The 556,416-nt window shown below is 42.5% G+C and overlaps 6 protein-coding genes across 7 annotated transcripts; 4 read left to right on the top strand and 2 right to left on the bottom strand.

The window, feature by feature from the left end:
* Nucleotides 1–32,046: 32,046 nt before the first annotated feature.
* On the bottom strand, nucleotides 32,047–94,874 carry LOC309670037 (uncharacterized protein). The gene is made up of 5 exons (XM_082480842.1): nucleotides 94,659–94,874; nucleotides 76,267–76,342; nucleotides 74,506–74,996; nucleotides 45,175–45,228; nucleotides 32,047–32,248 (listed from the first exon to the last, which is right to left on the bottom strand). The coding sequence occupies exons 1-5, from the start codon at nucleotides 94,761–94,763 to the stop codon at nucleotides 32,120–32,122; spliced, it is 855 nt and encodes a 284-aa protein (XP_082336968.1). The 5' UTR covers nucleotides 94,764–94,874; the 3' UTR covers nucleotides 32,047–32,119.
* Nucleotides 94,875–152,182: 57,308 nt separating this feature from the next.
* Nucleotides 152,183–158,958, top strand: MRPL33 (mitochondrial ribosomal protein L33). The gene is made up of 4 exons (XM_082480809.1): nucleotides 152,183–152,297; nucleotides 153,615–153,633; nucleotides 156,328–156,434; nucleotides 158,643–158,958. The coding sequence occupies exons 1-4, from the start codon at nucleotides 152,276–152,278 to the stop codon at nucleotides 158,690–158,692; spliced, it is 198 nt and encodes a 65-aa protein (XP_082336935.1). The 5' UTR covers nucleotides 152,183–152,275; the 3' UTR covers nucleotides 158,693–158,958.
* Nucleotides 158,865–229,463, bottom strand: RBKS (ribokinase). Of its 2 annotated transcripts, XM_082480807.1 has the most exons (9): nucleotides 229,299–229,463; nucleotides 210,478–210,610; nucleotides 205,155–205,218; nucleotides 202,472–202,534; nucleotides 195,620–195,784; nucleotides 190,522–190,613; nucleotides 180,634–180,822; nucleotides 160,017–160,150; nucleotides 158,865–159,640 (listed from the first exon to the last, which is right to left on the bottom strand). In XM_082480807.1, exons 1-9 carry the CDS (start codon nucleotides 229,346–229,348, stop codon nucleotides 159,409–159,411), a joined length of 1,122 nt encoding a protein of 373 aa, XP_082336933.1. In that variant the 5' UTR covers nucleotides 229,349–229,463; the 3' UTR covers nucleotides 158,865–159,408. The 2 variants fall into 2 exon arrangements, with proteins under 2 accessions (XP_082336933.1, XP_082336934.1); XM_082480808.1 differs by having other exon boundaries at nucleotides 159,498–160,150.
* A 262-nt stretch (nucleotides 229,464–229,725) lies between these two features.
* Nucleotides 229,726–408,451, top strand: BABAM2 (BRISC and BRCA1 A complex member 2). The gene is made up of 12 exons (XM_082481405.1): nucleotides 229,726–229,845; nucleotides 233,146–233,310; nucleotides 252,062–252,138; nucleotides 264,768–264,862; nucleotides 285,402–285,596; nucleotides 290,857–290,931; nucleotides 328,014–328,123; nucleotides 366,346–366,445; nucleotides 368,450–368,520; nucleotides 370,051–370,133; nucleotides 386,885–387,038; nucleotides 405,893–408,451. The coding sequence occupies exons 2-12, from the start codon at nucleotides 233,183–233,185 to the stop codon at nucleotides 405,954–405,956; spliced, it is 1,152 nt and encodes a 383-aa protein (XP_082337531.1). The 5' UTR covers nucleotides 229,726–229,845; nucleotides 233,146–233,182; the 3' UTR covers nucleotides 405,957–408,451.
* A 27,772-nt stretch (nucleotides 408,452–436,223) lies between these two features.
* Nucleotides 436,224–454,096, top strand: FOSL2 (FOS like 2, AP-1 transcription factor subunit). The gene is made up of 4 exons (XM_082480906.1): nucleotides 436,224–436,762; nucleotides 442,822–443,076; nucleotides 446,720–446,827; nucleotides 448,323–454,096. The coding sequence occupies exons 1-4, from the start codon at nucleotides 436,664–436,666 to the stop codon at nucleotides 448,830–448,832; spliced, it is 972 nt and encodes a 323-aa protein (XP_082337032.1). The 5' UTR covers nucleotides 436,224–436,663; the 3' UTR covers nucleotides 448,833–454,096.
* Nucleotides 454,097–471,653: 17,557 nt separating this feature from the next.
* On the top strand, nucleotides 471,654–555,618 carry PLB1 (phospholipase B1; the record flags this gene model as incomplete). Its single annotated transcript, XM_082481908.1, has 58 exons — nucleotides 471,654–471,699; nucleotides 475,647–475,684; nucleotides 476,853–476,916; nucleotides 477,393–477,451; nucleotides 478,946–478,986; nucleotides 479,847–479,890; nucleotides 480,874–480,958; nucleotides 481,489–481,540; nucleotides 482,757–482,843; nucleotides 483,330–483,392; nucleotides 484,688–484,770; nucleotides 487,584–487,662; nucleotides 488,277–488,381; nucleotides 491,528–491,620; nucleotides 497,808–497,876; nucleotides 498,704–498,784; nucleotides 500,072–500,138; nucleotides 500,865–500,923; nucleotides 501,909–501,982; nucleotides 503,325–503,368; nucleotides 504,203–504,311; nucleotides 505,261–505,312; nucleotides 507,184–507,264; nucleotides 508,758–508,823; nucleotides 509,516–509,616; nucleotides 512,334–512,415; nucleotides 513,071–513,175; nucleotides 513,804–513,899; nucleotides 514,369–514,440; nucleotides 515,076–515,135; nucleotides 515,541–515,601; nucleotides 516,331–516,389; nucleotides 518,152–518,219; nucleotides 519,234–519,277; nucleotides 520,520–520,628; nucleotides 524,379–524,430; nucleotides 524,572–524,652; nucleotides 525,759–525,824; nucleotides 526,200–526,300; nucleotides 527,190–527,271; nucleotides 527,883–527,987; nucleotides 529,770–529,865; nucleotides 530,974–531,045; nucleotides 532,971–533,048; nucleotides 535,039–535,099; nucleotides 535,783–535,841; nucleotides 538,272–538,330; nucleotides 539,504–539,547; nucleotides 540,796–540,895; nucleotides 543,250–543,301; nucleotides 545,188–545,268; nucleotides 546,374–546,439; nucleotides 546,989–547,083; nucleotides 548,256–548,337; nucleotides 549,678–549,782; nucleotides 550,848–550,943; nucleotides 554,482–554,556; nucleotides 555,042–555,618. 58 exons carry the CDS (start codon nucleotides 471,654–471,656, stop codon nucleotides 555,261–555,263), a joined length of 4,428 nt encoding a protein of 1,475 aa, XP_082338034.1. The 3' UTR covers nucleotides 555,264–555,618.
* Between the last annotated feature and the right edge of the window lie 798 nt (nucleotides 555,619–556,416).

The raw sequence follows: 556,416 nt of genomic DNA, 5'->3' as shown, positions 1-556,416 counted from the left end.
CTCTCTCCAAGTTAGCAGATTTGCCTGAGAACTGTCATCTGCTCTTGCGAAGCAGTCAGACAAGGAGACACGCCGTGAAGCACTCATGCTCTGCAGATTCTCTTCTGCCGCTGAAAACGCATAGACAAGTATTAAACAGTTCAGGCTCAGGCCCAAGCACAATCAACTACTGAGATTGCATCCTGACTCACCCCGACCTCTGACTTTCCTATGGCATTTACCTCTTGCTGCCCAATGTGCCCAGCAGTAAAATGTGGCTAATTTCACAGAAATGCAGCTGTACTCAATAAGTGAAACCTTCATCTCTCTGAAAGACACTTTGTGAAGAGCTTTGTTAGCCAGGATTGAAAGGTACAATCAAGTGTATCCTCCCCCTGAAGATGGGGGTGGTGTTTGGGGTGGGAGGGAGAGAGGGGAGGATGACAGGATCTGTCTTGTATAGGAAAAGGCAGAATTCAAGCTATGCTTGAAATGACTACAGAGAAGCTTTCTAGATACTTGGATGGGCTACTGAGAGGTAGCAAATGGGCAGGAGATACAATTTTATTACGCCAAGAAAATTACCCGGGTTAGTTGTTGTGGCATCTGGGTAATTAAAATCCTGTCTCACATGAGGCTCAGGTTGTTCCCCAAAGACAGCTGTGAAGATGTGCTCTTTTTAGAATACAGAGTAATGGTTAGAGGTTACAGCTCTGACTGTATGATTGTTTTCATCTTATAAGATGAGAAAAGGGTGAATGAAAAAAACCTCTAACATTCATTAGGGAGAGAATTGGTTGTGTGGTCCACAGGTACAGATAGTTTAATTTCTTCTATACTCTATCAGAAATAGATTCCGTGCCTGTGAACACTGGCCATATATTTCTCTCTAATCGTCCTTTCACAGGCCAGATTACATCAGCTGTGGTCTGTTCAGGGATAGAATGACTATGAAATCTGGAGTGGCTTCCCCAGCAAGAGGATTGCTTCACAATCAAGCAGCTTTCTCATTTTTGCCTCTATGCTGGGAGATAATTGGTCTTCATTCTTCTTATGGGTGTAAGCCCAAGAGATATGCAGCTGTGTCCAAGAAAGTCCTGTATCCAGCAGCATTTTACGATAGCTCTTCTCCAGTCCCGTAGAGCTGATCTGTGGTGGCTATATACAGAGAGAGATGCAAACTATCTACAAGCAATATTGTTATCTTGTTTAAAAAACGTTATAAAATCGACAGCAAATCAGATTTCATTGTTGCATCCTGCTTCCCCTCTATTTGGAATTTGCTGAAATGTGTCATGACAGTAGGGTTAACCCAAACCAGTTAAACTCTTTTAATAATGACTTGTCTTTGTCTCTATTAGCGGCAAAGATTTGCTTAACGTTCTGTTGTGTTTTTTAACAAGCATCCAGTGTCAATGGGACTTCATTAGAAGAGGGTGGTTTTAACTACAGTTCTTGCTCCAATTTGTATTTTGTAATAATCATGTTTAAAGAGGAAAGAAATGTCATGTCCCAAGCCATGAGGGGGGCATGTGTCTAAATAATACAAAGGAACTGGAGCTGTGCAACAGCAGGAGAAAGAAGAAAATGCCAGATTCTCTCCGCATCCTCTCAGAGTTTACTAGAAATAGGAATAGCTGCACTGGGCCAGACCACAGCCCCACTTTGCTTGTTATCTCTTGGATGCACAGAGGAAGAAGCGTAAGAAACCGTGTGTGTGTGTGTCTGTGTGTGCTTATATGCATATATATGTGCGAATGTGTATATACACACATACACGGATATGTCAGGCTGTCCTCAGAGGTGCACAGTGGCAGGACAGAGGAAACGGTCACAAGCTGCAGGAAGGAAAATTCTGATCAGATACTAGGAAAAATTCTTCACACTCGGAGTGGCTCAGCCCTCAACTGGACAAGGGCCTGAGCAGTCTGACCTAGGTTGGGCTGCCTTCCTGGGGATTCAACATAATCACCTCCAGAGGTGTTTTCCAGCCTGAATGTTTCTAATTTATATATATATGTATATGCATAGACATGCACATACACATATACATTTTTAAAATATAGGAAGATACATCTAAGTATGTATGTGGTACCCTCCCTTTTCATATTCTGTATGGAAAAGAGTGACTTGACTTAACCTGTTTCACTGTTGGTTATTCTTTTAAGTGAAAAGAGAGAAGACCTTTCGGACATGATCCTCCAGACACACTCATTCAGCGTTGTTGCTCGTGCAAATTTCCATGAAGAGATCGTTCCACCTGAATTGGGTAGGGTCCCTGGCATGGGCCATTCTCATGAAAGAATTTGCAAAGTCTGACTTAGAACTATAATTTAAAGTCAAACTAGAGAAAGCATGCTGCAAACCAGTTTTCCATGACCAGCTAAGCCGCTGGATCTTTCTTTTGTGAGCCTGAGGAAGTTTTTGGTCAATGGATGAGGATGGTTGTTGTGGAACTGGAAGGCCAGCTATTGGGGAAAATTATGATCTTTCTTCTGTAAGGAATGGCAGTGTGAAATGAGTGCTGTGCATGAGGGAGTGAACGGGCTGTTGTCTCTTAAACTCTGGTTTTAGTTTTTGCTTTGGATCCTATTACCTTTTGCACAGAAACTTAGTTTATTTCTACATTCCCTTCAGCCTAAAGCAATTTATAGCTCTTGTTCTTCCCCTTGTGAGTGGGTGGGAAGCTCTTATTTCAGAATCCTTTAAATAACCAGACTCAATTTCACCCTCATAAATTTGATCTCCAACACACATCCCCTTACTAAATAAGCAAATATTTTTCCTAAAACCAGTTTGGCTTATTCCTAGGTTGACCTTTTGTCAACAAAACATGAAGATATTATCGTGATTGGAAACACTTCTCTCAGGCCCATAAACCAGGCAAACAAAAAGGGGAGAGGGGAGGGGGGAAAGGCTGGGACTTAAAAACCTCATTTTGGAAATGTCAACTGGGCAACCAAACAGCATGAATCATAAAAAAGCAGTGAAAGAGGCAGAGAAACAATGTGTGAACAGCTATTGCAGTGAAAGAGCTGGTAATTCATTGTATACATAACAAATCTGTCCGTTAAGCTGGGAAACAATATTTCACTTAGTCACATGGCACAGCCAGGGGTTTTCCGTGCAGCAAGCTGGGTTCAGATGGCACGGTCTCCTCGGGCGAGTTAGGGAGGGGAGAAGCTGCCAGGGTGCCTTGCAGAGGTCCTCAGCTCGTGCACCGCCACAAACGGCTCGCACCGGCTTTGCCAGGAGGGACACGAGGGATGCACAGGGTCCCTTCTCCAATCCAGCTGTGGTTGCCAGCCTGGTAGGCAATTTTCATGTACCTCAGGTGAGGGAGCAGCTTCGCCAAGGTGCCTGTCACCTTCCTTTGCCAGTGAAATGAAAGGTAACAGGTGTTTGCTCTTCATTCCCCCAGTGGGAATTATGCTGGCCAGGGATGCCAGTCCTGCTGCCTCCTCCAGAGGTCTTCCAGACCTATCCTTCCTCCACTGGTCCCCGGAGTTTGACACAGGTTTGACCCATGGCAGGGTTGGCAGGATGCCCCAAAGCAGCCAAGTATAGTTGGTGAGCACAAGCTGGTTTCTCTTTCTCCTCTCCCCGTCCAAGCCCAGGCAGGTGTCAAGTCAACTGAGTGGTTAGGCATAGCCTGTTCAAACAAGCTGCTTCATAAAACAAAATAAAGATCTTTCCAAAAGCTAAGAAATGCCATTCCCACAACTTTTGTGGTTTTAGTGTCATTGCGAGGAAAGGCCTGGGGGTAAGTCCAGGAGAAATGGTTCAGTAAACTCCAGAGTGGCATAATTCCTACTAGGGAAAGCTTGCTACTTATCATACAGATTTTCAGTAGGAGCAGGGCAGGATGACCTATCTCAGTGACCTCGCTTGGACATGCCCCTTCCTGGCAGCGCTGCTAAGCCAAGAGGCAGTATGGATTGCCAAGTATGTGGTGTTGGATAACTGGGAAGGACACTACCCACCACCAAAAGAAGTCCCTTTTCAGGGGACTGGGAGGTAGTTCGATGCTGATATAGCTTTTCCTCACTAACTTCTGACACACCAGCCTTCTGGATCAACTAGCAGCTACTGACCCCTCCTTTTCCCTGTGATACTGAATGGGTTGAGTAAACCAAACAAGGTTTGGTGAACAAGAGAATCCAGTCTGAGCTGTGACCTCCTGGAGCAGTCTGGGTGTCATGTCTGTTCAGGTAGTCATCCTCTCCTGACCTTTGCGTGTGACTTTTCCCTTCCCTTCTGGTGGAACATGCTTGCTTTGAAATATGCACAGCGGGGCATCATCAACGAGAGCACAGCAAGTGAAGAAGGAACATGCTAAGTCCATTATGGAGTCAGGTTAGGTCTCCTTCACCAGCAGAAGTTGCTCACTTGTAGCAGAGCATCTCAAGGAAGAGGCTGGCTGGGCAGCCACAGGGGCAGGCAGACTGGTGACTGTTTGAGCTGACTGCTCACGTAGCTACTCCGTCCTGCTCGCATCTTTTCTTCCTTGCCTTAGACAAGCTGTATCCTGGGCTAGCCCCTGTGCATCACCACCAGTGCCATCACCAACTCCAAAATGATATAGGAGAGTTGGTGGAACAACCAAATGGTGAGTGTACGATGCTGTACTAGAGGGTCAACATATCACAAAAAATATACCCAGGATCAGGCCCAGGGCAAATAATGCCCATTATCTGCCATGGTCAGTAGAGTGACAGGGGCCTGTCTCCGGTTTTGTGTGCACATTACAGCTTGCTATGCTTTTACTAGATGTTTCCCTGCCATCACAGAGGGTAGAGAGGAGGGGGAGATGAGAACACAGCTCTTAACAGATTTAGGGAAAGGCTGAAGCTGTAAATCAACATCTTCAATGCATTTCATCTCCTTCCCTTTCAGTATTTAGCAAGAAAACAAATGCATACACAGGAAATAAGGAACAGATGCGCAAGCGCATCTCGGGGCAAATAAATTAACATGCAAGTAAGCAGGCAGGCGAGAGTAGCAATAAAGGGTAATTAGACCACACAGGCACCATCAACATGGGGCTGTATCTCCAAATATTGCCAACACCTGAGAAGGCTACAGCAAAATTAATTTTTGGCTGTGGCGATCCCAGGCCAGACTTTGGCTATCAGTACCTGATGTTTTGATGACTGGATGAGTAATGATGCCTCCCAAGAATAAACAGTCTTTGAGGGATATGGGAGAGAACCAGAGAGAACCCCCAGTTCACCCCTTTTGGAGCAAATTCCCTTTTTCCACAGCAACTAAGCAAACCGGGCAGAACTTCGGGCAGGGACTGGAAAGCCATCATATCCCATAGCTGCTCTTGGGTTTGAGTGTGGCCAGCACCTTTCACCTCCCACCCTGTATACAGAAAGGTGGGGTTTTTTTCTACTGGATCTATTGAGGTTGAGACATTCTTCCTTTGTTGCCAGTGCTCCATAAATCCTCACCCACCAGTATCCCAGGGCACCAGCACGCAATGCTGTGCAGAACACGATCCTGCAGCACCCACAGAAATGCAGTAGAGCCTTGATGAACTCCTCAAAGGCCAACAGCAGCCATTAGGCACTGTACAGTCTTAGATGGCCGGGCAGGGTTTGGCTCTGAGCGCCTGCATCACCTCAGGACCATATGCTTACCATGCTCCCATCTTGCTCTCCTAGTTTCTGCCTTGTGTGCCTTAGACCACCATCTCCATATGTGTTTTACTCAAAGGTCTGCCCAACCTTTTCGGAACAAACTGAAGGGATCACGTGGCACAATCACCACAGTGACTTGTACTTAGGCCTAAGTGAAAATTAAGCTCAGCTTTGAGTGTGTCTTTATTTCTTTGCATTCCCCCAAGTTTTGACTGCACACATGGGACTGCACCTGCGGGAAGGTTACAGTTTGAACTGTATTTTGCACCATTAGCTGAGGACTTCCGGATGCCTTGAGAACTGGATGGACTGCAGGCTGGCAAACACTGTGCTGCATGAGAAGACAGATGACTGCCCTGCTGTAAGGACACCTGAGGTGCTACAGCTGCCAGAAAAAGGGAAAAACAGTGACACAAACACAACAGTACCTGTGTGGCACTTCTGTGCCCAGCTGTTGGAAGGACAGCTCTGCTTATCAAGTGCTGTGGGAGAGTTGACCCTTTTGGGGTCAGCAGAGTCCACCACAGCTCCCAAAATGTCCTCACTGCTCCACCCTCAGGCCATGCCCATCCCTCCATGCTCAGCCCTCCAGGCAGCTCCTTTCCAGCCATGCTCGAGGACTGAGATGGCATTTCTTTATCCAGGTCTATTTGCAAAGGTTTCCCCAAGGTGGTGTTTGACTGAGGCTTTCACCCAAGACCTGGGGGGTCTCGACTCCTGCTCCCCACCACCCTCTGCGGTGCCTGTGGGGATCCAGGGAGGCCAGATAGTGAGGTGCCCTGAGCCCAGTGAATTATAGAACTGGCAAAAAATACTAATGTTGTCCCTGTGACCAGCCCACCTCCCACTGCAGAAGGGAAGAGGAGTTCTGCTTCTCCTGCCTCACTTGCTCCAGATAACAGCACTTTGCTTTCCAGCCAGACCAAAGCATTCGGTTAATATCTGAGTTAATTCCTATGTTTCCCAGATCAGGCAAAGGTCAGGCACTCGGAATAAAATATCTGCACGAGGCCTCCCTCCCAAGTTACAAATGACACAAGCACACTTTCTTTCTTTTACCCCTTCCCTCCAAACACAACAGACATTGTTCCTCATCTGCCTCCTTTATCTGTCATCTACCTCCCCTTGCTTTTCAAGTCCTAGCAGCATTATCTTTTCTCCTGATCCTCCCTACTCTCCTCTCTCTCCGTACATTGCACAGATCACTCAAACGTGCACTTGGCAGGAGCTGGGCTTCATTAGGTCTCTTTAGTCATCATGCTCTTTCATTAGCTGCCCAGAGACATGCTGGAAGCACACTGCAGGCTGTCCTTCAGTGGTCAAGCGCTTCGGTGGGGTATTGGCATGAAGGTCTTTGCAAGTCAACAGGAGTGGTCTGAAAAATAAGTAGCACCAGATGCTGGCCATCTTAAGCACAGCGCAGTGTGCAGGCAGGAGGGAGGTGGTACTTTCTGTTGTCAGAAGGGCATTTTCCTCCATGTCCTCCAGCCTTTTGCTGGTGAAAATATTTATTTTTAACTCTATGTCTCCACATCAAAAGGACTATTGCCCCTTACTGCCAAAGAGACCATCTTAATGCATATGCATGTGGCCTCACAAGTCATTTCCCCACAACAACAGCCATTGAAGATTTTTGCTGCTGTGTGGAGGATTCGCTGAGCAGCCTGCTCTGGTGAGTCTCGCTCTTTAATCACAGGACAGTGTGAATGGAAGGGACCTGCTGGGCTGTATCTAGTCCTTTGCTATCACAGCAAGGTCATAAAATCCTCTGCAGAGATGTATCCTTGGGTCTGTGGAGCTATTCCAGGGAATGTTTGGTTAGTTAGGGTAATATTTATGTTAAGCATGAACCAGAATCCAACCTCAAGTGCAGGTTTCAGTTCTGGTTTGGCATTTTCTGAGCCCAATCCCAAAAACATTTGAAATCTCTAAACCTGCAGGTTTGCATTTCACACTCTGCCTTACATGAGTGTGTGCCTCCAACCGGGCTATTTTGGTATTCTGGAGTGTAGAAATAACAAGCTTGCATTTAGCTGAAAGACCCTATCCAAGGCTCCCATGCATCACCTACTGAGTGGGTCCCAAAGCGCATGACAGGCTACGGAAAGGTTTCTAGAAACCACTTAGGCTCCTGCTGAGAAGCAGCCACCTCTGAACACATTGCAGCACTCACTGAATGGCTTCCAACAATGTGAGAGCTTCATTTGTGAGACTCCTAAGGAAATTGCATCCAGTTGTCATTGCAAAAGAGGGAATTTAAGGCATGCACAATGTAATTATTCCCACTGGCAACTGCCAAAAACAACAAGGGTGGCACACCAGTGCTGTGAAGAAAAAAAAAAAAGCTGTAGAATATCTACTGCTGTGTGTGGCCAGGACTTTGATGTCCCATCTCCTCTGAGCACAGCCCTTTTACTGCAGCTCCCCCTCCACCAGCTTCCCAGGCCCTCCAAGTGCCACAGGAGAGCATCCGAGCAGGCTGGAGGCAGAGGGGAGCCCTGCCAAGCAGCCACAAGCTGTTTGGCTGCCTCATGTGGGAGCACGGACCTGTGCTCTGGTAGAAAAAAGATGCCTCTGGGCTAGGCCACCAGCTAAAGGTTTGGAAGGTCAAAGTTTCATTTATAACACGTTATCAGCAAATCGCTTAAATCCAGGTAGGCATTTAGGTGCTGGGTTCTCCTGGATTTAACTGGGAGTTTGAATGTCTAAATACTTTTGAGGATCTGTCTGCAAAATGAGGATAACAGCACCTCAAATTTCCACAGAGGTTTTGTGAGGAGACAGAAACTCCACCTGGTGAGGTGGGCAGCGCTGGCAGACACAGGAAGGTATGCCTTAGGGGCATTGCCCTTCTTCACCCAGAGCTCCAGAGCCAGGACCAAAGCAGGAGGCTCAGTGCTACCACGCTGCTGCTGCCCTGCCATCCAGAGGACTTCCTGTTGATGTCCACAAGCCGCAAGCCTTCCTACTCAGGTAGCTCGCTGCTTTTGCAGAAGTCCTGCCACAATTAGCCAAAGACAGCCATCACTGGGCTGTCAGGCTGGAAAGACCAGGGAAATCACTCCTCTATAAGCTGTCCCAGACTTCCCCACCACTCTCTGGGCTCTGCAAAATGTCTTCTGGTGTCACCAGAGTTTGAAAAGACCTGGGAAGGAACACCTGGATCAGATCTAGGCTTCATTAATCTGTAAAATGTCCTCTTCTTTTTTTCTCTAACCATGCTTTTCTCCTCCCAGAATACAAAGCAAAACATAGCAAAGAGCTCTGGGGGAGGCTGGGCCTGGAAGAGGCTCAAAAGAACCTAATCTCATTCTTCTGTGTATGTTTTTGCTTCATATAGCCTTTTGTATGTGCTTTTGCTCCAGATGTCAGCAGCAGAACTGAGCAGCTGCGGGCGACAGCAGACGGAGAGGCAGTTGGGCTGTCACGAAGATGCTGACCAGGCGAGTGGGCATCCCGTGCAAGGGTGGCATCAGTCTCGTTCTCCCCCATGGCAGCACCCAGGCTTTGCTGGCGTTTGCAAGGCTATTCCCAGCTCTGACTCTGTCGGAACGAAAAACAGCCCGGACCCCCCCGTTGTTGAGGGGAGCTATGTCTCGTCTGGTCTCCCATGAGGAGGACAGCTCAAGTGAAACCACTGGATGGGTCTGACCAATGGCTGGAGCTGGACGTCATGGGCATGGCACAGTCCTGCCAGCTGCCAAAATGTAGGAAGCGTCCCACTGATCATCAGGTGTACAGTGAAATGGCCAAAGCCCACATTGATTAATCATCTCCAGCATCAGCTCTAGATTTTAGTAGTTGTTTTGGTCTGTGTGTTAAATAATACCAGTGCTTTATTGAAAGTACATTTGCAGAGATTTAACAGCAATTAATCTCATATGTATCTCTCACATGGGAGCTCAGCCTCAGTGAATATGGTTTCAATAATCAAGTGGTATTTTGTTTACATGCCGTAATTATGATATTAAAATCTATTCACAAACCTCACTGGAGACAATGATCTTTTAATGTATGGCAGTCTTTGCAACTGACAGCAGGATGCAGAGGTAAAAGGTGACAAGATGGACGTGGTGTGAGCACCAATAAGATTAACCAACACCACAAACACAGCTGAGTGGGGTCCCTGGCGTCTGGCAAGAGGGGAACAGCTTCCAGCTCTTCAGCTGAAAGCTGCTAGATGGCCAGCTGAAATCCCTGAAAGATGAGCACTAGCGGGAGACCAGTTAGGGAAGCTCTGTCACCCAACAGGGTGACAGCACGAAGTTTTAATCCTCGTAGCTGTGGCTGTAAGGTTCACACAGCTAGGGCTCACATTTAGCATAAAGGTGACACTCTCCTCAAGCGACAGCATGTAGGATCCCAAATCTTAGCCCTTTAGAATTGCCTGAGGCTGCTGGAAAGGGCTCAGAGTTGCGCAGGGGAATTTATCTTGTGGAGAAGAGCTTTTTGGAGAACCAGAGAGAATTTCAGAGGACTGACAAAGACAGTATGGTTCAGCATCACCTGCCATAAATCAAGCACAAGTGCTTCAGTACCATTTCTGGTTCAAAAGCCTTCAGCACCTCGCTTTCCCTCTCTGGATTTGTATCTCTCACCTCATGGCTGTCTTCTCCATCTGCAGTGTGAGCTTTTGGACTAAGAAGTTGATACTGAGTATATGACCCAGAGATTTTGCCTAGCAAGTCATAGCCAGCGCCCCAGTGAGGACACAGCCATCACATTTAGCCTAGGAGACAATCAGAGAGAGGTGGTGAGAAGTATCTTGAAATCTTATGTTTTCCCTCAGTTGTGAATGTGGCCAACCCTGTCCTGTTCCAAGGCAAAGTCAGATCACAATGGCGTGAACAAACCTCTGTCTTTTCACTGGAACAGAGGGGAAAGAGCTCGATGCAGGCAAGTAAAGGTGAAAAGAAGTCGTATTTTCATGCTTTTCATCTCTCCACATCACAGCCCATGCTTTTCCCTGCCACTCCCATCATCACTCCAGCCACCCTGCAGAAAGGAGTGACTGAAGGCTGCCCGGTTGGGGTGTCCTCGTCCAACCTCAGCCCAGGGGTTTGGTGGGGAAAGTCAGTGTACAAGGTCTAAGTGAGAGCCGAAGCTTTGGGCAAACCGCCTGCATGGACCCATGCAGCGGGATCTCCTCGGCAGTGTGGGTACATGCTGTGCCTGCCCGTGGGCACCGTCACAGCCGGTGCTGGGTACATCCTGCTGGGGACACGTCAGCCTCACTGTGCCGGTCAGCTGGACACCACTGCTCAGGCTCTCTGGGCTGTGCTGCACAACCAGCTGAGCAGGATCTAAATGACAGCTCCTCTCTTTAAAATCTGTGGCCACAAAGGAAAGTTAATTTCTTTGTCATGTGTTGAGTTGATGACTTTCCTCCAAGCAGAGGAGTTGTGGAGAGAGAAACAGTCAGGGGCTGAGATAAAACGGTACCTCCAGTAATAAAAGCGAAGCAGATTTGCCTGTAGTGAGTTTTCCTTTCTGAGAGCCATGCCTGGATAATCTCAGTTTCTACCTAAGAGATAGCAGAGCTGTCAGGACATACTCCATGTGGCCACACAAGAAAACACAGACATGACCCCTTGGCTCTTAGTAACGAATGTAAGGGGGAGGGGGGAAAAGCACTACCAGAGGAAAGAAAACAACAAAACCCAAATTCATACAGCAAACAAATGTAAGAGCACTTAATTTTACTCAGTAATTGACACGCCTGACCCCCTTCCTATTTCTTCCATTTTTAATCTACAACAAGTATCTCTGAATTGTGCTGAGGCAATAAATCTGGGCCCCTTTGAAGACCTTGGGCAGTAGTGCAACAATAATACACTTTATAAACTAAACATTTTAGAGATTCATTTTCCCTTTGATCTGCAGCATGGTACCCCCACTGCATACATATGCACACACCGACACGCACACACATCCTGCTGAACCCACCATGCTGCGGTCCATTGTTCCCTTGCCACTGGCGATGGACATCAGAGAGGTCATAGCTGGACGTAATATGCAATATACACCCTCACAGAGACGCACATGTGAGCAAAGCCTTTTTGGTAGAAGAGCAACATAAAAGACGTGACCACTCCAAAACCGGTAAACAGTAGAATTTAAGGTCACAGTGGAAGAATTAATTGTTCAACGGTAGGGGCAGGAAGTGGTTGTAAGCGATTTTAGAGTTTGTTTGTTTTTAAAGCACAGTGAGAGAAAAGGAAAGAAAGCTTGTTGCATGACATCTTTCTCGTACCCCCAGGGACCATCAGCGGGGTCACGTCCATGAGATCTACTATGCAGACTTCAGCCCCTGAACTAGCAGGGTAAGCAAGGGCAATAGCTATTTGTCATCCTTTGTGTAAGCCTGCTATGGACACTTTGCCTGTGGGTTTCTCAAACAATTGGTGACAGTGAAAAAATAACGAGGCACCCATCACTTCACCACTCTAGTAGCTGTACATCTGAGTCTACGCACCTCCCACAGCCATCGAGCTGAAGGGATGCAAAGCATTTATGAACTGGACTTTACTCACCAGTGCATCACCCACCTACTTCCCAAATACAGCTCCCCTGGGCCAGCAATATGGCTGTAGATTAGCACACAAGCATGATCTCTAAGCACAGCAATTTGGGGCAAGAAACAAAAAAATCCACAGCTCAAAGAGAGTGAAATCTGGTGTGAGAGGAGAGGAATGCGTGGCCCACGCTCATATTTCCCGCTCACAGTGATGTGAACACCCTGTTTCATCAGATCAGTCTCCAGGAGTCAATATTCACAGAGCCCTATAGTAGTAGGCTGGGTTGATCAGTTCTACTGAGCCAGAAAAGACGTTGTCACGTCTGGTGACATCCTGGCCCCTCCTCTGAGGACTGTCAACCAAGAGCTGACCTGGATCAAACATCTTTGACTTACACGAACTGACGGGATCACAGTAGGAGCGAGGAGGTCCATGAGCATATCACCTAAGCTGCAAATAGATCAGCTGCAGCACTTGCTGTGTTGTGTGTACGTTGGAGATGGAAGCATGGTGTTAAATCCTGGGGAACAGACAGAAGGTCGCTGCCTCTCATTCTTACTCGTTTTCTTGATAATTCAGCTTCTTGGTATCCTGCCATTCTGCAAGCAACAATTCAGACTCCAGAATATCAACTTCTACCGCAGGTGAAGAGTTCAGCTTTTGTGCCTGTAGGAAAGTGTGAGATGAGGTTAATTAAAGCGATGTTGTCTTCCTGAGTCTGCAGAGAGCCTGAAACAACAGCTCTGAGAGGTGGAAAAGCCTTTATTCTACATTAAGTTCCTAATTCTCGGACAACAGTTAAGTATCACTGTTTGACTTCCTAATGTTTTAGCAGAAATATCCAGCTTAGACATCCATGCCAGGTCTTAAATAATCTGCTACGCTTTCCCTGCTGCCATATTGCCTTTTGTTCAATTGCCTGCTCAATTGCCTTTTGCTTGGCAACAAGATCATCAGTCTCTTCCCTGTGATTTTTAATGGAGAGACAGTTTGCCAGTGCATCAATCTGGTAGCGTGTCAAAACATGGACCCAGCCAAAGGAGTGAAGCGGGCTAGGGGGGAGAGATAGGGAAGGGTACCCAAGCCTCGTTCCAGAACCAAGATGTTTTTTGGGCTCATTCCTGCCACTTTATGTCCAAAACAGTTGGGTTGTCACCAGGAGCCTTCCCCTCACTTACTTGCTTGTTTGTCCCTTACATACTTACTTTTCCCCTCACTTACTATCCCCTCACTTACTACATGGAGAAGAGCTGCACCAGGCGCATACAGCCGTGGGGGCGGTGGAGCAGGGCAGTAGCTGCAGCTTATTGTATCGACAGCATCCTCCAACCCCTGCCCTCCAAAAAGCAAAGGAAGGACAAAAACTAATCGTCTGACACAAATTATTTTCCCGGAAAGACTGCAGAGTGAGTTAAAAGCACACGCGAGTGCACACACGCAGAGCCCAAACCCTGAAATCTGACCCAGCGCAAGCTGCGGTGAGCAAGCCTGACATGGGGGGATCCGGAAAGCTCTCCATCCCTGCAGGAGATGGAGGCAAACCGTGCTGCCGCCTCGTTGGTTCGAGTCGGAAAGTGGAGGGAAACTCTGGTGTTTGGACAGATGCAGGTCTGTGTCACAGGCTGAGCAAAACGCTGCGCCCCCCCGCTGCCCATTACGGGTCCCCCCGTAATAACTTTCCAGGCTCCTTTTAGCCATCTCAAGCTGCTTCTCGGGTCCCCCTCACACTAACCCTGTCCTGGTGTGGCACAGCAGATGTCAGCGAGGACACCCCTGGTTTGCCAGGGCATTAGCAAAAAAAAAGTAGCTCCTTTGAAGAGGAGCTACAGACAGCAGAGTCTTAAAGAAATACATTTCAGGTTTTTCCATCTTGCTTTCAGGGTCCAGAGAAGTGACAGGCTTCAGCGCCCAAACACTGAGTTTTGCAGCCCAGGCGTACCCCAGTACTGAAACTACCCCTCAGAAACTGCAGAGGAAGTCCAGACTCTGATCTAGGTTGTTTAACCGTCAGGACTGTCGAAGCCAAGATTCAGGCAACTCTCCCAACCAAAATCAGAAGAACCTTCTTAAAATGTGAGATGTTTTTTAAAGGGTTGATTTCTTTGTTTTGCTGTCTTGCTTTGAAGGCTGCATGCAAGCTTTCCTTTCCCCTCAGGAGCCCTGTTGTCACTGCTTCTAGGACGTGAGAGATGAGAGCCACGTGTAATCACAGCATTCCAAAAGCTGGAGCTTCAAGAGTATTCAAAGAGCAAACCCCAAGGGCTAGGAAAGAGGGGCAAGTTTGTCTCTGGTGTCTCAGGTCACATACAGTGCCTGGGAGTGGTTGGGGGTGGCCAGTATTTTCCCCGAAACAATTAATTCTATTTTCAGAAAGTTCACATGGAGAATAAGTATGGGACTAAACACTGGATGCATCCTCTGTGTGGCATAGAATTTAGGGGGATGTCACTTTTGATCCTCCTTGCTTGCAGATGGCCCACCAGATGCCACCGCAGCGCATCAAGCCATTGTACAGCTGTGACTGGACATCACACAGCAAGGGTACGATGCCCATGAACACAAAGCAGACATCGAAGTATGGTGGGCTGCTGCCACTTGGGAACACCTAAGGCCAATTCCAGGCTGTCATCCTCTGTGTTCAGAATCAGAGGAGCTCAGAAATTAGGGGTGGAAAAGACCTCAGGAGGTTGTTCAGTCCAAAACCAGTCCTGAGAGTACCAGCTATCCCTACACTGTTCCTGACATGTTTGTCCAATCTCTGCTTTAAGACAAATCCACGAATGGATTTCCACCACTCCTTTATGTGATCCATTAGTAGGGATGACCTAGGACATGCTTAACAGCTTGGGCAGGGAACAGAGAAAGTAAACACTGGAGTGACTTTACTTTCCAGGCCAAGAGAAGAGAAGAAACTCAAACAGAAGTAAGGAGAAGGATAGGAAAGCTGAGAGGAGCAGCAAAAAATCTGCAAAGATTTTGACTCATGACTCCTTCAAGCCTCCAGGAGCTACACTAAGCCCAATCTTCATCTCATCACATCTGGAAGCCCAAGAGGCTTCCAGATGGTCTACAAATGAAGAGTCAGAGCCATGTCAGCACTCCACGAGGTCACATCACCACTGGGAAGTGGTGCGTGATACTGTGACTGTAAAACCCCGGTCTTTGTCACAACCCAGCGCTGACCCCAGGAGTAAGATCGTGTTGGGGAAGACAGTCACTGGCATGTGGCACTGCTCCCTCCCATTAAAACAGCCTTTTCAGGTTGTCAGATGTTGATGGTGCCAATGCCAGGGCCCCAACGCCACAGCAGCTGTCTCGCAGTTGGTTCGTTTCAGTCGGGGGTTTCCAAGCAGTTACAGCCCTGTAATAGCAGCGCAGCTCCGCTCGGTACACTTCGACATTACCACTACTGTTGATCTTGGCGTATTATTTATCCATCTTCCCAGCCATAAATTTCCTTCCTGGACTCCATGACTTGCTTTATAACCGCACTCTTTGCGCTGAGACTGCAAAGCCCTGGGGGCGAGACCTTTGCCTCCACGCTTTCTATTTAGGGCTATGCAGCTTTACGATACTAACAGAAAGAGTAATTTCCCAGATGACTTTGCAGCCAGCGCAGAAGTTTTTTGAAATGCTACTTTTTGGCTACTTAGAAAGCCTCTGATAAGAGCAGGGATAAATCTCAAGCCCGAGCTGCTACCATAAGGGGAGGCAGAGATCCTGGTAGGTTGCTGGCAAATATGACCTACAACAAGCCGTAAAGCCTTTCCCCTGTTCTCCCAAACGGATCAGCATGAAAGTCCACCCCAGAGTGTCATTACTTGGCCTCTGTTTCCCAAGTTTAAAGCCTTGAAGGAGCTGAGTAGCCCCGCCATATTATCACCAGAGACTCAGCTGCCTGCACAGATCTTTGCAGCAAGCTTTGGGAGCTCCAGCAAGACCAGGGTTTGCACTGCACGCGTTAACGCCTGTCTCTCAGAGAGGCCCAGAGCTCTCCAGGCTCCTTCCTCACACCAATGACCTCAGAAGAGCCAGCGATGACAGCGGGGGCCAGCAGCAGTTGGCTCACGCTTCGCTCCCCCTCCTGAAGTCAATCCTTCCTACCGGCCGCCTTACTGTGGACCTCTGCGAGCAGTCTGCTGTGGGTCTCTTTTCACTGGGGCGAGTAAATTTGAACAATGCTTTCCATCCCTGCCTGCCTCAGCTCGGAGGCGTCCCTTGAGTGTGCCATGAAAGGAGAGGCACATCTGGGCTGGATTACAGGGTGGTGCAGTGGCTTTTATAGCTACAGATTCCTGCATATGTTTCTGAGCAGGACATATATACCCATACATCAAAATGTGGAGAGCCCCCAGGGTTGAGGGCCCGCATTTATATGAGTCGCTCTTGGTTGCCCTCGCTTTGGAGGGCTCAGCTACAGACACCTCGGCGGGCTGGGGTCGGTGGGACAAGATGCTCTGGGCTGCTGACAACCAGCTCTCCCACCGGGCATGGAGAATTGCTTTGAGAACAGAGGCCAAATGGAGGGAGTCATTTACACCATTGAGAAGTGGGTGTAACACTGTGATTTACTGACATATTACAGTCACATAGGCACTGACTTCTCATGGATAAGGATGACTGTGAAGAAAACAAGGGAGGAGGCAATGAGACTCAGAGTAAATCCACAGAGATCAATAACGTTGCATCAGATTTACGCCAGTTAATAAACCAAAGGTTGCAGTCTGCTCTCCACAGCATTGGTTTATCATAGGTCCAGATTTTACACCACCGTCACTGAAACCCGGATCTATCCCACGAGGTTTTATAAATAACCTCTTTCTCTCAAAAAATCTCTTCTTTAGCTATCCATGGGTTGAGAAAATGAGACAATGATGTGTGGATGGAAAAGCAACAAAAAAGAACTAAATTAAAATTAAAACGCAGCAAGGCTCCAAAGAATTTACAGATGTCTCTCCTCTCCTTCCCCCCCTGCTTCTCCGTGGTCAGCTGTAAATATTTATCTGGCAGGCTGCAGTGAAAGGCATGGCCCAAAACACTTAATCACAATTTCAGTGTGGCTGCCCTCCAGAGCGCCCTGAACCCGGGGAACGGTGGGTATTTTCCTGCAGCTTTGTTAGAGGAAGGTACCTCCGCCCTTATGCAGGCAAATGAGTGCTTTCAAAAGTAATTCATAGCATCTCCAACATGGGCTGCTGGATGCTTTGTTTTCCTTCTTTTTAGAATTTTTTTTTCTTTCTAAAGGGTCTGATTTTCTTTTTTAACCCGGAGTGAGGGAGGTTATCAAGCCCTGTCACCCCACCACCAGCAGCCTGGTGCTGATTGCCAGGCAGAAGTGGTGAAGGGGGAAATGTGAAGTCAGAGTGGCTCAGTCAGGAGCTCTGGAAAATCTTTCCCAGAAGCAAAGGAATCATTGTACTTCTATATTTCACCCTGGAGTGTTTCACAAGTGTTGATGAGACACTACCCCACCTCCCCTGGCAAGGGTGGCTGTCTCTAAGGTAGAGCTTGTTAGTGTCTATGGGGTGCTCAGCTCCGCTCGGCAGAAATTTGGGACAAGTGGAAGCACTGCCAGGGGCTGGCAATTGTAGGGGCTTCAGTTTTGAGGATACCCAGCAAGAAACACCATTGGCCCAGGGGCTCCTGCACAGCAATAAGCTGCCTGCAAAACCAGGAGCAAATCCCGTGGGACCAGAGATTTGTGAACCTCACTCCCTGGTTTTCACTCCTGCAGCAAGTCTGGTCTTCTGACTCTGATCTCCCTGGAAGGACACTGGGAAGATTTCCCCGTCTTCCATTGCACCGTCCCTCCCTGCATATGGCAAGCCATTCTTTAGGGCTCTAAACCCTGTATATTTATATTTCTCTGTACTGCTGCTTACATTTGTTCCTGCCATGGCAATGGACTGCTGCAGAAATTTCCTTTCTGGTTGTTCCCTAGATGGATCTGTGTCCCCCCAACCCCTCACATCCCCACCGCACCACACTGCCAGCGGCCAAAGTCGAGGATTACCACACTTAGGGTCATGTTTGGAAACAAAGTCAAAACACTTCCAGCAAGTGCACTTAGCGTGGCAAGAGCAGCTGCCTCCTTCTATGGTTGTGGTTCAGGGAACACATTTTGTGTTTAAAGGGGAAAAAAGTGAACAGCTTCCTCTGAACCTCTCAGCAAACACTTGCACGCCTGGGCAGTGGGATGAAACCCCGGAGAAGACAGGGACCAGCATGGCTGGAGTCCCCTGGCTGAAAGACCAGCTGGACCTCCCTGGCTGGTAGTGTTTAGATGTTCTGGCACAGGGTATGGATCATTGCCTTCAGCTAGCACCAATGTGAGATACAGGCTGCTCCTATTTTGTCCCATCCAAACTATTCCTCCTTTTTTTTCTTTTAACTTCTTCCTGCCTCTTCCTCTCCATTCAAATCCAGAGTTATCTAGGGCCCATAAATACCCAGCAAAATGTGGCTGTTGACTTGCCTCAAAGGAGACATTGTGCTGAGCCTCTCCCAATGGCTCACTCTCCACTTTGATATGGAGGAGCTGGGAGAGGAGAAAGGGAGGACAGGACCATAACACACAAAGCTGCGGCCCCTGTGGAACCACCCTCAGCATCTTCCTCTAGGTTTGCTCCAGCCCACAGCAGCTCAGAGGTTGGAGCACATAAAGAATCGGAACATGTTCACTTTGTGGCCCGGCTTCCAGCCTCCCTGACCAACGTGTGGCAAAGTCTTCCTTGGGAGAGGAACTGAGAAGTCCAACCAAAACCTCTGTTTCTGCTTCACCATAATGATTATTGCCTCAGTCTCCAGCCGAAGCACGAATGTATTTTGTTTTTACAGTTCTTTGCGATTTTCTGCAGGGAGCGGCACACTTTGGCAAAGCAGAGCCATGCATGACATCATATTTTCTTATTGGCCTTCATTGCACTGTGATTGCCTCATCACTTATTGCCAAGTAGTTGGTTTACCACCCGATTATTTATCAGTCTGCCTTTGTGCCTTCCTGGGCAATGAGATTCACTTCAATTTTTCCCTCCTTGCCAACGCTTCCAGTGGAAATGATGCTTTGTCTGCACATCTGCAAAGGTGCAGAGTTCCTTGAAAAGGCAAGTCCACTTCTTGCAATGAGCTCATTTAGAGCAGGTGATCAGTAACCACGCACACAAATTGGTCTATTATCGGATCAGTAGCCCTTGCAATTTTTAACAGACTCTCAGAGCCTAGAGAACTGTTAAAGCCCCCTCCCCGTAAATGTAAATATACGACAATGTTAGCTTCCTTCAAAAAATAAACAACCCTGTAACTCCCTTCTCTGCAGTAATTATTGTGACCTTGCCATTGTGATGCGAAGGGAAGCTGAAAATGCGGCCCAGCTGTATCCTAAAGTTTTAAATACCCAAACGGAGGATAAGTAATCAGACTCCAAACTGCACAGGTTTTAATCTATTTTTTAAGCCAGTGCTGTGAGACTTGAGGCCTTATTCGGGATTTTTAAATCTCTGTGCCCGGTAATACTGTAGCAGTTAACTGTGTGCACTGACACTAATTACAGCATTATTACCTGGGGGGCGTAGGATGCTCTGGGAGCAGCATCTTCTCTTAGGGCAGGCTTTTCCAAAAGGCTCTGTTTGCTTTGACCAAAATAGGCTGCTGGCTTTTTATTGCACGTAGGACACTGTACCATGAGTGATTTTCAGTCTCCCTAGTCCTGCCACCCCCCGAGCCCACCCCAGTGACTGCCCAGCATCGCACCCCAAAATCCCTGAAAGAGCCAGGCCCATCTTCTGCCCTTGTAATGTAATAAATGGCAACACACAGGGGCACGAGGGGAAAGGCTGCTTTTTTGGGAGGGTGCCCAGTGCCTGGGAAGAGCCAGGGTGAAGGTGAGGGAAGGCTTTGCATTATCACCCCACCAGTGCAACCAGGACAGACCACCAGGACACCACCTTCGGGGAGGACAGAGCAGAGCTGGCACTTTGTGTGCTTCTGCAGCCAGGACCCCACTCGCACCCCATGGGCTTAACGCAGTATTGAGTTTCCCCAGCTGTAATTCCCATCATCTGCTCCATAGTCGGTCCCCATGCCCAGTCGGCAGGCGCTTGGGGTGGCTGGCTCATCCATCAGCCCCCAGTCTGTCGGGGCGGCCAGTTACTGCTGCCTTCATACCACTGAGGCAGACCATGGCAGGGATGGGGAGGGCATGGGAGGAGAAATATTTTTTATAGTGCGACTGCCACCGAGCTGACAGCAGCCAGCCGCAGACGGGTTTTCCCACGGTCCCTTCACCTTCCCATCAGCGCCGGGGGTGAGGTGCCAGTTTGGCCCCTGGCTGCTGGCCACCTCTCAAAGGGTGGGGAGGCGGAAGGGGCTGCCCAGGCCCAGCTGGAGCTTCTCTCACCCAGACATCAAGCATGATGCCATTTTGGCGATGCACTTTGTCCTCCTGCTTTGCAAGCCAAGAGTTTATAAATCCACGGGGAGAAGTGCCTCCTCTTCCTCCCGGCACCGCCAGCCCTGCTTTCGCCTCTGAGCTGCAGACGGGTCTTTGCTGCTCGCTCTTCCCTCGTGTCTTATTAAAGAAAAAAAAAAAAAAAAAAAGAAAGAGAATTCAAGCGGTTCTTTGCTGTTTGCTTTTCCTCTGCAGGAACTGATTACACAGTGGGAACAGCAGTTTGTTGCCCTGGCCAGTGCCACCCTCCTGCCCTCCCCATTTTTGCCCCAGACTCAGCAAAGCGGCTGCTCCAGGCAAGTCCCTAAGGAGCAGGAGGATCACATCACCTGCAAGCACCACTGGGACCTGCCCAGGGGCAGCTCCACATGCTCTGTACACTGTCTTCAAGGGACATCTCGTGTTTGAGGCCACGTCAGCTCAGGTACGTCCCCATCTACCTGGCCCTGGTCTCAGGGCCTTTCTGCCCTTTGCAGACCCAGAGGCAAGTCGCACTGGCAGCTGTGGTGGGACTCCTGGACACAGACCCATCCCTCTGTCCCGACCGTGGTCACTACCACATGCCCCCAAGACCCTGGCCCAGCCAAGCTCATGACATGAAAGGATGACTTGAGCTACACCCTGCGTATTTCCATCCCTGCTTTCCCTAGCCCAAGCCCAGGAAGCCCAGATTATTTACCTGATATAGAGGGAGGCAACGGAGTGATTCAGAGATGAAGAGACTTATCCTTTTTCAGAGGGAAGAAATACTATCCTACTCTTTTGCAGTACTAAACCGTCCAGCTGTGCCAGCACCAAAAGAAAATGTGTTGTTCTCTCAGGTTATGGAGGAGCGTCAAGGCCAGGCCTCCAACGGGCTCCACATAGGAGGCACAGCCATGAGCCGGAGGCAATGCCAGCATCTCCAAAGCGTGATGGGGGCTTCCAACATGCACAAGTCTTAAAAGATGTATTTCTGCATGGTTACTGTAAGGAAAGGGTTTGCCCTGCTTTGCCAGGCAGCTGCAAGATGCCAACGGAAGGCAGGATGAGGAGTTGCCCAGTCTGTGGGCACACACACACACAGGCCCTTGCAATTGCAAGCAACCACGTAGCAGGTGGTCCCAGCTGAGAAGACTGAAGTCTATGGCATGCGGCCAGAGCAGTTCCCGGCATCCTGCAATAAGCCCAAGAGCCTTGGTCAGCCTCACCTCCACAGAGCAGCAGCCATCACTCATAGAGCAAAGGCCTGGTTGTGCAAGAAGCCCTTGGCAGCATCCCCAGCTCAGTACCAGGAGGTGCCCTTAGTGGGCTACCCTGAAGTCCTGGGTCCCCTTGATTAGCCCAGATGGGGAGAGCTGGATGGAGCAGCTCTTGCTCCCTCCTGTCCTGTGTTCCCAGATTTGCTCTGTCATGAGAGGGGCTGGAGAGGTACAGAGGCACTCTCAGGTCTCTTCCTGCACACCCTGGATGGGGCTGCAGTCCAAGCTCCTATAGCTCAACCCCGAGCTGGGCAAAGCCCTTCAACTGCCTCAGCTCCCCACTCTGCTGAAGAACATCTATAACACACTTTGGCACACAGACAAAGCTCCTTGAGGGAGCAGTGCAAAGTGTGAAGCCTGCCTAAATGCCTTGTTCATGGTCAAGCCCTCAGACAGCATTGCCTGTGGGCAGAGGCACAAAGAGATTGGGTTCCCGTGACCCACAAATTACAGGACATGTTCTTCTTTTAACTGGTGCTTCAGATGATCCCAGTTACCTGGGATCAATTTGTGTGGTTAATCACTCTGCATTATCTACCTCAAGCACCACGGGTAGTGCAGGCACTCTTGCCACCCCCTTCCCTTTCCATTTCAGCCACAGCTGTAAAGCCCAAGTCAGCCCTGGGTGGAAACTCAGTTTGAAGATGTCAGCCTGGAATCTCCCGGGCTTGGTCCCCTGTGCCCCACATGCAGCCAGCACGGCAGCTCCTCAGAAAAAATTCCTTTCAGGCATCAGGAGAAACGTGATTTCTTTTCCAGCATCGTTGCTGCAAGCAGCTGCAGGGAGCACAGGGCAGCATCCATCTCTGAAGGAAAGTGATGCTCCTGGGGGGGGCAAGTGATGCGAGTCCTACCAAGCGCCCGCTGCTGGTGCTCTGCAGGGACCTCATGTCAAGGTGCTCTGCAGAGCAGGGAGGAGTGGTCCCTCAGCATTGCCCTGGCAGTGCAGCAGCTTGGTGACAAGCAGGAGATGTCAAGGAAATGTGAGAGGGAGCTGAGGCTCTGAGCAAAACCCATGCACAGTGTTAGACAGAAGTCAGCTGACACATTGCTGCCCCTCAGCTGCTGGCTGAGCTGCCCCACAGCCAAGCCTGGATGGTCAGAGCTCTCCAATCCCCAGCACCGAGGGAATCTGAGAGTTGGGAAATTTGGCAGCAAATACCTCATTTGTGGACAAACAACCTTGGGAGTTAGGGAAGTGTACCCTGCACCTCGGAGAGAAGATGTTCCTTGCAGTAAGACCATGAAGACAGACCCTGGAGGTGCAGGGCAAAGTCTTCATGCAACCAACAGTTTCTCTAAAGACCTAAATGATTTGCTTACTTTGCTCTGCGTTTCAGCTCCAAAGTGAGGATCTTTCCTCTGTGCAGTACCACTGCAGTTCAAAAATAGCAGGAAAATTCAGTATTTTGGTGTGCACAAGAAGTAAAGTCCTATTTACTTCAAATATTGCACTGTCTCCCAGAGGCAATCACAAGGCTACAGTTTGTAGAGCACCACAGTAATGAAAGCCCCAGAAATACCACCGGAGATAGAAAGGTTAGGTGATTTAATATGAACCATACGTGCTGTTCAGAGTTTTCTGGGTAATCCAGCTTCTGCATGTCCTCGCTGCATTACAGAAATGATGCATCGTCTCCCCTTTTCTTGGCTTCATTACGGGGAATGAATCTCCCCTGAGACTGTAATTGCTTCAAATGCTCTCTGCTCTATTTATATTTGATTTTACCCAGTGGTTTCAAGCAATTCTGATCCTGAACGATTGTTGATCTAGGGCTGTGCCCTGGCTAACATCTGCTTTGAAGGAGTTGTGTGCAGGACTGTTTGAATAACATTACACAGGACAGAGAGGACTTGGCTCTTCAATTAAAGGCTTTATAATGATCCAGTCAATACAGTGTTTTTCTTCATAGACACAGCCATGTGACCATGACGGTTTTCATATCTGTGGACCCACTTTCAGGCTAATGTGTATCTTTCTGTTATCTTTGTGTCGGGTCCTTGCCTTAGCCGCCCTCTGTCTCAGTTTTCCCCTCGCAAACTGGCCATAGCTCCCCCAGCTTGGGGGAGCCAAAACCTCAACAACCCACCATGCTCTACCTAAAATGGGGGTTTTCCTTCCCTGCCTGGTGGAAATATCTGCAGCAGGCTCCGCTGCTGGCAGCCCTGGCATCCAGAGCTCAGCAGAGACCGATGGCATCACTTGCTGCTTCTGGGCAGAGCAGGCAGGGGGGAACATTTGTACCCTTCTCCGAGTGCACAGAGACCCACTTCACAGCCAGGGCGAAGAGATGTCTTCTCTCTTACTGTCGCAAGGACAGAGACACGGCTCGGTCTGCGTGGTGGCGGAGGGTGGGGGGCAGGAGAAGCACGTAAAGCAGACAGATGGCTACACAGCCAGCCTGGTTATTACCGGAATAAATTGGGTAAATCACAGGCTAAGCAGTTGCTCTCCCTGCGGTAGAAGAGGAGCTGACACCGTGATTGAAAATTAGCAGCATCTCCGAGGCAATCATGGCTGGGAAGCTTGCTGTGCTGGGAAGCTCCGCTCAACCGGGTGTTGCACTTGGACTATGTCATTACTGCACTTTAAACCACAAGAACAAAATGTTTGGGACATGCTAATGACACCAGGAGAAACAGAAGCATTTTGATTTGGTAGTAATTGTTGTAATTATTTGCTACCAGAGCAGACAGAAATATAATATAATAGGTCTGATTATTTATCAGCATTCAACACAAGAAAGAAAACGATGCCGGTAAATAGCAGAGGGTTTATTTTGGGGAACTGTTTAAAGCCAGGAAAGGGCCAAACATCTCTCTTCAAAACAGGGCCTGCGGAGGCTCTCTGCTGAAGATCTGACAAAGGCTTTCAGGATTCAAGAGAGCTGTGTATGACCAAGATTTTGCGCTGATGTATTTGGCTTGGTGGCACAGCCAAGGCCAGGTTTGCTGAGCAGACTTCTGTTGGGCAAGACCCTCACCAGCGTCTTGCCAAATGTCACCTGTTGGCAATGAAACCACCCAGAGTGGAACACCCTGGCTACCTTTTTTGGAAAAATTTGGCAAAGACGCTTCAACCATCTCCAGGCATGGCACATAGCTTTGTCTACATTAAAACTTTCTTGCTGCTGAGACTAAAAGCTGAACAAGATCACCAAGGAAGGAAATGAGGGTGAGAAGATTTGTGAGGGAAAAGAAATCGCACCAAGACCCCAGCACCAAAGCCTCTGGGCTGGCTGACTGCAGGGTCTTACAGGAACAGAGAGGGTGAAGAAACAGGGGAGGCCTGGAAAAAGCCACGATCAGGAGGAGGAGAGGTATTCATGGAGGCCAGGGGGGAAAGAGGAGTAGGCCCAGGTGGACAAACGGGAGAGCTGTGGGCACACAAGGACAGGACTCACACCAGCAATACAGGGCACCGAAGTCTCACCGCCCCTCAGTGGGGAGCAAACGCCTGTGCGACTCACTGGTGTAGTGTGGCCAGTGCGCTCCAAGGCCACGCTACACTGAGGACAGGTGCTGGCTAGCCCACCTCAGGGTGTCTGTAGGATGTGCCAGAGTGAGGAGAGCAGAGCTCCCAGGGGACCATTTGGTAGAAAGCAACTTTCCTCCCCTTGTAGATGGTGACCGCTTTCCTCATCAAAGGGGCTTTGTTGTCTCTGTTCGTCTCCCCACTTGGCACCCCGCTCTCATGGCACTTTCGGTTCCTCCACTGGTCTGACCTCGGAGCTACTATGCTGTGAGCGTGTCAGACGGGAACATGCAATCAACGCTGGTCAACTCACTAACAGACTGAGCTATTATTACAGCAGGCACTGATGTGAGCAGCCACAAAAAGGAAAACAGATTTTTGGGCTCCTCATGTGTCTAGACCTATCTGCACATCCTGTCCCGGGTTAACTGAAAACATGTGGTCAAGCCCTGCCAGGCTGGCGTGCAGCTACAGCCAGAGCTAGCTCTCAAAGAGTCTACATCTTCTATTTCCTCACCCTCTTTCTTGAATAAGCCCACTGAAATCTAGCTCAGGAAATGGTGAGATACCAACGTGCTTAAATGTCCTCCTCATCACTGATGTTACTTCTGAAGCCTTGCTGTTTCAGCTGCGTCCTCTTCAGCTTGCTCTCTCCCATGTGAGGGTTACCAATCACTGAATGACACTTGCCTTTGCATTCCTAATGTGTTCCTACACCCCAGAAGTATATTACATGTATAACATACATGTCGTAAGCCTGAGGTAGTGCTCAAACCCAACTCACTTTGTTCCAATGACACATGGACACCGGCCTGCCACCCGGCACAGACCTGACCTGCTTCAGAAACCTGAGCCCAAGCTATGTCCTTGTGACCAGCCTCTGCACAGAGCGACCATGGGTGGTTCAGGCTCAGCCTGGCTGTGGTGAGGGACATGGTGGATGCCAGGCAGCCTCGATGACCTGGGGTCCTCCTAGCAGGGCCCCAGCAGCCGCACGCTGAGGGCAGAGGGGATGTGTAGGATGCCGGTTTGCAGCCATGCAGATAGATCAGCAAGTGCCCCAGGTTTCAAGCTACTGCTTGACGCTGGAAGCTCAGTAGATGCAGAAGGTCATCCCTAACCCCACCATCAAGGACACGAGGGCCAAGGCACCACTGGGACCTCATATCACCTCCTGGGAAGGCAATGGGGGTTTTGCCCCAAGGTTCCATGGAAATGGGATTAGGCTTTATCCAGACCATTTGTTATCAACCCATTATCTCTGAGAAAACGAAATACGGTTAAACTACTTTGGTTAATAACAAGAAGAGTGCACTTTGTAACGAATCAGACAGACAGTGTCTGTTTGGAGCCACTGGCTCTCCTTGAACCCTGGCAGGAACAGATTCTGCCCCAGACAAGGGGAAGACGGGGCTGGCGTACAGTGCCCAGAAAACCCTCCCACCTCACCACCTTCCTCAACCAGAGGTGGCGTTTGTGCATGCAGTGTTTCCTGGGGAGTATTTTTCTTAATTTTTCTTTCTTTTCAAGTTTGGAGCCATGTAAATATTGAGCACCCGCAGCGTCCTGTGGCACAGGGTTCCCCAGTGCAAGCCCGTACTCCGTGCAGATCTGCCTCCAGTTGTTTGCTTTGAACCTGCCACCTGCTACTTTTATTTGATGTCCCTGAAGTTGTTGTCTGAGAAGGAACAATGTACAATTACGCTGTTTTGTAATGAGGTCACTTTGGTTTGAGTCCCTGTTGTCCAGGTGCCTGCTTCTTTTTAATTCAATGGTGAGAGCTCCCAAGTGCCTCAAGGACACCGATCAAGCAGTTGTAATTTTTTTCTTCACTTTTCCTAAACATTACTGGCATTGACGCATTGCAAAAGTCTGCCAGTTGTTACCACAAGTGGCTGAGACTGCAGAAAAGGCAAAGAAATACTTCTCACCACCCTTGCCTTGGCATACGTAACCTATTTGTTCGTCCTCCATGCGTCACTACCTGCAGACACCTGCAAACACATGTCCTCATTCGTGCCCCTCTCCAGCACAAGCTCTTCTGCCTGTGCCCCAGATGCACATCCACCAGCATCCACCCCGCCAGGCCCACGCTCGCCTGCATGCATGCCTGTTGCCTTTACTCCTCCAAGACTTCTTTCTGCTTAAAATATAAATACCATGCTATAAACATAAATGCCACAACCAGCACATGCCCCATCCTACCCCAACCTGATACACACCCTTGAAGGCATTCTTCCACCCCGCGCCTTGCCACAAGATGCTAGGCAGCTTCAGAAAGAGCAAGGGAAAGCCCTCGGTTGTTTGAAGGAGACGGTCTGTCCGGCTGAAAATCCTGCTTCTTAGTTGTTTCTGTGCCAAGCCGTGTTTCAGTGGTCCCCATCTAAGCCCAGAGCGAGAACCCCGGCCCCAGCAGCGCTGCTGATTTTGCCCATTTTCCTTTTCAATCTATCTGGTAGGTAGGTGGGCAGGTCAACACTCAGCACGCAGTTGGAAACGGGGTGGTAGGTGTGTTTTCCAAGCACCATCCATGCTTTGTAGCATGCAGATGGGTGCGTGTGCCGTAGGTGGGCTTCGCATCAAGCCCTGTCAAACAAAGACGCAGGTGGGCAGAGGGCACCCTGCTTGTGGGTAAGAGTACAGAGATTTCTACACAAATGAAACATACAGAGACATAAATATATATATCATGTGCATGCATGTGTGTATATACATACATATGTATAAGAAAATGTTTGGACAGCACAAGAAGAGCCGATCTTGTGCACTGGCTGCAAAGGGACTCACCAAGTCTCAGGGTACACATACAACAACTCACTTTGCCAATGCAGTGGACTTGGTTCCCCTCTGTTATTTCTATAAGGCCACAGTATTAACCTAATTAATTTACTTTAATTGGAGAACAGTGTTAGCCTAAATGGTCCCACTTAAATCGCAGAGAAGCCGTGGCCAAGTTCTTCAAACAGCTGCCTGTCCCCATTCAGCCTCCTGCAGCTGGTGAACACAGCTGAGTTCAGCGCGCCCAGGCTGCACCTTGGCACGGCAGCCCTCCTCTCTCTGCAGGGTTTGTTTGCTGCTCTGAAGGGAAACACCTGCACGTCTCCAAGTGAGATCGGCTCAGAGCAGAGCAAAATATCTCAGCTGAGAAGTTATGGGCTCCCCCACCGAGCCATGACCCAAACCTGGTGGGAGGACTCCCTCCAGAGCTGGGAGCTCCAGCAAATCAGAGGTCCTGAGGGACCTACGCCAAGCTGACCAGGCTCACAAAGAGCTTCGCTCACGCCCCAGCTGGCACCCCTGCCCGCTCCAGCAGTGGAGGGAGTGTTTTGGAAGCCACAGAGGTGAGCAGCCCTGCCACTGGTGAATGCCAGAGGCAGCAACGGGGCGCAGTGGCTGCAGCAAGGAGCAGCCTTCAGAAGAGCACAGCTCAGCTCATTTCCCTGGTTTCTGCTGGTGGTCTTCCACAGTGGTCTTTGGCAAACCCTTCCCCCATGCCAGGGTCTGGCATCCAAATAAGGCCAACATCCTTAGCCTCCTTTGTCAGCCACACTGGTAACTACAGCTGAAAAGTACCCCGTAAGACCTTCATGAACACCACAAGCCCATTTTCGCTTCAGAGTTGCCTCCATAGCCGGGCTTATCATCATGTTTTACCACAAAAACTTCCCTGTTTCATCATTAACTCAGAGGCCCAGCTTGCAGGGAGAGATGAGGGTGGGCATGATTGAACTTAACCCAAACACATGCCAGAGGTCCAGACTACATCCCCCAGGGGCAGCAGACGCAGCTCTATGCCCCAGCTCAACCTAGCTGATCAGCGGGCTGCACAGCTTCATGCCAGCTTTCTGCCCGCTGTACCCTGGCTTCGGCGCGATGTGTCTGTAACTATAGCCTGGCTCACACAAGGTCAATGCATCCCTCTCTATGCATTTATATACTTAGAAACAAGCTTCATCTGGCAGCAGCCTACAGTTGATTGGGTTTGTGGAGCCATAGCAGCCACCATGTTTTTGAAAGGCATCTAGGGCCCCAAAGGTGGGTGTGCTGAGCAATCAGGCTGTTTTGGAAGAAACTTCACAGAGAAAGGCAATTCTGTAGGGGAGGTACGAAATCAAAGATGTTGGGGGAGCCAGCAAGTCCACCCTTGGAAAATGGGCCAAGGCCAATTAACAATGAGCTGCAGCTGACAGAGAGGGGAGGATTTCAAGATAAGAGACATGGCAGGAAGCCTGGAGGAGATCAGAGCTCGGAAGGAAGAGCAGAAAAGGCCTCCTGGGAATGAGTCTAAGTAGGACTGCTAAGGGCATTTAAGCTAGTTTCTCTCAGGGGGCCTTAGAAAAGGGGACAGAGGTAATAGCCTTGTGAGATGCAGGTTAAGATACAGAGCTACGAGTGCGGGGGAGTACTGTGTTATAGCTCACTCTACTCCATCCCCTCCTATACCCCTACCCACAAACACGAGACCCACCAGAGATGCGAATATAGCAGCTGTTACACTTTATTTCATTGATTTTTGTTTTGTCTTTTTTTTTTTTTATTTAATTTTTCCTTCAGATTGAAAAAGACAAGACAGAGAAAAGTTACAAAAGTACTAAAAGGCAACGATAGTGGCAGGACGCCCCTGTTCCTCGCTCCCACCTGGGGGGAAGGCAGCCTGCCGCACCCACGGGCTGGCAGAAACACATCTCTGGGGCCAAGCATCTCCACAGCTCTCGCTGAGCAAAGCCTGGGGGTGTGGGGCCACGTGAGGGCTGCCACCTCAGCCATCTGCATGGGGAACGTGCCTCTTCGAATGGGTACCACACTACGGCTGTCCCTTCTCCTGAGCACAGGGGTTTGGTCCAAAGGGGCGACGCTTCCTGTCCTGCACTGGTCAGCACGGTCTGGCAGCAGTTAAAAGGCTGAGGTGTGCCATCAAAACAAGATAAGCAGAGTCTCTACAGGGGCAGGAGGAATCAGCAGAGGAATCGGCTTCTGTTGGAAGAAGGGACTTCTTGCAGGGAACCACGATGCTCTGCCAGAGGCACCTCACCAGCAAGCCTGTGAACCCTTGGAGGTGGCACCGGTGCAGGGGGTAGCCCAGCTGTGATGGCTTGGAGCCAAAAAGCAGGCAGAGCTGGGGCAGCATCAGGACAGATGTCCCCTCACCGCCTTGCCCAGCTGCTCTACCTGCCTGAATGAGAGGAGGTTGGGGAGGGAGGAAGGCAGTGGTGGGGGTTCAGGTCCCCAGGCCTAGATGGCCTTTGGGCTTTCCCCAAGTGTCTCAGTGAAGGGCCCAGAAAGCACCAGTGAATGCTAGTTCTACTGCCTTCTACTGGCAGCTGGACTGACCAGTGGTCTCATCCAAAGAGCAGCATCAAAGATCTCCACACTGGAGCAGTTTTAAAACAAAAAATTGTTTTATATTACTCACAGTTGCTCCCCTTGATCCAGACTTGCTCCCCCTTGCACCCAGCCAGATACAGGCTTGAGGTGGGGAACACTAAGACAAAGAGGTTGTTCTCTCCAACAGGTGCAATAAGGGGAAATGCCTTGTTCCTCTGCCTCACCGAGAGAGGCAAGAGCTTGTCCCATTAGCTGTTGCCTTGTAGCACAAAACACATACATGCCTCAAGGCCAGATCCCAGTCAAACTCCAGTGGTAGCTAGGCCTAGCATAGTCCTAACTGTCTTAGGACTGTCTGTGGAAAAATGTCCCACAGCTTTACCCAAACTCCCCTCCTGTTTCTTCTGCCAACACATGGCCACAAAAGAGAGACCCCTTTCTCTCACTCCATGCTACATCTGGGAATACTTGTTCGACTGGTACAAGGGGAGGTCTACAAGAATTTAATAGCCAGGGAGTGGAAAGCTGCTAGAGATGTTAGATTTGGTTGAGTTTGGTTGTGCCAGTTACCTTCACCATCATGTTAGGGCAGCAGGTTATTGGGACAATGCTATGGAGAAGCGCCGCATATCCCAGAACACAGCCAGCCTCAGCAGAGAGAAGACCCAAGAGCACTCAGTCACCCCCAAAATTCTTCTCTCTGAGATGATGATGCTGAGAGGACTGAGGGTGGGCACTGCATTTTCTTGGATGGCTGAACACAGACCTTCCATCTTAGAATTTTATTCTAACCCCCTATCTACAAGTGGGAGGCTCATGCCTCCCATTTCAATCCCATTTTAGATGGCATCACTGAGTTGCCAGCAGACCAGGTGAAACACAAAGCAAGATGTGCCAGTTACCCCCTCCCACCTCTCTCTCAGGGTCTTCCACTCAAGAGAGCTTGAAGTGAATGCAATTATAACAATCGCAGAGAGGGATCTTCTTGCTTTGCAGGCAGCCCTGTATAGCCTCCATCTCCAATCCTGAGCTCCTTTCTGAGCAGGAGAAGGGTCAGGTCTATAGCAAAGCACTGGAGACCCAGGTATTCTTGGGGAACTGACTGGACTTGGTTTCACACCCTGCTCACTCAGCCCTGCTACCATACAGGCCATACTAGTCACTGAACTCCTCAGGGATATCTTCAACTACCACCATCCCCGTGTTTGACACTGCCTTGGTGGCTGCCCTTGCAGTTTAAGGACCTGACTGGTTTGTTTTGCCCTGAAAGACAAAAATCTCTCCCTTTGCCATTAGTCAGATATGGTGATGGTATGAAAACAGGCACTGCTGCAAAGCCATATCCTTCCTGCTGCCAGAGAGGCTGTATTGCAAAGATGTGTCATTGTCCCCTTCTTCTCCCACCCATCCCCTTGGGTATCACCACCTTCCCTTCTCCCTGCCAGGCAGGTGGTTGGTTGATAGTTCCTGAGGTTTTTGGAGAAACTCCTTCAGTAGGCACATGACGGTTCTTCCACTGGAGCTATTGGGCTCAGCGGCTTCAAGGTGCTGAGGGAACGGAAAGCAAAGGTGGATGGATCATACACAAAGTGGGGCGGCGGGCGGCCTCCATTGATGCTCTGCAGGGGAATAAAAAGAGGGACAAAGTTAGCACTCATATAAGCTGCAAACATCTCCTGCCACAAGTGCGTTGTCATATCCCTCTCTTGGTACAACTACACCTCCTTCAGTGGGTGGTCATGCTTGTACTTGCAGCAAATGGCACTAACATGAGCAGTGAAGCACTTTGCTCCTGCCCTTGCTCCTACCCCTCAAGAAAAAAAGCATGCGTGCCCCCCCTCCAGGACTGAGATCCCTGGGATCCATATGACCAGGACTCATGGCACCTCTAGCCACTAAGTGAAACAGGATATCCATGACGCATTTAGAGTCCCAGAGTCAGAAGAGCATCACTGCCAGAAGGTATCACACGGAAAAGCTAAATTCAGATTCACTTAGCCTTGAAAGAGGATCTACTACACTTTTAGAGCAGGGAGATAAACCAAGTCATCTTCGAAGACTCATTCTTCAGTCCTATTTTTCAACAGCTCTCCAGTAAGGATTTACAAATCACCCTTTCTTAATCCATAAACTGGATTAAGAACACTTAAGAAACTGGATTGTTCACACACTGAAACTCTCCAGAGTTTTGGCTCCAGACTCCACAGTTCAAGGAGGAATGTCTGAGGATGCTCGGAGGAAAAGATCCCACCTGAAGACCTTACAGCCTGGTTTGTACCACAGCCACCAAAGACCATGCCCTCCCCTTTTGCTCTCAGTGTTCAGAGCAAATCCAGAGTAAGGAGGACAGAAATACCCTGCACTGCGTGACAGGACAGAAATGCTGTTCCTCACTAGGCTGTGCTGGGACCTGTGGATCTCCAAAGGAATTACGGTGCCAAAGAAGTGATTCCACTCTGTTAAATAGGAAGTGTTTTCCTTTTACTTACTGGGAATTTTGTTTGTTTTTTTTCTTGCCTTATGCAAGCAGAAGCACCATTGGGGCAGCTGCTTCACAGACACTCTTTGGCCAGGAGAGGAGGTCTCACTGCTCTATGGGCCAGCAGAGTATTTAATCATGATCCTGCAGAGTTCATTCACCAGGGGTATGTGTGAGCTACTGAGTGCCACATGCTGGGAAGTTCAGCAGCTCAGACACTCGTGGAAATGTCTCCTACCCTCTTCTCACTCCCACCACTGCTGGGAAGGGCTTTACCACTGTTTTCATGGAGATTAGAAAAAACCTAGTGAGAGAAGATATGGCCTGGGCTCTGGTGTTATGTGCCTCCCTGCTGCCTCTTCTAGGCTTTTCCTAGCAAGACCTCTAAGACAGAGGTACATTTTGGCACTTCAAAGTCAGGTCTATCAGACAGCTGCAACCACATAATGGCATGGCAAGGTGATGTTTTGATGCCACCTGCCTCTATCCTGGCTGGGTTCTAACTTGTCATCACAGGACAAGCACATGCAATTTTTCCCAGAAAGCTGCTCAGATGATTGGGCTCACCCAAACAGTCACACCAAATTAGAGAGATCTACAGAAGTGTCCAAGCCAGGCCCCGGGTGCTGCAGTCACTGCAGCAGGATCTGGAAGCCTCTGCCTCCAGGATCTGTCACAGCTCAGCCCCATGGGGCAGCCTTCATGTCATAAAAGGCCTTTTTAAAAGCCAGCATGGGTAGCATGTTCCTGCCTACTTGGTACCTCCTCTGCAGATTAAGATGGGCACTTGAGAATGGAAAATGCCAATATGGTGCTTGGCATCAGCTGTAACTGGAGTTTCAGCCAGCAAATCATGCCCTGCTACATCCCCCTGACACCTTGGCCAGCAGCATAAGAAACAAGTGAGGCAGATTTAAGGGCCTTTACTCAATAGCCACCTGCTGTGGGGTTATATATGGTGTGTGCTCTGGCAAGCCTCAGAGCTGGAGGGTAACATAGCAACCCCTATTCAAAGCTAAGGGGCAGAATAAATCAGCACATTTGTCCTTCTCCAGAGCAGAGAAGGTCCCCTACCAGTGCCAAGAGGGAACAGGAACAAAGAAGCTGGCAGTCCCCTCCATTTTGAAATGCCAGACAGGATTAGGGAAGGCAGCTGAATCAGTTCATTTCTGGCGAACGGCAGATGGAGAAGAGGCCAGGGAAAGACGGGTCCAGAGGACAGACAAAAGTCATCCACAAAACTCACCAGGCTTTGGATGGGAAGGTGCCCTGGGATTTCTCTCTGGGCCTTCTTCTGGGGCCAATGTGTGGAGCAGAGAGCCTTCCCAGGGCATCACAAGGGAGATGGACACAGAACAAGAGCTGAGGTGAAGGACACAGAAGTGAGAAAACACAGGATGATGTGGAGATTCACGGTCAGGCAGCTTCAAGTAAGGCTCAAACAGCATCGAATCCTGCCTCTTCATCATGGCACCTCTCAAGCGGCCACAAGATGACGGCTGGCTTTCAACAGGGCAGCAACCACAACAGCAGGCAAGGGCAGGGTGAGAAGGGCCCTGTGTCCAACTGTAGGCAGTAACAGGAGAGGCAGTAATGCAACTGCCCTCATTCATGGCAACACCCTGACCGATCTGCAGTCATTTATAACCCTGAGCAGTATGGGTCTGTCTTGCACCCACAGGGCAGCACCTCCAGTAGGGATCTTGCTGGAAGGAAGAAAGAGCACCACACTGAATCACTCCACTCTCTTCTTGCAGAAAAGCATGTTTTCTTTGGAGCTTGTATCCTGCCCTAGGGATGACCAGGCCTGATATGGCTTAGTCCAAGACACCATTTGGGATCACAGCATGTGGTGGTCTGGCTCTTGATGAGTAGCACTGTAGGTGTACCCCCAGAAAGAAGACGGATAGGGCTGGCTGCCAGAGAGGGCAACACATGCCTCCCCACCCTGTCGCTTGGGCCAGCTGCCTCCCTGTAGTCTGGGCAAGTGTCCTAGCCAGCCTGCCCTCCCCCTTGGGCACCCAGCACCAGTTTGTGATGCCTGGGACACAGCTTTGACTATGGAAGCCTGTTAGAGTTGCTGCTGCTGCAGCAGGCCCCCAGGGAGCTTGCCATAAACCTGCCTGACAGCCCCTGCTGAGCAACCCCAGGCCAGCTCCTGCAGAGGCTCCTCTGAGCACAAACACTCCACGCTTGACATTAAAGGCTGGTGCGTTCACTCTAATGGCATTCGGGCAGCTGGGTAACTCGCACAAAATGGAGCCTAATATGGGCCCTGCGCTAATAGCAATCATTAACCAGAGCCCTCAGTTCGTTAAGCAATATATTTACACAGCTGGAGGACAGCCTGAGATACAAGCACTTGGCTGCCAGCAGGAGGGCGCACACACTCAGATGCACACTGTCACATACACCCATGCTCACTTGCACATGCTCACCTGCTCTCACACGCCACAGGTTCTCTTCAGCACACATGCACCTCCCTGGTCGCTTGTCCACACCCCTCTGTGCACACACAGACCTCCTCCTGACTGGGAAATCACAGAGAGAGCTGTCCCCACTTACACAAATCTTGTCCACTCACATCATAACTCAACCCAAGCAGGGCCCAAACTCCACCAGCATCCAGGGGACAGTCCAAGGGAGCACAGCTCATCACTGGCTTGTACAACTGTCCGGAGCAGAAGGTAGTTTGAGTACCTGCAGACACCCATGCTGCCTCACTGCATGCCTCATTTGAGTTAGATGAGCTCCTAAGGGAGCTAGCTTGCGTTACACACGTTTCAAGCAACTATGCGCAGACTGCCTTGGTCACGCACACTTGTCAGCATGCACCCAGGCACACACTTCTTCCCTCATATACGCACACCTACATATACACTCTTACAAACCTGTACAGTAGGCACCAATTCCATTATCACCATTAAATACAGGTGGTAAATAAGCAACCAGGCTTGAACATATCTGAAGCACATTATCAAAGAAGCACACCTAAAGATGGTACTGATAGCAACTGGATGCAGGTGCCTCAAAGACCAGTGAGATTAACAGCACAGAGGAAATGCAGAATTTCAATCATACTAGCGGCCCTCAGAAATCAAAGAAATGGGCAACTGCTTTATAAATCCATCTGTAACATAACTGTATGTTTCAGCAAGGAAAAAGTACATAGGAAGAATATAAACAGGCAAAGAATAAATCTACTAATACAAACCCACATTCCTCCTAGAAACCCGTCCCTTACCCCTATGAAGTCTGTGAAAATATCACAAATGCAGATTGTGAAATAACTTAATCTTGGACTCATGATCCCACAGAAGCGTGGTTCTCTTCTTTGGACATAGCAAAAGCAAGCACAGCTCCAAGCATGCTTTCAGCTGTGGGAATGACAATCCCCACAGGAGGGGGGAAATGAAGTTACCTAATGCAACAACATCTTAGAAGGGAGTGGTGTGCTAGGGGTGATACGAAACTAAGCTCTGCTTAATACTCTTTGGTTCTCTTTCATAAGAGCTCTAGTATCCTGGTGGGATTCAAAATCGGATCAGCTTATGTACTCTGCCAACCCGTCCCCTACTTAAGGCCAATCCAGCACAGGAGTCCCTTCTTTCCTACCCTAGGGCCCCAGCAGTTGGGAACCGCTGCTGAGCTCCGTTTAAAGGATGTTGCCTTCCAGCGGTGGATGCCCCTCAGTGGTGAGCGAATGATCTCTTTGCAGTCTGCAGACTCACTTGTTAAAAGTCCTTTGGGATGAAAGGCACCATGTAATTGCAAGTTGTAAAGGCGCATCCGATTCCCACCACCACCCTGTGTGGAAAGGAATAAATCCCCAGAAGAGCCTTGGCAAAGACGGATGCCTGCCTGTGATGCTGCCTGTTTGTGAGACAGCCGCCTTGTCCAGGAGCGGACAGAGCCAGAAGTAGTACTGATATTCAGGCAAGCCACAGAGGGAGTAAAGGCTGTCAGACTCCACAGTGGAACATTTACAGCTACACTAGTTTTAATTCCACTTTGTCCTCCTTCCTCTCATCCCTGCCAGGTGGTTAGAAAAGAAACTGATGATACATCAACTTTGATGTGTGAAACCATCAGCTGTAAGCAAGGGAAGAGGATATTAATTCCAGACACGGTCCTGACCAAGCCACTTCCCATCATCTGTGCCTTGGTTTCTCCTGTGCATAATACATACACCACAGTCAGGCAGCCAGGATGAACTAATTGACATCTAGGTGTTGTGACCTTCTGATGAGTGGTGATTTTCTTTCAGTTACAGTCTCGCTTCAGGCAGTTTTCAAGAAATAGTCACTGACAAGCAGGACCAGCTCCTCCAGTGGAGCAGCAATTCACATTTAACTGCTTTTTCATTAACTCCAACAGGGCCTCTGACAATTTATTCCAGTCACAGACCTGGAGCAGCTCAAAGAGTAACTTTTCAATGACAAACCCCTTTCCTCCTGAAAGTCTCTTCTTCACCCTCAGGTTCATACGCAGTTTAATTTCAGGATAGCTAAAAGATAGAACATGACAGAACTTCATTTTGTGACTACTCTTCTCCTTTCTCTTCCAAGAAAAGGAAAGGTCAATTCCAAATGCTGTTCTAACAAGAAAAAACAAAACTTTGTAGTTAGCACTGTTTTCCTGTGTTCTCCATTACCCTTCCCTAAAAGGCTGAAAGGCTTGTCTTCCTCCACCAACGTAAGGCTGCCGAACACGTACCTCCTTCTATGCAACCACACTGCAAAGAGTAGTTCAATAGTTTACAAACACATCACTGTCCCTCTTACAAAGGGGAAAAAAAAAAATAATCCATCAAACATTTGCAAATGTGCACGCAGAGCTGTCAGATGGCAACTACCAGACTTAGAAAGGTGCCACCAGACAGACAACACTGAGCTTTTTCGGAAGATACTTCAAAGGGCCTAGCAGACGCTTGCTGGTCACTCGCCCAAATGCAGAAATAGGCCAGTTTCAGCTATGGGTCCTTGCTGGCACCAGCATGATAAGCCTTTCTTCTCCTCTCTCTCACACGTCTTTGAGATGTGTCTTTGAAAAAGCTTACTGCAAGCTTTGATTTTGCCTGCCTGACAATCTGAAGAAAGGAGGCTGCATGATGAAAAGGGTAATTCAGAGGGGCAGGTTGTCAGTGCTCCCTGGCCAACTTGGGGAGATCACCGCTCCAGGGTCCCAGTGAAGATAATGCTCTGAAGGCAACACAAATCTCTTAGGAACAAGTGAATGAGCCCACATCCCCCCGCTAGTGAGCTGTGTCTTGTCCCCACTTTCTCTCCTGATACAAATGGCCTGTGCTTCCCTGCACACACCTGCAGCAGTTCCTGCACACACCACAGGATCTACGTGTGCCTGAGTGGGAGGAAGAGCGAGCACGAGAGGAGCTCCAAGCAAGCACAGACACAGGCAAGACATAATCTGACCCTAAATCTCTCAACTACATCTGCATAGAGTCCTTAGCAGTTTTGGTCTGTACACAAGTGACACTACCATGTCCTCGGCTTCCTCCTCACCTTCCCCTTTCCAGTCCTCCCTGTGTAGCAGGAACACCCTCCCTCCAGAGGGATCACAGCCAGCTGCCCTCACAGTCCTCCTCCCTTCGGGCCAGGAACCCCAGGTACAATGCTTCTCATGGAGCCGGCACATGGTGTGTACTTGGGCATGTGCAGCTTCCAGTTTGCATGAGGCCAGGGCAATCTGATTCCCTCCGGCCAGGCAGCCTGGCACAGAGCAACACACTGCTTTCAACTTAAAGGGAACACAAATTAAAACTGCAAAGTGAGTATTAATTACCCTGGCATGAGCAGGCTGCAAACGCATGCTGACACAGTGCACTTGCCTCTGGACAAACCGCCCCAGCCGTGGAAGCCAAGCGCAGGAAGTGGGTGTATTATGGGAGAGGTGTGTGGGAAAAGAGGATTACAGCTCTGGAGACTGGGAGAGGGAACGGGTGCCAGGTTCCCACAGCCACGCAAATAAAGGAGAACAGAGAGCAACTGCAGTGGGCCTGGATGCAGTGGTGAAAGACATGCCTGATCTGCCATCTTGGACATGAAGCTCTGCCAGAAAACAGTGGCAGAGCTGCTGTGACCCTCTGCCATCTCCAACCCTTTTCTCTCTCTGCTGCATCACTCCAGTGTGACCCAAAAGTCATCAAATCTGTCCCCCCTCTCTGGGAAACATGCCTCGCCACTTCCCCGCCCTTTGAACCACGTGCCACCAGCCACAGCCACCACCAACACACAGGGCAGCCGGTCACTGGGCTGCACCTCAGTCCTCACCTCCTTTCTACACCTTCCCACCCTCCCCATTCTTAAACCTGACCCTCAACCCACATCAGAACACAAAGCAAGGACAGCGCTGAAAATAGGATGTCAGCCTCCTGACTCACCAGCCACTCACTACTTTCATGGTGCTGTTTGGATTACAGACTCATGGTTATTCCACAATGTCTATACTGCAAGCATTTACAATATTTAACGGGTGCAAAGGCATACATGGCAGGAATTTGTGAAAAGCAGGGAGCAATAAGATTTCTTTTCTTTAAGGAAGCAGAAGAGAGAGACATGACAGTCTGCCTTCTGGCTGCTATGGACAGGTTGAAGGCTGGCTAGCCTTTGCCGTGAAATCCAATAAAAGCAATGCTAAATAAAACAATGTCTAGAGCCAGATGTTTGGGATAGTTTTTAACAGACAGAGGCATTCCCACATTGGCCACACTGGATCCTTCTCCACAAGGAGGAAACTCTGGACAAAGTCTTTTGTCAGAAATTATTCAGACCAAGGGCTGGGGTTCTCCAGAGCCAGCTATCACTGAACAGAGACCTTCAGCAGGCGGCTCAGTGGCTAGGTTGGGAGGAGCACAGGGGGAGCTGGTTTCCCCAGTAAGCAAATGGATATTCATATTCTCACTTACCAGAGGACCTTCTCCATTTCGCTCAGCAGACAGACATGTGCCCATCAACAGGAGGCAAGAGCCCACCTAGGGAACTGGAGTGCTAAAATCTCCATAAGGGGCCTCTGTCCAGCAAGTAACCCAAGGGTGCAACTGGCCAGGGAGATGAATCTTTCTTGTTGCTTTAAAGGGCAGGTTCAGGTTTAGGCACTCAGTCACATACTAAAGACAACCAGGAGGGTTTGCCAAACTGTTAGCAACCTGCAGTTTGGGATCTCTGCTGCCTGAGATGTCAGAGCTGTTTAGACTACATGATATGGTACGAATAAGGACACAGCTCAAGGAATGTGGTTTGAAGATCAAAGCCCAGACTTAAGTTCTGCTCACACTGTCTCTCTTGAGGCAAGTCACATTCTCTGCTGGTTTCTCAGTTTAACTCACTCTGAAATTGCAATCATGATATTTATCTGCCTCTGGGACGCTATATTTAGCAATACTTGCAAAGCACCTTGGCAGGCTGTGATGGAAGGGGCAACATGTATGTGTGTGTATATATGTAGGTATAGACATAAAAAGAGTCTTCCGATTTTTTAGAAATCTTTACTTCATGCTGTGCAGCCAGAACCAGAGGCTTGCACCAATGCTGCTTTGTCACCTACTATGCCGTGCATCTGTGAATAGCTCAGGCGTTTGCCAAGAAGGCTCATGCCAGCATATCTCCTGCTCAGCTCCAAGCTGAAAAGGTCCCTTGTTGTAGGAGAAGAAAACCCAGCATGTTTCTGCGGTGGCCTTTAAGGATGCAGACGCAAGAGATAAGAGACAGGGAAGTCATTCCAGGGATCTGGCCCCTGTCCAAGCAGAAGGCGTTCTCAACGTTGATAAGATCAAGGCAAGAGCACAAGAGGTTTATGTTCCGATTTAAAATTCTTATTTTTACATAGCAGAAAACATCTCTCTGATCAGCTAGGTTATCAGATTGGCCTTGAAATCCTTACTCCCTTCTCTGCCTGCCCCAACAAGAGCTCTCGAGATACCCAAGGGCTTGCCAGTTGTGTCTTTTACCCACCTACTGCTGCTGAGATAAGCCCAGCTCCATTGATTCCATTCAGAGACTGCATGTAGGAGTTTGTGAAGGAAGAACAAGAACAGGACTAGATGACAGACTTGCAACCATTATCCCAAGAGGGCCTGGAGAACTGAAGACTTGTGGTATTATAGAAAGACTCTGGAAGATAGGCCTCTGTCTTCAGAGCTGGCTACGGGTGACCAAGCTTGACCTAGGGCAGAGGCAGTTACACCCTGCAAAGCACATGCACATACAGCCATCCTCCATCCAGTGCTAAGGAATGGTCTCCGTGTACCACCCAACTGCACCATGCAAACATGCTCTGGATGCTAAAATACCCATGCACATGCATGTACCTCTCATCCACACTTACTGCCTTGCTTCCAGTTACAGACATTATAGTGGCTGACACAGCGGGGCACCAGTGACCAGGTCTGCACAGACATTGCCCACCTCATTGTGCAACACCCATGTAGGAGCATGCCTCACCTTGCACTGACACGTGCTACGCTACATGGACCTTATGTACAAATCCGTACTTCATACACACACTGTCACCTCTAATTTCTATCTGCTCGCCCACCCGCAGGGCCTGATTCTCGTGTTCCATTACCCTTTACTGGGGGGAAACAGAAGTGAGATTTTTTTAATATCATTTTCACTGTGGGCCCTGACGTCTCACAGCTGCTATTCCTGAAAACATTTCAAACATGACTGAGCTGCTGCACATTTGGGAAGTTTCTTAATCTCTCTGTCCTAATCTGTCTAGGTTCTTAGACTTGTCACATCACTGTCCCATCATCCCACTTAAGAACTGCTGAGTGAGTGGAAAAGCTGTAGCCTAACACCGCCTGAGCTGGCCCATGGGAAGCTGAAGCACAGCAAACAATGACAAGGTGACACCTTAGTGATAAAACAGCAGGTGGAGAAGGAAAGCCCAACCTAGGTCATCTGCTTGAGAAAAACTCCCAAGGACCATGAACATTCCAAGGGCTGAAACTGTGTTTCAGTGCCAGAGAGTAAAGATACTGCCCCTCCATCTAGCCTTCCCACGGGAGACTCTTCCAGCAGAAGAGGGAGGAAGAGCATAGCTGGGATGATGCACAAGAGAGCAACATCTTGCATCCTGACATGCCAGTAGAGCCCTGAGATGTCAAGACAACCAAAATATCAGCCAGCAGGAGGGTATTTTTAAAAGCACGCAAAAATCTCACAACCACATGAGATACTGCCCTCAGTGAGAACGGGATGAAAATGCTTCATCCATGTTACTAACAAGTCACTGTCATCATTGTTATCGCACAGGAAGGAATAAGCATAATCTTTTCTTCATCAAGATATTCAGCAGCAGGAGAACTGGGGGGAGACAGCAGAGATCGTTGCTTCAAACCCCTAGCATAAATCATTAGGTAGCCTGCCTGCTCCTCAGATCTGGTCACTCACTGCATCTCCATCCAGTTGTATGCTGTCTGGATGTCACTGCCCACCTCAGTTCAAAAAGAGACTGCAGGTTCTTTACCTATGCTGAAACAGGAGCACTTGTGCATCAGGGCTTCTCAAGGCTACAGCGACACAAGCAAACTGGTTCACGTGGTGATGTTTCCTGTTCAGACACGCAGTTGCCTGGTTCCTCCTGTAACAGCTCATCAACCCATTTGCTATGGGAGATCTGACTTCATTTCTTCCACCCTCACCACAATTGCAAAGTCCCAACACCAAACCTGTGTCACCAGACCCTCAGCAACAGAGAACAAAGCCTCCCACCTTGCCTCCTGCTATCATCCTTTGCAAAAGACCACAATCAGTAGGGCCTTAGAATAGCCCTCCCAAGTGAACTAAGGTCCCTAGTGTGCTCTGACTCCGTTACTGAATGCTGGGCAAGAGCCAGAAAATCACAGAATGGTTGAAGTTGGCAGGCACCTCTAGAGATAGATGAGTTCAACTCCCCTCCTCAGAGCAGGGTCAGCAAGTGCACGTTGCCCGAGACCGTGTCCTGGCATGCTTTGAGTATATACATGGACAAAGATTCCACAATTTCTCTGGGCAACACGAATTTCCTGTGTTTCAACTTGTGCCTGTTACCTCTTGTCCTGCTCCCAGGCAACACTGAGAAGGAACCCCATGCCAAATGTCTTACTGGCTGGATTGAGATTTCCCTTTATACGATGAGAGCGCAGCATCATCCTGCAGAGGTATCAACCTCTCTCAGCTGCTTTCAGAGCTGAAGCACCTCCCTGCCAGGAACCTGCTGCCTCCTTTCTAAGCTGGGTACACAAAAGTGGGCATTCACAATCACTTGGAAAACGGAAGCAAAAATGTTCCTTTACATAACAGCTCTGCCACCGCGACTGACCAGCAAGAGACTGTGAGGTATCACATGCTGTTGTCATGGAAACCACATGAGTGCCTCAGGTAGAGATGCACTGTCCCAGCTTGGCAAGGTGGGCCAGAGAAGCGTGGATTCTGTGCCATTTGTCAGAATGGTGTGCTCTCAGTTTCTGCTGTTTATTTTAATGTGAGCTGACATGGGGTCAGTAGGGAGCAAAGGGATAATTCTGCTTCTCAGATTCTCCAGGGGCACAAGAGTAAGCTGCAATAATGAGCTCAAGGTGTCAGAGGAAACCACCCACCCAGGCATTGCTGAAACCCCAGGGACTGGGGGACTGCCACCAAGCAGCACTAGAAATAGCTACAGTCCAGGGACACCCAGAAAAAAAAAAAAAAAAAAAAACACCAGCAAAAGCACATGGAGCAGGGATAAAGGAAGGTGATAAATAGGCTGCACTAAAACGTTGTGGCAGGATTAGACTGTTGGTAGGTCTGAAGGACACACGCAGTCTGGGGACAGCTCACGGGGCACAGGAGGAGACAGCTCCACTGAAAACAATCCAGGCAGGAGCACAAGAGAATACATAACATATCAGGATTAATTGTGCAATCCAACATATCGGGTCATTGTGGGGCTGCTGGAAGGCAGGACTAAAATGCTCTGGCAGAAGGCATATGAGGAGTTGGAGAAATACCATCCAGCTCTGCACAAGGCTCTAGCCAGCTCCTGCTCCTCCTCCTCCTCTCAAGTACCAAATTCACCCACAAAGCAGTGATGAATAGGGGCACCCAACAGCATGCCCATAAACAGTATCACTTCTAGGTACACAAAGGCACCTGTCCCATTTCCTTCTGGGCAAGGTGTAAACCCTGAAGGATCCTGGTCTGCCATTCATCCCTCTTGCAAAGCTATAATTACTGTAATGAAAGTAGTAGTTTTATCACAAAGGATATCCATTTCCTCCACCCTGACTGGGTTTTGCCTGTGTATTCCAAATCCGTGGAGGATCATATGGGGGTCAGTGGACTGAGGCACTTGGTTTGGCTGCCCAGTGCAAGGTCACAAACACATGTCCTACAGCACCATACAGCACTGACCAAAAGAGAGCCAAGGTACCCACAAAGGAGATAGGGGCTAGATGAAGAGTCAGGGGATGGAGTACTAGAGACAAAGACTAAAAAACTACAAGCCTGAGAGTTAAGCAAACCTAGCCCTGCTAAGTGTGTGTGCACTCAAGAACAGGAGATGCTCAGATGCTGCAGTGTCACCCCAGCTGCAAAACCACCCAAGCAATCTAGCTCATCTGCCATCATCCAGTCTCACATCCCATATAGCTCTGCAGACATCAGCACACCACACAGCCCCTTTTCCGCAGCTATCTACCAGTACCTCTCACCCATGCCGAACACCACTTGGTACCTCAGATCAGCACTTCCCTTGGTCAAGAAGGATCCAAATGACACCCTTAGAGGACACCTATGCATAACTGTATGAGCTTATAGCTGGGGATGCAGACTTCCACTGCAAGGAAGCTTTGAACCCATAGCCTCCAAAATGGAAAAGCCAATGTATTATTAGCTTTGTCAGCACCCAACCTAAATTGCAACTACAGTCTATATTCCAGACTAGCAACTTTTGTTACGCAGCTGATCAAGCCACAGAAAACCTCCAGAAATAATCTTCTGGGTGTAGATGTTCAAAGGAGAATCACCACATTTAGATATATATGGAAAGATAAAGGAACCACACCAGAAAAGGACAACTTACATGAATTTTAATAACTCTAGTCTTCGCTCCGCAATTCTTCTTGAGCAGCATCTTCTGAAAGAGAAGTAGAATCCAGGGATTAGTAGCAGTAGCCCAAGGGAACATAGAAAGGGAGGTTGTAGGGAGTCTCTTTTCATCAATATTTAATTAGCAAACAAGACGGATGGATAGTTAAGTGAGATATGAAAGACCGGGAATTACCAGAGTTGGCCATCAAGTAATCAACCTAATCTGAGACTGTCTCACCCAACCTGCACAGAGTCCTTTGGCAGTGGCTGATACCCTGGGTTTCAAAAGAAAGTACAATAAATTCCACAGAAAAAGAGATGGAACTCTCTTGCCTAAAAGGAATTTTCTTCCTAATTTCTGTCAATTAGTGGTTAGACTCTACCCTGAAGAAGGTGAATTTATCTTCCTTTTATGAAGAAAAAAAGTCAGTTTAATGTAAATGTAGATGCTCCCATTATTTAACAGTTATTTTCATTATGTTTATGTATTTAGAATTAAAAAACAAGGCAAAAAGCACCTGCCAACAGTCCTAAATCCCTTTGCCGTATACTGTAAGACCCATTAAAGTTGTCGTAACATATGAACCACGCAACTTGGCAAAGAGGATATATTTAAAACACCAATTACTATGTAACTACAGAATAAAAAGGTGAGTTGCAGCTCTATCCCAGTTCTGAGGCAGTGCTTTGAAAGTTGGCAAGTGAATAAAACCATTCTTTCCCCTCAAAAAAATTTCCAAAAAACACTCAAAGTGGAAAAACAAGGCTTCAAGAGAGAATAGTTTTTCCGTAAAAAATACTTCAACTACATTTTTCATAGTGAAAAACTTAGTGGTGGAGATGTGTCAGAAAAAATTCTCAGGTGGGATAAAACAGTTTTTGAAAGAAATAATAGATTTTCCTAGTTCCTGACTGTTTTCTACCCTTTTCCAGTTGGAAAGCTATGTGAAGCGTGGGAAAACACTCCATACACACACACACACACACACACACACGCTTTAACAAAGCAACTGAAGTGTTTCTCAGATTAAGTTCTTAACCCAGAAGACCTGTGGAAAGGTCCCACCATCTTACCAATATGGTCGGCAAGTAGTGAGACCTTTCTACTTCCTCTCCATTTGTTTGTAGTCTTCCTGCTTTTTGCAGCAGAAGGCAAGATAAAAGCAACACAGTAAAGGGAGCCTTGGAAAGTCAAAAAGCTTAAAAAAAAAAAATACAGAAACAACTCCCAAAAAACTCAGGGGGAAAAAAAAAAAAAAAAAAACACCAAACCAAAATTGAAGACAGCGCTCAGGTGAAAGTATATATTATTTTTCCAGTGGAAAGTACTGCTGGGATACTGTACTGGGAAGAAGTCCCACTCCTCCGCTACCACCTGTCATTCTAAACCCCATGAGCATGTCTTTGCTGTGCCAATCCACACAGCTGCCCAAAACTTGGGAGAGGGGGTTGGAGACCCACCCACCATTTTTATGTGCTCCAACCTCTTGGATCTAAAATCCAGCCCTCAGCACACTCACAGCCCACTTACGTGTCTGGAAAAGAGGCGGGCACTGCTGCAAGTCTTTAAATTTGTACATGGGTAGTTTGGGGCCTAAGGAAAGTACATTTCACTGTCCAAGCACACATGGGAGAGGAGGGAGGTGCTGCAAGGATTTTGAGCATTTTCTCTTAATCCTTTTGCAGGTGAACCCTAATGCTTCGTTATTCATCAAAGGACTCAACAGTAGTGGTACCTGATGCCTTTGCCTCCAGGTCTGACCTGGCAGCACAGGCTGCCATGTCAGCACAGCACCAAAGTTTCTAACCCAAAAGGGCCCAACAGGTCTTTGCATATACTACGTAGAAGAACACAAAGGGAACTGCTGAACTGAACCAACCCAACCCAAGCTTGTACTGTCCGACTAAGCAAGTAATTCTCCAGGAATTCTTATAAAACAACACAGGGCTCCGTTCCCAGCCAGACTGCAAGGCAGTTATTGTAAGGCTGGTATTTACTGTGAGGTTACTGCCTTTCTTAAGACCCCCTGCAACCACACAGTGAAAAAGACCGAGGAGGAGAGAGAACTTGGTGGGGCTGACAAACCCCAGGGGTGCAGGGATAGGCAAAGTGAGGAGTTGTGAGGTCTGGCAAAGTTTTGGTCTCTCCAGAAGCTTTTCGTCTAGACTGCTGTGAAATGCTGGCTAGTGGGGATGAGGAAGGGTAGCTCAAGGATAGCTCAAACCACAAGCCCACAGGTGGGATAAAACATGTGAGACAAGTATGGTCAAGCAATGAAAGTGAGACTCAGGACTCTGAATTTCAAGCATCATCCTTTACGGGAAGAGTGCTGTTACTGTGGGACATACCCTGCTGCATCCAATTTGACTACAAGCTCTATGACTTTGGGCAAGACTCTCAGCTTCTCCGTGCTGCTGTAAAGCTGAGATTTACAGGGCACTTGGCTGAGCCCCCAAGGATGGCACGAGGCCGACACACCAAAGTCCACAGTGCCTCAGTAGCACTATAGCATCCTCTACTGAAAGGGGAAAGCTATCTTTAAACACAACTCTGTCAGCCAGGGAGCAAGTACAACACCCTCCAGTGCAGTCCAGCGGGTTCCAACGCCTAGCAAGGTCCCACCCACAGATCCCCCCATGACTCCATCAGGGTGCCACAAAAGGCATTATTTCCCAACTACAAATTAAGAGACGAAGCAAGACCTTAAATTCACCCATCCTAGCCTTCTATTATAACACATAGGGAGGAACAACAGAGACAACAATTACAAGGTGGTGACAAAGGCTGACTGAAAAGTTTGAACTAGCCTGTGGGTGGATGGACAACCAGCCCAACTCTACCAAGAGGAATTCAAGTGCTCAGCTTTATCTCAAGTCCTACACTTCTGGCAGATAACAGGGGTTCTCTTAGTGATGCTGTTGTGATGAGCTTTAATCATTTGAGGATCTTACCGCTATTCACACTATTGCTATGGTTCAAAGAGGTTGGTTGCAATGTGCAGCAAGAGCAGGAGGCCCTGCATAACAATTTAGTCAACAGTGATCTCTGGTGTGCCTCTTGATGGACTTAGTAGTAAAATCAAAACATGACACCCCCTCATCTGCAGGCTGTAAAACTGGAGCATAAACCTCAGCAGAGGAAGCTCTCCAGAACTGCTGGGTTTTCCTAGTTCCACTTAGACTGGAAGTGGAGCAAGATCACTTGTGCTGCCCTCTTCCAGCTTCACTGCAAGGACCCAAGATCGTCATAAGAGACAGAACAGAGGCAGGGACATAGAGCAAGCCAGCCACATGACCCTGCAGCTGAGAATGAATAAATAGAAGGCCAGTTATTGAATGTTATTCTATTTAATCAAATTGCTTTCACCTCTCTTGCAGCCACGTGCTGCCCAGCACAGTAAAGACATGTTTTACAAAAAGTAAGTCAAGCATCTTTGTATGGTTTTCCATCCCTCGGTTTTTCCTTTCCTTGCCAAACCTGAGAGCAGGCTTTCAGACAAGGAAGCTAAAATGCAGTGCTGCCTAGCAACAGCCAGGGACTTTCCACAGCAGCCTCTCCTCATCCTCCCTCTGGAGACCTCCACGTCACAAGCCAGCCATGAGATGCGGCAACTCATTAACTCCTATTTACATAGACAGAAGGCAGAGCTGAAATAACATTTATTTGGCTACATGACTTGCAGTAGCCTAAAGCCAGGGGGGAATGGCTTACAATAAAAGTGACATGTTCAGTTTAGTAACCCCAACATTATTCCTAACTACTAGGCCAATTTGGAAGTGCAGTTTTATTTCCTTGAGTTATTTTTTGGGAGCTATGACAAGGAGAAGAGCAGAGATTTGCCAAAGGTCATGGAGAATGGTAGTAGCAGAGCTGAGAATAAACTGTAGGGCTTGGTTTCTGAGACTCTTTCTTTCACCTGCAGAAAAGGAAATGGAAGAAAGAGACAGCATCTGTGCTCAGCCTCCCTATTTCAATTAAAAAGTCCCTCCTGTTGGTCTCTGATGGAACTGCTGGCAGCAGAGCTGAAACCTACAGCTTGGGAGCACTATTATTTGTGCGAAGGAAAGTTTAAGTAGAAGCCACAGCAGATCATAAAATAAAAGAAGGAAATGGCATGAGTAAGGAAATGTGGAAAGTCTTTTTGAGGGCACAAGAGTTATGCCTCGCTCTAAAAATAATGCCGAATTGGAACATTTTAGGGTTAAACTCCCAGAAAACAGCGGCATCGGTTCGGCCTAAGAACCCTCCCACCAGTCTCCCCTCCCGTTACACAAATATTCTCTGCTCACAACCCTGTAACTCTCTCTGTCCTGGATCTGTATTCAAAACAAAGTTGCAGGGGCTGGAAATGATCACTTAGAGGGTTACATATTTACTGAATGACATGCGGTAATGAACCCCTGAACTGGCACACGTGGCTTTGCTGCACATCACTACCACATCAAAATAGCACGTGAACTGCAGAGACGAACCACCACCCCTGCTTCTCTCCGAGCACAGCCCTCTAGTCCAGCCTTGCTTCAGAAGACATCTCCAATTAAACAGTAGTGTTCCAAGTCCTCTAACACTGACTTGCGCAGTTCTAAACTAACCTAGATGGTAAGTGGTGCACGCATGTATTTGCTTATGCACATGAGCTTCTATATCTAGAACTACTGTATATAAACTCATCATTCAGATGATTGTAATATACATTAACAAAATATAGATATTCTTGATACAAGGTCATTCTAGGAATAGTGAAATCCTCAAGAAGGATGAACTTATGTCACACTACTGCAGTTAAAATATATTTGAAACTGGCAATGAACAGTTTAAAGGCAGGCATCAGCTTAATTTTCAAATATTTAAGAGTTTGAACAACCTCTTACATCAATGCACAATGCAAAATATCAGCTTGTATATTAATAAACACCTTTCATCTTACATCTGCTTTTTATATGTACATTTCTATTTTTAGGACGGTTTCACTTTCACTACCTCCATAGGACAAAGCAACAGCTCTTTTGTCTACTGGTGTTTTGGTTTTTTAATTATTAAATTTTATTATCTGTTTATAGACAGGCTCTTAGGTTTAAAACTAGAGTTGCATGAAGTTTAACTACTACCATTTTTTTCAAAACCAGTTCCGTCTATTTCATGCAAGAGAGCACAGGAACTCTCAGTTCAACTTAACTCATCATTTAATTTACAATAAATCATCACACTTCATCAAACACTACATACTGATATACAATCAGCTTGTTACAACTTAAGAAGTTTGCAGGGATTTTCACTTGTTTAATGAAGAAAGATTTCAAAATTTTAAAAAGTCTATATTCAGTAACTGTGCCATAAATTGACTCAAAGACCAGACTTTTAAAAGAACATCAAGCAGGCCAGAAGTCTGCCTGTCATTAGTTTTGCTGAGGACCCTCCACAGAAGGGACGGTGCACTTTGACTGAAGGTATGGACAGTCACTTGTTGATATCTTAAAGTTCTTGATAGGATACAAAGTTTTAAGCAGACCGAGTTTTAAGAAAAAGTCTCCTCAGCTCCATAGCTCTTGTTTTATTTCCATGCTGTTAACCCTACCAGCCAGTTTCCCAGTTGTCCAGTTTTCCAGGAACAAGGCAGACCAAGCTTGAATGTCTATCACAGAAAATACAGAAACAGACTGATGATGTTGCTTTGTTTATTTCGAAAATGAACCAAAAGAGGAAACATTATAGTGTGAGAAGAAGCTGCGCTCTAAGACATAGCAGAAGGCTGATCTGAAGGGAGAAACCATGCCCACTGATGTGATGTCCATAAAGAGAAAAAAATGACAGCAAAACAGTGAAGCAGCTCCATGGCCCAATAAGCAGAGGGCTGAAGGGGCCTCAACACAATGCTTCTTGTGCCAAGGAGGTGAAGCGGATGCCAGTGCAGTGGCAATGCTGATGTGTGAGCTCCAGCCCAACACCCCTCCCAGTACACACACCAAGCTGGCTAGGGGAGCTCGGCCCCATGGCCCTTCTCTCCTGTGAAGGCGTGTGAGAGCAAGGAGCCTGCCCGTCCTCCTTCCCTACCAGCCCCCAGCGCCAGGTTTGGGCCAGGAGGAGCAGCCTTCCCCACCAGCTGGCTGCCAACAAAGTCTGTCCCCCACCCCACCACTGGTCATGCAGGGAGAGCGTGTGGAGGGTTAAGGCGCAGGGCAGAGGCGCAGCTGCAGCACAGTGGGCAGATAAGGTCAGGCCACTGCACAGAGTGGCTATTGTGCGGCACACCGCGCCTGCAAGCTTCTGCTTGACCAAGTCCCACCTCTGTCCCACTGCGTGGCACAGGGCAGCCAGCCTGGGGGCTGCAGGGGCAGGAAGCCCTCTCTGGTGCCTAGCACCTGTGCAGGGAGACACACGCAAGCAAACCAGCAGCAGCCTCATGCTACCAACAAAGGAGGGGAGGTCAGCAGGGCCCTTTTTACAGCACAGGCTGAATTAAAGGAAAGGGATCGACTACCCCTAAAGGCAGCTTGTTGATATCAACTCCCACAAGCCAGGCATGCTTGGGAGCCCCAGCTAGAGCTCAGCAGCGAGGCTGAAGCTTTTGGTACCTCCCTGACTCAGCAGCTCCAGGCCTCTCTGCAATAAATTACCACAGCCCAGTGCCTTCTCCTGTTGCAGATGTCTCCCACCCAGGCAAGCAGTGCTGCATGCCCCCGTGGCAGGGCGTGAGGGAGCTGGGCTGTGGCTCCTGTCCTTTCACCAGCGTGGTCATGGGTACTCTGCAGGGACAAAGCTGGCTCTGCCCTCCTGATCCATTTAGAAGGATAACAAGTAAAAATCTTTTAAAGCTATTTTGTAGGCTGATTTTGAACTGGATTTTTAAATTCCTTGGCACTGAGCAGTTCTGCTAGGGCATGGGCATCACCTCACAGGTCTGCAATACAAAAGCTGTAAGGAAAAAAAAGACTAGGTCACAGGCTCCTCCTTACGGCTGTAAAGCTGAAACAGCTCCAACTGACCTTACCCCCCAGCCAGGCTCAGGCTCTCAGGCACGCATGACTTTAATCAACAGGGAAACAAGGGGGCCAGGCCTTCCCAGCAATCACCGGAGGGTACTCTGCATTTGCATCACCCCTGCACAGCCCTCAGCCAGGGATGCCCCCTTTCAGGAGAGCACCTACCATATGGGCCCAGGAATGTGAGCTGCTACCCAGCACGTCCAGCCAGACATGGACACAAGCTCCCTGCCCAGCCCTTGAAGCAGCACAGAACCAGGAGGGTTGTACTTCAGCCACAGCCTTAAATCACAATTATCATCTGTCACAGTCTGCAGACTGCTCCAGCAGAAGTTAAACAGCCTCACACCACTTTAAAACACAGGCCAATTCAAGTGGTTTTCCTACAAAAACAAACTCCAGCATCCAAAGACTGTAAGCTGTGGTGATACTGTGGAATATCCTGAAAAGCCTCTGAACTCTTAGGAAGTTATTTCTATTTTGTATTCAGTTGAATTGGTCATTAATGCTTTTTTTTTTTTGCCACCTTTATCCTCAATCTGTCTGAAACCCCTTCAAAACATCAACACATTTGGTCTCTCAACACCATCATAAAGGGCCCCCATCTCTATCAGACAGGGGAACCCCAGTTTTCCAGGCAGCATCTCTGCCAAGTGCCACAAATCCACAGCCTCCATATATTTCAAACACCGACCCCTTAGCACCTCTGGTCTGGGCAGCAGAGGAAATGCTGATTCGTAAGTGATCATTGAGAAGAAATTCAAATTAAAAGATTAAAAATAACACAACAATGCCTTACTAAAAAAAAAAAAAAAAAAAAAACCACAACACAAACCAAAACCAAAAACACAACAACAAGACCAAACCACCACTGTACTGCAGAGACTTCAGAGACTTGCCCAGGATCACACACTCAGCAAATGGTGGACCATGAAAACCTCAACAAAGTAACTTCTGTGGTCACCAAAATCCCCTCGGACATGGTGTCACTAGTCACCTCATTTTGTGCACTACTAGGAGGGGCTCAGCTGTAACCACTGAAGAGAAATGGGTGAGAGCCTATAGCAAATACAAAATGGCCCTGAATCACAGGTGAGTCTTCACTGGCAGAACAGCAAGTCAATCCCACAAGTGATTGCTCTCTAAATAAGCAAAAGCCAGCTGCAGCTCAATGCAGAAAGGTGCACAGGTGATCGCTGCAGAGTGGCACCAAGCTGCTGCACTTGGTTGATGCCTGCTACAGAAGAGTGTGAGCCAAACCCTGGCCAGCAAGGTCTGCCACCTGGCAGAGCATCCAAATTCCCACCACTCCCAAGGCCCAGTGAGTAGGTAAAGTGATTCAAATTACAGGCTGCTTTTTGAAGTTCTCCCTGACTATCACACTAGAGCCACAGCTAATGAAAACACAGCTACCTACTTACACAGCTATGCTCTAAGCAAACAGACTCTCAGCCTGTCTGCAAGTGATCGGTTTTCCACTGCTCCTCTGCCACCTTTGTGGTATATGGTCTCCAGACATGCTCTGTATCCGTACAGAAGCTCTGTCCCCCTAGGCACAGATGAAATGGACCAGATTTGCCCTGGCACTTTTACCACCAGCCCTTTGATTTGAATTTGGGGATAGAGGAAGTGAACACTCTGTATGGAGCATCTCTGGCTCAGCAGCCGCTTCCCCTGCTGGTCTGGCAGAGTCTCAGCCTGCTGATCTGCAGGGTACATCAGATGGTTCATCTATTCACTCCTCGCCAACCCTAAATCCCTCGCTGAGTTTTCTTTGAGGCCTGGAAAAAATGCAAAGCTCCATTTGTGCAGGAAACAGACCTGCTGAAGACTCCAGCACCTGTGGAGTAACATAAATATAAAGAAGGGGCAGGATTCATTAATTCCCTATCACTCATCTGCACATGCCAAAGTTACTGCAGTTCAAATGCTGGGCTTACCCCTCCTGCTCACTAAAGCCTGGGAAGGGAGGAGGGGTGTGAAGGGACAGGGAGGTCTAGTTTCACAGCTGGCAGGCTTGGTAGCAGCTCCTGAGGAAAAGCTTATAAGGCTTTTAATTCAGGGTTGCCAACGTGACTGTTTCCTCCCTTCGTTCCTGGCCTTGGTTCCAAAGCTGCCCACAGGGAACATCCAGTCTAGTCTAATGTATCATCTGATGTCTCTATAGTTTGTCTCACTTCTGCAGACCCGGCTTGCGACTGTTAATTGAAGCCTTGGCTTGGATGTGACTCCAAAGCCCTCCCTCCCCATGGACTTTTGCCATAGGCAGAGCTAGGGCAGAAGGTATGCTGCCTCCTGTGACTTTATCCTGTTCCCCTCAGCTCTGCTGCTGCAGCACATGGGAGATGGCAGTGCTGGGGGCTTGAAACAAGCAGCCCCAGACGCTTCCACCACTTGCTGTTTGAATGCTGTCCCAAGCACACCAAGAAGGGGTTAAGACATTAGCACAAGTCAGTCAATGAAGTAAACAGTTTCCTCTAATCAGGGAGACACAGAGAGGGGCTCTGAAAATCACACAGCTGTATTCTCTGGAAAAGAAAAAAATATTAAAATCAGTGAAAGGTACAGACTCTTGTCAGCTGTGACATTACAGGAACACAAAGAGGAAGAGAATCCACAGATGGCTGCTCCAAACCCAAAGGACACGGGCATTACCAGAGTGTATGCCAGATTACCTTTACACCATCCTCAGGTAAGTGAAAAAACTACAAGACGCTCTGAAGGCTCTGTCCAAGCCACAGGGCCTCATGCAAGGGGGGAATGGCTTAAAACTGGAAGAAGGTAGATTTAGATTAGATATTAGGAAGAAATTTTTCACTTTGAGGGTGGTAAGGCACTGGAACAGGTTGCCCAGAGAAGTTCTGGAAGCTCCATCCCTGGAGGTGTTCAAGGCCAGGCTGGATGGGTCTTTGAGCAATCTGGTCTAGTGGAAGGTGTCCCTGCCCATGGCAGGGGGGTTGGAACTCGATGATCTTCAAGGTCCCTTCCAACCTAAACCATTCTATGCATAACAGCCAAAAAGTGAACAGCCTAGGCATCCAGGACACCACATTTCCAGAAGAGACTGCATGTTCACACAGGTTTGCCCCAGCAGAAGAAAGGATAGCTGTACGTATGGAAGGCAAAAGAAAAAAAAGTCTAGATTTTTAAGCCAATTTAGTCATGGTTTTGAACCGACCTGAATGTTTTAGATATTCATATCAAATATTTATGTTTAAAAGTATAAATTATTGGCCCCGAATGCCTGTTTGTCAGCCCAAAAGCTTGCTCTAAAGGGTATGGTTAGCTCAAGGGACTTTTCAGGAGGTAATAAAACCCACACAGAAAACATACAATGGAGATCAATGGGTTTGTCTCGAGAGAATCTGGAATATCCACGTTTTCAGCAGATTCTTAGCCAGAGGGTTGCTCTTTGTGGAGCTTCTCAAAAATAGTGCAACATGGGGTATACTTATTGCACTAAGTGAGGAAAGGATTTTTTAGTGGTATGGAAGACAGGCATGGCCTGTTCTTCACAGTAGAAAGTGAATCTGAATCACCTTCCACCCTCTCTCCAGCTGAGCGCAAAGGACATTACTCCATGGGAACACTTGCCTTGGGTTTAGCTAGTGCTACTGGTAGCACTTACAAAGGTAACTTTAAGCAGAAAACACATAAGGGCACATCTTCAGATGGGAACTTGAATTTATGGACAGGGGAGAAACTTTGAAAGAGCCAAATGCAGGCTGACTGCATGAACAGCTCTAGGAAGCCAAAACAAGCCTGTCTCAAAGAAACAAGTAAACATCCCAAGCCATGGGGCTTGCTCAGGCTCCACAGAGTCTGAACACAGGGCATAGACTCCCACTCTTTCTCCTCCCAAGATACACACACACACACACGTGTATGTGTCTTGTCTGCACAGCCCCACGGCATATTTCAGCATCTTCTCCTTTCACATGACTACGCCTATTTGCGAGATCCCATTTCTTTGCATGAGCACATGAAAATAATTTTACATAAACAAGTACTATACTAGAAATTACAGGCCAGAAGATGATTAACAGACCAGAGAGATCATTTTTTGTCTTCAAACAGGCATCCGTGAAGTAGGAATAGTAGAACATTAATAACCACAGAGAGAAATGATGATGTAATCCAACTGTTCTAACATTCCCCACCCTACCACCTACTTGTCCCCCTGCACCCTCACCCCACTGAACCTCACATACACCTTAGCGACAAGGGAATGTGCTGAAGTGGCTAGCTAGCTAATATGACAAGCGCCTCTTACTCCTGGAAGCTAATCCATTTAGGCAGCACATAACTAATCATTGTGCTCAGAGAACATTCTCCCATGCCCACATGTAGCAGTGCCTGCCCACACCTGCCTCACAGCACAATGCTACACAGCACATAGGGCCTGGGGTGGTGTTTGCAGGTTGAAGCTCAGAGCTTGTGATGGGGTTTGACCTACCAACTTTGAAAAGGCCAGCCTCGGCTTGCACCCATATTAACAGCTTGCAAGGATTTCAGAGGAGCCGGACAACAGAACCCACCTGGTGCTTTGTCCTTCCTCTTAAGTATATGGTCCCCTTCAGCGCTGGTGATCAGCACTCATGGATTCTGATACCCTGTTGCACCACTTTTGTTCACATCCTCATGGCTCAAGATGGCACAGAAGCTGGTCCAGTGAAGCTTCCCTGATGCAAGAAGCAATATTTGGCAAACAGTGCTTTTCCCTGGACACTTCAGTGTGCTGAGCTTCAGCATCTCCACTTGTCCATGGGTGCCAGCATAGGATACGTATCACTCGTGCCAACTTTTTTGAACATCCCCTATGCAAGAGCAGTGATGTGCCAGCTCAGAGCCATAACCAGGCTACTACCCTTCTAAACGGGTGTTAGCAGAGCACGGCAACCCTTAGAGAACTACTGATCACACGTATGCCACCCCGTTGTTTGCATCAAGATCCACTTCCCAAATAGCTGGATATAGACCTTCAACTCAATAGCCTGTAAGATCCATATCAGAGCCTGTATAACACATGCCAGTGCTCATAACGCACACATCAATTTTAACACACAAATCATTTCAGTGTTTCCTTTTTTCAGTTCAGGATTTTGGCCCTTTTTGCTTATGAAACGGTCATGTCCTAGGACCAGGAGGGCTCATTCACTCACCACACTGAAGAGTAAAAGTTCAGATCATTTCATTAAAAGAAGAGCAAGCAGAGTACAAAAGCAGACCTGAATGTCTGAAGGCCAAGTTGATTAAGATCCTCTGTGCAGAGAAAAGTTGATAACAAAAGGAAAAATTTATACCACATTTATATGAATAGTTTTGAGGGTGTTTAAGTGATTTAGATGCTTGCATCTGGAAAGCAAATGAACCAGTGCCTCAACTCAGTAGTTTTATACAGTGGACCAAGCAGCATAGGCAGATCTCAGTTGCAGCAGTAGTTACTGCTGCTTTCTACTTCTAACCCTACCAGCAGCCACATCATGAGATAGCAATCTGTTTTTTTTCAGGTTCTTGTGGTTTACCGTTTCATTCATCTCCAGGGTCTTTCTGCAGGCTGTTTAGCATAACTGCCCATAGTAAAAGAGTCTGCAAAATGCAGGTGGGAAGAATTAGCACATCAAAAATGCCTTTCACGCTTCTTGTAGCAGTCAGACTTGAACATTAGGTGTATGATGAAAGAAAACATAAGAATACTACAAAAATGTCGTATCAGAAGCCTCTCTGACTTCTGACATTTTCCAAGAGTACCACTTCCACTGCCCGTAACTACATTCATTCCTCTTAATGACACTTAGAAACTAAACAGAGCTGGCTGTGTCATTCAGAGGATAACAGGAAATTATATTAAGTTGAAAACAAGAGCTTGACTTGATAGCACACCAAATTCAGAACTACAATGAAAATACACGTATCATGAACTTACTGTGCTATTTCAATCAGAGCTCTGAACAAAGCATCACAGCTTAAGTTTCAAGACTTACACTAAGGTATGCTTAAATATAGTCTTATCTAGCCAGGTACACTACGATCTTGTGTGAGGCTCGTCTTTCCTGCACATACAGAATACAATATCAGTAACAGACTTTCCTGAACAAACCCAGGGCATCCCCCTGACCTATGGCAGTTTCCCCAGCTGCAAACATCACCACCTGTAATGTAACAAGTTTATACAGCAGTAAGAAAACCAGATGTCTGACTGGCTCCATTTTAAGGATATTTCTACCTATACTAAGAACTGCACAGATCCACTAGCTTTGCAATTTGAAGAATGATTTGTTAAACCGTTCCCTGTTTCTTAATTGCATTATGCCCACATACTGTCACACCAGAGCCTATAGGACTGTCTCATGAGCCTCTGAAGTGATGTGCAAGATAGGGAGTTCCTAAAGTCTCCACAGGTAGGCAAAAGACTTATCCATGCTGTCAAAAATGAGCATGCTTACAATGAAGATCGCAAAGTAACTTGCAAAGTGATTCAGGGTTTCATCTTTTATACAACTGCTCAACCTATTTTTTCCATAATCAAACACATGAAGGTAAAATTATAGCTTGCAAGGATATGCCAGGATTTTAAAACACAAGTACATTTTTAGAATTAAAAATATAATTTGCCCTAGCATAGACGTGACCACAGGCTTCTCATTTACATTAAGTTCCTAACACTCTAGAGGATCCTCAGTTTTGCAAATACTATGGAAATTGCTTTGCATGAGCAAGCAGAGTCCAACAGGAGATTGAAAAGATTATTTTCAATAAGGAAAACCAGCAAACTTAATAGAGTTTCTCTTAAGTATCTTCACTTGTGCTTTTTTTAATTTACCCCTGGCCCCTGGGACACCTATGCTTTTGAAACCTTGAATTTAGGAAAAAAAACCATAATGTAATTCTGTGTTTTTGGCTTGGTGAGGGAGGAATCATCTCTGACTTACTGGTTATCTTTTCATCAAAACCAATTGCAGCTCAACAAGAAGTTGTATCCAGGATCACAGTTCTGGAGAAGGGCAGCGAGTTTTAGAAGTGAATCTGCTCTGTTAACTCAGTCTCCATCTACATGAGAAGTAGATGCCTCTATTGAGTGCCTCCTCCTGTGAGATGAGCTGTGGACCAATGCCCAAAACTCCTATTGGCATCAACAGGCTGAACGAAAGCATGAGCAGAGAGCCCAGCAATGCGGTTCTCATGTAAGCCAACAACGGACAGGCTATTCAGAGCTAAGGCAGAAAATCAGAGCTAAACCCCAGCCCACGCCAAGGACAGCTGTCTTGTTGACAGCCAGGCTGACTATTCTACCAATGCCAAAGCTTGTCTCAAAAACAGTATTTCCTAGTGTTTACTCTAGTCACGGGCTTGGTCTTAAAAGCTCAGCCAGCTTCTGCCCATTGAACAGTAATGGCTGCTGCATTTTCAAGTCTCAGACATGTTCTGGGACAAACTGCTTGTTTTCAGTCTGCAGTGGCAAAACTGGAGCACAAAGGCCCAAAATTAATAGTTAACATGACCGCCCTGTTTCTGCTGTTTCCAAACCCATACTACCACTTCCCTCCCTTCTCACTCACAGGCACTGCCTCACCAGGAGACTGCAGGGTGCAAAGCACATCTGTGTCATCTCTCAAACACTAGTGCCAGTGCCAAGCTATGCTGGACGAGGAAGGTGTCCTACTTCAGAGATACAGGGCTATGTAGTGCCAGCAGGAAATACAGGGGAAAAACAAGCTCTTGCTTTCCATTCCTTGCTACCATCACTTCTGTGTAGTGCTTTGGACCAGCGTCCTGGTTTGAGGTAAAACAGAACCAATTTTGTTCAGTAACTTCGCTTCTTAGCTGGGCCTCTTCTAACTACTGAAATTAACTGCATATTGTGCAGACAGTGTTCACTCTCTCAGAGTGATAAGGCCAATAGTTTATAGCTGATGCCCAGGCATGGTATGCAGAGAGGCTCCTGCTTACACTTATTGCTATAACCCCCAAGGCCAACCAACTTTGTTATTTGCCACATTGGAGGGTCGGAAGCGGAAAAGCATAGTGGGGTCCCACCTGCAGGGAGGAGCGGACAGGACAGGTGACCCAAAACTGACCAACAGGGTATTCCATCCCATCTGCCTCATGCTCAGTATAAAAGCTGAGGGATCAAAGGGTCACTCGCTCTTCCTTCAATGGCTGACGTCTGAGGAGGACTCTGTTAGTCTGCCTGTGATCCCAATTCTGAATCCAGATCCGGAATCCGGTTCCATCCGTCACTGAGTCCAGCCTGGGACTGCTCCAGTGCCAGCCGGTGACGTGATTGTCATCTCGGGAGCTTGATACGGTTTTGTATATTTTTTCATTATTTCTTTTTATTTTATTATTAATATTTCATTAGTTTAGTTCCTTCTAAACTCACAGAATCACTGAATCACAGAATTATCAGAGTTGGAAGGGACCTCTAGACATCATCTAGTCCAACTCCCCTGCTAGAGCAGGATTGCCTAGAGCACATTACTCAGGACTGCATCCAGGCGGGTCTTGAAAATCTCCAGGGAAGGGGACTCCACAACCTCCCTGGGCAGCCTGTGCCAGTGCTCTGTCACCCTCACCGTAAAGAAGTGTTTCCGTGTATTTGAACGGAACTTCCTGTGTTCTAACTTGTGCCCATTGCCCCTCGTCCTGTTACTTGGAACCATTGAAAAGAGCCTGGCTCCATCCTCCTTCAACCCACCCTTTAGATACTTGTACGCCATAATAAGGTCTCCCCTCAGGCTTCTCTTCTCCAGGCTAAAGAGTCCCAGCTCTCTCAGCCTTTCCTCATAAGGGAGATGCTCCAAGCCCTTAATCATCTTAGTTGCCCTTCGCTGGACTCGCTCCAGCAGTTCCCTGTCCCTCTTGAACTGGGGAGCCCAAAACTGGACACAGTATTCCAGTTGTGGCCTCACCAGTGCAGAGTAGAGGGGGAGAATGACCTCCCTCAACCTACTGGCCACACTCTTCCCTATGCAGCCCAGGATTCCATTGGCCTTTTTGGCAACAAGGGCACATTGCTGGGCCATGGATAATTTACTGTCTACCACGACCCCCAGATCCTTCTCCTCCAAGCTACTTCCCAGCAGGTCCGCCCCTAACCTATACTGGTGCCTAGCATTCTTCCTCCCCAGGTGCAGGACCTTGCACTTGGTTTTGTTGAACCTCATTAGGTTCTTCTCTGCCCAGCTCTCCAGCCTGTCCAGGTCACGCTGGATGGCAGCACGACCCTCTGGGTTTCAGCCACTCCACCCAGTTTGGTATCATCAGCAAACTTGCTGAGGATACACTCTGTCCCTTCATCCAGGTCATTAATGAATATATTAAACAAAATTGGACCAAGTATTGACCCCTGGGGGACACCACTGGTTACAGGCCTCCAACTAGACTCTGTGCCGCTGATCACAACCCTCTGAGTTCTGTCCCGCAGCCAACTCTCAATCCACCTCACTGTCACCTCATCTAGCCCATACTTCCTCAGCTTCCTAATGAGGATGTCATGGGAGACAGTGTCAAAAGCCTTGCTAAAGTCAAGGTAGATGACATCTACGGCTCTCCCCTCATCCAGCCAACCAGTTATAACATCATAGAAAGCTATCAGATTGGTCAAGCATGATTTACCCTTGGTAAATCCATGTTGACCACTTCCAATAACTTCCTGTTCCTCAACGTGTTTGGAGATGACATCCAGAATGAGTCGCTCCATTACCTTCCCAGGGACAGAGGTTAGACTAACTGGTCTGTAGTTCCCTGGGTCCTCCTTCTTGCCTTTTTTGAAGATCGGAGTGATGTCAGCCTTCCTCCAGTCCTCAGGCACCTCTCCTGTTCTCCATGACCGTTCAAAGACGATGGAGAGTGGTCTAGCAAAACATCCGCCAGCTCTCTCAGCACTCGCGGGTGCATGCCATCAGGGCCCATGGACTTGTGAATGTCCAGCTTGGCCAAGTGGTCTCTGACACGGTCCTCCTCAACTGAGGGAAAATCTTCCTCTCTCCAGACCTTCCCCTTTGCCTTCAGAGTGTGGGATTCATGAGGGACAGCTTTAGCAGTGAAGACCAAAGAAAAGAAGGCATTCAGTAACTCTGCCTTCTCTGCGTCCTCCACCACTAGGGCACCTGTCTCATTCACCAGTGGGCCTACATTTTCCCTAGTCTTCCTTTTTCTATTGATATATTCAAAGAACCTTTTCTTATTGTCTTTAACTGCAGTGGCCAAGCTGAGTTCTGATTGAGCTTTGGCCCTTCTCATTTTCCCCCTACATAGCTTTGTTATATCTTGATAATCCTCATAAGTTGCCAACCCCCTTTTCCAGAGAATGTAAACTTTCCTTTTTTTCCTGAGGTCCAGCCAAAGTTCTCTATTTAGCCAGGCTGGTCATCTTCCCCGTCTGCTCGTTTTTCGAGACAAGGGGATGGCCTTCTCCTGCGCTTTTAAGAGCAACTGCTTGAAGTATGCCCAGCCTTCCTGGGCACCTTTGCTCTTCAAAACTGCCTCCCAAGGGACACTCTCGACCATGCTCCTAAACAGGCTAAAGTCTGCCCTTCGGAAATCCAAGGTGGCAGTTCTGCTGGCTCCCCGCCTTACGTGATCAAGAATTGAAAATTCTATCATTTCGTGATCACTCTGCCCAAGGCGACCTCCAACCTTTACATCTCCCACAAGACCTTCTCTGTTAACAAACAGTAGGTCCAGTAGTGCACTTCCCCTAGTTGGTTCCTTCACCAGCTGTGTTAGGAAGTTGTCTTCCACACACTCCAGGAACCTCCATGACTGTTCCCTCTCTGCTGCGTAGTATTTCCAGCAGACGTCTGGGAAGTTGAAGTCCCCCACAAGAATAAGGGCAGATGATCGTGAGACCTCTGCCAGCTGCTTATAGAATACTTCATCGGCTTCTACATCCTGATTAGGAGGTCTATAACAAACTCCCATCACGATGTCTGCCTTATTGGCCTTCCCCTTAATTCTTATCCATACACACTCAGTGTTGTCATCCACACCGTTAAGTTCCAGACATTCAAAACTGCCCCTAACATAGAGGGCCACCCCACCACCTCTCCTTCCTTGCCTATCCTTTTTGAAGAGTTGGTAGCCATCAATTACAGCACTCCACCTGTGTATGTCCTCCCACCACGTTTCTGTGACGGCAACTATATCATAGTTTCCTTGCTGTACAATGGCCTCCAGCTCCTCCTGTTTATTTCCCATGCTGCGTGCATTAGTATAGATGCACTTCAGCTGGGCTAATTGCCCTGCCACTTTCTTGGGGGGGACAAGCCAACTTGTAAGTCTCTTTTTCCTCCTCTGCCTCTCTCTTTGAAGAGGGGTAGAGGGGAGCATCTGTCGGTCCCATCTGGGGTCCCTCAGGTCCCCAGTAGTGGATTTTGGCCTAAACCACAACAACCAGTCTCTTACCATCTGATTTTTAAGCAGTAGCAGCCTCTGTTATCTTGTGGATGCTGATTCATAAGAGACTGGTCACTTGTATTAAGTGCTTAAGCTGGGAATTCAACATTTAGTGGTGGTGGTAGGGTAGGAACAAAAGACGACAGCCTATCTCTTCCGCTCATTTCAGTTTCTTAATCTATATAATAAAGTCAGAAAAGCAAGCAGAAAACTGCCACCACCATCATATGCTCTCCGGACTACGAGAAGAATAACCAGCTTGGTTCCAAATAGCCATTTACCCTTTGCAGCCTCTTCAAGCTCACCTCACTGCTCCTCCAAAAAAGTAAACTGTAAGGCTTTCTCCTTTTCAGGGGTTGCTACCATAAGCAAAAGATGTAACTTATGCTTGAAGAGAGATCCATTCACCCACAGACCAAATACAACATGGGCAGTAACAGCATATGGTGAAGCCGCCTGCAAACTCCTTTTCTCCCCAGGCAACGATGAGATATTTGTATCACATGCTGAGGGAGGAGTGGGAAGGGAGAGGTATCTGGCCAACTCAACAGCCACATTGGGACCCAACCCAGGCAGTCCTTCTAATCCAGACACACCAAGGCTGGGGGCAGTGAGGACAATCTAGCCCTATTCCAGAGCAAAGCACTGTAGAGAAGGTCCTGACCTTCACTTCCAAGCAACATCTACTAACTGGTCTTGCTGGAAAGTAAAAACAGGTTGCAGCAAAACTTCTTAATCTGCCAGGCCCTTGAGGCTACTTGGGCTGAATTCAGAGAATGGGAAAGAGAATGTGCCAGCATTATCCTTCTGCACTGTACTGTGTCAAAACAAGAAACAAAAAATCCTTTGGAAAACCTTTTTCAAAAAGGACCCACAACAGCCAACACACAATAGACAGAACAGGGATATGCTGCAGGATGGTCACCCTTAGGTATCCAACCCAGTGCCCACTCTGTGACTGCCATTCACCCCACTTCACATTTTAACCAGCTTTGTTGTTGCTGCAGTTCGGATCTCTAAGTTTTGCTGAGTGACCATTTCTGTGGCCTGCTGGCAGCCCACCATAAGCCACTTCTAGTAGATATGGGAGACTGAGCTTTTCCTTCTACTACTTCAGTAGGAATTATTCTCTGTGGTGCTTTGAGAGAAAAATGCTAAAGAGGTCAAGACCTCAACCTTGTTTATTCACATGCAGAAATTCTGGCAGCCACTTCCAGGTGGGAGCACCCTTTTTTCTTTCAAAATTTGCTCATCCAGGCCTACCTGCCCCTCAGAGTCACACAGAGGGTTCAAGCCTCAAACAGTACCTCCAGCATCACTCAGGAGTTCTCCCTAAGTCACATCCCAAGGACACATGCCAGTGGTGCCTATATGCCTATTTGATCTCCTCTCTCTGGTCTGCAGCCAAAGAATCAGCTTTAGTCTAATACCTTCTAACCAGGCTTTAGAGCTTAGAAGAAAAAAAAGACAGACAGCAGGGTTGGGCAGGTAGCCAGCAAGCCTGCCAATCTAAATGATAAGCCATTGGCTTTAACCTCAGGCTCATAATTTACTGCCACTGATGCCAGGTGCTACTACTGACCCTTTGGGAATCTTAATACAACTAAAGGACTCTCTAGCTCTTTCTCCACCTGTTCTTACCCTTCCTATCCCACAGATCTCTCCTGCCTTCAACACATTCTCCCAAACTTCAGCCACATCTAGTTTTCTTCCCTCATCTTTCTTTTCCTCAAGCAAGCTCTCTGGTGCACTCCAAAACACCCTGACCAACCTAATCCCCAGTCTTTTTCATGATTCAAAGCAGCATCTCAAGGAACCAGGTTTCAGATGTTTCAGCAGATGTTCTGGCTACTGGCTCATGCTTGGAGACAGCCCAGATGGTACTTAGGTCCCATGGTAGTCCAAATAGCTATATTCACCAACGTGCAAGCTCCCAGGAAAAGAAGGCAGACTTATGTGGCCAGGTACCCAGGGAAAAAAGATACACATAAATATTTCCAGACAGAAGCACTCATAGTGGCTCACTTGTCCATCTTCCCCTTGAATTGTTGCCCCTTTGCATGTATTACAAAACAGATCAAAAATGCACTCAGGCAAAACAAGGAAGGAAGGGATTAAGGGAGAAGAGTAGAAGTGTTTAGCCCTAGGGATGGACAAGCCAACACTCTCTGTGCCAGGGCTGATACAATGGTGGAAGAGGTCCAAGGAGAGATGAAAGTCTGCTAGTAGCACACCTGAGTGGCAAACATAGTATCAACAGATGTCATGCAGCAGGGCAGAATTGGAGTGGACTTGCACAGGAATTAATTCTGTATTTCCACAATGTACAGAAAACATAGATCCTCATAGAGAAGCTGCTGAGGTACAGGCTGGATGACCAAACAGTGGGGTGAACTGAAAACTGGGTAAACGGCCAAGCTCAGAGGGTTGTGATAAACAGCACAAAGTCTAGTTGGAGGCCAGCAATTAGTGATGTACCCCAGGGGTCAATATTGAATCCAGTCCTGTTCAACACCTTCATTAATTATCTGGATGATGGGGCAGAGTGTACCCTCAGCAAGTTTGCTGATTACACATATCTGGAAGGAGCAGCTGATACACCAGAAGGTTGTGCTGCTATCCAGAGAGACCTCGACAGGCTTGAGAAACGAGCTGACAGGAACCACATGAAGTTCAACAAACAGGAAGTGCAAAGTCCTGCAGCTGGAAAGGAACAACCCCAACCACAAGCACATGCTAGGGGCCACTGAGCTGGAAAGCAGCTTTGCAGAAAAAAAGATCTGGGAGTCCTGGTGGACACTACATTGAACAGCAGCATGCCTAGGACCAGGGGCAATGGGCACAAACAAACACAGGAGGATGTTCCCTCTGCACATCAGGAAGCACTTTTACTGTGAGGGTGAATGAACACTGGCACAAGTTGCCCAGGCAGGTTGTGGAGTCTCCATCCTTGGAGGCATTCAAAAGTTGTCTGGACACGGTCCTAGGCAACCAATTCCAGGTGACTCTGCTTGAGCAGAGGGGTTGGACAAGATGACTTCCAGAAGTCATTTCCAACTTCAGCTGTTCTGTGAGTATGCTGTCACCTCTGTCATGCTGATTGATGCTGAAAGTTTAGGAATAGGACAAGACTATAGTAGGACTAGGCTCTTCAGGAAGGACAAGCAGGAAGAAGAGGAGCGGGTGTCACCCTCTATGTCAATGACCAGCTGGAATGCATGAAGCTTTGCCTGGGGGTAGATGAGGAGCTGACCAAGAGCTTATGTGTCAGGATTAAAGGGAGGGCAGGGACAGGTGATGTTACAGTGGGGGCCTGCTACAGGCCACCTGACCAGGAAGACCAAGTGGATGAGGCCCTCTATAGACAGATAGGAGAAGCCTCACATTCACAAGCGCTAGTCCTCATAGGGCACCACCCCGATATCTGTTGGAGGGACAACATAGCAAGGCATAAGCAATCCAGGAGGTTCCTGCAATGCATTGATGATAACTTCTTTCTCCAAATGACAGAGGAGACAACAAGGAGAGGTGCTATGCTGGACCTTGTTCTCACCAACAAGGAGGGGCTGGTGAGGACTGTGAAGCTCAAGGGCAGTCTTGGCTGCAGTGACCATGAGATGGTGGAGTTCAAGATCCTTAGGGCAGCAAGGAGGACACACAGCAAGCTTACTACCCTGGACTTCAGGAAAGCAGACTTTGGCCTCTTCAGGGATCTGCTTGGTAGAGTACTGTGGGATACAGCCCTGGAGGGAAGAGGAGCCCAAGAAAGCTGGTTAATATTCAAGGATCACCTCCAAGCTCAGTAGCGATGCATCCCAACAAAGAGGAAGTTGGGCAAAAACATCAGGAGGCCTGCATGGATGAACAAGGAGCTCCTGGACAAACTCAAACAGAAAAAGGAAGCCTACAGAGGGTGGAAGCAAGGACAGGTAGCCTGGGAGGAACACAGAGAAATTGTCCAAGCAGTCAGGGATCAGGTTAGGAAAGCTAAAGTCCAGATAGAATTAAATCTCACCAGGGACATCAAGCGCAACAAGAAAAGCTTCTATAGGTCCCACATGACATCCTTGTCTCTAAACTGGAGAAACATGGATTTGATGGATGGACCACATGGTAGTTAAGGAACTGGCTGGATGGTCGCACTCAAAGAGTTGCAGTCAACGGCTTGATGTCCAAGTGGTGACCAGTGACAAGTAGCATTTCTCAGGGGTCAGTACTGGGACTGGTGCTGTTTAACATCTTTGTCAGCAATAGGGACAGTGGGATCGAGCGCACCCTCAGCAAGTTTGCTGACAACACCAAGCTGTGTGGTGCAGTCGACTTGCTGGAGGGAAGGGATGCCATCCAGAGGGACCTGGACAGACTTGAGAGGTGAGCCTGTGCAAACCCCAGGAAGTTCAACCAGGCCAAGTACAAGGTCCTGCACATGGGTCAGGGCAATCAGAAACACTAACACAGGCTGGGCGGAGAATGGATTGAGAGCAGCCCTAAGGAGAAGGACTTGGGAGTGTTGGTTGGTGAGAAGTTTGAGATGAGCCAGCAATGTGCGATCACAGCCCAGAAAGCCAGCTGCATCCTGGGCTGCATCAAAAGAAGCATGGCCAGCAGGTCAAGGGAGGTCATTCTGCCCCTTTACTCCACTCCCATGAGTCCCCACCTGGAGTACTGCATCCAGCTCTGGGGCTCCAAACTTATAGAGGACATAGACCTGTTGGAGCAAGTCCAGAGGAGAGCCACAAAGATAATCAGAGGGCTGGAGCACCTCTCGTATAAAGACAGGCTGAGATAGCTGGCATTGTTCAGCGCGGAGAAAAGAAGGCTCCAGGCAGACCTTATAGCAGCCTCCTGGTACTTTAAGGTGGCATACAGGAAAGATGGGGAGGGATTCTTTATCAGGGAGTGTAGCGATAAGACAAGGGGTAACAGTTTTAAGCTGGAAGAGTGTAGATTTGGATTAGATATTAGGAACAAATTCTTTACTCTGAAGGTGGTGAGACACTGGAACAGGTTGCCTAGGGAAGTTGTGGATGCCCCATCCCTGGAGGTGTTCAAGGCCAGGCTGGATGGGGCTTTGAGCAACCTGGTGTAGTGGGAGGTGTCTCTGGCCATGGCAAGGGGATTGGAACTAGATGATCTCTAAGGTCCCTTGCAACTCTGACCATTCTATGATTATCTTATTTGCTTTGTCCTTGGCATTTACAAGCTAACAGCAGGTAAGCCTTACTGTCAGCGAAGTGAAGACATAGTCAACTCATTTGCCTCCTTCAGGAAAGGAGAGGAAATCATTACCCTTTCTAGGAAGCAGTTAGGCCAAGTTCTACAAGGGTTACTGCTCTCTCATGCTCTGATTCACCCAGCTCTGGCAGCACACAGGCACTTCGATTACAGCATGTTTTTTCATGGATTAGATAACCATCCAGGGAACACTTAGGGGACACAGAGAAAGACGGAGAGATCTGCTGCCTGGCAGAGTCGTAATTGCCTTCTCGGGGCAGGGTGGGGTTCCTCATGCCTTCCCTCACTACTGAGTCTCTCTCTATCTCTACTACCTCCCAGACAGCACCCTTCCTTCCCACATTCCCTCTCTGCCACCGTCAGACTACAAATGCCTTAATCAGCAAGCCAGACATCAGCTGGGTGGCACTGAGCCAAAGAGTCTTTCTAACAGACATCACACCAGAAGAGAACATCTCAGTTCCTCCAAAGGCACAAAGAATGAGACACCTCTACCCCCATCTCCCATTCATGTGCTATATGTCTAGAGTCCCAGAGTCTCCTGCCACAGAACTACATCCTCGCAGGCAAGTAGATCAGACAATCTAATCAATGACTTTCAGCCCCAAACTTTCTCATGCTAGGATTGCCTCACAGAAGCCAGGCATGGCATTTGTTTTGCTGGCTACTTCAGTGCCAAATGCTGGCAGGGGCGAGATAGACAAGGGCGAGATAGACAGGGGCTTCTGTGCTGGATGAACAGCTGCTGTAAAATATTTCTGGGGGTGAAAAATAAAAGCAAAATTGCAGGAGGTTACCAGAAGCAGGATTTCTCATTCTGTAATGATGCAATCACTTTCTGCAACAGTTTACTTATTATATTGCTTCAATAAGCACTCTGCTGCACCTAGGGACAAAGAACTGCTATGGCCCAACTTTTCATACCTGGGACAGACAAGTTCTGGCATCGGGCCCCTTAGAAAATGGTGTAAGCCGTTACCCTCAGCACAGGCCCCTGAACTCTGCTCAGTCACTCTGGAGAGTGAGGCTCAGGGCAGAGATAATGATGAAACTCCCACCCGCACCAGCGGTGGGTTTTCCGGCACCCCCTCGGCACAGAGGCAAGCTCATGATGGGCAAACATATGATAACAATTTTCAGAAACTGACAAGGTCTGGATTCAAATGGGAGGCCAAGAGGCAAAAAGGACTCACGAGCTCACACATTCTCTATCTGGAAACTATTTGTCAAGTCCTGGAGAGACAGGCAAGGGCAAAGCCCAGCTGTGCTAAGGATATAGAAATCTCACCCTGAAGCCATTAGCAGCCCAAAGCTCAGACTCCAGTGTACCAGGGGTCACATACTGGTCCTTGATCATGTGTGGCAAGTGCTGTCCTGCACCCTCTCTGCAACCAGTATCAGCCCAAAGAAAGCTTTCAGTGCCAACTGCCCTACCAAATTGTCCAACCAAAATGCCAGTATTCAAATATTCAGCAGGAAGATTGTTGGGCTTGATATTACACAGTTAAGCCCAGATCAAGGTTCACACTGTAGCCAGGCCATTTTCAGTGTCAAGCCAAGCCAAAGTTCCACTTGCCTGTTGTGCACTGAAACTGCTCACCCACCAAAGGGGTGCAGTGTCTGTAGTGAGAAACCAAATGTTAGCACAGGATGTGTTTTTCTCTTCTGTGCTGGCCTTTTTCATCCTAGCATCTCAAAGGATTTTAAATAATGCATTAAGGCTCCATAAGACAACGGTATTGATATTATCTACTCATACACGCAGGCAAACTACAGCAGAAAGGTTTCACAACTTGCCCAGAACTACCTAGTGACTCTGTAGCGTAACTGGAAATATACCCACATACCCAAACTCTCTGCCTTTAAAACAATGCTTTCCTTACCAGCCACCTACCCACACATAAATGAGGACAATTTGGATTCCTCATCATGCCAACCCAAAGCTGCTCTCCTCCAAGAGAGTTCTCTCTCCGTGCAAATGCTACACTGACTTCTCAAGCTGCCAAAAGTAGGTTTCAAAGGAGATCCAGCCAGTCCCACTAAACAGCACAGGAGCATGGACCCTTTACTTCCTCTCTGTCTGTTTACACAACCTGCCAACACCAATTAGTCTCATCCCCTGGGAACAAGCTTAGCAGTTCCAAGGAGTCTTTGTGATACCCTGGACTTTGTTACACCTCAGCCAGCCTTGCATCCCCTGGTGCCTTCACCTCAAGCCATCAAAGGATGTCCCTGCTGCTCTCCTTGACCTTGTGCTCTCAGCATTACCAAAAAGCCAGATCTGCTGAGGTTAACAAGGTGGCAGCAGCCACAGTCTTTCTAGGACATGCACAGCCTTCATTAAATAGCAAGTGTCCGGTGGCAGGGTCTGCCTGTAATGAGGCTGCTGTCCAAGGACCACAGTCAAGTAGTGGCTGGGAGAGGGCATTCACTGCAGCAACGCGGGTATTTGCACGAGCCAGGGTGTTTCTGCCCAAAGAAAGGAAAGAAAGGAAGAAGTCTGAGCTAATTTTCTAGTCCTTTGGATGAGTGAAAAGCTAGCATTGAATTGCCCTCTCTCAGCCTCAACAGGCAAGAGGCTGGGTGGCTAGCTCGCCAGCCAGCCAGGGTGGGAAATACACCCACCAACTGTCCAAATTCATGGCTGGGGCACAAAAGGGCAGAATCACACTGCCCCATGAAGCCGGAAAGGCATGGCCCAACACCTAAACAGAACAGCACTTTTTAAACCTGCTCTTGTGCAGCCCTTCCTGCTGAGAGAGACTGAACTCAAAAGGCCTAGATGATGGAGATTTCCATTTATCCACAGGCCATGGCACAGCAATTTCCAAATCCCTTAAAAGTACTCAGATTGCCTTCAACCTGGTTGAGGCTTACCACTTGTCTGTCCCAAATTTGCTCCCCTTCCTTACCAAAAGGCACCAAATCACTGAAACACAGGAAGACATTTGTACACCACATGCCACTGATCCACAGCCTTCCTGCAAAAAACTGCCTTGTCTGTTCAACCCTAAGAATAGCTTAAGCATCCCAACACAGAGCTGCTCCACACCACAACTCTCTGGACCAATTTTCCATCACCATCCAATGTAAACAAGATTTGATGCAAAGGCAAAGCACTCAGCATCTCTTCATCCACCCCTGACTAACCCATACCGCATTGTGCACCCAGAAGTGTCTTCTTGTATCAGAACACATTTGCTTCTGGCACAAATTAATCTTGCCTGAGACTCTGTCATCTGTCAGCTCCACAGAGCTGTAGGAACGGGAAGTAAGGCTCAGGGACAAGGGTGAAAACCACATCTGCTGCTCAAAAGAGTTTCCATCTGATCAAGCTTTTCAGCTGTATTCTCAGGCAAGCACATGATAGTAACAATAAGAATCACAAAGCAAGAATAGCTTGATATTCAGAGCCCAGACGAAGCCTTAGAGTAGCCAGTTTAATATTATCATTCCTCACTTGCATTGTTTACCTGACTAAAAAACACATGATGCCAAGTGCTGCCCAGGTGGTTATTAAGAGGCATTTTTGTTGGAGAATGAAAACAGACCAAGAAACACACACCCTTGTCCCTTTTTACAGGTGGGGAATGGAGTTACTGAACAAGACTTGCCCAGCTTCATACAAGGATTTTGTGGCAGAACTCAAAATGAAACCCAGATTTCAGATCACTATCATAAGAAATGAGATCCCTGATTTTAGCTAAGCTGACGGGAATCCAAAAGTCAGCAGACTGAGTCTACAAAACTATCATTATTTCTATCATGATTTTTTTTTTGTAGCAGAAACAAGTACAAGTAGCAAGCAAAGCCATGCAGTGAACAAGACTTCCTAAATCAAGCAAGAAGTCATCATAAAGCTTCAACATTTTACTGGTTGAAAATTAACCAATTAAAACTGTAAAAATATTGTATTTGGTCATTTATAAGGCTGCATCTTACTTTGCATATTTCTCTGCCCTCCCTCCCCCACCAAAAAAAAAAAAAAAATACAATTTCAAATCAAACCACTAGCTGAATATCCTTTCTTTAGAACGGGGATTCCACAAGCTAGAAGTGTTAATGACATCTACAGTAAAAGTGTTATTTAAAAAAGGACACCCTAACCTCGACCCCAGATTTCAAATTTTGCAATAGTCTTTGCCTCAATCTAGAGGTGTAGAGAGCAGATGGACTAGGAAGCAAATAGTTTTCACAGCGTTTCCCAGAAAGATCACAATAGTTTGGAAAGCTTATTTAAATTAGCCCTTAATTTTCACCAACTCACTCCCAAACACAATGCTGAAGGGAATTTAAGGCAGAGCAGGTAGATACTACGCCTGGGATCCAAATCAGAGAAAGCACCTAGGCCAAAAGGAACATTTCTCCATTTACTCATGTGCAATCTAAAAAAAAAAAAAAAAAAAAAACAAAAAAAAAAAGAAGGCTGGGCACAGGCTTACCAGCTTTTTTTCTCCTCTCATTAAGATGTGAGACTAATTAAAGACTGTCAGTATCAGAAGATTTGAGTGATGTGAAATGCAAGACTGGGCCTTTTGAATGTTCTATGAGCAGAAACTTGGCAAGAAGAGCAAAGAGGGGGTGAGGAAAACTGTAGTGAAACCACAAGTCTGCATTATGTATTCATGGGATGTATGCTACCAGCAGGCTTGAGAACAGCCAGCGATGTAATGGGCAAGTGAAGGGGTCTCACTTTTACAGATCTTGGAAGATAAAATACATAGTCCTTTCTTTTAGTGGGTGCATTAGTGATGTTACAACTAGTACATCCAACCAACCAAAGGCAGTGAAATTCTTCCTTAATGAGAGGAAATTCAGAACTGAAAATAACTGTCTTTAACTTACTGCAATTTACCAGAGTCAGCAGATGTCTGCAGATACTTTTTCAAACTGACACTACACTAGTGCAAGAAGAAAAACAAATAATGAAGAGGACCCTGAAATACTAACTCTACAGCAATGCCTTCTGAGAGGCACCAGATGGGCAGTGCACAGGGTGGCCCACCCTACCAGTACCAAGCATGCCCTGTTTCCCACCCTCTGCAGAGATGAGGCAAACTCCTAGCATTTATGCATCTCAATCCCAGGCCCCTACAAAAGTCCTCCAAAATCAAGAATAACTGCATCTAAAGCAAACTGTGAACAGTTTGTATTTGTAAAGCACTAAGATGGTAAAAAGCACTGTTTTACATTGCTGTAAAACTCCTAGGAGGCATAAAGAGACCTGGGCCCAAGGAGGTCAACAAGTACGGAAATACCTATCATCATCCAGTCTACAACCACTTTTATCACAAAGGTATTCTTTATATGCCTCTAAACAATTAATCTATTTTTGAGTAAATGTTATGGGTCAGCTCATGGCAGCAGAGGTAATGACAAAAATGAAGTCTAGTGATCTTATTCCTGTGTCATCAATGAACTGGACAGTATGGGTGCTGCCTTCCTAATGGGGTAGCAAGAGAACAGCCCAACTGTAGCAAGAGCCACTCAAGTAGCAGCAGCTCTACCTCTCAAGGTGGGTATCTACACTTAGGCCTAGTTTATCCTGGACAGACAGCAGAAGTACCAATTATGCCTCTGAAGATGTGATTGCAAGAAGCAACACTACAGATTTACTGAACCCTGCCTCAGTAACCCTTTTCCATCTTTGCTTACAACATCTTCTCTCACATGATGCTGCTTTCCTCCATATGAAGTTCTGCCTTACCTGCTGCATTTTTTCCAGGTCAAGGCTGGGCCTGCTGACCTTATCCCCGTATCCTTGCCGATGTCTCTTACAAGGCATGACTTGCTCAAGGCCTGCCCCAACACTTGTGAAGATTAAAGGTCTGGAGGCTGGGCTCCGCACCAGGGGTTGGAGTCTCTTGGGAGGGGAGGCACTGAATAGCACAGGACTTGGGCTGGCATGCACGCCATCGGCCTGCTCTGCCACAGGCTGGAATGACATCGCACACAAGTTCTTCACTTCTTCATCACTGGAGGAGGTGTTGTTGCTGTCGCTGCAGCAGGCAAGCCTGCTGACCTGGGACCACTTTCGCTTCTCAGCAGCGAACTCTCGGTTGATGCGCTCCAGCTCCTCTTCCGAGCTGTGGCGGTCAAGGCTGGCATGGAAGAGGGCCCGAACCTTGCAGCATTGATTCTCTTGGTTCTGGAGCTGGTTGGTGGCCAGAGGGGTCAAGGTACAATTTCTTCTTCTCTCTGGTGGGAGGAGAAGATAAAGGAGTGGCAGAGCAGATCCGTGTCCCCCACCCTAATAAACTGGGTCAGCTTTCTCCTGACCTGTTTGTTTTTTTTTCTACCTCCTCCCAAGTAAACCTCCGAGCTGTTTTCTGCCATTTTTTCCCCCAGAAGAAACACACACGCCCAGCTGAATGCTTCCCTTTGGAAGTTTCCAGAACTTTGTTTAAACCAGACTGCTAGACATCCCTTGCAAACTGTCACTTGGAAGTCTAGTTGCAGAGTGAGAACACAGACCTGACACCTACCTCATGCCCTGAAGGTGGAGAAGACATGATCTTGCAAATGTGTTGTTAGGCACTTACCTCTAGCTAGAAACATTAAATTCTAGTGACTAGTTCTCAGGGCAGAGGCAGTAAGTTAGTTACATTATTCTAAGCGGCACATCCGTGGCTCAAATAATAGAGGTAAAAGTCCTCTTTCTATTACAGGCCTTGCCATATAAGAGAGCCTGCCTTCAGCCATAAGATGGGCACACTCTACCAGTTCTGCTGAGCTCTTTCCATGTTAAGCATGTGGAGCAGGGATTTGAATTTTGACGGGACATCCTTTGGGCCAGGAATTTAACTTCTTCTGCATTTGCATAAGAATCCACTCAAATTTGGCCAAATTACGATAAAACACAGGGCATGCACAAATGACAGAGACCTACCATAGCTCAAGAGATGCATTTACTACAGATTTCACCTACAGCTCTAAGCTGCTTCATACCAGGTCCAAAAACAATAGGAGAGCATGTCTCCTCTACAAAAGATCCTCAGCTAGATTCAAGAACAGGGCTGCCCAATACCCACAGTATAGGAGGAAGGGAGCGAGCTAATCAGACAAGTGAGTCCAGGGGAATGAGGAAAAGGAACATCAAAACTGGAAATGACAAGGAAGAAGAAACCTAGAACAAAGATGATGCAGGTGCATAAGGATGGAATAGATGATAAATTCTTAGTCCCAGCTCTGCTGCTGGCCCAATTGCAGACCTTCTCTGCCCTGTGTGTGCAGCACTGGGGCCTTAACATGGTTAACAACATCTGTCTCTGGTAAGAAAAGTGCAACTGCACCATCTGATAACACCAGCTTCTCCCTGTGAGGTCCCAAAGACTTCAAGGTGACTGACTTAATGCATCTGGTTGTGGTACACCAGGGACAGAGTAGGAGGCACTTCTAAGAGCACAGGTGAAAAGCAAAACAGACATCAGCTGTAGCATCCCAGGACCCTCCTATCTTGTCCCTTTACCTCTGTCGATCTGAGCAAGTTCCTGGTTCTCTCCCTCAGAGTCATCGCTGTCCTCATCACTTGGGGGGTAGGAGATCTAGGGGGCAAGGAGAAAGAAAAGGCTTCATCGTGAACACTGATCATTGCCCTGCTGCTGCCCGAGCCACTTCCCCCACCCTCTCCCTCTCATATCCTGCAGTCATCCACCCCACCTAACCACACGCCCGTCCTTAGCACCTCCCTGTATACACATCCTCATCTCCCAACCTCAAACTCCCATCTTATCCTCTTACTTGCAGCAACACAAGACACACCGCCTACCGCTATTTCCACCTTACTGCACCACCAACTCTTTCCCAAACACAACGAACATACACTGCCCATAGCTCCCCAGACACACCGCTTATAACCATCATGGCCTACCACATCCACATCACGTGGACAACTGAATCTCCAAAACCGGTCACTGAAATAAAGACACATCCTGTCAACAGCACTATCATCTTGCAAGGAAACCACAAATGGAAGTGGCATGTTAACTTTAGCTGTCCTATGTATGTACCCGCACTTCCCCTTGAAGGCGCACGCACACAAGCCACCAAAGAACAGACTCATCTTGCTGTCCTACAGGACACCTCTGAAGAATGTAATAGAAATAAAAGAAACAGGATTTCAAAGAAATGCTAACAATAACATTATGCTGTCCCCACCAGCACACAATCTTAGAGTACCACTGAACACCTTTAAATGCTCCAAGAGTAACGACAATTCGCATATTTTGTCTATCAGGAACTTTCAGGAGCATTTGCTCTCGGTCAGCCAATGGACTTCAAACCATTTGCTGTATACCCAAATACTCACTTACTCAAAACATGTTCTAACACTGAACAAACTTGGTAGTCGCCACTTGAGAAGGGTTGAGAGATGTGAAACCAAGCTTTTGTAGGTCAGATAAATCCCACTGCTGCTGAGTTTCCTATGTAGAGGAAACCCTACCTACCTTGTTCCTAAAGCGACTTTTGTTCTGTTGCATAGAGCATACCTGGCAGTTATTAGATCAGACCTCTGAGCTATGCAGCTTAGTATGTGTCTCTGGCAATGGCCAAAACCAAATGAGTCAAAGGAAAATGCAATACTTCAAAAGAAACCTTTATAAAAGACAGTTCTGGAATAACATGATCACTGCAAGATGAGCTTTATTATTCCTTGCACCTTTTTATTCAGAATAACAAACATTCCCATCATTCTTAGCTGAGTCTCACAAGCTACTTGCCCACAACAGAATCTAGTGGCATAGGTTTCAGAAGGTTACATGCTGTGTTTCTATTTTAAAAGTGTCTGATGTGCTGTGCTTGACTTTTACAGAAGATGAGGCAGCATGCAACCATTACACTGATATGGACCCATTTCATCTCCACCACTGTTCCTAGGGAAACATCCTTGGAGTGTTTCAGCCTCCCAGAGACCCAAAAGAGCAGCTACACTTAACTAGGTGTTAACTAGACACATACAGCTGACACAGAGAAACAGGAATAGTGGACTATTAAGTCAACATTCCTATTTTGTGACCATCCTCCAGGATTGTGTTTGGGGGTTTCATCCCCTCAAAAGCCTGTTGCCACCTTTTTTCACCTCCTTTTTTAAAGCTACCTTTTGCCCTTCTATATTTATGTCATCGTTTATGAAATCAGAAAATATTTTCCTTCCTTGCTAGTCTTTAAACTACTTCCCAACTGTCAAATGATGAATGGGGGAAGTGGCACAGATTTATCCCCATTGCTGACATTCCTAAAATAAACACAGGGTTTTTTTTTTCCCACCACAACTACAATTTTCTTGTACGTATTCATACACATGCATCATTTAATAAAGGCAGCTGGCACTGAGGAACACTGCCAAATTACCAGACTTCTAGTTGTCCCCAGAACAGGTATAATACCTTGTTTGTGCCATGGTAGTTCATAGAGGGGACAGCTGACACTGAGGTGCCATTGTGCTAGCTGCTGTACAGACAGACAGTGGTCCTGTCTTCGTTACAAAAGCTAAGGCTTCAATTCTAACTTGAGAGGTACTGACCTCAGTCTGTGGCTCATTCCCACATAAAAACCTTTCATTTGGACATGGCAGGGTTTTCAGTGAGGTTTAACAGCTCTGCATGGGAAACCTATCAGCTCCAGTTTTTGTACTATGTAAATGTCAATACATAGCATGGCGCTGCTTCCAAAAAAGAGGCAATGACATCTAGCACACGCAGGTCAAAGAGCTACTGCACAATGTCACTGCCTTGAGATGCTTAAGATAGGAGTTGGATTTGAGTCAATGATTGACATTTTGAAAGTCTTTGTGTCTACCGGTCCTGGGCTTCCAGAATACTCACTCCTCCCTGTATAAGTGCAATTTTGCTAGCCCCTAGACTCACATGGATAACTCTCCTCTGCTATGTCCTCCCCAGCCCCACAGGCAGCCCGAGACTAATCCCCTGTGAGTTGCCTTGAACACTTCTCTAGAGGCTTTGTTCAGAGCACCTGTGAGAGAAGACAAACCTCTTTCAAACAAGAGGATACCGAGTGTGGACTTGGTCCCATAGTATATCCCAAAGAAATTAAAGTGGCAGGACAATACAAAAGGCTTCATGGAAAAAAGGGGCTCCCAGTCTTGGTGATCATCCTCCTGATGCTAGCCATAGAAAAGTAAGCACCTGCTCTTCTAGAATCAACTATGATTTTTATAAGCAACATATCAAGTGCTTTTCAGAATCAAGGCAATTAGAGACACCTATTGAGCCACTCTTTGTGACACCCACCTTTTCATTTGGAAGAACATACCAGTAGCACATTTCTCCCAACATTCAGACTTGGTGTCTCCCATTACTCCCACTGGTTTATTATACCCTTGTTCTAGACAATACCTTCAGAAATTAGAATATTTTCATAATATACATCACAGTTGACCATAAAAAAAGCCTTAAAATCCAGCAATTGTGCATTTTTTGCATAAATGAAGTAAACAGATAAGACTCATAAGTCACACTGCCTCTGATGTCCCATGACCAGCTCTGTCTTTCAAAAAGTCCTCTCATCTCTGATTTTGTGTGGGTTACATACTTGCAAATATTGTCCTGCTTGGTCTTCACATCTTTCAGAGATGTCATCGTTCCCCCCCATTTGTCATTTAGCAAGGTCTGCTATTTTAGTATTGTTATATTCTCTTTTTATTAGTAAATCCTTCCACAAATTATATCCTGGTTGTGCGAACTGAAGTCTCCCAAGCTCCTATGTATGAGACCCTAGCTCCCATGCTCCAGCATGGAGAACCAGCATTCATAGCAGACTAACAATTAATCTTGCAGAGCTCAAATTTTACATATGAAACTCCCTGCCATAATATACCACTCAGGCAAAGTTTAATGGAAGATCGAAAAAAAACAGGCTGTCTGTATGGATAACAAAAATTTCCAGAAACTATAAAGATACAGGGAACCAAAGACTAATGCTCTGATGAGCTGGAGATAAATGCTCCCTCCCTTGACTCTTCCCAGGCTTTAGCAGTAACACTTTCCTCTCTTCAAAAGCATTCCACTAAAACCAGTGGGATTGTGTTCAGGCCTCCAGCCTCCCCTTAGACAGTCCCCATCTGATATTAGCCACAGATTTACTTTTGTCTGAGGCTGCACAGACTTGTTTGCCTCACAAACTCAGAACTGTGGCACTGAGACAACAGCTTGATCTCCATGTCAAAGATCCCACTAGATCACGGCTTCATTCACAGGATAGGAATCACAGAACTGTTTAGATTGGAAGAGACTTCTAGGTATTATCTAGCCCAAGCCCCTACTCAAGCTGAGTCAACTAGTACCGGTTTTCAGGACTGGGCCCAGTACACTCTGTACCTTAACACACAAAATTAAAAAGAAGAAAATCTCCAGTTCACATAGATGTGTGCATGTTTACAAGTCATGGCGCAAAACAAGCCAGAAAAAGGATAGGTACCCATCCACCCTACAGTCTTTCTTTAGAAAATGCATCAGATCTGAAGTTCAAAGACAGCTGTCTCCTGTTGATGAGGATCTCAGTCTTACACCTGGTCCTTCAGCTCCGGCACCAGACATGCCTTCTGTCAGGTTAAGGACTCCTACCATGCCAGATGGAAACATGGACAAATTTCCCCATGCAAATCTTTGCTTTTCTCATCACACTGTGGCTTGGCAACTGAGAAACGATCTTTCGATCTTTAATGTGCAGCCACAACTGCCCAGTCCTAAAAGGTCCAATCACCCTTAGAGTCTAAAGCCCCAAAATATACCAGACAATAAAAACTTCACCCTGTTAAAGCAAAGTTACTCTTGGTTTTGCTTACAGAAGATAAATTAACCTGCTATCATATGATCAAAAATTACATTAAGAATCATCTGGCATCTTACAAAAGAGAAGGGAATCTCACTTCTAAGCCAGAACAAATCTCTCCCAACAGACTTCACTTAATGGCTGTATTGTCCTAAAAAACTAAAACACCAACAGGGCTGTTTGGTGCAGCAGAGGGTGTGCGCATAGGGAGCGGACAAGACAAAGCTACAACTGACCACAGGCAACCCCTCATTCTCAGTTTGAATCAAGAACGCACACAGACTGGAGGGCACCATTCCCAATCCCGTTCTGGGAAGGAGTTTACCTCCAGGGAGGTGGCTTCCCCAGCAGAGGCCAATGCTGCCTGTGCTGCTGCATAGAAGGCTGTTTGTGACACAAGCTCATTCACTTGAGCCCTGGCACTCCAGTAAAGCTCCTTCCATGTGCCCTGGAAAGAGACTGCTGAGTTGGTTTCACTCACTGGTTCCTGGCACAAAAGCAGAAGAGGATGAGCAGCTCACCATGACTACTGACATGTCTGCTATGGGGAAACAACTTCCACTTGTTCAGACTGAAGAAATGAAACTAGTGCTACTTACCTTCTCCCTGCCGCACTGCTTACAGAGCAGCTGCTAAGAGACACGGGCATCCTACAGCACAGAACTCTGCTGTTGGCTCTTCTTCCCAACTCCTTGGCGTTAGTAAAAACATTTTACTAAGTTTCCCCACTGTTATTCTTCCAGGTCAACAATTGCTGTAGTTGCCATGGGACACTGCCTGATCTTGAATGAGGGAGGTTCCACCCTCCCAATTATAAAAAACTGAATTAGAGAGAGTGGGAAAACAAGGGAGATTGAGACACTGAAAGGCAGTTTTGAGCCATGGAACAACATGACAAAGGAAGAAGTGAGTCAAGCAGGCCCTCAACTTAGCATCTAACTCCTCTCCCAAGTTCTCCTTTAAATTTTATTTCAGACATATTCATTCATGCTAGTAAGAGGCTGTAATGCTTGCTCTCTCCTCAAGAAAAACAGCAGAGTTAGAGATTAGAGGAAAGGTTTGGTTCAGTCTTCAAACATCTACAAATGAGATATGACTGCCCAGACTAGATCTGGGCTTTACAGCAGGGGTCCTTCAACAGCTAAACTTCCAGCCAGAACAGCCCTAATTTGGAACAACTTTCTAAAAGTCTTTTTCCCCAATGTTATTATTACTATTTTCCTTTTCAATTTTCATAATAGCTCTGCCTCCAAACTCCTTTCCTCATTTCCTTGCAAATGGCTACAATTGAAACCCAGGTTTCATAACCCTTAAACATTGTCCTGCTTGACAGAGCAGCTGTCTGAGGCAGTGAAAGCAGTGATGGGCCAGTGGGATGGCACGCTCCTTGTTTTACAGGTGTGCCCCATGCCAAAGACAGCAAAATTCCTATTTTTTGTAGGAATGCTGCACATTTAGTCAGACATATCTTGTGCATGGGTCTTGAGTCCAGTTAACCATCAGTGGTTTCAGATTTGAAGGAGGCAGAGAGTAACTCTAGGTAGCCAGATCCACAATGTTTTAACAATACAGATGTTATTTTCGTTCAATGCTTACAGACACGGGCAAACATCGTGACTGGCAACTCTAAGGGTGAACGTAGCGGGACTCAACATAAGAACATGGAAACTGAGCTTCTGTTCTGAGGAACAACGACTGAACTTGGTTTCCAGAAGCGTGGGCTTAAGTTGGGTTACCTAGATCTTAAGAGAGGAAAACACTAGGCTTGCACAGAACAGCAAGGACATGAGTGGTGGGTGGGTGCGGTGAGATGCATCTGTAGTCCTCTTATTGTTTTAAATCCTCTCCTTCATCTTTCTGTAATTTAATGGATAAATTAATATGTGTGTTTTGAACGTACTGTTTGCACAGCAAGGTTGTGTTTATCTACTCTCTGCAGCTCCTAGAAAGAAGTTACAACTGTGGCCAAACCTGACCAGAACTACAGAGATGAGGGCACTGCCCTAGGCTTGGGGATTCTCATTTGTAAGTGGCATGAATCAGAGGACTATGCAGAGACAAGTGGAGTGGGGCTGGGTTCAGCACTGGGAAGAGGCACAGAGACTGGTCAAAATGTGGTTCATGCCAACCCCACAGAGCACAGCTGGACTCCACGCACTCTCATCTGTCCCATATCAGTTCTCTTGCAGCAGAGTCCGCATCAAACCTCCTTTTCTAAATCTTCCCCTGCTCTTCACAGGGCAAAGCTGAGATGAGTTTGCAGGGGAAGACTAAAGATAAAAACACCAGGGGCTTTCAGAAAATAAAAAAAAACAGCAAGTCCTGATGCATTGCCATTGCTCCAGATAGGTACAGTATACAGCACCAATAAGCCCATGGCATATGAACAAACGGACTCCATACTCACCAGAAAGAGCAAACACCTGATGTTCTCGGGTCACAGGCAACTGAATACAGCTGATGCCTACAATTGAGCTCCACTGTTTTACATCAGCTAGGAATCGGGTATCAGGTGAGCCACAGCAATAGCCTTTTCCATTGAATCCTATTCACCATGGGTCTGTTCTCAAAAGCTCTGGGCAGATATTGTTAGAAGAGCAAAACCGAGATCATCCTTTTAAATTCCACTCAAGATAAACCTCCAAAAGGCAGTACTTGCAAAGCGACTAGAACAGACTCAGTTCTACTCAGCAGAGACCAATGGTATAGGCACCCACATATAAACACACTCCTCCCACCAGACATCAAACTTGTGTGCCAGAGAACACAAAAAGAATGCTACCAACTAAAACATGAGACTTTAAGAAGCCTCCTAGGCAGAAAACACCCAGACTCTGGTCCTTGGCACCCAAAATACTCCAAATCTGAGAGAACTCCATTCAGTTTATTTATCCTCAAAGCCACTATGAGAACCAGAATCTCTTTTTACAAACATAGTTTCAGTTGCGTTTGGAGCCATGCTTTAACAGGTCATGATGTTAAAAATTACAGATAGAACAAAGTCACTACAACCCCCACTCAGCAAGTGGATAGAGCCTGGTAACAAAAGTGTTACCACTGAAGTAGAGCCTTTAATTCTCCAATTGCCTCCTTGCCTTCCCAGACCACTACTATTAAGAAGTAAGACTGATTTTGCAGCACAGGAGCTAGGGGAATGTTGGAGCTCCATGCTGTGATATGTATCATCCTTTCTGGTAGCAAGAATTTTTACAAAGTTCTCAAACTATCCCTATATTGTTAGCTTAAGAGGCTGGTTAAGGTTTATAGCTCCTTCTATGGTGACAGAAACCATACACTCCTCCAACTCCATTTCTACCTGCATGTGAAGCTTCCAGATGTCTTCCTAGTAAGTCTCCAGCAAGTCTCCTACTCTCCTCCCACCACTCAGTTTCTGCTCAGTACAAACACCCAGCACAGCCTGGCCTCAGCCAGCAGTCATCTGTATGTGACGAAGACACACAGTTAAGTTTCTTGCCAGCTCTGTTATTCTACTTGCAAGCTTTGCTGATGTGATAAAGAGATTTATGACTAATTCATATGCAGCTTTCAAGGATTCTCTTGGAAGACTAGCATCCACCTATTACCTTTCTCACCCTATGAATGGAGACAGCATTTTACATACATAGTTCAGAAAGGAATTAGCAAAGAAAACAATGATAAAGAGTCAATAAACGCCCATCAGAAAAAAGCACCAACCTACAAAACGTTTGTGCTGCAAAGAGATCCCTCTGCAAAGGAGGTCAACTCCTCTAACAGCTTACAGTATGGAGCCCTGGCATTCCCCTGGCTTATATCCCACAGAAGCAGTGTTATTCAGCAGTGTTGACACCACAAAGCAGTCCAGAAAGACAAGGAGCCTGAAGGCTTAAAGGCCTTCATTTCAGGGCCTCATCCACCCTGCATTAAGATACAGTGACTTAGCTCCATCTGTAATTTACAGCCCATTTACTGCTGAACCTCAGCTCCAAACACACTCAGATTAAAAGCAGCACTCTTTATCACAGGCTTACAACCCTCTCAGACATAAGAGGAAAGCAGTACAAGGGACACCTAGAACTGGAGGGGCACCTATCTAGCATAGCTAATCTTATCTGTCATGCACATACTAAGAGAGGGAAGGATGGGAGATGGCTTCTCACACTAGTGCCAACTATTTCTGCTTAGGCCAGAGGGATTTAAATACACCCCACCTGACTCATACCCCATCCCCACTGGCCTAGCTCAGTTATTACACTGCTGTGATAAGAGGTCCCTTTGCACAAGCCAGCTTCTCTGATGGTTTACAGCAACTCCCCAGCATTGCATGGGTCCCCTCTACCAGGGAAGTACAGCCAACAGCAGCTGGCATAAACAACATATCTGGTAACAGTTTTCCATTCACTCCTCAAAAGACCCAGAGAGAGCAACTGCCATTGCCCTGAGATACTTCATTAGCTGAGCAGAAGCTGCCTGTGTTGGGAGACCTCACTCAACACTCACCTCTGCTCAGCCATAAAGAACTACATTAGCCAGATTTGCAAACACAAGGAACAATGCCTTAGTCAGTCTGGAAAATGCATTTGGAGCACATGAGACATTTCAGGCTTCTCCTCTAAAAATCCTACATTAACCCTTCTGAGTGCGAGCAGACATGAGCCGTTTCATCTCTGTGGATTTACACCAAACTTCTTGAGTTTTATTATGGAGCAAACCAGTAATACAGAACAATCCTTCAAGACCAGATCTTTGATCCATCTGCTCGGGCATCTTTAAAGAGTTAGGACCCTGTAAAAACTTGCAATGCCTCTCACTGCACCAGATCCTTTCCTGGTAGACATTGCATGATTTCAAGTGGTTGGGAGAATCTCGTCAAAGGGTTGGTCTCTTCACACCACACATGAAGCGATGGGCTAGAGACGAGTGCAGAATTTGAATGTTTACTTTCTCATCCAATATATGAGCCAGAAAGCACAAAATTAAATTAGTAAGAGGCAGGTTCTAAACAAAAAACAGGTAATCCTTCAGCAACATGTAGTCAAGGTGTGAAACTTTTTGCCACAGGATGTTCTGGATGCCAAGACCCTACATAGATTTGGTGGGGGGAAGTGGACAAGTTAAGGTGAAAGAAGTCCACTGGGCTACTAATGCAGAGACAGCAGTTGGGTCTCAAGAAGTCCCTGAGAATAAAGTATGTGCTGTTCTTAGAGTCTCCTCTAGATGCCCATCTCTGGCACCTGCAGGAGATATGATACTGGGGGAAACAGGTCTAACATAGGATGGGTGCACACAGCGCATGCATTTACTTGCAATGTGACAACACAAGGGAACGCGCAGAACAAAACCCAACAGCATTCTGCAGATTCAACTCACCTCACTCACCACAAACAGTTAGTGACACAGTGTCCAAGCATCACATACTAAAGCAGCACCCCGACACATCATTTCAGAAACAAGACAGGGGAAAAGCTGCATTGCACTGTAGCCCTCTTCAAAATACCACTGAGGGGTTTCCCAAGAATGACTTGTTCTGTCCAAGAGAGAATAAAGGGGGTTCTATGAACAAAAATATATACATGGAAGCTGCTGATTTTTTAAGCCTCTAAATTATGTCACTTCATATGCTCCATATCAAATACCACTGTTCTCTCCTGTTAATTAGTCTTCAGCCAAAGAACTTCTATTTCTTCAGAATAACCAACTCCTAGGAATAAAGAAGAAAAAATGAAAAAAAAAAAAAAAAAAAAAAAAAGAAAAAAGAAACCCACACACAAAAACAGTCTGGCTGCAGACAACTGTCTGGAACAACCACTTGGTTTTGTGTGTAATAACTGGGTGACAGGATACGGAAGGATTATTTTATATTTTCCCAGCTTACATCCAGACACACTCTCAGCAAACCAAAGGATCTAGCTGCCTGTCTGGCACCTCTCCTCAAGATGGGAAATTCCCCATTCAACCAAAGGAAATTTTCTTCTCATCTTATGCCCATATAGAGCTTGGCAGATTGTGGCCTCTATGCCAAGAAGTAAGGACATCAGTTAAATAAAAAAATAGCCTGCATCATGGAAACAATGTGACCCCATTAGGAAGGAGTAAGATGAGACAGACTTCTGAACTAAATGAGTACAAGGGGATAGGATCTTTCTGCCATCAGCAACTTGAATTCTGTGATCTCCTTGAAACCAGGTTTGTAGCTCAGTCAAAACAATTATTCAGCTACCCAAGGCCAATCAATAGTTTGTTCCCTAGAAACGTCAGAAACCAAGGTCCGTCTACTCTCATTGTGGACATTAATGAATATTGAGGTATTTGTGAGTACTTTATCCAGGCATCTCCTTTCCTTTCATAAATCTAAATTCAGATAAGGACCATTTCCCTTGCAGCCAGGCAAAAAACCTCAGGTCAACCCATCCCTGAAATGGGAGACATGACTAAAAAAAAAACTCTTCAGGCTGCTTAGGCTCCCGCACTGGTTTCTTCTTTTCCTCAGAAGGTGTTTCCAGCCCTGAACTATTAGGTCTTCTCATATGGGCTGAGGTTGGAACAAGGGTTGGGAGGTGATCCCAGGCAAAGTTGCAAAGGGCTTTTCTCACGTGTGTTTGCTGGGTGCAACAACCAACCAACCCAGTCATGCCAGCCCCACACAATGGCAGCTCATTTGAGGAAGAGAATCCTTAGCTTCACAATCTATCAAGCCTGAGGGACACCTCCTCAGGTTTCACCACATCTCCTTGCTAACAACATTCATTTAGAAGGTGCATGCCAGTGAGACACAGGCATTGATCTCCATTCCCAACACCACAGCTCAAGCCCCTTCACCACAAGCTGAAGGGGCTCTGCAGCAGAACTGTATTTCTACAGTGAGCCTGGATGGTAGGCTGACTGGCTAAGAGTAGAAACAAAGACTGGTCCACATGAGCTGCTTGCAAACCTGATAGTCACTCACAGAACCTTCTTTGGACTTTTAACCCCTGCCAGCCCCAGATGACATCCTGCCATGCAAACAGAGAACAACTACAAAGGCTCAGGATTTGGATTATTGTGCATACCACTATGTGGCAGCTTTGGTGCGCATCTTCCAAGCAAGATACTTTCTTACATCCAGGTCCTCCGAGAAGTTTCCATAAGTGTCCACAGTACTTCACTCTCCATGAAGCTTCTAAGACTGGACTAGAGAGTCAATCATATGAGCTCTTCGCATGATGTACCCGCACCAGGGTACTGTTGTAGCATTCCCACACTGCTAGGGCTGTCTCAAAGACAGAACAGCAGAAGTTCACCCGGCTAAGCACTTGGTGTTCTGCAGTAATTACAGAGGAGGAAAAGAAACTACTCATCTTGTAAGATCTGCTCCCTCTGCCTCAACCAGCTCCCGAGATGCCCCAGCCTCAAAATGCCTGTCCTACAACAACTGAACAATTCAGTCTGATGTACACATGGAGGTACATTCAGTCTGAGGTACACATGGAGGTACATTCAGTCTGAGGTACACATGGAGGCCAGGTCAAAGGCCAAACAGACTAGTCCACAGCAGGGAGGAGGTTATACTGGGTCTGAAAAGCAAGAACATAGCACAAGAAGGGGGGAAATGCCCAGAGGCATCCTGATCTGTCCATCCCGAAAAAGTGACCAAGCTGGTCCAGAAGAAACCAGACTTTTTTTGAAGCGTTTCACCTGTGTGCCAGGTTCCCACAGCTTGGGCAGGCCTGTGCCCAGAATGGCATGGAGACAGCTCTGCATAGGTCACATTGGGCCATACATCCTTTATATCAGCTTTTAGGCCTGTGTGACAGGAGAGTTTGTACTGCACAGGGAATGCTTTCTGTGCAGATAAAGGTCACAACTAATTGGCTTTTCTCTAAATCCTTGCCTGGGTGTTCATGCTGAGCAGTTGTGGGTGGTGCTGGTGCCTATTCAAAAACAGCTTAGCTGGCTGACTCTGCTGGTCAACGGTGGCAAGAGGACAAACAGGCTCTGCCCACAGCCACATACAACTGTTACTGCTGCAGAAAACTGCCCTGAGCACACACATACCTGTGATGCTGGTTGCTAGGAAAAGTTGGGTCACTCAGCAACCTGAATCCCACTGAACAGGAGAACAGGGGCTACAGATAAATGCATGGAGATAGGCAGCACCAACCCCTCCTACACGGAGGGTGGGAGTGTATTTCCCACTGAAAAAGGAATACAGCCCTTGGTTCCCACACTGAGGCATCCCAACAACACTTCTGTGAACCCAGGCATGCTCCAGGAACAGCCGGAGAAGCTGGCCAGGCTAGCACGCTAAAGCAGAGTGGTGCCCTGCCCACCCACCACTCCAGAGAGATGTCCTAAGTGGATGCAAGCCTTGCTTTTTACTTTAAAAAAAGGTGAACACACTGTTTTTGCAAGAGTCATAATTAAAATAAATGATGACCTGAGTCTGCTTTCTATTGTCACTTCAAATATAAGCTATTTTCCTGCTTAGGAAAATTTTGAGCATCCCAAACACTGCAACATAAATTCAGGAGCTATAAGATAGTGCATGACAGCAGGAAATTAAGTAGAACTGCACTGTCCAGCAAAGCAAAACAGATTAATCTGGTTTTACTGAAATGCAACAGTAAAATACATAGTATTACATTTTGAGAATTCAATTTTTCATTCAAATAAAAATCAAGAATTGGGAAATACAAGGAAAAGTAATGACACTTCTTCATGATGCTGGGGGGTGGATTTTTTTTTTTTTTTTTTAAATCTAGCCCATATTTTCATAGCAGTCATAAGCAAGGCCAGCTGAGAGAGTGTCTCACTGAACTATCCTAATGTCAATGAGCTTCCCATTGTGTTGTATTTGCAATATCTGCAATTTGTCTGAAGTCCTGCTTTCTGGAATGAAGTCATTACACGAGATTGTTGGTGCTGGATGTCTGCACAGGAAAGATGACAACCCTTGAAGATCCAGACCTTAGAATACAAATAGAAAGAACTGTAAACATAATTTTACAATGCCTCAGGCAGAAGTCTCAAAAACTTAAGGTTTCTCAGTGGCTGGGATTGCCTGTTCTATTCTTTGCCTTGGCTAAGCATCTATCACAGCATTTTAACCCACTAACATAATTTTAGTCCAAATTATCACAAGCCTAACTTTAGGCATATTCATAGATACTCCAATAGCCAAAATGGCTATTCATGCCAACTTACATTCATGCAAGTGCTTGCCCCCTCCTGAGTGACATTAAGACAAACCAGAAGCATCTAATGTTACCAGGCGTTATTAGGAAGAAAAGCAAAGCTTCAATGTAAAATTTTTCCTAATATCCAATCTATACCTACCCTGGTGCAACTTGAAGCCATTTCCTCTCGTCCTATCTCCTGTTATTTGGGAGAAGAGGCTGACACCCACCTCACTACAATCTCCTTTCAGGTAGTTGTAGAGAGTGATAAGGTCTCCCCTGAGCCTCCTTCCTCCAGCCCTAGAGGAATGAACCTGTTTGGTGGGATGTGCTGAAAAATCCATGAAGCAGAGAAAACCTTCATATCTCACAGGAGACAGAAAAAGCTAAATTTTCACTGTGCCAAGCAGTCTTCAGCCAGCCTGAAGACCAGTGGCTAGCTGAGTACATGCCAAGCAGTCAACCCAAAGAAAGAAGGAAATTAGTCTGTCCTCGTTCGTACAAAGCATAAGCCCTTACACAGATCTCTGAAAGCGCACCCACTGTGCATCAATAATAACAATGCTACTTCACTCTTTTTTGGTCTGAGGAGAAAAATTTTAAATAACACGCTCCTGTGTCTGCAGAATAACCACCTACCACCAGGACAGTGACTCAGAAGCCACTGCCTTTAAGCCTGAGGTTCACTTTGCACAGCCAACTGAACCCCCTTCATATAGGAAGGATCAAGATGATTTCCAGTTGCTCATCCAGGCCAGCCAGTCAGACCATAGTCTCATAGCTGACTCCAGATGCAGATGCCAGCAGAAAATAACTGACACAACTTGCTGGTCCCTAATGCTGTGTACGCACACATACAAGCTGCAAGGGTACGTGAAGAGAGCTGACATGGTGACTTTGTTAGTGCCTAGTCCATAGTTCCCTTGTAAGCAAGCATAAGGTTAAATTATGTGGCAGCAAAATGCAGTTCTCTGTCACCAGAACAGACTCCCATATGACTTCATTTTGTTGATCAACATTAAGGAAATGACAAACATATCTTAAGTACCTCTGCCCAGGACAAAAAGGAATATGCTAAGTATTAGATGAGTAATTTAACAACTTCTGTGGATTAGAACAGCAATTCTATCACCTCCAAAGTTACTTGTGTCAACAGCAAAGCTGGAATGGAATTGCTACCCTTAAAGTGCTCAGGTTTCTTCAGCTACGTGTTCCAGCCAGTTAATTTTTTAACACACCACAATTCAACTGTTTCATTCTGATAATACCTAGGGCCACTAATTAAGGGCTTAGTCTGACTGGCAATGCACAGACTTGTTCCAACCAGATGCTCCCTGCCCCAAGGAGCTTGCTTGCAAGCAACACTTAGAAAATAGACACCTACACTTTAGACACTACACAAATATGCAAGGGCACAAGAGTTGAAGAGGGATTTGGAAGAAATGCGTTTGAGAAAACCCTACCTCAAGTTGAACAAGCTATTTCATTTGTAGAGAGCTCACTGAGTCAGTTGGAGAGTACTTTTAAGGGCTCAGTATCAGTACTCCATCACATAAACCCACACGCAACCCCAGGATATGCATTTTAAAAGCTCCTTGAATAATTTGACTTATAGTTCAGGAAGGGCTTCTCAAGGCTACCAGCCCAAAGCTATGAAAGAAAATAAAAAACTGGACTAGACTGTAACACTGGACAACCAATGAAAAAATTCAGGCCTTGAGTTACAGACCTCTCTCACTTTCCTCATTTGAAGCATTTTTCACTACAGTATGGGACAACCCCCTTTTCTCACTCTTGTCTCCTGTCCCACAAAGTCTCCTCTGGAACAGACCCAGCTGCCAGCCATTATCAAATATGAGCCCTAACCTGTAGTCAGATCTGCTTTTGGCTCTCAATTTCTAACAGCCAGCCAAAAACTGGGGGGTTCTGAATCTGGCCTGATCTCTACAAGTAACACCAGACCACTGAAACAAGAGGTGGAACAACAGGCTGAGGCACAAGGCTCCAATTCACAATACTTTCTTGGTTTTAGCCGCAGCAGCTGAAGGGCTCTAAGCCAATGGGCTGGACTATGAACCACAATCAGCTAAGGAGTGGACACGCTGTAACTGAGCTGCCACCGCTACAGGGGCACAAGCATCCAGTGGGGAGACAGCAAGGTCAGCAGGACCAGTCATCCAAGGCTAAAGCAAATTTGAACCCTAACTACCACGCTTCACAGCCCAGCCATCCTTACCAGAAATTGCTGGCAGTGCGTGCCAACCCACCAGCAGGTGAAATGTCAGTCAGTCAATCCCTCCCTTCCCTCCCTGGTGACTTCTGGTGAAAGGGCAATAAAGGGACAGTAACTTCCTCAGCAACACCAGTACAAACCAGCAGATCTCTTGAGCCAAAGCCCTCAGAGCAGCCTTAGTTGTCAACTGCCTAAGGGCCAACTTCAGCAGGGGATAAAAAAAGAAAAGGCCATTACATCAGCACCCAAAGCTTGCTTATTTCCTGGGTTCACTTACAGGAGGCAGCGGCAGCCTCTCCACTTCTCCAAGTGGAGGAAAGCTAGGAAGACTTATCACAGACACACTAAACCAATTCAGGACACATGATACCAAAGTGAGATCTTCACAGTGAGCAGAAATTTCATCCTGAAAAAGATTCCCAAAGTCTGGATGCCAATCCAAGGCTGGTCAAATCTCCCAAGCTTACAAAAATGAGCTGACAATTTACCCAAGGTCAATCTCCCAAGACTTTGCCTAATGGCAGTATTGTTGCAAGCTAGAAATACAGCAGCAGCTTGTTTTCCCTTGAATTTGGGAACTTCCAACAAAGGTCATAAAGTGCAAAAGCAAGTGGGTATGAAGAAGACCAGCTAAGCACATTGTTTTTAAAGCTTAGAAAGCTCTTGGTTTGGGTGATGGATACAGATCAGTTCTTACTCTACCCAAATTAGTTGTTCATTCTCCATTTACACTACTACAGATGTGATTCTATGCTCACACCTAACTTCTCACTAGGTTTCAATGGCACTGGGCTGGACCTTTTAAACAGTGCACAAACAATACACTCCAGCATATGTATAGACCTGCACGGGCACAGACCAATGTGAGGACTTTGAGAAGGCAAAAGCCCAGTCTATGCCTGGCAGCCCCACATCATCTGAGGGCAGTAAAGGGAGATGGTACAGGACACTTGATGTTGTCACAAGGTGCATGCACAGTGCAGACACAGGAAGCTCCCACACAGCTCACCACTTGTGACACCCATCCTGAGTCCACACCTGCAAGGAGATCTGGCCCAACACCCAAGACAGAGCACTGCACACTCTGTTTAGCAATTAGTATGCTGGCATGAAGCTCAATCAAGGCCAGGCAGCTGCACGTGGTCCCCAAAGGCCTACAAAACATATATAAACCCAGAGTTTGAAAGTCTGGCTTTCTGCCCATACACATGTATACCAGTCATTGTACCACTCCCCATGGCAGGCTGCAACACTGCCTCTGATGTTCTATGCATTAGCCTTGCAAGAAACAGTGCAAGCTTAAGTCTCTTCTCTATTGAGCCTGCAAAAACGCAGGCCACCTGTTTGCAGCATGAAACCTTGGCACTAATATGAACAAAATGGCTGCAGATACCAACTCCTGCAGGTTTTCCTGCATGTCTCCAAGCATCCTGAAGGCTGTATATACCCCTGAGAGCTCCTTCCAAAGATTCTTATGGTTTCACAACCTGAGGCACCAAGAGACAAACAATAAAGCTAAAGGAGGCAATCACAACCACAAGGCCCAGAAACACAGTGTCCAAAAGAACCCCCCACTGCCCCTGCAGAGATATTCTGCACTGAATCCGTCCACCATGACCTAAAACATTGCCCTTATTTATTTCCAAAAATAAAATCTATTCCCACCTCCCCCAAGAACCACAGAATGTGCAAACCCCACAGAAAGAAGTGCACGGACACAGCAAACTTTGAGGAAACATCAGCACTGTTTCTAACAAAGTTGCCATCAGCCTGCCTAGAATGACTGCGCAGAAGTGCAGCCACACGGCAATCCGCCTCTGTGTAACACATACAAAAGACTCCACTACAGTCTGGTATACTGATCCCCAGCCCCCAACTTGGGCAACAAGGGCTGCTACTTTTCCCAGATCCTTTCTTTGATTTGGGGCCAGGCACTACACTCCCCACAGTACTGATACCAATCCACAGTAACTCTGCTGATTTCAGGGGGTATCCCTTAGTTCACAACACTTTTGCCAAATCAGGATCTGGTAATTTTTTATAAGTAAGTCATCATGACTCCATTTTTATCCCACTGCATATGGCTGAAAAATTCCTCCTTGCATTTGGCAGGAAGGGCTTACATATCCCTTATCATGAATCTGTGATCCTCATTTTTCTTTTAAGCACTAAGAAAGGTTGTAAGCAGTGTTTGGAAAGCTATGGATCAATGCAGTAAGCATGACTGCAAACTTCAGCTCAGATTCCAACCCTCCGGACCAGAAGGGAGAGAAATGCAAATAATGAGCTGAAAGGCATTTTAGGCAAATCATGTTTGTACAGTACCTAGCACATGGGGGTTCTAGCCTAGAGAGGGCTGGGAGACTACAGATTGCACGCACACAAAGGTAACTAGACAAGCAAATGCCTATATAGCTAAATGTGAACCCCGTTCAAAGTAACTACTTCTAAAGAATAGATAGATACTTCTGCCTTTATCCACCTTTTCTGTATTACTTATTGAATTGTGCAGGTAACTCTGAGAGCAAAGGAACAGTAGTTTAGTAACAGGAATGCAGCCTAGGCCAGTGCCTACTGAGCACACTGGCTGAGAGGAAACTGGCCCAGCATAATAAAAGCTGCAAGTTACTAGCTTCTCGAGGCCCTGTTATTAGTTACCTGCTGGGTGCAAAAAGCAACTGAGACACAACCGACTGTTCTTACCTTTAGCTGGAAAGGTTGAATTTCATTCAAACTCTGGTTTCTGAGCTTTTTGGTGAGGATCTTCAGCATGGTACAAATCCGAGGAGCCAAGAAAGGGTTAAGCATATACACACGCACGCATCTACATCTGCCGAGCCCCTGCTGCTACGCTTGGAGGAGCTCTGCGAAGCTTGCATCCAGCACCCCCAGGTACACGGCGGCGGGGGTCGGGGGAAAGCAAGGCTCCGGACAGCCCGCTTCCAACCGTGTCCCTCTCTCCTCCACCACCGCACTCTGTCCTACAGCCCTCCGCGGGGGCAGGGAGAGGGAATCTCTTTCCAAAGCCTAAAGAAAAAAATAAATACCAAACTTCCTTTGCTTTCCAACCCCCTCCCCAGTTACGCTTCAGAAAGGAGGGAGGTACCAGCTGGCAGCGTGCTGCAAGGGACAAGAGACATTCGGCGCAGTGTTTATTGCGGGACGGCAGAGCTCCCTAGCCGAGGCCCCGGGCTCCGTTCACGGCAGCGCTCCCGCCTGCCCCCGTCAGCCCCGACGCCGGCGGCCGCAGGCAGGCATCGGGCATCGCGCCCCGCTGCCGCCGGGCTCCCGCGCCGCCCCGGGCTCCCGCACCGCCACGACCGCCCCGCGCCCTGCCCGCGACGGGAAACTTGTAACAAACGGCGCGGCAGCCACGGTGCCCATTGGCCGGACGGGGCGGGACGGGGTGGGGCCTCCGCTTAAAGGGGCCCCGCCGGCGTGACCGCTGGTTGCCTGCTCCTTCGGCCCGGAGCTGCCCGCGGGGCCGGGGCCGGGGCCGGGGCCGGGGCCGGGGCCGGGGCCGGGGCCGGGGCCGGGGCCGGGGCCGGGGCCGGGGCCGGGGCCGGGGCCGGGGCCGTCGCCGTCCTAGGCGGCGTTCCCTGCGTCCCTGACCCGGGCGGGCTCTGCTCAGGACGTAGCAGACTGGTAACTGCTTGTGCTGTACCGCATCCTGGCTCGCACCAGGAGGGTAAGGGGATGCCCTGACCTGCCTGTCCTGCCCCCAGAGGCAAGGCACAGATCCGCAGGGAGGATTCCTGTATCCCATCGCGAGTCCCTTGAGCCACCCGGGGAGCTTGCAAAGGGCCTGCAGCCGCAGGGAAACTCGCCACCGCCTTTCCTCGCAACAAATGCAAGCACCAGGTCCTGCTGCACCGGCTGCCCTCGGGCACCAGCAAGGTGCTCCATTTCCGTTGGCCCATCCTCCAGCACCTCCTTGGCAACACAGCCAGGACAGTTATTAGGGACAGACTGACTGACGGGCTCCCTGCCACTTCGAACTCACAGGAAGCCACCGACAGGTTTGCCAACAGTAACAACAAAGGGCTTTCACCTGCTGCCAACTCCATGCCAGCGATAAACTCCCTGTGTCTGGGTGAAAGGTCCCTTTTGGCCATTACCAGTCCCTTGGGGCCAGCAGTGCCTTTTGTCCCAAACTTCCTCCCAGCACAAGTTCAGAAGCGTTGAGGAGGTCTCCACTTGTGTACAAATTCCAGAGGAGCACAGGCTGCTTAATGTATTGGTTCCCTGTTCTCAGCCAGCACACCTGTAACAAGACAAGGAAAGAGCACTCAAAATGTTGATTGTGGAAATGAAAGAGAACATCTTCGCTGCGGGGGAAAGGGGCTCAGTGCAGCTCCAGTTGGTCAAAGTGATTTTCTTGAAGGAGTACAACAGGCACAGAGCATGAGCCAGGAAACAAAATTTCTGCTTTTCAGATACTGCCTTCTTAGAAGATGCCTGCAGTAGGAAACTATCTCATCTGTTAAACCATACTTGCTCTGTGAGTTCTGCGTTCACACTGTGGACTTATTTTCACCTATTTTCCCCCCAGTTCACACCAAATTGAAATAACCATCCAATCTTATGACTCTAAGCCACCACACATTGTTATAGGTACTTCTGGTTTCCTTATTGCACGAACACAGGAAAACAGGGAATAGCGCACATTAGCAGATGGCTAGTCTAGCATCCTGCTTCCAACAGGAGAGAGTAAAATGGCAGACACAAGCAGAAATCCTCCATATAGATATGCAATAATACATCTAATGTTAGGTAAGAATTACTCCTGATCCTTAGCTGATAATCAAGGTACATCCCAAAGCCCGACAACTGAGAATTTTTTATCATTTTCTTACCCTAGTGCATGTGGCTTAAGAAGATTCTTTTTTTTCATATAAAGCCAAATTCCCCAGGCCTTTATTCATTCCTTGTTCCAGCACTGGAGCCGCTGGCTTTCCTCGTCATGGTCTGTAAGAGATGACCCATAAACCACAGTCAGCTTAAACTACTGGGTATGATCGCTTTCCCATATTTGAGCTCTCCAGGTTCAATCATTCGGACAGGCACATGACAGGGCTCAGTTGTTTATCTCAGGACGGACGAAGCTGGAAAAGCTCCCTGAAACAGAGAAGATCAGAACCTCCCACCCCACCTGCAACACCTCAGCCTGAGTTTACACCACCCCACTAAGGTGCAAAACAGCAGCAGTGACCACAGCCTGGTGGGGGGGTTCATGCTCGGCTGCCTGACCTGGTCTGGGGCCAGTGCTGCTAATGACCAGCGGAAAAAGCAAGTGCTGATGAGGCTTTGTCATGGCACCTGGGATATGAGAGAAACTAATACTATAATGCCTTGTATGAACTCTGCTTCTGCAACCTTTGCCTATATAAGTTTCAGCAGACGCCATCAGAGCAGCTATTTCTTTCTTGCTTTGTGTTTCACATAACCAGAGTAGTCAGGAACATCAGGCACACCCAGGCATTTTGGAGGTCAAGTTCTACACACCTGCTCCTAGTGTTTTCTTATTTTATGTGTCCAGGAGCACCTCCGTGTTCCAGCAGGCCCAGGAGACACTCACACTTCGAAGTTCCTCTCCAGCTAACCTTGCGCTTCGCACTGGTAAAGTACCATAGCCCCTCTCTTGCTCCACAACTGCAATGCCAGGAGCAACTGACTGACGGATCACAAGCTCTCCATTGAGCCACAGCATCCAGCATCTCCTCTGAATGAGGCACGGTGACACACTCCTGCAACCAGCAATAAGCAGTTTCACAGAGCCACAGAGGAAAAGAAACCCTTGTAAAAAGCAGAATTGCAACCTGCTGCTGCAACTCTTCTGTGATCTTTACGTGATCCCTGACCCAAGGATGAGGCTTGACATGCTAGATGGATTCCCAGTAGATGACAAGTCTTCCTGCTGCATCATATAGTGGAAAAAAAGCTGCCTGAGAGCTCTGGATGTTTTGTTCCTCCACACACATACAGGTTGCAGAACATTACCAAGTAACTGCTATCCAAGGACAGCAAAATGTTTTCCAGGGCTAAGTAATAGTACTATTCCCAAAGGAAAAAACTAAGACAGGGGAAGGGTTACTTGACTTTCCGAAGGTCACTGAGGAAAGCTGCAGAAGATCCAAGAATAGAAGTGGTATCTCCTGGCCCCTAGCCGTATGCTCCCAGACTGCCCCAGACTGTAATCTAGCCTGTTACTAGATCACACTGCTGGAGCTATGCAAAATTCAGTGGTTTCACTTCCCAAGCATCTCATGTGATCGCTTTGCTTTGGTTTTGGCTCCTGTGGGTTTCTCACCCCTGGAGTTTTGATCTGCCTACTGGGTTCAAACCAAATCCAAATCTCAAACCTAGTCAAAGAGGCCACGTTTCTTCTGGTCACATGATAAAAACATGAAAAATGCATTGCATAACATTTATGGTAAGCCCACATGCCTGCTTCAGCATTGCTTGAAGATCTCTTTAAATTCCTCATGGCCAGACCAGGAGCAGAAGGGAGGCAAGTGGCAAGCTCCCCCTGCAAGAACACATGGTATTGTGGTGACAGGGAGAGGTCAGGGGGCTGTGAGCTGAGCCAGGATCCTGGCTCACTTCCACGATACCCACATGTTCCTGCCTGCTGCTGCCATTGGGAAGACATCCATGGAGAATTGCCTTAGCTCCTGGTGTGCCACATCTTATTCTCCCTCAGAGACATTCCTGTGTGGGAACCCTGGCCAAACAGTACAATAGGGGAGAGAGACAGGAGAGGTGAATACAATGCAGTGAGGATTAGTTTAATGCCCAGATTCCCTCTGAGCTGTGTTTCCCTTTATGCCCAGAGGACAATCTAAACCTTTTGCAGCTTATCCTGCCCAAGGTGTACCACTTACACTGCCAGATCTAAGAACAGGAATTTGTGTGGGTGCAGAAGGCCCCATTAGGCAGGCCTGGCCAAGCCTTCTCAAAAGAAAAGAGATTCTATTTTCACCCTTTGGAGTCACCGGGGGATTTGCTCGGCCCACCTTGCACACTGGACTACTCTTCAACCTCCTTTTCCTGCACACTGTGCCATAGCAGGATCATGCTGCATCTGTGGGGATGCTGGTCTGAACATCCCGATGTTAAAGGCACAAAAACCAGCCAGGAAAGAGGTTTCAAGTGCCATCTATTGGGGATCTCCCCTCATTACACCAAGGGATACAGAAGGATGAGCTGGAAAAACCCCATCCGTTCCCTTTCGCTTATGACCCTAAATGGGTGATGTCTGAGACAGACACTGGAGCTACAGCCAATGCCAGGCATAGAAGGAGCATCTGTCTGCCAAGGGTAATGCTAAAAGCAAGGCAGAAGCAGGATGAAAGCTGAGCCTAGAGCTTGCTTGGAAGGAGATGTGGGCCCAAAGCCAGGCACATCTTGAATGGTGCCACAGAGCAGGGCCATCCACCAGCTGTCTCAGCCACAGTCCAATGTATGTAGGTAAAAACCAGGGGAGAAGGACAGTCCACAAAAATAATGAGAATTGTTTCCAGAACAGTACAACTGACAAAAGAGGCGGCTACAGTGTTCAGCATTGCAAAGGGCACTGAGCTCTGTTCCTGAGCTAGCCACCAATCATTTATGGCAGTTACCTCAGGGTATTTCTCCTCTCAGTGTGTGTATTGCTAAGCCAGTGGGCTCCTCCAGAAAGGATTATCTCTGCCTGTGCCTCTGCCTCTGTGCGATGTTTGCCTTGACACAGGCCAACCTAAGCTGAGCTCCCACCATACAAACTGTAAACACCCCGCGACCCAGCTGCAGGGATGAAGTTGCAGTGTACACAAGTGGTCTCCGAGCTCTGGCCATGTGAGCTTTATACCAGGAGCTTGGGGCAGGCAGTTGGGAAACATCCCATGTGTGGTCACAAAGGAGCCCTTCACTAAGGCTACAGGCACCCAAATGTGGGACCAGGCCACCGTTATCTTAACAGCTACAAACTGTCCCAGAACGGAGCCAGCTGCTGTCATGCAAACACTTTGGACATTCAGGGAGTATCAGGAAGGCTGGTCAGAGATGGCTGAGACTGACAGCTATCTGTTCTCTTCTACATACATCTCTTTTAGGCACAACTGAGCAATGACCTACCTAGGATTCATGTTCTGCAGATACAGTTTTTGACTGGTATGAAAAGAAGAAAAGAAACAGAAGAGAAATTGAAAAGCATTCAGAAATTACTGATCCCTGCTATTTGACAGAGAAACAATGACCATGCCAGCATAGGCCGCATGACAGCAGTAAGGAAAAGAAATCCTCTTAACAGCACTGCTGGGCAGCCCCATCTCTGTTATAACTCCCTTGCTGCCCATTCTCTCCCTGCAAATTGCTAAGGCCAACTAGAAAGTCAGCATGTGGCTAATACACCGAGAACCAGGGAGAGCAGGATTACCACGGCTGTTTACACCATGCTTCTCTAGCTGGTACTGCAGACATTTGTTCCTCTGCAAATGGGCTTGGAAGGGGCCCCAAAATACCCACTTGGTAATGGGCTGCTTGGAAAGCACTCACAGGGCCAGCAGTTTAGCTTGGCCAGCCAGAAGCTCCAGGGTAGCAGGACAGCCTGGCTCCTCAGAAACACAAGCAAAGAGAAGTGATGATTTCTGCTTTAGGAAGCTTCTTACCTCTAACCCCTGGAGAAGAGGAATCATCTCATCTGACTAAAGGATCTCTGACCTTCTTTCCTTCAAATACAGTCACTGCAACTCACTCATGTCTTTTCCTTTTCAAATGCCTTCATGATAACCAGGACGCAGTCTTTATCTGGGATCACACAGTAGTTCTGAGCCCTGCCATGTAGCTAGCCAGGAGCAACAGTCAGTCCAAAGATGAAAGAAACGTCCAGTCTGTACATCCTACCCCCACAGCTCAACAGCTGCCTCAGATTTGAGGTCTTTAGGTCAAAGACAAGAAACTTCAAACTACAATGCTTAGAAAGGCAGCATCAGGGAGAAAGGGCCTAGGTTCCTGCGAAAGCAGGAAACTTCTTAAGCAAAAGTGCTAGGAAATGAGCACATACAGTCTCTGCAGAGGAAGGGAGAAAATATTATTGTGGTTGCTAGTTTGATGGGGGGGAATTCCTTTCTGGAACTTCCTGACTGTCCAGACAGTCTCTGGGCTTATCCCAAGTGTATAAATAAAATACAGCTTTCAACATCAAAGAGGTTTCCCCTTTCCTCTTGTTGGGCACCCCATCTAGATCTGTATTTGTGAGCAGTTTCAGTGCTTCTAAGGTTAGTATCACCAGGGAAAGAAATTCCAGGAAGAATTTCCAGGAGGTGCAAGTTTGAACTTGCTGCCTTGCAGCTTGTTGCTACTGTGGGCATGGTGCATGGATGAGGAGAGCAACAGCCAGGCTGCACCCATGCTGTACCCTGGTTGCGCCAGCCTGGGGGACTCCTGGCCACAGTGCCTCACTGCGAGCCTGGCCAGACCTCTCAAATTGCCATCAGATGATCAGAAAACATCAGCCAAGCACTGGGGATGTTTCACAGAACTGCTAGGACTCCCATCAGCCTACCTGCGCCCCATCTCCAGCTGCTGCCAGGCTCCAGTTCATCACTGGGGAGGGAAGACAGTGCATCAACCTGCACTACTGAGCTACTCTTTGCATGGCAGGGAAGGCTGGGGAGAGGAGCACAAGTACTGCCTGAGGCCTCTGCAGGAGTGACAACACAGCAGAATCCTCAGAGAAAGGCTTGGTGGTAAAATATACAGTCCTTAAAATAACTGTAGAATTGAAAAGTGCTCTAATGACTGAGGATTTGTGGCCACAAACCAGCTGGAAGCCAACTGAAGGGGTCCAAGCGTTCAGTAAAACTGTGTTTTGAGGAACAAAACAAGGCAACCTGTCTTCACAAGCTTCTGACTCAAAAGCTCAGAATTGCTAGACTGGCCAAGGAAGAAGCAACCTTAGAAGATTTTAAAATGAGAATAAATCATGTCATTTACTACGTGCTTTCTGAACTCTGTGAATGCACGTTGCATCTGTACATCCCCCCTGGCTCTTTTAGAGGCCAAGGCCAAATGCTGAAACCTTTATCAGTTTCTGACAACTGAGGACAGTTATTTGCAAGCTATCCACCAGAAATCCCAGTTGGAACAGCTCTCTCAGCATCATGGCTGTGTAAACAAGGATGAAAATGGCCTTGGGAGGGAGGAAATGAGTTTGGCATCAGAAACCGTAAGCTCTGCATGCAGGCACGCTAGCACTAAAAATGGTCACAAAAAGGTGCAAGAGAAGATGGGCTAAGACAAAGGACAGATAAAGGATGAGGGTGGGATATTTTCATGGAAATCTAATCATACATCACTCCCTTATGTCTCTTTGTTTCCACGGTAAAGCCTTTCAGCTAAGAGGTGCTGTCAGAACAGAATTAGGATCTGGCAGACCCACAGAGAAACGACAGCCATGGCCTGCTCGAGTCCTACAAACCTTCCCGAGAAGGGAGGCAGACTAAAAAAAAACCTTGTGAAAAGCCCTAGATTGCATTTGACACTTTCTGTTGTCTGTATTATACACCAGCCGTCCCCAGAGGGCACAAGAGACCACCACTTTGCTTCCGCACTGACTCACCCTTTCCAACCAAGCACTGCCAGGAGAAGGGAGAGCGGTCTGGAGGGCTTCTTGTTTTTTTCCCAGCTCTGTTCTTCCAAATGGGCTGAGGGCAGAACCGGGATTACCACATAGCAGCAATAAGCTGCTTTATGTTGACGAGCACACACGCAAGCAGGAAGTTGCGCTTTATTAGCCAAAGGTCTGGGTGTCTCACGCACAGCCAGCCAGGTTGCTGATCCCAGGCTCTGCACACTGCCTTGTCAGTGCTTAAGCCCAAGGCCAGTGCAAAAGGCCAGAGTGAAAGGGTCGGGCCTGCCTCTGAATCTCACTCAGATGACCTCTCCTTGTCTGAGTGCATGAGAGACAGACACTAGAGCCCAACAGCCCACCACCAGTCTCCTAGCCCTCAAAGGAAAACAAAAGTATGGCCCACACACCCTGACTGCATTCAGATGAGGCAATGCAGAAACAAATTCTCTTGGTCTTAGTTTCCACACCACAGCCAGCATTCCTAGAGGTATTAGAGAGTAATTTTCTGGAGCCTGTTTTTGAAAAATCTCTCCTTTTTCTCAGCCAAATCTGCTCAGCTGTATTCTGGCTCCCCTCTAGATGGGTAGTGGGCCCAGATACATAGCACCAAATCCCCCAAATTAACCTTCTCACACATCATGAAGAAGCACGTATAGCAGGTGTGTGGGATTCAGTCTCTGGAAGACCTGTGTAGCCGTGTAGCAAATTTAAAGAAAAATATGACAGACAGATTCAGTCTAAAGGATTAGATGTTTATCTTGTAAAGCCAAAGAGGGACTTCAGAAGATCCAGCCAAATTTGCCATATATACGGCAGACACTCATCATACCCGCAGATAAACCAGCTTTCAATATACTTCTACCCAGTTCCTTGCTGCTATCATCCTGTATCATCACCACAGTATCACACCTGTCCCAACACATATTTGCACATTGAGCAGGATGTGGTTGGGATGATTGGATACGCAAGTCACATATTGCATAGTGGAGTGGCAGTCCCACCAGATTGACCAGATGCATAGAAAAAAAGAGATGCTCATTATGTCAGTGGTCATCTCAGCCCTGGAAAATGTACTCTGATGCTAATGTGGTGGCTGCATTTACAGAAATGAAGCTCAAGTTATGGTAAGAGCCCGATTAAGAGGATAACAGCCAGAAAGAGTTAGGAGAAAGAGCTATGGTTAGACCAAACAGATGGATCAGGAAAAGTACGTGACTTGGAGCACTGTAGTTAGCATCCTGACCAAAGAAGTTTTGTTCCTTCATATCAATGCACATTTGCTGCTATCAGTCAGATAGCTTTCTGTGCCGTTCTTCTGCAGACATAGAAAAGCTAAAATCTCAAGTACATTCACATAGTGGAAACTTATTAGCAGCTTTGCCAAGAGATGTTGTACCACAAGGACCAGTATAACTGAATATACTTGCAGGGGTGCTCCCTTGCAAAATCTAGTCAGTCCTTCCAGAAAATCATATAGCAAAATTAGTGTAATCTTAAAATCTCCAGGTTGTCCTTGAAGGAAGAGGAAGCTATTTCCTACAAAGCCTGAAGAAAATTAGCCAGGCTTTTAAAAATTACTGTTTCATATGATTTTATTTTTTCCTATTATGTCTTGTGTGACTTTCTTCCTAAAAATATAAAAACCTGTTAATTAAACAGAATTCACTGTTGTTATATGCCACTGTCATGAAGGCAGCAATAACAAGACTGTATAATTACAACCACTTTACCTTCTGCAGGGTGTCTGCTATTTAGGGATAACACTAAAGGGTGATTAACACCAGAAGGCAAGGCTTTTTAGCTAAGGTGATAGAAGATTTAAAGGATCAAGGCCCATGTCCACAAAAAACACAAGATCCCATAAAATGGATCTTGGGAGAAATCAAGTATCTAAGTCCAGGCATGCAGCCCTTAAAACCCTGCCTAATCCCTTGGGCTTCTAGACTATGTCTATACCAGTAAATTAAACGTGCCCAGGACTGTTCTCTGGCACTGAGGTCCCTGGCACAGGATGGTTTGCACCCATAACATTAAACTCTTTTATCCTTCCAGCAAGGCATTCGGCTCCAAGCGGTTGTTGGGAACGGCCCTTGGCCCACACCAACTCCCTCAGCCATGCCTGGGAATTATTTGGAAGAGTGTTAACTGGCACAGGCCAAAACCATGGCAAGAATAAATTAATAGGAATCAGCTATTCATTTCATAGACGATAGAGTTGTAGTGCCCCAGAACATTTGCTGATACAGACATAACCCTAAAATCCCCTGATGTGCACGTATAGTATCTATACTTATATACTATCTCTCTATATATATTTATGTAGAATATTATGCACTTATGACATATACTTACAAGTATCAAGTTTGGTCTTCTTAGGAAGGATTTCTTGGCAAAAGTGTGGTGGATAGGTGTTTATGTTGCTGGTTGACTAGCCATCAGCAGTCCTTACTTTCAAATGTCTTCATTTCTCCCTTCCAGGTTAACCTTGAATTTCTACCTTCTCAGACACTGCAATTTTATTCTGAATAACTGAAAACATTTGGGGGTAATTTTCACACTCATGTTCACAACTGGAGTGTGTATTTGTGCGTGCTCAGAGGTGTTTGTCTGGGGATTGCCTTTGCTTTTGAGATTTACTGTGAATCTCCAACATTGTCTCATCTCTGTTCTGTATGTGATCTGACAGATCCCAGGAACATTGTGAAGCCCAGGACTCTCCTGTGACTGAGCACCTCGTGTCCACCTTGCCTGAAGGGAGACTGAACCACCAGCTCTACCTGCTCCTCATAGTAAACAACACCGCAACTCTTCAGAGCTGGAAGCCATTGCTCTGTCCTGTCTCCCTGATGTCAGTCACACGCTGTCTTTTTTGCAGAGGCAAACAGGACACACAGGGATGACAAGACTGGCATAGCAATTGTGGGCCCATTCCTGTAGCACATATAGGACCTTGAGTATGTCCCAAATTTTGAAGTACACTTTGATTTCCCCTGGTAGTAATAGCTGGTTTTCTGTAAATCGACTCCAGGCAAGTCATGCAGAGGCATAGGGTATTTATTTACAGGCTTAGCCTTCAGACCACTCCTGTTTATCCATGGATAGGATAGCATCTTCTGTCCACCCAGTAATCTTGCTTCAGTGGTAGAACATGAGCAGTAGCTGGTCTTGACTTTTACAGGAAAACACCCAAGCTACAAAGTCAAAATCCCATGCTGTAAGAAAAGAAACCTTTTGTTCATATAAACTTGTCCATATAAATTGTACTGTGTACTTGTTCATATAAAACAATATACCATGCACATCTTAGGTACAGGAGACAGCTTCTTAAACAGTCTGGCCAATATCTCAATTTAGGTTATGTTTCACTGTACCAGAGGCATCTGAGTCAGCATGAGCTAAAACTCACCGCCTTAAGACCCGACTCTGCATGGTGTGCAATGCTGGGACACTCACAGAAGCCCGTCGCACAGTGTAGTGGATCTTCCACGCTAGCAGGGCAGTCTGAGCTCAGAAAGCCTGCTCAGCAGCACCCTGAAGCTGGCTTGCCTGGCTCATGAGCCGTGCTGACACCTTTAAATCAGCAGGGGATATATAATGGCCACCGAGAAGGCTGGGGAACAGCACCCTGTCAGCTGCAGTTAGTGCCTGATGGGCGCGAAGGGGCCCACAGAACCAAAGCCCAAGGCTTGTCTCCAAGCTGCCCATAGCCCATGTGTGAGCAGGAGAGTACATCTTCACATCTGAAGACCTGAGCCAAAAGCCAGAGCAATATACTCTGACGCCGCTGAGTCAAAAGGAAATGACCCACTCCTAGATAGCACTGCAGAACTGCTGCAGGGATAGAGTCACACACATGCACCGCCAGGCAAGGCACTCTGTAACTGAAAGCATCTGCAAACCCGTTCCGCAGCAGGGTCTCGGCCAAGCCAAGCCCTGCCAGGGCGGCAAGAAGGGCTTAGAGAGCCAAGGGGTCAGGAAGGAGGGTGCAGCCCGCCCTGACAGAGGCTCCCTGCCGACAGCCGGCGAATGAAGCCCTGCTCATCCCTTAACCCCGCCAGAGAGACATTTTCCCCCTGTCAAAAAAAAAAAAAAAAAAAAGAAAACAAAAAAAAAAGAAAAGAAGGAAAAAAAAGCGGCCTCCCGGGGCCCCTGGCCCGCTCTCCCCGGTCCCTGCAGGCCGGGGGCCGCCATCCCGCCCGTCCAGCGGACCCTTCCCCTCAGCGGGGCTCCTCCGCCGGGCTCCCGCGGCGGCGCCGGTCCGCGCCCGGCAGGGGGCAGCAGCGGCGCGCGCACCAACGGCCGGCCGGGCCCGCGTAACGGCCCTAACGGCCGGCGGGGCGCGGCCTCCTGCCTCGGCCTATGCCCGCCCTGGGGCCCGCCGGCTCCCGCCGGGCACCCCGCACCCCCTCCGGGAGCGGCCGTCTCGCTTTGCGGCGGGGCGACGCGGCGTCGGCCTGGCGCGGCTCGGCGGGGCTGTGCCCTGAGGCGGCCCGGGGCTGAGGCTGCCGCCCAGCGTCTGCCGGGTGTCCGCAGGGGGCTCTGGAGCTCTGGAGCCCCCAGCCCTCACGCCCCTGCCCAGCACCGTCACCTCCAAACGGGCCCACCTGAAGAGAAATCCCGTGCTCGGCTACAACAGCACCGGTGCCCGTTTTACAGCATGCAGCGACTAAAACCATCTCAGTCCCCTTCTCCCTCGGTGGGGAAGGAGTATCTCTGGGTTTCCCTGTCACTACAGTAGGGTGGCGGCATTGAGCCTAAGGGGAGGGTGGCCTTGCTGCCTCCTTGCTCTACCCCAAGGCCTCAGCCAAATGCACCAATCGAGGGTTTGGGTTTATGGTTGCCTTCACACACCATTTTCTGAGCTTTCCTCACTTTGGTGCAATTCCTTCTTGTAACAGTTGGGATATTGAGGCCAGTTGCAAGACTGTGTGTGCAAACCCCTGCCAAGATTTTCCCATTGTCACGGCTCACTGAGTTCCTTCCCCTTCCTCCACCCACCAAATCCTGCTGGGTTACTGGAAACACTGCAGTCCTCATGTACCAGTGTCTTCAGGCCACCTATGGCAGAAAGGGATTTTTCCAGGAAAGGCATTTAAGGCAATCACAGTCGTTCCCGACTTCTTTGCTACTTGCAACTGCTTCTTCTCCCTTAATGAAGAGGGGTGATAATCTATTTCGACAGCATAAGCTACTACAGAGGGGAGAAAGGAAGAAAAAAAGAAAAAGTTAGGTGAATCAGTGTTCTCCAAGCTCCAGGACACAGCCAAGCTGGACATCCTGGTCCATATAAAACCCACTCCAGTCGCCAACTCTGTCACTTCTGTGGTGACCAGCCAGCAGGTGTGCAGATTGCCTCCTCACCCCAAACCTTAGGAAAGTGGGGAGGGGACAGGACACCACCAAAAAAAAAAACAAAAAAAAAAAAAACAAACAAAAAAAAACCCCTAGGGAAACAATGTTGTCTAAGCCTCAGAACAAGGCCCTAAGAATCAAAATTTCTGTAATACAGGGTAAGCTTTTATTTTCCAAATCTTTGGTCACATTTCTTAATCTCTCTGAGCCTCATAATTTTCAATAAAGCAGCATCCTACCCACTTGTGCAGAGGCTGGAGCGTTCTGGTGAAGGTCACTATGTAGGCAGGCACTTTAATTATATGTGTTTAAAGTGACAACTGGATCTTTTTATGATGGTGACCTGAAGGAAAATCAGACTGCTGATTAACTAGAGGTGGAGAACACTCCATTAGTGAAGGCAATGAAGACAGGACTATGAGGTTCTTGTTCTCTTTGTTACGGATGGATTATTCTGTAGTTCTGCAAAAGCCAATTTGCTTGTAAATGCCTTGGCTCCCCAAACTGTAAAATGGAGGAAAATGCCTATTGCACAGGAGCAATGTGAGATTTATTTATATAAATAACACTGGCAAGGTTCTTGGAAGTTGCCAGATAAAGCATGTCACATAAGACCAGAGAACAAAGTAAATATGGCTGATAGCTTTATCATGAACGAAGTAGCAAATATCTTTGTCTTTATGACGCTGAGAAATATAAGGAATGAACAGCCTCCTTTTACATTGTACCTTGCGTTTACTTGCTGAACATTCCCAGCTAAATATCAAATTTTCTACTGAGTAGAAGTCAGAAGGACTCATACGTTATTTTCTTAGCACATCAGACACAACCCTACAGAGAATGAAATGCAAGCAGAGAAACAACCAGAAGCTTTCTTGTACCATCAAAGATGTAGGAAAAGGAGCAAGGAAAGGTGGCAAACCACAAAGTTTGCCCAACAGAGAGGCCAAAACAGGGGGGAGAAGCATCAAAAGCAGCCACAGGCATCTGAGAGGAAAGCACAAGTGAGTGGGAGGAAGACAATGCAATAATACAAAAACAAAGCTCCTGGCCCATTTGGGCATGTTCAGATTAAAGGGCAGGGGCCAGCCAGGCTGACAACTGTCTTGGAGCTCTTCCCCAGGGAGCAGGCCATTAGGTGTTTTTTGTATGTAATAGAAAGGCTTTAGGCACTTCTGTTTATGCCAGCTCCTTTTATTATTTGTTCCTCAGCAAGGGAGTCTTCCCCCCATGATGGCTTTCCCCAGCAGCCTTACCTGAACCCTTAAGGCAAGTGCTGCTTTATTCTGCCTACAACAGCAGCGAAAGACAGCATCCACACCCCACCACCACCACCATTGACTGCCCCATCAGACCTACCTAGGTACAAAATCTGCTGGACCAACTTGCTAAAGACTTCCTTGTTTTGGCCATTCTGAGGACAAAAGTCACAGGGTTTTAGTCACATCTCAGGTGCTCTCTTTACCCAGCACACCCTTACTGACCTAATGCATGAGAACAATGAAGTGATGCTGTCCAGCTGCATTGTATCTTCACAACCATAAGAGCACACAGCAAGCCAACTCTGTATGGCACTGTAGTGGTGCAGACTGGAAAGGCAGCTAGGAAATCTCCCTTGTCTCCATAACTCCAGCAAAGATATACACATGGGAATACCTTGACATGCTTTTTATGGCTTTTAAAAACATCCAGTTCTTGCCCCACAATTCAGAGCCCTCTGCATCACAGCAGTGTAACACAGCCCAGCAAAACCTGGGTGTAATGTAGGTGGACTCAAAGCCCTTACCCTCATCTGAAACTTTTCTACAAGAAGTCATCCTCACAACCCCACTCACCCCCCCTAAGTAAATACTGCTTCAGTTTTGGCATCCTCCATGCACTGTTGGAACCTCAAGACTCTTCCTCGTCTGAGAAGATCCCACAGTATAAGAGCAGGCCCTGTAGTTGCCCTTTTCTCCACTGTATTTGTGAGCTATGGAGAACTGGACTAGGGAGAGCCCCTGGACACCACACTCTGATGGTTGGGAGAAGTACAGCAACCCAGGAAACATGAGAAAAGCTGATAGCACTTCAGGCTTTTTGTTGCCTCCAGGTAGTTAGGGTGTGAACCAGCCCCATCCCGCTTGAAGAATCTCCAGCCAAAGTGCCCACTGTTCTTTAATGAGGTGCACGAGGCAGAAAGGACACGGCATGGTTTCCCCCACAAGCTTGGATCATCAGGTTGATAGCAGAATTCTTTTGGTGTAGAATGATGGGAAGAGCCTGAATATCAGAGCTGCTGTTTCTCCTGGCTCGAAGATTCACTAGGGAAACCTGGTCCCTTTGCTTTCCTGGATCTGATGAGCTTGGCTTGACTCCAAGGAGATTAAAGGTCCTGAACTGGGAGGGAGGGGAGGATCCTGCCATTAAATAAAGGACTGGTTGCAAGTCTGGGGAAGGAGTCTATTTCATTCTTAAGATATCTCCATTCCCTCTGGGAAGCCTTTGACCTGGAGGAAGGGTCTGTGTTCATTGTCATTCTTCAGGCAGGTAATTAAGCATGAGGCTGGTGGAGGAAGCAATCTCTTCAATCTCTTCTTCCTGCTTCTGTCTCCATAGACTCCTTGCACCATGAAACAGAAACCCTTACCTGTGCACAACCCTTACCTATTGCCAAGTGTTGAGAAAGCTATGACTTCAGGAACTGTTATGAAAAGGTCACTGAACTGCTAAAATCTGACAGCGTCTCCATCACATCCAAACCATGGCAGCCAGTTTGCTCTCTGCTCCTCCTTCCACAGCTACAATAAAGGTGGACAGCCCAGCCATTAATGCTTGCAACTCAGAGTAACTGAAATTGCACAGGGCCCAATTCTAACCCTGTTATTGTGCAAGTCTGGGAAAGGCACCAGTTCTCCCTGTGCTCTCCCCCCTGCCCCCCAAGTGAAACAAAATACCCATCAAGCAGCAGGCTGGCTTGTCCGACGGAATTAATAGCTGTAAAAGAAGCTGAGTTCCACACAGGTCTGTCAAAGCCACTGTCAGGAGTCTGACACTGGCTATATTCTCCCCTACCTTCAGAAACAAAGGGCAAAAAGAGGCTACATCAGGCAACTGGAGAATGATCCAGCGTCAGAGAGAGATTTGACATCATGCAGATATCCAACAGTAACATTTATCCATCGGGACTGACATAGACTAGACTTGAACCAGGCAATCTGGAGTTTTGTAGCCACCCTCTTAGCTCCTAAGGCTTCAGAGCCTTAAAAGATTTAAGCATCTAAATAACATCAGCTGCCTGAAACCTAAATACCTTTGAAGAGCAGGGCCTCAGGATTAGCCTGCTAACCAGAAGAGCCTAACTTCATGCCACTGGGAACACCAGCCCTGATGTCTCACCTGATACTTGCGAAGAGGCAATTGAAGATTGAGAACCCACCTAGTTAATTAAAGCAGCGTAATATCTTGCTTCTTAATAGAGAGATATAATCAATGTTAATCTTTTGGGTGTGCTACTAAATATCCAAAGGGGATGTTTGTTTTGCAATTTCCCTCTTCCTTAATGGCAGCTTTTCCCTACCCTGCACAATCAGTCACTCTGCAATTCACAGCTATAAATATTTTGGCTTGCTTGATAGCTGTAGCGTTTCAGTGTCTTTCACCTCAAGCTTCATCTCATCCATTATCCACTGCTCCTTTGTGGCAGAGTTTCTGAGATGATCTCCTCCTGTGAAGCTACATGGGCTGTGAGCTCTGTGCAGACTTCCTTAAGCTCTGGATGCCAAACTGATCCATAGCAGGTACCTGAAGTAGTAGTATCAAAGGAGAGCAAGCTCCTGCCTTGGGAAACTCAGAGAAGATGCAAGCCATTTGCCTAAACTACCAGAGACAGCAGAGGTGTCCATCTCTGAAGAAGATGGATTAGACTTGGAGGCAGGGTAGACTGAAAAAGGGAATAGAGAAGGTAGGGGACAGGATGCGTAGTCAGGAGAAGGGCAGGGGGAAGCATATGGCAGGGGAAAGCTGAAGCAACAGAGGCAGTGGGAGAGAGGCAGGATGTCTAGTGAGAAACGGGGTTTGAAATAAAGGAGTGGGGTGGCAGAGTGGGCATGTCTTAGAGTCAGACATGAAGTTTAGCTGAAAGCCAACGTATGTGGAAGAGTAGAGATCATGTGCAAGAACGCAGTTGTGGGTATGGATGGAAAATCTAGTTATGGATATATGGGACTTTCTACAAGGGCATGTAGTGATAGGATGAAGGGTAATGGCTTCAAACTGGAAGAGGGGAGATTTAGAATAGATACTAGGAAAAAAAAAATATCACTCTGAGGGTGGTAAGGCACTGGAACAAATTGCCCCTGGAAGTTGTGGATGCCCCATCCCTGGAAGTGTTCAAGGCCAGGTTGGATGGGGCTTTGAGCAACCTGGTCTAGTGGGAGGTGTCCCTGCCCATGGCAGGGAGGTTGGAACTCGATCTTTGAGGTCCCTTCCAACCCAAACCATTCTGTGATTCTATGATACACTATGATTCCTACCTGCCAAGTCCTAGCTATGGAAGCAGTTTTGGAGTTGCTATACAGTGGCCTTAGCAAGGGCCAAAAAAAGTCCAATGGCTTTTTACAACGGGGCTTGAGAAATCTCTGACATGATGTCTGGAGAGGATATGTCTAACATGACACTGGAGAGGATGAAACTTTGTAACCTGGAAAGTCTTCCTGGGCATAAAGTTTGGGATAGTTGGTGAGTAAACTGCCGAAGAAGGTAGCATTAGTATTTCTGGAGGAAGAAGAGCAGAAAGGGTGTGCAGAGAATATGAATGGATTGAAGGAAAAGCAGTGCTGGTACGGTTGTTCCTAGCCTTTTGGGCAACCATGTGCAAGTACCCTAGATGAAGCTGGCTTTGCTGCAGGCTTTACAGCTAATGCCATTTTAATTTCTGACATGTCGCTAATGGAGAAAAATTTAACATATATTTATTCAATGTCACTAAAAATATTCCAGCAGTTGCAGGGGAAGGAGGATAGGACTGATCGATGGGGGAGGGTGGGGAGGACCTGCACTTTTGTAAGGACTGAAATGTGATGCTTACAAGCAGGATTTGGAAAGGCTATCTCCCAGTAACTGCCAAGTATCCCCTGCCATGAAAACCTGCTGTCAAGTATCACATCAAATCAGGGAGTCTGTGGGCAGAGGCTGAGAGAGACCCTTCTCCTAAGTGCAGCCTGATGGACAGAAAGCAATTGCAGTGCTATGACATTGCCTGAACCTGGCACTAGAAACAAATACTGTTTCCCTGGTAATGAAAGAAAGGCTTAATTTGATTTCACTCCAGGTGAGTATGTTCAGCGAGTCCCTTTGCCACTGTTAACACTCACTGTGTTAGCCGTGAGTGGTCATCTGGCAGGTTTTAATCTGTTTCACAAAGTCCGCAGAAAGTGTGGGGCAGTAGGTCAGCTGAAAGGACAGCTGGGTGCATCATTTCCTTCCCCCTTCTCCTGTGTGGTGCAAAGCCAGACCACTGGTTCCTATCTTGTGCTTCTCCCTTGTCTCTGGATGGGGAGGCTTGGATTCACAGCGGGGGGTGGCAGAGGGCCTTCTCTCTTCCTGCCCCAGAGCTGGATGCAGCCTTGATGCACAGGCTGTGCAGGCTGTACAGTTCTGCCCCTACTTCCACATTGTGTGACCTGGAAGGTAGACAACACAATGGCCAAGGTTGCATGGCTCCCTGCACTCCCTTGGTAAACTTGCCCTACCTTTCCTGGAATAACGGAAGGAGGATTTAATGCTTCCTGGGCCAGGAGTGACCGTGATGTCCTGACTCCTTCAACCCAACTGGGCTTTTGGTCAGTAAATCATAAAGCAATAGGAGGCTTCTCTGCTCACAGTATGCAGCTCTGTCCCTATGCTTGCTAATTAGAGACAGGCTCACAGAAAATGCCAAGATTCAAGCCTCCATGAGCACCAATGGAACTCAGATCCAGATTAGACAGTGCTTGGATGCTTTGGTGATTGGCACCTTAGAAATTACATAGATAGACAGAGCACAGTGGAAATAGATGGAACTTTGCAGCTTTGGCTCTTCTCTGCTAGTTATAATTATTTAAGATGATGTTTCACATCACATTCAAGCTCCTGTGCAGATAGCAGCAGCAGAGAACAAGAGATCTCAGCCACCTAGGAGAGGATTATGTGGATATGACAATGTTCAAACCCACTGGGCTCTGCCACGCTGCATTATTTAAGCCCAGTAACCAAATTTAGTAACCAGCCCCTGAGGCGCTAAGAGAAAAACACAGCTTCCAGAGCTCCTTCCCTGCAGTCCTGTCGGCTTCCTCCCTTAAAGGAGCCACCGACCGGCTTTTCTCTCCCTCTCCCGGCCCCACCAGTCAGGCCTGACCTCCCACATTGCGCCCACAGAGGCAATGAAGTCCTTTGCATGGGTGTAACACGTGAGCCAGGTACAAGCCATCACACGCAGTGTAAAGCCCTGTGCAGAGTTACCCACATGGGGAAAACAAGAGCCAACCCAGCTCCAGGTCTTCAAGATGCAGGGCACGGAGGTTGCGTCTGTGCAGTGAGGTGGGAGCTCAGGTGTAGACAGGCCAACCCTACAGCCAACACACAGCCTGTCTGGACTACTGGCTGCTTCCCAGCTGTAGCTCTGTACTAGATACCCATGTGTGCTCAGGCTGCTCTGCCCAGACCTGGCTCTCACCTTCCTGGGAGCTTTGTGGCTCCAGCTAAATCTACGCATGAATGTGCCTGCTGGTAAAGTGTGTTGACACAAGCAATTCTGGACATACGGACAGGCTCAAACTTGTGCTTGGGTGAAGATCTCTTCTTGCCTCTCTTGCCCACCAAGCGCCACAGCTGAGGGGAAGAGGTGGGCCCAGCTCTATCTCTCACCAGCTCTAGCAGTCCCTCAGTGACAGGGCTTTGTCACTGCTCCACAATGTCACAATGCAAAACGATGGCACTTGTTAATGAATTTTCAAAAGGATTAAGGCAAAGGGAGCCTGGGAAGCTTGGGCAGACCCTCCTCGCCAGCACCTCAGACTATTGGTCATCTGGCTTGTGGTCAGTGAGCAGGTGCTATCCCACAGCAGGCCCTTGTCTCCCCAGCAAGATGGGAGTGCCTCAGTTCGTGTGTATGGCCAAGCTCTCTGGAGTGATCTACGGGAAGGAGAGGTGGAACAGAGTGAATATTTAACCAGCACTGTGTCAAATGCAAACACATGTCCACTGTGGTGTTTGTCCTCACAGGGTACTGATCTTGTACATGCATTTGAGGCAACGCAGCTTAACTCCCCACTAATTCTGGCAGAGCTGGCTTTAGAGTCCCAGAATTTACCTTGGCATGTGAAGAGGTCATTTCAGTAAAACCCAAGCTCAGCCTCAGGGAACCGTGAAATAGTGCTGAGACCTGCTGGTACTACAGGTGACTCCCGCCACCATGGCTATTAACTGCAAGGCGTGTCCTCTCCATGGCGGCGATCGGACGCCACAACCTCTTAAAACTGTCTGCCGTCTCTTAGATCCTTCCCTGGCCTTCCGCCCAGAGCCCTGGAGGCAGCAAGTGGAGACTGGTGTTTACAAACACAGCTTTTAAACCCTGTGTGGAATGAGAAAAAGGAGCAAGCCCAGCTGAAGGGCCCTGGGAGGAGCAGATCTCATCGAAGCTCGCAGGGAATGTCTTCCTGAGCTGCCTCTCTTGACCTAGATGAGCTACGGCTGAGCTGCCAGGACAAGGAACAATGGCAGGCCAGCAGCAAGGGGGCTCTCCAGGCAGTCAGGGCTCCTGCCAGATCTGCCTTGCACAAGGTGGGCCCCTCTGGTTGCTACCATGCCAGGGAGCGTACAGCAAGACTGATCATAAAGGCCAGCTCTGCAAGGGAAGAAAGACTTTGGGGTTGCATGGATGGTATCAGCTAGTCCACAAGCCATGAAATCTCTGCCATCTTGTGCCATTCCCAGATGCTGAACTGTGGGTATTCAGGATTGCTGGGGCTTTTTAACTTCTTTGTTGTTGTTGTTTTTGCAATACTCAGCCTGACCAAACTTGAAGATGGGTTATTTATCACATACCTCAAATGCCATGACACATGTGGCCTATTGCACCAGTGGCCCTAAGCTACCCCTACCCCACAGCCATTTTATCTGTAAACCACAGGCTCCTTCCCAGTACTCCTATTGTTCCAGTGACCACCAGAGGCGATACCAGCATTGGCCTCCGGTGGATGGTCCCGGCAAGCAGGCAACACTCAGCATAAACTGAATTCTTCTCCCTCCCTGAGTCCCTGTGCCCAGTCAGCTTTTCCCTCCACTGCACAGACACCCCCCCTCCCCCCCCAAGGTGCTGCGAGTCTGTGCCAGTGAGGATGGCAGTAGCGGCTGTCATGTGGACATCAGTCCTTGGAGAGCTGTCCTCATCCAACGCACTTCCCCTAGGACACCAAACGCCCGTCAGCTGCTGGCTGTCTCCCACTGTGCAGCACTGGGTGTGACACTCAAGAGAGCGGGGTGATTTTCTGTGAAACCAATTTACTCGAGTCCTTTCTGAGGTCTTGTCTTGAGGGGGAAATTCTCCAGCGTTGCCGTTGTGGGAGAAGTTATTCTGCAATAACTTTTAAAAGAGCTGCCCACAGGGACACAGTATGCTGGAAAAACAGTCATTTCGTTTGGGTGTGATAACTCCCAGTTCGTGAGCCTGGCTCATTCCCCTCCCTCCTATCCACTAGAAATTAGCTTACTCGATTCAGCTGCAAGTTCTTTGCAGGCAAGGATTTGAGGGCCACAGTTTTGCCTGTGATAGGACATCCGCCCAGCTTGATGGGCTGGCGTGCTCTCCTCGCTGCTTCAAAACAAATGGCAAAGTATGCAAATGTGCAAAGCTAGCATGTAGCCTGCTCTTGGGAAGGGATGTGACTCCTTAGCCTTCTCTAGGGACCTGCATGGAAACCGAGCTGTGAAAATAAAAATAACGGTCCTGGTGAGAGCACAGCAAAGACTTCCAGCAGCTGTGACTAACATTAAACCACTTGGCAAAGGGCTTCTCGCTCGCGCTCTCTCTGCCTCTCCCACTCTCCGGGAACCTCAGAAAGGGCATAACTGGAATCCCAGTTTGGAGAAGGGGAGGATGAAGAACACGTAGACACCCAGCCTGGGATTTCCTACAGCTATTGCTCGTACCAGGCAGAGAAGAGCCACGTGTAGTAGCTCCAAAAGCAACTCACAGGAAGGGAAAGGTGTGAGATTGTTTGTGTGAAATATATACATCAGGGCTGGCTGAGGGCAGCCCAGACCTCTGTTTCCTTGGAAGTGGAAGCAAGGCCCGGGGTTTTGCCAGCAGCCTGCCGTCACCCAGCCTGCTCTCTTATGCTAGTGGGGATGCATCTGCAGCAGCAAACATCCAGGCAGAGGAGATTTTCAGGATGGATTGCTTGGAAGGGTGGGAAGGGGCGAGTGGGTGTGGAAGAGGATAAACCTGTAATGTTCCTCAATTGCGGTGCAGAAGGAGGCCTCAAATTTCCTCCTAGGGCTCAAACTTACCTTGGCAGAGCTCTTATCAGTGCTCAGCCACTCACTCACGCAGGGAAAAAGCCAGTGCTGCCTGGTGCATTGGGCCCTTTCTGGGACTGCAGGCTCCATTCTTCTTCTGCCCTAGACTTGATGCAGTTAGAGCCTTCCTCAGGGCTGACCTGGTTGCAGCTGAAAGCCACAGGAGACACGTGGATGCAGCAGAACCAGACAGACATAAGCTGCGCTCTGGCACAGGCACGATGAGGCAGTTGCCTGTGGGGGAAACTACTTGGGGGCTAGAAATCCACTGGTTGCCTTTACACAGAAGCAGGTTCAGGAGAGAAACCCCTTGTAGAGCAGTTGAGCTCTGTACTGTCTCCTTTACACCACAAAGCGCATGCCACTGGTGTTATATCCTTCTCATCAGATGAGTACACCAGCCATGGCCCATCATTAGCTGCTACGCAGCAGTCTTCCTTCCCGGCCAGACCATCCTCTTTACAACACTAACCTCTCTGAGGAGGAGGGGAGCAGGGGAATAGCACTTTTAAAGCAGTCCTGCCCCACAAACCATGGCCCCAGTATTGTTTGCGCTGAAGTCCAAAAGCAGGAATATCAGTCTTTTTGCTTTTTTTTTTTCCGAGCAGTCAATAACTAACCTCTGGGACCCAGCTGCTTACGAGACATGGAGAGAAAATTTCTAAAAGACAGCGATAAAGAGGACGTGGGTGCAGGGGGAGGAGGAAGGCGGGGAGGGGGAGAGGAGGGATACGTATGTCACAGCTTACCTCAGAGCCAGAATTAGAAGCTGGGTAAAAAAAATAAAATCACAGCAGGAAATAATGTGTAGCTTAAAATAGCAACATCAAATGGGAGCGAGAATGGGGAGTGGGTGGCATTTGAGGTTGCTGCTCTGTTCCTCCCTCAATGGCAGGGTGATTAATATGTCTACGCTACTTGTGTTTATGTAACAAAGGGCACTAAAGGCCAAAGCTGCATTTTCACTAAACACTGCAGGGGAGTCAGTGAATCTTTTCTTCCCCCCATAGCATTAAGTGGGAGGATCTGCACTTGCGCTTCCTGCCCCGGAAACAAAAAAAAACCAAAATTTAAAAAAATCCATGCTTCAGCATTGCACACGCAGTTACATTTCCACAGCTTGGCAGGGCAGCACAGAGACCTTTAAGGCTTTGAAGGCATTCTTCTGTCTTTCATGGCTCCCCACAGAAAAAGCCTGTTCCCAGCGCACACCTGTAAACATGGTCAGGTTGTCTCTGGCTGGAGGCTGCGCTATAATAGCAGGCAAGGTACCACTGCGTGTTACTACACATTTTCCTTCTCGTTCTCTGTATTTGCAGTGAATCATAGATCTGTGAGACGGGTCATGCAGTCCATTTCCTTGCCAGCGCAGGATTGTTCCCAGCCATTTACTCAACCCCTCACGTTTCTCTTGGGAGGTAGTGATTCAGACTGATCAGTCTTTTCTCTACACACCTTGTATCCTGAGAACTGCATTAAAGACTGGCAAGCACTCACGTGTTTTGGTAAGGAAGGGATATTTCTCTTGGGTGCATCAAGAAATATTCAGCTCACTGCATCACTGTTCACTGATGACGCTGAAGTTACCTAGCAAAGCGGCCGAGGGAGGCATGGCACTTGTTTTTCAGACTGCTATGATCTCCTCTGGACTAAAAAGCAGAACAGGCCTGCTCTGAACTTGCAGAGAAAGATGGGAAAGCATCCCAAACGAGCCACAAGGGGTGTGGGAAGCTTGCGTCTCAGTTGGTCACGCTCAGTACCTCCCACTCATCTGAAAGGCGCTGTGCTGCTGCAGCTCACCCCTCTCAATGTTTGGTCCCCCCAGAGAGCAAAGATGAGAGCACTGACTTTCATTCACCTGCACACCCAGTATAAGCCTGCACTCCTCACAGTCACTCCTCTTATCAAAATATCTTTGCTTTGTACATGCAAATAAGTTTGCAAATATCTGTACATGCAAATAGCATAAGACCAAGTTTGTCGTGTGATAAAAACCTGCTGCGTGGGCCTGATTCTGATATGCTCTGACATCAGCAAATATCTTTACCATAAGTCGGGCCATGCTGCTGTCAGAGGAAGGAGAATCTGGCCCAGACCTGATGCAAATCTTCCCACAGGCAGGCAGAGCAGCATGATTTGTTTAAACATGGCATGCTGGTGGCTGCAGACAGAGATCACTCCCAGCAACTCCATCAACATGTATAATATCCTGCTAGTTAAATCCAGCCGTGGTGAATACCTCCACCATGTTATCCCTCCAAGCAAATATAGTACCTGTATGGAAGAAATTCCTCAGAACGTTTCCTGTCTGGAGCTAAAGCTTGCCAGGGACTGAATTTCCTGTGAGGCTACAGTTGGGAATGCAAAGCAAAGAAGCTAACAAGAAAATGAGATGATATGTATTTGAACCTGCCCTACACAGTTCCTCCTCAGCAAGCACATTTTCCGCCTCTATTTAAATAAAAATGAAACACATAGATTTTCAAATATCGGCTGGGTTATTTTTCATTAGTAACTTTTACCCCACTACCTCCCTTTTTGCCTGTTTTTTTCCAGCTGCAATTCTCTGACTTACACATCCTGAAAATGAAAGAGGTTGTTTTTGCCAATAGCAAAGTGCTGTGCATCCTTTCAACCATCTGGAAATGGATTTTTTATTCTTCCTCTCTCCCAACCACACATGCACGTGCACACACACAACCAAGTCTTTGTCTCTTGGAATCATTTCCCGCACCAAAGCTGATGGCCATGAAAAGAATTCAATAAAAAAGTTCCACAGGCATTAAGAGGCTGAGACAGAATAAACAGGGCGACTTCCCGGGCACTTGTTCTCATCCAAACTGCCACCTCACGAGGAAGTGATGAACGCAACGGAGCATACAGTTCAGTGGTTAGAGATTAAGAGAGGTAGTTAAGGCTCCTCTGTTTTTGTCCTGGCTCTGCTACAGATCTCCTTTGTCACTAAAAGCAAGTTGCCTACCTGCTTAGTGCCTCAGCCCCCCAGCTATAAATAAGGATACAGATACTTTCTAACCCTGTGTGATGATCAATGCATTTGTGTTTGTAACGTGAGCTGATCTCCAGAGATGAAAGAAGAAATCTAAAGTGAAAATTGCCATGATAGCTGTATGCTGAAACTAATATAGTCAAGCAGGACAGTCTGGGAGCCAGAGACTAGACTTGATCATCTCTTGCCCAGAGGCAAATGTTAAGTGAGCTATGTCACCATGCTATCCAGATGACTGCAGGTCTGCAAGAGGAGACAAAGAAGAGCCAGAGCCACACTGACTGGTACAAACATGCTTACGGTGTCCAGCTGAGAATGAGTAACAGCTGCTTGCTCATCATCCTGATTTCTGTCACTACTAGTGTTTCTGAATGCTGAAGTGTCCCAATGCTGTGACTCAAGGCTGTGAGTCATGGGCTGTATGTCTCTACCGCATGGAATCACTCACTTGCTCTCTCCGATGAGATTGCAGAAATCACAGATCATCTTGGGTTTCCTACAGTGGTAGGTCTTAAAAATATAGACAGATATTTACAAACACATCGAGAACCAAGTCATTGTGTCTCCAATGACTGTCTATCAGGGATTCATATTAGAGATCAATTTCACATACACACCCCCACCCAATAAATATAGAAAAAATAGAAGTCTTTTTTTTTCTCTCTGTGGACATTTAATTCCTATATCCCCAAAGCTCTAGTAAATCTGGACTAAACAGGATGCAATGCAGGTAGTATTCAACCTTTTGCCTCCCTGCTCTTACTAGTCACATATTTAGACCTGAAATGCTGACAGCAGGGCAACATGCTGCTTTTTGGCATTGGATCTGCCTCATCTTTGTCCAGGCTCTCCAGCCTTCCTGGTAAGGAAGCTTTGATCTAGTAGCATTCCCCTAACCTCAGTGCTAGGCTGCAATTAGTTGCACGCAGGGCTGCAGCAGGAGCCATCTCTGAGCTGGCTGGCAAGACCTCTGAGAAGACACCAGATACTCCTGAGGTATCATCAAGACCTGTGTTGACCACATACAACGCGATGGACAATTTTTCCACCTACAGACTGCGACAGCAACCAGCTGCATGTTCAGGAGCTCACCTCCGGTTTATATAAATTCTCTGTTGATACAGGTGCAGCTGAATGGCCGCCGCTTCCTCTTGAGATGAGGGAGCAGGAGCTCATCTCAGCATTGAGGTGCAAAGCCCTGAGTGATCTCACCGGCTGGGAACCTCCTGCGCTGCCTGCCTGTACAGCACCTAATCAGTGAAGTGGAGGCCCCACGCTGACAAGAGTGGGATTGCCGATACTCCTCTAGTGGCAGCGCAGTTTGTGTTGGCAAAAGAATGTTTCTGTTGGCATATGCCTTTTCCCTGAATTGATTAAGTCATGCCTGGTGTTGGAAATATCTCTGCAGCAAGGTGTTTTGTTGGTGTAAAGCTGTCTTAAAGAATCACTCTCCCTGCTCGCAGCCAATCTGGATCCTTCCCCCAAATCGAGATAAAAGACTACGACAGCAACCTCTCTGAGCGAGCTTTCTGTGTGCCGAGACAGGGCGAGTGCAGTTGTACATCTGAACTAATGTAGACAACCTCCGCGATCCGTACTAGGAAAGCAAACACAATGCTCCGAGCACAGGGACTCCCGAGTGATAGGAAGTGACTACAGCACACCAATTCCTCTATTCCCGTAACTCTCTGTGGGTTTGCCAATAATCCTTATCGTCCTTGCTGAGAAAGGAGTGCCTTTGCTAACTGATTACATCCTCCTTTCCTTACTGTGGTCAGCCAGTTGCTGCATGCCAGAAACAGCTGGTATGATTGATAGATAAGCACACGTCTCAATGTATTTTCCGCTGTCTGCTGTAACCACATCCATCCCTGCAATCACTACAAAGGCAGTTTTAGAAAGGAGTGAAACAACACAGAGCAGTTTTGTTACCAGCACTAGTTTTCTCGAAACACTGATCCAGGGAATCTCAACTTTTCCCATATTTCCATACAAAATACTGCAGGTCTCCTGCCAGAAGGCAGGATGGTCCCAGCCCTCCCTACCACCCCCCAACAACAGCACGTCCCACAGCCCAACAGTCCCTGCAGATGAGGCAATTCTTCTGCCGGACCAAGAATATTCAGGGTTTGAGACCCCAAGATATCAGGACCCTGAGATACTACCCCTCAGCTAGCATCCGTGCCCTGCACTGAGGCAGGGGTGGGTCTAACAACACAACCTGAGACTAACCAAGAAATGTGTAAGATGAGACTCTTTGAGGACAAGCATGCATTTGGAATTTTACCCCATTTTGATCAAAGCTCTGTGCACCTTGAGTTCAGTATTCCTGGATAACCCAAAGGCATTCTTCGACTGCGGCAGCACAGTTAAGTAAAAATATGCTTCAGGATCACCTCTATTCCAAGCAGATCACCCTCTTTTAAGCAGCACATCCTGAGAAAAGGCATCTCGGGCCAAATTTCTCTTAGATTTGAGTCACAGGAGTGACATCAGAGATGAAGTTAGCCCAGCTTGTTAAGTGACTAGAAGATGGCCAATTTTATTTTGGTTTTTTTTTTTTTTTTTTTTTTCTGTACTAGTTCCTGGAATCTGGTTTGTAGACGCAGCCCTTCCCTTTCTGTTAGCTCATGCCATGAGGTGGGCAGGGACGTTCAAATAGCATCTTCTTTGACCTTTCTGGTACTGAGATGATTGTTGTTGCTTTTTTGGAGGCTTCTGAGAAGCTCCCACAAGCCTCTGTCCCCCCCATCTCCTGAACTGCATCTGCAGCATCCAACCACAGTCCCTCCGGAGGGCAGCGTGGCTCTCACAGTGACGACACCACACTCTTAATTTGTTCCAGCCTGTTTCACACTGACATTTTAGCACTGACGTCATCAGCTGCTGAAATTTCATTGCTGCTGCTAAGAATAACAGCCCTTCTCATCCCCCACTTTACACCAAATAATTATTTATTAATACAGTAGGGATCTAGGCTTATCTTTTCTGACACAAATCAGGTTCTGGTGGTTAAAGTAAGTAAGAACAAAGCACTGGAGATACTTTTATGTTCTGTCAGCCTGGGACCAAAAAAAATTATTAAGAGTGTATTGTTAAGTGGTAAGAGTGCTATAAAAAAAGAACAGAAAAAGTTCAGACTGATTTGGTTTAAGGCTTCCTTGTCAGTTAGTCTTAGGCACTGCAAATTGCTTAAATAGCCTAGGCTATAATCTGCCCCACAAGTCTCTTACAAAGCCCCTTCCAAATTCTCCATGGCTTTGTACCTTGAATATTTGCTTATACTGGTGCAGTGTGAGTGTAAAATACTGCCAAATCAGAATTCCCCATTGACTTTGGGGCCTGAACCAAATCCCATTGATTTCCGTGGGAGGATTTCTATTAACTTGAATGGGCATTGAATCAAACCTAAATTGGCAGTGCTCTGCACCCATTTGGCATAGTGTAGTTGTCTGCATAAGGTGGAGAATCAGGTCCAAAGACACTGAGAAATGCGTTAATTAAGAGTATTACTGAGGAGAGCGAGCTTTTCCATCGTTAAGCTGATAAACTGAATTTGTTCTATACTTTTAATGGCAAAGGGTCAGATTTTCAAAGACACTTGGTCTAAAGATGAAGCTGAGTGCTTAGAGGATTTCCAAGAAATGTTTGAAGGCCACTCAGGTGCTGAAGAGCCTTTCAAATCAACAGCTCTGCTCACTTATTCACAAGCTTTTGAAAATCCTTGGAGGTACCTGTTTGCATTTTCGGTAGCCTTATAAATCTAATCGTAAGTCATAAGATGACCATTACCTGCAACCGGCAGCCAGGTCTACCCACAGATTCCTGATCAGCGCCTGGGCCCTCATAAGCACATTGAGCAGCAGCTGAGAGAAACTGGCACCAGGAGCAGTCACTGCACAAAGTATTGCCTATAGGTACCTGCCCTCTATAGCCCCTCCTCACAGGAGATGAGCAGCATCTCTGTCAGAGACAGCAACTCATCCGCAGTCCCTCCTGGTCAGGGGTGACACAGGCCTTTAAAGACCAGACACACAGAGGTTCTGGAAATGTTATTTTGAACCACTGCTGGGGAAGTCGGTGGCTAGCACAGCTTCCGCTCCAGAAGCAGACCTGAACCGAGACGGTGCTAGCATCCGGTCAAGGAGAAAATTCTCAAAACTTCTTTGTTACTGCTTCCCCATCAACTCTGAGGTCCGGCATCATTTCCTATGTTGCTGCTGACTCTCTCAGGCACCTTCCTCCACGGCTTGATCTTTAAAAACTGCTGCATTCATTATCTCCACATGTCCCTTTACTGCAGAATAAGGGAAGTTTTAGGAGCTGGCGCTTCCAATGGATCCTTTGGTGACTTGGCTGGAGTATTTTGCCTGGCTGTTATTTTTCATTTGAACTTGAGTGCTTGGCATAGTGTTTTCCTGGAAAGCACAGGGAGATTGATCATGAGACATGAAAGACCAACATCTCTGCTTAAAAATCCTAGAGGCTGCAAAGAGAGAGAAGATGAGAGCAGCATTTTCACACTAAGATGCCTTCCCCTGAAGGGCCGCAGGGGAAGAGATCCAGAAAAGGTAGATGCTAGAGAGGAAAGCGAAGAGAAAGTGAAAGTACTGTTAGAGCCGAGCTTTGAAAATGAAATACAGGAGCTTGGAATGTCTCCTCCGACCCCTGGCAGCCATTCTTGTTCTGCCTGAATCAGTCAGCAAGGTCACATGCCGCTGGGCCGACAGGAGCATATCTTTGCTGACGTGCTTTTCCCAGCAGACGTCAGGACGGGCTCGGCTGGAAGCCTGAGGGATTGCTTCGGCCACCTGATTTCCTCAAACCCCCACACTAACCTCTTCCTCCCCATGACTAATTTCCCTGCACCTCCTCCCACGCACCACCCCAGTTCCTCACCCCGTGCATATTTATGCACAAAAGAAACTTGCTAGATTACGCCACCTGCTACTGGGATAAGTACCAGGTAAAGAGATCAGAACATACTGGGGAACATGACTCCCACAAACCAAGAAAGGGAAGAAAAATTCCTGCCTGGCATTGACAGGCACAGGAGCAGCTCCCCCAACCAGCTCCTTCTGACAAAAACCCTGCTTCTGGGCTGGAGTTCAAAATGAGCTCTAAAAAACACAGTTAAGTTGCTGAAAAAGCTGTTCACTACAAACAAGGAGGCTTCAGATAGACTCATGCCCGTGTCGGGGAGTCAGCGGCCCAGATGATACCACAGCTGGTTCAGCTCCAACAGGGTAAGTCATGACTTGGAGCCGCGTGCTGAAAGCAGAGCCGTGCCCAGCAGCAACCCTGGGTGTGAGCGAGAACGGCGCTTCTCCACCATATATTTTTCGCTTTCCTTTGCTGACATCTACAAAACTGCTCCCAGCTTTGGGCTACGGCCCCGGTTCTGATCCATACCAGTTTTACCCTGGTGCTGCTCCACTGAGGACCAGTTTTGAGCCTCAGCTTTCCCAGGGCAAGCAAGAGAGGGAACGAGCCTACAGTTTTATTTATTGCTTACACCAAAAAGAATCATCTAATTAAAAATCACTGGAAACCACATGCATTTGCAGAAATGGCTCCACTTCAGAGGAATCTCTCGAGGCAAATGAGTAATTTTTCAAGGATTTAGACATTTATGAAAATAGCCTCTATAGTTACACTCACTAGGATAAAATTACAAGTGTTTTCAATCCTCATACTTTGGGGCATAAGTTGATCCTCAGCTGGGGGCCAGGGAGGAATTTCCTCCCAGAGGATATTATTGTTCTGCAAGGTATCTCGTGGGAGATTCATGTCTTCCTCCAGAGTATTTGGCATTAGCCACTGCAAGGAAAAAAAAAAAAAAAAGATACTGCAAAAAAATGGTACTCCTCAAAATGAGCCACTGTCTCCTCTGGCGAGTCCTGTGTGTCGTATTTATATGTGTTTAACTAATTGGGCAGCCGTATTTACACCCGCTTAACAAACCGGGCAGCCCCACGGATGGGGAGAGAAAACGCGGACCGGCGCCCTAGCCGCTACTGCACGTGGGACGCGAGCCCGAGTGGGAGAAAGGCACACGGGTGGGCGTCGGGACGGCACTGCCTGATCCCGCACCGCCTGCTGCTCTGCCAGACCGCGGAACGGGGGCGATCGCATCACCCCGGGGGCCGGGGGCGGCCCCCGTTGCAGAAGCTACCCCCGCTCCGATGTCGTAAGGGACCCCGAAGATCCGGGAAGGGCAGCGGGAAGGGCGCGGGGCTCCTTCTGGGAAGCGCCGTGACTCACCCTCCCCCGCCCCGCCCCGCCCTCGGCGACAGCCAATCACCATGTTCTAATTTGCATACAGCGCCCGGGTGCTTCTGGGCCGGCAGCGGGGGCTGCACTCACCCGTTCCCCTCCCGGTGTGGGATGTTCCCCATCCGCTGCGGAGCCGCTTCTCCTCCGGCAACAGGCAGGGCGCAGATCTGTGGGCAAAGCATTCCTCGCCTTAACCTGAGCGCGGCAGAGTGGTGGGGGTTTATATAGGCGGACGATGGCACTGTAGCAGTTGCCCGGATGACCCTCAGTGGTCTGGGGTGCAGGCTTCAAACCTGTAGCTGTCTAGCGACAGAGTGGTTCAATTCCACCTTTCGGGCGACCAGTTAAGCGGCGGGTGACGTCTTTTTTGCCCGGGGGACGGTCCCCGAGGGCAAAAAGGCAACGCCCGCAGGAGCTTTATCACACCGTATCACTATGCAGCACAGCATCACACCGATGATCTTCCCAAGAGTGCCTGGGCAACAATTCAGATTTATAATTGGATTCCGTTAAAACGAATCTTTGTTAAAAACGGTGTTACATGTCCTACAAGAACAGAAAAGAAGTAAATAACAGAAGCCATTCTCTTGATCTGCTCCATATTGACGATAACCCATCGCCCGCCCACACTACAACAAAGATGCTTCGCTTCAGCAGTAAGCACGGGTGCTAATAATGTCACCCAGCCCCACGAAAAATAAAGGTTAACTTGAAGCTAAAAAACATATTCTTCAAGCAGAAGGCATTCGTTTCGTGATATCCTATTGCAATGACTCCGGCAGATGATTTGCAGAGCCCCTAGTTAGGACAGGACCCCAACCACCCCCACTGCAGGGGAGAGTGAGGATTCGGAGGGCATTTCCTCGTCATCTCCTGGTGCCACAGGGCAGGAAGGGCGATTCTGCCTGGTGAATTCCCCCTGGAGGGAGAGAAGTAATAGTAAGTGAATTATCAGATCTCCGGTGTTCCTGGGTGCTTTTTGGGGAGGGGTGCAGTGCCATCCGGCATTAAGTAGGTAAGGGCCCCTGAGGATCCAAGCCACAATGACTGTGCTTCCTTTACATGGAATGACTCACTCCAGCTGGAGGCCCGGGAGGAGAAGGGAAGGGCATCGATGGCCCTGATGGCCCTGACACCACTCCTGATGGCTGCTGTGGCTTCCAGCCTGCCCAGCATCCCAGTCAATCTGAGAGGCTCAGCCATGGTGCCAGCAAGACCTGCCGCTCCGGGAATACGCTGACTTGTTATGGGAAATCGGGGGCAGGGGGGGAAAGACCCTCCATGGCTCACATGCCACATGCCAACTTATTTATGACCTTGCAGGAGATGTGCGTGCGCTCTCCCCAGCACAGCTGGGAGTGCCCCAAGTCCCAGATGGCTATCTATCTGCTCCGTGCCGCTCCGTCTACCAGCCGGCCTTCTCTGCCCATAATGAACTTTCTATGTGGAATTTCGCTGCGGCTTCAGAAATTGGTATCTGCGCTGCAGTTTGGCTGGGGGCTTTTGTTTGTGTCGGGGCCGGGGGGGGGGGGACCGTTGGAAAGGCTTTTGCCCAGTAGTGGGCAGCTGAGAACGTTAACGTTCAATGTCAGTTACCAAGTAGAACATAATACGGCTCTTTCATGTGGTGTTTATAACTGAACATGCTGTTTTGTGTCGGCCTGTTTTGGGGGTTGTTTTTTTTTATTCCAAGAAGTAGTTTTGGATTAAATTATGACAATTACATTCTTATATTCACACACACACACACACACGCCAACTCCCACCCTTGCCCTGCATGCACACAAACACAAATGCGAATTATGTGCTCAGAGTGCGATTTGAACTATACAGCCTGGGATCTGTGCCTGGCATTGAGTTCACTTTTTTCCTCTAGAACAAAAAAGGCCACATCCACTCCGCACTCTTTCATCGTCGCCTCAGGATAAAGCAGGATGGTTAGATTGCCAGTGCAGGTGATTTCTCCCTCAGGGAGCTCATGGGGAAAACAGACTTTCAAGCATATGAGAGGAGCCCCAGCCGGGGAGGTGGTGGTAAGCAGTGCGGGGGACTAAGTTTGTGAAATCCTGTGTGAATCCCTATTCTGAGCTGCTTACATGCCCCCAGCTGGCTCCCATACTTAGGCAGTGCCTTACCTGGTCAGTAATGCAAGCACATGGCAGGAAGCGATCCCGTTTCTCGGGGCTGTGCCCTCCAGGGCTGCACCTCTGGCACACAGCCGAACTTAGGGAAACACGGGGTTTCATTAGGACAGGAGACACAGTGAGACTGCTCTTGTACCCTTTGGCTGACATGGTAGGTGGGACAGGGCCTTAGGAAACGAGGCACCCTATATAGCAGTTAAAAAACTGCTATTTTTTAAATACCAGTTGGAGGAGAACGCTAGTGTGGAGGGACGTGTAGATGATCTGGCTGTAGGAGGGACATTTTGCACAATGCTATCCATGTCTTGCCTGAGTTGGCTTTGTTTGGAGTCACTCATTAGTCAGGCAAAGCTTTCAGCATTTGAACCTGAATATCACTTTCTTCCCTGACGATAGGCCAAAATGAGAGGAGCCAAGGGCTTCACCACTGGTTGGAAGGCAATCCAGGGGTTACTCAGAGCCAAGATGCACGAGAGCCTGGCTCCTCAGCCCAACGTAATCTGCCTCCTGTTGTTTTCCCCATGGAGTCACAGCAGGGTGAGGAGGATGTGCTGGTGACAGATGGCTGACGCGACTTGCTAAGCATACGGGTGACTGGGCTGTGACTCAGCAAGTGTTTGGTTACAAGAGATTGGGAGCATGTGCTTTTGCACTGGTAACAGTGGCCCTAGCTGGCTCTCCTGGAGGACTAGGCATGGGCTGTCATCTGAAGCCTGTGACTGTCATCCTCCATGGAAGGAAAGCAGGCACACGTGGCCTATTACAGCAGAAAGACAAGCTCTTAATTACTGTTTACATTGATAATGGATAATGTCTGAGTGTGTATAAATATATGACCTGCTAGTGGTGCTTAGATGTCCTACTGGCCTTCAGATAGGAAACCATTCAACATCCTGGCCTAAAATAATGACCATCTTGCTTGGAGGGAGTAGGACTCAGAAAATTTCTTTTGCAGTCAAGTCACTAGAGGGGGACAAAGACCTAGTCTGGGTTTGCATTCATCTACCAGCTCCCCCATTGCAGCTGTGGGAGACACCTTGGAGAGGCAGAAGCAAAGATGGCCCTTGTCTTCCTTAGATTTAAGGGTACCCAAGTGCTGGGACAGCTTTCCAGAGGTTGAGCAGGCAGGTGGGGATCAGCAGCATGTTGAGGAAACGAAGCTACACCTTTTCCCCCAGAAGCTGGATGGCACATGCATGTGCACGTGTAGTTTAGCAGCCTTTATGTTGGCTCTTCCAGCCTTTCTCCCTACCTAGGGCCAGCCTGTCCATAGCTGGCCGGGTCTCTCAAAGGCTAAATTCCAGCCATTGCACAGCACAAGGTAGCGTCACCTGGGCGGAGGACCCAGACAATCATGTATGTTTACAGGCACATGCCATTTTTCTCCTTTCTCCTCTTCTACGAATGGGGGAGAGCTGAATTCTAAAGTCTGGGTAGGTGCCAGGTGTTATTGTTGTCTCTGTGAGTTAAAGGCGTCACGGAAATATTGGAAGACTTGAACTCAAACAGAGTGTACCTGTGTGCATCGTACACATGCACAGAGAGCTGAAGTGGCCATGGCAAGCAGCAAGGCAGTGTTTGCAACTAATATATTGACCTGAAGTGCTTAAAAGCCACTACACAGACTCCCCTGGCAAAACGTCGGCCAGAATGACTCATACGAATGGATTGTGATACGCAGCCCTCAGCCCAGCCAGACTGTGCGTGGAACCAAGACACTCCCATTTTCTCCCCTCCAGCATACTACCCTGACCAAATCCAGGACTGAGCCATTTGGCTCTGACTGGAGTTGGTCAGAACATGTTTTTTCTTTTCTTCTCTTTTCTCCTCCTTCACCCTTTGGAAATTGTTGACATTTCAGCAAACGGCTGAAAATCCAAACCCTGAATATTTTCCATTGGAAAACGCTGGGGGAAAGGGAGGGGAAAATCCCCAAACTGCCAACAATCAAATCTCTTTTGCTTTTAAGGCTTTTGGGTTTATGAGAGGGGGGCACATTTGGAGGACAGTGAACACTTTCTATGAAAATATCTGTTCTCTCAATACCCATTTTTTCATTAGAAAAGTGTTCCAACTGGCATCCTTTTTACTGGTGATGGTTTGGACATCATCTACATCTAATTTTGGACCTGAAGAAAACTTAATTCATTTTATTGGAATATAAGGCACAAATTACACTCCCACAGCACAACTGATACTCGCTTGGTATTCTCAGTATCATGAGAATATATCCTGATATTCTCTCTTTATCAACAGCGCTGTTTACACAAACATCTCAAGCAAATTTGGAACCTGGTCTCTGGAGACACCACGTTCCCAGAGCTCCAGCTGACTTGCCTCAGACCTCAGAGCACATTCCTGAAGAGAATCTACCTTTCACAAGATCACATCAAAGGCTGTAAAGGAAGCAATATGTACTGAAAGGCGTATTACCTGTAAATATCCCTTGAGTAACTGATAGCACAAAAACACTTACAAAGCGTTTTGTTCTGATGTCTTCAGCTGATTTAAATTTCTGTCTGAATTGTAACGTAGACCTGAAACATTTGTTTCATCTTGTCTTTGCATATTATTCTGTTTTCCTGTAAGTAAAATATAAAAAAAGAAATGGGACAATGTTAGCATAACAGAACACACATATTTGTAAGAGATGAATTATGCCCTAAAACTTTTACTAAATGTGGCTAATAGCAGGTTAGAGTTTAAAAAAGGAAAGATCTTAAAACGGGCATACACTGGTCATAAATAAATTCAGGCTGCAAACTAGCAGAAGCTTTCAAAACAACAGCAGAGTAAAGTTCAGAATAACCTCCAAAGAGGAACAATGGGAATAAAAAACTCAACTGTTTGAAGACAGATCTTTATCAGCTGTGGGATATCATGACAGCAGAGGAGTAGATTCAATGACCCAGAGGTCCCTTCTAATTTCTTGTTCCCTTTCCCTATTCTTTTTCCACACTTGAAGCTTCCCAGTTACTCTTTACATTCTGTCTGGTAGGATTTAGCAATTGCACTGCTGCACTTTGTTCTGATTGAGTTATACCTTGACACTTCTGGGTTTTTCTGAACTAGCCACCTGTGTTTCAATTAAGTCAGCGCCAAAGAAGGGGCATATCTGACTCCATCAAATACCTATTTTTTATTTTCTTTTCAGTTTAGGAACATCTCCCTGTCATTGTTAAAACTTATAAAGCAGTGGGTTTAAATAGATAGTGATGCAAAATCTCAATTTTAGACCTTGCCTTTGTCAGTTGGGAATAACTAAATTGCATGTTGATAAAAGGAAGAGGCAGTGAAAGTCTCTGATACCTTAGTGGCAAAAAATACAGAGCTCCTAAGGACCTGCATTGGTGCTCTGTGTCCTTTGTCATATTTTTTCAAGATAAGGAAGCAATTTTTCACTTCCAGAACTCTACTCTGGAGTTAATAAAGTCAAAAGATCAAGAGCTTTAGTCCCTCACCTTGGAAACACAACTGCATGCAAGAAGCCACAGCAGAAACCTGAGAAATAGCCATCTGGAGATGCAGAGCTGTAACTAGACATTGGAAACCCATACACACATAGCTGAGATATAGCTATATCATCTGTCAAAGGCTGAGCTGTCCTTGCTCCCATCTGTACTAAAGGGGCAAGTGCAGAAACAAGGAGATCCCAAGTAAGAAGATAAAGGGTCAAATGTATCACCCAGTCACTGTGTGAAATGTAATGACTGGGAGACCAAACAGATTAAGCCACGGCTTGTGACTGTTAACATTCACAGAAACATGTTCCACAAATCCAGCTTTCCGAGAAAAATCAGATTCTAGCTTCCTTCTGGTAATTGAAAGAGGCAACAATCTGTTCATATGACCTTCAGATCAGGCTGGCACAGGGATTGAATCCTAGAATAAAAACTGAAGAACAGCCCTTTTGGGCCACAGCAGTGGTCCTCCCCACCCAGCACTCTGCTCCCAACTGGAGCAAGGTGAGAGACTATTCAGTGAGAGCACACAGGCCTGGACATTTCTCTCTCCCTTGTGTTTACTCAGCATTCACCTTTGTTGGATTGGGAGGTTAGACTGTACATCCTGCCTCCTCCCTTTAGCGTCCATTTGTTGTCTGCAAATTTGTCTAATCCCATTTTGAGACTGCTGATGCTGTCTGCCTCTGCAGCCTGCTGGGCCAGCAACTCCAGATGTTGTCTATCTGATGTGATATAATTTCTTTAATCTGTTTTAAACTAGTCTCGTACTAGTTTCACTGTTGAGGGATTTGGCTACTAATGGCTCCGCATTCATCTCAGCCACCCTGATTTTGTGAACCCAGTCCTTAATCATCAGAAAAAATAGCTAAGAATTGCTATATTGGGTTGCTCAGCTCACTTCCCTCCCCATCGCTTGCTGACCTGCCCAGAGTGGTTTTATGCCTGGAGCACTCTGGCTGTTACCAAACTCAGAGGGGAGAAAAACGACAGCAAAGCAAATGGAGTGCAACTTCCTTCCAGTGCTATGGTCCCTGCGCAGCTGTTCACCGGTGACGCAACGGGCCCGTTTTGCGGTTACGAGCTGGCTGCTGATGGCCCTCTCCTTCCCCTGGGGATCTGCAGTTCCCTGCCCAGCAGGGGGCTGCAAAGCTGCGAGCAGGATTTCGGGGAGGGTAGGCTGGCAGCCCCGGCGGGGGTGTCAGGGGCATCTTCCAAAGTGGCTTTAATTAATGAGCACATGTGCAGCGAGGAGAGTTACAGCATCCCACTCAAATTGTTGACTTGGAGCTGCTTCTGGAGACAGCCGTATTCTGCTCATTAGGAAAGAGCTTTTTTGCAATGCCCTTGGATTGGACGGCTCTTGGATTGCACCACGAGAGCAAGTCCACGTACGGGCTGCCTGCCTTTCGGCTGCCAGCTCCAAGAGGGTTGTTTTTCTTGTCTTCTCATTCTCAAGGAGTGCTCAGCCAGATGGCCTGTTTTCGAATGCACTGTGCGTTGGTTGGATGTGTGTTTGGAGAGTCTGCCAGCTTCACGAGAAGGAAGAAAGAGCAAAAGAAAGGGAAAAAAGCGCCATTTGGTATCTATCTCTGGGACCCAGCCAGAGTTGAGGCTCTGTTTGAAGAAGGGGGGAGTCTTAAGAAAGAAACTAGACAAAATTGAAAGCTGGAAAAACTTTCAAGCTTGACAGACTGGGAGACTGAAGTTCTGTACAACATCCATCCACTACCTGGCTCCCTTGCAAACTTGTAGCAGAGTCCCTCAAGAACAACAGGAAGAGCAAGCACAAGCACCAAGTGTCTGTCTCACTGCCCTCACAGCGCACCTCACCTATGGGCTGAGATGCGGAGAGGTGACCCAGCCAGCCTGCCCAGTGAGGCTGGGTAATGCTGCCTGTGGATTCTGGGATTTTGCTCTCAGTTCACCAAAAACTGAAATTACAGCACGCGGCCTGGACACATCAGCCCAGGAAGCGGAGCCGCAATGGAGTAGTATGAAATAACCACTACCATGGCCCAACTCTCGAACAAGCTAGTCTTAATTTTATACAGGCCAATGTCGTTTTCTTGCATCCCTGATGTTCGCTTCCCAGAAATACCTTCTGTTGATTTTGGGCAGCAACTAAATACAGGTCAAACCAGAGCAACAGCTTTTTCCATCACTCATTGGCAAATAATTTGAACCTGACGAGAAAAATCTGTTGGTGAAGGAAAGGGGGAAGTTTTGAAGTTTGGGTGGATTGTGCTTGGCTTTCTTTTCTTAACTAGATGTCGTGTTGTGGTAACAACACATTGTTCCAAGCAGCAGGAGGAGGTCTTGTTAAGCAGAGCTGGAGAAAACCACGTTTGTAACCATCCCCGCTGGCTGACACGCCACTGTGTCTTACAAGCGGACTTGTCTGCTCACTTACTGAAACCATGGCACAAAGAAGATGGTTGCAGGAGTATGTATATTGGTGCGGGTGGGTGTGGTAACTGAAAACCCCACGTCTCTGCTTATTCCATCAAATTATTTTCACTGAAGTGATCAGAATTTGCGGGCCCAGGGCAGACAGCATGTCCATGGCAACACCGGTTGGGCTGTGGGTTGCAGGCACTCTGCAAACAGCAGCGGCAAAGGAGGGGCTTCTCACTCCTGCTGTAGGCCACACATCTTAGGCAAAACCTGCTGGTATCTACGACACGTTGTAAACACCTGTGGCTTCCCAGGACTTCCTGACTGTCATGACATCAGGTCCAAGAGGCACACAACGTTCACTTCACAGCAGTAACAAGGACAGCATTTGCCACTGCCAGCATGTAAAGAGCAGGACCCTTCCCCGAACGTAGGGAAACATCATCAGCTGTTGGCAAAACAGTGTTCTGACACTGAGACCTAGCAGTGCAGATGCCATAGAGGAAGGGAAGGAGGATTAGCCAGTTCAAGACAGTGACTACATCATGCAAATACATTCTTGTATGGGTAGGAAGGATGCATGAGGAGATAGCCTCCCTTCCTACTCAAACAGTACCTAATTTTGGTAAATAACCTTGGTGTTAAAAACAGGCTGCAGTACCTACATTCACAGCTAAGATTATTACAAGAGATTTCATTTTCTGTCTGCGAGAAAACAAGATGGGAAAATCCAACAGTAAGTTCAACCATTGTCTCCAGGGCTTTAGAGGGTTCATGAAACCATTCAGGCAATTGCCTGATTGTCACCTAGTGCTATGTCACAGAAGTGGCAAAGGAAGGATTTCTGTCTTTAATGGCACAGAAAATTCAGGGGTCCAGGAGTCACAAGACTGGGCTTTGCCGCAGCCTGATGAACTGCCTTAGGCTAGTTACTGCACCTCTTGGCAAATAGAAATAATAATTACCCTGACATTCACATGAGTGCTGTTGGGAGGAGATAGCTGCACATTTACAAAGGTCCTCAGTGCACTTTGTGTGAGAGATGAGCTAGAAACAACATCCAGCCATCCACTCACCCAAGCTACACTGGCTGTGTCAGACACCTATACCAACATCTGTATTTTTTGCTAATTTTCACGTGCTTTATTTCATTGCTGTTGTGCTGCCTGACTCCTGGAGAAGTGCATCTCCAGCACACTGCCCAACATGGGGCTTCAGGCATGAGTTGACAGGCCAGTCTGAAAAAAACAATTTCCTCTAAGTTATCTGGCTCGATTACATACCTAATATTGTCCAAGAAGGCGAAGCTAGAAGAATTGCCCAAACATGGGATTTTGGAAATCTGTGCACTGTAAGGAGGGGGGAGGCCTGCCTTCTAGCACTAGTCCTGGCTGCTCTGCCACCAGCCTTTCTGTATAACTGCTTTGAGCTAGGGTCAGTACCTGGAGAGATGTCTGACAGATAAGGGACCAGAGGTTCAAAAAGTCTCCTCTTGCCAGCTAGGCAGAGGTCAGTACATACCTCGGCATGGCATGGGTGGTATCGTCTTGTCCATTACAAACTACAGTATTGAGTATGGCTGCACCAGAGTTGAGTAGCACCCACTGAGGTACTATGGAGGATGGCTCCAGTTCTGCAGCAAAGCAACTCACTTTGGCACCATCAACCTTGAATGACTCAAGGCTTTGAGAGAGTGAGTTCCCCAACCCAATTAAAAAGTAGCCACACACACACCCCCCTTCCTGCATGTGTGGCCTCACTCTGCACCCAGAAGCTCTCAGAGCACATTCCTAACTTCATCAGAAAAATAAAGTGGCCATCAGGAAGAAGAGATGATGAGGAGCACACCGAGCTTCTATTTCCCAGTTGCAGGGGAAAAATTCTCTCTGCGCTACATCTCCACATCTCCAAACAACAGGAGATGGGATGACAGGCACAGGACAGAGCCAAACATCCGTAGCAAGCACGTAATGATTGAAGCTGGAGATCTGGTTTAAGTTTAAAGCCTAAATATACAGACAGTGGATGCTGCCTGAGATCCATACCGCTTATGTTGACAAGCCTACGCAGGCCAGGCATTGAGCCAATCCTGTTCTCCTGCAGTGTCTCACTCACATCCATTCTCTCGGTCTGTGAGTTGCCCATGATTTTGTTGGTGGTCTATATCTCCTGTAGACCATATGTTTGACATTTACCAGGGAAAGCAGAGGTTAAAAAGATTAGAACTCTTTTGAAGCCAGGGGAAGGAAAAACTTAAGAGACTGACATGGCTAGAAGTAGCTCCATCAGTCAAATGCAGAGACCCTTTTGACTCATGACTGGAGTTGGATGTGAGGACAAAGACGATTGCTTCAAAACATGACCATGCTTGAAGGTTTTCAGGACCCAACTGTCAAAATCCCTGAGCAACCTGTTCTCATCTTATAGCTGACCTCCTCCTTCTTTGAACAGATTAAACTACAGACCTCCTGAAGTCCCTTCCAACCTGAGAAATTCTGTGATTGTATGGTATTGAAAGATATTTGGGAGCCTGAGCATTAACCACTTAAGGAGCAGGCATGATACCATGTGAGTTGCTTGGTCACTCACTCTGCACAAGTAGAAACTACTCAAACAAAAGTCACGGTGAATCATTTGCAAAAAGATTTGTTTGCATAAAACAATTAATTGAAAATTTTAGACTAAAGAATAGTTGAGCAAAAGTCTGTCTGTCTATTCTTCACAGCCTGAGAAGAAATACAATTTCTGTAAATTTATTATCCAGTAAAACACCCGTTTTCCTTAATGCCCAGTCACCAGTTAGTAGGTTGAAAACTCTGTTCTCTCTCATTGAGGGCTGTCATCTATACATGACAAAGAATGAGAACGCCAAATATCAAAGGCAGCTAGAAATATTTCTCAGATTATTACTATGTCATCTTCCAACTGAAAACTCAGATTGCTTCACTGCTGTTAATTAATTAAGCCTAGCAACACTTATGCCAGGAAGTTCGATATCATCACCCCTTTTTACAGATGGGGGAAAACCAAGATATAACATTCACTCAGAGCCACTCAATGAATGAGGGGCAGAACCAGAAATAAAACCTGGGAATCCTGGCTCTGAGTCTCATTTTATAATCTCTAGACAAAGCTTCTTCCCTGTAAAATTCCATCTAAGCTCTTCATAGAATAATTAGAGCCCATTTATTTCCTCACTCGTTAACAATGTAATCTGACAGGCTTTGTACTCAGGATGCAGAAGCTCATTTAGGGGACCAAGGCCCTTCTCCATGAGGGGAGGCCTGGAATGTCAGTCTTTAGGTGGCTTAGTAGGGGCATGGTTCCAGCTGCCAGGTACTTGAACTCCTGCCCAAATCCTTGTGACAAAGGTTTAGGGAAAAATTGGAACGTAAATGACCAAAGTGATCTACCACAAAGGTTAGGGAAATATTTGGACAAATAGCAGTTGTTTTTGTAATCATAATGCTTTGCCCTCAGTGGCACTTAGGAAGTATGAAAGAACATTTACCCACCTCAGTAATAGATTGGTTTCTTTTTTCCTTAGATTTCATTTGCCTATGAGCTGCACAGGCAGTTTTTCAAGTGAGCGAGCTGACAAAGCTCTGAGACACAGGGAGATTCATGGCAGTACTTCAGATATGCCCCTCAATTCTGCCGCCTTCAGTTCCATCACATCTGGAGCACACAAAGTTCCTAAGGGCTTACAGCTCACTAGCGGTGACTTGCACTACCTTGAGATGTGTAGGGAGGTCATGAGTCACGGACTTCTCTACCTTCCCTACCCAGGGCAAATGGTTCACCATCCTCTCTGTCATCACTTCCGAGGTTTCCTCAGAGGCCAAGAAACTGAGACATGAAGAGCCCCAGAAGCGCTGACGATCCAATATTTTGAAACTAACAACTCTGGAGGTTGCTCAGCACCTCCTAACCACAAGCCATTATGTTTGAAGCTGGAGCATCCCAAACTGGGGGATGCATTTAAAAATGTGCCCTACTTGCTCAGCATCACATGTAGCACGCTCTGGCAGAGGGGGGGCAGCCTCAAGACTTCCACATTAAAAAGCCTGTACTTTGGCTGCTCTGATGTGTTTTCCTTCTGCAAAGCAATATAAGAAAGACTATTCCCACAGGGAATATCCCAGGGAAATTCTGCATGTCCTCTGCCTTGGTCTCTTCAGCTTTTGGCTATATGAATGCTTCCTGCAGAGCAGATTTGAGGACACTGATCATAAAGTCCAGAGACCAGAAGAGGTGAGGGAGGGACCATCTTTTACAATAAATCTTTGGGAAGTGTAAAAGCTCATCTTCCCTAGTTCTTCAGTGACGTCTGTCCCATTTCTACCAAATCTCCAAGCTCAGGTCCAGTAGGTGGCATGTTTGAATTGACTTTGAACATCTGGAAATAGTTTGCTATTTGCAGTCCCCTCCCTCAAAGCTCCATTTGTGGCTACACGTGGTTAACAAATCGCTGCTTCTTTGGCCCCAGATGTCTGCTATGGCCCTTCCCTTTCCCTCTTGGGCATTTTTAGCCACCAGGACAGAGTGTGCATCGCCTCCTGCAGTGAGGCAGACTGACAGAAAACAATGGCAGGAAAGCCCATTGTCTTAACATTTGGGGCCAAATCACCTAGGCTCTGCCTGCCCACTTCCCCTGGTCCAGCATTGTCTTGGTGACCTACGAAGCAGAAGTTCATACACACCTTCTCCCGCAGGGATGATAATGTTGCAGATGCCCAGCCAAGGTGTAGGGAGCGGTGGGGGTGAGAAGGGGGAACAGAGAGAAGAGGGAAAGCACAGAGAAGATCACTTGTGTCTGTCAAAGCAAAACTAAAAGGTCTGGGGAACAAAGGAGGTTGGCTTTGGCTTTGGCTCAAGATCAAAGCCTGGAGGTGGTTGTGGCTTTCTGAACTTCTAGCTGAAAGTAGCAGAAAGAGGCTCTTTTTTACCATACTGATGGCAGTGAGAGTTGCTTGCAAGGGTCCAAAACTGCAGAAAGAGAGTGAGATCCAAGGATGCAAGTTTTTTCATCACCTTGATTTTCACTTGGAGGGGGAAGAGTTTGGTGGCATTTGAGTGCCATGTAGCAGGGAAAAGAGTTTAGGCTGTACTACCTCAATGGCTTCAGACAGACCGAGTGCAAAGACAACCACAACTGCCTATCTGGTTGAAATAGGGTCAGGGGAGGCTGCAGGATAGGGAAGGGGCTATTTCTTCACCAAGCTGTGTGTTCAATGGAAACATATGCTGGCAAAAAAAGGAGAGTTCAGCTGAAGCCTAGAGCATGAAATTGAACAAGTGGCTTTCTAACGAAAAGCTAAAGGGGAAGTTTCACAGTCTGTTCCACTGCAGCAAATGATGACAAAACATTGCAGCCAAGGGGAAGGCAGTCAGGTTAATTTGATACTCTGCTGAGCTAAAATTTGTGTAATTGTACAGTTTTCTTGTGGGCATCTGGCTCTTTCAAATGTAGATGAGAATGACTGAGGGCATTTTCAAGAGAGGATAGCCTTCTATGGTGTTGTATCTTTGCCCAGGAGTCACACCAGTGTTCTGTTTGTTCACAAATACCCCAGTGTGTCTCTCATTCACTTACCACGGAGCCAGTTGCTGGAACTGATAGGTTAGGAAGCACTAGATACAGTAACTAGCATCAGCTGAAGCAGCCACTTAAGAAGCTTCTTGGGGTGATACACATGCCCTTCTTTCAGGAGTTCTCCCCTTCAGGAGTATGGTTGACGCTTAATAATATCTCTCACAATTTCTTGCATACTAAAGGATTCTGGCAATCTGCAGGAAACAAGGAAAAGGGCTGAACTAACCCAAGAGTGACTGTTTTTTATGTCCCTTTCCATCCTGAGACATGGGAACATTTTTACACATTAGCACGTTGGTGTCTCACTGTAGCTCAGCTGGGATCGGTGGCAGATGGCATAGTAGCTTGTCCAGAAGAAGGACTAAGAACAGATGAAAATGTATTCTATGGCCAGTGGGGCTTCAGGAGAAGAGACCTCTGCAGCTGTTCATGTTCACAACTCACAGACAATATAACCAACCAATAGCAAGGTTACTGTAAATTCATCAGGCAAATATTATTCAACCATCTGAAGAACGGCTTGACTAATGAAAAGGTTATTTGTGAATAATTCCAGAAGGATGATAACACATTGGAAAAAGTACAGAGAAGAGATACTGGGCTGATTAATGGACTATAAAGCATGCCTTACAGTGAAAGACTCCAGGAACTCAATCAGCTTGAACAAAGATCAGGTGAAGGGTTGACTTGATCACAATCTCTCCATGACAACATAAAAACAGAGGTTTGATAATGGAGAGCTGTTCAAACTGGCAGACAAATAAATAAAACAATGATAGAGAACTTAAATTGGACAAATCCTGACTAGAAAAAATAAATATTTTTTTAGAAGTGAGAGTAATTAACCAGTTTATGTAAAGCTTCTGGTGGATTTCTCCCTTTGCTAGCAATATGTTAAAAAAAAAAAAAAAAAAAGAATTTCCTGAAAGTTACTCTGTATTTCCAAGAAAAAGCAATTCCGTGTGATCCTGCAGCCTATGTTATGCCAGATCTCAGACTAATGATGCCACTGTCTCCTTCTCACTTTGTAATCTCTGAACAAATGAGCAAGTTACTCAAAACTGATAGCAGAAGGTAAGGTGCTGAACATACCGATACACCATTTGTGAATTTTATTTAGCAAGCTCTAATTATGATGTTTGTAGTGACTGAGGAGATCAATGGAAAGACTCCTAGTGACGACATCACCTTGAGTAAATCACTGTCTACAAGACACACCTTCACTCCCTTTGTTCTTCAAGGAGCAAAATCCTCTTTGCAGATGCCTTTTGCCCCTTGCTGTGCCTGTATCTGTTTGCCTTCCCCCAGTGAAATGCACTTAGAACTAACTCAGGAAAGATTTGTGAGTTTTAACTCACTAATGATTGCACAGTGCTGTGGGAGCCTCAACTGGGAGATTCAGTCTATGCTTGTGCAATCCCACTCACTTATTCCCTTAGACAAATGGGGGGAGGCACTTGCGTCCTTATATCTGGCAGCTACTGCAATAACAACTTTAAAAATAGATTCTGGCAGAGCACTTAAAAAATTAAAAGTGTCCCAACTTTAAAGGCTAGAACAGAGATTAGACAAAGCTGCTTGGTCTGGCAATTCACAGAGAAATGAAAGGTTCCTTCAGTCATGACTGTGTATCATTCCTTGAATAAAAAGAGTCACTGCCTGAATCCTTCCCAGTTCCATGTTGCTAAAAAAAAATATATATACCGCTCTTCTTGTGGCCAAATGCAAAGCCACTCTTTGGATCATGGGATGTCATAAGGGTTTGGTCTGATTCATTTTAAGAGAGGAGGTTTTCATATCAGTGAACAAGGCAGTTCAGAAAATCAGTTCAGCCTCCACCCCATCAGCAGATTTCACATCTAAAATCATAACAAAAGCTGCTAGAAGGGAAATAGGCCCGCTGCCCAGCTGCCTTTCTTTGCTTATCTACTAGAAACCAATCTTGCAGAAAGCTCTTAGCCTCTAGACTGAACATTAGTTGGATCTGAAATAAATATGAATGAACAATGGTTAGGACGCTCAAGAACTGACAGGCAGTTGGTAATGTGGTAATGTGGTTGTACTGGAAGAGAAGAGAGGGGCTGGTGAACACAGAAGTCCATGTGTGTGGATTCCTTTGACGGTGGGTTTGCTTTGCTGAAGTATAATAATTCCTTGTAGTTCTATGAAGTTTTCTTTTCAAAGGCCTCCAACTTTTTTATACACGGGGAGATAAAACTGTCCTTATCTTAGAACTGCCAGGAGGTAAAAACAGGCAAATATAACTGTCCTTATCTCAGAGCTGCCAAGAAGTACAGAGAAAATGAACTGCTCAAGACCACACAGGAGGACTGCCTAGTGTAAGGCACTTAACTAAAAGACCTAAACTGTAGTTCTCATGCCAACTTACAGCTAATGGAAAGAGACACAATTTCATCTGCTCTCTGTCGCGGCGCATTCCCTTAGTTGACTATAGCAGGTGATGAGGCTTTAAGTATCTAAGGGTATATGGGATGAGGTTAAGACCTCAACCCAATCTCTTTATGCTTTGTTTTAGCTGAAATTACTGAAATCAGTGGGAAACTTCTCGAGGATGCCAATGAGCTTAGAAGAAAGCCATGCAGCTGAAGATCCAGGCCTTGGTGTTTATCACTTTGTTTGGGGAATTTTAATCTAGATTTTCAGAACAGTTCAGCAGCTGGTACCAACCCAATGCCAGGTCTGTTTTGTTCAGCCTGATTGGGAATGGTTGTCATCTCCTGTGGGAGAGTCAGAGGCTGGGGAGATGCAGCATTACCACAGTGACAACTCTGAGCCATGTGTATGGGTCAATCACACATGCTTCCAACGTGGTTAGAGTATTGGATGAAAATGCAGTGGAACAGGGTCTCCCTGTGTGTGTTGTTCCACCGCCCAGGATTTTTGGATAGCTGTCATACTGGAAAAATCATAATTTTGCTCAAGAACCTCAGCCACTCCTACCTAATTTCTGTTGATTGGTCAGTGAGTTACAGGCTCCTTCTGGAACAGAGACAACCTCACAGGAAGCGATGACTGAACACAGCAGAACAGGCAGCTACTCCATCTCTCTGTTAACCTGAGATTGCAGCAGAGTTATGGAAGATTACACACCCCACCCATCCTGGACTGCATTGCCAATTGCAAGTTGTTCCCTTTCTCAAGAAAAAAATCAGAATCAATCAAACAGCCTTTGCTTATTGTTGTATTTCACACTATTTGACCTTTCTGCTCAGCAGTTCTAAGAATGAGAAAATGAAGTCAAGATTGGCAACTGGTAAATTTGCTTAAAAAGGTTAAATGATAAGTTGCACCCAACTGAATGAACCCAGGAGGCCACCAGAGATTCAGTCTCTCTAAACCTTGGGATTTTATTGAAAGGTGTATAGCTACATGTGATATGAACATTTGCAGTGGGAAGACACAAGTGACTGACCAACCTGCTGTCGCTCTCACTTCCAGTCATAGCTGAGCGTGTTTGACCAAGGGACCATACGGCTTCTTGTAAGCTGAACTCATCACTGCTGTATCTGAGTGACTCCATGCAGGACCAAATTCAGGACTTGCTGGCAGTAGGGCAGAATTTGGTCACAGCGGCTCTTCAGGAGTGTGCACCCTGGAGGATCATCTAGGGTCTTACACAGAGTCTGGTAGCTCATGATGTCAGTGATACCTAGCACCAGGAAATTTAATGGGAAGACAGAAACAAACTGCAGAGACACGTGAGCGGGCAGTGATTTTTTAACTCTCTCAAGGAAGGCGACGTTTCAGCTATTTGCTCTGAAAGTCTGTTCTCATATAACTCCTGGGAGGGACCGTGCAGAGCCCAGTCCTGGGGAAGAGCCACCCAAGAATTTATAGCAGCTGGAGACATAAGATACTATTGTGGCTAAAGAATGGGCTAGGATTCTTGTCAAGGTACCAGTTAGTCATTGGTCTCAGTGTGCTGTTCTCTGAAGACAATGCAGTGCTGGGTCCTGACTTCATATAAAAAGAAGGAAAAAGAAACCACCAAAAAAACCCCAACAGGGGATATTTTCCACAGGCAGAACTAAAAAAAAAAAAATATGGAAATTGTCCTTTTTTGGATGAAAATCTGAAATCCGTAGACTTTTCTATGTAAATGACTTGAATATTTTTTTGATTTAAAAAAAAGACAGTGAAAAATGTTTACTCTTTTCCTCACCTTCCCCTTCTCTCCTTTGCCATCACTGAAAAGGGGGCAAGAGGAAAAATGACAGCCTGGGTCCCTCAGGTTTCTGAAGAGAATAAAATGTTCTTTGTAGGAAAAGTTTTGAACAAAGGGCTATGAGCACCTCCACATCTTCACATTTGACATGTTGAGCTGCCCCCCTCCACAGTCTCTGTCTTCTTCAGGGAAATCCACTTGCCCCTGGGGTTAAGTGCTTCAATTATTAATCCAGGTAGATAATCAGGACTGAATACAGCCACCATGTGAAGCGTGACTGCTCTCTCATCATGACTGAGAATATTCACAAAAAATGTAGAGAAGGTATGACCTTTTCATGTTCCTACGTACCTCTCTCTTGATTAAATTCCCTAAAGGTGCATTGATCAGCATGAGACCTCCTGTGGGACAGGCAAGTTGGAAAGTAGAGAGCGTTTTTATTCTCCCTGCTTTCCAATTATTATTTAATGAAAAATACATCAGTTATAAAATGTCTGGAATGGATCCTGAGCTACATATGAAAGTGGATTTTTTGCCAGTGCCGGATGCTACCGTAACATGTACGTCACCATGCCTTTCTCAGTTGGTGACTAGTAGTTTGCAAAGTCTGGGTGAGCATGGAGTGATTTTACCAGACGTGAGTGAGATGCTATGTAAAAGCAGTCGTATGGTGTTTGAGGTTTGCCTTTGTAACTGGCTCCAGCATTCAAATACACCTCCTCTCAAGCTGTTGATTCCTACTCTGTACATAAATCTTCCATCCACTTAGCTTGAATTTTGGTTTTTGCTACGAAAGACCTTATAGATATGAGATGTGATTGCCTAGAGAGGGCAGGCAGATAATCTCAGTTGTAGAGTTATATTTTTCAGTGTTAGCTTTCTGGGTTTGCCCTTTAAAGATATGACAGTTGTATATAAGTGGAAGTAATTTAGCCCTGAAGGGGTGAAGTTCTTTTTTAAGCTCTTCATGTAATCTTAGTTTGTTATTGCAAAAAGATCTCTAACCAGGAGCAACTGGGTCCAATCTGATGCTGAATTATAAATAACTAGAAATCCTGGGGCAGTCCTCTGCAGTGCCAGAGCGGTTGCCAGATGCAGTTGGTGTCAGATGCACATCCAGCTCAAACGCATTTGCCTGTATTTCACCCACAGGTATCGCAGACAGGAGGGCAGCTGGGGAGGCATCCTGCTGACTGTCCTGCAAGTGGAGGCACCCAATACCATCATATTGGTGCATAGGATCAGATGGGGTGGCAACCTACAAAACTAGCATCTGTACAAACACAGAGTAGAAGACAGTCCGTGCCTAGAAGAGGTAAAAGGCTGCAACTGGCAACAGAGAAGTGCAATGATTGCCTCTGGTTGTTCAGCAACTCAGAAAACCATTGGAATTGATTTGGCTCTGCAGACACTTTAAAAACAAATTTAATCCCTTTCCAGTAAATGCTTCTGGTTTACTGCTAGCATGAAATGCCCTGACCACCATTTTACATACAAGCATGAGTTCACTACAGACAGTATTGGATTATGTCCACTCTTCAATGGGAGCATCATGATTTCAAAATGATGCAAGACTATTTTTGTACCGAGAAAGCGATGAGATATTCAGTTACCCAGAACTGGGTAATCAGAAGCTAGTGCAAGGCAGGGCTGGGAATATCAACCCACCAGTTTTCTCCCACTCCATCTGAAGTATGGACTGTGTTGTGTGAGCAGGCAGAATGTTTGGACAGGAATTTATCTAAAGTCAGGTGCTACGGATCAGCTCTTCATCATATTTACATTTATGATTCTTAGGCAGCTATGCCCCTTGGACACTTACTGAGGTTAGACAAGATAGCAAGGCACCCTTAAAGAACTGGACTAGAGTTATGGGATCATTTACCTTTAGGGAGCAACACCTAGTTTCTTATTCATCTTCATAGTTGGGAAGAGCAGTTCTCAAACCAGGACACTGTAGTGGTAAGATTAAAGCCCATGTTGTAAGAGTTGGGAAAAAAAATGGAAGGCGAATAGTTTTTCTGGTGCCTTTGGGTAGAATAACTTTTGGCAAAAACATGTGATTCTGTCTAGCTTTATTTTGTGGGCAGTTCAAGAATATCTTGGTCTATCTAATGATGTGGGGAAATAGCTTGTTCTTTGTCAGACAAGGAATATTTCCAGCCAGCTAGCTAGAGCTACCTTTAAATTATTTGATCTAGTAGTTTGACAGCACTGAAGAGTTTAACATGAGCTAAAAGGTGACTGGAGTATACGTATACCTTCACTGATCAACAAATCCCTTACAACAGGCTACCTGTGAATATTGCTATAGTCCTTATCTTGTTAACCTAATGAATTACCTCCCCTCTACAGAAGGGAGACTATTGCTTCATATCCGGGGATGTGACAGGGCGAGGCCAGATGGACAGTGCTTATGAAATATAAAGAGGAAAGACAATCTTTTTTGCAGAGACTATGTAAAGGTCACAGCATACACATTGTGCGTCATCAGGACTTTCAAATTGCTTGTATGTTTTTAAATAAAATGGGTCTAGGGAGACTACAGCAGATGAAAAAATGTTTAGGGAACTAGCCAGAGACAGTTGTGCAAGACCCTAAGACTTCAAACAGATTTCTACATATGCTTTTGCTGAACCTCATTTCTAGTACTTGTTTCTTTATGATGATTCCTATTTTTTTTAAGTATTCATCCCAGGTCTGGCTCGAACCTGAGCTAAGCAGACAGAAATGAATGGACCACTGCCCTGCTTAACTGTGTTTTTCTGCTATCCTGTCAGGTGTAAATGACTGACTGGCTTCAGAAGCACAAACACATAGAAAAAGGAACGATGATGCATTCAGTGTTTGCAGTGATGAAGCCCCGAGGCCTTCTCAGCCCAGGTTTCTCAGATCAAGCAGCCATCAAACTACATGACACTGCAAATTTATGTCCCTCTCCTCCCTCCTAGCTCAATATTCCTACTCCAAATTCCCCAGAGACATACTACTACCAGACATAGACAGACAGACAGCCATCAGTTAGAGAGGTACAGCTCATAAGTAGCTCACTAAAGAGCCTGCTGGGATAAGGGAGGGAACTGTTGTGGGTGTATTGTTCCAGTCCCATCATTTCCCAAAACACTGAATGAAATAATGACTTGTTTATAATGATGCATGACATCAAGGCAATACTACATAGAAGCACTTGAGAAACAGCTCTGAACCCTATGACCTTCCTCCAAGTAAGAGTCTTTAGGGAGCCCATGGGATGCAGAAAGCTGTACCCTTCTTCTGGTTCTCTAGAAGATTTTTTTTTCCAGAATTAAAAAATGGACAGGACCACATCCACTTGCCACACTTGAACCTGCCTGTTTTCTTTTCCCTTAGAGCTGATCGTGCTGGCTTAAAGCTAAAGATAACTCCCTTGCCAAGGAGTGATGGGAGTGATAAACCAATTAATTCCACAGTAGATTTTTGACAGAAAATGAACTGTGTCCAGGCACTTGAGCCATTCTCCTTCAATAAGCTATAGGAAGAAAACATTCCATTCCCTATGTTGTCACACCATGTTCACATTACATAATTATCCTCTCTTTTTGCCTTTACCTACCCTGCTTAAAAGTAACTGGCGTTACAGGTTCACAGCTTTGTTTTTGATTCACTCTTTCTTTGCCACAATACCACAGCTAAACCCCTTTGTGCTACATAGTCATCAATCCCACCTTCCTTTGATGGTGCACTAGGTACACTGCCTACTTGCATTCCATATTTCTAAGCAATAGAGAGCGTTTTCTGACCAGTTAACCTCTTGTATTTTCCTATTTTACAGTGTAGTAAAAATGAAAGCAATCCAGAGTTTAGAGAGGGGGAAAAAAGCCAAAACAAATGAGAACTGATCCTGTTCTCCCAAGAGAAGATCTGCTTTAGAGATGTAATCTAATGCACCTTCTATCCCATCCTCCCCATAGGCAGATGCTTCTTCCAAAGAAAGGAATAATGTCTTCAGCATCAGTGTGGATGACTTATGTCTGGGGGACTAAAAAGTCTCAGGACTGAGCCCTGCTGATGACTTAAGCTGCTCTGTGTACAAAACCCCATGCATGGAAGGCAAAAGCCTTGTTTTGTTGCCCCAAAAAGGGAAGAAGATTTAGAGGCTTGCTAAAAACAACCTTCGATCAGCTGTATGCATCTAGACAATGTTGTCTTTAGTGTCCCAGATGGTCCCAGCTGTTGGCATAAGCAATGACAATGACATTCACTTCTTTGCATGAGACTCACCACATACATCCCATGCAAGTCCAATTTTTCAGCTGCCTGCTGATGGGAAGTGAAATTCACCCAGAGAAAAGCTGTCCTTGAAGCCCACAGGATCCCAAATCCTGTGGAAAAAGTCTCAGTGGGGAGGATTAGTCGTATGATCACTTCCGGCTACTATCTAATTTTATCTGTGTATCACTGATACCGAACGTCATTCTTTTTATCATGAGAACCCCTCGACAAACAGGACTAAAAATAAAAAGCAAGAGCTTGGAGTTGGCACAAACTGTGCTACATGGACTCCAATTTGTATAGCAGGAACTATAATCACTCTGAGACGTGCCCAAGCCCTCAGGCATCCCACGGGATTTCAGTCACTTGTTTACAAGGTGTTTTGATTTGCAGCTGTTTGACTACTGTGGCATTTCAAGAGGGGGCGGTTTGAAAGGATGTTGTTACTTTGGACGTCGGGATTGGGAAATGGGTATTGAAAAATCACACAAGAAAATAGGCAATTGCTGTCTTTGTTCTTCCCCCCTTACATATGAATGACGTCAGTGCTGGGGAAAGGAGCTCCAGGAACAGATTGAGAGGCCAACGCTCTGGAAGGAATAAGCAGGGAACAGGTAAAGCCCTGAAAATGGAGCCGTGCCCTAACCTACCACACCAGAGTCCCCCATATCTGATCTGGGTGGATTAAGCTCCAGAAGTACGAAGGGAACCGTCCAAGCCCATGGCTTTTCTGGCTTTTCTAACAAGGTTGCCAGCAAATAAACTGATACTGTGCCACGGACACCACTAAGAACTGGGCTAAAGGCCATCACCAATTCACTTCAAACAGGCCAGCAGCTGAAATGGATTTGGTCACTGGCTCAAAGTGCAATTTAGATGGCTCTTTCCATCATTCCTGCTCTCCTGACCTGGACAGTTCCTTTTTCAGAGCTGCATTAAGCTAATGCCCACTTTCTTCTGGGCCCTCTTGGGATAATGGATTCAGATATGCAGAAAGAATGTAAAAATCCATCTGTTATCTGGGATGAGTGATTTGCACAATAGTACCCATGAGTGTTTGTTTAACACTGCGGACAGCAAGAACCCTGCTAAGTTGTAATGCGCTGAGAAAGGGAAAGCAAGAAGAGAGGAGAAAATAGCCTGGCTGTTTAAAAACTCTGTCCACCGAGCTGTGTGCATTTTTTGGCTTAGTTAGCTGTTTGCCTGTTTTTTTGTGGGAAACCAGGAAGGACACGTGGAGCTTTTCCCAGGCTTTAGAGTGTTATTCTCTTGTTTCCAGCATTGGGTTTTTGTATGTGTTAATTGACAGTAACTCGTGTAGAAAATACAGTGCCAAGAGGATATTTACCTTGCAAACATTTCATCTGCTGCCCCTCTCTCCTTTCCTGTGACTTTTTCAAGTGATGACTGACTTAAAGCGCCATGCGCACTTGAAGTAGCATCACCCCGGCCAACCTTGGACACAAGCCCCTTGCCTGCCTAGTGTGTGCCAGCAACCTGACCGCACCATCTTGGCAAGGAGCAGCCATCTCTTCACTTCCTGGAGGTACAAGAGGGCTTAGCCTAGAATATAAAGCATAAAAATGGACAAAATCAGTTAGATTATAACATGACAAATCATTGTTTTTCTAGTTGAAGAAAAGCCCACCCTGTGTTTGATTCTGAGTGATACTGATCGGTTTGGCACCAGCAGCTTCTCCGCTGGAGACATGAGTGACTTCTCTTTAAGCAAGCATCAGAATTATCTAGGCTGGCATTACAGTTCATCACACTCCTTGCTTTCTCTAGGCAAAGTTGAAGGGAAAATCTGCATTTGCATTGCACGTGCCATCAAAGATCTCAAAGTACACAACTTATTCTAGCCCACACAGCAAATCTGTATTGGAGTCAGGGTCAGAAATCCTGACTCTCTCCTTTCCTTCAGCCAGGATGCCTTTTCCCCGAGGTTAGCTATGCCTGCTGCCATCAGGGACATGCTATACTGTCACCACCTTGCCATACACACCAGTTTTAGACTCCCTGTTTTTCACCCATAGGTATGGAAAACTGTTTGCAGAAGAGGCTGCTAGAAAGGAAGTCAAAGAGTGCTGAAGTCTATTCTAATCCATGGTGTCTATATTTATGCAGCCCTTGTCACAGCAGAGCAGAGAAAATGTCACTGGAACAGTTTTATTTTTGCCAGCAGGCAAGAGGTTTAAAAAGAGGCAGTACAACCTCTATTTTATGATGTGCTTGTACAAATGTTTAACTTGCTATTTCATTTAAAAATCATCTTTAATGTTGATTTATATTCCTGGCAGTGAAGTCAGGAGATTGGCAATTCCATTCCATTTCAGTCTGTGCTCTGACTGATGCAGTAATGCAGATCAAAGAGAAGTCTTACAGTACTTACATTTTATCATCCTGAATGTTTTCAAGTTCTCACTGATATTCATGGGCAGATTATGTAACTACTAGATTTATACTTCTGAAGGCAAATATTAAAGATTGAAACGTTGTATCATTAAGAGGAAGTATTTGGAAATAATTGAATGGAAACAAGGAACACTCGTATCAAGTGAACACTTGACACCAGCAACGCTGCTTTCCTTGAGATGTCATCTTGCTCCAGCCTTTTATAGGGTCAGCCATTTGTTTTCAATGCCATAGAATGTATGACATGCAGTTAATTTGATATTCTAAGTCTTACTTTCCATCTAAATATGTCAAGCTGACATTTTTATTTCCTTCTTAATTGCTAAATATTCAAGGACTTCAATTCCTTCATTAACAATTACTGAATTGGTGGGAGAGGGAGAAGTAAGCCGCGGAACTTCTGTGAATTCTTCAGATGATGATAACTTACGTTCATTATCTAACTGGTCAGAAGAACATGAAAACCTGCCGTGGTGCCCCCCTCGAGCCTTCCTGCCTGTTGCTCTTGCACAGTATTTCACAAACACCGATAGGTTTAGCTGCCTCGGGGACTTGGGACGCCATAGCAGCACCCTCTTTTTTCACACAGAAGGACACAAAGCCAGGCGGAGGCCAGCAGACGCGCCGAAGGACGAGCCTGCTGCGGGGCAGGACCCGGCTCCGCTGCCGGCCGGGGGTGCAGGCTCACCCTCAGTCCTCACGCCCCGGGGCTGCCGGAGCCCGCGCGGCCCCTCCGCCCACAGGTACTGCTCCCGTCAGCCCCCTCCCCGCCCCAGCGCAGGGGCCGGCGCCGCGGGCCCCCCTCAGCCTGCGCGGGAAGCCCCGCCGCCGGGCCCCGGGTCTCCCCCGCCCGCCTCCCTGACACCCGAACGCACCAGCGCTCTACGCCCCACCCCCGGCGGCCGTTAACGGTCACCGCGCCCCGCCCACGTACTGGCCCCGCCCCCCGGTGGGGCGGAGCGCGCCCCGCCAGGCTGGAAGGCAGCGGCCACTCCCTCGCTCTGGCGCTCCGGAAGCACTTCTGCCGGGCGACCCGGAAGTGGCGGGGGAGGGGCTCGCCGGGGTGACTGTGCGGGGACCGGCGTTATGTTCCTAACGGTGGCAGCTTGTGAGTGGCGCAGGGAGGAGCGGGGCTGGGCGAGGGGGGCGGCAGGCGCGGGGGCGGCCCTGGAGGCGGGCGGGGGCCCAGGCAGCAGCGCCGGCGGCGGAGGCGGGTCCTGCCCTTCACCTCCGCCGGCCGCGGGGCCTGCGCCTCCCGGCGGGCAGCGCGCCGTACCCGAGACTGCACCCTCCCAGCGTGCTCCGCGCCGCCTCGTGGCTGGGCGGGGCAGCCGTTGGAGGGCGCGAGGCCGTCTGTCAGCCCTCCTCCGCCTTCCCCTGAGGAGATGGGGCCGTGTGGGAGGGACGGGACTGTGGCCCAGGGAGGGCGGCTTCTGTGGGGATGAGGGAGAAGCTGGCGGGGTGTTTGTGAGCGGAGCGCTGGGCCCGGTGACTGGGGGGTGAGGCGAGGCGAGGTGGGGAGACTGAGGGAAGTGGAAGTTGCGGATCCCTCAGAAGTGAGGTCAAGAAGCTTCAGCTCTGGAGTGGAAAAACGGGAAGTTGCTGGAGGGAGGCGGGTGGTGGCTGTGAGTGGGGGGTATGAGGTGAGAAACACACCCTTTGCCGTATCTGGGTAAGCTTGGGGTGTGGTGGAGGAATGGTGCAAGAGGAGGTTGGCCGGAAGCTCCCGATGTCCTGAACACAAATTTCATGGGCAGAATAAAGAGGAGCAATTTTTTAAATTCTGGTGTTTTGCATTTATGTTGTAGATTTATAATTACTTTAAATTCACTGAGCTGACAGAAAAAAAAAGAATTCTGCCCATTTCATCCTAAGTGTTTGGTTAGATCACAGGGGGCCTAAAACCAGCCTTGTGAGAAGGTTAGTCTTGTCTGAGAACAGCTCCCTGGTCTGGTTCACTGTACGGCCATGCAAACCTTTGTGTTGGCACTACGGCAGGAACTGGAGCCGGGGTGGGTGTAAGCAAGTAGGGGAGAGTGGGACTGCAGTTATCAACGGCAGCGTTAGTTCATACCTGCCTTAATTGTGCATTCATCTAGTGAATTCATATTCAGCGTTGAAGCTTTATATTGAAAACAGCTGGAGGCTGCAACAAGTGCAATCTGTTGCGCTAGGCGCTGCGTTTGCACAGATGCTTGTAAAGGCAGTATGATGGAAGAAAGAGCAGGCAACTGGGAGCACATAGATGGAAGGACGAGGGGCATTTCTTTGTGACAGTAAATATCTTTGCACAATCTATCTGGTGCTATTGCAAAGGCAGGCAGTGGAAAACTCTTAATCTTTATATTTTGCCTATAAAGGAAACAAGACAAAATGATAACTGTTTCTTCTTTTTTTTTCTTTTCTTCATACTGCAAAAAAACAGTGGCCAAGAGCAAATCTAAGTAAGTGATGTTTTCCTCACCAGTTTTTTATTTCTGCTACTACCCTGTATCTTTAAGTGACTTTACAAAGTATTAGGCTTCTCTAGAATTTTTTAATATACCTGAGAAAATTGTAATATTTTAGTCTAGCTATGTCCTCTCTGTCCTTCTGCATGTGTGTCTGTTCACAGGTAGGTACAGAATGGTATGAAAACCCTGCTAGGTTCTGAAAATATAGCAAAGGCAGGTTTTGTCCTATGGGCTGTCATATTGAGCTGAGCTGTAACATCCAAAATGCCCTGCGCAAGGGAAGCATGCCTCTGCTTTGTGGTTAAAGAGAAGCTTTAAGTTGCCCATGTAATATTCCTCTTTTTTTACTTTTCATACTTCTTTAGCTGAGGAGGGCAAGCCAAGGTACAGTGTGGGTCTTTGTTGTTTGTGGGCTGGGCTTTGGGCAGGTGCTGTGAACCTTTCTGGTAGGCAGGGTGCAGAACGCTTCCCACTTCTAGCATGTTCATATGTTGATATGTGAGGAGTGGACAGGGTGTGTGCGGTCAGTGCTCTGGGCATCTTGATTTGCTCTGTAGCGCAGCTCAGCAGAGATGTTAGTGGGCTCTGGAAGAAAATTAGTCACAGTCCTTTGACCTGTAAAGAAAGCTGATGTGTGTTGAGAGTTGGAAATGAAGAAACAACTACTTTCAGCACACTAGTAGTCTTAGAGTGTGGATGCAAGGAGACAAGATCATGCGGAGAGAATGACTTGCATCCAAAATGCTATTTGTAAGAAAATTAGCTAGACAAATCCAAGGGGCTAAACTGATACATTTATGTGAATACATTCCTGTCTTCTGATTCTCAGAGGTTGCATGCTGTGCGAATGTATTATATTTGGTACTGCACAACCTCAGGAACTATGGCCTTTGGTACATTTTCTGGTTTTTAAGAATCAGTCCCCGACAGAGCCAGTGCCAACCACTTGCTGGGTTTGAAGAGATTCTTCGATTACAGGATTTCTGCACAATTGTCAGGGTTTTAAATTAAGAAAGCACTTACCGAGTATGTGCCTGACAGGGAAGAGAGTAGTTTGACATCTCAGTGTTCTATTGTTACCTGTTCACAGAAACAAACACAGCAAAGCAGGGTGTTTCCATGAGGTGAAAAAGTAGGTTTTAAAAATGATGTTACTAATGTTAATGTAGTGATTTCTTTTTTTCTCCCCTCTCCTTTTCTTTCCTGATGTTCCTTTCTCTGTATAGTCCCATATGTACTTCAGGAATGTTATCTTCTTCTATTTTATCTTCTTATATTATTTATCCTTCTGTGTCACCCTTGGGTTTTCTCCCCGTGTGCTGATAGCTTTCCACTGTTCTTTTCTGCCTCTGCTCCTAGCTAAATTTCTCCAATGGGCAGCAAGTTTTCTGAACAAGGTGTATGGTTCAGAAAGGGCCTGGCCTCAAATATGCGGTGCGTGAGAATTTCAAGGGCTGGTCGTACTGATACCACTGATTCCCCAGAAAGGGGAAACTGCACAGACTTTGAGGAAGTGGGTGAGGTGTAGTGGAAGGAGTCTGTGTGGTTACTGGTGCTACGTGTCACACCTGCAGCAGTGTAGAGGAGGGGACAGTAATCGGGGATAATCCCTAGACTATGCTTGGTCAGGTGGTCTGCAGGAATCCAGTGGTTTTCTGTTTATTTGAGCTCAACAGTAAATTAGATTGCAAAGCTGAAAAGGGAGAGCTCAAGGAAGTACACTGGTCAGAGCTGCACAAGTGAGGAAGAATAGATGTCTCTTCAAGGTTAATTTTGACAGACCATTTTGTATTAGGAAAATCGAGGAAAATTAATTGAATGCCCACGTGCAGAGATGTATCCATCCCTTTATTGTAATTGAAGAGAAAGATGTAATTTACAGACTGGTTAAAGGGTTTGACCTTTCTTTTGAAACTTCAGAAGATGCCCTGTGTCTGAGGAGTTGCGCAGATCTCAGCACTCCAGGGTGGGGGGGCATGGTGGCAGCTTTCTCAGTGTCCTGGCTTGCCCTGCTCTCAGGGACATAGCAGCTGCTGCCAGTTTGCCCCACAGATCGAGAGCCCACCAGTGTGGAGGGGGTTCCCATGCCTGGATTAATGTCAAGACCTGTATCTCTAGTGGAGCAGATGGTGCCAAGGGGCCCTGCTTCTCCTTTTGCATGCCTCTTGTTCCATCCTATCTGCTTGGGTTCCTCTCTGCATGTGGAAGTGATAGTCTGCGATATAATGTTATCTACAGCCTGAACATCTTTAACTACCGTCATCCTTCCTCTCTTGCCATTATCTTTTAAGCCATAGTGACTCAATTGTATGCTGATTATTTTTTTTCTTGCCTTTCTCTCTCTGCCTCTCTCTCTGCTTGTCTTTCCTGTTTTTCTTCCTCCCCCCTCACTGTTTTGTGGAGGAGCCACTTCTCTCTGTGCTTGTATTCTGTTCAGGAGTTATTTACTTAAACTTGATGCTGAAGCTTATGGTTTATAGTGGGCTCTGTGTCTGCATTAGAATTTTAGCATATAGTTTTGAGGTTACCATCCAGAATAGCTGTGAAGTTGAAAGGAATTATCTTTTGTGATTGTGCCAAATTGTTTATGCTAAAAGCTTGTGCATTTGACCATGCCCTGGCAGACATGTGGTGGGCCGCTGCTGTGTGCCTGTGCACTGACAGAGATATTCCTTGTGACTTTAGATATATTCTGGTGAGGATGAAAAGTGCGGCTGAGACGGGCTTCTGTTTCAACATCAGGAGACTCCGACTGCAGGAAAAACTGGTCCTGCTGAGATACGATCCCATTGGTAAGAGAGCTTGGGGAAGAAGTCAGCCTGCTTTGTATAAGCTTCTCTGACTGTGGGGGGCAAAAGATTTGAATATAACAGGATTTTTCCCATCTAAGCAGAATATGTCATAGCACGTTTCATACTCAGATGACTGTACAGTTGCTGTTCTTCATGACATTCCAGTGGGAAGTAAACGTTACGCTCATTTTACCGATTGTGGTAGTGAAACAAAGTAATGACTTGCCTGACACATCAGAGTCTTTGATGACAGCCATGCCACATGTCAGTGGCAAAGCAAAGTGACACAGGAGTTCTTTCACTCTGTTTCTTTGTGTGGTTTGCTAGATTGTGCTACCTCCAACAAGCAGCCACAAAGTATGCATCAATAGAAATGTTCTGTTAAGCTGCCATGGGTGCTCTAGACAATAGAATTTAGCCATCACTTACAAAATGGACTTTTTCTTTTAAGGAAATAAACACAAGTTCTTCCTCCTCCACAAGTGATACTGCTCTCCAGATGACAGTTTGTGGGTTCTTTTATATTACTCTGGTCCTTGCAGATTTTCTCAGTTTAAGAATCTGATTTTTTGGGGGGTTACGGCACTTGCCAAACTGCCTTTTGCTCACCAAACTTTTTGAAAGGTGACTAACAGCTCAAGTTTCTGGGGGAGGAACTAGTCTGTAGTTAATACTAAAAAGCTTAATTTAACCTTAAAAAGCTGAATTTGGGGAAACTTAGAATTTAAACCAGACCACGCCAAACCATGCTAGAAATAGCATGGTGGAGTTAATGCAAAAAAGGCATCTTTAAATCTATAGAATAAAGAAATATATTAAGCAGCTCTAAGTAGATAACGTAATGCATGGGCAGTAGTTATGTGGTTCAAGCTTATATTTCCTTATAATTTTATGTTCTTGTTAGATGACTAACCTTTTCATACTCAGATCTAACAGTACAGGAGCTTTGTGGCAGGTGAGAGAAACCACCAGAGAAGCAGTATGCTCTCATCAAAGCACTCATGCTGACAGAGGTTGTGGCTCTCCTTCTCAATTCCATACAGAAGGGAAATCGGAGATCACTGGGATTATTTTCTTGAACAAGAAAAGTTAAAATTAATGCATCGAAACGTTGTGGAAAGTGATCATCCAGAAGCTTCGCAACTTGTAGGAAAAGTGAAGAGAATGGAGAGCTCAGGCTTCTGTTGCAGAACATGTAGTAGGTTGCTGAAGTACAAAATTGGAAGTAATTAAGAAAAAAAGCTCTGATCTTTGTAGCCTGTAGTAGAACACAAGTGAGAAACTGATGTGAGAAAGTGCTGCATGTGTGAAGGGAAGTAAATTTGAGTCTAGACACCAACTCACATCAGGAATATGTTAGGAAGCATTTTCACTTGGCATGCATTTTCACCTTATGTTTTGTACTTCTCAAAAACCTGGGACCTCTACAGAATGAAGCCTTTTAGCGAAGTAGTGGCAAGTAGTGCCCAAGTTTCACTACCTCCTAACTGCAGCAACAGAATGTGTTACTAAGTTGCAGTATTTCCTAATTCGAAACTTTTATGTGGAAGAAGAGATTTTGTTATTGTATGGATTGCTCTTGCATAGCTTTCAAAGGAATTTGTATAATGAAGTTCAGTTGGAACAGTGGTGCTTTTCAAGTGGCATTGAAAAGCTTTGCTTTGATTTATTTTTTAATTTTTTTTTTCAGTAATGCATTGGCTATGCTTAACCTGTAGCTGAACTGGCTTTGCTACATCTGCATCAGGTGTTGCAGGGTCACTTTGTGCCCGACTGAGAGACCACAGGACACTCAGCTAACTTTTCAGTCAGTCTGTGAGACCGACTAGATCCAGCTCATCATCTGTAGTTGTTTGGGCTCTGTAGTTGAAGAGTAGTAGAAAGCAGTAAGAACCTATTTTTGTCCCCGCATCGAGTAGCTGTGACTCAGAATAGTCACACAGAGCAGCTGTTGAATGTTTTCAGCCACTCAAATCCTGATACTTATTTTCACAGAGGTAAAACGGACCTCTTAGGAGCTAAAAATTACATGTGGTAAAGTGAAAGCACTACTAAACTCCTTCAAGAGTTGCTTAACAGCAGTGCTGTGCCAGTCAGTTGCTCCACAGTCATTTAAGCAGCAAAGGCAGCCAGGAGAAAGGGATATAGGCTCGTTGAATTGCTTCTTAACACTTCAGGCTTTTTAACAGATTCTTTTTTTCCCTATAGCAAAAAAACGTGTCCTCTTCACAGAGAAGAGAAAAATCCGCTCTATCTGAACAATGACTGGACTTGATTTATGCATGAGAAGAGGACGGTCTGGGGGGAGGACGGGGTGAATGCTGATTCAGAAATCGAGCAACATGGGCTGAAAAGAGAGGAAATGAACTGGGATCACCGTCTCCTGTGATTTGAAGGCCATTGTGAATAAAACAATGTAGAGAGAGAAAATTCTTAATGTCTGGACATAGATCATCACAGTAACATTTATTTATCTTTTGAGTTATTTTTACAGTACTCAATTAAAAAAAAATTAAATAGCAAATCCCATTGTCTGTGTTTTCCATTGTGAAAGAGGCTGTAATCTTCAAAGGAACTATTGTTTTATAAGGCAATAAAAATTAACATTTTTCCACAGCAGGAATTCAATGGCAGGATTGCAAGTTTTTCTAACCTACCAGCCCCAGATTCAACAGTAGTGGCTGCGAATTGGTGTCATTCCTTGGAGGGGTAGTATGGCACCAGCTCCTTCCTAGGAAAGGAAGAAGCAATGGGAATGTGGTGAAATAAGATGAGCTTCTGGATAAGCTACAACCACAGCTAAAAGGTCTATGTTATTTTCAGTCAGGTAAGTAGGGCGGATTATTCATTCCTGGATTTTTGTCAAGCGTGAAGAAAGTACATGGCCAAAGTAGTGCTCTCATGTTTTGGAAGTTTTTCTTCTTTAGTTAGCTCACCTATGTTTAGAGCAATATGCCTAGAAACATTTTTCAGTCTACCTCAGTAGCACTCTTGTCCTCTTTCCAGTTCGAGGGACCTTCCACAGCCTGGGGGAGTGCAGTGTTGCAGCCCGCATCTGTGGCACGCGGGAATAGGTGGGCCAGGGCTGGCTGCAGGGTGCTTTGTTATGAGCCAAACATTCGCCTTGGTGTCTGCAGCCGAGGACTGAAGTTGCACTCTCAAAGCTAACGCTCAGCTTCACATGCTGGCATGGCACATTGGAACTTCTGATTAAAATGAAGTAAGAATATTACTAGGAGCCCAACACCCTCCAGGTATTTTGCTGTAAACTTTGTGTAGTTCAGTATAGCGCATTGTGTGTGATGGCCACAAGCCTAGTGGTTGTGTGTGGGGCCAGAGAGACGTGCTATGCTCTGTTCGAAAGACCCCCCACCCCCACCCCACCTTACTGCTGTAGAACAGGAACTAATGGGATTCCTCAAATAAGAAGCAAAGAGACTTTCCTGGTCTTTCCAGTCAACAGAGGAGAACCTCAGTGCAGTCAGGAGAATAATGCTGTCTGGGATAAGATAAAATCAGTATGTTGAGCTAGACAATATCAATTAGAAAAGGTCCCGAGGCAAGTCCTTCCTGTAAGGATACGAAGATTGTGTCCCTGATGCCTGGACGCTCACTGATGCGACACAGTTAGACTTCCTGATCATTTCCTCCATGGGTAACTTGGGATAGTAAGCCAGGTAGAAGGCCAGTGCTCCCACAAAACTGTCTCCAGCTCCCTAGAATAACAACAAAGCAGTTAAGCTTAAAAGCATATTGGCACAGGGAAACAATTCACATGCATTTACTGGAAAGACAGAAGTTGCAGCACTGATTGCAGGAGTCAGGAAATTGTTCAGGGGTTGAGTTCAATTCACTTTTCTATTCCTAGGAAATTCTGCCATGTTAAACTAACACCACCATGCTATCTTTGTGCCCAGCTGTTGAATCAAGGTGCACACTATAATATGGCTTAAACTTAAAAAGCAAAGCAAGAGTGGTACAGTTCAGCAACACACTGTTACAAGCACTGCTTTTGAAACTTCCTGTTGTTGGAGTGTCCGATTTTGATTTCTCAACCTGAATGTTTCATTAAAGCTATTTTTCTCTCATTTAACTTCTGTTTTTCATAAAGGGCAGTGGTAGAAGGGACAGAGAAAAGGGGAAAAAAATAAGCCATGTGGCTTGTGGTGTCTGTAAATTCCTAGTTGCGGAACAATACATTTTGATACCTCCAGAATTTAGCTGTTGTTCATTAAAAAGCTCCCGCTAATGAAGGTCTCTGCTGTGTCTATGACATAAACCACTCTTACTCCTGGGACAAGCTTTGCCACCTGTGCTGAGTTTGACTACGGAGGTGGAGGACAGTGACATTCACCTGGAGCTCTGGCAGCTGTGGCTCTCTTGAGCTACCTGCCCACAGGTCGTGTCTCCCAGGAGAGCTGCTGGCCCCGAGCAAGCCCTTGGCAAACGGGGAACATGCCATCCCCGCGTGGTCACTGGCCATGCCCTGGTTTGCTCTGACCCTCTAGCCCAGATACCACTAGTTCTGCTCTGATCAGCAGGGAATGACAACTGTTCTCCTCCTGAGTGCATTTTAACAATAACTGTTGTTTTGCGATGTTCAGTGCTTTGTAGAGTCCTCAACAACTGGCAAAATGAATCATTTTTAACTTGATTTGCTCATTTCATTCCACAGCGTCCCTTCCCCCTCCTCCCCTAAAACTGGCTTGATTTCTCAGGCCAGACTGATAACAATTCTTGTTGGTACCGTAAAACTGGTTCTAAGGTCCCCTTTTTTTTAATCATACTTTTATACCAGTAAAAGCGTTACAGTGGACACACTGGTAATATCTTATTTAATTCAAGAACCAGCATATGGACTACCTCCCCTGAGGGGTTTTGCCTCTGTACTTGTAAGAAATAGGCCCCAAGAGTCATGGGACGAGAGCAAAGGGCCTGGAAAAAGTTGGTTAAGATAGCTGAGCAAAATTTCTAACTGGCAGTTAAGGCTAGGAAGTAATTTTCCAATTTTGAGTTCTAGTGGTTCTCAGTGTTAAACTCCTACTTACCCTAGAATCAGCTGCACATAATAGCATTCCGGAAAAAAAAAAAATACCCTTTCCACAGAAATCTGTAACATTACAAGCAGCTGACAGGGCAGGGCGGCGTGGGGCAAGGGAAGCCTCAAAGGGGTGAGCGCAGGATAGGGGTGCTCAGGCTGTGCTTTGTCTCCCTCTCCTTGCCCAGCCCTTCCACAGCAGCTGTTTGTACTGGTGCTCCCAGTCAGGAAACTCCCTGCTTAACTCTCGCTTAGCCTGAAGTTTGCACCCTGTCTTCCATCGCCTTCACAGCGGGGTACGATGGAAGGTGTTGCCTGGCAAAGTACATGTTAATAAAGAAAGTCATCCCCCAGCATGCAGCTGTAGCAGCACCTGTTTCAACAGTTCTGTATTCCTGAAGATAGGAGGGGCGGGTGAAGGTTTTTATCAATTTCTGTTGGGCCTTTGTCTCATTTCTGGTTTCCAGAGTGTTCCCACAATGGCAGGTGGAGCAGGAGCAGGTGACTGCTAGTTAAGCATTGCCAGTGGCTTTTGTCTGATGCATAATACAAAAATCTCCAGCCCATCTCAGAGCTTATAATCTAATCGGTGCATGATTAATTATTAAAGCTATTTTGGCGCTGCTGTTACAGACAGAAGTAGAATTTCAGCAAGCAGATCTGTTACCCTGTAGCTCTAGCAGGAAGAACTTGTCATTTTTACATCAAATATTTCTCATACAGTGATCGCTGGGTAGTGGAAGTGGCCAAATATTATTTTAATGAGGAATACTCAGAATATCTGGTGTCATATAGCATAAAATATTACTCAGCAGCAGCATGGGGCAGCATACTGTCATTTTGATAGTTTCTTTTAATGGAGGTAACTAAATGCTGCCCCAAATAATTGCTGCGTTATTTCCTATTGGAGCAAAAAAAGACTAATCGTGCATCACCCAGGTCTTAGTTTGGATGACGATGAGACGGAACATAAGTTCTCCCTGCAACGTTACTGTGCTGCTCCACTTGTGGGTGATGCCCTGAGGTTATGAGAGAGCTGTAGATCTCCCTTTTGGCGAGGCTGAACAATCTTAAATGCCTACAAAGGTGGAAAAGAAGGTGAAGACTTCCGTGCGGAACGGAAAAAGGTCCCCTAGTATTTTTTTGCAAAAGAAAAGATTATGGGATGATTGGAGAATATACAGAAGGATTTGATGCCAGTAAACTTTTGCCAAAATCCTTGTTCCCATACAGAGACTGAAGCAGTCAGTATCTCTAAAGCTTAGCTACTGCAGACCCCAAGGGTATCATAAATTCAGTTGTTGGTAAGTAAACGTTTTGTGTGGGGGGTGTTTTCAATATAGGAGCCACTACCCTGAAAACCGCACGCATCAGACTGATTATGTAGATACCCTGTTCAGCCTTGCTTCTGGTCTGCGCAAACATGACTGGTCAAACATGACTTAAAGAGCAATAGAAGAACTGATTCAGCTGCAAGGATAGCTGCAATAAGAACTATTTTCGGCTTACAGAAACAGATCTTCCCTCTTTGGTATTGCGGATTTAAACTACATTGGGTTTGGTAGATTCAGAAAAGGTCAGCGCAGAGCAGAAGAAGGAACAGACTCAGAGTAAAATCAAGGTTATCCAAACTCTGGGTTAGCAAATACTAGTTTTACATTTAGCTGTTTCAAAGCAATAAGAAAAAAAAAACACCTACTTTGCAAAAATAATGAATGTTGAAAATGACTAGCAAGGTACATTTATTCTGCCCACTGACAAAACATAAACACAGAATATGTAATATTTTACATTCTTCAGCATTTGTCTTCCAGGAATCCTAGTATGTTGCAGGCTTTGAGATAATCCTCAAATCCTTGAGTGCCTGGAGACAGTTCATTTCATAATTATAAAAATATAACTTGTTTAACCTTTCTCTAAAGCAGGAGATGCTAGTCTGTATGAAATAAAGAACTGGATCAAAAAAAATTTGTCTGATACGGCGTGGCTCATTCTAAAAGCAAATGTTACGGTTTGGACTAAGTTTTATGGTTTTGAAGCACTTTTGAAAACCTATTTATATTCCATGCCACTAGTCTGGAAGGTCCTTGTTTTCCTGCGTGTCTGGAAAAGGGCATTTTTGTTTGTTACAATCCAGCACTGATTGGGATTCTCTGCCTCTAGAGAAGAGAAAACCCACGAAAACACTGCTATTTATACCTTAGCTTTTGTTAGTCCTGATTTGTCAGAAGCTGGTTCACAACTTTAACTATTTTTATACAATGCTGCCCCAAGAAGCTTTTTAAGGAAAGTGCTTTGTAAGTGGAAACTATATTGTTCAACCGTCTTTCCAGCAAGCGAAGCATTTTTCAATCATGTGTAGAATAATAGAATGCATTTCACTTATACAATAAGATGACTTGCTCACCAAAATAAATTGGAGGCCAAGAGGCCAAAAGCTACAGTTCACAGTGTCACAGCAGTTGTGCTGCCGTGTTCCAGGGCAACCTCTTGCTCATCCTTGGCCCTCCGAGCCTGTCCTCTTGGGCAAGAGTAATGGCAACCACGTTAGAACAGGAGAGGGGCTCTGGCTTCTGGAGCCTGGCGTTGTTACTCAACCTCAGAAAACCTTCCTTGGGTGATGCTCCAAGAAGGCACAGTCCATGTACACTCTTCTTACATGGATTCATTCCATTAAATACATTGTAAGAGAATGTTACCAAGTCCTAAAAGGAATGATGTGTTGTATAGCAGTACAAGAGAAACATTAGGCATGCCTGTAATGGTAAATTCTTCATTTAGTGAATAAATCAAAACATCAATCCAAAAGCTGTCAAAAACTGCATTATAATGTAGAATCAACGATACTGCTTGCAGTGATGCTTATAGTCTCCGAGGAGCATTCACAGCAGTGCACAAACAAACGAAGCCTGAGGATTACACTGATTTAGTGCAGTCTAAATGCATGGCAATGCAGACATACCCAACTCTGTTGAAGGAATTGGGCCTTGGAGAATTCCTGTAGTATTTATAGCACTCCATAACTGTGTGATACTGGATTATGCTAAGGATGTTATCACTCTCTGTCACATCTGCTCAGCATTCCTTGCTGTACCCCTGCCTACGCTGTACCCGAACTACAAATTAGCCCTACGTAACACAAAAATATCTGCCAGCAAAGACGCTCACTAGCTGTTCCTTAGAAGTGGGGAAAGCCTATGTCTCCCTACAAGAATCCCAGGGCTGTGCTTTGATGAAAGGTTACTAGTGGAACCGGAGAAACATTTCCAGCCTTCGGGATATATTCAGACACTCTTGTGCCAAGAGGGTCTATGTCTCAGCTAAGAGATAATTTCAGCTGAAATGCTCAGGGAGTAAAATATCCCTTGGTAACAGTGGTTGAATCAGTTATACAGCTCTTTTTTTGGTCTTTATTTTTATGATTTCCTTCTCTCTGAAACAGCCCATGTTTATCCTCTATGTGATGGAGAATGGTTTATTTCTGGAAATGTTACTGGCTGTTTTTTTGACTTTTGCATTTATTTGCCTGTGAAATATTTTTTTTTATTATTATTTTGGGGGAGTTTAATATCCCCCCCACTTCATTTTTCCTTATGTTTCACCAGAGGAAACGGTTCCAACTGTTTGGCAGTTTCAATTAAGACAGTCTTTAAATTAAACTAACTCCACTACCTTGGAACTCTCCTGAAATTAATCTGACTATCTTCAAGCTATTTCCTAAGCTCAAGGCCTAACAAGGGTGACTACTCCCATGGTGTCCAGGGCTGCTGATCCTGTGTGGAAGGATTGCCGTCCTTGTAGAGCACCCCACAGATTCTGGTGGGGCTCTGTGTGGCTCTGTTTACAGGAGGAGACCTGTGGACACGAACCTCTAAAACTTGAAACATTTGAAAATTACAAAGAGATTTTCCACTGGCACAGTTATTCCTATATCTGTGCATGGAGTTTTGAGCCAGAACACAATGATAAAAAGTGGAATGTGGAACTACCAAATTTTGCAATAAAAAACAGATGAACTTGAAACAAACAGCAGGGCTCGCCTTTTTAGGTCTAAGTTAGGCTTTTGGTGCAGACCAGAGAGCACTGCAAAGCTACTTGGGTTGAAGATAAAGGGGAAGTACTAGGAGAAGCCCACTGTGCCCCAGACCTTTAGCGTCTGGATCCACAACTGCATTACTGAGCTTAATCTGTGCTCTGGTAACTAAGTGTTTCTGCAGTCTTGTCACGAAGACAAGCTAGAACATGTTACCCTAAGCCAAAGGAAAATATATAGAGAGAATCCATGGTTGTGGAGCTCATCTGTTGCTTTCTTCTTCCCCTCTGCCTTCCCCAAACACACACTGATGCTGTTTGATGTGGTCTGCACACTCCAGACTAAGTCACGGGTAACTTTTGTGCCACTGCCCCACCACACGCTCCTTCCTCCCAGCCACGTGCAGAATGGCTGTATTCACCCACTGTTTAACAACGGCGGGAGGTGTAAGCTAACACATTTTAATTTGCATTCCCTGTAGGTTGACAGTGCGCTCTTAATTCCAGTGATTCAGACTGCAGTTTCATAATAGGCTTAAGCCAATCCACGGTTATGTTATTGCTGAAAGGCTCAGTCCCCACTCATGTTTTTATCCTCGTCTCGTGTTCCCACGCCCTCCCCTACATCAGATCTAGCACTCGTGCGGCCAAGCAGTCAGGCAGATCAGTTCTCTGATCCGTCTGAAGACTGAGCCAGCCAACACTGACCAAGAAACATGAGTTTCCATCCAGATCAGCAAGCGGCTGTATTACCACGATAGCTAGTCCGTCCAATGCAAAGGAGAGAGAGGTCAGAAACACTCCTTTCAGCAGCAGCATGATCTTGGATCAGCTTAAGCCAACTGTGAAACCTCACCCTCGGTCAACACCAGGCAATTCATTAACTCGGTTGCATATCCAAGTCTTAATACTCTGGCTCCTTGTTCACACAGGGAAAGCCGCCCGTTCCACTCTTCCCCCTGTACCCTGTGGGCTCGGACCAGAGGAATGAGGGAACGATCACGCTTCCTTTCTGTATCTTTTCCAGACTCTGTTCTGGGAAGCCGTGGGAAGGAGTAATCCCTGACTTTCTTGCGTTTATGTTGCATCGTACTTGCATAGCCATGCACGGGGAAAATTTCTTGCTCACTTACTCAAGCTGAACAAGGGCAGCATGTCATCTGGTCCTTCACATGTCTTGAGAACTTAGAGGTAGCTAAACTACACCCACTGTAGACTATCAGTTGGGAAACATCAAAACCAAAGCACACCACACAATGCTTCGCATCAGCCATCAGGAATTTTTACCCACTTCCTGACAGATTTCCTGATGGTTCATTAACAGTGATTAATCAGCCTGACCGTTAACCCCCTGCATTCCTGAGAGATTAATCTCAATACAAGGCCTCCTGCATGCATTTTCTTTCCTTTCTGAAACATCCTACTAGATTGTTATTCACTGTTTCTAAAAAGATCAGCGACAAGCATTACAGATGCATGAATCCCCCTGAAAAGTTATCTGGTTTGTGGTGAAAGTTGTAAATAAAACATACAACATTCACAACTCTGTAATTTTTAATTTGTATGTCATCTAAAAAGCACAGCTGAAAGTATCTAGAGATCTGGCAATATCACACAGTCCTGCTTTACACTTCAAAGCCCCTACACAGCATCTGTTTTGAAGGCAGGTAATAGTGCTCTCATTTCACATGACGGGAAATGAACCCAACTTAAGATCAAGAATGTTAAGAACACCCACTTTGAGACATCTGTGGGCTGAATCCAGAGCTCCTGATCTTGCCCAGACTTCAACAGGAGTCACATGAGCTACTCATCCTTCGAAGACGAGGCACAGCTTGGGAACCCCAAAATTGAGGTATCCAAAATTAGTAAGTGGACCTCCACGAGTTGCTCACAGCTCTGCTCTCAGTCAGGATCAGAACAGAGGAGCTTCCGCCTCTCTGTTTACAAGAAAAATACTGCAAGATGTCTGTGAGGTGGTTGCTTTCTCTTAGTGCACACTAAGAGAAATCTGGGAGGCAGCATAGGAGATCTTCGTTCTGCCAGGTAATAATATTCCAGTATGCCACTCAGCACCAGGGAAGAAAGTTATTCTGTGCTACAGACTAGCCAACAGAAAGCCAACAAAGTATTCACCCACAGGGAGCACTCTGTTTTCTGAATCATCGAAACAATTCAGTGTGATGATGCTCATATAAACTCCTTTCAACTCCTGAGAGCATTAATGAGAGGTGATGAATTTATTTCTTTCTTACACAATGGAGTAAGAACACTGAACCAGGAACTGCACACGTCGTTCTGAAAACAGCAGATCCATGTTGCTGAACCTGTGAGATTCCCAGCAACCATACAATTCACCACTACTCTGATTCCTATGCTACCAGAGTCATAGATACTTTGGCAGGCAGTATTTCAATTTAGGATACACTTCTGCATAAATTTTCAGTTTAAGGTTCAGTTAGCTTGTGCCTTGGTTCCTGCTTCTTTCCTGGTTTCACACTTGAGCTATGATCTGTGACCTCCTTTCATTTGATCTGAAAGTTCATACCTCACAGAGAAACTCAAAACCAGCAGAGGAAACCCTCCACATTTGTTTTGTTTTGTTGGTTTTTTTTTTTTTTTTTTTTTGCTGGAGTGCATATAGAAAACTTACAAAACGCAGTACTGGAAAACTCTCATTACACTTCAGCTTCAATACAAAACTCTCCAGTGGCACTCTTGCAAAGAACACCATATATACTAAGATGTGTCAACAACAGGGAAGCATGCAGACATCGCCACTAACAGAAATAAGACAGGCTTTGAGTCGAACATGCTATAGGAGCTGTATCTACCTTTCCCAAAGTTCGAACTTGCATGGAATCAGTCGCGGTTGAAGCTCAGCACTAAATATAGCAGCTCCTCAGAAGGTTGATTTGTGCTCCTCAAACTGGTTTATCAAGACTCAACAACACGCAGCTACTCTCCTACTCTAATCAAAAGCTTCACTTATCTCACTTCCTTGAGAAGTACTTCGTTCCCTTCATTATTCATGTCACACTCATGCCAACTTGCAATTTCTTCCTAACAAAGCTCACGCTTATGTGTTAATTCACAAATTTCATTTAATGAACCAATGAAACTAGAGCCCAAGCCCTGCCCAGAATACATTGCATTATTCTGATAGTACACTACAAATACTGGCAGTGGGTTTCCCTTCCAAACAATGAGCTCCCCAACCAGGAGAGAACTGGCCAAATTGCCACCAACTGTGTTACCCAGTATCACGTCAGGGGCTGACATGGCTTCAGGACCCTATAATCTAACAGCCAAGTCAGAAGGGGGAAATCTCCTGGCTGGGCAATTTTACTAGCCACATGTGTTTTTTCCCTCTCAGACTGAAAATGCCAAAAGACTCTTAGTGATCCCATCTAATCTGATGAGATGCACTCAGAATGACACAACTGCCATCTCGCCTGGAATTGATCAAAAAAACATTCTTTTTTTGCACGAAAGCTCCATATGCTCGAGTGCCTCTTTCAAAACCACAGTATCTAGCCTTTGTTGGCTGGCCACTGCTCCCGCCTACCTCTGAACTACATATCCTGGAGGGAAAAAAAACCCACCATCAAACTTCAGGAGGTTTTTTTCTCTGAGCTCACTCTAGCATTGTCCTCTTGCCAGCTCCCTGCATTCTTTTTCCTACTGAGTTTGTCTAATCTTTTTGATGAGTACTCGAGTTGTAGCTCCTCTCTCTGAGTTCAGCAAGATGTGCCCCACAAGCCAGAACTGCTGCTCTGCTCTAGAATATTGTTCTCTGCTACTCACCCATTCTGTTGTCCCTAACTTGTGGGGTGGGTGTGGAGAAAACAAGGCTCCTGCACCTCGCTCATCGTCTTCAGCAGTAGGTGAGCACCAAGGCACTGCTGCTGACAGAAAGGCATTCTCTGCGGGATTCCCTGTAAAATGGATCTTTCCAGCAAACATACTACCTGCTTCGTGATTATAGTAACAAAATCACAGACACCAGTAATGAGGGACAAACTTCTAGAGACTTTCCTTACCTTTTCCCTGTATTTCTGTGTCTATTTGTGCTTTGAAATTAATAAAACCAATACTCCTTATAGCCATATGGGCAGTTGACAAACATTGCTGCCAGAATTTGAGAATCTGAGAAAAGAGACAAAATCATTATGCTCAACTGCGAACTGACCACTAAAGGCATTCCTACAGGTTACTGCCATCAATCACCAAAACTTACAATTTTAGCTTCCTTCCATTTGTCTAGTTGAAGCTGTAAAATATAGTCTGTCCATGGGACAGGCTACTAAAGATTAACTCCTTTATTCTTGATGATAAGAAATAAAACTTCTGGCATTTTCTGTGGTTAGAACTTGCAAAAGCAAGAAGCCTGATTTCCCCACTATTCTCATTTCTCTGTTCTTGTTCTTTTGAAAACCTAATTATGCAATATCACCGATCCAACGCAAACCTTTCTGGTTTCTGTAGTGACCAAAATTACTTGGCAATGAAAACTCTGTTGGGGGAAATCAGGTCTTAGTTCAATATCAACATTACTGCAACTGGAATTTCTGGGTAACTAAGGAGGCAAGGGGCTCGGAAGCCAGGTTTGGCTTCTCTCTCACCATCGCCAGAACTGATGTGAACAAACTTGAGAAGAGTAGGTTGCATTCCACGACAGCCAGGATGATACCTGGGTCTGCAGAGACTAGCTTTAAAGAAGAAAAGGAGGTATATGACATTTGTAAACTAACTATGAATGCATGAGGTAAAAAATTATGAGGGATTTGGCGAAGAATATGCTGCACTATTACACAGCGGATCACATTTTCAACTTCCTACGGCTCAGGCCAGAAAAAGATACTTGGGAAGGTGATGCTCTGGATGTGCCAGAAGACCCAGCTTCCAGTAGCTATTTTTAACTGCAGGAATTTAATTAGAAAGGATGGCTGCACACAGTTGGTCTTCCTTCCTCTCCATCCTTTGTGCAACTCAGATATCCTAGAGTGCTATGCACCATTACAACTGACACTCTTGTGTGCATGCATTGGCGGCCCAATATCTGCTCCGAACAAGGGTGAGCTACATACCGGGACTGGACATCCTCTTGGTGGAGACCCTGTGCTGGCTTCATCATAAAGACAAAGGGAGGAGAGCAAATCAAGAAAAGGGATGCATCATGTTCTGCTGTAATGATTTTGACTTGCCTTGCAAACCACAGCTCAAGAGAAGCAATAGAAGGGTCATTTCCTATTCTGCTCTCAACCTGTATAAATTATACCATTGGTTCATTTACTAAAGCATCCCAGAAGTGAGACGGCACAAAGACAGCTTCAAGATATTTCTGAACTCAGCTTTCCTAGACCTCATCAGAATGTAAGCTCACGCCCAGATGTTGGATGCTGCATCCTTCACGTGTTCTGGCTCCCAAACAAAACATTTGAGCTGATGCATAAATACTGCCAGCGTCCCTACTTTTTTTCTGTCCAGGCCAATCAAGTGGGTTAACTTCCAAACTGGAATATTTCTCAATATGACAGTAGTGGAGCCAAAGCACCTGTCCTCGTAGCACATTTCCACAAACCTCTTAACAGCCTCTTCAAGAAGCATCCAATGCAAAGCAACTCTGCACTGCTATGTACTTTCTCATTTACGTAGACATCTGCAATGATGTCCAGTTCTAAAAAATGAGACAGCTCATATCCTGACTAAATTTTTCACAGAATCACAGAATCACAGAATAGTCAGGGTTGGAAGGGACCTCTGGAGATCATCTAGTCCAACCCCCCTGCCAGAGCAGGGTCACCTACAGCAGGTTGCACAGGATAGTGTCCAGGCGGGCTTTGAACGTCTCCAGAGTGGGAGACTCCACAACCTCTCTGGGTAGCCTGTTCCAGTGCTCCACTACCCTCAAAGTGAAGAAGTTCCTCCTCATGTTAAGATGGAACTTCCTATGTTCAAGCTTGTGCCCATTACCCCTCGTCCTATCAATGGGCACCACTGAAAAAAGACTCCTCCCATCCCTCTGGCATTCTGCCTTTAAGTATTTGAAAGCATTAATAAGATCCCCCCTCATTCTTCTTTTCTCTAGACTAAAGAGACCCAAGTTCCTCAGCCTTTCCTCATATGAAAGATGTTCTAATCCCCTAATCATCTTCGTAGCCCTTTGCTGGACGCTCTCCAGCAGATCCCTGTCTTTCTTGAACTGGGGAGCCCAGAACTGGACGCAGTACTCCAGATGTGGCCTCACCAGGGCAGAGTAGAGGGGGAGGATGACCTCCCTCGACCTGCTGGCCACACTCTTTTTGATGCACCCCAGGATGCCATTAGCCCTCTTGGCCGCCAGGGCACATTGCTGGCTCATGGTCATCCTGTTGTCCACCAGGACTCCCAGGTCCCTTTCCACAGAGCTGCTCTCCAGGAGGTCAGCCCCCAACCTGTACTGATGCATGGGGTTATTCCTCCCCAGATGCAGTACCCTACATTCACCCTTGTTGAATTTCATTAGGTTCCTCCCTGCCCAACTCTCCAGCCTGTCCAGGTCACGCTGTAAAGTAGCACAGCCTTCTGGCGTGTCAGCCACTCCTCCCAGTTTAGTGTCATCAGCAAACTTGCTGATGGTACACTCTATCCCTTCATCCAGATCATCGATGAATATATTGAACAGGACTGGACCCAGTACTGACCCTTGAGGGACACCACTTGTTACTTGTTCCTCCAGTCCTAATTCTCTTTGAAGAGAAGCACAGAGAAGAAGTTATGGTTTTATCATGGGAAGCAGGTTCACTTGCCACTGACAAGCCAGTCCCTCTGTACTTTTGTTCCCCATCTACAAAACAGCAGTAAGCATAGTACTTTACTTCGTGTTGTGAGTACAGGAGTAGTAAATAATGTAAGGTGCATAGCAACTTTACGTATATGTATACATGTATATGGAACAAAGCTGTTGGACGCAATGGGACAAAATGTCATGACCTGATACTAATGGTGTGTAGCAAAACCAAAGAGTTCTTGGTATCACTGAAGTAACTGAGAGAAATTCACTTTTACTATTAGGTTTTTGTTGCCTGGCACTCTACCATCTTAGAAGGGATATAGAAAACTAAATATTGGTTTTAATCTTTTTTTATTCTACATCTTCATTAAGTACCCCCTTGTAATTTAATGCAATTTGTGGCAAATGTTGACACTGCTTTGGGCCACTTCTCCCTGTCAGCTCTATCTCTATCAAATTATGCATTTCCATCTGGAAAGGAACCGTACAGGACTTTAGGCTCCCTTCCACTTCGAGTCAGGAATGAAGAGGGATTTAATTAGATGGTCCATGGTTGAGAAAAGGACTAGAGCAAAGTCTGGGTGGTCTGTGGAATCTTCCACTGGAAAACAAGGCTGCAAATTGTTCTGTACAAGCCTGCTTCTGTTTGCTCATTTTGTTTACATTGTTTGTTCCTACAGATTAAAATAGACAGTTACTAGGCAGATAAACAGTGTTTCCTTCCATAACAATGTTGTCTAGAAGTAAGAGAGTAGCATCGGGCAACACACGCCTGTGCTTCATGTTTGGCTACATCACCCCAACTCCCTGTGTAACCTGGAGCAGAACATTTTTAGCTAGCGCTTCAGAGCACCTAATAGCTAACATTTTTGTTCCATTTTTCCTATCTGTAGAATGGGGATAATATAGCTTTCCGCTCTCAAAGGGGAAAGAGGGCGCATCCAGTTTGCTCCACCTTTTCTCAGTTAACTGCCAATGCAGAGGGATGCAACTCTTGGAATTCCTCTCGTCACTGGATACCTGTACACCCTTAGGCCACTGACCAAGCCTTCAAAAACTGAAGTGTCTTTAGAAGGTCTGAATCAGAAGCAGAAACTTGTGTTGAGCCAAGCAATTCCCATCTACACTTAACTGTGAGTCAACTCAAATGCAGTGATTTCAGTCATGTGCCCTTTCACAGTTCAGCTGAACTTCAGAACATAATAGATGCAGCTTTAAATAGATTTACAGTGCCGATTGCTGATTGGAGTGTCTGGCAGATTAACTTATTCCTCATGGTTTTTCTGTTCCAAAATTCAATGGATTCCATATTTGTAAAAGCGGGAATGCAGAAGGCTAAGTCAGAAAGTGGGCTATGACTGGAACTAAACTTATTTATTAACCTATTTTGGTTGCATGTTAAAGAAAGGAAGCTATTATGCTGTCGGTTTGCGGGATGTTAATGGGAGCTCTGGGCATAATTACTCTGTGTTGGTGTGTGAATAAACCCCAGTGATAGATAAGCTGTTTGCCTGATAGTAACTCTTTCTCTTTCCTTGACAAAGAAAGGGAAGATAAAAGAAGAAGAAAAAGAAGAAGAAAAAGAAGAAGAAAAAGAAGAAGAAAAAGAAGAAGAAAAAGAAGAAGAAAAAGAAGAAGAAAAAGAAGAAGAAAAAGAAGAAGAAAAAGAAGAAGAAAAAGAAGAAGAAAAAGAAGAAGAAAAAGAAGAAAGACCTTACCCTTTGTGGTCACTTTGTCTCGCTACATCCTTGGGTAGGAAAAGGTTAAACACTCAACAACATTTTTCTGTTCTTAGCAAGTTAGAGAACTGTACATCAGACACATTGTCTGCCAAATGCTTCATTTACTACCAGCTGCATTTTTACTTTGTTGAGAGATAGCTGAAATAAAATCACTGTTCTTTGTGCAAACAGCATGCTAAATAATGTACGGCTACAAGATTATTAAATAGCAAAGGCATTTGATAATATTAGAGTCAACCACAAGTCCCACTTCTGCTGATGCACAGAATTTTGAGTAATTAGTCATTGCGCAGAGTGTTGTATTTATATCCCCTTGAGCCTCAGACGTTAGGCCACAAAGTCAGGAGACAAAGAATTGCTGTTATTAGGAGGACTGTTTTGGATTTATTTATATTCTAAGGCTTTATTTCAGTGTCCACTTCACTCCTCTGGCTCAGGCTTCCTCCAAACCAGAAGATACAGCTAAGTCAGAGAATTTTAGTGTAAACCATATTTTTACAGACAAGACCTCTCAACTTCAAGCAGAAGAACTTCAATGAGTTTGTAAAGCCCCCAAAGAAGCACAACTGGCCTGAGGTTGTATGACAAGCCTGGGAAAAAGGCCTCCCAGGTTCTGTTCTGATCTCTAACAGACTTCTCATGGTTTATATGCAATACATTAATAGCAGCTCCAATTTAAGGACAGATAAATTGGGATACAAAGATGACAAGTAACTCTCCCAAGGATTTACAGCAAGTCTTTTGCAGAGCCCTGGAACTCTTACTCAGTCCTTTGTTCAAATCGCTAAACCACACTGGCTTCTTTAGACCGCAATTACTCCACAGGCCTGAATACTGTGACATATCTAAAATTATATAGCTATATACTTATTTGAGCCTTTATTAAAATAAAGATTGTGTAACATCTTCAGAGTTCAATACAAAGCTGCTCAGTGAGCACTCTACTGCTCAAAGACAGCCTTTTTAATTCTCTCCCATAGTAAAAGAGCCAGATCTAATATGTTGTAATAAGAAATCAGAGGGAAACTTAATAGGATTTGAACACAAAGCATCTGATGACAAATTCATACTGTAGCTATGAGCCTTCATTTTGCAGAACTGACATGAAAAAATAATGGTAACATTTATGATTATGACAAATAGTATGTATCATCTGTCTCTGAGAATGTCGTACGGAGAAGGACTATATAGAATAAATCATACACTCATGTCAAATTTCAGGCATAACTGAGTAGATTAAATTTTGAATTTTATCGTGCCTCATAAATGAGTTTCCTGTTTATAACCATGGCACCCAAACCTGTGATCTCCTTAGCTTCCCTCTGCAGGCTGTGCACTCTTTGTACCTGAAAAGCACAGCCAGACAGGGAAAATGCTAGTAATGTAAGAAATTATATGGGAAATTTAATGGTTGTGCTCAGAAATACTGTGAATTTAAATACTCTAGGTTCTCCATGAGATTGAAAAGGGAGACCACGGACTTGCTGTGATTACTAGGGGCACCGTTGTGAAAAGTGTTTCCAAGTTTTCATCTAAATATTGTGTACCCAAGTGTCTCCACTTGCCTTTACAGAGACCACATCCATACCTAAGCCAGATACGCAGATGCCCCATCTCCTGATTGTGAGTGTGCTAATGCAGGACTTTTGTGCACACAACACTGCCATGTATAAACCTAGAGGTCAAGTAGAAGCCGATGAGATCTTAAGCAGAGCAACCGTACTATGTATTTAAAAGACCAGATGGGAGGGAAATTTGAAAGTCACCCTAACTGATGCAGGTATGTATGGATGCTATTCAGCATCTTGATCCAAAATGGGCTCTGGAGCAAACTAGAGGTTACAAAAACTAACCCTAAGTACTTCCCCCCAAAAAGTGACCTCTATGCTGCAACTTGGAAATGGGGGAGTGGCAGTAGGGCAGCTTCCATTTTCCACTAATACTCCTGCATAAGAGAGAGCCTGGCTGTGCCAACCCTCCGATTCGAAGCACGGATCCTAGACAGGACACCACACCTTCAACTGCAAGGAGCAACCACAACAAAAGGCAAAGCCCCAGGCCCCAGGGTGCAGCCCCAGAGCCAGCAGACATGTTCCAGCCTGCCATAGCCACCAACCACTGGACTGTCCCATCTCCAGAGAAGGCCTGGCAGGGACAATCCTCTAAAGCCCAGACCCTGAGTAACCTGGAACTCCAGACAGCCCACCTGCTCCACAAGGCCCACCTGCACATTCCAAGCCCTAGGCAGGCCTCCGGCAGTACCTCAGGGCTTCAGCTTGGTCCCCAGCTGCCACTTGAAGCGCTCGGCTGTGTAAGATCCCATAGCGCTATTTTGCAAAATGGAAGAGAACTAATCTCACTGCTGGCCAAATTCCAGCTTTGAGTAATTACATTCTCCTGACAAATTTTCCTTGGCAGTTTCAATGGAATATAATTAGTAAATGTAAATAGATGTAAATAGTGCTGTAAATTACACTTTGCATGATTGTCAGAAACAGAGAGGGAGAGCGAGGGTGAAGGGGCAAAAAGAGCAGAGCTTCGTTCTCCAATATGGACGACATTGTGGCCTTCTCTGTCCTCAGACTGTGCATGTCTGCCGGGACGGCACATGCAGAGCTACTGCTGCAGCAGATGCCACGATCCAGGATCATTGTGTGGTTCATCACACAGATCATCCACTTCACCTCAAGTACAATTTTGACCTGTTGGTGTTCGGTCGTGTCCCACAGCTGTGTTTGCAAGCTGCTGCTGTGTTCCACCTCAGCTGTGCTTCTGCTTCAGCAGCAGGCAAACTGCTTCACACACACACACGCAACTGCAAAATGGGTGTATATATTATTGTTTTCTATGAAATGCCTATCAAATTTGTGAATGGTTTGTGAAACCTTCTGCTACCAACTGAAGAAGTGTCATATAAACGGAATTATATAATTATCCTTCACAGCTATTTTAGTGCAGCTTCATGTACTAGTTTCACCTAAAATGGAAATAGCTTCTTCCAAAAATAAAGTAAATGCACATATTTAACTTGATGTAGTCAAGTAGATTTAAAAGCAACTATTTAAAGTAATGAAAATAGATTATAATGTATTCCTTTCTTATATGATGTACATATTAGTACTTTTTTATGTGTCAAATGTCTCTTAGATACGTCATCTGCTTCAAATACAAATTCATAGAATCATTATGGCTGGAAAAGACCTTTAAGATCATCAAGTCCAACCATTACCACTTCTAAACCAAGTCCCTGGAATTTGATATGGCTAGTGGGCTCAATCAGATACTTCTTTCGTACAGAAAATTCGAGGATGCTTTTTCAATAATCCCTTCATTTTTTATTTTTATTAAAAATTTGCATATAGAAAATAGCTAGCAGAAACTAGTAAAATGAAGGGAAAGTTTATTTTCTTAACAAAAGCTCATTGCACTATTTAGCTATAACAGGAGAAACAGATGTTTCAGCTTTACAATACCATGTCTTGCAAAACTTCCTTCTAAACAACTATTCGTGCTCTACATGTTTTGGACTCTGCATGGAGAGCTCTGCTAACAGTCATGGGAAGCATTGCATACATTAGTAAAGCCCACATTAAGATAATTAGCGCTAAAAAAAAAAAATCAACAAGCCTTTTTTTCCCCTTTATAGTATTGATTTAGTGTGGGTGAGAGATGCCAGATTTTCAATCTTGAAGATTCATGTTCCACCACAGAGTAGGAGATGGAGCCAGCTTTTCCCGGTGTTCTGCCAATAAAATCTTAGATTAACCATCTCAAGGGCTAGGAGGAAGAGCCAGGCTCTACGATCTGTCAACCCTTAGTCTCTCTGATGAACCTATAAACATGGAGAACGGGGAGTAGACTACCTGGGACAAGGAATTCAAATTCTTGATCTTCATGGCTGTACCTACCCAACTATTTTCTCATCAAAAATTTTCAATATTGCTGTGGACAACAGAAATGACCAGGAGGCAGTACTGAAGCTACGCTGCTGCAGAGAGGACTCTGGGCTGTTGTGGCAGCTATGGGAAAATTTCTACAGTGGAAGAGGCCTTTGAAGCTCATCTTATATCTTCTAAATACTCTGGTTTAATACAGACTGTTTTCATAAGGGTTCTGCAACCTTTTGCAAATCCTATGATGGGTTACACACATCATTTAACTCTTTGTCTAGCAGTAACTTTACCTTCCGCAAAGCCAAATAATGTCAATATGGATAAAGGCACATAACCAGATGTGATTGGATTATGGTAGCTTAAAGAATTACTGCCTGGTCCCTCAAGAGGCTGAAGTCAGGGCAGTTTAAGGTAGCAGCTTTTGTTTAGTATCAAATGGCACGCTAAGAACATGCACATGAACAGCTCTGAATACTCTGTGGATAGGTGGCAACTTGCTAAGCCACCTTACAGTTTGAGTTTATTCCTCTCGGGAAGGATCCACTGCAGACATGCCTCTGAAGAGAATAACATGTCCTACTAGAAGGTTTAGTATTTATTTTGGTAATAGAGCTATCCAGGTTAGTTGAGGATGACATTATTTTGCTTAGTGTTTGGAAGGGTTGCTTTAAAACCACTTGCTTTCAGGCAAAGTGATGATCAGTCTAAGTACTGTAAGACTTTTATAATGGAAGGCCAACACATCTTTTTTCATTCAGTCTGCAAGAGTAAACCGAGCACAGCTGTTTTACTGAAAACAACCCACTGGTATTTAAGTAGATTAACAAAATTAACTGTGAAAATTCACTGCTATGTGAAAGCCAATAACCTGTTGGCCACAAGGAGGCAGGGCAAGGATTCAGTAAACTGAAAGAAATTGCTTTTATTTAAAAAAAAAAAAAAAGGAGCATTAAATTAGTTAAATTAGTTCAGTCATGAAACTCTGAACTGCTAGGCAAGATAAAAAGCACTTTTCAGCCACAGTGTGTGGTTTCAGTGTTGCTGTTTTATTCTAAGAGAAGCAAATATCTTATGGTATCAAACAATAGCTGATCTGGCAGCAATTTTCTGCTTCTTTTGAAGAAGCAGATCACACATGTTTCTTCTTCATCACTTCTGTGTGATGCACAGAAAACCTCTAACACTAAGCTTTGATAGCAATAGTGGATTTATCAACTCAGAGCAAGAAGCCATACTGCCAGGTTCACAAGGTGTTGCTCCCAAGCTAATAAATCCTGCTTCTGGGCAGCTTTGGGAGCTCTGCCTTTCACTCCCTTGGCACTTCTAATTCTGTGCTAAAAGCAGGCAGCAGCAGTTTCGTGTCTGTAGTCCCCTACCAAGAACCTTATGCACAGTACAGTACAGTGATGGCACTCTTAACCAGAACTTTAGGACATTTCAAAATCAGCACTAACTTGAGGTCAAACTTCTAAATAATAAAGGGGCAAAAGAAGAAAATAAAGCCAAGCTATCTCTGTTTCAGAGTTAAATTGAAACGGATTAAATTTAACAGTGAAACAAAGCCTTCCACAGTATCAGCAGATCACAGTCCTAATCTATGAGTGATGTTCTATCTTAGATGAAGTGACTTTACTCCTAGCTCTGCCACTGCATGCTACTGAGCTAGGTAATTTCAGTCCCCTATGCCCGTTTCCTCATCTTTTAAGTAGTTGCTTTCTTTCTTTGTGAAGCAGTATGAGGCCAATGGATTAAAAAACATGCTACAAGAACTAGTTATTATTAATGCAATTCAGATATGGAATGCACCAGATGGTAAAATCTCCAGGATTTTAATGAACTATTGTAACAGAACATATGTAATATGACGTTATTATAACAGGCATTTAAATGTATAGTTAGTACATACAACGTGACCTGCTCTGCTCTCAATAACTCCACTGGAATTATTTTGGATTTATGTCAGATAATACTAGGAACACAAAATAGCCCCATATGTGCAATGTGGTAAGGTTTTCATAGCAATGCTGTCTTAACTATTGCCTGTCCTGTTTTTATTTTTTGCTGGGATACTGTATTTAGTGGTCTGTTAGAGTATGCTTTCTGCATTTAATTCTGAGCAGGAAGTAAAAAAAAAGTACCCTCATGTCCAAGACTAAAATGCCTCTGACCAAGTACCCCCTTACCTATCATCATAAAATAGTCAGCATAAAACAGCAAGAACTTTGGGGTGTTTTTTCCACTGTATTCTGTAAAAATTATGTCTTTGATCACCTTAGGCTAGACTTGCTTGGTAAGCAATTCATGCTTGTGTCAGAGGAGCCAAACATTCAATTTCAGGCTGTGAGGGCAGTAGTATCTCCTTTCTCCCACAGCATTTGAGTTCTGGACAAGATGAATTATATGACTGAGCAAAGGTGAAAACTGCCACTCAAGCCACTGGCACCACACATTACAGTCAGAGACAGGTACTGACTTTGGTAAAGGAGGAACATGAAGATACTATCAGTGTGTATAATAATTCTAGCTCATCCACAATACAGACTATAAAACTCAAGTGAACTGACATTTAATATATGAGAGGCTGGAAGCAAGATATCAATTTCACATTGTAAATTAGCCTTTGTGCTAGTGCCCAAAGATTTGGATGATTACTCATTGCTTTCCCTTAGTGCTTAAGCAGTCTTTTCCAAAGCAAGACAGTTAAACCACAAAAACGTACCGTAGTGTCCACAGCCCTGACCTTCCCAGCAGGAACGTGCTTTGGAATGGGTTCTTCTACTGATATCATCATGCAGCCTTCTGCTCCAAGAGTAACAATTACGAGCTTACACCCTCTTTCTAACAGCATGCGTCCCACCTTTTCAGCATCTTCAAGGTTGCCAACTGGGATGCCCGTTAAAATTTCTGCCTGGAAAATAACCCACGCAAATGAAAATCATAATCTGACAGCATTCATTTTTGGAGAACAGTTGCATTTGAAAACACTATTTAATGTCTTTTTCAAATGTGTATTATAGGATGATCATGAAACCACTTCCTACGCTTATATTCAGCTATGTCTTGCTCCTCGTTTGAAATCAGCATGTACTTCAGGCACAGCAGACTAATGGAGAGCAGCCTAGGCAGAGACGCAGGAGGCATGGGTTCTGTTCCAGCTTCTATGACTTGCCTGGCATGCAACCCTTAGTAAAATCACATTTCTCCCACGTGCCTCAGTTTCTTCAGCTGTGAAATGGACACAATGACACAGCCATGGCAAAAGCATTTCGTGCTCTAATGTGAAAAATGCTACATGGCAACTCGGTCACTATTGTTGGGGGCTATTTATCACTGAGTGAGAAACTTTGTAAATTCCTTTTTAAATTCTTAGTGTTCAGCTAGAGAGAAATCACAAGGGAAAATCTCTTCAAGGGAAAAAAATAGTTGCTAAACTTTGACCACTCTGTTTACTTTAATACATATTTTTAGATAGGAATACCTACCTAAAAGCTATCTGAAACCCCCTTTGGGCACAGACCCATTACAAGATTATTATATATTTGTGTTATGGCCATGTCCATAGGCCTCTATCAAGACTAAGACTCTTCTGTGTTGGTTCTGTACAAACACAGATAAACTCTTCTTCTAACAGATGGTGACCTTAAGTCAACTTCTCCCAGTTGGCTCTTAAAATTAATCTCTTCTAGTTCCACCCAACTAAGAGCAAAATTTCCCAAAAATCTGCAGTGAAGACTCCAGAATCAAGCATGATTTTCACCACTTCATACATTTTTTTTGATGGCACAGCATTGTCTAATGTCATGTACTTTTTCTTTTGGCAGGGAAGAGAGCAAGAATGAAGCAGGAAGAAAGGAAAGAGAAAATGCAGTGCATTTTATCTGAAACAGTCTAGCAGGCAGTACTCCTGCATAATACAGTATGCCTTTAATTGCAAGTAAACAGGCATACTGTATTTTGCTGTCTTTACTAAATCTTGTCCTGCTTGCTTGAGAAGAGGGCAGTCCTACTTTATCTTGCACTACAAGGCTGCTGCTGGATCCCCAAAAATGCAGTCTGAAGTATTTTCAGATAACCGCCTCGTAACTGGGCATAGCTTCCACACTGCTTATTTTCAGCAGAAAACTTACTTTGGAACCTATTCACTCGCTCCACTTCCTGACTTCCACTGCACGGGCAGCTCAGCTTCTTGGGAAACAGCTGCTGAAATATTTCAAACTACCTTCCTCTGCATCACTGAAACTTGAGTCCAGTGCACATACTTCTTGATAGAACGGACTGTAAACTAGAGCGATTAAACAACTGCTCCACGAAGCACAGGCCATGCCTGTAGTAAAGAGAGGGAGGGCAGACAGCTGGGGACAGGAACCACTACAGCCATCCCAAAGCAAACCGCCCCCAGCTGTGAGTCAGCTCCTGCTGCTCGCCACTGTCATTTCCTGTGTTTCAGCCTGACCCAGGAGAGAGAAGCCACCCTTAGGCTCTGAAGGGCCACGTTATGCCAACGCGCTCCCTCGAGTTTCTAGTATCATGAGCAGAGTACTTAACTGGTTTTAATTTTCAAACTTACGGGACCAAGTTCTGCAGTCCCTACTTAGACAAACGCACAAATGATTTCAAGTGCTGTTGATCTGATCGCTGCGAGGCAGAATCTGGCGTGGTGGGCCTCGATGGGTAAACTTGTGCACTGCAGGGGCAAGGTGTGGTTAACACACACACGCAATTTCAAACTACTTTTTTTAACCACACTGATCCCAGACAAGAATATGGTAAGCTTTAAATTATGAAAAGGCAACTAAACGTACCCAATTTTCTCTTTGGCATGTCACCATGCTGCTCAAACTTCTCTTGCAGTACAAACTATTTAAGCAAATGAAAGCTCTTTCAGTTTTTAAAAGGTTATAAAAGTATTTTCAAATAAGACTTCTTTTTTTTCTTTTCCAAAAAGTATCTCACAAAACCTTTTGAATATATCTTCGTGCAAGGCTTGCAAGGAGTCAATACACCAATAATGGCTTTGGAGAAACTAAGGATACATAATAAATATTATTAAAATATATATATACTCCATTCTAATATTCAAGCATATAAAGAGTCTGTGTCTCAGCATGAATTTTAAGATATCTGGAGCAGTAACTATGCTTTCCTGTATTCAGAACACCTAGCACATCATGTTACAAGAATAAAAATGGATTAACACAAATCCTTGAATGAAACTGGCTAACTGAATTTCCAATGTACTTCACGATGGGCGATAATTCCAAACATTCCACCTATGTCACAAAGCTTCCAGGACGAAAGTGGATTTGGTTTTTGGTAGAGAAACGGTAAATCTAATTTGGGTTTATCTACCTGGTATTTGCACTTCTGTAAGCTCACGAGCAAAGTGAATGAAGTACTTAAATAGAATATTCTTCCTAATGAAGAGCATATGCTGTATGCTTAGCATTAACGTTGTACCCCTCTTTGTGATTGCTGTGTCCCAAGTCAACAGGATTTTTGCTTGGGTAGCGAAAGAATTGTTCTGGGACTGATATGCGAAAGGTTTTGCAGAAAACTTTCTTTTCATCTTTACACCGCTTATACCAATAAACAAAACTATTTTGGACAGAGTCTGTATAAAAGTAGATCTTCAGCTGCTTGAAACCACTATCATCTAACTCATCTACAGCAGGATGGTAAAACTAAAAAACACTGGAACAAGCTGGAAGAACCATAAAAGCAGCAGAAGCCAGACAGATTCTGTGCCAATAATTAGAGATTGCGGTAAATGTCAACTGATGTTAAATACTGTGGTGAGTTTTTAAGTTCCTCCCTTCAGTAGAATCTTATTTAAAAAACAAACTGTGGTACAATTGAAGGAAATAACTAATGGTTATGTAAAGAAAAAATTAAATAACAATACTCAAAGCCCAATGTGGACATTTGCCATAGTACTGTACAAAAGAGCAGCAAATTAAGAATTTTATTTTTCTGCAGCTAGTCTCATAAAACTCCTTAGTTAAATGGGCCTGTTAAAGCAAGAGGACATTGCACAAAACTGCTGTCAGAATCAACCTACGACAGATAATTATATAATTAATCTACACAGAATTTTCTTGATTTTGTTTACAAAAGTGGAAGAGAAATTTAACAGAAGCTTTTAATTTAACTGATACAAAGGTTTGTGGCCATAATCCTCACTAATCTTAGTTAACTCTCCATGTCTCTTTAGACTGTGGAGTCTAGTCACAGTAACTGGACACAAACCAGCACCACTACAGAAAAAAAAAAGTAGTCCTGTTTTTTCCTCCTTCCACTCCTGTCCACATGGCCCATTCTTTTGTGCCAGCACAGCCATTTATGTGGCCAGGAAACAAACTGGCCTTCAAAGCAGATCAGCGTTAAAATGAACACCACCCCCAACCCCACACCACCCCCAAAAGCTAACAATTAACTTCTTTCAACAGCAGTACTAGCTTACACTGGCTAAAAGTGAGAATGAAACTATGATACGAACCTTTGCCAAGTGTTCCTAGCTGTGGTGCGTTTGGGGCAGCCTGTGGCTTACGCAGCCACTTTCAAGATGTTCTGGACCCTCTGCTTGGCATTTGCAAGACCAAATCTGCAGCATGGTATCTAGTTTTGGGATCCCTGGCACAAGCTAAGACACTGACATACTACAACAAATCCAATGGGAGGCCACCAAGACAGTCAGGGGGCCAGAGACCAGGATATACAAGAAGAGGCTGGGAGAAGCAGGTTTGTTCAGCCTTCAGAACATGAGGCTAAGGGGAGATCCAGTTGCTGTCTACAACAATTTAATGGGTGGGCATACAGAAGGTGGAGCCAGACACTTCTTGAAGGTGCACAGGGATAGGGCTAGAGACAACAGGCACAAGCTGGAACATGGGAAATTCCAGTATTAGGACAAGCTTTTTCACGACAAGGGTTATGGAGCTTGGAACAGGTGCCCAGAGGTCGTGCAGACTGCATCCTTGGAGATTCAAAACTTGACTGGACAAAGCCGTGAGCAATCTGGCCTAAACCGGCTGTGCCTTGCCAGGGTGTTGGACTAGAGACCTCCAAAGGTCTGTTCCCAACTTCTATGATCGCCAGCAAATACAAACTGGTGAAATAACAAGAAGTGTTAATTCTCTGGGGAGCAGTCCATCATTTGGACTGCTTTTTGTGCACCTAGCACAATAACAACTTTGCAAATGTTGCCAGGTACTGCTGGAACAGAAATAATAAATAATAATAGGGAAAATGTGCCAGTTTTAAGGCTAACCCATCTAAAACTACATATGATAATTTAAAATATTTTTAATTTTAAATATTTATACACAGCAAGCCAGTTGGCTACAAACTTGGCTTGTACCTTAGGAGATTTCTTTGAGAATGACAGAACAAGTACTCAATCTCATTAATTCTAACACATGTGAACAGTCCCAAAGAAATAGTAAGACAGATTCGGTGTATAAGCAATTGCAAGATCTGGCCACAAGCCAAGCTAGTTCCAGTTGTTTCAAATTATAAAATTTTTACATACATGCAGGCAGCAATACTTATCGTGCTAGAATAATTAAAAACTGATTGAAATGAATTGGCTTGAAGCTATTCCCTCCCCTCCCAAAAGTAACATCTTTAATTTTAGACTAAATATGGGAAATTTCATAGTTTCCAGCAGCTGATAAAATGGGATTTAGAACAAAGTTGGAATTAAAATATACTGTGAATTGCTGGCAATTTCTACATAATGGAGCTTTCCATTACTTAAAACAGAAAAGACAAATTCAAGAGATGTTCCGAAATATTTTAATTCTAAAGGGCTTATTTTTGTTTTGACTACTAGAGATATCAATTATTTTTTCTTAAAAAATACTATCCCTAGTATTAATCTCTCTGTATTAGTAAGAAGTATCTTAAATGTCCTAATCCAAGACTCCAGATATAGTTTTATAAACTTGATATTCTCTGAATCTTGTAAAAGTCAATACTGTGTCTTGATTTTGGACGTACTAACAAGAATCTCCATTATCAATATTTCTTCAAAAATTACCTTGCCTCTAGTAATAGACAATAACACTTAGAAGGAAATACTATCTTAAACAGGATAGTATCTATTTTTCCATATTATTTTTATACATCTTGCAGCTTTAACAAAATTAGCAATTAACTTATATTTAGTTGTACTGCTTTCTACCGCTGAAGCCCCAAAGTATTCTGTTAGCATTTAATTAAATCTTTGCTAGGCCTTTCTTATTTAGATCAGAAGTCTGATACCCATTTTACATTAGGGAGAAAGCAGTTCCCAGTTTTGCATTCAAAATAGCTTGACAAACTAAATCATTTGCTGCAACCATTTAGGAGTTTTCCTTCTCCTGAAGGGCTCCTCAGTATTCTTTGAACAGAGAAGCAGCTGTTCTTCAAAATGTTTAGGACCAAACTGAAATCGCTGATGTGCAATATATTTTGGTTCCTAACCTGCAGGGCTATGTAATTGCACGCACACACTAAATAAGAAAAACAACACATGAACTGTATTGACATTGTGGTTGTGCCTAGAGCCATACTGCAGTAAGGAACCACACAAATACATGGGAAAAAAATGGTAAGTATTCCAAAGAGCTCATCTTGTATAGGGTTGTCTTGTTTTCAACATTTATAGATGGCTGAAAAGAACAACCATTGGTTTTCACTAAGATGACATTAGATACATTTTTTTTTCATTAGAAGAATTAAGTGAATGGAGAACTAGCACATTCCTGCACAAACCTCAGGGATTAGGCTGTGCTACATCTGGGAATTAACAAACCAGTCTCAACAAGTTTGATCTTTCTGGGAAAAGATAAAACTGAACTACAGGCTAAGCAAAGAAAGAACTGATAACCTTGCAAGATTTGTTCTGAGTTTTTTTGTTCACGAACCACATAAAAAGAAAGTAATGTCAGACATTAAAAAAAATATTATTGCAACAAGCAAGAGTGAAAAGAACAGCTTGTGAAGAGCCTTCTAGACAAACTAATGGTAGATAATTCACTGATAGTATAATTTTGTTTGCTTTTCTCTAGCACATAAATCCATAAGAACAAGCTGTGCTGTTGCACCAGTTACAGCATGTGATTTCATTAAATCCTAAAGCATTTAATGAAGAATGGAGTATTAAGTGTGATGTATTTGGTCCTCGCATGTTTGGGACCTGACATCCTATGGCTGCCTGAAACTATAGCAGACATTTTTAAACTTTTATTCTGTGACAAAGGCATCGCAGATTAAAACTGCTGACCTTCATGGCAGTAAATAACAGAAGCTTCTGACTCAGTAATAATTCAGCTAATTGCAAGGACAACCCCCTTTTTCTCACCTTTAACAATACAAACACTCCACATAGTGTATGAGATGTCTTAAGCTAAACGGGCAGCTTTCTGTTCTACAGCTAACATAATCTTCTGATACAAACACATAATATCCACAAACCACAGAATTTTATCTTCTAAAGGTATTTCTTAGTGAAAAATAAAGATAAGGACATATTGGTAAAATTGTGTGATAAATACTTGTAAATTTAAATTACTAGGAAAGCCAAACCAAGCAATAAAAAAAAAATCAATGTAAATCTGATCTTGTCTTAGCATATACATCTGTTTTAAAAAGAATATTTTAGAAGCAGTTGGGTAGCTTTAAAGAGCTCATCTCTAAAGTCAAGATGATTTATTAACTAATATAAAAGACTTTATAATATTAAAGCAGAAATACACCTTTTTTTTTTTTCCTGGTAGTACCTAAAAATCCCAAATAAAAATAATAACGATTCCAAAAGGGGTAAGGCTGGAACATAAATAGGATTTTGGCTAGAAGAAAGTTATTTGAGACTTAGAAATACCAAGTAGGAGGGGCAATGGAGCTGGAACAGAACATCTCAGGAAGGCAGCTGTAAACAGCACATTCAATAAATTTGGCCATAGAGAATATCAAAAAAAACCCCACTATAAAATAAAATGGCCTTAGTGGCTCAGAGCATAGGTCTGTCTTACCCAATTGCTCTTTTGTGACTCTGACTGCTAGTAGATACTTAGGGAAATAAAGAAAAGTCTAAAAAGATCTTTTCCCAGTACGTATTCAGGGTCATCAAAATCTTCGGTACTTCCTGACTTAAGATGATGAAGGAAATGCAGACGTAGTTGGTTGAATGGATGAAGTTAAAAAAATTAGAATTATCTCTAAGATTTGTAGAATTAACTTATTGCTTTTAAGTGCCATACAGAGATGTGACTGGTAACCTTTATTTGGGTATGTACACATTTATGTCTATATCAGACTTCTCAAGTGCATACGTTACAGGGATCTGAAATTAAAGAAAGTAATGAAAGAAAACAGAAAACAGATGGCACATGAATATATAACAATTACTAAAAAAACAACTTTCAAACTTGTGACATAAGAAAAACAAATGCTTCATTTTTCCTCTCAGCAAAAAGAACAGAACAATGGCAATAGTTCATCCCCGAAAATCAATTCAATAACAAATCAGACACACAGAGAGGATGAAATCAAACAGAATTGATTATTACAGTTGTGCTAATGTAATTGATTTAATTCTAAAGTATGAAAAGGTTATTTTTAAAAGCCAACATATTTATGTGCCATTCTTGTTCTCAGAATGTGATGCTGGAGTCCCACACTTGGATCTGTGCTCCCATGATATGGCTGGCAGGAACTTCCATAGGTCTACCATTTCCATAAATTCAGAAGAGATAAGCCTCCTCAAGAGTAGAGAGCATATTTCTGTGCCTGACTGTGAACACAGCGATCCCAGCTATCTTCAGATGCTAATTACTTTTGAAAAGAGCAGAAAAGAATGCAAACTATAGCCCCAGCTCTGCAGGAAAGGTAGATGAGTGTGCAGGGATCTATTATAATTATACACCTGTATTTCTTGTTCTCCAAATAGAATTAATTTTCTTTTCTCCATGTGGTGGTAATAATAATACACCCTGGCTCCAGCAAGCTAAACTTCTCAAAGAATGTCTCTTTCAAGACTGTCCTCTAGCAATAAAGTATAACAAAGGGAAAACTTTAACATGTGTCTTGCAAAGAGCAATAAGAGAAAAGTCAGGAATAGACAAGTAATGAAAAACAAAGTTTTGTTTCTAACATATGGGGGATAAGTTTTAGCAGGGAAAAAAAAAAAGTAACTAGTGACATTATGAAAAAAGCAAACAACGAATGACATTTACTAAATTGGTGGGAGAGTATGGGTGTTCTCAGCCCAAAATGTGAGCCGTTGCACCGTTCAGCCAATCCAGGGGCACAGTCCAGGCATAAGTGCTTTCTGAAAACATGAAGAAAACACCATATGGGTGTCCTGCAAGTCCCCTGAATAAGAATAAATACTTTGCCTTAGTGTTCTCTTCATCACATATAATTGAGTTCTGATGGCTGTTGGGCAATGTCTGAGCCACAAATGATATTACTGCCAGTTACATTGGACACTGCGTTCCAGAGACCTGAGGAGCTGTGGCATCTCCCACCTTGCTATTTTTGCAAACTCCAGAAAGCTCTGGAGTATCTGAACTTGGGAGGCGCATACTGAAACATCCTAGAACAAAATTTAGATGTCCATTTGGGTTACTTAGACCGACTTTTAAATGCTAGAAGACTTGTGAACTGAGAACTTCTGATATGGTCTGTGATGGGTTTGAACAGAAACTTCAAGAAGGGTAATTGAGACTTGAAGAACTTATTCTGACAGACATTGTCATCAGACAAAAAATCCTTTAAGTAAGCAGGGCCATGCTTTTCTCTTAGCTCTTCCCCCTCCTCTCCACCCAAAGGTATCATGTTCATTGCAGAAATCATGTTTGTTGGAGATAATTTAACTATGATCAGCGCATGGCTTCTATTCACTATGTTGCTTCTCCCACATTCCTGTTTATATAAAGAGAGGGTGAGGGGAAGGAACACAGCATGCATAATGTTAATAAATAGGAAATTTAAACTAAGGCCTGATGAGATGAGCTTAATTTGTCTCTTGTGACAAAAATAATTTCCTTTGGGAGAAATAACACACTTGAATTAGAAAAAAGAGGGAAAGGAGAGAAAAAAAAAAAGGGAAAACATACAGTTGAAGGGCCAGAGAAACAGATTTCGGTGAAAACAGATCTGACAGGAAGAGGCATATGAAGCTACTATTTACATCAAGTGCAGCATGCTTGCATCACCTCCTGGCAAGCGAGTTTAAAACTGTCAGAACACTATGGCTAGCGCACTCTTGCTAATCATATCAAAGGAGCACAGAACAAGGACAAAGATCTATTTTAATATTTACCATTCAGTGATAACATTTCAGAAGTATCCTTTTATGGATCTGGTTTACTCATCTACTTGTAAGGAAGGCTGGACACAACTTTCCTGCTGCAAACAATTAGTTTGATTCTGAGTGCAATCTAAACGTATTCTAGAATACTCCTCTGCTTCTAGGTCAGGGATCAAACTTGGCACCTCCAAAAGTCCTACGACAGAAGAGCATGCCTCAGTTTTCCCGGTGCCTATGCCGCATCTCTGAGAACAGCATCTCTGAAATTTTATTGCTTAAGACTGCTTCTTTAACATAACACATGACCATTACCTCAGTTTCATTGCAGCAGAAGATGTCAGAGTAGGTATAAAATTGTGGATCTAGGTCAGCAAGGGCTGGAGCCGGATTAAACAAAGTCTTTACTGAAAAAAAAAAAAAGGTCTAAATCGCTAGTGTTTTAGATTGATAAGCCATCACCTGAAACACCAATGTTTATTATTAACACATAAAGGGCTCGTTTTCTGTGTCCTTATTTTACAGAACTACTGAAAGTTTTGTTTATTGTATTAAAGTTCCCTTTTAATTTATGTACAGGCACCTATCATGATGGGAACATGACAGAAAAGTAACAGAAAAAATAACTAAGAAATTATTAAATAATAAAAAGGGAAAAAAAGCCTTAGACAGTAATGCAATTTGTTTAGCTGATGATGCTTCTTCCAGGATTTTAATGTTTTACAAGAACCAATTTAGTTCTAGATTTTTTTTCAGTGTTGTTATCTGCAATTTGTACATGAAGAAACAGGGGCATTGGAGTAATGAAGGACACGTCCAGACAAGGAGTGCTTCTGAATGTGTTACCTAACTTGTTCAAACTGCCACGTTATAAAACTGTAGTGAAGACAAGGAACTGTATATTTTTAATATGCTATCTGGCAGAGCTAGACCTAAACTTAACACGTGGTAGAATATGTTAGTTAACCTAACTTTAAACTGTAGCCTAAGGCCCCGTGGAACAGCAGAAAAGGTTTGTCATGAGGACAGTATAAGTGACTTACTCACTGTTCACACAGGAAGTCTGCAGACTTGGTTTCTCACTTTGCCAATTTTATGATTAATACTTCTGTGTCTTAACCAGCAGGCCATCGCTTTTATATAAAGCACACTCTCTTACTTTAGAAATATTCCTTATAGTAAGTGACCGACTTCCAACTTGGATGCCTAAATTTTCAGTCCTAAAGGCTTATTTAGACCCTAAGCTATAGTACATAATATTCAGACACCCTGAACGCTTCTGAATGCCAGTTAATACCCTAAAAGAGAAAGGTGCGGAGAGACTTCTGAAATCTGAGTACTGAGAAGTTTAGAAGATGACCTTCTAGCTTAACACTCTGAAAGTTTTAGCCTTTGACTCTAGAACTTTACCATGCCTCTCGACCTGCCCTGTTAAAAAGAGTACTAAAGTCACAAAGGCATTTCCTCAGAAGTCAGAAAATGCAAGGATTAGGATTTCCAATGAAATCTTAATTTGGCTCCCTTATATTATTACAATGCAGTATGTATTATAATAAACTCTTTAATTATATGATCACATACCACTGAAAAACAGCATGTGATCACATAATTAAAGACTGCAACATAATACATATGCAGAAAGGAGACAAATTAAGGTTTCGCAGACAACCTTAACTCTTGCATTTCCTATTATCTGACTTGCAACCCTAATAAAGTTTTTTTAAACAGAAATCTTTAAGGTATACTTTCCTAGGTAAAACAAACAAACAGCACATATTGGGAAAAAATCTCTGCCATGTGGCATCATACTGGGTCAAAAGCAGCACTGGAACTGTTCCAACTTGGGTTTTCAGTAATACAGACTCATCACAAACAGGGTGTAATACATGACTATTAAGTTACTCCCATATTTAATATCTGCTGAGCAGGGGGGAGATAGATGAACCCTAAGATTCTCTTTAAGGCTGTGAAGAAGAGCATGGCTTGTGAAGAGAGTAATCTCTTTGGTCCCCCTGAGGAACACCATATTATTTTCTGCCCAAATTCTTTCTCTCCCTTTGCCAAGATCCATTCACCTCACCCAGTTTCCATTCTTTATGCCTCCTTGCATAGGCATAGTAAACTTTACACTCAACTTTCGTCACATCCTATTTCTTTACGCCCCCTCTCCTATGCTTTCTTTTTCCAACTTCCATTACCCACAGCCTACTGCCTGAGTCTACCCCCATATTCCAATCTCTATTCAGTAAATTCTGTTCTCTGTTCCAATTTTGTTCCGCTTTCAGTTTCTCTCTTCCATCTTCCTCTGTCACCCCCAAAATCAAGCAAATCCCTCCTACACTTCCCTTCTCTGAAATCTGCTCTCCTTCCCCACCGTTGCCATCCAGCTTTGTCTCTTCTGTATTCAAATCAAGCAAGCTCCTGCTCTGCACTTCCTGGGCCTACAAGAGATACCTATAAAAGAAGTTGCCTAAAACCAGACTCGGGAATTACACTGAAAGTCATGCTGCCCAAATCAACAACTGCTTGTGTGGACAGACTCTCAGGGGAAGCTAGCTGTGAAGCTCCAACAATTTCTCAAGTCTTTGTGAAAGGCAGTTATTTGCCAAAGGCAGATAATGCAGCAAAAATCAGGCAGATTTCCATACTGTTGTAAAGGCTTATCTTTAAAAGAAAGTTCCCTTGATATCAAGTCTTAAGTAAATTTTGAGGTAGCCAGTAGCCATACTTCAAAATGGGGCAGGGTGAGAGGCATTTTCCTGTTGCTTGGCATCTGCAGCCACTATGCTTTGGCAGAAATTTTACAAAGAATTTAACCACAGACAAACAGCTGTTATGAAAAATTGGAGCCCAAGATTAGAAAGTTGAAACACCTGAAAAATAGACCCTTTACTTGTAAGTGACATGCAACCTTGACAACTGAGGCTGCTTCCAGCCCTGGTTATGATGCATTTTCATTCTTCCCTGCAGTATTAATAGGCTGGACATTATTAGCTGTCTTTTATACAATCTGTCATTAGAGAAGCCCAAAAACTACTTTACAGATTTTATACAGTAACATTTTGCCCATCAATGAAGTGGTTCCCCTCTCGGAAGCAGCAGCAGCTTCACAACATGTGGCCATTAAAACCCTAGAATTTTCCAGTCGGATTTCCACTACAATTTATATCCACTTCATATAATTATTCACAACCCTTCCTTCCTTCCTTCCTTCCTTCCTTCCTTCCTTCCTTCCTTCCTTCCTTCCTCCCTCCCTCCCCCTTTCTTTCTCCTCCCTGAGATCGTCAGAAGATAATAATCAGTGCCACAATGAGAGGATGTCAGAACATGAGATGTCCCTCTCTAGCTTAGAGATTCAGATGTTGTTCACTGAAGAGAAGCAAAGGGGTTTTGCCTGTACGTCCACACTCTTTCTCCATCTTATTATTTCTTTCTTTCAGTAAGAATGAAGAAAAACAAGTAAAAAAACCTTGAAACAGAGGTTTGAGGCATCTGGGTATGCATCTGTTTTAAACAAAAATAGTCTAGTGCACATCCTAATGTGCAGTACTGCATTATACATGAGGGTATTGCAGACTAAAAGAAGAGAAATTGCATTAACAATTTACAGTTGGCTAAGGATAGATTTTTACAGTGCTACAAACTCAGCTGTTTACTTAGATTTGACTGCACATGACATTTGAACATGTGTAGCCTATTGCTTTAAAGCAACGAAAGCTTTCCTGATATGAGCTGCACAATGATAGCAGACTGACAGCACAGAACTATAGCTGGCCCACAGTTAACTGCTATCTTTTCTTGATATATTGTGCTGTCTACAGTTGCTAAATGCTTGCATGTCTGTTCTGTGTATCAGGTTTGGATTTTTTTAATTGCCTTTAAAAAAAATCCTATCTTTTCTTCTGTCACAGGCTGGCATCTCACCCTATGAGGGTGACAAAAGTGTGAAGCAACTTTACCAAAACTTTCATAGAGTTAAAAGTAGACAAAATAAGTCATGGATATTGACTCATGACTCCACTATATTCCAATAACCAGTGTATTAAGAATGCTTTTATCCATTTTCACTAAACATAATGAAAAAATATAGTAAGCTCTGTTCTCCACCCTCCCATGTATTTTAAGCATTCCAGGTGCTACTCAGTTTTCTAAAGTTTTTAATTTTTATTTAGATTTGCATGAACCCAGTTTTGACATTTCAAACAGAAGTCAAAATAATTTTTCCCTATGCACAGTTCTGTTTATAGAGTTTATGACTATTACCACCAAAGTTTCAGAGCCACTCTCTCCCAGCCTTGCATCTAACAGAGCTCCTGAAATCATCACAAGAGACATGAACACAACTCAAAGTTCTGCTACATCTGACGCCTTCACTAGTGCATGAACACTCGTGATCACAATGGGTGCACCTGACCTCGGTGCAGAAGAAGGACTGAGGAGTCAACAATCCCAACATGCTATGACCTACTGGAGCAAGCCTGGGCCCAGGTGCAAGGAACCAGTTAGTTCTGATCCCAGTTCCACCCCGACCTGCTGCCTGATTGAACATACTATGAGCTATCTCCTCCCAGTCTTATCTTCCGGACAGATGAGGACATACGTTTAATCTCATATAGATGCCTCACTTGCATAATTATTTACTTAGTGTTCAAATACAGTAGTAATTGTGCTTGAGTAACTGAAAGCATTACAGGCATTTAAACAACAAAAACATCATGTCGGTAGTGAAACCCCATCCTGTTCAAGCAAAATGTCAGCTTTTATCTATGTATACACTACACTGAAGGAACAACGGCCTACATTTAAAACTACAGCACAGTAACAATTTACTAATAATTTCACAGACCATGCCTCTGTCTAGTCAATGGCAGCATGCCATGCCACACTCTAAGAATGTGGTTAAGAAGAAAAAGCATTTTTTTTTACTTTAAGGATGTTAACTTCTATATAGAAAAAACACAGCCATACCTACTGCTATGCTGGAAAAACAAGGGCATAAGTCCGGTTCTGAGGTAATTTCATTCACTTTATTGTGTGTGGAACTTTACTGACTTGCATTCATTATGCTTGTTCTGCTCTGGAATAATGCCAGAATCAGGACTGTAGTTCCTGACCTAACAACGTTATACTGTATTTAGTCACAGCATGAAAATAGGAGGAAAGGCAGCACCAGACATATACGGGGAGATTATATATAGGTTGATTTGCTGTTCAAGTAAATACTGCAAAATTTTAAAACTGAATTCAGTTTTCATTAGCGTAGCATGAATTTGTTGGCTATTGTTTAATTTCTAAATAAAACTAGTATGACAGAAACCAGAATAGACCACAGGATCTTTATTTAGGAAGCAAGATAAAGAATATTTTTCATGCAGCACAAATGAGGAAGACAGAATGGCTTATGTTAAATTACCTCCACTGGCACGTGCCATTTTCAGAGCTTCCAGAGAAACAGCAGGGGTTATTTCTAGCTGGCAAACGACAACTTTGGCTTTACAGATGACATCAGAAGCCCTCTTCAGGTCTTCAAAATTTAAAAGCAGGTTGGCTCCCGGGACTATGACAATAACATTCTGTCCTAAAGAGAAGATAGATATTGTGTTTTTGACATTAACTTTTGCAGTAAAGTACGTAAAACAGTTCCTTGCTTTTCTCAATACATTTCAGATGAGGATTTCAATCTCCTTTCCAAAAAATCCCCCCTAAAAATGTTTGCATCACTGGCATTTTCAAATAACCAACGATTTCAGAAGATAATCAAAAAGACCAACGGACTAATGAATGCTACACTGCACAACAAATGAAGTATATATTTCTTTGGGAAAAGTCACATATGGGCTTTCCCCAGTCTTTTTTTGCCGTTTTCTCTGAATTCTAAAGGAGCATCATACTGGTCACAGGGGAGGTGGGGGACGTACACTAAGGCTGATACTTTCTTTTTCCTAAAAAATTTCAGTAGCACTTGAAGAGAAAAGCATTAAAGTGATTACTGAGTTCATATGCCAAAAATGCCATGAAATTTTAATTTTCCCATCAGCTGGAAACAGACTATTTCACACAGCTATGAAAATTACGTTCTTTAGATTTCAGAGAAACAGGTTTGCTCCATTTAGCTGCGACACTTCAAGTTAGGGCCCTGAACCATCATGAAAACCAGAATCAGCTTGCCACCAAAACCCAGACAGGTAACGCCTGTGTCTAAGGAAAGCTTTATCAGAAGTGAGTAAAGAAGGTGGGTGACAGATTCTTCTGCACTTCAAGACGGCCAGTAGAATCATCTAAGCAAAGCTATACGTGTGGAAGCATGGCAGTATCTCAAAGCACATCTAAGATCCTTTTCATTCGTGTAGTTTGTTTTACAGTTAGGTGAGGAGGTTCATTTACGCAGATTCCAAACAGTCTTTTGTTTTCTTCAGACATGCAAGTTCCCTTCTTTTATTACAGCTTCTTTCTTTCATTCTTTCTGTTTTTTAATCTCTGTTACAACACCTAGAGACCTTCAGGCATGGGTGCCTTCAAATTAAAATTTATTATTAATCACTCAGGTATTAAATTCAATAAGTCAGTTGTTCCTTGATTTACGGGCTCAGCCCGCCCCCGCTGAAGATTCCTTTAAGGACTGCCAATCATTAAAGGCTACCAATTCTGTAATGAACTGAATTACTCTGTAAATAAATATTTATGTTTTTAAATACATTATTTTTGTTGAATGCGACTTCAAAGTCCTTTGAATAAGAAACGTGCAAAGCTTGTCTCCCTAAATATGTTCTGAAAAAAAAGCAGGACAATGGAAAGAATAATATAGTGATCTCAGAGGGAGGGGCCCAAGCTTTCCAAAGCAATTCTGCTGTCAATGGTTTGGTACAGAACAGCTGCATATGAAAAGCAAAACCTCAGCATTTAAAGCCAACGCCCTGCTTTTCAACAGACAATGATGGGCATCTCGGATATAAGAAAAAAAGAAAAAAACCTTCTGCAACAAGTAAATGTTATCAAAGATATCTGAATCCTACTGAGGAAACACTCAAAAGCAAATTGCACCTATTTTGCGAAGCATATATTTTGAAAGCTTCTAGGGTGCAGCAGTGCACACAGTAAAAGGCAGCGAATCAATGGAACATATATATATTTTATTTCTGCCTGGACTCTGTGCTACCTGGAAACTCAGACTCTATCCACATGTCTCGCTGCATTATCTCGCTGAACTATTTAGCTGTACTGACACGTATATTATTATTAGACTTTAGAGCTAATGGCCCAAGGCGATAAGGAGGGCTGTTTGCTTAAACCCATATGTGCAAATTCAAGGTAGACCATGCTGCAACTGGATCACAGTCAGAAGCTTTTCTTTGTAACTACAAAAGGTCAGAGACTTAAAGTCTGCTTTCAAACCTGCCAGGAAAATGCAGTACCTGCTGTGGTGTAACAGTCCAGGCAGGCTTAACCCAAGCTTTAGAGAAAAAGCCACATTCTGTTCTCGGCTACATATACCACACTAACTGCGAATGACAGCAGTCACCACAAACTTACACCAGAGCGCATAAAAGCAGAATCTGGACCCATGCACTCACAATTAATACCAGAATTTTGTATTACCAGCAACCATTTTGCTGAAAGCAATTATTCCTTGCCAGGGAAATCAGATGGGAAATCAGCACCAGGGACAACAAGAGTTAAAGACAGATGGTAAAGAGGGGTGGGATTCATCTTGTCCAACATTAACTAATTTTTAAAGTTTTTAAAATAAATTTCTACATTCTAGAAAATTCTGATTTCTAAAAATTAGTTTTCTAGGCTCCTTCCACAAGGAAAGACAAGTATTTTCAGAGGTTTTTTTAATCTTGCATCTCTTAGATATCTGTTTGAGGCAGAGATAAGACTGTTGTCTGAAAATGCCTGTGAATCTTTGTTAACTCTAGGTGAAGCCTTAAGCTGTACACCTAACTTTGAAACAGCTCAAGTGAGGTAAAATGTTACCCACACCAAGAATGAGAAAAATATACATTATTACAGTTAATATAAATAAATAAATATTACAGTTAATTTTAACATACCTTTACTTGGACTAAAAATTATCAGTTTTGATGGGAGCATCTATATAATTTTAAGTTTTGCAGACATCAGCTAAAATATTAAGGGCCACATTCACAGTTGCTATAAGCTGTAACAGCTAAATGAAGATGATAAGCTCATGCAAGCTTATACCAGATGGGGATCGGGTCCAATCAATACTTAAAACAGGGGGAATGCTGCGTATGTAAATACTGTCCTCGGTTGGCCTTCTAAACCTGCTACTGTCACTTCTTAGAAAGATGGGTAACTCAAGCTAGATTTTTTTAGAAGTGTCATTTTATAGATGCCACCAAATGAGAAGTGCCCGTGGAAAAATCAAAGGCAAACCAGTAAATATCACAGTGCAATAACCATCACTTTTTAAAATGTGATGACGAGCCTAAAAGCCATCAGTAGTGCTTAGAACTCACCAAAATCTCAAACAATGCAACTATAACAATAGCTGCAGAGCTTCTGCATAATAATTCATACGGAAAAAAGATATTTGTGACCAGAAAAGAACGCTAGAAGAAAAACATTTGCTGCCAAATCACACAGTTCATGAATATGAGGGCAAGTTTTGGGTGTGTCATGGTATCATAATTTCTGTGCAATTACTTGGTAGAACCAATGAATAGTCTTGTACACAAAACATTCAAGTTCATGATGAATGTCAATACATAGAAATCCTATAAAAATTCAGGTGACATTTCTTCATAACCCTGAAGGTTCAAAACAAAGATTTTCTCTTTGGAAAGTGTAATTCAAACAAGCTGGCATACGTATTCTAAGTTTGCCTTGTTTATTTAGCCTTATCTAAATATATATTTTGAATGTTTTAATACTAGCAGTGCTTTGGCATTGAAGGTACACTCACTTACAAAATAATGCCTATTCACTGTTGATGAATGATTAATAACTTTATCGTAAAGTCAGCACAATGCCTATCTCAAGTGAGGGTTATCTCACAGTGCTCTGTGTATGTGAATTTTAAGTCCTAACTTGCAATAATCAAGAGCACTTTAATCATGACCTGCCAACCTCTGTTGTCCCTCCACTGAATTTTTGCTATGAATGCAGAAGTTGTCAGACTGGTTCAAACTACTGGTCCAGTCAGGCCAGCTTAATGGTGCTGTCAACAGTCAGTACCGGACAGGGACAAAGCTGCAATAAACTTTACATGTAATCATGTAAAAAATTATCCATAAAGAAGTTTTTTCCTCCCGATGTGTGTATGTAAAAGTATAACGCACATCATTACTTTATGGAGTTCTTACCATTCAATACCATACCACTAGCAGAAGGTGTGCTAAGTGACAGAGCTGGTGGAAGGAAGGCAGGCTGAAAGGGGAAACAAAAGCTGGGGTTCCAAGTGGTGCAAGGCACCTCAAAGAAAACATGTTAAGAAAACGAGCTGGATGTACTAGCTTTTCTCCTTAAGACAGAAAGTACAGATTTGAAGTGTATAGGGTACTGGTAAACTGAAGTTTGTGTTTAGTCAAAACCTATCTGAAGAGGCAGTCGCATAAAAGAGAATAACTGAAAGTAACATGAGGTTCAAGAAAAAGATTTCTGCCCAGATTTCTGAGACTAGCCCAGAGGGAACCTTTGCAGTGTCTCTGGGCTGCGCGTTTTCCAGTGCAGCACTATAAACTTTTTAAACATTTCTCCATCATTTTGCATTAAAGCAGGGATTTAACCTCTCTATCTTTATTTGAAACTATACTGTACTGTCCTAGAATATAATGCAACTTTGAGAATAACAAATGTGCCTGATAATTTTCAAATATTTATTCTTTACCAATTACAATAATGGATGAAATATAGCTGTGAAATTCAGTAATCTGTAAAAATCTTCCCAGAAATTCAGCAGCCCCAGCTAGACAGACATAGGTAACATCAGGGAAAGTTTACTTCAGAGCCTCCTCTGACTCTGCTCTCTACAGCTTTCTTTTCCTCTGCCTTCACCCATACATCATAGTCTGCTCCCTCTACTTGAATATCTCTCCTACTTCTGCCTCTGAATTTACTCAGTTGATTGGAGTTGGTATTTTTCCCAAGTAGTGGTACTTGTAAAGAACTAGTAAGATGAAGTGCAGGTTAGGTGTGAGAAAATACAGCAATTAAAACTTGGCAATTTAACGAGACGATACCTATGTTTTTTATTTGTGCCTCGCTGTCTTAACACAGAACACCATCACCACCCCCAACTTCAAATGCTTCCCTTTTAGGTATAATTTGAACTAGCAGAAACTGCTTTACATTAGTGCATTGAATGCTGTGGTGTTTCAGCTATGCCAGCACAACTACCACAGTAAAACATGCATGTGTAGACAAGCCCTTTGAAAAGTGCTGTAAAACCTGTTTAGGTCAAATCAGCCAGGCTTCTACAGGGGAAAAAAAAAAAAAAAGTGTCTCTTGCAACAGCAAAGCACATAAGTACTGCTATTTTATTGCAATTTACTCAATTCAGGCGCCAGATGGTTTTAGAGAGAAGTAACAACCAGAACCATTACCAATTCTGTGCATCTGTTTGCTTTATAGCATAGTTCTGACCAGGTTTGCTCTTCTACTAGATTTGAAATTAAATCTGAGGCCAGTGGTAACTTCATTTGGGATTTTTTAGTTTCTGAAAGGAACAAACTGCATGACATTATGCATTATTCATCTCACTATGTCAATCACAAGACTATCAGAGACATTTTACACTGCCACTAACACGTAAGACAGTCCACTGTGAACCTCATGGGACTGAATAATCAGTTTCCCTTTCCTGGTGCTTATAAAGGTTTTAGATCTAGAAGATGGTTTTGTTCCTTATCCTTCAAAAAAAGTCATGCCGGTGTAATTTTAACAGATCATCCTCTGGTCATTCAAGTGTTGACCGTGCTTAGCTGAGTTGATCATGCACATGAATTGGGAAGTAATACGACTGCTTCTTATTCAACTATTCTGCACACCAAACGTATGAAAGAGTGAGGCCTGCCAGTGGGCTACTGGATTATCACTGTCTCTCCCGTTTACAATGGCCAGAGTACTGAATGTATGTGGCATAAGAAAGAAGTTCTTAAGAGTTGCTGTGGTAATTTACCTGCTGATCCAAACCAAGAGAAGGAGGTGGACATAAGAGAGAGGTATCCAGTTTATTCAAAGTATTAGAGCTACCTTATTTCTGAATTACATCTGTCATGTAAGGTTTTGGTTACTCTTGCTTAGGGAAAATTAAACTCACATCTCCAACTAATTTGCCTAATTTTCCTGAATGTTCCTGTGCAAACTTGCCTTTAGTCACAGTTCCTTCCCCGGTTTGCTCCTAGAGTGAATAGTCATGTTTCCTTTCCCATTTTGAGCTGTAGCGCAATGTACTACCATCACATTACACAGGAGCTTGTTAAGTTCATGTGTGAGCTAAGCTGTGATAACTGTTCAAATGGAGGCACTTAGCTGCACCAAAAGTGAACTAATCCAATCACACTTCAGTGGTTATATTTGCAAAAATATTATCGGTCCTGAGCGCTAAATTTTGATCCAGACACACGGACTTCTCCCAAGACCTCTCAATAGCATGACTTGCTTGAGAAAAAGATAAACAGAAAGTTTTCAGAGGATGATTTAGCAATTTTGAAGAAGAATATGAAAACAAGCCAAACCTTATTTTCTTCTTCCCCTGCAATATGAAAGCAAAGACACAGGGTAAGGAAAATTAACACAGAAAAAACAAATATGCCATTTCATCATGTATTTATCACTGTAGATGCAACATGGGATCAAGAATTGTGGTAATTTTACAAGATCAACATAAATGTTTCTACTTAGTATACTAAGGACAAGTCTTTCTCCTGATTCAGGGCATAATGACTCAGTGTGCTGAGGAGGCAAACCTCTTCCTTGTAGTAAAAGTGCTCGGTAAGTTGTGGTGGAAAAGGAGAGCTTTAACCTCCTGCTGAACTGTGTGTTCTGGCCAACGTAAAACTAGATAGATCAGCTGGCTGATTGAATTATTGCTATCACATTGCTCATACATGCATCTGATTCTGCACCTCATCCTAGAACAGTGCCTGTAATAAAAGGAAGCGCAACAAAGTGTGAATAAGATCATGAAAAAAATGAAAGACGTAGAAAAAATAATTCCACGATCAACAGTGACACGGCAAAGGTGTCTTTTATGGCTGTAGTGGCAGAACAGAGGACAGTTCAGAGTAGAAATATGTACCTTCACTGTTGACAATTATTGAAGCAGTTCCAGTAGCAGCATCTGTAGTCTGACCTACAAATGCTAAGAAAGGGAAAAGTTACAGCATGCATTAGTTTAATACATTACTTTCAACCAATAGCATGTGATGCAGTTTAATTGAATTAAATCTAAAATGAACCCATAACCTCCAGCAATTTAAAAATGCTAATTACTCTTTCATGTGCAACAATGCCAGAGAAGCTAACAACAACAAAAAGTGTTAATTTACACCCACAAAACAGAAATGCGAGTCCAACATTCTTTAATTTGGCTACATCTCTGCTTTAGAGAAAGTATGTTATTTATACAGCCTTCTCAGGCACTCTACTCCTACATGGAAGTATTTCTTTTATCGAATGAAACAACAGAGTCAAGGCTGGAGAAAACGAAAATATTAAAACAACACAGTATTTAATTCTCTGTAGATTTACATTTCAGCAGTAATATTAACATGTGCTATGAAGGCAGTGGTGAGGCTATGTTTTCACTTTGGATTATTATTCAGATAAATTAACTATTAGCGAGACTGGTGGCACTGTCTGTTATAAAGATTTTTCCATATTTACTACTATAAGAACCTGTTTTCAGCTGTCAGCAAATTTGTCAAATACTAACCAGTGGTCTGAAACTTTCAATGACAGGTGGGTTTTTTTGAGGTAGAATTATAGTAGAAAACTGTCAAAAAATTTGAGGATTTTTTTCCCAAGGACTGTATTTGAGAAAAATCTACTATTTTATTTGAGACAAATTCTGGTGACCTTTTGTTTAAGAAGCTGTGGTGTTCTAACATTTTAGGACATGGACTCGATGCTGGGCAAAGGTTAGCTTCTTGCTCAAGACATGTCTTTTGTGGTCAATTTAAAAATCTGCTCAAATTTGAACAAGGCTGAAGAAAAGCATAACAGCATGCTTATTCAGTTTTGCTGAAGTATTGCAGGTACTTGCCCTGGACGTACCCTTATCTAGCTCAGAATTACAAGGGTCAGAGCAGAACTTTCCTTGCAATTATAGCTCCTTTTCACCGTGAGCTAGGTCTGCACTCTGGAATTGAAAGCAGAGAACATGTGTCTTCTGTGCTTTCAAAGCTCTTCCTGCAGAAAGTGAGCAGCATGAGCAGCAAGCTGCCCAGTTCAAATGTGGGAGAGGGAGTAGCACATCAGCAAAGGTCTGAGGAGCATGGGTAGCTGATAGGTTGTGGGAGACAGAAAGACTGTCAGAACAGCCAGGGTAGGCTGGACAAGGAAGAAACTGAGATGAAAAGCCATGCAATGAAATAAAATGGTCCTAAGCAAAAAAAGTCTGTGCACACTAAATCACCCTTGCCTCCACATCCTGGAATGCAAGTTGGGATCCTGGACTAGCCTTATCAGTGGTACATGCTATCTTCCTCCAGGGCTGATAAATGTAGCAGGTGACAATCTAACACAATTCTGAGAGATTTTTCACTCAACCAGCAGAAAACGGTACCTAAATGTTCTAACCCTTCAAACGATCTATCCAGGTATCAAAGAAGTGCAATATCACGGAGTTTCTGATTTTTTTTTCCTATGCTTTTCTTTTGCTGCTATAAGGACTGTTTAAATATTTATGTTAAGATTGCAAGATCAATCATTTAAATCAGAAAACATGAGATTTGTGGAATACACATTTTCATTAAGTGCTATGCATGATAATAGCTTTATTTACAGATGAAAGGCTTTATTCACAAGGTAGGCATGCTTAGGAGATATTTAGAACTGTATACTAACAGACACTGTTTTTATGGTATCCTTGCCTGGTTTCTTGCATAAGTTGGAAGATATGCAATGAATAAACCTATGTATGCATTTGTGAAATATTTAGATGCTACACTGATAAGCATAATAAAAAATCCCACAAAATACTGATAGTTCTGTCTTTAAAGCAGCATTTGAATAATGCAGTAAATGAAGTTTCTGGCTGCACATTAAACAGAAAAGTTAAACAGAATATCGAATTGTCACTTAGTGATTGCATCTGTCCATCCTTGTCAGTCCGGAAGGAGACAAGAGTCACGTAGACAAAAATGTGATCATGTAGTAAAACAGCACACAATAATGCATTTACACAAGAGAGAGAATTACAGTTACAAAGGTGCAAAGATAATATAACATTGTGAATACTTAATTTTCCTTTTTCCTGAAAGCCTTTTAACATTGATTTTTTAGTACGTATGTGCTAACAAACATCAGCTGCAGTCTCTAAAATGATTGCACATGTCATTTCACAAAACAGAGGTCAAATGTACTGAGTTGACAAATGCGTTTCCACTCTATTCCTCCTCTCCCATCATGAAATTGAGAATGAATAATCAGACTGGATTTTTCAATTTCTCACCAGGCATCATTAATGCCAGCCTAAACAATTGCATAACAGCAAGTTATCTTGAGGTGACTTGCTCTTATGTAATCATCTGAGATTTAGAGGTAATAACATTACATTTTATTTTTAGTGGTAAAGCTGATTTCCAAAGTCTTCATATTCTCACCCATATTCATTCATTCCTGCCAGTTGTGTCAAAACAATTATTCATAGTTATTAATGGTAAAACATATCTACTAAGGCAATAAAATAAGACATCCTCCACTACTAATTTTTAAAGCTTAAAAATAATACAAAAGGTTTCTTTAAAGTAAAATTTTACCTGTAGAAATACCATTCTTCTTCAAATTTTCAACATAATCGTTGCCAAAGGAATCCTTCCCAACCTGTACAAAATATAAAAGGACAGGTTTTCTCTATAGAAAGGTGAGAGGATAGATAGATCATCTCTAGACAACAGAATCGTCTAATGTAATTTGAATTCAACACTGTTTTGCAGCACTTTGCCTTATTAACAAACAAATAATAAACTTACAAATAATAGTAAAAATGTATTAGTAGTATTAATAAACAATAGGAATAGTGTTCTGCAGTTCTTTCTCCTGTATTACAAAACTGCCCCCTACACCCGTGTAGCTATATTCCAGTTTCATTCTCTTAAAACCACTGTGTTCCCTTGACACTGAAGTTTTCTGGGGATTGTAAAATCTGGACATGTACTGAATCTTGTACTCCTGGATCCTTATTCAGCTTTGATTTGAAAGCATTTATAGCAGCTCTGGTGTCCTTCTTAATTGCAGTTTGTATTTTGAATTTTCTACCACAGGTTTCCTTGGCGGAAAAGTATCAAACTGTGGTTATGATCTAGAAAGTGATGATAAACATGGCATTGCTGATTTCTATAATTCTCAGTACTAAATGTACTGTTTACAAATTCAAGATTTTTTTGTTTGTTTTATCCAGCAACAGCAGATCAAGTTGAGTTAGGGAGTCAAGCTATGCTCTATTGTTTTTCTAACAGCAAGTTAAAGAGCTTGTAATTTCAGCTCCACTAATCCTTTTAGCTGAACAGAATTCTGCTTGCTGTTTATTCAGACTAATAAACATTTCTTTTTGTTACACCACAAAAGCTGAATAAAGGAGATGAGATATATGGAGAAAAAAAATGGTGTAACTTGCTTAATGTCAAAATAGTATTTAAAATATATTTATAAAGCCAACATAGCTTTTAATTCACCAGTTTTAGCCTTTGTCTTCAGCAGAGTGTGTGCTCCCACTTCCAAGAGCAAGTTGTGTGTCTGAGCGGTATCAAAGACTAACCAATGCTACAGCAAGTAATTTTGCAAGAGAAAAAAAAAAACAAACACCTTTCAGATTAGAAGCCAAATCAAGATCCTGGTCACAGTCTAGACAATGAAGGAATTACATCAGGAGCCCTAACTAATGATCCATCCTCTCATAAAACAGCACTAAATAGCTAACGCTGTATTTGAGTTACTGGAAGCAAAAAGCAGCTGCCTCTATTGCCTGCTCTTAGAAATTTGTCTATTTATGAGCTCAGTCCTTTAGAAAGCTCGGAGAAGGCCCAAATACTAGCGAGTGATCACAACAATCAAACCCTGCAATTCAGAATTCTAAAATGTAAAGTGTCACGATGGATGATCCTTCCCGGCACATACTCTATTGCACAACCACGTTTTGAAACATTCTTTCATTTCCTACAAACTCTATAAGGGATTTTCTAAAGCATTATTAGGGATAGTCCCAGTCTTTTACCAAGAGGCAGGCAATTTAGGTCAAAACAGTCTAACCAGACGGAACATTCCTCTAGTACATGGGGAAAAAAAATCCTCAACAACATTTACTTTGGTCACTGTGTTATTCATTGTTTGCATATTAGAATATTTCTGCATCTCTGACTACTGCCAGTTTGCCAGACAGGGCGGGTTGTCAGAAGCTGCATCTTCTGACTGCTTTAGGCTGGGTGACTGCAGCCATGTGCAATTTAAACCTGAGCCGTGCTCACCTCTGCAGCCTAACGGCACTGGAATGTGTTCCGCCTGATGGTATCACCTTCTCCCTCCCTCGCTGCTACAAAGCTTCCACCACAAATCTCAGGATTTGCTCACTTATTTCAGCAACGCAGTATTTCATAACCGTTTTCCAAAAGCTCAACTGAAACTTCCTTCCTTGGGCTCTGGGTCCTACATAACTGACAGACAGGCATCCCTCATTGTTCAACTGTCATAACAACTGACATCAGCTGTGGTACTTTTGCTCAAAGCGAGACATCTCACTGCTGGAGGGAAGCCCTTGGAGGGGTCTCCACGGAGGTCCTTTTCCTCTGGAAACTTTTTTCCATGTTAGTTCATCAGCATCCAACCCAGTTAATCCTAGTGCGTTTGAAGGGTTTATCTTTCCATTCAGGCTTTACCCCCAAGGAAGACAGAGTATTGGGCATCGGATTCGTTTTAGATTAAAGGCGTATTTACTGACCGTGTCAAATTATGTAACATTGTTTTAAATATTTTTTCCTTTTGCTCAGACCATGCCAGATGGACTATTGGGTATGCAGAAAAATAAATGTCTTAGTCTGCTGACCACAGAACACTGTATGTCTGAAATAGCATTTCTTCTTTCTTGACTTCTTAACAACAATAGCCGTTTGTACAAGCATTATGGTCACATAGTTTTCATATTAGAATGAGTGGAATTACATCAGTATTTTTCAGTCTGGGTTTTCCCTGCTTACTATCATGTTTTCTGTGTGGAGCTAGGGGAGCTGGCTGGCATCATAGCAGCTAAAATTTTAGCAGCTTAGAGAATGAAACTCATCTATGCCTTAAAATGCTTTACAACAAAACATGTACCTCTTGACAATTGTTTGTTTAATCTATTCTATTCTGCTGGGGTTTTTTTTGAGAATGTTTACTCTTTTTCTTTCTTAGGGAATTAAACAGGCGCTAAAGACAAGTATAAGACAGTAATACAAAAGGAAGGAAACAATTTAAGATATCTATCATATTCTGGGCTGCATCTGAGATAGAGCTATGTTCTTACAATGAAGTGAGGATTCAGGCTTACAGCACTTTGACTTAAATTTGGCTTATAGATCATCTAAAGAAAGAAGACTACATAGCATGGTAATACAACACTTACTGTTTCTATGTAGGAATCAAATGTAGCTGGGGCTTCAGCAGAATTTATTATATGCAATATCAGGCTAGTAACATCAATGTCCAGTAAGAAACATTCCAAACTGTTTGTAACAGCCACTACCAAAAAAAAAAAAAAAAAAAAAAGAATAGTTTTGGGAGTTTGGAATCTCTCAAGACCACTGTGCATTTTTCAGTACTGCAACAGGGTTCTTGTATGAACACAAGCAATTAGTTTATTTGCTTAGTTCCTTTAGTTCCCTGACAGTAATCCAATACATTTCTTTCAACAATTGTCTTTCTTGTCTTTTTGAAGTGGCAACTATTTCCTCAATCATTGTTTTACTGTACTGAACAAATTGAGGAGGGGAGTTTAAGACTGATACTGTGATACATATTAGCATTACTTGCAAAGATATCCAGGTAGAAAGTAGAACACCAACTGCATTTCCACTACTCAAACTCAGTACTTGGATTTTACATTAAAATCCACGGGATTCTGTGTCATTTCTAGTCATAACTGTAAGTCATTCTAAAATTCTCCCTCTCAAACCCTAACCAGATAGTCACTGTCTCTCTTTTGTGTTTTAAGGGTCTGAGGTATGAAGAATGCCTTGTCACTTGATCTGAGGTGTCTACCTCTACTCTTGTTGAGGACATCCTCTGTATAAATTACAGACCTGATAAGAGGATGACACCCTCCAGCAGAATGTCCCTCTAGTATTAATACTGACTCCAATCCCCAAACTTCAGATTGTAGAAGCAATTGTTGCACCAGTACTGGATAAAAAATTATGATCAAAATATAAGCATGATACTGAACACAGAGTGTGTGTGAGGGGCAATCTGGCTTTAAGAACCACCACTTAAGATAAGTTGTTAAAGTAAAAATAATCAAACTGGAATGGCTCATTGTTGCCTGACTCTTCTTATTTTATTCGGCAAGAAACTTTATACTACATCTCATTGACCTATGCTGATATAAGACTGTACTGCTATGAGATGAGATTATTTCGTGAGGCTATAAAATGCATTTTTAATTTAAAAAGTAAATTTTAACTTTTAAAATTAAAACAATAAAAAATGCTAACATTTGTAGATACTACCAGTCATTCTCTGCTGTTTCTTTTCTCAAATAAATACATATCAGAAAGAAAGAAAGAAGACAAGGTTTTATTGAAATATGATTTTGGAAAGTAATTAGAAATTATAGTAACTGCTAAATTTTATTAGGAATGCAAATGTTTCCAGAAACACGTATGCACCGAGCAAAGGCTAGACCATTAAAAAATAAAACAAAATTCACACTTTCAGTGGAAAAAAACCCTTTAACATTTAGCAGGAAATGTTAGCAGGGAATTCATTGCCAGTTCATCTTGTACTTGAATCTGATCATTCTTGAATGCAAAGATGATCAAATATACACAATATTGCAGACATAAAACCAGTGCCAATATAAAAAAAAAACCACATTGTAGAATAACCAGTGATAATGACCCACACAAATGCTTGCAGGTGTAATTTAGGTTTATAGCTACCATTCGTTAGTCTAAATATTGGATTGGAAAACCAGTGAGAAAGTCTTCCTTGAGATGTGTCCAGTACTTCTCAAAAAATCCCTGACAGACAATGATCCAACAACAAATTTAGCATCCTCCCCAGCTATGGCAATAATGAAGTACGTCCAGTCAATTTGAAGTCTCATCTACAGGATAGACAATAAGGCTACAGAGAGAGAAAATTTGATCTGAACCTTAGTAATGATCATTCAAAACTTATAATGTTTAATGACAAAAATAAAAGAAAAGCATTGTAAGAATATAGCATCTGCCAAGCTGAATCAGCTCGATGTTCTTTGAGTCAGCTTTAGAACTGTTGCATATCAGATGTTTCAGAAAAGTAGGCAAAAAAAAATCACATAGCATGCAAAGGTGCTAGAATTTGGATGTGAACACCTCATTCTAATCTCAAGTAATGACATAATGATTTAACCCTTGAAGCACCAAGTTTTACATTCCTTCTCATATTTGTTACCAGCTTGTCAGTATCTGATTTTTAATCCCTTACAAAGTAAATTTCATATTGGCTATAGTGCCTAGCACCTGAATGTCATCAATGAAGCCCTGATACATTGTAACAGTGAGGAACATAAAGAGGAGGGGCTAATCAATATTACTTGAATTTTGAACATCTCAAATGCTCTCTGATTTTCTTTTCCATGGTACATCAAACTAAGTTTTGCAATCCTTCTTTATATACAATTTCTGCCAGATCCCTAGCCAACTAATCTTTGGTTCTGGTAGTGTTCTTAAAACAGCCTCCTCCATGCTTAAGTTTATAGCTGAAATAAGGAAAAGAAAAGGGAATTAGAGAGGGACTGAAAAAAAAAAAAAAACCAACCAAAAACTTTTCTGTAAGTCACCTAAAGGTTTACTGGAATTTGCACGAACATTTAGTTCAGCTGTAATCCAAGAGCAAGTCAGTGCTTACCTTGCAGATCAGCGAGGTCTTGGCCCCAAGTCGAGCAGACTGGACACACTGGTTGGCTCCTTTCCCACCAAAACCAACAAAAAACTTATGTCCAAGGATAGTTTCTCCAGCTCTTGGCAATCGTGTAGTAAGGCTATTCCAATTTAAAACAATATTTACATACATTAGTGACTGAAAATAACAAGCATCTTCAAAATACGAGTTACATTCTTATAAACCTAAATGGCCCAACAGCCAGCCAGTAAGACTGAAAAAGACTCAAAAGACCTTTTAGGGTCTCTACTCCACATCCCACCAGTTTAAGTTTATTCCTTATATGCCACCCAGTCAAGCTTCTTGTTTATTACTCAAGAGAGGGACTGCATTTCTTTTGTTCATGTTTCATGTTTCTACAGGAAAAGCAGCACTTGATCCCTGACTGGGATTCCCCAGTGCTAACTCAATACAGATAAATAATAAATCTATAGGTCTCACTGCTCATGTTGTTTTACTGTAACATTCAGCTCAAGTTTACATATTGTTCATTTAATTTCATTAGATCTAATTATACCTCCTTGAACCACCCTAAGTATTTTTTCACTTTGTTGGTGTTCACACCCCTCAAAATTGTAGATTGTTATCAAAACCTTCCTCCCCTCTGCTGTCACTCAGGCGCATTGTACATATTTAAATTTTTTCTTTTTTAAGTTTTTCTCTTACAAATCAAGCTTTACAACTTCTCAGCCTTTTGTTGTTTCTTGAATGCACTCCAATTACATTTACATCCTTCTGGGGACGGGTGCCCAGAACCAGATGCACTAATACAAGCGGAGACCCATCAGGAATGTATTCTGGTTTAATTTCCATTTTGGAAAAAACAAAACAAAACTGTAATTTTGTTAACCCTACCAGATGCTTGCTATCTCCAGCAAAAGTTGAAAGGAAGAAAAGGCACCACCGAGACTACGTGGAAGAATTTCTCCGAATGCAAAAGGCTAGCTTACTTTTGCCACTTCTATTAAAATACATAACTCAAAGCTGTGTTTACAATATTCAGATTACCAAAATTTCTGTCTCCCCACGCCATGCGTTCCAGGCACAAGGTTTAAAAATGGAATTCCTTCTATCTCTTAAGCTACAGACAAGTTCACAACACGTGTGGAGGGAAGGACTCCTATGATGTACTAGCAATTTGTTCAGTCAATGACAGCTCAGACAGGTTTCCAAAAGTTTGCAGGAAAGAAAGGAAAAGTGGGGAAGGGGAGTCTTCCTTGGAGAGGGGAGCCTCTCCAAGAATGCAGAGGAATCTGCTGTAATGAGGAAGAGATTAACTTCAGCCCTGTTTGAAAATTTATAACATTATTTTACCAATACATCTTCCAAGAGCTTCAAAATTGCCAGCCCTCCAACTCAGAAAAAAAGGTGACATGCTTCTGGACCAGCAAATCACTACAGAGTGCTTTTTAAAAAGGATACGAAGAATACATTTATATTACTTTCTGAGTTTATGCTGCAACTTCTGGGGCATATTGGTGTTTGCAAAATCTTATGGACTTAATGACAGAGCACAGTCTGATTTACTGAAAATTCTCAGAAAAAAAGCAAGCATTTTTTTCCTACAAATTTTCAATTTCAGCATCCATCCATCTAAAGGTTTAGGATCATTAGGAAATCAAGAAAAACTAAAATTAAACTAGCAAAGCCAAACAAATCCTGAACTACCAGAAATTAAGATTTTTGCTTTGAAGGAGTTGTTACGGGTCTGTGCTTCATCAGTAGTTACAGCTTCTGGAGAAATGCAGGTAGGGATGCAGACTCTAAGTAGGGATGCTCACTAAGAGAGCACCCTAGATTTGAGTGTGAAAGTATAGTACCCAGCCAGCAGGTTTATTTTGTGTAGGTGACACCAGAGAAACCCCAGAAGGCTTACATGTACAACTAGAGGCATTCATTTTGTTTCCAGAGAGGCAGAGCCAGGAACATTCTGTTGGGTTTAAACCATTCTAAATAAAAATTTTAAAAATCTTAAAAATTTTTAAAATTTTTAAAATTTTAAAAAACAGATTTTTAGAAGTATACTTATAGGTACCTTATATATATATGGAAAAGGTTGCTAAGTTAAAAATGTTTGGCCACAGCAGCACCTGGCAGGTTGTTTACAACAATGAGTAACTGTAAAGTTTCAGGGAACAAGGTGTAATGAGCGTAGATAAATAATGATTGTTAATGGTAGCATCTATAACTTATCACTATTTTCACCATTGGACGCCAAAGTAGTGATGGTTGTGGACCAGAGAATGAAGGCCACATAACTCAGCTGAGGAAGCTCCTCAGCTCCTAAAATTATGTGCCATTCAGTAAAGAATAGTCGTTTCAACCAGCCTTGGTAAGAAATGGTAATAGCAGCTCTTATATAATTCCTTTCATCTACAGATCTCACTATACTTAAAAAAGCTGAACAATATCATTATTCCTGTTTTGTGGGTGTGAAACTTAGGCAAGTAATTTTGCCTTTTTGTGCCTCAGGTCAGCCAAGAAGCCAGTGGCAAAACCAAAAATAGAGATCAGCTCAATCCACCAGCTCACGCTGTCTTCTCATTCAAATTCTGCAGTATGGAAATGGCATCAAGTCTCAATTCATTTTCCTTCCTTAGGGTGTTTTTCAGCGATTATAGCTTATTCTAAATAGAATTTGTTTCCACAAAAAGCTAATATATTTTTAGACAAAAATTAACAATTGCAACACCCCAGCAGACATCTGCTAATAATGCTGCTCTGAGTTCACATGCATTTTCAAGAAGTACGTTCAACCATACTTATTCTTGTTTTAACAGTGACCAGAACACGACTTGATTCTTCTCTCAGCTATGTTGGCATCAACATGCAACTCCAATGGAAGCATCATAATTGCACTGGTGGAAAAACAGGCTTGGTGAGATGAGAATCTGGGCCTCAATGTTTCAAGCAGCATGGCATAACAACTGCCTGTGGGTATCAAACAGCTTGTTGAAGACGGGGAGATGACCTTTTTTATTGTTTTGATGGAAAGGCACAAGGCAAAGGGCAAAGGATCAAGTTGGAACAGTGATTTATAATTAGCCAATTTTAAAAATAGGCTAACAGACTAAGCAAGAACACGCAGCAAGTTTCTGTAGCTCACTGTAAACAAAAACCCTACCTTATTACCTTTCAGGCATCATTGCCAATCCTTTCAGACCAATTCTCCACTCCAGAAGCCTATTTTTATTTTCCATATTAAACAAATTCAGAGTACTGATCTATATACAAGCCCGGAGGTTTCACTTTCACTGAAATAGGCATTCAAGATTCTTTTTTTTTTTCTAATATAAAGCTATTATCTTGTCATTTAATTCTGCAACTATACTAACTTTTGATTCACATCAGACAGTTTTAATGAGCATTTCAGGCTTCTGTTATGAGCAAGCAATGATGACTAATCTGTATGATTAAGGAACCCTATAAATTCTTGGCTTATTGATGGTGCCACAAAGAATACTCAAAATAGCCTAAAAGTGATGAAACAGCTAATGTTACTCCAAAACTAGGCTAAATAAGTTAATTAGAAAAACCGTCACAAAGGCTTTCAGAATTGTTACATAAAATGTTTTGTAAAGCCATTTACAATTTTGACGTAATTTGAAAACACTGACCTGAAAAACCTAAGTTGCTATCCAACAGACTACTCTTTGCTTATGTGACAAATTCTGCTCAGCTTTGAGAGGATAAATGGTACAAAGGATATTGAGCTCTCAAGTCTCACGAACAATCAGAAAATAAACTTGAAAATCTCCAATACTTATTAGATGGGAAATAAAATTACTATATAATATGTGCTGCAAATTGTGCACTGTACTGGTGAATCGTACTTAGAGAGGAAAGTTCAGTCTGAAGCATCCTGAAATACTTCAGACATTACAAATAAAGAAATATAATCACTCAGAATTTAAACTGAGTTTTTACAAAACAATATTTAAATGCAAAGCGCACAGCAATGCTGGCCGCATTTTTTCATGGGAAATTAAGAATCTTATATCCACTTATGTTTCAGAGGTTTGGGATGAATAAAACTACACAGATAAGAATTTCACCATTGCAGTAACTTCAACCCACTCTTCCAGTAAGTGCGTGCCACAAGTTCTCTTAAAGACTAGAGCTGATTAGCATTTGTATTTTTAGACAGCCATCCCTTCAGAAGGATGGCTACAGAAACAGAACAGAACCCTTTACTACTGTGTTGAAGCACTGAATCAGAGGTGAAAGTGCAACTTACTGAGTCATTAATGCTCCTTTCCCTTGTATTCTGGGTTTTCTTGAAAAGTTCCCACCTAAGCAGTGACTAGATCATATTCAGAGATAGAAAGTCTGAAGAAGGAAGGAGGGAAAAGGGAGAGATGTGTATTAGCAGCATTTGCATAAATTAATCATGGTTTGCTTCCGATTCTTGACCTAACCAGTGTCTGTTCATTGTTTTCAACACATGAAAGTACTACAAAGATGTACTATTACTGTAGCTTAAGCTGACGCAAAACCATGTCCTCCCCTCAGCAGCATTTTCCCACTGTTTCTCTTGCATTACTTTTATTGCTTACAGAGCTTCCTAATTCTAAATATTTTTACTCCAAGCATCATTTTAATTTGGATCAGCAAATTGGTCCAACTTACTGTACAGCAGCCAGGGTGGGCCAGAACTTGCAGGACTGAGAAGGTGAGTGAGGGGAGAAGCAGGACTGACTTCTCTGGTAGCAGTACAGCCAGGCTGCCCTACGCCAACGTTGAAACTTTCACTTGATACTACTTTGTATGTTGAAAACACTGAATGCTGCATAACTAAGGTTTAATGAGGCAGTACAGTATACTTAGCTCTTTAGACATATTGAAGAAAAGCATAGCATAAAGTATCGGTATGTTTCTGAGAAATGACATGCATGAGAGAGGAAAACAGAAAAGTAAATAAATATTTTTTTCAAAAAGGAAAACAATATTCTCATTAGGCAACTCAGAGGGGAAGAGAATTTGTACATTAGATTAGGTATCACATTATCTAAGACGACTGTTATGTACGTAGTATCAAAAGAAACATTCAGACTTTTTTTTTAATCCTGAAGAAAGGTGAAAATAATCAGAGGTACTAAAATAGTAGCAGAAATACTGCATTTTAAAGTGTCTGAATAAAAAGGAATATAATGCAAAGGTCTGGAATTCAGCTTTGATTCTGTTTTCTTTGAATCACTGAACAAAATTGGCTCTTTCTCCCTTCCTGGGAACTCCCTAGAACAGGGAAAATCCCTGTGAGATTAGAGTAGGTGTAACTAGCCACTGTCTAGTACACACAATTTACTGGGCTTTCATGATTCTCAGAACTGAACAAATACAAAGGAGAGAACAATTCTTGCCTCTAACTAGGAATATTAGTACAACATTGTGGTGAAAAAGTCTCAGACCTCTTTTGGATCTGGCTTGGCATTTTGGTTTAGCCTTGGTCTGTTTTGTCTAGCTTAATTTTTAAAGATTTGAACATGTGCTACGGGAAAGCATCCATAACACAGAGCCAAGATGACCACAATTCTTTTCAAAATCTGATGTTCTTGACTCGTTTATGCGTTCATCCCTTTTAATAATCCACTAAAACATCTTATTGGAAGGTAGAAAATTTCCAAGATTTATAAAGAGACTACCTCAGGAATTTAGTTAACTACAGCTTGGTTTAAGTACGGGGCTAGCTGGTTCTAGGTTCTTAGTCTCACTTCAGATCTTTAATGACAAAAAACTGTTAAGAGACAATTAGAAATCATAGAAAATCTCTGTTTTTTCTTCCCCCTATGTCACTGAACATGACAAGTTTTTCTTTTAAAAAATTTAACTTTTCAGACAATTCAAATAATTGGTTATTGCTTGGATGTTTGATGGTCTGGGTTCTCTCTCTAGCCCTCAGTAACAAACAGTGCAGAAACACTACCCAAACTGGTACCAGGCAAAATAATTGATGCTTAAAGAGCAGTCCCTTTGCTGGACAGTGCTGAAGCACAGTGGCAGAGTGAGATGAAAAAGATTTACCCCATCATCCATTCAGAGGGTTTTTTTAAACCTTTGATTTTACAGGATATACTGTTTGTCACCAAAACACAAACAAGTGAATGATGAATTGGTGCAGAGCAGCAGGAATCTTTTCAATCAGTTTTGCCATCAGAGAAAACATATATTTTATCAAACATATTTTTTTTTAAAAAGACAAACTGTTTTGTAGATCTCATTATTGAATGGGTAAACAGCTGAACTGAAACAGCTGGTGAAAATCTCTAGCAGAGGAGAAAATTAAATGAATGGCTGAGACTACAGGTAGGAGGGCCACAAGACTGATATCCTCTTCTATGTGCAATCAAAACCTCAATTTAAAAGGACCAAAATTCATAACATGAATGTCCACAGCTCTTCAAGAACTTCAATGATCAATTCTGCTGACCCTCTGCACAGAAACAAATTTTACTCTCCTAGATATTGAAATATGAAACAAACAAGAAGTCATCTAGATGAATGTCCCAAAGCATTTACAGTAGCACACTGTACTACACTTCAGTGAAATGATGATATCACCAAGAGATCAAATACCTAAATTATGTTAGGAATATGACACCTTCAACACAAAGGAATTATTTATTGGACTAACTGCCAAAAATAAAAAGCCTTCTTATGAAGCAACAAGCCTGTAACTATTCCTCACATCACGAGCAGTTAAATTTTGGGAAAAGGTGGGCACAACACTGATGAAGTCATAATCTGTGGACTGCTTAATTCTGAACTTGAAGCTCTAAAGGGATTACAATAAAAACCAAATATGAATCTATCTTCAGATATTTAAGTCTCAGCAAACATTCCATCATTCTTACCAAACATCTGTTTTGTATTTAAGAAAGATTGTGGAAATTTTCAAAATTACTACTCTCTAACTTTATTTGCCTCCCACATTGTTCTTCATTGATGTCTCTCGATTATATTATTTTTGGAACTGCAGTTACATAATTATTTTCAAGGCAATCTGATGGTGACATTAGAATAGACTGTATCTGAAACATGCTGTGCTCACCCAGGACTGAAGAAGGCTGCCTACGGTTCCTATGCAGAACAGAATATTATATCATGATGAAATACCAGGGTTAAAGCAAAAAAAAAAACAACCACCCAACACAAAACAAAACAACCTTTGCCACCCAAGCAAAGAGTGATCTTGGCATGCCCAAGGACAGTTTAAGATAAACATGACATATGTGAACATTAATCTTTTCTCTACCTCTTAAAGGAAGGACTTATCAGACAACAACGAACAAAGTGGAAATAATATGGTTGAGTAGATAGGCCACTGGGTCCTTGTTCTTGTCATTGTGATTTTTTATACACTGGTAAGTCAACAAAGTAATCTGTGTTTCTGCTTTACTATCATGCAGAAAATAGAGCAGCTATTGACCCCCCTAAAAATCTTGTCATCAGTCTCTTCCAGTCTTTTTTTTTTTTTAATTTAAAAACTAAAAAGGAACCCCCCATCCACCACTAGATATTGGCATTTTGCACACAAGCATATTATGCTTTATAAACTACAATATTAAGAGCAACATCATAGATGTGTTCTCACTACATAGCCATCTAGACAAAGTACAGTGCAGTCCAAATATTAATAATTTTCTTCAATAAGATGTTGCTCTAAAAGCTCATACTCAGGACAATAATTTTGGCCAGTATGATATATTTCATCAAGTTTGTAAGTACAGTGCTTCCCACAGAATCCAAACGGGTCACAAATGAAAAGTATAACCAAAACAATACTTAGTTTAAACATATTTACTAATTATCATAGATAATAAAGGTAATCAATATATTTAAACTTAAGAGAGGAGAGAGGAGAGAGGAGCGAGGAGAAGAGAAGAGAAGTTGAGTTCAGTTGAAAGGGACCTACAACCATCATCCAGTCAAACTGCCTGACCACTTCAGGGCTAAATACACAGTGCTAGAAAAGTTTTTACTTTGTAACTATCTTACCCTTGATTCACTGATAAAAACAAGCTTTATCTGAAGTCCAATCTAATTATAAAGGCTTCTACTAAAATCTTGGATTACAATAACATTAAGGCTTGTGGGGCAAAGATGAAAATGTGCAGGAGGAGGTGCCTGGGCTTTGCTGGCCGAGGTTAACTCTCCTGTGAGAGTGAGTACCTTTACTTTTTTCATCATTTAAGCTCTCTTGGGAAAGGCAGATCTCTAAAAATCAGAAAGGTATAATTCTGTATAACACTGGCTTGTGATGCCTGCTGATGGACAACTCCCATGTCTCCATTAACGTCCAGAATTTAATGAGTAACAGGGAATGAAAACTGGAGAAAAATTTGCTTATTTTTGCAGCAAAACCACCAACTGCTTTTTTCCCCCAACAGGTAATTTTTTACTTTGTTCTTTCTGGGGGAAAAAAAAAAAGGAAAATAATAATAAAAAAATATATTGAACAATACTAACAGGATATTCTCAATGAATAATACTAACAGGATCAGACAATTAGAAGAAGGAAGGGATATTCATTCTCATTACTTTGAGAACATGGAAAACGCCTGTCTTTCCACATGAGTACTGGACTTTATCTGTCTTTCCTGTTCTTTTCCATCCTTTATTTTCAGCTCTGACCAACATGTTTTTTTTTTTTTTCGTTCTGCTATTTATATTATCAAGGTTTATGCGTTTTGTATAAACAGGGATCTGAGAGAGGATAGGAAGTATAGCAAGTGATAAATGGAATAAATTAGAGAAAGGAAATTATGATTCTTTGGAAGCAAAAGTTATTTTTTGAAAGATAAGAGGCAGGAAAAGAGCAATACAGAAAAAAGTACACTATAAGAATATGATCTAGAAAGACAACAAGAAGCGGTGAAGGCAAATAAAGGGAAATCAGATGGTTCAGTGATGACATGCTATTGATCTAGTACAGGAAAAAATGGACTAAAGTCAGAAATGGAAAGAAGAAATAATAAAACCCAGAAAAGAGCACACAAATGATATATTCGGGAACATTACCAAGTTCTTATTTTATAATTAGTTGTCACAAAGATCAACATGTTTTATAAAGCTGCACCTACTTAGGCAACACACTAGTGAAAAATAATTTTGTAATTTCTTCAGGCTCAAAGTATACAATACTAAGCTTGGAAGAAACCAGGGATGTCAGCATCAAATAACTTCCTGCAGCTTGATATAGGGGCTAACAACACGAGCCATATAAAACAAGTGAAAAAACCTTACTGGTAAACTCCTATGGAAAGAACAGCTCAGACAGCTCCTAGAGGCAACATCATATATATGCCTGCCCAGAGTGTTTTTACACAAATTTGTTACCATCGACTCTGTACGATTTTTATTGCAGCTTTTGATTTGTGCCAGCAGCTCTTTACTGTCAGGACTACTAAAATTCACCCAAAGATATTTATGTCTAGAAATGCATCTAGGAAAATGGTTATTTCCATTAACAGTACAGCCAGAAAGTAATTCATTAACGAGACAGAACAGAACTATTAATCATATGCGGTTCATAAAGGGGGAGAAAATACAATATTCTTAATATTGGGTGTTAAAATATAGTGCCTAACAACTGTTTATTGTGACAAATATTGTTAAAGTTCTTTTAGACAACTTCCCCTTTGACTGGAGTGAATCTTTTATGGCAAACACCTCCAGACTGAGAAGGGAAGAAACGTTTTATTTTAAATAGTCAAAAAGAATTTCCAATAACAGTAAACAGAATTTCCAAATTCCAAAAAGAATTTCCAATAATAGTAACAGACAATAACCAAAACAATAAAAACCTGTATGGTAAAAGAGTATTCAGTGGAGCACAAAATTATAGGTACATTCATATCACAACATAATATTCAATCTGTATCATCGGGATACAGCAGAAGACCAAGGAATACCCTGAAGTACTGAAAATGCCAATGCCCAGTGTATCACTGTTTTGCATGCTATTTACTTCGAACTGCACAGATGTCTAAGAACCCCACAGAAAGCAAAAGGCAACAGTTGTGCTGTCTGTAAAGTGTGATGTTGTAATACGAAGCCATGGCCATATGCTATTGTGCACTGCTGAGATAAAACGACATCTTTCTGTAGCAGAAATGAACACAAACCCCTCACTCCTGATGTTGACATTGGACAACTGGTAAACAAGCTTTTATCCCACGTCTCTTCCCTGATCATAATGTTATTATTTCCTCACTCTTCATTTTCTTCAAACAGAGGTGTCACTCTGGGTTTTCCAGAGACAGATGAAGGCTCAGCAGGAATGCAGAATGATGGGGAAGCTGCACACTCAGGAGGCTGCTGTAACATCACCTGACTTTACGCTCAGTAAATATGGGCCAGGTCTGTTATGCCATTAGTAATCTCAGTCTCCAAAAACTCAGTAATTTTGTCTGTCTTTCGTTCTATTCCAGCCTGGTTCTGTTTCCATGACCATCAGTGGGAAAAGGAATTTCTTTCTATTGTAGTTACTAACATGGTAATCATTTCAGGGATCACCTTTCACATCTTAGACTTTCTGTGAAACTGGACACATGCAAGTCTTGTATGTAATTAGGGCACACCTTTTTAAGATTTTTTTCTAATGTTCTGATTTAGTTTATTTAAACAGGTATTTTATGTGTTCCTTTCTGTTTTGTGGGAAAACAGACAGGCTGAAATGTGCAAAGTTTTAGTGTATTTCTGTAATTAAACTACATTACCAAAAAACGGCTACAAATTTTGCCTTGTGTCGCAATACCTAGACTGATGATATTCCTTCTCTATAAACTTTTATCTAATCTCTTTTCCCTTTCTCTATACTCTTTTTTAAAAAAGTCTACTTCCTTGGCTTAAAAATACTTAAGTATTGGAAGGGATGAAATAAATGATGTTGTGAATCCCCAGTTTTCACCCTGCAGGATTAGCAACTGTTTCAACACTGGACACTGCATTTGAAATTAATGAATTTTCTTTTGCCATGGCAGTGCTGAAACTGGCCTCTGCTGTCACCAACCCATGAGAAAGCATGTACATACTTAGGAAGGTTCAACAAAGAGATTCAGCTACTGATAGCTGGCTAATAGGGCAGCTATTAAAAAGATGAAAAGACTGATAACCACATTGTTTTACTTTTGTGGGTAGTCTATAATAGCTTACTGACCTCCAAAGGGGAAAAATGCCAGTCTAATGAGACTAGAAAATTGTGGTACTTTAAGTCAAACATATAAGTAGCTCTGAATAACAAAACAGTGAGTACCATGGTGTTTCAGGCAAGTGTTCTTTGCCAGGCAAGAGAACACAAGATGGAGTAGCAGATTTTCTTCTCCCATTAGAAAAATATACCCCCCAAAACTTATCACCTGCTAGGATGAAAATGTTTCTGGATTCATTTACTCCATTACCCAAGTGAACTCTCTAGAGAATTAAGCAATAGTTTCCCTGCCTCAGATGGACTAAACCTAAAAGCTTGGTAAACACTAGTTTTATCTCACAAACCATAATTTTTAATTGCTAACACACATAGGAAAGGCATAATCCTTCACTGATGATATCATAGTCTACTGCCATGGAAATGACTGCAGTATCATAAACACAGGTTTAAGATGACCTCACTTTTGTAGGAAAGAGGGAAATTTCACTGGAATGTTAATGGCATTGGGAATAAACAGACATAGATACTATACAGTGAAAAAACTCTCTTACTAGTCTTTTAAAATGCGGAAGACGAAGACAACAGCTAGAAGTGCAGCTGAACAGAAAAGGGGTTCTCCTGTCCAAACACTGTATTACTGCCTATGAGTCTTTGAACACAGACAGCCCTCAACTCCTGTCAGGGTTCCACTCCATAAGTTCACTACACCAGATATGAGTGAAATCCCTGCCCTGACAGGCTTACAGTTTAACCACAAGAACATGAACAAAGTATGGCTATAAGAATATAGTGTAGGATCACAGAACAACATTGTAGCTGGAATGCTTCCTAGTATGAGTAAGTACTTCAGAAGTGGGAGGAAGAGAACTATACAGTCTCTTGAAGCACACAAAATAACATGAAGTCAGACGCAAATGCAGAAGTACGATCTCAGTGTGGCAAGTGCTAAGTCTTTTGGCATCAGCTCAGGAAAATACATATATTTAACCTTCAGCTCTGAAGCACTCTGAGAAGTGTCAAACAACTCAAAGATTGGAAGTTGAAATTTGTGTGTAAGCTTTGTGTTGCCGTGAGCTGGGAATGTTGAGTACTATGTGGGACCCCAAGTTGAGATGAGACAAGAAGCTTGAGCCGAGAACAGGGAGTGGAGAAATGTAGAAGGTGATAATGATCTTACTTAAGTAGAACCTTTCATCTTGAAGGCTCTCAAAGCAATTTACAAATTTAAACAGACCAGACACTGCAGCTGGTATGAACAGAAGCAGACAGCTGGGAACTCATTCATGGGAAGGAGGAGGTAACAGAGGACTTACTGAGTGACATATCTTCCAAAATGCTGGTGCTGGGAGAATATAATGGGACTAAACCAGAGCTTTCCCCTGAACCTTGCCATGCAGCCACGTCAGAAAACTGCAGAAAGCAAGCAGGCTGGCAGAAAATGAAGCAGAAAAAAAGGGAGCCTCTGGATAGCTGGGGAGCTGTCACTGTTAGTATTGTAGTTTCCCTGCCTTTTATCTCAACCTCAACTCCATAGACTCTTAACGCTTTCTGCAGTAAAACCTTATGTCTTACCTATTAGCTTTTCCCTTTTTAAGACCTTCCTCTAATTTCTCTTTACCTTTTTCCTTTCTTTTTACAAAGCAAACTCTCCCTCTTCCCTTCCTCCAACTCCAAAGTGTTTTTCAGATACACAGTAGGACAAATAGCGCTACCTCTCGGCTACTGGAAAGCCAAAGAAATTACTTCACACATTGCATTCATGTAGTATAGGCCTGACATGGGCTATACCACATGGGCTATTCTTCAGCTCAAAAGCATTACTAGATGCATACTATTAAAACTGAACTAAATAAACAAGTCTAAAAAACAAGAGTCATATTAGTTATTGCTGAAATGGAATTGCTTCTGGAAGGACAGACAGTGCCTAATTACAGTATACAGTAGCTTAGGACACAAAATGAAAGGGCAGGGAGGTTTCAATTAAATAGAATCAAGAAAGCAACGTTTTTGTTGTGCTTAAGTTGAAAGACATTGTGTGCCCAGTTTCACATTCATATTTCCCAAGACTTTTAAAACTTCCGCATTTCCATTTAGGAAGATGAAAAAAAAAAAAAAGTTTTCATGGATCAGAGCCAAAGACAAGTGTTGAGCAGGTGTTCTAGTACCACCAGTCCTTCTCAGAGAGGGCCCACAGCATCCTCTGTTGCACAAACAACAGTGTCTTTCAGAAAGTGCCAGCTGGGATCAATGGCACACTGTCTCTTACTTGGGGTTCATAACCGTGGTTGCAAATGCAGCTCTTTTAATGGGTTAAAAAAAGTCATTGGTGGCCTTGGCCTAGTTATTTTGTGTTAATTTAAGAAACACCCAAACAGACATTTTCCCTCACTTTTCCCTCTTCAATATTTTGTCATTTTTTGTTAGAGGAACTTTGTTGGAATCTTTTCAGGTCTGAAGTATAACACCAAATACTTTTAACATACTAAAGCATTAAACCATGTCTCACCCTAAAATAAACTGATCACTCAGATTTCAGGGGGCATGACAATTTAACGGCAAAGTTTACAGCAGTGAAAAGCTTCTTTTGACATGAATGAGCTCGGATCAGGCCCCGCATCAGATGTGCAGTGTCTGCGCCACTACAGATATTCAAAAGCTGTATACGAACAAACCACAACTTTCTTACTGAATCTCATTACTAAGGATTTTATCAACTTGATTTTTACTCTGTTTTTCTTTTTGGGGCCCCAAGATACAGCTCTCTTTCTGCCAGACAAGAGAAGGCAAAGAGGAGTTTCTTTAAACCACATTTAAGTCCTCTAAAATCAGGGCAGAACAACAAAACACTGAGCCTGCGTATCTTGCGTTTACTATACACCCAAACTTTGCTAGGTCAGAGAAGAAGACAAGGGAATAGTACAGGCTCTGAAATCAAGCCCAGATTTTTCACTATTACATAAACTAAACAATTCACAGATGACACATTCTCTCATGCCTTGATGCCTTTCTCTGGATCCAAAAGATTAATTTCCTCAACTGGACTAAGCTTGTATTCCTTCACAGTTGTGCTTTCCCATGCTGCTGGCAACAGCAGATTGACTAGAATGAGGAGTGGCTGCTGCAGGGGAAGCATTACAGATAAAAACAAAAACACAAATGAAATGGATTTGAAGGATTCTAGAACACTTTGCTGCTAGGAGAAGCTGAAGAGCAGAAAAAAACATTAAAGCAAGAAAAAACATAACGTGGTGACTATGCATACGTGAGAAATGGTGGAAATGAGAACATATGTGAAAGACCTGGAAAAAAAGCAAAGAAAAAGAAGTCATATGTGAGCCTTTCCCTGCTTGCTCAAAAGGTACCTAAGAAAATTCCTTTCCATATTTCCACAAAAAAAAACCCTGAAATTATTGTCCCAAATATTGCACTTCAAAAAACAACTACAGTCATGGCTTTGGATCATGGACATTTCCAATGAGACATTTACTTCAGCTGACAATAATCACTACTAGAGGCTTAAGAGGAAGATGTAGAATCTCACTAATGGAGATACCTTTGCCATTTTGCATAAGCAGAGATTGTGCTCGGTTAGCAAAGATGACTCGATGCGTTCGCATCAAGCCACTCTGGGATGTTAATTCCAGATGTGTGTCATCACTGTCCACTACAGTCAGGCAACATACTACTTTGTAGCTCAATGCTTTTTCTGCCATGTCTGTCTTCTCTTGCTGAATGCTTTCAGTCAATCAGTTTCTACTTGTAATAATTATTAACAACAGTTGTTACAACAGGAGACTGGAAGCAGAAATTTTAGTTCTACTCCCTACAGAGTACAAAGCAACCTGAGGGAAGGAAAGAAGTCCACAAAAAACTAAGACTTCAAATTTTGAACATCCTAACAAACACAGTTTTCCAGTATTTGGGCTGTGGTCTCATGCTCTTGAGTCAAAGTGAAAAACTGTTGCTGTTGTGACTATCCAAAGACTGTTTTTCCATCTTACATTTTGTTCTTTGCTTCTGCTGTTTTCAATCGCCATGCCAAAGTTTCTCCTGTTTATTCTAATTGTTTTAGTGTGTCTGACTCTCATTGGTTTATATGTTTAGTCTTGTCCTGATTTAATATGAATTAAAATGCCATTGCCACGACCAGTCTGCAAATATTACTCAGAAAAGAAACTATTTAAATAATACTATGCAGGGTACCCATCTGGTTTGATATCTAGATCATATAGAATAATGCTGGTTTTGTTTTCTACTACTATTGCCTGCTATTGCCAATGAAGCGTTGATTGTGATTGTGACCACAAATATGTTTTGTTCCTGGTCCTATTAAGCCAAAAGAGTGTGGTTTACTGCATGTATGTACGTGAGGTTGTTTTGATTATCCTAAATTCACTTTAGAAAACCCACATTCTGCCACTGCAGCGCTACAGGACAATGAGAAAAGAATTTCCAATGAGAACAGTGTTTTAAAAACAAACCACTAGGCCCCTTCCCTTTAAGGGAATTTTAGGGCACACTACCCTTTCTTCTGAATGTGATTATTTCTCAAAATTATATCTGAATACTGTCTTCAGCAGAAGGTCCCCGTCCTTCTCCTTCTCCGACATTATGTAAGAAATAACAAATTTCAAATTGTACATTTTCATTTCACACAGAGGTTACACTTCTTTAAATCATCAGTTTACTGTATTGAGTAAAAACATTTTATGCTAACTTTTTTTTAGTGGTGAAGCTGGCTACCATATGTCCAATGGTAGCTTGAAACTTATCTTTCTGATTTTTGGTACCTTCCCTCTACAGACCTGGGAATGTTCACCAGTTACTCTCTGCCACTCTGAGCTTCTAGCTTTCCAGACAGGGGACCAAGATTGTATTCTGGAGGGCCAACATGGTATATTATCAGTTTGAGTTATAACATAGCATCGTCTAGCTCTGGCAGAGTCTCAATATGATTATCTTCTAGGAAAGATAGGCCTTAGTATTGAGTGGTAAATATGCCTATCAAACACAATGTGTCCAAAAATGTGTCTGACCTCCTTTGCGTGACTCTCACTCCTAATTTAGTTTATTTAATTTAGTCTCCTCCAAGAGGATGACAGACAGGCATTTAACATGATCACTACTGTCCCTGTCTTTTATAAACTGAAACATCATCATATATGACAAACTCACAAAAACCTGATGCTCTTTCATCCCTGCTGAAATGAACCCTAGCTTTAAACCTACAATATACAGCCCCCTGTAAATCCCAGATACAGACAATCAAGAGATACCCTCATGGCATCAGTCCCAATCCTAACCCTAACCCGACAGTTTTTAATCACATTTAATAAAGCTTGCTCTCCACCTAGCTACATCCCAGCCTACAGTTTAGTACTGTCCAGTAATTTTACCATTATTTTTGTAACACAGGATACATTTAAACTACGTCTACCTGGGTACTACATGGAGCTTTCACTCAGATTAAACTCTTGCCAGCTGAATTTAAACCCATTCTTTTTCTTATTTTATTAAGTATCTGAAGTTCTGTTCTAGTAACAGAAAGAATGAGGTTGTCCCTTCTTTTTCAGTTGAAGCAAATTAGCTTATCACTAATAAAAAGCCCTTCACTGCTCCTTAAAGTAGAGGCTAATAATGGTGAGCCAGATACATTCTTGTGATAGCATTTGTACAATTTAAGAAACCCTCTCAGCTGGCTGAAAAGTAAAATGGCTTTTCTTCAATCACTTAATCTCTGTGTAGCAGAATCTATGGCTATAAACCACGGTTTAATCTCTGGTTACAATATGGCCAGTTAATATGGCTTCAAATAAATGACTGTATTTCTATCATATCAAACTTGCAGCCAAAAAAATGAGAGTTTTCATTTTTGTTTGTTTGTTTAAGTGTCAAGAAAAAGTCCAAAGCTGCAGCTGTCAGCAGTGCTTAAACTGGTAGACAATTTTTTTATTTTTTTTCCCCACGTTTTAGAAAGACAGGAAAAGGAACGTCTTGAGGTTAGAGTACCATGTTTTATATTTCAATATAACGTCACAAGCATCTGATAGCTTATTCACACATAACGTCAAGATCAGTTCCACAAGATCTTACTCTGAGCTACAACTATTCTTCTTGGAAAGCTGCCAGTGTGTTCTGCAGATAACATAAAGCATTAAATCTTTCTGACACAGGTTCTATGATTATTTAAGGGTTTTCATCATTTCTGCAACACATGTCTATGCCTAAACTGTACTTACTCCTCAGCATATTCTTCTAATCACGTCTTCTACACTTTCTTGACCCACAGGCTTTGATATAAATGTCTGCTGATTCAGATTGAGGAATTGTGTTTTTTACTGCAGACTTTCCAGCAGGACAAGCTGATGCAGTCCACATACATACATATTTAAACCCTATTTTAACCAAGTCAGCATATATAGTTTAAAAACAAATGTGTTTAAAACAGTGCAAATCAAAGACTGATTTGCAAGTTTACTGGGGCTGACAAGGTCAGCCAGTTTAGGTTAGTATTTGCATTGTTGCCAACTCTTGCAATTTTGCTTGAATCCTTCCAATATTTAGCATTCACTATAAAACCCGGGTTGCTGGAACCAAGAGCCTTCATGAACTTCTGTACTTTAATTGTTAAAAGAAGTTTCCAAACCTTACCTATGTACAAAAAAAAAAAAAAAAAAGAAAAAAATAATGAAACCCAAACACTTAGTTCTAGAAGCAAAATGTCCAGAAAATTAATAAAAAGAAATTGAGATATTCCTTTAAAAAAGGAGTTTATAATTTAAAAGCCAGCTTTGGAGTGCAGAGGTGCTAAATTTTTGAGGCTTTCCTATTTCCACTTCTCGATCTGTTTGGATACAAATAGCTTGGGAGGCCTTCTCTCTCTTCTTTCCAAATGTCACATAAAATTTTGTCTGCAAGTGATAAACTTATAACCTACTTTTTCATGGAATAACTTCAGATTCTTTGCAATATTAAGCTTTCTCGCTTTTCTAGTGGAGGCAAGTGCTTTGAACTGAAAACGTGTTACAGTTGACCAGCTTTATTTACCTTCATAAAATCGTTTCGAACTCCTCTGCTGATAAAGAGTATCAGAGTTCACGACTTCCCACGTGGGTTACTATGCAATGCTGTTTTTCTAGCACAGCTGAAAACACAAACCCAAGTCTCCCTTCTCCCGAAAGTTACAGACAGCTGATCAAAGCTCCAGCAGACAACACGTTCAAACTTCTCCCCGTTCCCACACTCTTCTTTCAAAGTATTATTTGCAGGGCTGACATCACCCGGGCCCAGCCGCCCCCACCGGCGGCTCTGCTCCTTCCCCCTGCCCCTGCCGCAGCCAACTCCTCGCCCCGGTTCCCTCTGCCCTGGGCCGAGAGCTCCTCGCCGCCGCACCTGGCGCCGACCCCACTTCTCCTGTCCCGGCCTGGAGAGAGACGTGACACCCGCTTTCCTTGGCCCAGGGCGAGGGGGGCGGGGTGCGGCCCGGCCCAGCCTGCCCTTGGGAGGCGCAGGGCGCCTCCGCTCTGCCCGGGGCACCGCGACACCCTCCGCTTCCCTTGACCTCGGGGCCCCTCCATCCAGTGAGGGCCAGGAACCGGCCCCGCGCCGGAGCCTGCGGGAGCCCCCCCCGGGTACTAACCTGACCAGGTCGGTCATACAGGATCCCACAACCACCACCTCAGCGGCCATGGCGCCAGGGGACGGGGCAGCCCCAGGCTCCGCAGCCCGGCCAAGGCGCTGCCCGGGCCTTGGACCCTGGACCCGGCCTTCGCGACAGGCCCCGCCGCCGCCGCGGCGGCTTCGCCTGGTTGCCACGGGCGACGGGCGGGGGAGGTGGCGGCGGCCGGCCCGCAGGGGCCTTCGGCCAGGAGGGGTGCCCCCGGCGAACGCCTGCTAGCAAGGCCGCCCCCTCCCCTTCTCTCCCCCTCCCCCGCCCCACTCCGGCCGCGGCGAAACGGCCGCCTCACGCCTGCGCGGCGAGACGGCCCGCCCAGGCACTGCGGTGGCCGCCAATTTCGGGGCCGGTGAAGACCCCTCCGGCCCGGGGAGCGGCAGCGGCGGCGGGGGGCGGAGGCGCGCACGCCGCCCGGCGGGGCGGGAGCGGGGGCGCGCACGCCGGGCGCGGGTGGACGGGACGGGCGCGTGGCCGCGGCCGTTGCTAAGCGGCTGTGTTCCGGCCGCCGTAGGTATGGCGGGGCCCGGGCCTGGGCCGGGGAGGGGCGGGCGGGAGCAGCGCCCCTGCCTGCCCCGGGGGAGCGGCGTCGGCGGGCGGCGGCAGGCAGGCAGGCAGGCGGGCGGGCTGGCAGGCAGGCAGGCAGGCTTCTGTCCCGGCCCCCGCCCCCTCTGCGCTTGGGGCGAAGTGGGGGACCGGAGGCTGCGGGCCCGGCCCGGGAAGAGCTGGCCAGGAGGCGGCGCGGGGGCCGGTGCGGCCCAGGGCGACGACCGGCCTAAGCACCGCCCGGCGGTCGCTGCCGGGCGCCGCCGCCGTGGCGGGGCGGGGCAGCAGGCAGCGCTGGGGGTGGCGGGCCCGCTGCCTTCGCACGGGGCGGCCCCGGCTCGTCGCGGCGGCACGTGGCCTAGGGAGCCGCGCTGAGGCGGAGGGGGGGCGGGCGGCGGCGAGGCGGCCGCCGGGGCCCGGCCGGGTAGGGAGCGGGGTCTGGCAGAGGTCAGTCCGGAGTGCGTCCTGCCGTACCGAGGCTGAGGGAACTTGGGGAAGGGGGGGGGGGGTGGTGTTGCCGGGGCTCCGGTGGGTTTTCCCCACGCCCAGACACGCGTTACTGCCGCCCTCAGAGTGACAACCACAAAAGCCGACAGCCGAGCCGAGGGGGTTAGGCAGGAGAGGCCCCCATCACAATATTCATCTTTGCCGCCTTTTAGCTTCGCTTAATGCCTATAATACCATTACCGGTGGTGGAGGAACAGAGTGTCTTGTATCCGGACACACTCTGGTGCCCGACGCAGTGCCTGGGATTTTAATGGTTACTGTGAAGCATAGGTTACATTTGCTTGAAGCCTTAATGATAGGCTGCTGAATGTAAAAGCATTCGACTATTAGTTTGTTTACATCTTTCAAATGTTTTGTTTTGGGAGGGAAACAGTCTAGTGAATTTTGTTTTTGTTAACTCGCTTGAGTGAGTTTGTGTTCTGTTTCCAGTACTGTGGGAAAATAAGCTGGAGAATAAATATGTATATGACAACTGAAACTTATGAAAATGGTACTAATCGTGTTATAGTTTGTAAAGACCTTTGTTTGCAAAATAAATTGATGAGTTTAATTGAGAGGAACCCTTTATGTTATGTAGAAGGTATTGTGGATCTCAAATAAGTGATGCAGTAAAACTAGGAAAAATGCCTAGCAGTCATTTCCATCTTGTTTTGACAATATCTGCATATTTTATTAATTAAAAGATAGGGAATCTTGTCTTGCAGTTCATTTTGGAAGGTGCATCTGTTCAACTTTCATCACCGCATGTATCTCTTATGTCTCACAATTCTACCCTCATAACACTTAACAGTCCCCTTAAAATGTGTCATTATCAGAACCAATTCTCAGTGTGTATACCTTTAAGATTGCTAGGACAGCTTGTTTTTCAGCACATTTTTCATGGTTTAAGAAGTTCTTACCTTCATCAGTCCAGCTGCGCCTCTGCTTGCAATTACTGTTCCCTACAGTAGAATTGGCAGACTGAAATGTGTGCCCCGTTTAGCTGCTGTTGTGCAAAGTATCATTTTAGTTTGAACTCATTTTTATTAGCGGTTCAATCTAAGCCATTGGACTTTGCATTGAAATAGGTCAAGTATGGGCTTGTGTTCTCTCAGTTCTTCTGGGGAAGAATAAAGGTGAGTAGGCAGTAATTTTTGGTAGAAAAGTAACAAACAGGAGGCAGCTTCTTAAATTGCTGTAGGTGTTTGCTAAGCAAGCTTAAGTTGTTGCCCATTGTCAATTACAGCAAATCGTATGTGGAGAGAACGTGTCACGTGTTAGGACATGGATATTTAGTCTTCAGCTTCTTTGCTGCCATAAAATGTAAGAACCAGTATATTAAAGATAATTACTGTTTTTAGGAAGTCTTACCTTACTAGTCTTTTTGTTTGCCTTAAAGTGCCCGGCCTTCGCTTTATACAGATGTATTCCAAATAGGTAATAAGTACTGTTTTGTGAACATTGCTTCATACTACTTCGGTGTGAATGACTTTCATGAGAACAAAATGTGTAACTTTAACGTTGCTACCATTTCCAGGGAATTATCAGTTTGTAGGATGTCCATTAGTTACCAACTAATGGTTGTGAACTGAGTGTTAGAAACAACAGAAAATTGCAACTGTTACCATGAGTTGGTCACACTCTATAGAACACTTACTAATACAGCAATCTGCCTGCAGCATTTTGTAAGGAAGTAAATACAGTATATATTGGTGTTTTTCAATTAAATGAATGTTTTCAAAAGGTATCTTCTAATGGTCAGAGTTTAAGTACCAGCTCTTCTGCCCCACTTGTCAGTGGCATGTTTATGTTACCTTGAGTCATTTCTGGCTTTGCTTTCTAAAACTGTCAGGTTCAGTTAATTTTCAGATGAAAGTTTGTGCCAAAGAATATGATTGAATATGTTAAGTTAGCATTTTAATAGATTCCTTACCCTTCTTTTCTCCCACTTCTACCACAGTCTATTGTGCATATGCTTTAGCCTTTTTGTGGTGCAATGAGTAAAAAATACGTGCATGCTCAGTTTCTGCATTTCAGCTAAAAAGCAGCAGGTTCTTAAAGTGTGCTTAGTGGCCTAACTGATGGAGCGTAAGGTCACGTAATTGCAAGCACTTCTGAAAAAGCTGTGCTGTGCTTAAAATATGTGTCCATCAGCTTCCTAATCTGCTTTGTGAATGAAGATGCCTTTCCAACAGTATGGTGATACCACTGAAAGAAAAGCAGTGTGAGCCTTTAAAAGGCATCGTGCAATGTAAATAACTACCTAATGAAGTAATGTAAAAGTAATACTGATTATGGTTACACTAGTGGTATTAGAAATTACAAATGAGAATACAGAGAGATAATCTAACCCTTGGTCCCATTGCAATCAGTAATGTAAGTCCCATTGATTTCAGTGGAAGCAGAACAAATGTGTCTTGTCAATTGTAGAGTCCTAATGGAAATGCTCTCAAGAAGGGCTAGGCTGTGAATTGTCACAATGGCCCTCAGTTTTATTTCTCTTTCTCGTAGGGATAGGATCTTAATTAAAGGAGCCTAGGATGTTAGTCTGGTTTTATCTTGACATTGACTAAATGGGCTTCATTGAATGTTGTGGAAGTAGGAGAAAAGAGTGACCTGTGTTTATTTTTTCTTTATAAACGTGTGCACAATTCAGTTACTCTACATTTCTGATCCTTTGTGTGCTTAGCTTTTTTTCTTTTGATGCTTGCAGAATGCATGTGAACTTACATCAAATAAGTAGGATATTTTTTCATTTTATCTTCCCCCCTTACCATCCCAGCGCAGCTCAAGACAAAAGGAAAGAGGAACGTACTAAAATGTCACCTGAAGTTGCCTTGAACAGAATTTCTCCAGCGCTCTCGCCCTTCATTTCCAGTGTGGTCAGAAATGGAAAAGTAGGACTGGATGCTACTAATTGTTTACGGATTACAGACTTGAAATCTGGGTAAGTGACTTCCTCATCCAAAAAGAACACCCAACCCGTAACAGTTAAGATGTCTTTTCAGCACTGAATTTTACTATGTTCATGTGTGTTTAAGTATTTCCAATATATCTGGAGTTGACATACTAGCTACATTATTTTTTTTATCTTACTACCATTTTGTAGTTTGGGAGACTTCATTTGTCATATTGTTGGCAATAATAATCTTGTTAAAACACTTTCATCACTGCCACTTGATAGTGCTGGTTTTCAGCAGTGAGATTGTTATAAACAGTTTTTTACTGTTGTTGATCACTTGCTTACTCAATCTTTTCTATAAATTAAAAACTTGAAGATTTGTGTGACCTTACCTGTAGTCATGAATATGCTAAATAAGAAAAAAACCAAAAACCTTTTCCTTTATCTGACCTCCCTTAAGATCAGTACATCAAGTGGCAGTAGGACCAGGCGTTTGAAATAGGCCAAGCTACTCCTTTTATTTTTAATTCCAGAAGGGTTCATGATGGTTTTCAGATAGTAAAGTTGGGGATTCACATGTACATTAGGACTCTGGTGTGTAACCTCCGTGAATAATACATGAGGAAAGTAGAATTTACTTTAGGCGTTGTGCAGAGAGGGGAGGCTCCCAAGGTGGCTGATAAAAGAATACTTGACACATGTCAGAAATGGCTTTATTCTTTCAGAGTTGGGCATCTAATGGCATCCCTGATTCAGGTATTTATTTGATACTAGAGTTCAGAACCTGAAATTACTTTAGCTTAAGGTGTCTAAATCACTGGTTTTGTACAAACTACTGCTTTGTGTATCACTTTGATAGCTTAACCCACTAGAGAACCACCACAAAACACTGATGTTTAGTTTTGCTAAAAACTTTGTTTTATATGCTTCTGTAGGCTGCTTTATTATGGTTTCATGGAGAGTTTGGGAGGTACTTTTCTGGTAGTTACAATGCCTTTTCAGGAAGGAGATGTGAATTCTAGGGTTAGTTTGAACGGAGCCATTTCTTCCCTGTAAAGTGCTGTGGTCTAAGAAGCTTGGTGGTCTAAGAAGCTATAACTTTGTTATTAGGGTTGTCTGGTGTGGCATTTAGGCTTGCAAATTATGTGAGACAGGCTGGGCAGTTATGCATCTGCTGCTGTCGTTTCACGCTAGACCTTGCTTTCTCTTGAACTAGCCTTCTAGGAAGGCTGAGATGGGAGCTATCTTACATTTCTCCTATTGAATCTGAGAGAAAGGAATACAAAAAAGGTAGAGAGAACACAGTTGTAATCTGGTGGTGAAGGTATCGGTTTGTGGGGAGGTAGATAAGGGTTTTGCTCTCTGCCCACTGAATGCTTATGCTGCCTGCCTTTAATAAATTAAAATAATATAAAGTGTTGTTTTCTAGCTGATTCTTTTCAGAGGTATTTTTAATAAGCATCTAAAGTTTTTGGCCAGTGATCTTACCGACAAGATCTTGAATTTGTTTTGATGTCCTAAATGTTTTCCAAGAGTTTATTCTTTAAAATACTAAAAACTGCTCCCAACTGCACCTGTCACCCAAACCCAGTGATTCCAATTGTGTAGTAACTCTGTTGAACGTGGAGCCTACAAGACAAGTACAGTACCTGACAGAGGTTGTCCCATATCTTGTTTAAAGGCATAGGCTCTGCTATATGCAAGTGCTAGCAATATTTTTTTTTTCTTGTTCTGGAACATAGAAATAAACCTCCTTCTTTATGTTGAGGCTTTTTATGGCTTCAGGTTATTAGGAGCTGGAGTTGGGATTATCAAGATTCTGCGTTTAGCTGAGATTTTTTTTTAATTTTTTTTTTTATAAATAAATTTCTTAATATTATTTTAAACAGGATTTATTGGCAATTGCTTGAAATTTCTTTGAAAAGTAAATTTCATGCATGTGGGGTTTTAGGAAAGAGTTTTGTTGTTTGTTACAAATAAATTATTGTTAGCTTATTTATAATAGAAAATTTTGAATTTATGCAACAGTGTAGAAATTCAAAGTTCCTTGTGGCTTAGTGCTTTGTGATGTTGCTGAAAAGGTAAACAGTGTAAAATTACTTAACATAAGATGGACGCATCACAGTATTATAGAGAAGTCCCTTCCGTAGCTCAAGATCTAGTTCAGTGCTCTTTAACCTTTGATACAGTAGCCTTTGTGACTCCAGAGACTGTTTGAGAGGCCCATGACAGTTGATTAATAACAAAATCCCCAACCCACTGTATTGTCAGTAGATTTAAATTTGTGACTGGATAGTGCCTCTAAAGGAAAGCTTTGTAGGGCTCCAGGAGTCCAAAAATGGATTGAAAACCATTGGTCTACTGTCCTTACCTGTCCTCACATCATGAGATTATTCAAAGCCCGGTATACCTTTTCACTTTGGTTAGAAGAGAAATTACAACGCAGAGGAAAGAGCAGTCAGAGGCAAATGCAGCTGATATCCACATGAAGAAATGCAATTATAAGGACATAAAGGTTGGACAGGAGGAAAATGAGAAGAACAGTTGTTATGAGAAATGGGGATGAGCATTCAGGACATGATTGCATAACTCCCTTCAGTTTCAAGGGGGCTGAATCAGGCTTTAAATTTAAAAAGTGGAACAGGAAGGTGAGGAAGAAGTACTAGATTAAATGTTTAAAGTTAAATAAAAAGCAGTTCCTGATCTCAAATGAATATTACCATTTGTAAGTACTGTCGGTTCAGAAACTTTGCTTTCAAATAGTGACTACATTTATTGACACATGAAAAGGGCTGAAAACACATCTCTTCCATAGCCTAGCTAGAGTTTATTACAGAACGTGAAAATATTTAATGTTTTAACTGGTGTGTTGTGCAGAAGATTTTAAGAATAAAATAAATAAAACTTTTCTATAACCTTTAAGATGTTAAAATACTTAATGTAATCATCTCAATAGCTATTAACTTTGGAAACAGAAACATCTGGAAGCTTTTGGGTCAAGGGGAGGAGCTGCTCCTCTATCATGTACCACACTGTTACTCTGGTAGAAAATTAGGGGTTACTGTGGTTACTCCACTTCCCTGATTAGCCACTGCTTTACAATGTATAACAAAATAAAATGTACAAACTGAAGATCCATCCATTCTCATTTCTTAGATTTTAGAAACTGGAGCTGCGGTTAACAGGGAATAACGGTAACATATTAAACACAGCAATATCTCTAAAGCCTTGCCCATTCAGAGCCTTGATTTTGACATTCTCAACTCAAAAGTGGAAGGAATTTCCCTTTTATTTTGCCAGTGCAAGATCGAGTTAGTTTTATAGCCTATCATGTCAGTTGATTTTGATTTGTAAATGGCAAATGTATTAAGCCTTTAATTATTTGAAAAGTCAATCCGTATGTGAGATGGTTTTAGTAAGGAACTTACTTTGTACTTATTCTAACTTATTGCTAAGATGGACTACTTAGTTTTGTTGAGTTTTGTAAACCTGCATTAAAAAGCTGATGTTAGATTAAAAATATGAAGGATGATGATACGTTAATTTGGTTTGCTTGCAAGTGTGGGAGGGAAATATGTCATAGTAAGGAAATCCTATTGTTTTGCAGTCTTTGAGTATGTAAATGTTTTATAATTATATGTTACAGTTCCATAATGTCTGTGTGTTTTACAAACTTATTAGGCAGTACCAGTCTCATCAGACACTTACACACATTTACATCTATGTGTAGAACCTTCAGGATCAAGTCCTATTTATAGAAATTATATGGCCACTGCTGATGAAGAGCAAGTAAAGAAATGTGAGTACACCTGAACTGAGCTCAGCAATATGGCATGACAGGAAAGGAAACTCTTTGATAGAAATAGTAATAAAGAGTTAGGTAGCAGAGTCTGCAGAGCTATTACCTTCTTTCTTGCAAAAAGGGCTCCACATTGAACAAAAATAGAACCTGAGTGTTAGGTCACATCTGAAATATAGCACTTTTAGCAGCATTGATTCTGGTGATAAGAAAACCCTGACAGGCATCTCTGTTGCATGAATAAAAGACATTATTTGAGATGACAGAGTGGATCAAAGCATTTTAACTCTTGCATAGGATATTACTTTGTTCTAGACCCAAAGAAAATACTACTGCCAGTTGAGTCAATGCCATATATTGTATCAGTCAGTTAATCTGCAGTGGTGTCTCTTTGAAATAATGACACATCTTAATTAGATATTAAAATCTACTCATAACCAACTGAATTGTGGCTAAGACATTTTTCTTAGCATTTATACCTATAATCACGGGAAAGGTGTTGAATAGGGAAAAGTGATTATTAGGTGGATTTAGAAATAGAGGATGTTTTCCAATGTGAAGGGTGTTTAATTATTGTATAATGTAGAATCCTATTATTTAAGAGGCTGCTGCTTTTTCTATGGTGCGTTAAAGTAGTGAAAAATGTATCTGTGGTGGTCATTGCCTTTGAGAACTGATTTTTCCCTACAGCTGTTCATCAGGGCCCATGCATGAGCCTCAAATTATGCTGCAAACCTATTCTTACTCAACAAACTTTATTTTGTTTTTTAAATTACTTTGAATTGTTGCACCAGGCAGAATTTCAAAATGAATACAGTGATTTAAAGCTGCATATATTAAGATTCTATTTTTTGTAGATATTCACTCATAACAAAATTTTAAATTTCATACTTGTTTGGTTATAGTTATTCCATATTTATGAGGAGATTAATTGGGGAAGTTTTATGTAACTGGTTTGTAGTAAACCATGTTGGTATTTTGTTCTTTGCACCTGTTTGATTCACTGTTGATTTCTGTCTCTTTGCTTGATACACAGCTACATTTACTATTAGTTATATTCCTGAAAGAAGCCTATATGAAGAGTGGTCAAAAGAATGTAGTACTATCTGGAGCAGATTTTAACATACAAATATACTATCAAGCTGTAATAAGATATTTATAACTTTATTGCCCTGCTTCCCAGTGAGCAGTGATGTTTTACTTTTTTGTATTATCAAGTAGACTGCAATATGCTTTGGTATTTCCCTTTCTTTTGGGCATTTCCCTTTTTAAAGTAAATATGCATTTTTATGTGATTATTTAATGGAATAATGTTTTTTTAACTGTGAATACTATTACAATACTGTAGCAGTTATTTAAAGCTTTTGTTTAAACTTTTGCTTTTGATTAATTTAAATTGAAAGATTCTACTTCAGTTACTCGAGGAAAGTTCACATTTCCATCATTCACATCGGTATCTATAGGTAGTTGTTTTTAACGTGCATTTTGTTTATGTCTGAAGTTTAACAAGTCTGACTCTTCTGAACACATTTACTATGAAAAGCTCTTTTAAAAATAATTGTTTCAAGTAAAACGTATACTTGAAAGGATGTGGCAGTTTCTAGGAGAGGTATGGTCTATGTGTCCTTTACTGCTATATGGGATAAGTCATAAACTATTACCTTTGGCACAGCGTAGGTTGTTGCGGGTAACAAATATATTTCTTCACTACAAAGGATCTTATTACTAGGAGCTTCTTGTCACTCTCAAGCAAAATTTAACAGGCTTACCTCTGATGGGACAATGCGAGAGAGTTGTCACTGGAGCAGCACTTTGACCAGTTTTTCTGTGCTGGTCCAAAAATATTGACTGTCTCCAGGATTGCTTTCTCCTGTCTTTGTTTCTGAATGTTGAAAAAATGAAGGCAAAATGTCAGTCTGATAAAGATCGAAGTGTAGCGCATACATTTGGTAATGGTTTTGTAAATATTCTCCACAAAGTTAGACATTTTTTTAAACCATTTTTAAACAAGGTGCTTGAAGTTCTTCAGAAAAAAAAAAGTGTGTGTTTCTCAGTTTCAAGTCTTATGAATAAAGACAGGATTTTAAAAAGCAAGTGTAGTATTAGATAGTTGAGGTAGCTTGGGCTCTGGTTTGACAGACTACATATGTTTTCCTAAGACTTGTTCAATTTAAATACTGCAAAGTATGTCTTTGGTATTTTTAGACTGGGACAGTGAGTGACTTCCTCTTGTCTGACATTGAAAAAACTGAATGTAGTGTCTACCAGTCCTATGCTTTAAAAAAATGAGAAGAAACTTTGATAGAAGTGCCAATTGTTTCTTTTCTAATTTGTTTAAAGAGAGCTTCACATGATGTGGTACTAATATATGTGCCAAATACACTTGGAATGATGCACCTTAGCAAGGTATTTAAATGTATGTTTTGGCTATCTGTACCCTGATAACTCATTGAACATTTGTTGAAAGGCGGAGCTTATGTTAATATGTTTTAGGTCTCTGTCCAGGACTTTCTGCTATTGTAATAGATGTCTGCCTTTTTTTTTTTTTTTTTTTTTTTTGCATTGTGCATCACCACAGGAGAAAAAAATTCCTACAACTTTCTTTTTTGTTTTAAAGTTAGCTAAAAATCTAATAATTGGATACCTGGTCCAATTTATCCCCCTTTTCAAACCCTTGCATCGCATAGATGCAGCATTTGTTTTACGCAAGCTGGACAGGTCTCTAGTATACTGTGGATACCTATTACATTTCACCAGAAGCTGAGAACAACTGGCTTTTAAATTTTTATTCTTCTGCTGAGTAGAGAAGAATATATTCCTGGGTAGCTGGTTGGTAAATTCTTCCAGCCATATGTATGCAGTTATACTTTGTGATGCCTGACTCTCTCATATGCATATATACATATAGGGCATAACATTAAATGTGTGATCTACACTTGTAATGAAGCTGAAGCAAAGTTTATGATTTTTGGTTTTAGCCTGTTTGTTGCAGCCATAGTCTGATGAGTTTAGGGGCTTTAAAAGCACAGGAGATGGATCAGAGGCTCAATCTTGACAGACCGATATGCAACAGTGTTGAAGATCTGACTCTGCCACATTTATATTACAGCCAAGAGAAATCGATGGGAATACTTCTGTAAACTACTTCTGTGAGTCAGTGATAATAAAGGAAGCAAGCCATTAATTTTTGAAAACAGAATCTGTACGCTATTTTCTAACTACACAGTCATTCTCTAACAGTGCGGGAAATCAAAAACTGTACGGGCCTTTTCTTATAGTGTATTGATCACTATGTAAGCCTGCATAAAATTTTTCAAAGGGAAGTTTCATTGTCCTAAGAGTCTCTTTTGTTGGTATTTAGGTTAACGCCTCTCTATTGCTGCCCTTTTAAATGCACCCATATAAATACTTTGGGATCTCTTGAACCATCAGTCATGCTGCTCTTTCTTCTGACTGATGGAGAAATGAATTTTCATGACTGTTCAGGTAACTCTGTCCAGCACTGAATTTGAAGTGTAGGTTTAATATCTCAAATTCAACTGGAAACAGAATAACCACACCAATGCAATGCTGTGCCTGAGCTATTTGGATCTGTTTCTTGAGATACTTAGCTTAGGCATTTACTTGGCACTGCGTTTGCACACTCTGACATACCTTGAAGCAACTATTATCTAACTGGAAGTGAGCATCTGAAAAGAATACTTAGAGTTGTATGTATAAGTGATCAGAGTTTTGTTTGCTCTTGAAATTGATATTTTTATTGAATTGATAGATTTGAAAAGATATTGAAGATACTGAATTCAGTCCTTGAGGTACAGGTAAACCTCCTAAGTAAATATGTTCCCTTTTGTCAACTTTTAGTTATTTTCTCTTTCCTGAGAGAAGGGAATTGATATGTCTGAGGCAAACCACTCTGCAGTGTAGGCCACAGGTTCTTTTCTTTGTAATCTGTGGTTGGAAAGAATAAAATTAGACCACTAGGACTGAGTATTTTTATTATCATACTTGTTGCTCTGTTTTGGATGGTCAGTTCTTTGTTCGATAGAAAAACTTGTTTGGATTATTCTTGTTTATACTTAAGGTTACCAATGACCTTTCAAAATATCTCCCACTTTACATTATTTCTTTTCTACCTCTTTTTCCTCTAGAACGTTGGTTTCAATCTCTTGAGCAAAAGTTAGTTTACAATTTGTTGTGCACTTCAGCCATGGATTATTTTTTTTTTTGTTGGGGCGGAATAATACAATGTTTCATTTTCTTTGTTAATAATTCTTCTGTAATGAGAATTTTTTTGAATTAATAGATAGTTGACTATCTGTCCTTTTTTTTAGGCTGCCATAAATCTTGGTCACGTGCCTTAACTTAAACCTTATAAAAGTGATATGATTTCAGGCCAACTGCAAACCATTTACAGGCAGTGAAGACACTTAAAAGGAACCATTTCCTTGGAGATTTCAAGTGGTATATCTTCCATGTGACTTCTGATGTTTTAGTTCTAACCTGTTGCACATAGGCGAAATTCAGTTTTATTAGATAGATGCAGGAGGGAGGAGAACTTGAGGGTGTAGGTGAGGTCTTGGTAGTGGCATAAAGAAAAGTCAAGGCATTTGTAGTGAGCTGGGGACTCAGTTATAGGAACTTTGGACAGACTGGGCTCTCTGTTCACTGGTATCAAAAGGTGACTTTGCTCATGAGTAGTCTCGTCCTTGCAGGAAGTCCTGCTTGTCCTTCTGTGCCTGTGAAGCTGCTAAGGAATAAGCCAGGTCTAGCTCCCACTGTGATGCTGTGAGAAAACAGTAAACTGGATTGTGAGGGCAAGAACAGGTATTTGCAGGTGAGAAGAGGATTTTTTGACTGTCACCAAGAAGTGGGTACATGGAACTGCTTTCTTTAGGTATAGTTAGATGTGACCATAGGGAGAGAGATGACTGATTTTATACATTATGCTGTAGCCTTGAAAATAGTATTAGCACAACTGAGGTGGCTATGAACTGGGAATTAATGTGAGAATGAGAAGTTAGAGGAACATAAAGAGAGATGAGAGGTTCTTGAGGCAGGCTTTCTGCAGAAAATGTAACATGCAGCCATGTGGGGCTTGCTTTCTCCAGGTGCAGTTCCACAGGGTGATCTGTTATAATTTTGTATATGATGAGGATTTTCCTGTCTTTTTAGTCTGTTGCATATCTGTACTGCTGTAATTAATCTCAAATAATGTTAGAAGTAGAACTACTGATACTTTTATTCATAGTATCATAGAATCATTTAGGTTGGAAAGGACCTTTAATAAGATCATAGAGCCCAACCACTAACCTAACACTTCCAAGTCCACCACTAAACCATGTCCCTAAGTGCCACATCTACACATCTTCTAAATACTTCCAGGGATGGTGACTCAACCACTTCCCTGGGCAGCCTGTTCCAATGCTTAATAACCCTTTCTGTGAAGACATTTTTCCTAATCTCAAATCTAAACCTCTCCTGGCACAACTTGAGGCCATTTCCTCTTGTTCTATCACCTGTTACTAGCGAGAAGATACTGAACCCCACCTTGCTACAGCCTCCTTTCGAGTAGTTGTAGAGAGCAATAAGATCTCCCCTCAGTCTCCTCTTCTCCAGGCTAAACAACCCCAGTTCCCTCAGCTGCTGCTTGTGAGACTTGTTCTCCAGACCCCTCACCAGCTTTGTAGCCCTTCTCTGGACACGCTTCAGCACCTCAATGTCTCTCGTGTATTGATAAGCCCAAAACTGAACACAATATGTGAGGTGTGACCTCACCAGTGTTGAGTACAGCACGACAATCACTTCCTGAGTCCTGCTCACCACACTATTTCGGATACAGGCCAGGATGTCGTTGGTCTTCTTGGCCACTGCCGGCTCATATTCAGCCTGCTGTCCACCAACACCCCCAGGTCCTTTTTCACCAGGCAGCTTTCCAGCCACTCTTCCCCAAGCCTGTAGAGTTGCATGGGGTTGTTGTGACCCAAGTGCAGGACCCAGCACTTGGCTTCTTTGAACCTCATAATATTGGCCTCAGCCCATCAATCCAGCCTGCCCAGATCCCTCTGTAGAGCCATCCTACCCTCAAGCACATCAACACTCCTGCCCTATTTGGTGTCATCTGCAAACTTACTGCACTTGATCCCCTTGACCAGGTCGTTGATGAAGATATTGAACAGAACCGTCCCCAGTACTGAGCCCTGGAGAACACCACTTGTGACCGGCTGACAGTTGGATTTAAATCTGTTCACCACAACCCCTTGGGCCCGGCCATCCAGCCAGTTTTTTACCCAGTGAAGCATACGCCCATCCAAGCCATGAGCAGCCAGGTTTTCCAGGAGAATGCTGTGGGAAGCGGTGTCATCTTTTCATAAGCTTTCTTCTGTGTCTCCAATATTTTATATGAATATACACAATTTGAAATTACTCTTTTGAATGTATGTGCAACTGAAAGCTATGGAGTTATGTTCAAAATGTGGTGATTCTTGCTTAGTCTAACTTTTATATCCAAAGAACGGAATTCATGGTTGTTGCATTAACATAAATTTCTTCTGAGACTTTGTAAGATTAAGAAATCAAATAATTAGAGATCTGTGACCAGAAAGCTCTAAAAATATGCAATTAGAAGAAAACTTTAAAAGAAAATGTGAAAAGACATAGGGTCACTGGACCCCTTCTTGTATTCTTTAGTTAGTTTGTTAAAGGGGGAAAATACGTAAACATGGACTATGCTTTTAGTACGTATGTTTTTTTCCTGATACCAATTCATTGCATTTTCCAATAAACTAAACAGTTCTATGGTGTGAAATAAATTATTTTGAAAATAAGTTGGGAGTCTTTACGGCTACTACAGGCGGTATTGGGAGTAATGCTAAATGACTTATTAAAACTTATGCTTGTAATAGCTTAGCTTTTGTGAATTTCTGCATGAATATGCTCTTTCTGTGAACAGTGAAAGGATCTGAAACTCCAGGTGGTAGACTGTAATTTCATACTTGGCAAAGAATAGTTCTCTTTTCGAGTAATCTAAAAGCAAAAATGTTCCTTCTCTGATTTTTTTTTTTTTTTCTTCAGAAATTGAATTCACATTAGTGAACAGTAGAAGTAGAACATGAGAGATTAGTAGGTTCTAACCCATTACAAAGTAATACATATTCTAATGGCAGTTGTGAAAATATGAAACAGAACTTTGAATCTGTTAGGAAGGAAAGGAGATGAAGTAAATCCAAAGGGTACAGCTGCCACTCCCTCATACCTTTCTCTAAAACTTTACTTATGAGTTACAAGGATTTGGGGTACAGCTGGTCTTACAGTATAATGAAGCAGTAGTGCCTTTTCCTTGCCTGAACGTGTGACAGAAAGATAGCTTATGATACTGTGAATTCACTAGTTTATTTGCTAAAACATAGTCTACTGGAGCATGCATTGCAACTGTTACCCCATTGCACTTTTTTTGTTCTGTTCATTTTTCAGTCACTCCTTCATTAAAGTTTCCATTTTCTATTTCTGTTTTATTCTTTTGGGGAGAATTTGTGCGATGTGTAGTTTTTAAAGGGAGTTAAGGCAATTACCTGTATGTATAAAAGATCTTGCTTACAAAGGTAATCAATTTGATTATAATAGATGTTTCTAAAGCATGTTTGTAAAGCATGTTTTGTTGAAAAGTTGCCTTTGCCAGTTGTTAATTATTTTTTCTTAATTAGGTCCTTGACACCCAATAATAATGAGCTCCCACCATAAACTGTAGGGATTTTACAAAAGGAAACTTTTGAGATATAGTCTATTTTTCAGAGCTGTTTTTTCAAGTACACTTGCAAGTGTATTAGATGTGGTGCTGTTTATCAGCTCTGTTGCTACCTTTTTGTGGTGGCCCTTTCCAACCCATCCTGCTATTGTGATTGGAAAAGAGCAGTTCTGAAATGAGCTTTCCTAGGCCAGATGAACAGGGAGTTTGTGATGCTAAAAAAAAATAAAAATCACAATTGTGTGAGGTTCGCATGCGCTTTCATTTAATGTAGAAGTTCTCTGAGATGATTTCAAGTATACATATGTGTGTGTTTCCTCTGTTTCCCTCATAGAGACTGGTCTGAATGTCTGCCTCCAGCAGAGACAGCTATACTTTGGGAGATTGCAGGACACCTGCCACGGGAAGGAGATTTGCAGCTCTAAAAGCAGGCCTAGAGCTTTCCCCACCTACAACATCTGCTTTGGCAAACTCTCACTTATATTAAATAAATCTACATTTTCCGTTAACATACAGCTGCTATATTTGTTTTACTAATGGCAGTAGTCATTAGATGCTTTTGTATAGTGTTTCTAGTGAAAGCAGGTTGCTGGGAGCTGAATTAATTTTAAATAGTTATTTGAACTTTACTTTTTAAAAAATGCAAATCTGCCTTTGGGTGCAGAAGGGAAGTGAAGGGTTGTTTGCCTAGGGTATGTGTTCTGCCTCGCACGCCAGTCCTTTCTAAAAGTTCCGATTAGTACGATGAACTTCATACAAGAAAACATAAATATGTACCTAAAGGAAAATCAGCACTTACAGTAGAGGAAGGTTTTGTTGGGAATATAGTTGACATATCTGTAGGCACCTTGGAATTTCCTAGTTGATAACTATGGACTGAAATGCTGTTGCAGTTGTGGAATATCATCCATACTAACAGGATTCAAACCCAACATCATCATCTGTATTGAAATACCAAAAGTAGTCTTTGTGTGTATAGTTTAATTTTATACTAAGTTTGAAGAAACCAGCTAGGGTACAACTGAGTTTTATGAAAACAGGGGGTTTATGTGTTGGAAAGTTCTTTGGAATAATGATGAATTGACTTTCAGATTTTAGTATTTTAATTAAAATATGTATGTAAGTAGTGATCACTCTAAATGTAGCTGGATTTTTATTTCCTGAAAGCAGTGTTGTGTGTCTTTATCTTTTAAGTTCAGCTCCCTCTCTCATATGTGTAATACATATGTCTGTATAAAGAAGGGGAACAGAAGATGAAAATTGGTTGACTAGACTCTCCGTCCCTTTTCAAAGTTTGCCTGATTGACAGAATTTTGTTTGGATCTGTTGGTTTTCAGCAGCAGCTGCTCAGTACTCTTGTGTATTTGCAGGCCTCTGAGAGCCTGTAAAGCTTTGTGCACTGTTGCAGGGAGCTGCACTATGATACAGGTTTTAACCATCAGCGTTGGCTCTCTAAAATGTGATTTTCACCATTTTTCTGTTCCCTGATCCTTGCAAGAAACCTGTTACCTGCTGGCTTTCCTTCCACTCTCCTCCCCCTCCATACACTGTAATTATTCTTAATGCCTCTGTAGATGACTTACCCATCTGTTGTGAATCTGCAATTAATTCTTAATTAAATGGGATGAAATACTGTGTCTTCAAGGAACACTGGAGCAGATTTCCATCTACAAAAATGAGAAGAAAGAAGAATCTAAAGGCATCGACTAAGGCTGTTCTACTTGAGTTTAACATTGACGTGTTTTTCTTGGCAAATGTCACAATAAGAGTTTAGGGTAGAGTTTTGAGTTTGCTGCCTCTTGTTAGTTACAAAGGATTTACCTGTCTTTGCCCCTGAATTATATTTGACTCTTGCTGACAAAACCTTCAGCCTCTCAACCCCTGACTGCATTGTGTTTTGTCATTGCTAAAATAATACTGATTTTCTTCTTTAGCCCTTGGAACTTGATCTCCTTTTTCCCTAACAGCATCTTTATATGACACAAATAGGAGCGATTAGAGACATATACTAGGTATTTTGGAGCTGGAAAAGGTTGGGAATACAGCTAGGGGTCATAACTTCCTTCGTGGTGTTGCTCTTTTTATTTGTGTGTGTTGGTTTTTAGCAGCACTTGCCATCAGCATATCTCTAATGCTGTGTGAAGCCTTTTTTGCTTTTACATCAACAGCCTGGTGAACAAAAAAAGTTGTCTGTTATCAAAAATTACTCATTCTCAAGAACAGCAAGTGTAACAGCCTAAGCTTTATGAAATTAAAGAAGCTTTTGCATCTCTGGTTATTCAGGTTAGGCAATCTTAATTGTTTCAAGTTCCTGAAATTACAGTGGCTAAAATTAGGCGAATTTTTCTTTGCTATTGTACAGTAAAATTCACTGATAATTTGTCTTCAGATAATAAAGGTGTTAAAGCTTCTGTATGGTCTAAGAACACATTGCATACCTTTTTAAATCAAGAATTTGATAGTCATCAAATAAATCTGACATGAGTATTGGGGCATATGCCTTTACCACAAATTAAAAAAGAAGAAATAAAAAGTAGATTGTATATTTTTCAGTAGAGTTATTGTACTTCTGTGGGTATTTCTGGATGTTTGCTGTGGATTTATAAGGTTCCAAGCAGTAGATTTTTAGGAGTGGTATAAATAATAAGGCTCAGACTGGAATTTGGGGATTTAAAGAGGTGGGTCTGAGGGGGGTGTTGGTGGTTTTGTTTGTGTGGTTTTTTTTTTTGTTTGTTTTTTTTTTTTTTAAGTTCTTTGCATAGAATAACCAGTCATCCCCAGACTTGAAGGATTAAGGTGGTAAACACTTGGGTTTGTGTTTCATTGTGACTCCTTCGGCTGTCACAGAACTTATTTTTGGATAAGATCTTACCAGAGCCCAAATGATTTAAAACTGCTTGTCTTGGAAATACTTTCAAGTGATGGTTGTAGAAGACTAGTTGATAGGAAGACTGTGTTGAAATCTAGGGCTATCACAGTCCTCCTTATCATCATAGCTTCAATCCTGGAAAATATCAAAGTGGCTCAGAAGGAAAGGGAATATTTATTTTTTTTAGCTTAAACGAAACAGAAGAGTCAATTGAACAGAATAGTCAATTACAAATGCTTTGGTATAAGAGAAAACCTTGGTGTTAAGCTCAGCTAGAACTGCCTTTCTAGAGGCTTTTTGAATACTCTGGGAACGATTAATTTTGCAGAAAAATACCTTCTACTATACCTATCGTTATAGGCTGATGCCTTATGCCAAGCAGCAAAACTGAGTGACTTTCCTGATTTTATTTTTTTTCCTTTTCTCTTTTTTCTCTTGGATAATCTTTCCTGTTTCCTTTTGTGGCTGGTAAAGAATTCTGAACACTTCTAAGTAAGCATCTGGTGCTGACAATGGCTTTTTCTTTGAATAAGAACTGGGTTAGTTTATGTGTGTTTTATTTGCTGTGAAAGGAACCTTTTCTCAACAGGTCACAGACAATCCCAACTGTAAGATGCATCAAACACTCAACAAAGGAATGTTCTACTTGTCTCCTACTTGGATTACCTATTTCATAAGGATGTAATGTATCTCAAATCAAGTTTAAACTGCTGTATTTGTGTAAGGAACTTAGCTAAAATCTGCTGAGAAAGAGAAGAGTTTGTATTTAGCAATGGTTTCTCGTATACTCGATTCTATCTACCAGATTCCAACGGTAGGTCTCAGCACAGGTCCTGTGAATAAGGGAGTATGATTTTAAGTGATACATTCAAGGATATTCCTTTGTCCCAGAAACTTGTCAAATTGATGATTCTTTGATATTTGAGTAGGGAAACCATAGTGGGTGATCTTGTAGTATAGCATTAATCATCTTATGAAGACTAATTCATGTTGCTGCTCTGAGCATCAGAGCATTAATTCTTGCTTCTGTGGCTTTCCTATGTAAAATATTGACTGTTTAGATGAAGATATGCAAACCGGTGTAATATTTTTCCATGAATAAAGAGGGAGATAGCAGATCCATTCATCATGAGATGGAGTCAACTTCTGAAATTAATTTTCAACACCAATACTGTTTTGTCAATTCCCTGTGAAGATAGCACAACAAATAATCTTTAGAAGACCTTGTTTCAAGTCATTCCTTGTCAGTGTGACTTTTGTGTGCAACACATTAAGTAAAAGAATCAGCAAATGTAAAATCTTACATTTTGGAGAAGATAGGGGCCAAGTTTCTGGGTTGGGCACACTTGTAATTATGAGAGGTTCTGTGTGTTAAGGAAATTCAAGCAGGAGGTGTCCATAGCTAAGCCATTATCTGTGCCTTTCTGTGGAAATAAAGTTAAACATAGACTACTAGATGTACTAAAGTTTTGATTTGCCTTAGGAGTTTTCTTCTTTTACTGTTTATACTAAAAAGTAACTTCTGCCTTTCAAATGGACATATGAAAGATTTTTGCTTGGTTGCTCAGCCTGTTGCAGTTGTTGAAGTCTCTTGCACAGCCTAGCCAGAGTAATTTGGCAAAAGAAAAAAAAAAAAGACTGTGAATACTGTCTCTTTCCATTACTTCTAGACTAGTAAAATTAAAAACATTTCTAGTGGAATATAATAATATAGGATAAATACTTAGTATTGCTTTTAGGGACAGTTACCATTAAATCAGGCTTTTATTTTAATGTTAAAGAGTATTATATTTTCCCTAAGTATTTCCAAATGGCCCACTGTGCTAAAAGAAAAGATTGTAGGGCATTTGCAGGATCAGAAATTTTTGTGTCTGTTTAAAAGCTAACAACAATGTTATTTTGATGGTATTTGAGAAATGTGCCTCAGACTGTGACCTGTGATACTTTGAAAGAAACTTCCATTAAATATTAACTGATGTTGCAGAGATATTCTGGAACTTGAAAAGGATTTTTTGAGTTGGTTTTTATTTTGTATGCTTCAGAGAACTGTCCTTCTATGTAATGTAAGCCTTAGAAATTACTTGAAATTAGATAATAATACTTTCATGTCTGTAGTTGTTAAATTCATCCACATCCATTAAAACACTCTAACAATGGGCACTCCGGTTTTGCTGTTCTCACCTATTAAAAAAAATGCATCTTTGAAAAAATTATATTCTCTTGTTTCTGTTGCACTGGAGCTCCAATCTTTCATATTCTCAAACTGATTTTACTCCCGGCGTGGGTGGTGATTCTTATGGTTCTTGCTAAGCCCTACCTATATGTAATTAAAGAAACGGTAGTACAGACCATTAAATCAAAATGTTTTTCAGCTCTGGTCCTGTCGTCCAGCATTCTGTGTTCCCGTTCATGTCGGCATCATTGGCAGATTTAATAAACATAATCTCTTTTCCATCATCAATCTTTCAATGAAATGCAAAGTCGTATTCTACCAGAAGAAAAGCCAGTCAGTGCATTCTTCCTGGATGAAGCAAGATGTGAACTAATCTTTTTTGAAACTTGCTTTCCAGTCAGCTCTGCACACATCTGATAGTAGTTGTATCTAAATTATGTTTCTGTAGATTGTTTTGCATGGTGCTCTCACAAGACATTGTAAAAACCTTTCTAAAGTGAAGATAGGATGTGTGTTGCTTCCCTTTTATTTGCAAGGAGTTATCTAAATTCTGTAATGATACTGAAAAAATGTAGTGTATTCGTGAATCAATGTAGGTTGTTAATTGCATCTGTGTTAGATTCTAGCTGCACACAAGAGGTTTGCTTGTTTTCTGCTATTTTTGTGGAAACTTCATTTAAGTTAATTGATCTGTAATTCTGTGGTTGCTTCTTTTTGATTAAGATTACATTAAGATACATGTGGGCACAAATTTGATTAAATAGTAAACGTAACTCAGTGAATAAAAACAATCTGAAGTTAGTGCATGTGGTTTCCTTAACTTGCAAGTGTGAAGAAAAAAAAGACTGTAGAGCCAACATCTGAGAGAAATGGCTCTCTGAAGCAAGTATGTGAGTGAGAATTAACATTGCCCCGTTTGCCCTGATGCCTCTTGTGCAGTTAAGACAGGTAGAGCCGCGGGGGTTACTGTGTTGTTTCTTATAAGGCAGGATCTGAATTTTTGTACTTTCTGGCCTACCCATCTTTTTGCTTTTGGCTGTGTGTATGGCCCAGTAAGTGTGTCTTTTGTTTCATTATATGGTCAGTGGTTTGTATTAGGGCTCTACCAGTGACCTGAAATATAAGCTTAGGCAAGTTATTTTACCTTTGTTTACCTTTGTCTACCTTCTTTTCACTGATGGTTTTATCCAGAGTTGGCCAGTCTTTAGCTCTGAGCTTTACGTGGCTTGCTACGCATGTAGCCTTTGTGCTGGGGCTATAAACAGTTCTCAATGATATTAGGCTGTCAAGAAGACTTCTGGGTTATCAGGATCCCTAGGTATGGAAAGCCATGGACTGCTGAGGCCTGCCAGTATTTTTGCTACTGGGACCAGTATACCCACCAGCCCACAGCGATGAGAGCTCCAGGGACCATTCCCATCAGTGAAACAATTTGTGTCACTGTTTCTCCTTTTGCAGTTGAGATTTATGGTTCTTCATTATGCAGAGGTTTTGGTACATGACTTAAAATGTGTGAAAAATTTGGTCATCTCTGGCGTAGACACTAAACAGGTTTTCAGTGAGTTTTGTGTTCATAAAATGCTCACTCATCACTGTGAGACCCAACTGCTGTTGCGATGTTCCAGCTAAGCAGGAGATACGAAATAGTCACAGATCATGCTTAGTTGTCATAACCTCAAATACCTGATTCCAAAACTTGTTCCGCCTGGAGGCTTACTGTGAGACTTTTCCACAAGGGAAAAATTAAAGGTTAAAACAGGTAAAAATGACTGAATGTTTATGTACTGAGATTCATCCCAGGTATCTTCATGGGAGAGACAGGGAGCATGTAACCCTGCTGCTGTGGCATAGGTAAAGAGTTGTCACCTGCAAAATTGTATACAAAATAGAGAATTTGATGGCTTTGACTAATTGATATTATTCTAATAACGCTCTGAAACCATGGCATTTTGTGTGTGTATTTTCTGTGTTAAAATGGGAAAGTAAGTTCGCGCAGATCCTTAAGTTTCTCATGCTGTCGTGAGAACTGCTGATCAAAAGAGAATGGGCCTCCTGCATCTTTCCCACCTTTTCTTCTTTCTCAGAATCATAAGGATAAGTATTTCTAGTATTCACATCTTTACTATGTCAGTCATTTGTACCCTGTAGAGTAATGTTGGCGTCTGCTAGCATCTGTAACTACTTAGCACACTTTTCTCTCATCTTCATTTTTAGGTGTACATCCTTGACCCCTGGACCTAGCTGTGATCGGTTTAAGCTACATATCCCTTATGCTGGAGAAACACTCAAATGTAAGTTAAAAACTATTGTTGCTACATCTTGGCCTTTCTTTCAGTAACAGTGTTCTATATCACGTTAAGTTTTCCAGTGTGTCTAATTCTATGAGTTCTGAGATAGCCGTTTGTTGTTTTTTCTTAAAGCTTCAACTCAAAGAACGTGCAACTGTATCAATATCTAATTTTTAAGAGAATTTTACAGCCTTCCTTGATATTACAAATTTGAAAACAAGTCCTAAAAGCAAAAAGTCACAAATCCCCCCTCAATATTTCTAATAAAATGTTATAACTAAGACAATCTCATGACCATTTTTAGACTAACTTATGATTTGTATTTGCTTTGTTGTTTCTTTTTTTCTCTTTTGGGAAGAATTCTTTATTAAGCTCCAATAAAAGAACTAAGTCTGTTCTTTTATGAGGTATCTCTAAACATTAACTGGTATAATTGACCAGCTTAGACAAATGTGACTTTGGTTTTTCTGATTTAGTGGTGTGGTTAAATCCTCCTTACCCTTGGAGGATCTGTAGGTAGCTGGCTCATTTGTCCACTCTTCAGTTAATCTGTTTTTTGGTGCAAAGACTTAGAATAAAATTTGCTTTTGTATGTTTTAAGAACATAAAATATAGTTTTCTAAACATGACTTGCTGATAGTCTGCATATGAAAAATGGTAGTGTTGTTTTTTGTCTTTAACAACTGAAATATGAGAGAGGATGAAGAATTTCAGATAAAGTAAAATTTAAAGCTTGGCAGTTTTAGACTTAGGGCAGCACTGGTGAAACCACATCTGGAGTACTGTGCCCAGTTCTGGTCTCCCTAGTAAGGGACCCTCTCAGAAAGGCATGGACCAGCAAAAGACCTCAAAACAACTGAGGGACTGGAGCATCTGTTGTACAAGGAGAGGCCAAGAGAGCTGGGGCTTCTCAAGAAGAGAAGGCTCAGGTCAAGTCTTATCAGTGTGTATAAATACCTGCTGGGGGGAATGAAGAAGATGGAGCCAGGCTCCTGTCAGTGGTTGTCACTGGAAGGAAACGGTCACAAATTGAAATACAGACGATTCCATTTAAGTGTAATAAAAGAACTTTTTTGCAAGGGTGGCCAAACAATGGAAATGGTTGCACACAGAGCTTGTGTAGCTCATGTATCTCCATCCTTGGAAATATTCAAAACCCAATTGGACATGACCCTTAGCAATCTGCTGTTGTTGACCCTTCTCTGAGCCAAGGGGTTGGACTAGGCAGTCTTCAGAGGTGCTGTCCAACCTCAGCTGTCCTGTCAGTCTGTGAAAATGTGCCATCTGGAGGAGCAAGTACTTAATGTGAACAGAAATGTGAAATATTTAAGACTTACTGCTTTGATAGTATCCATTTACACTACATCATACACATGCTATAGCTCTCTAACATTTTAAATATTAAGAATGTTGTTGTATTCCTTCTGTAGTCATTTTTCTTGGCATCAAGTAGTGCACTGGAAGCCCTTCTCCTTTATGAACAGAAATCAACGCAGTTAAACTTCGGATAATTAGAAGTACTTTAAAGCTTCCATTTGGCACTTAGAATGAAAGTTGTCTTTCCCAGAATTTGGTCTGGAAGTTTGCTCATGTATTCAAGAGAGGAGCTAGGCTTATGTATTGGTCTACTGTGACTATTTTATCTATTCTAAAAGTACAAAATCATGGCTCAACAGGCTTACTAATCATTCTTTTTCAAAATATAAAAATGGAATATTAAGTCTTAGCTAGAAATTAAGAAAAAAAGATGTGGCTATGGATTTATTCAGAATTTTCAGTAAGTAATGGCCATATTATATGAAGCCAACTACCCTACTAAGTAGAATTTTTGTCCTTATTTGAACTTTTTTTTTTTTTTTAAGAAAAGTGATATTGTGTAGCAGACTCAACCTGTTAGGTCTTGATGTGCTCTGCAATGTGTAGTAGATTCTACTTGAGACTTGTTTGATGACTAAAATCAAGATGCAGTGAAAAGAAGCTTTATTGGATGACATTGCTTTAGAGAATGCTATCATATTTTCTATCAGACTGTAGTAACTCTCATTTATCACCATGCAGGACACTGTTATTACATTCTGAGAGCTTTAAGTCTTTACTTGTTTTAAGTAGAGGGTAGAATTGTTCCTGATTCATAAAGGAAAGTTAGTAGATTAAAATGCCCATATGCAAAGACATAGGCACACATACTATACTAGTATACTAAATGGCTGTAGTCCAGTTAAAGTACCTAGAAATATGATTATGGACTATGCATTAAATTTCAATATTGAGAAATCAGCTTTTTCTTCCCCTCTTCCCCCGCCCCCAGTTCTTATATTTTGAATATCACATAAGCAATTAAACAAAACAACTATAATGCAACTGCTCTTCACCTTCACAAAATCCAAACCACATTTTAACTGTGCTATATATTTCAACGTGACAAACTGAAAGTGCTGTGAACAATTGTATCTTTTCCAAAGGCACCTAATAATAGCAGTGAATTCAAGTAATAATAATAATCCTCTGCATTTCAGCATTACATTTTTGAAAATGCTGTACATCTTTCAGGCTCACAGCATGGGGAATAAATAGTGAAGCAAGCAGATTCAAGAAAGCTTTAATAATTCTGTATTTAGATCTGTAATGATGGCAGGGGAAGACGACCATGGTGTGCAACCAGAGATTTGTAGATGCTTTGTTGTAGGCTGTTGCTAGATATGTTATCTTTCAGGGGCAGAATATTTCTGCAAAGGAAAGTTGCGAAATCTGCCAGAATAAAAAGATTGGCTGAAAATGTTCAGGATCTCCAGTGTATGGTCTTCATTATGTGGTGCCCAATACAGGCTGAAGTGTGTAGTTCCTTTGTGGTTTGCGTTACATCCTCTTTGCAACAGATCAGATCTTTGCATATCATCAATCATAACCGCTGCCACTGCACAAATACCCTAGTATGAATCCTAGGGTGTTGAAAACTGTTGGTATGCTACTTTAGAGAAGTATAACCGCATAGTCACAGTCCTGTTTTCCAAAAGACCAGGAAGTTCGCTGTTTTTTTAGAAAGGGGAAAGAAAGCATGCTTGCAGGCAAGGCAGTGGCTGACTACCTGTAGTGTAAAATAATTGTTTTGTTAGCTTCAGTAAGATCAAACATCCTGTGAGTTAAGAGTGGCTTTTTTTGGTAATTTTAAGACATTTGGGGATCTTATCAATGCTTATAAATACTCAAAGGGAGGGTGCCAGGTAGATGGGAACAGTCTTTTTTCAGTGGTGCCCAGTGATAGAACAAAAGGTAAAACGGGCACAAACTTGAACATAGGAAGTTCCATCTAAACCTGAGGAGCAACTTCTTTCCTTTGAGGGTGGCAGAGCACTGGAACAGGCTGCCCAGAGAGGTGGTGGAGTCTCCCACTCTGGAGACATTCAAAAGCTGCCTGGATGCCATCCTGTGCAACCTGCTGTAGGTGACCCGGCTCTGTCAGGGGGGTTAGACTAGATGATCTCCAGAGGTCCCTTCCAACCCTGACCATTCAGTGATTCTTGAGATCCAGTTAGCTACTTATTTGTGTTTTTTTCAAATGTCTTGTTCACCTTACTCTTGCATGTATTCTGAGCTGCTGAACAGTTACTCATCTCTAGCCGGGAACCTTGGAGACCTTGGAGATGTCCACTATTTTATACTGGAGAAAATATTATGTCAATGTTGGAGATTTGTTTGTCATACTAATCACACTTCAGAAATTTTTAAATGGTGCTTTCAGAGAGCTACTTTTACTTTATTTTCTTCTGTAAGGGAAACCATAAATTTTGTGCTTTCATGGTCAGAATGGTTGGAAAACTTGTGCCTACTCTTGCTAGACTGTCAATTAAAATCTGAGACAGCTGTATTGTTTTTATTAGTTCATCCAGCACTCAATGCTGCTACGTTAAACTCGGTGATTTTCTTTGTATTTGAATTTTTCAAAGCTCTTAGTAGGAGTTTTAACTCCAAGAAAACTGACTGTAATATCCTGTAAGAGGTTGAATCTGTGTACCAAGGACCAAACTTATTGTAAGCAGAGCTGTCCTGTATTGCTAACTGGACAGCCATATCTGCTGTGAAAAGTTTGTTATCCTTTCTGGGAGAAGTATTTGTGTATTTGAGGTGAAGTCTTTTGTAATTCTTGCAGACATATTGGTCTTCCTTGCTAAAACATCAAGGCAGATGTCCTAGAAATTGTTAGGATAAGCGGAGTTATCAGCTGTAATAGTCTTTGTAGAATAATATTAATAATTAAAATACACCATTAAGAATCAATTTCTTGGTCATGGCAATTTTGTTTCAGCAAACCATGGAATCTCTTGGTTATGGTTTTATATTTTCACTCAGGCTTTCGCTGCTTCTTGTTACTAAGAGAGCCTGACTCTTATTGTTTTTTGCCTGTGCTCCTCACATTTTCTTTTTCAGGCACTGATGCCTCCCTCCCTCTCTGTCCTTGAGTGCTGTCATCTGGAATTTCACGGTGATTAAACAATGTGTTGCCCTTGCGATGCTACTGTTCTCTGTAGCCTCTTGAACTCTAGTATTTTCATCTTCTGTCTGATTTTCACTGTTTTTATGTGAGTGGATTGCAGCTCTGGCTCCTACTGCCACCACTTTGGTTTCCTTGATCCTGAAGAAGATTTCTTTTGTCTCATTTGAAGCTTAGTTTTTCTTTTTTTTCTTCTGATTTCTGTTTCTTATTTTCCTACTCTTTTCAGTTATAGGCTTTAGAGGGGGAAATCGCAGTTTTGCAGCCTAACTATCTAAGAATATTGCCCACAATATACTGTACAGAATTTAATCTGCTTTTATTCCTGTGATGAAATTCTTTCAGTAAGTTCATCTAGTCTTCCTGTGGCTTTCTACTTTGGAAAGTAATTAGAAAGAAACAAAATTATAAATATGAAGAAGAGCTTGACCTCCTTGTTGCCCTTTTAAAAGCTGCTTAGCAAATTTGTTTGCTAAACACCTGTTTATTGTGCCAATAAGAAAGTGTAAAAATGATTTTACAAGTTATTGTAAGATTTAAGATTCTTATAACTAGGTTGCTGCAATGCGTGTGTGCATTAGGTTATTTCTGTGCACCATTAGTTTTTTTCACACCGGTTGTGGTTTAGTTGAGGCTCTTATGGGAAAGACTTTCTGGTTGCTGTAATTCAGATTGTACTTAGGTGATCTCATTACCTATATGGTAAGTGTCTTTTGCTGGGTCATGCAGAGTACCAAAGAATTTTCTGGGCAATGTTTTCTGAAGTTTTGCTGAGTCTTGCTTGACATGGCAGGAGTAATCAATCTTGTTCCTTCAGTAACCTCTTGGTTATCTAATGAATGTGCCTAATGGGAAATGTGAAGACAGAGTCTAATCTTTTTATTATATTTATTTCTTCTTAGAATCCAAAGTTAACAACAATATTTTACCCTTTTAAATAACCACTTTCCTCTCACTTAGGTTGTTTGGGTTTTTGTTTGGCACTTTTCCTTATGTTCTGGGCTTCCCTTGAGCAAGTAAACGACAGGTTTTACAGGTATAAGTCTTAAATAATATATTTCTGCATCAAGAAAAGTGACCTTACAAGTGTCTATGTACAAGTGTGAACTTACAGAGGTTTAAAAGATTTTAGGTTAGGCCTCCACTTTGGTATTACCGTATGGCCTTCCTGCTTTGCTCTTTCCTCCTGTCTGTTCCTGTTTGGGCTGCAGTTACTGGTGGTGGTTTACAGTCTATTTGCTTGAATGTATTTGTCCTTCACTTTAGCCTTTCCTTTTCTTACCTACCCAGTGTCTCTGTTATAACTTCTCTAGTGTTGCCTGCCTTTAATTTCTGCCAATATATTATCCTCTCTTGTATTATATGTTATTCTCATCTTTGCCCTCTTCAATTCTGATACTAAAATTTCTGAGAAAGTTCTCCGGCTACAGAAGTGCAAGTAACTAAGATTGTCCTGCTGTCTTCTTGTTCAGCTTGGGATCCAGCTCATTTACTTCATTTTTGCAGGTTTGCTCACTTTACAATGGAACATAATTTCTCTTTCTGTATGCAGTCTTACACGTCTTTTTTTTTTTTTCTTCTACAGCAGCATTTGTCAACTGACGTTAAAGAAAATAAGAAAAACATATCTGCAATCCTTTGCCCAAGAACCAAACAACCATACTGCAAATACTTCCTATGTCTTTTTTCTTTTATTGGAAAAGTGTGACTTGATTCACTTGCCTAACTATAGGTGTCTTAACTCTGAGGTTCCCTAGGGTATCTTGCTTAGCCTTTTCAGCTGCTGACCCAAAGGACACCTATCTCTTTGAAAATCCTTGTGTCATAGCTGCCATAAGCGTGCCCTGAGGCATTTCAAATGACACTAAACAACTTGGTTAAACTGAACCACCCTCATGGAGGCTGAGTCTTTTGCCTCTTTGCATGTAACGGAGTAGCTAGGATTTCTTCTCGAGTGTCACAGAGGTAGGGTTTTTTATGCAATCAAATGCCTTTTTTCAAATTATTTCTCCATTAAGAGGTGTCTTTAATGTTTAATACTGACTTTGCCTTTCCTTTTCTGATACCTTGATTTGCATGTGAAGGCAGAAATAAAGCTGAAAAGCTGGCTTCTTGCTACCAGATGTTGTCTTTAAGAGTCAGGACTTCTGCTAAACAGCCTGTAAAAAGTTGAAGCTACACTTGGTTTACTGTAATAGGATTATTGTTTATTGTCAGGTGTACAAAGGTCTCACAGTATTCCCAGACACCATTTGAGTGTAGTTGTCCTCCCCTATGGGCAGAAGTCCTGCTTCAACAGATAGTTTTAAGAGGAGCTTCTGAAGTTTAATTATCCTCCTCTGCTTGAGAGAAGAATAGCCTGGCAGCAGCAACACCACAGCCAAAAGAGAATCACTCGTATATCTTCTTCCAGTAGTAGTTTTATATTTACCAAAATTGTATTGTCATTTCAGGAACCATATCTTTCTTGCCAACTAATTAATAACACTCTTCAGGTAGTGTATTACTATATTTGACTAAAAGCCTGGAGAGCAAAAATCTTTAGGGTGGAATTCAGTGACAAGTCAGCAAGTCTGCATTTAGTTTATTTAAATCCTTTCAAACTGCTGACTACGCTGACTTAGTATCTTGGTTGCAGATTGTAGTGAATTACTGCTTATTTTTGTACCTGTAAAGATAATTAACAGTGGCTGGTTTAGGTAGAATTTGTTTATAGACGGAACTGATCAGTGTTTTTTCTCGACAATTTGTGTGGCTACTAGAAGAGATTGGTTAGCATTCTGAATGGATGAATAATATAATTCTACTATCTTTTTCTTTTTAATATTCAACAAGAGCAGCTTCTTTATTTTCCCAAAACTGATTCTGCACAAAGGATTGGTTACTTGCTTCAACACTGTTCCCTGTTATCTATGAATGCATTTCATGATCGAGTTGCATTTGGATTTGTTGTTTCTTACAAGTCAAATGGGTTGATCTCCTTCCTTTGATGAATTCCATTCAGATTGGTTTTATTCCAGGCTGCAGTGGACACACATGTTTATTCTACATCCTTAGTGCTGACTTAGAAATTCTTGGCATCAGAAAAAGCTGAACTATATAGATATCCTTTCAAAAGTAGAGTTTAGGAAGTTAACTGATACGTTGCTTCCTAATTTTGCGGCCTTTAGGTAATGAGGGATGTTAATGCTGTGGCGCTCTCAGTATAATATCTTTCAGTACTACCAAATTTACAGTAAGGTTAAAAAAAAGAAAGAAAAATACCCCGAAAAGGAAGTTATCAGGAGGGGAAAAACTATATATATATGATAGGCCAGTGGAAAGCAACTGTAAGAATTTAAGAAATTTCTCAGTTTCAGAGTTATACCTGCCTTGCTTGTCGTTAAATCCTTACCGCTTTGTTAGACTTGGTTATGCACTTTGATATATGAGAAAAGAACAGTGTTTGTGTGTGCATGTGTGTTAAAAGAAATGATAAATTTAAGTATCAATATTTCTATCTTTTTGTCTATTGGCAGCGTATTAACTTTTCTTTTGAAACCCTGTAAAGTAAAATATTTCAAAATTTAATGCTGTTTGCCTGAGGAAAGAAAAGGAAGAGAAAGTAATATTTTTGGATAATGAAAAGCAAAAGATATATAATACACCCTTTTCCTTCTAAATTTATCTTTGACTCCATGGCTTTAACTTTATCTAAGTAATTTTAAATTCTGTAGTAGTATTTAATTGGAAATGAAATTCCACTGAAGTAATTATTGGGCAGTATATCTACAGAAATAAGATAAATATGGTCTGAGTGTGAAGGTCTTGCTTGCCTTGTTCTTACACTGGAATGGTCAATAGTGCTGTGGAACGCCACACAGTTTGCTTTCTGTCAAGGGAATAAGGGCCAACAGAGTCAAAACATATGAGGAACTACATACCCGTGCTGGAGATGCAATGAAAAGGGTATTTGTTTGATTAGGGCAAGAAGGGGAGAGAATGCAGAAGTACTTTGATTTTTTTTTTTTTTTTTTTTTTTGGTGGTTTTGCTTTTGAAATTGAAATGGTAACCATTCTCAGACTCTAATTTTGCAAATGGCTTTATTGGTTGAAAATTTTATGTTATTACCCCAGCACAATTATATTTGAAGAGGGTAAGCCACAGGTGATATCATGTAAGTTATTAAATAAAGTAGTTTTTTAAAAAAAAGATATTTCTACTAGGTCAGGACAAACTGGTAGCTTGTGATTCAAAATATTTAACGCCTTATATTTTGTAAGCTCACTGCAGAGAATAGTTTTAATACTTACGTGAAGTAAAACCAGATTTGCTGTTGCATTGGCCATTGTGATTGTTTAAACATGTTTTATTTGAGTGTAAAGAAGCATTTTTTATTTATGGTGTATTTTTGTTGAGAATATATAATTTATGACAATAGCTCATGCTCGTAGTTGCGAATAGGGCAAACTGATTCCTTGGTACCTAAGCTTTCTAGAGTCAAAGGTGTTACTTTTTCTGTCCTTGTATAGTAAATTAAGCAAGGCATAAGAGAAAATATATGGAAGGAGAGAGGATGGAGCAGAAAAGTTACAGAGGCCAGGGTGAATGTCTAGCATAGTTCAAAAAAAGGTTCTTTTTTCTTTCCTTTTAACAACTGTGTGAATGTCTTTGGATTTATAGCAGAAATGAGACTTACTAGAATAAGATTTGGCTGAGGGGATGCTTTTTTTCCTTTCCAAATACATGAAAAAATTATTCTAAGGTCAGATCTTATCATCCTCAATAGTAAGATGTTGTATTTAACTGACTGACTGAAAACCACTGATGATAGAGAAGCACTGCTCTTTTCTAAATGTTTACATTGAACTGGAAACACCATTTTGTTTTGCACTTTTTTTTGTCTTTATTGTCACCCAGCCTTTGTGAGGTTTGACTGTATCAGAATAAATTAGGGTTTACATTTGCATGGTACTGTAGGAAATAGAGTGTTAATTATTCATTAAATTATATATTTCTGGTTTAGTTAGAAAATAAGGAAAATAGCATGGGTTTTTAGGTTCCATGGGGTTGTAAAATGTTTTGAGTATGGTCTCGGCACTAGTGTTTTGTGATTGTATGATTAACAGGCACTGAAATAATAGTTTTATTTATTTTGAAACATAGAGAACCCTTCAGCCATACTATATATATATAGCCTTTTGGAAAATTACTACAATATAGGAAAAATAATCTTGGAATATACATTGTCTTTAATGCTGATATATTGGCTGTCAAAATGACTTTTACCAAAGGGACTTGGGATTTTGGATTTGAAGCATGTTTACCCTGGGCAAGTAGAAGCAAGTGTAAGTAATAGTAACAGAAAATCAAATATCACAACGTTACTTTTTACTCTGGATTCTCTCCCTTGTACTGAATAGTTCTGTGATATCAGTAGGTCATGAAAACTTTTTAAACCAAAATGTCTGCATCGTTGATTACTCACTGTGGGTAAGGAGTGATATGCCACTAACATTCAGTGGAAGAGCGGGTGTGGTAGGTACTGAAGAGCTACGAGCATGTGAGAGAGGCAATAGATTGGTTTGGCCAGCTGCAATTGGGACATTCCTGACCTCAGCGTGGCCACACATCACACCTGAGTGGTCAAAGAGGATACCACCCCCAGCTGCTGCCCCTGTCCCACAGCAGGAATCACTGCATTGGATATGGAGGGGACCCGAACCCCAAATTGTAAAAGTTTACTGCCTATGATGTTAAACTAATAATGCCAATTCTAATTTACTGTCATACTTGAGCACTGCATATGATGATGTTCTGGTAGCTTCTGTGAGTTCTCTTCACTTCATGTTGCTGTAGAACTGAAAACACAGAGAGGAAAAAGAGTTTGGACTTGCTTGAACCTTCACATTGCACCTACTATCACAGCCTGCCTGAGGTTCACCCGTTAATGTGGAGCTTGCAGAGGTGAATACAGTTTATTGCCTATCTCACTACTATAAACAGAGTCTTGGAGCCACCTCATGATGTAAGGTTCTGTAATAGCTTTTTACTGATCAAATATGGAGGTATAACACAAAAATATGCAGTTATTTTGATCCTTCTTTTATTCTAAGTAGCCTTTTGTATTATCTATGTAGTTGGTGCGCAGCTCCTAGTGAGCTGAGTTGTAGCTATGTGTATTTTATTTCATCAACTTTCTTAAAGCAGGAATGCAGAGAAAGAAAAGCATGCAACTGGCAATGGCAATATGAAAAGTTTATGGTAAATGAGCGGCTTAGCATCACATAAGAACATGGCAAAAACACAGATATAATTCTTTCCTTCAGAGTAACATTGGGCTACCTAAGTCACAGGTCAAGCTTTTACATTGTACTGTGTTCTGAGTTATTCATAACACACCTCTTTATCTATGAAGCAAAGCTCAATCTAAAAATGCCTTTTAAGGTGCTATTTCCTTCAACGCATAACCTCAAGAGTTGCCTGCCCTGTATGTAGAAATCGGCGAGGTTGTTGTAAAGAGTCATACATGACTTTTTAATTGCAGTAAATACGAAAAAAAGGGTTGAGTTATAGTGGCATAGGAACTATCTTGTCTAGTAAACATCAACTTTTCTGAATTCTTCATTGCTGTATTACAGTTTAAGCAGTCCAGTAATTATTTTCTCTTACTTAATATAGGTGCATTTCCTGTTGTAATTTTATGCATTTTCTCTAGGATTCGTTTTATGCATACTGTGTTGATATTTTAACTGGCAGACCTCTACTTTTTCCTGCTTACTGTACTTAACGTGTGCTCCTGACATTTGTGAAAGGAAGGTAGGGGTGCAGACAAGAGGAACCCACACTGTCCTCTACCGAGTCGTATGATCAGTGAGTTCATGATTTGGAGAGATACTGTAGAGCATACCTACCCCAGACTGGCCGTTGACTTCTTGGTCATGAGCCCTCAGCCTCTGCAGATTAATCTTTACAGCATACTTGCTTGCAGCTAGAGCCAAGATAAGTTTACAGAATATTAGCAATTAAAACTGTTGTGTTGAATGTCTTGAGACGGTGACATCACTGAGCCAGCGATGTGGCTTTGTAAGATTTGTTCATCTAATGCTTTTCTCCAGTTGTGCATTCATAATTGTTGAAGAAATAAAAAGTGGTTTAACTTTCTCTGAACAGAATTGTTTGCAAGGCTTACCACACTGGTTTTATTTTGCTGTATAGATTTTACACAAGTGGTAACACGTAGTAGGTACTGACTTCTTTCTTCTAATGCCTGCTACTTCACAAAACTGCTTTATGCAAAAGCTTGGAGTTATTCTTTCATCTCTTCATAAGGAGGAGAGAAAGATTGGGAGGTAGAGAAGTAATGCTAGATACTTTTTTTTTTTTTTTTGAATGGTGGGTGTGCTTTTACGAGCTCACATGCAGATGACCACCTCTTGACCTATATGAACTCTGAAGTATGTTTAGTAGTAAAATAATACAACCCAAATTTCTTTAGGTAGTCAGCCATCAGTAATTAATTGTATATCTTATGACACTGGCAAATGAGAACTCAGTGCCAAGCTGTGATGAAGTTTTATATTTTTAGTTAATTTTAGTCTCTCCATTTAAATGTGTAATACTGCGTTTCTCTTGGCCAGAATTTGGATAGTTGGAATGGTTCCTATTGAACTGTGTATTATTCTTTCTAAGAGTTGGGGGTGGCGAGGAGAAGAGGGAGTAAGTGCTACTAAGTTTTAAAAGCTCCAGTATTTTGAAAATCCTGATCTTAGTAGTTTGCATTTGACTTCAACTTAATATGCAAAACACAGCAATCTAAATATGGTACTTTTTTAAAAAACAAGATCACTTTTCTAACTCGGAGTTTTGAGGCAACTCTCAGTAGTGTTTGAATTGCCATTTGAGAGATGAAGCAATAATGTATTTCATGTTTCATTGCTTGCAGAGGAGGAAGAAGCTGTGCCTCAGGAATTTGACTTCATCCCCCAAAACATCTGATGCTTATATGCATGTGAATTTTTGTAAAAATTATATGGATATATACATGAAATATTTAATGTAGCTATCAAATTTTATATTAAAAATGTGTATCTCATGTACAATATTTTATTTATAAGTACATACATAAAAGTGTAAACAATGTTTTCATTTATTACTTTTCAGGGGATATAATTTTCAATGCTCACTATCCTGACCTGCCACCAGATTTTATCTTTGGAGAGGATGCTGAATTTTTGCCAGATCCTTCTGCCTTGCATGTAAGTACTTTGCTGTTTGAGAACCTTATACCATGCAAAGAGACTTTGGCTTTTTGTAGAATAGCTTCAGCAATAGGAATTTGCTAACAATGCAGAATAAAAAAAAAAGCCACCTTTTATCTCACTGTTATGTGAGTATAAACACTCTGTCTTCTAACTTGATTTAAGGTTGAATCCATAAATATGAGGTTTTTAAAAATATTTTACTCAAGAAAAGATGACATTTGCAGTAACTACTCAGAATATCTTTAAAGAAATGTCTATTTAATATCCTGACCATCTTGAAAGATCTGTCTCAGAAAAAAGGATTGATCAATTGTGTCTTTAAAAAGCATTTAGTTCTAGAAGTAGCATAATTTTGTGTAGTGATGTCGATTTTTGTTTTCTCATGAGCAAGGATAGAACCAGGTTGTATGTTGTTGGAACTGCTACATTAAAGAAAGCTATCTTCTCATATGTGTTGGTGTTACCATAAAGACAAAGAAATGCCCTTTTAAAAGGCAGAAGAGTCAAAAATTAACTTAATGAGAAAATATTTTTAAACAGTCTTCTTACTACGGAAGAAGAAATACCACAACCTGAAGCCAAGCATTTTGTTTGCTATCCAAAATGAGCCTCAAGTAGTAAAGTCTTGTGTGAAGAAGCTAGCAATGGTTATACTTTTAAAATACATCTCTCTTGCAGAAGTTCCTAGTAGTTAGTAAAGCCATATTAAGGCATTCTGAAACGCAGAGCATTTTGCTCTCTTGCTCTTCCCCTCTTTTAGGGCTCCATTCTGCTGCCTTTGCAGACCTGCAGCCTTGTAAGGGTATATGGGAACCACTGGCAAAACCAGACACGTGGGAAATGTCTTTTTGTTGAACTTCTGGTGTAGAGCCTTGCTGGGGGAGAGACTCTTTGCATAGACCTCTCCTGCAGCCTCTCTTGTGCTTTGTCACCACATCTCCAGGGCAGCTGGGTGATTTCATCAGGTATGGAAGCTCCCCAAAGTCAGTCAGAAGCTGTTGTGCTGTGCTGTTCAGTTTTGGGGTGTAGGTGTCATGGGGGAACATGAGGCAGTGGCCACAGAATTGAACATGTCCTTCACATGTGATGTGACAGATGTGTTATTTTTCAGTTTTAGCTTTATTTACCTCATTAAGCTATACTGAGAAACAACACAATCTTAAAATAATTGGTTTTAGTAATTATTTTTAGCATATCTAACAGAATTTTTAAAAGGTGAATGTCTTATTTCTTTTCTTCCCCCAATCACTTTCCTGTTAAGGTCACAAACTCCTTTGGGAAGGAGTCATGGTGCTGCTGAACAGCTATTTTGTTAGGCTTGTTTATAGAAAAGGTTTTACTTCATAGTTTATAGAAAAGGTTTTACTTCATATGACAGTTCTAGAACTGTTTTCACAATCTTCTGTTTACCAGCTCTCCTATTTTCCCTTTTTTCTGTTTTGTTGTTTCACAATCTTACAACCTTCTGAGAAGTATTCACACTAGCAACCACTTTCTGCAATTGATGTTAAAGGAAGAGGAGCATTTTTTTAATGGGCTGGAACGCTGAAATTAATAACAAATACCAAATGAGATATTAAAGATAATTTGGGACATCTTGCTGTTCAGATGGAGTGTGATATGATGCCATATTTTTCATGTGAAAAGAAGTCACTAGCACTGGTGATCCGCAGGGGAATCTGCAAGGATAAAAACATCCTTAGTTATCTTTTTTTCTTACATTGTTCATTAATGATACTTCTTTTGGGAGCGTTGCTTTTCTTCTGCCTAAGTGCAGAACAGACTTCCTGTACTCTTTGTTGGAAAGCGGCTTGAAGAGCCGTTTGCTCCTTGATGCATAATGAGATATTAAGCAGCCTATTTTAAAATTAATTAAAAACAAACCAAAAAAGAAATCTTGCAAGCCAACAGCTTTCCTTTGGTCATTATGCCTTGCTATGTAAATGTAACCTTTTTTGATAAGGTCTTTGGTCATTCTCCTGCAGTCCATCCTGATGTTATCAGAGCGTGTTATCTCCACCTTGCAGCTATGGTCTAAACAGTGTATTTTTGCTTTTGCATTCACCTTTTAATATTCAACATAGAATACAAGAGTTTTTCATCAGAATGTTACGTTAACAATAACTTGCTTATTATGCCAAATATTTTAATAACTCCCTTGTTTCCACAGATCTTAGAGCTGTTTAATGAAGATAATTTTAATTGAATGCTAAGATATTAGCAGAATTTTAATGTGTTAACATATCTTTCTACTGACTGTAAAAATAGATTAGCACGTTGAGCGTAATTTAATGCTCTTAATCTTGAGCAATCTTCAAATAGTTTTGATGCAACAGTTCCTGGCAATCAAAACAGAATCTACTATGCACAAAAGCATGTAGATGGTTTTAAATGAGGAGCACGGTCTCTTAAGTAAGTAATATGTGCCGCTGGATCTGTGGGAATTCTGACATTGAGCGTTCCTGCGCTGCTCTCGTCTGCCTGAGCGTCTTGTTTTCCAAGCAGAAGTCATCACATGCTGTTACATGGCTTGAGTCAGGCATTATGCTTAGCTTGAGATGAGAACCAGGTACTCCAGATTCCTTAAGCTCGCGTGGCTCTAATAGAGGCTGTCAGTAGACCTCCCTGAAGACATTTGAATGGCTGTGCTGCAGATCGCTTCACTCACTCCTTCAGTTTCCACGGCCGTGGGCAGACCTTCGAGTTAGGTTTTCATCTAAGCTCAGTAACAGGTGTTCAGTTAAGCAGCTGTTAGCCAGGCAGCTAAAACAAGATTCCAGAAATACTGCATTTTAAAAAGCAGATGCTGTAGGTGAAGACTTCATACTATCTTTTTTTTCCCCAAAGAATTCCCCAGTGGTTGGGCCTGTGTTTCAGTAGTGGGGTGATATGTTGACCACTCTTGCTTTGTTAAACTGGTATTGCAATTGCAGAAGCAAGTCAAAACTGCTCAATAAAACTCAGCTTTGCTTCTACGTCTTGCACAAAGTCACTTCAGTTTGAAACTCCGGTTGAATCTCAAGTTTAGCACTGCAAAATATATGCTTGCATTATATGCCTTACCAGAAGTAGTTACTCTGCTGGTCGCAGGGTCTGGTTGTGGGTCTACTCATCTTCTTGAACGATGTAGAGCTCAAGGAGCATCTCAACAGAGGGGCAACTGTTCCTTTAATTTTGGTTGGTCATGCAGTTTTAATTGCAGTCAGAGGGCTAGATGTTTTTAGCTTGCTGATGCTATTCATGCTCAAAGCATTATTAGAAATAAACATACTTATTTTTTATCTTCATTAAAAATTTTCTCACCTATCGTATGCGTTTGGTGCTTGTGTGTATAGTATGCATAAATAAAGTCAGCTTCTCAGAATGTAAATAGAAAAGTTCTTCCCTGCTCTAGTGTTTATTCATTCTGGATGACAAGTATTAGAAATGTATTTTAAAAACAACCTATGATTCACTCCGTTCCGATTAAAAATTCAGTTGGCACGAAACAAGATTAGTGATTGTGTACGGATGAGATTAATTTGGAGCTCATTACAATGACGCCAGTTTGAGTAACAAGAATTGTTTGTTATGTTAGCCTAGTTGATTGTTAATGTGAGCCAGTTAATAATTGAAGTGCTTATGCAAAATGTTAACCCCATTTTTCCAATGATTTTGAAGTATATTCTGTTTGGCAAAGAGCAGACAGTAGCAGTATATGCAAGCTAACTGTCAGTTTAAGGATTTGGGTTTTTTACTTCAGGTCTCCAGCTAGTCTCCCCAGAATTATTCTGCCCACCAGTTGCTATCGAAAAGGCTCCATTAGCCTCAGTGGGGATGGAGGCAAGAGGACATTAGCATTCCCTGAAACCCAGTGAGTGTTGAATGTGTTCTTGCGGGCTAGTATATATGGGAATACTTGGTGTTGCATCCATGTGGGAGGAGGGCATTGCCATCACAGAACTTGAGGGAATGGGCCACTGCGGTTTTCATACCAGTATGTAGCGTTGGGAAGATTGTTTCCCCTTGTCTAATTGTTGATACTGAGTGCAGATTTCAGTCATTGTTGAGCTGATTCAGCTAATTGTGCTGCTCAAGTGTATTGGCTGTCGTGCTCTAGATCTCATGTACAGCAATGTTTATTTTAAATGCTTGTATTTCTAGTTATTAGACTCCATATTTATCATTTGGCTATATGATGCTTGTCAGGAAGGCTGTATTGCTTTCTGTGGCTGTCTTCAAAATCTTAATCATTATTATCATTAACTTGTTGAGTTAGCTTTTAATGGATAGTGAAGGCATTCTTTAAATACCTGGCTCTTCTGTAATTGTTCTTCATTTACTATCAGGGGTGTGAGACAGACGTTTAACAGCATCAATTGTTCTATGCTTACAGTAGCTGCAAAAAAGCCCAAACACCCCTTATGGGTGGCTAATGCCATTTGAACTATTTTGTTCTAAAAAGTCTGGCTGTTGTATTGTTGGCAAAGATGCAATTGTTATATGTTCCAGTATGTGAGCCCCTACATAAGGGCAACGAACACGATGGTTTTCAGAGTATGACTTTAAAGTCGCAATGGTGGGTTCTCTTTGTCTGGGAAATGTGTGGGTAAGTTCAGACTATTTTAGCATTACTGTCTCTTCTGTTTGTTGTATTTGGGATGGCAGCAGAAGATTTCATTCTTGGACCCCTAACCTACCGCTCTTGTACCGAAAGCCTTAAATTGCTTTTGTTTCAGTTGAACTTGGGGAGTTTAAGTGAAACAGAATGCAGGACTGGATCCTGCATTTTATTAGATTTTTTTTCTTATTTTTAACCTCTTTATATTCAGATTTTTCATGTTCATTTTTCAGTTGTCTTGAATTTATATGTCCAGATGTGTTTTGATTATTTATAATCCAATGCTATCGAGTGTTTAATTTTCTAAAACAAATGTGAATTCTGAAAACTATTTATTCCTGTCCTTCTATATTTATCCGACCGATTTGTATATATGGGAGATGTATGTATGCGTGCAAATGTATACACATATTTATGATAACCTATATATAAGTTTAGGTTCTTTATATGCATATGGTCACTGAGGCCTTGCTGAGTTTTATCTGGTATGGATAGGCAGTGGTGACAAAGTCACATTTTATACCATCAGAAGAGTTAGTTTAATTCAGGAACTTTTGCAGCAAAAGGACCTTTTGGCTGGTACTGTCGGCATTTATGGTATATATTTTAGTCCATGTTTTCAAACACTAGAGCTATGCCGTTACATTGTTCCTCTTTAGGCCAGACCTGAAAGAATCTTAATTTTGAATGTATTTTTCTCTGGTTCGGGTGTCAGCTCCACACAGTTTCCCCAGTGAATCCTCATTTGTTTCCTTGACCCAGCTAGCAAGGGGTTTCAGAAACCAGGCACAGGTTTTCTGCCTTTTATTTTTGCTGTGCTTGCACTTGGTTTAAAATGAGAAGTCCCCAAAAGAGGATTCTGGCTGGGAATCCTCTCCTGGGGTAGCCTGGCCAGCTTGACTACAGCCTGCGTGAGGCCAGCATTCAGGAGGTCCTTCTGGGAAGTCATACAGTGCCGAGAGCGAGTGTTAGGATTGTCTGTGTAGCCGGGTGGTGAAGATGGTAGCTATACAAATAGTTCAGCGGAAAGAATTCAAGAGGGCTGACAGAAAACAAGTTTTTCCTATCATCGTCCAGTGTCCTCTTCCTTCAGGGCCTTTCTACATTGGGAAATGACTCCTTTTTCTCCTTGTTTTAGTCTTCTGAATTTCTCTTCTAGCTTTTCCCTTTTGTTGGTCCTCTTTGTCCAGAATTGTTAATATTTATAGGGCTGAGAGGGAGTTAGCTACCTTGTATTGCTTTGTCATTCTCTATTGATGTAAAATCATTGTATATATTTACCTCTCTTTCCAAAATTTCAGCATTTCCTAGCACAGTTTACAAAACTTAGCTTTCTATCTCAAGGTGTAAGCAGGCAAGAATATGCTGAGGTCAGAAGTTCTGCTTTAGTTAATCACGGTGTTTTGGCTGGACTTCTCACCTAGCAAATCCAGAAATTGAGAAAAATCTTCTACAGTTTGATACTATGTATTTAATTTTGAGAGAATAAAATATCTGATAAGACAAGCAGTTTTGCCTTTCTTGCTTAAATCTTGTGGTATAGAATGCAAAATTAATTCTGTTAGTTGTCTGAAGTGCTCAGTGGGGAAATATTTCCTTTCATTTTTTGGCACGAGCTCCTCTGATAATGCAATTTCTCCCTAGAATATGGAAAATCTAGAATATTAGCTCTTAAAATATAGTATTTCAATCCAGAAAATACTAGTTTTAGGAGAACACTAGGAACATGCATGGATCATTTGACTGAAGGATGGCAAAGTGGGAGAAAATGTTTTTCTGCTGTACTAACTAATGTGCATGTGATAAGAGACTTAATCACTGTGTACTAGCAAAACAGGGGAAAAGACGTCTCATGGCTTTCCATTCATATTGTTGTATTAAAAAATATAATAATAATTTTCAGTTGTCACATGAGTTTGACCGTATTTTTCGTGGTCATACAGTTAGATGGGCCAGAAGGTTGGACCAGAATATGTAAAGGCTGTTCAGGATTACGTTTCTTTCAACCTATGTCTGTTTAGCTTGTACATGAGCCCAGAGCACTAGCCTCCTGAGTTTCTGGATCTTTTCTTGAATTTATGTTGAATTAATCTTGATTTCTCAATGAACTCACTCATTTCTTAAGTGGGCAACAGTTGCTACTGGGCTTAAGACTGCTGTCTCTCTACTAGAACCAAACTGTCTGAATGAGTATTCTTTCTTTTGCTTCTCCGCTGTAAAATCAAGTAGCGTATCCTGAAGTTCTGGTAAGTGGAGAAGGAGCACTAACATAGCTAATATTAGTCTTAGCTGAGAGCTGCAGTATGAACGCTAGCAAAATCATCACGCGTCTCTTAATTACCGGAGTCCTTGCATGGCAGGAGGGATTGCGGGCTCACCTTTGCAGCCTCACTCTTCTCTGATCCTGTGGTCCCTGGAGACTGGAAAGGCTAGAGGTGGCACAAGCTGGTATCCAGTCCTGGGTGTGAGAAATGGCTGAGCAAGCTGTCAGTGAGACGGTACACAAACTAAAGCTTAGGCTCTGCCTAAACCTATACTCTCTCTATAGTCAATGCTCTGTTAGGTAGCTTTGCCAATATACTTTCTTTTTATGCTGTTCAGCAAGAGAACCTTGCATGACTAAAATCTGAATGCATTTCAGACTTAGTTGTTTTGCTTCTTTATTTGCTTAATTTTATGCTTTATTTAATTTCGGGTCCAGTTAGGTAGTCTCTATTTCCATTTTCCTGGTGTTCCTTCCAGTTCTCCAGGATGTTTGCCTGAGTTTATGCAACTTTAATAGTGCGAGGCAGTTGATCTCATTATGACACTTCCCCAAATGTTTCAAGATTTCCTCTGGAAGCCCATTTCCACATCTCATGGTCCTCCTGTCCACTTATTCTGTAGGCTATGAGAATATCCTATCAGAGATACAGTCAGCCTATATTAGTACCCTGTACTAATGTATCTTGCCTTAAGGATAAGTGAAGTCTACCACCATGAACAAGAGAAAAATCTCAGTTGTGAACTGTGTGTTTGTGTTAGATAACAAACTGCGGGGGTGGGGGGAGGCCTTTGAATATTCTTTAAAGGATAGTTGGAGTCACTGAATCTGTGAGTATTCTTGTAGGCAGTGACTCTGTTGGGTCTGTGACATGCTCCTTCCCAACATCAGTTGTTCACGTTGCTGGATGTTTTCACAAGGGCAACTTACAGTCCATGAGGACAAAACAAAAGCTGCTTCTTTGCCTCATCTTTTCTGTTAGTTTTCAGACACTTTTCATCACTTCTCTTTTAAGGAGCTACACCTGGCAATCCTTCCACTACCTGTTTCAAAGACATCTTCATCTAGTGCTATCCCCTCTGTGATCAGGGTGTATTACTGTTATTCCTTTTCTTGAGGAACACTTAAAGGTATTTCTAGACATTGTGAGAAGGATAGTTTTAGAAAGCTCTTGGAGGAGACAGTCGAACTTGCTCGAAGTTTCTCAGTAGATTGCACCGCCCTTAACACTGTCAATGCCCCTCTCTGTCAGCAGTGCTTTTTTGTGGCCAGGCGGGTTCATGTAGTAAATGCCCTAGTCTCCTTCATTGTCTCTGCCCGGTATATTTGATAGGCATCAGTTTTTCCTCCAAGAAGCACAAATTTCTCTGTTATTGCTAATGGTTGCCTGAGGAAGCAACAGGATTGAGCAAACGAAAGACTCTTCAGCTGGATGGTGTTGCATTGGAGGGAAAATACATGCATAACTTCAGATTGCCAATTACCAGACAACGATGGCTAAATGTGTTCATATGTTTATATGTATATATAATATACCTGCTTTGCAGGAAATAAAGACCTTGCTAGTGGTAAGGGTGGTATAATGCATTCCAGCATCTTATGGGCTTTCAAGCCATCGTTAGTTTAAACCAAAAATATAAAGTTGGCTATCCCAAGCCGGACATACAGAATCATAGAATGGTTTAGGTTGGAAGCGACCTTAAAGATCATCTAGTTCCAACCCCCCTGCCATGGGCAGAGACACCTCCCACTAGACCAGATTGCTCAAAGACCCCATCCAACCTGGCCTTGAACACCTCTAGGGATGGGGCATCTATGAAATGAAAGCAGAATGTTTTCTATTTGTTTGGGAGTGCAATAATTATGTTGGTATTGATAATTCTTTGATATGAACCAGCAAACTGATAATGTAGCTATGAATATTTTTTGGTTCAGTTAATTAAAATCTAATTATACCTTACTTGAGCAATGTTTTATTAAAATTTGGAAAAAAATATTAGAGAAACTAGCATAAAATGAGAGGATTCTGGTCCTGATGTGTAATGGTACTGGCACACTATACTCTACTTCCTCACAAGAACTCTAGAACAGTAGAAATGGTTTGGCTTGAAGGCAACAGCTTGTTAGCTTTCTAGAAACACATTTACAAGGTTTTTTGTTTGTTTTTTTTTTTCCTTAAAAAATTAAAAAAAGATAAAAGATCAAGTCTAGTAGTCTTCCTGAACTGAGACTATGTTTAAATTCAATGTGGTATGCCCATTGAATTCAAGTTGTTGAGCCATGATAATTCATTTTTCCGTAGAGAAAGTTGGTCATTGCTTATGAATATGCAAGCAGAGCAGACTTTTAAATTAACTGATTACAGAAGGTCAGTTAGAAATAATCATTCTGTCTGATAATGCAGTTTCATATTTGATTAAATTTTAGACTGTGAATTCCGTTATAATTTATAATTGTACTTTTTTTCCAATGGGATTAGTTTAAGTTTGAGACCCTGCAGGTTCTTTCCTTCAGAAGATATTGTTGGCGCAAAGAAATATCTTTGCACTTACGGTAATTTTCAAAAGATCTATTCATTTCCTGAAATGGAGGAGGGCTCAAGCTATATTTTCTTTTCTTTTTACTGGTCTAAGTTTCAGCCTGTGTTCGTTTCGAACCCTCTCTTTGTTTCACTCATTCTTTACATGCTTTTATGTCTGTGTTTCCTTGCTATCTTCCATCTCAGATCCGCAGGCATATCTGCTCTTTTTTAAAGATAATTACAGAAATATAGTTCAAATTTAGTCAACATCTTCTGTCTTTTGTTTGCAGTATTAGTGTTCATACAGTTTTATGTGAATTTTGTCGTATACCTGTCATCCCAGAGATGCAGCTTTTACTTGCATAAAGGAGCCAAATGAGTGTTCTTTTCTTATACTGCTTTTTTGAGAAGAGATAACTAATTTGCATTAATTTGTTTGGTATAGTAGAGAAATAGTTTTGATTTCCAATGTCTTATAATTTACACAATGGTATTTTGTAAATGTTTTCTTTAGGGACTGTATTTTCAAGGCCTTATAAACTCTCTCGTAGCACAAATGTGAAAATAAAGATGGAAATACTGCTTGGCCAGTGAGACCTACCATGTGATACATTGATTTTAAATTATGGGATTTTGGCAGGGGAAAAAATGGTTAGAAGAAAGCACCCAACAATAAACACTCAAGGGATGTTAGTGGACGCTGTCCAAAACATTAGCTGTGAAGGTTCTGCCTCTTTGCTGTAGCTAAAATTACTTGTTTTGACAGGAAAGGAAAAACCCCAAGAACTGATAAGAGTGAAAGACTTGCTGTTTAAAAAGGGACTCTTGAGGTAAAGCATTAACATTGAGACAGGGTCTGTTCTCTGGTCCGCTGAGGGTCTGAGGAGTTGGGGCCTGTTCATGCTACCGTCAGTCTATGACGAGTAAGTCTTTAGGTAAAAGATGCATGTGTGTATGTCTTGTGTTGAAATTAATTTTGTCTTCATGCTTTTTTGTTTTCCTTTTACTTGCCATGTCTAGTTAAATATGTGTGCCTCTGGTAACAGACTCCCAAGGGGAAAAAGTGCTGCATACTCACGTGGATTAACTAATGACTTAGTGCATTGGATTCGCTATCCCAGGATTTTCATGTGCTGAGGGAATTAAGAAATTCCTTCTCAGAACAGGTAAAGGTGCCATCTGCTTTCCGAGAGAGGTGTGCTGGGAGGTCTGGAAAGGAACAAAACTTGCTCTAATCGCTTAGCAAAGTAGGACAAGAAATACTTATGCATGCCAAGTCTTTAGGAGATTAATTAGACAGTATTGTACTCTCTCTCTTTTGATAGTAGGCAGTTGTAGCTTGTAAGGGTCTGATTATCTTGTAAGAGAGCTCTGTGGGAGAAACAGGCAGGCTTTTTCAGGAAGAGTGCGGAACTTAAAAAATGCTCTTCTGGGCTCAGCTTCAGTTTCTGCACCTCCAGAACACCCTTAACGTACAAAGATCAGTTGTCTCTTAAATGCTCCTGCAGCAGGGCATAGAAGTGATTTGTAGTAACCTTTGGAATTTGAGTTTGCTCCTTTTTCGGGTGAATAGTACTTGAGAGGCAGTGGTGCATTTATTCTAGGTGAATGCAGGAAAGTGTTCTCTGTGTGTCAGATTTGCTGGGGTTTTGAGTCGCCTTGGGTATGATGAGATAGTTAATCAAAAATCACACTGTGTGGCCAGCGGAAGAAAAGAGGGAAAACAATTTTATACAAAATGTAAGGTGCTTTTCTGAAAGCTGAATTCACTTCTTAGTATGTTGTTTTCCTGCTCTGTATTTTCATGCTAATTCAAGGCCTTCAGGTATTTCAGATTTCAGCTAAGCTTTTATAAGCTATTGTAATTTCTGCATCCAGTTTTAACACACTCTCACTAAAATAAAACATAAAATAAATACTGTCTAGCCCAAGCTTTCCTTTATGCAAACTTTTTATCTGTTACACACAATAGCTAGTAGAGTACATGAGGTCTGTGAGTTCTTTGATTGTATTTGGCACGACAAAAGTGCTCCTGAGTTGAACTGTTTTTATGAAATGTTAAGTTTTGATGTTTGCTTGTGCCCAAAAATGATCATTTCAAGCAGATCACTCCAGAAAGTTGTTCCAGTGGTGCTTAGGGGAAGGGGGATATGAAGAACCTGTGAAAATAAGATGACAAGTAGATGGCATGTAGGTTTACAGTGATTGATTTGAAACTGCAGCCTGTAGGATGTTTAAGTGCTGGCTGCTAAGAAACTGAAGCCTTTGAAGTTGTTATAACACTCCAGCCCTGCAAATACTGTGAAAAATATCTGTTGATAGAAAGATGTGAGCATATGGCAGATAATTATCCTGTGCCTTTTTCTGTGAGCAATTTCCCCGTGGTGGCCCATGAAAATGATAGCAAAGCAGGGACTGAAATCCCAGTTTCGAGACTAGTGCTGTAGCCGCTGGATCCATCTCTCCTCTGTATTTATATGCAGCGTAAGTGCTGATATCACGGTGTGATCTTTTCAATTTCAGGTAAAAACTTAGATTGGTACTGATTTTAAGCCACTGTAGGATGCAAGTTTTGTGCGTGTGGTGTGCAGAGATATAAACAAAATGCAAATCTGTACTTACATTATTCTTTATGATAATTCTGGATGAAAGATGCTATAGAAATGCATTACCAGTGTTATGAGCTTGGGTGGTTTTGTTTACTGACATTTTCTCGTGAAAGTTAATTTCTTGCTTAGAAATATAAAAGTACACTAACTTAAAATAAGATCTTGCTGTTGTTTCCTGTAGTATAGCCAGGAAAAACAGTTACAATCTGTCTTCTTTAAAATCACATTCCTGGAAGATATTCTGGCAACCTGGATATTTAAACACATTTCAAAGAAAAACAACTTCAGATCAATTAGAAATTGTTATCATATTTTCTTTCTGATAGTGTAGAATTATCGTTTGCTGCAGACATTGCCTGGAGTTGTGAAATAAGCAATAACCTGCAAAAGAGGCTATGAATTAGCTGCTTATGGAACATGAGGTGCATTATGTTCTGAAAAAAGGGGGAATAGGTAATCATGGACACTGAGTAGTTTGCATAGGTTCTTGATTAGCTTTTTGGAAGGGTAAAGGAAAGACTGCAAAGCACAAAATGTTCCAGAACAAAACTTAAATGTGGTTTCTTTGCCAAAAGTTGAATAGTATGGCTACTTTGGAATGCTAAATTCTGCACGTCTTTGCTAGTAGGGCTGAGAAGCTACTTTGTGGGGGTTTTTCACTTGCCTCACCTCTAAGAAGATCTCATTAAAACTGATACTGTCTGGCTGCAAATTTTCTTTGTCTCTTTTTGAAATCCAGTTGGTGTCACTGCTATTCGTTTCAATGAGTTACTGTTGAAATGGCTTAAATTGCACTCTGTGGGTGGCCTTATAATATCTTTACTCTGCCTCTTTATACGCACTTAAAGTGAATTCATTTTCTCAACACTTTGGTCGTGTCTGATGGTCCAAAAAACTTTCTGTATCAAACTGCTCACTTAGTATGCAGCCAACTCCTGTCAGGAGACAGGACCAAGAGCCAGGGAATTCGAAAACTGACTTTGCATCATAACAAAATCTGTGGGGTTATACTTCTTGGTGAAACTTGTGCTCTTCGGTGAGCTTGTTTAAATTAATAGCTGGCAGATCTTTGGAACAGATCTCCTGAATCACTTTGGATTTCTCCAATGTAGACACAGTTTAGTGGATGCCTATAGTCTACTACTCTCTGGATAATAACTGAATATTAAGTTTCTGTTTATATTGCCACACAGCATGAGGTGGAGGGCAAAATTAGTGGATGTATGTGCTATTGCTTAATTACTCTAAGGTCTAGATAGCTATTTTCTCAAAGACCTTTTCCTGATACTTAGTCCAATAATGAGGAAAAGTTAGAAATTGCCAGGGAAGCTTCTGCCACAAAAGAATATTCAACTTCCTTATTTTGAATTACTTACTCACAGGTAGGTAAATAGTTATTGGCCATCTTCTGTATGACAGTAGCTACAACTGTGGGCAGCAACGCTTCTGGAATCTGGTCTTTATCATATGGAAGTTCTCGTTCCATTACTTTTGCTGTAGACCATTTTGAATTCATTCCTGTAGACCGTTTTGAATTCCTTCCCTAATTGGAAAAATGGGGATTAGCCAATCGTCACAGATGACATTACTAGGCTTTTGTGTCCACAAGAAAATATGTAGTTGTCTTCTGATGCTAGTAAACCTGCTCCTAAAATAAACTGCTCAAGATGAGGTAACAATTTACCTCTTTAGAAGATGAAAGTTACAAAAGTTGCTGTGTGGCCAAGCCAAAAGCCAAATATAAGGTTGAAATTAAGGTCTGAAGTGTGGAGTTGCTCCTAGTTTTAGTGGAGATTGTGGAGAGACATGCGAGCAGTGTCTAGACAGAAGGGAACTGTTTAATTGACCCTCCATCTGCGTGCTCAGAAATGACAGGTAAGTTCTTCCATGATATGCTGAAAAAATAACATTAAAAATGATTGTAACCAATCTGAGATGGGCATGTAAGCCTTTGTATGAGATGAGCGTGAATGCAGAACTAGTTGCAGATGCACACTTCCGAGTTGATTCACGCTTGTATGTTGTTGTACAGTGGGCCACTTTCAGTCTAGCTAGCTAACTTTTGAGTAACTTAGACAGTTTGCGCGACAGAGTTCACTTAAAGATATCTGTTGGCAAACAAGACAAGGAATTGGATCCAAGTCTGGATTTCTTTATTTTAGATGCATTAGTGATGGTTCTGTAAAATTTGATTAACTCTCTGGAAAGTCTGCAGAAATCTCATTGAAATTAGAAAAGATTTTTTGAGTGAAATATGTAAGCTAGTCTGTCAGTACCCAGTCGGTGGGCTCCTTTTTTTAATATAAAATTCATTTTAATTGCAATTTTATAGCAATTTCAGATAAAAAAAAACAACTCTCTTTTCAACATGCATGTGATTTTGGTAAAATGATGTGAATGTATAAATTTTGTCAGGGACAAAATTGAAGGTCCTAGTGAGCAGAGCAGAAGGAAATTTTGATAGAAGTTACAGAAAGCAACAAGTCTTTGCTGTATACATAATTGCTGGTTAATTCTGTAATTGGATTTTTCATACCTGCCAGGCTTCAACAGTCTGGATGTAGAAAATGAGATTATGTGTATTTTTGTATTTCCAGGCTTTTTTCTGAAGCTGTAACAACTACAACTCATAATTTTGAAGTTGCATTGAGAGCATAATGCTTATGCAATATCTGAGTTTTGTAGCAAAATTTGGAGCCATGGAACACAGAAACACTGGAAGCTCGGTCTATTCTTCTAATGTTTTAAATATTTTAATATACTATTTCTGAAAAGGCTGTATTGTCTACGGTTGGAATACAGCCAGGCAAACAATCAGAAAATGAAGCTTACAAGCTGCTACTCCTTTTTGCACCAAAGCCTCTAGTTTAAGATTTTGCTTATTAAAACAATTTCCAAATTCTAATAGTGTATACAATATTGTATAAAATTTCATTTAGAAGGTCTTTATCTCTAAAGAAGGAGGTCAGTTCACTGTTGCAGGGACACTGCTGTCATTGACTAAAGTGACAAATCCTTGCATGTTCTCAGAAGAATCATTTTAATGCTGAAATTGTAGCAATTAAGGCATTCTACAAGGGATCGAGTTGATAAATATAAAAGTCTGCTTTAGTTACATTTCAACAATGTATGTTACAGGTAGTTGCTTACTTTGTCTTTGATTTCAAAAATAGAAGGAAGATTAAAGAAGGTACCATTTGAAACTGAGAGAACAATGTAGCACGTATTTTGGCATACTGTTGAAATTGGATCATGATAAAATGTTTTAAAGTATTTTCATATGAATGAACCTAGTGCTTAGGGCAAATAATCAACACTTAAAGGTATGTAAAAAGAAATTTGGTACATAAATATGTCCTTGTATTCAGTAGTGTTCATGTTAAAATTTGTAAATTTAGGTCTGAAAAGAACAGCACTTCTGCATAGTTAACAAAACGGCTAGAAATGTAATGGCCAATTGCCAAATAACAAGCACTACAATAATATTATTCTAAAGTTAAAAATAATGTTTATTTAAATCAGAACTTGTGTTGCAGAAAATTTGTGTAACCATTGTATATTTACTTTTTAATCAGTGAGAATCCATTGTAATTGATGTATGTACTGGATGGGTAGTTGAAATTTTCTCCAGGTGATTTTTTTTTTTTTTTTTATAACCAATTCGTACTTTGAACGTTAGGTAGTGAATGAAAGGTATTTAATAAGGATCCTACCGTCAAACCATTCATTTTAATTCCTGTAGCTTTAAGGCAATACAGCATAAACACTGTTTTGATGCAGAGTTCTCGAAATCTTTGAAAAGAGCAATACTCTAGCTCCATGCTGGACAAACGACAATGGATTTCCTCTTGCTCTTTTTTTGTTCTGTAGTGTAATGTTATTTAAAAAACAAAAGGTTCAGTTGCATTTAGGTCAGTTATTAAAATATTGTTGGTCATTTCCTTTGACAGAACATTTCTATTGTGTTATACCAGTGTCATTAGGAGGAAAGGTTATTCCCACTTGTCTGGCTGATACCAATACATACTGGCATATTACATCCTCTGGCTTTCTGGAAATGCTTTATTTGAGCAGCAGCTTGGGAACAGGAAATTTAAGGTTATACACAGTCTGGTTTCAGACTGTGTGATACAAAATGTGTTTCCTAGAAGATGCTGTCTACCTGACAAATGTTCTCTTATATTTTGTAGAATCAGACAAGCTTAAATGGATTCAAGTTGGGAATAAATTTTTACCAGCTGTAGATGGCAGACAAGGCAGAACGAGGCTTTCAGTCACTCTGTAGTATGTGTTTGAGGAACTTTTATGAACCGTGTTAGTATCTGACTTGTTCACCGGTTACTCTGGAATACATTTTTCTTTTTAAGATACAGCAATGATAATATTCCTATTTAATAGGTGTTCTTACTGTCTAGGAGGAAAAAAAAACAGAGTACTTCTACTTCAAGTCACAGTCAAATGGGGAGTCTGTGACACTGTGGTAGCTTCTAAAGGCAGAAGTTCAAGGACAGCATCTTAGTCATGCTGGGTAGTCCTTTCTACCAGAATCATAGAATTGCTGAGGTTGGAAGGGACCTTTAAGATCATCAAGTCCAACCATTAACCTACCCTGACAAAAACCACTTCTAAACCATGTCCCTAAGTACCACATCTACCCTTTTTTTAAACACCTCCAGGGATGGTAAATCCACCACCTCCCTGGGCAGCCTATTCCAATGTTTAACAACCCCTTCAGTGAAAAAATGTTTCCTAATGTCCAATCTAAACCTCCCCTGACATAACTTGAACGCATTTCCTCTCGTCCTATCACTTGTCACCAGGGAGAACAGGTCAGCCCCCACCTCTCTACAACCTCCTTTCAGGTAGTTGTAGAGGGTGATAAGATCTCCCCTCAGCCTCTTCTTCTCCAGGCTAAACAACCCCAGTTCCCTTAGTCGTTCCTCATAAGACTTGTCCTCCAGACCCCTCACCAGCTTTGTAGCCCTTCTCTGGACACACTCCATCACCTCAATGTCTGTCTTGTAGTGAGGGGCCCAAAACTGAACGCAGTACTTGAGGTGGGACCTCACCAGTGCCGAGTACAGCGGGACAATCACTTCCCGAGTCCTGCTCACCACACTATTCCTGATACAGGCCAGGATACTGTTGGCCTTCTTGACCACCTGGGCACACTGCTGGCTCATATTCAGCCTGCTGTCCACCAACACCCCCAGGTCCTTTTCTGCCAGGCAGCTTTGGAGCTGCTCCGCCCCAATCCTGTGGTGCTGCATGGGGTTGTTGTGACCCAAGTGCAGGACCCGGCACTTGGCCTTGTTGAACTTCATACCATTGGCCTCAGCCCATCGGTACAGTCTGTCCAGATCCCTCTGCAGAGCCATCCTACCCTCAGGCAGATCAGCAGGCCTGACTAGTTTAGTGTCATCTGTGAACTTACTGAGGGTGCATTTGATCCCCTCATCCAGGTAATTAATAAAGATATTAAAGAGAACTGGTCCCAGCACTGAGCCCTGGGGGATACCACTTGTGACCGGACACCAACTGGATTTAACACCATTCACCACCACTCTCTGGGAATCATAGTGAGCAAGAGAATAGGAGTACAGTTTAATCCTATAGCTGTTCGTTGAACTGTTCATTCATCCATGTAAAACAAAGCAAATCGTGATCAGCCGTTATGTCCTGGTGTGTTTCTTCAGCTGAGCTTGTCAGTCTTAGGTGAATCTGTAAATTATGTAAGCATTGGGTTTTCAAATCTGTACTGTAGAGGTAAGTGTTCCCTTAAGTGCTCCATCCACACTTTAAGATTACAAGTTTTTCTTTTTTCATCAAAGCAAGAACAACGTCTGTATTCTGAAGAATGAAAGTACCACCTTCCAAAACTCTTATTTCCACCACCCATCTTCTTTTTTATGTGTGACAGAAATGTATGATTTTTATCCTAATCACAGGCATGAGTGATGCAGACAGTTAATGCAGCACTGCCAGCCATAGTCATTCAAAAATCATGAATCGTGTTGCTGAAAGTCATGACAGTGGTCTAAAACCCATGTTAATGAGCTAGGAAAAGGATTGTATTTCTAAATTGTATTTCTTTTATATTTGACTCCTTTTTTTTTTTTTTCTGGTATGTAGGTAGTGCATACACAGATTTCTTTGCTTTCTGGTAGCTATTAACTTAAATGAGAAGGGGTGGAGGGGGTGGGTAGAAAGTAGGTGAGGTTCTCTTAAAATTGATCCCCTCCAGGACTGGGGACTTCAGGAAAAACAACATGTGGTAAGATTTGAGATAAAATTGCCTTAGTAAACATTATAGGGTTTTTTTTCTTCAAAAAGAGCAAGATTTTCAAGTAAGGACTACATATTTCACGTTGCGTTCACTGACAAATTAGGCTTGTATGTTTTAAGTGGTGATACTGAGAATGAGAAATTAATTTTGATAACATCTTAATATAGAGGGAAACAAATATGAAGTTGTGGAAAGCCTAAAGTATTAAGCCATCACACACATATACTGAAGTCTGCATAAAACCATTCCAGAGGGATATATCATGAACTACAGTCATCAGAGATAATAAAAATTATAAGCCTTTTTTAACAGAAAGAGCCACATAGTTAGAAATTAGGCTACCAGTAGATTTCAGTGTAGAGCTGAAGGTATGGTGCCTGGTGAATAATTGATTAAGCTTTCTGTCTGCCTTTCCAGAGTATCAGAAGATAAAATTTCTACACAACTCCTTAATTTCTTTTCAGATCAGAACTACGGAGTCTTACCTTGATAAGATCCTCTGGTTTAGTCAAGCTTTTTTTAAACACCTTCATAGAAACAAAAAATAGGTGGAGTTGGAAAGAGCCTTTAGAGATCATCTATCTAGTCCAGCCCCCCTGCCCAGGCAGGGTCAGATAGAGCAGGCTGTCCAGGACCTTGTCCAGTCAGGTTTTGAGTATCTCCAAGGTCGGAGACTTGACAACCTCTCTGTGCCACCTGTTCACTTGTATATAATAGTTTTGGTGTTACACAAAATATGAAAAGCTTGTATATTTTATGGGACTTTGTTTTTTATCCAGCTTCATTTATTTACTTAACCTAAATTAAGAAATGTAATTTTTTATGTGTTTGAATACAAGGCAGTCTTAAGATAGGTACTTCACAGAAATGTTCTCTGTCCTTTCGATGTAGAAAATGCTGCATACCAAAGCAGTTTTTCCACTGCAGAGGTAAAAAAGGGCTAATGCTTTTTTTGTCCTTGCCAAAGAATGTAAATTATGCATATAATTTGTTAATGAAATATCTGCAACTTCCAGGACAAAAGTAACCACTTTTGAGTTCAGATACTGATAAATGATTTTATTTGAAGCTACTATATTATATCTGCATTTAGTTGTAAAGTACAGACATCTTTGCCAGTTCTGAGGATCTTAATGTCAACTGTACAATCCAATTCAAAATCCTGTTGCAGCTAGTTGGTTGTCATATGACTATGTAATATACAGAAATACAGAATAATTTTGCTTATATTCAAAGCGGACCAAAAGTTGCATGACTATGTTAACATGGCCTGAGCTTGTATCAAGACCTGTTGAGGACCTAAATACAAAGCATATGGGCTTTTGCATCAAAACTGTCTCATGTCCTGTCAGCGTGGAACACAGGGTGAGTTCTCATCTGCCCTTAATGTAGATCCATTCTAGGTCAACCAGATGTAGGCATGCGACGCTGATCATGTTAGGTATGGTTTGTAACACAGCAAATCTCCTGAGTAAAACTTACTGTGCATGGAGGACCGGTCTAAGCCAATGTTAGGGCAGTTAAACTGAGAGATAACATTGCTACTGACACAATTATCTTCATTGTATTAACATTTTTATTTCTGTTAACTGTGTTTCTTCATATACAGTCAACTTGTAATAAAAACTTCTGCCAGGCACATTGAAGAGACTTGTGTATTTCTGTTAAGGGGATGAATCAAGGTAACTAGTAAAGAGGCGGTCAAGGTGAATTAAAGCACAAGGTTGAGGCAACAGAAGAGAACCCATTTGCGCCGTCACTGTCAATACTATATCCACTATTTGAATAATGGAGCAGATTAGTTTCCGTAGTTGGTGTTAATTTGGCATGTTCACTTGGCTGACTGCTTTTTTCAGTCAGATACTGTGTGCGGTTGTACTTGCCTGAACACTGTGTGTTTCAGATCTGTTTTAATTTTTGGAATTAAAACTTTTCAAGTTCTCAAATGTAGCAGTATAATTTTAGGGAAGAATAGAATGGTAATTTGGGTCTATCTATGCCTGGTAGTAGCCCTGTTACCAGTTTTCTGGTAGGTCTCTACATGGACTCTTAATTTACATTAAGGTTTGCTTTTGCTGCTTGACCTGGTTTTCTTCCAAAGTATGATACAACCTTTGCATTTAATATTATGGTTTAGCTTTGTCACAAAGCTTCCCCATATGTATGTGCCTCTGGTATTGGTATGGAAGGGGGGAGTGCCTGTCTTTCTGTTCCTGTAAACAATCTTGGTCTCTGTTCTTTTCTAATTCAACAGAATTTGGCTTCTTGGAATCCTTCAAACCCTGAATGCCTCCTGCTTGTTGTGAAAGAGCTTGTGCAGCAGTATCACCAATTTCAGTGCAGCCGATTACGTGAGAGCTCTCGTCTCATGTTTGAGTATCAGACGTTACTTGAAGAGCCCCAGTATGGAGAAAACATGGAAATCTATGCTGGCAAAAAAAACAACTGGGTAAGCTATTAAGAATGTTTCTGCTAAAATGCTTTTAGTGATCCTTCCATTTTAATAAGCACAGCTCTTGCCTTGGAAAACTTAAATTGTTTCTGTGGATCTCTGTGCTTTATGTTTTCTAATGGAGAAAACTTCTATTTGGCTTCAGCTCACTCTCTATGTTCTGCTCTCTATATTCCCTGTTTTGTACATTGCTGACGTTCCGCTACCTTGGTTGAACCAGATTTCCTGGTGAGCAACTGTTTTTCAACCTGATGTTAGTTCACCTGATTTATAGATGAAAACTTTGAAAACTGTGGGAAAAGTCTGTGCAATACTTACAGGGCACAGTATAACGGTATGTGGAAGTGCGAGTTATCTCTGATGGTTTGAGAGGAAGAATAACAGTGTTGGTATGACACCTTGCCCAGGCAAGTCAGCCTGCTTAGGGGTAGGACGTATTATGGTGTGATTCCACATTACAATTGAGTTGATTTTATTGGTAGCTGCAGCTGCCTGTATCTCTCTGGCACTTGTCTGTGCTGAGATGACTTGTTTCGGGAACCTAACCCCACCCAACTCATTTACTGCAGAAGGACAGGAGGAAGTGAGATGGGCTGGAGCAGTGACTTTATAGGGCCATGTTTTCATACGACAGTCAGACATTAAACAGGTTTATCTGTTTCCTGAAGTTGTATCCTTTGCCTGGGAAATGTGCCATGCTGTGTAGAAACGCTGTATGTATGCCATCTCAGCCTTCTAAAGTGAGGCTGTTGGCAGTGTAGACATTTTGGTTAGTGTGCGATTTGATTGGATTTTTTTTTTTTTTAAACTGATCTCTGCCACAGAGTAAGCTTTGCAAAAATCAGTCTTTTCCGCTGGTAATGTATTTATCACGGGAAGTTTGGAGTAAGATATATCAAGAAATATGCAACTGTGTTTGTGCTGAACATGTCCCCCTCTTGCTTTCAGCAATAGCATACTCTTAAGATATACTGGCCTTCAGAAGCAGTATCTTCTGAAATAGACGCAGTCTGAAAATCGATTAAAATTCAGCATTCCATTTTATCAGGGCCTAGAACCCAGCCTTATGTCACTTTAATCATCCTTAAGTTAGAGGTGAAACAAGGTTGTTTACTTTACAACTCACAGTACTTGTATTCACCTGTTTTTCTTTTCTTAGACAAGTCATCTAGGCTTATTTATTTTAACCCAGGTAAAATTTTCTTTATCAGAGAATCTTAGATCTCTTTTTTATGTTTATAGATCAGAATATTTCATAGAAATTAATTTGTTCCTGAATGTTTTTCTCTATAGCTTGCATCACAAACATCTTGCTACATCTGTAAATATCATCAGACTGGTTTATTGAAATGCAGAAAGATTTCTGAACTGTACTGAGATTTTATCATAATTTTTGGCAGCTGCCAAATTTCTACTCAAGATTGTAGAAAACTAGGGTTTTTATACTTTTTTTTTTTTGTGGGAAAGCCATATCTACTAAAGCCTATTGAATCTTTCCGCAGTCTTTGGTGACTGAAGAGCTTTGTTTGCATTTGAAATGCTGTCTTAGTTAAAAATATTCCAATAAAATAAATCTGAAATACGTTTTAAGGCAAATGCTTTTAATCATTGCAGAGCTATTTAAGGTTTCTGTAGCATGTTCTTTGTTTTCAAAGTTTACATTCTCTATCAAGAAGACTCTTGAGAGTTTTGTCTGGAGATTCTACGAACCTATTATCTATGTTAACAGAGGCTTGTTTGTGAGTGTCCTAAAACTCAAAACTATGAAATTAACTTGTGTAGTTCTCCTTTCTGTCCTTTAAAACTGTCTTATTAGTCTTAATCAGCGCGATAGCAGTGTTTATCTGAAAAGCAAGAGGTAAACTGCATGTTATCTCCTCTGCCTGGAAGTCATTGAAATTCATGTTGTTGCTGTCTCTCAGGAATTGATAGTAGCTCAGCAGACTTCTGAAATAATCATCTATGAATGAACCTTGCACGGTGTTATGAAAGCAATCATCTTAAGTGCATGAGTTTGAAATTTGAAGAGGAGGCCTGAATTCAGTGCTGTGTCCTGAAATGGAACAGATATTTGCTTTTATACCTTTGCTCCAGTATCTCCAATTTCCTGAAGTGATCTCCAAGACTTATGACAAATAGACAAATGGTTATCTAGCTTAGTAGCTTCGTGTTGGCAGAATACCAGCTGATACAGATGCCCATTAACTATTTAATCTCTCAGTGCTGTGGCCAGAAATTCATCTGACTCAACCTGACGCCTGTGACAAGCTGGTTGGGGTTGTGTAGGCAAGCACCATGGACAGGGACTGCTCCCCGCTTGTCCAGAACAATTTTGGAAGTAATGCATTGCAAAATAATATTGATTTAATGACATAAAAGATCTAGACTGCAAGTTCATGTTTACTTCTGTGTCTTGGAGCAGCTAACGTTTTGATCAGAGGCCATTCATCTGTTCAGTGGCCATCCCAGTTCGTCGGACTTGGTATTTTACCAGAAATAATTTTCTGGATTTTATGGCAAATGTTATATGGCATTTTTTGGAAGTTAAGTCCAGACAAGAAGCTCTGTCTACAGTATCCATTTCACTCTGAATAAAAAGTGAGTGCCCTGGCTGTCATCAGAGCAGTGTTTGTGTTATATGTGCACAAGAAGTCGGCGATTTTTCTGCATGCATAAGTAATACGGCATCAGAAAGTTGGCATCTATCCTCACACGTAGCGTCATCAGGAACGGTTTCAGAGTCTGGCTTTAACTTAATATATTCTCACTTTTTGTTGCATTGTGTTTCTGTGTTGCTTTGCCTCTATCATGTGACTACTAGGGACAAATTTTAAGGGCAATTCTGAGCTAGCTGGGAGTGGGGTTGGTTACAACCTAACATGACACAAAGCCTTTTGGCAAATGATATAATTGGCAAGGTACCATTGGAAAGATTTTGGTTACATTCAAGATCTTGTTTAGTGACTGGAAGGTAAAATGAGTTATCCGTAGTTCGTGCCCGATACACAGACCAAGAAACAAATTGATTTTGCTAGTGTTGTTTGTTGTCCATCTGCCCAATACAGCATCTTTTTCGATATGTGCTTAGTTACTTGGGGTGAAATGCTTGCTTAATTTAGGCATAAAATAATTGAAGGAATCCAGTTTTGTAGAATTTTTCCTTCTCGGTTTTAATTCATGTCAGTACCACAGACAATAATGTGCATAGCAAACAAGCACTTATATTCCTCAGCTGCCCTGCTTAGCAACTTACCATTCATTTTGGAAAGCCAGTTTCTATTGGCTTTGACCTCCAGTACTTTCTTAAAGAGCCTTGTGCGTCAGCAAGCTGTTTTCCTCCAGTATTTTGTTCAAGCAATCAGTATGCATAGCAATTGGTGGGTTCCATCGTTACAGAGGCTTGTGGTCTGGTGGTATATGGTGAGTGACAACTTTCATGTTTTCTCTCATGCTGAGATCAAAGTAATTTATGGATTAGCACAGCTAATTGAGAGGGGAGGCAAAAGTATGAACTATTTTGCAAAGGCATATGGCAAATTTTCAGTATTGGTGTAGGTGACTGTGAATGCTTTCCTCTTGAAGAGCTGTAGCCTTTGGCAAGCTGTCCCCATAGCTGTGTGGAGTTCTTATGATAACATCTACAAGACGTAGTAAAGCAGTGGCCCAAAAGGTACCCTTCTGTGTGGGTTATAAGACCACAGAGCTTGAGTACATATAAACCACACAGATTGAGTATTGAGGGATCTGAGCACTGACACAGCTTGCCCAGAGAGATTGTGGGATCTCCATCCTTAGAGATATCAGATACCGTCCGGACACGGTCCCAGGCAACCTGTTCACTGTCAAGATTCTCTACATCTCTTCCATGGGTCACTGCTGCATTTTATAGAAAGGATGCTTCCATTATTTCAGATGTGTTACAGGCTTTTGCTTACCGCAGGGTATAGCTGTACACACAATAAAGATGATCCTGTTTAAATCTAGTACAGTATTTACATTCAAACTTTTAATGAGAACTGCAATATGCACATTCACCATAGATGCGTGTACACTCTGTTAAAATTTGTATGTTGTACGCTTCTTGTTTGAAGTATTTTTCTTTTGCTTTGTCTGGCTATGCAAAACATTTAAAATATTAAAATGAAAATTAGGTACAGATAACTAGGCTCAGGAAATAGTGAAGTAGTACATATGTGTTACTGCAAATATTCATACAGCTTTGCTTTGTGCCCTTGCTTGTTAAAATGAAGTACCATTTTTTAAAAATTGTATGTCATCACATAACTAAGTGGCGTATGTATGCAAAAATAGGGCAGCGTTAAAACCGAAATAAGTTTTGTTACCTTGTTTCAATATTTTGTACTTAACTGCGTAAAATTAATGTTTAATGCCTTTTGTGCTGCTAATTCAACATGATAAATATAGCTGCTGTATGGCTACTTCATTTAATTAAAAAATAGAGATTACAATGAATTAATATAGATTAAATCAGGCAGGCATTTGTTTTTCAAAAGAGCCGACTTCATTGCTTCATAACCAGGTGGACAAAGTCTGGTTTTAAGGAAGTGTATGAAACAGAAAGGAAATCCTTTCCATTTCCTTTGCATACACTTTATACGTAAAAAAAAGCAATGTGTAGGGGACGCTTGGCAAATTTTCAGTAAACAGTTGTCTAGGTGTTAAGAGTCACATAATTCTGAAAACAAATGATATCAAACCTACTTCAGTTCTTTCATCTTTGTTTATTCAGAGGACACTTTCGATACGTTCTCACCTTACTCAACACAAATTCTTTTATGTATGCCTGCAATGTTTGTGAAGATGCCTCTATTTTATCTATATGCTTTCATAAAGTTGTCAGGTTTTTAGCTTTACTTTCAGACCATTTACAGGTCTCACCAGACCTTTGTCCGGAAATGAGTACAGCCAAGACAGATCTATAATTAGGGCCTAACAAAGTATGGTCTGATTTTTGTCATGCACATTGTTGTATTCTGACTACTTTTTGCTGCTGACTTACTGGCAATGTTGTTTTATGGTTCTAAAGTGTTTTCTCATATAACATCTGTGAAATGTGTAAGTTATTTTTTTCCTCTTCAGTAATTCCATTGAGAAATGTTGTTTTAAATCTCAACCCTTCTGTTTGGTATGACCTCTTACACATTTTTCTGGTTAATATTTCATCCTCAGAGTGTTCAATTTGTGGTTCTGTTTTAGACACCAGGTCTCATTAGTGTTACCTTTTTTTTCCGCACAGACTGGAGAATTCTCAGCTCGCTTCCTCTTAAAGTTGCCTGTGGATTTCAGTAATATTCCTACATACCTTCTCAAGGTAAAATGAATGTCTAAGTTGACAGTATTTGTGAGAGAGCATGAATTATTGAAATGTTCTTAGTAAAAGTTTTGACTTTCCTGCCCTCCTCCTCTCCAAGAGTTTGAAAGTCCGCTGTTTCTAAACCCGATTGGATTAGAAGCTGGAAGGGTGATGTTAGATGAACTGTTGTTTTACATGCCGTTTTACCAGGTAGTAAATATACATCTGTCACTCTAAAAGACCTTGTAGGATTTGGGTTGTTGTAGAAGAGTGTATGCAATGCAGAGTTTCTGGCTTTTCAGACAATATGATAAGTAGCAAACTCTTGACCATGTCCAAGGTATTATTTTGGGGAATAAATGTAAGTATTTCCAGATAAACTCCTTTCATAAGAGTAGATGGAATTTCATGCTATTTAAGTGTTGGTTTTTTTAGTGAGCAGTCCAGTTGTACCACTAGTCTTAATTGTAGAAGTAGAAAAGCGAACTAAATATACGATTTCTTAATAGGGAGTGAAAGCAAGTACTGATGACATGAACTGAAGGTTTTGATGATTATTTTGCTTCATTGTTTACAATAAACTCTAATTTGACCAGATGCTTTAGAAAGTAGGACTGTAGAGTGCGTGATGAGCGTTTATAGTATTTCTTTCTTTGCTAGGGAGAAAAAGGAAAAAAAAAACAACCAAACAAAAAATGAACAAACAAACTTGTGACAAACTACCAACATGGAATAATTTGAAATGAGTGGTTTTCACAGCAAGTGGACAGTCACTCTTTCAAGCAGTTACTGTGGAAGCCCATCATAATGTCAATGTTACTATATTCACAAAACACAGTGAGAGATCTGGGTTCTCTCTGTCTATCATTACTGTCAGAACAAAGTATCAGAACTTCTACTGATAAGGTTTGAGTCAGCTGATGTTACCAACACCCATCTTTCCTTTAAACTGCATGTCTGCCTCCTTACTCAGCTTTTTATTTTTAAATATTTGGAAAGGAGAACAGCTACTTAATGTTTAGCAACTAATGTGTTGATATAAAAGTGTCAGTGTAGATCCCATTACCTCCTCTTTATCTTATTGTTAGAACTGTCTTCAACTATTGCTAGATCACAATTGCAAGTGTGAATCTTCAGTGTTTCTCCAGGAAGAGGTCTCGAGCTAAGACCATGAAAATAAAGGCAGACACAACTATAATCTAACTGAAATTTTTATTTGTAGTCTGAGGTCAGTATCCTATGATCTCTTTACCTTCTGTAGACTGCTTGCTGTTAGAGTAATGAGCCACTCCTAACTTTCTCAAAAGCGTCCAGAAATTTTCAGTTTCTTCCTGTGTTCATGGTAGCAGCCGTTCTCCCAGCTGCTGTCTTTCATCAAGGCCTTCTCTTCTCACTTGATGGAAACATTTCCAGTCAGGTGTAAGAGGGTTGGCTAAGGTCTTTTCAGGAATGATGATGTTGAGAAGCAGGATGCAGCAATGGTTCACCTGGACTGCAGGATAGCTGTGATTTGCTTCTGAAAGACCCTGTGGAAAAAAGGAAACTGAGAACGTCCAATGTGAACTATGCTGTCTGCTCCTGCCAAAACTCCAAATTGTTATCTTTTCCCGGAAGAGTTTTAAATCGGTGAAGAATTTCAGGACGTGTGCATACCCAGTACGTTCAATAGTTTCAGCTGCAGGGCACTCTTATACCTCTGCTTAGCCTCTGGGGAAATGACATGACTGAAGGTTGGAAGGTGGTGTATGACTTACATAAGTAACAGTGATAGTAACAGATTCTACTTTTGTTTCTAAAGAGCAATGTTTTAATACATGACAGCATACTCCTTCTTATTGTAATTCCGTATCACGTTCCCTAAATATCTTCCAGCTTCTCTAAACACGGTTGGTATACTGTGGATAAATCATCAGTGCTCTACAGCTGCTTCCTGGCGCGTTGTTTACCCTGGGTACTGAATGATTTGTGGGCTGAGGCCAATGGTATGAGGTCCATCAAGACCAAGTGATGGGTCCTGCACTTGGGTGACAACAACTCCGTGCAGCGCTACAAGCTTGGGGAAGAGTGGCTGGAAAGCTGCCTGGTGAAAAAGGACCTGGGGGTGTTGGTGGACAGCAGGCTGAATATGAGCCAGCAGTGTGCCCAGGTGGTCAAGATGACCAACAGCATCCTGGCCTGTATCCAAAATAGTGTGGTGAGCAGGACTCGGGAAGTGATCATCCCCCTGTACTCAGCACTGGTGAGGTCCCACCTCGAGTACCATGTTTGGTTTTGGGCCACTTCACTACAAAAAGTCACTGAGGTGCTGGAGCGTGTCCAGAGAAGGGCTACAAAGCTGGTGAGGGGTCTGGAGAACAAGTCTCATGAGGAGCAGCTGAGGGAACTGGGGTTATTTAGCCTGGAGAAAAGGAGGCTGAGGGGAGACCTTATTACTCTCTACAATTACCTGAAAGGAGGTTGTAGCGAGCTGGGGATCGGTCTCTTCTCGTTAGTAACAAGCGATAGGGCAAAAGGAAATGGGCTCAAGTTGTGCCAGGAGAGGTTTAGATTGGAGATTAGGAAAAATGTCTTCACAGAAAAGGTTATTAAGCATTGGAACAGGCTGCCCAGGAAAGTGGTGGAGTTGCTGTCCCTGGAGATAACTAAAAAACGGGGAGATGTGGTGCTTAGGGACATGGTTTAGTGCTGGTTTTGGCAGTGTTAGGTTGATGGTTGGACTTGATGATCTTAAAGATCCCTTCCAACCTAGGCATTTCTGTGAGTAGTCTGACAGTAAACATGTATTTATTTTGCGTGCATGTATAGATTGTGTGATGTGAAGAGACACACACAGCAGGTAGCAGAATCAAAGTTTCCCAGTCTACCTCTGTTTTGACATTTCTAAAATCTTAATGTCTTAGCTTTGGGGTTTTAAAATGAATGTATTTTTGTATGTAGTAGCCTGGATTTTTGCAACAGCAGATCCTTCTTGATGGGCAATGTACTGATGAAATCCTTAGCTTTCTTATGCAGACTGCTGCTATGCAAACTGACAGGTTACCTGTCTGTGGTAGGGAGGTGATATGTAGTCTGGACGAGTAGCCACAGGAGAAGAAATCCTGTTTTATTCCAGTAGTGTTTGTTGATGGCAGAAGAATGGTTTGACTCAGGCTCTGGAATGGATTATGACAGTGTTCTGTAGCAGGCCTGGATCTTTTACCCCTGCTGCCTTTAGCTCCTTGTATTCTGACATTATCAGCTATATGAATGTCATCGCATATGCCAGCAATATAGAGGCAGGTAGAACTGGAGCTACTCTGTTGTAATTGAAATAATTATACTCAGACTACCCCAAATTCACAAAGCTGTTTTTAAAAATTCAGATTATTTTTAAGGTGTCCATATCTTTCTTATTGCTTTTTTTTTTATTTTTTTTCTTGGATGCACTTTTGACATAAATAGATCTTTCATTTGTTGCAATAACATAAGTGTGTGTTTTACGTCATGTCGGCCAGTTATGTTGGCTTCGATGCTACATGCTGTATTATAGTACATGATAGAGCATCTATTGATGCAGTGGAAATAAATGTTAATATATTACCGTGAAAGGTGAAAGAGCAGTTGTTAGTTGAAGGCTATTAATGTATTAACATCTTAATGTTTAACTGCAGAATTTAATGTGTTTGAATTATGTTCTAGTCTGTAGCCATCCTTATAATTTGCAGTAGCTTCTCTGTAATGATTTGCAAAGTTCAAACCTGTTATACTTTTTCTGCCATCTTCTTTTTTGATGTTTAATTAATACTACTTGTATTAAAAACTGGTGAAATATTTAAATACCATTATTTTTGCCTCATCGATTACTCCTGGTACCCCAGTGATTTGTAATGCTCTTCAGAAATTTTTGTTGATATCAGTAGGTAATCCCACTACAAGTGTGACTGTAAAGCTTTGTATAGTAACCCAGTATTCAGGTGTGAGGATGTAAGATGTGAGAACAGTCTGTAGTGTTACAAAATCTTTGGAGTTGTTGAGAGCACACTCCAGAATCATAAGATTTTACTCTGTCAACTTTGTACTGATGGTGGTGAGAGTATTCTCCTTTTGCTATGAATAATAAAGATTTGAAGGTGTAGCATAAGTTGGGTTGTTATGGACTTGAGAGCAGGATTTACCAGATTATTTTAAAGGTATTTGCTGCACTAAATATAAAATTCAGTTCAAGTGTGTGTGCGTTTTAAGGAAAACAGCTAAGCATATGAAGAATGATTCAGAGAGTAATGCAGAGTACACTGTCTCTTCCTTTGAATTCTGAAATTCTAGTAAAAGTTCTTCAGTTATTATTTATTTGGAAACATAATATCCCTTGTAATGGCTGCAGCAGATAATATTTTTTTCATAAGTTTTCTTGGCATATTTCTTCACAGTTGAAAGAAAAAGTATCATTCTTGATTTTCCAAGCTAAAAGAAATGCTGGGTTACACTGAAAAAACACGTTTAGGAAAAGACACCCTTTCATTATTTTTTCCTTTACAAAGTTATACTTTAATACGAATGTTTTGAATTTAATGTGGACCTTTGTATCCACTTTTACATTGTTTTCTTATGCAAATCCATTTGGCATAAATGAAAATTTTAAATGTTGAAACAGCTACAGAATCAAGCTGGTGGCTCAGATTACTGCAAGGTTCATTACTGGTAAGTCTCTTTCATTAAGGTTCTGTTATTTGACAGGAATGTGGCTTTGGCTCAAGAAAATCCTTATATCTATATCCATTTACTATTATACTTTCCCTTTTTTGCAGTTGGATTTTTAATCATCAGATTTATTTTGGCTTAAATTCTTTCCTGTTGGTTGCAACATTTTTAATTTTTGCCCCAGTACTTTATAAATTGCAGTATTCACTGTACCTACTGATTTTGAGAGTCGGTGTCTAGTTCACATTTGTGCCTTTTTACAGATACCATGTATGCCCCAGTAATAATGAAGGTAATAGACTCAGCATCTAAAATACCTCATCCAAATTTTGTTTCATTTTTCATAGTTGTGTTCAGCTATAACATGTGTTATCATAATGATAATTCATTAAATATCTCCAGCTCAGTAACTTAAAAATGGTACCGGATTATGTAACTGTGGTATGATTGCACAATATAAGTGAACCTTAGAGTATGTTGCCAGTGATGCTGTTGAAACAAGACATTTTGGTATTTTTCTTTTATTTCCATGGTTTTTTGAGTTTTTGGCTAAGAAAGATGTGCCCTGGTTACCCCTACCTTCTTGTATATATTTTACAAGTATTCTTTTCCTATTCTAGTGTACCTGCTTTTTATGGCCTGGTAAATAGCTAATATCTGGACCAATTTAGCTATGGTATTGTGACCAGTAGCCTTCCAATAATTTCTTACAATTCAAGGGTAAAGGAAATATGCAAAGCAGGCCTAATTTGTTTTTGTAGGAGATTTAAAGAATCTTTAAACCTGTTTTTTCTGAAGACCTTTTTTGTGATGACCATCATATTTAGTCCATATCTTTCAGAACTGAAACAAATAACAGACATTGTCTAGACACATTGCCAGGGGCCAAACAGTTGTGTGTAAGACTGTCAATGGAAAAGGTTTATCCTCAAGTTCAGACTGAAAGATAAGAACATATTTGTGTTTTTCCTTACTGTGATTTCATCATTTGGAAGCCTGTTAAAAGGCTTCAGTGCAACTTTTGTTTACGACGTAGATCAAATTCCAAGTACTGTGAAAAGACTGCAATACTGGTGTATGTTTGAGTAATCAACTATAGTAGAGAACAACCAAAATTTAAGTATAATATGCAGGGTCAAATGAGACTTTTGCCAGGCCAGTTCCTTTACTATTGTGATTTAACAGTTTGATTTATTTGACAGCATTTAAGGTTTGTGTTAAATTGCTGCAAATACCAAAACATAAATACGCTTGTATAAAAAGTAGTACTTCAGCTGCTTAACTCAAAATTTGAGCTAAATATTCTATAAAATGGAAAATAAAGAGGTGATTGGTGACAGCCAAAATGGCTTCACTAAAGACAAATCACGCCTCACAAATTAGGTGGCCTGCTATGACGGGGTTACAGTGTTGATGGATAAGAGAAGAGCAATTGACATCACCTACCTGGACTTTTGCAAAGCATTTGACGCTGTCCTGCATGACATGCTTGTCTCAATTCGAGAGAGATGGATTTGACGGGTGGACCACTCAGTGGATAAGGAATTGGCTGGATGGCTGCACTCAAAGAGTTGCAGTTAATGGCTCCATGTCCAAGTGGCAAGTGGCGTTCCTCAGGGGTCAGTACTGGGACCAGCACTGTTTAACAGGTTGGTTTCTTGGCAATGCGGATTGTGGGATTGAGTGCACCCTCGGCAAGTTTACCAACACTACCAAGCTGTGTGGTGCGGTCAACATGCTGGAGGGAAGTGTTTCCATCCAGAGGGACCTAGACAGGCTTGAGAGGTGGGCCTGGGCAAACCTTATGAAGTTCAGCCAGGCCAAGTGCAAGTTCTTGCATGTGAGTCGGGGCAATCCCATGCACAGGCTGGGCAGAGAATGGATTGAGAACAGCCCTGAGAAGAAGGACTTGGGGCTGTTGGCTCAATATGAGCCAGCAATGTGCGCTTGCAGCCCGGAACACCAGCCACATCCTGGGCCACATGAAAAGCAGCATGGCCAGCAGGTCAAGGGAGGTGATTCTGCCCCTCTACTCCACTCTTGTGAGATCCCACCTGGAATAGTGCTTACAGCTCTGGGGCCCCCAACCTAAGGACGTGGACGTGTTGGAGCGAGTCCAGAGGAGGGCCACAAAGATGATCAAAGGGCTGGAGCACCTCTCCTATGAAGACAGGCTGAGAGAGTTGGGGTTATTTAGCCTGGAGAAGAGAAGGCTCTGGGGAGACCTTATTGCAGCCTTTCAGTACCTGAAGTGTGGGGCCTACAGGAAGGATGGGGAGGGACTCTTTATCAGGGAGTGTAGTGACAGGACGAGAGGTAATGGTGTTAGACTGAAGGAGGGTAGATTTAGATTAGCTATTAGGAACAAATTCTTTACTCTGAGGGTGGTGACACACTGGAACAGGTTGCCCAGGGAAGCTGTGGATGCCCCATCCTGGAAGTGTTCAAAGCCAGGTTGGATGGGGCTTTGAGCAACCTGGTCTAGTGGGAGGTGTCCCTGCCTATGGCAGGGGGGTTGGAATGAGATGATCTTTAAGGTCCCTTCCAACCCAAATTATTCTATGATTCTGTGGAAAAGTGTAATATTTTCTTTTGCTTTTAAACTTAATCTGATTTTGTTGGTAGCTGGCTAACTAAAGCCTGATGTGTAGTGTTTTAAGGTTACAAAGTCAATGGCAAGAAGGAATTAAGAGTCCAGATCTGACTTGATCTTTTTACAGTAGAGTATTTTATGCTATACTGCGCAGCTACCTCTCAAAAGAGCATAGAGCATTATGCAGTATATACTATTTGACTATTTTCCCATAATGTCTTCTGTATTGGGTAGAATAATGGACCTGTACATTGCATAAGGCTTGTCATGTCCGTTGTGCCAGTTGTCATTTTACCTCTTTTACAAACTGGAAATCTGGCAGTTTATAAGACTTGTAGGAAATCCTGAAATAATATGTAGTTCTCATAATTCACAATAATACATAGATTGCTATTAATCTTATACTACTTAAAACTTTGTGACAGGGGCATAAAGGTAACTTCCTGAATTGTATTCCTTAATGTATTCCTTATCTGGAGATGTATGTAAGCATTCAGAGAAAATAGTTTGAATTTTAAAAGTAGATGTCAGTATGATATTCACTAGATTGCTTATTGTACTAGCATTAAATTACTTGAACTGAATATCGGGTCGTCAAAGATTGTCTAGGTTTCTTCTGTTAATAGTTTAAAGGCAAACTTTATAACATGCAATTATAATGAGCCATTGAGATTTTAGATTAGAAGTGGGTCTGTGCAAGTTAGTACTGGCATCGTTCAAAACAGAATAGTTTGCAATAACTGAAGCCAGTAAATTGTATGATCTAAAGGCTGTGAAAATAAATGTAACCTGTGTGTGTGGAAGACATTTATCAAGAAGAGCTGTCATTGATACTTGACTCTAAGAATCTTTCATTTTAGCCTGTGGCCAGAAACCTGCAGTTTACTTTTACTGTCCAGTTTTTTCATCGAAAAGTACTAAATGAAGTACCATGGAGGAGGTATTCCTTTTCTCCAGTATGGTGGCCAGTGTCAGAGTAGCAGCCTGTTGCCAGAAGCATGCAAACTCCAAGCAGGGGAGCTTACATAATGAATGAGGGCAAAAATTAAACAAAATTAAAATGTGTTTATGTTGTGATTTGTTTCTGGCAATTTAGGAAGTTGTGGAGTCAGAAAAATAGTGACCTTTTTGGTGAGAAAATATTTTTGTGTGTCTAGTTTTTCGTAATAGTTTAAAAAACATAAGATGTCAGCTGTAAAAATTTAGGGGGGTTGTTTTGGCTTTTTTTTTTTTTTTATTTAGCAGGATGTTTCAGTTTTCACTGTAGGTGAAAGTGTAAGACCTTACTTATTCCACTGTATAGAAGCATTGTGCTTCTTAACTAGTCTTACTGCTGCCGTCTAATTATTAGCTTTACAGAGTTTTGCAGTGTAGGTCAGCCCTCTTGCCTTGCCATAGAAGCTACTGATTGAAATGTTACTGCTATAATTCATTGAAGCTCCAGAAACACTTAACAGAAACTACGATATATTTAGTCATCCTTTCATGATTATATTCTAATATGGGCTGCCCACAATCCAAGGGAAGCAAAGCCCTGTAAAGTATGCTTTATAATCAGAACATGTTGTATTTGAATTTTGTAAACTGATCAGTTCCCTTCATTCTCACTAAATTTTATTAATACAACTTTTTCACAACAACATGATTTGTTTGTGGTAACTAGTCACTAAAACCACATAAAACATGTTAGTGTCGGGAGCACCTTAAGCTCCATATGCTGAAAGCCAAAAGCAATTTTTTAAATCAGCTTTTTCTGTAATTCATTGGCAGGTTTTGTTAATAAGATCTGTCAACTGGAACAGCTCATTCTGCACAGCTGATGATTTTTATAGGTTATGATCTTAATATGAATCATAATCTCCAATCAACTGCATTTCTGGTGACAGTTATCTTATATTTAAACATTTTATTTTCATAATGCAATAGTAAAGGAAAGGACTGCCACATCTACTGATAAATTAAAACTTATGATGGCCATCTCATTTTCTGTGAATTTTTCTCTAATTTGATAGAACTACTAATTTGCTCTTCTGAGATGAGTCGAAATAGGGTATACTCATAAATGTAAAAAAAAAAAAAAAAAAAAAAAGAAAAACAAGTTAAAAAGAACAGCTTCTGCAATTTAAAAGCCTTTTTTGCATCTGGTGGGAAAGTTTATAGACACGATACATTGCGTGACTTGGTTCAGATTTACTGCCTTGTTAGGGCTTGTAATTTTGTACTGTTGCTTTACATTTGCATTCTATGTATTGCATAGGAAGAATGGAATTCAATAGCCTTAAAAATAATTGCAGGTTATTACATAATGATGATGCCTATTTTATCTGTCACGGTCCACCCATAGTATGTAGAACAAGCGATGTACAGTGGTCTTAAACTGGGAAGAGGATCTTGGATATATATTTTTTTAAAACTTTTTCCTTAGTTCCCCATTTCATGTCTTCTTGAAAGGAAGAATACTTGAGAAGTTGTTAAGCATAGAATATCAGCATAGCAATAATCTTTAAAATTCATTAACCAGCAACGCTGCATTTGCAAATACAGAAGTACATAAAGAATGATGGTAGGATGTCAAGAAGGCTATTTCGGTGCTAAGCCTACAGCCTCTTTCTACTCCTAGGTTTCTTCCTTAGGCTTCAGATCAGGGCTTAAGTCCTACAGCAGCTCATATTTTGAGGTTTTAAAGTAAATTTTGTATACAAAAGTGCGTTATTTACTGTTACAGTGATTGGGTTGGTTTAGTGTTTTGGGGTTTTTTTTGTTCTGGCTTTCAGACTACTAGATTATGTCTGTTTTAAGAAAGAATAGTACTAACACAAATGTATGTCTATATGATGATTTCATATGATTCTTAGTCATTCTTGTTTTGTGATTTGCACTGGTATTAAATACACAAAATCCTTTGATGGCTGTCAATCTAAAAAGGTGGGGTTTGTTGTTGTTTTTTTTTTTTTTTAAGATGTATCTTAAAAATAACTGTGGCAGAGTGTATTACACTGCTCACTTTTATTTGGTTTCATAGGCTTAAAGGTTTAAACCAAAAATATTTTTTAAAAAAAGAGAGAAAAATTAAAGCTTTACTGTTGAATCAGTTACTCTCAGCAGTAAACATTCTGAGGTTGGATGATCCATCACATTTATTTTTGCCTAATTGATACTGACAATGTCATTGATCATAATTTCTTGAAACATAAAGTAAAAAAAAAAAAACTAACCAAAACCCGAAACATCCAGGATGTTTTGCTTCCATGTTACCAAAAGAATTTTCTCCACTAATTGATAATGAATAATGTGCCATGTTTCTGTCAAGCTTTGGACTTCTATAGTAAATTCTATTTAGGAAAGTAGTTGCTTATTTACACAGGGTCTATTTCGGTATTTTCTGTTTTAGAAGAAGACTTTAGATGGAGAAGGCTAGAGGAAAGACTGCCTTGTGCAGCAGCATCTCAGCAAGACAGTGAAAGAAAGATAAATAAAACTTAGACCTGTTGACTATTTCTGTTTTAATGATTTAAGTGTTCATGCTAGAACTTGTACGTCTTTTATGTGCTGGGACCTGTAATCATTGCAAACAGCACGTCCAGGGGAGAGATGGGGCAGTGGGGAGGAGCATTAATTTGGCTTCATTGGATGCAATTAGGTACACTCCTTAGGTCTTAACAGGTTACCAGGATATTAAAATTTGGGCAAAAAGATGTCTGTGAATTAGATGTTGTTTTTCAATTACATAATGAACTGTCTGGAGTGCACATACAATATTTAAGTATACCCATGTAATATAGATAAGAAGTACTTCTGCTGAAGGAAAATAGTGAAATAGAGTTAAACTAATAACACTACTCCAACTCTCGCCATTCTGTTCATTTTAATTAATTGCTTATTGGGGTTATCTTTTGTAATAAACTGCTGAAATACGTACCTTTTTTAGTATATCTGAACATGTTTATGTATTTGGAGATATCAGATATTCTGTGTTTTACTGTAAAGTCTCTTCTGGTCTAGAAAAATGTTAGGCAAATGTGACTGATGTCTTGACTAAAACTGATGACTGACTGATGGTATGTAAATAATCAGCTACTCATTTGCAAGAACCCTGAGGACAGTGTGTTTAGCAAAGAGTAAACATGCTCGTTCCAAATTATTATTTTCATTGTTTAGCATTTATAGTGTGTGTCCTAGATAAAATCGTTAGTTCTATCTCATTTCACCTAGACTCATGACTTTTTGGAAGCAATAAATCTCATTTAATTTTCATCTTACTATTGTCAAGTGGTAAGATTAGCTTTTGAAATGTAGGTCAAATTATACGCAGGTTACTGTTTTGACATACGTATAGGTAATGTCTCTTTATTTACATAGGCTGGATGACAATAGTAACTGAGCATCTCACAACTTCTTATTGAATATATTGTTCATAGTAGTTGTTACATATGGAAAAAAACCTCTATTTTTTAGACAGGACCTGAAGCATGGAGGAACTAGGTTTATACAAATTTACGGTGGAATCCTGAGCCACGAGTAGAGAGCTTGTCCAATCATAGACCGGTTTAGGTTGGAAAGGACCTTGAAGATCATCTCGTTCCAACCCCCCTGCCGTGGGCAGGGACACCTCCCACTAGACCAGGTTGCCCAAGGCCCCGTCCAGCCTGGCCTTGAACGCCTCCAGGGATGGGGCCTCAACAACCTCTCTGGGCAACCTGTTCCAGTGCCTTACCACCCCCAAAGCGAAAAACTTCTTCCTAATGTTTAATCTGAACCTGCCCTCTTCCAATTTAAAGCCATTCCAAGGCTTTAACCAGAATGGTGTTCTTCCTCTCCCCTCTCTTTCTGTAACCTTTGCAATTCACCACAATTACAACAAGCAGTCATTCAGGTCCAGTGCATTTTGGCACATTTTTCTTGAAGAAAAAACAAGCTACTTCTGTCAATAGGGAGAGTTGTATGGCTTCAGAGTTGTTGGAGATTTTTCTTGTAGGCCGTTTTCCCACTGATACGGATTTTTATGTTGTCCCTCCTTAAAATTCTTTACTGTTCTTGAGTGTCTAGGTACCTGTTGATTTTAGTTATCGTAGACACCTCCTAACATGTGGACAATAACTTAGAAGATGTATATGACATATATATGACTCATATAAGTCACCTTTTCCATTGGAAAACTGTATGCTGCTTCCCCCCACCCCCAAACTATATAGTTAAACAACAACAGCAAAACTCCCCCTAGCATTAAAAAGACCAGGACTCAGAGTTTCAGCTATTCATCCAAGCAATAAGAAGCATTTGGTTTCCATTTCTGAAAGGAATTAGATGCTCCCTGCATGCTACTGACTTCAGTGGCAATAAACTCATTGCAAGTACATAATATTTCTTCGGAACAGGCTCTTAATATGTTATAGAGCTAGATGAAATGGAGTGTACTTCTGATGATGCTTGGAACTTCTTAATGCCTTCCTTCCAGAGTTGCCAGAGCCCAGCTGGGATCTGCATGGAGGAAAAGCACTTTAACTGTTCCACTGATTTAAAAAAAAAAAAAATAAAAATTGAAAAGCAAATAAATGACAGAGCAAGGAGTAGAATACATGAAATCTGGCTTACTGTCTGGCTGATAGTCCCTTCTGAGTAAGAAATATCCGAACTAAGATATAATATTAATTTGATATTCTTTACATTGTACTTCCTCTTTGTTTACAAATGGAGCACTTACTTTCTAGGTAGAATGTAGTTCTTTGCGTGTCTGTTTTGTTTTATGCATATCATGTATTTTGACAGTGTATGTAAAATGCTATTAAAATGGCTCTAACTTCTAGACTTTGTTCTGTGTAATTAACCTTGACTGCACAAGAAATACTGAACTGGAGCTGTTTATCTTGCATTAAAAATTCATTTTAAAATGGCAACTCAAGCTGCTTTTGCAAGTTTTAATTATTTTTTTTAAAATTTAAAATCGGAAGCCATTGTTGAGACTTTATTTCAAGATGTGGAAATTAATAGATGGATACTGGGTAATAAAAAGACTTATTTAGAGCAGGCAGTGTATTTGGAATAAAGAGCAGAGATTTATGCAACTTGTTTGGTAGAAATAAAGAACTGTGGTGCTAATAATATGAAACTTTAGGACTGCATGCTTTATGAGCTCTCCTAAAACAAAAGAAATCTTGGAACGAAATTACCCGAGAGATTCTTCTGGTTGCAATAGCAAATGTTTCATGAGAAGCTGTACAATTGAATTTGTAATAAACAAGACTGGCATTTTATGATTGTCTTCTTGCAGCATCAGTTTTACTGTATGGCAGCAACTTAATAACTAAAATATTCTCTTCTTTTTTTTTTTTTTTTTTTGTTTACCACATGTTGCCAGTTCCTTCTTGAAAAGATGTGTGATCAAACTGTAGCCCAGTTTACAGGCCTTCAGGCAATGATAGTATCAGATTTAGGAGACTATACCTGTTAAAGCAACTTGGAGGCATATATTATCTCTCTGACTCATATGAGGCAGTATTGCAGTATGCAGAATTATTTTTCCTTGGCTTCTTTATTTATAAATTTTGTGAATATAACTCGATAAATTTGTCTCTCCTAGAAAAATGGCATAGAAAACTTTATGCCAGTGTTATCACTGCTATCAAAAGGTAAGTAACTGCGTATGAATGAACAGTATATTAATACAATGCTTCAATACTAAGTAAAAAAGGAGCAATAGCACTAAAAAGATAATTTCATAGAACTGAGGATCATTGGAAACATAGTAAGAAAAAAGATCCACATAAGATTGAAAAATTGAAGTCTGTTAGGTTTGTAGGGATGCATTCCTGGGAAACTTGGAAAATTGTAATAGTGATCTGTGTAAATAGGATGTAAAAAAAAAATAAATTAATTTTGCCATGTGGTTCAGCAAGACAAAAGGTGAGCATTATGGTTCTTCCATGCATCTCATGTAGCAGTTTATCAAGTGAGAAGATGGGAAGTGTTTTCTCTGGTTGCTCCCTCCCCTCCCCCCCCCCTCAAGTTGCTACCATTCATCGCAAGCTGAATTTACCTGTCGCAATATTTGGTGGGGTAATCGTTTGTCTGTCTCCTCTACCTGCCTGCTGATCTTGCTATAGCTTTTATCATCTTTGAGACTAAAACCAGGTTGGAGAAAGGAGGGAGGAGTGTGGGGAGGCATCTGAAAGTGTCCTCACATATGCACTGGATCTGAAAAAAATTGAAAGGGGGAAAAATCATTACAACATATATACATTAGAATTAAAAACTTGCTGACATTGAAAAGTTTCTCATCTTCCAGAAACTTTTAGAACAATTTTGCTCAAGTGGGATGAATGCCCAAGTAGAATATTTACACTGAGACATTTGGTTGAATTTGTTTGTAAACCTCCTGCAACCTAATCCTCTTTCAGTGTTTTTTAAATCAATTTGGGAATGCTCATCTAAGGGATTATACAGTTTAAAAATAAATCTTTAGTCAAGTGATCAGTCGCAAGAACATTTGTGGTAGGTCAAGGTGTATCTGATTTTTCTACTTCCTCCACTTGAGTTGTTCATCGCTGTTACTGTGAAGGAGATGTTTCCCTTCATGTGAGCTAAGAGAACCAATAGTAAGTTTTCAATATGAAGACTGCTTAACATCTCATTTAATATGCAAAAGCTATTTTGGGGTCAGACAGAAAAAGCAGGAGTCTTGAATTTGTAGAGAAAGATGAATAATCTCTGCATTACCATATTAAGGCAATTTTGGAAGGTACTATCAATTAAGGTATTTACAGTTATACAAAACGCATTAGCGTGTGCTTTTTGAATCACAGCGAAAGAGTGGAAATAAGTCTTATCTGTTCATCTTTGTGTTCTAATTTTGGAGTCTTTGAAAAATACAATGAAAAAGATTCTTATCGAGATAAATATTTTGGAAGCTTACTGCATATAAACTTTTGAAAACACTAGTTTGAAACTTTCACAGTATTGTCTCAGATACTTACTTGCTTCTCCTGTGCATGAGGGCATTCAGATCCTTGCAAAACTATTACATGGAAAGCAAAGTATTTGAAAATACTCATTTTATTAAGTAAATAATTAGTTCAGGACTATTTATTTTTTTATTCAGCCATTAATTGCACACCAGCTTCTAACATGCTGAAAGTTACACATATATACAGCAAAGCATTTATCAATGCTGATTGAGAAAGGAATATTCAAAAATTGACAAAAATACCTTGACAGTGTCCTGTTAAGTAACCATCTGCAAATATATTAATTCCATTATTTTAATGGACTACTTTCTTGATTAATCAATGACCTTATTCTTTTAAGCATATCTGTCAGGACATGTCTTCCTAACAAATCTATTCAGCCTGGAGCGTGTAAGGCATCATCCTCATCTTCAAACTGTGTTAAGTCAAGAAAATGTTGTGGTAATGTGGGCATCGCTTGTCCAAGAACATTAAGAACCTTGGTTAGGATCTTTTTAACCATAAAAGGATGTGTGTTATGCTTTCTTGTTTCGTATAAGTTGGAAGGGAGTGAAAAAAAATACAGAAGGAATTTTTATTACAGAGAACTATTTCCCTCCAAATAGTACATGAAGGAATAGCGTGTCTGAAAAAAGATTGTGTTGGCAGAGGAAGAAGTAGTCTGAACTACATATTGTTGCTGATAGCCGCTTTAGCTGTGGATGAATAATGTATTTAAAATTCACATTTGTCTAACAGCAGAAACATAAAAAGTTAATTTTTAGACGCCTACTTATTTTTTATCTAGTTGTGTAAATCTTTCTCTGGGTACTAGGCCTGATTCCCCCCCTGCCTACAGACTGTCACCAACTGGAGGTGTTTAGTAGCTTGCCTGTAAAATGAAGAAAAAGTAAATGAACGTGGCATTGTGTGTTTCCAGGAATTTGCATATGAAGAGAAGAGTTTTTCAGAGCAGTTCCATTCTGGTGGTGTACAAACCTAATTGTTAGCAAAGTCTTTATCTATTGCTTTTCAATATATTTTGTATTTCTTTTGAGAATAATGGGAAATTCCTGGCCAGGTATTTTATGCATTAGTATGCAATACATGTCGTTAACTCTAAAGACTTTGAATGTTTCTAAGATTCTGTAAAAAAACCCAAAGCATACTAATATCTTTAAAGCCTCTGTTGCAGAGTGAGTGTCAGTGTCTTCTCACGGTGATGAAACTACACTCAACGCGAAGGACCGAGAATCACAAATTTTATATTCTGTTTTGATTTCAACAGAGGTTCTTAAAGAGATTCAATGTGATGCTGAGAGGACAAGTCACATAATCTCTTGGGGTTTCATACATAAAACGGGGAAAAAATTTGTAAAACTTCTTAGTGATGTGCAATTTCACATTTATATAATGTTTTGTTTCTTTATTGCAGTCCTAAATGTCTTTCTGTAACAAATCGTTGGTTGTACAGCTATTCCAGTGGTTTCGAAGCATTTACATGCTGAAAAGACAGGTAGACAACTTTTCGATAAGTGTGTATGTGCGCCTAATATGTGCTTGTGATTTCACAGCAGTAAAAAGATTCCTAAGAGTGTTTGTCTTCTTTTTTTTTTTTTTTGCTGTATTTTTCCTACAGCATGTTATGTAGAAAGTTAGATATATTGCAAATACGAGATATAAAAAGTAAATTTCAATCAATAAAATAGCACCTGCAAAGCAATACATTTATAGAGAGGTATACAGTATGGAATTTATGTTGCCGTATAACTTTTTGGAAGGATGATATAGCTTCGCTGAATCTTCCTTCTCAGTTTTTCTTACACAAATACTGAAAATTATAGTAAAGTTAGTCAGAGCAACTGATTATTCAGTAATGAGAATCAAGTCACTTAGATTTGGAAACAAGGAATCCCTGATATACTCAACTGTTACAAGATGTAGTTGATTTCTAGCTTTAAACTGATGTTTTGTCTGGAGTGAAGAGCAAGTGTGTACATCATGGTAGGTGGGTTTTCTTCCCTGTTTTACAAAGAAATGCTCATTACACTTCGTGTTGTGGGAAAGGACTAGCTAGTCAATTCATTTCCCTGTGTTAGTGTTAGAAAAAAGAAGAGGTTTATGATCCTGGAAAGCGATGAAGGCAAGAAGTATTAAGAGTCCTCTTATGAAACCAGTTGCATATAATTTTTTAAAAACAAATATTTCAGATGCCTTTATAGAAAGGCTGGTGTAGTGGCCCAGTTGGTGGAGTTTGGGCCAGTCAAGAGACAACTGAGGTTTTTATTCCATGAGGTGTATTCTGCCGTCATTAAAGTCAACAGGAACATGATCAGAGAACTATATTCATAAACACAGATTTTCAAACCATCTGAAATATGAAGGGTAATTATATGGCATTATATATAAAGGCCTCTTTGTGTTATATACTTGTTCTGTGTTTCGGAGGGATAAATATATACAAGAATTGTGGGTGTGTCAGAGCAGCAAAACTGGTTCAGACAGGTAAAAGCATTTGAAGTGGTGTCTTCTGCACCATTAATAGTTTAGAGCTTGTCTCAATATTTCTGCATCAATATTATGAATCCTGTTTTCAGAGATTTATTACTCCTATAAAAGCATCAGGCTGAAATTTGGCTCATCAGACGAATTGTTGTTTCATTCTTTTTCTATTAAAAGAATTTTATGCTGTCAGTGATAGCTGTCTGATACTGGAAGTGCTTCTGCAACTTGAAATTTTTTCTTGTTGTTCATGAAGCAGTTGGTAGTAGTTAAAGGAATCAAGATTAACAGGCTTCCTTTCTGCTACATTAATGGAGAACTTTGCAGTCCGGATCTAAAAGTTTAGAAATACTGACTAAAGCCCTGTAATATCACTGATAAGATGTATTAATGTCCACATTTTAAAATTGGGAAACTGGTTTATGAAGTTTTGCTAGAGTCACGTAGTGACAGAACAGAAGTAGGTTCTGGTAGCTGTGATTTTTAAGCCACGGAGTATCAAATACAATAATTACTTTATCTGCTAATTTAGCTGGGGCTGTCAACCTAAATTTAGTATGGTATTTATTAGTAGGTGAGTACAAGCTGTTCTGTGTGCTAATCTTCGTCCATTTGAGTATTTGTTTATCATGGTTGAACTTTACGCAATTTAAGGAGCTGTCATTCAGTAGATGCCTTTAAATCTTCACGTAATATCCTCTGATACAGCAGTGGTGGAGGGAGAGAGGAAATGAGCAATTTTATTAATTTCAACCAAACTGAAAATGCTTGAAATAATTGTTTTAAACATTAAGTTTTGCTGTAGTCATAGGATATATTTTAAATACTGTTTTAATCCATTTTAAGTATAGTTTGAATTGCTACCAGCAGCTTAAAATGTGTGTATGTATGAATTTAGATTTACAAGTGTTCTGCCTGATAAGTACTTTGCAAATGCTTTGCGCTGCTTTATTTAAAAAATTATTCAATGTCAGCTCAATATGTCAAAATGAAGCAGAAGACAGTGGAAATAATATTATAATCTGTCCACGTGAGCAATTGCGTGCATCAAATTCAATTAACGTTAAAATTCAGTAGACTGTCAGTGGTGAGACTTATGTCTCGTCCTCTTCTTGCCTTCATTGGCAAGTAAGCGTTCAGGCCTTTAGATGTAAACAGCAACTCAAGCTGTTGAGGTGTCAGGTTGATCAAACCCGAATTTAGGAGTGGCCTTAGTTCCTTCCGTCTTCCTCTTGCTACTCTATGCATGATCCAGCACTCTATGAAAGAAACTTGTTTATGAAATTTTATTACGATAGCAACTATCCAATACACAAGCATTGGTATTGCCTGTGCTGAGTCGCCTGTTACCAAGTCTGGATTGCTGATAGCTTCAATATCAGCTGTGGCAAGATTGCAAAACCCGTCGTGATTGTTTCTGCATTAGCCAAGTTTTCTCAACACAGAGCTCAAACCTTAGCACCGGAGGTCTGAGTGATTAGTGCCATGGTATTTCTTGCTCTTCTGAAGACAGTGACTTTCATCTTCTTCTTTACCTGCTCTGAACTGCGCTGGAACCTGCTAAGCCCCCACTATGTTAATGGGAGCAAACCCTTCCTTGTATGAAGTTTTACTTAATCTGTTTGAGTGGAAAGCATAATAAATAAGGCATCTGAGCTTTCAGAAGTAGTCTTGGAGAGTATCTTGATAATACCTACAGTATTCTTTGCAGTGTCCTTGGAATCTCTGTGTGCCTGAAGAAGCTCTACATTGTCAAAGACCTGTTTTATCTTCTGATTGTAGGCTCAGAAGTAAATGAAATTCTGTCTTTCAGACAGAACAACACTGTAGATCCCAAAGCAGATCATGCCTACCTTATCATTGGTAGTGGTGTTAGAAGTTTGTTGTCTTTCTTGTTGAGTGTTTTTTTTACTGAAATAATTAATGAGGGTAACTTATTTTTCTCGATGTGACAGCTGGGTACCCTCAGACTGCGTATCATTAGGTTTCCAGGTGCTGAAATATGGAAGATACTTAAGTTTCCTGGTTAAAAAAAAAAAAAAAAGTTAGGTCTTGATAAAATATTATGGCAGACAAGTTTTTCACTGGTTCAAAATATATGAAGTGGCATCGTTTATAACGTAACTGAAATTGAAGATCAGTGTTTACTTTATTGGTGATATCCACGAACATAGGATTTTGTCAAAGTTGGCAAATACCCACTAAACTTCTTTGTTAGAGTAATATTTTGTCTCAGTTCTGAAGAGGTAACATCCTAAGGTTTTTAATTAAATCCAACTTTGTTAAGTGGGAATTAATGCTAAGATATATATTCATAAACTGCCTAAGGCTCATAAAAACATATGAGTCCAGTCTGCTCAGCAGACACCAGGTAACTACAACATTGCTTAAGGTTGCTCTGGCTTCTGCAACTTGGTTTGTGCCAGCACCTGTTTAAAGCTAAAGTTTTTGATTCCATTACCTAAGTTTCCTGGAGAATTACAGCCAAGAAAAAGGACCTCCTATTGGACTTTGCATTTACAGTAATTTTATGATGTTAGATTAAAGAACAGTATTTAGGTCACTGGAAATGTACATATTCTTCTAAGGATAAACCTTTTTTTAGCTGAAATAGTTGATCATGAGCATCACAGAATACACGAAAAATATTTATAAGAGCCAGTGCATTATGTCACTTATCTACCACGTCACAACAGTAAGTTGTAGTCCCATTCATTATCCTGGATAAAGCATTTTACCTGTAATTTTTTAAATGAAAATGTGATAGAAAATGAATGACATCACTTCATATTTCATGGGAAATTAATGGAAAATTCTTGGACTATACCTAGAAATGAACTTCTGTAGCCTGAAAACTCAACAGAGTATTTCCTCTTATTTGCGTGTTTTAAATGCACAGCTTAGCATGGACTTGCTGCAAGTACCCGTCATAGTCATCTCAGCCATCTATCTGCCTGTATGACAACGTAGACTTGCATCTTTCCTTCTCAAGAATGGCTTTTCAATTGGAAGTAAGAGCCTCTAGGAGGAATTGGGGTACTGCTGACATCCTCTGAACACGTTTCCACAAAGCAATTCTTCATACATCTTCACATCCAGGGTTTACCTACCATATTTCAGAATTTCAGATAAACCCCATTGTTCATTTAGCTGTAATTTTAGCTTGGTTTCCTAAGGAAAGAGGCATCAGTGATTACATTGTCTGAGTGTGTCTGTTCTGTTCTCCCCTTTTCTCAAATAACTGTACTTTGCATATCAGTATCTTCCAGAGCGAAACTGGCTATGGTGAAGAATGCCTTTCAGTTAGTTCCTTTTCTTGTTCTAAGATAATTTGTTGTGAGAGCTATAAAAAATGATTTAATTACAATACAAAGCAAACAAACATTAGGAAAGAAATTGGGATGTTTAGTTTTGTCTCTGGACTTTCCTGGTATCTTTATTCATCTGCCTTCCAGATAGTAAAGACTTATAAAAGGGACTGCTCCTCTTTTAACAATAGAGCATCAAACACGTGGTTGCCACAAAACCAGTTATTACAGTGCAACTAATAATTATAGTAATCTTGTGAAGATTAAAGTTTTAATGTAAAGCATCTTGGAAACCAATTTCATAGATACAGAAATACCTGCAGAGAATATTTCTTAATGTGGGAACACTCTATCCTTGATTAATGCAGTGGGGTTTAAACTGCTCTCAGAATGAATGAAATAAAAGGTTTAGGGGAAGAAAACAGATACAAATCTGTAGGTGTTGACTACTCCTAGTGGAAAAGGATATCTGTTCTATATTTATTAAAAACAAACAAACAACCACTTACCATAAGTGCATCTGTTTGGAGAGAGGGTAGCCTTAAGACAAACTGATGTCAAATAAGTGCCGTTCTTCTCAGTTAAGACTGAGACAGATGAGTTTAAGTAACCAGGTTGTATTGCAGGCTTAAGGGACTCGACCAGCTGAAGCTTCTGGTGCCAGAAAGATCAGATATGCTATGGGAATTTAAAAACAAAACAAAACAGCAAATACATACACACCCCCAACCAAACCCCCCATCTTTATGAAGTCCTTCAGTTAGTTTAGAATAGCGAGGAATTGAATGTGGAGGATGATAAAAGGAAATGGCATAATTTCTTGAGGGAAGAGGATGAGAATATTGAAAGTTTCCTTTTACATAGGTATAAATGTTGCCATTGATAAAATTAGGAGAGTGTTAAAGCCCAGCTGAAAAGCAATTTCAGAAGTAGAACTGTTGGAAAACTGGAAGACTCTAGAAGTTTTCATATTGATTGACTTAGAGTATAGGGGCTAAAAAGCATGTGCTTACAGGGAGCCAGGACTGTGATTATTTCCAAAGAATATTTAACAATTTCTATTTAATATTACTCAGAGTCTTGGGACCTATCAAGAGAACTAAGGACTTGATCTAGACAGAGCTTTCTGGACATCACTGTGGTGCCAAGTATAGGGAGGAGTAGGTTCTGTTGTGGACCAAGCAGTTAAGGATGCTGTATAGAGAGGGAGAAGTCTTGAGTTTCATACTTAATGGGAAGTTCGTGTTTGTGACATGGGTAACTGTCTGGCCTGATAGAAGGATCTTCACTTCTGTTTCGTTTAAGCTAATTACTGCAGTGACCACCTTGTAACTAGAGTGTAACTTCTAAAAGAACCTGTGTATGTGCCCCTGCATATGCCATGGGTATATCTAAGGAGTTTATCATCGTGATGATAACATTGTGCAAAGGAGGTGAAGATTAATAAATTGGCATAAATCTTCTGTTGAAATATTATCTTTTAACATACTCAGCTGTGGAGCACTTTACCATGGGTTGCAGTTAGTGCTATTTCTTGAATTTTTTGAAACTACTCTAAGCAAATCTCTATAAATTTTAGGGTAGCAAACAACTACACCTTTGATAGAAGTACTTAGCAGAACTAAAACTAAGGATCCATTCTGAGTGTATGTAACTCTATAGAGCTGTGTTTAGATTATAAAGTTAAACCAGTCTGAGTTAAGGTTGTATATCTAGTTGAAGCCTGATTTGTTTTCCTGAATTTACTGTTTTCAGTGATACTAGGATTATGGTGACATTTATTGGATTTAAAGCCTAGGTAAGTATTGAGTGTAACCATAAATTTATAACAGTTTTTGAAATAGATCATTAAATTGTTGATTTGTCCTTGCTTTCACAAATATCAATGAACATGCAAATAGACTTTTTTGAAGAAGTCAGGTCTATTTTAATTTTCACTTAAACACGAGTTGTTATATTGCTAATGAACTGCACATAACACAAACATACGGCTATCGCTTCGCTAGCAGAACTTTTAGTTTAATCCCATGGCTATATAGTCTGCAGTACTGTGAAGTTAATACAAAGGCAGATCTGTTGTGTGCATAGCTGTAAAATAAAAGTCAGAGAGTGTTGGATTTCAGTATTGATGCCTAGCAGTTCCTCTTCTTGTGATGATAAAAAAAATTACACACTCCATGGATGGCTCCTAATTTTCTTCCTGAAATACACAGCCTATTGCTGTTACTACGTTCACACTTTTACTTCATAAGTTTTCATATTCCCTAATAATTTGTAAGTCGTTGCATTAGAACTTTTCCTGGGATTCCCTGTGTGATGTTGTTTCATTGTATGCTATTTCAATTATGAGTCTACAAAGAGTCATAGTCTCCTGTTAGAACTTAAAACCACCAACTAGTGGCAATATGTTCTTTTTGGTTTATGTATTCAGTCTTAATTAGAGTGGGATTTTTAGACAGCTTTATCTCATGGCTAAAAGCAGTGTTTCTCAACCTTTTTATTTGAAGCTAAATGTGATATCTAGCTTAAAATATTTTCATCAACCCTTCTCATTCCATAGTAGTTTTTCTGTTTCCAAAGGAAGTAGAAATTGATGTATTTGGTGTTTGGGGGGGTTGGGGCAGAATGTGCATGTAGATGGTTTTCTTCTGTGACTGCTGTGGAGGTGCAGCATAGAAAATGAAAGCAGTGGGCCAAAATTTCAACTATTCTTTGTATTCAGAAAATAGCAAGATAGGATAGACTATCTTAAAGGATAGACTTCTAACATTGTGAACATTGTGTGGACTCCAGAAGCAAAAGAGGAAAGATGAGATACACTTTATTTCTAGATAAACACCATAAAGTAAAAAAAAAAAAAAGGAATTTTGCATGTGAGATACCAAGATGGTAGAAGCAATTTTACATAGGTTTGCAAAAAGCAAGTTGCTGATGGTGGAAAGATTAATTAGAAAAAATGACCTAAATTTGGCAATTTTAAAGTATTCACAGAATGCATGCGACTTGAATCTTCCCTTTCCCTTGATCCTTAAAATGCAATTGACTACACTTTTGTCACTGATAAATACAACTGTTTTGTGAGTGGCTTCTTAGTAGAAAAGGCTAGATGGTTTCGAATTTGCAGCTTGCTAATGCCCATAGGAGTTTAAATATTGCTATTTAACATCACTGGTTTTAATTCTCTTTTTCACAATGACAACTTAAGTATTGGACTCTCAGGTTTTTAGCTGGCATTTACTTTGGTTTTCTTATGCTATTTTATTTTTAACATGATTTCCAAATCTGCACTTTTATTAAGCTCTTTTTAAAATTCTTAATATTTTGTCCTCAAAGAAGTCTCATAGTGGGTCCCCCTATAGATGTACGTATATGACGTAAACGAAGGACTACATTCTTTTGAAACTGATGCCTCTAGGGGAACTGAGGTTCGTGAAGAAGTGGGAAGCAGAAGAGTTACTGTTGTCTGTCAGTGCACTCCAACTGTTCATAACAGCAGGGTGGAACTCGGTGAATAACTGTCCAGCACATCCCATCAGTTGTGAAGTATGAATATCAAACTTGCATTATTTCAGAAAACTTCCAAAAAGAATATAGTCTTTAATTTCTTAGATTCACTGTTTCAAAGAAAAAGAAGGGGAAAAAAAAAAGGAAAATAAATTTATCAAATACTGTCTCCTATAGGACAGGGTAAGAAACTTCCTGTTCAGACTCTGCAGTCATGATCCAAGTCTTGCTTGTGTGTGAAGACATCATCCTCTTTGCCATAGAACAAACTGCTCAGTTTTATGGACAGAAAGCTGAATATCTGACCAAGAAGAGAGGGTATTCTGCTCTGTTGATTTGCATGTGCTGGGATGCTGTGGTGAAGCTGTTGAGCATATGCAAGTGATTTTGGGTCTTGTGAGAGCATTAAAAGTTGGATTAGATTTACAGAAGATTATCCCTGGAACCTTTGAACACATGATATGAGGGAGAAAGTGTCAGCAAAGACTTTGAAAATTCAAGGACAGTGTCAATATTCACAGAATCACAGAATCATCAGAGTTGGAAGGGACCTCTAGAGATCATCTAGTCCAACTCCCCTGCTAGAGCAGGATTGCCTAGAGCACATTACTCAGGACTGCATCCAGGCGGGTCTTGAAAATGTCCAGGGAAGGGGACTCCCCAACCTCCCTGGGCAGCCTGTGCCACTGCTCTGTCACCCACACTGTAAAGAAGTGTTTCCGTGTATTTGAACAGAACTTCCTGTGTTCTAACTTGTGCCCATTGCCCCTCGTCCTGTTACTTGGAACCATTGAAAAGAGCCTGGCTCCATCCTCCTTCAACCCACCCTTTAGATACTTGTATGCCATAATAAGGTCTCCCCTCAGCCTTCTCTTCTCCAGGCTAAAGAGTCCCAGCTCTCTCAGCCTTTCCTCATAAGGCAGATGCTCCAAGCCCTTAATCATCTTAGTTGCTCTTCGCTGGACTCGCTCCAGCAGTTCCCTGTCCCTCCTGAACTGGGGAGCCCAAAACTGGACACAGTATTCCAGTTGTGACCTCACCAGTGCCGAGTAGAGGGGGAGAATGACCTCCCTCGACCTACTGGCCACACTCTTCCCTATGCAGCCCAGGATTCCATTGGCCTTTTTGGCGACAAGGGCACATTGCTGGGCCATGGATAATTTACTGTCTACCACGACCCCCAGATCCTTCTCCTCAGAGCTACTTCCCAGCAGGTCCGCCCCTAACCTGTACTGGTGCCTAGCATTCTTATTAGTGGCCTTTGAACCTGCATTTTTTTTTTTTTTTCATTAAAACACAGCTCCAGATGCTGTAAAAGAGTTTAACAATACTTCTCCAAATTCTTTATCCCAAGTTGGTGATGGATGCACTAATGGAACAGATAGGGGAAAAGATGCAGTGAGCTTTTCTGAGTCAGTAATCAGGGAAATCTCAGTGATGGAATCAGTCGTTCATCTGGAAATATGCGATGTATTATTTTAGCAACTACCACTTTAATTCATTGGGACCACATCTGAGCTGGACACCCTGTGTTTCAGGCACTGTCTTGGGCTGGGTAAACAACAACAGATGAGTCAACCTTAACCTGAGCGGTCTGCTGAAGCACAAGAGTTACTGTCTCATACTGTAAGTTCCAGAGACCTCTCTTGACACAGAATGTCACAGGATGTGAGTTGTCTATTATGTGTAAAACAGGCTGAATGTGAATTTTTCCTCACATTATGCACCCGATTTGCATACCAGTCCAGATGTGAACTCTGAAAGACCAATGTTTTAATCATTTTGACTAATACAGCTTTTATCCCTCATTCCAGCATTCTGCTTGCCACCTGTAGCAGGATCCACCTTCACACAAACGCGAGGAATAAAAGCTGTGTTTCTTTACTTACTGGAATAACTTTTTTTTTCCTCAGTAACGAGTTCTTAATCTTCATGACATCTGTACACGTATACACTTGTGTGCATGATTACACCAAGCACGTTGTTTGTTGGAATGATGAATGTTTGTAAACAGGGCTCAAGGGGACAGGATGCTCCAACTTGTGTATTCTTTGTACAAAGCAGAAAATGCCCCACACAGACACACACTCTTTTTTAAGATCCTGTAGACATAAATATAATAATGGGGCAAAGGGATAATAGAACTATCTCAAAAAGAAATATAAAAATTATACCCTTGAAATGGGAATGTATAATAAACATTTTGTCACTCAAAAATGCTGTGGACTTTAATAAGAATCATTCCTGTTATTTTCAGGAAACAGCAATTGACTAAACTCATAGCAGTTAATACTTTTTATATTTGCACCTTCTTTTAAAATACAATACTTCATATTTTTAAATCAGGTCAGCAATGCTAAGCTGCAGTGGTGAAAGAGCACTGAGCAAGTGTAACTTGGCTTGTGTTTACCTTACACTTTGATTATTCTCTTCTTCATCTGTGAAATCTTGTTGGTAATTCCTGGTTCACTGAAGATCTGTCTCAGAATATGGCTTTGCTCTGGCATTCTTGTTGTGACCCATGTAATCTATAGTATTTCTGATTCTGCAGAGATATTCACTGAACCAGGAACATATAAGAATACGTGGAGAGCAGGGCAAAAAGCTTTTATTAAAAAGTTGGATTGATTTAAAAAATAAATGCTTGTGCTGACTTCCAACCACAACATAGTTACAGAAATACTAATCATAGACGTCTCTCTTTCACTGTTTTGGTACTTTTAATTTTTCTTCTTCTGAGATATATTAATTGCATCAATGAGCCATTTCATAATCCTTAAAAAAATACTTTCACTGGTGTCATGCTGTCGTTCTAAGACTTAGCTCTGTAGCTAGGATCCTTACTTGCACAAATAGATTGCAGTCTTCCCAAATGTAATTATGTCTGAATCTTCTTTTAATAGTGAGCCCTGTATACTAATCCATTATGTTTGTTTTGTCAATTTACGTATATAAAATATAAATATCTGTGTATAGAAAAGCTACATTTGGTGTTTAGAAAGTTGGCTTGGCAGGAAAATTGTTTTATTAACGATCTGTTTGTACTCTAGTTAAGTACTCGGGCATTTATTAGCTGATCTTGTTTTCCACTGGACAAGAGATGACTGCTCTTTGGCCTCTGCAGTGACATTACTATTTTTAAAGAGATGGGAAATCAGTAAAATGGGGGAGAAGAATGCAAATACTGCTTTCTGAATGAATTATAGTCCAGTCATCTGAAGAGGTGGCTGGAGAGGTTCGAGTCTCAGTAAAATCCTAGTGAAGGATTTGAGTTCCAAGTTGCATGTGTCCCCAAATCTATCTGTGAAAGCAAGCTTAAAAACAGGGCTTACATTAAAAATGGATCGTAACTACATGTTGAGGAAGCGGCTTGATAGCTTTGGGAGAATTATAAAGAAAGAAACTACGTGAAAGGGACCTGTTGTAAGTCATCTAAATGGAAAGTATTTTGTGTTTTCTTTTTATTTCTATTTGTTTCTGAGAGTATTGAAAGTGTATTTTTACATTTGGAAATATTATAAATAAACTTTCGGTTGTTTTGAGTAACTCAGGCTATATATATACACACACAAAAAGTTGTCTCGTGGTCTTTGAGCATGAAGGTTCTTTAAAGGTGGGTATGTTCTTAGTTCCTCTCAGTTCTTCTCAGTATTCAAAGTGTAAAAAGTAGATAGCAATGCAGAGGTAAGCGCAAAGCAAATGTCTTTTAGTGACTGTTGTTAGCAAGGAAATACCTTGGCACGTGGCAAGATAATTCACAGAGCCTCTGAACCCTGACAGTCCTAGAATTAATTACATCACTACATCATAAATCTTGAATCATTCTCAGATGAAAATTTTAAATAGGAAACATCTAAAACACTGATGACAAGGAGTCCTTCATGCACTGAAAACGCATACAGAAATGTAAGTACACACAACTGAATGTAGTGTTTGCCCAGAATCCACATGTCTGTCACTAATGTGCAAAGCCCAGATGAACAAGGTGAAGCTGCCTCCTTCATTCTCTCTGCCTTGCTGTCCCCAGATGATTCCTGATTTAGGATGCTGGTGTTGTTAGTCCAGGTATTAATTTTAATGTTAACTTTTCCTTTGGTTGCTATTTACCCATAACTTTCTAACATGACTTTTTAAGGAACTCAGAGCGTGTTTACCATACATATAACCTTTTCTGTAAAAAAGTCAATCACTGTTTACAACCAAGCTTTAAAGATCCATTTGCCTAGGATATGTGCTTATAAGAAAACATTTAAATTTTCAGTGTTATGCTTTCAGCCAGGTTCTCACGCAGTTGCTTGAGTTGTGCTGTCCTTTATTCTGCCAGTAGCACCACTGATGCTAGCGAAGCAGCTTATGGGAGTGTTTGTTGGTAGAACAAGTCAGATCTTGATTTTTGTGGTGCTGTTGGTTTAAGGATGAAAAGTTGTTTGTCAAGACATGGGAGCATTGGCTTCATCTGAGTGGATGCAACAGCTCCTCACTCTTTAAGGACAAGTAGAGTAACTGCTATAAAAACTAATCTTTGTAGTCTCTGAACACTCTGTTCATCCCGCTGTCAGCTGGTGGTGGCAGAGGCAGGTGCTTCTGTCAACTGTAAGGTGCTTTGCTTGAGGTTGTAGGAAAGATAGTGGTGTTGGAATGGAATCTCTTTCCTACCTACAAAACTTCATTAGAGAAATGGGGGTGGGGGGGTGTTAACCTACCTTTTTAATGGTGAAACTACAGTGTTTTATTATAATTTATCTGGTCTCCTTAGAAATTAAAAGTAAACAAAAGAAAAACTAGGCACTCCTCTGTACCATTAGATAAATTGAGATCCTAGGAAACAAAAGCACTTTTCTGTGAATGTATAGAATAATCAGATCTGAGATTACCTTCCAGCAATCTAGATTCCTAATATTTCTCCTAATTTTGTGTTAATTTTCTTCTAAGTCATTTGTGGATACATTCCAAGCTATGTAAATGTTGTTTTTTAATCTTATTTTAATCTGAATGTGGTACCTGATATTGTAGTAGGGAGAGCTGATATGCTTATGCTTAAGTTTCATTGAATGAATTGAAATTTAAGATCATGAGCATCTTACATATCAGTCTCTTTTAAAAATATAAAATATCTCCTACAGTAATGTCATTAAAATGTACCTAATAAATACAGTTGTTCAGTGAGGACTTAGATTCAGTCAATATGATAGAATGATCATCACTTGCAAATGTATTTTGTATCTCTTGTATATTAAATGAATATTTAGAAACATTTTTATCTCACTTGAAATCAGTTCAGAAATATTAATTTTAGACTGTGTCACACCTAGAATTTTAAATTTGCATCCCAAACTTATCAAAACATGTTTCTGACCTTTGAAGAAATCTGCCTTATTTTCTGAGAGTCTTTTTCAGACCTAAGCAAACACTATTGTTGTGGTGAAAGTGTTACCGCAACTTTTTCTGCTGTCAAAATAAATTAATCTTTATCCACTTAAATGACACTAATCTTCAAAGTTGTGAATCTAGCATGTATTTTCATGGGCAAGAATGTTATTCTTTCTTTTTAACCATTTATTTTTTTCTTATGCTTTTCCTAACAGCATTCTTTACCTAACTCTGACAGTCATCATATTGTGAAAGTAGTGGTAAATTATTACCATGACCGTAATAAAAGAAAATGGTATAGGCAAAACAGAGAAGCACGATATACTTACATGTAAAAGTCTGAAACAAAACAAAACAAAACCAATAATGACAAAAAAAAAAAAATCAACTGGGATGTTACTCACAAGTAAAGAAAATGCTGTTTGTTTTCACATTCGGTTATTGATGCCAATAGTACAATTGGAGGTCTTGCCTATACTTTTTTAATACTTAGTAGATATTTATTTTATTAAATGTATTTAATTTTGTTTTGTGAGAAAGCTCAGTATATTGTCCTAGAAGCGTGTTGGCCTCTTCAGATTCTGCAAAGTTGTTCCCAGACTACAATTTTCACGTAACTTTTAAAATGGGAATTACGGTGGACTCAAACATGGTCTCTGCCCAGCCTGAGTGAGGCGAGTGTTTTGCTGCGTAACCTTGGGAGAGGGGCTGTGTTTGGAACGCTACGATGCCATGGGCAGTGCACGCAAGGTAACTGCCTTTGTTTTCATTAAAGATCCTATTTAAAGAATCAGCACTCCTTGATCAGACCTGGTGGGTTTCCTGGAAGACAGGAGAAAGAATTTCCTGGAATAATTACATATTCTCCCTAGAGTGACGCAGATTTCTCAGTCTCGTTTGCCACTTCACATTCCTTAGCCTTCTTTCTCCTAGTGTGTTTTGTTATTCTTTTTTAAAACATTAGATACAGAAAAAGGTTGGGAGAACATGTAGCTGCTTGTATCAAAGCTTGCTAGTGAAACTGCTGCACAGTGAGGGTACGAGTTGCTCATGCTTTATTTGACAGTTGTTTTGGAAGTTATTGCGCGCTGTCATTTGGAGGGAAAAGGCCAAACTTGGCTAACTGTTGTGATGCACGTAGCCTGTAAGTACTAATGAAGTGAATACTGTTGTGTATTCTTCTCTGATGCAATTCATATTTCAGCTTCAAAACCAAATTCTGTTGTTCATTTCTCTGATCAGTTGTTAATAAGTATGGCTCCATTACAGGTACGTATCATGCAAAATTACATGGGTTAAGTTTGACCCTAAGATAAATTACCTTTCTGAAGGCATGTTATTCTCATGCATTTCTACACTGGAGAACTTTTTTCTCTAGTAAGGATCCTGAAATATAAATTTCACACTCAATTTCAGTGAAGCTGACTGACTCGGTAGGGTTCAGAGGTACCACAAGGTAAGTAGGTGTCTGTTAAGACTTCCACTTGTCATAAGCTGCCGGCAGATGCTAAGATCAACACGTCCTCAGTCCTCTGTGTTCTCATCCGTATTCTGCCTTTCTATTCCACCTTCCCCCCAACCTCCACGACATCACGCAAGTTGTAAATTTAATTTATCATTCACTTATTATTTTAAGCACTCCCTTCTCCTCCCCATTTGCTGGAGGTTTCCATCCCCTCAATTACAGTCATACCACAAAGACAATTATTGAGCTGTTGCGAGAGCTGAGAGTTCAGAAAACCTCCAGGAAGAGGCAGGAATGATCAGCCGGGGCTGGGAGCCTTCTGAAGCAGTTTGAGCCTGACCATACAGTTTGGAGGCTTCTGCAACATCAGTGGTCTGCATGGCATCTCCTTACCCAAAGGAGTCTGCTCTTCCTTGCCACACTTTTATCCCCAAAACAATTGCTGTTTGTACTTATGGTACAAACTTATCGGCCCTACCAGAAGCCCTGCTCCCTTGTCTCATGTCCTGCCATTCCCCAGGCCAGAAGCTGCTTGTCCTCCCCAAAGCATGCCAGTACTCTTCCCGCACATCCTTTCACATCCTTTCTACCAAATTCTAAATTTGTTTTCCTCTCATTCTTGCTTTACAGTTATTGTCACTAAACTGGATTCCTAATCCCGGGTCCTCAATTAACACATCGGCCCATTGCAGGGTCTTTTCCCCCAGTCTCATGCCCCCCTACCTACCTCTCGAGGTTTCCGTGGAAAGGCAGGTCCTGCCACTGCCTGGGATAAGCCTACAGTCGCTTACCACTTTGAGTTGCTATTTGGGGCAGGGAATCACTCTTGCATGCCAAATAGAGAAATACCTCCTCTTGAAAGAATATTTGAATCGGAGATTGCAAGGTGATCCTTTGTTGATAACTAAGAAAAAGTAATAACTGATTTTCCAGAGTCTGCATCTTTAAGGAAAAGGAACTGTAGTGTACAACTTGGTTGGACTCCAGGCGCAAGAGGAAATGGGTTATAGCAGTTGTGACTGTGCGGAGCAGATGTTTTGGTTGGACTGGCTATCAACCATCTGACTCATAATAAATTGTCAGTTCCAGTAAATTCCCAGTTTTCAATTACAGTAGGTAGGATAGGAGAAAACAATGCCTTTTGGATGGTGTATTTAAAGTGGTTTTGATGATAATTTTCATAAACAACCCATACTAACTTTGTAAAAAATTAAGTATTTTGCAAAGGGAGCAGCTGTAAACATTGCAGGATACATTTGAGTGTAAATTTAGACTGATGTGAATTAAATATAACAAATGGTTGTTCAGACAGTGCTGATACAATTAGAAGTAGGATTTTAAGATTTACTTTGGAGCCTCGTGATACCTGAAGTATTCTCCTGGAGTTTTTTTGGGGGGAAAAAAAAAAATCTAAATGCCTTCAAACTTCCATTTTCATTTGCTTTGTGCTCCATTTGTATTTTCATGTGGCCTCTTGTTCTTGAGTGTCAAAAATACATACTTAATGAACCTTTCATCTGCACTGGCTAAGGAGACAAAGGGTAAATTCGAATAAAATACCATGAGCTTTCTCTTCATGCTTTTCTTTGTGAAAAGTTTTATTTATTCTTGTAAGTTGCTGCTAGAAGGTCTTTGCAATAGAAAAAAAGCCAACGAGTTGAAAATCTTTTAGGTTTTTTTTTTTTATTTTGTTCCTTTCTAACCACATTGCTTTACTATGTATATTTTGCATTTCCACAGCACTTTGGAGGTTTAGTCAACGATCACTCCACACTGTGCAAAGATTTCTGTAAACATACGAAACCCCTTGCAGTTCTTGAGAAAGAAAAGTATTTCTTTTCAGTGTTAAATGATGTATCCTTTTTTTTTTTTCTTTTTTATTTGAATGTGCATTTTCTGAGATGAGGAAAAGATTATTTTTAAAAAAGAAATACATGATAGCAAGATGGCAGAATGACTGAAAATCTATGTTGGATCTTTTACATTGCAGTATGCTAGAGGGTTTTTTTTACTATCAAGCATGAGACTGTTGTGGAAAAACTAATAGGTGTGCATTATCACATGCTTAACTAACGGTTTCAAACATTTTTACAAACATTCAGTTTTTAAACCTCAAAATTCCTGTGGCCCAGGATGTGTTCTCCGTTCAGTGGAAGTTCATTTTAATGATACCTTATGTAGAGTCTTGTGTGGAAAAAGTTCCATGAGTACAAAATGGTACTTTAATGTGGCAGTTCTAACTTTGGATGCTAACATTTATAGAAAATTGCCATTCTTAATTTTTACAAAATCAGTTTTTCTTAAATATAAAATTAAATTTTTTAATTTAATCCTCTAACATGAAGTGTTGTAAGTGCAAATTATGAGAAGGAACATGGCTACTTAAATATTAAAAACTGTGTTGTGGCTTTAGTTCAGCAGCCTCTTTTTTTTTCCTAAAAGGAAATAGTATTGCCAAAGCAATTGGATGTCACTTTCTCTTTTGAAGCCAACTGAAAAATAAAAATAGAGGTGATTTTTGCTTTCCTGCTCTGTTTAAATCTGGCCTGTTCTTTGAGCAGAATACGCATGCAGAAATGGGAAAGGGGAAGACACTGCCTGGGCAGAGTTTGATAAGAAACATTAAAACAACCTTTGCCTTTGGATATTTGGTGTAATGGAAGGATCCCAACCTCTGTTCTGGGGAAATGCCATTGCCTGGTAACATAAGGATCTGTCATCTCACCTCATCACTATCAGGTTTGTAGAGATGACCGGGAGAGAGATCGCTGAAGGAGTTAAGTTGTGACTGGCACAGACAGCATCAAAAAGGTCTATGAGTTGAAAAGCTTTCCACAGTTTATCTGTAAGACATGTGGTTTTGGTTTAGTTTTATAAACGGCAGTTGTAACAGGCGTACAAGGCTTGAATACAGCTCCACTAAGCAGATCCTTGCATAAATAAAAGTAACAAAGTCTGAAAGGAATAAACAGTATGTTGTCAGATACAAAGGCACTTCATCAGAAATCTGTGGCCACCTGAGCAATAAGGTTGAGAAACTTTGCAGTGTTACTGCATTACATCTTTTTAAAACCTACAGGAATGGTGATTTTTTGCATCTTTTTTAAGTTACAGTTTTCATTTCTCAGGTGTGTGGGCCAAAAATATGCATCCATTTGAAAATGGTAGTTACAGAAGAATGCTAATTTCTATACTCAAACTTGCATTGGACAGTAGCTGTATGGATGTAATGTCATGCGATCTTGGCAACAGTAGTTGCAGCAGTGTTTGTGAGTTATTTTTGTAAATGAAAAATATCACGTGTCTTAGTTTGTTGCTCTTACTGCACACGTCAACTTATTGAAACTTAACATGCAAAGATACTGTGATGATTTATGTTCGGTGTTTCCCCCCCTCCCCCGGCATGAATCTTCATATTAAAGAGGCCACTAGTGAGTGTAGAAAATATAATGTAATATTACTGTATGTGTTAATGGATGCTGTAGTGGTGTTCACCTAATCTGTTTTGGGGTTGATTTTTTTTTTTTTTTTTTTTTTCCTTGCTTTGATTTCTTTGATCAGTAAGCACCTGGACGGTATTGTAGAAGCTAGTTTCATGCATGGTGTCAATCTGTGTGTGCACATCAACTTAAGCACTAATACTAAATGCAAGATTAAATACGTTTGGTTTTGTCTACCTACCTTGTAAAATGCATGTAGATTCTATTCTGTAAAAACAAATTATTTGAAAAGAATTACAAACAAAAGAATATGGTCTCTGAAGAACTGTATACGTACATGAGTGAATGTATTATACTTGTGTCATGTCTTGAAGAATGCCCATTAAAATAAAATCTTTTTAATCATTTGCATCACTGCTTAATCTGTCTTAATAGTTCTTTTCACTTGACTGACAATTAGCAAATTAATGGGAAAAAGCCAGTTAATGCCATACTCGGCTTCAGGAGTGAAAGCTGTTTCTTTTTTAATTTTTTCCATAATGATGGAAATATGTGAAATACTGGGGAAAAGGTTGGGAGGGGATTGTGCTCTTGGGTGTTTTTGGTTGTTGTTTGTCTTGTTGAAAAAGGCTACAGTTCTTCTACTGTAGATGATAGTACCATTTGGAAACATAACACTGAAGGGAATATTGTGGGTCACAACATCTGTCTGTTGCTGTTACAGGCAACTGTGCCTTATAATCCCATCCATAAACTGATCATACCCCAACAGGAGAGCAGCTAGTTTTTGGCCTCACCACTCATATGGAGTGTTGTCCTGCAACTTCAGGTTAAAACCGTGTTCTGATTTCCAGCCACAGTGTGCTCGTGACTGTTTTACAGGCGTTTCTAAGAGTACACTTTTCCTTCAGCTGTCAGAAGGGAGCTGCACACCAAGGCAGAATTTAAGAAAACACTGTCAACTCTGTCTCATTTTTCATCTAAGACAATTAGGCTTTTTTAAGACCCATTCTTCACTGCAGCTTATCACTAAGTTTCTTGGCATGTTGTGTTCTGCACGTAATAGCTGGTATGCAGCTAGTCTCTCTGGACGTTAACAGTTTCAGTCCTGCCAAAGCTTCTAATGGCAAGAGATTGCCTTCCTGAAACCACTCAGCAGTCACTTTTTTTTTTTTTTTTTCCCCCTCCCCAGATAGGGCAGGATCTCCTAACAATGTTTAAGTGGTTTGCATGTTCCTTCCTCACAGCTGCTTGTGGGACAGAGCATACCAGGGCACACTGCACCATGTTGATCCCGCTTTGAGCACATATCTGCTGGGTTATCTATTTCCTCTCGTATTTTTCCCAAACGGATAAAAACAAATGCATCTTGGCAAGTTGCTACGTACATACGCACAAAATGTTAAAGAGCTGCTTTGTGAGCAGCAAGGGGCACCGTATTCCTTGCTGCAGATGAAGGTGGCTGCGCTGCTAACTCATTGCTTTCTAACTAGAGGTCAAGGGCTTAAATGAAGTTGTGTGAAGTAGAAATACACTTGTTCGTACTGTACGTGATTTATGAATTGGAGAGATGTCAGATCCTGACCAGAAACAATTTGTTCTACCTGATCCCAAAACTGTAGCTGATTGTTCTGATACAAAGAAAGCTTAAACTGGGAATGCATTAAGATTGATTGTCATGGTATTTATCACGGATTTATTTTTTTTTTCTTACAGTAGTTTTTATAGATTATGCAGTCTTTGCTGAAAGTAACGCACGGGTTTCATTTGCAGGAGACTTAGGGACAGTGGCTTCTAGATACAAATTTCTGATCGCAAAAACGTTTTTCACCCACGAGAGAAGTAGGAGTTGAGTACAGCAGAAATTTTAGACCAAATACTACTTTGAAAAATAACAACTATAAAATCTGTGGTCTTAACTCAGTGATATAACATTTTAAAAAGTTCTTTCAGATTTGTATCTGATGTTAGTGTTAAACCAAGAATTCTTAAAAATGAAATCTGTGTCTTTACTGAAATATGTAGTTCAGCTAATTGAAGATGTACACTACTGTACACTTGCTAATGCAATAATTTTATTTTGATAATTTAAAGCAAATTAAGCACAGCAGATTATCTTTCAAATACTAACATAGTAAGAAAGAATACATTTGCAACTTGTTTTTCAATAGTTAAACTTTAGATTCCTCACTCAAGCGTCTCCTAAATAAATTGATATTTGACTACTTAGTTGTTATCTGTAAGCTTGTAAGTAATCAGTTTATTATTTGCCATTTTATATTTATTATTTTTTATGTACAGGATATGAATGAAGATCCTGGAGAAGATGTTGCACTTCTCTCCGTTAGTTTTGAGGATGCAGAAGCTACTCAGGTTTTTCCTAAGCTGTATCTCTCCCCGCGTATTGAACAGTGAGTGAGACAGTTTTTTTCTGGAGTGTTCATTCTATTTCATCACTGAACTTTACAATTTTTTTTCCTGAGATATGTGAGCTATGTTGGCTACGTGATACCATACTATTGCTTTAAACTGCTTAAAGCCATAACGATTACTGCAAGTGTGTGTGTTTGTAGTGGAGAAATGATGGATCTTCTTTCAGCTAGTTCTGTATTTATGGCTGGATCACGCGTGGATGAGGAACAGTCATCACTGGCTACGTGTGATATTCTTGTAGCATTATAATCCATGAAAAGTACGCTGTGTTTTCCTGTAGCAGTATATTTTGAGCAGCTCCTACTGTATAGCATAGTGGTAGCTGGTTTACGGGGGAATCTCTAATTTCTTTTTCTTTTGGGAAGGTAAGTTATCTGTATAAGCATAATACATTTGAACAAAGTATTGTCGTAGAAGCTAAAGGGCTTTATTAACTGTGTTTTAGGAATTTGCAGCTTTAGTAAGCTACTTTTTTCAGGAGAATATATGAATATTTAATTTTAAGATTGTTGAACCTTCCTGATCTGTTTAGCAGTTGGCAAACAGATTTGCTGAGAAACAAGTTTCTACTCCTAAAATGGAAGGGTGAGGGTTAGAAATGTCTACTTTCATTAAATTTCTCTTCTTCCATTTCTGGAATTATAACAACTCAGTGATAAAAGTTTGTGTGAGTGAAGGAACATGGCATGTTGACATTTTGCTCAACAGGGCATTGGTCTGGATAAACTGTAGGATGCAATTTAAAAGAACAAAATCCAAGATTTGATTTAGATAAAGGCATAAGGCTTCTCAGGTATTTTCTTTAACAAAATGTAGGTTACAAGTGCACATGCAAACACACACAAACGATATATTCAGCAGCTTTTACATTTCCATATTTTTTTATCGATTCACTACTTTGGTCAACATTAGTTGAGGGAATAATTGTAGTCAAACACGTAATTATCCTTCTGTGTTCCAAAGGATTCTTCTGCTCAGTTGCTGCTAAAAGCAAATGGGCTGTCAGTAGTTTCCATTGTATTTTCAGCTCGAGTCACATATTGATTCTTAAGTGTATTTCAGGCCACCCAGGTATGTCTGTCTAAATGACCCTTGTGTTAATGAAGACGTTGCTATTTTCCTACTTTCAATAGTATCTTTAGAAAGATGTTAACCTCTTGATACCAAGCAGAATAGCAATATAAAGGAACATTTCCTAAAAGTATCGCTTTGCCTGTCAGTGCCCTTAAGAATATCTGATTTTAGATGTGTGATTTAGAGCAATATAGCAGAAAGATATTTGGGTGGTGTTAGTACATATCTGACATGTCTGACGTATTTATGGCTTTGTCATTTATAGCTTATGGAGTCATGTTAAAATCATGCCAGTAAACCCTGGAGTTCCACGCCACACCTTGTCACGTTATCTGTGTATCGAAGTTGAGCTACTTCACTCACATAACTCAATCTGTCCTCGTGCATTTGTAAGGCATTCATCACAGTGTCTAGATCCTGGTAACCCATAATACCAGAGTCGCTTGCGAGCTGTTGCACCTTTGTTCTACTGGCTACTTCTTACGTGCCATGAAAAAAATGTATGGGTATGTTTTCAATGTTTGTTCGATTGCGCTTTAATAACAAAGATATAGCTGTCTCTTGTTCTTTCCCAAACCCCATCTCTGCTCTGTTTAGCCGGGGCTGACAGACTAGATATTTAACTTTCCAGTGTCTGGGAACTGAAGCAACAATGCGGACTTCTTTATACTTTTTGCCAAAAGTACAAAAAGCCTCAAGAAGCCCTGAGGATTAGTTTAATGACTTGAGGACATGGCATGTTACATTTGAATTGTGTTCTGCTTATAAAAGTTCTTTCCTGCTGCTAGCAGTAATTGCATCTACAAAAGCCATGTAAGCAAATTACCAGTGTATTTTTTTCGTGCAGCAGATTTTGAGGTGGGGTAAGTAGTAGTTGACAGTTCCCAACATAACATTCCCAAGTACTCAACAAAACAGGAAAAATACCAAATTCCCACAATTATTTTGCTAATACTAAACTCTGTTCACCTTAGGAAGAACGAGCAAACAGGAATAGCATTTTCCTGACATATGAAATAACATTTTCAGATAGAAGTGTTTCAGCTTTGTAGAGAAATAAGAGCAAAGGGCCTGTTTGTGTAACGTGAGTTACCCCCTGCTTTCCCAAGAGGTTTCATTGCTTTTGTGCTGTACCATATAAACATGCATTCCCACATTGCATTTTCTAAAAATGATACATACCCACAGATCTTGTCAGCGATTTGGAGCCCTAGCAATATGAATGCAGTGTTTTTGCTTTAAAGGTGTATTGTAAAGCACGTTTGCTCTGGTTTTAGACAGATGGTAAATACAATACTATTAAGACTTTGACTGCTCTTTGTCATAGACTCTTGAAGAGAGATTTGCAAAACGAGAGAGATGGCCACTTTTTATGGTTTGGGACAAAGATGTTAATACATTGGTTGGCTTGAAAAATTTTGCTCAGATATTAAAGCGGGGGTAGAAATGTAGCAGAGAAGTATTGTGCCTCGTTCGAGTCAATATTGGTGTTCCACTGACTTGCGTGGTGTGGTGTCTGGCTGCAAGAGTGTCAAGTCCAGTTCTTACAGTAAAAAACCAACCCCACCCATAGGGATGGGAAGCATTTGTGTTAATTTATAAAAATCTCGGCAATAATTATTTATAACTATACCTGGTTTAATTCTTTCACTAAAACTTGCTAATTTAAAAACATTCCTTTAAATACTTATTGGTAGAAACACATTAGTAGCAATTTCTAGTTAATGTTTCCTTAATTTGAAATCCACCACTTAAAAAAGCTTTAATTTTATAATTTTAAGAATTCTTCTTATTCTTTATTGCACTGCATCAATAAGCAGATAGATGCCATTAACAGTTGCTTTTAATGATTTCAAAAATTAGATTAAGTTAAAATGAAACGTGGGGTATTTACGATATGTTTTGTTTAATTCTACCATCATAACTGTAGTATCATAAAAACAAGTTTCTGCACACTTCTGGAGGAAGCGGTGAGCTGGGAAACCCCACAGACTGACCACCCAACTTGAGAGGATGGTGCTTGTCAGCATCCGTGGGTGTGCATCCCCAGCTTATCCTGCTCCTCCTCCCATCTCGGGCCGTGGGACCGGCCACAGGATGCTCTTCATCCCCTGCTGACGGCTGCTGTGCTTTGGGGAGAGGGTCAGAGGGCTGAGCAGTCTCAGTACCTGCAGCCCCTCACTTGCTCATCCACCCGATCTCCTCTCCTGCTGCCGGGCAGGCACAGACATATTCTGAGGCTGCTTCTGCACGACGAGGAGCTGCTGGGAGGTTTAGCCTTTGTGTCTCTGTTCCATTGCCATGCGTTATTCATAATGTCTCTCAACCTGTCAGTAGAAAGCATCTTGCTCAAAATTATCTTTCTAGTGAAAGTATAGTAGATACTCATATTGAAAGGAAATTTGTAATAAAAATATCCATCGTATCTTTGGTTTCCGTTTGTTAAAAGTCACTAGGCTCTAAAGCCAAGGAGTCAGTGTGAGATTGAACAGCTAATTTCTATATTAATGCTTAAAATGTGTGTCAGTGTACTACACATGAATGTGGATCAGAAGGTTGGTTGGTTGGAGGTTTTGTGTGTTTGTGGTTTGGGTTTTTGTTTTGTTTTGTTTTTTTTTTTTTAAAAAAAAAAAAAGTGGGTGTTTTTTTTTTTCCTTTGTGAGTCGTCCATGCTAAAGAAAATAAAAATGGGTTGGTCTTGGTTCACATTTTAAGAAAAAAGATCTAAGGGTAGAAACACTGTTGCTCGGTGAATGCTGTGTTCCCTGGATTCACAGAAATAATCCTGCAATAAACACTGTTGTCCTGGAGGGCTTTTCTCTGATAAATACGCGGACGTGAATATGCTAAGAAAACCAGCTGTCAGTAGAACTTGTTTTGCTTAAATGGATCGTGCTCCGTGCTTTGGGGACTGAAATGGTCGTTTTTTACTGGTCTGGGAGCTGTGCCAGAGGGTTCTTCGTGACTGAGGGTGGTATGCAGAGTTCGGTGACTGCGTTTAACCTTCGCAGGGGAGAATAACAAGAACCTGGTCTGAACTTTTAGACTTAGAATGTTTCTGTATGTTTTTTACTGATGGAAAAAAAATAGAAGAGAAAATTAAACACGTATATTTGCCTTAAGGTGTTTCCTATCTTTTACCTGTGTTTCCCGCTGGGAGTTGGAGCAGGAAAACCGTAGAATATTATCAATTTACTGTCAGGTACTGCCTCTCGCTACATTTGGGACGCAGGGGTGCTGTGAAGGGCTTCACCTTCATACTGCTGAGTGCACGTCACCGGGTGAAGCCTGCTCTTTCAAAATGATTATGAATACACGGTGGCTGAATGAGTGGTCATGTTGTGGCCTTTTTATATGTCTGTCTTTGTAGAAGACACTATTTGGCGTATTAAATTGTACTTATTCGTCTGAGGTGATGATTTCAGTCGAATTGTTAGTAGACAGCCAAGACAGTTCATGACTGCTTCAAATCCCGGAGCATCTTGCAGACATAGGAAGCAGGAATGAATGTTGCTTTTCAGGGCTTTCTCTTCCATTGAGCCTGGTTTGGTCATGCCTCTACGCAATGCCTGGCCAGTGAGTCACTGATATCTTCTGCCTGCTGTATGTGCCATGTCCCCATCATCCACATCTTCTGAAACTGTAGCCAGCACCCTAACCCGATCTCCAGTCTAGCTCTGCTTTGCAACTCTTCCTGTGTCCTAAAAATCATCTGTTTTGCTGCGGCCACCTTTTGATGGCCCGTTGACAGCTTCAGAAGAGAACAGGGTGGACTGGGTTTGACAGTCAAAACAGATTGACTTGTACTTCTATCCCGGGTGTTCAGCTGTACTGGCTGTTCCTTTTTTTTGTGACATTGATACAGAACAATTAGTGAAAATAGTAGTAGAACAACTAAGATTATGTGCCCATCATCTAAACGGTGCTTTAATGCTGGATATGTTAATGCTGTCCTTAAACGGTGCAGTTAGTGACATTTTTAAGATGGTTTTCTTTCAGTTAAGAGACTAAGCTATTAGACCTAATCAGTGAGGTATGAAATACTTGAAGCAGTTCGGTGGGATTGATTTTGTCGCAAGGTAATGAGGCACTAGTTTCTCTGTATAGGAGGCAAGAGGCAGCTTTTGGTCTGACGTATGCTTTGTGGTGATCCAGAGCTCAGCATTACTTCAAGTCTATGAGCTAAACTTAGAGTTGAACATTGAGAAGGGTTTGTGTCTTACTGGAGGTTGTGTCAGGTTTCTCTCAAAGTGTCAGCCTGAATGCATAAAGTTCTGTAACCCGATGGTGGTGGGAGTATTTTTACGTGATATATCAAGTACTTTACCCTTAAAGGATTTTCTTGTATACTAGGAAAATATGTATAGAAAATTGCCTTGAAATAAACTGTATGTACACAAGTGAAAAAATGCAGCACCTTAATGGAAAGATCTGTATCTAAAGGAAACAAATATGTTTAAAACTACTGAAATTTCTGTAGACCATTCCACTCTAGTCAGAAGTATGTAGAGGAAAGGAGTTGGAGAGGACTGTCTTGAATCATGTTTCCATTTTCTTTTGTATTTTGTTATTAATTCACCCTAATGCAAACATACAATTCTGTTTCAGGTTATGCTGTCATATGCAATGAGTATACCATGTTTCATTGTAATAAACCCTGTTTCAACACAGGCATTTCTAAGTACCATTGTAAAGCTGTACTCTTCTAAAATATCCTCCTCGGCATTTTTAATGTGGTACCACTGCATGTAGGTGTGATTACCCTCCTACAAAGAGTGATAATGAAGGAAAAAGGGAACAAAGTAATTTTTCTTTAGGACATCAGACAGTCGTATTCATAAAGTTGTGCTTGGTTCTTTACTGTTGCCCGTACGTTTAGACTTGTATCTTTGTACAGTGAGATTGTCAGAAGCACTTTTAGTTAGTCAAAACTAATTCTGGCAATGACATTGAAAATTACTGTAATCTCAGTTACTAGCTAGGCCAATACTTAGTACTTTTGAAACCTTCACCTGTATTTGCCATAGGTTGGGGTTTTTTTATATTATTTACTTAAACTGTGTTTACTTTGCTACTGAAATTCACTTTCGTTTTACAGAAACTCTTACTTTTCTTTTGATACACCAAAAGTTTTTGGCTTCTCTATTGCCTATTCTTATGGTGTGGGTTTGTTGGAGGGTATTTTGATTGCCATTTTAACATCCCTGGTGCAGTACTGACATGCATTTCTCAGATGTTTCCCCAAGACATTCGAGCACACACAGCAGATTTCATGTTCTTTTCCTGAAATGATTTTGTAGGAGAAAGGAAGCCTTCTGAACAGAATGAATCCTTGTTAGTATGGAACTGTGTCTGTCAGAGGCAGTAGGATTATTTTTTTTCATACCTAAGAATTAATAGGATTCTTTTGGGATTTTTATGTAGGTCCTTATGTTCTAAATAATTTTGTGGGCCAACTCCAGGGCCAGCTTGATCTTGAAATATTTTCCATAAAATTAGTTAGACTGACCAGAGAAACTTGAAACAAGCGTCATATTTTTTTATTCTATGGCTTGTGATTTGGCAGTAATAGAGCAAGCATGAGGGTCTGGTAACTGGGGTTAAATGTTAACCTAGAAAATTCCTAACTAGGTGTTCCTTGAAAATGCAATGACAAATCAGGTGTTAGTTGAATTGTAAAATTTATGTGTAGGGAAACTTAACTTGGAGTTTGTCTAGGGCTACATTAGTTGTGGTTTGAAGGATAATGTGCTGTTGTTAAATACTACTTTAAAAAAAAAAAAAACAACAATGAAATACAGAGGTGCTGGAAAATCACATTTGAAGCCATAGCTTCTCTGTTGTTAAACATGCTTAATTCCACAGACTGTCTCTTTGGAATGAAATAGCCTTGCAGAAGCAAAGTGCTTGGAAGTTAGTGACTGCATCGAATTTTAAAATTATCTGACAATTATGAGACTTCTGCCAATTTATGCTTAAATGTAATGGACGTGTTTTCTTTAACCTCAAAGCTGAGCTTTAGCTGTTCAACTGTATCCATTCTAACTGGGTATTAATTACCAAAACTGACAAACAGTAGTTACAATGAGTTAATTAGAATTTGTCTTGGCAGCAAATGCAGTGAGTGTAGAAAGGCACATTTACTCAACCGTTATGAAAACTCAAATTTCCTAGAGTACACTTTGAACCCGCTTTTGTTGCCATGTGGGTATTTTTCCCAGTTCTTGATGTAAATCCAAACCCACCACTACAGAATGTGATATCATCTTTTAACAGAATACACTTTACTGAAGCTGATTTTTGCATATTTGGGATATGTGGCTTGCTTTCTGAATATGGTGACCAAGTTGTTTGTTTTCGGAGAACTTCACTCTAATTGCAATCTGCACATTCTAATGTTCTGTCTTCAGACTTTTCCTATTTTGTTATTTAAAACAGTTAACAAAAATTCAGCTACTGTTTAATGCTTGCTTACAGATGGTCACACTCAAGAGGTACAAATCTGACCACTTGGAAGTGAAGAGTTAAGGATTTTCAGATTAAACCTCAAAAAAATGTGAAACACAGAATTAAGTTATATTTGAAAGACCTCAGTTTTGATTGCCTCTGTTGCCTTCTTCGCCCTGCCCCCCAGTTGGGAGAGCTGGCAGTACCCACTAGGAACCACATTCCTGTTGCTGGTGATTTGGCAGGGAATGTGGTGGCTCGGGGAGTGTGGACTGAGGAGGATGGCAGAGAAACAGCCCTGCAGGGAATCGAATGGGCAGGAGGGAGACTGTAAGTGGAGGGATCTTGGCCCCATTGTCTGTGTGATCAAAAGAAAGGATTGAAGTGCATCTTTGAAATTTCCAGAAGGGCTCATTCCCCTGCAACCTGCCTTTTTCCTGTAAGCTTCCTGACCCCACAGCAGTACTAGGTACCACCTCTCAGTTTTCTTTGCTTTCTGCCTCCTGCTTTCCTGCCACTAATCAGTGGCATTTTAAACTTAATGTCTGCTAGAAAGGAACTTTAATTCCTCCTTAATTATCCGTTGTAGGAAGATGCCATTTCCCCAAAATAAATCGTGGCTGATTTTTGCAACAAGACTACTGGATTTCTGGGGGTTTCCTTTTCCCTAATTGTCAAGAATGTGATTCATTGTATTGCTGATTTCATTTAATGCATATGAGGCAGTCACAGTCTGTCCAGCTACATAACTACACGAGCTACTCATCTCACGTGAATGTTAGCCGAAACCCTGTTTACTTTCAGCACTCGCATGTTGGACCTACCTGGACAATATGTATAAAAGACACATTTCCAAATGTAGAGACTTCGTGTTGAATAATTTTTTCCTAGATAACAGAGTCCCCTTCAGAAATATTGAGAACTGCTTTCCTAGGAGCTTTCCTCTGGAGAATCCCCTTAACAAAACACAAGGATTTGTTGAATTGTAAACCCAACATCCTGTAACTATACTAAACTTCAGCTTCCTTTAAATGAAAGTGCAGATTGTAGGCAACTTAGGATAGTAATTCTTTAAATGGAGTGGAGTTGCTGTATTTTGTAGGTTTGCTTTTTGAAAAACACATAAGATGATCTTTGTAGAAAGCAGAAACAGCCAAAAACATGACTGTGCAGAGTAGGGCTTCCTGTGAATCCTGTACATTTTGCATCTTTCATTCCTCTACAGCCAGCACTTCTTGTGGACTAGCAGGACCTGATTAATCTGCAACCTGGAAGAAACACATAGAGGTAGAGTTGGCCCATAGGCCACCTGACATCCAAGTTGCATATTCCTTTTATGTTTAAAGAAGCGCTTTGTTTTTTTCAACCAAGAAGAAGTATTCTTGTACCTGCAGTCCCTTTTTGTGCCTCAAATGAGTATTGCTGCTCCCTGCTCTCTTTTGTTGCAGTTCAGTGAATTCTTCTACTGTCTTTGAGTTCTCACAGGCTGTATACAGCTATATTGGGGGACCCATCTCTGAGGTTTGCACCCTGGTCGAATTCAAAACTGGTGTCAGGAGAAGACCTGGATATTCAACATCCCACTTCCCACCCTGATTTTTGTTGGAAGAAACTCCGGAGTACTTGGATAAGGAGGAATTGTGTGCTCCAACAGGTCTTTGATCTGGATGATTAAGAACCAAAACTCTGGTGTACACTGTGAGGCACAGCTGTCTTGGGTTGTTTCGGTTTTTGGGGTTCGTGGGATTTTTTTGGTGCAATCATTCATATACATAGCTAAGAAAATTTGGAAATGCTTATTTAAGACATTTATCAAACATGACACGGGGTAGCAGTGTTTTGAAATCCTTTCATTTCAGTGGGTTTGTAAACATTCCTGTCTCATGATTTCTACAAATCATGTAGCCAATGTGTTAATGCAAAAAAAAAAATTGGGACTTTTTAATGTATAGTTTGGAAAACAGACATGTGTGTCGACAAAGAATATTGTAGAATTTAAATCACAGATCTCGTGTGTGATATTTAATATGTGCATGCAGTATGTGTCAAACATCCCACGGAGGAAGACATTAAATTTGGCAAGAACTGCAACTTGAGGATATAAAAATGTAGATTCTTTTTCATTGGATTTTAAAACGAAATTCTTTGAGCTGGTTTCTGGTCAGGGGCTGCTGAAAATACATGAGGAGGAAATTTCAGCTATTTAACAATTTCAGTGGACAAAAGTCTGTTAGTACCAAAGTTGCAGACGCCACAGTGCAGTGGAAAAACCTGTACAAATAGAGCGAAACAATTCTGCTTGCAGATATTTGCTGTTGAAGCCAATAAAAGGGCTGTGCTCTTCTGTGTGGTTTAGTGATGTCAAGCACTACTTGCTGGAGGCAGCTGTGCTACTGCAATGCTTTTCTGACCTTAAATAGCCTATATGCTGGGTAATGCAAGCATTCAAATATAAATACAGGGCACATAAGGACAGAAGGAGGCCAGAAAAGCCATCTAGGCCCCTTCCCTCCCCTGAATTAGTCAGTGTCTTCCTCAGTATTCTTCTCTTCTGGTATTTGTCCAAGATATTTACAAAACCGTTTAGGCTAATTGTTCCCTTGTGTTGCCTCAGTACTGTTTATTCCATATGTTAAGTACTGCGTGCAAAGCCATTCTGCTCTTCAGCGTGGCTGCTGCTTGCTTTCCTTTCCTTTTCCTTTCTTTGTGGTTGCCTTTGATAGTAACCCAAACAGCTGTGCAACCTCTGTCTGTCCTGGGAGGCTGCGTGTACCTCAGCAGCAGCAGCCCGCTGCTCTCCCCTAGCCCTCCTCTCCAGGGCGAGTATGACTTGCTGCGACATTTTGTGGAGGTAATTCCTTCAGGTCGTGTTTTTGGTTGACTTCCCAGATATTTTGGGGTTGGTTTTTTGTTTTTTTTTTTTTCCTCTTCCCCTGTAATGGGAAGATGGTTGGAGAGCATGCATGCGTAATTACATAGTGACCCTCTTAATTTGTTCCATTGCTCAAAAATTCTCTGTGTTTCTGTTGTAGCTGTAATGAGGACTGTGCAACTCACTTCCTACCACCTCAATTCCTGTTGTTTTCAGTTGGTACTCTTGTTTTTGTTCACTTACCTACCACTTAAGTTTCTCTTATTTTTTCTTTAAGTTCCGCCTCTATTCTCTGGTTTCTGTTTTGGCCATTTGTTTTTAGCTCCGCACACGTCTCTGAAAATGTGTTTCGTTTTCAAGAAGTGAGCCTCTGGTTTTTCTGCACGTCAGGTAGCAGTTTTTCCTGCAGTTGACAGAGAAACTGCAAGGAGAGTTGAATGATGAATGTACATCACAACAAAGGAAGTCTTGTTGAAAGTTTAGGCACTGTTTGATCCATGAAAATCTAATGGCCCTTTTATTTGTCTGATATACAGAATCAGTGCAAGTCGAGAATAGTCATTTAGCATTGTCTACTATTTCAGGGCCTTTGTTCTCTTTATTTTAAAACATTTTAACATTAGCGACTTTTTTATAACTCTTAAAAATGTTTATTTTATATTTCTTTCAATATTATTTCTCATTACAATTAATTGCTTCCATTTATAAAATGAGTGAGAACTTCCAGATTTTCATGCAACAGTGAAAGCAAAAAAACCTCCGTTATATTGTATTTGTCAAAACCTGGATTATGTATAATTGAACAACCTTTTTTCCCCATCCATGACAGTATTCTATTTAGAGTATATGTCTCAGCAGTAACAGGGATCACACTCCTCAGGACTATGAATTTCTTTACTGATTTTGTTCTTCTAGTATGATGTTAAAATGTTGGTGGTCATGTCAATTTGTAAAACGTATCAAGTTCCTTAACCCATGATAGCTACAGTGCTTTTGTAGAAAATTCATTTGCATCAAATAAGTGGCAGATTTCACATCAGAGTTGTGGAGCTTTTTGTTGGAAAGGAACTCTGAATCATCCAGCCCAGCTTCCTGCTTGGCGCGGGACTACCGCCCGTACTACCTCAGGTTTTGTGTAGTCGGGCCTTTGTCTGGCCGTGTCTTGAACACTTCCCACAGCGGAGATCCTACAGCCTCCCTGAGGAACTGATCTGCTGCTCTGCTACCCTCTTTAGGGGAGGAGTTCTTCCAAAAGTCTGGTCTGATCATCCCAAGGCCTCAGTTGGCCCAGTCCTTGACATCATAAAGGTCCCCCTGGATTGAAGCTGTGCGGTTTGTTTTGGCAGTATTATGCAACGTCATTAACGGTATGCCATTTATCATGGTGGTATGGAAGCAAGGTACTTTTCACCCTTGAGCTACCATTCTTCCATTTCGACTTTGAATCAATAACAGAAGCTATGTTAACACCACTTGCTTCCCCCATAAATTAGGCTTTTTTAGTTAGTCTCATTGTGCTTCTCCAGCAACACGGACGGGTGAGATCTTAAAGGTGTATTGCTAGCTCGGGTTTGCTCTGGCTGGAGGTCATGATGAACTGGTACAACGTTAAATTAAGTTCCCATCTCACTGCTGACACAGTAAAGGTATGGGGCCAAAAATCAAAGAATTTGGGTCAAAATGAGTGGTGGTAGGCCTTACCTCACCAAGGCACGTAATACAGGGAGATTTCTTACTTCATCTTTTTAACTCTGTATACTGAAGGCTTCTGGTCTCTTTTCAATACACAAATACTAATTTGTATTTTCCTTTCTTAAATTTCATATACTATATCAAAACTAAAAAAAAAATACCCTGAATTAGAACCATTAGTCACTAGCAGTGAATGATCGTGGCAATGCAACTGGCATTGCTGAGTACTTCAGTGTACAACTGAGCACACTTAAAATGCTAGGAAAAAGGATAGATTTACCCTGGGTTGGTTTGTTATACTCATGCTATGAAAGTCTAGCGTTCTATTTTGGTTCATCTACCAATCTGTTCAGCATATTTTGTTTAATAGTTTAATGGTAGAGTCTATATGCAACCACCCATGTTACATCAGACTCTGTGCAACTGGAATGTTGTTTACTTTTCACCAAGGCAACTCCCTGTTTTTTGTTAATTAATATCTAACAGGGTCCTACAGCTGACTCCCTTTAAAGTCAAGAATGTAGGGGTGTTCAGGATTTATAGGCACACTGTGCTGAGGCCTTGTAGAAGCAGTGCGTTTTGTGCAACTGACCTATGAAAGGAGATGGTTTGGGGTGGGTTTTTTTCAATTTTATATGTATGTATTTTCTTTTATTCTTCCTCAGTTATCTTGGACAGGTTATGTTTGTACTGCGTGTGCATAGTCCTTTAATACCTGGTACCATGAAGTTATTTTCATAAGCAATGGAATGAAACTGAGAAGATTTGTGGGAAAGTCTTCTACAGCAGTAACCTCTCACTGTTCTTTTAAGGACTAAAGGAGAACTCACCTTTCTGAGGTGGTCAAATTGGCAACTGTGGCTTGTGTTTAAAATACAAAAATTTTATTGGCCTTGTTTTTGACAACAGGACATCCCTCAAATGTCTCAATTACAACTGTACCAGCAGGGATCTTTTTTGTTAAAACTTTATGCATTTTGTCCAGGTTTGATATGAAATGATGCAGGGAATACAGTATACGCAATTTTCTTAGTGCCATTCCATTGATAAAAAGTTTTACTGTCTTTTAATCTGAATACCTGTAAGTTTTTCACAAACTTTAATGTGTTTATCTTCTTGGTACCCTTCTTAGATAAGTCAGTACCAAATATTGTCAGGATGCGTGAAAACCTGTAAGTTTTTCACAAACTTTAATGTGTTTATCTTCTTGGTACCCTTCTGAGATAAGTCAGTACCAAATATTGTCAGGATGCGTGAAAGTACCCATGTGTATAAGAAAGATTTCATGATTAGGAAACTAGAACCAAATAGAGAGTGTCTTTGATAATGTCAGTCTGTACCAGATAAATGTTGCTAGGCTTAGAAATGTGGTCTCTTTCTTTTGTAGTCAAATTTTGTACCTAAAATGTCTTCCCACTTCGTGATCCTTCTTAATCACTGCCCTGCCTTAGCTATATAGACTGTCTTGAGGCTATACTCATTTAGGTACACTGGCATGTGATGCAGCTTCTTCTACAGTCTCCACTGTTGTCACACTGTTGTGTGCTCTAAAGAAAATTAAATAAAAAATTCAGTACGTGCAGAAGTAAATTTTTTTTCCACCATAAAAAAGATATTTTTAATAGTTCAGTGTATTTTTGAGCCTTGACCCCTGCCAGAATATCTCAGTAACATAGAGATAAATAGATATTGCAATTGGCAAGCTGATTATAATTGTATGTTAAGGCAAGCAGAAAAGGTCTTTTAATTTAATTCATCCCTAAAAACCTGTAAAAATACTGGATTCTATTTTAAGAATGAATAGTAAGTAAATAGTGTTCCATCCAAAATCTGCCAATTACTGATTGTGTTTGTGTTCTCTTGATTATTTTTTTTTAAGTTCCTTTGTTGTAGGAGGACATCTTGGCAGAGCTTCACATATGTGGTTAACTGCTTGCTGAGCCACAAGCAAATAATAATGTACAGTTAAGCATTTCTTCCTGCATCACCAATTTCTATTCTCTTGGGCAACAGGAGTTCAAATCTGGGCAAAGATGACAGGCATAAACCTGTCTGATTGGATTAGTAACATAGAAACTGTTGCTAGCCTCCGTAGTAATCTTTTAAAGTTGATCTTGTGGTAAGTTTCTCAACCCAGATTTTGATTTTATTATACCAGCAAATAAATAGGTGAATAGGTGAATAACTCTTGAATCCTAAAGGACAGAAGGAGAATCTGTTTCCCCGTTTTCAGGCTTGGCAGATAGGAATTCTGCTAAAGGAGGCTGGAAAGGGTATCTGGGAACCTGGTGGGTAATGATGATTCAGAGACTGCTTCCAGTATATTGACTGAGGGATTTCTTTTTAAACGCTGTATTGTTTTTGCTTGTGTGGCATTTTCAGTCTCCCAAACTGCCTTTTTATGGAAATAAGAAACAATTAGTTTAAGAAAGCATAAGTTTTCCAGTCAATGTGTTTGTTCACACCTGGAATGGAGCCGTGAAGTAGAGTTGGTTTGCTTATTGGTTGGATATTGTAATAAAAACAAAAGTTTTTTTGAAAAATGTATTTAATCATAGAATCAGTGCAGCTCAGGGAAAGTCGTGTTACTTCTTGTGTGTTGCTGGGGGGAAATGACTTTAAATTGTCCCTTTATCATAACCTTGCAAAAAGCTCAAGTAGCATATTTTGGGTAGTAGGATCTGTATTTTGGGTAGTACCATTAAAATGAACATATGGCAAAAATCTATCTGTAACTGAAGTTCGCTTTTCTGTTCCTTTGTAGTTGTATTGGAATGACAATGAAAGCTAACACTTGGGAGAGTGAAGTTGTGTTACGGGAATTCATAGGGAGCTTTTGGGAAAGAGCAATTCTGAAATTAAGATGATGATGTTCAAGGACAACATGTCATGAATTTGACTTTAGTTCTCTTCAGAACGCTGCAGCAGGCCTTATAAGCTTAGCTTACTGTTTTGTACATGCAATGTGAGACCTAAATCCTCAGGAAGGAAAAATATTTTGGAAATTAATTTGGTCCTTCGGAATTACCACAGTGTCTGAGCAATCTTGATACGGTACCTGCTGAAGAGACTTTCACCTTGATTAGGATACCAGTCCCCCAAACTGATTTTTGAAACATCACAGCTGTGGCTATTTTAAACTCTGTTGAAAGTATCCAAAAGATTTGTAAAAGTTTAGTATTTTTTTTAATTAACTGTTGGGGGAAAAATATCTTTTTATTTGGGTAGCTCTTAGTACCATATGAAAGAGGGGAAAAAGTATATGAAGTATACTTGGGGTTTGGGTTTTTCTTACAAAACTGTAAGTAAAGTTACGAATTAAATAAAAACAAGACATAAACTAGATCTTATGAGTGTATTTTTAATATTCAAGTGCTTCCCTAATTTCTCCAGTGTCTGTAGCAACCTTTCCCTTACCTCCTTCCTCTACTTCCTTTTCCACCCTTTCACCCCGCAAATTCTCAAAGCTGCTACTCTGGGGACATTCCTGAATCTCTGTCTTTTCTGTCAGTTTGTTTGAGTAGCATACTCCTCTTATCTTGCCAGGCCATGCCCAGAAGTCTCTTCCTTGTTCTCTTAAATAATAGAAATACATTCTTAAAATATAGTTCTTTTTTTCCCAAGTAGGAGCTTTTGCTCTTTTATTCTCCCTCTCCTCCTTCCTTTGGAGTTGTCTGTGTTTCATCTCCCCTTTCATGTAGAATTAAATTGAAAGGAAGATGAAAATGCCTGGTCCTGAAGATAGAGCAATTCTGGGGATTCCTTGGTAGACAGATGGTAGAGTGCTGGATTTTCAAGGCAAAGTATGAAATTTTAAATTAAAAGAATTTTTGTGTCTTTGGGATCTTGAAACGTCTACCCTGAGTTTTGGACTTGATAAATAATAGCTTGTAGTCAGCCATTCTCCAGACTTCCCTTGCTTTTGCATGTACTGTGTTTTCATTTCTTCTTGCAAAGTTAGAAAAATCAGACCATGTATTGGACATAAATTCCAACCTTTTCCAGCACTTGGCTAGATGAGCTACAATTAGTTATTTTTAGTCCTGACCAAGTTTGCATAAATGTTCTTCAGGTTGACACTAATTAGACACTGAATAAATACATGTTTCCTTGAAGGATAGATAGCTTTTCCAAGTACTGACCACGGCTTTAGATAGGTCACTTTCCAAAGTAGGTCTCCAAAGAGAAAGGAATTTGGAGGAGGTGATACACAAACCATAGGAGTGTAAGTTTGACATGTAAAGACCTGGGTGTCTTCTGTTTTTCCACAACTAATACATGGAATTTGAAGTCACTAACTACACAACAAATATGTGCATTTCAGATACTATTTTTTATGTATTGTCAAGTTGAAAGATGAAAATTAGACATTCACCCGACCAATTTTGTCTTTCATGCTCTGAAAATATTTAGGATACCAATCATATTAGAAATTTGTGCAACTGATTTAGCATATCCATGTCACTGGTTTGGCAGACTTGGAGAATAAGAAGTGACGAGTTAGTTACAAGGAATAATCTAGATATTCATATGCAGTACTTGAAAAGTTTGTGATGTATATAACCATGACCTCCAGTCTCTTCAGTAATACTACTGCAATCACTAATTTCTAACACAAAGCTACTGTGGCAGGTCAGTCAGAACAGCGATGCAAATCATTTATATTTCCTTTATGTTTTAGAAGTGTGTCTTTGGTTGTGTAGCTCAGGTGCTGCAAACAGGCAACGCAGTTTTTCAGGAAACTTGCCTCTCAAAAGGATGAGATAGTTCCATTTTTCTCAACTGCTTCTGCTTTTGTTCCTTGAACCTTTCAGCATGGGATTTCAGGGTAAGTGCAAATCTAAAGTGTCTCGGATGGTGAACCCCTTTGCCTTTGACTTACATGATTCTAGAATAATATCAACCTTCAGATGTTTTCTTTATTGTAAACTTAAAGTGCTTTTTTTTTTTCCTTTGGTATTCTTTTTTTCTGAAGTTATTTGTGCTTAAATATACAACTTATATTCTTCCACAGTAGGAAATTTCTGATAACTTACTACTGGGGTTTTTGCTGTGTCTTACAAGATAACATCAGTTCCCCAAACTTTTATAGTGTTCAGAGATGGTAGCAAGTTAGTAAGAAAGGGAATACTGGGGCATCTATTAACGATTGCTTTTTATTTTATTTTACTGTAGCAAAGAAACTGAACGGCAACTGAGAAGCAAGTTGGTTGTCTTTTAATTCCTCATAGGCAGATTTTCAGTCTGATAGTCTCTTCCATGCTGTAATTCTGACAAATCTTGTTTGAAATGCCGGCGAAATAGCCAAGGACGTACTTTGACCATAGATACTGAATTTACTTCCCATGCTTAGAGGAGATTCCTGTAGGCTTTTATCCTGAGTTTGGAGTTTTCTTGTTGCTGCCCTATGGAAAACTGTTTCATGGACTGTGGATTTCAATATTGAGGTGCGCTAATTTACAGAACTTCAAATAAATGGGTCTATCTAGTTGTACTTGATGATATTTTTACTTCAAGTTCCCCTTACTAAAAATACTTCAAATATCAACTCAAATTGACATTATAACTCTCCCAAAGAGCAAACAATGGAGGAGAATGTTGCATCAGGTAAAATGTTTGTAGTTGTCTTCCCTCTCTCTCCCCCCACCTCCCAAAAAAGGTTAAATAGAGCTAGCTGTATCTCTCATCACCCACATCTCTACTATACACTGCAGTAGCTTGAAAACAAGGGGCACACAAATAGAATCAGGCAGCAACATTGGCTAGTTACAAAATTTGTTCATTTAAGAAGCCTTAGCAGCAATGTTTGTGATTGCTATAAGACCTTTAATCAGAACTGCAGCGTTGCCTGTAAGTAGATCTTCGCTAGTCCGTAAGTGCATCCCTAAATCACTGCCGTGTTTGGGGATGTGATTTGCTTGCCCTCCTCTCTCTGGATCTTGCAGCCAGCCATACCTGTACGCAGCCATGTCACTGTGCTCAGGAATTTGCTGGTGGTATCTTTAGGCCAATTGTGTCCTTACTTGACTCCACCTACTCTGAGAAGTTTGACATACTCTGTTTCCCAAAGTAAATAGTGTTTGGGGTTTGGTTGTTTTGTTGGTAGGGTTTCATCCCCACAGAGGAATGAATAGAGCCATTTTGTAACCTTGATTCTCAGTTTACTTCCTTTACTCTCCTCTTAAACCTCGTCACAGTAACTGTTAGTGTTTCAAATTCTCTTTCAAAGAAGCACATGCCATCCGAATCATGGTGGTATGTGAAATGTAATGTTAGGCAACTGTTGATATTGTCAGAGGGATTGTATGTTAAGCTGGGGTGGGGAAGCTAGCACAGTACGTTTTGCAGAGCTGTGCATTTTTAAAAACATCATCATGATCCCTGGCATATCACTTGTCCTTGCAGAAGAGGGCAGGGTCCTACACCTTCAGACAGGGTGCTTTTCCAGATGTTCCACCCAGCCTGAATTCATGTCAGACAAGTCAGGTCGTTGTTGCAAAGCTGTTGAGGTATTCAAAGGAGGAGCTTTATTTATTTCAGTGTTTCATTCTTTTTATGAAATCTAAAGCTCTTTGAAAGTATACCACCTTTCATTTTGCTGATCACAAAATTAGCTATTTTAAAACCTTCTCTGGGGGAAAAGAAAATATAACCATTCTAAAGTTCTGCCTTTTTTCCCCCCATTAGTTCAGGTTGCATTTACAATGACTTGCATTGCGTTTTTAAGCAAACCCCATTGTTTAAACGATTGGTACCTATTTTAATCGTATACTGTGACAGTCCTTTTAATTTTTTTAAGTCAATAGAGAGGTACGTGTTTGTGATTAAAAGTTATCACGGTAAACTATCTTGCAGTAGCATCTAAATATGTTACCCAACTAGAAAATCACATGCATGTGCAAAATGATAGCAAAGTTTATAGAAACAGGACTAGCACATACGATATTTTGCCTGAATAGTTCTCCAGCCCTAAGCCACTGGTGGCTCAGGGACTTTGATTCATGTGTATTCAGTGGTCCTGAATGAATTTCTCTTCCATGGACTTGTCCAGCCTACTCTTTGAACATATTGCGACAGGGAATTTCACAGCTCTGCTACATCTCGCATGATCTACCTCCTTTGGTTTTGAACCTAGCTCCTGTTAGCTTGGTGTATTGCTTGTACTGGAAGAGACAGCAACTAGTCAATGCTTATTCACATTTTCCACATCACTCATCATGTTATGGTTCTCAGTCATACTCCTGCCCTCATTTTCTGCTTTCCAGACTACGTTGTCCTGCAGACAGCTTTCTACTTCTTTCCTTAGAATCCCATACTTCTTTTTGGTTTGGCTTTTTATTTGACGCTAAGCTGACATTTTAACTGAACCTCGAATCCTAACCCTGAGTTCAGCTGAATGTTCAGCTTGGTGTACGTCTTTTTAGATTTTCGGTTAGGATTGTTTTTTCCATGTGCATAACTTGATATTCATGTGTGTTAAATCTCCTATTTCTTGTTATCATCCAGTTCTTCTGTTTTAAAGCCCATTTAGTACTCTTTATGGTTGGAACTTGTCTTGACTACCCTCAATAACTGGACTGCCACCTGGCAGCTCACCTGTTCTACCAGATGATTTATAATCATTTTGAACAACAGAAGTCACTACTGACCCCCCCTGCTGACTTCACTCTGCTGTTTGAGCTAATTATTTGCTCATACTTCTTAGTGACTCTTCCAAAGAGCTGCAGTAGGTGCATGAGACAGGACTACCCCTGTTTAGGAAGGAATCAGTATAGCTTTTACTTGGAGCATATGCACACGTACATGCTGGGAGGGAGGTTTCAAAATGAGGACATTACCCATTTGCCTAAAACTTAGGGAAGACTTTGCAGGAACAAAACCCAGCTTTCATCATGTCTTTGTCCTTTCCATTGCCACCTCCTTTAACTTTGTTTTCTCTGGGTGGAAAACCTTATCTTTGCTGTGCTTAAAAACATTGGTAGCGATTCTCTGGATACAGGGTGGCTTTTTAGCGTACTGTTTGTTAATGTTAAATTTCCAGTGAGTTTTCCCTTGTGGTACCCATCATCAGTGCAACAGGGAGCACAGTGCTTGAGATGACCTGCATTGACCCCAACAAGGGATGACCAGTCTTTGAGCATCCTTAGGAGAAATTAAAGGAAAGTTTTTTTTTTTAAAAAAAAGAAAGTAATAGAACTACGTTCAGGAGTATCTTGTGCAGTCACCAAAATGAAAACAATTTAAAGTCCAAAGAGTTGTTGTAACAGTTCAAATACGTGTGAACATCAGCATTTCTGCTTTGTGCTGGAGGGGTTTTGTCCTGCAAGAGCTAGCTATCCTTGCGTAACAGGCAATTGTTTTACAGTAAATCAGTAGCAAATCAAACGGTGAGTAGCTTTTAGTAGAAAATCTTGCTAGACAGAACTCTATGAGAGCAGGTTCCTGTTTTTGTTTTTGGTTGTGTTTTTTTTTTTTTTTTCCTTTTCTCTTTAGTGTATTAAGAACAGAAAAATCTGCTCAGAGTTTTCTGAGAAGTCAAGTGGTGGAAGAAACAAGCACAGCAAAGACATGTACCAGTAGCTCTTTGTTTGTACAATGGTTTTTAGATAGCATTGGGATTGGATAATACACAAGGAGAACTGGTTTCTGGAAAAACAGAACCTTCCCTGACACATGCATTTTGTATTATTTTCTTAAATTCAAACTGGAGGAGATGGGCAGAGTACAAAAACTTTTATTAACTTAAGAAATGGTGGTAAAACTTCCATACTTTCTGTTGTACCTATTGAACACGGGCAAGTTTTCATCACCTTCGGGTATTATGAGCATTCTTTTCCCTGTGTTGATTAATTCCCCTTCTTTTCCCACCCACTGAGCAAGAGTAGTAAACTTACTGTGAAACTACCAGAAATCCCCAGAGCTTTTTCTCTTAATACAAACTCCCAGCCCAAATTAAAAAAAAAAAAAAAAAAAAAAAAAGAAGAGGTAAAACTGGCTGATGGACACTTTTAAATTTTTCAGTGTGGGTACTGCCCAAGAAGAGATTCATAAATACATAACATCCAAAGCAGAACTATAAAGACTAATAGATTCCTGCTTTTGAGCTTTGGGAGGAAAAAAGGTAATACCTCTAAACTTAGACTAAAAGGAATCTGTCAGATATTTTCAGAGGAATTAAGCAACTCCTGCTTTCCAGTAAAGCTGGAAGCTGGGAGAGCTAAGAACCTTTGAAATTTGCTGCAGTTGGAAATTGCCTCATCTTTTCCATTATAAATATTTTTCTTTTGTTTCTTCTATTTAGAAATTTTTCAGTTGTCGACTGAGGTTTTCCATATGAGATAACTGCCTCAAATGAGTACTGTTTTGAAGCTTCCTTAGGACTAGCATTTTTGCATTAGCAGTTCAGGTTTACCTCCCTCAGAGGCATCAATATTTTTTTTCTGTGACAGTGTCAAGTTCTGCCCTCCTCCGGCACCTCAGGTTTACAGAACTACATATGAACTTATTCTTTTGAGTATGCACCTGTGTGCCCTAATGGTAAAGAAAGTAGATTACTGTATTATATTAGCAGTCCTGGGGTTGTGGTTAAGAAAGCATTTGTGGAAGCGCTCGCACCAGTGGTTTTGACAAATGATTTACCTAATGGGATGAAGTTTCCTATGCTTGTTCTTATTCAGGAAGCGTCTGAAGAAAAACTGTTCATCTCTCTCAAGTGCACATGCAATGTGAATTTAATCAGGGGTTTTTCACCTTTTTATTTAAGCTTTCAGGTTAATCAATGGGATTGGGTTTTGGGGGGTGGGTTTTTTTTTTGGAATTGCTGTAGTTTTCTGTAGGGTGAGGTCTTGGCTCCGTTCCCGCCGGTAAGCTTTGCCAAGGACTTCAGTGGAATTGTAATTCCTCCTTAGATACTTTGTGTGTTGGGAAACCCGTGGTGGTTTTTTAATCTGGTTTCCTAAGAAAATTAATTTTCTTTCCTATGAAATTAATATGATCAAGTTGTCTGCGCATACAGGTATCTGTTATTTATGCCCTATCAACTTTTTTTGAGCCTGCTGGCCAATTTCAAAAAAATTTGTCAGGAGGGTAGAAGTCTTGCAAATACGAAGTTGCTACAGTTTCATGAATGTAACCACTTAGAAGAGGCAGATTCTATTTTTGGCACCTGAAGGAAAGGCTGAAGCCCCTGTGTAACTGTATTCTGTGCACAGAGTCAATATGGGAGAAATAAATTATGAATATTCTAATCCTAGGAAGTGCTTCAGTCAGAATTCACGCCTTATTAAACATCAGAAAAAACACCCTCTCTTCAGTCAAGATTTGTATCCTGAATGTATTCTCTGATGTCTTACAAGGCATGAACACCGTTTGAAGCTTTTCCTTTGGCAAAGGCATTTAGGACATCTTTCCTGTATGGTTTCTCTGATGTTTAATAAGGAGTGAACTCATGCTGTGCTGTGGCTTTAACGCAACTCAGTTAAAAAATTAATCTGATGCAGTGTAGAAGTCCATTGGAAACCAAACTGTGCTACCCATGAACTTCCTTGTTATTTATGCTGTGAATAGTCCTGATATATGCAAATACAGATAGGTAAACACTGACTGGCAGGTATTCAGGAATAAATGAAATACAGATATTACATCCTTGGAATATTGTAGCTGATGTTTACACACATAAAACTCATGCAATATAAAGAAGTAATTCATCAACCTTTAGTAGGTCATTGGCATGGCAGTAACATTGGTGACATTGTGTTGTTATAGCACATGTGCAGAAGAGGACCAAATTACTGTTGATGTGAGAACTAAAACTTTGAAATCGTGATTCTTTTGGGGGTTTTGGAAAAAAGAAATAAAAAGTTTTATTTGACTTACTATTACACATTTTGTAGATGAACACGGGTATGAGGTTCATACAGATTCAGGTGGTTATATGGGTAAAGGCACTATCTCATTTTATCACCAAATTCAAATAGACATTCAGATAAGGATTTACGTGTTCAAGGTTATAATAACTGAAATCTGTTTATAGTGCATTGTATCCAGTATATACAAATGCCAAGTTTGAAAAGATGTATTTAAAGAAAAAGAACAAAATGAGAGCAATTCTTGGAATTGCCCTTCTTCCTGAAGTCAGAATTAGATAATTTTTTTTTAAGACCCTATCTTGCTCTTGCTTTCTTTTTAAGCATGAAAACAATTTATTAGGTACAAGTAGATCCAATTCCTATGGTTCTATGCATATTTTTATTTTAAACCAAGGTGGATAAAAATTTACCTAAGTGAAAGAGGATCAAAGATATCATTCCCTCATTTGCATAACAAAACATCTGCTTTTTTTTAAACCGTATGGCAGATTCTCAATCTGAAGTGAAATTGGGCATGCATAGTATCCTGGAACTGCATTGTCACCCTGGGCTCTTAGTGAAAGATGGAAAATCTGAAAGAGGGAGGTGAGCAAGATTTCTCCGGTGTCAGTGTAAGTCCTGCAATTTTTAAGGAAAATGAAAATTGACCAGGAGCCAAAGAAACACTATCTGTAATAGTTATTAAAGCAAGGCCTCTAGGCATTTGGAAGAAGGAAGCCAAATGAACAGACGTTATATACAAGAAAGTTTAGATTTAAATTCAGAACTGTATTTTTTTTGTTCTTGTAAGGTCGGTTTGTTATTTTCTTTTTTACTTCAACTTTGCAGCAGACCTAAAATCTTCATAAGCTAACACATTCATTATAACTCACTTAAAAACATCCAATGATGGCCTGTATGTTGAAGACAGGAAACAGAAGAAAAAGCAAAGAGCATGTGATTTCTGAGAACTTCAGTCTTCGCAACAAAATAATAACCTAAGCACGTAGAAGCCCCAAATCGGCTATTCCTGCCCCAGGGTTAGCAGGTAAACTAGAATTCTAAAATACTATTTATAGATTTAAATAATACTGAAGGTTTCATTTTTTACTTTCTTCAGTCAGTTCGAAAATAACTTCTGTGAGTGGCAAATTTTCACAATAAAAAAAACAAACTTGCAAAGTTGTCTAGGTCTGAAATCATGCGCTTTTGCAATTACAGATAGATAGGGTGGACACTGTGCAATGTCTTCTTTACATTTTTTAAAGTGAGAAAATGGGTAACCTGCCTTAGCAGCTCGTATCCAAGGGATTTTGTTGACACTGTGACAATATTAGCTGATGGAAGGAAGAATTTTGGATAAACTGAAATGACTCGATAGTAAGCTTCACCTAGAAGGATGCTGAGGACCTCCTTGAGAAATTCTGGTCATACTCAGCTTCTGAAGTAGTCGTGAGTTCTACTTCGCTTTTATTAGCATATAATAGTATTCATTCCCTGACATAAATTGTATCATGGATTTGAAGCAGGCTCTGCACTATACACAAGCTACGTGTTGTTAAAACACTTTACATCCTTAGGGTGAAAGGTATTTTAACAAGACATCCATGTAGTACTACTTCAGTGCTTTTATTTTTAAATAATCTTGTGATGCTCCATGTTTTCTCTGTAGCTCTTAGCCATGTCTCTCTTCTGGCTTATAGAAGAATGTCAGATTTGCACTGGGTTATCCCAAGGAAATAGCAAACATTAATTATGAGTTATATCACAAGAAGTGTAGCATTCTGAGTTAAACTGAAAGTATGGGGTGCTGCCATTTGTAAGGCTTTTTTCGTTTTGCATGTGCTTTGCAGAGGTCAGGTGTTGTTTGCTTGTTTTTCTAGCATGACCTCTGTAAGTATAAGTTCTCTATGTATTTCTCGAGTCTGAAAAGACTGGGAAAGAAAGGCTGCGGCTGTTGCCTCTTAATTTACCTCAGAAACTATTGACAGAATTAGGTTAAAACACAGAATTTGTTGCTTCCAGTGCAGTGGTAGTGACTTGACATTAAAGTGAAGACCATAAACTTTAAGCATGTGCATCTGAAGAAGAGATCTAGAAGGGGAAGGTTTATACTATTTTAAGTAGATTACTGTAGCTTGTTTTGTAGTTATGGCGATTTATCAAATGGCATTAACACAACTTTGAAAATGTTCATCGTGCAAGCTGGAGGTTGCCAGTTGTGTCATTCAGCGACAGGGATGGAGGTGGTGAGGAAAATCAAACTGTTTGGTAGCATAGCCTTTTTCTTAAAGACTTTAAAGAAATCAGACTTTAAAGAACTTCAAAGAAATAGAAGTACAGGATATCCAAACAAGTGCATGGATAACACAGAAGATTCCAACACTGTGCTAATATTTATTGCTGGTAGAAACATCCAAATGCAATTAGAATATAAACATTCTCAGCCAAAAATTAGAATGTTTTCACCTTGGGCATTAATTCTTTTTCTGTTGATGGGTTAAGTTAGATGAAGTATTAAAACCACATTCTGATATTTAGCCATACGAGATAATTATAACAGCTTCCTAATCATGGGCACACATAAGACAGTGTTAGAAGCCACTCCAGTTATGATCTAATAAATAAAAAAATTTGTCCCATATATTGTATAATGGGCAAAAAGTTGCTACATCGTTGAAGTGACTTGAATGAAGGAAGAGTTCTGTTAGAGTTCATTTAAATGTCAAGTCAATTAAAAGCTAATATTTTTAGGAGATCATTGCATACATTACAGAAGTTTGTTGTTTTTTTTTTTTTAAAAAAAGGGAGAAAACCATATTCCTTTATGAAAGAATTTATAAAAGAACACATACAAATACTGGCAAGACGACATGGTCTTCATCAGATTGCGTGATTATTAGCCTATAATCTAGAAGTCTCAGTGTAACTAATAATAATATTAACAGGTGTCTGAAAGTTGGAGCAAATAAAGCGTGAATATAATGGGATTTGTTACACAGTTTATCTTGGTAAATAAATCTCTATTGACCAGTGGTAAATCTTTGACTTGGAAATAAGCTACCATTGATAGAAAGGTTTCTTTGAAGTAGTTCTTGTCTCTTGTGAATTTTAATTTTGGTTCATAGAATATGCCTGATTCAATTACTTATTTTACCTTTTTAGGTACCTTTTACTCCTTTTAGAGTGTATTCACAGCAGTTCACGCTGGCATAGCTGATGCGTTTCTACCAGATACAAAAATGAGTTGATGCTTTTGATTTTTGAAGGGATAGAAGGAAGAAGTAGTTGGGAAAGAAAACAAAGAGGGAAATTGCTTTCTAATATTTTAAGAGTGAGGTGGTAGGACAGTAAGGTTCATGTTCTTTCATATTTTAATGCATTCCTTTGTTATTGTTATTGAAAACTTCTCTGATTAGTGCTTGAGGCACTGTCACGTTTTCTTTTCTCTTTAATGTATCTATAGGACTCAAGAGCCTTAATATAATTTCCAAAAAGAAAAGACTTCATTTAGAAAGCTATGCTAGACATAGAATCCTAGTATCTTCAGTCTTAATAAAAGACAGAACGTAAATGATTTGAAAGCTGACAAGCTCTCTGAAAATGTCATTCTTCAACTAAAAAGGCTAGTTTATCAAAGCATCCAATATTTATTTGTAAATACATCTACTTGCAGATACCCTTTAGGCCACTCCATTATCTAAGCACTCAACTTGCAAATGCACTCAAGCCCTTAAACACTAGGTAATACTAATCAAACCCTTAAAAGGTGATAAGGTATATTAATGGAAAGTTGGAATTTTTGTCTTGCAGTGACCGTGTAAGTATTTTCAGTTTCTAAGGGAAAGAGGGCCTGCATTGAAGGAAGTTTACGGGATTCAAGTGTCTACATTTGACTCAGGCCTGACTGATGTCTGTATGTGCACTATATGCATTATATGCATTCATTATCTGTTCTGGGAAAAGGAGAAACTTTGTGAACAGGATTTTCACTCCAGACTTTGTCTTGCAGCATCTGCCGTAATGAAAAGGCTCCATGAACAAATCCAGGTATCAGTAAAAAAGAAATCCTGTATTCACCTTTTGACCAACTAAGCGCGGCTCTAAGTTGCAAATTATGAAATTTCCAGTTTCTTGTGCATGTATGGGGTCCCTGCTTTGATCTTAACACAATGAAGACCTGTGGGTTTATTTTCTGCCTTTCCTTTTTTGTTTTAAGAGTAGACCTGTGTCTGCCTTGTTACAGAAGGAACCTTCGTTGCCACCGATGTAAACCAGAGTTCCAAAGCACCAACGTTTCCTTCTGAGAATTATTCCCAGTCTTTCCACCTACCAAAGGATGCCTTTGTGCGATGTGATGCATAGCCCCACTTCCCTGTGTTTTGACAAGAATATATTAGGATGAATACTGAATTATTTACGTTCATAGGAACAAAACACACTTACCCAAATGCCTGTGGTAAAGATTCTGAAAGGGGCTGTAAAAACCATCCCAGCAGATTCATATCGTCTTGTGAAATGAGTAAGGGTTTAACGTGATTCTTATTAGCTTGTCAAACCACAGTGGCTGTGTTTACATGAAAAACTTATGTTCTCTTGCCTTGTGTCCACATGTGAACGTATTTGGCTTACATAAAACCAGAGCTCGCTAGGCTTCTTGGAGCATTTAGCAGGAGCACCAGACCAGACTTGTAGCATTCCACATCATTTGTGAACATAAGATAAAGCCAATTTCAAGATCTGAGCAAGAATTCCCCTTAATCATGCTGCGTACACATGGAAATCGGTGTTGGAAGCCAGATGTATGAAAGAAAAACATTTTTCTCCTCTAACTTTCTGCTTCCCTCAAGCGTTCTTATCGATGACCCAAATGTTCAACTTCATATCCAGAAGTTTTCCAGCATGTTGCTCTCATTTCATTTCTGAAATTTTTCTGCAAGATTTCTTATCCTTTCAGTACTTTGCATTTCTCGTTCTTCATGTAAGCTAATCAAATGTGATGCTGATGATGCAGGGGACAGGATGTTTCTTAAACAAAATGTTTCTCCAGATAGAAGAGATCCACAAATGGGCATTACTGTCTGGCCTAAGGAGAACAGAAAAAATTTGATTATGTCTACAACACAGCACTATTGTAGCACAGAGGCAAAAAATAGCGTGCTTACAAAATGACTATGTCACTGGAAGTGTTAAGCATTAAGCAATATCAGGAAAAGATTAACAATAAGAGATAATTACTGTAATTTGACTCATAGATTAGGGAACAAATAAACTAAGGAACAATAATATAAGCAAGTGCAGTCATAAAACATAAAAGGCTGCAAGTTATAGGAAATTACTTCTTCAGAAAAAGGTGAGAACAGTAAGCAAGGAAGACAATGGAGTCGTACAGTTTTTTGACTTGTTTTTCTGCTTCATGATAAAGACACTGCTGCTTGGCTGGGCTTAATACAAGTACTAGAAAATTACCTGCCATGTGAACAGTCATAATATAGTAAGCTGGATGTTATTGAATGCATGACGGAAGATTGATAAGAAATTATAGGTATATAGGGCATATGTTTGTAAATATAACTGATACCATCTTAGAACAGTTATTCATTTATGTTATCCATTTTATGGATGGATAATAAGAGAATAATCGCATGGATTTGTGATAAAGATCCTGTTCAATGGGGTTGTTTGGGAGATCTCCGTCACTAAAGCACAGTGGATTATAAAAGAGCAGATGAGTACCTTAAATGATGACAAGCACTGTGTAACATAGCACCCAGGTTTCAGTGCAGAGGAATTTCCAGTGATCCTCACCATAAATAAATCCTCGATTATTTCATTAATTTATGGAGTCCTACTCTTTCAGACGAGAATAGTGCTCACAGTGTACCAGCGCTCTATCTAGTCGTCTTTTTCTTGTTTATGCAGAAGTTTATAATTCCCAGCTTCTATCTTAGTGCTACGTGTACGCCATTTTTAGTTTCTTTTTGACAGTGCTTCAGGTCAATCCATTTTTCCCTTGAAGCAGAAGAGCCAGTGCCCAGTATTATTTCACTTGCTACTTAGAAGACCCACGGTATATTTACAGTTAAGGTGGTTATAAATATATCTGCAAAACTGGTAATGCCATTAAAAGTGTGTTTCTGAAGAACGGTAAGTTGAAAAGTAAAATTTCAGGTAACAGACTCAACTATTCCTCCTTCACAGTCCATGTGAAGGAGAAAAAATGGGGGTAGTGCATCATTTTAATCAAGCTCTTGGTTTTGTGTTGGCACCTCAAATCAGTGCAGGATGAAAAAGTGTTGCAATTAGGTTACAGTTCACCCTTTCTTCAGCCAAAATCTTGTTCTGCCTTAGTTGTAATGAGTCTCCAGCCTCTTTCACACTTTCCCTTCTTCATGGGATCTGTACAGAAGACAATTGCAGTAGGTTAGGCTACACAGTCTTTTTTGTGGCAACTTGAATCATTTCTTTAATCTTCACTTACTGCTTTTTTAACTTCTTTGGAAGTAAAAACAAAACAGAACTCCATAGCGTTCTCTTTCTTTTCTTATCTGCCCATGTTGCTTATCTTATCTGTACCTTTTGTTGTTCAGTGATGTTTGCTGCTGCTCCATTTGTCTGGGTTTCTTTCCTACAACTTTTTCTTGTCGTTTGGGTGGGTTTTTTGAGTGTTACTTCCTCATTGCATTTAATTCTCTGTGGAACCCTTCTTTGACTTTTCTTCACTTCTCACTCAAATTTCTCTTAATTTGATGACAAGATTCCTTTAAGAAATAAGCAAAATGCTTTGGAAATGTATATTTCTCCATTTTAAGTGTTTAAACCTCAAGTTGCCTTGCTGCAACCTGTGCTCTTCCTCCCCTGTTGTTCAATCCCTGCTTTTCAGTTCCTCACTGTGCTGTATAATGTGAAGTACTGGGCTGCGAAAGTTCTTTGGGACAGGAACCGTGCCCTCCTGTTTAAACTGTGAGGCATCTAGCAGCTTGTTCAGGTCTTCTTCTAACTGTTTTCCTTAAATAATACTGTGCCAATGGAGAATTAATATTTGTAACTAATAACATTTGAGGGGTGGGGACTAAAATGACTTTTCTGAGATCATAAAAAGTGTCTCTAAATTCACTTCTTATGTCATTTGTTATGGATTCTCATTATTATTTTCCCCAAATGACTGAGCATATTACATTTGCAATACACTTTGCTATTGGGTTTGGTTTTTTTGCAGAAAACCTGAGAGGGGCATAAATGTGGTAAGTTGCAACATAAAAGCAACATTTGTCAGAATTTTTGAGCCTTATAAGAGAGAATCACACTCTTTTTATAGCCTATGGAACTTTTCATATTCTCCTTTTGAACCTGTTCATACTGTGTTATGAAAAATATATTGTAAGCATAAGAGTTTTTTTTATACTTTGAATCAGCTTGAATATACTGGTTTTATACTTTTACTTTGCTTTTATATTGTCAGAATGAACAAGTGACCAAAATTTCTGTAATGTGCGGTGTTTATAGAGTGATATTGTTGACACTGGTTAAGTTAGCTTGTATTTTAAACCGCTGCACACATTGAAGCCTTGCTGATAATCTCTGTTGCACTTGCTTGGACTTTTCCTGAAGTTTGTACCTTGAGGTTTGATGGAGGTCCCAGAGAGCTACCAATTCTGCTGGGCTGTCTGCTTGCCCAAGCTGGCTGTTGTAACCTACAGACCGATTTATGAAAGTGGGTCCCCTTACCCAGAGAAGAAAGCAGTGGGATGGCTGTTGTAGGCAGAGTGTTTGTATATCGCGTCCTACCGCTGTGTAACATGAAGTGTCCGATCAGCTGGGTAATAAATGTTATCCTCACGTGGTTTTGTTTCTTCAGAGAATGCAAAGTCTGAGGATGGTGGAGAGCTCCCTTTTCCATCGCTGGCAGCCCAGGTTTTCACTAGTTCAATACATCAGTGGAAACCTCTCAATCCCCCTTTATGCAGAAAGGTTCTGCATATAAAGACCTATTATGCAAAAGAAAAATCTCTTTAGTCCTGATTGATCCAATACAGAGGAAATACTAGTGTTTTCAGACGTTTTTTGCTATCAAGTAGCAGTAAGAAGACCTTTATACTGCAAGAGTATCTCTTATCACTCCTTCCAGCTCTGAGTCTGGCCAGGGAAGGGAAGAAAATAAATGTACTTTAATTTAATTATAGGGTTAGCTATCTGTTCACCTCATGCTTCTTGGGTGTTTGCTTTCCCTCGAGGAGGTGTAGAATCCTGGGGCAAGAGCTCCTATCCCCATAAATCTTTTAATATTGGATCACCCAAGCTATGGTTTGTGTGTAAGTCTGGTAGGTTAAAGTCTCCTAGAACCCAGAATCTGTACGGTTAATGTAGATGTTTCCTTGGTCTGGCCACTTTTTCCTTGGTCTAGCCACTTTGTCTAAAATGGGAAATACATTATAGAAAACTGCTTTTTTTTTTTTCTTCTTCTTCACAATTTCACCTGCTGCAGAATAGGGAAGTTGGAATAACCCAAACAAAGCAGTATTCATTAGCACTTGTGGATTACTTCATCCCACAGCTTTTGTACCAATCTGGGAATGTCATTAAATTTCAGTGTACTTCAGTACAGCATCTGAACGTTATAGGTGGGCAAGCAGAGAAGCAGACTGGTTGCAGTAACTTGCTAGAACATACGAAGTCAGCAGAAGAGCTGCAAATAAAGCTCAGCAAATCTGACTTGCCGTATTTTCTGCACAGTCTGTGAAACTAAAACACATTTTGGTTTTAGTATTTGCTTTTTACAGTGTTTATTTCATATTTTTTCCAGTCACTAATCAGGAGGAGCTCAGAGGTATTTACCCTGAACCTCTAGTAGGTCAAAGAAAAAAAGATGGCATTATCCTTTCAGCTCTAATGGCCAGATTTTTAGTCTGAGTTTGACCGTGATTCTTTCTCCAAATAAGTAGACTTGGCATAGTTTTCCCTCTAGGTCTATTTCTGGTTATATTATTTTTTATGTACACTCAACAATGTAGATACCTCAGATTATATCTGTTAGCTGAAAACACACATTTCCATTTTACCAATGTTGAAGTAGAAATAATGGTAAGTAAAAATTGTTTCTTTAAAAATAGAATGGAAACTTTTCTTTTGGAAACATTTTACCTTGTAGGAGATTTGAGTGGACAAGCAATATGTTAATTATGTTTGTTTTAAACGGAGTATTACTAGAAAGGGGAGAAAACACTGTCACAAACCTAGACTGACCAATTTTTCAGTAACAAGAGTATTGTTCTGTTATTTTTACTGTTAAGCTCTGTATTGCTGATCGAAGCACTATCCCAAGGCTTCTGCCAAGCACCATGTCGTTTGTGTGATAGGGAGGATTTGGTTATGGTCGAGCAAGTCCGAAAAATGGTAAACTGACAGCAAATCTGGGATCGTGTTTGGTAAGGCAGCTTTTGTGGTCACGTGCTTTTATTTGATGTGGTTCCTCATGTCTCCTGTGCCAAATGGTGTAATGTATTAAAGTGATGAAACTGCAAAAGGAAAAAAAAAAAAGTCAACTATTTACTTCAGCAACAAAGAAGAAAGAGAATGGGGAAGGAGATCAAAGCCCATAACACGAGTCTCAAAAGAGCAAAAAAGAGCAAAAAGAAGGGAATTTCTTTCCACATGCTTCAGGCTACTCTTGCTTATAGCCATCGTGAGTAACAAACCCTTTAAATGCTTTTGTAGGCCTGCAACGTGCTTCTGTTTCAAAATAAGGCAGGTGAAAATTTACAGAGAGTTAAGAAGGGTGTATCCTGGTAAAAGCAAGGACTATATAAAGCCTAAAGTCTACTTTCCGTCACTAATACATAGATTTGAACATGTTTTAACATTGACCACGCTGACAGAAAAGCACTTAGTTATTTTTAACCGGTATAAAAAGTCTTTCCATGCAGAGGCAAGTTTTTTGTTTATTTACATTTTCAAAGCTAAAGAAGTCTTCAACTGTGTCGTTCACAATCATTGAAATTGTCATTTCCGTGTTTTATATAGGTTTTGCAGAAAGAATACATTGGATTAGGAACATTGTTGAGTGCAATCGGTATTTTGTACCACTTTCTTTTGCTATAAAGCTCTTTAATGCTATGTTCACACTGTATTCAGGGATAAGTATAATTCCTCCTACAGTGCTGGACCTCCTTCCCAAATACACGTTTTTTACTCTTTTCTCCCTTGGAGCAAAAATAACTGCCATTCTGTAAGGTACGTCCTTTTAAGAGTGTGAAACTCTTCCGTAGATGTTCTTTTCTTTGTGATACTTCTTTCAAAGAAAAGCTTATGCAATTGTGGAGATGGGGAACAGTAACAGGTAAAGTCAAGCTATATGTATAGAGGCCAAAATATATAGACAGTATTACGTGTGTACGGGTGCTTAACTGTAGTACCGTAATCTGTGTTAGCACATAACTTTATAAACTGATATTTTTATTCTTGCGGGACCTTGCAAGATGTAGGGAATAGTTTGTAATAATCCTCATTATGCAGCCTCAGCTCAAAAGTTTCCCAGCAGCGTAGAGAAACCTGGAGTTTTCTGCTTGGAGAAAGGGGGAAGCAAAATGGATTGCAGGGAAGAGGTGGGGTGAATGAAAGGAATTTAGGAGAACTAGACAGGCCAAAGAGAGCATGGGGAGAGTTGTAGGGATGGGAGTAGGAGCCATCTTCCTTTGTGCCTCTAAGTCTGCCTTGCCAAACCACCCAGTCTTCTGAGCTTGGGACTTGGAAGCACCCTTCTCCTTCTCTAGTGAAGTGATGTTTTTAAGGAAGGGGAAATAACTGATTCTTTATACATAAATACTCAAGAACAAAACCAGTCACTTCTGTAAACCTGTGAATTAATGCTATGTCCCTTTTTTTTAAAAAAAAAAAAAAAAAAAGATCATTTCTTGAGAAAGACATTTTAATGTAATTATAAGCTATCAAGAAATGGGAAAGAATTTTGCGTTTTGTATGTGGGTCTGACTAAATAGATCCATTGAGAGACAGACAGAGCAAGTCACTTGGAATGCACCAGTCGACAGCAGAAATGTAAACATACTCCAGCTACGCGATTTGCACTTGTATTTCAGCGTGTCGCAGAACAAAACTGCTATTAATGCACGCTGACTGCTGCTCTTGTTGAATTCAGTAGTGAGTTGCTCACAAAACCCAATTTAATTCACAGACCATGGATCAGAACCGCATTGTGTCTGACACTCTGGAAAGCCAGGAAGGCAGGAACTTGCTGCAAGGGAGTCTCTGGTCCGTCTTAAAATGAGGTGTATGAAGTTAGTTTACGGAGCTGAGTAGGCTTAGAGTAACAGCAAGTGAATAAAATGCCGAGTCCAACGGATTTTAGTTTCTGTGTTCCAATGTGTTCATGCAACCTTATCTCATAGATAGGTAGATCTACCACGTATTTATCTTCACCCAGTACCAGTCCTAATGAAACAGCATCCAGAAGACTGTTGCCTTGTGAATTATGATAAATTACAGAAAGCCCCTATCAGAAATAGTTAGAGTTTTAGCCTTTAAAGAGTAGCAGGTTACTGGAAAAAATTGTGTAAAAAATCAAACACAATTTGGTTGGTTGTGCTGAAACTAGACTTACTCTGGCAGCTGTAGGGTAGCAACATTAATTAATTTATCTGTGTTTAAAAACAAAATAACTTTCTCATCATATCTCTTGATGGTTTTTTGTTTGATGTTTTTTTGTCATCTTGATACAATGAATATCACCAAACCTGATAGTGTGATGTTATAGTTGTTTTTATTCCTGGGTATAAAAGTGTGTTTTATTTATGAGGAGTTTGTAACAGTGATACCAAGAAGGAAGGCTTAATCACAGACAGAGGTATGTAAGATCTATCCTCCAAGAGGCTCAACTATCTGGAAAACAGGTCTGACATGCAGGAGTCTTCAGCTTGCACTGGTGAAATGTCTTGGCAAATAGAATTTCCTTGACTATAAAAGGCTTCTTGTGGCATTTTTCTTTTTCTATACATTTTCTTTTGATTGGGCTTTGAGGGACCTCAGAAAGCAGCATTAGATATTGAGCTGATGCTGAAATTCCCTTGCCTAATTTTCTCCAATTTACATATTTCCTTGCACCTTTACAGTTTTTTCTTATTTGACATTGAGTAAGTCACTTCTTTCTTCAGCTGCAGGTTTATTATAGGGACAAAGGAATTATTATAGTCTCTTGCTCTGTCTCATGATTGTGAGGTGCTGCAAGTATGTTCCTTTGGCACGACAGAGACATAGTACAGCATAGTCAAATCGAACTGAGCAATAGCTTCCTTACATGTATAAAAATGAAAGATAAATATCAGTTTCATAAGGCAGATGAACCTTAATTTCTGAATGCTTATAAAATGTTTTGAGACGGTCAGAGGCAAGGTCCTGTGCAAATGCAGTATTGTATTAAAATATTTAATAAGCAGATTCTCTGACCCAATAGAGGGAATAAAGATGCCTGTCCACTCGTAATTTTCCCTACCCATAATTATTTCTACAGAACATAAATTACATACTGTACATCTTTATTCTGTTTTCAGAGGATAATTATACTAGAAATTCCAGCCTTCTTTCTGTGGAGGGACCTACTTCTCAGAAACCACACCTTGTAGCAGTCTGTTTTTCATTTGAGAAGGTTTGAATTCCCATTTATGTCAACAAGTTTTTATGGATTGACTACTTTCAAAAGATGGATACAGGTAAAATGGGAAGCTCTTCTTCACAAGTCATAATAATTCAGTCTGGAAGATGTATTGGAAGCTGGTGATGTAGGCGTGGAAGCTTTTTTGCATGTGAAATCTGTTAGAGATTACTCCTAATTTCATGCCTGCTGTTGTAACCGAGAGGAGCCTGTAATTCCTGTTGTAGCCATCCGAGTGTCTCCAGTCGTATCTCCATGTTGAGGGGGAACTTGGACTTGGTTGCAAATGAGGCAAGGCAGGATGCAAAATGGACAGTACTATTTGCTCTGTGTATGAGATTGGAGGCTTTTATGGATATATTTACATAAGCGTTTAAGGAGTTTAATAAAGAGAAAGCCAGGGATTAAAGTAAGGTTCACAACCCACTTGTAACATGCCAGGAGGGACAAGTCTTTCATTCTCCAGCATTAAAGACTGATGGACCCAGTATACTTTCAATTTCCTAAGAGCAGACTACTGTTTCAGAAATGTTCCATCTTAGTAATAATCTCATAGTCACGCTTCACTGTTTTTAACATCCACAAGTTGCAAAATTATATTCCCATGTGGGTAATTTTAGTAAGGGGGTAACAGCAAAAAAAAACTGTATTTGGTAAAAAAAAAAATCCTGCTCAAATCTTACTTCTGCTGGAAAAAATTTGTTTGTTTTTTTTTTTTCTTATGTAGCTGTGGTGTACTCGAGGCTTTTTTCTTTCATCGTTGCATATGCAAAATCCAGACCTGCAGAACTGTTCCATGTGGTGAACAGTCTGCTGAACCCAGACTGTTTTGCCTGAGCAGCAGATTTCCATATACCTCATTATGAATTTGGGTTTTGTGATTTATGTAGTCTCTGTGCCTTCAAAGGGATGTATGATTGTAGACCTTTGTACCTACCAAAGTGATAGCTTATCAAGTATTGAGGAAAATACAAGGGCAGGTCACGTTGAAGAATAAGAGCCTTATTTTGCAGAGAAGAACCTTCTTTCCAGCCAGTTTAATCTTTCATGGAAACAGCATGTAAACAGGAGGCCACAAAGTAATTTAGCTTTTGAAGCTTTTTAATTGTACCCAGCAAGGTTCTAGGTGTTTAGTGAACGATGTAAGCCACAGTGTGTAATGCAAATTCATATCGCTTTTGATTGGTAAAAGAGTATAAGAAAGATTTAGCTCAGTACTACTAAAAGTAGCATGGACTTTAGCTGGTTGTTGCCTTATACAACCTGATTTAAGTAACAAGTGCTGGATCCTTCCACACCAAAGGAACTATTATCCTCAGCAATAGCAGGTATGCCTCAGTATTCCTTCCTGTGATAAAGCCAATCGATTAAGGTGCCTAAATACTGTCCCGGGGTGCTGGGCCATCTTGTGTAGGCCATGCTTTTTCCAAGAAAAGTTAGAACAGATGATCCTTGAGGTCCCTTCCAAGCTGGTATTTTATGATTCTATGGTGAAATACGTCTCCGAAGTTACCTTATTTCTGTGGATTCCTACCTTTCAGATTTCCAGACTGTGCGTGGACAGAGTTAATACCTTAGTTCGTATTCTTTCCTTCTGGGGATGAAAACAAATCGTAGAGTTAGGGAATATAAAACAATGTAGGCTGGAGGGAACCTCTGGAGGTTATCTGGCCAAACCCCTCCTCAGAGCAGGGCCAGCTTAGATCAGGTTGCTCATGGCAGTTGTTCAGCTGAGCTTTAAGCACCTCTGAGGATGGAGACTCCCCAGCCCCTCTGGGCCTGTCTTCCAGTATTTGATTACTCTCATTGTGAAAACGTTTTTCCTAATAGCTAACCAGAACTTCCTTTGTTGCAACATGTCTGCATTGCCTTTCATCCTGTCACTGTGCACTTCCGAGAAGACTCTGGCTCCATCTTCTCTATATTTTGTCATTAGATAATTGAAGGCATCAATGTGCCCTTAATAACAATATGCCTTCCACTCCCCTCTTCAATATTGCCCCCTCTCCAGCCTTCTCTTAAGACTGAACAAACCCATTTCTTTCAGCATCCCTCATTACATCGTGTACCTAACAATCTTTCTGCCCCACTGCCCCCTTGATGTAGCAGGTTAACATCTGTCTTGTTTTGAGGGACCCAAAACTGGAGTAAATAGCATGGCTGATGTGTATCTGACCATCTATTACTCCTCAGTCCAAATTATTTTGATTATTCTTAGCTGGTTTGACTGAAGGTGGCAATTTGAATAATTCAAGACTCAAAGTCCTCTCCTACAGCTATAACAAGATATCTTAACTACAGTGCTTCGCATCTTATTGATGAGGGCTAAGAAATAGGTTTTTCGTTGTAAACAGTTCTATTTCCTGAGAGAATACTTTGCATTAGTGTTACTCTTGATTAAAGTTGTTGAATTGCAATGGATCATGATATAATCTGTTTTTGTAGATGGTATCACTCAATGCTTTTTGTATCACCACAGCATAAAATGCACTTCTTCAATCATGGCCCTCTGACTTTAAGCGTAGGGAAACAGGACACCGTAGAAATCACTTTCAAATCCCAGGGACTGTATGTGTAATGTACTGTTAAATTAACTTCTATTTCTAGTGCCCTTGGAGGATCATCTGCCCTTCATATCCCAGCCTTTCCTGGCGGAGGTTGTCTTATCGACTATGTACCCCAAGTATGCCAGCTGCTAACAAACAAGGTAAGTACCTCTGTAAAGAGAACTCAATTTTCCGTTCCCTTAAGTGCTGTACTATATTGCAGTAACACACTATAGCATTTCCGTAGACATAGTTTTTCTACTGCCAGATGGTCCAAGCAGGGCAGACTTAAGGTGAACTACACAAGGAATACCTTCTTGATAAGAGCTGAGCACTTGAGCAGGGCATTGAATATTATAATGACTCTTTTAGGTAAACAAGCATGTTTGGGGTCAGATCCTGGAGTGGATTTTTCTTACTGTGACATGTTATGATTTGGGATAAAATGTTATTGTATTGTACAACACTGCATTGTAGCATACTATTTTGCAAGTAAATACAAATGTGTCGTTTGCATATTATTTTTCCAGTTGGAAGATATCTAAGTTCTCATACCGTAGTCATCATTGTAGGTTTTGAATGCTTTCAGTGATTTTCTTTTTAGATGTTTCATCCAAATGAACTGAATCAGCAGTCTATTTGGGTGTTTACACAGTAATAGCTACTTAAGGTTGCTGAAAAGGTTGTGTTCCGGTTAGCTTACTGTTTAAACAAAAAAGAGTGAGTATATTATTTTGAAAGCTTCTCCTCTATTTAAGTGTAATTTTCAAAAGAAAGCTTACGGGCCAACATCTAGGAATCTGCCTATTACAGACCTCCTATTTGTATTTGTATATTATTTTTACCTTCATTTGTCCAAACAAGGAAAATAATTTTATCTTTTAGAAAAAGTTCTTCAAAATGTGTTTCCATAATTATATTGGAATCTATCTTTAGAGTTGTTTTTGTTGTGGTTTTCTGTTAAAATTACTTTCTGTTTTTAAAATCTGCAAGTGTACAGGACTGTTTTTATCCTTTCTTAAACAAAGTCCCTTAAGCAAACTTATCATATGTTTTCCTTTTCCCAAAATAACATTTCAGATCCTACATAAAGCCTTCAAAATAATTGTAGTTTTTTATAAAATGAAATAAGTCTCAATTTATAAATAGACTTTAACTTTAAGGGGTACAAGATAGCTCTCAGCAATGATTGTATCAAGGCTTTTTCAAAAAATTTGGGAAAGCGTTTGCCAGCCAAGGAACTCCCGTATTACCATAGCCAAGAAAAATATTATTCCTGTTCTTTTCATGTTCGGTGGGGAAAAAAGCTTAAAAAATGTTAGTTTTCATTCTGAAAGGCAAGGGGATTTACATAGGGAATCATATAAGAACCATACCGTAAGTCCTCGAAGGAACCAGTTCTAAACCAGATGCTCTTCCAGCTTGACAACACATGCATTGTTTCTGTTATGGGTCAAACCCTGTTCACGCTGTTCTGCTAAGTAATCCCATTCAAATCAATAAGAAAACATACATGGTGTGAGAAGAATTTTGCCTTAAGTCTTCCAAGTTTAACATGGTTGGATTTTGTCTGTGCCAGGATGGAAGTCTTTCAAAACCCAGAATGCCTCAGAAATCAATGCTCGCAGTTGAGTAGGTGGCTCCCTGAGTCAGCACGGAACCACTGAGAGAGCTTAGTGTTAAGAAGATTTTGTTGGAGGTGCAGTCTTTAGAAAACACCCAAGATCGGTTGTGAAATTTTTTTGTTCTTTTCTTTTATAACCAGAATGTTATTTTGATACTTAACCAACTGTCAGTTCAGGTAATTATGATTTGCCTATCGTGGCTTCCTGCTCAAACTTCAGCGAGGCAAGGTCGCACATTTCTTCTCTTCACTCTTTATCTTGCGCACTTAAACAGCGCTTCAATATCTTGTGAAGTAACAAGTTTCACTCAGAAGTGAGTGAAGAGATTTCTGTACAAGATTTTCTGTGCGCAAGATCCACTGTTTGTTTTAAAGGCACTTTAGGATTGTTTAGGGAAACCATGCAAGCTAAATGTAGGATTCAGAACTACTACCATGTCAAACATAAATCTTCCTTAAACGAGGAATATATGACAAATTGGGAGCATTGGCTTTTTTTATCTTTTTATAGCTCTGGATTTGTTTCTTTTTCTTTTTTAAGGTACAATATGTTATTCAGGGATACCATAAGAGAAGAGAGTATATTGCAGCTTTCCTGAGTCACTTTGGAACGTAAGTTTTCTTTTGATGCATTATTTTCTGTAGCATGGGGGAAAGTGTTGTTTTCTGCACATGATCTTTTGTTACGTGACTGCTCTCCATCAGATAAGATGAAATCTGGTCAGTTTTCACAGAATTATGTATATAGATTGTCTCTCTGTAGCAGTACTGGAATGAAGTTACTTCACTTCTGTGCCAGTTGCCAATCTGATTTTACTAGAAAATAGCTGCTGATGGGAAAAGGGCAGTAGGGATTTTCTCCTAGTGCAAAAGAAATGTGCTCATTTCTGAATAAATGACTGGAGGGGTCTTACAGTAATAAGGCAGCGACTGAGGAGGGAGGATGGGGAAGTGGGTACGGTTCCAAGCCTTGCAGGAGTCAGAAACCACTGCTCGGCATGAAGGCAGGACTGGGAGACCAGCTGCTCCCACTGCCAAACTGTATCTTGTCTCAAGAGAGAAAGGGCTGTTAGGTCATGTTGAACTCCTGCAGCTCAAAGGTCCGTGTCCTAGCATGATCACACATTAGCTTCACAAATCAACTAATGAGGGGGCCCTTGGCACTGTGAAGGGGAGGCACTTTGGTTTCCCACCTAAAACCTGCGTGAGGGAGAGTCCAGGAGCCGATGCGACAGTGCTTGCCTGACCAGCGGTGCTTTACCTCATTCTGAGGAGGGGGTTTCTCCTTCTGAGTGGTGATGTCAAACGACATGGATATTTGGGAGCCCTTCAAATCTCAGTTCTCCCAAGTTGAGGGTAGGAAGACAAGTGGTTCCTAGCATGCACGCAAATTTTATACAACTCTAGATAGATAACAATGACTTGAATTGGATATATGAGTACATAGACAGTCGGTGCACGCTCAATCCTTATGAAAATAAGATATTTCTTTTTCTTCTGAGAAAACTACAGTATGGAAATGGCCCAGGTGTGCCTATGATTTTATTTCACTTGTGAAGTGATTCATGTGCTTGAGACTTTTGGGGAATACCGAGTCCTGATGGTTGAAATTTTTAATTGTCTACTGAACAAGTCTTCTATATTTGATTTTTCACATGATCTAGTGCTATGCTTTTTTTGTATATCCTCTTCTGAATTTTCAAATTTAAACTCTTCTTAGTCTGCACATTTTTAGTTTTACCCTGTCACTTACGACAGAGTCAATAAACTATCTTAATCTGAGTAACATACAGAGAATTTGTGTGTGTGCAGTTTTTATCAATTTAGTACTGCAGGTGCATTAGCAGGTCTCCTTTCATTCTAAAGTGTGTTTATATAAACTGAATATGGCCTTTCTTCGGGTAAGAAACTCCAATACCACAGCATAAATAAGAAGATTATTAAGATTAAAAGTTTAATCTAATTTTAATTTAGCTGTTAAATTGTAACTGTTAATAAATAAAGCAAATACTGGAAGTTTTGGAACAAAGAAACAAAAAAAAACCCAATCCCTGTAATACAGAATTTACATATTTATCGTTCAGTGTTAGAATGAATGGTAGGTAAAAATTGTATTCATTTTTTTGTATTTTTTGTTGATAGTGGTGTGGTGGAATATGATGCAGAAGGCTTCACAAAGCTTACTCTGTTGCTGATGTGGAAAGATTTTTGCTTCCTTGTTCACAGTGAGTAACTCTTTGCCTCAGGCACAAATGTCTATCCTCTTGAAGATACAAGTTCAAAAGGGAAAAAATACAATTACAGGAAACAATTTAAATGTTTTAGCTATTTTTATCCAGTGCTTAATGTATTTTTGATGTGGCCATGACACTTGGAAAACTCAAAGTCCTGATTGTAGTTGGAGAAGGAGAAGATCCACATCGATAGTGTACTGCCTGCCTTATGGAACACCAAAAGCATCCAGGGAAGTTTTTCTGGTAATTTCACACTTGTAACTCTTCCTTTCAAAAGTGTCAATAATGAGGACCAATGCTATACCTAACCTGGGAATACCTAAAATCATTGTCAGGAATTAATGCATTGGTAGTGATAGTAAAGACACGCTAGTGTAGGGAAAATATATTGAATGAGAAATAATACTGTGCTGTCATTAAGAGCTAAAAGTTATTCCTAGACTGAAACTGTGTAGGCAAAACTGTCTAACAGCTTGCAACAGTATGTAGCTAGATTTGATGTCATTTAAAATTTTTAAATCAAGATTGAATTACTTTCAAAAAGACATTCTTAAATAAATATATAGGAATTACTTCGTGTAGAAATTAGTAAGTGTGGCTTTATTACAGCCTTATACTTGTTAACTTAAATAACAGTCATTATTTTACCCTATGGTAAGGGGAATTTCACAGGTATCAAACATATTTGGGTTTAGGCAAATTCAGTCATGTTACCCGTTATTTTTGATTGTTACACTTTTCACCTTTGTGTAAAATAATTGCAGTGGAATTTGGGCAGCTGCAACATTGGTGTTTGTTAGCACTCTAGCATTGGCCTATTTCAGATTATGTCATTTTGATTCTGGGCTATCTTTTCATGTGGAAAGCTAATGACATCATAGAAATTTGTCCCAGAGCTTTTAAAGCGAGAAGTGGGGATTGCCATTGTTCAGAGAAGTCCTTCACTCTGTGTTGTATTGGAGATCATAAAAAATGGTCTCACTGATCCCTTTCTTTTTATCACCTAAGATTTCCAGACAATAAGGACCATAATTGGTCTAGAAAACTCTCAAACCTGAAATTAAAAAACACATTAATATTATTTACATTGTGGAAAAAAGACATAAACCAGATATTTTTTTGAAAAATTGTCCTTACTACATCTTTACTTACTCTTCAACTCCAATTGAGAATTGGTCACTGGGTGATTGTCTTATTTGAGATGATGCTTCTTTATGTTCAACCTTCTTGACGATTTCCTACCTTTGTTACTCCCCAATATGTTTCGCTTGGTTTTATTGGTGCTAAAATTCCTGTGCTTTTGATTTTTGCCTTGGGATAATATAACTTAATAGATGTTGAAACAGTTAGAGTTCAGAGGATTCAAAACTCAAATTTCTGTTAAATAACAGAGTAGGTTTTAACTGTGTAGTATTCGCAGTGCTCAATTTAACTGGCACGAAAGCTACAATTATAACTGAATGGTTTATCACTATGTATTAACCCTGTGGCCTTAGAAATCATACGGTGACTTAGCTGTGTAAGCCATTGCATCACCCGCTTGTTGAACAATCCACTGCAAAAACATTTATGTTCCATGCATCGAAGGATATTGCAATGAAAGGACCGAAACCTGCACTTCATTTCCTGAGTGAAGTAATGTAGGCTTTCATCTCTTAACCACTGACATAACTATGTATATTATGGTTGAATATTTAGCAAGCGTCTAATAAAATGTCTGGGAGAGATAGCCATAAGTTCAAAAGCGTTCTATTTTATATATTTACCATAATATAGAGAGAAAGTATTCAGAGAAGAATAACTAGGTCGGTATACAGCAAGCACCGTGGCAAATCAAATGAAAGGAACCATAGTAAATTTTGCTGGCATCTTAATTTTGGTTAAAATTTTAGGTTTAATTGAGATTGTGAGATATATAGACCCTAACGTGAGTTGTATTTCCTTGAAAAAATACATGCAGAGATTTCAAAAATAACTTTGGGGTCTTTTTGCAACTATTTGCATTCAAAGTTACAAACTGGTTTGGAAACTAGAAAGCAAAACACATTAGAAATAAAGTGAAATTACTCAGAATCATTTTATTGAGTAAACTGAATTAAAGATAAGAGGAGAGAAACGGAAAAGTAGTTCTGGATTGCCAAAGCTCGATAACCTCAGAACAATTTCACTTGCTCAAAAAAACCCAAACATTTGTGCAGTAGTTACAGAATGAAGAGCAAAGTCTACCCACTCTCCCTTAAAACACAGAAGAGCTACCTAATTGCAAACTTAATCATTGGATTAATGTAGCTGCTAAAGTTATTACATTAGATCAAAGAGCAGTCAAAGGAACTGTTGCTTTAGTGGTTTAGTTCTGAAAATTGATCAAGTGCTTTCAAATATACGACAGAAGAAATAAACATTCAGAGAAGTTCATGCATCCACATGGAAGAGGAAATCATTAATCAGGCTTAGTGCTTTTGATATTGATACTGTTTATGAGTAAGGCTCAGTATGAAGCTTTGTAAGTAAACTTCAATAAACTCCTGGTTTCTTCTCTTCTTGTTTATAAATCAGCTAGGATTGGCTTTTGGAGACAGATATTTCTTCATATTCCTGTTCCTGCATACATTCTGTGTATTTATGCCATATATAAATATGAGCACAAGTTACATTATTTGTGCACAATTAAGAATTAAGTAGCCTTATTGGTATGGACACGAGAATAGGACTTCAAAGCAACCTATATATAGGCTTTTCAGAGATTAGTTTTTATCTTACAGGATTTTTAGGTTATCAGCACAAAGGAGGTTGACAGAAGTTGGACCAGTTGCAACAGCAAATGAAACACTGCTTGTGTTAGTGGTTATTTGTTTAAGACCTCTTGAAAAGGACAGATACTAAGCTAAAAAGGTTTCATTTCATTGAGCAATATTTCAGGGGACGGAGAACGTTGGAAGCTGCCAGCATTTGCATCTTAAGTTTCTATGGGATCTCAGACTTAGGTGAGGTTGGTGGGACCACTTGCTGCCACTGACCTTGGCTAACTGTAAAGGATTTCAGCTTCTGCATTGAGTAATACCGGTGATCCAGGAGGTCCAAAGTGCTTTTCATGTAAAAGTTTAATTAACCCGCTTTCTTGCTATGGGAGCGCCAGCTGAAGTAGCTTTTTGTCCACCCTCTTGCCTGTCTGTGCAGTTCTGTGGCTACCCCTAGCAGAATAGTTCAGAAATAGGCAGCAGCTTAGCAAGGAGGAGGTTTTTACACAGGAGAGCAAGCAAGGGGCCCAGAGCATTAATTGGGTTATAGGAGGTTATACCTACGAGTATCGGCATTTGGGCAGGCACCCGCTTCTGGATTCAGGCGTTTTCGGTGGAAGTCATCAATACCAGCTTCTGATGCATTCTGGTTTAGATATTGCGATCTGCACATTTGTCAGCAGAGCAATGTGTGCCCGTGCAGTCAACTTACAGTCAACTTACATGGTTTGAATTGATGGCCTGAGCTAAACAATTGGGGTTCACTCACCTAAACCTCTTTTGGATCTGGATTAGCACATCTGTCCACAGCCTCAGAAAGCAGCTTGGAAAATAAAGACACAAGCAAAGAATTTTTGGTAGCCATGTTTGTCAGATGAGGCTTGGGAGGAGGGGAAGAAAAAATAGGACATTTTTGAAAGGCGCATTAGTAGCTGGGAAGACAAGTTTTACACTACTGGGCGAAAAAAGTGCAATTTATTCCAGTAGCATTCGGAGAAAGAGGAATCACTGTCAATAAACAAAATTGCATTGAAGAAGTAATTTGTTCTGTCAGTTCCCGTTCCAAACAGAAATAACTCATTAGGCTTCAGATATTGTTTTAATCACTCAGTAGAGCAACAATAATCCTTAGAATTTAGGTAAATGTTAATTTTTCAGGCATCTGGTATTTAAGGTGTTACCTGCCCTTTAAAGGAGATTGCCCCACCTCCCGAAAGTCAACAGAACTAATGAGCATTCGTCAGCCCCTTCATCTATTCCTCCTGCAGCTGTTTAAATAAACAAGTTAGACTTTGTGATAGTAAATGGCTAGCAAGGAGGTTTGGTAATGGCTTAACTGGAGGGTTTCTCCTAGATGAACGTGTGTCTGATTGCTTAGTGTTTGTTGTTTGGGTTTAGGAGAGCTTATCTGAGAAGGCAAAAGCATTTTCTTTCATCTAAGATTGTATTTATTGTTCTTTTTGAAATTGCTTCTGCAGATTCCTATTTGAAAATCACATGCCTACCTCAATAACTCCACAGTCACTGGGATAATAGAAATGTTTAAGAAATATTTGTTTATCTGAGCAATTTGGAACTCAGAACATGAACCTGTTTTGTGTAAACATTCCTGTAAATATTTCAGTAAACCTTTATCTGCCTCTAGTTTTGGCCGTAGAGCCCTCTGTTGTATAGGACCTATAGATCTTGTTAAATGTAAATGTGAGAAGTAGCTAGGGTTCGTTGTTTTGATATAGTCTGTAATGCAGTAGGAACATGCACAATGATTTCTGTGTGCTACCGGAGTATGAATAAACCAGTTGAGTGGGGTTGGTAGTATTAGAAATATATATTTTTTGATTTTCTGTCATGGAAGACTTGTTCGCATACCTTTTGGAAGCTGAAGATAGCCTTCAAGAGTTGCTCTTCATCAGTATCAGTGCCTGGCAGTCATCATGATTAACACTTAAAATTGCAGGACAAAAATCTTTGGAGGAAATTAAGATTGCATTGGCTCTACTTCTTCAGGGAAGTTAGTCTGATTATGAAAGAGAAGTCTCTTCAAGAAAAGGGATGGAAAAATAAACTGCCCAAGTCGTTTCCTAAAAAAGGGCCAAGTGTTGAGGGGAATTTTTACGTTAGTCGCTTCTGTGAGCTTTTATCTAACGAGGTGTTTGGGCTTCCTTACATAGTGCTTTTCTTATTCTTCTCATTGTTCCTTAAATGAAAACGGGAATTTATGACTGTGAAAACTAATATGACTGTGAGTAACAAGGTATAGGAGAACGGAGTGATGTCTGGTTGTGTCAGGAAAGCAAGATAGTTCAGCAGAAATGTCAAGCATAACAAAATAAATGTTTTGGGAGTCTAGTATGACAAGTTCAATGCTGATCAAAAAAGTCTGCAAAGATTGGATAGGGATGTCATTTTGTTCTTAAATGAGAAACTGGAGATTAACAGAGCCCCAGTGGTGTAAAACTGGGTGGCAGAAGTCAAGAGCCATTTGGATCTTATGATTGGGAGTAATTTTTTGACTGTTCAGTAGGCAGATAAGTGTCTCATGAGGCAGTCTTTTGCTCTGACTCTCAGTACTTTAGGACAGTACCACGTACTTCTTTGAATCTGGTGTAGAAAGTTCCCGAGCACGTGTCGTTCTGCCTACAGCAAAATATACCCTGAGCAGTTCAAAGCTTTGTACAAAGTTTTAATTGCCACAAAAGAAAGGATTCTCTGACATTTGCTGTGTAGTGAGGTGCGCATCGCTTAACTGAAGTCAGTGAAAGCTGCAGAGACGCTGCAGTGCTGTGGATCAGGCAGTGTGGTGGAAAAGTAGCCTGAGTCACAGGCGCACAGTTCTGCACTTAACGAGGCATAGGCCGGGGCTAGTCCCGGGACTGAATTGCAGCATTTGGCAAATCAGTTAGCCTTTTGCTGATCACTTTTCTCCATTGCATATTTTTCTCCTCTATTTCTAAGGGACGCTGCCAACTAGATTTAGTTTGAAATTTGCCTTGAAAGCTGATAATTTATTTTTTGACATTAAGAGTACGTTAAACATCGTGTTCCTTTGATTCCCTCCTGGGTATTTACTTGTACATGAGCTGAATGAGATTTTTCCATGTTTAGGTATTCATTATGACTGCAAGTGAACCTGAAAACAGAAGTTTTCTTTTCCTCTTTTTCTGTTTCTCTGTGTTCATTTTGTAATCATGTCACTCATTGTAAACTAGTTTTAGGTTCATACTTATAATTCTGCTAAAAAAGGGAGAACGGACACAAGGCAATTCATAAAACACGGTGCAAACAGCAACAAACAGGAAACAACTGCTGTGGTAAGAATTAGGTTTTACAAGTATTTTATGATGGCCTGACATGGGTGGACTGGCAAAGTATTTTAAGTGTCACTTTGCTGTGGATGTTACCATGGATGTAACCTTTTTAAGTTCTGACAAAAGCATATACTGGCCATACCTTTAAAACTCTAGTATCTTGCTGTAGACATTAATTGATGTTCTTCCAGGAACTACGAGCACTTTAACAAATGGACTGGAAGGTTTTGTAATAACTTCTTATAAAATTGCACTTTTTAGAAAAGTTAACTCTTGCTTTTTGTTATCTAATAGATACATCTAGAGTACTACTTGTGCCCAAGTATATGACAGATTAATAAATTCTCAGAAAAGATGCCTGAGATAGTGACGTGACATAATCCTATTTTATTCACTCAATTTTTGAAAAAAGTAATTAGGTCACAAAAAGTCATTGACAGAGTTGGAACTTGTATACAGATTGTGATACTTCTTCTTCCTCTATGTCTGTGTCTTATGTCTACACATTTTGATGTTGTCTCACATGGCATTCACAGATTGTTTTTCTCTAAGTTGAGAACTATGTTAAAGGTGTGAGATACAGTAAGTTGAAAATTGCTCATAGTAGCAAGTAGGGAAAGCAGATGACAAGCATGGGTTTCACATGGATCAGTCCTGGGTTCAATACCAGGGAATGCTTTCAAATAAAAACAAGGTGATATAGAACATCACAGGATTGTTTGAGATATGAAATCTCTAGAAATAAGAGCTGCATCAATAACAGAAAGACTTTTGAATCCTTCTTCCCTGTCTCCTTCCTCTTTCTACCCAATGACAATTACTTTGTCACCAAAGTAAACTTTTTTTAAGAATCCACGTGTGATACAGCAATGGCACACTAAGGCGACTGCTGCATGCCTTTTATGAAATAGGTAAATATAAGTTACTTTCAAACAATAAGAAATACACCTTAGTTAAGAGATGGAACTGGTCACAAAGATGTTTAAATGGGGGAAGGAGGGAGTGCTTAAGCTGCTTTTCCGTCTCCTTTATCACCAGTTCCCCTGCCCCATTCAGCAGCAGTCCCACATCTTCCCTAGTCCTTTTGCTGTTGCTGTTCCCGTAGCAGCCCATCTTGTTGTCCTTAACTCCCCTTGCCAGATTCAACTCCAGGTGAGCTTTGATGTTCCCAACTCGGTCTCTGCATGCTCAGAGAGTATCCACACCTCATGTGCTTCCTTTTCAAGTTTGAGTTTTCTCAGGAGCTTCTTGTTCATCCATGCACGCCTCCTGCTACTGTTCCTTGACTTTCTGCTTGTTAGGATGGACCATTCTTGAGCTTGGAGGAGGTGATCGTGGATCTCTCTTCTCTCCAGGAGATTATCCTGTAGGATTCTTCCACAGGAGGAGCAAGATCCCCAAATGGCCCAAAGTCTGCTCCCTGAAGCTTAGGATTGTGATCCTGCTATTTGTCTTGGCTTCATCCTCAAATGGAGTATTCACAAGAGAACACCAAAAATGCCTGGTAGCCTAGAAAGCATGGCTTAAAAGAGTTATGTTCAACAAACTAGTTCTTTACGTCTTGGAAAAACACTGGAGGGATAAGTCTTTAGAAGAGTGAAACGTGGCTGCAAGGGCAAAAGTGATAAATTGTAATGTTCAAGAGTGGGAAGAGGCAATGGGCCTGTATTGCAGTAGATTTCAGTTCAGCTTTAAAAAAATCTGGTGTGGCTTAGCTGACTGCTTGGTCTGGCAGGATTACACTGCCTTGTGATTTGAAAGCTGAAAGCCTGCAAGGAGCGGAGCTTGAAAGAACAGGATAGCATGTGTGTCAGCAAAGGGTCCTCTTGACCTGCAGGATAATGTCACGCTGATCATAGATGAGAATGAAATAAATCGGTTTCCTTTCAAGTCCCAGGCAACATTTAAAACAGGAAAAAGAATTTCTTTGCAAGCCTCATAAGCCTAATAAAGCATCAGTGAGAAAAGCCAATGTTTTTGCACAGATGCTTTTCAGGTAAAAACATGCTTTAAAAGTCTTCCTCTCCTGCTGGAAATTAATGTAGAACTTCCCAGCGTTCAGCAGTGTGCCTCTGTATTGGGAGAGCAGAGGAAGAGTTTTCACTTTTTCTCCACCAGTAACATGCGATGGTCACCAGCCTGTACCAAGAAAGGGCACGGCTTGCTTTTACACCCATAACTACTGCAACTGTATTTAAAGTACAAGCTTCAAGCAATTCAGATGGAGAAGAAGCAGCTTTTAGTAGCATCAATCTCATCAGCACTTAGAGAAGTTACTATAGAAACTGTCACAGCAGAAACAATAAAAGGAAATAAAAATGGAAGGGGGAGGGAGCGAAGGTCTTTGAGAATTTGAAGTAAAAATAAAGCTAAATAGATGTCACTAGCTGAAGCTAGTGAGGTAAAAATAAAAAGCCTGTCTCTTAATTAAAATAATCATAGTTACAGGAATTAGCGAAAGAAAAGACCTGGGAGGCCATTACGTCATTTCTTTGGGCTCAATATAGGATTATGAAGTATTCCATGGGATATTTTTAGGACGTAGTCCAGTCTTGCTGTAAAAACCCAAAAGAGTATGACTTAGTTGAGGTGAGTGATGACACTCCAAAGCAAGTAGGCATTATAAAATAGTTTTTGGGTTAAGTTGCATCACTTTTTTATGGTCTTTGACCACATAGCTGGAAACTGCTTGAAGAATATCTTGATTTGATCAGTTACTTAGTTCCTCTGTAAGACTAAACAAAGAATTAGATACTCTGTCTGCAGCACATGACTGTAACTTACGGTATTTAAACTATTTTTGTCACTTTTTTTAAAAATGCTGTTATTAAAAAGAAAGATACAGGCTATGATAAAGACATGGGATATTTTTGCAACCGTATCATCTGCCTATGTTGAAAGAAAATCAAAACAACAGTAATCATAAATCTAGTTGCCATTGGTGCCTGGACTATATCATAGTTCCCATTATCAGGTGAAGGAGAACCACAAGATAGATACAGTAGTGTCATGCAGTCTTCTTCAAATAAGTGGGTTACATACTTTACATTTAAAAAAACAGCTAACAAACCAAAACAAAGAAAACTATGATAAATTTATTCTAGTCTCATTGAAATCCACAAGTAGACAAATCTCATCTCTGTAATATGTCAGAACAGTTCAGTCCATCACAAGTCATTGTTTCCATTACCACTTCTGTATTTGAGACTTTGAAGTTGGCCATTTCCATAGGTGTGATGTCACAGGACGCATTAGGGAAAGGCACATACTATTGGTGCAAAAATTCTGAAAAAAGAAGCAGCAATTCTTATTTCAGATCTAACCTGGACTGACAATAACTGAAAGTCATTCCTGTCCAATTATAAAACATAAGGAAAAAATAAAGAAAATTAGATTCCTTCAAGCATTCCTTAATGTCACAAAGAACATCACCAAAGTTACTGCAAACTGGGCATTTGCCAGCACTTTCAATAACTGCTGTCAGCAGCCGGGCCATTCTGGACATAATGCGTTAAACCTCTGCTAAAGAAAAGGTGCTTTGGCATTTTCGCCCTTTCTTATTCCAGCTGAACTCTTCCTAATGACTTTCTAATAACCTTATCTTCTTACCATCTCAGTGGGTTCCCTTCTCATTCTTGAATATTATACTTGCTGACAAAGGTCAAGAAGATCTTGTTCTGTTACAAGGATCAATCATTATACAAATGCAGTTACAGGACTGGCTCCTTCATCAGTTATTCTGTTGCCAGACCCATTTTCCAGTATGAAACAAGGAGCTGTGTATTTCATATATTCACTTAAATTGTCGTAATCCCAAGTATTGCCATGTTTCCATTATTGCAATCACATTTCAATGTTTATCTTCCATTGATTAATATTGTACATTCAATTGATACATAACCGATTCAGTTAAGAAAAAACATAGTTGTCTTTTTTCATAGTACTTACTTTATTTTCATTATTTCATTATTTACAAGTATTTTGTATATAAGTCACCTTACTCATTTACTATATGTGTTGACTCTGCTGATGGGGTGGATATTTCCCATAGCAAGGGCAGACTTAATTATTTCAAAACCAGCTGTGATTACCAACACACCCAAAGTGCCGTAAGTGTCTCAGCTAAAATTCCATAAACAGCTTTTCATTTCACATTTGAAATTTTGAAATGTTGATTTCAAAATAGCATCTTCCTGCAAAGAACCTGTTTTTTTTTCCAGAAGGGATGTTAGCCCTAATAATATTTAACAAATTCAAATTCCTATGACTGTGCTCTGTTAACCTAAAATCCCACACTAATGCCATTGATATGTTATTTGTCATCCTTGCTCTCTCATTCTTGCAAGACTACATCATCCCGCACCAAAGCAGGATAGCTGTGGTATTTTGCAATCCTGTGTGTTTTGAGCCAAATTCACCCTTTCATTTTTTGCCAGCACAACGTAGGCTAAAGGCCTTCAGCACACAAGAGTCGAGGAAAGATTCACAAGGCAAAATAGCCTGAAATCCTGCCCTGCAGAGATTTGGGCTAGCCACTACAGTCCCCAAAATGCTTGTGGCTGAATCTGTTCAGGGTTCTCAGCCGGGACAGTGATAAATATGGTTCCTGAAAGGCCTTCTGTACTGGAACTTCTGTGTAAAAAAAAAAAAAAAAAAAAAATTAAGATAGCTGTTTTCCCTTGAAGCAAAGTGAAGATTTTTCATCCATCGTCCAGGCTGTCTGCAACGGCTTTCCCATAAAAGAACTCACGTCAGAAAATCCACTAGAAATTTTCTTTTTAAAACAGAGCTTGATAGATGTGTAAGGAGGATTATATAATACAGTATCTGTGTTACCACCGAGTCACATTGTAAATTCCCGTGGCTCTTGTCCACAATAACACATCATGAAAACTGGAGAGCACTGAGTTCAAGGAACTTTTCAATTTGAGGCAGTGCATTCAAATCCACGAGTTGTTTTTTGCAGCAGTGTGAGCTCAGTTGCAAGTAGAGGCAGAGAGAATGTGAAATTTAGTGAACCAAAAAAAGAACAAGCAAAAAGATGATGAATATATACTAATAAGAGACAGTTCTGGAGCCTGGGATTTGTATTTCCTGTTTCCGTGACTTACTTCATCAGAAGTACTTGAATGCAGAGGCAGTCTCTGGCCAAAGTTGGATGATAAGTAAGGAGTGAGTCAGGGGATTTTGGGAAGAGAACGGATAGTACCAGGCAAAGATTTTTCCATGTTCTCTGGAGTTTGGGGCTTGGCACATTTTTCCTGTACTCTTTTTCTGGTGGGGGGAAAAAAAAAAAACAAACCCAAACAAAAAAAAGCACCCTATTTTTCTAGTGAAATAATTTAAACAAAACTTTTCACGTGTCCAGTAATCATTGATTCTGAAGTACCTACTATGGCAGGTGTTGTGTTTGGCTATGTAAAGTACTATCTGCTATTAAGTCTCAGAAGAATTGGGTCCCACAGGCTGGCACTCAGCATCAGTAGGCAGGTTGACTATCCCTTCCTTGTTCCTTCATTCCCGGTCTGGAATCCCTAAATAGCCTCTCAACTCATGAAGGTGCCGTAAAACAATTTTTTTTTTAATATGTTATGTAGCTATCATTGTCTATTATGATGCTTAGAATCATCACATTGAAAAGCTTATGCGGAAATGAATGCCTATTTAATCAGAGCAAGGCTTCAGTGCTGTGCAGTAAATAAATGGAGAGCAGTAGAGTCTGTCAGATGGGGCAAACCAGAACAGCGTCTCCTTTGGCCAGCTCTGTCCAGCCTGGGAACTGAACTGGAAAGAATATGGTGTTATCTTGTGTTTGAAGGCTGCTCCATAAAGCAAGTAGACATTGAATAAAGGTTGTGCAGGCCACGAAATCTTGTAGAAGTAGAAATCTCAGTAGTAAAATATCCAGATCAGCCAGTGTTTATGGGTGCAAAACAAATTACAGGTGCAATAGACTACAGCAGATTCAAGCATCTCGAACATTAATGAGGTAACCAGTATAGTATCACCCAAGCATTACAACAGTGCGTAACGTTCAGTGAGTAAATGTTGACTTCTGTGAAAACAAGTATCGAGATTTATCCAGTGCTGCACAAAGGATGAAAAAAACAACAGGGGAACAATATATGGAAAAATTTTGAAACATTACCGTTTAAGTACTTAGAAATATTTGTATGGTCAGCATGCATTTCAAGCAGGGTTTTGTTTTCTCCTCTCTCCTCTCTCCCTCTCTTCCCCTCTCCAGTACTTAAAGGCAGGGAAGGGAGCACTGTGGTAAACCTGCCTTTTTCTTCCGTGTGTTTTTCCTTCAGAAACCCTACAGCAGCACTGGTATATGCTTTTGCCAAGACATCCCTTCCACATTTCATACCCTGTTTAAAAAGCTATAAAATTAGATGCTAAAGATATTATTTTAAAGTTAGTAAGGCTGTCAAAATCAACCCTGTAGTGGTTGACGTAAGCTTAACAAACTAGGTAACCTGTTCCAGATCTTAGATGGTCGTTCTTTAAGAACATGAACAATTAAACCTTACTGATTCATTGCACAGGTTTTTAGTTATTAATGAATCAGGATTTTGGCTTTAAGATAACTATGTTTTGAATATATGTGTGCATTAAATGCTAACTAAGTCAAGAGAAGCAAATTTGTGTGTTACTTCTCGATAGTTTCTTATGTTTCAAAAAGAGAGCAACTTCGACTATTTATAAACTGTAATTAAGTTTCTTTACAACATGACTCATTCTCAACAAGCAAGTCCTTTTTCTTTTGCTTTCTTATGAACTGTGTGGGAAAATTAGGGTTCAATCACCGAAGAATTTACTCAATGCTTAATTACCCAAAACAGCCCTCCAAGTTCTGCTCATGTAGAGCTTTCATAAAGATGTGATTTTCCCTGCACTATGGCTTTCTAAAACTTGACTTTTAAAAAATGATCTGTAAGTTGTAACATAGGAGAAAGCAGTGTTCTGCTATGCTATTGGCTTCTTTCTCCAGTCTGCTTCTTTGATCTCCTCTTATATTAACAGTGGGATCCTTAGGAAAGCCGAAGTAAGAAATCATCGAGATTAAATTACTTTGAGCGTGGAACTGAATTAGAAAGCTTTACTTTCCTGAATGAGCTAATTGTTTAGATTTTCCAAAGGAAATGTTTCTATTTCTGTGACAGAAGGGGTAAATGGGACTTCCTCTGACATAATTTTCGTTTTAAATCTGAGTTTGACAGCAAGATTTTTACCTTCATAACCAAATATTACTGCTTAACTGCATGACTTGTATGAGCTTGCTAGTTGAAGTGACTCACTTACGTAGATGAAGTTATTTTTAGGGAGATAATTTGCACTGCTTAGAAGAGAGGAAAAAAGGGAGAGAGAGTCCTACTAAGAGCTAGGTCCCTCATTATAGTTTACAGAGCTCGTGAACCCAGCATCCATGCAAAAGATGACTAAGCAAGGGGTCTATTGGTACTTTCAGGAATTTACAGGCGTGAGTCATCTGCTTATTTTCTGCAGACATATCACCAGGGTACTTTGTGAGTCAGCTGTTATTTGGAAATAGTACTTGTGTTCAGCATGAATATGTTTTTGTAGTTCTTAGGTAACTAGCACGCCAAACCAAAGCGTGCTTTTGTAGTTTGCCTAGTTCAGGTGTTGATTTACAAAAGCAGTGCATTGGTTTTAGCCGTGATGCATTTTTCACGGCAAAGTGTAAATGTTGTCTGGGATGTAATTATGATAATGCTTACCTTTGCCACCTTACGTGTCACGTGAAGGCGGATCTGATTTTCTATTAATGCACAGATTGACAGTCAGATTGCCTATACAAGCAGGTAAAAAGAAAAATTTCTTTATCAACCTGTGCGACTATGAGCAGAATTTGACCTTTTATCTTCAAAGCACCTTGCTGACATTGGTTAGCAACGGTATTTGCTCATTTTTCATGTACGATAAAATGCTTCGCCCCAAATCCAAGCATTACCGTGCACTCACAGTGTCAATGGACGGGCATCCACTGCGACGGAAGTGAGTTCTTGCCTTCCCTTCCTACTGTTGAAATAATAGCTGGCTACCTTGAGATATGTATAACACTTCACAACTCAAGGCTGTTTCCTGTTTACTGGTCTTTTAGGTGTGGTTGTGTTCCAGAATTAGGGACAGGTTTTTTCACTTGGTCAGGGCTCATCTCGCACCTTGTATTAAGGAAACACTTGCCTTAGAAAAATGGGAGTTTGGCGATTTTAGGTGAAGGGTAGTGTTAGAAATCAAAGGTCAGTCAAATTTTCCAAAACTTTACTTGCAGTTCAGGATGATACTGCTGTTTGCCAGATGTGGGATGCACAATTTTAAATCTGATTTGATTATCTGATTAATCAGTGTATAATGTAAGTAATTCCTGAAAATTCCTTACAGGTTTTAGTTAGTAAAAGGAGAAAATGTTTTCTGTTATATTTTGGCGGTGGTTTTGCAGGAAAATATTTTCATAAAAGAAAGGCTTCTTGTAGCAGTGTCTCTGTGGTGATAGCAATGTCCTGATTATCCGTTTAAACAATGTTTCTACTGCTAAATACTTTCTCAAAGTGCAAACTCTGTGTTTTAGGTAACAGGAAGAAAACTGGTGCTGCTTGCAACCCTTTATGTAGACAGAGGTTTTCAAAGGAAAGATAATGAAAAACAGAAATTCTCGAGTACAAAGTTAAATATAAGGACTGAACTATTAGTCAAGTGTTTTGCTAAAGTTTGTTCTTCCTTTCACACAGTGATAAAATACACCCGTATACAGAGTAGTTTTCCTTTAAGGAGTTTCTATTTAAGAAGGAAAAAGATGCACTAGAGGACTAGAGTTTAAGCTCTCAGAGCTGAAGAAGTATATTTATAACGTTAAAACGGAGAACCTTGCTCTGTGCTTTCCACAGTGAAGTCCTTCAGAGGCTGCGGCACACACGTACCGTTTGCAAGGGGAGGGGACAGCTTGCTTGCTGATAAATGGCCTCAATACGCCAGTGTTTTTCAGGGTTGTTATTTAATAATCACGTTATAAAGAGGAATTTGACAGAGCAATCTTTGAGTCTAACCTTTGTTACAGCGGTGATCTGTCCTCAAATTGGCAGGACTCTGCCCGCTTAAATATCTGCTGGAAGCTGCTGTGTGAGCTGAGTCACCAAGACTCCGGGAGTTATCACGTGTAGCTCAGACACTGGGTCATGAACTAAGCAAACGCTGTCATCCGTGGTGATTAGTTGTATTTAGAGACTGCAGCTGGAATATCACATTCAGTTTTGTGTACTTCATGGCTACAAACAGGTTTACTCTTAGAGCTTGGAGGGTAGTTTAGGGAAAAGGCAGCTATGGTTCAGCTGGTGCAGATCCAAGTATTCAGACATGATTAGAAAAAAGTGAAAAATGAAGGGACTAGCAGGATGATAGCTTGGGAATTAGAAAAATAAAACCCGTCTTACAGTGATGTTTCAGTGTTTGAGCAGACGTTTCAAAGGAAGTGCTGGAATCTCTGCTCCATGAAGTATTTAAAAGTAGAAAGCGTAGTGCATTACCAAGCGTAGTGGAGGGGAGATCCTGTTCTGCCTGAGGATGGGTTCAGTCCTGTAATGTTCCTTTCACTCTCTTCAAATTCTGTTTGTAGTGATTCTGCCACCTGCGTTGGTTCCTACTTCAGCTATTACTACCTTTTTATTAACTTAGGAGTCTTTCTTAAAATTTGTGAAGTAACAAATAGAGAATACTGAGAACCCAGGCTTATATGAATGAATTATAATCTTATTAATTTATTTCAGTCATTGCTACACCAATAGGAAAAAAAGTAATTATTCATTAATAATTCAAGTAAATAATTCATTTGTTGTCATAACGCAGTTGAAGTACAGATTTCCAAAACCTCCTGAAATGAAAAGTAGACCAAGAAAATCTAAACTATAAATCTAGCAATGAAAAAGTTAAGTTACAAACCATGATATTATTAACTGTTGTAGACTATTTTCTTGTTCTGCCAGACCCAGCTGATCATGAGACAGTGATAAGCAAAGGGAACTAAGAGGTTCTGATTTTTATTTTTAGTGAGATATTTTGGGTATTAATGACTTTGCAGTGTGTTTTTGGTTTTGTGGGGATTTTTTTTGCCCAACAGATGACGGTAAGTTGAGATCTTTTCCAACTCATGTGACTAAATCTTTTTACATGCTTTATCAAGTCATTTAACCACTTTAAATCTCAGACAGCTGTAAAATGAGAATGATAATGCTTTTGATGTCCATGGGGGCACTAAAATGAATTAGATAAAGCAGATAAAGAGAAATTTGTTTCTTGAATGGAAAGCATAAACAGAATGTGTTTTGTGAATTTTTGAAAGGGAAATTTCCACTATAAAGGAAAACACTGCATGATTTTTTTCTATAACAATATAATCATGGTGTAAACATTATGATTAACAGAGAAATAGACTAGTAAAACATTTCTATTTATGTACTTTACAAAAATGCTTCGATAAAGCAAACTGTCCTATACAGCAATATGTTGGAATCATTATTTGTAAAAAATACAGAAGTATATTTTAGAAGTGATCATCAATTTCTTCTTTTCTGTCACATTTAAAGGATTTCTGTACTCCCAGTAAAAAGAAGGGGGGAAAATGCAATGGTGTATTTTTCTGACTTTTTTTCTTTTTCTTTTCTTTTCTTTATTGTTTCAGTTGACCTACCCCTCTACTTTCCTCGAGACCAACCAACCCTAACGTTTCAATCCGTCTACCACTTCACTAACAGCGGCCAGCTGTACTCCCAGGCCCAGAAGAATTACCCATACAGCCCCCGCTGGGATGGCAATGAGATGGCCAAGAGAGCAAAGTAAGTCAGATCACTGTTTCCTACTAAATATTCCATTTGTTACGTGGTCACCTGTCAGTAGAAATTTCATGGAATTAACTGTATGTTTCCGGCATTATAAAAGCTGAACCTGGTTTTGTTCTCATATAGTCCTAGCGTTCCCGTATATGAGTATAGACAGATACTTTATTTATCATGCTTATTACATAACTGCCAGATCAAAAGAAGACTCTTCCTGCTAGGCGTTGTACGGGCACAGATTGGTGACAATCTCTGCTCCAGAGAGCTTCCAGTCTAAGTAGACATGATAGCCCCCAGCAGCAGTAATCTGCATGGTAGCAGTCAGTCAGGGTAACTCCATGGTTTTGTGTTGGCGTCGGCGGGACCCTGGAGGGGGAAGCATGTGAAATGGAGAGAGCAAGGAAGAAAAACCTGAAAGATGTGGCATAAGGCTGTAGTAAAAAGACACGGAAGAACAGGAAGAGGTAGAGCAAACCACCAATCTGGCATAGGAGGCAGTCCCATCAGAACTTGGGATCAAGTTACCTGAAAGTCTGAATATCTTTTTCTTTCTTTTTTTTTTTTTTTTTTTTAACTGCTTTTTCTATTGACTAGAAATAGGGAATCTCGAACTGTTTCCTCTGCAGTTTTTCTGGAAGCCCTCATTCCCCTCATCTGCAGTTTTTCTGGAAGTCCTCAGGCTGGGGAGACACCACTTCAGTCTGAGTATCCCCTTTAGTTAGGGATGACAGGACAAAGTGGTTCAGTTGCGAGGGCAAGCTGCTATTGGCAGTGGTACCCCTTTTGTATATTAGATATTATCCCTGTCTTCTGATGAAGCAAAACAGATTTTATGTGAACAGAGCAATATGGGCAACGACCTTGCTGCAGTATTTCAGTTTTGCAGAGTGTAAAAACGTTAGAACAGCAACAGATTTAAGCAAGCTGGTTATCAGTTGTTCAGCACGTAAAGGCATCAAACTGCATAAATAATAAGGCATATTGGAATGAATGTTTTGAATGACAATCAGAAGATTAAATTAATTTAGCAAAGATGCGTAAATAAGAGTCAAATGAAAATAGTTCAAGCTGAGTAAATCAAATGAATGGCATGGTCAGAGACTGATTGTAATTTGGAAATGATGGAAGCGAACAACAATTGACTGAAGCATTTGCAGATTTTATAATAATTTAAATTTTACAGAGAACATCAAGTAGCATTCGATTTTGATCCATTGTAGTAGACTTTTTTTGCTCGTATTTGGTTTTACTACTGTACTGTCTAGGAGAGCCGTTTCTTGATCAAATATGATTTTTTTTTTTGTGGACTTTTTTCTTTTCTCTAGCAGATTATTATGAGGGTTTTTGTTTAAAAAAAAAAAAAAAAAAGAAACAATAACTGGAAACATTACTGTGGCTTTTTTTATGACCATACTACAAAGTGCATTTCTTTTGCAGCTGGAAGCTTACAAGTACCTGTGTGCTGTCTGCTAAGTGCATTCATTTATGAGTGGGTGTTTACAAATGGACTTCTCTGCCCTGCACTTGAAATGTAGAAGCATTATAACAGTTCTTTTAAAAAGCACTAAATGTGTACGCTTACTATCACCTGTATGTTTTGTGAGGTTATTCATTCTTACGTTTGAGCCTTTGCATTTAAGTTTTACACTGGATATGTAATATGAGAAAGATGACGAGAAGTGGGGTAAGAAAGTATGCTGCGATGTCTGAAATAACTATCATTAAGCTGCAAAGATACAGAGAAGCTGCTCTAGTTAAAAGCGCTTTGCTTGCAGGAACAACTAGTGATTCCTGAGTACATACCATAAATAAATCTGCATCAAGAAAATTATGATGCTGTGATACATGTTAGCATATTTTAAGAAAGATTTTTAACACAATTGAGCGACTTACGTAAACAGTGTTTAAAATATTTGCTAGGGCTTCTTACAATAGGTTAGTGTGTTTCAACACAACCAAATAATTTTCATTCTGCTTTTATTTTTACTGTAGCCATGTTATGGACCAAGTATAGGGGAATATATGTAGACATATAGGAAAGCATTATAATTAAATACGTTAGTTCAAGCGCCACATCAAAACATCCCAAATGAAAACAGAAAAGGAGGCTACATTATTTATCATTTAGAAACAATGTAATTCTGCTCAGCTGAAGTAAATGTAGCCTGGATAAATCAGAGACAACTTGTTTGTGTTTCTAAATACTGTCTACTAGGTTTTGCTTATATGCAGTCTTTTCCCCTCTTAGCCAAACGGTCTCCCAAGTGCTTGGCATCCTTCGAGACAAAACAGCTCTGTTTATCTTTCTGGCCCAACTGTTCTAGGGCCACAGGATCACCCACTTGACGTTCTGGTATCTGACCAAACTCTCCACCCGTGTTCTCAGACACTTGAGGGGTCAGTTTACACCATCTTCCTCACTGTAGCTTAAGTCAGCAGCGAGGATGGCTTTTGCACCAACTGGGTTCGTTAGCTGTCCAGTCGTGTACCGAAGCATGTATAACGCCTTGCTTTATGCTACGGAGAAGCACTACTAAGTTTGAAATGCCGTCACTCAGAGATTTCCTCATCCTCAGTTTTGGCAAGCCCTGCCTCCGTTTTCAGCAGCTCAACACAGCCTGCTTATTCATGGGCAGAGCTGTCGTAAGTTGGTGCCAAAGGGACTTTGATTCTGTGCCCAGCCTTCTCCCAGGGCTGGGTTTTTGTTTGTCTTTTTCTTTTTTTCCTTCAAACAGGTAAGCCCATCCAATTCCTTCCACTCAGGGGCTAAACTTGAAAGTCTTGGTATCCTTGCTTATCTTTGTGGCCCCCCCGAGCAGAGGCAGGCATCTCTTTTGAAGTTAGGACTTAACCCTTTGCTGTAGCCTTGAGACAGTTGGTAGTAATTATAAGCAGGAGGAAAATTGCTCCCCTAAAATACATACATATAGAAGTAGATCGTATGCATTCACGCTTAGACACGTATCACTTAAATCTAAAAGGCAAATTCTGAAATCAGAGTATCAGTTTAGCAGGATCTCGTTCATTCGCACAGAATAACTGCTCGTGTTCTTGCTGAAGTAGTTGGACTGATTTATGCCTGTCTGATGAAGTCCACAAAATCGTTCTATGTGCCCTTTAAGCGCTTTTTAAAATTACCTGGCTCCTTTGGGGCCCACTGATTTAGGCTCTTCACTGAGAGATAGCATCTGGTAACTGAAGCTTGCTATTGTCTTAGCCCAGGGACTGCCCTCTGGCTTGATTTAATTCTAAGGGATGAATCAAGTCCCGATTAAATAATGTGATTCCAAATGCCTCCAGATTGCTTGTTTCTCAGCGAAACGCAAAATTTTAACCTGTTCCTCCAGCTAGCAAGAGGGAAACCAAAAATATTAAAATTTTCTTACAAGCTGCCGAGATGTCATTTCCTCACAGTTCACATCTCAGGCTTTGCCTCTCTTAGGTCATTTATTTATATGTCTGTGGCCTCCTGCGTAAGCAGCTTCTCCGAAAGATTTGGTCCTAAAATACAATAGCAAGCCTAAGAAAATACAGTAAATTATGGAAAGTTAGCAGCCTTGTTTGTGGTGTACGTGTGAAGCAAAACATCTCTGTGCGGTTTCCATGGGAAAGCTCTCTTGTTTTTTGCTTAAATAGGCATTCAAGTGTACATAAATGGAGTCTTTAAAGAACATGCAGACTCTTAAGCCTGGGATTTTATGAAGGAATACTGTAAATAAAGCTTGTTTGTTTATACAAATTAAGTTCAGTTCTTAGATGCACTCTAGCCCAATTTCTGTCCGACCCAGCACTGCTCTGTAGACTTAGGTTACACTTCAGGGAGAGCAAGTCAGGACTCAGTTTACTCTTTTATCCTACATAAATCCACCTACTCGTCATTAAAAATAGCAGGAGGATGGAAAACTGGTGTCACAATAAAAAGTTGTTCCGAGGCTTCACATTCTTTTTTCAAGGTGGCTGATAAAACTGGTTTCTGAATAACATTGTTGTCCCTGACCATTCACCAGTGTTTGCTGAATGTGGTGTTAATTTTACATATCCCTCAAGGCTCTGTAAGGGTGAAAGCTTAAAAGGGCTCAAGTGCGCTCAACTGTATATTGGCTGTTGCGCTGCCATAAGGTCAAGTGCAGCTTAAGATTATATGCAGACGCATGTTGTGCGAGCTACATATGCGTGGCCAGCGTGGCTGCAGCTACGGCTCGTGCTCAGCGCAAGCATGCTGTGATTAGAAAGTGTCAGGCTGGTACACTGGGCCCTAGCGTTGTTGGCCTCATCGATACCTTTTCCTTGAATATCGTCGAATTAGAAGGTGTTTATCATGTGAAGATGGTAGTTGCTATTTGGCTGAAATGGTTGCTTTAAGCTTTAATGTTCCCTGGCAAGGGGGCGGAAATGCATCTTTTGGTCTAATGAAAGGATATTTGAAGAAAAAAGGGAACAATGTTTGTGTTGCTGTTTAGATAACTTCAGTTGTACTATGTCAAAGACTTGCTGTTGTATTCAGTAAATTTTGTATCCTAAAGATTTTTTTTTTATATATTTTGACATTAACCAGTTTTTCAACTCATTCATTTTTTATTATTAAGTCAGAATTCTTTCACATTTTAGGCAGAATATCTATGACTACATTTTGGATTCTTTTAAAGTAACAGGTTTCTCTATTTCCTTGAAACTTTCGTTCTCCACCTATGGTACTTTGAATCTCACTATAAAGTTTACATGTAAACATTGCACCTTTTTAATGATCTTCCCTCCTTGATAGGTGTAATTAAGGTAATAAATCACTTGTTATTATTTGGTTTGTATTTCACCATTTTTCCTGCTTATTTGTAGAAGTAGAAAATTGTATTTTCATGTATTATATGATTTTCATGCTCATTAGTCAACTTTAAAGAGTAGATTTCCAAAAACTAACTTGTTTGCATTTACGTATACTCTCCTCGCAAAGCTTTTTGTGTGACAGTCTTTGGCTCTGTTGCACATTACCTTAAATTTAAAAACAAATTTAGAAATTTCTAAAGAGGGTAGGGACCAGAAGCGCAAAACGTAGGGCCATCATCCTTCCCTATGTGTTTGTGGTTTTGTCTCTGAACGTTCGCAAGGCCCAGAGAATTCTTTTTGGAGAAGAGCAGCAGGGTAGATACAACCTAAGGGGTGAGGTGCTGAGCTGGGTCGCTGGTTTAGCTCTTTGGTTTTTGATAGTCCCACATCAGAAACCAAACAAAAGTGATTTATTTGCCTGAAATCGAGTAAGGCTGACATTTTGTTGCCGCCGGTGGGCTCTTTTTCAGAACACAAAAGGGCCAATACACTGTGACAGCCATAGCGAGAAGAGATGTGGCGACCCAGCCGTATGAAGCTTACAAAGAAGTTAATTTGATTTTATAGACCATTACATCAAAACTCTGATTTTCTGTGGGAGTCTCAGCTGACCAGAATTCCATGTGAAAAGTAGAAAGACAAATAGGAAAAATTATGTTTTGTTAAAATACTTAATGATTGCATTTGTCCTTGTAACATGTTCTGCAGTTGATTAACCAGCAAACCTTAATAACAAAATTATTTTGATTATAAGATATAACAGATAAAATAGATACAGCTTTAATTAGAATTTTCCCAGGATATTGCTGGGAGGGGGTTTATGTTGTTTCTCTGCATATACTACAGAGTACAGTGCATACACACGATAGTCGCACTTCTTGAGTCATATTTTTCATGTACTTTTCTTTAAATGTCTCCTTGGATAATTAAGTCTGACTCTTAAGTTATGGTATGTTAGTTTCTGACAGGTGCCTGCCAGGGATCTTCAGTGCTGTCATGCATTATGTGGATTTCAGCCAAGACAGAAGGGCCCGGTTATTTGTTTCTGGTCACTTCTCATTAAAGCTTTGACTGTGGGAAAAGAAAAACAACTATTTAAAGATAAGGAGTATAGGTGCTATAAGAAATGCATGGAAATAAAATCTGTTAGGCAACACGTTTTTCTGTGGTCTTATATAGACTTTACGTATTTGTGTGAACTGTACATATGTGCATTTTGATATTTAGTAAACGTTCTTTCTGCAAAAAAAAGGATTCTCTCATATATTGCTGGAATCACACAGCATAGATTGGAGTGGTTGTCTTGGTAGAAGTGGAATATAATAGCACATTGCTGGAAGACAACTGTTTTATAGGAATAAAAGGCTAGAATGTAGGTGGTTCCTAGATAATCAGGGTTAGGTGGCGTTCTAGAAAGAGTGTGATGAACTGTCTGATTTGGCTTCATTAGCGAACTCCATTATACATTTATCAAAGCTGCTAGATCTATATTAGAGCGTGGAATTATAGTTAGGAACTGATGCAAAAAAGTGTCCTCTCTTGCTTGAGAGAAGAGGGTAGAGAGAAATGGAAGGAGCTGAGGTTTAATAGCCCGGATAGATTCTGTTACTTGGTCAATTACAAAGTAAGCAGCTAAGTAAAAATAGCAGGTGAGCTCCATGGTCTCGTCTTTTGGGTAATATTTGTAATTGATCTGTTAAACACAAAGAACGGTCATACTAGGTCAAACTCAACATTAATTTAGCCCACTATCGTGTCTCTTATCAATAGGCAGTAGCCGATGCCTGTGGAAGAGCATGGCAAAGCATGTAGTCCTATTTTCCTGGCACATTCTACCATCTTCAAGGATTTCTATATCCAGAATTGGTATGTCTCTGTCTAATAGCCCTGCCTAGCTTTTCTTCTGTTTGTCTGATTGCTTTTTGAACCCACATCGTAACATCACAAAATTCTGTGGCAAGGGATTGCACAGATAACGTGTGGTGTGAAGAACAAGCTTTGTCAGCTTTTTGCATTCCTACCTCCTGCTAGCTCCAGTTGTTACCCCCTAGCTCTTGTATGAAAAGGGGCAGCAAATAATTAATCCACAGATCCCCTCCATAACCCTGACGATTTCATGAACCTCTTCATGTCTCTTCTGTCACCTCTTCTCCTGTTCTGCTCACTCCTTCCTTCTACAGAACCTTTCCATGTTTCTGATCACCCTTGCCCCACTTCTTTATCCCTTTACTATTGCTATCGTTATTTTTTCTGAAACAGAGAGTTGCATGTTACTCACGATACATTCACCATGCGTTTGTACAGTGACATAGAGATACTGCCTGGTTTACTCTTTTTTCTGGTTCTAATAACATCTGATTTGGTTTTCTGCTTACGACTGAAGGTTACACTGACATTTTAGCACCAAGATCTCCTTACTATCTGGTTTTCAGAGCCTGTGTTTTTTGCATATGTAAAATTAAGTCTTTTTCCTCACCTATCTCCCTTTCACATTTGTCAATATTGACTTTTCACCTGGTATGTTATCTCCCAGTGCCGTAGGAACCATCTGCAGTTCCTCAGAATTGTGCCTCATTTTTTCTTCCCTGACTAAATAGTATTAGCAAACTTCACCATATTCTTTTGCTCACTTTTGCACGTCATGTAGGAATATGTTGAGCAACACAGGTCAAAACACCCGTTTCTGTGCAGTTCTCAGGTGACTTCACCCTAATAGTACTCATCATTCATTCCTGTCTTTTTTTTCTTATCTTGACCTGCTATTTATCCACTCATGGATCTTTTCTCCTGCTGCAGTAATTCAGTTCTTTAAAAACCTTTGAAAAACCTTCCCAGATGCCTGTAGGAAACCCAAGCAGTTATGTCACTTGAATCTTTCTCATCTGCATAGTTTTGGTACCTTAAGAAAATAAAGTATTTTTGAAGCCTAAGTTTGACTCCTAACCAATAGATATATTTATTCAAGTCCACTAATTTGGAGCTTTTTATAAATTTGTGGTTTCTCATAACAGTTTTTACCAATTTTGAAGGTACAGACAGGAGATTTACTGGTCCACGGTTCCTTCTGTCCTCCCAGACCTTTTTTTTAATTGACATCACACTTTTCTGGTACCACGCTGTTTTAAGCAGGAGGTTACAAGCTATTTAAGAGTTTAACTTTCTCACACTTGAGTTTCTCTGGAACTCTAGGGTGTGAATATCATCTGGGCCTGCTGATTTGCTTGCGTGTGTTTTGTTGATTTGTTCGTTACCTTTTTGGCTGACATTTCTGCGGGAGTCAGATCTTCTGGTACATCCCTCGTAAAGCAGCGTTCTGGTATGGCAGCCTCCTTAAGCTCCTCTGCGGTTCGTCAAATTCGCTTTTGATCTGTGTTACTCTGCGTTTATATATAAGAGTTAAGAGTGTGTTCCTGTCTGTTTTCCCCATTTGGAGAGGTCTCTGACCTTTTGAGAATTTCCTCTTACTTCTAATAGCAAATACATATCTTTTAAATAGCAAAGAGAAATAACTTCTTTAATAAGTATTATATAATCACAGATGTATGGCATCTCATCCCTTTCCTTCTGACTGGTTTGTCCTAATGAATATCCAAGGAGGTTTCTTTTATGTTTTGGTATGTTGCCTTCGGCCCCGGTTGATAAGCGATCTGGCAAAGCGAAGCGGATGGCATGATGAAATCAGTGCTTTCACCTGCAAGCAGACTTTGTTTTCAGGGATGCTGGTTGTCAGGCTCATTATGGATGCATCTGCGGTGTAACCCTTCATTTCTGCCTCTGAAGTACAATTAAGGGATTCAATAATCTCTTAAAGATCATTCAAATTCTGTTACTACTTCTGTGATCTCCTCTTGTCTTGAATCTCTGCGCTTGTCTTTCCTTACAAGCCTCACTCCTAAATGTGTTTTTGCCCCGTCTTTTCTGCTTTCTCCTACTTCTTATATCGTCCCTACTTTCCCCCTTCCTTATTTCATCTCAGTCTTCACCCTGCCTTTTATACTTAGAAGAGGTTCCTTGTTACATCTTGTCTGGCATTGACTCTCTACTTCAGATCTACTAAATAATTTGCTAAATAATCTCCAACAGCAGAGTTCGGTGTGCACTTACGTAGCCTTGATAGGAGGAAATAATAAGTGTCTTGAATAAACAGTATCTCTTTAAGAAGTTAACCTTTACCTGGAGTGGAAAAATATACCTATGGCACTTCAGCAAATAGGAAAAACAGAGCAGGCTCGTCACACTGTAGCTCATAGCACTGGAAATTTCCTGTGAATTAGCACTGTATTTAAAAGACTGTATGAAGATTGAATTTTTCCATGATGGCCTTGGAATGTCATTCTCATGATCCACCGGTAAGGAAGTGGAGTGACCGTGCTGTGACAGAGATATTCCAGTGTCCCTTCGCAGACACCCGCTACCCCAGCACTGAGTAATCCCCGAGGGGAAAATAGAAGTTAAGAAAGCAGAAGCAAAATTTGCTATGATCTAAGACCACAAGCCTTCATCTGACTGAAGCAAGTCTATTTATGTACATTGTGGAGAAGGTGAAGGAAGTGAAGTGTTTATCTCTTGAACTGGCAAGCAGGAGGCATTGATAAAGCTGTTTCAAAACAAGAGGTTCGTTTTGCTGTGTATGCTTTGGGACACTTATGAGCCACTGTGTCTGTGCAATGCACCTTCATAAATTCCCAAATACCTATATCAAAAACCTGTGAGAGACTAAATCCCAGAATCTTGATTTCCAGGTGATTCAAAAAAGTTACTTGTATAGTTACTGAATTCAGCCTGGCCTTGGCCTATATGCACCAATTATGACCAGTAGCTGTAATTTTTATCTGTAATTGTCAGTAACGGTCCATGCCTTTGGGAGCACATATATTCTTGGAACCAAAGTTATCATCTCTTGCAAAGTGATGACCCTACTTCTGCTGCTGCTTTAAAATAAACATTAATTGCCAGCCTACATAATGATCTACAGTCCTGGCTCTGCAGCAGTTCCCTGGAACTCCCTTCCTTTATATTTTGCCTTTAGTCAGGTTGTTATATTTATGGTTGTTTCATGATTTGAACAGATTGTCAAGATTCGTTTTGCTTTATGGTAAGTTAGGCAGCAAAGCCGTCTTAATTTCTGCAGCAGAACTATGTTGAAGTCTTGACTTTATTTGTAAAATCAATTGATATCATAGTTTTTTGGAACAGAGACACAAGCGTATAACCAAATTAAAATTTAATTTTTATTTCTGTTTGCTTCATGTGGGGCAAAGCCACCCGTTATTTCTGCAATCAGCAAACCATTGAAAAATGTGTCTAAATATAACCATTTCTTGTACCTTTCTGTGTGACTTGAATCAGAAATGGTAAAAACTCCAACAAGAACTTCTGGAGGAAAAAGACATTGTTAGTAAAAACCAGAAAACAGCTTTTGGACGTGAGTGAATTTTAATGTTTAAACTTCAGACATGTACTTAGTTTCACTAGTTCTACTACTTCTGTTTCCTGTTATAGTTTTGGTAGCACGTGTTTTGTTTTGTTTGTAATTTTGGAGATGACTTTCTGTTGTGTAATATTATGAACTGAGCTGAAGGCAACGGCATTTCTTAAAAACCTGTATTTTGATGGCTGCCCACTGCAGACCTCCAGCTCTGTTGATGCTTGACTACGGTCCTGTCCATCAGCCTGGCTGCGCAGTCCGTGCCTTGTGTAGGCTGGCAGGTGGAAGTGGACTTAGGAAGTTTGCCACGCTCCTTGTGGGTAAATCACAGCAAAAGGAGGTAGAGAGATAGAAATACTGGAAGAGGAAGAGGAAGAGATTATGTGATGAATTTTTTTGGCACCCAGAAGAAAAAAATATTGCTAGCAGCATAATGGCATTGTGCACTGACTCCTTTGTACGTTTGTGTGTTTAGCCAGTTAGAGGATCAGTAATTTAAGATCTATTGTCTTGCTGTTGTATAAACACTTCAGATGTTTGCTTGGCATCGCCAGTTTTGGAGATATATAAAATGGAGTACTGTGTAGACATTGTGTTTCACATAAAAGCAAAATATTTGCTATAGATAAAGCTGCCTAGTAAGGAAATTATAAACCACATCCCGAAGAGCATACCATCAAGAAGCTTAGTTTAGAAACGTGAATACGTGCCAAGTATCGTTATGTATATTTGAAGCGATAAAGAAATCCTGGAAGGTACATTCATCTTTCTGCTGCTCTGCTTGGGTAAGTTCTAGTGATGTTCAGATTCAAAGGGTGGTTTAGAAATGTTGCTGCCTCCCGAAGGCCTAGTGTATGCCATAATAGTCCTGATTTTCATTAGCTCCTGAGCCTTTGCCACTTGGCGCCCGGCCATGTTGTGGGCCTACCTGCTGCAGCCTGATTCCAGCTGTGCAACCAAAAGTCAGAGCGCTGAGAACTATTTGTCACTTCAGTCGTCTTCATAATTTAGAACTGCAGAGGAAGAGAATTTGGTTTAACGATCATTTTCTCCTAATAGAGGTGTCCTAAAATGTCTAGCGTAGAATTAATCTCCTGTTACCCCATAGTTATCCCAAAGCAGGAGACCGAGTTATTCTGCTCTGCCGTGAGTGCCCGTGTATCTTTAGCCTGGTGAAGGAATGCTGTGGAAGTGCCTGTGAATAAACAGGCAACATGGTTTCGCCCAATGGAAATATGTTTTTAATGCATTATATATAGTAAAAATAGCAAAGAGGTTTAAATGTCTCGCGTCTGAGTTTACAAGGAAAAAACTATGCCTCGCACGTTGGCATGAGGCCTATTAAAAGAAAGGGCTTTCAGTAGGTTTCCACACTTTAGCACGCAGCCCTTGTTAAATGCAAGGCGTAGAGATGCAGGGGGAGGGTATAACCACCTGTTAAGGACCTAATAAGCACTCATATGGAATATGACCTAAATACAAGCCTACTAGTGGAATTAATATAACAATTTACTAGTTTAGGTTCCTTTTGTTAATAAGTGCTAATCATGTTGCATTAGATAGCTCCTGACAAATGGAATTTAAAAAGAAAGAAATTATATATATGTATAAAAAAGAAAGGTTGGCATCTTTGATTTTGTTCTGTTATAAACAAACAGCAAATCCTGGAGAGTTTGGAAAGTTATGGCAAATATCTTCTGCACAGGAGATGAATTATTAGGGGTTCCGTGAAGCAAACCAGCTGGCTGTGCCTGTGTAGTCACAGGAGGACAAATCCTCTTGTCTGGCACCCAAAAGGGATTGTTGTAGGTGTTCAGTATTTCCAAAACAAGTTTTCATTGTGTCAAAACAAGTTGCAACAGGAACAAGAAAATACAAAGGCACGCTACATATGTATGGATGTATACTCTGTGCAAAAATACTTTCTACTTCAAAAAATGAATAATCAGGTGACGTTGATAAATCCTAGAGAAGCCTTTTTATAATTCGAATATGGCTGTGCTATTGAAATAATGTATATAACAAGATTTTATTGCAAAGTGTCAGCATAATAATGCTAGTCCAAGAGTAATAGGTTAGAGACCTCAAGAAGCCTGAGGCTGTCCTTTACTCTGACCTACACCCTTCTCAGTTCCTGTTTTCACCTAATTTAATTGAAAGAGGGGAGAACATTGCTATTCCAGGTAATATTTATGAAGATCAGTCAACTCTGGACTGGATTTTTGTCTGTCGGGATTCTGCGGCTTTGAAGAAACTTGTAGATGTCTTGCACAGTTCCTTTAGGGTGCAGAAGGAAAGAAATATGGGATGCAAAATGGTGCAAACCCTAGAGTTGCAGCTCCTCTAAAAGAAATGGACAGCAGTTGGGGCAAATGCCTAGAATACTCAGCTGTATCTGAAAGGGGTACAGTTCAGTCCTCACCTCAGTCCGGGGTAAATAATAGCATTTGCAGAATATGCGGACAAACTCAGCGTTAACCTACTGGACAATTTGGACAACAGAGGACTGATGAGAAGGGTGTCCTCGCTAAAGACTCTACTCCAGAAGACTTGGAAGGGTTATGTAGAACTGTTCAGAGATCCCCACAACTACAGGAGTGCCTGCCCAAGTCAGATATATTGGCTTGGAAAGGCTGAAGGAAAGAACCCTGCACTTTCCTCTATGCCTTGGCTAGTCTAGGAGAAAAGGGCTGTATTTTTCAAATATAGCAGCTATTATGATTTTGAATACACTAAGGTTATTCTCTAATTAGAGCCTAATATTTTCAGTATTAAACCATACTCACGGAAGATACTAAAACATTTTACAAGAATGAATTTGAATATTGAAATAATGGGTGTTATTTAAGAATAAAGTTTGCGCTCAAAGCCAATAGTAGGAAAAATCCAAGTACAATAACCCGAGTCTGTCTTCTGATGAGAAGGAACACAATACACGCGCCTGATATGGTGAGAAAAAGTAATGAGAGCCCATGTGTCTTTGTGAAAAGATCAAGATTCTGGCTCAAGGGCTTTCATTTACCAGTAAAGAATGTGCAAGGACAGAGTACACTGTGCTGGTAATAGACATGTTGCTGTACAGCTAAGTCTGTACTTGATGTGCACCATCAAGATTACTTCTTCCCCTTCTTTTTCCTCAAATCATCTCTTGATGGAAAAGGCACTTGAAATTCCCACATCTTGAGCTGAAACACGTAAAACATATGAGTGCAAATAGGGCTAGCATGGATGAAATTGAGATCAGTGCGCTGAAAAGCTTGTCGCTCTCAGACCGAGGAGTTTAAGGGGAATCTGTTTTGTGAATGGCTTAGGAAGATGATTCATCACCCCATGATGAATGTCCTTGTCCCAGACGCAAAAAGCAGACATCTCCTTGCTACGGCATTTTGTATGCTTTTTTCCTTGTGGCGTTTGAAACTCTGTGTTCTGCTCCAAATTTCCCGTGTGAAGATTTTCAGAGAAATAGAAACACCTAGACAACGCTTCTAACTTTACTACACAATGAGCGGTAACCAGAACACCATTGTATAGTTGGCTGTAGCAGCGATCAAACAAAAACAATAGCAGAAAACAAGTGGTGTTACAGTTTTAGAATGCTTTCACCATAAATATATGTGGAGTGTTGTTTGATGGGAGATCACAGCTACGTAGTTTAAAATGTTTGCGATCTGAAGGCAAAAGGTATTATCAAATGGTCAATGCCCATTTTAAAAACCCAGCACTGAGTTAAACTGGAAAAAGCGTTACAGTTAGAACAAAGTTTTACAAAAGCGTGTGGATTCTGAGTCAAGTATGTTTTAAGCACTGCAAACCCACGCCCTGGGATTTAGACATGTACAGGCTTCTGGAGACCTTGTATACAATCAGTGTTTTATATCACTAGAAAACATGTAAACAACGAGTGATCCGATTCTACCTTCTTGTAGATACTTACCATTTGCAATAGCAAGACTTTCTTTCCACTGGATAATAAGGTGAAGGAAAGATAAGTGCTTTACTCTCAGCAGATGTCCTTGAGCGTAGCACCTGAAATTCAGTGCACTGTATCGAATGCATATAGTGGTTAACTGCAGCGAAACATGTTGTTTTCTGGAGTGCTGAAGAAAAATTTCCATAGAAACCCCGTAACTTGCTACCTTGAACTTGGAAAATGACCATTTGAGGGAACAAAAACAAATAGACAAAAAAACAATAGATTCTTACAGTAAGACACTCAACAAAGAGTTAGACATGTGCCTGTATGCCAATGAAGATTGGCACCCACTCTTAAGCTGAAAAGAAAGCAACTCTACACACTGTTTAAGCTAAGATCTCAACCATTAAGAGAGGGATGCAGAGCCATTGTACTCAACACTCACGTAAAGAGTATCTGTGGACTTTGTACAAAACAGTTTCTCTGTGCTTGAAGGAGGATTTTATGTGGCTCTTCTGAGCTTGGTGTAAGCTCAGTGTGACACAGACCCACTGACAACATGGTAGAGTAAGGCAGGAGAAAGAAGGAACTCCGTATTTCCCAGAAAGGGGAAAAAACATTGATCAAAAACTGATTTCTGCCGTATGACACAGCCTAGAGAAGCCATAGATCAAGTTAGCCTTCTGCATCTCCACTGTAATTCAACAGATGCCCAAATTACTTATTTTTTTTCTTTTTAATAACAGTTCTGTAGAGCTGAAAAGTATATCTAGTGGATGTAAAAATAGTAATTTGAAAACACTTGTGAGACACTTGAAAGTATCATGTGGCAAAGTGTCTGAAACAAAAAAGAGAGATTTTTATGTGAATTCCTGTGGTGTAACACAGATCAAAGTTACTGAGGGTGTAAATTTGCGTGAATAGGGGATGAGAAATGAGTCTTTTTCCGAAGTTCGTGTTTACATTCATGATTTCTCTCTGCCTCTATGTGCAGGATGCTGGAGTATGAGTGTTTCTATCACTTTAAAACCTTTCTAAAAGGAATAGTATTCCATGTGAAAGAGGCCCTTGCCATCCAATCTGTAGCAGAGTATTGTCCTTCAGAAAATTTTATATTTTAAAGTTTTTTCATGTAATCAATTGTCCTATTTGTGTGGAAACATGTAGACTTTGACCTCAATGCCAGTTGGTTGGTAGATGAAACTTACTCACTCAGCCAGGAATTGGTGCTTGTTCTGTTCTTCCGTACCGGTAATCTCTGCAGGGGAGAAAAAATGTCAGAATTTCCATTTCAGAGGAAATTAAAATATTTTGACGTACAGTTTTGTCCCATGTCAGATGAAAAGAAAAAGGTCTTTAAATTTTGCTTGGAACATGTGAAAAAAATGCAGTTAGTGTGACACTAGAATGCATCTGCTAGCAGTAGCACAGTGCCTCCTGGAAGCAGAAATATGAATGATTTATCCCATCGTTCTTCATGGACTGGGTCCTTTGAAGAGACTACTTCTGCTATTACGTTTATACTTACAACTCGTGTGATGCACCAGAGCCTCGTCTGTGTGACTAGATACATCGTCTCCGAGATGCTGGACTGCAGACAAGGAGGTTACTATCAAACTGATTGTTTAGGCTCAGTTCTGTAAACCAGAAAATCTTTTCTCAGATCAAACCAAACTGAAGTATCTCATTCTTTTCCTTCTTTTCCTGATGAAAACTCAGTAGCATTTCCACAGAAATGCACACAACTGGGTAAAAACATGCTTTTCCATGGAAAAAGTCGTGTGATTTAAAAAAAAAAAATAATTCCAGTAAGCTCTAATAATGACTAATGTCTTTGCTGCCTGTTCTACTCCTTCATGTATTCTCAAAATAAGTCTTGTTACTTTTTTACACTAACACTTGCCATTCCCTCCCAATATGCAGTGTTCATTAATATCAAAGCAATTTAACCTCCCTTCTCCTACTTCCCCAGCCTTCCAGCCTGTTAAATGTGCTGTAGCTGATACAGTTTGATCAAGTACATTGTGCTTTTGGATCTCTGCAGGGTTTGGTTTGGTTTCGTTTTGTTTAGGGTGGGGAGGGGTAATTTATTTTGTGTGTGTGTGATGAACCATAATTATCCAAATGTTTTTTCCAAAATTTCTTTAATCTCAGAGACCTAGGGTGTGTGGGAGAGGGGCAGGAATGGAGGAACATATCCTGGGAAAACGTGTGGTACTACAGTTGCTTCAGTCTGGACAAGACCACAAATGATAAGGGCAAACTTAATCATGTACTTTAAAGTATGGAAAGAAAAAAGCAGACATTTACAAATCATGAAGTACTAATGGAATTTTTGTAGTGTATGGAACATCTCCAAGAGGTTCACATAAACCACCAGTGAAATAACATCCTCTTTGAAATAGTACATCTGATCAGCACATAGGGAGGTGTTAGATTTAGTTTTGCAGCAAAGGATACAAGCTCTACTGCAGGAATCGGTGAAAAGAAAGGATGCTGGTGTAGATAAAGATGGTGTGGGAGGGTGTATGTGGTATCAGAAGCATTCGTTCTGGAATTTACCTAGCAGAAAAGTCATTGAAATACAATCCAGCAAGTGTGGTTTTAATACAAAGCACAGAAATGCTATAAGGATGGTGTTTCAGAAAAGAAGTGAAATGTAGGAAAATACTTCTGCTTGTATCCATTTAATGATTAATAATTTTTACAATTTGGGAAGAGGGAAGTTTTAAGTAATGAAGTTTTAAGTAATGTTTATCAAGTCAGTAAGAGGAGCATGAGCGTGGAAGAAGAGTCTGCAGAGAAGCTATCAAAGGGGAAGGAAGAAGCTACTCAAAATAAGCAAGGAGAGGAAATGTAATTAAATGTTAGGACAGATAATGCAAGGAGAAATAAAAGGGTGATAGATCCTGGCATTGACAACATGCAAGGGATATTCCTTGAGCTAGCAAAATGACGTAGAGCTGACCAGGACATACACAGGCTACAATTTCAAATGTGTGCTATGAAGACACAAATACAGAAATGGCATTCGACTCTCAAGATCAGATGACAGGCATACCTTCTCAGCTGGTTTAAGTATGCGTGTGAGCCAGGATGAACAATCACTTTTGTGGGCATAATTATGAGGGCTGTTTTCTGAACTTTGATTTAATAAATCAGAGGGTCTTCTTTAAATACACAGCACAATCTGTGTATGCTATAAAATGTGCGCTCTGGTTTTGTTGCTTTTCTTTTCCATTTCTGGGCTCAGCTCCTAAGTCCAAAAATGCTTTTACTTTCTATTGCTCTGTTAACCTTTGGACGGCATCTCGTGTGTGTTTACAGCCTTTGTACAAAAGCTTACTGCAGCTATCTGTTAATTAATTTGCCAGGCACAACTTCACAAAGAGAGGGGAGTGTTCTCTTGTGTTCTTGCAACGTTTTTAGATGTGAGGAGGTATGAATGGTGTTCAGTAATTGCCAAAGCTTCTGCCCAAATTATGAAATACTTATCATGATTGTGAAGATGATCAGCGTGTTTGCTTCAGGAGGTATACCAGGTATACGTAATGAACATAATTCTCACTATTCTCGCTTTCTTGCTTTGGATTTTCTTTCTTTATTATTTTTTATTTATTATTTGGGGAGAGCAGGAGGAGGTTCTCCTTTCGCAGAAGTTTATAATGACCAGTGATATGAACAGAAAACAAAATTAAAAAAAAAAAGGTAGAGATAGTGAAAATTTGGTGCAGAAAGTAGTAGTCAGAATGATGAAGCAGCTTCTAATACAACTTGCAAATAAAGGGTATCATTGGGACATGTAAAATATGTTTAGTGCATGGTTGAGTATTTCAGTGCAATAAACTTAAAGGTATGGTTCAAACTCAATTTTGGATACTTAGGTTCAGCTCATTTTACGGATTTATGAGTCACTCGATTCTTTGTAAAGAAGATAGACTAAGACCCAAAATATACAAAGCACATCTTAATTTATAGAATAATGTTCTGACTTTCAGAGTCTAAGAAAAGGCATTACAGTTCATCCAAAGCATTAGTATTTATTCACTACGTCTTATGTAAACTACTGCCATCAACAGTGGCTCTGTATTGCGTCAAGGTTTCTGTAAGGAGGCAGATAAAGAGCTTATCTCCTGCACATATTCTGACTTCTCTTCACGATTTTCCTGCTCCATTGACTTGTCTGTCTTTGGGCCTTTGGTACCATATGTAAAGCATTTTTCAACATTGGGAAAGAAAAACTTTTTATCCCCGAAACATGGTGAACATCAACTGCATAAAAGCTGCAGGCAGTGGCATAGCCACACTTGTGGCTTATCTATTCTCACTTTTACAGCCATTCAAAGGTTTATTTTCCAGTGCATAATACAGTTTATCTCTGGAGCTTTGCATTGCATAGAATATGAAAGGTCCGTCAGGCTCTTCTTAGAATGTCAAGTTACTGATGTTGACCACATTGAGAGGTTAGTGGTGAGGACACTGAAGAAAGAAGTACCGCTGGGTCTAGAAAGCTGAAGTGTATGGATCTGCTGTGTCCTAAAAACTAAGAAAAACACTACACATTTATGAGATCTAATAATGGACTAAGCATGCTAAGGTTGTCCTTCTCTCTTAGAACCTTGGCTACATACATGCACACACCACGTTCCAAGTTTACTCTTTCCTAACCATGCGTTTTCCTTTTTTCACCAGGGCATATTTCAAAACATTTGTCCCTCAGTTCCAGGAGGCAGCATTTGCTAATGGGAAGCTTTAGGCAGCCTCGGGCACGGAGATGATACTGGATAGAACCTTCAGCCTGCGCATGTCAGCCCACAAGAAGAAGGCCTGGAAATGGATTGGACTGTCTTGATAGGTGCTTTCTTGCCTCTGAAATGGTTTTGGTAGCTTCAGGTTTTGTCAGATTTCTGAAACAAAGACCTCACTAGCATGCTTAAAACTGAATATTTGATATTCGTCCTGTCCATTTGCCTCTGCCACCACCATTCCTTTGTATATCTACTGGATTAAATTTAAAAGGGCATGTTTTGATGTGATAACATTTTCTTGTGCCAACAGTGTCCTGTATGCTATGCCTTGTTTCCTTGTCTTCAGATGGTGAAAATTGGATTTGCTTTTTCCACGGAAATACGATGTAATTTGTATATTTAGTTAACATTTCCAGCTTATCCTAAGAAAATATAAAACTGCCGTATGTACCAGGAATGCCTAATGGACTGTACAGTGCCATATTCTGCCTTGGAGGTTTGCATCTCACTGTGGTTGTTATTCTCACAGGTACGGATATGAGTTGCACAGTTCAATTCTCAGTGCCTTTCAAGTTGGTCTGATATTTATATGGCAGGGTGTCGGAGGGGAGCTTTTTAATACTTCAGTCGAAAGCTCATCTTATATGAAATGCTATGTGTTTGCGCTTTGTTTTTATTTCCAGTTGTACAATTTGTTTTTCTAATGAACTCCCCTTGCCATTATAAAAAAAGTTCTACTTCTTTAGTACCAATGCTCAAGGAACTAGTTGTATAAATCAGTATAACAAAATAAAGCTCTTTCATAGACCTGTAATTTTTCCAAGCAAGATAAATACTGCGAAGAAGCAAACTTTCAACAAAGGAATGAATGATGTCTTCAAAAATAACTGATGAAATAATGTAGGGCTATAGGTATTTAGCTTAATGCTTAAGTTAAACATGTCTTCTCAGAAATAATTTTAAGTGTATATAACTGGAAACATTACCTCCCCTAATTCTGAAATGCCAAATGTAAAATCCCATCTATTCATCCTTTCTTTCACGCTTGTGTCAGGTGCACCAGTTGGGGCTAACTGTCACGATGGCACTTCCCAAATTAATTTGTAAATAGACCAGGGTACTTTCCAGTAAGGAATAAAATTAACAGTGTATGTTGCTTAGAAATGGCATATGGAAAATGTGCCCTACTTCTGCTAAATATAAGGAACTAAATGAATAGTATGCAGATGATACAGTGGCACTGGAAAGCATTTAATTTGAAATTATTCACTGTAGCACCACTGTCTGCTTATGCAATGAAGTCTCATCAAATCACTTGATTGGCAGCATTCTCCTACCCTTCCTAAAACTTGTTATTTTACATTAAAAATAGTGCTTGCCAGGCGAATGTCCACCTAGGAAACGTAGATGGGTTTTGAGCAGTGAAGCTTAATAATTAAGAATTATGCAAATAATTTGCCTCTAGAAACTACAGGTATTTTTAGCTAGTTTATAGGCAAAAATTTAGTTTATGTTTAATACGGAAGTTCTTGCCTGGAAATTTAGCTGCAAACAAAATCAGAAGCCTTATTGCAAATCTGTGGAGGAGGGGGCATATTCTGTCCTGTGACCCACTGCCTTGTGACTCTCACTGCATTATCTGAGGGCTGTAAAAGGCTCCAAAGGTCTGAACCCAACTTCCCTCGGTGGAGTCATTGCATTAGGCTTTTGCATCCAAACCAAAACTTACAGCAGATGTGGAGGGTAATAGTTTCATGTGAATAGTAAACCCCATAACCTTGACTGACTGAAAACAGGCATTGTTTGGTATACTGAGATGATCTCACGTCTGCGTTTCTTCAGGTGAAAGTCAAAGCCACACACACATATTCAGGAATAAGGTAACTCTTGTGAATGGGGTGGGAGCAGGAGGATGGCTAATGAAAAACATTTGTTCTCGTAGTCTTCAAAATCCGATAGAAACAATCTCTAGCATCTTCAAAAGGTAAAACCAAAACCCTCAAGTTGCATCAGTAGATTCTTGGAATCTCACATTTTATAACCTTGTGCTTGATTCAGTGTTGTAGTGATTTCCCCATGAACGCAGTGTTTGCTTTATATACCTGATTGTCCAAGTGGCACCAGTATTTTTTTTTAATCTTTTCAGAAGTTACCATGGTTCAAAGGGTAGAAAATGCAAAACGTTTCAAAAGGAGGTCCACTCTTCAGAATTAGTACGCGTTTTCAACCAAAAATACATCCTTCACCTCAGTCCTTGTAATTTTGGACAAAGGCCTGCTTTATTATGAAAGGACTAAGAGTTTTAGAAGCCATGTAAGAAAAGACTTTGAGGATATAAAAAGCCTAAACCAGCAATTCCTTCTGTTGAATTCAATGGTTTCACTAACATTTGACTAGCATATATGGAAACGAACCAGTGGTTTCAGTCTAATTTTATGTCATGCTACAAATGGTAGTATTTTCACACAAAAAAAAAAAAAAAAAAAAAAAGAGAAAAGAAAAAGGTAGAAAAATTGAGAAACTGAACTGTTTGTGTTTAAGGTAAAGTCTGCAAGCCTATCAATTTTCAGATTAGAAGAAACGGCATTTTTCTTACACTGGATGAACATTGTCTTTATTTCAAAGCCACTCTGCACTCTTTGACCTGCACAATACTTTGTGGAGCCCTCCCTGGTAGTTCTCAGAAGAATACATTGCAGTGTTAGTACTACAAATGGGGTATTGGGAGGGAAAACATGGAAATAAGTGAACTCTTCTCTCCGGAAGGAGGATTACCATAAAAATACTACATCAGAAAAGAGAGTTAGTTTGAGTCATTTTGTATCAAATCAAGTATGTATTGAAGGCATTTAAGTTAGCAACAGAAGTTGTAATCTAATAAGTTGGAGTTATCTCTGTTATCTCCCTTTTAATGATAATATCCATTGTGGCCAATTCAATAGCAATGAGACTTTCAGCGCTTGCTTTCCTATTAAGTTATGTATGCAGTTAAAACGAGCAGTCAGACCTGGCTAGTTTCTTTGGTTTATGGGAACCACAAAACATAGGAGAAAAATGTTATGAACATATTGAAAAGCCTGAACTCTGTCACAATTTTGATTGAAAGAATGTAGTAAGTCTCTAGTTACTAAACCCCATTAATGTACGGTTTTGCAAACGTCCTTAAAGTGCAAACTTACAGCCAAGCCTTTATTCATCTGCATACGTAATCCACGGTGCTAGAAGTAACACCAAATCTTTCGAATTCCAAGTTAGACTTTTTGTGAACTTGCTGGAAAGACTGGACGAACAGCTGGAAGTATAAATAAAAGTTAACAATGTTGTACGTAGTTTGGCCTTCATTGAGCTTTCTGTTGTGCTGGTCATTGCTTTGTTGATCACCACATTTCATTTGCCAGATCAGCAATGTTTTCAGTATTGTCAGTGTCTGTGAACATCCTCCCATTCATATATGGAGTAGACTTGAGTCAGTTTTTGAGAAGAAATCATTGCTAGAATTAACACAGATCTCCTACGCATTGCTAGACCCTCTCTGGGCAGGTTTCTCTATGCGTTTCCTTCCAGTCATCCTGTCTGGCGCTTGAGGCAATAAGCGTCTTTGGTGAATCAGTCGGGAGACAGGATTTAGCAGTGAAGTGCAGTACCTCAAGTCTTACTTGAGGTGGTTTTACCCAAAAAAACTTCTTACCTAGGAAAGAGGGGAATAGGTCTGCTTAGTCTCCATCAAGCAGTGTCCCCTAATACGAGGCTGGGAGTTTAGCAGAGGTCAAAAACCTGTTAAGTACGGACTGCTACTTGCACATCCTTCTCCTCCGATGTCAGTACCCTTAACACCCGGAGAAGCAGCAGGTGGTAGAAACCCGTAGTAGCATGTGAGGGTCACCCCTGCAGGTCTGAAATACGTTTCTAATACCACGTCTACGCGGCAGCGATGCATGGAGGTGAAGGGGTAGTGTCCTCAGCCAGTGGAGAAGGGGAGTTTCTCACCCTTCCAGCTCTGTGAGAAAGGCGTGCCGCAAGGAGGGAGCAAGCTTTGGACACGGCTTCTGACCATGACTGGTAATTACAGGGTGCTGTCCCTGCCCTGTGAAGCAGATGAAGTCTGTGACCGAACTGACTGCCAGCGAACGCTCTTTCCTTAAATTATTTATGTCTCTGTAATTGATGTATTGTAACACTCATTAAATCTAAAGGTTACGCTGTTTCTTACTTCTTAAATGTTACTGAAAATACCTTAAGTCATCTCCTTTTCAGTTCTTATTTTCAGGTGTCTGTAATGTTCTGGGACAATTTTGTTTCATCCTGACTAGTTACTGCTATTTTTAGCAAGTTTGAGGTTTATGTTTTAACAAGGCAACAAGGCGTGCGCTGGTTTCTTAGGGGCCTACATCGAATATAGAATGACTTGCTGTAAAAATAATCAGTAGAAACTGTTTTTTTTACTTATTAAGCTAAGTATTGTATTCTCCGCAACAGAATAATTCTGAGGAAGGACTCTTGTTACCCAGAACAGAGAGGATAGTCGTGTTGACGGCATTGGATACATTTTTTGCACGACATCTTAGTTTAATTTGCATCGTAGCGTCAGCAGGGGGAAAGTGTATTCTCCTTTTCTGAAGGAAGCCTGCACATAAATAAACCATTGATCCGGCTATATCTTTTCCTGTTTGTACTTTGAAGCAATCGGGTTTGTCCCTATGAGCAAAGCCAGTAAAAGTCTGAACAATATACGGCAATAGTACAGGTTTTTTGTAAATTGTTTTTTCTACTGGCTTCTGTAGATTCAGAGAATAATTTCAAACTTTGCGCTGGTGGAAGGTAAACAACACAGATATCAGAAACGTGCGAGTAATTTTAGCTACGTGGGAAATAAAAGACTAGCAGGCTAAATAGTAGTCTGCAAGAGCTCGAGCGTTCTGCCATGTATTCCTAAGCATGTGGCCTGAAAAGCCACGGTGTGTCGGTGATTTTAATGCTGCTTTTCCTATTCTGTTCCCTCTCTTACATTTAAAAGCTCCGTTCTTGGTTCCAAGGCACTGAACAAACACCATTTTGTTAAAATGGTAGTTACCAAGCACAAAGGCAGGGGGGGAAACTGGGATCAGCTGCTGAAAATAGGTCTTAAATCATCAAGAAATCAACAAAGGAAGCAAGGTTTGGCGGCTGCCCTGCCACTTGCTGAGTCTACAATATGGGCCTTCAAACGTGTCCCCAGTGCAAATTAAAAAAAATACAGGAGGTTTTTCTTGCAGTGCTAAAGAATAAATACACTTTTAAACAACAGGAAGTAAAGCAAGCATTTAATTGCAGGCATGAAAAGCAAAATACACACTAGAAGTCTAACGTTATTTGTGCCTACAGCTCCCCGCGTTTCTCCTGTCACCAGAGAGGGTGAAGAATTAATGCCTCATGCTGCAGCTGCCTGTGGGGAAAATTGATCCTTGGGGTGCTCCGTGTTTTCATCAAACTCTTATTTAAGCCCTAATGATGCTTTTTCTATCCCTGAGGATGGCAACGCGCTACCAGGGAAAACCAAACCTGATGCTATCAGGGGTGTCTGTTCCACTGCCGCTCCGTTTCAAGCCCTTGATTTGGGTGGGGCGAGTACTTTGTAAGCCATCAAGCCTGCCAGCAAACAGGGTACGTTTTATTTCCGCAGTGTTTATTTGAAATGATTCAAGCTGATTATAATTTGACATCTTGTTTCCTTTACTCCCTTGTCCCTTTTCAGCACAAGTTTTTTGGCACTTGGTTAAAAATCAGAGCCGTCGAGGTTATTTGTGTCTTTCGAAGGGGAGGTAGCCCTGGTGGGAGAGCAGCAGCTCGAGGTTGGAGCCCTGCGCTTCTTCTCTGAACTGCACAGTCAGCAGCAGCCCGAGCATGGCGCACCCTCCCAGCAAACCTCCCAGCAAACCTCGCTTGAACTCAGTCTGACAGGATGACAACCAGGAGTGCCAAAATCTCTGACCCTTTTTCTAGCGAAACGGCCTCCACTGGCTCAGCCGCGGTCCGTCGCCGCCTCCACTGCCCAGGTCCCCCTCGCTCCCTCTCCACGAGATCCCAGCTGCAGGAGGTAACGGGCTTTGGTCACTCATCAGCTGAGGCTAGGTTCATTTTTGTCCCCAACAGAGGAGCAGTGCCAGCGGGGAATGCCACCCTGCCGCTGCTGCTCCAGCCGGGCATTTGCTCTTAACGCCTTGATAGGAAAAGGCAGCTGCAAAATCCAGCTGCAAGTCAAGCACGGCCCTGCCAGCTGAGGGTGGTTTCTTGTGTGTTTTGGCCAACGGAGCCTGCTCTCTGTTCGGCTGCCTCCGTTCTACCGGAGAGCGGACACTGCAGAAAACTTTCACCTTGCATCGCCAGCCCTAGAGGCATGTAAAAAGTTCAGGGGCCATCAGCAACCTGCTTCCCATCTGAACCTTTCTCTCCTCATTATGAGAAGGGGAAGCAAAGTGTCCAAATAAAATTCTGTATTACAGAAACAGCTCCTTTCTTGCATTTCTTCAGCGCCGTGGCTTGTTTCAGTGGTTGCTTTATCGTTGCTTTCTGTTAAAAGAGATGCCGTAGTACGCTGCATTTCCTAAACTTTCTGCGCTCATCTCCCTGTATCCAGCAGGAGCTGTGTCTCGGCATCTATGTTTGCCTCCGGGCCGTAGGGGTGCTCTCGGGCAGCCCACGGGTGAACTGGGGAGCGGGACGGCATCTTCTGGTTGCAGCAAGAAAGAGGTGAGTTTGGGTGAATGAGTTTGTGCTGTGAGAATTGGGCTCATCTTCTTCAGAGCACCCACAGCACTTGTAGCCAAGAAGAAATAACAGCTGCTGTCTAATGGGGTCAGATAGCTAAATGGAGCAGTTTCCGCACGGTGGTGGCTGGTATAATTACACGCTGGGCCGTAGCGTGTCTGGTCCTAATAGCACCCGGGACTCTTGTGAGTGACTCAGCCACTGCTTGAGGCTAATTATGGGCAGGTTGCATGAAAAACCACCGCAACTTCATCCTGCTTTCCTCTCTTCCAGTGGCTGGGTGCTCAGCGTCGACATGGATTGCTCATGCAAAGCTGGGTAAATGCCTGCTCATGAGGAAAAGGCTTTTCAAAGCAAAGGCTGCAAACAACACTCGGCGGTGCCTGGTTTTCGACAAGGAGGTGTTGTCTGTCAGGACATCGCCCGGTCGAATCCGATTCCCTGTCTCTGGCATTAGCTGGTGCTGGGGTGCTCTATAAGAAAAGTGAGATTCCACAATAAGCTAATCAGCTGGTTTCTCGTGCTTGTTTATGGATGACAGGAGGAGTATTTCTGCTGTGTTTGTAATTGCCATTTTGTTGAATTTAGCGTTATTTTTACTGTGGTGCTTTAGAAATGGATCGTGTGATTATTTGGCCCTTTTTAAAATTCAACTGTGTATTCATCACTGTGATATACTCTGGCAGAAGGGTCCCCGCGTTAGCTATACTGTGTGGAGTGTTACTTCTCCTCTCTGCCCCAGAGGTACCATGGAGCCGGCTCAAGAAGCAGGTCCTGTACTTGAAGGCAGCTCAGAGGAAATTCTCAGAAGGTGGTGGAGGTTACCAACATCACATAACACACGATTTGTACAGACCCCATCTTTACTAAGAACAACTTCTACTGATTTTAAAGCATATACGGGAGAGAAGCAGCAGGAGTATATGCCTATGCCTAGCGTTACATACACAGGATTAGGGGAGCTGCAGAAGCTGTTGAAATGAATTTGCGGGGAGTTTCAGGACTCCTTGCTTCAGGCTCTGTCAGATATGTTTACAGGGAAGACTTTCTCCAAAAGTCTTTCTCCAAAAGCGACACTACCACAAGCACAAACCTCCAGGACACCAAGCCCAGGGCAGAGAGCGTTTCCACAAAGAGGACATAGTCCAGAAGTGGAAGAGGTGCCCCCTGAGGCTGGGGCAGTTTTGAGACATGAATAGGCAAAGCCGTGGCGGTCCTGATCTAGTGCTGGTGATAGTCCTGCTTCAAGCAAAAGGCTGGACTAAATGACCTGCAGACATACCTCTCAGGCAGCTTTGACGTGGTTTAATTAACTTTTTTAAAACCTGTGATACAAATCTAAGCACAACCAAGCACAACCTGGTATTATCTACCTTTAAAGATTGTTCAGAGGCAGTAGCACATGGAAACAAAACGAAGAGCAGAAGTAGTGGGATTTCAAAAGTTCGCTGTTTCTAACTATTTTCCGATCTTAGAAGCGCAGACATAAATTCAGTACTTTTTCAGTCACTTGTGTTAGTAGGGACTGCTCCAAAAATGTGGCTGGTGCCTATACAACACGGTGCTCTTAAGTAACTGCCGAAGCTAATTCTGAGCAGAGTAACATGAGTGCTTGAAGCACTAACGACAAATTGCATCATCTCTTCATTTTTATGAAAGGTACCTTGATGTTGCCTTGAAGAAAACCCATGTTTAGATTTGAAAGTGGGCTGGGCATCTGGAGCCAATGCTCCCTGTATACAAACAAGATGCTTCTTCAGGGAGGAGCTAGGGTTGGAAACTGGTCCAACATGCATTGAATTCTAGTTGTTTGGAGTTGTTTAGACTATTTAAAGAGCAGTTTGCAAACAAGAAAGTGTTAAAACTGAGTGAAATGAGCTGCTTTATGGGCCACCAGTATCATGGCAGACTGGAAATTGCACCAGAAGCCCTGTACATGCCAACCTGAGGGGCCTGTTTGCGGGGAAGTTCGCTTTTACAGCCTGACATCTTGCTATAGAAAAATAAGAATTGTTTTGAGGCTTGTCTTTACGCCTAGTCCTGCCACTCAAGATTAAATCTCGCAGACAAAACAAGCTGTTTGGGAGGCGGACCAAGAATGCCTTTACAGTGAAGAAAAATATAAACACTCAGCCAACTGTGATTAACTATTGAATGCAAAACACTCCCTGGGTTTTGTTTATTTGTAGACTGTAGAGAAAGCTCCCAAATGCTGCTGCCATGCTTTCGGTGTGAAAACACTTCAGCCTCTGCAACCCACAGTTGCTGGGGACTGGGGGAAGGAAAGGATTTTGTCCAAGCTGGTTTTTGGGGGCCTTTTTTTTTATTTATTTCCCCCAAACGTGTTGTTTATTTGGTTTTGCGAAGGCGATGTACCCAGTTTCCTCTCATTGTGCCTCCAGCTGCTCACACCTGAGCTGGACTTTGGCTCCTTCCCCTCTCACTCCACCGGGTGCCGGAGAGCGCCCGGCTCGGCCGCAGCGCTGCCAGACGCGCTGCCATGCACAGGATCCCGCTGCCCTCTGAACGCTGTCCAGATGAGCACAGGGAGAAGTCATGAAAAACAAAACCAAAAAAAGACCAAAAAAGTGCTTGTGAGCAATTGCTTATTGCTCACAGGCGACTCTGGGGATCCCCAAGCTTTGAGGCGGCTGCTGGAGTGACAGCATACTAAGAGCCCAAGCCCTTTGCAGCGTGTATTTACCTATTTCTGTTAGCAAAATGATAATGTCCAAGTTTACAGCCGGTTTTAGATTTCAAGGAAGGGAGAGAAAGTGAGTGCTGGCAGCCAGAGAGGGAAGGAGCAGAAGCTCATTGCTGCTGTCAGTCCAGAAAGACACTGCTGAGTGCAGTGAAATTATCCTGTCCTGGGCGGACTGACTGCAAAGTACATCTTGTAAATGCGGAGTAAATGTTTATATGGAGTTTTATTCTAGTTTTATAGTCCAATTTAAACCAAGTGTGACGCCACTCAAGCCATACACAGTCTGGATGCTGTGTTCGTGCTGTAAGGGCTAAAAGTGGAAGCAAGTACGTGGAATTGTGCAGGATCGCTTTTCAAGGTCAAGGAAATGCAGAAAGTAAACAGTGTTAATTGGGAAAGAAAAGCAGGATTATTAAGGCTTCTTCAGCTCCAGTTTTCTAAATTACAGGACTCGACGCATTTGTATTTTGTCATTAACTTATTAGTGCATCGTTGGATGCAGCACTGGACAGGCCCGTTGGGAATCTTAACATTTGAAGCTGCACTTTCATCCCTCCACTGTGCACATGCATCATTGAGCCCTCTCAGGGAAGGGCTATACGGCATGGCTTCTCCCTGTGTTTTTACATTAGTTATCAAACGAGTGTAAATTAAAGCACAGGCTCTGCAGTAGTGTCTGCTGGCGTGACAGCACCGTGCATTTCATGATGAACGCGTGAAGGAGAATCAGGGTGCCTCAGTCCAACCCCAGGTTGGGCCATTACCACTTAAGTAGTAAAACTGCAAAGAGGACGGTCTTAACGGCAGATTAGACAAAAATAGTCAACAAGATTTGGCCCAAACAGGCTCTTATTTAGGAGCCTGTTGATTTCTATGAAACGCAAGCCATACGCAATCGTTTAAACACAGGATTAAGTGCTCCTGTCATATGGCTTTTTCCTCAAGCTTGGGCTAGAAGGCCTTTCGGTAGAGTTACTGCAGGTGTGATTAGGACACAGCCGTGTGCACAGATATGTCAACTTACTGTTTTGGTTTGGGGTTTTAGGTTTGTTTTTTTTTTTTTTCTTGAAAGACTATTTAGCTTATTTCATTGACAGTAAATATATAGTCGCTTCTTGCTGCTCCTTGAAGTTACAGGGAACAGACCCCCAAATTAACTCTTCCATCATTTTACTATGTTGCTCTTCAAAAACCAAACAGGATCCAAACCCTACTGCAGCAGTTTCTGTACGTGTAAACAGCAAAACTGATAACATCTAATCAGCCTCTGCCAAGACAAGACAGCAAAATGTTCTTGCTTTATAACATTAAAAATGCTTTGTAGTTATATAGGACTTTTCATGCAAGGACATCAAAGTGCATTACAGGTATTAATTAATTAGGTTTCACAACACCCTCGTGAAGTATTTGTGTCCATTTTACAAACAAGGGACTGAGGCAGAAGGCAGGCATGGGACACGTCCAGGCCGGCATGGCCGCTGCGTGGCGGGATGGGGGCTGGGCCCGGCTGTGCTGCAGCCAGCGCCACTGCTCCCACCCTTGCCAGGGCTCAGGGACGCCATGCCTTGTTCCGTGTGAGGCCAGGAGACAGCTCCCTCCTCGGCCTGAGTCTCTCCTGACACATCCCGCCTGCATTGCCCGGCAATGGGCTTGCTGGGAAGGGTGGTGTGGAGGATCCCCGGCTGCCCACGGCAGGACGGACCTGCTGGGGTGACGTAGGAGCAGCGTGAGGCCAAAGGCTGAGGTCCTTCCCATGTGGGCTTGGGGCTCTTCACTCCGCTCTATGGAATGGCGTAGCCATGCCCTGAGTCACTGGATGCAAGATTTCAGTCCTTTAGACGATTGCCTAAAGCTGAAAGTCTCTTAACGCTGGGTGGGAAGAGGCAGAGTTTCCCCAGGAGCCTGCTGGCTCGCTGTCGGCCATACCTACGTCACCCACCTTGGCTCACACCAGGGCTGGGCTGCTCCTCAGCCGGTGCTGCTCTTCAGAGGCTCTGGCTGATGCCAGATGTGCTCAACACCCATCTCCTGCTCGCCTGTGGCAACGAGCCCCGCGAAAGGCAGCAGTCCCTGCCCGTCTTGTAGGAAACAAAGAGGGGAAGAAGTTGCCGCCGCCACCCTCTCCTTTGGCAGCATGGAAGGGGCGCAGGCAGAGCTCCCCAGGATCTTGCCTGATCACCCAGACCCAGTGGGAAAAGGGATGGCACCCAGTGGCTCTACCTCCCAGGGCAGTGAAACCTGCTGGCAGGGCAGGGTGAGCGTGTCCCAAAAGGACGGGTTTGGGCAAGGGAAGCATGCGGGTCTAGGGCTGAGGGTGAGCAGCCGGCCTGGCCTCAAAGGCAGCCAGGCTGGAAGGCGCTTTCCCAACAGGAGGAAGGTGTGGGAGCCTTTGTGTGCCCCCGCTCTGGCTCCCTGCTCCAGCGGCAAGGTACGTACGCCTGCCGCTCGGGAAACTGCCCCAGAGCCCTTTGATCAGCAGAGAGAATAACGGGAAAAAAAATTGTATTTAACAGAGGTCAAGTTACCATAGATTCCATTAGCTAAATGGGGAAAATCTTAAAATAGAAGATGTTCCTTAAGAAGAAAAAAAAAAAAAAAATCAGATTAAGACCATATGAGCCTTGTCCAACTAAGAAGCATAAAATGTTCTTCCCAGCATGTTGTGGTTATTTTGTAATAACCATGCATTACACTGATATGCCTATGTCATTGCATACAGGGAGAACAGGAGTAGCATGCAGTATAAAATTGCCAGACACCATCAGCTACCATGAAGTAAAGCCCATTTGTAGTGGTTTTTCCCTTATCATATATATCAGTAATTCCCTTCCTTGTGTCATTTTGCCTGAGTAAGATCTTATTTTTTCCAAGATTTGACCCCATAATTTCAAAAAGTGGGAAGTGTCCTAGAAGACCATCTCGTCATTTCATTTACACTCCTTGAATCCTTAATGCTTAACCTACTACAAAACAGTTTCTAAATGAAAAATGCCAGAAGAAAATGTAGTATCTGCTTTCAGTTCTCCTTGATCTCACCCAAGTTTTTGATGTCTTGACTGAACTGAAATGTGGAAATTCCTCTAAAAGCTACATAACTATTAAAAAAAAAAAAGACAACAAATCCAGTTGGCCAAGGTACCGTCTTCAGGCCCCGGTTCAAACACGGCATTTAAGCACTTGCTTAACTTACTAATTGAAGTCAATGGGATTTCAAGCACTTTGCTGAAATGGGAGATTTTGTGGACAACATTTGTGCCAGTACATTTGTAATACAGAAATCAAGTCATGCCAGATTTATTTTGGCTCCGGGTTTCTTTGTGGTGGTGATTGACAAATCCACAGAATTGGACTAATACCAGAGAGGTGATGACTATAAGAGAAGCGATGACAAGAAATAATAAATTTTGAACTGGCAAACACTTTAACTTGGGCAGACTGAAAACCTCTACATAAGGGAACAAAGAGGTCCGTTTATGCTGATAAATGCACTCTTTTCAGGAAGACCTCCAGTTAATCAGCAACTAATGTGCTGGAGCAGCTAAAATTTTTGAAGCAAATCTTTTTGTAAGTTGTGTAACTGCACCAAAGCCTTTGGAAACGGGCAGGTTTACATCACTCGATAGACTAGTCATATAATCTTATAATCACTTTGAAAAAGATTCATTTCCTGGAGAAAAAAATTCATGCCTTCTTGTTGCAGGCAGTAGGACAGAGCTCAGCATGGCAATGGATTTCGTGTCTGTTACTGGAGGTTGTCCAAACCCACCCCACTAACCAATAAATCACTACCTAATTGAAAAGATTCACAGAAACATATTACAACATTGACGACGGAACCAGTACGGTAGGAATTAGACTGACAGTGTCCATACGTAGGGTGTGGTGTCAAAAGATGATCTTACAGCCTGCCCCCACTTGCCCTTCTCCCTCCTCTTCCTCCTCACGCTGCTCCTTGCTGCCTGATAGCTCCCTCCATCCTCCGCGCCAGCTCCGGTACATACCTGGTCACATGGGGAGCGAGTTCGATTCACTAACCCAGAAAAAAAACCAAACCAAAACCACAACATTTTTCATTTGGGTTAGTTTTTTCCTATTTTAATAAGTTGACTTGTTACAGCACCACCAGCCAATAATGCAATGCAAGGGGGAGACCCTGGCCAGGGGGAACCTCGGTCCTGCCGTGGACATGGGCAGTCATTCCTGCTTTGGCCACCTCATGGTACCACGCCTTGACTATACCGTGGCAATTTCCACTTTACTGACACAGGACACCATGGACAAGTTATTGCCGGTACATCAAAGAGCTGGAAAAAATTAATCAACAGCACCTCCGAGCTATTAGGCATAGACTGTACTTAGATAAAATCATAAATAATGAAATCCCGTAAGGATGTTGCACAACAACTATTTAAGCAAAGCTCATAAAACTCTTCTTCACTGCATTTGAGCATTTTCCTTCCACAGAAGACATCGTTTTCTAAAAGTGATTTTTTTTTATGATTTTTTTTTTTTTTACACAGCAAACTCACGCTGGGCAGAGGCGGGAAGGGCCCCAGCCCATGTGATGTCAGGATAAATATGTGGGAAGCCAATGCAGCAGAAAATCCAGCCAGAGGAATGTCTGCTGCAGAGCGAGTGGTGCAGGAGCAGACTGGCTGCCTCTCCCACCCTCCACGGTGCCTGTGAGGTGCGAGCAAGTGCTCAGGCTCCGGCCGTGGCCGAGGACTGGGTGGGATGGCAGCGTGGCTGTGTAGCCTCAGCCTGAGGTTTGTCTCCAGCTCGCCCGCCTTCTGAGGAGACACCATCCCAAAACGTCTGTTCCCTTCCCAAGGACGTGCTGAGTGGGGTGAAATGGATGAGCCTGTCTATCAGATGCAGAAGCAATTAGCCTGGGTTTTAATGAAGGATTTTAGCAGCTGAGCGTAGGAAACCTTAACAAAAGACCTTTGCATTAGAGTCTGCAAGTTTGTTGTAAGCAACAAGTAACAAGAGCAGATTTAGAGATAAAGATAATAAAAAACACTGCATTCCCTTGCCCAAAAGCCTATAAATCAAGACTTTGGCTCTTCACTGCAGAAATGCTCTTGGATGTAATTGGAAACAGGCAGCACCAATCTGAAACACTTCATCGAGCTCAGTTTGCGATGGCTTGGGTGAGGAGGTTTCCAGCGCTCCTCGAGAAGAGGGTCTCCCTTCCTAATTAACCGGTCAGTAACTTGAAACCCTGTACCACCACCCTGCCTGTCCATTTTACCTGCAGCTGCCCAGGGATTCAGCAGCAAAGAAACATGCACTCGAGTTGCATGGGTGAGGAGGTTCCTGTGGGCCCACCACCATCCGCACGCTGGATAGGCAGGGTGAGGCATGGGGCAGAGGCACCTGGATTAGTGGAGCCACAGGACAGATGGTCCTCTGTGTGAGGAGGAAGAGGAAGGACTCCTCCAAGCCTTCTGATCCTTCCCACTATGTGCCTGGAGTAGGGGATGCACGGTGCCACCACCATGCAAATGGTGGTTTCCTCCCTACACACAGCATACCCACGTCAGCTCCCCTTCTGGGAGACCACCCCTGGCTTTGCTCCACTCGGGGAGACGTTCCCATCACCTCCGGTCCAGTCATGATGCTGGAGAATCCTCTACGACGAAGAAGTCACCTACTGAGTTTCTTCACTCTGGGTAGCGTTTATCCCTCAGAGCTCCATCTACAGTGGCTCAGGTGTCAAGCGTGGTTTGAGCTCAGAGGCCAAAGAGCTGCCTAAAAGATGCTTGCGCAGGAAAGTTGTGCGGGCATAAGACAAATCATCAGTTTAACCCCATAACACACCTCATGGGTATTCCTCAGTTCAGCTGCTATTGCTTTGCAAGGTGCTTAATTCAAACTGAAAGGGCTGCTTTTATCCAGAACTGTCCAGAAGACAACCATAATACTGCAGTTATATAGCAGCAACAGACAGTGAAGCTTGCCATGGAGAGAAGAACGAGCACAGCAGGTAGTTCTGCAGAGCGCCAGTACCAAGCCAGATCAAGGCAATAAAATTTATAGCCGCTATTATCTGCGTGAGGTATATTTATGACTCCCCTCCCCATTGCTCTGATATCTTCGAATCTCACATATTTGTATATTCATTCCCACAACATTCCTGTAGGTAAGGAATTTGCAAACAAGTAGCCCAGTATTGGAGGCTTTCCATGCAACACGGAGCAGGGTTTTGAAGGTGAGGAAACTTCAGAGACCTTCAGCAGTTACAGATACATCCGCGAAAATGAACCAAATGATGTGATGTAAGTAGTTGGGCTGTCTACAAGGTAAATAGCTAAATTTCTCTGGGTTGGGCTGTGCAAGAGGTCAGACTAGATGGTGACAGTGAGTCTTTATCACTTTAAAATATACCTGAACTTGCAACCTAAGCAACCCTAATCTGAGACTCCTTGATACAGGATGGTTGGAGGCATAGGAAAATGAAAATGCTCCAAGCCCTGAGATTCATAGTAGTAAGGGGAAACACTAAGCAAGTTTGCATAAGTGAAAATCTGATCATTTGGGGGTTAAAACAGTCCTTGAATTCTGTCCCTAATTCCTCAACACCTGATTTACTATCCATTACTTTCAGAAACTACTGAACAGTAGAAGGGACTAAATGAAACAACATTCCTTTCCACTTGTTCAGAAAGCTTTCACACTGATATGGGGAGTTTACATTTTCACGTCGTTTTTGCATAATTTTTTTGCAGTGACATCGATAGCATTTTATTCCAAAATGAAAATAACTTTTTTTTCCTGTCCTTCGAACATGTGATCTTCTAGGGGAGGACACCCTTGAGCGGAGCGTGGCAGACTCAGCTGGTTTGCAGGCTGAGGCTGTTCTCTGCAGGAGGGTTTGCAGTCGGGCGACTGCAGCTGGGAATTGCTCCTCTTCCGCGCTGGTCTCCGGGGCCTGACAGATGCTCTTGGGCAAGTTTGGCCTCAGTTCTCCACGCTGTTCAATGACGATAATTATTCATACTTACCTTGGTGAGCTTAATTAATACTTGTAAAGCGCTTTGAGATCCTTGGATTAAAGACTCTGTTGACGGACAAAATACTTTCATGGTGACTGTCAAATTAAGGTCCTCTGAGCTTCCTCAGCAATGCAAGGGTTAATTAGCTCATGCCAGGAGCCTGCCAGCCCCAGCAGAGACAGAGTGCCAGGGTGAAGGTGACCATCCCTGGCCTCTCTTCACTGGGGCTGCTTTCTTGAAGGGAACTCCTTCCCTAATCACACCTCGGTGTTAGGAGATAAAGTCCTTGCAATGCACACACACACACACATATCTTCCACCTGGTTGTGTCATAACCGTTTCCCTCTCCCTGGTGAGCATCCTGCATCCTGGCCGGCAGGGAGGCAGGCATCGAGCTCCGGCTGCCGGAGCTGGGGCAGGTCGCATTCCCTCCGTGCACGAGGGTCGTAAGCACTGCTCATCTCCTTGGCTTTTCATCCACGGATGAGAACCCTCCTGGAGGAGCCCAAGAGGCTGGCACTGGAGCAACAGGCAGGTGGACGAGGTCTTCAGCGAACGAGGCACTGCCCGGCTCGCTGCAGGAAACCAGCTGCGTTTCCTGGGCCGGTCACAGCGCCGTACTGCACACGGGAGGAAGGCACCCATGGGTAAACCCTGCGTTCATTGGGTGTAACGCAGGGTCTGCATATAAGAATAAGGGAAGCCTGCACCTCCCTTGGGGACCCCGTCTTCGGACACCACACGGGAAATCAGAAATGATGATTTTAGCAAAGAGGAGCTCCGTCATGGTTTTGGTCAGGCACCGCAGCTGTATAGTCAAAGCTGCGGTGAGCAAAAGGCCACAGCACAGTTTGCCTTTGCACCCTTTGCCTTTCCCCACACGGTCACGGCTTCGAGTGGGCAGCTCTCGGGAGCAGAGCCTGCAGACCCCACTCGCTGGGGCTCACACAAGGCCCGAAAAACCCATCAGCAGCTGTATGGGCAAACCCTCGTGCCCCACGGATTCGCAGTGTTGTGCTCGTATTAGTTCCGCTCGACGTGGGTCTGCAGAGGGGGAACGTTGTTAAAGCTCGGGGTGGCTTGTGAGAAAAAAGGGAGTGTTATTGCCAGCAAAACCAGGGAGAGGACCGAACCTGGGGTGGATGGTGGCAGCTGGGTTCCTCTGAGCCACGATTCATCTCTATGTCGGCACCAGCGCCCTTCGCCGAAGCACCAGCAGCCTGGCTGGGCAGCCCTGCGCCATTCCCCACTGCCTGTGTGAAGGAGATGAGAGCAGCTGCGTTTCCACTGGTGATGGTATTTGTTTACCTTCTGCATGGGTTGTTTTTTTTTTTTAGCCGGGACGGGGAGGTCTGGTTTGCCGGTTTCCTTTCTCAGCTCTCTCTCTAGTGTGCACTAACACAGCCCCATGCTGCTTGTGTCCGGCACAACCGAGCCTGCCCGCCTCTCGTTTCACAGCTTTCCTGTCGCAGAGAGGATGCCCAGCTTTTGCTGGGCTGGTGTTGGCCTCGGCAGAGCACGGCGCTGTGCTGGGTGAGCCCAGCCCTGGTGCCCTCCTTCCCCGCACAAACCATGGCTGTCCCCGGCAATGGCTCCCTAGGGACCATCTTCCAGCCGAGCATCACAGCTCCAGCACTGAAAGAGGCATGCCGGATGTTTCACCCCTTCTGCTCTCCAAAAGTGTTTAATGATAGAAAGCACAAATCTGGTATACGAAGATCTGCTTTCTGTCCAACCTTCACCTGGGAAAAATCCCCAACCAAAATCAAGCGCTCATTTCCCCGGGTAGGAAATACTGAAATTTGACTCATGGGATTTTAGACCGCACTTCATATGCGTATGTTTACCAAAAGGCAGCATCTTGTGTCCCAGCTAATTGCCCTTTGAAGCAGCCTGGGGAAGGGAGCATGAAGGTTTCTTAGAACATTAAAAGTAGCAGTGAAAGTCACAGGGCCTTTTTCCTTTATACAATCGAAGCCGAATTTGAGCAATAACCCTTCTGATGTCTCTGGGGGGAGGAGATGTGACGTCTTGAGGTAAACCACACATCCCGTAACTACCACTGTGCCGTTCGTGAGTGCTGCCTCGCTACAGAAGTGGCAGAACTGCTTTTCAGCAAAAGTCACCACGTTTTTCGGAGGGGAATGATTCCAGTCAGAGAAAGACCGGGCAGCGAGGAGGAAGAAAACCCAACCGCAATAAAGCAGCCATTGAACCTGAAAGGAAAAAGACGTCAGCATCTCCAGCAGGGGCTCTCCTTTTTTCCTGGTATCTCTGCGAACCATAATTATGTGGAAAGAAGTCGTGGGTGGGACTGGCTTACTTACTGACAAGCTGAACTTTATAACCTAATGCTGTGACGTTGCGAGGGAGGAGGGTTTGGCTTGCCTGCCTCGTGGGACCTGCAAACTCAAAGTGGTTCAGGGGTGGGCACCCAGCTGCGTGTCTCCGTTAGCCTTCACCAGGTGATAACGTTGAGGAAGTGCTGGGAGCGAGGGTGTTGCCTCCCAGTCGTGGGTGCCTCTGCCGGAGCAGGGACACCCTTGGAGGTTGTCCCCACTCTGATGGAGGCACCTTTGACTGGGAGGCACCCAAGTGATGGTGGAAATTTAGGAGGAGATGGTCAGGGAGAGCAGAGGAAAGGTCTAGGTGCTGCAGGAGCTGAGGTCCATCACATCTACTTCTCCAAGAGAAACCTAAATAGGGGTGGAAACCCCAGGGAAAGGATAATTTGGAGCTCCTGAGCTCCTCAGTGATTCAAAGATGTGCAGGGAAAGATGGTACCAAGAATTGCAGGTGAAGACTGGGGGGACCGGAGGACTCTTGCTATAGAGTTGTACCTGGTAGAGTTTGAAGTGAACAGTGTAGCTTGTCAAAACCCTAAATCCCTCTGAGGTGGCCTCGTTGGGACATGTGGGAAGGAAGCTGGAGCCAGCAGATGGGACTTGAAGGACCTTGAGCACCTTGAGGTGGAGCCTGGAGGCAGATGTGGTGCTACCCCAGACCTCCCAGGTTAAAATGTCACAGCGATGTGGCTGGCAAGAGCCAAGCTGAGAGATGGACATTAGGAGAGCTTCTCAACGCCCTGCTAGGTCATACTCCACCCCTCATCCGTTTAAATAAACATTAGCAGAACAGTGAGGTGGCCAAGGAATGACTATAGGCAAGGTCTGAGGTGTACATCTGGTCTCTCTCCAAGTCTATGACTGAAATAGAAGTCTAAATATATCTGTAGCTGAGGACAGAGGTGTGCTGTCCAAGTTAAATAAGGTTATACAGCCCTGGAATGGCGTAGAGAGCTACAGGTTAGATCTGTGCTGAGGAAGCACCTACCACTGTTGGCTGCACTAGAGGTTGCTTTTCAGCTCTTTAAGGGCAGCATTTTGCTAATCATCTCTTCCGATCTACAAGTTTTGGTCCCTTGCTGTCCCTTCTCATCACTGTTCTTCAAACCAGCTGGGAGGGGAAAAATGTGACCGTTCACCTCATTGATACAAATCCAATTCTTGTCAGCGTGTCTCTGGTGGGGCAGCGCAGGGATCATCACTTACCTGGCTTGAAAATCTAGAATAACCGTATTTCTAACACCACAGCACCGAATGGTGTTTCCTGACATTCGCGCCTCTCTCCCGCCCATAATCACCGAGCGCTGCAAGGACACGGGATCCTGGGTCAGCGCAACCTGGCGACCATGCCAGGAGGGAGGACACGCCGTCAGCACTGCCGGGCATTTCTGCTCCTTCTTGTCCCATGGCCACCCGTTTGCCTGGCAGTGGGGTTGCCTGCGCTGCTGGCAGAGGTGCCGGTGGTGTCTGATATGTTAATGCCCACGTTTACAGGCTCCCCCGAGCGCAGGGATGTTTAGGTAGCTGAACCTCCTCCTGTTGTTATAAGGGTTCTGGCAAAAAGTCAAGAACAAAAGCTAAGACAGCCAGTTCCCGTTTGTGGGCACGTCCCTACATTTCAATGTGGCAAACCTTGTGATTTAGCGAGTGAGAGCCTCCTGCCCCAGGGCTGCTAAAAGCTGTTTTTTTTAAAAGAAAAGGGGAAAAAAAAAAAAAAAAAAGAAGAAGAAAACAAACCCGTCAAGATTTCCAAGAAAATGAGAAAAACACCAGCATGGATGGGCTGTGGGACTGGGACTGGGCTTCTGACTATGCCTCCATGCGGGGGAATTTGTAGGCTGCGAGCCTTGGCCCTTTGAAAGCTGCTGGGGGCTTTTTGTTTGGTCATCTGACAAGCTCGTACTTAAGGAAAAAGGAAGAAAATGCCAGCGGCTTTTGCTGCCGTCATGAATAATGTTTTGCTCTGATACCATTTTATGCTTTTCTCCCCAAAAGTGAGTACCCCCCTGGCTGACATGGAACACGTTGGCTCACAGGACAGTGTTCATCAGCGGAAAAGGACAAATTTAATCAATCTAGTCTAATACTTTCCGCTACTGCAGGCTGTGGCCATGGCTAGCGGGAGCCTGAGCCCGATGGGCTGTGTGCCCTCCCTGGGGCTGGTCCCCGGCACAGACAGAACAGCTTTTTACGTGCCAGAGCTCCGTGGGCTTGCAGGTATGCATGTGTGCATGCATGTGTGCACACGTGTGTGCGTGCACGCATGTGCACTCTGTAGCAGTGCTGGAGAATGCTTGCGCTGAGACAGATGCGCTCTTGGGCTGGCTCCGGGGTCCCAGCACCGCACCAGGGCGGCAAGGGGGACCCATGGGGACCCCGATGGTGCCTGTGCGGTGGTCCCAAGCTGCCTTAGGGGGACGCAGCCATCAGCTGGTGGGGCTCCAGGATAGGGAGGAACCTCCATGGTTGCTGCAGTTGCCAGCATAGGGTCACAAGGCGAAAGGCAATGTGCACAAGTTGCCTCATGTCACGAGCGGTGGCATCCTTGCATGGAAGGAGAGCAACCTGCCGCTTCTTTGGGGTACTGAATGCCACACAGGTGTGCCTGGCGGTGGTCTTGAGCCCCCAACCCCCACAATGTCGTGGTTAGCTGTCCTTGGGGAGAGCCTGGTGGCACTCTCACCCACCCGGACCTGCCTGTCCTCTTCCTGCAGCTGCCGGGTCCTCCTGCTCCCTCTTCCCAGCCCCAGCCTCGGGCATGGCAGCTTGTCGCAGCCTGCGTCGGCACTGCTGTCGACAGCTGAAGGGCAGCAGCGAGCGAGCGGAGGGGACCGGGCTACTTCCATATGGCTTCTTGGCTGCTTATTTCTGTGCAGCCAGCAGCGGGGCCGGCTCTGCCGGTGAAGTAAAGAGTCTGCCCCTGAGTACCTGGCTGTGCGTGTCAAACCAGGCACCTTAAATGAGAAGCCATTAAAAAGAAAAAAAAAAAAAAACAAACCCAAAACGCATCCCTGAAGCCACACACAATGGTGTTGGTGGGAGACATCTGTGGCACGGCACCCCCGGCTGCAGAGCTGATCCCCAGAAAGCCAGGGAGAAATCTTCCTCTTTGTTTTACAAATAGGTATTGCCTTTGGAAGCAGGATCAGTTGTAACATTTATTGTGAGAATGAAAGACAAAAAAAGCAGGAGCCTCTGCCAAGAGCAAGTGAAATGGGCATGCTTTTTAAAGAACTACCACAGGACCGATTACCTTTCCAAGTAATTAAACATTGTGAAAGGTTATTAACGCGCCGATAATAGACAGCTTTGCAAACTGCCAGCACAGCATGATCTGACAGGGGCCGGCACAATGGCAGGGAGCAGGACTCCTCCGCCTTCGGGGCTTTTGCAGCCCCAAGGGCTGGATGCGCCCGCAGGGACCAGCCTGCAGCCGGCCGGCCCAGGAGTTCGAGGGTCCCAAAACTTCCGCCTGTGCCCAAAAAGCCGCATGGTTCGCTTTCGCTGGCAGGGGGGCTATGAGATTGCAGCTGCCCGCACCGGATCGGCCCTCCCCGGCGCACCCCGGCCAGGGGCAAGGCGGCAGGTGTCCGCTGGCAGCCCAGGGCCTGTCCCCACTTGCAGCCCGATGCAGGTTAACGCGTATTATTTCTCTTTAAACCGACTCACGTTCGCAAATGGCATCTCTCATTGTGAACCCGCTGGCATTTTAATGCGTATCATTAAACCCGCCGTGGAAGCAGGCTTACTGAGGGGTGGGATGTGTTTGCCTGCGGCCATATGAGCATGGATGCGGCCAAAACTGAGCCTGCTGAGCGCTCCCGTTGCTGTCCCACGCCCCTTTGCCAGCTCCTGAGGGTGGCCCCGGTGTGTTTACCCAGGCTTCGCCCTCCCACTTCGGGAGCGCTCTTCCTACGCATCACATCCCTACCTAAACGGTTGCCTGCAGCCAGGGGCTGCCCTCGCTGATCCCAGCTCCGGGGGAGCTCCTGCATTTGCTTCATGGCCCCAGTGATCAAACCCTAGGACAACATCCTAGCCAGAGGACCGGTAAATGGGCAAACTCTTGTCCAGAGCCACTGCCTCCTGGTCCTTCCCTGAGAGCCCAGGTGGAAAAGCTCTGCTTTTTCCTCATCTTTCCATACACAGCAGCAAGAAGGCGGCGGCAAAGGGAAGAAAAGTGCAGGCTGTGGTGGAAAGGTTCAGTAACATCCTGACAAGAGCATCCTTCTAACCCTCCAAAAACTTGCCTAGCATTATAAACGCTTGGTACTTTTACCTGGACTCAATGTTTGTGTTGGCGTAGTATCATGCATTGCTTTGAAAGAACTTAAAGGGCTTTTGCATGTAGATTCTGTGTAGCTTCTAGGTCATCCTGCTGCTTTCAAAAACCTCATTTTATATTCCTGAGCAAACCAGGAGTTTATGATGGGAGGTGTTTGGACTGGGGCATTTAAGAAATACCACACAATAGCAGTCTCCACCTCACCTCCCAGAGCATTGGGCTGGTATTGCTGGTACTTAAGTGTCATCAGGATAAATACAGAACTAAACCAAATTGGGGTAGTTCACATATTCCTGCTGTCATTGTTTCGGGCTTTCCATGGGCTTGGGCAAAGCTCATGGTACTGCCTCATGCGTGGATCAGGCTCTCCGTAAGCACAAAAGGCTACAAGCAAGATCTTCAAAATGTGCTCCCATGAAACAAATGGCCTCGGTTATAGACTTCAGGCAGCCACTCTTCGCAGCTTAAGCAATGTTTCAGCTTTGTGGTGCCAACAACAAGATGTCTGGGGCAGTGAGAAGTTGAGTCCCAGCCAATCTGTCCTACATAACGGCTTATAACACTGCAGCCAGCAGGGAATCACCAGGCTCACTGAGACCCGTGTCTGTGGGTCTGCAGGGGATGGGGACCTCAGCCTGGTGGGAATGCCACCACGCTGCTTCCCAGAGCAAGGCCGCACAGGTCTGGGTTTGGTTTCATGTGCTGGCACAGCTCTCTGCCACCCTTTACTGCCGGATCACAGGGGCAGAGCCCATCCTGGATGGTGAGAGAGGAAAAGTCCTTTCTCAGATCCTCAGATGAATCCTTGGTCAATTTTTTTTCTCCTAATTGCCCAAATTCCCAGCAAGCATCAGGGCTCCTAACAGATGTTTCTTTACCAGTGATGCCAAAGGACAAAGTGGCCCGGGAAGATGGGAAGAGGCGCTCAATTACAAGGACACCCACCGGGATGGAGGCGAGCCAGGCCATGCAGGGACAGCAGCCAGCTCCCAGTGCCGCTGCCCAGCCTGCCAAGCCTCTCCCTCCCTCCAGGGCTTTCAGCAGTGCACAGGTCCCTACGGTAGGAGACAGAAAGGACACTTTACAGGTTTGGTCAACAAATGATTTTACCTTTGCGTCTCAGCTGTCTCTTCTGCTCGCTCCCCGAGCGAGCCGTGCTGAAATCCCACCACTGCCTCGAGCAGCGTCCGCAGGCGCTGTGCTAATCAATATTACTTGCCGGAGAAAGTAAGTCTCACTTATTGGCCACACATTCCCCTGAGTGCTCGTGTCAAACTCTTTCATGTCAGCTGAAGGGAGGCTTACCAGCAGAAAGGTCAAACTGCCTCAACTAGATCTGAGCTCAGCCATTAACTCGCGTGTGTTTATCTGCCTCCCGCTATCAGGAGGACTATCTGTGTGCGCTGCACGCCTCCCTCCTCCTCCTCGCTGCTGTGCTGCCGGGGAGTACTTTGGAGGGGCTGAATCACTCAGGCAGGAACAATGAGCTGTCTGATAAGCTCAGCTGGGTGATCCACATCCAAAACTCTGCGGTACAAGGATATGGGCTGGGCTGGTCCCCCTCCTGCCAGTCCAGGATGCAACGGCATCTCAGTGGCACGGCCATGGGCCTGATCCTGACTGCGCCTGAGCACGGGCACTTGGGGCAAGATGCTGTCCTCAGCCTCTGTTCAGCTGAGCCATAGGAGCGCTGACGGGGGTGGGTTTTACTGCTCCTGAGGTAGGTTTTCGGTCCTTTCCACCACTCTGACACGAGAAAATGTGGGGTTTGAGGCCCTGTTCACAAAATACAGCAAGAAAATATTGAAGTCCCTTACTGGCCTGGGCAATGGGGAAAGAGCCGGGTCCAAGTGCTGCAGGTCAGGGCTGCCACCCCTTAAAACACCTCCTGCTGCAGCGTCTGCTGGGGCTGCCCTGGCAGCGCTGCCTGAGATCTCACAGGGAAGCCCCTGGGGTGCAGCGCAGATGAGCCTCGGTGGGCCCTTTGGCTGCTGGGACAGGAGGTGGTGTCTCTGCAAGAGGCGGGAGCGGGGCAAGGCAGGCTCTTGTGTTGCTGAGACAGGTTTGGAGCTGGGCAAACAAACACAGGTATCAAGATAAGACCGTTCATCTCGTGCCAAGAGGTGTCTAGAGCTCGACTCGTGGGATCTCTGTTCCCATCTCTCACATCCAGCATACTCTGGGGCTAGGAGGGAGCTTGCTTGTCCCTAGGCTGGTATCTCCTGAAGCAGTTTTCTGCTTCCCTACACCAGCAAAATGCCGTAAACTGTGCGTCGTGGTCACTTTTAATAAGCCCTTGCTCCAAATCCACTTCTTGCACCTGCTGCTCAGTGGGTTGGGAGGATCTTTGCTCTGGAGCATTTTAAGAGGGCTGAGGCTGTTTCTGCTTTGAAGTAGCGTTTGGTTTTGCTGGTGTCTGGGATCTCTGCAGAGCTGACCCTGCGCGGACCCAGCAGGACCGCTGGCTACGGCACTGCACCACGGCTGTGCCACGAGCCTGACTGAGCAGTGCCAGAGGGGTTTGGTGCCGATGCTGCATCCCAGGCCCTCAGCATCACCCAACCCTGGTCCAAAAGAGGGAAGAGCATCACAGCATCTGGCTTTATCCTGGGCTTTTATTGGCATTGGGATTGGGAAAGAGTTAAACGATGTCACCTCATTACCAGGCTGTGGTAAGAGTGGCAGGATTAGTGTCATTACCCCAAACAGGACATATGGCAGTGCTCACCCCGCCAGGAACGTAGGGCCAAGCCATCTGCGCACCTGAGCACAGGGACGGTCTCACTGCAGTCACCTGAGATCAATTGAGGGGAGTGACTCCCTGCCCTAAAGATAGGTGTGCTGCTGGAGCGGGGCCCTGTGGCCACCGTGAAAACAATGGGGTTATCGGCAGGAGAGGGAGCTCGGTGGTCCGACGGTAAGTGGGTAGGAAAAGCGTTCTGCTTGGCCAGAGGTGTTTTGCCGAACCATGTCCAGAAACCCTTTGAAGCAGAAAACCTCTGTTCTCCTGTGGATACGCTGGAGTACTTAATAAATAACAGTAATTAAGTGTGAGGTGGTAGCTTAAGAGCTCGTTCCCAGAAGTTAACATCAAAACACTTGCTCTTAGCACTTAGGGAGACAATATGAAAGCAGACTTTGCGTACAGATGAAAGTATAGTTGTCAGGAAGGGCTGGAGAACCCTGGAAATGTGTACAGTGCTTCTTCAGAGAGCTCGAGGAAAAGGTCTCGGGAGGCAACAGAGTTGTCTCTTCTGTAATAAAAATCCTTTTTAATGAATGGATGAATGGTGACCAAGATAGCACCCATTTGGGGGAGCTGGGAATGAGTTTTAAAACAGGAGATGAGGAATCGAGTGGGGAGAAGAGGTGTGTGCCCTTTCCTGGGCTGTCCCACAGCTCCCCATGTCCCGTCGGTGCGGAGCAGCTACAGTCCTGGCACCCCTGGAGCTGCCCCCCACCCCGGAGGCTGCCCTGCCCCGCAGCGGGGACAGTCACAGCATGTCTTGGCTGTCCTTCACTGGTGGCAGCCCACGTTTAAGGTGAAGGGATTACTGCAGACTTCTTTGCAGGAGCTATCTAAAGGGTTGTACAAAAAAAGGGTGAGGAGAAAAAGGAATACGGTTGCGATTTTCCCCCTTGATGGCAAATCAATGCTTTTGCCCTTAGGCAGGTGGCACGGGGTGGCTGGTGAGGCTGGAGAAGGAGGTCCTAACTGCAGGCTCTGCCACATGCTTGCCAAGGGCCAAGTCTAAGCTGCTGCTGAGTGCCCTTATCCTCCGCTCCTGTAAAAACACGGTGAAAAGCATTCCCAGGTCTGGGTTTCAGTCTCCTAATTACTCCCGAAATCCAGAAGCACGAGGAGCCAAGGTCTCATTTGCCTTACAATGATCCTCTCCTGCCCTGGAACCTGGGCTGGTCTTAATTTGTCTACAGTTCAGGCAAGAATGGACTAGGCAGACGTACATGTTATCTCTTGTTTTTTTGGAAGCAGGGAGCCTATTGCACAATGAAGCTTGGTCTGGATGCGGATTAAAAATGCATGTGTCTGGGGCACCACGAGCCAGGCTAGTCTGAGTTACTTTGATCCCCAAAACCAAGAAAGTATTACGAAGGGCTGATAGGGAATGAGGAGGCTCCAATGGGGCTGATCATTTTTTCCCTCGTAGGACATACCAAGTCACTTCTCTGTGTGTGAGCCTGTCTTAGCCAGAGGGACTTTGAGCTCCCAGGCCAGAAGAAACTCCAGGGGAGTCAACACAAATACATGGTAAAACTTCAGCGTCGCATCCAGGGGCCACGGGTCAGGCGCTCACAGAGGGCAAGGTGGTGCCCATCCAGCTGTGGAAGAAGTTAACTGTCCGACAGGAGCTGAGGGTTTGGCCTCCCTCAGGTGCACTTTCAGCTTCCTACACTTCTTACAGGGCTTTTAACTTGAGGATTTACAAGTGTCAACTAATTGCATCCACATTAACTGCAGCCGAATATTAAAACAGCACTTGAATGTCATTTCAAACGAGCTGTTCCCAGACTAGGTCTCATGCAAATTTGGCAGGACGGGGTGTAGATGTACCAAAGTCACGGTGGAATAATGTTTGAAAACAATGCTCAAGATGTTGTTGGTACTTGAGCCAAAATGTGAGGAGAGCGGGTGTTCTAGGTTTAACAATTTGCTGAAGAAAAATTGTAGAAACAATTCTGAGAGAGGGGTGGGACAAGAAACCTCCTCTCTCTTCCTCTTGCAAAAATGCCTCAACACTGACGCCCCAGCAGCCCCCCTCTCCGTGCCCCCTCTTTCTGGCCATCTCTTTCTCCCTGGACCAAACACTTTCACATTCCTTGCTGCACAGTAGCGTGGTGTCAACAACCCCACCAGCCTGATTGATAACACGACCGAAGCTGGGGCTGGTGACCCCAAGTGACAGCAGTGGTTCTCGATGCCTTGAGGAGAGCTGGTGGCAGAGCCACGGGTGGTGACCACCCAAAACCCAACCCCTTTTGTTAAGCTTCTTTATTACAATGCGTGTTTTCCCCCCATCTCTCTTCATCTCTTAACGACTGCAGCCCGATTCCTCTCGCATCTTGAACTCATTCTCTTCCCAGAAGAAAGGAGCACGTGCAGATCATCTGCCTGACGCACGACCCCAGGGGAGAACGCGTCAGGGCCTCGCCGTGCCTGGCAAAGTACCTCTCCCCCTCCCCAGACCCCTCGCTCCTAATGCAATGCCAGTTGGAAACATTGGGGGGTCGTTTTTTTTACGTCCCTGTCCCCACCTCCCCCGAAGTCAGAAGTTCAGATGGAGAATTTCCATTGCCTGGAAAATGAAGCGTGGTGCTAAAAAAGAAACAAAACAGGTACCGAAGACTTATCACCGATGGGCTGCGCCTTTTCAGAGTTCCCCGAAGGCTGTGGGGATGGAGGTGTCCCAAGGAGGACAGCGGGAGTGGAGGAAAGCCCATTACGCTCAGATGAGCTCCTGCGGGAAAATACTTTGCCTATGAGACAGCTTAAATGGGATTTTACAGCTTGAACTTAGATGACTTCTCCTTCCCTACCAGCAAAAAGGACGTGCTCAGGGCTGGGTGAATCCTCCAGGGAGGGCAAAACCGAAACATTTTGGGTTTAAGAGCAACATTTTAATGATCTGTAAACCAGCATCTTCGCTGTGTTGGCTGCAGGTCAGCTGGGAGCGTGTCTTCTCTGCACGGGCGGCTCTGCTCTATCTGCCACCTTCCAGCCTGTGCCAGTCAGTGACCTGGCAGTGCCACGGCCACCTCGGGCGGGCTGCTACGGTGTCCCTGTCCCATGAGTTTACTACTGCAGGGCAGGCTAGGGCTGTTACCTGCCCTTCCTGTGACCTGGAGTGGCTCTACAGCCGGATACTAGGAGGGTGGAGGAGCCCATTGAAAAAATAAAAAGTATAAAAAAAATTAAATTAAAAGGTAAAGATAAGGAAAGAAAATTATAAAATAAGGGTAAATTAAAAAATGAAAGTGAATAAAACAAAAAAATATAAAAAAATAAAAGCAAAAGAAAAATAAATTTTAAAAAGTAAAAAGGCAAAATAAGAGAAAAATAAATAAAATAAAATTTAAATTTAAAAAGATAAAATAAAAATAAAATTAAAACTATAAAGGATAAAATTAAAATAAACCACTAAAATAAAATAAAAAATCAATAAAATGAAATAAAATCATAAAATAACAAAATAAATACATGAGCAAACAATCTAAATTATTAAAATAATTCAAATTAAAATAATTCAAATAAAAATAGGTTAACACTGCTATAAAAACTAGCCGAGCTTAACGGCGGGTTTCCTGCTGCCGTGACGAAGCGGACCGAGCCCTGGGGTGCTGCTGGTGCCACCCCCTCGCATGCAGGAGAGATGGACAGACAGACCGACAGACACCCCCCCGCGTACCAACCCCCCTCCGACCCACCGCGACGGCGATACCCTCTCCGTGGGACGCCATATGCGCCCCGCTTCACCCCCCCCACCCCCGCTGTGCGCTCTGCCCCTTTAAATCCCGGCGGCCGAGCCAGGGAATCCCTCTCGCAGCGCGTCATCCGCGGCAAGGAAACCCGCGCTGGCGTCGTGCGACGCAAATGACCATTTTTGGCAACGTGCGACAACGGACGGGACCAAGTGGGGCGGGGGGAGGCGGGGCCTGACGGGAACACGCCGCCGCGCCGCCCCCGCCGCTCCGCCTCCCCCCCCCCCCCGCCCGGACCCGCGCACCGCGCGGGTCCGGGCGGGGGGGGGGGGGGGGCGGAGCGGCGGGGGCGGCGGAGGCGGGCGCGGTCCCCCCTCTCCCGGTCCCGTCCCCCCCCCCCCCCCCCGCGGCGGCGGCAGGTGGGAGGCTCCGCTCCGGCAAGGTGGGGCCGGTGCGTCCGCGGGTTTGACGTGTGCGAGTGCACATGGTGCGGCGGGCGGGCGGGCGGATAATAAGCGAGTGAGAGGCCGCGGGGCGATGCCATTGCTCTGAGTCACCGCCGGTGCGCCGAGCTCCCGCTCGCCCTTTACCGGCCAAGCAAAGACCCGCGTTGAGTCACCCACCCACCCGTCCTTCCCCCGGCGCCGGGAAAAGGGGCGGCCGGTGGTGGTTGAGGTTGTCGGGGAGGGGGGGGGTGGGAACGCGGCGGGGAGGAGGAGGAGGAGGAGGAGAAGGAGGGGGGGGCGGAGGAGAACCGCTCCGCCTGCAGCCCCCGGGGCCGGGGCCGCTCCGCCGGCGGGGCGAGTCCGGTCGGGCAGCGCGGAGAGAGGACATCGGCACGCACGGCTCGGCTCCGCTCCGCTCCGCTCCCGCCGCCGAGACCTCCCGTCCCGTCCCGTCCCGTCCCGTCCCGTCGGCGCTTGGCTGCCGCCTGAGCCTCTTTTATTATTATTACTTTATTTTTATTTTTCCTCTCTTTTTGTTTTTTTTTTTTTTTTTTCCCCCCATTTTTACCTTTTTTCCCCTTCTCCAAAGCCTTTTTTTTTTTTCTTTTTTCTTTTTTTTCCGCGGCGAGCCTTGGGAGGCGAAAGGCGAGAGCCGAAGAGGTCGGGAGGGAGAAGGGGGCGGGGAGACGGCGAGGGAGCGGCGGGTGTCGGTGCGGGAAGGCGGGGACGCAGCTCCCCCGGCCCGACCTCGGACCATGTACCAGGACTACCCCGGGAACTTCGACACCTCCTCCAGAGGCAGCAGCGGCTCCCCGGGACATCCCGAGACCTACTCCAGCGGCGCAGCCCAGCAGGTAGGGCCAGCCGCTCTGCCCCCTCTCCCCTCGCCGTCCCTCCGGGGGTCGCTTGCCCAGCGCTCCCGGTACCGGGAGTTCACCGCCACGCCCGGCGGGGGAGCGGCGCTTCGTCGGCGGAGCGGCGCCTTCCGCGGGGGCGCAGGCGGTGCCGGGGCGCGGGGCTGCCCGTGGCCGCCGTCCCGTCGCTCCCGCCGCCGCTCTCCCTCCCGCCCTGCCCGCCCCGGAGCGAGTGCCGCGACCCTTCCCGGCGGGACGTTCCCCTCCGGTCGGGGCCAGACGGGGGTGCCCACCCGCGGCCGTGGGGGTGTCGTGGGAGGCAGCGGCCGGTCCCCCCTCCCCGAGCGGGGAGGTACGGTGAGGAAGCGGCCGGCGGACTGCCCGCCCGCCTCCGCCGCCCCGGCCGCAGGTAGAGGCGGGCCCGCGGGTGTCGGTGGGGAGAGACCCCGCCTGGTGGCCGGGGACCCGCCGCAGCGGCGGGACGGGGCCGGTTGGGAAAGCACAGGGCTCCTGCGGGCAGGTCCGCTCCGAGGCCGGTAAGGCGAATACGCGGGCGCATCCGACTCTTCCTCCTTCCTGCTTTTGTTCTCGTCGGGAGCTGCGCCGTCCCTCCGCCCGCCGCCCCTGCCCGGGCACTCGGGCACGGTCCGGGGCGCGCTGGCGGCGGGGCGGGCGTCTTCCCCGGGACTTCGGGAGGTGCCGCCTCGGCTACTTTCGAGGCGTCATTGCAGACTCCGTAAAACACGCGGGGAATGGCTTCAACTGGGCTGTAGTCTTTCCAAGCCTCTAAAGTGGTCTCCCCGCTTGTGTCTGTGTTCGTGCCCCCCGTCCCGTCCCCCCAAAAAAAATACTTTGGCTCCGTGGCGGTGACACTATTTTTGCCTCTCCCACCGGTGGGCGAAGACCCAAAGGCCGGCGGCATGCAGCTCCGCTCTGCCCCGCTGCCCGGCTGCTCCAGCGCTTTACCGGCAGGCTTACCGGTGACGGCCTTCCCCCCCCCCCCCCCCCCCCCGCCCCGAGCGGGAGTTTCCAGGGGAGCCGCCGAGCGCTCCCCGCGCCGGCCAGCCCCGCTCCCACCCCCCACCCCCCCCGCTGCCGCTGCCGGGCGGCACTCGAAGAATGGGAGATATTTCCTGTGGAACCGGCGTGAATTCACCGACCTAAAAGTCTAGTCGGGTGGTTTGAGTATATTTTTTTTTTTAAATTATTTATTTCTTTCCTTTTCGTTTTCCCAAGAAAACGTCTCGGACTGGCATATATGCCTACATCGACTAAATACACCACTTCTGGGGAAAGCATTACACAATCGGGCCAGTTATACAAACCTGGGTTATTTCATAACTTGTTTACATCAGCTGGCCCAGCCTCACTCTCTTCTTTTTTTTTTTTTTTTTTTTTTTTGGCTTTTTCAGAGTTGGTTTCTTCCCCGTTCCCCCCCCCCCCTTCCCCCCAATATTATTATTTCTTGCGTGTATTTCTTGTACGAGCGAACTGGCAGCGTGAGCACGTTGCTGTCTTCGCGTCGAGAAGTCATAGGATCATTTTATAAAAAAAAAAAAATAAAAAAAAAAATGGGGGGGGGGGGGGGGAAGTCCAGTCTTAAACTTTGCCAACCGTACCAGCCCGTGACATTCCTCACATTAAAGAAGTTTTACCAGAAATGACTCGCCGCCGCTCCCCGCCTGCTCCAAACGCATCTCGCTGGTGCCCTCTGCGGACCGAGCGAGGTTTCCAGGGATCGTAGCTCGGCTCCAGCTTCTTCCTTCTTTTACAGTAAATGCCAGGACAAGGTTGGGGAGCGGGAAGGGGGGCGCCCGGGAAGCTGCAAATCCTTCGCTCTCCCTTTCCTCCCCTGATCCAGCAGCTGCGCTTGGATTCAAGAACTTGCTGGAGGAGGTCGTGAAACTCCAGCGCCATTTAATATTTGAGCTATCGAGGTCTGACCCATAATTGGGTTTTCCCCTTTTTTATTTTCTGGGGCTACGCGTCTTCCCCAGGCAGCTGGCGTGCATGGCGTTTGGTAGGGGGGCCAGAGCCCAGTTTCTAGGGTTACTATCTGAAACGGGGCTTTGAGCAGGATGCCGGCTTAGCGAGAACATAAATGTTTTCTTTAAGAATCCAGGAGATTTCTCAAGGCCTTGCGCTTCGTCTTTCCCTTGATCCTTACAGATGTTGTAGATTAGGATCAAATGTAAGCGTTGCCTTTACCCTAGCAGTCAGGCTGTACTGCTGATGCCGGTCTACGGAGATCTGCAGAGTTTTATCGCTCCAGAAAATATGCATTGTAGAAGTTTTTTTCTTTAGCCTGTATTTTTTCCCAAAGTAAGAAAAGATGCATCAGTCACATGTTTAAGTGGAAACTGTGTGTCTGAGCCAAAACTTTGATGCTTTTTAATTATTTTTCCCATACAACGAAGCAGTGGAACATTTTTCTTTTAAGTTGCGTGTCATGCTATTTTCCTAATCACTGACTTGCCATGTGGTAAACATAGACTTTAATGGGAAGAGTTTGTGTACTCCTTCAGACTGGTCGACTTTCCCCTCAGATATCCCAACACTGTGTCCAGTTTTCCTTCGAGGAGGTGCTCAACATGGGAGAGCAATAAGGGGCCTTGTATTTATTGTAGGATATATCCTATACACCGTATATTTGATAACTGAGTAGTTGTTAAAGATCCTCTGGGTGTTTTTTTGGTGGTTTTGTTCTTGGGTTTGTTTTTTTCCGTGGCCGTTGCACTTATTTCTTGCCTGGTTTCTGGTGCTGCTCAGCGCTTGCCAGTTACACGTGTAAGTGAAGGTCAGAAGGGGAGCAGAGATGCAACGGGGTACGGTATAGAAACTCCTTGTTAAGATGGAGAAGGGAACCGCAGAGCCAAAATCTGTAATGTTCCTGTGCTGCCTGTGAGCCTAAGTTGTGACCTGCTAATGCAGCCTGTCCCAGCCCATGGTGGCTTCTCTTCAACCCTGTATTTTTAAGGCAGAGCAGAGACTGACCTCAGTTCTTGGCACTCCTAATAACAGGACTGTTTGCTGCTTAGTTGTTGTATTTCTTAATGATACCTTCATCTGTGTGTTGTTTTGGTCAGGAGGAGAGCGGTGGCTTCATGGTTGAGTGCGTGCCGCAAGTGTAGCCCTGCGATCTGGCCATCGCAACATCTTCTCTGTAGCACTGTGAATTCCTCGTAGATAAGGAGAACCGAGAGCTGGCAGAGAGTTGCCTCCAGGACCCTCTCCTGGGTCAGGAGAGGAGAGCTGTGGGTGTCCTGGGTGAGGAAATGGCAGGAGGGGGGCTGGAAAGAGGAGAAACAGGGAGGTGGGTGAGGGCAGGCGGTGCTGCCAGGGGGATCGAAGCTCTCTGAAGAAGGAGCAAAGTTGGGGCTAGTTTGGGGTAAGGTCTGGAGCTCCAAAGTGAGAAGGCTGGTGCCAAAAAGGACTGTGCAGGGCAGGTGGCAGGGAATTCCAGGGCCTGCCACTAAAACCAGTGGTGTCCCAGGGGTCAGAGCTAATGGCCACCGGTCAGTGGTGGGGGCCAGCAGCGTTTTGGCATGGCAAAGCTGATCCAGTGCAGTGTCCTAGCAGGGAAAGCAGGGTATGCGGGGAAAGCCTGACCAGTCAGGAAGCAATGCTTGTAAAATGCAGCAGTAGCCTGAGCACCCTGTTCCTGAAGACTCAGCCTGTCACATCAGCGTGTCCCTTAATTAGTTCTCTGGGAAAAATACTGCCTCTGGAAAATACAGAATACAGGTTTAGTGAATTTCTTAAGCTATTTTGAGGGATTAGAAAGAAAGCTGGTGACAGAGATGGAGCATGGCATAGGCAGGGGCTGCAGTCTGACTGATCTCTTCCCTCAGCAGCTCCACCATGCTTTGCTTGCAGACCCAGGGATGTGGCTGAACTGAGCAGCTCCCCTTGCTGGCCAGGAGACCTCCACCAGTGTTAGAGCAGGTCCCTAGGTTGAATACAAGAGTGACTGCAAGTGGAGTAGTCACTTTATCAATAACTCGGAGCGGGATCTTTGTGTCAGACACTTATATCCTATGTGACTGATTTGGTGATGGGTCTGACTCTCCTGACCTCTGGTGGGAATTTTTAGCAGGTTATTGGGTGTTGCAGGCTGCGCTGGCACTGCTGCAAAGGTTGTTTCCTCTGGAATGCAAACAGTGTCTTTGTATAGCAAAGCACCAGAAGATCTCAGTACGTTTTGTAGCCACAGCTTTCTAGTGTCCCTGCAAAGAAGACAAGAGTATTTCTTCTCTGCTTCTTGGGTACAGGAAGGATGGTGGCACAGGTAGGTAAAGGTCATGGTAGAAGCCACTTGTGGAGCTGGAAGCAGAACTTGCATCCCCTCAGCACCTGTGGTTTAACTAGTCTTGACCTTCCTCCTTTCTGCAAGGTTAAGATCCCTTTGTTGAGGTGTTATGGTTGTGGAGGCACCGAGGCATCTGTGCTCTTCTGTGCCATGTGGTCACAACATACACTGAGCAGAGTGAAGGGATTTGTGCATGTAAATTCCTCTGTAGTATTGACAGTTTGCAGCTCTGGCCCTCGGTAGTTAATTGGGACGGGTCACAAAGATGGCACGCATGGAAATGTGGGGTATGCTGAGGCTGTGCTGGACTTGAGCTCCAGGTGAATCTCTGAGGTTCTGGTGGGGCTTTTGCCAAGGTCTTGGTGCCAGTGTCATCCTGTCTGTGTAATTCCCCCACCCACTTAACTTGATTCACTCCTTCCTTCTCTTGTCCTTTCTTGCTAGATTTTGAGCTGTCCAAAGCTGTAAGTCGGTATTCAAACTGGATCTTCTGGTCTCCAGGCGTTGGCAGCTGGACTTCTTATGGCTAATACTGGCTGAAATGCTGTAGCTATCAGCATGTGAAATACTATTTGCAGTAGCCTTGGTTTAACAAAGCACTTAAGGTGCTTGACTAGGCACACCCTGAAAAGGAAATCTGTGTTGAAGTGCTGTCCCTTATCTGGGACGCTTACCTGAGCTGAGGTCAGGCTGATGCAAGGGCTCTCTCTTCTCTGGGAAGCTAGTTTGTTGACCTGAGAATGTGTGTTTTTTATGGGGTCTTACAAATCGGTGGTAGTGAGGGCTGCTGGTCCCATGAGCCCCATCCCTTGCGCAGTGATTGCTGGAGCAAGGCATGTCAGTCTGTAAAACCGAGTCTAACCATTGAAAGCCTCCTGAAGGAGCTCAGCGTAGACAAAAGCATTCTTTCTCCCCTGCTTCCCCCTCCGGGGACAAGCGATTGTTTTCCTTGCAGTTTAGTGCCAGCATATTATCCAGATGGATTTACCTCTGTCTGAAACAAGGTGTACATGTATTTTGGAGGAGATCATTACCTGCCTCGGTTTTACTGCTGCCTTGTTTTGTCTAGACAGTGCAGAGAGCTGCAGGGAACTTGTCCGTTCTGAATCCTAAGACCTATTTTATAGGCTGCTATTAAAATACATATCCTCGCACGTAACCATCCCGGGGCCGGGTTTCTTGCCCTGTGTGTGTGGCGAGCGCAGAACCACTGAACGAGAAGCAGGCTGCTGTTCTTGCTGTTCCAAACCCTATGTGGACCAAGCCCAAATTTCAGGGGAATCCTTTGGTAGAAGAAGGCTTCGCTCCGCTTGGTAGCGGCATTTCAGAACTGAAGTTTCTCTTCCTTTTCTTTGGACTGGCAGAGAAGTGTGTTTTTTTTTCTAGAAACTCCTTAATTCCCCTTTCGCTCCAGGCCGGAAGGAGCGGTGGGCACGGGTGGGAGGCTGGCGTAGGGCATGCTGGGGAGGTTTTGGGGGGGGATGAGGAAGGGGGCTGGGAGAGGGCCGGGCTGCTCTGGAGGGGAAGCGCCACAGCCCAGCACCTTCCTCGGGGTGGGGGCTGTGGTGGGCAGGGGCAGCCTGGGGTGCTGCAGAGGCACCAGCAGCCAGTGCCTTTGCTTCAGGTGCTGCTTTGATCCTCACTGGTGCCGCTCCTGAGGGTCTAGCTGGTTTCTGGGTAACCACTTATGTTCTGCTTTCATTGACGGTTTCTTCTCTCTCTCCCTTTTCTCCCCTGCCTTTTCTCCTAGAAATTTCGAGTAGATATGCCAGGATCAGGCAGTGCTTTTATTCCTACGATCAACGCCATCACAACCAGCCAAGACCTGCAGTGGATGGTCCAGCCCACCGTCATCACCTCCATGTCAAGCCCTTACTCTCGTTCGCACCCCTACAGCCATCCGCTGCCCCCGCTGTCTTCAGTGGCCGGACACACGGCCCTTCAGCGACCTGGTGTGATCAAAACCATCGGGACCACAGTGGGCCGGAGACGAAGAGATGAGCAGGTAACCGCGGCGGGGAGAGATTCCCTCCTGCCCTCTCTCGGGATCTCCCGGGCCCATGGGGGAGCACCGAGGTCTGTCCCCTGGGCTGTACGGGTGCTGGGTTTTCTCAGGGTGACGCAGGGTGTAAGCCGGAGGGTGATTTTATTGCTGCTTCCTCATCGTACGGTGAGACTTACCCAATCTCCATCAAACACTTCGCACCACTGGGCCGCATTGCGGCTCAGTTTCAAAAGCAGGTGAAACTCTGAAGTTGAGCCCTGGGTTTCGCTTTGAGTGTCTCTGCTGCTCCAGGCAGAAGGAAACCTCTGAGCAAGCAGAGGAGCGTTTACATAGGTCCTTTACAAATCTGACACCTAAGTTACATGGGTTGGTGTTTTATATCTGCTCTGTGGCAGCTAGCGCTGCTCCAGTCTCGCTTTTGGGTCATACCGCCAGTATCAGCCAGCATCGTGCAGGGGAGGAACAGCTTCTCTAGGGCACCTTGACTCTAGTAGTCGGAGCCTTCTGGATGTCGGGGGTCTAAATCCACCTTCCCACTACAAACATGCTATCGCTCTTTACAGTGGTGAGGTGGGGATCCCATAAGCAGAGATTTTTCTGCCCCCAACCCAGTGGCATTTTCATAGCTTGGAGGGAGGGGGTGGCTTGTACCCCTGCTTCCCTGTGCTCAGCCTCCTGATGGGAATATCAAGCCGGGACCCTAGATCCTGTGCCGGGGCAGGGTGGTGGACTAGATGCAGACATCTCGTCTTTTGGAAATCCTTTCAGCCCTGTCAGTCTCTTCTTAGTAAGAAACAGCCTTCTCCAGGGCTGCCTGGTGATTAGCTATCCACAGTTAATTTCTTTTAAGGAAAAAAAACAAACCCAAAACACCAAAACCCAAACTGAATAATCTAGATCTCCCCGAATTATTCTCAAGCAGCAATTGTGTGGGTCGCTGCAGAGCAGTATAACGAGACGCACTGCGCACCCTCAGTACACGAGCACATGCTATTGCATGAGGTCTGTTTCTAATAAGACTCACCAGCCCTACTTTTACTTCCACGTCATCTATTTTGATTCACAGTCTGATTATTTTATGTGGAGTCGCTGTCTGGTTTAGACCTAAGAGGCAGGGAAGGGGTTAAAGTCACTTGTCCAGAGTGAACCGCACCTTCTGTGCGCACCCAAGACCTGTTTTTGGGAGGAAGGATGGGGCAGCCGTGGTGGTTCAGGTATGCGCCAGCCCTTTCCACCAGCCGGAGGTACCTCCCGGTTCCCTTCGTGCAGGGCTGGTGTCCAAAGGCAGGGAAGCTCTCACGAGAACTGGGGGAATAATTAGCAACAACTAATTTGTTTGACAAATGCTGCCTCTGTGTTCACAAATTGGCCGTGAAGAGATCACCATATTCTCCGCTTTATTTGTTGTTCAGAGTTATTTGCTGAAGGATGCCTGCCAAGCAATTCCTGGCCTGTGGCTTGTTTGCAAGCCGTTCATTGTGGGTCATTCAAAGCCAAGTCCTTTTGATTAGACACGTGCTACGGCAGTACCCGGGCGCTTTACCGTGGCTCTTTGGCTCAGGTTTCCGCTGTTGGTGCTTTGAACACTGCATCGGAGTGCCTTTTTGGAAAACATTGTGTAACGCTTTATGAAAAGAGCCTGTTTTGATGAACGTTTCTGCCAGCGAACGCACGTATTGGGCTTGGACAAGCTACAGATAACACGTACAGCAGGGGCACGAAGTGTGCCAAATCCAACCGCTTTCAAACAAATCCAGCAACCGCTGACAGAATATTCCTTTTTAGACCTGGTATAACATTAAGCACGTCCAGATTAGGGGCTTCGGCCCTGTCTATGAGATTTTTGCAAAGCATAGCTTCCGAGACGGATAATTTAAAAATAACTGAAGGCCCTGGGAGGAGAAACTTTGGTCCCAACATATTTCAATGAGGTCTGTGCTTCTGAAGCATGAAAGGCCTCTTGAAAATTGTACGCAGAGGCCCCAAGTCAGCACAGAATCTGTGTGCACGCTTAACGCTTTGCTGTATTGCAGATACTTGTGTGCAAATACATTTTTACCCCACACACGTACGGGCTGGGGACTGAGCCCGCAGAGCTGTACTGGGGAGAGCGGTGCCTGCAGGGGTCCTTACTGGGAAGGGAATATGCCAAAGCCCCGCCGGCTGCTGCCCAGCAGGGTGGAGATACCCCCTCACCCCAAGATGGAGCGCTGTGATCTGCTGATGGAAAAAGCTTTCAAGTCCAAAGCCGGTGTCCTGCAGTCCTAGAAGTGCTTGTGCCGCTCGGTGTGCATCCGGGGGCTCGTGCTGCGTGCAGGTGAAATTGCAGGCACAGTCCGGATCCCGCAGGAGAGAAAAAAGAAAAAGAAAAAAGGCACAACCAAGGGAGGGGAATGCCCAGAGGCTGAAGTAAACTCCCCAATACTGTGAAGACTGAAATTAAGAAAATAAAGCAAACCAAAACAAAGCGGAATGAGGTTAGAGTAAAACTAACTCTAAAAAGAAAAGATAGTAAAAGGTTGAATGTCTCGTTTGCCATTTTGGCAGCCCCTGAAGATATTAAAACTGAAAGCTTTTATGAAAAGGTTTTTCTTTCCGTTCTCCGCTGGCACTATGTGAGATCTGACATGTGCTTTGCAGGGTGCTCGTTTCACTTTTGTTTGCAGTCACCGGGCCAAAGCCCCGCAGAGCCCACCAGCCTGGTGAGGCTGAAATGTGGGGCGCGGGGTCGGTCCGCAGCGCAGGAGGGATGCACGGCCGAGTGTGTGCCATGAATCCCCACAGCCATCTGTTTGCACCGGCTCCTGCACGCCGTGTGCCGCAGCGGTGAGCTGTACCGTCCCTGTTCATGCGCTGCTGTACCGGCTCCCCGGCCTTGGCAGTGGTGCAAGCCCATCTGCTGCTGCCGGGATTTGTAAAACCTCGTCTCAAACCCCAAAAGCTGGGCCTAACTTGACCAGATCTCGTGGGCTCCTGCTCACTTCCTCTGGTTTCACAAGAGTGTCGCTCAATGGGTTTCTATGGAATTGCTCCTGATTTACATCAGTGAGGATGTCAGCTGGCCTCAGGAAGCCCTTGATATCACTGGAGCTTTGCCTGCTGATGCAAGAAGCACAGTGTGTTATCTCGCTGAGTGCTCGAAAATCTGAGGTCAGATTTTTGGGTGGTATAAATCACTGTTGCTTCACGGTCTTCATGGGAGCTCTGCTGATTTCCCTGTCTCCCCCTCCACCCCATCTCCGACCTTCAAGCTAACAAGTATTTTTGTGTGGGAAGCAGCAGATATTTTCTTTCAAGAAAGAGGCACTTACAACATCGTGCTCTGGTTTTGCTTAATGTACCACCCAAGTTGTGAAACAATCAGAGCATCTTTTATCTGTTTGGCCTTGGTGCAGATTCACTGTCCTCTTACACAATCTTCCCCCCGTTCCCCGCTCCATCTTCTCCTCACCCTTCTGCTGAGACCCGGTGCAGGCAGAGATACTGTGCACTTTCATCTTCTGCTGACATCAGTGAAGAGGGGGAGTGCTCAGCATCCTGCTGGATCAGGCCTTTTTCCTTTGCGTTGCGGTTAAGTCTTCACAAACTTCAAGGAATGCCTTGCTCAGATCTGATTGTGGGTTTTCTTGGCACTTGCCCACAGCTGTCACCCGAGGAAGAAGAGAAGCGAAGGATCCGGAGAGAGAGGAACAAGCTGGCAGCTGCTAAGTGTCGTAACAGGCGTCGAGAGCTAACAGAGAAACTCCAGGCGGTACGTGCTCTGCATACATTTCTCCTTCCTTGTCGCCCACCCTTTGGACCGGCTCGCAGGGCATTGCTGTCCCTCCACTAGCACGTTTGAGGAAGGTGCTACGAAACGTATGCTGCCTTCCTCTTCCAGGGCTGTCTGGTGGTGTTGCTCGTACATCAACAGTGGTGAGGGCTTGGACTTGGAACTCAGGAGCTTATTTTTCCCTTGCTGGTGCCCAAAATGTCCTAGGAGCTTGCCTCCCAACTAACACCAGTCTTCCTACCGTTGCTCTCCCGCTGTAAGTGGAAATAAAGATGCCGTGTGCCTCAAAGGCAGGCTTTGGGGGCAAAAGCACTGAAGATGGTAGGATCATCCAAAAGCAGCAGAAAATGAGGCAGATATTGTGTGTAGCTATTAAAGCTACAATCTTTAGGCTAACCTTTCTTTGGTGGGGGTAACTGATTTCCTGCACAAAGTGCTGCAGAGACATGTGGTTTGGTACCACAGGGGAAATGACTAGATAAGCTGGAGAAGGTAGGGATGAGTGCAAGAACCGTGGGGTGGGTAAGGGACTGGCTGAAGAGGAGACAAGGGCGGGCGGTGTTGAAAGAGGCTGGAGGGAAGGCTCCAGCACTTCTGCTCAAGAACCAGCCTGGGGCTGGTTGTATTCTATGATCTCGTTAACAAGCGCCGCAGCAGCAGTGAAAATACATTGGTGAATCGTGCTGCCAACTCAAATTCAGGAGGTATTCTCAGTGTAGGGGAGGCAGGACATCCTATAGGAAGAATTTAAGGATTATCACGACTTAAGTAATAGAATTGAAAGGAGTACAAAGTGGGAAGTCATATCCTGAAGGACTACGGGTGCGTACTTCTGTGAAATGCTGAGCTCCTCAAATAGGAAGGTACTAATTGCTCACAGATTGACTATAAGCCGTCAGTGTGCTGTGACCATGGGAAAGGTAAATGTATTAATCCAAGGATGCATCAAGGGATGATCCAGTGGAGATGAAAGTGTTATTCCTTTGTGCAAGAGTCAGGCGAGTGTCAAACCTCATCTGGAATACACACTACAGGAGGAAAATGGAAACGGCTTAAAGATTGCTGTACACTATCTCTGTCTAAAAAGTGAAAAGAGCGTGACTTACCTGACACAAAAAATGATGAGAGGAGATCTGAGTCCTCTCTTCTAAGGTGTCTGTTATGTAGACAGCAAGGGAGAAGAGTTATTTAAGTCGCAGGCCATGACAGAGTGGTAGAAGCTGGCCATAAGAAAATTAAGGTGAACTCACAAGAAGACCATTCACCCTTAGATCGGTGAAGTTTAGAAATAGCCTACTAGTAGACCCATGAAAGACAAGATGCTCATCTGGCAATGACCTAGTGCCTGCTTGGCTCATGAAAAGTCTGGGGTGTATCTGCCCATGCCATATGGGAACTGGACCTGATGGCCATGTTCCAGGTGAGGAGGAGTGCCAGCGCCTCTGATACTTACTTATTCCCTTTTTATCTGCAGGAAACCGAAGTGCTGGAGGAGGAGAAGTCAGTGCTGCAAAAGGAGATTGCCGAGCTCCAGAAGGAGAAGGAGAAGCTGGAGTTTATGCTGGTGGCTCACAGCCCTGTGTGCAAAATCAGCCCTGAGGAACGTCGGAGCCCACCATCCAGCAGCCTCCAGAGCGTTCGGACTGGAGCGAGCGGAGCGGTGGTGGTGAAGCAGGAGCCTGTGGAGGAAGAGATCCCATCTTCTTCTTTGGTCCTTGACAAAGCCCAGAGATCTGTCATTAAGCCCATCAGCATTGCTGGAGGTTTTTATGGGGAGGAGGCACTCAACACTCCCATCGTGGTGACCTCAACACCAGCCATCACTCCTGGCTCTTCCAACTTGGTGTTCACCTACCCCAGTGTGTTGGATCAGGAGTCTCCTCTGTCCCCGTCTGAGTCTTGCTCCAAAGCTCACCGGAGAAGCAGCAGCAGCGGTGACCAGTCCTCGGATTCCTTGAACTCTCCCACCTTGCTGGCATTGTAATCTCCCTGCAGCCCCCCATTTTGCCAGTGTGTTACATCCCCCCCAGCACCATGGGGGGAGCCCCCCTTCATGGGATTAGAGACAGGCACGGGATCGTTCAAGCACAAGGGCAGCAAGAACAAGGATGGGGAAGTACTGCAGCTCCAGGAAGGAGGGTGAGGACCAACGCCAGCTCCCTGGAGGCAGGAAATGGCAAGGGTGGGACTGACGCACCAGGACTGTTTGGAGAGGGTGATGTCCCCTCTGTAGGGACTGCCTATGGAAACCTCTTCATAGCCGTAGTGGACATGGGGAGCACTCCTGGCCAGGACTGAAGGCGAGCTGCAGACAGTTGCTAGTCATCCCTTTCCTTTGTGAATTGATCTGATAGGTTGTGCTCTGTGCTTAGATCATTCTGGTTAGTTGATCTTACAACTTCTGTCTTTCCCTCTCTCTCTTTCTCTCTGCTTATCATTTCCAATGTTGTCGATCCCATGACATTTCATCCAGTTGCTCTGAACTCTAAAGGCTTGTTAGGATCTTTCCTGTTGGGACAGGCTGTGGGAAAAATGTAGGGTTGCCCAGGCAGGAGGGGGATGGCTGGAAGGTCTGGGGGAGGGAGAATGGAGAACCAAGAGAGGAGCCCAAGGGCTCAGTGACAAGGGCAGAGCTTGTAACACTGGCCTGAGGCACAGACACAGCAGAGACAGCAGGAGGCTCATGCAGAAGTGCTTTTTTTTTAAAAAAAATGTAGATATATTTATCCCCTTGGGCTCCTCAAAAAAACAAGTTAGCATCTCAGGGCCAAAGTAGCATCAGAAAAGCTGCTGGGCTGGCACTTAGCAGTGTCTTTGGCAGGGTTTTACCCCAGTTTGGTGGATATCAAATCTGCTGCTTGTTGTTTACTGTTCCTGGGCTGCCTGCCGTCTAGGGAGTATTGCATCTTCCTCCCCATCAGGGCTTCTGACTCAGAGGCTGATCTCTTCCTGTTAGCAAATCCTCCCCTCCCCTTGGCCATATTTGCAGAACATGCTCCTGAAAAAGAGGTGGCACCACGTGCCTATAAATCTAGGATGGAGACTGGCAGCAGATAAGAGGGTGAAACTAGCTAGCTGTCCCCTTGCTGACTTTTTCATTGCCAGGAAACAAAGCAGTGCGGGTATTGTTTGCTCAGAGATTCCCAATTTCCAAGGTTGGGGGGAAGGCAGTGGTCCAACCTCCAGCACAGCATAGGCCACAAGGCGCTCCTGACCAGGCAGGAATGGCGTGGTTGAAGGGATGACCTGTTTGAGCTAGAACACAGCTTCTGATAACCGTTGGTTATGAATGACAAATTGATAGCGGAGGAAGACTGATTATCATTATTTGCTCCTTGGTCTTTGGCCTCTGTTTTTTTTGCATTGTAATTGATCTGGTTTTGTTGGAGTTGATTGGCCTGAAGGCAAAAAACAAATCAGAGGGCTCTTGCTCTAGCCCTGGGTCCTGTCTTCTCCAACCTGTGGGCTTGGGTGCTACTACTAAGTGCTTACAGAGGGCACAAGCTCTCCAATGCTGATGTTCGCTGCTGAAAACAGTAATGTGTGTAATCTATTCCCGCTTGGAGCCAAGCTCAATTCCTGTTGATGTCAAGGCACTGACAAACCATGACCATGTGCACACTAGGATTGCCCAGCTTGCCAGCAAAGCTGCTTAGTGGATAGCTCTTTGGTCCTGCCTGTTGAAGCTGTGGTGGCAGCTATTTATTTTGGCATGAGATTTTCTTGTCCTTTTATATATATAAATATTTTTTTTTTTTTTTAATCAACTGAAACCAGGGTATTTCTTGGTCAGGCTGGACCTGGACAAATGCAATATGAGATTATAGGGCCAGTGCTGTGAGATACTAAACTGCTGCAGTCCCCACCAACTCCACTGGGAATTAATAGGGTTCGGTCTTGTGGAACTGGACCTTTACTCAGCAGGGCTGGCTTCCCTCAAACCCTGGCCACTGCCCATTCCTTGAATCATTTCAAAGGGACACTACTTTGGTTCTAAAGGTAGGCTTTGCTTTTTTATCATTACTATTATTTTTAAACCCAGGTGTTTACCAAACCTGCCAGAAATAGAAAGATATGAGCGATCGTTTTGCTTCATAGAGGTGATTGTGATTCAGGCTTTTTCTTTACTGCTTAAACACTTCCATCATTGTACTGGTGCTAGAGGTTTCAAATTGAGCTTACACAATAAGTAGAACTGATAAAGGAGTTCTCTTGTCCTTATGTGAACATCAAAACCTCCTTTTTAACAAAATAGACCTTAAACTTCCCGTAGTTAGCGCTGAGGATCCTGTTTTTATAGGGTTTTATGTAGATGGTATCACTTTAGGTTAAACTGCTGCTTCTCTAATTGTCTCCATTTTGCCAGATGCTTGTTTGGGCCAACCTGGATTGAGAATCTAAAACTGTTCCATAAAATGTCTCTGAATGTCATTTGCACCCACTTTTGGCCAGAATGCAACATTGACAAGTGGTGAATCCTAAAGTGATGCAGCTACTTTTGAGGCCAGCTGACTAGGTTCGCTGTCTCCTGGGAGATCAGGAGCATTCCTACTAGGGGTTTCAGGAACTCAGGTGCCTCCTCAAACCTGATTAAACCTAATTCCTGGTGGAACAACAAAACCCCACCTTTGCTTTTGCTCACTGAATCATTGCCAAAAGGAGCTGCAACTGGCCCTTGCCCACTGCCAGCTGCCTTGTCATTGACCTTCTCAGAGACAGGTCAGGACGCTCCCCTTTCCTGTCCTGTCATACTGCCTGGAAAAGAGGATTATTTTCTACTATCTGGAAAAAGCCCCGAATACCTTGTGCCTGACCATTTGTCCCTCAAACCTCTCAGAGGACGTTCGTGTTGTGCTTGCTGGTCTCCTGCCTTCTGTATTTTGTGCATCAGCCTTACCTTTGTTTAGCAGACAGGTACAGCTTGAGCTCTGCTGCTGTTTTGGTCTGGCCCCGCGTTCTTCTTTTCAGGTTTACTGCTGTGCTTTTTGGGAACTGACTGTCTTCCCCACCCCCAAAACAGTATTTTCCATGAGTACCTTCCCTGCCAATTTGTAAATGTACAGTGTCTCCATGTTCTGCATGTAATGGGGATGCAGGAGCTGTTATAAGTAGTGTCTGACCAAGAGTTGTTGAAGTCAATAGAAAAAGGCCCAGGGAATTTCAGCTGGTATTGGGTCAACCCCCTAGTGACCGGCCCAATGAAGCCTCTAATAACATCTTAAATTAATCAATGCCAAACTGGGAGGAGCAGTAGCAGCTGCACTGAAGGAAACATTCAGCCTCCAGGTGGTGTTTGCCATTCCAGTTTTGCTCTTGTTCCTCCTTCCACCTTCCCAGTTGTGGCGTTGCCTTCATCCATTCCTTTCTCATAGGTGTGGAGACTGGGTAAGTCTCAAACTGCTGGTGTTGTGATGGGATTTGGGACCAACATGCTGGGGACAGTAGCTCTCTGTTGTGTTTTTATAATTATTATTTAAATGATCTATTTAGTTCATCTGAACCTTTAATTTTGCTGCTTACTGTATGTAGGTTCCACCTGGCCTTCATCCTAAGTGAAAAGAAAAAACAAAATTAAAACAAACCGAAGACACCCCCCTCCTCCCTGGTATCTTATTATTTATTGGCAGGCAGCCGTCTTGTGCCTGCTCCAGCAGATCTGCCTGCCATTAATTTAACATCCTCCCAACTCACATTCCTGGTGTTTGGTTGTTGCTTCTTTTTTCTTTTTGTTGTTGGTTTGTTGGTGGGGTGGTGGTTTTTTTTTTTTTTTTTCATTCTAAAACAGACTTCTGAAATGTAAGAAATCTTATTATGACACTTACAAGTTCATTCTCATTAGGAAGGCCAAGTCAAACATTTTAAGAGGTGGGGGGAACAATCTACATTTTATTTCTTATTTATTTATCATGTTTACATCTTTTTTTTTTTTTCTGTTCAAGACTTGGATATAATAAAGAAAGCATTAAAAATACTCCACTCTTTTTCTTTTTTTAGGCTAATATTTTTTTTCCGATTCTTTAAATAAAAGATTCTGGGTTTTGTTGTTGTCTGTATAAAATGTAAAAAGAGATATGTTTCTAAAGATGCATTATCATTCCTCTGTGAACAGTAGGTGGAGTCGAGGACAAATCTCAGAATACAAGATAATAATAAAATCCCATCCTCTTTTACTTAATTGTTCCCCTGCTATCCTGTTATGATTAAAGGGTTATTCCACTTTCTTGTTTGTGGTTACTTGATATTAAAACCTTATTAAAATGTGTAGAAAATAGGTATCCAATTGTTTTTGCTCAGTGAGAGGATAAAATGTTGTATATATATTGATATACTGTGTAGTTCAAAGTAACATCAATAAGGGATAGTGCATCTTTATTAGAGCGATAAGTTACTAGTGTCACTAAAATCTACTTTAAGGTCCTCAGATACAGAGAGGGCCTGATTCTGATTCCACTCTCCTGGGAGCAAACTGAAAGCATCAGTAGCACTTTGCTGCTACAAAGCAGGTGTTGGAGGTGGAGTCAAGCCTCAGTGATTAAGAGGTGACCATGAGGATTATTGAAGGTTTGGGGGCACCATTATCTTTTTTTTTCCTCAAAAGTTTTAGATCATGTTTTTTCCTTTTTTCCTTTTTTTTTTTCTTTTCTTTTTTTTTTTTTTTTTCCTGTCTGTGGTGAAATAGTTTCTGCCAAGCAGGTTCTTAAAGGTGACTGCTGAATTGGGACCCTTCTTTGCTCATTGTGATCTTGATATCATTCTCGCAGTCCCGGAGAATCTTAGCTCTGAGGCATTCTCTCTGCTGTTGTCTCTCTTCTTGTTCTTGTTATTTTACTGTAATACAGGCCTACAGTATTTGCACTAAAACAAAAAGCTTGTTAGAGAAAGCTTGCTGCTATGAAAGAAAGAACATATTAAAATGGTTGTGCTTTTACAATTTTAACTGAGTAGCATTTTGTAGAATAAAATCAATTTAGACTGAAAAGAAAAAATGACTTTTCTTTTTTCCTCTGCACCTTGTCCCCCCCCGCCCCCCCTCCCTTTCTTTTCCTCCCATTACTTGGTGGTGTGATGTTCCCCCCATTTCTCCTTTGGTGCTCAGTTGTAATGATTGGCTGTATTGTTGACTATGCTGCTGAGAGTTATGACACTTGTAAATCTTGTTTTAATGACATTGTGGACACTCTTTTGTATAGCAAGAGCTAACTGGAGTTCTCTCTCTGTTAACTGAAGTCATTAAAAAGCTCCCTTTGCCATGAACAATTAAAAGCTCGCATGTTCCTTCACTATGAACAAATGGGTACAGCATTGCCAGGTGCCCGGCTGTAGCACATTTCAGGGCTTCTTTCATTAGAGCAGCTGCAATCCAGACAGCTGTTAGCTGCAACAATGGTAAATGGGGCAGAGGCTAGCAGAGCAGACCACCTGGGCTAAAAGGCAAATAATGCATTAATCCTTTCATCTTGGCTTCAAAAGGAAAGGGATAGAGCTAGAAAATGTATGCTGAGGTGACTTTTTTTTTTTTTTTTTTTTTTTTAAATCCACCTTCTCAGCCAGATGGACTGAAAGCTTTTGCTCTGAAAACATGGGGTGGAGAGCATGGTTGCTTCATTGGCAGGAAGAAGGAGATTAAGATGTGATCCCCTTGCTCACCTGGGAAAAGCTGCAGTCTCTCGAGTGGAAGGAACCCAGATACACCAGGCTAGGAGTGGAGGTTGTCATATTCCAGTTAAAAAAAAAAACAACAAAACAAAAACAGTGGTGGGGAGGAGATGTTAGGTGAGTCATGGCTAGCCAAGCTGGTGCCAGGCCAAGCTGCTCCTTACTCATGGGTTTCCTTAGGAGTAATGTCTGCTTTGGCTTCCTGCTGGTCCCTGTCCCTCTCTCTTCCACCCTCCCTCTCTGTGTTTTTTTTTGGTTGGTTTTTTTTTTTTTTTTGAATCCTTGTGTTCTCACAATGCCATGGGGAAGGAGATGTTGGAGTAAGTTATATGGCTGGTGTATGAAAATATTTGTGAAGTCATGGGGAATGCTGAAGGTATCAGTCACCAGAAGAGGGAATACATGCGCATGCCTGCGTGAAGTGAGCTCAGCAGTCAGGAATCCATATTGTAGGAAAGCTGACACGAGGTTGACATAGGCCGGTTGGGGCTGTAGAGCCAGAGCCAGCCTTAGGGTGCCCTATGGGGTCAAGGATGACACAGTGGGTGAGGGAGAGCCTTTGGAAAGCTTTTTCCAAATGTGCTTGTCCTGGTGGGGCTAAAGGAAAAGGTAGTTATTCTAGGGGGCATGGCAATTATAAGCAAACATGCCGCAGGACACAAGAACATCATCTCTTAATATCTATCTCCACAGGCCTTAGGCATGGGGGAGTCCCCATTTGATCTCCTCCTGCACATAAGCTTTCTCTGAGGGGAGTGCCTCCAGGATTTCCTGCCTCACGAAGGGCTTTCCCATTACGCTGGTGCACAGAGGCATCCAGCCCCAGTTTTTGTCAAACCGGCTCCTTTGGCAGCATATCCCCCCCTCCGCCCCCTCCCAAAAAAAGGCTAGCAGGAGGATACGTTCTTGCTTGCCTCCTTCCAACCTGAAGTGCTCCCTGAGCTGACAGCGCCCTTCAAAAGGGTTTAATGTTGCTTGTCTGCAAACACTGGTGGGGAGGCTAGGCCTCCCACCTGATTTCCTCCCAGAACTGGCAGGTTGCAACTGTCTTTTATCATCATTAGCTCGCAGACGCTAAAATGTCCATACCAGTTGCTCTAATTTGGTTTTGAAGGATGAATTACACAGCAGAGCGAACTGTTTTCTAGCAGTCTTCTAGCTGTGGGAGACCGAATTCTACCACACTGACATGGAAATTGTGTTTTTCCCGACATGCTCATCTTGTTTTAGATCTCCACGTAGGGAATTTCCCCTCCTTCTGAAACAGGCTCACCCTCCCTCCACCCTGGGATGCCCAGACCTTGTCGTGCAAGTGAGGGATCTGTGTGTTACTATGGGGTAGGCAGAATCAGGCTGTAAGAGAGAGCGCCCATTCCTTTGGCAAAGAAAGGATGGGTGTCATCTGCACCAAAAACTCTTCCATGAGGATCAGTATACATCCCAGTGATGTCTTTAGTGTGTACAAGAATAAAGAGAGGCTCCCCGTTCTCTTTTGCCTGTCCCCTTCCCATGATGTGAGACTCATCTCTGGACTTTCCTCACAGTCACGTTTCTTGGTGATGTACCAAGAACTGGCTCATCTCTCCAGGCAGCGTGTGTGGATAGCCTGGTCTTCTTACATATTCAATGAAGGGGAGACCCTACCTGTGTCAGAGCTTTTGTGGCAAGAAAAAGCCCAGAGGAGTGACCTGAACATATCAAGCCAGTGCTAGCAAGTTGTCAGATGAAGGCTTTTGATGATTTTTTAATTTTTTTTTTTTTTAATTTGGTCTAGAATCTGCAGGAGCATCTACAGGAACACTGTAGAAATTCTGCAGCCAATGGAAAGAATAAACATGTGGTAAACCTGAAGAAGGCTTAATGGCAAGCAGAGCTGGAGTGGGAGTGTGGGGTAAAGGAGAGCATCCAGAAAGCTGGTTTGAGGTGATATTTCCACTGTTATGTGGGAAGGATGTGACAGAGGAAAACTGTGACATGGTTATTGCATCAGTACCCCGAAGTGGAACAAATGATGAATTTTTAAAAAAAAAACACACACACCACCTTATGGTCCTACTCCTACTGATGTCTATGACCTGATCACCCTGAAGTTTCAGGTTGTCATAACAAGCTCTTGAATTCAGTTGCAAGAGTCCAGTGTTTTCTACTCTGTCTCACATGGCAGAAGTGAGGTCCCCATCCAGCAGTGCTTGGCCACTGTCAGCACAAGGAGCCATACAGACAGCTTATCAACCTGAGTGGAAGTTACTGGCACAGTCTCCAGACTGAGGTTTAAAAGAAGGTTTTTCATGCGTGTTCCAGTGTAGTGAGATCCAAGACACCTTGGGAAGATTTTCCTTGATGAAAACAGGGCAAGGCTGGGAGGAGAGGCCAAGACAGCTGGGATTGTTTGGCTTTGAAAAAAGAAGGCTCAGAGACGATCTCACCTGATGGGAGTAGGAAGCAAAGGAGATGCAGTCAGACTCTTCCCTGTAGTAGCAAGTGACGGGACAAATAGCAATGGTCACAATTTGCAATAGAGGACATGAAAATTACTTTTTCATTGTGAACATGGTCAAACACTGGCATAGGTTGCCCAAGGAGGTTTGTGGAATCTCCATACTTGGAGACATTCAAAACCTGACTGGATGTGGCTCTGAGCAATCTGCTCTAACTGACCTTGCTTGAGCAGAGGGGTGGACTAGACACTCTCCAGTGGTACCTACCAACCTCTACCGTTCTTGTGTTTCTGCTTTTGATTCCACACAGTCCAGAAGGAGTATATTGCCAGCATATTTCTTTCCCCCTTGCATTACTATCTCATTTGAACTCCAGAATTCCTCTGTACTAAGTATCAGCGGTTTTGATGCTGGCTATGCGAGGTCAAACAGATAAGGACTAAGCTGGGAGGAGGATATCATGGCAGACAAGAATGTAAACTGTTCAGCCTGCTGCAGTGTGAGTCTCAGATTTCCCTTTTTATTTTGCATGCTCCATTCCACAGACTAGTGGGGGGAAGAGAGGGAGACAGGCCTTACATGGCCGTAATTGAGAGCCTGCATCCCACAAATGACTGTACAACTCTGCAAGTTCACAGGCAGTGCCAGGAACCCTTGCCTACTTGCCTTTTGCAGGCTCTCCTAACATTTTTCCTCTCTCGGGCAGAAGTTGTTTTTCAAGTTCCCTGGAAAGGTAAATACGGATCTACAGCCGGTGATCCTAAGTGAGCTCATGGGTCAGGCACAAACCATCAACTCAATACAGACAGTTCCCCTGGACCCCCACCCCCACTCTGCAAGCCTAATTGGGCTCCTACGCTCGGACAAATTTATCAGTGGCTCCCAATGATGACATACACATGCTGGTGATTACCCATGTGAGTGGCCACAGCAGGAGATGATGCTGGGTTTGGGCAAAGGGAAGAAACAGGTCAGTTCTTTTCCTTTGGGTAGCTTGAGTTATTTAAGCACTGGATGCTCTAATTCACCTAATTCCTATTTCAGTTGCTTACATTGTATTGCTACTCTGAAATGCACTTAACTTATTTTTGAAACTGTTTATCTCATGTTAATGAGGGTAGAGCAGCAGACGTCAGCCTGTGGGCTTAAAAGAAAAGTTACATGCCAGAGGCCCATGAATGTCTGCAGTAATCTAGGGAAAAAGGTGAGCCCATGAACCCTCCACATCTAAGATAGTCTAGCCAGGCACAGCCCTGCCCCAACCCCTCAAAGCCAGGGCTTAGGGCAGGGCATCAACACCAGCAGTGGGCAGCACCAGAGCCTCACACAGCAGCAGTCGGCCCCTGTAACCTTCGTTCTAGGCTGATATTGCTGCAACCCTCTGCTCCTCCCCGGCTGCTTCAGGTCACGGGGGTGATGGGAGATGTTAGCTGTCTTTTGTAGCCTCCGATTGAACATTTTTTGAGCCATAAGGACTGTGATTAACTCTCTAGTCTGAGCAATGTTCTGAGGCCATACTGGTATCTAATTAACTTCTCCAGTTCTGGCAGATGAGGAAACGAAGATCTGCCTGTGACGCTGTCTGTGGTGAAAGGGAGAGAATAGGGAAGGAGAGTGACACCTTCAAAACATTGGCTTCAGGTACTTCCCTTGATCTTGTACGTGCTCTCCTGCTGGCACCTGCGGCTGGGATGGGTGCTCATCCTGGAGTGATGCCCTTCCTCCTCCCTGCTCCTGTCGCCCCTGGTGGAGGTGAGGGTTTGCTGGAGCCACAGTCACCCCTGGCCAGGCCTTCCCCAGGCAGCTGCAAGGAGCAAGGTTGTGCTGTGGTGGCACAGAGCAGAAGGAGCTGTACAGTGAAGATCTTGGCAACCCACAGCCCCCAAGAGAGGCACCTTGAATGTAGGATGTCCTTGATTGCATGGACATGCCTGTCCTAGGGGGCTGGAAGGAAGGACCCTCCCAGGGAATTGCTCTTAAGAGTACATGTTTGGCTGCCTTGGCAGGGTAGGACTGTCTTCCACCCGGGTGACTGTCTGGTCTCTCTTTTGTTTTTCTTTTCTCACTTGGCTCCAGCTCTTAATTTCCCTGTGCAGCTGCTGCCATTGCTCCATTCCCCAGGACCAGAGGCTACTCCACAGGCACGTTTCTGGTGCCAGGGAGGGAGGAAGACTGTTTCCACCACGGGGTTGTATGAAGGGTTGAATCCTGTGACCCGGTGCCACGGGGAAGAAAGCCATTACTAATCCCTACCATACAGCGGCTCCGCCTGCCTAGCAGGATCAATGGCGCCATCTCGGCCCCATTATGTTGACTCTGAATCAGCAAGGAACGCCAAGGAGCTGGGAGGAGAGAACTCCTCCCTGTGTGGGGTACTGCTGCCTGCCTGGGACAGTCAGGTCTTCCTATTCTCCTCCTTGATTTTGGAAGAGGTAGTGAAGCATTCAGCATCCCTTATGCCTGCAGGCTCGCCCAGACCCTAGAGGAGGATGGGCAGAGACCCTGCCGTGGTGCATGCCAGCCTTACCAGCCCCCAGAGCACGGTGTGAGCACAGCTGCCACACACCCTCCCCGCTGAGGCCAACTAGTTCTGCTGGCAGGTGGAGGCAGGGGTGGATCTTGGAGCCATTTCCAAGGAGCAGGCTGGCACTGGGGAAAGCAGGGAGGCTGCAGCTGCCTCCTTGCCTCCACATTCACACAAGGTTGGGGGTCCAGCATTTAGAAGAGGGTCCCATTGAGAACTCCCCCATCCAGCCCTGCACTGCTCACAAAGGCGACGGGAGCCGGCTTTTCAGACTATACCATTTAAGGAGTTCCTCAGCTTAGTGAACCTCAGCTGACCTCAGGGTATGCTGAGTTTCCAGCTCAGCAGAGCAGCGTTTCAGTTGAAAGCACGCCACCCAAAACTTCCCTCCTTCCATCTGGGGGAAGGGGGGGGGCTGAGGGAGGGTGGGCAGCAAATGGCGACTCACAGAAGCCAAGGCGACATTGGGTTAGTGACTCTCAGATGTAGCCAGGTCCCTTCCTAGGAAGGATGTTGCAGACCAACAGGACCAGCTTGAATGCAAAGCAGCTTCAGCAGCTTTTGGCAGGCGCTGGGGCAAGGGGGATGGGAGAGCGCCAGGCCCACAGCACCACTGGGTGCTGCAAGTCGGGACGCAGGAGCATCGCCCCAGCGATACAGTGTTTACAAAGGTGAAAAACATTAATAACACGCACTATGCTCCTCCTGTTGTTTCAACAAGATCAAGGTGTGTACAGGAGAGCGCGTGTGTATATACATGTGCACACACACGCACTTGCTGTGGCTGGCGCGGGATACCACTCGGCACAGGATTTTTCCAGCCGGGCTGCAGTCAATACTGACAAATACAGTATACGTCCCGTCTTGCCCACAGCAGCGAGGGAGCTGCGGCAGACTCGACGCTTTCCTCCCTCTTGTGAAAGACCCGGGGTGTTTTCAGCAGCACGGGGAGCTTGGGTCCCAACCGCCTCGGGTCCCAGCGGTGCATGGTCTTGCAGCTGCACCAACCAAGTCCAGGGGGAGCAACACCCAGCCAGGCGCCTTCCTTGCCGCCGGTTCACCCCTCCATGCTCTGCCTGCTTGGCGTGCTGCGCAAGACAGGGGTTCAGAGTAAGGAAAGAAAAAATAAAAGAAAAAAAAATAGTATGTGAGATCATATAATTAAAGATGGTATCAGAATGTCTAATTAGGATGACTGAGAGAACTTGGCTGGGAGACGCAGCCAAGAGCTGAGTTAGTGTGTTTGCCAGTCCAAAGCTCCTTAACAGTAATTAATCCTTAAATGTCCAATTGTTCAGAGTTCAAGGAAACACCTCCTACTACTGTACTTTGTGTTCCTGTTAAGCAAGGAGACACAGCAGGGCGTGTGCCCTTATTCTGTAAGAGCGACACGCCTAGGGGTGTTGTTAGGAACTAGACCGAAGGTTGAGTATAATTATTAACTACCTAAGAGTTCCCAGCATTGCACAATTACCCAGGCCGCCTTGCAGCTGTGCGCTTGCCTGGGTTTTTTATTATTTTTTTTTTTAAATAGAAATGCCGAGCTTTAGTGGTGCATATGTACAAACTATACCGGAGCGTCATCTGCTCCCCTTCCAGTGTCCTTCGTGCCATTAGCGGAGGGGGATAAGGGGAGCGTATGTGTGTGTGTATGTACTGTATGAAATTCAGTGCTCTTCACTGAAACTCAATAGGCTTATTTACATCAGTTGCAAATTCGACCCAGAGATTTTTCCTTTGTTTTGATACTGTCAGCAACTCTTGCATTAACATAAAAGACTTGGCTATTTAGTCTTGTAGGGTTTTTCATTCGGTTTGCTTTTTTGAGGTGGGTTGTGTTGGAGTTTTTTTGTTGATATTAACAGGGGGGAAAACCTGAAGGTTTGTCAAACATAGGTTTGACACGGTAGGTAAATCAAACCACTTGTCCTGCTTACAGGTCTTCTGCCATCGTCAGACCCTCATCCGGGCAGTCACCAGGGCTGTGGGTGGGGATGCTCAGGTGTGGGCTGGTCATGCTGCAGGCAAGGAGGGTTTGAGGAGCAGAGCTGCCGCTGTTTGCTGGGCCTTCAGGAGAGCCCAGGTCAGCGGCAGCATCACATACTACTCGCAGACAGGAGGGAGTTATGTGTCATTTCCTCAGATGCAGCATCATCTTTTAAGCTGTGTTTCTGTGTTTTTATCCTCTCCTGTCTTTTTTTAATTGACCCTTTTTGGCAGGCGTGGCAAGGGCCCGGCTGGGAGCTGGCTGGCCAAAGTTGCTTCTGCAGGGGATCATTAACTCGGGCGTCAGCCAAGGCCATTTAGTGTTTATAAAACTCAGACAATTAAACACGGTCGCAGCCCTGAAATGCTATAATTGGAAAGTAGCCTGTGATGATGTCCACCGAGAGGGACTGGCTGCCCGGCACCAAGGCGGCCCGGGCGGCAGGGGCCAGGCAGGCAGGGCCACACCAGCCCAGCCAGGCCTGGCCAGGGCCGCACAGTGCAAACGCCCAGCTGGGAGGGTCCCTGCCCTGCCAAGTCTACATGCTATGGACATGAAAACAAAGGCTGAGGAGGGAAACTGAGGAGAGAAGGGACTTGTCCCTTTGTCCCCTGAATGACAGGAGCTGTCTCAGGCACATGGGCCGGGCCTCACAGGTGCAGGCCGCACTGTGCCCCTGTAGGTCCATGGCGGGCCCCAGTGTTCTGGCCCAATGCTCTGACATTGTTCCTACAGGCATTTATCAGGCCATTAAGACCCTCCCCTGCCAGGCCGCTCTTTTGGGAGGGCGAAGGGGCTGGCCTTGTCCTATGGCTGCTGCCTGGGGATTTGAAAATCGCCATTAAAAGGGCTCTGGGCCCCAGTCAGGCTTTGGGGTGGCAGCCAGTTGGGAGTGGGGTGGTTGGGGCTCTTCCCGGTTTGTACAGTACTTCTGCAACCTCGTCACCACTCTTAGCCAGTCCTGGGTACTACCGTACCAAACACCATTGGTGCTTGTTCCCTGCTGGTGATTGAACAGCCACTGGAAGCTACATCAGGCGGCTGTTGAACTGGCTCTCCAAGCAGATTTATGTCTTCCGTAAAGTCTGGCGAGGGGGGAAGATGCTAAGTACCAGACTGGGATCACCACAGCCCTGCTCCAAGCTCTGCAACTGACTCACTGTTTCACCATGAGCACATCACTTCACCTTTTTGTGACTCATAATTTTCATCTATCAATTAGGGATTTATGAGGTTTAATTAAGGTCTGTGAAGTCCTTTGAGATCCTTGCTTGAAAGATGCTGTGCAGGCATAAAGTGGTGTATGCAATGAAGAAAACAAGAGAAATTAAATGCTCCAGACGAGAGAAGAAAGGGCAGGTTTCCCACTGCTTGGTCTCCCAATTACATGCTCCTTGTTTGGATGGCAACCTCACTTTAACCTGTGGACAAACGAACTTGTTCACCCCTTCTTGCAGCAGACAGGCGATGACGTGCAGCAGTGTCTTACTCATTAGTTAGCTTTCAGTCATCTTTCCAGAAGTATGAGCAAACGGGGAAGGGGGCAGGGAGCGAGGGCGGGCGACGAGTACGAATTCCAGAGAAAAGGGAAGTATCGGAAAGCAAGCTAGGATGTGCAAGGGCCTTTATCGCTGCTGCCGAGATCTAGCTCTGCATAGTAACAAACAGGAATAGATCTCATCTGTCCCTAGAGGTACGTGCCCCGGAGCAGGGAAGAGCTGATGAGTTACAGCAGAGAGGAAGCAAGAGAGTCTTCTTATGCAAGGCATGTCTTTCAGTGTCAGAGAGGTGGTAGACTCAACTTGAAGGAGTCTGAAGAAAGTGTTTGAACCTAGCTAGTGAAAAGTTGTTTTATCTATGTGTGTTTTTTAAAGTTAAGGCCTTGTTTGCAGAAGTCATTCAACACACACTTCATTTGAAGCTCATGCTTACATTTAAGCATGTGCTTAAGGCCTTTGCCGAATGGACGTGTGCCCAAATTTGTTTGGGTGCTTGGTGGAAACCAGGTCTAAGAGGAGGGAGTCTAACAACAGGTGTGAGACTAGTGAGACCATGAAGGTCCCCGGGAGCTTCAGAAAGCTGTAATATGTGAAAAGCATTGCCCTACTAGTCATAAGGTCAGGTTGACCTGGGAGAGGAATGGGCAAAAAGGAAGTTCCATCTCCAATCTTTATTTTCTCCTTTGCTTGCTGTACAAACAACCCTGTGGAAGCTGGCTCCAGAAGGTGTGGTTTGTGTATGCACTCCTGGGTGTGCCACTTTGTTGTGTTAAAAGGACCATTCCTCACCTGAAAACAAGTTTCCAGGTTGTCACTGACAGTAACATCAAAACTCATGACCCTTCCCATCCCCCACCTGCATGCCTTCGCTCTTACGTAAGAAAAACAGAGATACCTGTTGAGATGAAACCCAAACTAGCCCTGGGTTTGGTGTCTGTCTTTGTTCCACACTGATCTGGGACCCCTCTGCGTATCTTTCTTCTAAGCTGCCAGGGAAAACAGATGCATGATAACTGCTTCTGGCTAGAACAGCTCCCTGCATTTGGGGCAGCTGTCCTCACTCTCCTCTCTCCTTGAAAAAGCTCCTGCAGTCAACCCAGGTTTCCTTGGGGTTTCTTAAGCTTCCTGTTGGGCTGGCTGGTCTGCTCTAAACTCCATCTTTCTGAAAGCACTGGTGCCCCAAATTTGGCACAACGTTTAGCATCGGTGAGCGCTCTTTTGGGATAAAGCATAATAATGACCTTCTGTGACATACTTATGACACCCCATTAACATATCCCAAAAGAAATGTTTGTTTTTGTTGCAACAGCAGCATACCGTTGACTCATTATATGATCCTCTCTAATTCCTCCAGATCCTTTTGTGTAGTATTGCTGCTTAACAATTATTCCAAGTCATTCATTTATGCACTTAATTTCTCCTTCCCAATCATAGTACTTTGCTGTGTTTTTATTGAATTTTATCCAGTTGATTCTGAGCAGCTATTGCAATTTATTGAGATCACTTGAAATAATAATGTGCAGATTAATTGTTCAGAAAATCCTATGCACAGGCCCATGCCTGCACTCATAGCTGGCTCCAGAGCCCAGCCTTTCCGTCTTAAAAACAAAGGCTTCTAGCACTTGATGGCATTCTTGCAATATTCAGCTGAAATGTCAGGCTGAAGCCTGGCAAAGCTGTGAATTTTGGAAGGTTCTCTCAATGGAAATATGGAATAAGAGCATCTGTTCAGCTGGCAGTGGCTTTTGGTCTCTGATCATCTAGCATTGGTTTGAATCACTGATATTTTCTGTACTGTTATTGGTCTTCAAAGCGTGAAAATACGCAAGCTTGAAATTGGCTTCTCACTGTAAAGGAGGATACGGAGCTATATATCGTTGTATATAACTGGACAACAGCAGGTCTTATCAAGAATCGCCTGGCTTGGGCTTCCCCTCCAAAGGACTGGAGCTACAGCTCTGCTTCCATTACATTTTTAATTCGTTCCCAGCCGAAGGGTCCGGATACACATTGCGTTCAGGAGTGAAAATGTGGGAATTTGGTGTCCTCTGGTGGCAACTGTGGGAGTTACAGTTGGCAAAAGCAAGCGTGACCCTCCAAACGTGTCATTCAGGCCAGCTGGCCATACTTGGGCTATGTGCTCCAGGCGGAGCAGTGATATTCCTTTCCGCCCTGCACTGTAAATATTTCTAGTCCAGTCTGGTTGCTATTGTTTCTGTATGCTCACCCCTCCTATTTATTTTATGCCTGGGTAGCCGCTCCCCTTTCTGGAGCGCTGAGGGGTGTGTGTGACTTTGGGTTTAAGACTGACTTGATGGTGCTTGCTTGTTGTTCCCTTGTGATTTCTTTGCTTCACGAAAGGAAACTTAGCTTCTGTAAGCACCTCTGCACAGTTCGTGAAGGCTTTAGCTCCTTGTCCTCGCATGGTCCCTAGGTAAAATAAGTGTGCCTGTGTCCAAGGGACTTTTAACCCAGTTCTCTAAGCACTGAATCTATTACCCCCGGGCTTGCCCCAATGTGGTTCCACTCGCTGGGTGAAAAAAATGGTGAGCAAGAAGACACAGAGCACCTGGACAGCCCGTGCTTGGCCCTTTTAGCCACAAAACAGGTTGAGAGCAGCTCAGAGCATTGCATAGATGGTGAACACCACAGTGGGAGGACGTGTTTGCCATGATTTGCGGTGTGTAAAGTATGTACAGGGAGCATGCTGAGCCATAAGGTCCTGGCTCCAGGTGCCTCTGCTGGATATGGACGAAAACTGACCAGCCTCAAGGACCTTGAAGTTCAAAGGTCTGTAAGTGTTTGGTGCAACTGCAGCCAGAAGGGTCAAACAGCCTCATCCCTCATGAGGAAAAGCAGTCTTACGCCCTCTCCCCCTCTCATCCATTATGTTACCACTTGGTAGTCTCTTTTGGAAAGGCAGTATAAATATTAATGATGCAAAAGGAATAGAATACAGCTGGGGCTGGCTCATTGAGGTCAAAGGGATATGTTTTCTGACATGTAGATGCAGGCTGAGAAACAAACTTCTGCGGGGGAATCAGGTAAACAGGGTTTTTGGGGATGTGGGTAGATGGACTAGTAAGTCTGGGACACCATGGCACCTAGACAGGTTGACCCCACTGAGTCTTTGTGTGTTGTACCTTCATGTGGGAAGAGTTTCAGAGAGCACAGGAGAATCAGGAGCTTCCCACATGGTTGCTGCAATTACAGCACTGGCTGAAAACAGAGCCCCTTTGTGGCGTGAATACAAACAGCAAAAAGCTGGCACTGCTCTGGGAATTTTATAACTTAATGGAAAAGAATGGGAGAAAGGGAACACTAGTGTTTCTATTTTATAGAGAACCACAACGCTTTGACACCTGGGCTTCAATTCACAGAGGTATTTATTTAGGTGCCCATTTTCCAGGCAAATCTTTGAGAATTATGTACTTTGGATATGAGAATCAAGGAACTCACCCAGAGACTCACAGGAAGAGAGCCTATATTTTCTGGTCCTTACTCTAAAACACCATCACTGTCTATCAGACGCAGACAGACTGCTTCCCTTTGCTATCTGCCTTCCTGCCAGTGCCGCTCTCTCAAGGCTGTAGTAGTGCTGACAGACTCTCCCAAGACTGCGGCTGTAAACAGGGCTCTCCAGAAACAAGCATTATCTGCTGATCTGATATCTGAGGGACCAGCTGAAGATGAGGCCATGGGAAGTATCTGATCCCCAGCTTCTTGCTGCCTACAGACTCAAACAAATCCTCACGCTATGGCAAAGTCAGTAAAGAGTCTTTAGCAGAGGATCTTTAAATCTTGACTTCTGGGGTTCTCCGGGTGTTCAGAGCCTTCAGTTGGCTTGAAGTCACCATTGGGCCTCAGCTGGCCTACAGAAGGGCAATGACTAGCAGGAGCCCACAGCCCCGGGGCTCCTGCCCCTGTGGAGAGGGGATTTCAGCCTAGGGCATGATCTGCAGCTTGCCTATATCAAAAGCCCAGAGCTGCTAGAAAAGGCAGTAAGGAGCAGCTCCGGCTTTCGCTGTGAGGGTACACCAGGTTTTTGTGACAGGTGATGGGGAGTGAGGGACCCGTGCCAGCTGTACAAGCTGCAAAAGCAGGTTGGGGTACCACCAGCCTCCTGGGAGCACTGGGCACTGCCTGTGGAAATGGACTTTGTGCTTTACTTTCATGCCAGCCTCAGGTCAGTGGCTAAAGGGCTTGTGCCCTTGCCAAGCAATCAATCTGTGTGGGAGGTTACACCCTCCTGCAGGCACAAGGAAGAAAATTTGAATTTCATTCGCGTTGGATCTGAGGTTTCATTGTAATATTCCTGCCTTCAGCTACTGCTGGGTGTTTGCAGGAGGCTGCTGCTTCATAGCTTATCCAAACCATGGGTATAACTTCAGTGGTGACCTTGCTTATTTACTTATTTATCGCCACAGCTTAGGTCTCTATAGCAGCTCTGCTGGTCCCAAATGTCCAAGTGGAGCCCAGTGCTCCAGTCATGTGCTGAGCTTAGAAAAATTTACTTTCAGGAAGTGTATTTGCGGCTTTGTGTTTGCATTTTTTTTACAGGTATTTCTTTTTGAAAGCCATTTAGAAAAAAATTAGATCCTCCTCTCCTCGAAGCTTGGTGTTTTCTTTTTTGTGGTTTTTGTTTGTTTGCTTGTTTGTTTGTTTTTAAGGAGGGCACCAAGTATTACAAGGCCTTTTGCCCACTTTCAGTAACCTGACCATATGCAGTGCAGTGCTTTCCATATCCTGCCTGAAACGGCTAAATTAACGTTTGGTTTCTTCTTTTCCTTTGAGTATTTGCATTCTCTCCAGCAGGTGGTAGCAGCCTCCTTGAAGCTGTGCAGCTCTCCTGCCTGCTGCTGCAGAATTGCTGGCCTGTGATTCACGTCCCTGGCTGCCCTTGGCCTCACTTCATCTCCCCACCCTCCGCTGCATGTCTGAACCCTCCTGGGGAGGACGATCTGCTGTTTCGGCCCCGAGCGTTCACTAAATTTACCAGCAACATGAAGCGCGGCATCAGGAGGTGATGGCACAACGTCATGAGCAAACATGAAATGTCTCGCTCTTGTGTATGATTTACTCCTAACAGTTTCTCAGTGCTATTATGTTCTACCCATTATGGATGGGGGGAATTTCATAGATGGAACAATTCAGGGATATGCTTTCTAAATAAAAAAAAAATCAGATCTAAGGCCTTGTCTAGACAGTAGGATTAGCTGAAGCACTCACAAGTCACAGACTTGCGTCTGTATCTTCAAATGAAATGGAGAATCAGCCTGCTTTGTATTTCCACAACAAGTCCTCTGCTATGCTGGTGTAATATGATAGCTTTGTGGATGCAATTACATTACCCTCTGATATATGGCCTCTGCCTGTTAGCAGCTGAGAGCTGCTTCCCTAACTTAGTAGAAGGCTGTGCTTGTGGTGGCAAACATCTTGGGTTTAATTATGGGTGGTTGAATGCTATGGGGTTGTGTGTCTGGTTTTTGGTTGTTTGGTTTTGGTGTTTTGGTTTTTTTTTTTAATGTGCAGCCATAGGTTCATTACTTTCTATTTTAAAACGTGGGTCCTATAGGTGAGAATATAGGTAGGTCATCAGAGTTTCTGGTTTTCAATACCCTGCCTAAGTAAAAGAAATGCAGAAAAACCTCTCTTATTTAAGTGAGCAGATAAGGAAATACTTAAACACAAGGTAGAAATATCCCTTGGTTTTCCCAGCTATAGCTCACATACTAGGTATGAGAGGTAAAGCTCTAGGTATATTAGAAACCACCTAAAAATGTAGCAATGGGCCAAGAAATTTGGCTAATATGTTTTAGTCTGTATGTTTGAGTATCTTTTGGACATTGCTTACTTTAAAGCTGTAACTGGGACCTGACTTTTCATTTTGTGGTGTTATGCGCTGTTGGGCCTAGACGTGTGAAACATGTCCTTTGCTTGAGGACATACCAAGGCACAAAACTTCTGTTCGTCACCACCATCTTCCACACAAAGCTCTTTTGTGTCAGTTATGTCGTCATCCTCCTGCATCCAGGGCAGGTGACAAGAAGACTCACACAATTCAGACAGGGTTAGCTATGAGGTCCAGCTAGCTCCCTGTCCCACCTGAGAAGCAGCAGGCGCTTTAGGGAAGGCACAAGAGACTCTGTGTTGATCATTAGATAATTAGCTACATGGCTGCAGTTCCTTCGAGTATTCCTAAATGCCAGCAGCTGAGAGTTGACTCATGGTCTGGAGATTTTCATACCTTCTGTGAGAAGCAGCTTTGCCCTTGCAGTAATGCAAAAGCTTTAATTTGTCTCTGACACTTTCTACATCTAAGAGAAAATTCTCTCTTCTCCCTATTGCAAACTTCTTTGATCTTTACTGCCACCTGCTATTTGCTATTCAATCTAAGAGCTATTTTGATGCTTGGGTGGTGGGAAGGAGTGTTTACAGAAGATTTACAAGCCTTGCAGTTAATGCTGTTTCCCTTCTGAAGCATGTCACAGTGTCTAAAGGCTAAACTCTTACTCTTGGAGCTGTGGTTTATGTCAAATGTAGGAATTAATGTTCTCTTCCTTTCCATGTTTTGCTTGGTGCACTGTGAGGAAGAGACTTTCTGGGATTTTAAACACTTCCAGCTCATTAAGAAGTCTGTTTCTCAGACTTGTTGATAATGTAAGCTTTCTGTTGAGGAGTGAAGCAGCCACTTACCCCTTGTATGCAATGACAAAAACCACCAAAGGTAACTCCCATCCACACTGAGACTGGGCAATGCCACCTTGACTGACAGGTGATCATGACCCTGACCAGCGTCACCTGAGACCTCCCTCACCCTGCTCACATGCCTGGGAGCTCAATTTCAGCTCAGCCTAGTCAGAGGAGCTGTTGGCTGGTGTGGTGCCCTGGCAGTGCGTGAACTTCCAATTTTTCATCATCTTACTGGTCTAAAGAGCCTGGGTGTCAAACTGTGTTTCAGGATGTGAGATCCCTAAGTGAAACGCGCTCGTCACTCTCAGACTTGAACGTGCTGCCATGTCTGAGTTGAGCAGCTGCTTGTGCTGGTGAGGTCTACAGTATTTTTGTGCTGGGATGAGGTTGGAGGCTCAGGGGGTGGAGGAACATGTTCCCCTATCTGTGCACATTCTTCCTTGTGTGTCACTTTGAACGATAGCTGTTTACATTCAGAATTAATATTATGTTCCCATTTTTTGAAAACTGAAATGGGCATAAGATCTACTTCCAATATGTTCCTTCAAACAATGTCAAATTTTAGCTATGAAACAACAGAAAGCCAAAATAAACAGCCCTTTGAAGGATGCATTAGACTACCTGAGATGGGTGTGTCAGTGGCTTATTTAAGCATTTTAAGCTATTTACTTACATTCTTCCATTATTCATGTATGAGCTCTATCTGGGTGTTGGTGGTCTTGGAAGAGATCAGAGGGCACTCTGGTGCTTTGTGTGAGGACAGCAGGCTGTTCTTCACTGGGTTGTTGTTGACACTGTAATTAAGGTATAGGAGAGTCTCGCTGGGGAGTGTAGTATCACAGCCTAACCAGCAATTCTGCAGCTCTTTGAATCTGCAGCAACGACCAGGCTACTGTGATAGCGTTGTAGCCAGGGTTTTGGAGACCTGGGCAGAATGAATACAGAGTTACTGATCCTGCTTCTCTGCTAGTACTCTGTCTTGCCAAGGACCAGTGAGGTATATACTTTCTTACCCCAGTGAAAGAAAATTCATCAGAAGAACTGCTTGCATCCCCTGGGCTGAAGCTGTAGAGATGGTCTTTAATGTGCCTGCTGCCAGGACTGGTGGTACTTAAAGGTTTGTGTTACTTTCCTTGATGCCTCTCTGCTTCTTCTCCCACTGTCAGGAACTTTATGGTCTCAGGTGACACAGGAGACGTGGCATGTCCCTTACATCACTTTAGGACAGGGTTTCACAGCACAAGGCGGAGGTGTGCTGCCCTACACCTTGCTGCTGCTCTGAATGGAGGCTTGCTCTCTTCCCTCAGATCGTGACCCTCCCACAATCTTCTGTGCTGTCTCTCGTGTTCTTCACACCCCTCTGGCAGCCAGTTAAACATAGGGGTTTTGGTGCTTCAGCCTGCCAAATCAGCTTGAGGAAGGACCTGTTGGTTCTGGAGCTAGTGGAAAAGAGAAAGGCACAGCATGAGGCTGGTTGAAGGCGAGGGAGGAGCAGAGGCAGGGAAGGAGATGAGGAAGAGCACAACCTTCCTCTTTGGCTGGCTGTAGGCTATGACATAGGGCTCAGTTGCCCTTGTTCCCTTACGAACAGGGGCTCTTTCACTGCCTGCTAGAGACAGGCTAATGCCAAATTAATGCGTTATGTATTGCCTGGAAGACCCTTGACCCTGCTGGAAGCTGACTCACGTGATCTAGGTCTTCATATTTGCTGAGAGTCCCCCTGAAAATCAGGCAGCTGTCTCTGAACAAGTGAGAGAAGCTGTGCTGCTTCTGTACTCCTTTGACCCTTGGATGGGGCAATTTATAAACTGGGGTCACACGTGTCTTTGGAATAAGATACTATTGTCACTTTACTTTCCAAAGGTAAAGAGGCTAATAAATTTTATGGCTGCTGAGTTATCAATTTGTTAAAATATAAAGGAGGAAAAAGAAGAGAATTTCTTTCTTCGCAAGCCTTAACGTCTAACAGACAGCACTCCAAGATTATCAATTCATAGAGGCACTTATCATGAAGCTATTGTTAGGCTTGTTCCTGTGGTTGCTCTCCTCAGAAGGTAAGTTTTGAAAGGCCCTTTGAAAATTCAAGTTACACGGTATTTAGGAACCTATATTTTTAGTTGTTGCAAGGTGGGTGTATAGCAGGAGTCTTAGAAGCAGCATGAAGAAGATCTGTGAGTAAAACTGTGATCTTGCATGTAATTTGGGGTATGTTTGATCATTTTCAATAAAGATATGTGCATTGGTTTGCACTGTTCAGGGGAAGGACTGCACCTTAGGCAGACAATAAGGCTTTCTGATGAGAAAAACATCATAAAATAATTAGACTAACAATGAGATCTGTCCCAAAATGGTGCAGAAATTCAAGCAAGGGACAGGTTTTCTCTGATTTCATGTCTACGATCATCTTCTTTTCAGTGATAGAAGATGGTGTGAATGGGTTAGGCAGTATCCTGGCGCTCAGGATGTTGTTCAGATTTCTGCAAATTTCAGGGTAAAGGGGGGGAGCCTTTGTTTCCTATATTGGGTCTGTGAAGTCCACATTTGGTGCTATAAGCCAGTTTTGTAGGTGCTCTAGGGCTAAAAGTGCTGTATATGTTTTGGTCTTATTGGCTCTGTGCTTCAGCTCTCTGCCTGTAAGAAAGTAATGATAAATTATAATTGTGCTTTGCCTTACCAGTAGGCTGTGAGGATAAGTATTGTCAGACAATTATAACATGCTCCAATAAATAACTGTTAGGAGGTTTTGGTTCCTAAAAGAAACAGGAGAAATGATCACATTTTGAGCTCTCTATTTTAAGGGAAAAGATGCATGGTGACTGGAGTAACTGTGAAAACTTGCTTCAGGAAAAAATGTTAATTGCTAGTAGCCTATAAAATTATTATCTGAAACAGGTTAATTATAAGAGCAAGAGAGGAAGGAGTAGACTCTTTCTCCCAGATTTGGGGAAAATTGTCATAAAAATACTTAGTTGGGGTTTTTTTTGTGATGTTGAGAAATTTAAAAATGCAAGCTAGAATTATGAAATGGTAGAGTAAGGGAGTAACTATAACACTGGGAGCAGGCAGAGTTAAAAATAATCATCCTATGGAAAGCATAAATCTGAAGCAAACTAAGAAAACTAAAGAATATATTCTCTTGTAAGTTAATATTTAATCAGCCAAGCAAAAAATGAACCTGAGGGGAAACAATGAATCATTGTTGAAGGAATAAAAATGAATAAATCCTTTTTCAAATACATCCGAGACAGGGAGTCTGTAAGGCTGAGTGATCTATAAAAGAAAGCTGAAGCCCAACAGAAAAACTAAATTCATTTTTTTTCTTTGGTGTCCTCTGCACAAGAGCTTAAAAAAGGCTTTGCTCTCAGAGTCTTTCAGTGCAGGGGACAAGTGGGGGAACAGTCAAATCCTTGAATAAATTGATAACAAATAGTAAAAATCCTGCCAGGATTAGATGATATCCACCCAAGGGAGTAAGCCAAGCAGGAATATGAACGTGTCTATGTATTAACTGTGGTGCAAGCTATTTCTTGAGTCAGCATTGGTGTCAGGAATGGAAGATGGCAAATGTGAAATCAGTTTTTATACTTTCCTTTTTAGGAGGATCTGGGGAACTGCAGTGGTAGTTGTACAAAAGCAGTAACATTGACTTTTGTACTAGGCAAATTGGTGATAGTAGCATAAAGAACAGAGTGAGCTGACTGGGTTTAAATATAACAGGGGAGCTTCTCTGTGGAATTGATGAATAAAATTCATGACAGTGGGCACGTGCCCATGGATTGGTTATTCAGCTGGGGTGTATTTGGATTTCCACAAATCTTTTGAGCAAGAACTCCTAAGGAAACTAACTGTCACGGTACAAGGGTGAGGGCATTTTTATGGGCACCTGGTTAAAAGCTGGGGACTGAAGAATCAGATTTCAAACTTTCAAACTGTGAGAAGAGAGGAGAGGGAACCTGCAGAGGCTCGTATTGAGCTGCATTGGGATGTGTGCTCTCCATGTATTCAGAAGTGATCTGGATAAGGGGGCGTGTTAGCTTGCTGATGCAAAACTATTCAGGATGCTCAGAATGAAAACTTAAAAGTAATGTATATGGGAAAAACTTACTCTAGCTATGTGTACACTATGGTGAACTCTAAATTAGATACTGCTTGGTCACGGAACATGGCTGTCTGAAGACATCAGCTCAGTGTTAGCAACAGTCAAAGAGGCAATTTCAGGAATCGGGGAGAGAACAGCATAGAAAACACATTTAGGTCCATAGTTCACCTGCATCTTGAGAGTTGTCTATACTTTTCACCTCAAAAAAGATGTGGAAAAACCTAGCAGGAAGATAAAGGGGAAGAGAGCTCAGACTTAGGAAACAACTTCTACATGAGATAAAAAGCCTGGAAGAACGATGGATGGGTATATGATAAAGACATACAGACATATGCAAAATGATAAATTTTGTGGAAACAGGGGAATGACTAGTCTTTACAAAAATAACAAGGAAACAGATGAAGTTATTAATAAAAGAGAAAGTACCCTTTTTTCTCAACGCATACTTAAATGATGAAGCACCTTTGCCACAGGTCTTGAGGGGAAGCCAAAAGCATGAAAGAATTAGAAAAAAAAATGGGCAAATTCATAGAAGAAAGGTCTTGGAGTTCTTCAACATTGAGTAATTGCTTGCTCAGGGACACCAACAGCACAGATAGCTGGGAGGATAGAGCAAAGCATCATCCAAAAACATGGATGGAAGAAGCATGAATTTGAAATAATGTCATGCAACAGCCAAGCAGCAACTGCCTCAACTTTCTACAAAGTACAGTAAAAATAATATAAATTTGCAAATAACTCATGGCTGAAACCCAAGTGGGGAAAAAAACCCCAACTAAATGCGTGGAAGCTGCTGATGGTTATTGAAGATGGTCATGTAGTATGGCTCATGAGACAGGCTGAGGTGCCCATGGGGAGCAGTAATGGCTCTCTGCCACTGTGTTGACCTCTGTGTGCACTGGTACCCATGTCCACAGGGGCTGCCCAGAGCCCCCTGCTCGTGCTGGGCACATCACCTCCTTGCAGCATGAGCACTGATGGCTGTCCTATGCCCAAGTGTATCTCACCTGCTGGCCTGAGCTGGCTCTGCATCTCCTCTGTGTTTGATGTGGAAAGAATGATGGACAAGCGGAAGTATGCAGCAGGACTAAATATTCCAGAAGTAGCTCCTGGATGTTAAATGACAATTATTCTAAGCACAGACAGACTCATTATCAGACTTGCTGGATGCTGATGGCTTCAGTGTAGCAAGCAGAGACAGCTGTGAGCATGCTTTGAGGCTTAGTTGAGGGTCCAGACCCAGACTTCATGGCTATCTTTGTGGAGATTTTGGGATAAACCAAAATCTATGCATATGAATCCAAGTGTACGCTCAAGGAAAGAGAATAATGTTTACTGATACAGCTACAGGCCTGACTTCTGGCTATTTCATCTGTCAACACTCTCTACTAAGAGAAGAAATTGCAGCTGTTTCTGTATCACTACGGCAAACTCAGAACAGTGTGATGTTGCTCTCTAACTGTGAAAGATGCAGATTAATATGAACTGTTCCTTTCTAAGGAGTTCCACTTTGTACATGTTCAAATTACTCTAAATTTGGACAGAATAAGACTACAGCAATAGATGAAATGTGCTGAAGAGGAAAACGGATAGAAAGGACCTGTGGAGGATGAGGTTGGTTGAGAAGATCCACAAGCAGTCCCTCACCTTTGTGCATGACTTCATTGTATTCTACTGATTTTAGTAGATCTCACCTGCTTATAGTAACTAAAAGCTTATTCTAGTACAGCAAAAACTAAGAAAATACATTTGGTTGTTGGGATGAGCCTCACTTTTGGAATGCAGGGCAGAGGAAAAAGTTTGCTCATCTCAGGATTTTGTGGGTTTAGGTATATTGAGTCTTCTGAAGTGTTTTTCTAAGGTTAGAAGAATGAATTGTCCTTTTTTAAAAATGTTTTTAAGGTAATGCAGATCATCTGGAAGAACAAGGGAAACTAAAGGTAAAGTATGAGTACAGCTTTATCTTTTTTCCCTTTCTTCAATACCTATCATCACCTCTCTGACTGTTGCTTCCTCTGAGGCAAGCAGAAGAAGAAAAAATACAGCTTGGTGTGCTAAACTGTTCGATTCTGTGAAGAATAAATGCAAAGCAAACGACTCAACAATGTGACATTGCAGCTGCAATATTACGGTACCTAATCAGGAAATAAAGGTTTCTCTGAGCAACCTTTGTTGTTAAGTTGCATATCCTGTACATAGATTGATTGTGGTTAGCACTTGTTCCTAGATGTTCTGTTGTTTTAGAAACATGAGATTAAACTCTTCCTTGTGCTATAATGGTGCAAGGCATGTGCAGCATTGAAGTCCAACTGGGGACTAGGAGGTGCATGGGGACTGTGGTGGCCCTTGATGCAATATGGATTTCACCTTTACGTAGTAGTAGTGATGGTCAGCTAGCCAAACACGGTCATAGCGATGAGGGAAGCCCTAGCAAAGTCACCCTAGCAGGGTTGTCTTTCATCTCTCTTTGAAGTACTAGATGTTGGGCCATAGCTGCAGTCAGGATGTAGGAGGGCAGTAAATGATGTTCCTAGTGGTACTTAGCTGTCTCTCATGCTAAGTGAATAACATCACTTACATCTTTGCCCCAAATGCAACTCTTCTTTTTCCTTCCTCTGTAGTGCTTTCTATGATCACATAGGAATTTTGCCAGTTGCCGAGGACCCAGAATTGGATCATTCTGCCTCTCCTGTTCCATACTGGAGATTTAGCTTTTTGTTGTGTACGTTGAGTGCCCCTTGGCATATGAAGATTTGTGCAGTAGCTGTCCTTATGACCTCCTCCAAATTAAGCACTCACTTTTTGCAGCAATGGATGTAACGGGCTGTGTTTAGCATATTTTTTTTGTTTGCTCAGGCCCAGTTCTGTGGCAATCAGTAAGAAAACTGAGCAAAAAGTGTCGAGTCTTGGAAGAGTGAATTTGAAAATGCAGCTGTCCAGATCTGTGTTCCCATGTATTTCTAGCAGAGGTATAATTGTTCTTTAAAATTGTTGTTACATAAGTAAGAGCTTGGCAGTGTGTGAGAATGGAGCCCGTAAGACCCCTCCTTCCACAAATTTCCTTGTTAGATCTAAGCAACCAACCATATTTATTTGTTTATGTCAAAGGCTCTAAGAAGCTTCCAGTTTTCATGTGAGCACATGATGTCACCTGAGACCCCTTCATCTTCAGGTTTGTGTTTGATATTGTCCCTGTAGAGGCTTTCCCTCCCAAAATTATTTGAGAATAGGCTGAGGGAGAAATCAGCTCTTTGAGGGGATGTATATATGTGGCATGTGACTGAAGTATGGGTGGGCTTTATGAACTCCTTAGTCTTTTGTTCTATCCATAATTACATTTCTGCCTTAGTTTTCTTTAGCTGCTAATTGAGGATGCCACTATTACTTAAATCATTCACAGCAGTGTTTTGGGATATTTTCTTGCTCGATGGTAGAGCATTTCAGTGCATCTGAGCACCCAAAGTATTTACTGAACACCTGAGTAAAGCTTCTCATTCTCTCTGACTGATTTAAAACTGCCAGTTGAAAAGATCAGTATAGATTTCTTATGTGTTAATCAATCTTGCTAAGTTTTAGTATACTGGTGAATGTCATTTTTTTCAAGGTTACTGCTCTTTTTTTAACCTGAAGTCTTTCGCCTTTCTGCAGTTCATGCTCTGAGGCCAGCTGACATTAAAACGGTCACTGCAATAGGAAGTCTGCAAAGAGTAAGTACAAGCGGGAAGTGTGCTCACTGTGACCCATTTCCTCCGTTCTGACTCTGTGATAAGGTGATGATGAAGTGCGCTGATGATGTAGTTTGGGGTCCCAGTTAGTGCATTTAGGACTTGAATCTTTCCACAAGCATCAAAGGCTTCTGGTGAAAAATGACTAGAAATACCTGCTATTCAGTGTCTCGGTATACCCTGAGTCTAAAAATAGCCAGCTGACTTTGTGCAGGAGGAAATGTGATCACAGTGTTCTTGCAAAGAACCATGATGTTTGATTAGAATGCTTGGGTTTTCCTAACAATGAGCATAACAGATCGAATAACTGGAAGAAGCAGCTGGGAAAATTCAAATTGAAAAAAGTACAATTTTGGTGATCACCATTAGAACAACTTATTGAGAAATGCAGTAGATTTTCCATCCTGTGGAAGTGTTTTCCGTAGAGACTGGTTTCCTATCTAGAAGGCAGAAGCTCTAGAAGAATCACAAAGATATACTTCTGATGTATAAATCACTGGGTAAAGTTCCCCTGCCTGTTCTATCTCATACAGTCAGATTTGGATGATCTTTGCTTATCTTAATAGTTAGAAGCAAATATGTGAAATGGATTTAGGGCCCAATTAAAAGTATTTAACCACAATTCTCAAGCTTTGAAAAAGTGTATAAAGGCATGTTGGGCAAAATTTGGTAGCCATTGCAGGGGCTACAACTGCAAAGAAATGGGGGAGAGTCTCCCTTGTCAGAAAACAACTTTCAAACTTGAGGTGGTATTCGTCAAGACATCATACTTTTTCCCGGGATGAAAACTTTCCATTAGAAAATCAGCACTCCTGGACTCCTTGTGAGTACCTTCCTCTTTGGAAGAAAATTATTGTCCTAAATGCAAAGGTGTTCCACCCATATCAGATGGATGGCCCTTCAGAGCAAGCCTTTTTTGTGCGAATGGCTTTGTTGCTTATGGATGATGCCATAGAAAAACGTCTAAATGATTCTTTTAAGGAATGTCTACTTTCCTAGAGCAAACATCTCTGCCACTCTCTCCTTCTCAGACTCTGAAATCAATGAACTTCCACTGTTTATGTGAGGGATTTTTTAACAGCTACCATACTGGCTGAGTGCCACCCATGTAAATTACCTGAATTACTTCAGGTCACATCCTTTGTTGAAAAGGAGTAGATCCAGAGAAATTTGGTTTAGAAAAGCATTTCTTTTGACTGAATTTGTGTTCAATTAGTCACATTTTATTTTAAGCCATATGTAATACATTCATTAATGAAAGCAGTAACTAAGAAAGGATTACTACACAATGTAAATGCACTGTAATAAGGAAGCTCTGGAAAATAATTTAAATCTGTGACTAACTGCAACACAATGAGAAGAGTAGGTAGAAAACAATACTACCTATAACGGGAGTGGAATACGGTAGGGGTACAGCATACATAGAGCTAGTGTACCCTTTGCTTAACGCTATTCTTATCGCTTGCTTGTTCACAGACACTAGGATCTGGCGTACATCATGAGGATTTACTCCAAAGGTAACAATGAATTGTTAGCATTGATAAGTGTCACGATACTAATTTATACAGTATCACAGTGCAGGAATTAGACCCAAGCAATTCTTATTATTGTTCTCTAGAGAGGAGGGGAAAGCCTATGTGAACTATAAAGGATTTTGAGACACTGGATCCTTCCCAATCCTTAGTTAACAGAAATTCTTTGTACTTATGCAAGATATGGAACTACCTTAGGGTTGCCATAACCTTGATTAAGAATGATGAATCCTAGGTAGTAAATATCATCATCCACTAGTTAGAGACTAGAAAGCGGAGATTTATCAAAGCAAAGAACGAACCCAGGAGTCCTGATAACCTTTCCTCTGCTTGAATGATTCCCAGTGCCTCATGGACAAGCCTTACCCCATTTTCTTCTTTCATGACCCCTTAGCAAATCTAAATCAGTGAGTGAACATATGGCTAAACTTTGCAAAGGCAAGTCTGTGTGGCTTTCAGTCATAGCATTCCAGATGAGGATTTGGCCCTGCACGAACAAACTAATTTTTTTAAATGGTTGCGCAAACATCCGCATCCACTTGTATGCGGGTGCACGCAGAGATGTCCCTGCATTGCTTGTACATGTGCTTGAGCACAATTACTGAAACATGGAGAGTATACAGAGACACAAAAAAATCAAGATCCAAGACTGTGTTCTTACTCAGCAGTAGCTGACATGACAGTTTTGGGGAGAGAAAGGCCCCATTCTTAGTTTCAGCAGCTGCTGTGAATAGGCACTCTAAGCTGTAGCGTAGCTAATAAGAAATTGAGGCTGTGCTGTAATATAATTTTTCTTTGAGAAACGGAATAACAGCAACATCCTGTTTTCTCTTCCCTTTCTATAGCACAGGAAAGAGCCTCCTTGAAGTAAGCGTGGAAACTTTAGCAGGTGCGTCTTGCTGTCACACTGAAACTTGAGCAAATTGATTGAACAGCATGCTGGCAGAAGCTCCAGTGTTTTGCTGGGCTGCAGAGTGGGTGCAGCAGAAGCACACTGTAGGTGTAAGGGAAGCCTGAGGGACTGTGAACTTGGGAGACATGAGTACTGCCAGACTGGGTTATCTGTGCCGGTTTTAAAGAGACTGTTTGGGTAGACAAATAGTGGTGAAGAAGTGGTGCTATCGAGTGCCGTAAGAGTTACATGCCCAACAGGGATTTTTGGGCTGCTACCCATGCCACAGTCCCTGCTGGCATGTGCTTGCTGCCTATGTTAGCCCAATGAAATCTTGTACGGATTTGGATTTTCCTCTCCAGTACTCTTTCCGCTGCCTGTGTTCAGGACATACACTGAGGCTACCATAGATGTACCACATAGGTGAGTTCATCATCTATTAGCTGGTTCCAGCTGTGTCTGAGGGAAGCCTTGATTTGCTTGACAGGTGTTGCAAGTAAAACCTTCAAGTCCACTGAAATGCTGAGTTGAGTAATGGATAGCTCCAGGGTCCTCCCCTCTACATCCTCTTCCTAGTCTCTTAGTGTCATCTCCATTTCCCTGTGAAAGGGGTTCAACACCTGGCAAATCCTGAGTGCTTCAGGAGGCTGTCTCTGGGTAGCCCTTCCCAGTAGCTTCATTTCTACAGCTGCCTGTATTTAAATCCACCTACACTACTTGTGGCTGACATGAGAGATAGGGATGGAGGTTTCTGACCTGAGTCTGGAGGCAAACTCAAATGTCAAACCTCCACTTCAGAAGGTGAGGAGCAAAATCAGCAAGAATAGCTGCAGAAGGGCTCGGGTGTACCTCTTAGGCCTGCCAAGAGATCCTCAGACCTTATATTTGCTGGCTCTTATAGTTCTGTTGTGTTCATAGTGAAACTGCAGAATAGCAGTCCCTTGTATGCAGGAATTGCCTAACTTGTGTATGTCATTCAGCTCTCATTACCAGTTTTAATCCCTCGGTCCTGCATCAGTCTCCTCCACCTGGCACGAAGGGAGCGACATCAGACAGTCAAGCCATGTAAGTCTGAGGGGGTTTTGGCTGGGCAGTTCATTTACAGCTGGAAAGGTGGAAGATGGAAGCCTTTGATGCTGAAGTACTTCACTGGACACAGAATATGTTCAATACTGGCAGAGGCTGCACAGACACTCCAGGGACAGATGCTACTACTGTGGCTCAATTGTCACCACTCAGAAGCAGGAGGAACAAAGTCCACTGTGTGCTTTGGGGTCAGGATCACGTGACTTAACATTAGGGCCCCCCCTTTATAGCTGCAAAACAAATTTTGGGGCTCAAATAGAATTAGAGGTGTGTCTACCAACCTGTGTCTGCTGTTTTCATCTAAGTGTACGTGTCTGAAAGAGAATATGAGCTAATCACCCCAGGCTCTCTGTGTAGCACAGATAAGTCTCTAATCTTAACACATTTATGATAGACAAGATTAATTCCACCTGAAGTCTTAAATGTTGTTTGATTTAATGGTAAAAATCAGCCCAAACTTTACTCTTACTGATGCCTTCATAGTTTCTCTTTTCCTTTCTGCTTTTCAGAGACCTCCTGCATCAAGCTGAAGAAATAGTGAAGCTCATGAAAGAGAATCAGGTTTGTTTAAAGCACATGACAATTCAGAGAGCATGGTGTTGAAGCAGAAAAAGGGAGAAATGCGATTAAATACTTTAAACAGCGCTCAAAAATCTCTTCAGAATAGAAAATGCCATTTCTTGAGGTTAAAGGATTTTTGTCTTTCTGTTGTAAATAAGAATCAAGTCCATACCTTTCAAGTGCAGAGATTTGTTCTTGAAAGTATCCCACCTGGTTTATGTTTGTCAGAGTGGCTGAAGAGCTTGGTAGGAAAGCCAATGTGTTTGTTTTCTACTGGTTAAGGATGTGAGACCTCTGCTAGCTACGCTCCGTAACTGTGCCAGTGTTTCTGAGAAGCCAACCCCAAAATAATAATTTCTCAGTATTTGTCTCTTCCGTTTCCTCTTGGTCTTTTAGGATTGTATTTTCAAAAAGGACAGTAAAGACCTAGATATGCTTTGGGTGATGTTGGTTGTTGATGCTGTTGAGAGCATGAATTACCACTCATGGCCGAGTGCGTTGTAATTCCTGTCCTGGAGTTTTATACATTAATTTTTCTTCTATTCTTAACCCCGAGGCATGTTATTTTGTAAAATGGTCTTGACATAATGGGCAAATGTAGCTGCCAAGGTGATTCTGCTCTTGCATCTTCGCTCTACAGGGAGCTTATCAGAATGCTTGTACGTGGATTTAGCATACGTTTTTGTGGAACTGAGTGGTTCTAACCAATGCTCTTCAGGATTGGTGAGAACTGCCTAATAAACATAGCACAGCTGAGCAGGGCTTTAGCTCTCAGATTTTTGCTTCAGTCTTCATCCCACCAGTGTGACCCAGTCTCAGCAGTTCAGTAACGTTAACCCTGTCAGCAAGCTGCAACAGTGATAGAAAGAAGCAGCACCAAGCTCCTTGCTAAGCTGTGCATGCCCATGTTCTCCAACAGACTCTCCAATGGCAGCAGCAATTTCTGACTCTAACCTGAACTTATTATAGGTGTGTGTTCAGTTTTAGTTGCAGCATTTGCTGCCTAACCACCAACTTGCTGTCTGCTGTTGGGAAAAGCTGGATAGTTTGTCAAATGGAAGTGATCAGGGCGGCCAGGGTTGGGTCATGGACTACTGCTTAGTCTTGCTGATTGAAAGCCATAGCAAATCTTGTGTGAGAAAGGAAAATAGCAAATAGGTCTCTTATCATCCTATTCCTTTTAACTGTGTTTTGTTTTGTTTTTTTTTCCTCGCAGATGATGGACTTCCAAAATGACTGGAAACTGATCACAGTTTTTTTTAGTGCTGAAAACCCATGCTCTTCCTGTGCCTCCACACAACTGGTAAGCTTTTAATGAGGTGGTTTAGCCGTCAAGGCAGGTGGTTAAGACACTTTCCCAAGCTCTGCTCTCTGCCACAGTGAATGAAAGCAGTAGCTGGTTTTAGGATGTTGGAATGACTCTATCAAGTGATCTAAGCACCTGGCACACTTTTTTTATTTATAAACATGTACTTAATTTGTGATCCCAAGTCTGAGTTGCCTTAGTAGAACAGCTCTTTTCCATCTTCAAGTCTAAAGATACTTTTTTTCCCTATCCATGTCTTTTTTTTTTTTTTTTATATGTTAAGTTGTCTAATTATAGGCAGTTAAATTACAAAACTAATTCCATGGGTTTTTTTCTTGGTGCTTGCTAAGGCTGAATCCAGAATGTAGTGGTCTTTGGTAACACTTCAGTATGCAGCTCAACACACAGGGTTTGTGACTTTTGGCAAATTGATAACTTTGGTTTTTCTGCTAGTTTTGACTGCATTTCTCATCTCATTTACAGAAGAACTGCACATTGAACAATCTGGAACAACTTAAAGCTGTCTTGGATTTTTTGTATGAAAAAGTAAGGTTTATTCCTTGAATACCTGAATCCTTTGCTGATTTTTCTAGTCTCCCTTACTAGACTAGAGTTTGTACCACTGTTCAGGTGACTTAGAACACCATTCTTCTCATTGACTTCAATCCACTGGCTTCATTCATCATCAATAAGTGTTTTATTCATGCTTTTAAGAAACTGATGCATGCAAACAGAAAGGATGGATGGGTAACTGCTTCATTTTGCAACATGAGCTGATGTACCATTCAGTCTTTTGTTTGTTAAAGTGATTTCTATTAAAAAAAAGAGTACATCTGTCTAGGTATGAAAGTCATTCATGTTTAGCAGACCTGTTTGTGAAAATAACTGGTATCTAATTACTGGACATGTGGAGCTATTTAGGCTGTGTACAGGCTGCTAACTGCCTGGTGATGACTTGTACAGACCAGGGAAAACACCCATTAAAATATGTGTAATGGATCTTTTTACCTATTATGCATTCAAGATCTCAGCATTTCTAGAGGTTTTCTAGCTGGCTGAGCTAAGAATTATCTACTTATCTAGGATGGTTTCTGGGAAATGCTCTGCACTGAGCTTAGTCTACTAATGAGTAGTAGACTAGATGCATATATATAACTACTAAAGCACACTATTAACTGTTTATCTGAAGTATTTCAATAGCATCTTCCAAGAATTTTGTTTTGCTGGATTGAAGGCCTAAGGGGTATTCTAAACCTGCTACAGTTCAATTGCATTGGGCCACAACCACTTGTTTTTCTCATACTGATTTTAACAAATCTTGTGTACAGGTGAAGTTCCACCTACACATTCTCTTCAGATTCTCTCACTATTATTTCCAGAATCTGTTTATGTGCACTTGTAAAAGTGAAATATCATTATATAAATGGAAAGCTGCTTTCTTCTTGGGGGAGAGGTGGGGCACACGAGTGCTTATGCTGTTATTCAGGATGCTTCATCTCCAGCTTTGCATTGGTATGTTGCTACAAAAATGGTAGTTCCTAATTCATTTGAGGTCAATTGAGTTGGCTGGTGGCCACTTCTGTTATGTAAAATGAATTGCTGGGTCTCAGTCAAGAAGTCATGCTCATGGGTACTTCGTGAATGATGATTAACATTATTCTAGATGGCAGGCATAGGAGTAAGGTTCAGGGCAGACTTGGCAAAGACTTAGGTCATTGATTTTATGCAGGCAGAATCCCAAGCCAGAGGTAACGCATGTGAAACTGTAATTTACCGTTATCACTACTTGCTGATCTTTAACTGCAAATATAATGTGATTAATTTTTACTTTACCACTGCAGATTCCTAAGGCCTTCATAAATCTGGTGGATACCACTGACCTCACAACTTCCTGTCTTGCATGCCAAGATTACAATAATGCCAGGTAACAGAGGTTCCTTTAAATTCTTGACACTGTCTCCTGCTACTGTTCAGATATGTATATGTATTGACTTCATAACTGAACAGTTTTTCTGCCTTTAATACAAAAATATGTGAAAGATTTTTAGGTCTCCACTTTGTTTCTGATAAACTCCTGTGCAAGGCATATTTTTACCAGGAAGAGTTGGTGCTTTTAATCCTGCCAACTTGGATAGCATGTTTAAATATTACATCCTGTGGTGTGGTGGATTGACCCTGGCCGGCAGCTACAGCCTCTCACTCACTTTCCCCTTTACCACCCCCAAGCAGGACAGAGGAGAGACTAGGACGAACGAAAGCAAGAAACCTCATGGGTTGAGATAAAGGCAGTGTAATAGATGAAAGAAAAAGGGGGGAAAATAAGTTACGCAAAGGTAGTCACTCACCACCTCCCATGAATGAAGTCCAGCCAGTCTCCAAGCAACAGCAAACTTGGAAGCCACAATACCCCTCTTCTTCTTCCTTTACCTCAGTTTTTATTGCTCAGTGTGATGTTACATGGTATGGAATATCCCCTTGGCCAGTTCAGGTCAGCTGTCTCAGCTGTGTCCCTTCACAATTTCTTGCCCACCCCCAGCCTACTCTCTGGGCGGGTCAGAGTGGGGAAAAAGAGAAAGCCTCAAGGCTGTACAAACACTGTTCAGCAAAAGCCAAAGCATTGGTGTTATCAACAGTTTTAGCCACAAATCCAAAACACAGTACCATATGGGCTGCTATGAAGAAAGTTAACTCCATCCCAGCCAGACCCAGTACTGTGATTAAGGTCACAAGACTGCAGAGACTACCTACCCACAGCTCTTTAGTCAGTGTTACTTCTGCCCTGCAACTCTCAAGTCAAAAACTCTGAAGGCTCTTTAAAAGTTTAGGTTTTGGGGTATCCATGTTCACAAAAGGAATAACTGGTCTTAAAGCACATTGTTAAGTTATGTGAAAGCTACTACTTGGGCTTAGGGTATTGTAGGATGGAGAAAATCCAACTTTTCAATTCCTTATGGTAACTGCGTGCCTAGATGCTTTAATCTGTCTCCCTTTCTCAGTACCTTGTAACAGAAGTGTGAGTAGCTATGTCCCAATTTAGTACGGAGTAGGAGTGTGCACATGGACAGTTATGATGGAGTAGTTTACAGCTGATGAGACTACATTCCATCTTACTCCACAGTAATTTTTTTCCTGTGCCTATGGCATAAGACACTGTGTGTATTAATATAGTCATCCTGAAGCATTTCACAAGCTTTTCATGTATACAACTAGGGAGACAGTTCATCAGTCAAGAAAGGGGTCTGGCTGCTGCATAACCACATGCTTGACAACAAGGATAAGCAGAGGAGAAGTTTTCCTTGTCAAAAGCAATTGTGTGGAGCATTCTAGTTTATTTCTCCTGCACAGGCACTGTGAGACAGGTAGATGAGAGGTAGAAAAGATGGATTTAGGAAAATGGGCTTTGCCATATATTGAAGGCCTTAAAAAAAAAAAAAAAATCTGACTTTTTTCCTCTGAAGAATTTCTATATGTCCTTTTCAACTTAAGGCAATTTGCTTTCTTTTTGTCAGCGTGGTCTTGTGTAGCTGTGTTTATCTGGTTGAACAGTTCTACCAGTTTGCAAGTCTTGTACTTCGATGTTTGGTAAGCTCCTGGGTTCAACTCAGCCTCAAGCCCAGCTCGTCTCCCAGACAAAGGCCTTGGCATTTGGCTACCAAGTCCTCATTTTGAACTGTGCTTTGAGAGAAAATTGTAAGCCTATACCTAAAGATGACATTTCAAGCATCTAAGAGGAGAATAGTGGCTGACTTTCCCAGTCCCATGTCAGTACCTAACTTTCAGCATTGAAGTTTAGGACACAATAGGGATTTAAAGTTCTGTCCTTTATTAGTTTCTTACTAACTAGAAGTGTTGTCTGCTCTAAAAGTAGAGTGTGAATGACATTTTTAGGCATGTAATGCTCTTCATGTGTTGTATGAGGTTCTTCTGTTAGGATTGGGTAAGATTCTGGTTCTGAGTTCATATTTCTTTCACTTACCAACAGTGATAAAAGCACTTTAACAGAAAACTGCCATTTCATGGTTTAGCTAGAGTTCTGTGAAAAGGCAAGTGAGTCTGATCCTGACAGGTACTTACTGCTTATGTCTGCAAACCCCACAAAAAGGTTTCTCAGATTCCAGTCCATCCAGGCCTTTTCAACTGAGTATACCTTTGCTGGAACCAGACTAATCTTAAATGTATCTTATATTGTTCCTGTTTACAGCCTTAGGAGAAGGTCTGAGTTCTCCAACTAGTTGCAGAAATGTGCAGTATGCATATCTCACCTTGCAGGTCAGAAATTTGGCTGAAATAGGTTAGCTGCTCGGCAGTGTCTGGCCATCCTTTAGCATGTATAAGCTTTTGCAGCATTGAGCTTCCATCCACATTTCTAGATGGAGATCTTGTTGCCAAATAATAAGGCAGAAGTTCATTAGAAGTATTCTGAGTGTGTTCAATTTTCCTATATGACTATAGAGAGGGAAATATTTGAAAACTAGTGCACCTCCTATTTTAATCCTGAGCATGCTGCTAGCTTGTGAGATCCTGTGCTAATCAGAGTCTGGCATGTTTGTCATCTGAATAGGCTTTCAAATCAAGAAGCAATCCAAAGCTCTGGACATGAAAATATATATCATTCTATGTTTAGATCAAAAATTAGGTGGTTCCATGTAGCTTTCTCAATATATGCAACAATTTAGTCTTTCATGCTATGTGTCTTGCTTATTGAAAGTTCATAATGTTTTTCATTCTTTTCTGCAGCAATCCAGGCATGAATCAGTGCAATTCTGTTGGTGAGCACTTCACATTAGATGATAGAGTATTGAAGTGGTCCTACCAGGTATGGCATCTTCTGTGTTGCTTGGCTCTCATATAGCTAGACACAACTATTAGTTTTCCAGGTTTCCTTTTTTTTCCTTTTCCTTTTTACCACATGTCCACAGCAATCCTGATCATTTTATTACATCAGGAACTTGGAGATAAGTTCTGTCTATACCTGAGCAATCTTAGTATCTCTTGAAGTTTCTAATGACTATATAGTTTTTTGCAGCTTCATGTTTGTCATATCCCATCAGACAAATGATCCATCTTGTCTAGTAACCTGGCACATGATTTAGAAGATGGAAACCTTCTGTTAAGACAAAGATAGTTCTGCTGGAATTCCTTTTAACAATGATAGGGAGGCATGATATTTCATTGCCTTGCTAAGCTTGCTGCTTTTTCAAAGAAAAGTATGGTAAATCAGTGTAGCTTTCTCATAGCTACAAGGAGTTTCCAATGACTGTGTAAGAAGTTTTCATTAAATTACTGTCTTTGTTCAGGATTACAGAATTTAATTATTGTGGTTTATAAGGGATGGAGATAATCTTAGTTCACTCTGAGCCCTGACAAAGTGCACATATATTATACTCTCTACCCAATAATACTCATCTGATGAAATGTTTGTCTATTCAGGATGCTTGGGAAAAACTGCTGGAGTCTGAGAGGTATGATCAAAAGGATGACTTCACTGTCGTTCTTCAGCCTTCTTTCCAAGAAAGAAATCTGCTGCTCAGACCAGTGAGTAAAACTGAGTTGCTCCATTCTTTCTGGACTGTATCTGCTGAGATTGAGTGCAATATTCAACTGGGTCTTTCCTGTCTAGGCTGTATGCAATGCCAGGAGATGAAGGCAGTCAGGCTCATGCAGAACACACTTCAGGATCAGACACAGAGGTCCTGGGAGTGGAGCTTGCTTCAGACAGTGTCAGTCAGAGATCCTGGATTTTTTGAATGCTATGTTCCTTGGAGAAATGAAGTCATAGCACTCTGTCATGAGTGTCAGGAAACTGTCAGTGCTGCTTATTTTTCCATATCTTTGCAGTCATCAGCTCATTCATTCCTGATTATGCTCACAAGTGTCTGGAAACAAAGGAAAAAAGTGGGTAAAAAGAAGTATTTAAAAATGAATAGTGGGAGAAAAGATAAAGGTTTTGTAAACTCTGTTGGAAAGTAGAGTTACCACCCTGCAATGAGGTTAATGCAGTCTGGGAAACCGGGAATGAATTTTGTCCAGATTTTATATTTGGTATAGCCAGTGGGGAATGAATATAGACAGGGTTGCCTGGGATGTCAGACATGATTTTGCCACAGGTGATCTATAAAAGGCAGTTCAAAGGACAAGGTCGTCTGAGACCTGGCAACGAAGAAGGGAAAATATCACTTACTAGATAATTGTAGAATCATTATGGCTGAAAAAGACCTTTAAGATCATCAAGTCCAACGATTATCTAACTCTGCCAGGCCCACTTCTAAACCATGTCCCTGAGCACCATGTCTAGACGCTTTTAAATACATCCAAGGATGGCGATTCAACCACTTCCCTGGGCAGCCTGTTCCAGTCTTTGATAACCCTTTCAGTGCAGATGTTTTTCCTAATATCTAACCTAAACCTCCCCTGGTGCAACTTGATGCCATTTCCTCTTGTCCTATCGGTTTTAACTTGTGAGAAGAGACCAATGCTCACCTCTCTACAGCCTCCTTTCAGGTAGTTGTAGAGAACATTAAGGTCTCTCCTCAGCCTCCTTTTCTTCAGACTAAACAACCCGAAGTCCCTCAGCTGCTCCTCATAAGACCTATTCCCAAGACCCTTCACCAGCTTCGTTGCCCTTTTCTGGACCCTCTCCAGCACCTCAATGTCCACCTTATACTGTGGCGCCCAAAATTGAACACAGTACTCAAGGTGTGGCCTCACCAGTGCCGAGTACGGTGGGACAATCACTTCTCTAGCCCTGCTGGCTACACTATTCCTGATGCAGGCCAGGATGCTGTTGGCTGCCTTGGCCACCTGGGCACACTGCTGGCTCATGTTCAGCTGGCTGTCAATCAACACTCCCAGGTCCTTTTCTGCCAGGCAGCTTTTCAGCCACTTCTCCCCAAGCCTGTAGCATTGCATGGGGTTGTTGTGGCCCAAGTGCAGAACTCGGCACTTGGCCTTGTCCTCAAGTCTTTGTCCTATGAGAGGCCTCATAGTATTGGCCTCAGCCCATCAATCCAGCCTATCCAGGTCCCTCTGAAGAGCCCTCCTACACTCAAGCAGATCAATGCTCCCACCTAACTTGGTGTTGTCTGCAAACTTACTGAGGGTGCTCTCAATCCCCTCATCAAGATCATTAATAAAGATATTAAACAGGAGCAGCCCCAACATTGAGCCCTGTGGAACACCACTAGTGACCAGCCGTCAACTAGATTTAGCTCCATTCACTACCACTCTCTGGGCCTGGCCATCTAGCCAAGGTTTGATCCAGCAGAGTGTATGCCTGTCCAAGCCTTGGGAAGCCAGTTTTTTCATGAGAATGCTGTGGGGAACAGTATTGAAGGCTTTACTGAAGTCTAGGTAAATAACATCTGCAGCCTTTCCCTTGTCTACCAAGTGGGTCACCTTGTCATAGAAGGAGATCAGGTTTGTTAAGCAGGACCTGCCCTTCGTGAACCTGTGTTGACTGGGCTTGATCATCTGGTTGTCCTGTAAATAGTATGTGATGGCATTTGAGATGATCTGCTCTGGCACCGAGGTCAGACTGACAGGTCTGTAGCTCCCCGGATCCTCTTTCTGGCCCTTCTTATAGATGGGTGTCAGATCTGCTAATCTCTGGTCCATTGGGACCTCCCTGGTTAGCCAGGACAACTGATAAATTATGAAGAGTGGTCTAGTGAGCACATCCACCAACACCTTCAGCACTCTTGGGTGTAACCCAAGTGGTGTACTCATCAAGGGCCTGGGTACCCAACAACCAACTGGTCCCACTATTAAAGACTGAGACAAAGAAGGCATTTAGTACCTCATCCTTTTCCTCATCCTTTGTCACTGTGTTTCCCCCTGCATCCAATAAAGGATGGTTCACTCAGACCAAGGTATCAAAATCCAACATGTAACACCAGCTGGTTATTTGTAAAATAGGTTGGTGGTAAGTCACGGTCTGATTCCTGGGCATCATAACAGCTCCTTGAATTTTTGGTAATTCCATTGCTTTCCTCAGCTCAGTATCGGAATAAAATGGACTGGGAAAAGAAATTTGTCTTCCAGGAAGGTTGTGGTCTGCTGTGTTGTGAAATATTTCTTTGCTGCTTTGTCTTCTTATGCCAGGCTTGCTTTGTCAATGTGGTCCATGTGCAAATGGCAGACTTTTAACTTTCATAGCATTACTTTCTCTCTTAGTAAATTGCTCTATTATTGCCTTAAATGCCATCTTATGTCATAGATGGATTCATTATTTCTTCTAATTTGTGGTATGCCTGCAGGCTACCATGTGCAATCTTTCAACCTCTCCCAACAGTCACTTTCTTTTAAAAATAAGCATGATCTCTTCTGCATGCTCTGACTATTTAAATGCATGTAGGTTTTAGCTAGAAGAACTGTTGTTTATTCCAAATCATTCATGTGATCACATCTGCTTGTTTCCCTGATCTGCTGTATGTCACTATTGTGATTGGGCTTTGCTGTTGCTCTGGTCTTCTTGCGGTACAGCAATTGCTTAGAGGAACAGCATCTGTTCTGTTTTTACACACCAACAGTAACTGAGATCAGCCACAAATGGCTTAATGACAGTACCAGAGGTTGATATTCTAGTGGATATTATTTTATAGAATGAGACCTTTTGTGGCTGAATGTCTCATCTTTTCATATCCTTAAGTGTTTTCTTATTCTTGAAATGCTTTCTCCTTCAGGGTAGGGATGGTTTCACTACCACATCAAAGACACAAGTGGAAACTCTGGAAGAAGATTATATTTTCATGGCTGTGGGCCTCTGGAACAACATGGTGAGCAGTACCACAAACACTGTTGCTTACTGGACTTAGTATGGGAGCTTGGTAGCAACTCCACACTAACCAGACTGAGTAGCAAGGAGGGAGGGGAAGGAAGAATATAGGAAAGAAACATCCCATGATTGCTATCCTCAGCTGTGCAGAGAGACTTCTCTCAAATAACGCTAAATGTCCTACACTCCCAAAACAAATCTCTTGCTGTTCTGTGGCTGCTACTTAATATCAAGAGCTTTTTAGAAAGGTTTCCAAAGTAGCCCTTTGGGAAGTCTTAGGGAGTAAATGGGCTGTGACAGACCCTTCTCTTGCTGGTCTCACCTCTGTGACACAGCAGCACAGTGACAACTGAGGCTCATCCTACCCTGAGATTATAGCAACTACACTCTTCTGTTGCCTCTGTTCTGTATCCATCCCTGTCTTTACTAATGAGTCTCATAAGGTTGTGTCCTCCTTAACCATCATCCTTTTGCTGCTCTTGCTCATACTAAGAAGGTGATAGATAGCCTTGAGGAGCTCTTATTACTTCCTTGAGAGCTGGACGTCCTACCCAGCTGAGGAAAGCCCCAACAAATGGTGCCTAATGCAAGGGAGAGGGTGTCTGAGAGAAACGTGGACTCTCTGACCCACTTGAGCTTGAACACAGTGACTAGTTCTGTAGGTGGCTGTTGCCTTCCACAGACTCGAGCTGCTGACACAGGCCATTTATGTGTGTGAATGAGTGGATGCATGTACAGCTGGAAGGGTTTACATTTTAAAATTGATGACGGGGGCAAGTGAAGAAATGGGAGTTGCTTTTCAATATGCATGAGACAAAAAAAGCAGGTACGTGGTTTGGGGCTCACCAGAGCAAAGTAGGACATTTCTGCTTGGTGAATATTATGTTTAGTTATGCCCTGATGTCAGTGCCTTTAGAGAAGATGTTGATTTTACTGTTCCTTCTGACTTCCAAAATTTTCTGCCTTTTTTTCTAATAACCTTCTTATAACACATAGATTCTTTTTAATTAAAAAAGATTATGCAATGGCCAATTAAGTTAAAGATAAAAGACTGACTTTTTTTTCTTGTTTTGCAGTCCACATATTAATAAGACTTTCATTTGAGAGCACCTACTATTCCCGTGTCTGTCCAAATTATCCTAAGCATGAAGGAAAAAGTCTATACTGCAACTGCATTTTAGTAAACCACGTTTAAAACAAATCCATGCAGATCGGCACGTTCTTGTTTCCTTTTATGCTAATTCTGGCAGTAGTAATGCTGTTGTAGCCCTGATCATTTAAAGAAGTAGGATTTGCAGGAAGAGGCTTTTATTCAACCAGATGATATAGCTGGAAAAATCCTAAAGTCACTCTAATAAAAGATGTTATCTTTTAGTAAAAGTTAGTAGGACTTTAGTTAGTATGAGCCAAAGAGTTAAAAATTGATCAGCGGTTGAAGCTCTAACCTTGGAACCAATGTGCTGAATCCAGTTATCTCCTTTGTTGTTATCTGTGACATTCCTCATGATGATGTCAAAGTTCCTATCTCAGTTCCTCTATCGTAAAATAGATGCCATGATAAGATGCATGTTGACTTCTTTATTGTTCTTTCGCCTTGCCCTCACTAGGCAATTAGTTTCATTAGTCAAATGAGCAAAGTCAGGTTCCTGAAGTGTGAATTAAACATTCCATCTGTTTCTGGCAGTTCTCTGTTAGGAAACTGAGTGAGTTACTTTAACTGCCCATGTCTCGCTGTCCCCATCAGTATTGGAGATACTTACCTAAATCACACAGTTACCATCATTTAAATATGATCTGTAAGACACTAGAAAGTGGTGGCATATCCTCAGATACTAACCATTATAAATATTAAACTTAGTCGGGAGCAAGCCACACAAAGTATGAACATCTAGTTTGCTGTGAAAAGTGGCCTTTTACATCTGCTTAGCATGGTTTTTCAATCAGCAAATTTTTAAAATGAAATCCTAAACATTCTTCTAGCTAGTGCAGAAAATGAATGCTTCAGACTGGAGAGGGACCACAGTGCCACCCGTTTGCCAGCCTCTTTTGTGCCTTTCTAGCAGGAATTGTTTGGGTCCAACTGAACTAAACTTGTCAGGATCTGAGATCCATCTAACTGTAGTGATTGATCAGCCTGAACTAGTATGTTTTCTAGGGCTTATCAGTTGGAAACTGACCTCCAGCTTTGAGTAATGTTCTTTTTTTAAAAAAAAAAAATATCAGATTCTGCAATTAGCAGATTTCATGTGCTTCTAATGGGATTCACTTTCATTTTTTCCTGTCTAGACTACAGTGGGTTGTTACCCACCACCACCCCACACCCCCCGGCTTCTTGCTATCCAGCTTTTTAGATTTCAGTTTATGCAGAATGCCAATACTATGTATCTTGAATATTTTTTACAAGAATTTGTGACAGTATCATCTCCATTCTGAAACAGCTAGATTGCCTCCTTCAAATCCAGGCTCTGTAGTAGGGGATTCCTCTTCTGAAGTTTAATAACTCATGCAAACATACGCAGTTAACCCAGCACTGATTTCTGCTTCCTGCCCTCTGAAATTCTTACACTTATTTTGCAATAAATTCCTTCTGTCATTTCAGAGTTGTTTTTTTTTTCTCTGCAGCTTCTGCCAGCAGAAGAGCCTTCCTCTTTCCCTCTGCTTCGTTTTTGTGTCCATAATTCTCCCTTGTCTACACAGACTTTATTTTGCCTCCTGGTCTCTGTCCTTGAGCATGCCATTCTTTGGGGTGTTACCTGTTCTTGTCACTTTATCTGCTAGGGGCATTTTGTGGAAATGGCAGAGGTGAAAAACTGTGTAACTGTGTTAGGGCCACTTATCCAGTTTCAGGCAGTGAGCATGCTGGGCAGCCACCAGAACCCGGATAGTTGTCATAAAGGAGGCAAATACCAACTTTGCTTTATTTCAGTGTTTTTACTCAGTGTGAGGTGGTTCTTCTAGTGAGGGGACAGCCTAGGTGATCTGGAGGAAGAGCAAAATGTGGCAAAACCACATCTTGCTACTGGTTTGAAGGGAGACTACAGGAATGATAGTATTCCTTTCACAACTCCTTTTCCCCTCTGTTTTCCTGCCTCGTCTTTGTTTTAGTGGAATTTTCTTAGTCCAGCTGGCAGTCGTCAGAAAGGCACCTCTCTGGGTAGGTTCCTTGTCTGCCTGTGATGGTATTCTGGTATGATGTAAAAGCACATGATATGAAAGATGCTTTCAGTGTAAAAAGCGCTGGCACATGTCCTCACCCAGTAAAGGTCGCTCTAGTTCTACTGGGAAGTCCAGCTAATGGTGTATGCTGACTGCTTTAAAACCAGAGCAAACAAACGCACAATGCAGTATTGGGAACTGATAGGAAATCAAGATCATGACTTGTCAAGCAGCAAACACAGCAGAATGAGGAGGTGCCAGAGAACTGCATTCAGAGCGTTTCCCTCCTCCTGCTGTCTGCCAGGCTTCCCTTACCTTGTTTGGAGTCTTGGTAGCAGCCTCTTTCTTGGAATGATTACCTGTTTATTGGCCAAAGGGCAAAACCTTGAAAATCTAGTGGTAATTGGCAGTTGGACTGCATTTCAGTATGGCTGAAAAGAAGCTGAGTTAGCAGGTGCTAAGGACTTGTCCTAGGCATGGCTAGATATTTTACCAAAGCATTTCTAGCTATCTAGGAGCTATGCGATTCATATACTAAGCACAGCCGTGAATAGTCAGCAAAATGACATTTGGTAGCTAGGAAAAGCTGAGGTAGGTTGGTTGTTTACTTGGATAGCTTTGATATTTACCACAGAGAGCTTAATTGATTAATTTTGGCAAATGCCTACAATTTTACCTCTGGAAATATATCCAGGGGCACAGCTCCTTTCATGAGTGTAAAGAATTTAGACAAGAAGCTCTTGCTCTTGTGTTTGGCATTCTTTTGCATAACAGAAAAGACCACAAAAACCTGTCCTCCAACCAAGAGAGGAACTGAAACCAGGCACGAACCTGAATGGGAACACCACCACAGGAGGATGCCAGTGCATCTCTTCTGCGTTCAGGGGTTTACATCGACTTAGAAACTGCTGCAGTACCAGAGCAGAGGCGCATGCTAACCAGCCTACAAGACAGGTGTCCTAGAATTCAGGGGAGGCTTTGGCTGACCACAATGCAAGCTTGGTGCCCTATTTCCTGACAAGGGCCTTGGAGCTCTGCTGCATGGGAGCTGTCGGTCTCTGCTAGGAGAACAGTGTCTCTGAGCCGTCAGGAACAAATTGCCTCCTGGAGAAATTTGTTGTCATCACCCAACTCCCAACAACATACAGGTGTCTAATACTTGTTTGAAATTCATTCCTACCCAAGAAATATCACCGCTGTCCCATGTTCTGTGGGATCACTCTGTGCTGGAAGAAGAATATTTTCTTTTCAGAATGTCATTAAATAGCTACTTTGTTTTGTCCTAGGAGGTTGAGAAAGTACCAGCTCCCAATGTATCTTTTCTCTGAGCTTCATTATTTTGCATGTTTTGGGGGCATTCCTTTTATTCCTCTCTCTCACAGAAAAGCACTGTCTCTGTTTCTTCAAATGCTTCTTTCAAAGAATATCAAGCTCTGTAACCCCCTTCCCTATTTCTCTGAATTTTCCTATTATTTTCACTGATGCATCAACCAAAACAGAATATAACGTTCTTGCCCAGGATGTATCTGTGATGTCAAGCCTGTTGCTGTATTTTTTCAGTGCCTTCAACCCTGTTTCTTCTGTAGTCTGCTGCTTCTGGCAGCTGCTGCTGCTGGTGCAAACTGAGCAGATATTCACTGAGCAATATGAAACAGTGGCCAATTCCTTTGGGTGTGATTGCAATTTAATTAGCACCCAGCAAGCTGCCTGAACAGGTGAAGTGATTCCTTGTGGTATTTACCATTTTGTGCTGTCAGTATTGAGTTTTGAATCATTCCATAATATTTCATTAATAACAATCCCTTCTCCATCTTGTTAGAAGGTGGCCAACAAATATAAATATTATCAAGCCTCTGTGCAGAGTTGGAGTGTGCCTTTTCATGTTGTCTAATGTGTGAAAACATAGATGAGGACATAGTTCTGGGAGGTGGGATAAATTACTAAGCTTGTAGTTGCACGGTCTACAGCCACCAGAGGATTGGTGCGTGATCTTAATATGTTACATCCTATGTTTCTGGGTTTGCTGCAAAATGAATTGCAGCAGAGGAAGCACATAAAGATAGTGCTCATAAGACAGAAGGAAAAAAGTTAATGCAACATGAATATATCGCCAAGCGGAAGATTTTTAGTTTTATATTTATATTAGGGTTTTTGTACTTTCTGCTTCTGAGGTAAAGTGATGTGGACTCACCCAAGCCTTCAGTGTATAATCTGAGTCAAAACTGCATTTTCCAAGGAGTTTCAGTAATGCCATTTTCACTTCAAAGTTTCATCCTACTCAGAGTTGCTTTTCCTCCCACACAAAAGTCTTTAGTTTCCATATACTTTTGTATGAAAACTATAAACTGTAGAAAGCTGAAGAAAGATCTCCCAGCAGTGCCTTCCTCAAATGTTTGTAAGCATGGTTTCACAGCCTGGGAGAAGACAAAAAACATGTGGCGGATGAGCCCTGGGAGGATGGACAGACTGCTGCCACAGACTGTTGTCACCTGGCAGCAGAGCTGTGGCAACCCACCTTTTGTTTTCTCATACTCAGCCCAGCTGGGAAGCAAACTTTGCCGAGATTTGCAAGCCAGTTTTAAACTGCATACCATAAGGGAGGAAAACTAATCATAAGGGTGGCTTAAGCTATGCTCTTCTAGAGCATCTCTACAGTTGAGCTGAGTGTGGTTGAGCTGATAAATAGCGACTTGATTGGAAGCAGGTGAATTCTGTTGTATGAGATCAGTGCCTTGTGGGGAAAAAACACTTATAGGTTCCTCATTCCCCACAGCGGAGTTAATGTGTGGATGCTTGTTTTAACAATGATGGGATGACAGCCTGATCATGTGAGAGGCCTTGTTTTCAGTTCCTTGCTTTTGTAGGTATACATGTGGTATGTTATACATAGATAAATATTTATCATAAGCAAAACAAGTTTTTAAATATATATGGACCTGATGGAAAACTCCTGGCACTAGAGCCTTTGCATTGCTGCTGTTCTTCCTGCCCCCCCCCCATGTGTACAATTCATCTGTTCTCTTCCTTTCCAGATGGAGCCAGTTGGACAGAAGCAGCACTATGATTTTACAAAAACGCTTCAGGTCCTATGTCCATCTCAGGTAAAAGGGTTTTCTTATTCCTTTGAGATTTTATTTAGTCTCTGCAGAATTTCTAAGTCTTCGAATACTGTTGTCATCGTCTTCTGAAGTTCTTGGGAATGTGCATTTACCCAAGATATTGCACTGTTAAAAAAATCAGTGTTCTTAAAGTTCATTGGCACAAACTCTTTATTTTCTAAAGATGAAATTCTGAAAACAATAAATTTTGGTAAAATTTAGTTAAATAGTCTTACTGTGTCAGATTTTTTTTTTAATTCAAAATAAACTCAGATTAGCTAGTTACATTAATTCAGGGGTCAGTATTAAAATCTGATTTAAATCTGCTATTAAAACCACAACATTAAATTCAATCTGTGTATTTTATATAATTTAGCTTTTCTGTGATTTGACTTTGTCTGCTGCCAGTTTTAACTATTTCAGTCCCTGGAACTGTCAATAGCCCACTAGTATCTTCAGGGTCTGAGCATCTCTGGTTCAAAGAACGGGTTCTTGAATGTTTTTGCATTTAAGGTCTAACTTGAATAATTTGATAGTGATAAAATATTACTGGCATCCAAAATCCTCACTGAACAGCAATTAAAGCATCAAAGAGATGGAATTATGTGTTTTGTTTGATGTCAGGTTTAAGGCAAGAGGTGGTGCTGTGCCTAAAGCATACCAGGGCTTAATTTTCAGGTCTAACCTGGTTTACTTCACTAGTGCAATGTTCATTCAAAAAATTAATGCTGTAAAGATTTTCTTATCTTGGAGAATCTAGCCAGAAGACTTTAACATCAGCTGACTGTGTTTCCACTAGTGTTGGTAAACATACTCTCTTCACTCTGCAGGAAAATCCGTATTTCTTCACATACAGAAATAGTAACTACTCATCTTCCCCAGAGACATCAAACACCAAAGAAATATCTCAGGTATAGTACTGTTTGCATCATATAGACTAAATGTATTCCAGGAGAAGTGGGACACGTGGGTGAGAGTGTGTTGTAGCATAATTAAACAATGATACCTGGGAAAACTAAATACAAAGCTCCAGCTCTTTATTTCCATGCTTGACTAAATAGTCAGATGCTTAATAGCACATTTTCTCCTTGGTGGATTTTGTATAGTGTGATTTAAGGTAGATGTGTTCAGCCAGCCTAAACTAAGTCTTGCCTTCACTGTTAAGAACCTTTTTTAAACATCTGGGTAACAGTGTTAATTTCCCTGAGATAAGAAGATAGTGAAAATGGAGATACTTAGTCCTAGAGGAAACTAGATCAGATCAGCATGACACCACTGTGTGGGTCTGATTTAATCTGGTTTATGCCATAGTAAAACTGAAGAACAATGGATTTTTCATTTTTCTTTTTTTGTGAGATAGTTGCAGAGAGAAACAACCATGCTTTTTTTTAGTCACGGTACTCTGAGCAGAACTTGGTGCTCCCAAGCAGCTACAGAGAGGGGCGGTAATGCTCATTTTCCTGCCCCAGAACACAGTGTCTAGACCACATCTACGCTTGAAATGGCCTATACATCATTGGAATACACATCTCTCCTCTCATTTTAATATAATGCTAACAGTTTTGTTAGTTACTCGGAGCGTATAGACCTCTGCCTGGGGCAATGGTACCTACTATTGATTTTTGGTAGTAGTTACGGTGTGGGAGACAAGAAGCGACATTGTGTTATGTTTGTGGGTTGTGGGTTTGTGTTTTGGGTTTTTTTGTTGATTTTTTTTTTTTTAATTAAAAAAAAACAAAATGGAGAACTGGGACAAGGCACACAAGTTTCTTTTCCCTAGGCAAGTTAGCCTGCTTGAGGAGTTCTGTAAAGAAATTTTGACATGTCCTTGGGTCTTGTGCAAAGACAGTTTCTCACACAGTTTCTTGCAAAAAGATGTGAGCTCACCTAGCTCAGAGTATGGCCACACAAAATGTTGCATAGCTGAACACAGCATGGCACAGAGTCTGAAATAACTGGCCCCACTGGTAGGCAAGAGCCGTGCTGCACTAATATGGCCATGCTACTTCTGAGCAGACTGAGCTTTTGTCTGCCTTCAAAGGGCAATTGTAGGCACAGCCTGAGGACAGGCTGAGCTGGGTACATGTATATAAAGTATGTGGGAAATTCGTTAATCTAATGCTCTGAAACATAAATGGTTTGTCATGACCAGCGTATAGCGAGTCTGATGCAAAGTTTTGCCCTGTCTGTCTTTGCAGGAGAGGATTTATGGAACAAATATTCCATGTTTTGACCGGGAACCCTCTGATACAGTTCCGGTTTCAGGTACAGTCCTATGCAATTTTATTTTAGGGCTACTCCATTTGATGATGGAAGTGGAACAGGAACTGGGTTTAGTTAAGAAAGGTACACTTTTCTTTGAAGCAGTGCATTCTATTCACTGTGGTTTTTAAGATCCTTTTTGGAACAATGTGAGTAGTTGTATGCAAGATGCAAGTTCTCCCTCAAGGATGGTGAAAACTTATGCAACTGTACCTTCCATGTACAAACAAATAAGTGACAGTGGAAAAGATGAGGTAGTCAGGTGTTTCAATTTCAGGGAGGGGAAAACTGTGTATGTACGGAGTAGGGGCTTTTGTCAGTGCAGTCCGGGGTGCAAAAAGCCACGTGGAATTCTGTCCCTGTGTGGGTTTTGTCTTCCCTCAGCTGTGATGGTCTGCAAAGTTCCACCCTATGTGGGCACTGGAGCTGTGCCTGCTTTTCAGTCATTTCCACAGGTTAAAAGGAATTTGAGTAAGCACAGATGCAAGACTGAAATCTTACTGCCTCCCTTGTTGCTGTAGCTTGATGCTCAGCTACGGTACCAAGAACCATTTCTGATTTGATGCCTGTCAGTGTCTGTCGTTCTGAGCTGATGCTGTCATGAGTATTGAAATGCTGTCTTTGCAATACTCCGTGCTTATTCCAAGGAAAAATTCTGATAACCATCACAATTTGAAGCTTGCTTTATTTCCTCTTTCCCTTACACTACTTTTATTTTTTATTTATCAGTTCATAATTTGAAACCGGCAGATATTCGGGTGATTGCTGCCCTGGGAGATTCACTCACAGTAAGTAAAGATCACTGGACAACCATGGTTAAAGCAAGTAATGAAAAGCATTTCTGAATTTTTAACCCAAGAAATAGAATATATACAGTTACACCCTATTGAGCCAAACTTGTTTTTCACATATTCTTTTCCATACTTCACCTTGACTGACTGGTAATCGGACCATGAGTCTAATCTGAGTGCACAGTTTCCATTTAAAGTCCATGAGAGTGCCACACAAGGAAGAGGCACAAGATTAGATTGCGCTGCAGCAAACCCAGCCTCCTAGAGTGGACTTGCAACAATTGCTTTTCTTTATTGATTCTAGGCAGCTCCAAGGTATTTGCCTTCAAAGCTATTAGTAAGCAGCATAAATAGAAAGAATATACTATCTAAATATGTGAGTAAATTTGCAACAAATCATTAGGTGTGTGAAGTGTAACTTACATTGAGATTATTTTTAACACTGTTTCTGGAACTACGTAAACTTGTTGCCCCTAGACTGCCTGTGATTCTCCAATCAGTGGTGACTGCTTTGTTGCACATATCATAATTCATGTTCCTTATGTGTTCTGTGCTAATTACCACATTAAATCCTCATAGTCTCCTTTCTTGGGGAAACCGGGGGAGTGAAGACATAAAATCACCGCACCACTTTTTAATGTGAGGAACATTATAATAAATTATTCATTCAGGACCATTGCTATGTTATTTATTCCTTATGTACATTTAGAATTATATGAGTATTTTGAATATTCGTAACCAATTTTTCCTCACTTGATCTAATCAAGAAGTTGATAGAAGAGGGTAATTCACTGGAGCAGAGTTAAAATACCCTCAGCCCTTGATCCTCCTGAGAACGAGGATTTGTTATATTTTGGGAAGATGACATAGCTTGCTTCATTAATATACTCTTTAATTATTTTCACTAGGATCAGTCAGAGAACTAGTTACTGTAGAAATTCTTATTTTCTGAAGGTGAACTCCTCTTTTCTTCTGCTTCCAGGCAGGTAATGGGGCAGCATCCAAACCCCATGATGTTCTGGATGTCCTGACTCAATACCGAGGTGTTTCTTGGAGGTGAGTCCCAGGAATTTCCTCCCCAGTGGGAAGGAATCCATTTTCTTGTGTTTTGGCACGTATAGTTGTGTTTGTAGCAAACAGAGGCTTGTGGGGAGTGAATGTGACTTTGTTTTGCATGGGGGCACACGCTTGTGCTGTTGTTCATGATAAATAAAATATTCAAGCTAATGGCTATCTAGAGTACAATGTAGCATGGCTGGAATAGACCTGGATACATGGATGAAAAGGGGTCCTTGTTAAGACAGTCTCTTCTCCTCTGACAGTTGTAGCTATTGCAAAGGGGACTTCTACATTCCAGTGGCATTGCACCACTTGCACATTCTGCATTTCTGTCCCTGCTCTTTCCATATCCTGTCTGCTCTCCCCTGCTGTGGCCCATGTCACCTGTTTGTCTCACTTAAAATCAGTGGTCTACAAAAAGTCAAAACGGGATATTTTTTGCTGCTGCCATTTCATACGCAGTGTCTATTTCCTTAACCATTTCCCAGTATTGCTTTCGTCATGCAGAACAGTTTATAAATTATGAGTCAGTACAGACTATTACACAGGTCAAAAAGCCACTCTGAAGAAAGGCAATCATGTTTACTTGTTATTCTGCAACTGCATGATTTAACACCAAACCTGTCAGGCTGATTTTCTGTTCATCACTTCTTACTCACTTAATCCACTGCAGCTCTGTAAGAAGTTTAAACAGGTACTAAAGCACTTCAAAATATTATGTTCCAAATTAAAGGGATACTATAGAGGTGTTCTGAGTCCAACTTATTATATTTTGCCATTTTAGGGGAAAAGTATACTAGCATTTTCTACAGTATGAAGGAGAGCACAGAGCACATAGCCATATGTTGAATTCTACCAGTCTAGTAGTATTCATGGAGTTGAGTGAAATGGGAGGCAAAAGGTATTGAGTATACTTATCACTCTGACATATATGCTTTTAGATCTCGTTATTATGGATACAAAGGATTTGTTAACTAAAAATGGAAGCAATAAATATTTTAATCGGGAGACAATAGCAAAGAAGGCAGGTTTTAAAAAAAAAAAATCTAATTTCTTTCAGCTAGATTTGAACACATGCCAAAACATGTGAGAGAGTTCAAAGGGCAGTGCTAGCGTACAGGGCTTTTACTGTGATTATTATGATTATGATAGAGTCTCTGATTTCGTGACCCCATTGGTATGCACGCACAGAGCTTGCTTTGACTTGGTACAACCACCAGAGAATGTACTGTGTACATGTGTAGAAACCCCATGAGGGGGAGCTGTGTTACTTAGTCCACTGCCTTACCAAATCCATCACATGTTGGAACACCTTTTTCTTGTACTTTCTTTTTAACAGTGTTGGAGGAAATGAAAACATAAGCACGGTCACGACACTAGCAAGTAAGTGCCTTTTTCCGTAAACTTGATAAATATATGGAGCTGTTTTAATAAACAGTTGTTATTATAAAATAAGACGCAAAGAAAGATTTACAATTTGTAGCATGACAGAACCAATCCCTTTGTATTCGGTGTCCAGTGCTGAATAAATGTTGCATAATGACCAGGGTGCAATTTGCTGTGCATGACTTAACTATGTATTTTGTAATTTCTAGGGGTTTGCTTGTTTCAGTATTCTTTTGTTGCTTATAGTTCTGTCCAAAATGTGTTGGGGATAGATGAATCAAAGATCTTAGATCATAGCCTAAAGAAGCTATTTTGACTGTATGGGAAAGTTGATTTAGGCAGGAGGAGAACCACATTACAAGATCAGATTTTACATGCTTTTTAGAGGTCAGGGCATTTTAGATCTGGGGTGTTTGTAAGGCTGTAAGCTTAGATCTAGATGGGAAGCTTGGGTCCTTGTGGTTAATACGTCTGGGGAGATCACACTAAAGGATTTGATTCTAACCCATCTGCAGTTAGAGTACGACTGCATGAGAGTCCCCTGCCTGAGCGTAAGGTTACTCAGCCTTGCTTACCAGGCAAAATGGCATTGCTAGCCAAGATGATCATGTTAGGTCACGAGATACCTATCAAAAAATTAACCTTGAAGTATAATAAACATGGAGATTCATCACCATGCAACTATTTCCTCGCCTTCAAGATTTCTCAGTTTCATGAATTCAGGTATCTCTTAAAGATTTTTAATGGTCTTTTACTGAAGTCTAATCTTTATAACCTCATTTGCTACCTGCTGCAGTAAGCAACATTTCAGGGTGATGTCTTTTTCTGCAGACGTTCTTCGTGAGTTCAACCCATCCCTGATAGGGTATTCTGTTGGCACTGGAAAGGAAACTACAGATAATGCTGCACTCAACCAAGCTGTGGCAGGGAATCGTGCAGAGTAAGAGGAAAACTCTTTTAATTTTACTAGAAAGTTAATTTTTCTTTAAGACTCAGTTCTAACTAAAAAAGGACCAAACCCTGGACTTTGGCAGGAACGCAATAAGGCTGATAGGCAAACCCAAATATATGTCTTTAGCCCATCTCTAGCATGAAGGCCAAGAAATGCGATGGGAGCTTTGCAATGTTTCTAACCTATGTCAAATAAATTAACAGCAAAAGCAATGCTTTCTCTAGTATTTTCAACCAAGAAGCCCAAAGCACCTTACAAGCACTACTCAGAAAGCTTCACATCTCTATTGTAAGGCAGAGAAAAAATATCCCTGTTTTATAGGAGGTATATTCAAACCCTCTTGTAAGCAGGACCAAGAGTTTGTGTACAGAAACTAAGGGAAAATTATGGATTGCTTATGGTTAGTCTGTGGCAGAGCTGGCAATTAACTAGAAACCACTATGCTTGGTCTTCAGTGAAATTCATATCGTATCTTTTTCTCTTGGGAGCACTGCTTATAAGACATGCCTCGGTGGCTTGAGGCCGTGCAATAACATTGATATGTGCAGGGATGCTTCAGTGATACATGTATCAATAGCATCTGTATGATGTTAGGAAGGAGCAAAGTCCATTTATTTTGTGGTAGCCCAGTGTATTTTCTGTATAACTTGTAAAAGTGTAACTATGCAGCAATTGCAAAGTGGTTGTCTGCCTATGGGATACTAATTGTTTTCTCTTTTTTTTTTTTTTTTTTTTTTCCCATCACTGTCTCAAAATATATCCTTTTTGGGGTATCATACCTTTCATTCAATGAAAATTGGACTTTCCCAGGTATTTTTAGCCATTATGTGAGGGATGGCCATTCATCAGCTTTCTTCTTTGCCTTGCTAGCTATGCAGGATTCCTTTTGTATTTTTATTATTTTACTTCTATGATTTTGTTTTTCTCTTATTTTTAGGGATGTTCCTGCACAGGTTAGAAGACTGGTGGACCGCATGAAGAATGATACTGTGAGTTTAATATGTCATTAGTTTCTAACAGACCAACAGCAGATGCCAGGCATTAAAGCTATGGGTACAGCTGTGTACAGTGTAATATTCCCTAGTGCAGAATGTGAGTCAGTACAAAATAACCTATAGCTTCATCTTAAATTAATTTGTACCAGCATGCAATAGTTACTATCAAACACAGATAATGGTAATCCCATAATTTTTACCAGAAATGGCTGCTAAATTCAGTGCTGTTGCTTCCCCTCCCAACCTATATCACCCTGTAAAATGACAGAACTTTTTTTTCCGCTGGGATTTTGCTGTGGTACTATTAATTATCTTGTAAGCACATGGTTTTTCCAGCAGTAATGATACGTGCTAGGATGTAGAGGGCAAGCCTTTCAAGTGGCAAATCATGTGGAGTGAACATGTGAAGTGAGGAAAGGACTTGTTTTCTTCAAAAACAATTTAGTCCCTTCTTTCACTTAGTCATCAGCTGATTTTTTGATTTACACATTTGTTGTTAAGAATTATTTGATTAATGGTCTCTAAAACACACATTAGGCTGAGGATCGCTTGCATATTTTTCACCTCAACTAGTGCTTTGAATGTTTGCTATTTGTAATTTGACAAATGTGCTATGCAATCTGTGACCTAAGTTACAGTTGTGCATTCAGAAAGCAGCCAAAAAGCCTTCAAAATAACTGTGTGTGCGTGTCTAGTATAAATACTCTGGTGAATACATATTGGGAAAAATATTTGCAGTGCCTTCCTTTTTGCTTCTCTTTCTTGTAAACAAGATTTCACTTTGATGGCTGTATCTGAAATGAGATTAAAAGGGATAGCAACTAACAATGAAGCAGTTGGATGGTTTTCATTCAAATCATTCACGGCTTCTAAGTATTATTGTGTCATATTTATTGGCTTGGAAACGTCACACAACAGAAATGAATACACATACCTTTTATTTAACTAATAAACTTCTTTCTAACTAGAAAAAGATGTTTATATTGGACGTCATATATCTTTGCTTTAAGAGCTCCTTTTTTTTTTTCTCTTTTTAAAACCACTTGTTTAGTGCAGGAGGAAAATTTTCCACTCTTTTAATTTGGATAAGTACATTTTGAAACCAAACTACTGAAGAGTGTGTTTACTAGCTGGGATACGTTGCCTTTTGAGATAGATGTTTTTAAACCACTTGAGGCTGATATACTATTGCTGCTTTTCTTAGTAGTGTTTTGCACTGAAATTGAAGGGTTAGGATATTGAATACAACATCTGCTACATGGTACTAAGCGTATCTGAACCTCTCCTCAAAGCTAAGAAGATGTGAGTTTACTATAGTATAATTACCTTGTACTAGCTAGCCCTTTGCAAAATCCCTCCAGAGGAAAAAGTGCTATAATTTTTTACCAGTATTGTTAGAGTTAATATTGCCCCTCTATTCTTTGCAGTTTGTCTCGCAGCAAGACTGAAATATATTGCCCTCCAGGGTTTTCCAGCAGGATAGCTGCATTATTTATGACACAGTAGGACGTATACCATCATTTTTGCAATGAAGATATATTCCTAGACCTGCAGGAATCATCACTCAGTGTGTACACAAGATATTGCTACGAAAAACATATACATGGATTTTGAGCAACAGTTTTCTAAAGCAAATAATTTTGCATGGTGTTACTGATACTGTAAACTTTATTTAGATCATAGTGGTTTCTGCACCTTCGGTCATGACTACAAATTCATTTTTGTTGTGGATGCTTAGAGAACTATAGCCAGGTACCCTGAGAAATGTTAAATTTGTGTTTAGTATGTTGCCTGACCCTCTTCCCTGTCTTTTTTTTTTTTTTTTCTAATTTAATATCTTTAATTCTATCTCCTTCTGTGTGCAGAGAATAAATATGCAGACTGACTGGAAGCTCATAACACTTTTCATAGGAGGAAATGACCTATGCGAATTCTGCAATGATCCAGTAAGTCCCCTGCTGCTTGCAGCATGAACTGGGCCAGCCTGGATATAGGTCTCTATGCATTGCAGTGGTTGAGAGGGCAGAAGTCAGTGGGCAAGACCAAAATAAGGTGGCTCTTATTTGGGCAGCTCTGGAATGTAACAGTACTGAGACTGTCAGGTTGTTCAACTTGATGTTATGATAAATGAAGTGATATCTTTAGAATGCCTATAAATTACGTAATTGTGGTTACTTTGTTTTCATGTTAACTAAGATAACTTTCTGTTATCTAATCACTTTATCACCTGTAGATAAAAGGTCAAGGGTTTTTGCTCTTCTTTGCTTTGTGCACAGTCACACTCCTAAGTCTTACTTGGTGCTCTCTTACCAGTTTCAGTGCTATGGGAATGGTTCTACCCACAGCTCACAGAGATGCAATTATATATAATATAGTATATATTGTATATGTATCTAATATATTTATATACTGTATATAGGAGGTGAAAGGCTGTGGCAGACTCCTCACTTAGTGATGAGTCTTACCTACTTACAAGCAGCAGAGCACACACTTTTCATTCTGCATGATTAATTTCAGATCAGGGAAAACAGCAAAGCAGCACAGTAAGATGGTTAGAAAACAAGGAAGCAGCAAACTAACCATTCTTATGTTCTGCTCCTGACCCAGTCATACATGAGTGTGGGTGGCAAGGAGATATCACTGTGATCTTTGGATGCACACACGCTACTTCCTTTATGTTGCACAGCTACAAATAGTGCCAACCAAAGGGTGAGCTGTGATTTAGGAAATTAATAAGGGAACTGAGCTGTCTAGTTTTGTAGAGTAGGCCAGTGGGGCTCTCATTGAACAACTTCTGCTTGAAATTAAATCAAAGAGAATTAAGGCTGAAAATAAGATAGGTGTTTCTCTTAGGGAAGTTTGACTGTTGAATAGTTCCACAAGTGAAGAAATAAAAGTTGGATTACTTGAGACAATTAAATTAGAGGGTTTAAACCACTCAAATGGAACAGGGAAATTTCACTGCTGAGAGGCAAGTATATAAAGTTATTTAATTCCCAGATAAATGCCTAAGCTTTGCCAGTTGTTATTTGTGGCAGGTAAGGAGCATACGGGAGGCATGTTGCTAATTTTCCATACAGCAGGAACAAACTTACTGTTACGCAAACTGATCTCTCCCAGAGAGTCCCTGTTAGTGAGTTGTTAGCCATGATTTTAAGACTGGCCCAAGCAAACCTGGGGATGGAGGATGTGACGCCTGATAATGTCCCCTGAATCTGCCCCCTCACTGGTATCCAGTGGCCACTAGATCTTTTATTGCTAGTGCGACAGCTGTGATGGGGAAAGAAAAGAAGCAGAGACAGGATAGTTTTGCCTAAGACTCTGTTACTCTTGACCCAAGAGTTAGAAACACAAATGCTGCTGTGAGGGAGACTAGCTAGTTACTGTTGTGCCTGCTTGAGTAAACTAATAGGAAAATTCAATCCTTTTGCTTCACCAGGTACACTATTCTCCTGAAAACTACACCTACAATCTGCAAATAGCTTTGGACATGCTTCACAGAGAGGTAAACCAAACTTTTCTAGTATGTGGGAGCAGAGATTGTGTTCTGTTTGTAAAACAGTCACTGATTATTGATTGAGAATTTAGTTCCTTGCTTTCATCTGCAGAGCACTGCTGTATGCAGAGATGTTTGCTTGCAGGAAAATCTTTGTGAGAGGCAGAAAGGGCTGGAGAATTGTTTTACCAAAGGAATAAGGATGTGCTTGGTTCTAGCTGATGTGCTGCAGACAATATAAAAAATATTGTAACAAATTTGAACAAACATATGATATTCAATGGCTACAAAATGCTTTGCTCATTCATTAGGCTGCAAATAAGTATATTTTTTGTGGTCACTGAGAGAGAGACTGATATTCCAGATGAGGGTGAGGATGAGAGTACTCAAAGAGTTAGCAGGTGTCGGAGCTGTGCCGAGACCTATAAAAACTCGTCTGGACCTTTTTGAAGTCATAATTTTCAAGTGACCAGCCATCAGCATTTAAAATACACCTAGGCAGCGCAGGCAGGAGCTGTAATTTAGTATTGTACGTGTAGGGGATTAATTGTTGAGAAAGTACTTTGAACACATCTCTTATAAATAATGCAAGCTGCCTGAGTCAGCGGACTGCTACCTGAGTTCTGCTGTGGCCTTGTAGGGGCAAAGATGGCACTCTGTGCTCCGGGCATTAGCTATGGGTGTGCTTATTCTCTTGGCAGGTTCCACGGGCGTTTGTGAACCTGGTGACAATACTTCCCATAGCAAGCCTCCGGGAGCTGCACATGTCAGGAAACAACAGCTGCCCAAAGCTGCTTATGAGGTTTGAAGATGATTTATGTTACAGCTCTCACTGTTGCTCACAGAAGGCTGCAAGGTCTTCTTGGGAAACTTTTTTTCTTAAAGGGAAAAGGTTCTAGTATTTCATATCACCAAACACCTTCCTCTGTGTATGGACATGTACCTACACATTGATTTCAATGCAGCACTTAGAAATACCTCTCTGTCTGTCACTGTCTCTGTATCTGAGCCCTGCTGTTTTTGTGGAGCCCTCCCACTTTGTGTGGAGGTGCCATTTTAATGACTCATCAGTTACACTGCAAGGAAATTCAGGCCAGAGCAGAGAGAGCTCAGCTGTGCACTCTTTGGGCAAAGACAGAGGAGAGATTAAGACACAGGTTTTTCTTAGCTGATCACTTTAAACTAGCTTTATATACGGATTTACCTTTCTGCAGTCTTAAAACTCTCCCTCTTGCTCATGTAGTTTCCAATCTCTGTAATCTCATTGGTGATTCTTAGTTTTATTGTTAATTAGTCTCTCAAGTAGATGTCTGGGGTGCTTAATCAGGCTACCTGTTGCCTTGTGGCTCAAAAATCCTCCCAGGCCAGCGTGAATCTGCCACTGAAGTGGCAGGTCTGAGCCTCGGTGAGCTTCTGGTGACTTGCATAGGGTCCAATGTGTGCCCCCAGACTTGCTCCTGGCAGGACTTGCTTGGTTTCAGAAAAGCAAATCTCTGCTTTACTTGACAGACAGGTAGAATAACTTTGTCCTGTGAATGTAGGCAGCCATTGCTCCTCCCGCTGCTTGGGCCAAGGAGCTGATATGAGATACCATCAGAATAGACTATGAGTTAGCTTGGAGGCCAGTCCTCTTGCTAAAACATCTGCTTTGAATCCATCCTGCTGGATCCCTTCAGCCACAAGGGACTCTGCAGCTGCTGACAGGGGAGGTGCGGACACCTGAAGGGCCCCGTGAAAGAAGCTGGTTTTACAGGAGGAACATAGATGCAACCTTCTTGCTCTGATTTAAGGGCACTCTGGTAGCTGTCGGTGGAAAAATTAGCTTATAAACTCAGAGTACTGATGCTACTGATAACCAGTTCTAGTTTTTCTTTTTAACAAAGGTTACTGGCTAGAGCGCACATGTATCTCAAAACCCTAATCATTGGGCAAGGATAGTTAGCGAAGCTTTAAGATTAGATTATCTGAAGATACCTGTAAACTTTTCCCATATTTTCAGGTGCCATGCTGAATTTAACATTTGCCTGTCTGTCAGCAAGCCAAGTTTACAGTGCACTAAGCAGACCCTGTGTGGGATAATAAATGCCTTGCTACTAAATTGAAGAACGACCTGAAGGAGGACTTTCATCTTGAAAGCTTGTCTCTTTTTTTTTTTTTTTTTTTTTTTTTTTTTTTTTGTGAGTAGCAAATAACCTAAAGAGAGATTATGTTTCCACTAATTTTGCTGTGGAAGTAAAATCTTGTTTTATTAGTTGCTCTCCATTAAGGCAAGTTCAGAGGTGGTAGGGATCTGTGTATACATATCAACTGCATCTCTACAGCAGGTATTTCTCTAAGAGCTCTCTCAGGGGCACTTTACGGTGATCATATGACAGGATTTTTAAAAGGAGTCCTTTGTCTCATTTGGGTTTGTCAAGTAATAATGAGGCACGCGCAGGAAGAGGGAGCACCAGAAGAAAAAATTCACTTGCTAGAAGGATCAAAATTTCAGGGAGGGACAAAGTTGGCCGATATGAGTTCACAGAAACTTAAAATGGCTCGGGTTGGAATGGCTCTCTAAGGATGGAGATTCCAGCAGCAGTCATGGCGTCTGTTTCTGTGCTCTGCCATCATCCATGTGAACCATCCTGTAACTTGTGACCCTTGGTAGATTAGAATGAATTTGCAGGAACTCTGTCTTGAAGGATGCTTGCATGGTTCTGCTGAAGCAAACCACGTTGTGCAGGTGTACTTATGAACATGTTTTGTGGTGGGTTGGGCCCAGGTTGGAGCCAAGCACCCACACAGCCACTCGTTCACCCTACACTGGCAGCATGGGGAAGAAAACAAGTGAAATGTGAACAAGAAAACTCGTGGGTCAAAATAAAGACAGGGAAATCACCAGGTACCATCGCAGGCAAAACAGACTTGACTTGGAAACTTAACTGAATTTATTGTCCATTAGCATAAATATTTAATTACTGATTCAGGTATTGGGAAACGAACAAGCAAAAAAGTTAAACAGTTAAAGCACCTATCCTCCCTCATTCCCAGGCTCAATTTCACTCCAAGCACCTCTCCGTTCCCTCTTGTTACTGCCACAGGGTACCCTCAGTCCCTTCACTGAGGCATGGGTGGCGCAGGGGTCTGGGGTCTGGATGTAGCGGTTTCTCTCCGCCACTCCTTCCTTCTCACTCTTGTTCTGTGCTCCGGCATGAGTCCTCCAGATGTGTGCCTGCTCCAGTGTGGGCTCATCCCCAGGCTGCAGTCCCTTTAGGGGAGTGCTTGCTCTGCCATGGAACACCTCCTCCTCATTCCAGCTGTTGTTCTCTCCTCCTTTCCCTCTCCGTTGTTTTCTGCCCTTTCCTAAAAAGTTTTTCAGAGGCACCACCATCTTGGCTGACAGGCTCAGCTGTGCCCTGTGGTGGGTTCTTTGAAGATGGCTGGAACTAGCTGTGTCCAGCACAGGCAGCCCTGGCCTCTCCTCACAGAGGTCACTCCTGCTGCCGAAACCTTGCCATCCCACCTCTTATCCCACAGGCTCCTGTGCCCTTGTGTCGTAAACCCTAAGGATAATTCCAACGAGTTAAAGAAGTTGGTCTACTTTAACAGAAGGTATCAGGTAAGGCACGCGGCATTTGTTACAGGTTTAATGTCATCCTCCCATTGATCAAGTGACCGTAGAGAAGCTAATATTTGGAGATGGAGGACAGTTTCCACTTATTTTAATGACATATTTGTACTGTGATTTAATTAAATAAAAAAAAAAGTTAGGGTGAGATGGGAATAGTCTCAACATCTTTACAACCCCGATTCACTGAAACATCAAAACAGATGAAAAAAAAAAAAATTGTTAAAGAGCCATAGAAAGTAGAGTATGTGAGAGCCAGTAGGTTTTTTTGATCGCTTGTCTCATTGGAGATCAGAAGTCAAAGAACATGGTAACTCAGGAACAAACTTCAGGCATGGGATGTCAGCCAAACCAAAAATGCTTCAGTAGTTCTGGAAGAATATATTTTTGACAGAAAATCTAATTACTGAGCAGGCTGCCTGCCCATGTCAGTCAGGCAGCCATCCCCAGGCTGCCTCTCTGCAAAGAAGCCCAGGAAGCGTGTCTCAAAAAGATGGCTTCGTTGGCTGCCTGGCATGAGCCAGAAGCCATGTCCATGTCTGGGTTTCTGCACTGGGGGGGGGAACCCTGAGATGTAAATGGACAGACAGACATGATGAGCTGAATGTAAAGGAAGGAACAATGACGCTTTTCTTTGACTCTTTAGGAGAGAACCCGACAGTTAGTGGAGAGCGGAAGGTATGACACTACGGATCATTTCACAGTGGTTATGCAGCCATTTCTGATGAATGTGAAGATGCCAAAAACACAGGTGAAAACAATCAAAATAAATATCTCTACACTAAATCCTGGTGCAGTTCCACTTTTTTTGAAAATTGTCTTGGTTATAAATGTGACCAGCAGTTTTCTGGCCTAACATCCAAAATTGCAGAAAATGCTTGTGGAATAATTTGGAGATAATGGGCAACAGGAATGCAGACACTATTTGGGGCACTGAGTCCACCCCACTGCAGTCGGACAGCCACGCAGTAGATATTTAGTTCAAAGTCTTCACCAGGAAGCACTCGCCCTATATCCCTCATCAAAAAGTCCTTTCCGGTACTTTGGTAAATGACTTTTAGTATGAAAACCCATGTGCTTTAAAAAACTATAATGTGTGAATCTCAGGGGAAATAAAGAATATGACCAATACAGGTATTCTATACCCAGAGTCACAGTCGTCAGTATTCCTTATTACTTTGGAAATCCTATATTAAAAAGCTTTAAAAGTTCTAAGTTACTAGCATTGTCTGACCCAGTTTAATTCTCTTGGCCTCAGAGGCCTTTGCAGCTACTTTGGTTTGAAGTCAGCTGGGATATCTCGCTGGAAGAGAGAGGGGATAATGCACATCTTGTTGCATATTTCCTGCCTTTGTGACAGCACCCATCTTGTTCTTTAGGAGGGGTTGCCGGACAGTTCGTATTTTGCCCCAGACTGCTTCCACTTCAGCCAGAAAGCCCACTCCCAGGCTGCACGTGCTTTGTGGAACAACATGGTAAGATTGTTAAAGGTTGTGTTGGTCACTCCTTGTCTGCTCCATTCTGCCCCAGCAGCAAAAAAAAAAAAAAGAACAACCCCCAAAAAAAAACAGCCAGGGAACTATTGGGTAGCTAGCCCTGTCCCTTCTGAAGCCTTAATTGTGCATACAGAGAAAAAGAGTGATCATGCAAAGAAACATCACCTGAACTGTAAAACTAATCATTTCAAACCAGGGACTTGTTTCAGGGAGATGATGCCTGCCTGGGACATTGATCATCAGGCCACATTCATGGTGTATGGGAATTAGCCTCTTTAGCACACAAAGAAATGGTGCATGGAGGCAGCTGCCAGCATGGGTGCAGTGCACTGCAGTTGTCTTGCTGTGCTGCAGAGGTGGTTTCCAGTGGCTGGTAGCACAGCATTGCCCATTGCTCTCTCATACTCATTCACTTTACTTCTGTGCACCTCCCCATTTTCCCCCACAGCTGGAACCCTTAGGGGAGAAGACAGATAACCAGCAAATGGACAATGAGATTGTTCTCAAATGTCCAAATGAGGTAAGCTACAAGGGTGTCTGTGTTTATGTGGAGGTGCTAGGGGTGGCTGGGAGTCTGTGTGAGCCTTTACCAACTGCCTGGAGTGCTGCCTCTGGTGGAGGGTCTCTGACTCTTCCCCACATACTTTGTGCCACTGCTACCAGTAGCAGTATAAGCGCTCCCTCATGAGATGGACAGCAAGCTCGTCTTCGGAGTAAGCTTCCTCACAGTCATACATCATGGTTGGCCGAAACACAAGGGAAGGGTGTTTGGCCTACCTAGTCAAGATCATCAAGTATCCACACTGAATGACAGAGCTTCAGTGGGGGAAACGGAGCAACAATGGCACCAGTAAACACAACTCTGCAGAGGTCACTAGGACTACCTTACAGTGGGACCACAAGCTGCTTGTTAATCACACATGGCAGGGTCCTGAGCATATTCTGTATGTTCTGGCTGTGTAAAAATATTTACATTTTATTGTATGGATTTTTAAAATGCCATTTCTTTCTTTTTTTTTCTTTTTTTTTTTTTTTTTTTTTTAACCCCTGGGATTCATTTGCATCAAGCTGCTAATCAGAAACAGACATCTGAGAACTGATGGTTGAGGTGTTCTTCTGATGCTTTGCATTGACTCAGATTGCCTTGTTTTGTAGGCTGAGCCATTCCTGAGGACATACAAGAACAGTAATTACACATACCCTAACCAAACTCCAGTAAGTGTCAACATCCATCCCACTGTTACTCTGCTGCATCTGCTCCTGTATGGTAACCAGATGAGTCATGCTCTGCACCACAGGTGAAATCAGCCTTTGGCCAAAGGGGTTTGGGAGGTTGAGTGCCTGTCAGGGAACAGGAAAGCATTCCCTGAATTAGGCAAAATGCATCCAGAAACACCTGTAAGAACACATGCTCAGACAGCACAGTTATCAGTACAGGATGCTACTCTAATCTGAGCAATACTACTAGTATGACTATTGACTTGAGCAACCAAGACCTGTCTGCTTATTTGCATACTAAACAGGCCTTGGTTTATCCACCTGGGCTCTACTAGGAAGATCCTAGTTACTACTGGCTGTATTTTCTAGCCAAACGATATTCAGCTTTCTTCTTCTCTTTAGAATTATGGAAGCCAGCTGCTATGCGAAGACAGGTCTCCCTCCTCCCCTCCTGCAACTTCAGGTAGTCTTGCCTGTTTTGTGTGATGAGGCTGAATTACTTTCAACTGTCCTTCAAGATGAGTATTTATTTTTGCTGAAATGACTGCTGGACTGTGAAAAATACTGCTTGGAATAAATGTCATGTTTTTCAGCAGCTGCTTAATAGATACAATGTCATACTGTCACACAAGGTAACATCCTGACTAAGTAGCTCCACTTAACTCACTGCCAGTGGACAGCTTCAAAATATCTCATGATAAAATCCAAATTTGTGTGCTGCCCTAGCCTATAAGTGATACCACCTAAATCTTGGAAGGAATCTGGAAATCCAGCTTCATGTATGTTAATCTAGGACATAGCAGTATTCAGCTTTTCAAATAACTTCATGTTGTCTTCTCCTTAGCCCTTCTCTGCTTTCTTACAGCTTTAATATGCTGTTCTGGCTTTGTCTTATACTGCATTGTTTTATCTTCATCTTGGGCTGGACATTGTTTGCAACTTAATGTTATTTGCTCCTTGCTTTTCTGTCTTTTCAGTAGCAAAATTAACCATTGAGATGCTGAATAACATGCATATGCTGCTGCTACAACCACGTAAAATAAGCTGGAGACAGTGACCGTCTTATCACCTGGATATTGCAAAAACAACATGTCTGAGCATCAGAATGCATAATGGCATGTTTCGCATATACAGTGGTGAAAAAGAATAGCTATTTCCTATTCAGGTTCAGCTGCATCTCTTTCCTTTGCAGTGCATTCCCTAAAGCCAGCTGATGTGAAAATTATAGCAGCTCTTGGGGATTCTTTGACGGTAAGAAGATAAGTGTTTTTACTGTTCTCTTGGTAAAACTACAAACATGTGCCTGCTCCGGTGGAGGGGAAATAGCTGTTGTACCTAGAAGCAAAGATCCATTCATTCATGGATGATAATAGATCTAGCAGCTAGAACAAGAAAGGAGGTGTCAGTTCTCCAGCGCTTTTCCTCCCACGCACATATTCACATGCTTTTGAACTCAGGCAAAAACACAGGCAAATCCTTTAAAGATGTGCTTAAATGGTTTGCTGGATTGGAGACAGAAGAGATCAGATGCTGTTGAAACTAATGGGACAGATCACAAGCCTTAGGTTACTGTGTTTGTCAAAGTTTTTCTGAATAGGAATGGATTGGTGAACCTGTTCTTTTGACTCGGTTCTTTCAGGAACTAAGGGATGTTGGATAATAGCCTTTTATTCATTTTAGCATTACTGAGATGAGGATGTACAGGGGTGAGAGCCCTCTGACTTTATCCATTTGAGAAAATATTCAGTCGTCTTATTGTGCCTGTTTAACACACAGCTAATTTCTTTATCAAGAGGTAGTTCTTGCTGAGGATCATTATCTTTGGTAGCCTAGAAGGAATATATCTCAACATTCAGACATCCTACATTCCAATTATGTTTTTCTGCCTAATGTTTTCATACTGGCCAAAGACTGAAACTCTACAGCCAGCTTAAAGGAAACACGGGCCAGAGAGATATAATTGGAACGTAGATTTCTCTGAATCTGAGCCTTAACAACAAAGACATTGTGTGTACAAACCATGAAGTTTTCACAACTATCTGGCAGGCATGTTGCTAAAACTCCTACACACAGGAGGCTACTGAAATAAATAGAAGCATTTGAATGCAAACCTGCAATATTGTCAAATGCAAGATATTCTGTATATAGCTGTGGTTGTCATATTATAATATCCTACAGGTGTTCCTGCTTCTAAGTATAGTCTGTAAGAACTGAGAATAAAATCTGCTTTCATAGAAAGTGCAATGGTGCGTTGCTGTCTCAGAGCTGTACTTGGCCGATGTGTAGTTATTCTGAACATCAGTCTTCTGTTAATTCAATAAAGCTTATACATAGAAGAAACTGTAGTATTGTGGTTTAATCTGAGGTAGCAGCAAACAGTCTACCTGGTCTTGTGCTGTACTGAAGTACTACCCTGTACCCAAATTTAGCATGGAACTATAGTATCGCAGCTGGCAGGCACTCTGCTTCTGAATTATGGTGGTGTTTAGGAGGGACGTAGTTGCTAGTTTGCCTCTTTCTTCAGGGTAAGTGTAGATTGGGCTTTCCTTCTTGCGGTAGTACCACTAAGTGTCTCATTTTAGCACAACACTTTTCAAATCAGTGTAAAGATTTTATGGTGTTTCTTTCTGAGATATGTTTGTCTTCTCTGTTGAGTTCATATAGTGTTTCTTATCATTAGCCAAAAAGTTTTATATGTTCATTTGAGATTTTTTTATCATTCTTGAGTAACGCAAATGTAAATCAGTTATTCAGCTCATCTAGACCCCTGAGAAGAAAGCCTTTGTTTCACAGCTCCATCATATATTTTGTGCACCGTATACAATGTGATGCTTGTAAATAATTATGAAGGGGATTGATGGATTTTTCAGGAGGAAGGTTGTCAAAAACCTGCATGCCTTCTAAAGCTTTTGAAGAGATGCATTCAAAAGTAAATAAAATGACTATGTATGAGTCACTATTCTGTTAGTAACTGTGGTTTAATTCCATTTGGTTAATGAAAAATAATGTCCAGGCTGGTACAGGAATTGCCTCAGATAATCTCCTGGATTTGGACACTGAATACCGTGGACTGTCTTGGAGGTAAGTCCTCAGCCAAGGTGAGGAGATGTGTATTCTGTCCTGTAAAGAATATTATTCTCTTCCACATGTTTTGGGGCTTTCAGCTGTCAGAAAGTTAAAAAAAAGTTTCTTCTCAGGCTAGCATTTCTTGTGAAGATCTATCATAAGGGTGGCTTCACAGAAAATGTTTGCAGAAATGGATTTTAAGATAGCCTTTTGACTTCTCTCACACTTTCATCTTTGGCTGCTTGTGACAGTTTGTATCTTTATGGTGGGACGGCAAGTTGGAAATCTACAAACTGGAGAAAAATCATTGGAACAAAGAAGTCAGAACTGGTTGCTTTTGGGACTTCTTCTCAAAGTTTGTTATTTCTGAACTTTCTGTAGCACCACAGAAAACAGTTTGTTTAACTGGAGAACTTTTCCCACATGCAGCACGCAGTTGTAAAAGACTAAATTTTTTTGGTGTGACGATGTAGCTCGGTTGACATTGACTGAAGCAGTTCTGTGCTGTCCTGACCCCTCTCCATAAGCTGTATTGTGGCCTCAGTGTGTCCCACCAATTGAAAAGCTGGTGAGAGAGAGCTGTGTAGGAAGCAAGAGAAGAGAATGAAGAGCTGCTGCTGCAGCTCTCTTGTCACCCAGAGACTGGCTATTTGGTGCTGCCTTAGTGTGGCTTCATGAGGCTGGAACTGGCCTCAAAGTTGACCTTCTAATCTGCAGTACTTTTGGGCTTGATCATTTGAGTATTTAGCTATCTCAGGCATTTTTCTGCCATTTCACAATGATTGACTATACCCACATACTGCTGCAAGATCATTAAATCCTTCTGACGAGCATCTTTACCACTGAAACCTTAGCCATTCTCCCCAATAGCACTTCCACTTCTGTCTTCTCCGTGTACTATGATAGATTGATAGTTACCAAATTAATCACCCTTTGCTTTCTCTCGTGATCTGTGGTAGGTTTTCACTTTGCTTATTGGCTGTGTCCACCTAAGAGATGAGTCACGGGGATTTCTCTTTCTCATTTTAGTATTGGAGGAGATGCATCATTAGAGAACGTGACAACTCTACCCAGTAAGTAAATACTTTGCTAGATCTAATTGACAAGATTGAAGAGAGGGAATGGGCCGATTTCTGCTATGTTTACAGAGAGCTCTTAAGCATCTCAAAACTGTTTTAGAGTAATTAACAAGAACTACCTTTCAAAGAAACAATATCCTAGGACTAATGAATAAAAAATTGGCTTCACCAGTGAAGCTGAGAAGCAGCTAGAAACTCCTTTCCTTTCTTTTCTCTTTCCCTTCACAACTGCTTGGTGAGTGTTATTTGAATTTCTAAATAAGTTTGCTGTGTCCATGCTTGTGATGCAATTAACATTTGCTTTTAATAAATATTCCACCACAACTTTTTGAGATGTTTGCATAGAGTAGACCTCTTTGGTAATTAAAGCTGACTACTCATGCATGTAACCGGAAGGGAATAATTTTAACTTTCTCTTCACTGAAACATGCAGCTTCTCATTGTTAATGCAAAGCCACTGGAGTTTCAGTTTGAATCAGCTATAATAATAAAATTCCCTTTGAAGAGGGCCAGTAAACTGTCTTTCTGTGTGTTGCCCATTTATTATAAGTAGAACATAGCAAGAATATAATTAGAATAAGAAATTAATTGATTCTGTGGATGCTATTACATTTGACAAAGCCTTCATTAAAATATGGTTAAGTTCAGTCTTTGAGATTAAGGTACCTTTTATAGTTTACAGTATGACCATTTTCACCATCAGCTGCGAATTACTCTGTCAACTTCCTTTTGAAAACTACAACGGAGGCAATGGAGAACGTGGTGGGATTTTGTCAGAACCATGCATCTGAGGCTTTCTTCTTCATATTTGTCAGTAGTATGAGATTTTCGACAGACATGAAATAAACCCAGACTCTCTAGCTGAAAATGATCTCCTGTTGGGCTGAGGCCCCTTCAGGCTCGCATCACAAAGTCACCATCATATGACTGAAGATTTTATTGTTTAGGCTTTAACCACTACAACATGAGAAATAGCTGCACACAGTGGTCCTCAATTCTGCTCATCTTACCCACTGGTGATAGTGCAGTGCCCAGCAAGCACGCTGCTGTCTGAGTTGCTGCTGGCTGGTGGTCCCTCTCGCCACTGCTTGGTGGATGCAACTAGTTGAATGGAGGCTGCAACAGTTGTGCCATGCTGTGAGAGAGCAAAACTGTGGCAGTTCTGGTGTGTGCTAGTCCCTGTAGGCAGGAAGCAGATGTACGCATTTCCCCTTCATTGCCATCTTTCTTTTTCAGACATCTTTCGAGAGTTCAATGTTACGATCATGGGCTATTCGACCGGCACGGGGAGTGAGAACGATTCAAATGCATTCCTTAACCAGGCAGTTCCTGGAGCACAGGCTGAGTACGTAGTGTTTTGGTTTACATTTGCAGGTGATAGTTGCTTCATCTAATTCCCTTTCAACTGTCTCATGTGCTGTCATAACTTGCTCTGAACAGCAAGCAAAACCAGTCTAGTTAGAGTTGAAAATTGGCTCAAAACCAGTTAAATGTGTGGGCTTATTTCCTAGCTGAACTTTCAAATGAAGGCAACAGTCCTGGTTATGAAATCCACAAACAAGAAACTGGCAGAAACTGTTTGGTGGTGGTGGTTTCTACTCTTCCCCTTCAACATCTATTCATTTGTCTGTTTATCTGTCAATAAATCTGTGAGAGCATGGATGTTTTCAGAAAATGAGCATGTAGTGAATTGGTAAAGAGATACTAGGAGAAAAACTAGATGAAACCTTCCGTAATTCTGGCCTCAGGCTTCCAGAGAAGCAAGCAAGAGTGGTGAAGAGAGAGGAAAAAAAACCTAGCCACAGTCTGGAATCTGAAGAAAGGAGAATTGCTGATGGTCATATAAGGGTTTTGGTGCATTGCAGACCTAGGGATTGTAATGTCTTGTGGCCATCTGAATTTGGCTCTTTGCTTTTAGTCACACCTGGGAGGCCGCATGAGTTGAGCTTTGCTATACTGCTTATCCTAGAAATCCCTGGCTTCTTATTGAAAGAGTCAGTGCTGTTTAATTAACAAAACAGATGGCTGCTGGAATTCAGTCATAGTTTGGGCACAGGTTCTGGCGGACCATGCCTGGATCTGACGTTGTTAGTTGATATGACCCAGAACTTAATTTGTTTGTTTGTTTAAAGAAAAAATTCCTCTTATTCCTAAAGAGGTCTTGGAAATGAAGTTCAGAAGCCAAGTGAGGTGTTTGGGTTTACTGTATTTAAGCAAAGATTGCTAGGATTTATCAGGTATTTCTATTGCTCGCCTTGGGCCTTGTGTAACTTCTGACTCATACTAGCAATCTTGGTAAACGCTTGGATTTCCTGACAGAAATAGTCTGCTAGGTGCCCTGATATATCCTACAGCCTCCCATACCTGAGAGAAAGGATTTTGTTTCCTAGTGATGACTGAATATATTTGTGTATGTCAGTGAAACCTGTGCAAGGATTATGACTCTGATTCAGCCTTTCATGAGAATTTATTAACATACTTCTATATGCATCGTATATCCAGATTAGCTCCAGCTTTTGCTTGTTGTCAAGCTTTGGGAAAGAATGGGATAGGCGCCTGTCTTGTATTTTGTATCCTAAACAGACTTTTTGGAGTGGTAGGAGGATTTGAAACGGGATATACATCCTCTTAAGTCACCAATATGACTTAAAGCAGTTTGTATCAGTAGTAACCAAGGCATTACTATTAAATAGTTATTTGTTAGCTGTATGAAATGAGTGGATGGATGTTAGTCTAATGAAAAATTGTCTACTTTGTCTCTACCAATTAGTTTTCTCTTTTCCTATGCAAGCAGCTGGACTGGATAAACGTAATGAAGTGGGGCTATCTATGTTCTGCAACCATCTTTTGTAAACATTCAGCATAGAGATGCAGACAACAATTGTCCCAGATTCCTGTTAGTCTTCTGTTGTTCTCTGTCTCATTAGTCTCTGTCGAAAGGTTGCAAAAGTCAAGTCCTGTAAACTACTACGCTAGTATTCCTGAACTTTGCAGTGGTTCTTTTGGGGTTCTGTTCTGTCACACTGTGGATCTTGATGCCTCTGAGAAGATGAATGCATCCTAGTTGAATATTGGAATGTATTGCAACATAAGGAAATGTCTCTCCCACTTTAGGTATGTAGCTCTGGAATGATGATGTGATCCAGTGTTTATTCTTTATCACCCCAAAATATCCATTTTCCTATGATTCAGAGGACAAAAAGAGTCCACCAGTTAATGCCGGTATTTCAGAATTGTTACCTGGCCTGTCTCACTTTTGGGTGCTAATCTGGAAACTGCTTTCCAGAGGTGCTGGGACCTTTCTGAAATCAGGTAGTTCTGCACCTTTACCAGCTTTTGGAAACCAGGTGTAAGGGTTTCTTAAAATAAAAACAGTGGATGCTTAGAAGAGCTCTTTAGTTAACTTGATGGCAACGTAGCAATGCAGGTCTCATTCAGCAAAACATTCCTAAGGCTGTCTGCATTCATTGCCAAAGTGCTTACATACATGCCGAACTTAAGGATAGATCTGAAGCATGTTGCTGAAGCATAGCCTGGCTGAGATCTCTGATTTCACGTGGAAAAAAGGAGGTTAAGAATTTAAGACTGAGAGGAGAGAACAAGTGACAGGAACTGTGAATATCTGTATTTCCCATTAGCAAACTCTTTCTGTTGATCAAGATCTAAATTTGGTGGAAATTTCAGCTCAGGGATAGATGATTGCTGGCACTGCTTCATTCAAGATGTTGTTAGATCTTACTGGCTGTGTTGGCTCAGGATGCATCAGCACTTCAGTGACTGCATAAGGAATCAAAGGTGTTGCAGCCTGTCAGCTCAATAAGTGGTGTTTTCCTCTGGATCAATATTGAAGTCGATGCCCTAGCTTAGGGGTTACCACAGTAAGAACAGAAGGAAATTGTGACCGCTTGTGAGAGCTTTGGGATATGAATAAGTAGGTTATGACATTGGACAAGGGTAACGGTGAACAGAACTATTACATGCATGCAGAGTCTGTATCACAAGTAGATGTATGACAGGGCTCATTCCCCAGTAAATACTCTTATTGCCGGCTGGAGTTAAATCACGACAGTTAGTGTTATATCAGTATTCAGCTGGGGGAGGGTGGTGAGAGATATCTCCTGTTCCTACAGCAAACACAGCGTTGCACAGGAGAGCTAAACTCTGGTTGCCATACAAAACAAGTGTTGTGCTTATTAATGTCAGCTGGTATGCTTCCAGAAATGATAGACAGTCAGTGAAGTGTTTCTAACAAGAGCCTGGAGGGAGATGCAGCTCATACTATATTACAGAGCTGCTCGGAAGGCCAAAGCTTTCCAACCACATTCTCTTTTCTATGCATATTTGAGGATCAACAAGTCAGGGTAGTCAAACTTCGTTGAAGCGTTCAGCCCAGGTAACTCAAAATTCATGGCAATTTATATATATATATATATGCATGTATATATACAAAAAAGAGAGAGTGCTCATCTGGCTATAGGAAAACAGTGAGGCTGTCAACTTGTCTGAATAATCTCAAAAGTTTCTTGGGTTTTTAATTACTCTGGAAAGGTGGTGTGCACAGAGCTGTTTTACATAATTGAAAATTAAGTATTGACTCTGGGTGCAGGCTACAGAAATGAGGGAGGTGTGCACAATGAACTCTGAAACACTTTAGATTTGCAGGGCAATGAGCTGTGGTTTATGCAAAAATGTTGCTCGAGAAGTCATTTAAATATTGGGACTTGGGTTTCCCTTGTCGTTTTAGTCCACGAGGAATAGATTGATAGCAGCTTAGTTCTAAAAAGGCCATCTGCTTACAAATGTGTAGCTGTGTCTGGCTTTTCAGCTGGTTTAGATGCTAAGCACTGTACTGGAAGCTAAACTTATGTTTTTCAGATAAATTACTGAACTTGAGTAAAATCAATGCGCAGGTTCAATTTGATGTTGACTTTCTGCAAAGATGCGAGACTATAATTTCACAACAACACAAGGATTGTACTGTCTCCTCACTCAACCCTTCTGATATCTGACAACTTGATTTAAGGTGTCTGAAGAGTGTTAATGCTGATCTCTTCATAAGGTGTTTCTTTCACTCACTAGTTGTACTTCTTCACAGGCACTTACCAGCCCAAGCAAGAAATCTCCTGAGACTAATGAAGAGTGATCCTGTAAGTTATCTGGGACTCCTTTAATCTTACATCATGAAAAAAACAGGTGTTCCATCACATGGAAGATCCACCTGCAACAATACCATGAGTGTTACAAAGTCAAAGAAATTCAGACTTGTTATTTTCTTCTTTATTGCACAGAGAATTGACTTCAGTGCTGACTGGAAGCTCATAACAGTACATATTGGAGGCAACGACCTATGCAACTATTGCAAAGACCCTGTGAGTAGTAAAACTGGTTGACTGAAACTGTAGTGGGGCTGTGACGTCAGTGTAGAAACATATCAAGGTGAATCCATGGATCCCTAGAGCCTTCAGAGAGGTAGCATATGTTGTATGTGCTGCTGTAGGTTTTGATGGTGGTTGCTGCTGACAGTGCCCTGATATAAAAGCAATTACCAGCAACAGAGTAGGATGGTTGTATTCTCTCTGGCTTACTCCAGGATAAGAACCACTGCCTTTGCTACTGTCTTTTGACTGTGAGCAAAAAGTGGAACGGAAGAAAAGCTTCACTCCTCTGATGTGGTAACTGCTCTACTGCTAGCATGGCCTCTTTAGACATCCAAGAAAGATGCTTTGAACTACCACTAGTCCAATCCTGCAACTGTCATCACTCCATAACTCAATGTAGGGAGGTGCTAGGAACAGGTGAGGTATGTATGAGGGAAGTTGCTGCAGTGCTCAATATCATTTGAATTTTATGCTTCTCTGGATTGTGGAGAAGCCTTTAGGGCTGCCATAAGGAGATCATGGGAGTTGAGTGGGCAGGTGGCAGGGAGAGGCCACCTTTCTCTGCCAGCTCTTACTCTCTTGCCTTTAATATGCTAACTTCTTGTGAGCATTTTCAATTTTCCTGCAACCCCTTATGCTTGAGAAATTTGCTGCTTCTGCAGGAGTCTCGCTAGGCATCTTTGCTGCTGCTGCCAAGTTTTATAGCTTTATTTATAGCTATGACCTTGACTAGCAATGATTTCACCTAATTTTATGAGAGCTTATCAGCTGGCTGTGAGCATGCCTATGGCTGCTTGGTTTATGCTGTTCAGTATGCATTCAGATTGGGTTCCTTCCTGCATTTTTACATGAAGGACCCAGTGGGTTAAATATACTGCTACTCAACAAGGTTTATTTTAAATCAAAAATTTCACCAAGTCTTTCTACATTTTATATTAATTGATAAGCTTAAAATCCCTGGTCTCTAGAAAGAAGCAAGAACATTCTACTGACCACAGTGTAAGGCAGAAAAGGAAGTGAATTAATGTGATTCTCCAGCCTCCCAACCAAAATGCCTTGTGTCTCTGTTTAGCAATAATCTCTTCTCTTTCTATCAGGATCACTACTCAGCTATGAATTTCATCAGAAGGATTCAAGAAACTCTTGATATTTTGCATGAGCAGGCAAGTGCTGTGAAATTGTCTAGCTCATATGGGTATATGACTGACTGGTGCTAGCTCTTCTGTTTGTTTGATTTTAATTATTTTTTCCATTCTGGTACCAAACATATTCCATTGACTTCTACAAAAGCATTTTCTTTTATCTTGTCTATCTGAAAGTAGTGAGATGCAGTCTGAAATGACAGACAGTAGCACTGGACCATGGTGTTGGAAAAGAATCAAAAGCTGAGTTGGGGGAGTTTGTTTTGCTCCCCCCCTGCCCCTTCCAACAATGGAGAAAGGCAAGGGGTGTCAAATGGCTGGACTTTGGGGTAAAATAAATGCACTGTGGGCTGCATAATCAGTTCCTTCTAAGCTAAAGTCTGGCTTACCTTTCAGGTTCCGAAAGCCCTAGTGAGTCTGGTTGAAGTGATGGACCTTTTCCCTCTGAGACAGCTGTTTGTGGATACTCAAGTTCAGTGCCCCACTTACATGGCAGAGTAAGGCTTGTTTGGCTTCCTTTTGTACCTGAGCTTACGGTCCGTGATGATAAAGCATGTTCTTATCCCATGCTTCCTCATCATTTGAACTGATGTTCAAAGGTAGCGCTACAGTCCTGCCTATATCCCATTCAGTGCTGACGTGACCCTGCCTGATGGTGTTGCCTTCTTTTGGCTTTGACCTAAGCGTTGTCAGAGGACCTGTGCATTTTGTCCGCATCTAGAACTGTAAGGTTTCCTGTGATACGTAATGTACACCTCAATGAGCTTGAGTTAAAGTTATCAATACAGGGTTCCTCAAGGTTGGGTCGAAGTCCACAAGCATTTGGATTTTCAGGCCTATTGAGGGGATGTGGAGTATTTGCAGAGCAGACAGTTTTCTCCTGTCTCAGAGGCTTTATTGCAATGGGTAATTTGCATTCTTTGCTGACCCTCCGGACAGGGACAAATTCTGTGTATTGGGAATGCCAAAGGAATTGTTGATTGGAAAGGTATCAGCTCAGAGGTAATGCAGCCAGTACATTTCAAAGATCTGTTTCCTAGTTGCCGGGGGAATGGCATGCACCTCTGTAAGGCTGCAGGGCCTTTGGATGCCAGTGTGTAATGAATGAGACGAACTATCATAGTATAGAGTACATTGCTTTGATATACCTGGGGGTGAAATCAAACTGATTTAGAGTAGTATCAATTCATGTGAGGCAGAAAATAAGACTAAGGGTTGAAATGATGAATGATGGCAAGGGTGATAAGACATTTTCACAAAAATACGACTGTACAGGTTTCCTTGTTCCTCCCATGTCCAAGGGTGTTGGGTGGCAAAGGGTGACTTCTGCATTCCCAGATCTCTAACTCTCTCTATTCCTGTTTTCTCCTCTAACCTCTCCCACAGTTATCTGTGTAGTTGTGTTCTCACAGGAGAAGAAAACTCACCAAATCTAACGATGGTGAGGGAAGTCACCAAACAGTACCAGGTACGTTTATCAAGAGTGGTGCAGTTACTTTATTTCCAGTTGAGGTGAGCTCTAAATTACCAAGCAACATATCATAGCAATATTTTACCCAAATGGGCCCTATGAGCTAAGCAGGGGGTAATTTGATGCTATCCAGAACACCATATGTTCTGGATAGCAGAACAACCTCCCCCCCTAAGCAGGGGGTAATTTGATGCTATCCAGAACACCATATGCCCAAAACAAAGCAGCATAGCTCTTCAGAAAAATTTTGTTTTCTAACAAAAACAATGGATAGGTGGGAGTTAAGTCACCAAAATCCTGGCCCCCACAGACAGTTATGGTATTGTCCTCCAACTTTCTCAGCCACTTTGGAAGACACCTTTTGCCAACATCCGTGGCTATTTCAGTTAAGAAGTAAAAGCCTCCTTCTGATTCTTAGGCTCTCAAAAAACAAACAAAACAAAACAAAACAAAAACAACAACAAAAAAACACAACAACAAAAAAAAAACCAAATAAAACAACACCAAACCAAAACCCCCCCCCCAAAAAACGCACAAAAAAGGGCAGACCAATTATGATGCAGAGATGTTGATGGATTATTGGTGGTTGTTATTTTTATTTCTTGCAGCTTGGCATTCGGAGACTAGTGGAGTCTGGTAGATATGATACTCACGAAAATTTCACAGTGGTCATCCAACCTTTCCTCCAAAATCCCAAGATTCCTCTTGGTCAGGTATGGTTTAAAGAGACTTCTGCAGGCAAAGGACTAAGTGTGGGTATCTAACCTTTAGAGAGTATCTGCAAGACTTTCAGCTTGTTCTGTGCTTTCCTTATTAGAACTTGCTGCTTTTTGGTATAGTACAGCTTGGTATAGCTTTGGTATTACTTTCTTCTTATAGTTAGCAGTTCTTTGTTTTACATATTTTGCTGTCAATATGAATTTCCATTTTGGAAAATTAATTCAGGGTTTGATTAAGAGGTTTGTTTGTGTATGTTCTCAAGGGTACATAAATAATTTTCTTAAAATATAACATGATTAATAAAAGACAGATATTAAGTTACAGTTCTTAAAGCAACATAGCTGCATTGCTCACTGCAGACTACAGCATCACCTCCTCTTCATGTCTCATAACTCGTTCTTCTATGTCTAACAGAAAGCGAAGTGTACATACTATTTGGTGGAGATAGTTTTATGTAGTGAGCCCTTTTTCTTGTTATTGACAATTATATTCCAGTACCTTGAATGGTAAGTCTCAGTAAACTATAAATCTAGGGAATGAACCAAACCACCTCAGAAACTCCATTTGCTAGTTTTCACATACACCTTCTGCATCTCACCTGGAACTAAGAACCAATGGGGCAAAATATTAAGCAGGGATTGCTCTGATATCAATGAACAAGAGTGATCCTAAAAATGCTGGCAATAACTAGTGACAAGTTTGAAAAGTTCAGATGCTGCTACAGACAAATTTGGAAAACTGGCTGAAAGCTTCACAGGAAAAACAGGCTTTTTTTTGTTGTTGGTGGTTATTTGTTTGTTTGTGAAGCTGGTTCCTATGAAAAGTCATCATTAGGGGTTTTGGTACTAAGGTAGGGAACACAGAAGTAAAAAGAGAAGCAGCAAAATAGTTCTGAACCTTTTTATGGTCACACAAGATATTCAGATGTTAAGAAAGCTCTGGATGCTGTTTTTTCATATCTCGCACAACACTTGGATGTTCCTGAACTGAAAACTCTGCCTCTAAACTTGGCAAAAGATCAGATATCGATGCAAATTTTGGCAGTAGTCATCTAATAAGCTAGCCCAAACACAGTGAATAAAAACCTGGTCGAGTTTTGAGGAAGGACTGCTCTGACAAAAAAAGTCTTTAGTCATCTGTGATGTAAACTTTTTCACATGTCAGTACTCACATGAAAGTCACGATATTTAAATTTCCAAACTCCTTTCCTTCAGATGCTCCAGTATCTGTATTAAAGTACAACTTTGCTCAGAAAGGAGACTGTACTGGTGTACTAAGTCAGCCTGGCTCCCTTTGCTTGAACACTTACCTGCTTGTTCCTTTCAAACATGCAGAACTGACGTAGCTGTGAAAAAGCAGATGGGCTCTCTTCCTTCTGGTAAAGCATGTGTAACATGCTTGCTACCATGTAAAGGTACTGCAGAGCATAGTGGTGCCTGTGGTACCAGTTCTGATTATGTGCCAAGGAGAGGAACCCATCTTTATTGCAGAACTCAGATACTAGGTGCATAATTGAAAATGGTGGGTTCGGTACTTCTGAGTGGATCTGCGCTTGGATGAACATAAGTATCTCTAGTTAAGTTCTAGTTAAGTGTTTCTGGTAGCTCATGGAACTGCTGAACTACACCAGGTAATCATGAGACTTTCCACATTGGAGCAGCAAGAATAAGTACCACAAACCTTCCATTACTAGCTCTGATTTGGCCTCAGCAGCCCTAAGTTGGAGGTGAGTGGATTCTTCTGCACCCAGCTGTCCTTTACTCTTTTGTTTGTAGGATGGGCATCCAGATGTCTCCTACTTTTCACCTGACTGCTTCCATCCAAGCCAGAAAGGCCATTCGCAGCTTGCCAAGGCTCTCTGGAATGCTGTGGTAAGGTGACAGACTCTACATATAATGTGGTCTTTACCTAGACTTGATTGCCATTAAAATAATCTCTGTACTAAAAAGATTGCTGTTGCAATGAAGGCCTGGTTAACGCTGGACCTTGTGTTTGTTTCTTCTTTACTAGTTAGATACCTTCAAATTTCTGGTGCTGCTCTCAGCCTAGAATCTCTTGCTTCTCAAAGTGTGTGGGGAGGAGAGGGGTGCTGTAAGTGCATGATCAGTCATTCATTATTTCAGCTGAGCAACTTCAAGTCTACTTCACCTATTGTCATGAAAGGCAGGACAGTATTCAATCAGGATGATGCTTCTGTGCCCTGATGTGGGAAACCACCAAATAAAGAATTGTAACTGCATACGTCAATTTAAAATGGATTACTTAGAACTTTGTTTTAAATCCATGTTTCGTGGATGTCTCATTAGGAATTAAAGTGGCTTATATGCAGTTTAGTTTTACTACCTTTGGAAACGAGTAAAGCTCAATAAAAATGTGTTGTTAAAGGTTGCTTAAGCAAACTCATTTTGCTTAGGATTGCAGTGCAGTAGGAGTACGCATGTAGTCAGAGGCGGTATCTCAGATCCTAGATGGTAACTTCTATATACTTTGGGCTAATGTCTTAACAGCTGATGTGATTGCTTGCAATCATCAAACAGTACCTCTAATTAAATTTGGTTTAATCTTCTACACATAAACAGCCTTTTGTTGGAGACGCCATCATGTAGCTTGGCTATAAAAATTGAGGGACTCTTAGCGTCTTGTCTTTTATGCAAGAGAAGAGAGTTTATAACCTTGTCTTCTGGCGAAATTCCAAGGTACTTCATGTGCCTGCCAAAATCCTCCAGGAGTTTAAACTGATCCAGTGTAGCTTTCCACTTCCCATTTTAAGCATCTTTCTAAAGTTGCTGTTTTGTTACGCAGTTGCCATGTTCTTTCTGATAAATGCGTTTCAGCCTTGGGTAAATCAAGGTCTGCAAATACAGGCAGCTTTATATAAATTTGAAAGGTATATTTAGATTCTTTTGGGTTAGAATTGTTATACAAATGTAAGATGAGCTGACATGGTTACAAAATAGGGTTTTTTGTTTTCCTTTCTAGTTACAGCCTGTAGGCCAGAAAGCTGACTCATTTGATTTCATGGCTGACATTGTCCTCGACTGTCCAACTCAGGTAAATATACCCATGTTGTGGAGACTGGTATCAGGTGGCTGTGTGTGCTTGTTCTTGCTGCAGAGAGTAGGGGTTCAGTATGTCTAAAACAAGTTCACTGTGAATTTTTTTTCTCTGCTTACCTCTGAGTGAGCAGGTACTCTCATATACCTGCTCTGGTGCCCCTTGGCTTTTTACTGTGGAATGAATACTGATTGACAATGTGCTGATTTGTGTGTTTTCAGTTGTAGCAGACTTACAATTGTTTTTGTTCTGTTTGTGAAGTACAGATGCAGCTCAAGCAGCAAACAGAATATGCTGCATTAACTTTCCCATCAGAATCAATGGGGTTTGGGCACCACGGCAGCTCTGAAAACCCCAGTATCCGTTATCTTTTGAATTAGTGGCAGGTTGATTTTCCTGGCCTGATCCATAGTAGAGGTACTTCAGACTCTTTGGAAGCTGCTTCTACAGTTAGAAAACAAGCTGCTGAACTTGCAGTACAGTTGCTAGGTATCAGCATGTGGAAATGACTGCTGCAGTCAGCAATTATTGGCTCCCTTTCTTCTGCAGTTTCAATGAGGAGGCCGAAGAACTGAACAGATCAGGGAGCTGAGTTGTTCTCTCGGGTCTGGAGATAGTTATTCAAGTAGTACAGGAGGTTTTTGTCCATATCGTGTCCATCCTGTCAGAAGAGGAAGATCTGTGAAGTTACTAAACAGCATGTTTCGAAAGTCCTCAGATTCACTTAAATTGCTTCTACTTCATTTTACCCAGTGTTCTTTCCAGGCAGCTTAAATTAACTTAGCAACTTCTTCAGTGCCACATAATGTGGATTTTATACTTCTTTCCCTTCATCGACTCCTATTCAAAGATGTTGCTTTTCAGAAATAGGCGTAGAAAAGTCTTATATCCCCTGCAAAGAATATATGGCCTTTGTTTTCAGAAATGGTAAGCCCACACTGCTTTGAAAAGTCATCGATAGCAGTGTCAGTAGCTTTCCCTGCTCAGAAAGCTCTGAAGTAGACTATGAAACAGTGCTACAAAGGAATAAATAGACTGTTTCCAGGGGATTTCACCTTCTGTGTTACCAAAGGGAATAGTAAATTATTTCAGATTCTGACACCCACAAATTCCATTTATTGTTCCCACAGTTTCTCACTAGTTTTAAAATCCTACTTCAGATGGTCATGTCCATGGAAATATCAGGTGTGCCAGATTGTAAGGGCCCAACCAGCCAAAGAAAATTATTTGTATTGAAGCAACTTAAATTAGGATAAAACCCTGCAAATAAAAGATCAGTGGGTCTTCTAATCAATTAAATATGCCTTCTGATTTTAGTGTTTCGTAAGACCTCCTCACACAGATACTGGAATTGCTCTTATTTGAGATAAGTGGGCATCCCAGTGAAATTTTTTAGCCTATATAATGTGCATGTATTCCTGGCATTAGTAGGGGACGAAAATAACCATGCAATTTGTACAGCGTCTCTTGGGGGAAGAGTGATCCTTTCAGTAATCAATCTTTCATCTCCCCTCTGCTGACACAGGAAGATCTGCCCAGGTTTCTCTAGACTTTAAATCAAGGTTTCTCTAGACTTTACATCAAGGTTTCTCTAGACTTTACATCAAGGTTTCTCTAGACTTTACATCCGTGTCTTTTGAAAGGACTAAACATTTGATAAAGTCTAAGTAATTTGTGGAAGGTTAGGAGAGGAAAATGTTAAACTGCAATCGGGATCTTGCATATGTCATTTTTGCCATAAGGTGCTAATCACAAATCTTACTTTTGAATTTTGAAGAAGTAATATGGCTTCAAAATTCAGATCATTTTGCAGCTTAGGCAATTACTTTTTTGGTGATATGATGTCTTGATATCCCTTGCTATGGTCTATACCATGTGTTTATTGCCTAATTTCTCTTACTTTTGTATTCCTCTTTCTCCAGAACAAACCATTCCTAGCAACATACAAAAATAGCAACTACACTCATCCACCTGTGGAGCCCACTAATGAGCCAATAGAGGTAATAGTTGCATCTTTTGCTGCATTTCAGGCAAACCATGCAAACCTGTATCTGGTGACTCTTCACACATCATCCTGAATTTATAGATGAGATAAACTATTACCAGTTTTCAGAAAGGGAAGTCTCTCTTGCATTGCATTTTTTACTATGTAAACAAATGTTAAACTCTTCCTAAAAAAGCCAAACAAAATTAATTGTATTAATTGCTGCAATTGCAGAAAAACTGTGCTCAACAGTAAGTCACCTGGGATGAATCATTAATTCAGATAGCAAGTTCCTGACAATAGGGAGAAGATAACTTAGAACCCTGAGCCCCCAGATGATCTGAGGAAGGTTTACAAATTCTCTTCTTGAGCCACTGCAGTTCCATGCACTCAGGTAAGTTTAACCTGTAGAGGGCAGTCACCTTTACATATTGGCTATGCAGCCAGATACAAAGGTGATAGGAATCCATTTTCAAAAGGGATTCACTTTCCACCATGACTGAGCAACTACCACAAGGTAGATTAAACATACTTCAGGAACAAACTTGGTGTAGGACTTGAAGAAATGGGGCAGTTATTTGCTCTTGACAAATGGCTGCAGGCATGCAGACTAAGCGTGGTTGGAGATGGCAGTCAAAATGGGCTGGGCTAGTTTGGCACACCGGGGGTTCTCATGCCTAGCCAAATTATGAAAATCTCTGTGTGCCTTGAGGGTTACAAAGAGCAACAGCTGTTATTGTTTCAGCAAGCCACAGTTTGCAATATTGATATATGGTTTTTATCTGTAGAGCTAGAGTTATACTTTTAATGGGTAATTCTTGCATCTCCACTGAATCTCAACAGCAATAGCTTTTGAAGTGATAGGTTAAAGGAAAGAAACAGTAGAGAGAGTAAAGGAACAGTTTCCTCTCTGATCTATAAATAAGCCCAGCTGTTCTTTCTAGCCTCTGCAACCAGCCTTTAACTAGGTGGCTGATAGTAGAGCCTATTACACCATGTTTTACAAGAAAAGATAAATTTATCTTGATATTTTTTAACACCAACCATGCTTTCTGAACACCACTAGTCCATACAGTTTTTCTCTGAATGGTGTAATTGTGCAATTGTAGAATAATTGGGGTCGGAAGCGACCTCAGGACATCCCTAGTCCAACCTCCTGCTCCAAGAAGGGCTGACACTTAGATCAGCGTAAGCAAATGTCTTTGCTCTTACAGGGACTGCCCATTACAACTTTTTCCCTTGCTGCTTTCTAAGCTAATATTGTTGCTCTCCACCAAAGAGTGTGGGTGGCACATCCGTCAGCTATCTCTGCTGGTGAACCAAGATGTTCTGCGATGTGTAGTTGACTCAATTTCCTCAATTGGTGGAATAAACATAATAGCTATTATATCACCTACAAATGTATGGTAAAGTCCAATTATTTAGAGGCCGATAGCTCTCTTTAAAAAATTTTGAAGCTTCAAAAGTTTCAGTAAAGTTTTATATTCAGTGAAAGCAAGTGCTTTTTGAAAGTTTCTGGGAAAAGAATAGGTTTCTAGTGAGGTACATGGGGAAATAATAATTTAATATAATGCATTAATATAATGTTATAACTTTGCAGAGGATTTTATTGTTGATTTTTGGTTTTAAATCTGATTTCTCTTGAGACAGAGAGGGACTTCAGACCTGGGGACCCCACCTTCTAGGTCATGCACAAAACCTCCAGGCTGCAGAGGAGAGGAAAAAAGTTATCCTCCTTATGGAAATTTGTCAGAAGCAATATTTCTAGATGAAATGCTTTGCCTTTGGAAAATTTTTATGCTTTGGCTAGAAAATTTCACCAAAAGTAATTAATGTTTGGACAGTATTCCACAAAGAAGAGGAAAGGACTGTTGAGCTATATAGGCACCAAATTAGGATCTATGTCTTAACATGGCTTTGCCCTTTGCTGTACAATTAAACCATATTTGGATTCCATGTTATCTTATAACCACAAGGTGAACCAATTTTGTACCTTATCATTTCAGAATTGGGGCAGTGACCTGTCGTGTTCTGAACAGGCTCCATCCAGTCCTGTGCCAACATTAGGTGAGAAAGAACTTGTAGCTAAAATCACAACTAGGAAAGATTTCATCTTTTGTTTTTAAAAACATAAGATAAAAATACGATCTTGCAATTGCAAATCCTAGATGGAAAGAAAACAATAAAAGTTGGTATATTTAGCCGCAAAGGAAGAAAGTTCTGCAACACAGCAGGTGTGCTCTCTGTGGATAAATATGACCGCATTTGTCATATATGTATATCGTCTACAGCAACATGGCAGATTAAAATTGCCTAGGCAGATTAGTGACTCAGCAATTGTGACCTACCTGGTGAGCCTACTCTGATAAGCAGCGCAGTAGGAGCACTGTGCGTAGTTGGAAGGCCTTACGGGGCGATTGCTAATGGGAAGTATTGATCTATGACCCAAACCTGAAAACCAATTAAAAGAGATTGAATGCATGCATCCCTAAGCAGATCTAATCTGTTTTGATTTTTTCCTAAGCTGTTTTAAGGTCCATTTATTTCCTTGTTAGCTGAGTACAGTGTTGCAAGCAAAGGCAGGAAGTTATGCCTTTTGCCTAGCTGATGCATAGAACTTGAGGCTCATTCTCCATAAAAGTCTGTAAAAGTGCCATCAGGTTGGAACCATAGACTTGGATCCTTGTTCTGTTAAACAGTATTTTGTCAGTTATCAATAATCATGCTTTTTTTCTTCTACTACATTTTAGTACACGAGCTACAACCTGCTGACATCAAAGTCATAGGAGCATTGGGAGATTCCCTGACTGTGAGTACTGCTGTATTCCCACATTTAGAATGAGAAGAGCAACTGTCAACTTCTACCTGGATGTGGTCATGTCAGGCATCATCAGATAGAAAGCAAATTGCTTTGGCTTGGCAAAGCAAAATACACCTACCTGTGTCCCTTGGCAAAGAAATAGCCTGAAGGGATCTGAATGACACCAGCAATTGTGCAATCCAGTAATGAATAATTCAGGCCAGAGCAGAAATGGGATCACATTCTCTATTGCACACAGTTTATTCAAGTGTTTTTGGAAAGGGAAAAGTCTGCCTTTTAGGAATAGTCTCTTCTGACATAAAAACGAGAGCAAGCAATTGGCATTTTTCATGCAATGAGAGATCTTGATGAAAATTCCTATGGAAATAAATGATTGCAGAATGAAGTGCTTCTGACTTGAGATAATTCTGATACTTCTGTATTTCAGAATTTTGCTTTCAGATGTTGCTTCATGGTTTACACATCTTCCAGTTAAAACTGATGTATTTCCTGTACCATTAAATGCAAATTGAAAAGAGTAGGCACAGAAAAGAAAGGCCCCAGAAAAGAATAGCAGGGAATACTGCAGATCTGCACCGAAGTTTTCTAAGAAAAAGTTCCAGAATTACATAGCACTACAGAATTGTTCTGGCATGGGATGAAAGCAAACATTCGTGTCAACAGTTCCCATGAATTTTAACTCCTGAGCTAAACCAGTGCTCATTCTAGCAGCTTCAGCTCCCGTAGAGTTTAGAGGGAGGTGAAGGGACTGAAGCCCTTAAATGATCAGGCTTATCTCCAGGCAGGTGTGCATGTCTTTACCTCCTCATTAGCTCTGAAACTGATTTTGCTTGAGCTGACGTAATCCTGGCTTCCCCCCCCCCTACCCCGCTGAGCTTTGAGCTTTTCTTAGAAGACCTCAGTAATGACCCTGCAAGTCTCCCTCCTATCCATTGCCATTACTCTTTAAATTAATTGCTTGATTCCTCCCCCAGATCTAGTGCTAGACATGTACACTAGCACAGATCTCTTCTTTTAAAATTTTAATTCTTTTAGTACATGAAATATCTCAGAGAGCCCTAGTCATTTGGGCCAGACTCTGATGCTTGAGGTCCCTATCTCAAGAGCTAAGCAAGGCAATTTTTCATAATGCCATTATTCACGCAGTTCCTATCAGTTACCATTGCCCCTGCAAGGTGTGACTGGGGTTTTTATTAAGGGATTTATTGCTGGGTGGGGGGAGGCCAGAAAAAAATTAGTGTTCCTTACACATGCACATGTGCACACATCTGCATAAAGTGTAGTGCAGCCAGCAGCAGTGCACGCTTTGCTGCTGCAGACCCTCTGTGCCAGGGATGGCTGGGCAGTACAAAGATCTGCCTTGGTCTACTAAGGCATTGATTTTCCTCCTGGTTTTTCCCACAAGAGCCCTGAATGCAGTTAGTGTTTATGGCTGAATTGGTACCATGGCTTTTCTGAAGAATACATAACTAAGTGAAGCCACTAAGAAATTATAAAGCTGCAGAAGAACCCATTTTCATGACTGCTCTCCTGAATGCGAGTCAGGGTGCTGACCTCGCTAGAGGTCTGTCCCAGTCCTGTGAGCTACCCAAATTCATCACGAACTTCTTTGTTGTGGTGGCTTTGTTTATTTATTTTTTAAAGATATTAAAGTTTACACTGCAGGAAGGCTGTTCTCAGTCTAGATGCATTGGAGATTAATGTGACATTGAGCAATTTAGTCATGTCACTGGCTAGAGTGCATCTGTCTGACTTCTTAGCACCAATGCACAGTGAAAGTGATAGATATGCCAACATGCTTATCTGTATTGGCAAAAAAAAAATCCTGCCTACACCTCATCAGGTCTGTGCGTTAGACTAGCAGACTGGGTCCAGCAGAGGAAAAGTGGATTTTACATGATAGATTTGTTTCCTTGGCAGATTAAAAAGCAGTTCCTCTACTTATTTATTTACAGCTTAAACGGGCTGGGAATTTTTCTTCAGGAAATGCCAGGATGAAGCATTCTCCATCAGAAAAATCCAAACAAATACAAAGCTGTTAATGTTAATCTGGGTACCATTGGGTTGCTAAAACAGTATTAGAGTAGTAGTTCTAAAGCCTTCTGATCTTGACCTTACAGTCGGATGCTTTCTGGCTGGACTATATCTCCTCTGATGCTCCACGGCCTACTACCTAGATGAGCTGCTTTTGTATATGAGGAGAAGCCCATGAATTTGAAGCACAGGAGATGCAGGGCTGCCCAGAGCACAGTGCATGGTGGTGAATAAGGAGATGGACCATTTATGCTAAAACTGGGATATTGCAAAAGATTGGCTGGATGCAGAGTAGCACTTTCAAATCACAATGTGTGTCTTACTTAAACTTGTAACACTTTTTTCTTCTAGTTTTTTATAAATTATTTTTTCCATCCTTTCCAGACTGCAGCAGGAGCCAAAGCAACAGACCTACAAACAGACTGGAGGGGACTTTCCTGGAGGTGAAAATGCTCAGTTTTCTCTTTCTCTATTTTTCTCCTTAGACACAGTTAAACGTGTGGGTCATCTGGTTGTGTAGCTACATACCAGAAGTATTTAAACGCAGGGGTAGGATACTGAAAGCGAGTAGTGCTTGGTAAGGATTGGAGGAGTTGGGACTAGAAGAGAAAGGAAGTTATTCTTATGGGGTTTTTTTTGTGTTTGCTTTTGTTGGGCTTTTTGTTGTTTTGGGTTTTTTTTAATGAGCCCTGATTGCTACAAGCATGGTCCTATGTGTCTGACAGTACTGGATTATGAACATAAGTGAATTCTTTTAGCCTCTTGCTAGTTTCTCTGGAGTTTATGCAAAAATATTGCTGTTTCTGTATTATCTACTAAAGTGTCTAATGCTAGAGAATCTGAGAGAGTGTGGATTGGCATGAACATGGTGAGTGCACTGCATGCATATTCAGTGAAGATGCCCTAAACGTCTTTGCTATTGCAAAGTGGACAAAGACAATACATGTCAGTGGGTGTGAATCTTAATATCTATGCTAGAGTGGAAGCAAACTGCCTGCTTCATATGGGCAGAAGTATGGTCGATAAGCATGTATGCATTGTATACATTCTTTTCTTCATCCTTTTTCCTCCCCTTGTATGTATCTGTAGGCACAGATCTCTTCAGGAGGGGCTGACAGAAGTGGTGTAAGAAAGTATTAGCTATGCACACAGACAAGTCTTGAATGGTAGAGGCAGAGGCTCTTTTCATAATCAACATTGCAGAATCCCAGATAGGTGGTTAATGAGCATTTAAGGCAGTCTCTCTTCTTTGCATAACTGCACACAAATGTAGTTTCAGCAAGGTCACGTGGAGCAACTTTGCTGAGGAAATATGCCTTTCTATGACGGGCATCCCAGCATCTCTATAAGAAAAATCAGTTCTCCCAGTATGCTCTATTCCCAGACTGGAGGCATAGCTTCTATCTTAGCTGATGCCTTGCTTGGTTTAATGTGAAATCTCCTTTTAGTACTTTCCCTGAATTCTTAGTCCTTAGTCCTGTTTGAGGTTAGTCTTTTTTTTTTTTTTCCTTCTTCCTTTCCCCCCTTCCTGGGCTACCATAGCAACATATAGTTACAATAAAACTGATAGTTGCAGGATTAACCCTACTTGCTGATTTTATTCTTTCCCTTTGTAGTATTGGAGGTGATGGGACCCTGGAGACCCAGACTACTTTACCCAGTGAGTATCCTGGAAAATCAACGTGAGAAAAACGAAAGCCAAGTATTAATCAGAAAGCAGTCTAAGCGGATGTTTGGAAATGTCTGGAAATGGTTATGCTTTCCTTGCTAACAGTAGGGGATGCCCATCTATTGTGGATATGAGCAGTTCATGAAAGTCACAGCTGAACCCAGACTGACCTGACTAGCTGTAAAGTTGATTCAGCCCCTCCACATCACAGGACCTGCATGTGATTGTATTGTCCTTTTGACAGAAATGATTGGAGTAAATGTGCTGAAGGTGACAGAAGTTCATGGCAGACCTGCTCCTCCCTCATTTCATTTTGTGCTTTCCAGTGACTGACTGTAATGGCTGTGGGCAAATGAAGGGCTATAAAACAATTAGTCGTCCATCTAGGAGGGTTGTTGACAAAGTTATGATTCCTTCTGATGATTTCAAGTTGCTACATTGCACTGAAAAAAAAATCTAAAAATACTATAAATTTCTTGTCCTAGTGTTCTGTGTAATCGGTCCCTGTGGTTGCCATAGAAACTATTAAGTGGTCAATGTGACCATAAATTGGAGGGGACTTGGTTCACAATAGTTTATCTATTTGTATATGATCCATGCTGTGGAGCAGTTTGACAATACCTGACATCATTGGTAATAAAATCTGATACACTTTGAATTCTGCCATGCACATCACTGCACTTAAAGAAAAATAGAAGGCACATTTCATTTCTGCATTATAAATGAGACTCTATAAAGAGGTTTCAGACAGTGCTACAGGAACAGTAACAGTAACAGTTTTCAGACATGATGCTTCCTCACTGAGGGTTTTGGTGAAATCTAGAAACGTGAATAAAATTCACTTCTCTGCAATAAATATTATTACCTTGATGGGTAGCTGGAGGAGTAGGAGGGAGAGGGCCATATTCAGAGCATCTGCTTCTGGTTCATGAAGGAAAGTAAGCGTGATTTCTCTGACACTCAAATTCAAGACTGGTGAGTTGCCTGGGACCTGTGCATCTCCTGGGTTGCCAGACCCTGGCTCCTCAAGGCCACGGAGAAAATTAGTAGCAATGCTGAAGTTTGGACAGTAACTAGAGTTCTCCAAGGCAGGTGTGTCTATAGCTTCTGTTAGGTCACAGTGAATGAGGACAAAACCCAGGTCCATGTTCTCACCACTCAGTTGGCTTGTGCTTCTGTGGAAAGTAACCCTGCTGGTTGTACTGTGAACGGTTAAACATTGTATTTTTTCTTTTTAAGATATCTTGAAAAAATTCAATCCGAACCTTTTTGGCTTCTCCACTGGCAGCTCAAAGGAAACAGCTGGATTCAATGTTGCAGAGAGAGGTGCCACAGCAAGGTAAGCACAATTGCAACTGAGAAAGGGCAAAGGGGTGGGAACTGGACTAGCAGGTTAGCTTTGAAGCGCATGTTAAGATTGAGTTAATATTGATGACCTATTTGTACTGAGCATATTTGTGTGATCTGGTGCTTTTAATTGTTTGGGGGGTGTTTTTTTTTTTTTATTTTATTCATTGTTTGGGGGATTTATTTGTATCTTTTTCTAAATTAGAGACAGAGAGAAACTTCCTTTCCTCATTTGACCTCTGCCCAGAATTTCTGAGCCAATGCCGTATTTATGCTACTTCCACTACCGCTGCCTGGTAGAATGCGCTGGTACATTCTACATAGGTTTTAGTGCACCCTCAGCAAGTTTGCAGATGACACCAAGCTGAGTGGTGCAGTTGACACACCTGAGGGATGGGATCCCATCCAGAGGGACCTGGACAAGCTCAAGAATTGGGCCTGTGTGAACCTCATGAGGTTCAACAAGGCCAAGTGCAGGGTCCTGCACCTGGGTCAGGGCAACCCCCAGTATCAATACAGGCTGGGGGATGAATGGATTGAGAGCAGCCTGCTGAGAAGGACTTTGGGGCACTGATGGATGAAAAATTGGACATGAGCTTTTCATGAGCAATGTGCACTCACGGTCCAGAAGGCCAACTGTATCCTGGGCTGCATCAAAAGAAGTGTGGCCAGCAGGTTGAGGGAGGTGATTCTGCCTCTCTGCTCTGCTCTCATGAGACCCCATCTGGCATACTGCATCCAGTTTTGGAGCCCTCAGCACAGGAAAGACGTGGACCTGTTGGAGCGGGTCCAGAGGAGGGCCACAGAAATGTTCAGAGGGATGGAGTACCTCTCCTGTGAAGAAAGTCTGAAAGAGTTGAGGCTGTTCAGCCTGGAGAAGAGAAGGTTCCAGGGAGACCTTATTGTGGCCCTTCAGTACTTAAAGGGGGCCTACAAGGAAGATGGGCACAAACTTTTTAGCAGGTCCTGTTACAATAGGACAAGGGGCTTTAAATGAAAAGAGGGAAGATTTTAGATTAGTTATAAGGAATAAATTTTTTACAATAAGGATGGTGAAACACTGGCACAGGTTGCCCAGAGAGGCTGTGGATGCCCTGTCCCTGGAAACATTCGAGGTCAGGCTGGACAGGGCTCTGAGCAACCTGATCTAGTTGAAGATGTCCCTGCTCATTACAGGGGAGGTTGGACTAGATGACCTTTGAAGGTCATTTCCAACCCAAACCATTCTATGATTCTACCTTTTTCTGCCCAGCCTTCAGTATGCAGGTCCTTGATTCACTGTCAAGACATAGCTGTAATGAGAAAAAATTCATGAGCGTCTCACATTTATTCCTTGATTTCTGGGAAATGTGCCTCAAACAACAAGTAGAAGCCCACTGCTACCCTAATGGCATTAAAAACTATAGGTATTTGCAGTGCAAAGAAAAAGAACAGAATGAGTAGCTGGGAATTAATTTCTTTCTCCTCAGGAAGAAAAACTCCACTAGTCTGTTACAAACTCTTACAAATTTTGGTTCTTATTGCATATGTTGTCTCTGCTCTATGGATACTGATGGAATTTGCTTCCAAGACTTTCTGTGACATCTTTAACAGTCATTAAATTTATTGCAAGAGAGATTCAGGATAGCTAGCAAAGACTGTGTAGCTACTAAATACTTCATGGGTGCCCTGAGCAAAGACTCAGGGCAATCAGTATGGTTGTGGGAGTGCAAATAATGTGACAGCATTTGTGTAGCTGCTGGAGAGAGGCAGGGCTTATTAACTCAAGCCCAGTCTTATGCTAGTATATCAGGAGTTCAAGTTTCCAGCTGGTGTCTCAGCATGGTTTGTGCTTCACTCTGTGGATGTTGCATCCTGCGCAGAGCTGGACTGGCACTCTCCAGCCTGGCAGTTCCACCGTGTAAGCAATATGTTCCAGCCATAAGACAAGCCATAGAAATTTAGGGCCAGATCAGGAAGGCTGGTTAGGGTACCCAGCTTCTGTGTAAACACCAAACTCTCCCACTAGATTTCAAAGGGAGTTATGCAACTGAATGTCTCTGTGCATCTGGGCATTACTGGTTTTCTCCAAACAAAATGCCCTTTAGCCAACTCTGGCAGGGGAAGAATTCATTCCAGTTGCATGCTACTTGGAAGCCATCCTAGCTGAAGACCTTTCAAATCAGATAATTCACTTGTGCAACTGCTGCTAATCTTGATCCTTCTATGTTTGCTCATCCTTTTGAGGCATCACTTTCCTTGTACTGATTTCTGCTGATCCTAAGATTCCCTAAAATGAGTGGGAGATCAAGAAGATGATGTGCTTTCACAGCAGGCATCTAAAATGCTTCTGTCCTTTTTCTACAGCAATATGGCAGCCCAAGCAAGTGAATTGGTGGAGTTAATGAGAAGCAGCTCGGTAAGTGGAATTTGTGCCACCCCTCAGTGTTCCTGTGGTCTCTGGGATATGACTTTAATTGATGGGGTACTTGCGTAGTGAAGAATGCTTTCCTGATGGAAGAAAAGTCAGTGTCCTTGTCTCTAGTGTGCTTTCCAAGATGAATGTGTCAGAAATTAGCCTTTGGGAGATGATAATTTACCTACACAAATCCATGCAGGTAAAGGTGCAAGGCACACAAGGCCAAGACTAATGTAGGGTGCAGTGAGGCCAGGAGTTGTAAGGGTGGTAGTGAGGAAGAGGAGAGATCGGAAGGCTCTGGGGAGATCACAGGACTACTTAGTTGAACAGCAGCATTCAAAGTGGGGATCATAAAATCTGAGTGTAAAATCACTGGAGCAGGCAGCTGGTGATGAACATGAATCACACAATTCACTCTTGGGTCTGGGAAATGGCAACACTAGGAAGGGGGACAATTGAAGTTCTCCCAGGAGATTAGGCCCTCTGAAACTCTGGTTCTGAACAGGCAAGTGATAAATCAGTGGCCAGAAACCTCAGGGTTAGGTGAATCCCTGTCATGGCACAAGCTTTTAGGGAATTAGTAGTGGATCTAGCTTTGTGGACCAGCCTGCTGTGCCAGCTCCACTGAGGGCTACAAAGGGCACCAAAAGGGTAATTCGCTTTTAATTCAGTGGCTGCTGCTGCAGTTTGGGGCGGTGGGAGAAAATCTGGGAGAAAAACAAGGCTGCTCTGCTCCAAGTGTTGGCTGAGTTTGAGTGGATGACTGTCTGGGTGTGAGCTGTTGGTTCAGGGAGAGCACCCTGTAAGGGAATGGGAGTGCCTGGTGCTCCTTGGCTCAGGCTGAATGGGAAAAGAAGGTACTGAATAAGCAGGATTTGTCAAAGCATGTGTCTCTGTGCCAGCATTCTTGATGGATGCTGCAGGCTAGTCCCACTGTCAGTTACTCTGCATTACTGATTGTTTGGCAGAGTGAAGGGAGCTGGCATGGCTCTTCAATAAGAGTACGTGACTCTACAGCTTTGTTTTATTCACTGCTTTTTATGCATCTTGAAAAAAGAGGAAGGGGGAAGTCCCTGCCACACTTTGCCTCTTCATGAAAGGCTTTCTGAGCAAAGTGCTGGTCAAGGAGGAGAATTCAGACCTGTGGGTGATTCCCAGGCCCTTTCTCTATTTGTGGGATCCTTTCGCAGATGTTTGTTATGTAAATGCACCACACTAAAAATAGTAGCCTTTGATTCCTTTCTTTGTACTGAACGTTACAAAATGTTTTGATGAGATCCAGCTCTCAGCAGCGCCTATTGTTAGCTTGCAGTGACGTGGATGCTGCAGCTGCCCTTATATGAGCTCAGTGAAGTCACCAGCCTCCTGGAGTCTTCTATTTTAATCCAGCTGTCTGTTCCCTGGGGTGCCCCTTGCCCCTCCTGGCCGTGGGGTAATACTTGCCCAGCTGGCAGGAATCCCCAGCAGCTCCAGTTCCACAGTTCCATTAGTCACTCCAGCATCCACTCCCTCCCTCTCTTCATCCCCACGCTGCCTGCAGTGTTCATCCACGGCTGGCAAATCTCTCCTGTCCATCTCTGTCCTGAAGCTAACATTCATTTAGGCATGCTTGCTGCCACAGACACGTTTCTATGCTCGGCTACCCTGACAGATCTTGTCTGCTGAAGGGGATTTCCTTACGAAAGCCAAGCTGAATTGCAGCTCACGCTTTCCCCCTGGCCAGATGCTTTGCTTCTGCCATCTTACCTCAGCATGCCTCCTTTCTCTGTTCTGCCATGCCGTCTGTACCCCATTTAGCCCCACTTGTGAATGTTACCTCTGCGTGCCTAAGCAATGGATGCTGCAATCTGGTTTGTTTTTTGTTTTTTTTTTTGATGTGCCACTAGAAAATTAATTTCAAGGAAGATTGGAAGCTGATTACTGTCCTTGTTGGAGGCAATGACCTATGCCAGTACTGCTTGGACAAGGTTTGTATCTCTGAATTAGGCATGCTCATACAGGCACTTGGCAAGTGGCTAGCCCTGGAAATTTAACTTTTCCCTCTCTTAGTGAGCCAAAGCTCCTCTTTGTTTAAATAACACTTAGAAGTTCTGTTCCATTCATCTGTTTTGTATCAGAAACAAGTGCACAGCTTTTAATATTGGGGCACTGTAGCTTTGGAGTAATGCGATATTTAAGAACCAGCAACCTGCCCCATATTGAACAAAACACCGAGGATAAGCTGAAAAGCTCTCCCATCTTAACTGGACAAGGCAATCAAGACAGCGTGGTGTCTTAGGCATGTTGTTATGGGGACGCAAGTGAAGTTTTATTCTGGAAAAGCATCTCCATGCAAAAATTACTGAGGATGACTGATTCTTGCTTCAGAATGACACCAAAAGAAATAACATCAGCTTACAGTGAAAAAGCTGTCTTTTATCTAGTTATCAGTGGTCATTTCCTCTGAAAAGGTTCCTGTGGCACAGACTGGGGATCTGCGCCCCAGCTCATTAAAATGACCAGGGACCATTCTCTCAGTTTTGCTGCTGCCTGGAGCCTTTGCCCCCACAGCTACACCTCTATAACTAGTCACAAAATAATTTTGCATATGAGTTTTGTGGGGCCTGAGTGCCTCCATATCAATTTCCCCAGATTGGCAGTTTTAAAAAAAAAAAAAGTATCCCTCTGTTCATAAGGCAAACTAGTCTGGTCTGGGTCCCATAAAAGACAACTTGAAATCCAAAGATGTGATTTATGTAGTCATTCATCAGGCAAAGACTCTGCCAAGAACTATTATATACCTCAAGATTTTCTACAGAGAGTAGAAATTTTTTTAGAGATAAGAATTTTGTAGAAATTTGTAGAATTTTTTTTTAGAGAGTATATTTTCTACAGAGAGTAGACTCTACTGGAGTCTATCGTCTCATGGACTACCTTGCAACTGGAGAGTTTGTGGACTCCTTTGCTCAGGAAAAACAGTTAAACTTCTTGGTTCCTGAATAAAGACTGATCCTTTTTTATTATATTTTATTTTATTATATTTTATTTTATTTTATTTTATTTTATTTTATTTTTACTTTTTACATTGCACAGGAAACCTATTCAGTGAAAAAGTATGTAAAACACCTTCAGGATACTCTGGATATTTTTTATAAGGAGGTAAGCTTTTAAGATACCCTCACAAGCTATGTTTCTGGCAAGCACACTGATGTTTTTCTCACCTCTGATAGACTGTCAGCGATTATGTTTCATACAAGGTCATCCTCCAAATAGCTGGAGTCAGACTGCTCCTCAGCGCTGCATTTCAACAACTGCATTAGATAATGCCCTGAGAAAGTGGGCTGTAGTTACAGGAAGACTGTGTGTTTCATAGTATTTCTGCTGTGGACCAAACATAGCGTGACCTTGCTGCCAGTTTTGATGGCTATACCAAGTGTACAAAGTTTCCTTTACCCTAGAGAAAATGGAAATGCCCCAGGGAGTGAAGCAGCATTTCAGCTAGTTTGTACTAGCTGCCGGGAATTTTTTGGCTGACATTCACTGTATGTCTCCCTCCCCCTCCCTTTATACATAATCCTTGCACATGCCATTGGTTGCAGTCAGTGCAGTTTGCACTGACTCCCTGACCTACAGATGGCACTTCTTTCTCACTTTGTAGTGGTATCACATTCTGTGATTTGGTATGTCTGGTTATTATAATCCCTGCAGCTCCCAAGAGTCTTTGTCAACGTGGTGGAGATACTAGAGATTTCGGGACTGCGTCAGATCGCAGCAAGCTCTTCGGGATGCGCTTTGACAGCAAAGTAAGTGAGCAAAACAGGTCTTTGCCTTTAAAGTGCTACTTTTTTGGATTGATCTAAATTGCTTCTACAGGAGTACATCCACACTAAGCTTTCCAAGCTACTTGCATTGCTGCCTTTACTTGATGCACTAGTTCCCATCAACTTTCTACTGCTTCTTCCAATACTTCAGCTAAAAGGCACCTGTAGATAGCAGAGTTGTCGCTTTTCTTCTCAGCTCTAAGGCAGCATGTCACAGCACAAGTCATCATATAATTGCTGTACTACTGAACTTCAAAGCCTTTTTTGCCCAGCCATTTACTGCTGAGCAGAACAGTCTGACATCCCTGACGCCTCTCCTTGTATTCAGTGCTGCATTACCGATGGTCAGGCTGGGCTGCATAGAGCAGTGCACAACCAGGAACTGCTTTTCACACCTAATAGAGGAGACCAAAGTCCTAACTCAAAGAACAAAGAAGATTGAGGGACTTGTTTTAGAAAGGAGCAGTGCCTTTACAAGAGTCATCCTGGACCTGAAAAGGCTCTTTAGTCTAGTGGAGAAAGGTATAACAAAGACCAGTCGTTGGAGGCTGATGTCTAATGAATTCAAATGAAGCTAGGCACAGATTTTTAATAATAGAAGCGATTAACTACTGGAACACACTACAAGGGAAAATAGTGAATTGACTGCATTGCTTGATGTCTTCATATTCATTCCAGGCACACTCTTACAAGATGCATTTCAGTGAAGCACAAGTTATTACCTCTTGATGTGGGGGTAACAGAATGAAACACAGTGGTCTGAGGAGTCAGACTATACGAACAGTTCGTCTTTTCTGTCTTTAAACCCCCAGATTTCTGAAACTGCTGTCAGCCTATATGTAGGGTTTTTAAAATTCTAACACATGTGATTTCCTGCTAATGTGTGGCATACTAAACACTTTTATGTCTGACGCAGAGCTGTGGATCCTGCAGCTCTTACTGGCTGGGGCAGGTGTTCAATTTGAAAGCTAAGTCAATAGAGAGATTATTTTTTACTGCAGTATCTGTCTACCTCTAAGCCAACAAGGTGGCTCTCCTTCTGCATGTGAGCTTTGAGCGCCTATCCCAAGCTTCTTGAAGCAGACATACATTGCTGAAGAATTGCATAGGCTATTCCAGATTGGTTTTTAATTCTAGTATTTCTTTTGTTAAAGGAATGTTTGCCCATGTTTCTTAAACCCTGAAGAAAACTCTTCTGAACTACAAGAAATTAAGAGAGTTAACAGAGATTTTCAGGTAATACCTTGATTCTGTAACTGGTCATCTTCACTTGTGTCTATATCACTTCCGTTCCTCGCATGCCTATCCCCAGCAGGACAGAGAGAGATGACCGGGAAATAGCTTGGCTACAGTCTAACTAAGCCCCTACCCAGCTAACCAGTTAGCAGCAGTGCAAGTCTTTCCACACTGCCTTATAATTTGACCTCGTTTCTGAGCTGGAGGCAGACTGAGACTGGTTCTGTTTCCAGTTGCTGTTTCAACAGCTGAAAAGGAGTTACTGGTGATGACTGTTTTGTCGATATGTGTTTGTCCATTATGAATCCAATGAATAGCTCACATGAATTAACATGTCACTGCAAGGGTGACAAATTACCTTGCATCATCTGTTTTGTGGTAACTCTTAGCAGAGAAAGGGAACTAAACCAACCTGATATTCCTTTCTTTTGCTATGTGCTGAGAGCATGCACGCAGATAGCTTATCATGGGTCAGCTCGCTATCTGAGAGTAACTTTTCATAGCCTCGAGTGTAAGATTCACTCAAAGTTAACAAAGGCTATAAATAGCTATTGGAGCAGAAGGCTTTTCCATCATTATTCCTATGAATACAGGAATCGCTGTATCATTTCACATTATGTTCTCCAGTCCTCCATTCTGTCTCTGGCAGTGGATGTTGTCTAATGAATCTGACAATGCTCAAAAAATCCATCTTGGAAAATACTTGTATAAAACTACCCAGGGGGTGTTTTCCATAAGTAAGGAAGTGGGGTTAGGAATGTTTTGAGATATGACCAGGAGCATTAGAATTTACACCCATAAGATGGTAAGTAACAATGAGATGTTTTTATTATCTGTATGAATGTCTATTGCCATAATTTTCAAAAGCGGCAGGTGATTTTTCAATGCTTAGGTTTGATTTTACTTCAAGCATGCCTTTCTGAAAAATCAAGCACATTTCAGTCTCAAGTTGGCCTTCTGGACTCATTTGTCACTTCTAAAAATTGTGGCCTTATGCTTTTTTTTTTTTAATTCTCTGTAAATTTGAATCTCATTGCGATTATGCGGCACAGATTTCTATAGGTAAGGTATGAACTCCCTTTTTTTCTTTTTAAATTAAGCAACTTTGCTTTTCAAATTATGCTAGCTTCTTTGCGTTTTCCTCATTAAAATCTCTGCATGAACCAAACTATTTTCTTAGCTGTTCTCTGGACTGCTTTAAACTATTCAGCTGGATTTATACTAATAATTTATAGCTTCCTATATTGAAAGAAATGTAATATGCATGTTTTTGATAGCTGACAAATGTTAATGAACCTTGTAAGCAACACTTCTCTTTCCAACCATGCAACTCCATACAGGCTGAAGCCTTACAGCTGATCAACAGTGGTCGGTATGAGGAGCGTGAGGACTTTGCAGTTGTCATGCAGCCATTTTTCCGAAACACCTTGTTGCCCCTGGATCGTGTGAGTCCTGTTTTTCTTTCCCATTATGAAAGGACCAGTATCTCGATTCCCCAAGTCAGTAAAATCCATGCCACAAGGACTGCGTTTTCTTCTCTTTGCACAGTCTAGTGGCAGAGGGTGGAACCTGCAATGAGTGACAGGAGAAGACAGGAAAGACTGTGGTGCCTGTGAATCAAAATGGCTTTAGGAAACATTTGTAGTGTGCACACACCAAACCTAAGCACCCACTGGCTTCCTCTAAACTGCATGTCGCTTAGCCTGCTGGGGGGTTGGCATTCACCACAATTTTCTTCCGATCTAGGTTATGGAGTATGTTCAGGTTTCCGTCACTGGGAGACCAGTACTTGCATGCCTGGCTCATCCCAGCCTGGAAACAGGAAGCAGCCTTTGAAACCAAACACTGATTCTCCTTCGTTTCTCCAGCCTTAGCGTTATGTATGCTGTGCAGTTAGGGATACAAATATTTAGCAGGAATCCTGGTCAAAACCACCCAGTTTTGCATAATGCCGATCCTTTTGTCATATCACCCCCATTTCATTCTGGCAGCCTTCAAGTCCAAAGAATGGTCACCGTACCAGTAACGATGAGGCAAATTCTTCCTCAGACAGACATTTGCCACAGCTGGTTAAGCCCACAATTTTTAATGTTGCCTGAAATTCAGCACAAATTTCAACATCTGAAAGGTTATAAGTCTGAGTGTATGGAAGTTTAACAAGCAAGAATAAGCAGTTTTCTACCAGTTCTGTACCAAGAGGAGTGTGGATCGATGGCAATGTCCATGTAAGAGCTATGACTGTTGGTTTAATGATAAGTTTAGGTTTGTTATGAAAATTGTTATATGAAGCTGAACAGGCTGCATTAGACATAAGGTCTTAAGATGCAGTAATCAGCCCACAGTTAGGAGTACCAAAGTTTATTTGCAGTGTCAAAATATGAGCATATTGCCTTTAGGACGATACCAAATTTGTGAAGTGGGTATGCCAAGTACAGTGCACTATTAGATACAATATGTCAGGACTCAAATGTTGAAATGCACTGAGAAATAAATTTTTGCTTTCATTGCAGAATGGCAAGCCAGATCTGAGTTTCTTTGCTGCAGACTGCTTTCATTTCAGTGTAAGAGGCTACGCTGAGATGGCCATGGCTCTCTGGAATAATATGGTAAGAGGTTACAACCTAGATCCCCATGTGTTTGTGGTAGGAGTGACTATAAAAGATGATGAGAAAGGTGTCTGAAACAAAATGGTAAGCAAGAAATAAAATTGATATCCTGAAAAAAGGGGGCTGCTCAGCTCCGAGACCCTTCTCAGCCTGCATTGCTTAGAACACAATCCGAAGTGATCATGTTGCATAAAACAGCGCAAGTCTGCTCATTCAAAATGAGAAATCCTGAGAGTCTTGATGTAATGAAAAATTCCCTTCTCATTTGGTAGATAACTTGCATTAAAGCAAAAAATCAGCCTAGTTAAACATTCACTCTTATAGGTTTCCTGAAAATGTGTGTTGAATGAGCTTGCCCTTCATCAGTGAATTCTGTTAGATCGATTAGGAAAACATACATGTGATTGAATTTTTGCTGCCATTAATAGTGTGGATATGTTGTACCACCCACTCTAGTATCTGAAGCAACTCTGGTAGAGTCACTGAAACTAATGGAGGGCTGAAATCACATCTATGATGCCTCTGCTTGCAGTCACGTTCCTTCTGTCATTTTGGGAGAAACGGTAGCTTTTGAATAGTGTTGGAAGAGTGTGTAAGAGGCACATGCTGGACTGATAACTCCAAGGCCACAGCTGCTTTCAGAAACATGATGTTCCCATGGTGGAAGGATGACAAAGGCATTTTCATGCCACAGCAACATTTCCTTCTCTTGTTCTCTTTCCTTCTCTTTGGGCACACCAGTACCCAAACACATTGTGGTAGCAGAAATCCCATATCCTGGTTTGTACAAGAAATCAGCATAAATGGAGAGGAATTTCTTTTCAGTTTAAGTAAAAGTTTGAGCAAGATAAGAAACCTACAGGATACTCCAGAATGAACGTGAGCACAAGGACTGGGAAATGCAGGGCAGAAATCTGTGCGGTTACCCGGTATAGCATATGAGCTGTAGGTCCAGGGTTATAGAAAGCAGTAGACATACAGTGCATGCACATGCTCTGAATAATTGATTTATGCATGCACAGCAAACCTGCCTGTTTTCCATCAGGCTTCCCTGTCTGAGACTCCAGATGACAGCAGTCTGGTAGGCTTCATTGTGCAGTAGCTCAAACAGGGCTAATGGTGGCCCAGAAACCTCAGGCAAATGTAGAGAACATTCAAACTGAGCACGGCTGCAGGCTTCAAGAAGAAAAAGAGACGCTACCTGGACATATGCTAGCCTTAAATTGGGTTTCTGTTGCCACATGGTGTTACTATTGGCCATTACTCATTCCTGAATCACCATCAGTCCTTTTTTCTATGCCACCAGAGTTTTATTCTGCCCAGACTGTCACTCATTTCCTACACATGTAAGGATATCGACACAAAGCTTTCTACTCGGGTGGCGAGGATCAGGTTCTTATTGATGCGAAGCACAACTATTCCCTTCTGTAGAGATCTGTTGGTCTATGCCAACTGAAGATTTTACTGTTTACTATTTAAACCTAGTTCTTGTAACACATCCCTGCTTTTCACTCGCAGTCCATGTATGGTGAGGCTGTGTAAGCTTACTGTAAGGCCGTATTGTTTCCCTGTTCCCTGAAAAGCTCAGCAGGCTGTAGGCTTATGGCCAAATGACATGGATTCTTGTCAGTACACATAAAGGGCCAGGCTGTGCCTGGCCACTGCAGGAATGTGCAGGGATGGGGATGGCTGAAGGAGCCTCTCCCTCGCCATTATGTTCTTTGCCCTTTTTGCTTCACGCAAAGCAAAGCATAATATTCCTGCTCTCTGAAGTCAGGGGACTCTGTAGTCATAAGGGGCCGCCGCTGGTCCAAAATGCACCTCGTCGACCCCTGGCCCAGAAGAGCACACAGACAGTGTGTTCAGCTTGTGTTCTGCCTCCATGTTTGCCACATGCTCTAGAGGAACTGTGTGTTTCTTCCAGAAGTTGCCCTGTATACTCATGGACATAGGGATGCTGTCATCTTCAAAGCTCAGGAGCTAATCCTCCTGAGGAACAGATCACATAGAGATGAAGCAAACATAGCTGGCTACAGAATTTTGCACCTTATCATCCTTTGTCTGGGCTCTACGCCAGACTCCTTACCAAGTGCCCTGGCACGGGAAGTATTACAGTTATCTACAAATAACCAGTCGTACAGCAGACAGAATGCTACAGGATATGAGCCACACATCTTACAAATAACCACATCAGAATTTGAGCTGTTCCCTTTAAGATGTAACAGAACTACCAAATTCAGTATTTACAACATTAGCTGGTGGGCAGGCCAAGTGATTAGGACTCTTATAGGAGTCCAGCAGGACTCCATGACAATCAGCAAAACTTGGCATTCTGTTTTGCTTCTCATCTTCTCTCCACTTGTTAGCTTTCTTCCCTTCCCTAGTCACATTTTGTCATGGTTCATCTCTTTCTTTTCATTTTTTTAGGCTCTACTTCCTTTTTTTTTTTTCTTTTTTTTTATTTTTTAACTGAACTACAGAGAGAAAGTATTCCCAGTGCTTCCACATGGGAATCTTATGAATAGAATTTGGTTCTTCTGTGTTATGTTGGGCTTGTTGTGGTATTGTTTCTCTCCAACATACAGCTGACACTTTAATCACTTGAGGACAGTAAATGCACAGATAGACAACAGCAGAAGCACCAGTAATTCTCTGCGCTGTATTCCCAGAAGTGCTGGATAACAACTCTGCAGTTCTCTAGGGGCCAGTCCTGAAGTCATTACCTCAGGAATGTCCACACACAGTTGTAAACACTTCAGTTAACATGACTGAGCAAGCCTCTACTCGTTAGCTTAACTATGGTAACCGATGGTATGTGCACTCCTAGCCAACAACAAATGCTATGCCATTAGCCTGGACATATTTTAGTTTGAGTTTGAAATGGACTCGGGATGAGTCTATGGTCAGCTATTGCAATTTAGCTGACAACTGATAATATAAAAGGCTCTATTTAACTCACTTCTTGCAATCATGTGAACCTAGCCTCAGCTAAAACTCCCAGGGAACTTCTTGTCTCAGTGGAGACTGCAAAAGTTGGCACCATCTCATCCTGTCTCTAACTCTACATCATTTCTGAAGTCACTTCCATCACTGTGACACCTAAGCATCTTCCAGTAATGTGCCAAGTAACATGACTAACATCTGCCATGTGGATTTTTTTCTATGTGGTTTCTACTGTCATTTGAGATATGTAAGTGGGAGAACTGGGTGTATAGTGAACCACTTTGTTTTAGCAGAATATTTAAAGTATGTGGTATTCAGAGTTGTTTTCTTCTCCACTCAGTGCAAAAGGAGGAAAGGCTTCTTGTGTTCCTTGCTTCCTGAGGGAGTTTTTCTGCAGACAGTACAGATTCTCAATGTCTTCAGTTCATGAGTGTTAAAATCTTTGGAAACTTTCCTGTGATGCACCTTCCACCACATTTCTTCATTACTGCAAGCACAAAAAAAATTGGATAAAAGGTTGTAACCACTCAAGTCAGGAGAGTCTGAGGAGGAAAAAAATCATCATTATGTTTACTATTGCTTTTCTCTTCTTCAGTTGGAGCCAGTTGGTGAAAAGCAGACTTACAACAACTTTACCCATGACAGATCAAAACTCAAGTGTCCAAACCCAGTAAGTAAAGGCCAAGCCATCCATACTCTCCATTAACCACTTTCATTTTTCTCCTCTCTTCTTATTGGTAAAGTTCTTTAAAAGAGTATATTTGTGAAGGGTTTAAATAGCTAAAATATACTCCTGGTTTTTTACACACAGGAAAATCTACTTAAAATTTAATGAAAAAAAAAAAAAATCCTCACTGCAGCAGAAAGCCTCTTATTTAAGCCAGTTTTAATAAGTCTACATATTTCCATTTGGTTGTCTGTAGCAAACAAATTTGGAAATGATGCCATCACTCCTGATTTTGAGATGGCTCCATTTTTTATTCTAGGAACTTTCAGGCAATAGGGCAGGAAAGAGTTTGAGCTAAGACAGACAGAAGGCAGAAACAGCTGATAGCCTGTCTAAAGATTGACTCTGGGAAGGAGTGATGGCATATAGACTCAATGCTGCCTGTTGAGTGGTCTGTGGTCAGTAAAACCTTTACTCTCCCTTTGTAGGAAAAACCCTTTCTTTCCACACTGAGAAACAGTGGATTCAGAAGTTCAGATCTCAACTTGGAGAAAACCGAAACTTCAGTCCCCTACTGGGCTGTCATTGTGGCTGCTGTAGCTGGAGTCCTGGTGGGTTCTTTACTCATCTGCCTTGTGTCAGGAAGAAGAGGCAAGAGGCGCCAACATGAGACTGACACAGAAAAGAACATTAAAATGACAACTCTCTAAAGCAAGTGGAACAAACATCTGTCTCTACTGAGGCTGCTCTCTGGTGTGATGCAGAGAGCACCAGAATAAAACAACTGTTGGATATAAATGAAGCTTCTTGGCTAGCCGGGGATTTTTGGGCCCAATAATCTGATCGGAAATGTACTGTAGAGTTAGCTTCTGCAGATCAGTCAAGCAGAGGATGAAGTTTAAAGTGTTAAAGCTTTTTCATTCTGGGATGCAATTCTCCATTTCGTGAATATTACTCAGGATGTCAATTGCCTGCATGAAGGGAGAAAACTTGTTCATGCATCTTGGCACTTTAATTGTGCATCTGCCCTTTTTTCTTATAAAACTGTAAATAAAATGTTAGCTACATGTCCATGATTGTGCCCTGGTATTCCTCAATAGCAAGGTAAGTGAGATAAAAAAGAAAAGCTGCGATTTCATGTTTGATTCCAACATAGACCACTGAGTTGAAGGTGCTAACTTCATTCTACACAGGCAAGTACAGTGCCATAGAAACATCTTTAAGCCAACTTCTGAGCAACCAGGACCATCCATGTGGCATCCCTAGTGCAGCGGTAGGTAGCACAGCTAGAATAACTCTGCCCTCTGCATTGCCGCAGACTGCAGGCTTCATCCGTCTGGGACTGGATGTGGAGTTGGGCCATGCACATCACTTCTCCAGGGCTAAATAGCCCAGGAGTACTCCCGTACCCTCATGCCCACCACTGTAGAGCAGCTGGTTCCAGAATGACTCTTCCTGTGAAGAAGGAATTTCTTCACTAGGGGGTCTAACCAAAAATGAGGTACCTGATTGGCAACCTAGCCTGGCTGAACCCTTCTCATAGGACCTGTGGCATGTTCAGGTCTCCCAGGTTGGAGTCTCCATGGCTGTTCTCCAAGGAAGAATTTGCAAAGTTTTTTTCAGGATTCTGATCGGGAGTTCAGAGGAGGTCATTCCTGGAAATAAGACATTCCTTGTTTTATGCTTGCAGGTGAATTCATACTAGTAGTACTAATTCATACTACTAGTACAGAAGACACCTTACAGGTTCCCTATGATCTTCTTTTCCAATACCTTTATTTCCTATTTTTATTTTACTGAAGCCAAAGTGTGGTTTGCACTGGTGTTTTGTTTTGGGTTTGTTTTTTTTTTTTTGGTGAGGTG

Source organism: Vanellus vanellus, assembly GCF_965231255.1.
Source record: "Vanellus vanellus genome assembly, chromosome: 3".
Classification (NCBI taxonomy): Eukaryota; Metazoa; Chordata; class Aves; order Charadriiformes; family Charadriidae; genus Vanellus; species Vanellus vanellus.
This window is presented reverse-complemented; position numbering and strand designations above follow the sequence as displayed.

Coding starts and splice junctions, on each gene's coding strand:
- LOC309670037 (XM_082480842.1), bottom strand. CDS start 94,763: ATGCTTAACCCTTTCTTGGCTCCTCGGATTTGTACCATGCTGAAGATC. Junction 76,343..94,658: donor TTCAACCTTTCCAGCTAAAG/GTAAGAACAGTC, acceptor CTTGCCCCCTAG/ATCTCCTACCCCCCAAGTGA. Junction 74,997..76,266: donor ACTTGCTCAGATCGACAGAG/GTAAAGGGACAA, acceptor TCCTCCCACCAG/AGAGAAGAAGAAATTGTACC.
- MRPL33 (XM_082480809.1), top strand. CDS start 152,276: ATGTTCCTAACGGTGGCAGCTT. Junction 156,435..158,642: donor GCTGAGATACGATCCCATTG/GTAAGAGAGCTT, acceptor TTTTCCCTATAG/CAAAAAAACGTGTCCTCTTC.
- RBKS (XM_082480807.1), bottom strand. CDS start 229,348: ATGGCCGCTGAGGTGGTGGTTGTGGGATCCTGTATGACCGACCTGGTC. Junction 210,611..229,298: donor TGTATGACCGACCTGGTCAG/GTTAGTACCCGG, acceptor AAATTGGAATAG/CCTTACTACACGATTGCCAA. Junction 202,535..205,154: donor GAAGAATGGTATTTCTACAG/GTAAAATTTTAC, acceptor TCCCTTTCTTAG/CATTTGTAGGTCAGACTACA.
- BABAM2 (XM_082481405.1), top strand. CDS start 233,183: ATGTCACCTGAAGTTGCCTTGAACAGAATTTCTCCAGCGCTCTCGCCC. Junction 285,597..290,856: donor CTGGCAAAAAAAACAACTGG/GTAAGCTATTAA, acceptor TTTTCCGCACAG/ACTGGAGAATTCTCAGCTCG. Junction 368,521..370,050: donor TTCCTGAGTCACTTTGGAAC/GTAAGTTTTCTT, acceptor TTTTGTTGATAG/TGGTGTGGTGGAATATGATG.
- FOSL2 (XM_082480906.1), top strand. CDS start 436,664: ATGTACCAGGACTACCCCGGGAACTTCGACACCTCCTCCAGAGGCAGC. Junction 443,077..446,719: donor GGAGACGAAGAGATGAGCAG/GTAACCGCGGCG, acceptor ACTTGCCCACAG/CTGTCACCCGAGGAAGAAGA. Junction 446,828..448,322: donor TAACAGAGAAACTCCAGGCG/GTACGTGCTCTG, acceptor TTTTATCTGCAG/GAAACCGAAGTGCTGGAGGA.